The 576,716-nt window shown below is 39.6% G+C and overlaps 18 protein-coding genes and 1 pseudogene across 23 annotated transcripts in view; 7 read left to right on the forward strand and 12 right to left on the reverse strand.

Annotated features, from left to right (window-relative positions):
• Positions 1–14,359: 14,359 nt before the first annotated feature.
• bcl11bb (BCL11 transcription factor B b) lies at positions 14,360–51,692 on the reverse strand. Its single transcript, XM_056262648.1, has 3 exons — positions 51,111–51,692; positions 42,439–42,789; positions 14,360–16,894 (listed from the first exon to the last, which is right to left on the reverse strand). Exons 1-3 carry the CDS (start codon positions 51,172–51,174, stop codon positions 14,931–14,933), a joined length of 2,379 nt encoding a protein of 792 aa, XP_056118623.1. The 5' UTR covers positions 51,175–51,692; the 3' UTR covers positions 14,360–14,930.
• Positions 51,693–64,612: 12,920 nt separating this feature from the next.
• On the reverse strand, positions 64,613–66,492 carry LOC130096038 (claudin-20). Its single transcript, XM_056262665.1, has 2 exons — positions 66,409–66,492; positions 64,613–65,886 (listed from the first exon to the last, which is right to left on the reverse strand). Exon 2 carries the CDS (start codon positions 65,748–65,750, stop codon positions 64,881–64,883), a length of 870 nt encoding a protein of 289 aa, XP_056118640.1. The 5' UTR covers positions 65,751–65,886; positions 66,409–66,492; the 3' UTR covers positions 64,613–64,880.
• Positions 66,493–85,200: 18,708 nt separating this feature from the next.
• LOC130096020 (rho guanine nucleotide exchange factor TIAM2) lies at positions 85,201–147,116 on the reverse strand. 2 transcript variants are annotated; one of them, XM_056262641.1, is made up of 26 exons: positions 146,967–147,116; positions 109,166–109,376; positions 107,850–108,965; positions 107,039–107,483; positions 106,667–106,839; positions 106,334–106,558; positions 105,488–105,673; positions 105,182–105,331; positions 102,717–102,776; positions 100,815–100,982; positions 100,477–100,581; positions 99,964–100,042; positions 99,768–99,857; positions 99,460–99,675; positions 96,599–96,684; positions 93,413–93,601; positions 93,226–93,294; positions 93,002–93,127; positions 91,780–91,888; positions 91,484–91,663; positions 90,437–90,555; positions 90,227–90,335; positions 90,065–90,120; positions 89,447–89,537; positions 89,073–89,160; positions 85,201–86,007 (listed from the first exon to the last, which is right to left on the reverse strand). In XM_056262641.1, the coding sequence occupies exons 3-26, from the start codon at positions 108,957–108,959 to the stop codon at positions 85,464–85,466; spliced, it is 4,773 nt and encodes a 1,590-aa protein (XP_056118616.1). In that variant the 5' UTR covers positions 108,960–108,965; positions 109,166–109,376; positions 146,967–147,116; the 3' UTR covers positions 85,201–85,463. The 2 variants fall into 2 exon arrangements, with proteins under 2 accessions (XP_056118616.1, XP_056118615.1); XM_056262640.1 differs by having other exon boundaries at positions 100,815–100,985.
• Positions 147,117–162,152: 15,036 nt separating this feature from the next.
• LOC130096212 (CNK3/IPCEF1 fusion protein-like) lies at positions 162,153–253,877 on the reverse strand. The gene is made up of 26 exons (XM_056262896.1): positions 253,686–253,877; positions 231,798–231,961; positions 220,371–220,573; positions 219,822–219,909; positions 215,754–215,795; positions 213,546–213,665; positions 213,398–213,457; positions 213,149–213,217; positions 211,369–211,515; positions 208,072–208,199; positions 206,587–206,774; positions 205,476–205,562; positions 200,350–200,639; positions 192,375–192,459; positions 191,084–191,406; positions 185,363–185,449; positions 183,635–183,644; positions 183,355–183,567; positions 182,918–183,087; positions 177,182–177,255; positions 173,421–173,492; positions 169,084–169,145; positions 168,861–168,946; positions 167,225–167,363; positions 164,774–164,955; positions 162,153–162,475 (listed from the first exon to the last, which is right to left on the reverse strand). Exons 1-26 carry the CDS (start codon positions 253,735–253,737, stop codon positions 162,230–162,232), a joined length of 3,387 nt encoding a protein of 1,128 aa, XP_056118871.1. The 5' UTR covers positions 253,738–253,877; the 3' UTR covers positions 162,153–162,229.
• Positions 253,878–256,028: 2,151 nt separating this feature from the next.
• Positions 256,029–257,873, reverse strand: si:ch73-111k22.3 (pleckstrin homology-like domain-containing protein). The gene is made up of 2 exons (XM_056262671.1): positions 257,680–257,873; positions 256,029–256,369 (listed from the first exon to the last, which is right to left on the reverse strand). The coding sequence occupies exons 1-2, from the start codon at positions 257,851–257,853 to the stop codon at positions 256,154–256,156; spliced, it is 390 nt and encodes a 129-aa protein (XP_056118646.1). The 5' UTR covers positions 257,854–257,873; the 3' UTR covers positions 256,029–256,153.
• Positions 257,874–258,311: 438 nt separating this feature from the next.
• cunh1orf198 (chromosome unknown C1orf198 homolog) lies at positions 258,312–263,931 on the forward strand. Its single transcript, XM_056262664.1, has 4 exons — positions 258,312–258,648; positions 259,982–260,032; positions 260,120–260,677; positions 262,310–263,931. The coding sequence occupies exons 1-4, from the start codon at positions 258,334–258,336 to the stop codon at positions 262,364–262,366; spliced, it is 981 nt and encodes a 326-aa protein (XP_056118639.1). The 5' UTR covers positions 258,312–258,333; the 3' UTR covers positions 262,367–263,931.
• Positions 263,932–264,614: 683 nt separating this feature from the next.
• On the forward strand, positions 264,615–271,884 carry clec11a (C-type lectin domain containing 11A). Its single transcript, XM_056262666.1, has 4 exons — positions 264,615–265,341; positions 266,362–266,473; positions 266,885–267,076; positions 271,241–271,884. The coding sequence occupies exons 1-4, from the start codon at positions 265,231–265,233 to the stop codon at positions 271,636–271,638; spliced, it is 813 nt and encodes a 270-aa protein (XP_056118641.1). The 5' UTR covers positions 264,615–265,230; the 3' UTR covers positions 271,639–271,884.
• A 3,614-nt stretch (positions 271,885–275,498) lies between these two features.
• Positions 275,499–284,811, reverse strand: selenol (selenoprotein L). Its single transcript, XM_056262897.1, is given in 8 exon segments — positions 275,499–275,657; positions 276,901–276,994; positions 276,996–277,033; positions 278,217–278,339; positions 278,520–278,633; positions 282,025–282,200; positions 282,545–282,629; positions 284,608–284,811. Coding segments are annotated over 8 exon segments (954 nt in total). The 3' UTR covers positions 275,499–275,537.
• Positions 284,812–297,022: 12,211 nt separating this feature from the next.
• Positions 297,023–332,177, reverse strand: ttc13 (tetratricopeptide repeat domain 13). 2 transcript variants are annotated; one of them, XM_056262647.1, is made up of 23 exons: positions 331,922–332,177; positions 330,235–330,329; positions 329,452–329,527; positions 329,279–329,349; positions 328,747–328,812; positions 327,404–327,496; positions 327,183–327,299; positions 323,467–323,577; positions 323,200–323,282; positions 322,975–323,116; positions 319,863–320,037; positions 310,192–310,348; positions 309,929–310,059; positions 308,362–308,494; positions 308,158–308,252; positions 307,581–307,662; positions 306,857–306,941; positions 306,147–306,253; positions 304,013–304,148; positions 301,616–301,695; positions 298,300–298,378; positions 298,133–298,212; positions 297,023–298,050 (listed from the first exon to the last, which is right to left on the reverse strand). In XM_056262647.1, the coding sequence occupies exons 1-23, from the start codon at positions 332,088–332,090 to the stop codon at positions 297,936–297,938; spliced, it is 2,478 nt and encodes an 825-aa protein (XP_056118622.1). In that variant the 5' UTR covers positions 332,091–332,177; the 3' UTR covers positions 297,023–297,935. The 2 variants fall into 2 exon arrangements, with proteins under 2 accessions (XP_056118622.1, XP_056118621.1); XM_056262646.1 differs by having other exon boundaries at positions 306,147–306,256; positions 331,922–332,174.
• arv1 (ARV1 homolog, fatty acid homeostasis modulator) lies at positions 332,159–347,167 on the forward strand. 2 transcript variants are annotated; one of them, XM_056262668.1, is made up of 5 exons: positions 332,159–332,385; positions 332,870–332,989; positions 339,832–339,985; positions 341,808–342,029; positions 346,280–347,167. In XM_056262668.1, exons 1-5 carry the CDS (start codon positions 332,290–332,292, stop codon positions 346,405–346,407), a joined length of 720 nt encoding a protein of 239 aa, XP_056118643.1. In that variant the 5' UTR covers positions 332,159–332,289; the 3' UTR covers positions 346,408–347,167. The 2 variants fall into 2 exon arrangements, with proteins under 2 accessions (XP_056118643.1, XP_056118644.1); XM_056262669.1 differs by lacking the exon at positions 346,280–347,167 and adding an exon at positions 342,236–342,401.
• A 5,867-nt stretch (positions 347,168–353,034) lies between these two features.
• fam89a (family with sequence similarity 89 member A) lies at positions 353,035–355,376 on the reverse strand. The gene is made up of 2 exons (XM_056262670.1): positions 354,948–355,376; positions 353,035–353,370 (listed from the first exon to the last, which is right to left on the reverse strand). Exons 1-2 carry the CDS (start codon positions 355,197–355,199, stop codon positions 353,095–353,097), a joined length of 528 nt encoding a protein of 175 aa, XP_056118645.1. The 5' UTR covers positions 355,200–355,376; the 3' UTR covers positions 353,035–353,094.
• Positions 355,377–361,036: 5,660 nt separating this feature from the next.
• On the reverse strand, positions 361,037–372,307 carry sprtn (SprT-like N-terminal domain). The gene is made up of 5 exons (XM_056262645.1): positions 371,753–372,307; positions 371,135–371,234; positions 368,307–368,435; positions 364,739–365,030; positions 361,037–363,448 (listed from the first exon to the last, which is right to left on the reverse strand). The coding sequence occupies exons 1-5, from the start codon at positions 372,055–372,057 to the stop codon at positions 361,728–361,730; spliced, it is 2,547 nt and encodes an 848-aa protein (XP_056118620.1). The 5' UTR covers positions 372,058–372,307; the 3' UTR covers positions 361,037–361,727.
• A 730-nt stretch (positions 372,308–373,037) lies between these two features.
• On the forward strand, positions 373,038–375,409 carry exoc8 (exocyst complex component 8). The gene has a single exon (XM_056262654.1). It carries the CDS (start codon positions 373,181–373,183, stop codon positions 375,233–375,235), a length of 2,055 nt encoding a protein of 684 aa, XP_056118629.1. The 5' UTR covers positions 373,038–373,180; the 3' UTR covers positions 375,236–375,409.
• Positions 375,410–377,726: 2,317 nt separating this feature from the next.
• LOC130096028 (E3 ubiquitin-protein ligase TRIM9) lies at positions 377,727–432,942 on the forward strand. 2 transcript variants are annotated; one of them, XM_056262652.1, is made up of 11 exons: positions 377,727–378,572; positions 403,561–403,656; positions 410,599–410,721; positions 416,358–416,468; positions 420,351–420,504; positions 420,991–421,059; positions 421,273–421,433; positions 423,090–423,228; positions 424,446–424,749; positions 431,629–431,791; positions 432,615–432,942. In XM_056262652.1, the coding sequence occupies exons 1-11, from the start codon at positions 377,808–377,810 to the stop codon at positions 432,657–432,659; spliced, it is 2,130 nt and encodes a 709-aa protein (XP_056118627.1). In that variant the 5' UTR covers positions 377,727–377,807; the 3' UTR covers positions 432,660–432,942. The 2 variants fall into 2 exon arrangements, with proteins under 2 accessions (XP_056118627.1, XP_056118628.1); XM_056262653.1 differs by lacking the exon at positions 420,991–421,059 and having other exon boundaries at positions 377,728–378,572.
• On the forward strand, positions 425,780–425,896 carry LOC130096226 (5S ribosomal RNA; annotated as a pseudogene).
• Positions 432,943–438,989: 6,047 nt separating the features above from the next.
• Positions 438,990–445,650, reverse strand: cunh1orf131 (chromosome unknown C1orf131 homolog). Its single transcript, XM_056262667.1, has 7 exons — positions 445,459–445,650; positions 444,613–444,833; positions 442,840–442,902; positions 441,792–441,887; positions 439,820–439,906; positions 439,665–439,702; positions 438,990–439,235 (listed from the first exon to the last, which is right to left on the reverse strand). The coding sequence occupies exons 1-7, from the start codon at positions 445,550–445,552 to the stop codon at positions 439,097–439,099; spliced, it is 738 nt and encodes a 245-aa protein (XP_056118642.1). The 5' UTR covers positions 445,553–445,650; the 3' UTR covers positions 438,990–439,096.
• An 803-nt stretch (positions 445,651–446,453) lies between these two features.
• gnpat (glyceronephosphate O-acyltransferase) lies at positions 446,454–467,077 on the forward strand. The gene is made up of 16 exons (XM_056262655.1): positions 446,454–446,641; positions 447,375–447,566; positions 449,356–449,532; positions 450,354–450,483; positions 455,634–455,761; positions 457,393–457,468; positions 457,977–458,128; positions 459,138–459,268; positions 459,851–460,074; positions 461,572–461,823; positions 461,908–461,987; positions 462,165–462,305; positions 464,608–464,707; positions 464,848–464,941; positions 465,824–465,885; positions 466,851–467,077. Exons 1-16 carry the CDS (start codon positions 446,612–446,614, stop codon positions 466,892–466,894), a joined length of 2,013 nt encoding a protein of 670 aa, XP_056118630.1. The 5' UTR covers positions 446,454–446,611; the 3' UTR covers positions 466,895–467,077.
• On the reverse strand, positions 452,760–454,658 carry LOC130096035 (zona pellucida sperm-binding protein 3-like). The gene is made up of 8 exons (XM_056262662.1): positions 454,064–454,658; positions 453,864–453,982; positions 453,686–453,789; positions 453,443–453,620; positions 453,247–453,364; positions 453,091–453,173; positions 452,922–453,013; positions 452,760–452,845 (listed from the first exon to the last, which is right to left on the reverse strand). Exons 1-8 carry the CDS (start codon positions 454,613–454,615, stop codon positions 452,793–452,795), a joined length of 1,299 nt encoding a protein of 432 aa, XP_056118637.1. The 5' UTR covers positions 454,616–454,658; the 3' UTR covers positions 452,760–452,792.
• Positions 467,078–528,425: 61,348 nt separating the features above from the next.
• LOC130096027 (exostosin-1) overlaps positions 528,426–576,716 on the reverse strand; it is a 410,859-nt gene continuing 362,568 nt past the window's right edge. For both annotated transcript variants that reach the window (XM_056262651.1, XM_056262649.1), the window contains exons 9-12: positions 566,526–566,615; positions 557,838–557,998; positions 531,268–531,439; positions 528,426–529,073 (exon numbers count right to left, since the gene is read on the reverse strand). In XM_056262651.1, the coding sequence (XP_056118626.1) occupies positions 528,888–529,073; positions 531,268–531,439; positions 557,838–557,998; positions 566,526–566,615 (609 nt within the window). In that variant the 3' untranslated portion in view covers positions 528,426–528,887. The remainder of the gene's footprint in view (positions 529,074–531,267; positions 531,440–557,837; positions 557,999–566,525; positions 566,616–576,716) is intronic.

A 576,716-nucleotide genomic window follows, 5' to 3' on the forward strand; every position in this document is an offset into this window, starting at 1 on the left:
TAACGTGCACGATACGTAGTAATTTCTTAAAGGGGTCATGAACTGGCTTTTTAAATTGTTTTATATTGTTCTCTGAGGTCAACTTATGACGTTCGCTTGGTTTTTACATTCAAAAACATCAAAATGAATAAGTAATAGGCTATTTTCTACCCTAGTTTTGAGCCTAGCTCAAAAACGCTCGGTTTTTATGGGCATCTCGCATTGAAGACTTGGAGGTAAACGAGTGGATAACAGTTGTGAGTGGATAACAGTTTTGCATATTATAATGAGTTTCGTGTAACGCGCGAATCGGTGGGCGGGGCTAAACCGGCCGTGTTGAAGTAGGCGTTGATCTTCTTCTGCAGGTGTGGTGTTTTATCCTCTTTGTCGTCATAGTTCCCCACTTTGAAAAACGAGTCGTTTGCTGAGCCTGGTGTCAATAAAAGCTTTTATTGGACTAACAAGGACGTTTTCAGTTCTGAAACTTACAGGATATTCTTATAGTTTGATGACCTCTTAGATGTCAAAAGCTCAAGGACAATTTGATTTCTCAGTTCATCACCCCTTTAAAGTCGTTCTTTTGGTTCTTGGAATGTGTGAAATCTTACAGAAACGCATTCATAAAAAAATCACCTAGATATATGCCAAAGGGGACGATACAGTATACCGATCACACAGTGCAGTGTATTGCTTGTACTAGGGCACCTTTTCTTTTTCAAATGGCATTCAATAACAAAAACAGTTCAGGATGTACTTCACAAGACATGCCAGAGGAAGAAAAGGAATACATTTCAGCAGGTCTTCATCAAAAACAGAGAGAAAGAGGGAGGCCACGAGGGGAGAAATAAACAGATTAGAAAAGCAATTGACATTTCCCTAAAGCATGCAAGGGCTTATTTGCATCAGTTCACCAGCTCATGTTTTATTTATCAGTGATCACAACCGATCGTGAGGAAAATTAATCAATAGGAAAGCCACCCGGAGCGACGGCCTGCGCCACGCCACCCCCCCCTTCCCCCCATCCGTTTCACCCCCATACCTTTACACCCTGCGTCGAGGTGACGGATTTCTCTATCCGAGGAATGCTTGGAGGAGCTCCATATGGCCGGGATCAAAGGTGTTGTTCACTGCACGGTTCTGCTTGGTTGCCAGCCACTGCCGTTAATTAGAAAACAAGATCAGAGGCGGTATTAAAATCCAATTAAGCCGGAATGAACAGATTGCCAAGTGATGTTCACTAATGTATTACCGAGCACCATGCAAATTTCAGCGGCTGTGTTTGGTCGGTGTCGGGTGTGCGTTGCGTGTGGGTGTGCTTGTGTTTATCCCCTGTCTCTTCCTCCAATCTTCCGCACTCAATGAAAGTTCTTCAAATTGCCTGACTGATCACACTTCAGCAGCATAACATTACCTGGAGGGTGAAGATCCTGCCAAATCGTGAAGAGCAAAACAAACCTCATGCCAGACAGAGAGAAGAGGGGTTTACATGGCCTATATGTGAGCTTCAGAGTGATTCTTTAGGATTATTCCAACAACACGAGCAAATGATCTTGTTGAATTGGGCTAATGATCGCCGATTCCCATGGACACGAGGCATGTGAACTTGCGGAGACGTATAAGTGCCTCCAGCTGGTGGTCCGCGAACGACTTCGCTGTGGCGGATGAGGGGCTAGCAAAGAAAAACACACCACGCCACATAATAAAGGCTAATGAGTGACAGGAAGGAGACCTCGAGTGTCAGGAAATTACCCTGATGCAAAGACATAAAAATAATGGATAATTAATAGGATTTTATAAATAGAGCCACGCAAACGAAGATGAAAGCTGGAACGCCAGTTCGGCAGATGACCCGGTGTCATGCATAATGCTACGTTTGCGTTAGTCCTCAAATTTGTTTATCCGCTACTCTTTCTTGCCAGAATAGCACACATTTCAAACAGGTTCATCATCCAAGATTAACACTTGGATTCATGTGATCAAATCTAATCTCCCCGACCAATTTATCTATAGTTAGCTTGAAATCAAGTTACGCTTCAGTCTCTTTTACATTAACAGCCAGCCAGAATTTACATCATCAATAGTTTTTCCGTGCTCATATTTTACACATTACGAGCATAAAGAAGTATTCATTTATAAGTTTTACTATATCGATCCTGGAACAACATTCCAATCAACCAATCAGATGTAAGGGAAAAGTTTACAATTTATGTCAAGTTTAGGCTTACAACCAGAGTTAGGTGCTTCTACATCAGTGTTATTCACCTGTCATTTCCCTCTGATTTTAGGAATAAGTTATGGGTATGGTTAGGTCTAGGGGTAGTGATATGGTTATGAACTTTTTGGACAGGAATGTTGTCAGGATCAACAAAATATGTTGACGTGTCTAACTCAGGACATGTGGGTGTTGACAGTATTTTCTGATTTAGAAAGGGATAAATAGGGAAATGAGTCCAAATCTCCTGAGGGGTAAGAGATTTATAAATTTTAAAAGAGATTTATAACCGGATATATACAGTATATATACATCGATTAAGGCCCGTTCACACCAAGGACGATAATTATAACGATAATGATCAAGATATCTTAAATTTGTTCTAAATATAAAAGAATAGCAGAGTGCACTCTACAACTATAATGATAACATCGCAGAGAAACAATATCGTTGGAATCACTTTAAGAATGATTTTACCCAGCTGATGAACAGTAAAAAACAATGACAGCCAATCAGAATCCATCCTGCTTTAAAGAGCTCGAGCATTTAAAGCGACAGACGACGTAAACGGAGCGCTATTGTTTGCTGGTGTGGACGCTAATATAGTTATCGTTATCTTTATGGTTATCGTTCTTGGTGTGAACGGACCTTTACACAATGCACTAAAATAATGTATTTAACATTAACTAAATAACATAAAATGTAACTAAAAAAAACGTAGTCATCCAGGGACTTCTGGTAATGTTTTGCTTGCAAAAGCATTTTACAGTATATTACAGTGCAATGAACAATGTTAAACCATTTACAATTTTTCACTGTATAAGATAACATACAGCTAACTAAATAAAATGTTTCTGTGATAATTTCTCTTAGCATATTTTAGAGAACACTGTATGACTTATGTTGTGTAAAACCAGATCAAATGTGGCTCTGAATACAATTAGCATACAGAAACATTAACGACAATTAATTATCAGCTGTAATCTGAAAAACGAGTGAAAACAGACACCATTAATGAATCAAAAGCGTTTCCTCTCTCTCCTCTCACCTTCACCCTCTAGCGCCTCTCTCTCACGCCACAGAAATGTCTATTTTCCTTAACCTCTTAAAAGCCTTTAATGAGACAGAGTCCTTTAAGCCGAGGGACAAAGAGGACCCTCATGCGGGAAGATGTGAGCTCTTCTCCAGCCACCTGCCCAAACACAGGTGACTGCATTATAAAGAACTCACAATGGGAACGCATCCTACAGACACACTCACAATAACCCCGGGGCCCTCCAGACCCTCCCATTGATTCCCCAGAATGCACTTGAGACAACAAGAGGTCAATCTCCAGACAGTTTTTCTGTTTTTCTCCGTCTGTTCTGACTCAGTGATCTGCTCACGTTTTGGACTGGGGATTTACCCCACATGAGGTCTTCAAGCTTCTGTCTTCCTGTTTTGGAAAATGGTCGGTTGGCTCTTGACTGCAGTGATGTTGTAATGCGTTTCACTTAAGGTGGCTCGCAGTAGTATCAGCGTGAAGGCTATATGTATAGACATAATTTTGCAAGATGTGAAAAAGCTACAGAGGTTTTGGCAGCTTTGAACATTTTATGGATGGTGTTAACCAAAGACAAAGAGGCTTATTCAATTTATTTGACAGTCTAGAGGGTTTAAATGTGAACAGAAACACAGCACAACCTGAAGCGTATGGTATCCTGCTAGAGCATTTGAGTGAAAGTATCTGTCTTCACTTACCGCATAACAAGCTCTGTGCTGAGCAGACACTTCTCAAGATGTCTTGCCATAAAACAGACAGATATAAAAGTCACTTGAATATGAGGAGCTAATTATCTGCTTGTAAAAGAAGAGCACATATTTATTCACACAGGAATGGAAGGTCTCTGCCTAGAACCATTCCTGTCATATCTAAATTTTATAATGCAAATGATATATTGCGTTTCACAAGTTCAGATTTTGTCTTGGCTATCGGCCTCACAGCAAGAAGGTACCCAGTTTTGAGTGTTGGCTGAGCCAGGAGTCCTTTCTGTGTGAAGTTTGCATGTTCTCCCTGTGTCTGTGAGTTTCCTTCTGGGTGCCCCGGTTTCCCCCAATCCAAAGACATGCAGTATAGGTGAATTCGAGATGCTAAGTTGTCCATAGGTGTGAATGCGTGTGTGAGTCCCAAATCATGTAATGGGGAGGATTGGAGAAAGACCTGGAAACCCACGCTGGAAAAATCATTGCCAAGAAAATTCATGGCAGTCTCTCATATATGGCGTGTAGCAAGCAATGGCCATAGAATCACCAAGAGTCGGATACGACTATGAAATGGTAATTTATAATAGATACAAGATAAAGATATAGATATCAATAGAAAAAATATATAATATTATTGTTTTAATATATATCTACAGACTTCCTAAGTTGTTTATGAAAGCCTGTATAGACTGATTTTTATGTGGAGGACTCTGGCCGTTTATGCCGGGAAAATCCAAAAGATGTGACGTTTTCGCTCTCTCCTAAGAGCCTCTCTTCTGTTCTATGAAACATGAAACAAGGTCCCTTTCCCAAATGGCGCCATCATTCGCGGTCTTCCAACAAGTTTGCACTTTTTCGTGACTTTTACATGTATGTATTCAGCCCGTTCTCATCCTTTGGTGTCATACATGTGACGCTTTGTACATTTCGTTGAAATCTTACGCACATGGCATCCTTTAGCATCAATATGAGACGCAGAACCCAAGGCGTCTAAATCCGACGCACATGGCATCGTTTAGCGTCAATATGAGACGCAGATCCCAAGACGTCATAACCGTACCCTACCCCAGACCTAAACCTACCCATAACAGTGCGTGTTATATTGACGCTAAAGGATGCCATGTGCGTAAGATTTTCGACGAAATGTCATATGGCGTCACCTATATGACACCAAAGGATGAGAATGCGTTGTATGTATTTGGCAGACACTTTTATCCAAAGCAACTTACATTGCATTTCAAGGTACACATTTACATTCTTATCAGTTCTTGCTTTCCCTGGGAATCGAACCCATGACCTTGGCGTTGCAAGCTTCAGGAAAGCTGAAAGCTGTACGACTTAATGCCGTAATGCCACTTTGACTGTCGGGTAGAAGTCTACTGCGGAGATCCCTTCAGTGCAGGCTCGGCAAAAGTGCGCTTCGAGGGCGTATACTGACTGCAAAGGGGGTGCTCGCGAACACACTTTGGAAAACTAAAAGGACAAATGGGACACCCTATGGTCTCGTGGGGTGCTTCAATAAGTGCAGTTCACTTAATGTCCACCAGTGTCACTTATAACAAGGGTTCATTTTGTTGGATTTATAAAACATTTTATAGGGGTACAGAAGTGTAAGAAAATAAATGTAAGAAAAACCCTAAGTCTTATTATTGCAATAAGTAAGTAAAGCACGTAAATGTATTGTTTTAAATCTGTTACTATAATAAAATACGTATTTTACGCACCACTGGCGTGCAACAAATGGACAAATATAATGATTATATTCAAACACTCCCCCTTTCTGTCATTGATTTTTGATAAACAGTCCCACCCCAGATTCACACCATTGGTTGAGCAAATGTTGCTGTTTTGGGCTGGGGTGCATTTCCCAAAAACGTAGTTATCCAAACTATGGTCGCGAGTTTCGTTGAATTGTGTTGGTAACGACGGAACTGCACCGCTGGATGGGATGCGCAAGCAAACATGTCCTGATAGTGCCAGCGAGCCACGGCGTTTGCATTTTTAAGGGGGCTCAACCTACGAATGGCTTACTTATACTGGTCTCTGCATATTTTAACCTTGAAAAAAATGACACTTATACACATGCAGTGTTGACATTGATTTATGGCATATCTGACCCATTTTTCTTGTGGTATCTGCGTCTATTAAAATGCACTAGAAAAGCCTGACCATTAAAAGATGAGGAGGGCTAGAAGTTTATCCAACCTTGAAAGTTGCACAAGAGATCACCTAGACTCTTTGCTCTCTTTGTCAAAATTCCTCTCAAGCCGCTGTGAACAGCACAATCACCTTGTGATTAGCATCAAACAGAGGAGCGATACGGCTCTGAAAATAAAACAACAGACGAGGCTTTTGCACTGAAAGATGGCTGATCGTGTACTCTGTAATTAAGCCAGTCTGCACTTGATGAAAGCAAATTCAACTGGCGGGGCAGCAGTTTCACAGCCAGTTTGCTTTTACGACATAATTACAGTCCAAATCAAATGACAAGATTTCATATTTCGCCGGGACATTCGCGGACTCTAGTGTCAACAATTACACTGACCCCCCCTTCCCCCCCCCCCTGAGGTAGAGATGAGGCAGTCTAAATAGTTCAGTAATTCACCTCTGTTTGGGTGCTCCAGGGAGGTCTGACTACAGGAATTCAAATGACTGCAACTTGGAGAGAGTGGTGGCAATTATTCAGACCGTAGGTGTGGTTTTTCATTATATACAGGCTACGCTTCACTGTTTCCCCCATTCCAATGTGTCATCAAGTATCTCCAGAGCTTGTATCAGCATGACCTGAGCTCATATTTCATTTATACAAATGAAATTGTTCTGCAGGGGAAAATTAATATCGGACTGTGCAGAATGAGTGTCAGCATGCCATTGAATACAATGGTGACTGAAACAACATAGTTTCACCCCCTCACCCCCTTTTCTAGCGTTACGTACATCCCACAAGCTTAGCAACTAAACAAAACATTGGTTGTTAACCATTTTAAAAAAAACTACATTTAGACAGTGTTGAGGATCTAACCAGTAGCAACTCTAGTAGCTTAAATATATTTTTCTTTAGCAGAATAGCTTTTTCAGTAACAAGGTAGGCTACTTCTTCCAATGATTAGCTGTTTGCAACATGCTACATTAGTGTTCTGACTGCAATATACCCCCCCTTCAGTGTTGAAATAGCATTTGTAGTGAAGCCGACTACTTTATCAAAACAGTTGAACTACTTCAAGATATTAGCAGCTTAGTTTAGCAAGCTCCAAATTCAAAGTAGCTTCTCCCACACTGCAGTTATTGAGCCATATTTTTGCCCTTTTTCATAGTCTCTGCACTGAATGAAGGTAAATCCTGTAAAATGTGTGAAAATATGGTCAAATGCTGTAAAGCGAGCTAAAAATGCTACACTCTTAAAAAGGTAGTACCAAAAAACTTTCAGTGAACAGTTCTTAAAAGAACTTTGAGCTATTTATCAAGTTTTTAACTCATGTTTCTCGGGACTCTTATCTGAGCATCGTAAGTGTAGTCTCGAATAGCCAGACCTTCAGACTGATGGCAGAAGGTCTGCAGCTTTAATTGGCCATGAACCATCCCAAGAGGACGTCTGACTGACATATGAAGCAACTTATCACAGTTCGTTTTGTTTAGGGTCATGTTTAGGGGCCTGAAATGTAATGTCAGTGCCCCTATAATAACAGACTGGTATTTTAAAGAGTCTATGCCACAAACTTTACACACAGTTGTATTCAAAAAACCTATTCAACCCCGATTTCAAATCGCGTTTATTGGCAAAATTTACAGACTTTCAGCTGTTTGCAATGATCAAATCAAACAAAAGTAATTGAAATAGCTCAACACAACAATGTTTGAAGAGGTTTCCCCAAATTCAACAGAAAATCCAACTTTTAATGACTTCTGCAGTCTCCAAATATTTCAATCTCCTGAATAGAATCCCTCACAACAACACAAATCTGCAAAACAGGTGTCTCAAGCACACGTGATGCAACTAATCAAGGGCTTCATTAGTTGCACCAGGTGTGCTTGAGCTAGAACACATGAAATATCTGAACTGGCTAGGTTTGTTGAGGGTCAAGTTTAAATGCATGTTAGAAATATGGCCCATAGTCAAAAGAATGATCTAAAAAGTTAAGAGAAGATATAATTGCCCTTCACAAACAAGGAACAGGATGCAGATATTGAAGCACTAAATGTTCCTAGAGACACCGTTGGAAGCATAGTTTGCAAGTTCAAAGTTAAAGGAACAGTGGTTGCACTACCTGGTTTTACATCATCAATCAATGACACGTTCAGTGACAGTGAGCTGCAATACACACGGGATTAAAATGGTGGTACAAAGAAGTGTGCAAAGTGTACATAGTGTACAAAGAAATCTCTAATGTTAATTTTGGTCATGGCTTGTCTTGAAAATCAAAGACAATTTGACGGTCGTCGTAGGAGAAGTCACTGACACTGCCAGAATTTTGTCTGAGATCAAATTTGATCACAACTGTCAACAATCGCCTGTCTGTAAACATGTCAAACTAACGATCAAAGACTTCAGATTTTAGCCTAGGATCAGAGGAATCTTTAAGGATTTGCAAATTTTGTCTCAGACTGCCAAAATCGTACAGTGTGAACCTGGCTTTAGGCGCGTACTAAACACATGCCAGAACTTCAAGATGTACACCACTGCTGATCCTAAAAGCACAAGAAAAGAACACTCTGCCTACAGTTAAGCAAGGGTGGTGCTCGGTGATGCTCTGGGGCTGCTTTGCATCCTCTGGCACTGGAAACCTGCAGTGTGTGAAAGGCAAGATGGATTTTTGTATATCACGAAATCCTAGGAGAACACAACATGCCATCAGCTGAAGCTGGGCATCATTGGACCTTCCAACAGGACAATGATCCCAAACATACCCCAATTCCATAAATGCTTGGTTGCAGACGAAATCCTGGAAGATCCTACAGTGGCCATCACAGTCACCTGACCATAGAAACCCCATAGAAAATCTCTAGTGGGATTTGAAGGCGGTTGCAGAATGCAAACCCAAGAACATTACTGAACTTGAGGCCATTGCTCATGAGGAATGGGCCAAGAGTCCTCAGAAACACTGCTAGAAGCTGATGTTTGGTTATACATCTCGTATGCAGCAGGTCATAACAACAAAAGGGTACTAATCATGCTTGCCATGAAGGGGTTAAATAATTTTGAGACTGCAGAAGTCATTTAAAGTTGCATTTTCAGTTGAATTTGGGGAAACCACTTGAAATATTTGTTGTGCAATTACTTTTGTTTGATTTGTTCATTGCAAACAGCTGAAGGTCTGTACATTTTGCCAATAAACCTGATTTGCAATGGGGGGTTAAATAATTTCGATTACAACTGTGGTTAACATACTTTTGAAAATCCAGCGTTAACTTGATCCTCATTATCACAGTTGTAAATACGATGGCGTTCTTCTTCAATAAGGGAGTTTGATGTCACGGCAGGCTTGTTTCCAGGCGGAACGACACACACGTCTCCCGGACATCCTGTAGAATTCAACCAATCAGACTTTGAAAATCCTGAAGTGTTTCCAGTTGTGTGCCATATGCATCAGATGTTCAGCCAGCGGTCCGTGGGCGTGATGTCTGAGGCTGAGACTACACTTTACCAGGTGAGCTACCAAGCAAGTTTACTACATTAGGAAGGCCATACATATGGAGCTGGTTATGTGATGCGAACGTCCAAAAGTGTTAATTCAAAAATCATGCAGTATGGTGCAAGTGTTTTGAGGTCCTGACATAGTATTGTGCAAGGACCCACATGAAAATAAATGTTTATTTATCAATATTTTACTTCATTAATCATAATTTGTGTGAAAATGAATAAAAGTGGTCAGTGGCTAGTGGCTAGTGGCTAGTGTTCACTTTAGCAGGCAACTACATACTTAAATGTATGCATAGTTAACTTTTTTCAGTTTTTCAGAAAGGTAGGCAGAGTCCTATTTTTCCAATGAGCATGGATTGAGCTTTTTCCACTATAAAGAACCTTTTGTGCATTGAAAAAGTTCCATGGATGTTCTAACAGTGTACATTTTTATTGGTAGCTTCCAAGCATTATGCATGGAAATATGTAGAACTCTGCGACAGGCAATTCTCCTTACATTTGCTTTTGTGCAGGCCTAAGTCATATAAATAACAAGAAAGATATCAATTTAGTTTTCATCACCATACAACAGTAACTCAATGGAACGGGAGGCATCTTAAACTAGGACAGGGCGTTTGTATATTTGGTCTTCAGCTCTGCAAAGTCTTTGTTCCTATAGGTCATATCGCTGCTTCAGACAGATCTTCAGAACCCACAGCTGCTGAATAGCCACAGCGTAACCAAACATCCCTGCATCTCTGTTTTATAAAGAAATCCTCTCCTTACCCTCTCATTCCCACGGTAAGCCAGCTGGAGCAGATTTTCCCTGGTTGCCGTCTTGTCTGCCTCATGGGCTCGTCCTGCTCACGGGACGCAGTATGATTGGGCAGTGGTCAGGGGAACAGAGATTAGTAACTGGATACATAGAACAGGGGACTGCTGGGAAGACTCCCTGTCATCCGATGTAAACCTAAGACTCTGCGGTGGCGATCCATGGTCAAGACGTGAGCCGCAACCTCTGCTGACAACCCGTTTGTTGGGACCGCGCATCGTTCAGACCCCTCATTTGCCTGCCACTCTCTCTGTGTGCGACCCGTTTGGATCCTAGTCGTTTTGGCCTGACAAAATAAGGGGCTACTTTACCACCATAGAGAGATATGTCTCTTCTCATGGCAGAGAGAGGACAGGCCCAGTGGGACCTGCCATTACGAAAGCCTAAAAGAGACCTTAAATGGCACATCATATCTGAACTTCGACACCAGCTCATGTGGGGACGTGGTAAGAGCTACTTGGCAGCTCATTGGTGTGGCCGGTCATAATTAGAGTGTGAAAAAAAAGGAACCTCGAGGGGAAACTGGTGCCATGAATGAGGCTCTGGGAATCTCGACTTCTTAAGCCGTCGGGGATGTTCTGGGACCGGGATGTTTGCGGGCAGAAGATGTCTCCCAGATGTCCGGCTCCATTGTAACCATATTCATCCTTGCCTCTTTGAAGGGACACTCACTTCATGTTGCCTAAACATGAAGGATGAACAAGACAACATGGGATGAATGAACTGTGAAACAATTGTTTGTTTACAATATCTCTAGGTCAGACTGTTTTTAGCTTGTGGGTCTCCACATGAGTGGCTCATTCAGAAGGAAACGTCTATGCTGTGACTGGCCATGTGTAAATGTTCTTTGAAGAGTTTTTAAGTGCTTCCCCTCCCCAACATGAAACATTGTTGGAGCTACAAAAGACCCACCTGCCTCACAAAAGACAAGACGGGACGAGGCAAGATGAGAGAGGTCAAGAGAGGTCAGACAAGATTTCGTGCGCTCTGCACTCAGACTAAAGAGGAGGAAGGGCAGGTGCAGTGAAGAAGATGGAGGTTTTACATATTAGTGAAGTGCTTGGGTCAAAGGCCAATTGCAAATCAGCCCTGTTGGGATTAATTTGCCAGTTTAAGTGGATTATAATCGAACAAAGAGATGCATTTAGACTTGATAAAAATGTGTTTGCTGATTCTTCAGACTATCTAATGTTGGGCCCTATGATTTCGCAATCCGGAAAAAGGGGAAGGAATCATGGAATTCAGTCATAAAAAATGACTGTACCCTTAGTCGAATCGTGATATGAACTAGTGTCTGTGAATATTCTTCATTGTTCTGTGTCTCTGTGTGAGTGAATGGCACGGTTTAGTTTTCTACACATACACAAGCACGCTTGAAGTTCGTGGTGTTTTCAGCGTCTGCCGTCCCACTATATGAGGACATGAGAGTCTCTTCACCAGCATTTCACATAAGAAAAAACATTCGTCATACACAGAAACTCGAAGGTCTTCACAACAAGTTTAACTTGAAGGGATTGTGACGGAAATATAGTACCATTGTAGAGTAAAATGTACCACTCAAAGTAATATAATATTAAAAATAATAATAATTAAAACTTTAAGAAATGATCACAATTTTTCTTCTTTGTTTTAATTTGAACAGTAAACCTTTTTTGCCAAATATATTACATTTTAAAATATTAATAAATTGTTTTATGCTGTCATTTGATTACTACCTTTTTATAATAGATTTGTATTAAATCAGAAGAGCGGAATTTTTTTTTTTTTAACTAAATAAAATAAAAAAGGCCCTATTATTGCAATAAAAAAATCTAATTCAATTGATTACACATGCTTTTTATTAATTAAAAAAATTAAAATAACTATTAAAATGGAATCCAGAATTTTTTTAATGGAAAGCACAGAATTTGGGCATGATTGAGAAACAATGTACTTTTAATAGATTGTTTTATAATGGTTATATAATTCTCTGCACAATCACATAACACAGACAAAAGATCGTCCCACCTAATTACATTGAAAAATAATAATTAGCAAAAGATGATTTTCTTGTTTGTTTTTATTTTTATTTTATTTTTTTACATCCTCCTGTGGATGGATTTACCAAAATTATGAACAGATATAGTGACAAAACATTTGAATAGACTCACAATTTCATAATGGACTGCAAAATATAAAGATTTTTTGCATCATTTCATAAAATGCCACTGAAATTACAAATACATTGAGCATTTAACAATGAACAAAACATACACGCGCATATATCCATAGAAATTTACGGAAATACCTGCACCAAAAAATGGGGGGGAAGGAAAAAAAAACAAAGGGAAAAAGGAGAAAACCCTGCTATGATATTCAATATTGTAGAAAAACAGAGGACAAAACATTTTGTCTCATTTAAAACACATATACAGAAGAGCTCAGTATTCTTACTTCAACACTGTAAACATCATTTAAAGACAGTGTCATAGTTCTTTTTTTTTTAAATCCAATTGATTTTTTTTTACCTCCACTGTCAATAATTCTCTAGTCCATCTAAATAAATCAGTAAAGAAATGTAATTTCTCAAACAAATCTGTGCTTTAAGACTTTCCCTCAAAAATGAAGCACACTTTACATTTCCCAAATAAACGGACAATCATCCTTTACAAGTTTATATGATTTGATTCCTCTTAATTCATTCAAATGACACTGGTTAGTGATCGTTTGTTCATGGATTGTTTTCCCCTCCCCCGCTGTATAGCAAGAGTCAGATCTACATCAGAAGATAAAGGCTGAATATTAATTTGAGGCACGTCCGTGTTGTCTGGTTATGTCTGTCTCCGAAAGCCATTGGTAGCACTTAAATTCAACATGCTTTCTTGACTACACATTTCCTCCTGATTTTCTTTCAAGTTATGGCCACTTCCTGTCATTTACGCAAAGAGAGGTTTGCAAAGTATCTGAAGAGTAGGTGATAAACTATGCATCCATATTTTAAAAAATGACTCATCCTTGTGTTGTTCAGTTCTTTATGATGTGCCCCGCTGACTAATTTCGAGCCGAAAACATGAGCAGCCTTAGCTTATATTCAAATCAAGTCACAAATAATATGTAAACTGTAAAAAGTCATGAGCATAAACGGCAGGATGTTGTGAATAGTGAATATGCAGATACAGAACAGTGGTGTATGCCGAGGGATGGCTGTCGTGTGAATTTGAGCTGGTGATGAAAAGAGACAGGTGGAGGCGATTCAGTGTGTAGGAACAGAGGTCGTAATGAGGAAATCATTTAATCCCAGGATCCTTTAGAGGACAGGCAGTCACCCAGGGCTTCCAGAGAGTCCCAACACAATTCAGTGATTGCAGTTTCAACAACGCACAGGATGGTGCATAGAACGCTGCTACAAATGAATGGCCTGTGTGCGTTTACTCGTAGGATTTCTTCAGGTGAGCACCTGTGCTTTATATTGGTGCAAAATCATTTTTGATTTCAGAGTTGATTCATTTGTGAATGAACACATTCCTTTGATAATTTAATAGTAAATGCAACAATTTGAGCTTATGAAACTTATGACTTCCAGTCTGAATTAGTCAAGACTGCACAATAAACATATTATAATACCAATAACAAATGAAAGGATTTGACCTTGTACAAGGTTGGTGACTGAAACGCAATTTAAGAGATAGATGAGGGTGGAAGAAATGGCAATGGATGTTAATTTGAGCGAATGTAAACATTTTCATCTTTAAAAGTAAAATCTGGGATATGAAAAAAAAATATGTCAGGAATGCAACACTGGCGGCCTCAACACTGTTTATATACAGGGATCATAATAATGTAGAGGAAATATTGTCATTTTTGTTGTCATGGTTGATGAACTTTAATTTAATTTATTTTCATTTAAAATGTCGTCAATAGAAAATCATTCGGATGCAGTCAAACTGCATCAGCTGCCTTAAAACATCCCTGGGTTTTTTTTTTTTACCCTTAAAATTGTTGAATATTTTTATTGTCAAAGTGACATTCAGTGCTTTACGTCTATCTACTGAATATAACCCATAATGAGTGGGGGCCATTGACAGCAACAATAACATGAAAACTTTCTCAGATTTTTAGAAGTCGACCTCTTCTTTAGAAATTACCCATTTGTTTCCTTTGAGGAAACTAGTTTAGAACACATAACTGGCTGACAGCCAAAATCTCAGTATTTGTCATATCATAAGATGGGGTGTGTAGAAATATAATTTCAGGAACTGAATGCATTAGAAACCCATCGATAATGTACCTGCACATGCCATGTGTCATTACAAATAATCCAATAAATACAGAAATTATTGCACAGTAGAAAGGCTCCATGAATTCCCAATGGACTACTCCTCTGTTAGTTGCTGGGAAATGCAGGAAGCGTTTTTAGAACCGCAGACTAACATTTCCCTGTGTTCTTGTTTCTCAGGTGGCAGTTTGTTTTCACAAAAAAAAAAAAAAAAAAATTCACTCCAAAAAATATATAGTCAAGAAAAAGGCTATCCAGCTAAACCCATAATGCAGTGCATTGAAAAGTGGTCTCAAGCTCTGTCCGACTCCTCAAGTTTGACCTCATTGGTCAACAAATGCTCTCCATGCCACTTCTTCATGTGTTTTTCCAGGGTGCTGTACACGCTGAAGGGCATGTGGCAAATATCGCAGCGATACACCTCTTTGCCAAACTGCCCGTGGGTCTTCATGTGACGGGTAAGCTTGCTGCTCTGGGCACAAGCGTAGCTGCACAGGTCACACTTGTAAGGCCTCTCACCTGTGTGGCTGCGCCGATGCACGGTCAGATTGCTGCAGTTCTTGAACACCTTCCCACAGTACTCACAGGTGTCACTCCGCCGACTCTCCTTGGAGCTGGGTGGTCTCCCTGGCCCGGGACCCCGCAGATGGAGGTGAGGTGTACTGCTACCACTTCGCCCTGACATCCCACCACCCTCCAGAATTTCCCCTGGAGGGGTGGAGAAGCGCAGGCTGCCTGTCTCAGATGAAGAGTGCTCGGAAGAAGTGCCGAAAGGCGACTGCCTGGAGTCGGTAAAGCTCAGGAATGGCTCCCTTATGAAGTGGTGGGATGCAGCATAACCGGCAAGCAACTGAGAATACACATTTTCCGGGGATATGACGGGCACCTGCGGATGCTCCATATCCTTCTCCATCTTGATCCTCTTGGCAGAAGACCCAGAGAGGCTGGAGCTGGAAATAGGCACTGGCTTCCGGTGAAACATCGCTGAGATGGAATCCTTCGGGCCGCAGCCTCTGCCATTCACCATGGGCCGCCTATCTCTGTCGATATCCCTGGCTGCCGAAACGGTGTCCATCTCCTGGCATGGCCTGCTGCCCGGTGGCAGTCTCAAGTGATTGTCGAGGTTGTTGTATTGGCTTTCTGTCACTCTGTCAGTGGCCAGAGGCTTCTCCTCTGGGGAGGGTCTTGGGCCATTCTCTCTGTTTCTGCTCAACTCCGAGTCCATGCTCAGGTTGGACTCAGGCCTGCTCCCATTTTGCTGCTCTTCCTCTTCTTCCTCCTCCTCTTCTTCCTCCTCTTCTTCTTCTTCCTCCTCCTCGTTATCCAATCCCTCCCTTGTGCCATTGTCCTCACTGTTTTTCAGCCCCTCCCCAGCTGAGTCTTGCCCTCCCTGCTCAGGTGAACTCCCCATGGAGCCTGACTTGTGCATGTGCGTCTTCATGTGGCGCTTTAGCTTGCTGGCCTGCGAGCATGCGTGGTCACAGAGATGGCACTTGTAGGGTCTTTCGCCAGTGTGGCTACGTCGGTGCACAATCAAGTTGCTTTGGAACTTGAAAGTCTTGCCACAGAACTCACAGGACTTGGCTTTGCCGACCTGATTTAGTGGTGATGAGGAATGGCCTCTGGATGGAACTGATGGTGGCTGTGAGGGTGTGGTTAGAAAAGGTAGAGGTTTGGAGCCAGGCTGGAAGAGAGTGGGGCTGAGAAGCCGATGCATAGGGGGTACACGGTTAGGAGAAAGAGGGGGAGTCGGACCACCGTTGTTGTTGTTGCCCGCCAATTCACGAAGACGGTCAGAGAAGCCCATGGATGGTTCAATGCCCATTGATTGATGGTTCAGCCGCATCACTCGCTCAAAAGCACTTGGATGCTGGGACAGAAGACCCATCTCCTCTGGGCCAAGGCGTTCCAGAGGATGACGGGGTGGCGGAGGGCTTACAAAGGGCGGGGTAGATGGCAAGCGGGTTTCAATGTATCTGGGTGGTGGAGGCTCTCTTAGCAGTGGGGCACCCATACGAAACAGTTGGAAAGGGTTGCTGCCATCACCCAGAAAACTGGCTAGAGGGGAACGGGGCAAGGCATCAGCCCCCAGTGGAGGAGGAAGGGCCATGCGAGGGGTAAGCGAGCAGCTAGTAGGGTGGGTGTCCAGGTAGATGCGTATCCCATGGATGTTCTGCGCATGCTGCAGCAGAAACCATGCACTGGAAAAGGGTTGCTTACAAGTGGTGCAGATGTAACTGGAGGGCTCATCTCTTCCTGGAAGACACAAAACAAGGGGATGTAATTAATATATACATATTAGCTATTAACTCTCTGATCTGGTGCGAGGGGAGGTTGAGATAGCACACTTTAATAGCTTTCCATGTCATTTGCGCATCTGTTTGTTCTCGGTGATGGCTTTAAATGTAATCAAAGCAAAGAGTCCTCTATGGTGAGGTTCATGGATCATTTCTGTTTAAAAATTAAACAGGCAACATGTGAAAGACATTTCATTGCGCTGCGGCGACAGCCATTTTATAAGATTGAATGAAAATTACATCACCCTAAGAGGGGAGACAAGAGCTCTCTGATAGCCTAGCGGGTTATCTACTGTGAGGCAGGGCCGGCTGCTCTCTAAAGCTGTGTCAAAGAGGATCTGCCTGTATGTGACTCACCCAGAATCTGAGTCACACTAGGGGGTTAGTGAGAGCAGGGAAGCTCCCAGAGGGCTGGAGCCTAATGCAGATGGCAGGTATCGCCCACAGGCCACAACGCATTGTGCTAATGCTAATGTCAGCCAGACGTTAATATAGAACTCCCCATTCAAAACCCCGACACCCCCACCTTTCACTATTTCCATATGGAGATAATTCTGTGGCAAGAAAGAGAAAGAGAGGATTAAGGAAGAAAGAGAATGAAATGGAATCGCGTTGATAGGTCCATACATTGACAAAGTCAGGCACATAGTTAGCTACTGACAGTCCCCCATACACTTATATTTTTGTGATATGATATTTTCAGTAAAATGTACTTTGCAAATACATGCCAATGCTCTCATGATGCTTGCTTTCACACTTAAAAAAAAGAATATTAACCATACGAAGACATTCATGTCAGTTTTTGTTTTTTTCATAATATAAAGCAAATCACATTGCATGTTAGTACAGATAGAAGTGTCACCTGAACTCATGCATTGATATAGACCATGTACTATTTTCGCATGTTTAAGAAGCCCAGTGGTTATAAAAAAATTTGATATTTTGGGGATAATATTTTCTTTTGGTGGGGGGGTTAAAATTTGACAATTCAATGGAGTAAAAATAATGGAGTAAATAGTCACCTTCATTTATATAGCGCTTTTAACAATATAGACTGTTTCAAAGCAGCTTTGCAGTGATAATAGGAAATTAAAGTAACAGAGATTGTTTTGATTTTACAGCAGCTCTAGAATAAAGTTATTGTCCAGCTAAAGTTAGTTTTGATCGATTCACTTCAGTTGCAAAGATCATTAGTTATTAACTTGGGGGTCACTTGCATGACACCGTTCTAACAGAAAACCGTTAACGGGCTCCGGCCCGCTCATCTGCGCAACAACAGTGCCTGGTGGCTCGAGAACGCAAACCTTAAAATAGGTTCCTAGGTGCAAGCCTTGAAATTATTATGATTTTTTATCTCTGCGCAAGCTTTAAAAACGCAAACCTGTGAAAACGCTGACGGCGTGCACATGCGTAATTACGTGTTTAGTCTAAATAAACGGTCAAAATCCTGACTGGAAATCCTCGCAGATAGAAATAGATCCAAATAGAGTAAATATGTTGAGAATTGTGAAACATAATATATAATGTAGGTACAAAAAATCATTCTGATCCAAACCGGTTAGCAAAGGAGCCATTGACTTCGATATGCCAACTGATTCAAATTTAAAATATTTTCTCATCCATACTTGCACTTGCTACTAGTTGCTGTTAAAAAAATAAGAGTTCAATTATGTCCCCACAGAACCATATGTATTTATGGTTAAGGTGTGATATTGAGGATTTGTTAAGATCATCATATTTCGTTGAGAGTGGTTCTTTGCCGATATGACTTGAGGTTTGTCCGAAAAACACCTGACTGATGCAGTGGAGAGGAAGACCACATGTAAGTGGTTGTGTATGACATGTCCACAGCCTGTGTTTGAATTGGCTGGCCTTTAAATGGACACCTGGCAAGAGGGATTTTGGACGCTAAGAGAGTAACAGAGAGAGAGAAACTAAAATACACACAGGCTGTTCATTTTCATTTTGAGGCCCTGGACAGGAGCCCAAGCCTGGATAAAATCAACAACGGACATATTCTGCACAAACGCTAGTTCCAAAAAAAGCCTCATTAACATCCCATATTCCTCTGATGGCTGTACAGGACTAAACATAACATGGGATGGACAAAAAGGGTGCAATGGAGCATTTGTTCGTGCACTAATATATGCATTTGTGTGTGTGTGCGCTCGTGTGTGCTTGAGCTTTTGCAATTTGCATCCTATCACATCATACAAAAAACACCATATGTTACTAAGGGACCGTGTCAGCTAACAGACAGGCAGACTTAATGACGACCAAAGACAAATTTCATCAACTTTCCAAACAAGCCAGAACGAGAGAGAGAGAAACCCATAGTGAATAAGTTAGGATATGCTAATGACCCATCAGAGATCCATGTCTTCTGACAGCAGCTTGTGGCATGATGGTGTGAAATTACCCATCAGGCACCTCAGGAACACAAATCTCCATCTGATCATGGTCCATTGGGTCCTACTGTGTATGTGTGCCACACTATGGAGGCCTGGGAGGGCCATGTCACAGCAAAGCGCTCCAGCCAATAAAAGTGCTCATTATAGAATCATCGCTGTTCGCTCTGTGATTCAATTTGCAGTAATTACCGCGGTCCGCGTCCATGAAACCGTTCGCTGCGGGCAGAGGTCAACTGCCAGTTAACAGAGTGTCTTTTCTCCTCTCAATGTATTCAATTGCAAGGGCCTAATAGCCTAATTTTCTTCCCTCTTGCACTTCAATAAATATTGCCGGGATTACAGGTTAAACAGCTAAATTGAGTTGTGGCTGTTATATTACAGAGCTGGCTGTTGGCTTGCATGAAGCTAACAGCTCTGCAGTAGCGTTCTCGTTGTGTTAAACAAGTGCTGGGATGTCTACGTGCATGTCTTTGTGTATGTGTGTGTGTGTGTGTGTATGGGATATGTGATTAATGACAAACGTGTGTGTGTGTGTGTGCGCAGAGGGGCTTTTACACTAAACTTATCCACCCTCTTGGGTTTAGTATTACAAAACCTCACGGCAAATTAGTCCATCCTCAGGGACCTCCAACCTGGGTTTAGATATGTTGATTTCAACATTTTGTGGCAATTAATTTCCTTTTAAGAGCATGAATGCAGTGACAGAGAAGTGAGGAGGAGGGGCTGGAGGGTGTTTTTTAATTATCTGCGGACAAATCTGGCAGACTTGAGAGCACTGCTGTTTCATGAGGGAAACAACATTAGCGTTAGCTACTGCTGTCTCCAGCATTACCCGACCGTGAACCAATCACTTACCGAAGCTGGACTAATGGAATAGTCATGGGATGATGTGCGAATGTGTGAAACTCGTTTGATGTTGCCGTAATGCAATGACATATGTGTGTGGCATAATGTGCAGCTTGTTTGGTAATGTCACAACACAGGGACATATGAGCAAGTGCGAATGCGTGAAACTGTTTTGTTGGTCACATTGCAAGACGTGCATGTGTGAATCGTATTTGATGATGTCACAAGGCAAGGATGTGTGTGTGAGACTCGTTTGATGATGTCACTACGCAAGAGCAATATACGCAAATGCGAGGACAAAACGAGGGCATCTACGTGTGTGCAAATTAGTGCTGTCAAACGATTAAAATATTTAATCGCGATTAATCGCATTAATGTCATAGTTAACTCGCGATTAATCGCACATTTTTATCTATTCTAAAAGTCTCTTGATTCCTTTTTGTCCCATTATTTTTTCTCATTTTAATGCTCTTATCAACATGGAAAAGTGGATCGGCTTGCTTTGTGCAAATGTTTTTTATTGAAAACAACATTGGCATATACTGTGTTCAATTTCACACTAACATTCTCACTTGGAGCAAATAATCTCTCACACAATGTAACACTGTACATCAATAAAAGGGTGAAAGAAATACTGACGAGGTCCTGATATTGACGGGGGGGCGGAGGATTCGCATCAGCTTTGTGTGTGTGTGTGTGTGTGTGTGCTTGGCCATCATCAAGTGGTGTTTCAGACTGGACGCGCTGCGATGATGATAGCTCAGTTCACAACGACAAAACACACAGATCACTTTGGTCTTGTCAATGGAACCATTTGGCAACTTTTTCAAAGTAAACTTTCCATTCAGAATCTTATTGGCGTCCATTTTGGCGTCTCGCGCTCGTCATCCACTCAAAATGTAACGTTAACCAACTATTTGGCCGGCTCGCAAGCCCAAACGAGTGTGTGCGGCGTGCCTGGTGTTTTGTTTCCGGTCTTGCTAGATCCGCTTGCGCTTTGGTCGACGAAGCAACAAAACGTCCTCGCGCGGCGCAAGCCATTGAAATGAATGGGTCTCATAGCGCACCGCATGCCGCGTCCTGTTGCAAAAGCATGTGAAAAAACTACAAAGTTTGCTAGGCCAAAAAGACCGTTAATCGCGCGATAAAAAAATGAACGCCGTTAAAATGGGTTTGCGTTAACGCCGTTAATAACGCGTTTAACTGACAGCCCTAGTGCAAATACATGCAATCCCAGACAGCAACATAGTGTCTGCCCAGAATCCACGTGTGGGCCGGATCTGGGCCGACACTATGTGCCTGTCTGGGATGCGTTTGGTAATGACATTGCGAACTAAGACAAGTGCATGTGCGAATCCGTAAAACGTGTTTGATGATGTTACAATGCAAGGACATATGAGCATGTGCAAATAGCTGGCGTGACAGCAACATAAGGGCATCTATGTGTGTTGTTCAGTTGCATGAAACACATCTAAGTTTTTGCAAATTCATGCAACGTGTTCTGTAATCATATCACAAAGACAAGTGCACGTACGAATGCATGTGACTTGTTTGATGATGTCACAACGTAGAGACAAATGAGCGTGTGCAATTGCGTGAAACTCGTGTGACGGCGCAAATTCTTCTCTGTGTGTGCAAAGACAAGAGCGTGTACGAATGACTCTAGATTAAATCACAATGCAAGGACATACGTGCGCATGTAAATGCATATAACCAGTATGATGATGTCACAATTCTAAAATAGCAATGCAACAACAATATGTGCATGTGTGTGTGTACAACTCGGTCCTGGCAATCTCACAGCTCTGCCCCTTGAACCCGCTACATTCCTAGCTGTCGAAAGCCACAGCGGCACATTTGCATAGAGAACAAAGGACGAGGTGATGCCATGGGGACTACGACACGCCTTCACTCCCCTCCGGACCCTCCCCTCCCATCCCGAACGTCCCCTCTGTGCACCTGTCACAAGCCTGGCTGACACCTCACACCGCAGTAACACGGGCCCTCATTAGCATGCCTCTGATCTTGGGCTCCCAGGGGCTTGTGGGGCCTCACCTCGCATCACTGATGTCTTGTTTGTGATGATCGTGGCTAATCAGGGGGCCAGACCACTATGCTAATGAGAAACACAGAGGTGCAGCATTCTGTGTAGTGCAACTCTGCTGTCTGTGCCACCAACACACTCTAGGGACTGCTGATGTGATTTGGATGCGAGTGTTTGTGTCTGAGAGAGATAAACAATATCTATGCGCTACTAATGGGAAGAGTACTGTGGAAATATGTTATTAAAAAAAAAACGTTTAAAGTATTACTGATTCTTTGAAGTCAGGGTGTCCAAACTCATCCTGCTGGGGCATTGTCCTGCAGAGTTTGGCTCCAACTTGCCTCAACACACCTGCATAAAGGTTTCTAATATGCCTAGTAAAATCTTGATTAGCTGGTTCAGGTGTGTTTAATTGGGGTTGGAGCTGAACTCTGCAGGACAGTGGCCCTCCAGGAGCAGGATTGGACACCCCTGATTTAGGGGCGGTGTACACAACTGTTTAAACTTTGTATGCGTTCTGGCCGTTCGTTTACACGACAACAGCATGTTGGGAGCCTGAAAATGTAGCGTGTAAATGTACCCTGCTATTTCTATGCCTTTAGTGGTACCAAATGGAACTGCAAAAATAATGACTGTTTACCGACAGGTTTTCTGAACACTGAACATTGAGATTTAAAAATTTGAACACTTAATGACATACTTGAACTTGAATTTTATAGATGGTTCACTGTCTATCTTTTTCTTACTGTTTATCTTTGTCCGTCTGGATTTCTCTCAGTCCTCGTGATAGATAGACTTGATAGACTGTACATTGATTGAGCTGTGAGCCTTAACAGACCATGATATTGTGTTTGATAAATGATTATGACAAAGAAATGAATGATTTTGGCAGGAAGATGATGAGTGGAAAGCCAGACCACATGCTGGGGCTAAAACCACTATACCAGTTTCTTGAGGGGAGTCTGATATTTTCATGTTGAATTCCACAGCCTGCAGCGAATTGTGTGTCTGTGTCTATGTGTTCGTGTGTATGTGTGTGTTAAAACTTTGGTGTTAAAGGGATACTCCACCGTTTTTTCATATTAAACTATGTTATTCCCTTAACGAAGACGAGTTGATACATACCTCTCTCGTCTCAGTGCGTGCACTCAATCGCTCTGGCGCGCGAGACACTTTGATAGCACTTAAAGCTCCTGTAGGTAACTTTTGAAAACATGTATTTGTTAAAACTGTCATTATGTCCTGACAGTAGAATATGAGACAGATAATCTGTGTAAAAATCAAGCTCCTCTGGCTCCTCCCAGTGGTCCTATTGCCATTTGCAAGAAATACACGCTCCCGGTCAGAAACAACCAATCAGAGCCAGGAGGAGTGTCTTAGCAGTGTCAATCACGCTCGTGTACCGCTGATCACACCCCTCTCTTGCACAGCGCGAGCGCCGGAGCGCGAGCCGTCGTTCAAACTCAAGATTGCCGGTGTGCTGCAGCTGTGCTTATGACGGAGAAGCAACCTAAACTGCCAATTCTCGAGTGACACCTGCTCATAAAACAAAGAGGTAAAAGGAAAAAGACTGATGACGATAAACAAGCGAAAAAGAAAGAATTACACAGAGCCCATTGACTCGGTGTCAAAACTTTAGCCTCATAACATGTAGAAAAAATGTCACGCACTCTGCTAAGCAACAATTGAAACCTGCTAATTCACTGGCTTGTCATGTTGCTGAAATAATGTACTAGCACACCTTATCTAGCATTATATATCGCTAGAATAATTACTTACATACTGTAACGTTAGTTACCGTTATATTAACGTTATCTTACTAGCTATTTATAACTTATATAAAGAGTGCAACGTTATAAAGTTACATGTAGGCTATTGGAAAATACATAATGATTTGAGGACCAAGTTTGTAGTCAAAGTATGGGCAGGCCATAGTCAATGTAAAGCATATTGTTGACGTTTAGTCCCTATTAGTGAATGTGCCATATAACTTTTTATCCGCTGTTATGGGTGGCCCTGTTTACTAGCCTGCGCGTTCACGACAGGCTCCGCTGTGGAGGACGAGCTGTGGAGGGAGGGCTGTAGCGCAGCAGAGAGCAAGGGGGTGGGACCTGTAAGTTGTGCTTGTAACTCGACTAAGAATGGTGACACAAAATAAAACGTTGCGCTTTTCTAAGCGTGTAAAGTGGATAACTATAATGTATGGCGGAATACCATAGCAAGTGCTTGGGAGCACTTCGACTCGGCGCAGTAATATCATCACTCGTAAAAAGTCCTCTCCCTCTCCAGAGTGATGATATTACTGCGCCGAGTCCATAGATATATATGCGCCGAGTCGAAGGACTTGCTATGGTAATCCGCCATACATTATAGTTATCCACTTTACACGCTTAGAAAAGCGCAACGTTTTATTTTGTGTCACCATTCTTGGTCGAGTTACACTACTCGTGTAACTGTATTTAAATAGGGAAAACGTGGAGGTGTTTGGTCGCTTCTCTGCTTGGATCCTAATGAATGAACTGGGCTAAGCTAAGTGCTATCAAAGTGTCTCGCGCGCCAGAGCGATTGAGTGCACGCACTGAGACGAGAGAGGTATGTATCAACTCGTCTTAGTTAAGGGAATAACATAGTTTAATATTAAAAAAACGGTGGGGTATCCCTTTAACAAACAAAGATATTAATCAATATTTTTCTTGTTTTCCACGAACAATATCTAAATGCTTAAATAAAGGTAAATTTGCTTGAGAAAAAAAAAGTAAAAAAAAAAATGGATATATGAATGGATGGACGGACGGATGGATGAATGGATGGATGAATGGACGGACGGATGGATGAATGGATGGATGGATGGACGGATGGATGAATGGATGGACGGATGGACGGATGGATGGACAGATGGATGGATAGGTGCAAATGTTTGTTGGCCCAACAAGGAACCAAGCTTGCTAACCACAAGCCCGGTGCTTAGTGTGAAAGCCTCTGGCAAAACTGAACTAGTGATTACTGTTATCAATTTCACTTTTTTTTTTTTTTATAATCCTCCCATAGTTCAGTGCTCTAGTCTAGTGGATTAGAGTTATCTGTGATTCCTGGCCATAATAAGGACGGACAACTGTATATGAAAAGACTCCCAATCTACAGTGGAAAAACTGTGTGTGTAGAGAAGCCACAGAGGATAGTGGCAGGCATAGTGGTTATGGCAGGCACACACACATACATACACACACACTTATGTCTCCCGTCTAAGTGAAAGCAGGCCTGTTGCAGTAACCGTTCCAATCTGTCTCCATCTGCAGGAGCACAGAGGAGGGACATCACAAACTGTGGTCTCACACAGTTTGCACACAGCACACAAGCATATTGATGCATATACACGCAAAAACACCTTCATACACCCAGTCACACCACACCTACGAAAACAAATAAACTTATATTTTCTCAGCCATTGTCACAAACCAAAAAAAGACAAAAGAAAAGAAAAGAACACCTTGACCCCCATAATAAATCCATCAAAACCCACTAACACACAATATCCATTCAGCAGTTTGGGTGAAGGCCAATTCTCATGGCCTGCACTGCAAAGAAAAAAAAAAATCTGATCAGTATTTCAGTATTTTCCTTGTTTTCTGGTACAAATATACAAACATCAATAAAACAAGATACATTTGTATTATTTAGATCTATTAACTCTTTAATGCATGAATGTTTCGCCAATCATTATTACATATTCGGGTCTTTAGCGACCCAGATCTATCTCTAACCGATCTCTAAACTCGTTTATTGGGCAAATAATATCATTATCTTGTGAATTTGTACATGATTTCCAACATATTTTAAACATATAGTATATGTATATAGTGTTAAAGTAAATTTCTCTTGCTTTAAAGATCTTAAGATACTATTTTTTGCAGTGCACCATGAGCCTCATACCTATCCCATCCATAATGACACACCCACATCAGCCTTCCTCTTCCTCCTGCCAGTCTCATGAAGAAACAGGCCAGCCAAGGGTAGCGTAACCATCTAAATGAAAACACATGCCACCCTAGAGTGCCCTGTCATCATCTGATACTGCCAGAGCGAAGACGTCCTACGGCGCAGACGGGAAAGGACAGTGAAAAACAACTGGAAAGACTTCTCTGTCAGTAAGAGCTATGACTCTTGGCTCGGTGAGAACAGAGAGAAGTGCATTAGCACAGCGTTTTGTGGCATTGCAACTAGTCTGAATCATAGCTTGGAGTGTGCGTCACTGTGTTAAGATCTGGCTGGCGTGAAAAGGCCGTTCAAGAAGAGCTGCAGGAAACTTGATGGATGACACTGGTGCTTGCGGCTGAAGGGAGACGCGGAAAAGCCAGCGGGGTGGAGAGAAAAAAAGCAAATAGGGGGACAGCGAGGGACCAGTTCAAAGCAAACATTGCTCCATGTCATCGCAATCGTACCCTGGATCACAATCAAAATCTCCCAGCCGTATATATCTAGCGGTTTGCGCTAATAGCTAATCTCTGTATGTTTGACATGAGACGGAATGAAAATAGCCTCGCGTTAGTTAAGTTGTTACTTTGAAATAGTTTTGCCTTTTAGATGCATTTAATCCTTTCCATTTGACATGTTTTTAGAAGTAAAGATCGATAAAAAAAAAAACATCCGTTAGCATACTCATTCATCTCTGTTCGGCTGTCGCAGGACTTCCCAGAAGTGAACCGTTTGAATTCTGACATTTTGCTCGTGGCCGCTCAGGTCTGGACACAAACGTTTTTATTAAACGTTAAATCTGACTACACTTAGAAAAGAAATATTTTTTTTTATCGTATTTCCTAGAACAAATATCTAAACATTCTTAAATGAAAAGCAAAATCACATAATATAAGTCTTGATTTCCGAAAAATGTGTCATAATTAAGTGACTTCACACTTAAAAAAAAAAAAAAAAGTTTGCTAAATAAAATTGTTTTCCTTTTAAATTAAAGCGATAGTTCACCCAAAAATGAAAATTCTGTTCCAAACTGTTTGGTTAACCATATTCTTCAAAATATCTTCTTTTCTGTTCAGCAGATAAACTAAAAATAAACTCATACAGGTTTGGAACAACTTGAGGGTAAGTAAATTATGACATAATTTTCATTTTTGGATTCCAAAATTTTTTATATATATATGTATATTTTCTTCAAGGCTTGCACCTTGGAATCTATTTCAAGGTTTGCGTTCTCGAGCCACCAGGCAGTTGTGTGTTGTTGCGCGGATGAGCGCGTTAAGGGTTTTTTGTTAGAACGGTGTCTTCAAAACTAACTTTAGCTGGACAATAACTTTATTCTAGAGCTGCTGTAAAGCCAAAACAATCTCTGTTACTTTCATTTCCTATTATCACTGCAAAGCTGCTTTGAAACAGTCTATATTGTTAAAAGCGCTATATAAATGAAGACTTGACTTAATTTTTTTTTTTAGAAAAGACTATATATCTTAAGTAATTTTAAGATATACCTTCTTAAGTAATTATATGTTTTTCATCCTGGCACTAGCATGGGATGCTGGTTGCAGGTTTGCTTGTCTCCAGCAAGACCAGTACTATCACTAGCATAAACCAGCCTGGACCAACATACAATTTTGGATTTTTCATGTGTGTGAGCAAGGGAAGCAGAAAAGAGCGGAGAGCTGTCCCGTATGTGAAATAATTGCCCTGGTATTTTTTTGGATTACGTCTACTATAATGGTCCCCAGCTGGGCCCAGGCTTCTATACCCATTTAAAGCTCACTGTAAAAAATCCCCAGTCTCAGCGCGCCTTCCCAAACAATCAGGGCCCTGTAAAACAGCTCCTTCGATACCTCATGTGCCGGGATCTGCGACACATGCCAGTCATGTGAATGGATTCCACTTCTGTTGCGCTCAGCAGGACCAGCGCTGCAGCGCTACGACTGGTGCAAGAATCAGTGAGTACCCAGAATCCCTAGCACAGATCACAAGCTCCGATGCCAAATCAAAAGCATGTAGTTCAAGACTAACGCTTTGGCTGCAGAATATACATGCTAAATTGTGTGCAATATTCAAATTAGCATGTCTTAAATCATCCAAAAAAATAGTGCCTCGATGATGTTTTAGATTTACACTATTACACACATTAATACCAGTACAATAATCATTAAGCATACAATAATCATCTTAAGGGACAGCAGCACCAGATTATCCCAATATTAACCCATTTAGAAGCACTATTTCTTGAAAAGCATAATTGCGTGCCGGTGTGGCGTTTTGTCTTTGTCTAATTTTTATTATTCATTTTTTGGTAACACTTTAGTTTAGGGTCCAATTCTCACTATCAACTAGCTAGTTAGCATGCATATTACTAGGATATTTTCTGTTTATTAGCACTTATAAAGCACATATTAATGCCTTATTCTGCAAGACCATATTCTTCATTCCTTAATCCAACCCAATACCTGAATTTAACAGCTATTATTAATAAGCAGCAAAAGTCATAATTAATAGTTAGTTAATAGTGAGAATTGGGCCCTAAACTAAAGTGTGACCCTTTTTCTTTTATTTTTTGCATTTAACATGTAAATACATTTATAACATGTAATGTATACACAATGAGTTCTAATTTTTACTTTGAAAATGAAATACTTTCTATTTACCTCACTACAAATGTTATGTGCATTTTAATTGTTATTTATACTTAAATACCAGGTTTATACACTTTTTTCAGACCACACACACACACACACACACACACACACACGCACGCACGCACGCACGCACGCACACACACACACACACACACACACACACACACACACACACACACACACACACACACACACACACTAATCTATCAATGTTAGATATTGTTTATATTGGCTATTTATTGTGGACTCTTTTATCTGCCTAAGTTAAGTTTTGCACTATATGTTCAGAATGGAATATGAATACTATAGCCTATGTTTTTAAATATAATGTTAAACATAACTTTTTTTGCATTTAACATGCACATACACTAAAATACATTATAATAATGTAAGTTCTCATGTTGAAAATAAAATACTTTCTATGTTCATCTCAAGGCAAATGTCCGTATGTGCATTATAATTGTTATTTATACATATTACGGCATGTTTATCCAACTCAGTTTCAGACCACACACACAAACGTGCCTAATACCCAACTTAATATTAAAATCCATTGTTATAACTCTCGGAGCTTTTTCTAGGACTAACCAGCATCCCAGAAATCCCTCCTCTATTATTTATGATTTTTTTTTCTAGTCAGACAATAGACCTTTGTTCTTTTACATCTTTCCTACTGTGCATTATAAATATCGTGTGACCTAAATGAACCAGTGCAATTGATCTTACTGCATACACTTTCCATCCAAGGACTACTTTTAGAAATATGCAAATTCCAAAGAGAAGTGTTGTATCTACAGTTATAATCTGATTGACAACATCGACGGTTAACCGCTTCACGCCAGTCATATTCACGAGAACAAAAGTTAAAAGAGAGAGAGAGCCGATTTCTCCGTGGTGTGTCATCTCGCCCTCAGCCCTCTTCATCCTCTGCTGGGGGAGATCAGCTTCTCCCAGGGCTGTTTTCACAATGATGCGTTTTCAGCTTTTTTGGCACAGCTCCCCGCATAGCTTATGGTTAAGAACAGTCTTTCATCTAGCCAATGCCTTTAGCAAACATACCGGGAGGGCCACATCTGCCGCACACTACATGCAAGAACAAGCCTTACTGGCATGAATAAAAACTGATAAGATCCAGGGTTTATTCATTCAGTGGGATGCCAGGGAGGGTTTAATGCTGAATTATCATGGCGGCTCTCATCCTGCAAAATCTCGGACTGTAATGTCATCAACCACTATCAACGTGACAGAGCAGCCCCTTCCACTTGTTTTGGAGTACTAGACTCTCGTTCAAGTACTTTGTGCTGATTTCTGAGATGGGAACAGACCAAAATGACATCTAATAAAAAAATAAAAAAACTGTGATCTCACACAAAGACATTCAACTGTAAATTCCCAGTAAAGTATGCCAGAATGCAGTGCAAAGTGACCTGGAAGAATTGCAACATTATTTGATTTGAATTATTCCTTTAATGTGTGCAAGGGATAGTCCACCCAAAAATGAAAAATCTCTCTTCATTTAGTCACCCTCATGCCATCCCAGATTAGAGGTTTTTTTTAATATTCCCTCTCTGTGATGCTTCAAAACCACGCAAAGGGAACACGGCGGAAATCCACACAACCCAAGTTGATAAATCACCGTGAAAAGAGAGATGTGTGTAAGAAAAATACTAATATTCATTTTGATCATGTTCACAAAAATGTCATGGCCACCAGAATATTTGGTTGTATGAATATCTGAACATGCCACATATCAAAAAAAAGAACAGCCCCTGCTTTACGCATTCTTTTTTTTATCAACACGAATGTGGAAAAGTTTCCTTTTTTTTCTTCTTAAAAGATTACAAAGTGCATAAGCAATGCTTTTATTGCTTGTTTCTGCTTTTATTTTGCCTGTGTTTTGATCAGGAGATTCAGTACTCTTTTGGAAGTTGCGTAATAGCGCCCCCTACCGTATAACAGTGGAACATTTTTTAATTGTTTCACAACGTCCTAACGGTTACATCAAACAAACGCACACATTTATTTCGATGGTTCACTTTAGACACTCTGCTATAAGTAACTTTGCAACTACATGTCAAATAACTCAGAGTATTTGTAGACTGTTATGGTTAGGCGTTAGGGTTCGGGTTAGTAGAATAAATTGACATGTAGTGGCAAAGTTACTTAAAGTCAGTAGAATGTCTAAAGTGGACCATTGGTATAAAATATAAGTATTGTTCTCACACACACCAATCGTTTAACTCGAGAAGACATTTATTCATCAACTAGGGTTGTGTGGATTACCGTAATGTTTGCTTTGTGTGGTTTTTGAAGCGTCAACTTTGAAGGTCGCGCACACTTGCATTAAACGGACTCACATGGATTATTTTTCTAAAAATCATCTGAAGAAAGAAAGTAATCCGGGATGGCATGAAAGTGAGTTCAGAGAATTTTCATTTATGGGTGCAGTATATGCTAAAAAAAAAACACAGACAGTATGTGCAAACAAACAACATTGCTCATTCCCAGGGAATTCCCACATTATTGTAGAACGACATTAATATACTGTGAAAATAAAGACGGACTGAGAAACAAAAGTTAAATCTCCTTTAAAAGCCCAACTTTTACGGTGCCACCCAGCAGGGCTCCACACACAATGACAGAAATTTGCCACCAAACTGACACTAAACCACAGCAATGGTAGAAAACTGCTGTTTACTGCAGTATAATTCAGTGCAGTCGACAAGATCTCGTCTTGATAATGACACTGTTTTTATTAACATCCTTTCAAATGTTCACAGACTCTGAGATTTTCTAAATCTAAACACATAAAATGTTTGTTGTCAATAAACTGTGCCACGTGGAAGATGACATTAAAGTAGATATATTGCACATGTTGCAGTTTTGAGAGAGTCCGCCAGAGTCTTCTCCTCTGGGCAGCAGCGTGTGTGTGTGTGTGTGTGTGTGTGGCTTGGCTGCCTGACTGTGACACTGTAGTCAGTGTTTGGCAAATAACTCTCCACGCAAACGCTTTCTCACCCTGCAGTGCCAAGACTATTGTAATGTCTTACTGGTAGAGACATCCTTTTGTCAAGTGAATAAAAGGGAAAGATAAACACAATGCATTAAGACTTGTCCGTTTTACTTAAATGAATAGATGTGACAGTAACAGTTTAGACCAGCCTAAGATGAGCCTGGTTTTAGAGGGGTTTTGGGGACTTAGCTGTTCAGACCGGAAGACCAGATAATGACAGGCTGAGAGATCAATAAAAGCTGCACAATATTGAAAAAAAATGCCATTGCGATTATTGTATGTTGCGAAATAGTTATATTTGGAAAGAATGAATCATTCTGGGGTGATTTTGTTGGGGAGTGCATCTGCATGACAAACACCTGAAAATAGCTTGAATGTAACTCTACACCCTTGCCTCATTTAGTATATGCGGTTCTATGAATATGCAAATGAGCCCCGCCTCCACTCACTCACTCAGCTCAGAGATCCACTCGCTGACGATCACACGTTGACCTGATTGGTTACAAGGTAGTTTGTGACGTCAGAAACACCAGTGATTTCAAACCGTGATTTTGAGACTGTCTTTGGTTCACTGCAGTTTTAAATAAAAATACTCAGCAATGCTGTCGACTTATGAATTTGCACATGGTTTGTCTTAAAGCATATTAAAAACACTGCATAGACATATAAACAACATTAAAAGCTTGATTTTCACCACAGGGGGACTTTAAACAATATATATGTAGTGCAAATTATGTAGTGAAAATTAATGTTAAAAATGATCAGCATTTAAAACAAATAATTCTAAAATTACAACTATATTATTCCAAATGAAACTGAACTATCAAATTACAGTACGACAATTACCGTCTTAATTTCTTAAATTTCAAATATTCAACCATCGTGCTTTTATTTTGTTGTTTTGCCTACAATGTGGGTTTCAGAGTGAAGCGCGATACTGTGTTCATAATATGCACACATTCAGCCCATTATACGTTATTTCAGCGTCTCGTGGTTCATTTACTGTAAACCGAGATGCAGAATGATACATTGTATCATGAAAAGTGAAAGTGAAAGTGACATGTGAAGGCCAAGTAAGGTAACCCATTCTCTGTACAAATTTGTTCTCTGCATTTAACCCATCCAAGTTAGCGCACACACATTAGGAGTAGTGAGTAGTGAACACTCACACACTGCAAACTGTGGACACACACACACCCGGAGCATTGGGCAGCCATTTTACTGTGGCGCCCAGGGAGCGATCGGGGGTTACGTGCCTCATTCAAGAGCACCTGCCGGTATTGAGAATCGAACCCGCAGCCTTCGGGTTACCAATCTCTAACCATAAATCATATCATCACAATATTGATTTAATTGCAATATATCCTGCCACCCTAGAGACCAGCTTAAAGGATTAGTTCACTTCAGATTTAAAATTTCTTGATAATTTACTCACTTTTGAGGAAAACATTCCAGGATTTTTCTCCATATAGTGGACTTCAACGGGTTATCAATGGGTTGAAGGTCCAAATGACAGTTTCAGTGCAGTAAATTATCAGGAAATTGTAATTCTGAAGTGAACTAATCCTTTAAACCAGCAAAGACTAACACACCAGCTTATAAGTGTAGGTTTTGAAATAGAGCTGCAGTGTTCCCATTGGTAGCAGTGCAAACTACATCCAACGTTTACGAACTACTGTCGTGTCATCTCACCATCCTTGCAATTTCTTCTTAAATATTTCACTTGAACCCAATCATGGATAATTTGACAAAAGAGCGATAGTGAGACAGAAAGGAAGAGGGGGGGAAAAAGCGTTACACATCTGGTCAACACCATCGGCACATGTTGAAATTTAGTGGCGACGCTCACAGTCCAAATTAGTGGCGAGTTTTATTCCCTGCTGTGGAAGGAAAAATATCAAATCTGCTGCCATATGACTACAATAAAGTGGTATGTGGAGCGTTTGATGCCTTCATGTGGGAGACTTTAACTCTTTCCAGGGCTCAGCGTGGAGCGCACATGCAGCGCTGTCCTGCTCTATAATGCGTCCAACATGGACCAGGTTGACCCCTGCCGGCAGACAGCACCAATCAGACTGCGAAGGGGTGGTCTCATTTGGACGGATCCCAAAATATAAGCAGGCCTGAAATCCCAGAGGCTCTAACCACAGGCACCCTGCAACAGAAATGCTGGCATGGGTGTTGCAAGGGATCATGGGTATGGTTTTTGTTAAGTGCCCAGGCATCATGGCTTTGCATTTTGCTGGTCAGAGAGACTGAAATTGGTACTGTCCATCAAACACTATGGAGACCAGATTTGAGATTTGATGACTTGTAGATCAGCAAAAAGATGAAGCGTGTAATTGTTTTGATGATTAAATACTTTATTCTACCTTGACATATAAATAGGACATTTATAGCACTGTAAAAAAAAAATTTTTGGAAAAATTGTGGAAACTGACAATTACATATTGGCTCAATAAATGACTTCCAAATAATGATCGCCATGCAAAAAGATGCATTGTACAACTAATCATAGCTTAAGGTCTGCACTTAAAATGATTAAGGATTCATGCATTCATTGGTTTTATAATTATCTGATGGTAGCCAATAGTTTTATTCTCCTCATATCATACATATGTCTAAAATACGGGTTGATCAACTTCTGAGATTTAATTTGCATTCGATTATTCCCTTTTAATACCAAACACGTCAAGCTCGTGTTTTTCTTATTCATCCATTCGTTTTATTTTTATCGCTTGTATCAGTAACTGATAACAGAAAAGCTGGATATTTACATACCATGAAATAAACGATAAAGCAAAATCTACATCGACTGACACAAGTCTCATCCTCATTATATCATTCAGTAACTTCTGTTCTGTCACTTGCCAGATGTGGTGGAGGGGAACTTTGTCATTAATGTTAGTTTTGATTTTCATTTGCAGATTTTTACCCCCCTTTTTAAAAGTGCTCTTCGCCACATCGACACATCCTGTTATGCAATGAAAATTCTGTCATCATTTACTCAACCTCAAGTTGTTGCAAACCTGTATGAGTTTCTTTCTTCTGATGAACACAAAGGAAGATATTTTGAAGAACGTTTGGAACTTTGGCACCATTGACTTCCATAGCATTTTTTTTTCTACTATGGAAGTCAACGGTGCCAAACAACTGTTTGGGTCCAATCGTTTCTTCAAAATATCTTCCTTTGTGTTCAGCAGAAGAAAGAAACTCATACAGGTTTGCAACAACTTGAGGGTGAGTAAATGATGACAAGAGTTTTCATTTTTGGGTGGAGTATCCCTTTAAATGTATTCAGTGTTTTTCCCTCATTTAAAATAAGATGTTTTCACCAAATATCCTGTGTTGGAATTGATTTCTTAATAAAGTGATGTGATAAAATGTAAACCTTGTTGCCTTGTGTTCTGTATTTTGCTTAATGTATTTATGTTTTTCATATCATTTTTTTTTCTTTTGGCACAGTGAGAAAAGAATTGGACCAACAACACGGTTTGGTAAACTAGATTTTTTCATTGTTAACAGACTTTTGATAAAATTTCATTCACAGAAATTCAATCAGGGCAATAAAAATTTTTAGATTTTGAGTTGGAGAGGTCTGACATTTTTTCACAGTGTGGTTGATTCCCTGGAAATGATGAATACTGGGCGGGGCTATTTGTTTATTGACCAATTGGAGAGGGGAGAAACCTGTTTCTCTATTTGTTTGTTTTTTTAAATACATACTTCAAACCATTCATCTTTATCCTCCTTCCTTTATAAAAACTTGGGGAATTGTACATTCCAATATGTTTTTTTAATTTAAATTTTAAGTCAACCCTTACAATAAGTACTGTGGTGGAATTTGACATACTATGGTACTGTATGTGCCTTGTTTTTACAAATAGTACCATGGTATGTCCAAAAAAATGATGGTTATACAATGGTTTGTTTTGCCTCTATTTGTCAGTGAAATTACATAATCTGTATTTTAAATTTGTTCATATTGTCTGTAGTAAAAATCAAGATGTACTGGTTTTAGTTTGAATTTGAGTTGAGAATTTATTGCTGTTGAATTTGCTGAACTGAAAATGAACCGATCTTAATCTATAACAGCGTTCTCAACTGGTATGTGGCGACACAAAAATGGGTCGCAGATCTGTTCGGATAAGATTGCAGACAGCAGAAGAAAAACAATGCTAAATGCAAATAATAAAATGCAATTAAATGGATAGTCAATAAAAAATGAAAAAAATGAGGACAGGTTGTGTGACATGCTCTTGACATCCTCGAAACCCATGAACAAAACTATGCACAGCGAAAGAAAATATGACCCAGGCGACATTAAAATACATAAAAGAGGATAAAGAGGATAAAATACATATGGTTTGTGTGACCACAATGTGTTTTTAGCAATGAGTTATTGGCTGCCAAGAGCATGAAACTATCAAAATTCAATTTACATTCATAAAACAAACACCAAAACTATAAAGACTGTAAATCACTGTTGTGTGGTTGCTTGTGCATTTATAAAATTGTCCATTTTTGGTAACACCGTGTGATTGGTACACGTTACATGTAGTAATAACTACAAATTATGCATAATTACATGCAACTAACCCTAAACCAAACCTAATCCTAACCCTATAGTAAATACATGTTGATATATTTTATTATAAGATATATACGTTTAACAGAATTAAGTCTATTAAACAATTGTGTCCAATGTATAATATGGGTCAAAACCATTTGAGAAGCAAAACTTTTTAGAATTGTAGAAAAAGTTTTGGAGATTTATATTTGAGGTCTTGTGGTCAAGGATAAGCTCAACTTCCTTTATGGTGTGAGAAAACATCGGTCCCTCTCTGCACTGCTGGATCTGTGGTAAATTTTGCAAAAAGGTGTACAGAAACAACCTCTTGATGATTTTTACTTTTAAAAATGTTTGTATAAGAGCACTTGAGACAACACCTTCGTGGAAATTCAAAAGCTGATCCTTGAGCTTGCGGAGGACGCTGTGCATTTAAAAAATGGCTCTGAACTTCAAAAACATGTCTACTCTTTTAACTACAGAATTCAGAAGTGCTGTTTTCACATGCCAGAAAATTAGCAAGAGTTTGGACCTAAAAAAGAGGAAAAAGGACTGTGAAACTGACTCATCAAATTCACTTTCTATTCTGCTTTACAGACAGAGACACACACACACACACACACACACAGTCTGAAACAGCCACTGTAACCCCTAATCACAACCCCGAAGGCTGGACATCAAATGCTGCAACGTTGAAAACAGATGATCAGAGGTAATTAACGCAGTTTCATATGCAAATTTAATTAATGCAAAACTACAAAGTCATTATGCAAATGGCGTCTTCTTGAGCCGCTGTGCAAATATTCATCACTTGGAACAGGGATCAGTCTCCTCATCTTTTGAAACTCTCTCACAACACACACACTCACACACTCACACACACTCACACACACACACACACGGTTCTCTTAGGATCATGTATGAATAGTGTTTTTATTTTAAACTTCTTTCCATTGATACCAGACTGGGGCCATCAGAGCAGACAGCTGAGAGGCAGGAAGACACGATTTGGCACAGGAGTGAGACAATGAGACTGTTAGACCGGCACGGTATGAATATTCATGCCACTGATTACTTTCCATGATTAAAGCCTACTCTAATATTTAAATGAGCGCGTGCTAGGTGATTAGAGGAGCGGTGGAAAGGACAAGCGCACGATGCGGTATACACTTTCTCCAGTGTTCGTGGAGTATGATTAGCTGGATAGTTCAGAGATTGATTAGAAACTAAGGGCAGTTTCAGATATGAGGGAAACGATTTGAAAATAGCATGAATGATGATGGTACACACTTGACGGCGGAATCCTATCAAAAACAGCAGGTAATGGGCACTTCCCATGAATAGGATAGAAATTGATGTATGTTATTTTTTTTCTGAGAACTATTAGATGCTTTAAATAAACTATTATCTTGCATAAAATAAACCTAGCATGAAAAATAGCTAGTTTAAACACTTGAATTCTCTATATTAGAGGAACAGAGAGAAACAGACATGTGTTTATATGACTATATGAAGTAATGCCATTTAAAAATGGTCAAACATTTATGAATAAATAATGTTTGTTTAAGCTTTTGCTATTTTTGGGACTTTGCTCCATTGTTTTTCTTCCATAGAACACAAAAAGAGATGTTTAGCAGAATGTTCATGCTGCTCTTTTCCATATAATGAAAGTGAATTGGGGGTTGGTAAGCTCAAGCACGGTATATTTAAGCCTTCTAAAGCCATTCAATAGTTTTGTGTGAAGAACAGATAGAAATTGAAGTTTACTTATAATCTTCTCATTTGCATATGCATGTATTCAAACTTCCGCAATCAGTTGCACAGTGTCATTGATGTCAGATCTGGTGTGACGTCTCAATGCACGATACTGTATTTGAATGCATGTAAATTAGGGGTGGGAGAAAAAAATGATTCTCTGATGCATCACGATTCTCTTGAATCTGTATTAATTGTTTAATATATTATTAATTTGGATTTTTTTTTTAAAGTACATATAATTAAGTGATTTTATTTCATTATTTATTTAATAAAAATGCACAATTAAAACTAATTATTGATACAAAAAAAAATTCGACAGAGAATGTGTGTTTGTTTTTACTCTGGAATCAGATTTATACCCGTAATGTAAACTATAGATTTGAGAGCTGCAGTGGAGTGGAAGATTACTAAATGTTTTACTTTTCTTTTTTCTTTTTTTTTGCAAACATACTTATCTTAGATCACTTTTGAACTGAACTGCCATTTTCAGCATTCATCATAACATCTCCAGATGAGATGAGAAAGGGTTAACGCTTGGCGTTTTGGCCCACAGCATGAATGGATTTTGCCTCTAGGCGACCATAGCTCCATATTGTATTTAATTAGCCCCATTAAATATAATCTAATTTGGCTGAAACTTTAAGACAGTTAAGTGGCAATCTAAGGTGTTGAGCAAAGCTTTCATGCTCTGGAAATATTAAATTCAAGCCCAAAGCACCTTCCTGTCCTGCATTTCTGTGGATAACCTTGACGACTTCTGTCAACGAAGCAAAACTAAAGCTGAAGTTGTTCAGTAAAAACTTCAGATAATATTTTTTTTAAAACTGAGCTTTAAAAAGGCACATTCAAACAAATACAGAAAACTAATAACTTTAAAAAAAGAGAAGAAAGAAAAAACTCTTGACGAGGCTGAAGTCTGGGTCCTGCTGACTTTGTCTCTATTTGTCATATATTCTGACTAGCAAGTGAAGCATTTCCTTGTCCAGGCTGTGTGTGCTGAGAGGAGGGTGGGCGGCACTGTGCTGGAAGATAACATGTGGCCCCTCCAGGCCCCGCTCACTAAACTGAGTCTTTAACCCTCGGAATAAGGAATCTTCTTCATTAATCCCCACACTATGTCTCTTAGCACTTGAATTTTAATGGGCTTTCTTAGACTTTTTCTTTTTTCTTTTCCTTAATACGATGATATTTCCCCCAAACACGTCGGGTGAGGATTTCTGGAGTTTGTCCCTCTTAGAGAATTGGTTTCAGCTGCTGGCGCACTCAGGGCTGTTATGTTTCACTTAAAGATGAGAGAGAGAGAGAGAGAGAGAGAGAGAGAGAGAGAGAGAGAGAGAGAGACAGAGATGCTGCGTCTTGCTTTAATAAAATCATGCAAGGGGTGTTAATCCCTCTTGAAGGCCCGAGTCAAAAGAAAAGGACCTTTTGAGAGAAGCGATCCAGTCAGAACCGGTGAACAGTATGTGTGTGTTCACATATATCTGTGTGTGTTTGTGTTGTAATAAGCAGAAGTAAAGGCCCGGGTCTTCTTCATTTTCCGCGTTACGCTCCGTCTCGCGCACATTTTTCAAGGTATACTTGCAAGTTATACATGCGTAGTACAATTGCTTTTTTATACCGAACCAGGCGTCAGAGGGCAGCACTGAGTCGTGTCATTTACAGGGCATTCGCTCGGAAAAATAGAAGAAGAAGAAAAGTTGCGTATCTGCCATTAGTATCGCTCTTTACGAACTCTTCTTCGACTAGTGAGTAGTACATCACAACTGTGCGTATCGCCGACTAGCGGACTCTTCTATGTCAACTTTCACCGTAAGCATGCGCTGTTGTGCGCGCATCATACGCGTGTCACGAAAACGAATGTGCGAGGAAGTCCGCGGACCCTCCTCACACAGTAAAAAGTTGCCTTAAAATTATTAAGTAAATAAACTTCATGCTTAATCAAAAACATTAATTTGGAATTGTCAAGTTCACATAACTTAATTTTTTCTATTAAGCATGACATTTATTTACTTCATAATTTTAAGGCAATGGGTTTCCTCAATTTTTTTAAGTTAGGTCAACTGATCACTTTTTACAATGACGGAAATTATATCACATGGACAGTGCGTGGACCGCTTAAGCATTTAAAACTACTTAAATAAATAGTCAAATTTTGTCATCATTTACTCACCCTCATTTCATCCCAGTACCATTTTAATAACATGTCCCAATGTTATAATTATTATTATTCCAAAGGGGAATGCAAGGCTGAATATCTGAGCTACTCTTTTTCATAGAACCAAAATGGATGGTGATTTCTACTTGTCAAACTCCAAAAAGGTCTAAAAAGCAGGATAAAAGTACTCTTATGGAACTATTTCGTAAAGACAGCATGAAACAGAAGTCGTGATAGTCTTTTCTATCCTATTATGAAGTAATAGGCTTCTCGAACAAGAAAAAATGTGGGGCGAGGCTTGATTTTGTCCATGGGGAATTGATTTGTGGTTTGCTATTGGTGGATCTCAAGTGAGTGACAGGTTGCCCCGCCCTCACGCCAGTAAACGCATCATCAGAGAAGAGAAGTCGTTCCAAGAGGAAGAGGACGTTACTTTGCTTAAAGATTACGAGGACATATGAATCAAATAAAAATAATGATGTGTGCGGATAAATCAACTTGTAATAAATATTGCAATATTCTTGGTGATTGGTGATTTATGGTGATTTAAGTCATGCAATAGCTTTGTGTGAAGAACAGATAAAAATGTATTATTTTGTTATTGACCGAAAAATCGTATTCTCTTCCAGAGCTCACAAATCTCAAATGAGATCATTCGTATGATTAGTTGTTCTCAATTTAAAAATGGCACCTTTAACCCATCAGCATCATCTGACACTAGTGTCATTGTTCAAAGCTCAGCCATCTCTGTTTGTGTTTCGCGGAAGAAAGAAAATAGCACAGGGTTGAAATGAGTCATTTGGTGTAAAATATAGTGAGGTTCTAATTAGAATCGAATGGGTTTTAATATTGATACTGTATAATAATGTAGCAACCATCTAATCAAAGTTTAATTTTCTGTTAAATGTTAAAAGAATGGTAACCTGAAAATGTTAACATTAACATCTAAATTAATTGATTGTATTCAAATAAAAAATGTTTTTTAACATTACTGAATTAACCTAAATATAGGGTTACGCCAATAAAGCTAAAATTAAGGGTACGGTAAGGTAGAAATGGCTCTTTAACTTAAAGGGATACTCCACTTTTTTTGGAAATAGGCTCATTTTACAACTCCCCCAGAGTTAAACTGTTGAGTTTTACCGTTTTTGAATCCATTCAGCCGATCTCCGGTTCTGGCGGTACCACTTTTAGCATAGCTTAGCATAGATCATTGAAGTGGACAAGACCATTAGCATTTCTCCAAAAAAAAATGACCAAAGAGTTTCAATTTTTTTCCTATTTAAAACTTGACTCTTCTGTAGTTACACCGTGCACTAAGACCGACGGAAAATGTAAAGTTGCAATTTTCTAGGCTGATATGGCTAGGAACTATACTCTCATTCCTCATTCGTAATGATATGACGCAGCGCCTGAAAATAGTTCCGTTGTGTTGACAGAAGGTAGCCTATTTTCAGGCGCTGCGTCATATCATTACGCCTGCTGCACTCATGGTACGGCATTGAAGTTTCTTGATTATTACGCAGGAATGAGAGTATAGTTCCTAGCCATATCAGTCTAGAAAATCGCAACTTTACATTTTCCGTCGGTCTTAGTGCACGATGTAACTACAGAAGAGTCAAGTTTTAAATAGGAAAAATATCTAAACTCTTTGGTCTTTTTTTTGTTGAGAAATGCTAATGGTCTTGTCCACTTCAATGATGTATGCTAAGCTATGCTAAAAGTGGTACCGCCAGAACCGGAGATCGGCTGAATGGATTCAAAAACGGTAAAACTCAACAGTTTAACTCTGGGGGAGTTGTAAAATGAGCCTATTTCCAAAAAAAGTGGAGTATCCCTTTAACAATGGCAGGTTACCACTTTTTAAAGCGTATCAAAAATACGTTTTTAGTTACTATGTACAGTAAAATCGGAAGAACCCTTAACAGCGAAAAGGTTCTTGACCAGTTCTTTAAGAGTGTTACCCGTTTCAAGAATATAACTAAGAGGCTTTGTGTGTTTGTAACTTCACAGACTTCTCTCTCCTGCCAAGCTTCAAGACTATTAAACCTCCCCCTCCTCCAGCTCTCAGTGTTAAAACACCTACCTGTTGGGACGCCCTCCTGCTTGGGGCAGATTCCTCTGGCGGGCGTCAGTCGTTTCACCTCCTCCTCCTCTGCTGGCGTGACCTGGATCCCAACCTCCACGGGCCCAGACCTCCGGCACACTTCCACCCGCGGGGGTCTGGGGGACGGGGAGCCGCCGGAGTCGGTCGGCTTGTCGAAACAGACGCTGGGTCCGGGACACAGTCTCCTCTTGTGCTCGATAAACACCAGAATATCTCCCAGGGGGAAGTTGGTTTGACATTGACCGCAGGTCAGCAGGTCACTCTCTCCGGCTCCGCCCACAGAGCCGTCCGATGGGCACTGGTCCACCCCTGCGTCATGATCTGGCCCAGCTGAGGCGTGAAACACGGGGGAAAAAATATCAATCAGTGCACAGTGCATAATAATAATGAATGGTGTCTAATAATCAGTTTTGAGATGTGACAGATCAATCTGGTAGTTGCAAATACTGTAACTGTAGAGATAGAAGTCTTTCAATGTGTTTCTGTCTGTTTGAATCATTTTAAATTTCTCTCTTTTTATATATTTTCCAATCCATTTAATTTAACATTGATAAATAAGGGTCTAAGTTAATGTTTTGGTCATCTGAAACTTATAGGATTTAAATTAAGTTTCAACTTTAAGTCAATACCAAATGATAAATAAAGGAAATCATCAAAGCGGTTTCTGTAACTATCAACGTCACAAAATGCACCACTGAAGCTATATATTTGTTATATATATATATATATTATACATACAGTAGTCAATATTTGAAGTGGATCAAAACCTTTCATCAAAGTTATCCATGAATTTTGAACAATACCCGTTCTCATCTTAGGACAACTTTGATGAACTTTTTTGATCCACTTCAAATGTTGACTTCTGTATATATATATATATATATATATATGACGATTCACCAAAGGCCGCTGTCATTTGGGATTTGCAAGATTTGCTGCTAGCGACAAGTGTGACTAACTACAGCAGTGTGAACAGCATTCCATGTTTGGCAAGTGCAGGTGAACATTATTTGATTTCCAAAAGATGTCAGAAGTTCCCGGACGGTAACCACATTCAAGTCCGGACTGACAACATCTGTTTGCATTCTCAAATTAACCACTGTGCTGAATTTTTTACTGATCCTGAGTTGAATCTTCAAACAGCTATTTTGGCTGTCAAGCTCCAAAAAACAAACCAAAAAAAAAACAGTAGGTCTTCAGAAATCATTTCATAGCTTTTGAGGAACTTATAACAGTTATTTAGGATGTTCACTGAAATACATGTTCTCTACTTCAGCTGTGTGTAAACCATATTTGATAGAAGAAAAAACTGTCAGTGAATTGCAACTTAAATTGCAGTCTTGTTTGTCACAAAAAGCTATCATATGAATTCAGAAGACCGAATTGACTACTTTTATGCCACTTTTTTCATCATTTATGAGGCTTGTCAGTGAATTGTCATCTTATGGAAAAGAGCTTCTTGAAGATTCTTCAAAAATACTCCTTTTGATTTCTATGGAGAAAAAAAACCCGCATCCATTTGCAAGGACATGAGAGTGAAAAAGTAATGACAATTTTTTTTTAAACAAATTTGCATAAACTTTAACATGTGTTTTATATCTCTCTTTATAGCTTATTTTTCTTTATTACGACTGTGTGAAGCATTTTGAATTAACATTGTGTTGTAAAAAAAAGTAGAATATTATAAATAATTGCCTTGCCTTCACTAGTCTGACTTTAAGATAGTTGGTTTAACTAATTAAAGTACCTGTCGGGTTTCTAAATGACAAATTGCTATTGGTGTGTCTGTGATTTTTGCTCTTCCGTTATTGTGAGTTGCAAATCTGTTGCTTTGTTTTTTTGTTTTTTTTTTGTCTGGCTATCAAACTGGTCCAGACATGATTAACTTGCCTGTTGGGGAATTGCATGTACCGTAGACTCTACACACAGTTGACGACAAATGAGTTCTTTTAAACGACCTCATGGACCAAAATGTTCCACACACATTTGCAAGCTATCTTCACAAATCACTGCGAGTGTCTAAAAAGAGCAAAGGACAGAATTTGTTACTAAAAAAAATGACATGATCAATAAGTTATGACATGTTTTTTTTTTTTTTTTTACATAGCTTGAACTCATCAAAATAAGATAACCAATTTTCAACGTTATACAAGATTCAAATCATGTTTAAGTCAGTTTAATGTAATTTAAGTTGACAAAACTTAAACATTCAAGTTGCTTGTACTTAAAAATTTAAGGCAGCAACTTTTTTTTTTTTTTTACAGTAGCACTAGTATCAAAACTGTCTCAAGCTTTTCTTTGTGGAACTGATATGTCGATATGGTCCTCTGTGTCTGATACTGTCCTCAAAAAAGCGAAATTCACAGCTCACACAGCATAGACGAACACCTGTGAGTTGCACAGTAAGATGAGTGGAGGGTGTGTGTGTGTGTGTGTGTGGCAGGTAGTACAGTCGCAGTCTTGCAGTGGTATCTGTGTTTCCGGTCTACTTTTCTGCACGCTGGACGGATGTTGGAGAGGTGCACATGCACCGTACAGGTATATCGCAGCAGACAAACTAGCACTCGCAAAAGCCGCAAAACAGCCTCAATATACGCTCTCAGGCACGGGTCGCCTCGCATCGCAGGTGCACCTCGGGAACAGTGGTTAAGGAGCCTCACAAACAGCCGTTTCAGTGTGTGAAAACCAGCCTCATCTGTGTCATTTCGCACCCTCTCGAAATTCCCTGTTTGCCATCTCGACGCCCAAATTATTATCGATGACAAAACAGTCAACTATTTGCTGCGAAATGGATCTGACTCAACACACAAAACCACAATGAGATACAAAACAGATTCACAGAAAGAGAAAAAAAAACAGCAGCAGTATGAGATCCAATAGCAAATCAACTCCAGTCTCTGCCTGAGGGACAAACACACTCTTCAACACACACTGGTTGGCTGCAAGAGTCCTGGGAAGAGCGACAGTAACTTGACTCCTGTAGCATTTTTTTTTTTTTTTGACTCAGCACATTGACCCACAATCCCTTGGGGCATTTAGTGACAAATTGATATTTAGAGTTCTTTTAAAACAGTATATCTTGATCTGCATTACATTTAGAACCTCTGACATCATAGTTCAGGGTTTCCCATGGGGTTTGTGAGTTGATGAAAAACTAATAATTAAATTTAATGTAAAAAAAAAAAAAATCATTTAAATAAAACAGTAACACTTTATTTTAAAGCGTCCTTGTTTGTTACACGTTACAACTATAAATTATGCAGAACTACATGCAACTAACCTTAAACTAAACCTATTCCTAACATTATAGGGTTACATTTTATTTTAAGCTGTCCTTGTTACACTGTAATTATACATTTAAGTACTAAGTAATATTAATTAACTACATGTACTTACTGTATGGTTAGGGTTTGGTTTGGTTTGGTTGCGTGTAATTATGCATATTTAATACATTATTAACCACATGTAACATGTAACAATGACACTGTAAAATAAAGTGTTACATTGCTTTGAAACAATCATATTGTATAAAGCGCTATATAAATAAAGGAGACTTGATTTGACTTGAAATATACTTTTAGTTATAGTTTTTCATACGAGATGAAATGTCTTTCAAACTCACGGCAAAATAATTGCACTGTGATTTTTGGCGTGCAGCCAAAGAAATTATATAAAGAATTTAGAAATGAAAACAAACCAAATTAAACACCTACAACTAAAAAAAGATTAAATATTTGATCTGTTTATTTGCATGCTTCACAGTTAAAAAAAATCATTGTTGGTTTAACTTAAAAAAGTAAGTTGCCTTAAAATTTTGAGTTGATTGAAATTAAAAACATTTGAGTTAAAACCACAAAGGAGATTGGTTTAATGAATAGTAACTCAAAATATGATGTTATCTGATCCACATTACTTATGTAAGTTAATTTGACAAAAGAACAATTTGTGATAACAAATCAACATCAGAGAACCGTGAACATGTGATTGTGTCGTTAAATGATTGACCATATTTGACATCTAAGGGGTTCAGCTGAGAGGAAGCTTTAGGAACCCCTGATATAGTTGACAGCATGTGATATCTAAACAGATATAAACAGACATCACACACACCGGGCCGCTGCCACACACTCGGCTCTCGAGAGCGGAGCAGTGGAGTAACGCCAAAGGAGGAGAACACAAACATCGTGGACTTGGAATGAGTCCAATGCCACGGAAACTGAGCGCTGGGAGGGAGCCGTCCCGAACAGGCCAGACGAAAGCAGCGGACTCGACAGGAGAAGGGGGTTGTGGGAGCCACAGGTGCACAGCAGATGATGTGTGCGGTGTGATATTTCAATCAGACGCTGAAACATACACCTTTACAGGCTGATATATTATCAATCAGCTTAGGGTTTCTATTAATAATAATAATACTGTGAATTGACAGATATTTGCTTACTATTCAGGGGAATGAAAAGGTCCATAGATATGCAATCTAACTCAAAATTAGGAAATAAACAGTTTACAAACAGTATGATTGAGATTGATTTAAGATTCTTCACTAAGGCAATGATCAAAAAAGCTCATTTGTGACACTGACCATGCAAACTCTTTTGAACAAATAGTCAGATTTGATTTGCACTGAAGTGTCAGACGATCATTGAAACATTCTCGGAAAAAAAAATCAGGTTTTGCACAAATGCAGCTAAAGTGCTTCTGTTATTAAAGCCAAGGTGGGGCATGCAAAATAGATGTTCAGAAATTCATCTGTTGTTTTGATCAACATTTCACTCAAACTGGTATACGATAATATAACAATAATAATGAAAAAATGAAATGGTCTAAGACTTTTGAACCCCACTTCAAATATGTTCACGAAGAGGAAACCAGTACGCACGTATAACACTAAGAATACTAAGTGTGTAATGAAACAATCTATATATAAAAAAAGTGAAAAAAAAGTCTAGTTATCCTATTAAAAAGCATTTTCATAACACTGTAGTAATTAGAGTAATTTGTGATGGAAGCAAAGATAAGCGTTTATTAACTACTCACTAAAAAAATAAATCCATACTCATCAACAATTTGCCTAATTATGAATAATTCTATATAATGAATGATTTGAGGTCAAATCTATGATGATGGTTATGGCCCTGGATTAAAGTAATAATAACTCAAAAGAAACACACATGTAGAGAGCACAGAGCGCATTCAGCACAATCCACAGATTGTGAGTGCTATATATTTGAGGATCTGTTAACGTCTTCAGCATGTGTGAAAAGACTTTGCCTAATTGTGATTTCTGAGCTCACAGGTGCAAGTACAAAAAAAAAATATAATAATCCATATGCAGACGTGCTTATCTTCATTTAAGGCCTATACACTCTCAACTGCTTCTGGACGTGTGCCAAACAAATGCGCACAATTCTGAAATGCACGTGTGCGCCAGCGACTGAAGTCTCCCATAAAGCCCTATATTTGAAAGCGGAACCACAAACATTGTTTTAAAAAGTTAGTGTAGGCGAGGACGTGAAATGTTTAGGAGCGCGGCGTCTAAATTTACTGCTCCCCAGGGTGAAGTCTATACAGCAATAAACTGAATTAATTACCTTTAACGTAAGATAAGAGATTTATACTGAGCCTGTTGTGGGAATGATACACTTGGGAGAAGAGATAGCAATTTAGGGTATTAACCATTATAAATACAGTTATCATGGTTCCTGAAGGCAGTAATCAGATTCTCAAGGAAAACACACACACACATGATCACTTTCCCTCTCGTAAGGACTTACAGCACCCCCTATCAGCTTCAACCGTGCACACTTACACTCCACCGAAGCTGTGCAAAACAGCAAATACGACACTCGTGAAATAAACCGAACAGAGACTCGCCTATAATATTTGCCAAGTCAGGTCAGACGAGTCCGATCAGCGGGTAACCGCACGTCCATCAAACAGCTCTCGGCTCACACGGTCTGTGAAAGAAGTTCTCTCCGAGGCTGTGCTAACACACACACACACACACACGAAGAGGCTGGAGATTGCTATAAAATCACTCCTAAAAAAAAAAAAAAAAAAAAAAAAAGTCAGCCAGCTGTAAAAAAAATGTGACACTTTCCACTCTCAGAAATCAAAGGCACAAAAGTCCAGTGGTTCACGGTGACCAGCGGCCACTGAAAGATCACGGGAAACGTCATGTGAACATTCAAAGCAAGAGTCGTTTTAGCATTTTAAGAGCCAGTGAGGGCCCTAATGGACGGCCCCCACCCACAACCGACCCATTCAACAACAACAACAAAAAAAAGCAGAGATGTAATGAATCATACATGTTCACACAATTCACATGCTTCTTATGAAGAAACACTAATGAGGTACAACTGAGGGCGCCGTTGCGGAAATCTAAAATACGAGCGCTTTCGTCTTGACGACTTCCTCAAGAGCCCGTATTTTGCATGTACGAGAGCCCTGCCATTTTAGGTCGCGGCTCGAGACGTCTTTTATAACGCGCACACCTGCGGGCGGAGAGTGCACCCCGCGTTTATTTCAAGACGGGAAGTATGTGGATATTCCTGTTTCCTTGAGTGTGATCTATAGGTCCTGTCACTCTCTCTATTGTGCAACCTCCAGCTAACTGACATGTTTTTGTGCCAAGAGCATTGACATAGCCAAATGAGGGCACTTTTGGGTTTTCCCCCTGCGGACAGACACCCATGAAAGAGCGCAAGGATCTTGCCCCGTGAAGGCTGAGGGTGGAGGGTGGCGTGCAAACCTGAGCCGAGTCCACTTTAAAAAGTGTCGGTTTACGCTCTGCACACATGCGATGGAGTGTATAGAGCGCACAATGTAAACTGCGCATTTGCCAAGCGACACACACTACTGCCAGACTAATTATGTTTGTATTTGAGACACAGTATAATTATTCTGCTCAACACATTTGCACACTGAAACATACACTGGACAGGTTTTCGCTGTACAAACACACATATTTAAGTAAGCACTAATGTACACGACGTTTTTGTGTTTGTTGTTAATCACTACAAGTGGAAAGAAACCAGAAACAATAACTATGAGTGGGGGGGGAACTATCTGCTAAATAAACCGCATCAGGTGAAATGAACTGGCTGACTAGCAGTGGTTTTGAATTTAAAGGCCACCGGCTCTCTATAAGCCCACCCACTCCTTTAACACAGTTTTTTCTCATCTCCTGTCTTCTCGTTTTCTGAAAACGCCAACATCATAAACAGTGTCAAATTTGACGTGTAAAGACCATCTACACTCATACTCTACTATTTTCAGGAAGGCACGCCCTCGCAATGTACACACATTCTCAGCGAAACCAGAAATTACTTAATAAATAACAAGGCAAAAAGCACCGAGCATAAAAATGTCAATAGATGAGACCTCAAGATGTATTTAACAAATAATTCATATTACAAATTATTGTATTTTTAAAATCTTAACACTCAAGTCAGTAAAGTCACACTTAAGTCAATAAAATGTGTTAAAGTAAAAAAACAAAACCTGGAGTACAGGATAATTAATATCGATGATATGCAAAGTATTATGAATGGGGGGGGGGGGAAACTTCCTGGTCTTTTATTGTTTGTGGATATAATCAGTGTTGGAAACATTTCGTGGAGATTATATCATTGAGCTGTTATAAAGTAGATGGATTAGGTTGCATTGTGTAATTCTGAATAGTTTACACTTCAGCTAATTTATTCTTTTTTTATTGTGCAAAATAAAAAAGCTTTTAGGTGAATAATAAATAAAAAAACCCAGAGCAAAGGAAAACTTAAATAAGGGTTTAGAGCACTTGAAGCTTTTACATAAAGTTTTACAAGAAATAGTGTGTAAAGCACCTTAGATAAAAGGCTAAATTAAGGATGAACGAAGAATGATCAACATCCATGCATCTGATCCCTGATACTGTAAAACAGAGATTATAATAAAAATACTCAACAAATTATAAACGTATAAGCACTTTGTTTTTAGATGTAAATGAACGGCAGGCTATTTAGCAAAGTTTGGGCCTTTTAAATAAACTACATAAAGTAAACTTGATAAGCAGTGTGTGTGTGTGTGTGTGTGTGTTTGTGTGTGCTCTGAGGGGGACAGAGCAGATGAGCGTAGGGGTCTCAGTATTTTGGCTGAAAACTGTAAGCTATGAATCGCATTTAGCACTTGTAAATTGATCAAATAATGTATTCACAGTAAATGTGAATCATTCACAGTATCATAGTGATTGATTGCAAAACAATAAAAACTAACAGGCCCAAACGGTTATAGATTATCGATAAATGAAAATAATAATAGGATATAGTGCACACATAAATAATTATATTTGGCAAAAATAGAACTTATATAGGCTATGGTTTATAAGCTGATAATCATAAACGTGTAACACTAGCAGTGCTACATTTAAAAAAAAAAAGCTAATCATGTTTACTAACAGCAGTCTGACTAACAGATAATGTTGTTTTTGTTAGATACACCTTCTGCGCTTGCGAAAGAAAGAAAGAAAGAAAGAAAGAAAGAAAGAAAGAAAGAAAGAAAGAAAGAAAGAAAGAAAGAAAGAAAGAAAGAAAGAAAGAAAGAAAGAAAGAAAGAAAGAAAGTTTTGATGAAGTATGTAGGAAACAGTGTGTGTGACAGTGTGTGTAGCCTACTCACTCGGTCGGTTCTCCCTCTGTGTGAGGGACAGATGCTGTGGGTTTCCTTGCTTCCGTCGGGACATCGCCCCGCATTCACAGCAGCATCTCACGGACACTCGGACTAATGCTCCCGAAGCTCTCCAAACTTTCCTCCACAGTCCAGGTATTGTTCCCACTGCGTTCGCGGGTCGTTATCAACGGCTCAAACTAACACTTGTCCTCTCAGAACAGACTAAATTGGTCTCGGCTGTTGTGAAGCGGTAACTAAGTGCCACTTAACCTGAGACAGCGATGTGAGGAGATCACTCCGACGACAACCTCTGACGACATCGATTCCGAGTCTTTAAATGCGCGTATTCTTTCTTTTAAAAAGTCGTAAAAACAGTTGTTGTCCGGTTATAATGGAAATCCAAGATCCGTGGACGGCGGGCTCGCCAGGTGAGCGCAGTCTTTGGCACAGTCCTCCATGTGCGCTTGGCATCAGAGCGGAGAATGGCTCAACCTCTGAAGACAACACCTCCTCTCCAGATCAATCAGGACGCGAGCAATCACGTCTCAGGGAGGACCCAGCCCGCGTGTGTGTGTGTGTGTGTGTGTGGCAGGGGTTGCCTCTGAAGAATGGAATGGGATTCAAGTTCAAGTACGGGCGTGATGTGACGCGTGGCGCTGGGGGCGACTAGTGGCGGCCGTCTGGGCACAGAGGGGTCTTCATGCCCACCAGTAACAAAAAAAAAAAAAAAAAAAAAAACTACAAAACTTACAGGAAGAAAGGCAACTTTGGCTGCTAGATCACTATGGGATGACATGTTGGTGCTCGTTTGTTTCAATTCAAAACCGTATGCCAATGTTTCATTAAATACAATAAGGTAACACTTTATTTTACAGTGTCCTTGTTACATGTTTCATGTACTTGCCATAGTAATTACAGTAAATTATGCATAATTACATGCAACTACTGTAAACCTAAACCAAATCCTTACCCTATAGTAAGTGCACAGTTGCTTAATATTACTCAGTACTTAAATATATAATTACACTGTAACAATGACACCTTAAAATAAAGTGTAACCTAAAATAATATTCCAGCATAGCCTTGCTTATTCAACTAAAATCTGATTTGTAGCATAAAATATAGATGACTGATGTAACCACCATAAACACAAGAGCACATGCTGAATTAAAGGTTCAAAGAGCTAAACACTAAACACCAGGGCACTGTAAAAAAAAGAAAAGAAAAAGTACAATCAACTTGGATGTTTAGGTCATTTCAACTTAAATTACATTAAACTGACTTAAAAATGAGTTGAATATTAAAAAAACAACCTATAAAAAAAGTTGAAAATTGCTTAAATTATTTTGATGAATTCAAGCAATGTAAGAACTAGTTGTCATAACTTTTTGATCATATTATTTTTTAATGTAAAATAATGCAATAAACGCCAATGTACTACATAAAACACTCCAATGTAGCCTATGTAACTGATGATGAATATAATAGCATAAAAGTGATGCGTCACGCAGAGACTCCTGCACGTCATTTTTACAGATTAATACAGTAAATTATGAGGTGAAATAAAAGGTGAAATAAATGTAAATAAATGTTTTAATTTTAGAACAGGCATTGTTTCGTCATCTAAAAAACAAGATTTGTGCTGTAAATATTTATGGAAATTCATAGCTAAAACTTTTTAGATGTAGTGGTAACATATTTTTACTGTAGCGTTTTCCATTTTTTACTCGTTATAACACTGTAAAAACGAATAGCAGTACATTTTTAATAACACTCAACTTGGCTGTAAGCAATTTAAACTTAAATTACATTAAACTGACTTAAAAAATAGTTTAATCTTGTATAACTTATTAAAAAAAAGTTGAAAATTGCTTAACTTATTTTGATGAGTTCATGTAATGTAAAAACATATGTTGTCGTGACTTATTTTTACAGTGAATAAAATGTTTACATTTCTGTAACTTGGTATCAGCCATCTCTGTTAGTGTAAAAACAAATTAACAGAAGTTTGAAAGCTTTTTCTGTGGCGAAACAATAGAAACTGGTTCTGTATTTGACTACAGAACTATAAGAAAATAAACGGTTTTTTTTCCTTACATAATTGCTGTGTTTTGCATTTGTTAATTTACATAATAACAATTTATACACCTATCTGTAGCCTATATATTGCAGATCCCATATGCTCAGATTTATGGAAGATAATCTCGGGTGCTATAGGCCTCCAGCACGTGTTTGTCCTGTTCCAGTTAAGCCAATAGCGCCACCTAATGGTCTACAGTAGACCTGAAGAATCCACATTGAGACAGCGGTTAGGACAGGTGCTCCAGATCTGCACATATACGGGGGAAAATACGGCTTAAAACAATACAGGGGCTAGTTGTCACATGGGCTATATATTAGTTTATCTCATTTACTATAATTTTTTTGAATTAAAAGTCTAATCACATAAATGTGTTAGTCTCAAACATGTAGGGAATCTTAGACTTAAGACATTGTGAATTATAACGACAATTTTAGGGATGAGCCTATACACTTAAAACCTTAAAACTATCTTAAAAATAGATGTTAAGCACAATTAACAGGCATCTTCTTTCCATCACTTAAAGCAGATGAACAATGATAAATGGCATATCGCTTCACACTGAAGCAATAACTCATACAATGTGAGCCCAGAGCAAAGTCTGATTCATCAATAAAACATGATGTTTTCCATTAAGGGTTACCGTTTTTGCCTCTGGGAGAGGAACACTATTGTACGACGCCGATACGCAACACACTGGAGGATAAAAAAAACCCCATTTATGCTGTTATTTTAGCCTCGTCGTTGGCCTGCCTAAGTTGACACTTAATTACTTTATTATAGGGCCTACTTTATTGCTGATCGATATTATAGATATTCAGTAAAAAATCTTGAGTTGACCAAATTATGACAAACCCATAACACACTTGAAATAGATGGGTGGCTATATATATATGTATATATATATAATATTTATATCATATTTATATAATATATATATTAAATTATTTAGTTTTCCACATTAAAATGAGTGAAATGTATCAAATATTATGACTAAAGAAACCCTTTTTGCAGAAATCCCTGAGACTGAACCAGAGTGTCGTTTATCAAGTAGACTCTAATTATATTTAAATGAATGTGTTGATTATATGGAGATATATAGGCAAAATATTAAACAAAAGACACATTTAATTAAAATGGTATCGAATAATTGATTTGTTTCAGTTATATGCCTTATTGTAAACTCTGCTTAGCTTAAAAGAAACATCTGAGAATATGGTTTTAAATCTGGAAGCTCCATCAATAATGGCGAAATGATCTTCTAGATTACTGGGCTTGAAAGAGTTTGGGACAGTGAACAGAAGATCTGACCGGTGATTTCACGGTCAATTGCGCCCTCTAGTGGATTCATCTGCACAGTTTCATCTTCTTTCACACACACACACACACACACACACACACACACACACACACACACACACACACGTTTTGTGTGTGTTTTATGAGGACTCCATAGACATAATAATCCCCTAACTCTAACTCTACCCCTAAACATTACCTTTACAGAAAAAAACATGTATGATTTTATTTAGAATGATTTATACCTAAATTGTTTTCCTCATGATACCGAAATGTTGACCCCACATTCTTTAAAAAGAAGCATCACCGTCCGCTTGCTCCTTTTAGGGAAAAGGCTCTAGTGCTGAAGCGCACATGGGGGACGGTCCAAAAACGCAGTTTAAAAACGCTGGTGTTTCTGACATCACAAACAACCTTGTAACCAATCAGGTCAACGTACCGGCGGCCTTCAGCATATCATTAACTGCAAAGCGTCTCGAGAGATGCCAGGTTATCCAGGTATATTTTTCTGTTTATATGAAAAATTGGGTAGATTTAGCAATATAGCGGGGGTATGATGTATATTATGGACTTTCTCCACTGATGTTCTGGGTTGTTCAAAGCGTTTCTGATGATTGTTATACGGCAGCTGTCCGACTCTGAGATGGCGAACAGGAACATGGTTTGTGTAACATTAGTAACACATTACTTTTTGATAACATAGTCAAGCTAAAGGCTAATCACATGAATTACCGTTATGTGTCCGGTGTTGTAAAGATCGATACCATTGTGCGGTGTTTACCTCAGGAAGTTGGCCGAGTGGATATGAGTGGAGGCGGGGCTAATTAACATAATTATTCATGATTACGACGTGTATATTAAATGAAGCAAGGGTGTAGAGTTACATCCAAGCTATTTCATGACATGAAGGATTTTTTTCAAAGGAAAAAACACTTTTAAATATGTAATTTTGGTGATCAAAGATGAGTTTTAAAGGATACAATTATTGACTACAGGGGGACTTGCAGTTGCATTGATTTCCATAGTATGGAAAAACATAGCAGTGAGTGAGTATTAATAATTTACAGCATTTCTTTTTCATGATATGACTAAATACATGTGTTATTTTCTTGCCTCGAGAGACAATGGAGTAGCTGCACTAACTGTTGATGGGAGAGGTAAACCCGACCAGTTGCGACCCAGGGAAAACTGGACCAGTCAGCTGTGAGTAAAGTGACATGTATGATATCTGATGCAATAAATACATCACTCCTGCAATTCATATAGTTATTATATGAATTAACAGTTTATATTAATCATTGCATTTAAATTAATATAAATATATTCAATAAATACAAGCTTTAAGCTTATGTGTTTTCTTTTGAGCTCTCTGTGAACCTAGATAAATTATTTCAATTGATTCACTTGCACTGATATAGTCTGATCTTCTCAAGCGTTCACTATCCCTGCCTTGTAAACGCATTTAAATGTATGATATTGAGGCTGCATCCTTTAAAGGCCGCATTCGAAGGCCGATTGTGTCACTGCAGCGCGACGAAGGCTGTTTCTCTCCAGTTCCCGCTGGATTTCATCCTCTGAATTTAAGCGTAATAGAGCCTGAACCTCGTTGTCTGTCCATCGGTTGTATTTTTTAATCTCCATTTTTGATTCGAATAGCAAACAACTCTTACTACACGCACCGCAACAGACTTTTAAAAACGGTGGTTGAAATAAAATGCTGCGTGGTGGAGTCAACCAATCAAAATGCTGCGTGAACTCAACCAATCAGCATGTTCAGAGCCCAAGTCCCACCCCTGACAGTTCCTGGTCTTTGATAAAGTACCGCCTCGCCACGGGGACTTTCTGAGGGGAACATTTTTACCTGGAACTTCGTTTAGACACTGGTTCCTGCGGTGGAAACACACATACCTGTCAACACTCCCGTTTTTCCCGGGTTTCTCCCGTTTTTTAGCCCTATCTCCTGGACCCCTCCCGGTTTGTTATTTCTCCCGGGAAACTCCCGTAATTTGCATGGCCCAAACTCCTTTATGAATTATCGGACCAATATGTTTGTCTAATGTTGACCAGTTGCCAGATTGTATTAAATGCATTATATTCACACAATCCACAGACCATTTACAATTTCAACCCGTTTGTCACCTCAACCTGGCAACCTATAACCCAGTTGCGCAGTCGCGGAAAGTTTAACCCGAAAGCGAGCCGATAGACATGATGGCAGGTGAAGGTGGTGTCCCCGTAATGAAACTGAAGTACAGTTTGTAACGCGTTGCTTCAGGAAGATTAGGGATAGCTCACAACTGAAGTTATTGCATGCAGAGGCCAGACAGACACACGGAGGCGATTGGCATCTCACAACTCGCACTTTATTCCCAAATCGAACTCGTGTAGCCTAACTGTCTGTCACACGTTCTACCGTCCACATCGTTACTTAATAAACAACATAAGATAAAAATTAGCATCAAACAGAAAGCTCTTAAAGGGGCCACACCTTATTTCCAGTCGTTACAAGTTTACCCCAACCCCCAAAATCCCCCCCCAAAACCAAATGTTGACAGGTATGACACAGAGTCCCACCCCAAAGTCCCCAGTTCCTTCATTAAGACAGTTTATGAACCCAGTTTTGTTTTCAGACAGTTTAAAGGTGCAGTAGGTGATCTGGGAAATGCTAACATTAGCCTTTAGCATTTAAAGCATACAATCCCACCCTCCCGTCCAAAAGCCACGCCTCCTGCAAAACACATGAAGGCACACACACACACACACACACAGCTGCTCTCTGCAAAGCCGCGTCACAAGAGACAGCGTTAAACTACCTCATGTCTCAAAGCACATAACATTACAATAATAATGAACGTAAACAACATAGAGATTGTATGGTGTCTTCTGAAATCTAAACTCACTATAGTTTTAATAAATAGGCTACTTAATAGCCTATCACAATATGTCAACAGAAACAGGATTGAGGTATTGTTAGCTTTGTCATATAGTACATTTAAAAGTAATGGTGATGAATTGTGATAAGGTTGAATCAAAGATCTGACAGATGAAATCGCGGTCAATCGCGCCCTCTAGTGTGTTCATCTGCACAGCTCCATCTTCACCAGTCACTCTCAGAGATTGAAGAAGGTACTGTATATATCCTGTAGTTCCCAGGACAGATTTGTCATGGAAAACCTTTTTAGTAGGGTGCGATAGGACTAAAATATAACACCACAGCTTTTCGTTATAATGATAGTCGAATCATGGCTATCTACTGTAGTGTGAAATAAATCCTAATGATGTTTCTTTGTGTTTCATTACCACTGGTAAGGAATGATCTCTTTGTTATCCTCATGGTGACCGTCTTATTTGTTTAGTAATCATCATGGTAAATTCAGTTACTTTCCCCCTCTATTCTCCCCTCTGTTCCTCTCTTCGCTCCACTTGCAACCCCATGTCACCGGAGCCATTGGGGTTGCATAGTGTTAAAACAGGGAGACATGCTAATAACAGCAGTATTTAATCACTTAAATCTGTTAAACCTCTTCAAATCAGCAAAATCTCAGTAAATTTAGATCACATCCGTCTATTCAGTGTACATCTATGTCTGTAGCAAGAGCCATCGGCCCTGTTTCATGGTGGAGACTAAGATAGACATAAAACTTACTTGTTAGAATGAACCAGTCAAAAATGTCACTTCTATCGTTTAAGGTCTGCATTATTATTTCTAAAACATTTATATACAAATTGCCCTATAAAATCTGAAATGTAGAATGTTTGAAATGCCTGTAGCATTTCTTTTAACATCTCTGTCTATGATTTTCAACTGAAACTCTGTGCTTTACTATAAATGAAACACTGGTCTACTTTCAAACCCACATTAACACCAGAAATTTCTGTCACTTTCACACTTTTCTGAGTGTTTATTTATAATTACGCGCTAAATGGCCCCGATGACTATAACTAAAACCCTATAGTTTGATCATTATGAGCTTGCAAACGGCTCCAGCTGACGCAGTGTGTCCCAATCAGGAATGCACACAGAGCCACTGATAAGCAGTTCTCTGTATTCTGTTGACAGTCCACCAGTGGCGGATTCAATCACAATAGCCAAATCATAATCTTCATCATTATCATTCCATATCATATCGCCATTGGATGTCTAGAGAACTTACATTTATATAATAAGGATTGAAGGAGCAAGCCGATATAAGGCTATCTGTGTGAACATGGGGATTGAGATATGAGTAATAGGATATTTTGGTTTCTGCAAAACAGTAGAGATAAGTGGGACTGTCTGAGACAATAATGATGATACGTGTTGTATCTAACCATTTGATAGAAGAAAAGAAATATAGTAGAACAATTATTTCATGAAAATAAAATTTATGATAGAATTTATGGGACTATTTATGAATAACTGTGCTTTACAAAAAGCAAGTAAAGTCAATTATGAATTGGGGATCAATTCCCTGGACAAGTGTGACTAAAGTAAACAGAAACTTCACTTAGAATATGTTGAGTGTTTCCGTGCAGCTTATGAATATTAATGTGCCGCCAATGATAATGATGAAGATTATGATTATTGTGATTGAATCCGCCACTGGTGGACTGTCAAAAGGAAACCCTTTTGAAGGAAAGATCTATGATAATATAATTGTGTGTCACAATCAGAACCAAAACAACCCAGATTACTTTTTTTTATAAAAACAAATGAATAATGAACAGACATGATTTGGAACTGGTTAAGAGACCATGTAAAAGTAGGTAAAACATAAAGAATATTGTAAAGTAAATAATTTTAGAGCCAACTGCAAAAAAAAAAAAAAAAAGTCAGAAAAAAACCCTTGACTATGAGCAGTGTATAGTCATGCGTGTCTAGTATGAGTGTGTGTGATGGCGACGGCACTGCATGTTTCGGATGTGTTAGTTTGGGGTTCTATTGTGTCCCTATTGTGTGTATATTGTGTCATTAACCTCTGGAAAGAGTGTTTTATCATTACAGATGAGTGAAACGACAAAACTTTAAAGAAGCTGTTTGAATCTGATGAAAAGATTCGTGGAACGAGCTTTAAATGGATTAGTTATCCAGCTCTGTCTGCTACTGGTAATTATGACAAATTGTGTCATTTATGATGTTTATTTTGTAACAAAAAAAAAACAGAACCGACGTTGCCCATCCTTGTCCTCTACAATAAGTCACAGCGGTTACTTAGGTGGTTTCAAACAGGCCCAGTGTAGTTAAAAATACACTTTCTGTTCTAGACTCTTTCCCTATTTCAGTTGGTGTTAGTTTTTGCCCATAGCAATAAAGCAATAGATGAATAAAGGGGGGAACACTGTCACTTGGTGGCAGAATACACACAGGAATTGATTCTGTTCTGTTATCGCCTGCAGGGAAGTCAAACGCCATTTGTCATAATGTCAAGTTGAGCACTAAAAATACACCACTTCAGCATTGCACACCTGCAAAGTGACCCCTTTTAAATGTGTCAGATCATTTAGCTCATTATGTGAGACAGATGGAGAAGCCTTTGTGTTGAGCCTCGCAGGAGCCGTTCTCATACGAGCCCGTCTGAAGCGACAGAGCTGTTCACAGCAGAGCTCGATCTCTAAAACACGTTCATATGGCGCCACTAGATTGTGTTTAGTTTCATTAAAAGTGCACACTGGTAAACAGACTGTATATAAACAGTAGAATTTTTTTTCTTTTTTTTCTTTTCTTTTTTACAATTGAATATAAATAAAATGACCAATAAATAAATAAACCATTAGAAATAAAATTTATAATTGAACAGGAATTTAATTATAACAGGAAAGAATCAATTCCTGCATGTATTCTGCCACCAAGTGAGTGTTTGTTTATTTGTTTTTTCCTTTTTTTAATTTATTGCTTTATTGCTGCTAACACCACAAATCTGAAATAGGGAGATTGAGACTAGAATAGAAAGTGTGTGTGTGTGTGTGTGTGTGTGTGTGTGTGTGTGTGTGTGTGTGTGTGTGTGTGTGTGTGTTGTGTGTGTGTGTGTGTGTGTGTGTGCGTGTGTGTATATATATGTATATGTATATATATACATATACATTTACATACATACACACATAAATATTATATATATATATAGTGCACATATCAGTGTCGCAAAATTAGCCTACATTTCGCAGATGGGCTTGTTTTGGTACCAAATTATGGTTTGTTATTGATTAAGTCTGATATATGAAATAACAGTCTGAAAAAAATAATTTTGTTGTTGCTGTTGTTATTTTTAATTTTTTTGCAACCAAGTTATTGAACATTCAGACATATAGGAAAAAAAGAAAGAAAAATTTGATATATATTTATAAATGAATGACTGAAATTTAAATACGGTTATAGTAGCAAAAACAATGATGTGGTCAACAGCAAGATTTATTTAGAGCCAGATGCATATATTAAAAATGGATTTAAATATCAGTTCAGACTAAATATATCTTATATAATTCATTGAATTTAATATTTAAGATATTTGATTATCATTTTTATTGTGGTGAGTATAATACACCATGAAACAACGCAAAAATGATGATTTAAATAAAAAAATACCTGCTCTATCATACTTGATACACACATTTTCAAAACAATTTACCATAAATAATGTAAGTTGCCTAAATCTCCTAAATGTTCATTTCAAAATTAGCGAAGCTAAAAGATGTTAAGGCAGACATTTTGTAAATTATATATATTATTGGGGAGTATTGATCATGTTAATGCTTAAGTCCCTAGAAAACCACATATCAATATATGATATGCCGCTTTTTAGGGTTCAGATTTGATTTTTGTACTTTTTGAAGTATGCAGCACCAAATTTGACTCTATTCATGGAAAGAAGAATAAAGACATACAGTAGGAAAATGAATGTCACCGTTTCTGATCCCAAGAGCTCATAAACACAATGAAGCGCAGCTTTTATTCTTTTGATGAATCTCTTACTCTCAGCATTTGAATTGTAGAATTAATTTCAGTGTCGTGATCGCTAATAAACAATGTCTCCATCTGTGTAAACAAAGCACATGTAAAGTAGCAGATGAATATGACAGCTGATTTAACCTTAGTGTGATCAGTGAGAGGGGGTGTGTGTGTGAAGTGTGGCTGGATTCATCATGAAGTGGCCACACTGTGTGACGGGCAGTCAGCTGTGTAAATGGAGCTTATTTGATGCTTGGATTCACTCACAGAAGAGTATGCAGATTCTCATCTGGACCGGCATGACTCCTGGCCAAAGCAGCCAACCAAGACACCTCGTACCACACACACACACACACACACACACACACACACACACACACACACACACACACACACACACACACACACACACACACACACACACACACACACACACACACACACACCCATTATGAGGAGGCATTTGCAGTCAGATCACGAGCTCACAACAAAGAGGGAATGATGTGAAATTGGAGAGCCAGTTGTACAAAAAGTCCTTGATGTGAGAGAATAAAAGGCGGTGTTGCACTTGCTGTGTTTTCTGGAGTCGGTACATAACAAAAACAAACGTACAAGTTCTGCTGTACATGTGCTTTAATTGGATTTGATTCCTCATGATTACCGGCCACACATCAGTTTATAACTAGACTAAACGAAGCCCTTGTTTTGTCAAGTCAAAATGGAGAATTCAAATAAATAAAGCAGTTTGTTGTGCCTATACATAATATTATGGCAAATGGTTTTCACCTTTATCCAACACAGTTTTGTATAGCCTGGTCAACATTCGCTGTGTCAAAAAAAATTGTAAATGTTGCGTTAGATTAAACATCACAAAAATCACAATCCCATTCTATACACACCTGCAAAAAAATGTATATTGTCTTTATATTTAATATTCACATATTAAAATTATAAGCAAGAGAGGAAATGTAGCAAAGAATGAGGTATTTATGCAACAGTTATATATATATAAAACCCATCATGTGTCACATGACAGTAACTGGATTTCAGGCACATTTGACTGCAGTGGCGTAACCTACTGTACTGTTTACAGTGTGGTCCATAATACAGATATAAGACTTAAAAAAAAAGATTATTTCACTCAAATTGTTATGCTGATAATATAATTTATAATGAAAAATATATTATGATGCAAATAGCAGCAATAATGCAAAATAGCAGCATTTTCTCTCAGATTTGTTGGACCCCAGTGACGCTATCAAGCCTAAGCAAGACGTGGTCCATTGGCACAGAGATCGCGTTAAACGAAACATTTCCGCCATTGACAGAATTTTTTTATTTTTTATTTTTTATTTTATTAGCAGAAATCTGAAAGCCGTCCGTCATTTTGACAGATATGGCTGATTGTAACTTGTAACTGTAATTCTCACCACTGTACACTTGGTGGCGAGTGCTCTCTTGCTGACTATCAAGTTAATGGGCAACGAATGACTTTTCTGAGTTACGTGACAAGCTGTTTTATTGAAGTCTTCCTGTGGTTGAAACACTGATTGATCGATTACATGAGAGACAGAATACGGATTTCGGTAAGTTGGACTATCTTTCAAAATATTTGTTTGATGTTCGTTCATGTTTATTTCTTTCCGTAACGTAGTAAAGAGAAAGGAATTGATCACGTTCACACGCGCTCCGCTTCGCTTGAACAGTATCTCTCGCGCCACATTAAAGAGCGCCAAAACGGTATTGTTTTGACTTTTGTGATCAAATGGACAGAATTTGAAAGCTGATACTTTGTTTCATATCAAAAGTAACAAAGCACAATGATTATTGCGATTTATTAGAGAAACTTTCATGATGGAACCTGAAAAGTGTTCAACTTTCTCTTCATAAATAAATAAATGCATAATCTTGCCTATATGCTTGTCCTGTAAGTTCGTGAATAAAAATTAAAATGTGAACCAGACAGAGCCTATTAAATGGCTTATTATCATTAAAATGTGAAAATTAAAATGACAGGTAATAATAGATTATGACAAAGTTTTCGCGACCTCTGACTTGCACATAATGACATTAGTTTTTCTGCTCAAATTCATTGTCACCCTCAGCCTTTGCATCAGTTTCTAAAGCATTATGTACATTGCATGCGTATCAAACACAAAGAACAGTAGCCTATGCTTATATGTGATATAGAAATGAAAAGCAGTGGCGTCTCTCTGGAGACAATAGGAGCCCTTGACCATTATTATGACAGAAACAACAGATACAATGACACTTAGCATTAGCTTCAGTCAAATATTGTACATTTATATTGCACATTGCTGTCTTCCACTGACTCTTTGAAAACACATTCAATGGCTTGACTGTAAGTGAAAACAGCATAGCAATCAGAAAATACTGTTTGACTGAATTGAGACGTAGACCAAAGGTGTAATTGTTGCCCAGCGGGGGATTCTGAAGCCACCGCTGAGATTTCCGTCACCTTGGTTCTACTTTTCGACAAAAGTGTGAACAGCGTGTTACTGCGTCCTGTTTGCCCTAGAACAGGACCAACTGCACTTCCTGCAGGCACGACACACTGGCGCACAGCATCATGATGATTGGGTGCAAGCCCCCATTACCCTTCTAGCAAGAGTACGAGGGAGGGAAGGAGAGCTTATGTGTGTGTGTTGGTGGATCTGTGTCTGCTCGCAATAAATGAGCAGCGTGCACCCATCCGTAGCGAACCTAATGGAAAAGCAAAGAGCATCATTACCTCAACTGATCTCTGCTGCTGTGCCTCCCCCCCTCCATTCTTTGAAAAATATGGACTGGACATGTCAAAATCCCTTTTCTGAAGGACACGCACCATTTAATGGACAGCTGATGTTGTGAAGCATCCTCAGGTGCAAGCTTGATTATCCGTTTGCAGCATTATTAACAGCATTATCTACAAACAGCATGCACATACTGCCTAATGAATCATCTACAAGCTTCTGAATTAAAACTTGCTTATCACACATGGTTCCAGAAGGCTGATAAAATTGCTTGCAGGACTCTCGAGAGTTTGCGTTTTACTTTGACAAGGTCATGAAATGGTAGGGCAACAATAACTGTATTTTTTCCAACCTTTAGTAAGCAAATGCACCTTCAGAATTGTCCTTACATTAGTATCTTCATGAATTCCTCTTTTCTTATGTTGCATTTTTATGATGCGTCATTATTTGGCCCCCCTTTTTTACTTGTCGTTGCAGTTAAAACCGTGTACCCGAGGTTTCACAATCCATAGTTTGTCTGTTCCGGTGGCTTTGGAAATACCTCCAGTGTTTCGCTTGCTGTAAGCGAAAGCACAGATGAGAAGGGTTGATTACGGCATCAAAGTCATTATTCCTCCTGCTGCTCCACTGCTTTTCCCCTCCTCTTTTCGCCGCTCACAAAGAAAGGCAGTCTGACAATCAAGAACGCCCTAAATACTCGTGCTCCTGAAGTCGATGACAGTTGTCTACACGTAGTCGTGCAGACTATAGACGGCCTTGGGATCTTGAATTCGGGTTCGAGATGGAGACTGGTACTGCTTGTCCTTCTCCAGGATCAATCTGTCCGGCACCGACTTCTCTTGCTGACGATCGTCCGCTTGTAGCTTTTCTTGGTGTCGATGCGACTGCTCTCGTTCCGGCAGTTCAGTCTGACTCTGCTGTTCGCAGTGCTGCTGTTTCTGTTGGTCACGGCTCGGCTGCTCCTGGCGCAGCTTCTTCTGTTTAGGCTTGTCTGGGTGGGACGAGCCCGAATCCAATGTACCGCCTCTCCTTCCAGGACACGATAAGCAGAAGATTACGCCTGCAGCTAAAAGGAATCCTGCCGAGACGAACGCCACGTACACCGCTGCCCCTGGCTCGTACTTGCTGCTCTTGGGCACTTTGGAGTCCATAAACGTAGTGATGACCTCATTGGTGAACCAGGATGCGGGCACCAGACACAGGACCCCTGCTACGATGAAACAAGCCCCTGCGGAAATAGCCGTGTGTCCCTTAGAGCGATAACTGCCACCCCATCGAGTACATTTCAGCCCTAGGGCGGCCAAGCAGAGTCCCATTGTCGCCATCATGCAGGAGAGCACCATAGTGGTGCGTGCGGTCTGAAGATAAGCCGGCAATGACAGGACCGAGTACTTAAGCGAGCAGCTGAAGACTCCGGTGCTGTACCAGGTGCAGTCCATCCACAGTCCCTGCATCTGCGAGATGGCAGTCATGATATTGTTGCCCACATCCGCACTCACCTTCCAGTTGGGTAGCAGTGTGGCCACCGTGGCACTCAGGACCCCCAGTAACGCCAGAATGAAGGCGAACATCTGCATAGTGGAGGACGGCATCATCGGTCCCGGACTTTTGGTTCCCTTCCCCCTGCGGCCGTCCCTCTCACCTTGTGGTGGCCCTCGGTGCGCTGAGTTTCCCTATCAGCCCGGCGCAGGACCTGACAGCAGATAATTCCTCCGCACCGGCTCTGCTAGGCTGCGATAAAAAACGGAATGAGAATTGAACTGAGCGAACAAGCGTGACGGTCTGACAGATGAGGCACGGGGTCTGATGAGTGGAAGGGAAAGCCGCAATTTTTTGTCCCACCCTATCCTTATTTGGGACATTTATGTTTTAAGTGAACCAGTGAGCGTTTTTGGGGGAAGTGACTGTAGTGTGTGTTGAAAGGCTAATTGTTTTTTTGACTTCACTGCTGCAGAAACACCCTTTGGCATGGGTTATGCTGTTACAAGAATACATAAAAATGGCACATGACCGCTGTAAGGTAGAAATTGAGCCAATTATCTGGGCAGGGATGGCTGTTTTGTTGGAGTTAATTGATTTTTTTTTTTTTTTTCTTATCTCTGCAAACCATTTGACAGCTTGGAAATTAGAAAGGGAATGAAAATTACCCTTATCTTTTGTTGTCCTTGAATCTCATGAATTGATCAAGACAAGTGCATTGTGAGAGTGCGTTCTGTTTCATTTATCTCGGAACAAACAAAAACCCTTACTTACCCTTTCACTGGTGCGCAATATATGCGTCAAGCTGTTCTGAAGAGATTTCTTCTAGCTGTTGAAGAAAAGAGAATGAAAAAAGAATTACTGAAAGAAAAAAACCCTGGCAAAAAACTACTGTAAAACTGCCTCTTTCTTTTCAAATAACATCTCCTTGGCAACCCAGCATATGTCTCAAAGCTTTTCAGTGTCCTGTGAAAGAACCCCCATACGTTCCTGATTGTGAGTGACTGGATGTTTCAGCATGTGATCAGTAATCACTCTAGGCTGGACAACCCACTTGAAGGTCAGTCAGAAAACACAGGGTAAAGGGAAAGTCATTTCAGGTGATATGCAAGAAGAGGTGATGGAAATGATAATACATGATTTTTCTGCAGAAAATCAATTTCTATTACATGTGGCAGGCAATTATCTATGGCTGCACTATCACACAGGTCAGTAGAAATGGGTTGCTGATTTGGGTCATTTTTGATAAGTGGCAAAGGAGGAAATTGCTTACAGGACTGCTACAAAAAGAAATGTATTCTCTGTCACTCAACCACGCTAAGATAAAGCTGCTAAATGGACAAAGACAGTTCTTCAAAGAACCTACAATAAAAAATTATTTTTAAATATATATATATTTTTTGTTTATGTCTTGTAATCCCATGATCACACAAACAGCAGTTTTATCGCTGGAGGTCATTGCTGCATTTTTATTTACTAGAAGGCGTTCTTACTGCTGGATTCTCTAGTGTTATTGGTGGGCTGCACAACTGGCCATGGCTTTTGAAGATCTGATAACAATGAGATGTATTGCCTGTAAGAAAAAAAGGAGAGAGAGAGAGTGAGAGAGTTCAATTTGGACAATGAATCAGTTTAATGCTGATAACAATTATGACATAATGCAGAGGTAAATTTCAGCAGCTATCATAATTTGAACAAGATTAATGATTATTAATGCATGAATGCCTATGATTTCTGACACTGTTTTCTACTTTTTATTATGTTGCTGTATGTGGACAGATACAAATCATGTAGATGAGTCTTGACTACACTCCACTACAGTATCTCATATAAATCATATGACTGTACTGTATGGCCTTGACTGGATTAACCCTCAAAACAATACATTTAATGTGTTCATGCTACCAAGTGTGTGTGTGTCAGTGTACCGTTTGTCTGATTCCTCACATCTGAAAGACGTATATAATGTACACAGGACACAGTAATCTGACTTTATAAGCCAGTTATAATGTTATGCTCAGCTGCATTTTAAAAATGTTCTCATATTATTCAGTGGTGGACAGTAATAAAATACCATTTACTTTGTTACTGTACTTAAAGTGATAGTTCACCCAGAAATGTAAATTCTGTCATCTTTTACTCACCCTCAGTTGTTCTAAAAACCTGGATGAATTTCTTTCTTCGGTTGAACACAAAATAAGATATTTTGATGAATGTTGGTGACCAAACAATTGCTGGTCCCCATTGACTTCCATAGTATTTTGTCCTATACTATATCCCTTTGTCTGTGCCTTTAACTGTTTGTTTACCCATACAAACACAGGTTTGTCCACTTCAGTTTTAAGGAGAAAATACTCAGTAATGGTGTTGACATGAATTTGCACGTGAATTGTCTTAAAGCACATTAAAAACATCACATAGACATATAAACAGCATTAAAAACTTGATTTTCACAGGCGTTTTTAACAGTTATATTACTTTGTGTATTATCTTGTCAGTTTAATGTATTTTATTGTCTAATTTTGTTTGATTTTACAGCACTTTGGTCTGCAGTGGCTGTGTTAAACGTGTTTTAGAAATAAAAGCGCCTTACTATGGTTAGTTTAGAAATGTTTGGTCAGGAGAGGCTCGAGTCCCAGGACTGAGCATGTGTACTAGTGGCATGTTTAGCCTCTGGATGTTTGTAGGGCGTGGGAAAATAAAATGGAAATTCACTTTTCCTCAGAGGGATGTTTTTCCACTCACCACAGCTCACTTGGTCATCATAAAAACTATGATTTGACACAAGTTTCAACTAAACGTGTAACAGTAAAGAAACTAAATGAAAAGGTTCATGGAAAAAGATGGAGAATATGGACTATACAACTTTTTATTATTATTATTCAGATGTTACTAAACACTAAAATAAATGGCTTTGGTGAGTAGAGATTAGATGGTTTAAATCGAATTGCAAGAATAATCTCAGTAACAAATTTATATCAGAAGTTTATATAACTTTTTTTTTTTTATCCAGGTGGCGACACATTGTGAAATATTCCTTGCATAAGCCACCAAAACAAATACTGTAAATGAGGAAATACATCACAATATTTACACACTTTTTTTGTAAAAAGATATTTTTTTAATGATTTTAAAAAGTCTCTTCAGCAAGGCTGCATTTATATGACTAAATATACAAAAAAAAAACTAATATTGTGAGGAATTATTACAATTTAAAATTGTTTTCAGAACTTTTCTATTTGAATATATTATATTAACATGTAATTTATTCCTGTGATCAAAGCTGAATTTTCAGCATCATTACTCCAGTCTTCAGTGTCACATGATCCATCAGAAATCATTCTTATATGATGATTTGATGCTCAAGTAACATTATTTTGTTATTATCATGAATGTTGGAAAAAAAATCAGGATTCTCCGATGAACAGAAAGTTCCAAAGAACAGCATGTGAAATAAAAAGCTTTTGTAACAGTTACCGTTCAAAAGTTTGGGTTCAGTAAGATTTTTTTTTTTGTTTTTTTTTTTGGATAGATATTAAAGAAATGAATTATTTCATTCAGCAAGGATGCACTAAAAAAAACGGTAAAGGCATTTATAATGTTACAAAAGATTCTATTTCAGATAAATGCTTTTCTTAATAAAATACCCTTTAATTAGAGCTTTTCAAACATCGTGAAGTCTAAGGTGAACAGGGTCAGTAATGAAAACGGATGTAGAAAATAGCGCGGTCCACAGATCAGTGGCACAGACAGAGACTGTATATCTGTCAGCTAACAATGAGAGCTGCTTGTTCCAGCACAGCCCTGCACCATCACTGAAACCACTCTCTCACTGTCACCTACCGGCACATCACAAGCTGCATTGTTTTCCTCATCAGCCAGTGGTGTTGTCTAAAACTGAGAAAAAACTCTTTGAGACGGTGATTATTAAGACATCTGACAAACTCAAAATCATTGTAGTGATTCAAAATGAATGACGATAACCGTTTAATTTTTTCTTTGTAGATTTATACTTGATTTCTGCATTTTCCGAAGAGAATGTGAGTGCTGCTTGAGAGAGAACTGCCTCCACAGTGCAAGGTGTTGATCTGAGTGGGTTTTTAGCACATTGTTTTTTGTTGCTAAGGTGTTCTGAGTGTTTTTTTTAACGTGTTGCTATGTGGTTGGCTGGTTGCTAAAGTGTTTTGAGTGGTTTTTTAACACAAGGCAACGTGCCACTGTGCAGTTGCTACCGTGTTCACAGTGCGTTTTAGTGCGCAGATGTGTTGTAGAAATGGTCTTCTGAGTGGTTGCGTTTACACCGTTTTTTAACTAAAAATGGAAAACTTCGTATGCGTTTTGGCCATTCGTTTGCTGCGGTTTGAAGGCCTGAAAACGCAAGCTTTTGAAAACAGGTTTCAAAGTGCACGTTTTTTAAAAACACTACTGTATAAAAATACGTGTTCAGTCTGTAGTGTTTCTTTACAAAGTGACATCGCCAACTACTGGCCTGGCATGAATGATACAGCGTTTTTAGTTGTTTTCACGGACGATGTCAGTTGTACACGAAAACGCAAAGGAAAAACATTTCAGGTTTTAGTGCATCGTTGTCGTGTAAACGTACTCTGAGCCGTTTAGCATGTTGTGGTGCAGTTACGAAGTGTTTTGAGTATATTTTTGTGTTTCGCAATGCTTTTGTTAAGGTTTTGGATTAATTTTTAACGTCATTGTGGTTGCTAAGGTGGTTTGCGTAATTTGTAGTGCGATTTCTACGAGGTTGTAGATTAGCATTGCTAGGTAGCTTACTAGCTCAACTCAAAATACTTTCACTAAAGGCACGGTCAAATTAGCTTTGCAGGCAAATAAGTGCATTGTCCATTATTAATGGTGTAATGATTCATGAAGCCCTGCATACTCATTTCCAAACTAAGCAGCTTTACACTACCTGCCAAAAGCTTTTGAAAGAAGTCTCTTATGCTCACCAAGGCTGCATTTATTTGATTGAAAATGCAGTAAAAACAGTAATAATGTGAAATATTATTATAATAATTTTTTTTTTTAAATCATGTTTAAAATGTAATTTATTCCTGTGATGCAAAGCTGAACTTTCAGCATCATTACTCCAGTCTTCAGTGTCACATGATCCTTCAGAAATCATTATTATATGATGATTTACTGCTCAAGAAACATTTATTATTATTATCAATGTTGAAAACAATTTCTTTTGGAAACCATGGTACACTACCATTCAAAAGTCTAAGTAAATAGATTTATATATAAAAATATAGACTTTTATTCAGGAAGGAAGGATGGATTAAATTGATCAAAAGTGGGAGTGAAGACATTTACTGCATGTTTTATATACAAAAGATTTATATAAGTGCTGTTCTTTTGAATTTTCTATTTATAAAAGAATGCTGTTAATAATGCAACACTGTTTCCACAAAAATATTAAACAGCAAAATCTGTTTTCAACATAATAATAATAGGCATATTCGAATGATTTCTGAAGGATCATGTGACACTGAAGACTGGAGTAATGACGCTGAAAATGCAGCTTTGATCACAGGAATAAATCACATTTTAAATATCAAATTAGAAAAAAAAAAAATCAAATTGTTGTAATAATCTTTCACAATGGTACTGTTTTTACTGTATTATTGATCAAATAAATGCAGCCTTGGTACGAATGAAGAGACTTCTTTCAAAAACATGAACAAATCTACCAAACTTTTTGACTGGCAGTGTATAGTGGTCAATATGGCAAATTAAATAATTAGCATTTTCAAAGTTTAACAAACTTTAATCTGTTTCCAGATCATGCTTACTCCAACTGAAATGACAATGTTTCGTCTGCAGAATTAAGTCTCTGATATTCTGGTCCCTGAATATGCCTCAGGCCCCTCCTTCAATTTAGCTTTATATATATATATATATATATATATATATATATATGTTTCATCCACTAGACAAAAATTCAACAAGTCTGATAGTATAACTTCAACTAATAAACTGTAAATAATCTCCCATATATGTTGTCTAGTAGCTAATTACTCTCTGTATAAGTATGTTTATAGTAAAGAAAGAAAGAAAGACAATATCTCACTAACCTGTATGTCTTGACAGCTACAGCCAGAATATGCCAACACACCTACACATGTGTGATCAGCACACGTGTGTGACGTCCAGGTAGTGGGAGAGCGGGACGCCCTAAACGTGACACAGGGTGGACGTCAGGCTGAGCGCGGCACATTCCCCATGAGCTCCATGCTGACGGTCATCGGTGTCCAATCCCATAGTTCCCACTACTGTACCAGAGCCAGACTCTGCACTGAGACTTTCCCTCCGATATCTCCAGTTCTGAATGCAACTTGTGGCAAGTCTAGAAGGCCCTAGAACTGTGAGTGAGATCCAAACCAGCTGATTCAGAGAATGACAAGGCTAAAAAGCAAACCGGAGAAAGCTCTCTGAATGGTTTTGAGAGAGGAAATGAGAGCAGAGTCTGCTTTGGTTACTTCAGCAATCTGTCAGTTCATTTCAGAGCAGACAGAGGGCAGGGGAAGTCCAGCCTTGGGATCTGAGACACTGCTCTCTCCACTTCCCACGCTCTCCCGTCAGTGCGCTGGCGCTCGTAACGATCCGTGTTTGCTCCCGTCCTCCGGCTGCTTCTGTTGATAAGGATGGAGTCTCATTCACAGTTGATGTGTTGGAGAGGTGGGCCGTCTTTATGGTCCTCCACACTGATGTTACTGTGGCAACAGGAGCTTGGGCTGCTTTGCCATTTCCCCAACATCCATTTTCTTTTTTGACATTTCCTATGTGTATTCTATTCATGTTCCTTAAAAGGCACACTTGGACATTTCACTTAGTCACATTAGATTTCAAAACACATTTCAAATGTATTCTGAAAAATAAACCTCTTGAGAGATTTCCACCTAAAGTTCCACTTTTTTTGTTCAAAATGAACAAACTTTAAATGAGTCAATACACTTTTACGTGGTCTCGGTCTTGTCAAGGCCTTGACGGGCTTTGGTCTTGGTCTTGTCTTGGTCTCGGACCTCTCGGTCTTGTCTAGGTCTCGCTGTCTCAGACCGACATAGTGGTCGGGGGATTTAGCAATACAATACTGCAATATCCACGGCGATATCCGCAACGGATTGAAGCGCGCGTCCGAGTGAAGACAGTGTGCGCGAGCCACACAAGAAAATACCGTATACGCACCACTGATCGCAGCGGCAACGAGCACTTTGATCACTTGATTTAAAAGACACATATCATGTACAGTTTTTGATGTATTAATATTTAGTAAAACACATATCAGTGACATGATGGGTTTTAACTTCATTCAGGAGATTTTGGGTAACTGCACAACTGACAGATGACTTTGAGCGCACCGCCAACGGGGTGTGTGTGTGTGTGTGTGTGTGTGTGTGTGTGTGTGTGTGTGTAACCATAGCGACAAAACGACCAATTTTCGGATCCTGCACTTAAGCCTATAATTTAGTTTTTAAAAATATATTTATGTATTTAAAAGTTGCAGAATGGATTCATTTGGAGACTTCGAAATCGGCAGAGATATAGGCAATGCAAAACAAAATCTTACAAGTTATTGCTTAGCTTCAACACTAGTCTGTTTTTTTCCCCCTCCGGTCTCGACTTGGTCTCGGTCTTGGTCTCGATACCCTCTGGTCTTGGTAGTGTCTTGGTCTCGGTCTTGGTCTCGACTTGGTCTCGATACCCTCTTGTCTTGGTCTCGGTCTTGGTCTCGGTCTTGGTCTCGACTTGGTCTCGATACCCTCTGGTCTTGGTAGTGTCTTGGTCTCGGTCTTGGTCTCGGTCTTGGTCTCGACTTGGTCTCGATACCCTCTGGTCTTGGTAGTGTCTTGGTCTCGGTCTTGGTCTCGGTCTTGGTCTCGACTTGGTCTCGATACCCTCTGGTCTTGGTAGTGTCTTGGTCTCGGTCTTGGTCTCGGTCTTGGTCTCGACTTGGTCTCGATACCCTCTGGTCTTGGTAGTGTCTTGGTCTCGGTCTTGGTCTCGGTCTTGGTCTCGACTTGGTCTCGATACCCTCTGGTCTTGGTAGTGTCTTGGTCTCGGTCTTGGTCTCGGTCTTGGTCTCGACTTGGTCTCGATACCCTCTGGTCTTGGTAGTGTCTTGGTCTCGGTCTTGGTCTCGGTCTTGGTCTCGACTTGGTCTCGATACCCTCTGGTCTTGGTAGTGTCTTGGTCTCGGTCTTGGTCTCGGTCTTGGTCTCGACTTGGTCTCGATACCCTCTGGTCTTGGTAGTGTCTTGGTCTCGGTTTAGGCAGTCTTGACTACAAGTCTAGTCAATACATAATCAATCCTTCTTCTAAAAATCCTTCTTCTATCTTGATTCCCTATGGTAAGCCTATTATAAGAGTTTATATTTTAGATGTTTTTTTGCGGGAAACTGCATACATACACTACCGTTCAAAAGTTTGGGGTCAGTGAGAATTTTATTTTTATTTTTTGGAGGAAAGAAATCAATACTTTTATTTATCAAGGACAGTAAAGACATTTATAATGTTACAAAATATTCTATTTCAAACAAATGCTGTTCTTTTGAACTTCCTATTCATCAAAGAATCCAAAAAAAAAAAAAAAAAAAAACTGTACAACTGACAGACCAACAACTGTTTCAACATTGATAATAATAATAAATCTTTCTTGAGCATCAAATCCTCATATTATACTGATTTGTGAAGGATCATTTTACACTGAAGACACTGACACTGGTGATGCTGAAAATTCAGCTTTGATCACAGGAATAAATTACACTTTACTATATATTCACACAGAAAACAGCTGATTTACACTGGAATAATATTTAATACTGATTTTTGTTGTATTTTTAATCAAATAAGCGCAGCCATGGTTAGCAGAAGAGAATTCTTTTAAAAGTATTTAAAATCGTACCGACCCCAAACTTTTGAACAGTAGTGTACGTCACTCACCCATGCGTCTCTTCATATCCGTATTAGTAAATAGTAAAAAGTTGATCTGGCTACTTTAACGCGTGTGGTGTGGGAGTGGCAGAGGTTAGTTGTCACAACGCGAGAGAAAGTTCGACATGGAGCCGCTAAATCTCCAACCTACGGGTAATCATACGTTTTTAAACAAACGCCAGAACAAAGGAGAGTGTGCTGGTAAAAGAGAACGCGACAGGGCTCGTAATAAAACAAGAATCAACATTGGCTTGGTTTTTCAGAGATGATGAGAACTTAGGGATTTGAAATGTTGTAAAAGCAACACAGAGATGGTGTTTTTATTACTCAACAGATAAGGTGTATTATTGAACAGATACATTTCGCAGATAAAAATTTCAGCTCTTTATTGTAAACATTTTCTATTGTTTACATTATCTATTGCTTACATATCTGTTTACCTTGTCTACTTTTTAACCCTCTGGGGTCCTTCATTTCAGAGTCACACTCAGGACCTTCGGGTCCAAATGGGCCGGAAGGGTGGGATTAATATTTATTTAAAAAAAAATCATCTTTTTTTTTTTTTACTTGTTTTTTATAATATTTTTTCTTTTCTTTTTTGGTGTTTTGAGATAATTTCAAAAATAAAAATGATTTATAATTAATATTAATGCAATAATTATGACCCATTTTTTCCCCATTGAATATAATAGAAATTTAAAAAAATATATATATTTTTTTTATTTATTTTTTTTAAAGCTGTATTTCATTTTAGAGTCAAGCCTAGGCCTCATGAAAGCAATTTTTGAAATGAGATGGATGCCATCTGGTGGACAAACTGAGCATTTTAAAAATTCAAAACCCATATGTAATCTGAATTTATTAGTGTGTATGTGTATAAAAGTGTGTTTGTGTGTGTGTGTGTGTGTGTGTGTGTGTGTGTGTGTGTGTGTGGATGTGTCTGTTTTGCACTCTTGATGTTTTATAGATTCACCCCTTCACTGTTGTGTGCTTTTTTTCTGGATCGTGGCTGATTTGTAGTTTGTACGCACAAAATAACTGTATTTTCACATTTTTGCCAATTTCCCATTCATTTCCTATGCGGGTCCATTTGGACCCGAAGGTCCTGAGTGTGACTATTTTTTTTACAACCACTTAGACTATTCAAATCCTGTCCCCAATTTTTTGGGGTGTTCATATGCCAAGTACCAACAAAGTCACCAAATTTCGGACCATTCCGATAAAGCAATGATTTAAAAAAAAAAATATTTAAATGCTTCGGGTCCATTTGGGCCGAAGGACCCCAGAGGGTTAAAAAAAATTTCTACTGTTTTAATATATCTATGTACTTTGTCTCCGAATATTATGTTAATGGGAGATTTTAATATTCACTTTGACAATACTAGCACTCAATATAATGAATTCAAATCAGTTTTTGATTGTGCTGACATTGTGACGTTTGTTAATTTTCTAACACAAAACAAAGGTCATATTTTGGATTTAGTATGTTGTTCTGGTTTCATCCCTTTTAATTTGACTTTTACTGAATTTTCTATCTCAGATCACAAGCCAAGGCTATATATTTTTTTTATGTTTCTGCTCCTTTAGCAAAAGTTAAAACACAGCGTTCTGTTTCATTTCGTAATATTAAAAATATTGACCATAATGTTTTGGATGAAATGATTGACCATTTAGACATGTCGTTGATTGGAGAGACTGTGTAAAAGAACTGGTCTTGAAATACATAGTTAAACTAATGTATTCTGAACACCTGGTCTTGTACAAGGCTGCTCTTAATAGAGCTAAATCATCTTTTTATGCAAATATCATTGCCAATGGACAGAGTAATACAAAGACTTTTTTTTAGCACTGTTAGCAAACTGTTGAAACCTCTTGATACCGTTTCACTTTCTTCCAATCAATATGTATCTTTTTCCAAAATTTTTGTAATCTAAGATTGACTGTAACCATCAAGAATTCCTTAACTCTGTGTTTATTGTCTGATGATTATCAAACTGAATATGATCAAATGTCTTGGTCTGCAAGTATTCTTTTAAAATTCGAGCTGCCTTCAGTTGATTATAAGGTCTAAGCCTTCTACTTGCTCACTCGATCCTTTACACACTGTGTTAGTTAAGTCCTGCATTCATTCAGTTGCCCCAATTATTACAGTTCTTCATTATCTACTGCTACGCTTCCTTCACCATTATAATTGGCTTGTATTACTTCAATTCTTAAAAAATTCTAGTGCAGATCCCAATGATCTAATTAATTATCGGCCTATATCTACAGTAATCTTCCTTTTATATCCAAAATACTCAAAAGAACAACTCAACTTGAAGCGCATTTGCAAAATAACCTCTATGAGCAATTTCAGTCAGGATTTAGATCCAAACACACCATAACATATGGATGACCAACAATTTTTTAAAGCTAAATACCAGCAAAACTGAAGCCCTTCTTGTTGGGTCTAGGTCTGTTTTATCTCGAACTAAATCCTTTACCCTTCTTATTGATACCGTAACTGTCCGGTTAATATTTCCACTGAAAAGTCTTGGTGTTATTGGTTCCCATATTAATAAGATTTCACATACTGCATTTTTTATTTACGTAATATTGCTAGACTCCGTCTATCACTTTCTCAGCATAGCACTGAAGTTCATACTTTGGTTACATCACGGATTGATTATTGTAATTGTCTTTTATTTGGCCTTCCTGAAAAACAACTCCATCTATTACAGTTAATTCAGTACTCAGTTGCTAGGATTATTACCCATTCACGTACCTCTGATCATATAACTCCTGTTCTCTTCCAGCTACATTGGCTTCCAGTTCGTTATCGTATCCATTACAACATTTTACTGCTCATGTATAAAGCTCTTCATAATTTGGCTCCTCTCTATCTCTCAGATCTTCTTCATTTGTATACTCCTTCACATTCTTTGAGATCATCCTCAGCAGAATTATTGGCTGTTCCAAATTTCAAGTTGAGTGCATTTGGTGGCGGGGCTTTCAGTTGTGCAGCGCCCAAATTACGTAATTCATTACCATTGCACATTCGCCAGTTGGATTCAATTTCGTTTTTAAAGCTCAGATTAAAACGTATCTGTTTAGAATAGCTCTTAGTGATTTGATTGTTTGATTTGTTGATTGTATGTTTGATCTGTTTGTCTGTCTTTTTGCATAGCTTTGTACAGTATTTTACTGATTTGCTTTAATGTTGTACGGTGTCCTTGAGGGCCTTGAATGTTGCCTTTCATCTAAACTGGTTACATCTCTTAAAGGCCCACTGAAGTGTCTTGAAACACCAGCCCGTTCTCATCCTTTGGCGTCATACATGTGAGGCTTTGGACATTTCGTCGAAATCTTACGCACAAGGCATCCTTTAGCATCAATATGAGACGCAGAACCCAAGGCGTCATACAGGTGACGCTCGTCTAAATCCAACGCACATGGCATCGTTTAGCGTGAATATGAGACGCAGATCCCAAGGCGTCATAACCGTACCCTACCCCAGACCTAAACCTACCCATAACAGTGCGTGTTATATTGACGCTAAAGGATGCCATGTGCGTAAGATTTCAACGAAATGTCATATGGCGTCACCTATATGACGCCAAAGGATGAGAATGCGGGGGAAACACGCAGCATTATTTAATGTGCTGACGTAATTTCCACTGAAACGGGAAGAAAGGGCGGGGCATATCCAACAGGCCCTCCCCTTTTTTAAAATAGCCAATCGAGTTAAGATTATATCACAGCTGGGCCATAAAAATAAAAATACACAAAATAGGAATTCACTTTTAAGATAAAAGTTTGAAGACCTCCCATTGATTAAATGTTCACCATTCAAAATCTAATCAAGGATGTCCTCACTTTTGTATTTGCATAGTGAATTGCGATTGGTCTTCTTTCTTGCATTTTTTTTTTTTTTTTTTGCATACTGGCTCATGATTGGACTATTATTTCTGGCATGTATTTTACTGTCTATACACTCCTTTATTCTGCGTTCACACTAAGAGTAATTATGTAACTGGAGGGTGCCAGAACTATTGTTGTTCAGATTATTGTCACTCTTATTTTATTTATATTGCTGTATATATGAAGAGACAAAACAAATCCTTCGCTTACAATAACCTTCTCCTTTTACTTGCCTTCACATGACTACATTATCTCCGTGAGCTTCACGGCTCATTTGCATAAAGTCAAGTTTAACTCATTCATGGCACCGCAGATTAGCATTTCTTATTGAAAATGAATGACCTCCAGTCACTTTGTTGCTGCAAATCGCTGTCAACAATGCAAAGACAACTGCATTTTATGTACACAAAACCAAAGACTAAAACCTAAGCTTACCTAAAACTTTAACACTATTCTTTAGGCAAGCTCTAGTACAACTTCAACTTCTTTTTCCCCGTCCCTCTTTTCAATCTAAGAGACAAAGAAATGTGCTATCAAAGCCCACGTACACAATTAACATCGCCCACAAAAATCCTGAACAAAGGAAGCTAGAGAAAAGGGCTCGTAATTATGACTCAGTTGAGCATGTTTTTTTTTTTTCTATTTCATTTCTCTCTCTCTCTCTCTCTTGTACTTTTAAAATAAGGCTGGTTCTGCCTGTCAGAAAGAAAGAGTGAGTGAGAAATAACTAATTCACAGTGCCGCTTTTCTCTTATCTGTCGATGTTTAGAATCTCTCAACTTTTCTAAAAACATGGCAATGTACAAAGCGGTCAAGGAAAATGTAAAAAATTCAGCTTCACATAACTGCATATTAAACGCTAAAGGCATGTTCACACCAAGGAGGATAACTATAGCCATTATGATAACGATATAGTTTTAAAAATCATTCTAAATATTAAAGAATAGCAGAGTCCACACCACAGCTAACGATAACGACACAGATAAACACTATCGTTGGAATCACTTTCAGAGCTTTTTTTTTTCAGCCGATGAACAATAAAAACACTGACAGCCAATCAGAATCCATCCGGCTGTAGAGAGCTCGAGCATTTAAAGCGACAGACGATAAAACTGCATGGTGCTCAGAATAAACGGTTCTCCGATAACGCTCACTCTTAGCGCGCTAAGAAGACTGTAAGAAGTCGTTCAGTGCTATTGTCCATATGACTTAATTTTAAAAACTATATTTATTCCAATAAATTAATTTATTTTTCTTTGTTTGTTTTTTGAGTTATTGATAAGTAAAAAGGGGGAATATTTTCGTAACTTAATATTTTGTATAATAAAATTAATTTCATTGGACTTACCAATAAATTGATTTTACAAAACTCATTTTAAAAGTTTATATCAGACGTGTTAGACGTAAAAAGACACGACCCGCCCACCTGCAGCAACGGAAAAACAAGCCCGGGCAAATCCTTCTCGTCTGTTCCAGGAGTTTTTCGAACAGGGTTTTCCACGGATCTGGATAATTAATACTTCACGTACGACATGTAAGTAACTCTTTGTATATGGAAGCAGAATAGTCTCAAATATAATTCACGCAAGAAACATGATTCACACGTGCGTAGACAATTTCACATGCGTGAAACCTAATTCACGTACACACAAAAAAAATTCACGTGCGTGAAAAAAAATTATATTCACAAAAAGCAATTCACATGCGCAAAATAAAATTACATGTTCATAAAAACATTTCACAAATGCAAAACACAATTCGTAGATATACAACTGTGCACAAAAACCTTTGAATGTTTAAAATGTATGAGAGTGTCCTTGAATTTGAATGTGCAAATCGTCATTCACGTACGAATCACCTTGGATGTGTGTGTGTGTATTTTTGAGACTTTCCTGGCAGCGCTTACTCATAAAACAGAGCAGTCGTACTTGTAACACAGAGCAGTCGTACTCTTTAGCCAATCAGATTTAAGCTTATCAATCGACCAATCAGTATCACGTGAGGGCGGGCCTACCTGCATGTCACGTCATCAGCTTTCGACTTGTTCATGGCTGTGCTCATTCGCCCTCACGTGATACTGATTGGTCGATTGATAAGCTTAAATCTGATTGGCTAAAGAGTACGACTGCTCCGTGTTACGAGTAGACTGCTCTGTTTTATGAGTAAGCGCTGCCAGGAAAGTCTCAAAAATACACACACACACATCCAAGGTGATTCGTACGTGAATGACGATTTGCACATTCAAATTCAAGGACACTCTCATACATTTTAAACATTCAAAGGTTTTTGTGCACAGTTGTATATCTACGAATTGTGTTTTGCATTTGTGAAATGTTTTTATGAATATGTAATTTTATTTTGCGCATGTGAATTGCTTTTTGTGAATATCATTTTTTTTCACGCACGTGAATTTTTTTTGTGTGTACGTGAAGTAGGTTTCCGGCATGTGAAATTGTCTACGCACGTGTGAATCATGTTTCTTGCGTGAATTATAGTTGAGACTATTCTGCTTCCATATTTGTATTGTTAAAAGTTAGATTTTGCCCTAATTAACTTGTTTGTGTTGTGCAGTCTGTAAAAGCATCGCTCTGTTTCCTACAAGCTTTTACGACTGCCAACTTCGAATTTTCATCTCAAACAGTTCGTTAACTTCAGTCACATACTGTATACATCTACGTGTGTGTGCGTTGTACGATTAACGTTGTCTTTGTGTGATATTTTAATGTTTCAGAGGTGTTTGTAACTTCTTCAAAAACATTGTCGTGGCTTCGACGTAGTTTGGCAGTGGACTCATGGACGCACAGAAACACACGAAGCCACAGTTAGCTCTTTAGTGCCAAGGGAGGAGCATCTTGATGGAACTGATACAGGTGGGCCAAAAGTGGTTACAAAGTTAAAAGTTTCAATATTAATAAATTGAGTAGTTTGTTTTTCAGTTATCTTGCTTATGTGGGAGGTTTTTTGTTTTGTTAATTTAATATATATTTTTAAATAGTCTCATGTGTTTTATTACTATTAATCTACTGAATAATAAAGACAAACTAATGCAGACCTACAGTAATGATGGCATTACAAGGTTGAAGTTAATTTACCAACAAAAATAATTTATTCATTATCGTTTATTCCTATTAACTAGGACCCAAGTGCCACTGCAGTGAAGAAGAGAGATGTCACTCTAAGATGCCTCTTCGAGTATATGGGACGGAGAGAGTGGACAGGAGCTCATCTCTGATTACTGTGTAAGTATTGTCTCAAAGCAGGTTTGGCTCAGTATGGTGTACAGGTTTAAATTGTGCTGACTGTTAATGTGAACTGACTGAACCAACATTTGGCAGGTAGTTGTGGAGTATTTGTTTTTCATCAATAAATGAAATTGTTTGTCTTAAATAATTTATCTTTTATCTCAAAGGGAGCTGCAGAGACCACAGTTCATGAGGACCTGAAAATGAGCATCTATGTCTGCCGTGAGCCAGATGCAGTAAGAATCATCATTGAGGGAATGCCAGTCCTTACCAATCTTGGAAATCTGGCTAAAGCATGCTGCTTACTGCTTGGGTTAACATATGCACTTATCTTGAGTATCCATCCAAGCTTTCCAAAACATATGAGGTGTTTCAAAGACTTTTCCTGGGACTTGACACACTGCACCCAAAACCAAGCCCCAAGTTCTTGACTCTAAAAAAACAATCTCCTTGCCTAGGCACTCTGTGAACAGCTCATTTTGAATATGGCTTGTGAATTGTTGTTGTTATTGATTGTTTATACTGTCTAGCTCATTGTTACTGTTTGGATATGCCAATGATTTAATAAATGTTGAAAATTGACATAATGGCAACTAATTATTTGAAACTGTTTACACTTCCAAAACAAAGAAATCTGAGGACTAGTATTAGTATTAGTAACTAGTATTTTTTCATTTAAATGTTACCTATTTTAATTAAGTCTAATGTGTATAATATGCTGATCATTTTAACATTGATTGTACTCAATTTTTTGGCTTTTTCTGATAATGCTACTTAATAATATGCATTTCAATGTATGCGAAAAGATTAAGTTGTTCATACTCAAAATATCAGTTAGTTCACTAAACTTGTAAAAAGTAGTTGGAAAATGTTGTCTTAATTTTATTGAGTTAGATCCAAGTAACAGTTTTTACAGTCGAAGTGTCCGGAAGCTTCTTAACACGCTGCCTCTTACGTTCGACGTTACAAAGGCGCCGTCCCAGGTGAAGGTGCTGAATTAGCTGGCATCGATTGCTCAGGAATCGATTTTCCACTTCACGCAAAGGTGCATTACGGCGTTACGAAAGACAACACGTTCTATGCAAATGAAACATTCCTCAAATGATTCCAGTAACATTTATTTTAACATAGTTTAAGTTATCAGTAAAATATAGACTATTTATTAAATTATCAAATGGTCAGTTATATCTTCACACGATAATTATCCCGTTGTGCCACTTGTGCATTAAACGCTTTAATGACATTGCGAAATAGCCTAGGCTAATTACCACCATATTAGTTCTGATACCAAATTAAGTCAACTTCATAAATTGGCCTGTATCCATTGCGAACATATTTTATTATTAGTCTTAAAATGGCCATAACATAAAATCATTGTTGAGCCACAACATTGTCAACATACCATAGTTTGACTTGCGCTGCGCTGGTTTCTAAAGACTGCTGCACAGTGGCGGCGACTGGCGTCTTCAGCTCAAACCACGCTAAGAGAGAGCTTACGAATGGTCCAGACCAACCTTACGAAAGTGTGACTTACAGAAGATATACTTAGCGTATGAACGTGTCGGGAATCGTGCCATAAAGTTAAGAGAGGTTTGGTTAAGAACTACTTGGTGATAAGAATGTTTTGGTGAACCAGGCCCAGAACATTATCATCCGCTGGTTTGGACGTTATCGTTATCTTTATAGCTCGTTCCTGGTGTGAACGGGGCTTAAGCGTGATCTGATTGGCTGTGATTGTGTTGCATTTTTGCTTTTCGTTTGGACAGAAAAAGTTGCTGTCGCTGAAATCTTGATACGTTGCGGCTGCTCGAACGTTTTTTTGAATGTAGGAAATCAAGATTAGCAAGACCTTCATGCTATCAGGAAATATTATAGAACGCAGTCTTTATTAAATATTAAAACAAAATCATTTTCACAAGGTTCGTTTAGTTAAGTCATATATTTTTACAAATAAATTACAATGGCCAAAACAGAGCATATCAACATTTATATCTTAACAGTAATAACGGTATTTTCAAGCTTAGGCTAAACAACAAAGAAAACATAAGTTTTTAACTTACGGAATGTAAAACATGCCTTTGAATAATAGTAATAAAAAAAATCACACATTACAAATGTGCACACAAAACGTCTGTAAGAAACATGTACAAGTATAATTTAGAAGAAAAAAAACATTTCAAATTCAGACCAGCCATTTCAGTACTGAGCTGAGAAAAGCCTTTGTCGAAAAAGCAATACGTATGTAAAGCTACAGTATTTACATACAGTGAAACAGTCTTTGCTCGTGTATTAATAATACATGTGTCAGCCCATATGGAACGCTCTGGCCATCGAGATCCACTTTAGCTCCTACCCTGATGGACGTCTCCTACCTGTAGCAGTCTAGAGACCCTGAAGACCTCCATTAGCTTGTTCAGGTGAGCTGGAGTAGGGTTGGAGCTAAACTCTGCAGGAAAGTGGATCTCGAGGGCCAGAGTGCCTTGAGATAGGCAAACTCTGCACTGAAGTTAAAGCAGGATTATTGGGATGTTCATTAACACAGTGGCTCTGTTCCAAACCCCAGTGAGCTGACTAATGAAACCTCATAAGTGACTGATTTGGGACAGAAACCTTTTTATTTGAAGGGCCCCCATGTACGCTAACAGGTTTCTCTGGTACATCTGCTGTAAAGACAAAGGTTTGTTTTTAAAACTTTTTTTTTAAATTTGTAAAAACTAGTTTTTTAAACAAATATAATTTATCATTTATAGGTAATTGCGACTTTTTATCTCAATTGTGACTTTTTTCCCCCCTCACGTTTATAAACTCACAATTGTGAGAAATAGTCATAATTGCAAGAAATAAAAAAAGTCTAATTCCGTGGCAGAAACAAGCTTAGTGTCCAGAGATTAAAATAAGTCAAATAAATATAATTAAAATAAGATTCAGAACTCTGAATGTTTTTCAGCGATCCCACTCTTTTAAACCAATGAATTTACTGAATTTATTTATTTAATGACCTTTCCAGTCGTTCATGAGTTATTGTTTTAGTATTTCATATTTTTATTTATTCACAATTTCTTCCCGAAAAAATATTTTAGAGCTTGGAGAATGAATATTCTTGTAAAAATGACGTTTTAAGACTTTTCCAGGTCTAAAATTTGTTTTAATTATGTATCCTCGTATATACAGGTTTTCCAAGACTGTGAGATCCCTGGTTCTTAATTGTTGAAGGGATTAAATAATTTGTGTTTTTGCAAGGCTGCATTTATTTGATCAAAAATAAAGTAAAACCTATATTATTACATCATTGCATAGTACATGTATTATAATATTATTACAAATTAAAAAAATGTATTTCTTACAATTTTAATATAGTTAAATTTTATGCTTTGCCATGACATTAATACATTTCATTTTAAAATATATTAATAAAAAAGTAATTTAAATTGTAATAATTACTGAATTTTTTACTGTATTTTTTATCAAAGAGCATAAGAGACTTTTTTTTTATCTCACCGTAAGTCTTCCAAACATTTCTGACCGGTAGTGTTCTTCTCAGAGTTAAATAAGTATATACATATTCCTTGAAGAATACATGTGATGCTGCCTTAGCATAACTATGTGCCGTCTAAGTAGTCAGCTCACTAGATTTGGCAACCGAGCCACCACAGATATAAAACTGTCTGGTTAAGAGCTGTTCATATCAAGGCACGATAATCATGTGTTAGTGCATTTTAATGTTCATAGCACCAACTTCCTCTATAGGCTGGGAATGGCAGCTTTTTGGATGCCCATGACCGTGTCATAAAAACAATCCTCGTTCACGACCGATCCCAGGCTCTGCACGCTGTAGTCCCTGGCCAGCAGGGTGTTGAGGTCCAGCCCTGGAGAGTCCTCCAGCAGAGTCACCTGACTGCCCTGAAGGCTGCTGGAACTGCTCTTGCTCATTCCTTGCGGTTCTTCTACAAAGTTCAGCCTCTGGAGTTGAGCTTCCAAGGCGCTGGTCAGGGAGCACAGCGTGGAGCTCTTGCTCAGAGCAGAGTTCTCGCCTCGGCTCGGGATGGGGGGCTCAGAATGAGCGTATCCGTCAAGCAGGCGGCCCTCGTCCTGGTCTCGAGTCTTTGGCTGTGGCGGCAGCCTCTGCCAGGAGTTTGTTCTTAGCGCTCCTGGGTGGCTCCTCCTGGGGAAGGTGAAGTTAGAGTTTACGTCTTTGAACCGGCGCTCGACCGGAGCCGTCCGCTTGGCGTTCTCTCTCAAGAGGGTGCGGATGGTCCTCACTGCACTGGCCTTATTCTCCAGATTACTGCAAACAAACAAAACAAGACCAGAGGACATTTGAAATGTGCTTAATGTATTTATCAATGCGCACTTGTAGTGTATTTCAAATCTTAAAAGTATATATTTTTTTAAAAGAACTTTACTTGCAGATTATATAAATGAAATAAAAGGCCACTTAAGTGCACTTTAAGAGAATACACTTTCATGGCTATGTTTCTGAACACACTTATCTACACTTTTAAAAGGAGTTTAAAAGGCTTTAATAATCTTATGTCATGCTTTAAAGAAGTACACTTATTTTGATGTGTTGACTAAGTACATGTAAAGAGTTTAAATATTACATTTAAAGATGATTTATTTTAAGTGATACATACAAATGTGTAATTACAAATATATTTAATATCAATTTCATTTAATTGCAATGATCATGCTATTAAGTGTCTGAAAACATTACATTGTTGGCACTTAAGTATGTTCTTTTAAAGAATATCATTCCCATAATTAGTACTCTTTTCTAAATGTATGCTTAAGTTTACCTCTTTTTCTTAAGGGATTACAGTGATTTCAAGTCAAGTCACCTTCATTTATATAGTGCTTTTAACAATATAGATTGTTTCAAAGCAGCTTTACAGTTATAATAGGAAATTACAGTAACATGCGCATCACGTGTAGTCCTTCTTTACAAACCAACCCTCAACAAACTACTTTTCTGGCCTTAAGAATTTATAATAAAGAATTATTTATCGCTTCCGAGTTGCCACGTGCACCGAAATTATGCCGACAATGTTTTATCTGTACAGAAGTAAAGGAGGCCATCACAGGGGAGATACTAGTTGACACAACAGAACTGCATTGAAGGGGTACTTCACTGCTGGCAAAATGGGATTTTATTAAAACGTGGCTGCCTGAACAGTAGAAAGGCAAAAAAAATAATAATGATTATAATCTGAGCCACCTGACTAGAAAAAACAGAGAAAAAATTCTGTTGTCTTTCCTTTTGCCAAATAGGTAGGAAAACTTCAACACCCATAATGCATTGGGCATGTTGCCGTCCAAGGCCACTTCAACCAGTGTGTTATGTATCTGTTATCGGATACCCCCTTGCTTTAGAAAAAAATACTACTTGGCAAACTTTTAGTCATAATGTGGTTGACTTGTATTGTTCTCGGTTGCAAGAACTCAAAGAGTAAACGTTTAGCGGGAGTGAGTTATATCCAGTGAAGGATTCAGCACATTAGGCAGTGGCTAAAGACTGCAAAGATTCGTAAACATGAGAGAACGTTGCAATGAATAATCTGAAAAAACGTAGTATTTGTGGTCAACATTTCAAAATGAGCATGAAGACTCACTGAAGTTTTTCAGCCAAACGGAGGGGGAAAAACGTAAAGAAACTGCCGTTCTGTCATTTCCGCCCAAACCCCTGAAGCAAAACGCCGTTGCGTACAGCTAAGAAAGCTGTTGCTATAGTGTTCCACTTTTACTATAACACTGTTTCAAGAGTAGACATTGTACAGTACAAAGATAAACCTACCCTTACAATAACTCTTCTATTAATAACCCTCTGTCGATCCGACTGCCCGTGGGCGGGGATACAAAAATGCGGAAGTATAATCTGTAGTCTTCATTCACGAAAGCCCTGGGGCCTCATTTATATAACTGTGCTTAAGATCCTTACTAAAAGTACGCAAAAAAATATTCAGACTTATAAAACCGTTCGTACGCCAGAACCTGCGCATAATTCACTTTATAAATCCCAGTCTGCGGAAGATTGTGTGCACATGCGTCTCCTCCCCGAAATAACCATGGAGCTTACAATGCCTAGTTTAAATATGCATATCCTCATCTGCATATCATTTGCATATGATTATTCATCCATGTGACACCATGTTTAAAGGTACAAGGCGTTAGGAAAATATGAAATACGGATGTGCCGTCACATTACATTAATATATACTGTATATATATATTTTTTGTAGCCTATATCCTTGCCTTGTTTTTGAATAAATAAATCAAATAGTTTAAAATACATTTCAGAGAAAGTTTTTCTCAATCTTTTCCACTGGCCAAATAGTATTTATAATTTATATATATTTTCAATGGAAACAGATAGACATGGTTGTGCATTATTTGCACAAAACTATTTTCTCAGACAATCTGCTATTATCATGATAAGCAATTATCTCTGTAGTTAAAACATTAAAACACGGCATGCCAGAGGGAAAGTGTTCAAAAGCATTGCATCCACAACAAATATTTCTATTTATTGAATATAATTTTTTTTGTAACTTCTCAGTAATAATTTCATGTAGTTTAAGTGTTTAACTCCATTAATGAGAATGGCATATTTAATCTAAATGTTTATATCAGAAGTAAAACGTAGTTTAAATCATTATTTTATTTATTTAAACTGTTATTGTGAACATGCACTGTATTTATGATTAGGACTCATAGCCTACTGAAGATTTATGGTTTTACTTCATCTGCCGTTAGATAGGTTATATGTGCGTCAGTTTCACTAAACGGCCCAACGCGCTCGCTGGCGCAGACATTTAAGAAGGGACGGATATTGGCTTCAAGTAATAGGCTTGGTGAGTGAAATGATATTTGTAGGCTATTATCTTTCTGTATAGCCGATGTATCATTTTTTTTTTTTTTTTTTTATCTAAAAGTGACCAAAAAGACATTTAACTCCAGCTCACCATCGGTGTCGCCAAACTGCTCCATCTCCAAAACGTTCGTACGCATGGGTCAGAGTTTGCATGCAGGTGCGAGTTTGTTTTTATAAATTGAGTACGAGAACGAGTAAACGATGTTTATCCTACCGACATTGTAACAATACAAAGCGGGTTAAAAATCGGCGAAGTTACACTTTAAGGGATGTTTGAGTTCTTAAAACTGCCTTAGAGCAATAGTTCACCCCAAAATATAAGTTCTGATAATCAATGACGGTTTCAAGTGTTCATTTTCATTTAACTGTTTTATTTATTTATTTTTAGAAAAATCAGCTCATGGTAAATAAGTTTATCTAGGTTGTATTCTATTTGAGTTTATTAGCATTATTTATTTATTCGACTTTCAAATATCGGTTACCTGCTGCAGAGCTGGAAGAACATCTCTGGCCGTCCCTCCACTTCAGACTTGGTGTGAACAACCTCCCAAACACAAGGGTTCTCTGACCCTGAAAGAGCCAAGAGAAGGGAGTTTAAGCACGTTATGGATTGCATTTTACATTTTTGGCAACTTTGGGTCTTTTAAAAGGGCTTGAGACTTTAATGATACACATTTGTTTAAATGATGAGCTCTGATGTGATGTTTTTAAGAGGTTCTTGAAGTCCTCCTTTGAATACCATGTTTCTCTTGGTCTGTCTTGGATCTACATTCTGCCTCCTCTGTTTAATCCATGTCAAACTCATGTTCAACAGAGATATCTGTTAGTTTACACAGGAAGATCATGTTACACACACCTGCTGAATTTCCAGGTCGGATCTGAAGGGATGATACGGGAATGAGCCATCGGAATTTAAAAGGATCCAGATCCCCGGGCCGTGAAGAAGTCTAGTTGGAAAAACATTCAAATGCCTGTTATATTAGCTGTCAGTATAAAGCATACAAACAACAAGAACATGGCTGTCATTTTAATGTTACTTTAGTGAGATAGTAAAACTAACACTATTAATCATAACCCTCGGACCCGCATGCAAATCTTGAGGTTTCATCCTTCAGGATTATGCCCAGTATCAAAATAAAACTAGTAATATATTTATGTGTACATGGAAAATATGATAACAAAACTTTTATTCAGATAAAAAGCTGAAAAGCTACAGTAAAGACATTTACATTACTACAAACAAATTCTATTCCAAATAAACGTTTTTCTTTTGAACTTTCTATACAACTTGGTCTATTCAATGCTACTGTACATCCATCTGCTCCAATAACACTCTTAAATTGGGGAATTTCCCTCTCCAAAAACTTATGTATGTGAATAATTCAATTCATTTAGCATGTAAATAATCAACCAAGTTTTTTATCAATTGACAGACCTAATAAAAACACACCATGTGCTACATTCCACGACTCACCATTCTTTTCTTTAGCTTGCTTTCCCGATACACCAAAATGAGCGCTCTCTTGAAGACTGGACGAATAAAAACACATTAGTGCACTGAGCTTTTAATAACACATATCTTGGCCACCATAAACCGCAATGGTTTTATAGTTCCAGTGCATCAGGTCTGACTTACGGAAGAGGGTGAGTTCAGGGTCTTTTCTCATGCGGCCCAACGAGGGGAGAGGGTTTTGCCAGAGTGCCGAGCTGTGAATGATGAACTCTCCCATGGAGATCTCGGTGACCTGAGACGCAGAACACATTGGCTTTATTTTAAAATCATAAAGGGGAAAAATGGCATATCATATGTTCCTTTTATTAAAAGTAATTCCAGAATGGTACACACCTCCTTCTCAGGGCCACTCTGCTCTGCCACTAGTTGGTCGAACACTGTGCCGTAGTCCTCATAGATCTTCTGCATCTCATTTATGTGACTGGCCACCTTTTCCATGGCCTTTAATGCCTCTGCACCAGAAAGAAAGAGTTTATTTCAAACCAATAACTGACTCAACAGTTCATAACTGAATCAATAATGGATTTAACACTATAGGGCTTTTCACATTACGCTTAAACCCGGGATGCCATCATTATAAACACCGCTTTTAACCCCGAGTAAAGCAACGTTTCACACTTAATTTCACACTAAACAGTTGATGAGCCCTATTGACTTCCATAGTATAGAAAGAAATCAAGGGCATATCAACTGTTTGGTTATGCATATTCTTCAAAATATCTTCTTTTGTGTTCAGTAGAAGAGAGAAATCCATACAGGTTTGGAACAACTTGTGGGTGAGTATATGAAGACAGAATTGTTTTGGGTGGAGTATCCCTTCAAGAAGAGACCGTTTCATTCTCACCTTTATACATCGATTCAGTGTAAACTTGATGGTACAGTCAGCAATATACAATATGAGGATGTGCAATGCTAGAGCTTTTGTGATGTAAACGAGTCACGTGCTGCATTCGTCCAATCAATGACACTGACACCGCAAATATGCAAATAAGCGTTTTGGAATGTACAGTGTGAAACGGAAACTTATGAAGACCCAGGATTAACCGTTAACCCTGGGTAAATTACGAGCAATGTGAAACGTGAAGCAAGATAACCCAGGATTCGGTTTACCCGGGGTTTAGAATGACCCAGGGTTAACTAAATGGTAAATGGACTGCATTTATATAGCGCTTTCACAGACCCAATGGCTTTACATTTTGCCTCACATTCACCCATTCACTCACTCATTCATACACCGACGGCGAGTTCAAGTGTGAAAACACATTCATACAACTAGTTTACATACAACTAGTTCAAGAGTGAAAAGCCCTAAATTGTGCCTGGGATGAAGTAAAAGAAAGAAAGTGGCGTGGATGTTAGGAGAACCATGTGTCCGCACACCTGTGAGGTGGTTGCGCTCGTCGCTCTCGGGGTCGGTGAGAGACACCAGCTCTCTCAGCAGCAGCGGGTACTTCAGGACCCTCTGCACGGGTTTGATGAGGTACGACTCCAGGGTGGACGAGTGCTGTTTGGTGGGGTTCCTCGCCTCCAGGAACTCTTTGAACGCCCGGTCTGTTTTTGCTGCCATCAGACAAAGCAGAGCATGAAATAAACCAGGTGCTGCTTCTTTTGGCTCAAGATGCCAGTTAAAATATGCAATTAAGACATGTCAGAGGAGGCTTATGTTTATGTTTTACCTCTTTCGAGAACTTTCTGCACCTTTATGTGATTGGCACAGAAGCCGCTGTAAAGCTTAAAGTGATCTGCATAGTATAAGAAAGATCCGCCCAGGGAGAAGAGGAGTTTCTGGAGGTGAGATTGAAAGAGAAAGACTCAAAATGTGCCTCAAACCGAAAAACACTTCATTTGTCAGCTGTAAATCAAATTAAAGGTCTAATTCCTGCATGGTGTCTGTACAGTAAGAGATAACCTTAATATTATTTATACACTATTAAGATTTTATTGTAGCCTTATTTCAATTAACAAAAATGTTTTAATAGTTTTAGGTAACCATGTCAACACTGCTTTGACTTGACCCTTACCCATAGCTCTATATTCTATATTTATGTAATTGTTTTTTAATTTATAACGACACAAATTTAAAATGGCTGACAAAAGCCCTATTCGGACGGGATTAGCTTATCAAGGGTAGATGGAGTAATGTTATTTTACCACAGGACGTCTGTAATAATAATGGCCATTTCGCACAGGATAAGATGTCTCAGTACAAAGATATCTCAGTGGGAGGGGTAACTCGATTTATGCACTGCCTTCACCTGATATCATGTGCGCAAACACATATAACCTATATTTATATATATAAAACAGTTAGGTCCGGTCGAACGATGTATTAATAATATTCAGATTGGATTATGTTGGTAATAGGCACTCATCTTAAGCTAAAAGAAGTGTCGTGCCTCTAAAAAGTGCGTTCGACCTTGTTTTTTTATCTGAATGGTAGGCTATATGAAAAACAGTTTTGCCACAGACTTGTCTCACTTGTCCCGCACCTGAATGCTTTTTCAAGCGCCCTTTAAAAAAAACGCGGACAACTACTTTTAAACAGGAAATGACGGATTATTCACGTACATATTTACAGGTGGTCTATTTGCACGGGATTAGTATTACCTAAGGTAATTTCTCCAGATTTTTTTTTTTTTTCGAAGGTAAAAGTCGCCGTAATATTTACTAACATTGTGCGTAATGATAACTGAGATGGCACATTCGGACGGGACTAAAATCGCTGAGAAGCTCTGGTAACAATTACTTTACCCCACCTCTCCATGTTAAACTAGTCCCGTCCGAATAGGGCTAAAGTATATCTGGAATATCTAATTCTAGTGATCCAGACTAGGAATTGAATATTTCTTGCACCAGTTAATCATAAAAATCTGGCTTAATGTCACCACTATATTTCACCTTAAGTTTCTCTGGCGTCTCCAGTGCATGGTAGTCCGGTGAGGAAGTGGTCCTCTCCTCTAGGGTTTGTAGGAAAACCCTCTGGAAGTCCAGCATCTCGGGCAGGCTGCCGAACAGAGACTCCATCTACCAAGAGGAAAGGATTGCAATTAATGATTGCAAAAAAATTCTAAACGCTGTTTTAGTTTAGTATACACCATCATTTTACACACGTAAAAACGTACCTCATCATGGCTGAGGAACGTTTCTTTTTGTAATGGCTTCAGGTAGATCTCAAACAGAGATCCAAGGTCCTAAACAATGTGAGACGCACACGAGTATGACTATGTTAATATAGAACAATGCATTAATTAATGTCTCAAATGTAAACAATGAATACACATTTAAAGTCCCACAGCTGTGATTTTATACCTTGACATAAGATTTCTCCGTGTCCACTAGCTCTTGAATAACCATGCGCAGGCGCTCAGTGACGGACATGTGACGGGGAGAGGATCTGGCGAGGGCATTTTCAGTGGAGTAAGGGTTCCTGTGGCCCTCTGGCACGAGAACAGATCCTTCAGGGAACGTCTGGTAGAGATTACACACCGTTTCTGAGTCCTACAAGGTAAATCAAAGCAGAAGAACATTGTCTTTTAGTTCTAGTTCTAATCTGTTTTAATAGAGTGCTGCGGGGATGATGTGCTTTTGTAGGCCAACTCGGAAGTTCACATCACCCTGGTTCCCTTGACAAAAAGCCAATTTGATTTTTCCATTGGCTTTTCCATAAGCTCTGTGAGCAACAAAAGAGATCTGGGGGCTCGTCCGGGATATTCCCTAGAAACACGGGACCGAAAATCAGCCGCCATCACAGGTAAGTAGTTTTTAATGTTTCTTGTGGTGTGACTTAAGACGATGTAGAATACATTGTCCGATTTACTCAATCATAGTATTTGGGCAGAGTTAGCATTTAGCATGCTAATATGTGCCGTTGCTCGTTAAATGTTCGTTAGTTCTTAAAATCACTTTGATTATTTATTTACTTAATTCGGTCACGTCAAAATATCTTAATTCGATGATGTCAACGTTATCTGATTGATGTGGAATCGAAGTATATTGTTAAATCTTGTAAATCCATCACTTTTGAGTCTACATGAGCCATGTAGATTACTTTTATGGTGATAAAAGTGGTGCCTTAGCCTCTATGCAATTTCATTGCATTTAAAAAGCAAACAGATATTTATATTTAATAAATGCTAAACTGTGTGTTTAAAGCTTTACACGCTGACTGAATCTAACTGTATTGGAATCAAAGGGATTTTAACACAGCCTGTGTCTGGGGCCATCACCCAAAACCTTTATGAACGATGCTCTCACTCACATTCACTCACTCAATGCTGTATCAATAACCTGGTTATCAATAGATCAATAATTAATACAATCCACCACTGCTGAGTAAAACAACCGAACCATTAGAGACAGGCTCCAGCGCAGTGCCCGTGGGCAAGAAATGTTGACTCAAAGCTTGACTCAAAAATGCAAACGCTCTACGGAAGGCTTTATCTCCAGAGCGCATGTGGTGCACCTTCAAAAAACAGCATCACCGGTGAAAATTCAAGCCATTTGTCATCGTAATCTGTGCTGTCAGAGTGTAATAAAGTGCTGACAAACTGATAAATCCCTCTGGGCGGCTCTGCAGAGCTGCTCTCTGCACGTAAAGGATGGGGAAAAAAACACATTATAAAAAAACAAATGAAATATTCACTCTCTTCAAAACTCAATACAATCAGAGTTTTTTAAGGTCATAGATGAGTGTGTTTGTGAACGTTTCTCCTATTTTAACACACAATGCACAATTAAGATCATTTCAAGGCCTACTGTAATTATAGACCACTAGAACACAACAACATGAGATAAAACTCAGAGTCTCTGAGTGCATCCAATAGGCAGAAACACAAGTTATACAACACTTAATGATAACGCTTGAAAATATTATTTCTAAGGATAAGGATTTCTAAATGTATGAATTAAATGTACATATGAATTAAATGTATATATTAATGAAATGTTTAATTCTTTATAATCCCACACAAAATGTCTTGTACCCCAAAATGTACATTCTAAAAACAAAACACTTTAAATATGAAGTTAAAATGTAACTTAGATAAATTGAGTTATTTGTAGTTATAATAAATATATTTTATAACAATTATCTTTTATAAATCTAATAATTGTAAGATTTTATATAAAAAAATTAAACAATATATACGTTTTAGTTTATATACACGCTAAAAGAGCAAATATTCCAGGAAAAATACATTTTGTCTTATATATGCTCAAAAGTTTGGAAACAATACTATTTTAAATGTTTTTTAAAACAAGTTTCTTATGCTCGTCAAGCCTGCATTTTATTTGATCGAAAGTACAGAAAAAAAACTGTAATATTGTGAAATCTTATTACAGTTTAAAATAATGGTTTTATATTTTAATATAATTTAAAATATGATTTATTTCTGTGATGCAAAGTTGAATTTGCATCATCATTACTCCAAGTCTTTAGTGTCACACGATCCTTCAGAAATCATTCTAATATGCAGAAATTGCTGCCCCAAATGCATACTACAAATGGCTAACTTATATTTGAGTTTTTATATATAATGAATAAAGTTTAGTATATGTGACCCTGGACCACAAAACCAGTCACAAGTAGCACGGGTATATTTGTGGCAATAGCCAACAATACATTGTATGGGTCAAAATTATCGATTTTTCCTTTATGCCAAAAATCATTAGGATATTAAGTAAAGATCATCTTCCATGAAGATATTTAGTAAATTTCCTACCGTAAATATATAAAACATTTATTTTTGTGAGTGAATGCAGCACAATCGCCAACATAAATGTACAATTTTAAAGGCGATTTTTCTCAATGTTTCGATTTTTTTGCACCCTCGGATTCCAGATATTTTAATATCTCGGCCAAATATTGTCCTATCCTAACAAACCATACATCAATGGAAAGCTTGATGTATAAATCTCAATTTCGAAAAAATTGACCCATGTGACTGGTTTTGTGGTCCACATATTATTAAAAGTTACTATGATGAAGTGCTACCAAGTCTGCACACAATCATAACCACAAAAACAACGAAAAAAGCGCCTGAGAAATGATGTCACTACCAGTGAGACACACTCACACCTCACACACACGCTCACGTCACCCAGCAGCCCCACCAACATCTCCTTAAGGGTCTGATGAAGTGATGACAGCTGGAAGAGGACAGGAATTCCCTTCATCTGCACTTTTCTGACTCACCGAACGACACATGACCACATGACACCGGACCAAAACACACTGTCCACTGCAGGAAGATGCTAATCTTAACATGTTGCTAAGCCTATAAGTTTCCAACAGTCCATTTCTAAGGTGTACATTTTAAACCTGCCGATGTAATTAAAGTCAAATGATATTGTTTGCGAATGCCAAGTGTGCAGTAAGAGCTGTGGAATTCAGTTAAACACGGCTCTCTCTCCGTCTGTAATCCTGATCACACCGGCCAGTCTCTCAACACAAGCAGCTCACACACCTCCTAAATCTCTGACATTCCCTCGGCTTACCTTCCCGCCGCGCTCGGCCTTATCGTTCACCTCCTCCAAAGCAGGCGCCACCGAGCCCTCGGGAAATTCCTGATCTTGAGATGGATCTGAGGGAGAGAAAGAGGTGGAAAAGATGTTGAAAGAGTAGGCTGTTTATCTAAGTAAGACATGATGGGTCACGGGGATAGAGAGTGATATAAACACACTCGAGGATCATTGACTCTCTTGGGAGAGGCCGAGCGTTTGACCTTTATTAACCGCCATTGATCTGAACTCACTAAATCTGCAGGCAGGACTCTTGTGTCGGATTCTACAAAGCTTGGCATCGCAGCAAATTGAAAAACCTAATGTACTATGCTTACGGTTAAAATAATGTTACAAACATTTCCTCTTCAGGAAACACCATCCTGCAGGGAATAACATCCTTGTTGTCTGTGAACGGCCCTGTGGTGTAATAGTTTATGTCTGGGCATTTTGACAGCATCATGCTGTGAAACAAGTCGTCCGTCGTTAGGTTCTCATCATAAAAACAGCGGGAGTCATTTCATTGTGTATAAAGAGCCAGGGGCCGTCCACAGTCTCAGACATCCACAAGCCCTGCAGGCAGTCTGCGCTTTCAGGTCGACGGCTGGCCAAATTGATTTGAAATGGTATTTCCAAAATAAAATAAAATAAAAAATGTAAATAAAATTAAATATAAAAGTATATAAAATTAAATGTCAAATTAAATGAAATATAAAATATAATTGAATTAAATATGAATTTAAATAAAAAAAAATATATATATATAACTAAATATAAAATGAAATAATGTTAAATAAAATATAAATAAAATGTTATAAGAAAAATTATTTAAGGAAATATTTAAGGAAATATAAAATCAAATGAAATATTATATAATAAAATATAAATCAAATGTAATTAAAAAAATTACATAAGTAAATAATTAAATTAAATATAAAATTAAATTAAATATAAAATAAAATAATATGAAATAAAATATATTCATACATTTTTTTTTAAGGAAAGGGGCACTAAATTAGGAAAAGGGGCACTAGGTTCGGACCACTGATAGACCCCCACCCCCCATAAAAAAGGCGCATGACACTTAGAAATAGCTTGCATTAATATATAGAACCCAAAAAAAAGTCATACGGCAAATGAGACGTGTGTCGCCCTCTGCAGGTCATGTAGGGTTTCTGCAGCAATAGCAGGGCACATGCAAAGATGTAAGTGGCACATACACTACCATTCAAAAGTTTGGAGTCAGTAAGATTGTTTTCTTTTGTGATCAGTTTTTAGTGATCAAAGAATCCAGATTTTTATTTTTTTATCAAGGTTTCCGCAAAAATGCAACTGTTGTCAATGTCTAGCTGCACATGAGCACTAAATCCATAGTCTCGTGTAGCCAGAGCAGCTTTCATTGGTCAAGGACCGCCAAGAGGCCGTCTGAATGACATGTGATGCAACCAGTCACAGTTAACGTCAATGTCCCTACAATAACAGACCGGCGTGTAAAACTTATGCATCAGATGTTCGGCTGTGGGCTTGACGTCCGAGTCTGACACTACTAAATCAATATATTACAGTGATTTCTGAAGGATCATGTGACACTGAAGACTGGAGTAATGATGCTGAAAATTCAGCTTTGCATCACAGGAATAACTTACATTTTGTAGAGATGCACCATATATCGGCCACCATGTCTGTATCGGCCAATATTTGATCATTTTTAATGTTTTCGGTATTATTCTATTAATAATCCGGTATTATTTCCTTCAACTGCGCGTTGTTCACCATGATGGATTTGAATTGCTGGAAATATGATCGGAATCACTTCAATGTGAAGTCTGTCATATAGTCTATACATAAAATTATAACGAGAACATCATAATTGTGTGCTTGGGTCATGGATTTTAATGGTGAGATTTTTGTTTTTGTAATCAGGCTCTCAAAAATTATATACAAATTTGGATTTAGATTTATCGGACAATATATATATTTCAAATATAAAGAATAATCGATTATCAGTATCGGCCAACATGTTCATATCAGTGCATCCCTAATATTTTGAAATATATTAAAAGAGAACAAAGTTCGGTAACACTTTAGTTTAGGATCCAATTCTCAGTATTAACTAGTTGCTTATTAGCATGTGTATTACTAGGATATTGACTGTTTATTATTACTTATAAAGCACATATTAAAGGTGCTCTAAGCGATGTCATGTGTTTTTTAGGCCAAAACATTTTTTGTCACATACAGCAAACATCTCCTCACTATCCGCTGGCTGCCTGTCCCCTGAACACACTGTAAAGAAACGCGATCTCTGTAGACAGCCCATGCTTCACAAACAGCACCAAAAACAAACTGCAGCGACCCGCTCCCCAAAACATAACAAACTGTTCCAGCCAATGACCGACAAGAAGGGTTTGGGGGTGTGGTTTGGGGGGTTAGTGTGCGGATGAGGAGGAGGGAGGGTCTAGCTAGCCTCCGTTTTGTTTGACAATAGTTCGAACGTCAACAAGAAGTGACGTCACCCAGGATCGCTTAGAGAACCTTTAATGCCTTATTCTGCATGACCATATTCTACATCCCTTAATCCAACCCAATACCAGAACTTAACAACTATTAATAAGCAGTGATTAGAAGCTTATTGAGGCAAAAGTCATAGTTAATAGTGAGAATTGGACCCTAATCTAAAGTGTGACCACAAATTTGAATAATATTTCACAATATTACTGTTTATTGTATTTGTATCAAAGAAATGCAGTCCTGGTGAGCATAAGAAGCTTCTTTCAGAAACATAAAAAAATCTTTCCGACCCCAAACGTTTGAACGGTAGTGTTCACAGTGCATTACACCGACAGCTGCTGTCCTACCAGTGGTCCACTGCTCCAGGTGAAGGATGTGGCCCGCATCCGGTTCACTCGGGTCACAGTCCGGCCAAACAGAGCTCTGCTCATCTGAGCTGTTTTCCTCACGTCTGAGGACAAGATGGAGATCCTGTTGGCTGAAGAAGCTCTGCATGAGGCCGAGGTCGAGAGAAGCCACACTCGCGCCATTGAGAGTCAAGATCTCATCTCCTGCTCTCAGACCTGCGAAGACAAAACACGTCATACACATAAATCCCAACATCATTCAGAACATTTGACATTTCATCGAGGCAAAGGAAATATTGAAATGTTACCTTGGATAAACGCCAGGCCTTCAGGATTCACCTCGCTCACGTAGACGTGACTTCTCCTGGCGCCATCCACGTGACCCGTGACCGCGAAACCTGCAGAGACGTCGGATTTAATCTATTTATCTTCAGCCAATCAACACACTGGCAAATTTAAAGAAATAATTCATAAAAAAGTAGACCTTTTTAATCATTTACTCACCAAAGTCTATGGTTGTGTCCGGACGGGACATGTTTAAGGTCAACACATTGAGAGGCCAAATTTCCAGTTCATCATAGACCTGTTAAACAAGAGCAGGACATCATTGTGCGGTGTAATACAGCTAGGTTTTTGAAATAAGTGTGTATAACAGGGGAAAAAACAACTACTTTGGACCGGTTTGGACCTGCTTAACTTCCAGTCTAGCTTTAGATGGCCAGTGTTGGTCTAGTTATTGTTGGAGTCAATGCTAATACATATATAGCCCCGGTTTCACAGACAGGGCTTAGATTAAGCCAGGATTACACCTTAGTTTAATTAGGCCATTTTAATACCTTTGATAAACATGCCTTAGAAAACATTAAACATTACTGGTGTGCATCTTGAGACAAAATATTTTAAGATATGTAAGTGAACATGCATGTTAGTCTGTGACTTGCTTAAGTCTTGTCTGTGAAACCAGGGGCTAGAGTTTAGCTTGAACAATCTGCTTTATAAAGTGTGTTTTAGTCTCACCAGGGTCCTCAGCAGGTCTGTTGGCGCTGCAGTGCGTCTCTCCACATCTTGTCCCAAATGTCTCCTCATGTGCAGGCAGTGCAGAGCCGGGTCAAGCTGCTTTACCTAAAAAAAACCATCCATTATTATATTCATATGGTGAGCATTATGGAGCACAGAATGTGTAATGATTTATTGAATGATCTCAAAGTAATATGAATCCTGTGATGACCTCAAGCTAGTGTGGAGTCTTCCTGCCACTTCATGAGGTCTGAACCAGACCACAAACGACAAAAAATGCAAACTTTATTTGTTCATGTGTCCAGGTCACGATCTCTGAGAGGTGACTGATGGATTACCTTGCACGCCAATGAGAGAACATCAGAAACCAGAGAGTCCCGTTTGACCGGCACGTTGATGACCTGACCGTCCGGCATGAGCATATAAGCCCGGCTTTCCAGACTGCAGTCCCACGGGTGACCTTCAGGTGGCGCTGGTAAATGCAGTTTGGTGAAGACGTCCAGCTTCTGCTGATGCATAGAAAAGGACCAAAAGTGATTAAAGTTCTAGTATAGATAGATGGTGAAGTCCAATTACATAACATTACATAAAACATTACATTGAATTCTCACTTATCCTTTTAAATTATATCCTAATGAGCGCTCTTTTTAAAAGTATGTTGGGTGTAATGAATTTAATTTTCAGTTTTGATTCCCTGTGTATAAGAAAATAGATTTTCAAGTCAAAACAATGTCAAGAACAGCACCATTTAACTAAATATTTCACTACAAAACAGGTTGTTAATATCGCACCGGTTTTTTGAAATCTCATCAGGCCAAATAAAATCCCACTCAAGTACGCAAGTTGTCTAAATCATCAAACATGTTAGGAGATTGTCATTTTGTTACTTCACTCAGCATTTTTCTCTCAGTAAGGACATTAAAGTAACTTGACGCTGGAACACCGTATTACATTTACAGCTCCAAACAAAAGTGAGGGAAAATTCCCTCCTAAGCTTGTCTCTGCTCATGCTGGGTCAAAGCCAGGTGCCAGCAACACTATTGTGGATCTTTAGCGCGTTCCTTATTCTGTGAGAGAGGGAGAAAGGGGGGTCACGTCCCTTTTCACTGACTCGACTCACACAGCTGTCACAACAACCTGCTGATCTGTTGACATTATGCAGCGCAAACAGATCGGGGTGGAGAAAGGGCCAGAAATGGGGGAGGATCTTTCAGTGTAGTTCTATTGTCCTTCAGCTGCAGCCTCAATATGGGGATTTGACAGCGCAAAAGCATACGATTTCTTTACAATGCTATTTTTAAACTGTTGCTTGCTGAGGACAATCTACTGATAAGATAAAACAATAGTCAAGCCGCTCTTTATGAAAAAGCAGCTAATTTAAGGGGACAATATATGTGCGATGATACAATTCATCAGAGCCATACCTATGTTTTTCTTTTCTGGTAAAAAAAAAAAACAGTGATATTTTTTGCATGGACAAAAAATAGTAAGAACAAAAAAATTTAATTACAATAATAGCATATGAGATAAAGTACCTTCAAAAAGAGTACTTACTATGGAAATAATATATTTTAAAAGAATATTCTTAAGTGTAAACTGAATGTAATTTTTTCTGAAATACGTAATTGCAATTGTATTACAGTGAAATAAAAATGTATTATAGTTTAAATTTATATTAAATGCCATTATTTGAACTTAAGTGCTATTTTGACGTACTTAAGTAGGACTAAAGTACAACCTTATATGTAATTTCATAATTACTTCTATTGTCTTTGAAATATGATTAAAGTGTACTGTACAGCTGAATGTACTTACGCTTTGTGGTAAATTCAAATATACTTTAATTTATTTTCGGAAACTTGTGTCATGACTCATATATTGAAATACTTTATAGTATTAACTTTAAATGTAATATCAATATAAATCTAAATTCTACCGTTAAAATTATAATCAAGCTTTAGTATGTTAGTCAACCACAACAAAAGATCATTAAAAGATGATTATTTAAAATGCACTTTTAAAGTAAATCTTTTAATATCACATTATTGCAAATTACAATTTTTAAAATTGTTTTGAAATATAATCATGAAAGTGGACTCTTAAGTTAATATTATATTATCTGAAAGCACTTTTCCGATTTGAAGTGCACAGTTAATGCAGTTTAGTGCACTTCATTTTCACAAGGGCTAACATGGATTCTCACTTGTTGATGTGTAGTAATGTTAAAGTGGTGTAATTACCTCTGAGCTGCTTTGCGTGGATGTATGACCAAATGATCCAGAGGAATATCCTTCAAATATCTGCATCACAAACACAAACATATACAGAAAAATTTAACACACGTCATAAGACATGCGGAGCAGGATCTGGGCTAAAAAAAGAAGCATGTTCTGCATTTCTGTGCCTTAATTAGAAGCCATCGATCTGAGGCGCCAGCTTTGATACTATTCTGATTGTAGATCACAGCAGAAATAGCCATGAGGTTTGCTGAGAAATAATGAGAGGTCTGGAAGATGCTAAAATTATAGATCTATGAAAGCTGACGGATGGATCAGCCTTAATCTTGAGGGCAGAGTGGGAGACATGGCTTCCCCTCACCCGAAACACCCATGCTAACACATAAACACTGTGTGCGTGTACAAACACATACTTATATTAAGGATGTAGTCTATACAAACAGACAAGGGTATGCCTTGCACTCAAAGCAAAACCTGAAATATCAAAATTGACATAAGCTTTGTTCGAGCGGTGAAGTGCATCACTGTCTGCATAGGCAGCTAGCTACTTTCTAAGTTAGTATTCTAACTTAAATGAAACCTCACAAAGGACCTCATTGAAACACTCTTGAGCAACAATACAGTTAACTTCACGCTATACTACCGGTAATAGTGCTATTCGTGACGCGCACAAGTAACTTGACTTCTTCTTGCAATTACAACATAATCTGATGTTAGCATGTTGCTAAGCTAACAACACAGTATTCTAATAAACTCAAAACAGACATATAACACAAATATTGGCTATCTTAAATTCTTTTTTTCACAAAGCTTGTCGCAACACATTCTGGATGCATTGATCCATGTCCAAACCACCTGTATTACAATAAGTGACAGGTGACAAGCTATTTGTCTGTCCACACTGAACAAACTATACCATTATGTGATACTATAAGATTTTTGATGATCAATATACATTAGAAATGAGTTATGAGGAACAGGATTTAGGGCTGGGATTTCACTATTGGTTGGCTGCAAGCAACCAAGTAACCAACAAAAATATGTCCTGTTGCTTTTTATGGTCCAACAAAAACTTTAAAGTGTGGTTTACGTATTTTACAAGGCTAGTTTCGATGCCGAAATTTCAACTATATTTTGTGGGCAAAAAAAGGTCTGTAGTGATGTACTGTATGTAGCAACGTTCACACACGTCACTTTAAAACCAAGCAGCTTTCCGTTGGTGAACGTGGCAAATTTGTGTGACCACAACTTTAGCACAAGCGAAATCTGTGTGGGGAACTATTTCGCCCTCATTCGAAACTCGCGATCATGCAGATTCCTATTAAAATGACTGCATTTCGTTTGCAAAATTTCAGTGATCAACAGCAAATGTGATCACAACTTAAGTTGACGTTAGGATTGCAAGATATATTGAAATATCGCAAACATCGCTAAAGTACAAATCGCGATAGGCATAACTCAAAGGCTTGCAATAATGGAATGATATTAATACTTGAAAAAGTTACGAAAAGTCTACAAGAGCTGGACATCCACGGAACAGTAGCAATACCACAACTGAGCCATTTATCTGTGGGACAACAACTCTGACTTGACTCTGACTAAAGCATCTCACCCCTCTGGAAACAATCACACTGCCCCCTGTAACCCTGCTGAATCACCCAGCATCAGACACTACATCTGTGTGGTGCAAGTCTTGTGCACTCAAATCGCAAGCAGTCTCTCCTCTCAGACTGCTCCCAGCTTGCAGCAATTAACCTCATGCAGCTTGTGGTAATTCCCGTCTTTGGAATCATGCACTATTAGGGGCTGTTTTGACCAGATTTGGTCCATTTAAGGATGGATCATTATGAGACTGGAACCGCTGATTGGCTCCGATCTCACGTGAGGCCGTCCACATAATCATACATGAGGATTTAAAGCTCATGCACTGTGTTAACAAAAGCCCTTCAGAGAAGGAATGCTGATCTGGGCTTAATTACAAGAACTGATCCAGAAACAGTATTTCCAAAACAGCCCCCAAACACTTTGACGGGAGAAAGGAACAGGGCCACTGTGTGTTTTTCTGCCATTTGACCTCTAGAGAAAGCTTTCATGAGTGGTTGTTTGTTTTATCCGGTGAGTGTGACAGTGTTTCCCACCCTGACACCTGTGGACAGCATTAACATGCTACTGTGAGACTAAATGAGTAAAACAGGCCTATGTCTTAAACGAGTATTTAGTGCTTCAGTCATAAACACAGGCCAGTAAACCTCAGAGTAAGACGCCTAATGCAAACACACTTCTTTTTGTACATATTGATTCATTTCAATTAGGATTAACAGAATTTAAGGGAAACTGCTCCTTTTTTATTTATCCTAATTATATCCTTTATTGTTAGGTTTTGGCAAGTCTCAAAATACAAGGTTCCCAAACTTTCCTTTACATTCTGACTAAAGACTTGTAAAGAGAAGCACTAACTTCAGTCTTACCTGGGACAGGGACTGTCTCTTTTCACAGTTGCGTTTGGTCAGACTGTCCAATCCCTTCTGTGAAGAAAACAGTAGTCCTCGTTTGTTCCGCATACCTCGAGGATGAGAGCGAGATCGTCTCTTCAGGGTGGCCTCATCACGAGTGCATATCTGCACAAACACAAGCTCATTTAAGACATTTCTCAGAATCTTAATGCCCCATCATCTTAATTGAATTTTTGTGGTGTGTCTCAAAGGTACATTGTTTTAATGAGGTCTTTTTTGGTATTTTACAAAATACCCTGAAAGCATGTGACGGATCCTCACCAGTGCATGAAAGGATGAGACGGAGAAAATTCCCAGACGACCAAGCACCATTTTAGATGGGCGTCCAGCAGTGGCTAGCAGGCTTTTTGGATTGGGCAGCTCTGTGCCCTGCAGGCTAGCTAGGTAACAGCGCATGCGGAAGAGCTCTAGGTTAAACTTCTCCAGGTTCTGTTCCCATTGCTGGATCTGTGGGTCAGAGATAAAGGAGAGAGAGAAATGTGACTGAAATACCCTTTGACTTTGGCGCTTTACTTGTCATGCACGATAGACATATTTAGACAACTAGATGTATTTTAAATTGTGTGGCTTATTGAGGAAAGGTGAGATATAAGAATGTAACATCTGGGAGATTTTTAATTTGAAACAAAGACATGAACTATATGTGGGGGATCAGAATATCATGGAGACCTGGCCTAGGCTCTTTTGACTTGGGCCAGGAAGCAATCTCCCAACCTCCCAGAACACCCAAACTTACCAAAAAAAAGCTCTAGCAACACCCAGGACACAGTAGCTATGACCAAGAATTACCTATAACATCCAAGCAACCATCTAGCAATGCCCTAGAAATCACACAGAACATCTTAGCAAAGCAATGCTCTAACAACAACCCATATCACGTAAAAATCTAGTAAATTAATGGGGGTTTCAAGTTTAAATGCATGTACCATTCTCAGATATATCGAAGGCACGTGGTGTGGTTTCTATTCAAACAGAAACATCAATGACTTAAGTGCCCAATTTAGCAAACCACTCTTTCTGAACTACTTGGTTTTGGCCTTTAATCTTTTAAAACAAACCACACACGTATGCATAAACATCCACACACACATCCGTTTTGTTCCTTACCTGGCTCTCAATAGCCTTCCTGTTCTTCTGGTCGCTGATGACGGACAGCTGCAGCTCTGCCATCTTCTTCATTTTGCCATCCATGTCGATCTTCTGCAGGAGAGCTCTGCTTTGGCTCTTCAGCAAACGTAGAGTGTCTTCCTTCCCCTGACGCTTAGCTAAATGTGATGCGCTGGCAGAGTGGATGGCTGTCACCCAGTTCTCCAGGTCTGTTTGGTTTGCAGCCTGCAGGTAAGAGGCAAGAGGTGTGAGGTAAGACACAACATGCAGCCAAGAGTCAACAATGTGGAAATGGTGTATTGTGTAATATATTATATGATAAAGGGGGCAGACCTGAAAGAGATAGACGTCTCCATAGGCATTGCTGAGGCAGAAGACATTCTCTTTCTTGGGATGCTCAGGAACTGCCTGCACAATACTGTCCTCAGCAAGCACTGCGTAATGTGGTGTGCATTCCTGCTCTGGGGAGGTCTTTCCATTGGATTCACCCAACAAAAGTGTACAGCCTACAGGAGACAGGTAAACAGATCTGAGATAGAGCTTCTAATAATGTAGAGGACACACTATCTATTACAGCTACTTTTTTTTAAGACTGAGAACAGAAATATTACATTTAACTGGCCATGCATGTTTTACTTCATGAAAATTCAGCATTGGTTTTAATCTGCATTTAGTGAACGCTTGTTTTCAAGACTACTATCTTACCTTTAAGCGTGACCCAATACTGCCTCCACTTGCGTCTTGCTACCAGCTCCAGTTTGCGATCCTTGTGGAGGGAAATGAGGGGCTTAAAAGCCAGCCAACCAGCCCTCCGCACAACACCTTGCTCCTTTTCAAACAGGAAGTCCATTTGCTCCAAGGAGCCCATTGAGCCATTGCTGCTCTCCCCTTCACATTCCCAAAACTGGGGTCCATCAGCAGTTCCGCTGCAACTGCCAGTCTCCAGGCCCTGCATAAAGTTCTCATAGATGTTCTGCCTCAGGGCCGCACCCTGGTTCTGATGGCCAAATGGGACCGTTAAGGACCCAGAGCAGTCCACCTTTGTCTGGGAGGACATGGGATTCCAAAATGGTCTGGATTCCTCTAGTGTGCCCCCAGCTCCACAGTTGAAAACCTCTGTAAAGTCCACAGTACTTGGTTCCTGAGGTTCCTGATGCACATGAAGTGAGAAGAGGATGACAAATGTACTTAACATGTACGTGTGTTACAAGGTTGACACAATGTTGTAAAGCTTTTATACCCTTCCTCTGACTTTTCTCTTAACAACTCTGCAAATTATGGTCAGTTCAACAAGTATACCCTTTTAAAACTTCTGTAAATCATTGTTTCAGAGAGGTCTGCCATCTAAGAATGTTACAGCATTGAAAAAAATGTCAACTTCAACTAGAACACTGAATAGTAGATGGAATTTTAATATGATAACATCAGCATGATTATTTTGGAGTCAAACAGGAAGATCTGCTATGCTGACAGACAGGCGCTAATCCCCAATACACCCCAAAAAAAAAATTCTCACCTGCAGCCTCCGCTTCTTCCTACTCAGACTTCCCGTCCAGTCGCTGAGGCGGCGGATGCGACTTTTGAGCGAGTCCTTCCTTGTGTTCCCATCAGGAACTGCTTTTCTGCATGGGAGGGTATGTGAGGTGTAATGCTGGGTTTCCTGACTCTCGTCTTGGGAGTTTGCATCCAGGGAAGAGGTCAGTGAGGCTTGGAGCTGAGGAGTGTCCTCAAGCTGATCCGCCACTAGGATGCCCACGGTAGGGAATGGCACAGTCATGTTGGGGTTTGTGTATAGATCAGATAATCCATTATGTTCCAAATGAAGGAGCACAGAGTCCCCAATACCACTGTCGCCCTCAGCGTGGTTTGTATTGTACCCATTGCTATAGGAATCACTGCTTGCGTATTGACTGGCAAGAACTGTGGTTTGGCAGGCGAGGCTACCCATATGATTCTCAGACTGTTCTGTAGTGTACCCACTAAAACATCCAAGGTCCACTGTACGTGTGGATGAGAGTGTGGTATATCCACTACTGTTGTCTGAAGGCTGGCTAGTGGTGAAGACGTTGTCACAAAGATCTGTTCCATTCCCCCAGGGTGAGTCATACCATGAGCCCTCGGAGCTAAGAGAGCTTCCATTACTGGCCCTCTGGGTAGCATCAACAGGTCCACTGAGACAACTGCTCAGTGACAGCTCAACATCTGGTTCCTTCCGTGCATTGGTAAACTCTACCCTCAGACTTCCATCCTCACGAAAAAGAACTTTGGGACTGCTCTTACTGTCTTTAAGCTCAGAACTGGGGCTCCTCATAGGGGCCTGGAGGCCTCCAGTCTGTTGTCTGCAGCCAACAAAGAAACCATTTCCCTGGAATAAAAGGTTGTCTTGGTGGCTCTCTGCACATATTTTGTCACTAGATCTCCCCTTAATGCAGTCATAATGGCGGGAGATGTAAGGTTGGCTGTTCTTGTGTGGTGAAAAACCATTTTTGGCCTTGTATCCAGACGTGCTCTCAGAGTTCCTCCACCAAGAGTGTGGGGACAGTACCTCCTCTTTTTTTTTTAGGGAGCTAGATTTTCCCTTACCAGGGATGATGAAACTGCTGTACTGACTATCTGTATTTCCCATTCTGATCTGTGAGGAAAATGGTAGCAAAACATTAAGCTGAAAGTTAAGTATCCCATTCATCCATCTTCCTACCTAACTCCATATATTTATACATCTGTCTACATTAGTCTATCCATCCAACTATCCACCTATCCACACACCTAAACACAAAAACACACACACACATTTAAAACAACAATATTGTATAGTAGTAGAGTTACTTTTACCTGTTATAATGCCACTTGTCAAAGCACACAAAGATATTCCTTCATATTTCTGTTAGACGTATTCCTTTGCAGTGGTCATCCTCTTTTCCCAATGTTCTCTTTGGTCGACTTCTCTCTGTTCCTGCCTTGTGCAGCATCTGACTCTCACTGAGATCCTCCTCCCTTCACTGTCTCTCTACCACAGCTGTTCCCCTCTCTCTCCATCGCTCATCTGTGGAGAAACAGAGGAAGGGAGGGGCATGTGTCAGTAACACACAGTCGGCTCTTATGTGTGCAGTCTGCAGTGGGAAGCCCCACTCCAACCCCCAACCCCAAATCTAAACAGACCTCATGCTTCTGTCCTGCTGCCACATTCCATGACGTAGCACCACAAGCTTTTACAAGGGGAGACTTCATACAACCTCACCGTTTATTTTCAGGCTAGGAAATTCCTCACAATTTTCTTTATTTTTTTGTCTGAACCATAATGGTTGAGTAACTCGACCCCTCCAAGCAAAGTGTTTGGACTGAATATATGTTTGTGTTAGCATTGTTTTGTCTTAAAGCTAAATTTGGAAAATATCCATAATGAGCATTTTATTAGTGGCAGGATGAAGTGCTGCTGGCTACTTGGGAATTTTCATATCCTGTGAACGTTATTGAGGGGGTAAGGGTGAGAAGGAACTTTGGGGTGCCAGAGCAGCTCGAGAGGATATGGATATGGTGGGTTGGGGGAGGATTATAAACACACCACCCTAACCATGACCTCTAACCCGAGAGTGAGCACTGAATGCCGCTAACACCATCTTCTTTCACACGACCAAGCTTCAATGAAGCAAGGAACAGTGCGCTGGAGATGCATCAGGGAGGCGGACGGCTGCTTCATTATGATAAGTACCAGCAGGCGGTGTGATGATATGCTTCGAACACTGTGGCTTTTTAAGACACGGAACACAGAAGCAGCCAATGTGCTTTGTCGGTTCCAGACGCCGGGCTGCAGAGGGCTGAACCAGGGTATTGTGGGATGTATGTCCTGTCCCATTCAGAAAAGATGATCTGAATGGCAGTCGCTCACATTGTGAGCTTCTTTGTGCATCTCACTGGCCATCTGCTGCCCTAAGGAGTGAGATCAGTCACCCTCGACCCGCGCAATTCATTCATTCCAAAAAGAAGCACAAGACTGGGCAGTGCCAAACGATACTAGAATTCAACAGCCTGAGCTAGGAGCGGCTATGTGATAAGTCAAAGGCACTTGTTGAAGGATGCATGTGTATGTTTTGTTATGTATAGGTATTTTCCATCTGCTCTTGACACGAAGCGTCACAGACCTTTTGTGAATTAAAAGTCAAGCATATGTCTGCCACTAATATTTCCCTCTTATCATATGGACTACTCTTATGATACTTTTTTGATTATTGTAAGAAAAATGCTCTATGGACATTTTTTGCTCTATGCTCTATGGACATTTATGGACATTTTTTCAGCATTTATGGAAAAATGCTCTATGGACATTATGGAAACCTTGATTTTTTTGCTATTCACTTTTCCAACTTGGTGATACAACTTACGATTTTTGCCAGGTGTACAATAAAACAGGTGAAAAGTCCCTTAGACCTACACTGAAAGAGGGACACAAGCCATATATCTAGAATATCATAGGGACTTGGGGTGGGCTCTTTGACTTTGTCAGCAAGCAAACACCCAGAACACTCTATAGAGTTTTGCACGGTCCACTCACATATAATTAAGGAACTATGAATGTTTAGTTATAAGTTAAAGTGGGACAGTTGTATTGATTTATTGTTTTCATTTCAAAGTCTACCAGGTGCACATATGCATAAGACACTGTGAATGTAGTCTTAAAACCAATAAGCAATCACAGTTCTGTAGCCTGATATAAAACACATGCACATCTACACACACATTACACATATTACGCCCAGCAAACAGTGATTATGTCTGCCTGGCTCTAAGAATGAAGGCATTATAAAAGTATGTATTTTTATAAAGGACAACTCTAAGCGGTTTTGGGAGGGGTAGTTTTGGGTGGTAGAGCCAGCTGGCCGCCTGGAAGACCATCATGACTGGGCCTCTTGTTTGACCCAGCATGCCATAACTACCAGCACACCACGTTTAAGACAAACTACCACACCAAAGACAACACAAGAGCACCAAGGAGAAGGGAGAAAGAGAGAGAGACCATTGTTGGTTCCAGGTGTTAGGGGTGTGATCGCTTGATAAAAGTAATGGGTTGGATCAAAGAAACAGACAGGAAGTGTGGAGTTGCCACTGCAGACATAGCACACACACACACACACACGTTGTTTGATTCCAAGATTATTTTCTGGAACATAGGGGTAATATGCGGCTCATAGAAGAGTAGACTAACCCTTGTGAAAAAGAAGTGCGCTTAATTTTACTGAATGTGCACTTGTAGTGTGCTTTAAATGTTAGAGGTATATTAAAAAAAGAATATGTACTTGCAGATAATATAATATTAATGCAATAAAAGGCTACTTGAGTACACTTGTCAGTACATTCGGCAGTACACTTTTATCAAATTTCAAAGACAACATAAGTAATTATGAATTTACATTTACTTAAACATGTTCTACTTAAATGTGACAAAAAGCACTCCTAAGTTCAACTACTTGCATTTAATGTACATTTAAACTATACCACATTTTCATTTAATTGTAAATAGCATGCAATTAAATGTCCAGCAAAATAAATATATTCTTTTAAAGTATCTAATTTCCGTAATAAGTACTCTTTTTAAAAACTATGCTAACGTGTAGTTCCTTTTCACAAAGCAAATCATAGCATAATACAACACTAGGCAATACAGGAAATAGATTTTCAATTTGCTTTGGCTGCTGTTGTCAACAATAACTGATGATGAGATGTGATGGGCCAAGGTCTGTGTGCTATCAGACATACAGAAGCATTTACGTAACACAACCACCATCAATACTAACTGAATATACTGTAACAGAGCATCAAACTGCTGCCAATTTCCAGAAAACTGTTTTTGTTGGCGCTAGACGGCAGTCAATTCAACAGCAATTTGTGAGAATATAAGGCCGATGGTAGTTTCCATGAGAGATTTTGTTGATGTCAGGCTGGTAAAAATGTTTTAGCTTTGTTAAATGTTCACTAAATAATTTACATTTTATGAACACAATTTGAATAGTGTTTGCCCTGGCATTACTCGCCATCATGTGTCACAAACCCAGCTCGGGACTCATGTTTTGTGTTTCTGTTGCTCTTTCCTGTTTAACTTGTAGTAGTTTTGTAGTTTTCTTTGTTGATTAGTTTCATTGATTGTTCCCTGGTTTTTATGTTAAGCTTGTTTGGCCTTCATCCCTGTCTGTATTTACAGTAAGTCCTTGTGTTTCCCTTGTTCAGTGTCTGGTGTTGTCCTTTATGGATGTATTGCGTGCACTTAGTTTACATCACATTCGTGAACCTTGCTATTGCTAGTCACAGCAGGTGGCATTAGGTGGAGGGACATTCTAAATCTAGAGAGCACCTGATTGGACAAAAAATTGGATGCGCACAAGAGTGCAAAAGTCATCACTATTTCTGCTCCGATTTCCTGGAAGGGAAAGGAAGAGACTTCATGAAAGTTCAAAAAGTTAATGTTGTCTATTTTTAAGTGTAGCCTACTCTAGCATATACATGTTCTCAAAGCTTTCCCCAAAAATGTCTTTGATTTTTTTATTTCGAAAAATACTTTAGAGGCTACAATCCAAATGAAATAAAAAGGAATAAGTGGTTGAAGGGGGGTTGCATGCTTTTTCCTGACAGGAAAGCTGTTGTGTGCGTCACAGAACAATCCAGAACGGAAGGAAAGCACTGCAGGCCAATGTGAGGTATAGCTCACAGGAAGACCATGCTGAAACAGGGTATATAAAAAGGGCAAGGTCTGTGTGCACTGCGACATTTCTCATGGGAAAATGAAGGGATGATTGGATAAGACGGGTCTGGGGGGAACAGCACTAGGACACAGGAAGCATGACTGGACCTGTTCCTCCCTCTTCCTGAGACATAGACTCTTATAGCCCGCTTGTGGGCAGAAAGGCAGAGCCTAACATAGGGTCAGCGCTGGAATGGGAGTGTTCTTCAATCTGCTTCCGCTGTTCTCCTGCTTTGTAATGAGCAGTCATCCGCCAAAACCAAGCAAACTAAATGTTTATGAGGAGTTTGTCTTGGTTTAGCTTTATCTTTTCTGAATTGCTTGACTTCTGTGGGTATCCTCAGAGTCCTTTTGAAGCAAGTCAGTCCAGCTGTGTCTAGTCAGCTCCTACTTGCTTTCAGTAAGACTGAAATCTCCAAAACTGTTAGTCAAGATTACATTACACTCATATATACAGGGCTTGACATTAACAACCGCCAACCCGCATTACATCAGTGGCGTGTAACGCAGTCACTCCTACAAGCCACTATGGCGGATTGAATTTTATTTTATAATATATAAATATTTCAATTATAGTCTTTAAAAAAATGCTACTGAAATAAACTAAGTGCAATGTAGTCTTGTCAAAAATCTTCTCTTTTTTTATATCTGAAACACTTCCAATACTCATTTCCCGCGGAATAGATACACTTTACCAGCTGCGCTTTCTCACTCTCATTTCTCCGACAGCAAGTGACAGAAGCCTATATACCTGCTGCCAAATTATGAGATAATATTAAACATATCGGTAACACTTTACTTGAAGGGGTGTGCATAAGACTAACATGACACCTTCATAATCATGACATGACACATGTTATGAATATGAAGGAAGTTTATGCATGTTTATGACAACTGTCATTAAGTGTCATTCGCTCAATTATGACATTTTTAATGCAAATATGACATTGTTTGAGATGTCTTTGTTATGACACCTTGACATAAACCAATACATCATAACCTGTCAGTGTCTTTGTCATGACAACTTGACATTACTAAGACAACACAACCTGTCATAAACATGACATAGCAGATTAATTATCAAACTTAAGAAACCACTTAGTTTTATTGGTTAACATTACATTAAACTGTCAGGTGGTTGGTTTTGACATTGGCTGTCATGAAGCCATTATAACTTTTTAATGACAAATTCAATTTGTACCACTGTAGTTGAGGTCACGAAAAATATTCATGACACAGTTATAATGGCCTTATGACCAGTGTCAAAACCAACCACATGACAGTTTAACTTAATTTAATGTCAAGTTGTCATGACAAAGACACTGACAGGTTATGATGTTATGGTTTATGTCAAGATGTCATTATAAAGACATCTTAAACAATGTCATATTTGCATTCAAAATGTCATTATTGAGCGAAAGACACTTAATGACAGTTGTCATACACATGCAAACCCTACTTCATATTCATGACAAATGTCATGTCATGGTTATGAAGGTGTCATGTCAGTCTTATGTACACCCCTTCAAGTAAAGTGTTACCAAAATATCTATATGGCAGTTTTTCCCCGAGGTAAATATAAATGTCGATGTCAAAATTGTGGCCAGTGAAAATGACAAAGCACACTTAAAAAGGTGCTTAATATGGAAATGATATACATTAAATGAATACTTAAGTATAAACCTAATGTAATATTTTCTTACACTTAATTGCAATTAAATGAAAAAGTATTATGGTTTAGATATATATTAAATGCAATTATAAAAGAAATATGGTACTACCAACTGGACTGACCAGCATTTATGGTAAACTAAAATATACTTTAATGTCATTTCAATTTAAACTTTTATGCCATGTATTTAAATACTGTATGATTATACATTGTATATTAACTTTAAATAAAATATCAAGTAAGTATGTTTTGTTAAAAAAAACACTTATCAAAAATAAATGTAGGCCTACTTTAAAGCACAACAAAAGATTATTAAAATATAATGTTTTATAATGTACTTTAAATAAAACTTATTTTGACTTTGGAAAGTTCCCTTTTTAAAAGTTTACTTAAATCTGCAGTCCGTAACTTTTTTGGGTTAAAAATGATGGCGATGATTTGATGGCGGATCCAGAAAGGTTCAAACGACAATCACCAGGGACAAATGTAAAAGACTTCGGACTTCGGAGTGGCTACAGAAAAAAAGAGACTGCAATGCTTTTTTCCCTTACTTGGTCAGAACAAAAGTGGATGTTACTTGTTCAATGACATTTTCCGGTGAAAATTATTTTGTTGGTCATACTTCCAAAAAGTAGAATCTGTGATTCCGAATGCCAGTATCCACACCGGCGCGGTGACTGTCAGCTGCACACTCTCCTCAAAACATTGGATTCATCCGCGCTGTGACGTGCTGAGGCACAACCCACGTAAAGTTGATAATTCCGCGAATGACTGCAATTGCAGATTTCGAACAGAGATGGCGACAAAGAGGAAAAACTACGGACTGCAGCTTTAAACATTACATTTACATTTACATTTATACATTTACATTTATTTATTACACAAACATAGTAATGAAAGTATTCTCTCTTGCAGTATACTAAAGTGACCTTTTATTTAATTAAATTTATATCTCCAAGTACAGTTTTTAATGCTTGTCTGAATTGAAATACATTAAAAGTGAACGGAGACTTCTGACCACACAGCGTTCTGTTTTCCAAGTCTCAAAAGACACATACATAAAAAATGTCAAAGTTAGCTTAGCAGTAAGACAACTGGTTCGTTCTGCAGTTTTTGGAGTATTCTAATGTTTTTATATTACAGTTTTACACTGCAAGGCTGTATTCATTGGGTCTGTATGCTTTTCTCTGGAGGACTAACATTTGGCCACTGCCATGTTTTAGCACCTGACTCCCACCAGCAAACCACACAAACACACAGTTGCTGCTAATGGGCAGGATGCTGCGGTCACAGCTAAGCCCGAGTAAACACGGCAATGCTACACCTTAAACACACCGAAACACACAACTCCTAAGCGCTGCACTCACAAAATCAATACAGCTCCAACTGCATCTTTCTTCAATACATTTTTATTTTTATCTTTTTGCTTAGACTTTAATAATAGTGTTAACAATGACAAACTGATATTTTCCAGGGAATAAATAAAGTTAGTTGTATTGTACACTATACAGTTAAGTAAACAAAGCCTGCAAAGACTCAAGAAAACATACATGATTTGTTAATATTGTTTGTTGCAGAGTACAAGCCTTAAAGGGCATATTGCAGGTTAGAGGACCCAACGAGTCAATGTATAGAAAAACAATGTAGTAATTAGATTTTCTTTAAAATATACTTAAAAAAAACGTTACATTGGCTTCTGGAGTCGTTTTTGTGAGAGAATTTTACTTCCGCATCTGAAAATGGGCGTGGCGGGCGTGACGTAACGGGCGGGAGAGCGGTCGATTCAAACCATTCAAACAACAGGAAAACAATGGATCGCAATGACATTTCGGACTTACTCCTATGACAGACCACGGACGACAGCCTTACAATTATGAGCCTGCTATGCTGCTGAGAGAGCAGGGACAGGCCAGGATTAATGTTAGACAGAACAACGGTCAGAGGAGACACACATTATTGCAAAAGTATTATTATAAAAAAACTTGCGTGGAGTGAGTGTGCGCAGCCGCAGTTTATTGCATCACTTAATCACGCTATTTTTGATTAGCCTAGCTGTCAGATACTGAGTAAACATTAAAAGAACAGGCCTATTCAATCTTCCCTGGATGTTTTTTTAAGGAAGAAATTAAATAATAGCAATCAGGAGAATGGAAGCAGGAATAAAAAAATGAAGACTGTAGTGCTGTCGGCAAAACATTACACTCACCGGCCACTTTATTAGGTACACCTGTCCAACTGCTCGTTAACACTTAATTTCTAAGCAGCCAATCACATGGCGGCAACTCAGTGCATTTAGGCATGTAGACATGGTCAAGACAATCTCCTGCAGTTCAAACCGAGCATCAGTGTGGGGAAGAAAGTTGATTTGAGTGACTTTGAACGTGGCATGATTGTTGGTGCCAGAAGGGCTGGTCTGAGTATTTCAGAAACTGCTAATCTACTGGGATTTTCACGCACAACCATCTCTAGGGTTTACAGAGAATGGTCCGAAAAAGAAAAAACATCCAGTGAGCGGCAGTTCTGTGGGCGGAAATGCCTTGTTGATGCCAGAGGTCAGAGGAGAATGGCCAGACTGGTTCGAGCTGATAGAAGGGCAACAGTGACCCAAATAACCACCCGTTACAACCAAGGTGGGCAGAAGAGCATCTCTAAACGCACAGTACGTCGAACTTTGAGGCAGATGGGCTACAGGAGCAGAAGACCCCACCGGGTGCCACTCCTTTCAGCTAAGAACAGGAAACTGAGGCTACAATTTGCACAAGCTCATCGAAATTGGACAATAGAAGATAGGAAAAACGTTGCCTGGTCTGATGAGTCTCGATTTCTGCTGCGACATTCGGATGGTAGGGTCAGAATTTGGCGTCTACAACATGAAAGCATGGATCCATCCTGCCTTGTATCAACGGTTCAGGCTGGTGGTGGTGGTGTCATGGTGTGGGGAATATTTTCTTGGCACTCTTTGGGCCCCTTGGTACCAATTGAGCATCGTTGCAACGCCACAGCCTACCTGAGTATTGTTGCTGACCATGTCCATCCCTTTATGACCACAATGTACCCAACTTCTGATGGCTACTTTCAGCAGGATAATGCGCCATGTCATAAAGCTGGAATCATTTCAAATTGGTTTCTTGAACATGACAATGAGTTCGCTGTACTCAAATGGCCTCCACAGTCACCAGATCTCAATCCAATAGAGCATCTTTGGGATGTGGTGGAACGGGAGATTCGCATCATGGATGTGCAGCCGACAAATCTGCGGCAACTGTGTGATGCCATCATGTCAATATGGACCAAACTCCCTGAGGAATGCTTCCAGCACCTTGTTGAATCTATGCCACGAAGAATTGAGGCAGTTCTGAAGGCAAAAGGGGGTCCAACCCGTTACTAGCATGGGGTACCTAATAAAGTGGCCGGTGAGTGTATACCACTGCAATAAAAACTGCACTGCAACAAAAAGGTAAGGCATATGTGTTTTTATATTTAATGCTGTTCACTGTGAGTTTTAATTAATAGTGTAATAGAGTTAATTGTACATCGTTCATTCTGTTTGGTAAAATGTGAGGTGTATATCGTTCGATAATGTCGTTGTTCTACATGCACAGAGGGGAATGCCATAGGTAGGCCTATTTCAAACGCCGCCACGGCAGGTGTCGTGGTGAGAGACCACCGCTAACTTATAGATATAGCCTATACACGTTCGCTAACGATATACATTGCGCTCACAATATTGTACAGATTATTACCATCGTATATCAGTTAATAGCAAAGCTATTATTGGTCATCTAGGAGTATTGGAATTTACCAATAACAGAATAAACAAGCTTTGATCAGGCGCGTATGTCATGCTCATTAATATCCATCCAGACTACCGTTACATGATATAACTTAGCGTTTTCTCATCGAGAGACAGACAGATATTTTTATTCCTGATATACACGTTTTTGTTCCTCCGATCTGGTGTACGCTACACACGACCGCGTTTTTCGAAGCCGATGCAGAAGAGAAATCCTGTCTTGCAGCTGCACAAACCGCACACAGGCACGATAGACAGCACCGTCCCTTTTCTTTTTAGGAAACCTGTGGACTCGATGTCCTGACAGGCTGGAGTTTTTGCAACCTCCACAAACACAATAATTTACCATGATGACGATGATAAATTAAAATACAAAAACTACCGAAAACACGACCGCTCTCACTGACTTTTTTTTTATTCGATGCCACAAGAACAAGAGGTTTTACATATTCACAATATCACATTAACATTAGCTGCCAGGAAATAAAAAATACCAAAAAAAGTTTTACATAAAATCCAGTGCTTTCAAAGCATTACATGTTTTCATTGCTTTTTTGTTTTTAGTTTGTTCCAAGAGATGTACATATAATGTGAAGTCATTTATAAAATGTGAAAAAAAGCCCAATTCTTTTTATGTAGGCTATATGGTATTTTCCTAATAAAACAAATAACTGTATAATATGTTGTTATTTACATTCCAAATTGTCATTCTGAGTATAAAAAAGCAAATTTACCCGCTCGTACATACAAACCTATCTGCGCTGCTGAGGCTCCCTCCCTCTGGTGACGTAAAATGACGCGATGTTGAAAAAAAACCGGTTTTTACGAGCAGTCAAAGAAATGCTCACTTTATCTACTAAATTTGTGCCCTTATGTCGTTTTAAAACATTTTAAATCCTGCATTACCTTTTCATATGGTATTTTCATACAAGGTTATATATTAATTTAGATTTTTTTTTAACCTGCAATATGCTCTTTAAGACCTTATTAACATTCCTCTCAGGTGATCCATTCACAATTGATCAGGCGAGACACATTGTCGTTTAGGCTACACCTGGTAGTAACGTGTCTCAAATGTGTCTCCTTGTGATCACTTTTCAAAAGATCTCTGATTTCGTGAGTACAAACATCATTTAAGTGCATCGGTGCATGTTTATAAAGGTCAAACATAAAAAAAACTAAAAACTTAACATGACTCAAAATACACTATTCAACATGTGATTCTCCCACAACTGTTACTGTATGTACAGAGCCTCTGATGGGTCATGGTGGTGAACAAATATATGACATGGGAGAAAAAATAATAAGTAAATGCTTTTGCTTTCTCTCGCAAAATGTTTTGCATTCCCCTGAGAAACTTTGCATTCCCTCGCAAAAGCTTTTCCATTTGCTTGCAAAAATTGCATGTTCTTTGCGATTGAACACAAAGTTTGTCAGAATAAATCATTTTAAAAGATAATTGCGACTTTTCATCTCGCAATTCTGATTTTATTTCTCAGAATTGAAAGAGATAAATTCATAATTGCGAGATATAAACTCGCAATTGCGTGTTATAATGTCAGGATTGCGAGTTTATTTCTCGCAATTCTGACTTTATAACACGCAATTGCGAGTTTATATAAGAATTGCGAGATTCGCAATTATCTTTTAAAATGATTTATTCTGACAAACTTTGTGTTCAATCGCAAAGAACATGCAATTTTTGCAATCAAATGGAAAAGCTTTTGCGAGGGAACGCAAAGGTTTTGCAAGTGAATGCAAAGTTTCTCAGGGGATGAAAAGTTCCAATTTTTTTCTCGGAATTGATAGTTTATATCTCGCAATTCTGACTTTATAAAACGCAATTGCGACTTTATATCATGCAATTCTGACTTTATAACACACAATTGCGTCTTGATATGATATAAACTCGCAATTGAATAGTCAGAATTGAGTCAAAAGTCAGAATTGTAAGATAAAAAGTCGCAATTACCTTTTTTAATTTTCATTCTGTGGCGGTCTGTGCTTTCCAAAAATGTTCATTCGGACGTTTTTTTTCTTGTGAAGTTACACAGTTTAAAACCTGTTGTTGTTCAATTCATAATTTAATAACAATTGAGTCAAGTTGCCCTTACACTGCAAAGATTCATACTGATTTGGAGATATGTTGATTCTTTTGTTGTCTTGCAACCACTGATATCTTTGGAAAACTGTTTGATATAACTAAGTTTACCCATGATGTAACATAATTTGTCATAAAAAAAGCACTTTTCTGGGTAAAGCATGGCATTGCTCAACACTATAGACAGATTTCACCAAGGTACGGAACTGAACTGCCCATTCATTTCACTGATAAAAGTCCAGCCTGCCAAGAATTTCTCTCTCATATCGACAAAGAAAAGAGTCATTTCCTTTGGCCATACACTGTTCTTGAGCCCTTTCCTGCTAGTGGGCCACTGTCCAATCAGAAAGGGCCTTTTCTTTTCAAATGTCATTGAGAAATCAGTCCACCCATCCATGTCAGTTCCGGTTAGGCAGTTTGGGTCAAACATGCATGGGAACAATGTTGAAGGGTTATTCCTTACAAAACTCACACTGGGAGTTTTGCATCTTAAGAATTGGGTTGGAATATTCTTCCTACCTGATAACATCCACTGTAATTGCTTGAGTATACTTCATTTTCCATGTTTCTAGTGCAAATTTGAGTGTGAAAGCCTTTAAAAGTACACTCCATTGGCCATGAGTATGGATGCATTTGGCGAGTGCACACTACCTAGTGTACCTTTGTTTTTGGACACTCAAATCACTCACACATGCACACAGTGCTGCAAACAGTGTGCATAGACATCAGATCTGTCAGCAAGCCGGAGCAAAACACTGACAAGGAAAGTATACTTTGGTCCTATAAGAAAACCCATCTTCTGACCCAAAAGACCCCTTTGATGGTGACACATGGATGTTTAGATTCAACCGCACCCTTGTCGGCTGGTGCTCATTAAATGCTTCATTTCTAACGTTTGCTGAAGTTGTTACATTCAGTCATCCTCTGCTACAAAAGAACCTCCTCTAGGCTGAAAGGAACATGTAAACAAACCCAAAAGACCCTTCTCTCTTACATAACAGGACTGAATATTGTGGTTCCTGTCTACACCAAAAATCTGATCTCACCACAGGGAATTTAAGAGGCGTGCCTCTTACACAACACAGCACGAGCGCTGGACAGAACGGAAAATACTGTTGGAGAAAGACTCATAGGTATAGTCAGAGGAGAGCACGTTGAATCAGAGCATGTCCTTTTGCAGGCTTCGTGTACCCTGTACACTTCTGAATGCATCACTAGTTAGTGGTGTTTGCTAAAGCGAGCATCACAACAGCACATAGGTGTTTACATGACATATTTTTGAAACCCAATATAAAATCAATGGCAAGAGGCAAATGGATGAGGAAACCGTGGCAATTACAAGAAATAAAGTTGCAATTCTGAGATATGGTAACTTTGTGAAATAAAGAGTCATAATGACGAGAAATAAAGTGGATTTTACATGAAATAAAGTCACAATTGTGAGATAAGGTGGATTCCATAGCAATGTAACGTGCTATACTCAAGGCTTAGTTATTGTTTTAGTTGTTTATCCACGTAACCTTAATAAATAGGTTATGACACCAAAAACTATTAGCCTAACTTGTTAACATTTAAAATTGTTACAGACAGTCAGTAATAAAATAAGATCAAATAACGAGCAATAGCACAAATAAATACAACAGAACAAACATATACAAATTAAATAAACAGTTATTTTAAAGGATTAGTTCACTTTTAAAAAATCTTTTTCTGATAATTTACTCACCCCCATGTCATCCAAGATGTCCATGTCTTTCTTTCTTCAGTCGAAAAGACATTAAGGTTTTTGATGAAAACATTCCAGGATTTTCTCCATAATGCACTTTGCTGGGCACCAAACGGTTCAAGGTCCAAAAGACAGTTTCAGTGCAAACTGCAAACTGTTCAAATGGCTTTAAACGACTGCAGACGATGAATAAGGGTCTTATCAAGCTAAACGATCGCTCATTTAAAAAAGAAATAACAAAGTTTAAGTTTTATAAGCTCAAATGCTCGCCTTGCTCTGTTCTGTGTGACTCTCCTGTTCGAACTCGTTCATCAAAATGAACGAATCTTTTACGAGTCAATTCGTTCGTTTCGTTCGTTAAATGAACCAAATTACTCGAAAAAAGATTTGTTCATTTTGATGAACGAGTTCGAACAGGATAGTCACGAACGTGCATCACAGAACAGAGCAAGGCGAGCATTTGAGCTTATAAAACTTAAACTTTGTTATTTATTTTTGAAATGACCGATCGTTTCACTTGATAAGACCCTTATTCATCGGCTGGAATCGTTTAAAGCCCTTTGAACAGTTTGCAGTTTGCACTGAAACTGTCTTTTGGACCTTGAACCGTTTGGTGCCCAGCAAAGTGCATTATATGGAGAAAAATCCTGGAATGTTTTCATCAAAAACCTTAATTTCTTTTCGACTGAAGAAAGAAAGACATGGACATCTTGGATGACATGGGGGTGAGTAAATTATCAGCAAAAGTTTTTTTAAAAGTGAACTAATCCTTTAAGGTTTTCATGTAGGTCTACACTTTCAGTTCCTCTTCAGTCGGCCAGTCGACGCCACATCGAGACTACTAAACGAGCCAATGTGCATCGGACAGTCCTTATTGTCGAGCCCTGTTAATGATACTTCAAATTAGTTGTCTTGAGAATTAAGGCTCTTTTGACTTGGGCCACTAAGTAACCAACCCAGGACAGCCTAACAACCAATTAGTAACAACCTGGCAACCACCCACAACACCCTAGCAACTTCTGCATAGTCAAACAGCACTCATATTTCTAGTTTTACTGTGAATTATGGGTCATAGAGGTTCACAGAAAGTCTTTGTGGGAAAAGGGGCTCTGTTTAATGCACATTAACTCCTTAATCTTATAGGATTTGAGCGTTCCCAGTTTACCGTTCCACTAGTCAAGACTCTGTGGCTTAGCTTAGATTGGCTTTTAATGCCTTAAAACAGGCATTTCTCATAGAATTTAAACAATATTCTAGTTTTGTCAGTGTACTGTTTAATACCAATTTTAATGCAAAATGTTGGAGTAACTGTTGCTGTGGTTTCCGTCAAAGGCAAAAGAGACTGTTCTCTTCTTTAGAGTCGAGTAAAACTATGCACTTTAACTAACTTGTAGCCTAACTTTTGTGGTTTGTTTGAAAATACTGTTGCAAACCCCCTAATTCACACCCTGCACTTCCAACAGACATATTTCCGTAGGCAAGCTAAAGTCCTGATAAACAGTTGTCTGGATAAGGGAGTGAATACGAATCATCAGTCTTGGGAACTGAAGAGAAACACTGCATGTGTAATTAAAAGCAGCTGCGGCTGAAGGCTGATCATTATACTGGGGGGACGGCCTGGGAAAAGTGGATGATGTCATGAGGAGCCTATCTTAAAACAGTTGAACATAGCGTTCTGCATTTTACTTAGCAGTTCGGTAAGGGATGGGGAAAACGTTTCTGTTTATCGCTGGAGGGATGGATCAGGCTGGGAATCAAACCAGCTCTTACTCTACGGTAAATCTCATTAGAGAAACCAGAGAAATCAAACTGTTAAAATAGCACATGCCTATTCGGTTTCTCTGACTGAAGACAAAAGCGTTTCTCTGAGAAGTCGTGGTCATCTCTGCGAATTTACTGCAACTCTGACATCATTTGATGAGCGGCGCAAAGACGACACACTGGCGCATGGCTTTCCCAAGGTCCATTATTAACACAGAAGCGGGATGCTGATAAGATCGTATTTTACTGTTAAATAGCAGAGCGGCTGATTCGGGGTTCTTTGAATTTCCAGTGTGGTGTGACCACAGCAAGCCCCCGAACCGCTCGGTGCCCCCCTCACCCAAACGGACGCCTAGACTAACCGACCTCCGGCTCCCAAAATTACAGCCATTTGCACACAGCACTCCTCATTTCCATATGGTACATGACTAAAACTCCCCATTTCTAGGAAGCTGTGTGTTCACATGACACAGACAAACACAAGGCATGTTTAACCATAACTATGCAGGCTGAAGTGAAGGCATCCATATATCCATATGTATATAGTTGAGGAAAGGAGATATTTAAGGTGAGAATCATACTTTGACTTAATTTTTAAGAGACATTTGTTCATGAAACAGACTACATTTGTGTTATTAGTCTGTTTTTGTGTGCAGATTGAGTTATAAATCCAGTCCTCTTCAAAAAGAGCTATAAACAGGGACATGTATGGGACGGCTAGGAGATTAAACAGAAGCAAAGGTGTCAACTATTTAAACTCAAACTAATCTTGCGTTCTGTCACATTTGCACCTTTTCACTTAAGTGGTCAGACTGGGTTTGATCCAAATTCCATAATCAGCGAATTCACCTCAATCCACATATGCCAAAAAATGTAAAAGGGGGTTCAGGTTTGCCAAGGACAATGTCAGCCCTGTTTGATTTGGACAAAGGTGAATTCCCTTTCCCCATGTGTTGAGTATCCACATCAGATCCCTGCTGGATGTTCAATGGCTCTTTGGCTTGCAGAGCTGTGGGTGTTCGGCTGAAAGGCAGGCACGTGCTTGAGCTGGATTTGCCTTCATACTGGTGTTGAATGAGAAGAATGGAAACTATATCAGATTTTATGCTAAATATAGCTTTGGTTTTAAGTCAGCATACTTCATACATTACTATTTTTTCAAATGTAAGACCTCTGTAAATTACATTAAAGGTTCACACAAAAATGAAAATTCTGTCATTTACTCACACTCACGTCGTTCCAAACTTTTGTCACTTCAAAAAGTTAATAAAGGGATCGTAAAACTAAACCATATGAATCGGGTGGTTTAGTTCAAATTTTCTGAAGAGACTCAATCGCTTTATATGATAAACAGATTGAATTTAGGTTTTTATTCACATATAAACATTCATCAACTCACACATCAGCTGTGGTAAACAGAAGCTCAAGCATGTTTGCTTGAGGTGCGAGAACCAATGAGGTTCATTCTCATGTTACGCAGCACGTTTGAGCTTCAGCAAGAACCAATGAGGTTTATTTGTGTGTTGAGAAACACGTTTGAGCTTCTGCAAGAACCAATGAGGTTCATTCTCGTGTTACGCAGCACATTTGAGCTTCAGCAAGAACCAATGAGGTTCATTCTCATGTTACGCAGCACGTTTGAGCTTCCGTAAGAACCAATGAGGTTCATTCTCATGTTACGCAGCACGTTTGAGCTTCAGCAAGAACCAATGAGGTTCATTCTCGTGTTACGCAGCACGTTTGAGCTTCCGCAAGAACCAATGAGGTTCATTCTTGTGTTACGCAGCACGTTTGAGCTTCAGCAAGAACCAATGAGGTTCATTCTCGTGTTACGCAGCACGTTTGAGCTTCAGCAAGAACCAATGAGGTTCATTCTCGTGTTACGCAGCACGTTTGAGCTTCCGTAAGAACCAATGAGGTTCATTCTCGTGTTACGCAGCACGTTTGAGCTTCCGCAAGAACCAATGAGGTTCATTCTCGTGTTACGCAGCACGTTTGAGCTTCCGCAAGAACCAATGAGGTTCATTCTCGTGTAACGCAGCACGTTTGAGCTTCCTCAAGAACCAATGAGGTTCATTCTCGTGTTACGCAGCACGTTTGAGCTTCCGCAAGAACCAATGAGGTTCATTCTCGTGTTACGCAGCACGTTTGAGCTTCCGCAAGAACCAATGAGGTTCATTCTCGTGTTACGCAGCACGTTTGAGCTTCCTCAAGAACCAATGAGGTTCATTCTCGTGTTACGCAGCACGTTTGAGCTTCCGCAAGAACCAATGAGGTTCATTCTCGTGTTACGCAGCACGTTTGAGCTTCCTCAAGAACCAATGAGGTTCATTCTCAAGTTACGCAGCATGTTTGAGCTTCAACAAGAACCAATGAGGTTCATTCTCGTGTTACGCAGCACGTTTGAGCTTCCGCAAGAACCAATGAGGTTCATTCTTGTGTTACGCAGCACGTTTGAGCTTCAGCAAGAACCAATGAGGTTCATTCTTGTGTTACGCAGCACGTTTGAGCTTCAGCAAGAACCAATGAGGTTCATTCTTGTGTTACGCAGCACGTTTGAGCTTCAGCAAGAACCAATGAGGTTCATTCTTGTGTTACGCAGCACGTTTGAGCTTCCGCAAGAACCAATGAGGTTCATTCTCGTGTTACGCAGCACGTTTGAGCTTCAGCAAGAACCAATGAGGTTCATTCTTGTGTTACGCAGCACGTTTGAGCTTCAGCAAGAACCAATGAGGTTCATTCTTGTGTTACGCAGCACGTTTGAGCTTCAGCAAGAACCAATGAGGTTCATTCTTGTGTTACGCAGCACGTTTGAGCTTCCGCAAGAACCAATGAGGTTCATTCTCGTGTTACGCAGCACGTTTGAGCTTCCGCAAGAACCAATGAGGTTCATTCTTGTGTTACGCAGCACGTTTGAGCTTCAGCAAGAACCAATGAGGTTCATTCTCGTGTTACGCAGCACGTTTGAGCTTCCTCAAGAACCAATGAGGTTCATTCTTGTGTTACGCAGCACGTTTGAGCTTCAGCAAGAACCAATGAGGTTCATTCTTGTGTTACGCAGCACGTTTGAGCTTCAGCAAGAACCAATGAGGTTCATTCTTGTGTTACGCAGCACGTTTGAGCTTCCGCAAGAACCAATGAGGTTCATTCTCGTGTTACGCAGCACGTTTGAGCTTCCGCAAGAACCAATGAGGTTCATTCTCGTGTTACGCAGCACGTTTGAGCTTCCGCAAGAACCAATGAGGTTCATTCTTGTGTTACGCAGCACGTTTGAGCTTCAGCAAGAACCAATGAGGTTCATTCTCGTGTTACGCAGCACGTTTGAGCTTCCGTAAGAACCAATGAGGTTCATTCTCGTGTTACGCAGCACGTTTGAGCTTCCGCAAGAACCAATGAGGTTCATTCTCGTGTTACGCAGCACGTTTGAGCTTCCGCAAGAACCAATGAGGTTCATTCTCGTGTTACGCAGCACGTTTGAGCTTCCTCAAGAACCAATGAGGTTCATTCTCGTGTTACGCAGCACGTTTGAGCTTCCGCAAGAACCAATGAGGTTCATTCTCGTGTTACGCAGCACGTTTGAGCTTCCGCAAGAACCAATGAGGTTCATTCTCGTGTTACGCAGCACGTTTGAGCTTCCTCAAGAACCAATGAGGTTCATTCTCGTGTTACGCAGCACGTTTGAGCTTCCGCAAGAACCAATGAGGTTCATTCTCGTGTTACGCAGCACGTTTGAGCTTCCTCAAGAACCAATGAGGTTCATTCTCAAGTTACGCAGCATGTTTGAGCTTCAACAAGAACCAATGAGGTTCATTCTCGTGTTACGCAGCACGTTTGAGCTTCCGCAAGAACCAATGAGGTTCATTCTTGTGTTACGCAGCACGTTTGAGCTTCAGCAAGAACCAATGAGGTTCATTCTTGTGTTACGCAGCACGTTTGAGCTTCAGCAAGAACCAATGAGGTTCATTCTTGTGTTACGCAGCACGTTTGAGCTTCAGCAAGAACCAATGAGGTTCATTCTTGTGTTACGCAGCACGTTTGAGCTTCCGCAAGAACCAATGAGGTTCATTCTCGTGTTACGCAGCACGTTTGAGCTTCAGCAAGAACCAATGAGGTTCATTCTTGTGTTACGCAGCACGTTTGAGCTTCAGCAAGAACCAATGAGGTTCATTCTTGTGTTACGCAGCACGTTTGAGCTTCAGCAAGAACCAATGAGGTTCATTCTTGTGTTACGCAGCACGTTTGAGCTTCCGCAAGAACCAATGAGGTTCATTCTCGTGTTACGCAGCACGTTTGAGCTTCCGCAAGAACCAATGAGGTTCATTCTTGTGTTACGCAGCACGTTTGAGCTTCAGCAAGAACCAATGAGGTTCATTCTCGTGTTACGCAGCACGTTTGAGCTTCCTCAAGAACCAATGAGGTTCATTCTTGTGTTACGCAGCACGTTTGAGCTTCAGCAAGAACCAATGAGGTTCATTCTTGTGTTACGCAGCACGTTTGAGCTTCAGCAAGAACCAATGAGGTTTATTCTCGTGTTACGCAGCACGTTTGAGCTTCCTCAAGAACCAATGAGGTTCATTCTTGTGTTACGCAGCACGTTTGAGCTTCAGCAAGAACCAATGAGGTTCATTCTTGTGTTACGCAGCACGTTTGAGCTTCAGCAAGAACCAATGAGGTTCATTCTCGTGTTACGCAGCACGTTTGAGCTTCAGCAAGAACCAATGAGGTTCATTCTCGTGTTACGCAGCACGTTTGAGCTTCCGTAAGAACCAATGAGGTTCATTCTCGTGTTACGCAGCACGTTTGAGCTTCAGCAAGAACCAATGAGGTTCATTCTCGTGTTACGCAGCACGTTTGAGCTTCCTCAAGAACCAATGAGGTTCATTCTCGTGTTACGCTGCACGTTTGAGCTTCCTCAAGAACCAATGAGGTTCATTCTCGTGTTACGCAGCATGTTTGAGCTTCCGCAAGAACCAATGAGGTTCATTCTCATGTTACGCAGCACGTTTGAGCTTCCTCAAGAACCAATGAGGTTCATTCTCGTGTTACGCAGCACGTTTGAGCTTCAGCAAGAACCAATGAGGTTCATTCTCGTGTTACGCAGCACGTTTGAGCTTCCGCAAGAACCAATGAGGTTCATTCTCGTGTTACGCAGCACGTTTGAGCTTCCGCAAGAACCAATGAGGTTCATTCTCGTGTTACGCAGCACGTTTGAGCTTCAGCAAGAACCAATGAGGTTCATTCTCGTGTTACGCAGCACGTTTGAGCTTCCTCAAGAACCAATGAGGTTCATTCTCGTGTTACGCAGCACGTTTGAGCTTCCGTAAGAACCAATGAGGTTCATTCTCGTGTTACGCAGCACGTTTGAGCTTACGCAAGAACCAATGAGGTTCATTCTCGTGTTACGCAGCACGTTTGAGCTTCCGCAAGAACCAATGAGGTTCATTCTCGTGTTACGCAGCACGTTTGAGCTTCCGCAAGAACCAATGAGGTTCATTCTCGTGTTACGCAGCACGTTTGAGCTTCCTCAAGAACCAATGAGGTTCATTCTCGTGTTACGCAGCACGTTTGAGCTTCCTCAAGAACCAATGAGGTTCATTCTCATGTTACGCAGCACGTTTGAGCTTCCTCAAGAACCAATGAGGTTCATTCTCGTGTTACGCAGCACGTTTGAGCTTCAGCAAGAACCAATGAGGTTCATTCTCGTGTTACGCAGCACGTTTGAGCTTCCGCAAGAACCAATGAGGTTCATTCTCGTGTTACGCAGCACGTTTGAGCTTCCGCAAGAACCAATGAGGTTCATTCTCGTGTTACGCAGCACGTTTGAGCTTCAGCAAGAACCAATGAGGTTCATTCTCGTGTTACGCAGCACGTTTGAGCTTCCTCAAGAACCAATGAGGTTCATTCTCGTGTTACGCAGCACGTTTGAGCTTCCGTAAGAACCAATGAGGTTCATTCTCGTGTTACGCAGCACGTTTGAGCTTCCTCAAGAACCAATGAGGTTCATTCTCGTGTTACGCAGCACGTTTGAGCTTCCGCAAGAACCAATGAGGTTCATTCTCATGTTACGCAGCACGTTTGAGCTTCAGCAAGAACCAATGAGGTTAATTCTCATGTTACGCAGCACGTTTGAGCTTCCGTAAGAACCAATGAGGTTCATTCTCGTGTTACACAGCATGTTTGAGCTTCCGCAAGAACCAATGAGGTTCATTCTCGTGTTACGCAACACGTTTGAGCTTCTGTGAGAACCAATGAGGTTCATTCTTGTGTTAAGAAACACGTTTGAGCTTCAGCAAGAACCAATGAGGTTCATTCTCATGTTACGCAGCACGTTTGAGCTTCAGCAAGAACCAATGAGGTTCATTCTCATGTTACGCAGCACGTTTGAGCTTCCGCAAGAACCAATGAGGTTCATTCTCGTGTTACGCAGCACGTTTGAGCTTCAGCAAGAACCAATGAGGTTCATTCTCATGTTACGCAGCACGTTTGAGCTTCTGTGAGAACCAATGAGGTTCATTCTTGTGTTAAGAAACACGTTTGAGCTTCAGCAAGAACCAATGAGGTTCATTCTTGTGTTACGCAGCACGTTTGAGCTTCAGCAAGAACCAATGAGGTTCATTCTCGTGTTACGCAGCACGTTTGAGCTTCCTCAAGAACCAATGAGGTTCATTCTTGTGTTACGCAGCACGTTTGAGCTTCAGCAAGAACCAATGAGGTTCATTCTTGTGTTACGCAGCACGTTTGAGCTTCAGCAAGAACCAATGAGGTTCATTCTCGTGTTACGCAGCACGTTTGAGCTTCAGCAAGAACCAATGAGGTTCATTCTCGTGTTACGCAGCACGTTTGAGCTTCCGTAAGAACCAATGAGGTTCATTCTCGTGTTACGCAGCACGTTTGAGCTTCAGCAAGAACCAATGAGGTTCATTCTCGTGTTACGCAGCACGTTTGAGCTTCCTCAAGAACCAATGAGGTTCATTCTCGTGTTACGCTGCACGTTTGAGCTTCCTCAAGAACCAATGAGGTTTATTCTCGTGTTACGCAGCATGTTTGAGCTTCAGCAAGAACCAATGAGGTTCATTCTCGTGTTACGCAGCACGTTTGAGCTTCCGCAAGAACCAATGAGGTTCATTCTCGTGTTACGCAGCACGTTTGAGCTTCCGCAAGAACCAATGAGGTTCATTCTCGTGTTACGCAGCACGTTTGAGCTTCAGCAAGAACCAATGAGGTTCATTCTCGTGTTACGCAGCACGTTTGAGCTTCCTCAAGAACCAATGAGGTTCATTCTCGTGTTACGCAGCACGTTTGAGCTTCCGTAAGAACCAATGAGGTTCATTCTCGTGTTACGCAGCACGTTTGAGCTTCCGCAAGAACCAATGAGGTTCATTCTCGTGTTACGCAGCACGTTTGAGCTTCCGCAAGAACCAATGAGGTTCATTCTCGTGTTACGCAGCACGTTTGAGCTTCCGCAAGAACCAATGAGGTTCATTCTCGTGTTACGCAGCACGTTTGAGCTTCCTCAAGAACCAATGAGGTTCATTCTCGTGTTACGCAGCACGTTTGAGCTTCCTCAAGAACCAATGAGGTTCATTCTCGTGTTACGCAGCACGTTTGAGCTTCCTCAAGAACCAATGAGGTTCATTCTCATGTTACGCAGCACGTTTGAGCTTCAGCAAGAACCAATGAGGTTCATTCTCGTGTTACGCAGCACGTTTGAGCTTCCGCAAGAACCAATGAGGTTCATTCTCGTGTTACGCAGCACGTTTGAGCTTCCGTAAGAACCAATGAGGTTCATTCTCGTGTTACGCAGCACGTTTGAGCTTCCTCAAGAACCAATGAGGTTCATTCTCGTGTTACGCAGCACGTTTGAGCTTCCGCAAGAACCAATGAGGTTCATTCTCATGTTACGCAGCACGTTTGAGCTTCAGCAAGAACCAATGAGGTTAATTCTCATGTTACGCAGCACGTTTGAGCTTCCGTAAGAACCAATGAGGTTCATTCTCGTGTTACACAGCATGTTTGAGCTTCCGCAAGAACCAATGAGGTTCATTCTCGTGTTACGCAACACGTTTGAGCTTCTGTGAGAACCAATGAGGTTCATTCTTGTGTTAAGAAACACGTTTGAGCTTCAGCAAGAACCAATGAGGTTCATTCTCATGTTACGCAGCACGTTTGAGCTTCAGCAAGAACCAATGAGGTTCATTCTCATGTTACGCAGCACGTTTGAGCTTCCGCAAGAACCAATGAGGTTCATTCTTGTGTGTTAAGAAACACGTTTGAGCTTCTGCAAAAATCAATGAAGTTCATTCTTGTGTTACGCAGCACGTTTGAGCTTCAGCAAGAACCAATGAGGTTCATTCTTGTGTGTTAAGAAACACATTTGAGCTTCTGCAAAAATCAATGAGGGCTTTTGTCATGCGTCAAGCAGGTTCAGTTGAGGTGCGAGAACCAATGAGGTTCATTCTCATGTTACGCAGCACGTTTGAGCTTCAGCAAGAACCAATGAGGTTTATTTGTGTGTTAAGAAAGACGTTTGAGCTTCTGCAAGAACCAATGAGGTTCATTCTCGTGTTACGCAGCACGTTTGAGCTTCAGCAAGAACCAATGAGGTTCATTCTTGTGTGTTAAGAAACACATTTGAGCTTCTGCAAAAATCAATGAGGGCTTTTGTCATGCGTCAAGCAGGTTCAGTTGAGGTTCTGCTTATGTTCGCTGATCAATGTTTATATGTGAATAAAAATAATTAAATCGGTTTGTTCTACAAAATTAGTGATTCTCTTCAGAACATTTGGACTAAACCGCTCGATTCATATGGATTAGTTTTACAATCTCTATATGAACATTTCGAAGCGTCAAAGTGGTAGTTGTGTTACTGTCAATGGAGAGACAGAAATCTCTCAGATTTCATAAGAAATATCTTAATTTGTGTTTCGAAGATGAACGAAAGTCTTACAGGTTTGGAACGACATGAGGGTGAGTAATTGATGACAATTTTTGGGTGAACTAACCTTTTAAGGCCGTGTGTCGTGTCCACCAAAGTGTTTTAAGACAGCTGAAAACAGCAGGCTCTCTTCTGAAAACGCCTGGCTGCAGACACTTGAGAGTGCTTCGGTGGCGCAGCGTTTTTTGTTTTTTTCAGTTGAGACACTTTGGTTGCTAAGGTATGGAATATCTGGGAAGTGTTACTGGTATCTGATTTTGCAGATAGTTTGTTTCCAAATATAAAAATGTCAAAACAATGTAAAGAATTTGCTCTGGCTCTTGTTTTATATTATTTTGTTCCGTTGTTGTGCGTGTTGGAGTCGTCTGTTGCCATTGTACAGCAGGATGTGGCAATTGGTCGCTGTGGTATTTGACCCGGCCCTCCTCCTACACTGTGATTGGATGGTTGGGTAAAAAGCTGTGTTTTACCCAATGTTGAAAATTTTTCAACTCTCGGTGTCTGGAAAAACGTCTCAGGTTACGTATGTAACCCTGGTTCCCTGAGAGGGAACGAGACGCTGCGTTTGAGACGCGGTGGGAACGCTCTGCGTGATTGCGTCATGAAGCACGTGTAAAATCAGTCCAATGGAAGCCCGATACGTCATGGGTGACGTCATAGACCAGGAAACTATAAAGCACCCTTGAAAACAGACCGCGACAGCTTCTGAAAAAGTCTGAAGCAAGTCGATCAGGGCATGCAGGAAATATGGCAGGCAAACGCAGCGTCTCGTTCCCTCTCAGGGAACCAGGGTTACATACGTAACCTGAGACGTTCCCTTTCAAGGGAACTTCGAGCTGCGTTTGAGACGCGGTGGGAACCCCATACCCACTACGCCATAGTGACAAATGCCCGTTCTGTGTGAAGTCCTTGCGCACACTAAGAAGCAAGCAACCTCGCCCCAGGAGTGGAGAGGTCAAGGTCATAAAACCTGACAAATGTATGTGGAGAGGACCAACCTGCCGCATTACAAATGTCAAGAAGGGAAACACCCGAAATTAAGGCCGTAGAGGCTGCCATACTCCTTGTAGAATGGGCCCGTACAGCCATAGGTGAAGGCTGACCAGCCGCTTCATAAGCCAATGATATAGCCTCGACTATCCATTTGCTCATAACCTGTTTAGATGCAGGGCACCCTCTTCTGAGTGACCCAAAACATACAAATAACTGCTCTGACTTACGCCACAGGGCAGCTCTGTGAACGTAGGCATCCAATGCCCGAACTGGACATAACAGGTTCAGTTGTTCCTGATCTGGGGTATTAAAAGGTGGAGGATAAAAGGCCTGCAACACTATTGGGCCCCCAACATTAACTGGGACCTTAGGAATATAACCCGGTCTAGGGTATAGAAATGCTTTCACCATACCAGGTGCAAATTCCAGACATGACGGAGCAACCGACAGGGCATGCAAATCTCCAATTCTCTTGATAGATGAAATAGCAATGAGAAATAAAGCTTTCAAAGTGAGGAATTTTTCTGAAACCTCTTCAATAGGCTCGAAGGGAGCCAGAGCCAGACCCTCAAGTACAATGGCTAAATCCCAAGCCGGTGCTCTAGAGTGCAGTGCAGGTCTCAACCTCAATGTACCACGGAGAAAACGAGTAATCAGAGGATCTCTCCCAAAAGAAGTACCCCCCAGAGGGGTATGGTAGGCCGAAATAGCCGCCACATAAACTTTTAAGGTGGAAGGAGATAATCCAGCAGAGAAACGGTCTTGCAGAAAATCGAGAACTGAACCAACAGGGCAGTTAACAGGATCTAACTGACGTTCACCACACCAGGTGGAGAATAATTTCCATTTCAGTGCATACAGTCTTCTCGTGGAAGGAGCTCTGGAATGGAGAATGTCTCAACGACCTCAGTCGAGAGACTGGATTCTATGAGCCTGGCCCCCTCAGAGGCCAGGCCCACAGTTTCCACAACTCCGGTCGAGGGTGAAATATCGTGCCCCCTGCCTGGGACAGCAGGTCCCTCCTGAACGGAATCTCCATGGGAGAGCCGTCCAGAAGAGACAAAGTCCGAGAACCAAACTCGAGTCGGCCAGTATGGGGCTACTAGTAGCAGATGAGCCCCTTCCCGGCGAACCCTCTCCAGAACCTCCGGGAGCATAGATATCGGGGGAAATGCGTACAGGTGCAGCCTCGGCCACACCTGCACCATCGCATCCAGTCCGAGAAGAGCTGGCTGCGTGAGGGGGAACCATATAGAGCAATGCGTTGTACAAACGATGTGAAAGGTCGACTTGACTTTAGTTAGACCAAAGTTCTCCCTAAGAAGCTCCACCACCTCGGGGTGAAGTCTCCAATCCCCTGGGCCTCAGCCCCTGCCTCAACAGGATATCTGCTCTGATATACGAGACCATCAGTGTGTTGTCCGCCATTCGCCGAGCAACCACTCATGATCGCCCCCACTTGTGAGGGAAGCATCCGTCGATAGCAATATGCGTCGACAAGAAGCCCCCAACACTGGGCCTGGGCGAGGAACCAAGGTTCTTCCACATGACCGAAGCACGAAGGCATAGCCGCGTGACCTTGATCATGCGAAAACGTATTTCCCCTCGGAGAAAACCCCTTGGTCCTGAGCCACCACTGCAGGGGTCTCATGAACAGAAGGCCAAAAGTAATACGTTGGACGCAACTGCCATGAGACCCACCCGTCTGAAACTGTTTCACAGTGAGTGACTGGCCTAGATATACCCCATTACGGCTGTAAGAATTGCTACACCCAGAAAAGTGGTCCTCAGAGCACACTCTTCTTGGCGTTGAGAGGCAACCCCAACATCCTTAATGAGACAGAACGACATCTCGATGCCGAACTGCCATAAACTCAGATTGAGCTAGGAGCAACCAATCATTGATGTAGTATAATACGCGAATGCCCTGGAGTCTCAGAAGAGCCAGAGCTGCATCCACGCATACTGTAAAGGTGTGGGGTAATAAACCTAGGCCGAATGGAAGAACCCGATAATGGTATGCTTCGCCCCCGAAAGCAAACCTCGGGAACCTCCCTCATCCTCTTTCGGAAACAATGAAGTAATGGCTGTCTGCTGGGAGGAGGAACCCCTTCTACAGCTCCTTTTGCAGAAGTGACAGTACTTCCTGCTCCATAACCAAAGCCTGCTCGGGGTCCACCAATGAGAGGAGGGACCCCTAGAAATCTGGGCGAACGAGAACCGCTGAAACCCTTTTCTATAGTGTGCAGGACCCACTGAGAAATATGTGGCAGTAGTTTCCACGCTGCCAGAAATTTACTAGGGGAACCAGTCTCTCAAGACTGGCCTCTGGATTTGTTTGAACAGTCACTACGGCGCCCTGAAGCGGCGAACCGGCAGGGAACAACCAAACTGACCATTCTACGACCCTCCTCGGAGGATCGTATGGGGATGCTGACACCTCGGTGCCCTGAACGGAGAACCGGCAGGGAACAACCGAACTGGCAGCGCTGCAACCCTCCTCAAAGAGTTGCACCCCAGAGGAAAAACGATTTCTCAAAACCGTCCCTTGGTTGAACAGTCACTACGGTGCCCTGAAGCGGCGAACCGGCAGGGAACAACCGAACTGACCGCTCTACGATCCTCCTCGGAGGATCGTATGGGGACGCTGACACCTCGGTGCCCTGAACGGCGAACCGGCAGGGAACAACCGAACTGGCAGCGCTGCGACCCTCCTCAGAGAGTCGCACCCCAGAGGTCGCCGAGGAGAAACGATTTCTCAAAACCGTCCCTGCCCCGGAGGAGCCCTCAGAAGCCTGATAGCCTCGTTTTCTTGCGACAGGACTTCTTGTCTAAGCTTTATTAGAGATGATGACAGTCCTCAGATCTTGCCTACCTCCAACTAGCTTAGTTCCTACGACCCTCCTCGGAGGATCGTTGAAAAAAGCAGGCACTTCGGCGCCCTGAAACGGCGAACCGGCAGGGAAACCGAACTGACTGCTCTTCTTTTTTCTTATTTGAAGGCTCGTTTGGGGACACTGACACCTTGGTGCCCTGAAACGGCGAACCGGCAGGGAAACCGAACTGGCAGTACTGCGACCCTCCTCAGAGAGTCGCACCCCAAAGGGCGCTGAGGAGAAACGATTTCTCAAAACCGTCCCTACCCCAGAGGGGACCACCCTTAGAAGCCTGATCGCCTCGGCGTCAGGGCTTCTTCTTTGTCAAAGCTATTTTAGAGATAAAACAGTCCTCAGATCTTGCATGTCTCTAACTGGCTAGACTGCGACCGCCACCCAGGTACCCCTCAATTGCGGAGGAGCCCGAATGGCGACGCTCTGTTTTGCACTTTGTGCTGAGAGGAGCATAATAGGCCGTCTCAGGAACATTAGATTGGTGAGGAAGAAACCTCTGGAACGCCGCTGAATGGTTTATTTCTTAGTTTTCTTGAAAGCGGAGCGTCCAGAAGAACAGACATAATTATATCTTTATTTTCCTTTATCTTTATATCAGAAAAAACTTATATATATATACATATATATCACTCTGCGGCCACCAGCAGGAAACAACCGAACTGGCAGCGCTGCGACCCTCCTCAGAGAGTCGCCCCTCACATTCATCCATGTCCTTAAATACTCTACCCACCAGCGCTGCCTAATAAAAATGTATTCATTATTAAGATGGCTGGTGGGTAACGTCGGGGTTAATAACGATAACGCCGACTCGGGAGAGAGAAAGCTCGCAAGCGTCTCTTTAACCCGAGGCAATGTCATACTATGATACTTAATACCCAAACATTACTATAGTCAGACATCTGGGGATTAAACACATAAAATACAAACCGGTTTATTCCACAATCTCGACACCTCAGTGTGGAGATAGGGAAAAACCACAGTCCCCGACGAGGAGGCTGAGATACAGAGTTTTCCTGTTTTAAGATATAGTTCATCTAAAAAACTCTTCTTTATTTTCAATCTCATAATATTCAACTGGCCAGTAAATATTTAACTGGCAACAGCACTAGATAAAACCTCCTTTTTTTCTTTAAAAAAGCTCCTCTTTATTCAACAGAGTTATGAGCTGGAAAATTTATTCATTGAAAACTCAAACATCTGCCTTTTTATAAAGATTTGTATTTGTTTTGTTCTCTTTCTTATTAAACAAAACACTAACGATACCAATTCCTCGGAACTGGAAATCGCAGCACACTAGATCTGGCATGTGAAAGCTGAGAAAGGGCGGAGCCCGTCCCAACCCCCGCTGTCAGATCCGTTTTCGAACCCCGAAATACGAGCCGTCTCCGAGCCTCGGCAACAGAGAGACCCGCTCGGGGAACGCGAACCGAAACGTCCTCCTCGAAGAACGCCCGGCGGGAGCGGAGCGTCCTCACGGACAGCTTCTCGCAATGCACAGTCAGATCCCTCGAGAAATGACTGTTGCATGCTCCACTCCCAAACAGCAACAAAAAGCTGATGTGTGTCCCCACCCGTGATGTAACGAGGGCAGGGAACAACACAACGTCTATAATATTGCTTTGCTCGCCATAATGATAGATAGTGATATATATATTGGGCTTGACAAACAACAATAAATAGACAAGGACAGAATCACAGAGAGCGCTTGCTGAAGACAACAGAAGCTGTCGCGGTCTGTTTTCAAGGGTGCTTTATAGTTTCCTGGTCTATGACGTCACCCATGACGTATCGGGCTTCCATTGGACTGATTTTACACGTGCTTCATGACGCAATCACGCAGAGCGTTCCCACCGCGTCTCAAACGCAGCTCGAAGTTCCCTTGAAAGGGAACTGCCAAGCACTCAGCTTGAAACAGACACTAAGCGCCTCGTCAGGCTGCTGTCGTTTTTAAATATGCGGCACTCCCATTGAATACAATTGAAAAATTCGCTGGCCTTAAGCAACAATTTTTTGGCGGACACGCGGCTTAAAAATATTTTTTATACTATTTACAATATTTCAGAGGGTTTTCAGTCTTAAAAGGTGTATTTTGACATTTTTTATCAATTTTAAAGACCTGCAGGAAACGCATTCCTTCAGGAAAGGCAAATCTAGTTTACAATGTATTAAATGTAATGTGCAAACATCATTTATAGATTTGAAAGATCATAAGGCACTCAACTCAATTACCCAAATTTTCAGTCACAAGTTTGAAAAGCCAGTCTGTTCAAGGAGCAGGCCTCTATAAATTTTGGCAGTGCTGGTCCGAGGGCATGTGGTGACACTAATTGAGTTGAGCTGGGCTAAAATAAGCTGTGAAGATGTTATCACGCCTACTCCAGTGTTGTACCATCTCCATGGCCTTTGTGCAATTACATGCTTCTACTGGGCCCCAACAAGCGGCCCAATGTTGAGATTGAGCCAGGCTTAGCAAAAAACAACAGAACTCAAGGAGCACTAATGCCTATCGCATTCCTCCATCACAAAAAAGTGGGTCTCTGCACACAAAAAATGGGGGTTAATTAGGGAGAAAATCCAGTGAAAATTCCATACGGCAGCAGTTCAGACAGCGGGGAACAGAGGGTCCTTCTTCCAGCCCACAGCACAAAGACATCAAGGCACTTTAGAGGGTGGATTAGGGCTGAGAGCCCACAATGACTAGCAGTGGAAAAATGAAAACAGGAGAGACACGTGATGCAGGTCCAATCTGTTACTCTCCTCTGATAAAAGTTAAACGGCATGGCACTAATTACCTATTCCAAAGGAAAACAAACACAAACAGCTGGCTAACACAGAAAGCATTTCACACAAAAAAGCCATATGTTTGTTTGATGGACATTTTGGCAAATCAGTCTAACCAGTAAGTTAATTATCCACACATCAACAAAATAAATGTTGCCTTACAAAAAAAAATCTATAAATTATGCCCTGACTATCTTCAATTTTTATTTCATAGGCTACAAAGCGAGCTGCTATGTAAAATGAAAGCACTTACTAAGTTCAGTAAAAGTTCTTCTAAGAAGAACTTCTTACCAACTCTAACCTCTAAACTATTTTTTTCTTATTATTAATAATTTAGTGATTTGAACGGTCCCGCTGCTTCTACTATGGATAAACAGTTCTTTGTTTGTTTTGTTTTTATAATGTGATCTATTGTAACATTTACATTGTGTATGTACATTTAATTTGTATGTAAAAAGTATACTTTTAAAAACTGTATTCTCACTATTAACTAACTATTAACTGTGATTTTTGCCTCAATAAGCAACTGTTAGGGATAAACATAAGAGTTTATGTTTAGATGGGTTTTGTATGGTTGTCAAAAGTAAGTACTGAAAGTAAAAAAAATGTGACGATACCAGCATTTTCCTCTAGCATTTTGAGCACTATTGAACGGATTCTTAAACACCTCTGATTGGCCATTGTGTTGAAGCGCTCAACATATATGTCTGTGATTGGCTACAATGATCAACAATGACATCTTTGACGCCCTTCATCGAGCACTTACACAGATATATATGGGAGCGTTTGAAAGCGGCATCTATCTGATCATCTATCAGTGGATATATTAGGGATCTACTGATAGTCCCCTGCTTTTAAACGTGTCAACACAATGGCCAATCAGAGGTGTTTAAGAATCTGTTCAACAGCGCTCAAAATGATAGAGGGAAATGCTAGTATCGTCACATTTTTAAATTTCAGTACCAACTTGGTACCGAAGTCGGTACTTTTAGAAAAACAAGTTTTGTATTGTGTTTCAGTTCTGTGCCTCAGTTCTCTCCAGTTTCTCTGTTTCAGTTAGTCTCCTAGGTAACACATAGTTTAATTAAGTGGTCACAGATGTTTTCACATTTCTTTGATTGGTTTGTTCTGTCTATTTAATCCCTGTTTCTGAGTTCCTTTTGTTAATAAAACAAAGACTGCAGCATTTAGACCATTTTCTCCTCATTATTGCACCGATTTGTGACAGAAGAACTGACCAAAAAATATGGATTTAGTAGCAATCCAGATCCTCCTGCTCTCCCAGGAGAACCAATCCCTAGAGGAACACACACAGGCTTTCCTGGACCTTCAACATCTAGTCCACTAAGACGACACCAGCCTGTGTGTGTTTTTCCGGGCAGGCCTTAACGAAAGGACCAGGGTGTGGACTGGGGAATTAAGAGGGGAGAGGGGGCTCTGGGTAATTTCAAGGAGTATGTGGAGTGGGTACTTCTCCACAACGGTTCCCCATCTGCAAAGACCAGGGAGGAGAGCAGAGCGTCAGCCATTTCCACAAGCCCAGCGACACCGCCAATCATGCCTGATCAGGTGTGTGAGCTGGTAACATCGCCTGTGCCCCTGGAAGCACTGGTGGAGTATAAGGTGATGTCTGTAGCCCAACACCTTCAACTACAATGGACAAACTGCTCATAGACTGGGAGAGCGAGTGCTTAAGGCCAATTTCTCTTCCCTGCACTGAGCCTGTCCCTGTTGGCAGTACTGAACTCTTAGTTTTGATTTTCCCACCCTGCCTCAGACTCCCACCTCCTCTCCCTGTTTTTAAACGGTCTTTTCCAAGTCTGCAAGTTCAGTGCCAGCCTAGAGACCAGTTCCTGGGTTTTATGCCTGTTCCATGTTACCCTGTTGTGCCTGTCAGTTCTCAGCCATCTGTACTGCTCAGGACTCCAGCTTTGCCTGCACAGCCTCTCCTCAGTCCTCCGGCTTCCTCTCTGATCATCATTGGGTCGCCTCAGTCAGAGAATTCGGCAGTCCAGTCCTGGTGGCTCGACCCAGTAGCTCCACCTAGGACCTCCGGTACGGTACGCCACTCCTCCTAGGTCTGTCGAGCAGTTGGATCCACTGTGGGACCTCCCTTTCTCAACTCCACTTAGGTCTGTCGTCCATTCGGCTCCACCAGGCTTCCTCGTCCCTCCGGTTCCACCTTGGTCGGTTCGTCACTCTTTCTACACCATGGACTGCTGGGCTTCAGCTTTGCTTTGTCCCTCCACTCCTTTGGCTTCATCGGGCTCCTCCTTCCCTTCAAATCCGCCTTGGTCCTCGGTCGCTCTGCCTTCGCCCCAGTCCACCGGCGCCCTGGCTTCACCTCAGATCCTTGTCGCTGAGGCTCCGCCCTGCCCTCCAGCACCAGCGTCGTGCCCGGTCCCTGCAGTCCCGTGGTCCCACCTGGGTCTCCACAACCAGCTTCGTCTCAGTCACTCATCCCCCTGGTTCCAGCTGCCAAGCCTCCACCATGGCTCCTTCCTCCCTCTCCCGCCTTCATCTCTGCCCTGCCTGTACTTTGTCATGGTTCCACGGCCCCCACCTAAAGCCCCTCCTACCCCCTCTATAGAACTGTTATTTGTAAGGCGTGAAGACGCACTTTGATGGGGATGACATGTTAGGGATAATCTGAGTTTGTTTAGGTGGGTTTTGTATTATGTTTCACTTCTGTGCCTCAGTTTTCTCTCGTTTCTGTTTCAGTTTATCAAGATTACAAATGGTTTGATTAAGTGGTCACAGGTGTTTTCACAATTCTTTGATTGGTTTGTTCTGTCTATTTAAGCCCTGTGTTACTTTCAGTTCATTGTCAGTTCTATTTCGCATTAAGTTGGTATCTCTATTTCTGCGTTTATTTTGTTAATAAAACAAATGCATTTAAATCCTTTTCTCCTCATTATTGCAATCAATTTGTGACAAATCCTAATTGCTGCTTATTAACAGTCAGTAAGGTAGTTAAGTTTAAGTATTGGGTAGGATTAAGGGATGCAGAATATGGTCATGCAGAATAAGGCATTAATGTGCTTTACAAGAACTAATAAACAGCCAATTTCCTAGTAAATGCATGCTGATAAGCAACTAGTTAATAGTGAGAATTGGACCCTAAACTAAAGTGTTTCCAATAATATTGTCATGTTTTAAAGAAGGACACTTATTTTGATGAGTAACAAAGCATATGAAGTACCTATACTAAATTGCAACATCATCATTAGAAGTGTTTAATTACAAATATTTAAATACATGACCAGAAGATAAATGCTTAACAGTACATTTGACACTTCAAACATATTTCAAAGACAATAGAATTAATTATGAATTTACATAAAAAGACACACTTAAGTGGGTCAAAAAAGCAGTTCAGCTAATTGCATTTAATATTAATAAACTATAATACATCTTCGTTCAATTTTAAGTGTTCAACAGCATTACATAAACTTGAGAAAATTGTTATTCGTATATTATTTCTGTAAAAAGAAAGCTAAAGTGTAGGGAACATCATCAACGGGCCGGAGCGCGTTGAGTGTTTACTGTTAGAACGGTGTCTTGTTAGCGGCCCCTAAGTTAATAACTAATGATCTCTGCAACGGAAGTGAATCAATCAATCAAAACTAACTTTAGCTGGACAATAACTTTATTCTAGATCTGTTGTAAAGCCAAAACAATCTCTGTTACTGTAATTTCCTATTATCACTGTAAAAAGCGCTATATAAATGAAGGTGACTTGACTTGACTTCTCAACAAATTAAATTTTCTGGCAACAATCTTGCCCAAATGCAGACTAATTAGGCGAGTTTGTGCTATAAAATCAATAAGACAATGACAATAAAACCCACTGCCCTTGCGATCCGTGTAATTTGACCTTAGCAGCTGAGAGCTCACAATGCTTCATTAGTATTCGAACGGAAGGGCGGCATGAACTATGCAGCTCAAAAGGTCAACAAAGTATGCCACATTATGTATGCCATAGGCAAACAAGATATACCAAAATAATCCCCTGTTATAAATTGAACAAATGTTCACATTGTAAAGAAATGTGATTATGCAATATGATGCTAACATGGTTATTCCTGACCTTTCAAGTAGTTTCTGTTCACCGGGACAGATGTGACTGGCACAGTTTTCCCCAACTTGAGTATGAACCAAAAAACGGCCGCAGGTCTGTTCTGATAGGGTCGTGGACAGCAGGAAAACAATATTAAATGCTAATAAAACATTAATTATATATGTATCAGATCTCCATCCATTGCGTGCATATAAGCACGCAAGTTTAGGATAGCAAAAAAAAAATATGATATGGATTGCCAGAAAATTCCACCAATGGAGGGGAAAGAGTTCAAATGGAGGAGAAGAAGCTTACAATTTATTTTGATTCATAGAACATTTGTGCTACTTTTGTACAATTTTACAATTACTATTCACTGCGCTTGCTTGGTTGACACTCACTGGAACACGTTGGCTTGTTGACTGAAACATTGGATGGAGATCTGATTCACAAAGACATTACAAGCTCAAATGACGCCTGGACAGAATTCAACCTCTGAAACATTAGACCAACCTCAGCTCCATGTGCTTACAATTTACCAACAATTATCAGGTGCATTAGCATCACTGAGTAAACTTGGCACGCTGCTGCCAGTCTGTCATATGTCCAGGTGCAGCTACCTGGCTCTTACGCTCAATTGAAATCAAACAACAGAGCTAATTTGTCACAATCAAGAGATGGAATCAAACCGCTTGTCAGCACTAAATGTAGTGTGTAGTGACTTGCAGCAGGGCAAAAGGGAAATGAGAATGCATCGCGATCAGTTAAACGCACGCCAGAACCAATGACGTCCACTGATGTCATACTTGGCTTGATGCGTTATAAGGAGCCAAGTGTGAATGAGATTTGAGAGCAAGATTTTCAGGTCACTGAAACTACTTGGCAGTTTAGTTTGAAACTGGGTACGGTTCGCATGGAAAAATTGGTAATGCGAACCCCGGAGTGCACTGGGGTACCAAACCCGAGACTACCTGGTCTGAGTTCGTTTGCAATCGAAATGGCGCTATTCACGTGAATGTGAAAGCAACGCACTTGTTCAGGAAGTAAGTCAATGAAAAAAAAATCCAGAGAAATAAAGAGCATGTCATTGACCTAACTACTTTAATCGATCTGTTCCTCATACAAAGCTCCCATAGACTTCAGAACACTTGGAATAATGTGCACGAGTCATATTTATGATATGTTTATGGAGCTTGAAAGCCCCTGGTTACCATCTTTTAACCTTTAAGACCAAAAACATCACAGACAGCTAAGTTTAGTTCAGCAGACTAAACATTTTTGGATGAGAAACCCAAATATAACATTTCAGATGCGTACCATCACAGGCAAAAGTCCAATTGCAGCTCATTATATATCAGCGTGCGCATTCCATTATGATCTGATCAAAAAGCCGGTTTAGTTGGAAGCTGCAGGAGTGTGTGGTGGTGATTGTGGTATGGCGTTTCCATGACAGAGCCAATCTAGTATAAACCTTCTGCTGCTGCTGAAGACGCTCGCTCTACCAAATCCATGGCTTTATTCATCTGCAGCTGATGCTTTGAGCCCCATTCACCTCAGCTGCACTCTGGGAATCCAGCTGGTCTCTGGATGCTCTTTGAGATCTTGAAATCCATAGCAAACACTTTGAGGCGGCGGCAACAAAGAAGCACACACACAGCCTGCGGATGGGGGTGGTTAAGGCTCTTGAAGACACAATAAAGACGCATGAGGACTCTAAGGGGGCAACATGCGGTGGATTTCGCGCCGTGTAAATCATTAATAGGTTTCTCCTATTAACTTAAGGCCCCTGTTATTAAAAAATATATGGGTGGAGAATGAGATTATACTGCTCAGCATCGCTACTTAGACCTTAACTAGCTAAAACAAATGGAGGACAATCTCATTAACATCATCATTTTATTCAATACTGAGGCAATTGGGAGAAGACCTATAACATTTTAATCTGCGCTCTCAAAACTCTTCCATATCTAGCATATCTAGATTGTGCTTTGTCAACGGTAGAAAGGTTCTTCAAATTTAGTGGATACCAAATTTGACTAACCAAACGTTTCCAAACAGGTGTCCTAAACACTCCCTTTGGCAGGGCAAACAGATAGTCCAACCCCAATCTTATGCATTGGCGGAGGCAATGTTGCTATGCTGGTAAGGATGCACAAAATAATAGAACATTTAAAGTCACCATGTAATCAAATTTGACGATTCTAATTTTTTTATGGAATATTGCATTATTATAAATTATTTATCCGAGCACATCATTATTTTTTTTAAGTATATGTGCCCGCTTTCTCTTTAATTATCTCTCTTGCAGCAACATCTCTTCTCTGATGACGTATTAACCACCTGTCACTCACATGAGATCGACTAATAGCAAACCACAACCATCCAATCAATTCCCCATGGACAAAATCAAGTCCCGCAGATGTACGTCACACAATAGAGAAGAAAAGACTATCACAACTTCTGTTTCATGCCGAGTCTGCCGACTTTAAAATCAAAAAGAAACAAAAGTAAAAAAAAAAAACAAAAAAAAAAAAACACTTAGCTATTAGTTTGACACCCAGAAAATGTGTAAATATTTTTGTCTTCATTTCTCAAGTGTCTTTTTTGGACATATTATGGTGTAGGTGTGTTCGTATTGTAGGCTATTTCTTTAAAATAAATGACACTTGGTTATATTTTGGTATCTAATGAATGAATGACATATCATACTTTTTAACTTTTGTTTAAGTGTCCAATATTTTGGGGCCACACAGCTGTGTGCTGTGCAATAGCCTATTCTTAACAGAGAAAAAGAAGAAACAGACAGGGAAAATAAGAGCTCAGTAACCTATTGTTTGTACATTTAATGATAATAAAAACAGCGGCAGAGAAAGAGAGAGATCCGTGGCAAAATGATTATTATTATGCATAGGTGTCTAATAATGATGCTACTTTACACGGTCACGATCGAAGCCTGACGCGTTTATTGTGACATGCCATACAGATACATCTAACAAGTTATAGGCATCCTTACTAATAATAGATAATACACAAACTGAAATATATAATCTGTTTTCGACACAAAAGAAAAATGTGCGTAGGCTAATCAACGTCTATACGCTCAACTTTGACCGTTTCAATTTCAAATTTCACAGCGCTGAACCAAAGATCAAACGCATTGCAGAAATATTAAGAAAAGTTATCCACTCACCACAGCTGAAATGAAGACAACTATTGATCATTAATCATTGTCATTATACAATATTATCTTTAGGAAACAACATCCTTTAATATGGCTTTATCTTCAAGTAGCCTACACGTCGTTCTCTCCTCAAGCGCAGAATGCCAACTGACCATCATGAGCCAAGCGCGCGCCGAAACCACACCTCCACCCTCTCCAAAATCTCTTTAAAACAGCCCACTGAAGAACATTGAGTTGTTATTCGCATTCCTGTCGATATTATTCACTTATTAACCAGCTTAGTGCTGTTCACGTGAATAATGTTACTTCACACACTGTTTCTTTAATGTCTTAGTCTTGTAAATGTCTTGTTTTTAGTTGGATATTTTCAATGAATCTGATGAATCTTATCACAAAATCTGACTGATCTCGATTGAATATCGTTTCTTTATGAAGCTATATTGTCGATATTTGTAGTGGTCCGAGAGCGATTGGCAGGAATCAAACTTGACGATTATAGTTGTACAAAATTATTTAAATGTTTATTTGTCAAAATAGGGAAGAAAAGACTATGACAACTTTTTTGATTTACTTTTTTGTTTGACCATCCGCCCACAATTCACCCACACATGTGATTCTATGATCATATGTACTCACCCTTGTGTCATTCCAAATTTGAATGACAATGACCTACTTTCCTCTGTGGTGGAGTGAAGAACTTAAAATCCAATCTATTTCCTTATGCCTGCTACAGCATGTGATTTCGGCAAACCTATAAGATAATTAGAAATCACACTGTATGACATGGATCTAATAACTGTATGTAGACTGTACGATGAAGACACCTATTGAAAACGGTATTTTTTTAAGATTCTGGTGGTTTCACGATATATCACAGTTTCTCGACTGAACCTTTATTGTGGTTTATTTTACTGTCAGGAGTACAGAGAATATAAAAACATTGTCTATGGACAAATACAAATTTACATTAAAAGATAGTGGCGCATAGTATAGTATAGTATAGTATAGTATAGTATAGTATAGTATAGTATACTATACTTACTTATCACATAGATAGACTACACCACTGGCTACGACGCAAGTTAGTATAGAAGAATAAAATGTTATCAGCATGCGCTGGAGGTAAACAAATAGAGCAAGATGAATTGCACTTTGGCAATTGTTTTTATGTGAGCTGAAAAAAAGAGGAGGAAGTGAAAGAGGAGAATATGGACTACCATTGCTAAGTAAAAGAGGCCAACTCGGTGTGCCAATTTTGCAAATTGAGCTTGAGGTAAGTAGTTTTAGCTGAATGTTGTGTTGATCAATACGCCATTTCCTGTTGCATTTTTATTGGCTAGTCAGTAGACGTCGGTCGTATCAGCAAGACACACTGTGAGATGATCATGCTAAATTTATGACCCTGTCTGAATATTATGTCAGATTATCTTTAGTCGCAAGACCGTGACAACGTCTATCTTTGACCCTCTCTTACTGTATGCTAGGAGCCATGACCACAGAAATCGCCACGATTGGTCATCTTTCATCCGGGACAGCCCATAATCATACAATGTGTACTGGGCATAACACAACACTATGGCTTATGAAGACTTAAAGAACATCAACAGCATTAAAACTCATTCACTCTTGTTTTATTGATAAAACATCATCAATATTCCTTAAAAATGCTCCTTTGTCTTCAGTAGAAGTGAGAAACGCGTATACTGTGACCTATGTATTTAATGTCTTGTGTTCTTAAAGGCTGGCTGTGTAGAGACGCAACAATCCACACGTCTCCGTAAACACATGTTAAGATATCTAATGTGTTAACAAGAGAAGCCTGATTTCAATTTCTACAAGACACTTCAGGCTCTCTCAAAACAACTTCCAGTCCAGACTGTTCTATCCAAAAACCCACGTAAACCCATTTAAGAATGTTAATGAAACCGCATTGCTGTCATGTCTAATGGTCAACAACAAATTAAAATGAGATTTAGATTTTTAAAGCACATGTACACATATGCAAAAATGTGTATCTTGAAACAACCCTTTGACCTCTCGTCTCAGAGATTCAAACCCAGCCAGCCAGCCAGCCAGACTAATATTGTCCATGCTTGACTGGTTAAGACTTTTGCTGGGAATGGTCTATTGTTATTTCTGGCTCTGCGTTTCTTTTCATTGAGGTCAATGTCTGTTTAGAGGGTCGTCCTCATTCACACATGCACACGTGTGTTTTGTCCTGCAGCGCTGGCAGTGTCCGCTGATCACACAAACACTATTACCTACAACACTGTTACCCCAGGCCTCCACTCTGGATTGACCGCATTGCAATCTGAGTGCAACATTTCACATCTTGCACACCTTGTTAATGTTAATAGCGATCGCTCACAGCACACCGAATCATAGCCGAGGGGCCCGAGAGTTAGCCATCTCAAGAGCAGAGACGTATAATCATATCATGCAATGGAAACAACATCAGAGACCTCATGGGGAAACAAACCGCCCGCAGTAGATATAGCCAATTAGAATTATTATTCATGTTTTACTCCACCGAGGCAGAAAGAAACTCATGATGAGTCTTATTGACACTGAGGATAAAGGAAGATTGAAGTTTGCACAGTGGGATTTGAAGATGGATTAAAGGAATTGTTGTTAGGGAAGTTTAATAAAGGCCTCAGAAGGGTGGAATAATTCTTATTCAGAAGCAGTTCCACGTTCTAAAAAAAAATGTCATGATGCTCGGTTAACAGTTCTTTAATGTACACTCACCTAAAGGATTATTAGGAACACCTGTTCAATTTCTCATTAATGCAATTATCTAATCAACCAATCACATGGCAGTTGCTTCAATGCATTTAGGGGTGTGGTCCTGGTCAAGACAATCTCCTGAACTCCAAACTGAATGCCAGAATGGGAAAGAAAGGTGATTTAAGCAATTTTGGCATGGTTGTTGGTGCCAGACGGGCCGGTCTGAGTATTTCACAATCTGCTCAGTTACTGGGATTTTCACGCACAACCATTTCTAGGGTTTACAAAGAATGGTGTGAAAAGGGAAAAACATCCAGTATGCGGCAGTCCTGTGGGCAAAAATGCCTTGTTGTTGATGCTAGAGGTCAGAGGAGAATGGGCCGACTGATTCAAGCTGATAGAAGAGCAACTTTGACTGAAATAACCACTCGTTACAACCGAGGTATGCAGCAAAGCATTTGTGAAGCCACAACACGCACAACCTTGAGGCGGATGGGCTACAACAGCAGAAGACCCCACCGGGTACCACTCATCTCCACTACAAATAGGAAAAAGAGGCTACAATTTGCAAGAGCTCACCAAAATTGGACAGTTGAAGACTGGAAAAATGTTGCCTGGTCTGATGAGTCTCGATTTCTGTTGAGACATTCAGACGGTAGAGTCAGAATTTGGCGTAAACAGAATGAGAACATGGATCCATCATGCCTTGTTAACACTGTGCAGGCTGGTGGTGGTGGTGTAATGGTGTGGGGGATGTTTTCTTGGCACACTTTAGGCCCCTTAGTGCCAATTGGGCATCGTTTAAATGCCACGGCCTACCTGAGCATTGTTTCTGACCATGTCCATCCCTTTATGGCCACCATGTACCCATCCTCTGATGGCTACTTCCAGCAGGATAATGCACCATGTCACAAAGCTCGAATCATTTCAAATTGGTTTCTTGAACATGACAACGAGTTCACTGTACTAAAATGGCCCCCACAGTCACCAGATCTCAACCCAATAGAGCGTCTTTGGGATGTGGTGGAACGGGAGCTTCGTGCCCTGGATGTGCATCCCACAAATCTCCATCAACTGCAAGATGCTATCCTATCAATATGGGCCAACATTTCTAAAGAATGCTTTCAGCACCTTGTTGAATCAATGCCACGTAGAATTAAGGCAGTTCTGAAGGCGAAAGGGGGTCAAACACAGTATTAGGATGGTGTTCCTAATAATCCTTTAGGTGGCATACATTGTGGACACGTTACACTATAGAGAAAAAAATGTTTTAGCTGAATTGTGAGTTGATTGTCGGAATTGTACGCATCGCCTAAAATGACATCTGCAAAAAAACAACAACAATCAAACAAACCTTGAGACTTCCACACAATAAACTTTTGTACTGAAGAAATTACTCTCTCTTTCTACTCTTTTATGTAAATGACTTTTTTTGTATGCACATAAGTTTCTTGTGCATATCACTGTTTCTAAAAAAAAGAGAGAAAAAAGAAGACAAAATAGCACAATAAACTGACATCATTACATTATCCTCACAAGGAAAAACATACAGAGCAACCAGCATGGTCAGATTTCTGAATTAATGACTCTTTTGTTCTGGACCTTTTTAATGAATCAGTCAAAAAGACTTGAATTTGTCTGAAAATCATGTATACTTAAGCCTCATGAGACTTGGTTGCAATGAAACTGGAAAGAAACAAAGTATGGAATTTTTAATAACAAGTAAAAATAGCCTTCAACCCGATTTAACCCATGACATTTTGTTTTGTTGGTATCAATTAATGTATTTCGGTTGATTCGTTGATGTTAAATGATATTTTTGACCAGGTCATTTAGTTAATTCAGATGTTACCATCAGTTAACATAGATGTTCAGTGTTCTCTATGCAGAGGAAGAGGAGGGGCTACTAAAGAGGAGTACTAAAGTTAGCATCAACACATCACATGTGTCTGAAATCATTTCCTTCAATTGGAAAATGGTCATGCTACAGTAAAAAAAAGTGTTGAGACACCTTTCTAAAATGCCTACAGTAGATGGAAGAATAGTAGTAAGTGTACAGTGTGTAGCACATAATTTAAGACACAACAAGTGGCTGGTTGTTCTAGTTAAAGATACATATTTAGAACAGAGTACCGACTCCTTAATGGCAAGTGAATTTGGAATTGGAACCATTATTGTTAGTGTCCCCCTGTTGTTAAAATCAAGTTTTTAATGTTGTTTATATGTCTGTGGTGGTTTTAATATGCTTTAAATAGACAAACCATGTGCAAATTCATAAGTCAACTCCATTGGAGAGTATTTTCTCTCTAAATCATCGGGTAAACAAAGACACGGTTTGAAATTGAAAGTGTTTCTGACGTCGGTTTGTGTAACATTAGCAACACATTATTAGCTGGTTGATAATGTGAAGAAAAGGCTAATCACATTTATTAACGTTATGTGTATGACGCTGTAAAGAGCGATACTATCAACCAGCATTTACCTCAGGAAGTCGGCCGAGTGGATTTCTGAGCTGGTTTGAGCAAGTGGAGGCGAGGCTAATTAGCATATTCATGGTTCCGCATATAGAATAAGTTAAGCAAGGATGTAGAGTTGCATTCAAGCTATTTTAAGGCATGAAGATTTTTTTTTCACAGGAAAAAAAAAAAGTTTAAATATGTCATTTTGGTGATCAAAGATGAGTTTAAAGGGATACAATTATTGACTTACAGGGGGACTTTAAATTCCATATGATTCCTATGCCTAGACAGAGTGATTGTTACATTGGGAAAAAGTGTATTATGGAACACACAGCCAAAGACAAATAGATGGAAATATTATAAGAAGTATATGCTATATGGAGTCTCACCCTTAACCATGGAACTCTTCCCATATAATTACAGAGCTTCAACAACAATTCCCTGGAAAATGAACAAACCCGTCACAGGCCTTTATATTTTAGTTAGAATGAGCAATGTATTCTCTTATATACTGTTATGAGTAGACCCAGAAGAATGAGTCATGAGTAAGTTTGCTGCACTGTGGTTTATAGCGAGTCACAGCTCAAAACCACATTCCCTCTAAGGAATGCACAGGAACCTCAGCATCTCTCCAAAACCTACCTTCAGCCGGCCAATGAATGAGCCAATGTCGCTTCCACAGAATAAAGCTGCATTGTAGGAGGAAGAACGTACAGTACATTTAAGAAGCTCTGGTTTAGTTTGTGGAGCATTTTCTAATGCTTGAATGTCTACATAGAACTGGGAAATGTCACCAATTCAAGTTGAGACGATCACATGATCCGAATTAGATTCTCACACTTTTAGAAAATGAACACTTTCAGGACTACTTTCATTTGAGAATAGTTTACGCCACAAATGGAGAAATATTTACATTGACATCTGCGGTCCGAGTCAAGGATCTATAAGCACAGATGCATTTCATTAACATTTTTGAAGCATTTTGAATGTATTAAGTCACCTCTGTCTGCGATTATGATTAATCGCATTTATCGTAATCGTATCGTAGTTATTTAACAGCCGCTCTGTGCAGGAACTCTCCAAAACTTCCTCCCTGATATGCTTGATATGTACAGTATTCCAGTTCGGACTGCTTTATATTAAGTTCGGATTGTCCTTTATATTAAATGTGTTAGGATGGGTACAGATTAGAGTGCACAGTTCCTTAACCCGAAGAAAAACTCATTCATTTTCTCTATAGGGAAGTAGTTGTTTTTTTTTATCGATAACTTACACACCTTTAAAGACAGACCTGTGTGAGCTCCGGGGTTGTTAATTGATGGTATATGCTTCAGTTGAAGCCATCTATTCACATTATTTCAACTTATATTTTAAAATAATCATGTTTAAAGCCCCGTACACACCGAGACGAATATCGGCGCGCGTTATTCGTCAGCGTTTTTTTGTAGTCGCTGTCACGTTTGCCATATAGTTCTTTATGTTCCGACACCAACGAGACCAGCAGCTCTACATTCATCTTGCCTCGCATCTTCCTCGTCTTATTTCTTCCCGGCAGGAGACGCTACTTGGCGTATATCTTTTTCGCCGTTACGTATGTGTGCTCGGCAAGACCGTTTTGTGTTTGAGCGCCCCCAAGTTGTGTTTTACTGTAACTTCAGAAGCTCCAGACACGCGAGCAAAAGCGCCAATCTCATTGGTCGGATAGTTTTGTCAAACCAAACGCGTCAAACCAAAAAAACGAACCCGAGGCGTTTTTTAAAAAATGACGCTTTTACCCGTGGCGTTTTTTGTGTCGGTGTGCACACTCAAAGTGGCGCCCTTTGTTTAGTCACGAGGAGTTAAACGTTGGCGAATTTCCCGCGCGAAATTCGTCCCGGTGTGAACAGGCCTTAACAGAGGAATTCCTTGTGAAAACTATACACTACCCATGATGTTACCCAAATGGCACCAATTAGAGAGTCACGGCAAACAAATCACATTATTAGTCCCCGCCTCCACTCAATCACACCAGCTCGGACTATACCTGATCCACTCAGTCAATTGTAGTAAACGCTACACAATGGCAAGCGGAAATAAGCCGTACATGTTTGAGCCAGAAACTGATTCAGGAGAAGTGGAAGAGTGAATCATACAGGGTCGTCGACAAGTAAATGTATCTAAAGACTTAAATCCCTAAAAATTACTGAGAAAAATGAATGGAAATTGAATTTAACGGACAGTTAATGGAAATTGCCTACACAAGCCGGAAATTGTTGGCAGATCAGTGCTTGTTCATGTGAGTGATAATCGTTCTGAGTTCATTTTCAAAGACATTCGGTAAGAATCTCCAATGTGTACTTGGATATTTGGATTTATTTCTGCAAACCAAGACCAGCAGTGTGAAATGTGTTTTGACTGGAACTGACAACAGACAGTTGTGTAGTGTAAAAGAAGAGTTGTATACTGTGTGGGCGGCATAAGTTGAAAAGTAATTTTAATGTAGTGTCTATTTACCAATAGCCCACCATGTGGGCAGAGGCTATTTACACTAACTCCTCCCACCATTGTCTGGCTGAGCCAGACAAACAGAAGCAGTGGAGGGAGTAAGGATAGTGGATATGACTTTTTTACGTGACCAACCCAAGTTTGAATCCTCTTTTTCCCGATCCCATTCTTTTTCCTTTTACAATTGCATATTAGCTTAGAGAAGCATTTATTTTAAATAAATAATATTCAAAATATGATGTGGTGACCTTGATCGGATGGATCAACCGTGGCACGTGTTGCAGCGCATATTGTTACCAGGCTCAAAACCAGCTCCTATCCTGGACCTTTCCTGATCCACAGGTTCAATATTAGGGTTAGGGGTAGGTCTAGGGCATAGAATTTACAAGGGATGATAGGGATATGTCCCTATAAACATCTAACGATATCTAACACTTGGGCATTTTCACATCTGGCTCATTTGGAGCGTTTGTTACAGAACCTGGTATGTTTTCTCCCTGATTTCGTAGTCATATGAACACGCCATTCACGTTCAGATCCGCACCAAAACAATCAGTCTGCGATCACCTGAACCGCCTGAGGTGGTATCGGCCAGCTTGAAGAATGAACTCTGGAGCAGCAAATGAATCGTGGGTTAACCTGGAGCAAAGATAAAGTAAAATGCCTAATTGAAATTTGGTTGGATGATCTTATATCAGAACAACTGTCATAAAAACAGCTACAAAGAAAACCACAATAAGCCTGTGGAGCTGTCGTCTATCCATCCTGATGGATGAGCAGAATCCCGTAACATAAACAGGTTCACTCTGACCAATGAGAGGACAGTTTGCTCACACATGACTCGTATTAACAAATTTTGGTCCGTTTATGAATGTTGCCTTGTGAATGCGAACAGAACCATCAATGTCAAAATCAAACCTATGCCATTGAAGAGTAATAATGCTGAGAAAAAGAGGCAAATCACTCACTGCTCTTGACACTCTGTTTATTGCTTGTAATGTGTTTCTTTGTGCTTCGTTATTACTGATTATTTGCTAGAATGTTTTGATGCTAAATTTAGTTGAAAATGAAAACATTCACTTGAAATTATTTTATTGTTATTTTGTAATAATTCTTAAAATGATTTATAATTAAACAATTAAATCAAGTTAGTAGTAACAATTTTTAGAAATTAATTATTTAAAGTTGTTAAACATATGTTCAATAGCTTTTTTTTGTTCATCTTTGGTATTGAAATTTGTTTCATTTCTCTGGTATTTGTAACGGTTACTGAAATGTATGTATCGTGACACTAACCCGTAGTGAAAAAAATTGGAGGTTGTGATGAATTGAGAATCAAATTGAGGCCAAATCATAAATTACACATACACTCTTAATAAATAAATGTTCTTTATTAACATTAATGGTTTCATGAAGAACCTTCAACATCCATGGAACCTTCCCCTTGCACAAAAGCTTCTAAGGAGAAAACAGTTAAAAATGTTCTTCACAGTAAGAAAAAAAAAGGTTATTTTAAGAACTGTTCACTGAAAGGTTCTTTTGTGAACCAAAAAATGGTTCTTATATGGCATTGCTGAGACACCCTCTTGGAACCTGTTTTTAAGAGTGTATTAAGGTCCTGGTTCTGTTCTGGGGTTGCTGCAGTAGAATACACACACACACACACACACACACACACATTGTTAAGAACTTGTGGACAGCACATTATCATTAAGTTTCATTGGGCTGGCCACATATGACCGCTCTGAAGAAATATAAGAAACATAAAAATACGTAGTATTCCATTCTCCGTCCAACACAGACACTTTCTTCTGTTTACACTGAGTGTCTTGCCTTCTGTCTGACCTCTGTTGTGTGTTAAACCGCTGTCTGCAGCGTAAATAGACAGTAACATTGTTATTTTGAGCCCAGAAGACATGAGTTTACCCTCTCTTCACCTCAGAAACAATAACCTGTTTTCAGTATGCCTTTTTACAAATGGCCGAAGGCCTGCGTTGCTTCCCAATTCACATATCCATTCGAAATAGAATAGTATTAGTGCACCCCGAAATGTATAGTGAATATAAACAGTACGCTAAAGGTACTGTGCATACTTTTTCTGGAGGATGTTTTAAGCGTACATGCTATAGTGAAACAGTGAGGTTAAGGAAGTAAAAATCCCATTCATTTTCTCCATTGATTTCTGGGTAATTGATGAGTTTGAACAATAAACCATTAAGTGCAGACCTACACTCACCTAAAGGATTATTAGGAGCACCATACTAATACTGTGTTTGACCCCCTTTCGCCTTCAGAACTGCCTTAATTCTACGTGGCATTGATTCAACAAGGTGCTGAAAGCATTCTTTAGAAATGTTGGCCCATATTGATAGGATAGCATCTTGCAGTTGATGGAGATTTGTGGGATGCACATCCAGGGCACGAAGCTCCCGTTCCACCACATCCCAAAGATGCTCTATTGGGTTGAGATCTGGTGACTGTGAGGGCCATTTTAGTACAGTGAACTCATTGTCATGTTCAAGAAACCAATTTGAAATGATTCGAGCTTTGTGACATGGTGCATTATCCTGCTGGAAGTAGCCATCAGAGGATGGGTACATGGTGGCCATAAAGGGATGGACATGGTCAGAAACAATGCTCAGGTAGGCCGTGGCATTTAAACGATGCCCAATTGGCACTAAGGGGCCTAAAGTGTGCCAAGAAAACATCCCCCACACCATTACACCACCACCACCAGCCTGCACAGTGGTAACAAGGCATGATGGATCCATGTTCTCATTCTGTTTACGCCAAATTCTGACTCTACCATCTGAATGTCTCAACAGAAATCGAGACTCATCAGACCAGGCAACATTTTTCCAGTCTTCAACTGTCCAACTTTGGTGAGCTCTTGCAAATTGTAGCCTCTTTTTCCTATTTGTAGTGGAGATGAGTGGTACCCGGTGGGGTCTTCTGCTGTTGTAGCCCATCCGCCTCAAGGTTGTGCGTGTTGTGGCTTCACAAATGCTTTGCTGCATACCTCGGTTGTGACGAGAGGTTATTTCAGTCAAATTTGCTCTTCTATCAGCTTGAATCAGTCGGCCCATTCTCCTCTGACCTCTAGCATCAACAAGGCATTTTCGCCCACAGGACTGCCGCATACTGGATGTTTTTCCCTTTTCACACCATTCTTTGTAAACCCTAGAAATGGTTGTGCGTGAAAATCCCAGTAACTGAGCAGATTGTGAAATACTCAGACCAGCCTGTCTGGCACCAACAACCGTGCCACGCTCAAAATTGCTTAAATCACCTTTCTTTCCCATTCTGACATTCAGTTTGGAATTCAGGAGATTGTCTTGACCAGGACCACACCCCTAAATGCATTGAAGCAACTGCCATGTGATTGGTTGATTAGATAATTGCATTAATGAGAAATTGAACAGGTGTTCCTAATAATCCTTTAGGTGAGTGTATACTGTGAGCTACGAGGCTGTAAATTGTTGGCATATTCTTTTGTTAAAGCCATCAGCTTGCATTATTTCAACTTATTCTATAACTGTGTTCAATAGTGGAATTCCTGTTGAAAAACTACATTATCCATGATTGTACAGAGAATCTCCACCAATCAGAAAATTGCGTCATAAGACATAGGCTGCGTCTGAAAAGTTGACTTGACTTGTTACCTCGCTGCCCTGTCAGGCAATGACTTTGTAGGCAGCATTTGCGATCGAGCTTTGGTGATAACTAAGCAAATAATTACTAGAATAGTAATTTCTCGGTAGAAATGGCGCCAAAAGTGGAAAACGTTCATTAAAAATGTACATTTACATAAACTGACCACCAACTGCAACCTTCAGATGCCAAGTTTATTTATTTTTTTGCTCAACTGTCACAGAATGGAAAGCATAGGATTGTGGGATAGCGAAGGATACATCTATGCTCCCTTCAAACATTGATCAGATGAAGGTTGCATTGATCGGATGCAGCCATTGAGTCTGTTTCCCTACACTTTTTTAATATTTGTTTGCATAAAATGCATTTTTGTTACAATGCTCCAGAGAATTACAAAAAATCCATACCACTCTGAAACATCCTGTGAAATCCGTGCTTGAAATCTGTTCTGCACAATCCTCTTGTTAACATTGTCAGGGTCTGAATCGAGCTCGAAATGGTTTAAAATTGCCAATTTAATTGCCAAAAATTAAAACTCCATTGTTAATATTTACATCTGAGAAGAGCTCAAGGTTATGAAGGGGCGGGACTTTTCCCGAGCACACGCTGAGCGCTGCCAATCACAACACACTGGGCCATTAACATTTCGTATTTCGGAAGGAGTGGCTTCAATGAAAACGGCGCGTTCAACCAGACTAGGGAGATAGGAGCTGTAATAATGTCAAATGAAAAGAATGTTGTTTTTTTTTAACTATCAAGACTTCGTAAAAGGGCATAATCATAAACACAGTCCGTTTGTCTTGATTTTCAAATACATATTTGCTTCAAATAAAAGTTGTGGAAATGTTATGATTCACCTCCTGCTGATTTTGGTTCATAGTTTATACATTTTTCAAGACTTTTTGTAAAATCTGTATGGGAAAAAAATAAGGGGAAAAAATACTCCCGCAACGGTTGCTGACAAAGTGGGCGGGCTCGGTTTGGGCCAATATTACCCAAAACAAAAGCCAAAATGTTTGTGTTAGACTTTGAATTTGAGGTCAAACGCTTTCACAGCCGTTTGTAAATGTACAGACTTGAAAGTTAAGAAAATAAGGGATTTATTAGCCAAATGCTAACATTTACACGCAGACAAAACTAGTGTCCTCCTCGCTACATAACAAAAGGGGTGTGTGGTATCAAAACATAATTTAGCATGTTACAGTAATGACATACTACGTAACTATGTATCCAAAATTATGTACTTTACCATTACCCGTCAAGTACTGAGATACCTTCATCTGATATTTGCTTATTTATCACCAAAGCTCTCTCTGTTTTGTTGTAACATCAGTTTAGTGAGGTACCTTCGTGCGTAAACGCTGCCTTTAAAGTCATTGCCTGATAGGGCAGCGAGGCAACAAGTCGGCTGTCTAAGCTTTTTGTTTTTGAGACGCAGCCATTGTTTCAGTGCATAATATCGCCAAATTTAGAAGCATAAGGACATTCATCTGTCAAGTTAGACATTTTACTCTATGGTGCTCCCTACAGGCCTTCAGCTGAAAGTGCCCGGACTATTCTCATGTAAATGAGTGTCAGGACAGCAGCCGGATTAACTCTCTTTGTGTTTGAAGACAAAAGCTGGCAGCAGCAGATGGCCGAGTGTGATCGGTGTGCTGGACTTTTCTTAAAAAGTTTCTGTTTGTATATACATTCATATACTCGTCCCTCACAGATGGCATGCCGAGCGCCATTCCAGGAAAGACATTTCGCATTTCTTTTTATTTAAATTAAAGATGTTAAAGGGACCAACAATGAAAATTCTGTCATAATTTACTCATCGTAATGTTGTTCCAAACCCATGGCTTTCTTCGGAATCATCACAAATGAATATATTTTTGTGTTTTAATCCCATAATTTTTTACCCATCCATCGCAAATCCAAGATACCAAAATATACACACCTCAAAAAGTTGCTTAAGACATTGTGAAAGTAAATGAAGAGACAAACACTGAGCAGTGCACTTACATTCATACTTATTTTTCACTGACATTTTAAGATATGCAAATTGCTTTCAGTTAAAACATTTTAGTCTGGGACTAGGCTTAAAGGAGAACTCCGGCGCAAAATGAACCTTTGGTCTAATTACACATTGTTACCTAGTCAATCGTTATCTGAGATTTGTTTTCATGATTATCGAATGTCAATAGTTTTATCTCTAAAAACAGTTTAGCCTATAAAGCTAGTATAACGCTAGTATATTGGGCATAGATCAATGACAAATAAAAATCGCTTGTTAATACCACTAACAAGGCTCAACATATCCCCACACTAGCACGGTAGCATAATGAGGGTCCCTACCTTCAAACCGAAGCATTGAGAACTTTATCAGTGTCCAGACAGTTTAATAAGAAGATATTTTATACATACAGTCAACTTTGCGTATACAGGCAGAAGCCATCTTTGAAATACAGCCTTTACCAGTCGATCTACGAACGCCGATCCAAGCCTGCTGTTCGCGCTCACCTTATCACAACTTATAGCTCGTTCACATCTCACCAGCGCACTTGGATCGGCGTTCGTAGATCGACGGGTAGAGACTGTTTTTCAAAGATGGCTTCTGCCTGTATACGCGAAGTTGACTGTATGTATAAAAAATCTTCTTATTAAACTGTCTGGACACTGATAAAGTTCTCAATGCTTCGGTTTGAAGGTAGGGACCCTCATTATGCTACCGTGTTAGTGTGGGGCTATGTTGAGCCTTGTTAGTGGTATTAACAAGCGATTTTTATTTGTCATTACTCCATGCCCATTATACTAGCGTTATACTAGCTTTATAGGCTAAACTGTTTTTAGAGATAAAACTTGACATTCGATAATCATGAAAACAAATCTCAGATAACGGATGACTAGGTAACAATGTGTAATTAGACCAAAGGTTCATTTTGTGCCGGAGTTCTCCTTTAAGCCTTGTCTGAAAACAAGGGTTAGACTTTTACTCAAGTCGCATTGGAATTGGTGACTTTTAAATTGCTGTAAGGTCTCTGCACTTTTACCCAAGTATGGTTTCCGGGCACCCTTTAAACCTCTGGTCAGTTCCCCTCAAAAACGAACCACAGGTCATCACATACACTATAAGCATATTTCACAGATTTTAAGTGTTTACAGTGCATACGTTTTGGGTCCAGTACATAATGAGCACTCTCAATTTCAAACACAAACACAATTTTGAAAGAAACTATTAAACAGCCATTTTTATTTCCTTCTGCACTCCCTGAGCATGAATTAATTATAAAATACCAAGTAAACATTTATACAGTTAAATCATATGACATTTATACAAAAATGTACAATACTTAATCCATTACATTACAGTTGTAAAATGCTCAAATATGTACATCTTAAAAGAGACCGTCACGTTAAAAACAGGTAAACAAGACTGCACTCTTAAAAAGATCAAGCACAAACAAGTTTGTGTGTGTGTGTGTGTGTGTGTGTGTGTGTGTGTGTGTGTGTGTGTGTGTATAAAGGAGTGATTTGGTAACAAACAAGGGCTGAACAAGAGATGTGCATGTACAGTATGAGTGTGTTTGTCCTGTCTGGAATGCAGAATTTGGTGAGATAAATATAGCCTGCATTAAAAAAGCAAAGTCCATCCAGACAACCAATGTCATGAGTGATTAATAAAACCAAATTAAAAACACCATTCAATTCAAACATTTGTAATAAAAGCGGGAGAACATGTCTGTAATGCTTTATCAAAACACTGAACGACAAGTAGCCTAATACATCAGATAAAATTATTCTGAACGACAAAGGCGAAACGCAGTAACTATTCATCATTTTTCTCAGTTTCATGATGTAGTTATGCGTTCTTCCTTTGCGGGCCTGAAGTGTTTCAGAGAAGCTGCATGTTATGCCCAGCAGGAAACCAGAGTTGGTCTTTCGGGGGTTATAACGCGCGCCTCGCCTTCACAGGCTGGTCTCCGTGTAGACAGGGACAGCAGGGGACGCAGTGATCGGGCCGAGGAGCGACTGGCGCCGGGGCTGAGTTTGAACCAGTGGTCTCTGGGCCTGCGACTCCACGGGACTCTCGTGTTTCTCTCCCATCTCTTGCAGCAGGAGCACATTAGCGTCTCGCCACTGTCTGTATTTACAAGCGCTCAAAGACGTTTCGCTCAAGACCTGCTCTATGTTCTGCAGATCGGCCTCCTTAGCCTGAAAAAAGCAAAGAATGACATGTTGGTTTCTTTTGTGAAAGTGCTTTGTTTGTTTGATCAATACTGCCATCTAGTGTCTGTAGACTAGAGTCAATGACAGATATGAGTGAGAATTAATCTAGTTGTGCATGTGCAAAATACTTTGTATTAATATTTGTTTCGACCCTATTCAAACTGAATTTTTCAACAGAACTGTCAACTAATAACATTAATATATATATATACACTACCGTTCAAAAGTTTGGGGTCAGTGAGAATTTTATTTTTATTTTTTGGAGGAAAGAAATCAATACTTTTATTTATCAAGGACAGTAAAGACATTTATAATGTTACAAAAGATTCTATTTCAAACAAATGCTGTTCTTTTGAACTTCCTATTCATCAAAGAATCATAAAAAAATAAAAAAAAATAAAAACTGTACAACTGACAGACCAACAACTGTTTCAACATTGATAATAATAATAATAAATGTTTCTTGAGCATCAAATCCTCATATTATACTGATTTGTGAAGGATCATTTGACACTGAAGACACTGACACTGGTGATGCTGAAAATTCAGCTTTGATCACAGGAATAAATTACACTTTACTATATATTCACACAGAAAACAGCTGATTTACACTGGAATAATATTTAATACTATAACTGATTTTTGTTGTATTTTTAATCAAATAAGCGCAGCCATGGTTAGCAGAAGAGAATTCTTTTAAAAGTATTTAAAATCGTACCGACCCCAAACTTTTGAACGGTAGTGTATATATATATATATATATATATATATATATTTTAAGAATTGTATTAACCTTCAGGGGTGCTTTCTAATGATACAATTATCATAGAATAATGAAAAATAAAATATCATAGAATATCATAGAATTATGATAAATAAAAACCTAATAAAACGACAAAAAAAATCAAGGATGCGTTAAATTGATAACAAGTGATGGTAAACATTTATATTGTTAGAAAAAAATTCTATTTTGCATAAATACTGTTCTTTTTAACTTTTTATTCATCAATGAATCCTGAAAAAAGTATCACAGTTTCCAAAAAAAAAATATATATATATTAAGCAGCACAACTGTTTCCAACCAAGTATTAAATCAGCATATTAGAATGTTTTCTGAAGGACCATGTGACATTGAAGACTAATGTAATGATGCTGAAAGTTCAGCTTTGCCACACACAGAAATACATTATATTTTAAAGTATATTAAAATAGAAAACCTGTCCCACTTGTGGCCTTTGCACTTGACCACTGTATTTGGCAGTGGTCAAGTAGACTCAATATAAGTGTTCAAGTGGGTGCAAAGTCTGCAAGTAAGTAGAACTTCTGATTACCTGATGGGACACACTTACAACATAGTATTATAAAAATGCAAGAGCTTTATTTACACATTTTGATCAAACCTTTAAATGTCTGTTCAGTCCCTATATAACAAACACAATTTAATTGTGGGCTTCTAATTAAGTGATAAAAATCAATCAAAAACATTTGACACAATTTTACACTCATTTATGAAAATAATAATTTCCAACACTTTACTGCCAAGTTGAATGTAATATTCAAATAATTTAACTTGCACTGGAAAGTGTTCCTAGACAAAATCGGTGCACACAAGTTCCTGATCGTGATGAATGATGGGATAACGCTTAGCGTCAAATACCTCTCTGAAGCGTTATTAAAGAGTGTGGTTTTAGTGTGTTAAATGCACTGCACTTTTTGGCCCTGGGACAGTCTTGCACACTCACTTCCTGTCGCGCACATGGGCTCTCGAGTGGCGAAAGTGTGGGTGTTTGGACAGGCCAACCGTCTGCCTCTGACTAAACACATTTACAGAATGTGCAAGTCAACTAGCCTTCTCTTGGTATATAGAGGAAGTCAAATATCGAATTAGAAAAAACAGCACTACGAAAAGAGGACAACGTAAATGACATACTTTACAACTACAAGCCATGATCATTACTAAAACGTCACAATGTTACAATAGTAACCGGTTTTATGACAGACATGTTCCATATTGAATCTAACATCCATTCGATTTTAGTGTTGTTCAGAAGCATTTGGCAAATAAACCTTCTTCTAAACAATGTTTTGCAATTATGTTATGAAGCAACAACATCAAGAAGCCATTTTTTGAAAAAAGAAAAAGAAAAAAAACCCCGTCTGGCTTATTAAAGGAACAACACGACTGAATCTAGATAACTCGAGCAGTTTTATAGGTTCCCTGCAAATTCATCAGCATTGAGATTGACCCTTTTAGGAGGACACACAATCCGAGCACAATCTCACCTTTAAAGTGCTGTTTAAAGCTCGAATGAGGTGCAGTTTGTCATTGACGCTCTCATCTTTGCAGCGTCTAATGAAGGAGGACCTGAAGTCACGTTTGGTGCTCGGCTGCAGGGCTCCTGTGGGCGACAGACTCGCTTGCTTGAGGTGAAGATACAGCATCTCCATCTCATCGGACGGGGCGCCTGATGAAACAATATCACACGAGTATTACACACCAAACCATTTACAGGATTACCACACTTTTTCAGCAATGACTTTCCCATGACTCTTCCAGGAGGTCACAGTAGCTGGATAAGGATTTTATAGAGACAATTTCGAGTTGAGTATAATTAAAATTATTTTTTGCTATTTTCTTATGTTCAGAGATATTCACATAATGTTAAGAACATTTTAGTAAAAAAAAAAAGAATTGGGGAATTCTTGGTATTTTTAAAGGGTCATGACATGGATTTTGTTTTTGATTATTTAATATGTTCTTTGAGGTTCACTTATTAATGACGTTCTTTTGCACACAAAAAACATTATTTTCAACCCTCATTCTGCCCCCTTGTCTGAAATGATCTGTTTTTAAGGTGCTGCTCCTTTAAGGCTTGTCAGTAAACGGCGGCCACGGTTATGATTGGCTAACGTCATTGCATAAGAAATGGTATCAACGCCCACTTGCTATTACACACAAGTCGAGTCAAGTCAAGTCACATTCATTTATATAGCGCTTTTAACAATATGGCCTGTTTCAAAGCAGCTTTGCAATGATAATATGAAATTACAGTAACAGAGATTGTTTTGGCTTTACAGCAGCTCTAGAATAAAGTTATTGTCCAGCTAAAGTTAGCTTTGATCGATTCACTTCCGTTGCAAAGATCATTAGTTATTAAAGGATTAGTTTACTTTTAAAAAAACTTTTGCTGATAATTTACTCACCCCCATGTCATCCAAGATGTCCATGTCTTTCTTTCTTCAGTCGAAAAGAAATTAAGGTTTTTGATGAAAACATTCCAGGATTTTTCTCCATATAATGCACTTTACTGGCTACCAAACGGTTCAAGGTCCAAAAGACAGTTTCAGTGCAACCTGCAAACTGTTCAAAGGTCTTTAAACGATTCCAGACGATGAATAAGGGTCTTATCAAGTGAAACGATCGGTCATTTCAAAAATAAATAACAAAGTTTAAGTTTTATAAGCTCAAATGCTCGCCTTGCTCTGTTCTGTGATGCACGTTCGTGACTATCCTGTTCGAACTCGTTCATCAAAATGAACAAATCTTTTTTCGAGTCATTTGGTTAATTTAACGAACGAAATGAACGAATTGACTCGGAAAAAGATTCGTTCATTTTGATGAACGAGTTCGAACAGGAGAGTCACACAGAACAGAGCAAGGCGAGCATTTGAGCTTATAAAACTTAAACTTTGTTATTTCTTTTTTAAATGAGCGATCGTTTCGCTTGATAAGACCCTTATTCATCGTCTGGAGTCGTTTAAAGCCATTTGAACAGTTTGCAGTTTGCACTGAAACTGTCTTTTGGACCTTGGACCGTTTGGTGCCCAGCAAAGTGCATTATATGGAGAAAAATCCTGGAATGTTTTCATCAAAAACCTTAATTTCTTTTCGACTGAAGAAAGAAAGACATGGACATCTTGGATGACATGGGGGTGAGTAAATTATCAGCAAAAGTTTTTTTAAAAGTGAACTAATCCTTTAACTTAAGGGCCGCAATCGCACGACGCCGTTCTAACAGAAAACACTCAACAGTGCCTGGCGGCTCGAGAACGATTTCTGAAAACATTTATATAGAAACATACTTTACAGACAACGCATTATGACATAATTTACTAACGGTTTGTGATGGAGCTGCTGTCAGATCTAAAACAACTGACTGCTTCAACAAAAGATTCTTTGCAAACTCTCAAATACACTATGCCTCGGTTACAAAACAAAATGCTCCGAACAAACATAGAATTATCAGACGCCATCCGGGACGCCATTGAAATAAACCATACACTTGTTCCTAATGCTGGGATCCTTCTGAAGTCTCTACAGAAATGAGCAAACAAGCCGTTTAGACTGGATGCATCAAAGTGAACGTTCTTCCACTCAAATCTCATGTCATGAACCCTTTAAAAAAAGATATGGCAGAAAAATCTGTAGAACATGTTTTGTGGTCTATGTTTAAGCTGATTCTTGACAAATAGAGCATCAAAACTGGTCAACAGTAACTCAACCTGTTGTCTCTCCAGAACACTTGGATTAAACCGTTATTCATATGGATTTCTTTTGGAATAGACTTTCAATGGAGGAACAGAAATCTCTCAGGTCTTATTCGAAATATCTTAATGTGTTTGGAAGCTGAGCGAATGGGTCAATTATAACAATTGTAAACTATCTCTTTAAACTGTTTTTGATTTGGATTTGCATTTCTAAGGATAAAACATCTCATTCCAGCGCTCACTCACTGTCGTTTCCTTTGAACTCCTGTATTTTGAGGATGGGGTCGTCCTCTGCGCTGATCTCGTGCCACGACTCACTGTCTGCGCTCTGAGTCTCTGTGCGGTGACATGGAGAGGAAGAGGAGCGGGGAGGCGGGAGACAACCCTGAGACATACACACACAAATACACTTCAATTATAACAGCAATCTTTCAAAACCTCAAAGAAATACTATTTCAAAACAGAAACTTGGGTGACAATATGACAAAAAAAAATATATATAGATATGAGAGAGAGAGAGAGAGAGAGAGAGAGAGAGAGAGAGAGAGAGAGAGAGAGAGAGAGAGAGAGAGAGAGAGAGAGAGAGAGAGAGAGAGAGAGAGAGAGAGAGAGAGAGAGAGAAAAGGGTGTGTGTTCAGTTTAGGACAGGAGAGATCGAGACACACTTCCTCCTTCACGGTCACAAATACAGCTCAGTCAGAGACCTCTACTTTAATAAACTTAATAACTTAATACAGAACTTTACAGCCATGACTGAAGTAGTCAGATAAAGATCTTACTAGGAGAGGGACAGACAGCAACACTGGCTGCCAGATACGTGTGTGTGTGTGCCACAGCATGAGAGACAGCAGGTAAGTGTGTGTTTGTGTGTGTGTGTTTGTGTGTGTGTGTGTGACCTCAGTGTGTTCCCCTACTGCCCACCACAGTGACTTCAGTAATGTGTGTGTGTGTCCTATTTATTGCTTTTACTTGATCAAAATACAGTAAAAACAGTAATAATGAGAAATATTGCAATTTAAAAAACATTTTTTTCCATTTTAATATTTTATAAAATAGAATTTATTCCTCTGATGGAGAGCTGAATTTTCAGCATCATTACTCCAGTCTTAGGGGGTCACATGATCCTTCAGAAATCATTCTAATATGCTGATTTGTTAATATAATCAAGAAACATTTATTATTATCAATGACTCATCCTGTTTTATATGTTTGTGGAAACCATGATTCATTTTTTTTCAGGATTCTTCGATGAATAGAGAGAGATCAAAAGAACAGCATTAATTCGAAATTAGTGCTGGGAAACGATAAATCGCATCCAAAATAAAAGTTTGTGTTTACATAATATATGTGTGTGTGCTGTGTATAATCATTTTGTATATATAAATACACACATATGCATGTATATATATAAAAAAGTGCATATATATATATATATATATATATACACATAGTGTATATATATCTTTATACACAATATTATATATAAATATTAATATTTTATATATAAATAACAAATTTTTCTTAAATATATACATGCATGTGTGTGTATATATTTAATAATTATACAGCACACACACATATATTATGTAAACACAAACTTTTATTTTGGAAGCACAATTAAATATATAAATCTTTAGCAACATTATAAATGTCTTTACGGTCACTTTTGATGAATTTAATGTTGTTTCTGAATAAATAAATAAAGAATTGGACCCTAATTTTTTTATGGTAGTGCATGTGGAAATGCACCATTGCTTCAGCCATTTTCACAATCACATCACATATAAATGGCAAAGAATAGAGGATTTAAATGCTGGAGTTTAATACTTGCGGTTAGCAAGCTATTAGTATTAGCATGTCTGGATAAAGTGTGGTTACTCACATGCAGAGAGCCGGGGGTCAGCTGATCCGTGTCCTCCACAGACACCTCAGCTTCATCATCATCATCGCTCTCCTCACTGTAGCACTCTATATTCACACAATCACAGTCTCAGTATGACAACTCAGCCATTAAAGTGTCAGGTTTGGCTTTGCTGAAAGACGTGCTGAATTGGACTCTCAGTGTTAACTAGGCTTCCGTAGGCATGTGTGGTGTGAATCTTTACCTCCGTTCGTAGAGTCTGTGGGTTCAGGTTCATTTGAAGCCTGGGTGAGTTTAGCCAGCCATCTAGGTAAAAAAAAAAAAAACATTAATTACAGTAAACCTACACTTATCAGATGGGTGGAATGATTGTAATGGATCATTATGTGTCCTCTGCCCACAGTTTAATGGCAGCACACCCACAGCTTTCTCTCAATGTTTTCCACTCACAGGTTTATTTATGTTTCAACACAGCCTTACAGGAAAGTTTTACAAGAAAAAAAATATATATTTCTGTCAACATTTTCTCACACTTGTCTCATTCAAAACCAAAACCAAAAAAAATGTTTTTTTCCTTCCATGCAACACAAAAGGAGATATTTTGAATAGATATGCACCGATTGCAATTTTCTTGGTTAATTCTGATTTCCGTTTCTTTTCTTTTTTTTTGTAAATGTGACCTGCCGATTCAGATTTTCTTTCAAATAACTATAATTGACAGCATATGCAAACAGAAATCTACTTTTAATCAATGCAACATTTTATTTTCATAAAAAAAACAAGTAAAAAGACAGTAATAAAATAAGAACAAATTGATTTCAAACAACAGCATAAATGCATGCAATTGAATAAAGAGAGATATTAAATAAACACAGCTTTAAGTTTTTCAGGAGGGTATACGGTATATTCAGGTAAGAAATATTACAGAATTTAAAGTAATCAAATGTAAAATAACACTGAATAGTCTTCATTGAAAAAACTAAATGAAGATTAATGCTTACAATTAGTTACAAAAGTTACTCAAGTCAAGAGATTCGAGTGATTTTCTCTTCTTTGATTAACATGACGGACAGCAGCAGGTTTATTAGGCTGCTGTCACTTTAAGAGTTTATGCACAGATCCAATATACTGTTACACAACTGTGTTTAACTGAATACTCGCCAAGATGTGCATTTCCGGCTTCGGTTTAAGCGCAGTAAGCCACTCATTTTGCCGCTGGCAACAAAACGGACCGGCTTATAATAGGAAAAAGAGGTGAGACTGACCGTTCGGTTACCGGTCAAGCCGATCATGCGGAAAATCGTCCGATTCCGGTCAGTGGCCGGTCGAACATTGCATCTCTGATTTGGAAGAATCACCACTAGTGCTGTTACTGTATTTATTAAAAATTATATTTTTGGAATGTTGCAAGTTAGAAGGTCCTCAGTATAGTTTACAGCATTATCTGGGAGAGAATTTCTTACACACACTATCTTTCAAAAGTCTGTGGTCATTTTTTTTTTTAAGAAATTGGTTCCCGGCCTGTGTCCGTTTTCGAACTGATCCGTGCATTTCCACCCCAGCCCTAAAAACTTAATTCAAGCTGGACTGGAACCCCAGAACCAGAGCCATAGAGAGAGAGAGAGTTGCGACACTCCCATAGACCGCCATAGGAACTCTGGAATGCGGAAGTAACGCGTGTCGTGGAGCAGCCAATAGTCCCAAACACTGATAGTTCCAGCATTGAACCCCATTCATTTTCAGTGCTTCCGAAGTACGTTCGCTGGTAAATTAATGAAATTACTGTATTTTTTTACTTTTACACACATTAGCCGACCTCTCGTGAATCTAGTCTGTAGTTATATTTTATGTAGCCAGTTTTAGTAAATGTTTTTTGGAAGATAGGTTAATTGCAGCGATAGCTTACGTGACCAACACTTCACTAACGTTAGCTAACTTACGGTAACCTGATGTATATAATATTTTATATGTATGTATATCTATATATATAGCCTATATATAATATTATATATATATACACATACACACACACACACACAATTCATTTAATTAAATGGGTTAGGTTTATGCATATATGTGCTTATATGTATTTAGGAACATAGTTAAATCACTCATTAACTATCTCTCCGGTTTAATTTTATGAAGAATATTTTTCGGTTGAATATTTACCGAACATTGCTGTATATAGTCGTTGCTTTCTACGTTATGGGAGCAGTCTATTTCCCTCCTAAATCATTCATTTGTACATGCACAGCGTAATTATTTATATTTTATGTTGGTTGGAGTTCTGAACGGACTGCAGACCTCTTTGCGTGATCACGAAAGTAGGCTAATGGCGGAATCGGAATTTATAAGCAAGATCACGGGAATCAATAGCCTAATACAGCCCAGTTGTGCTAAAATAAATATCATGAGACGTCCATCATCAGATGAATGACATGGAAAAGTTAAGTTAGAGCCGCTAAAGCCAGTGGTACTACCCATGCGAACATGAACACTAAAAATATAGCCTAAAACTTATCTAAGTTGTCACCCTGCCTCTCCAAATGCAAAACTGACATTAACAAAATGCAATAACAGCTTAAAAACTACTTGGGTGTGTGTTTTATTTTATATCTACCGTTTAATAATGCAATCACTGCTGTCTGTCCATAGAAGAACATGACAGCCCGCGTATGTTTTGGAACTAATGGGGCTTACATGAACCACGTGACAGCCGTCGCGGCGACATCAAAGCGTGTCGCAACTCTTTCTCTCTATGGCTCTGCCCAGAACTAGTGACGTAGGGGACGGAGAAATGTAGCGTCACAAAGTTTTCTGAAGAAAAACAGTTTCTGGTTCCTACACTATAAAAAAAACCTTTTATTTTCTTTTGTCAAATCAACTTAGATAATTAATGTGGTATAGATAACATACGGTAATCATAATACAATGAAGGAGATTGGTTTAATCAACAGAAACTCAATTTTCACTCAAATTTTTAATTTCAATGAACTCAAAATTGTAAGGCAACCATGTAACTTATTTTAAGTTAAAACCAACAATAGTTTTTTTTACAGTGTAGCTACTGTGCTAACATCTCTTGCGAGTTTCAACTTTATCGGAAAAAGACACATTTCTGTTCAGCAGTGGTGTGTGCGGAGGAAACATGCACTCTACGGTCTAATTGGTCTTCACCGGAGATCCAAGACAAACTAGATAGCTCAACGCAGGCTTATATTCAAATACGTTCTCTAAAACATAAGCAACAGGTGCCGGTTGCACCAGCTGTGCGTAAGTTACAACTTAGCCTAGTTTTGACGTAAATGGGCACTAAATTACAACTTACGCACTACTAAATATTTTTACGTTGCACCATTAAACTTAGTTTAAACGTAACTCTACGTTCCAACTAAATATTTATGGCAGCCTCTAATCAGGAGTAAAGGTTGGAATAAAATATCAGATGGACTGAACTGCATCAATAAGCTCTTCTTTTACCTGAAAGACTTCAATTCTTTATACATATGATAATGCTGACATTTACACTCGCTTACATTTTAAGAAAGAGAACATTAAGTGAAAAGATTACTTTGTTAGCAGCTCTTTAACACGAACCCGTCTTAAACAGCGCCGCTGTGTGCATCGGTCCATGTTGTGCATGTCAAATATCAGTCATCAGTCAAGTATCGTATTAAATAGAAACTTATTTTTACCATTAGTAACGTGAGGCAAAAGAAGTTAGAATGAAGGATAAACTGAAATTCACGGCATTTCAATACAACTTCTGCACACGTATTTGAAGGCTGACTATTGGTTCATCGAGGTTAAACGTCATATTATGCGACTACACATTACTTTACGGAGAGTTTATGACCTGCTAGATACGTTCTACCTTACGAACAAATGGTGCAACGGAATAAAGAACAGAGTTAGTTACAAACTAGCTAGTAGTTACTAAGCCTCTAGTGTGGACTTTACGTTACAATTTAAGAAAGAACTTACGAACGGCTGGTGCAACCCAACCCTGATGTACACAAACACCCTGATGGGCCATATTGGTTTTTGAACTGGTTACGTAGTCCGATAAACAACATGTAGCAAAGAACCCCGTTACGTCATCGTTTGTTTCTTAAGTCTGTGGAAACTCGTGGCCAGTTCACAATAGGCTCCAGTTTGCTGAGAACTGGCCGAGAGACGGGTTTCGCACAGGAACATGAACGTTTCGGTAAAAAATAAGTATGTGTGAACTGCTCTATTAGGATGTTTTCACACTAGCACTGGTGAATGCAGATTTCCGCAATCAAATTGAATGCAATCAAACTCGGGTTTGGACCAGGCAATCAAACCAAGTGTGAAAGCACCCTTAAGTGTAATATTTGATAAAATACTTCAATAGTTTGCAGAACTTTGGACACATTATATCAGATAAAGCTCAGTTGCGGAGACCATGCTGTATTTTTAGCACTGGAGGTCTGCAAAACCCCGTGTTTGCAAACCTTCATCAAACGTGCAGCAGAGAGCTTGTCACAGCTAGGTGTCAAAGCCTGTCACACTGACTGCAGTGCAAACATGTCACCACCAGACCAAAAATTCACTCACTTGTTCATGTCTTTCAAGCTTTCAGCTGCAAAGTAGAGTGTCACCATGTGGAGGTGGCTTGCTTTCATTGCACTGGAAAAGAAGACATAAGTGAACACAAATGAAAACATACACAACCCCAGCAGTTCTCAAGGCTGATATACTGTATTTGGGGATGTGTGGTGTAGTGGAAGCATTACACAAAAACGGACATGTATTTGACACCAAAGTTTGTCTTCGGTCTTATCTACATTCAATTATTGTTATCAAAGTAAAGCAACATCACTGTATGTCTTTAAGAAGGAAGTCTCTAGACAGCGGTTCAGACCACACATTTATAACTCAGGAAACTGTCTGCTCTGAACGCACATTAAGTGGGGTACAGATGACACACTTCCAGTGCAAAACAATTCTGATTTATAGCTTGAGACCACATGTTCTAAATGCAACAGTCAAATGACAACCCCATAACTATTTTAACTATGATGTTCTGAGTAGTTGCCAGGGTGGGGTTTTTTTGCGATTACTAGAGTGGTCTGGGTGGTTTCTAGGACAATGTTAGTTGGTTGTTAAAGCACTGCTAAGTTGTTGCTATGGTGTCGCTACGAGGTTTGATAGTCTATTTCGAGTGGGTTCTCGATGGGGTGTAGGATGTTGCTAAGATGTTCTGTGTGGATGACAAGGAGTGTCTCTGAAGCTGATTGGGAGTTGTATGTGGTTGCTAGTTGGTTCCTAAGGTGGTTTGAGTGTTTTTAAATGTGTTATCATTGCTGCTACAGTATTCTGGGTTGTTGTTAAGGCGTTGCTAGGTGGTTCCTAAGGTGGTCTGAGTGTTTTTAAATGTGTTTCTAATGCTGCTACGCTATTCTGGGTCGTTGTTAAGACGTTTCTAGGTGGTTCCTAAGGTGGTCTGAGTGTTTTTAAATGTGTTTCTAATGCTGCTACCTATTCTGGGTGGTTGTTAAGACGTTGCTAGGTGGTTCCTAAGATGGTCTGAGTGTTTTTAAATGTGTTTCTAATGCTGCTACGCTATTCTGGGTCGTTGTTAAGACGTTTCTAGGTGGTTCCTAAGGTGGTCTGAGTGTTTTTAAATGTGTTTCTAATGCTGCTACGTATTCTGGGTTGTTGTTAAGGCGTTGCTAGGTGGTTCCTAAGGTGGTCTGAGTGTTTTTAAATGTGTTTCTAATGCTGCTACGCTATTCTGGGTCGTTGTTAAGACGTTTCTAGGTGGTTCCTAAGGTGGTCTGAGTGTTTTTAAATGTGTTTCTAAGGCTGCTACGTATTCTGGGTGGTTGTTAAGACGTTGCTAGGTGGTTCCTAAGGTGGTCTGAGTGTTTTTAAATGTGTTTCTAATGCTGCTACGCTATTCTGGGTCGTTGTTAAGACGTTTCTAGGTGGTTCCTAAGGTGGTCTGAGTGTTTTTAAATGTGTTTCTAAGGCTGCTACGTATTCTGGGTGGTTGTTAAGACGTTGCTAGGTGGTTCCTAAGGTGGTCTGAGTGTTTTTAAATGTGTTTCTAATGCTGCTACGTATTCTGAGTGGTTGTTAAGACGTTGCTAGGTGGTTCCTAAGGTGGTCTGAGTGTTTTTAAATGTGTTTCTAATGCTGCTACGTATTCTGGGTTGTTGTTAAGGCGTTGCTAGGTGGTTCCTAAGGTGGTCTGAGTGTTTTTAAATGTGTTTCTAATGCTGCTACGCTATTCTGGGTCGTTGTTAAGACGTTTCTAGGTGGTTCCTAAGGTGGTCTGAGTGTTTTTAAATGTGTTTCTAAGGCTGCTACGTATTCTGGGTGGTTGTTAAGACGTTGCTAGGTGGTTCCTAAGGTGGTCTGAGTGTTTTTAAATGTGTTTCTAATGCTGCTACGCTATTCTGGGTCGTTGTTAAGACGTTTCTAGGTGGTTCCTAAGGTGGTCTGAGTGTTTTTAAATGTGTTTCTAAGGCTGCTACGTATTCTGGGTGGTTGTTAAGACGTTGCTAGGTGGTTCCTAAGGTGGTCTGAGTGTTTTTAAATGTGTTTCTAATGCTGCTACGTATTCTGAGTGGTTGTTAAGACGTTGCTAGGCGGTTCCTAAGGTGGTCTGAGTGTTTTTAAATGTGTTTCTAATGCTGCTACGCTATTCTGGGTCGTTGTTAAGACGTTTCTAGGTGGTTCCTAAGGTGGTCTGAGTGTTTTTAAATGTGTTTCTAATGCTGCTACAGTATTCTGGGTGGTTGTTAAGGCGTTGCTAGGTGGTTCCTAAGGTGATCTGAGTATTTTTTTAAATGTTTTGTTAAAGCTGCTATGCTATTCTGAGTCGTTGTTAAGCCGTTGCTAGGTGGTTCCTAAGGTGGTCGGAGTATTTTTTTAATGTTTTGTTAAAGCTGCTACGCTATTCTGGGTCGTTGTTAAGACGTTTCTAGGTGGCTCCTAAGGTGGTCTGAGTGTTTTTAAATGTGTTTCTAATGCTGCTACGCTATTCTGGGTCGTTGTTAAGGCGTTGCTAGGTGGTTCCTAAGGTGGTCTGAGTGTTTTTAAATATGTTTCTAATGCTGCTACGGTATTCTGGGTGGTTGTTAAGGCGTTGCTAGGCGGTTCCTAAGGTGATCTGAGAATTTTTTTTTATGTTTTGTTAAAGCTGCTATGCTATTCTGGGTCGTTGTTAAGGCGTTGCTAGGTGGTTCCTAAGGTGAGTATTTTTAAATGTGTTTCTAATGCTGCAACGCTATTCTGTGTGGTTAAAGCCTAGTTCACACTACATGATTTTAAAACGTCGGGCTGAACTGTGCGGTTCACACTACATGACTTGCTCTCTGTGAAATCAGGAGTGTTCAAGTTGTTGAGCTGTTCACACCACACGACACAACGTGATTGATCCGCAACAGGAGGTAACGCACTACACGAGTTGACAACAACTCTGTCACCCAACGATTCTATCTTGTCTACAAACCACGTTTTGTCACAAAAAATCACGCGATAAAACAAGCCGGAAATGACGCAAAACAGCACGCGCGCTAATACCCAGCGAAGAAGACAAAGACCCATGCCTTGCTCTGATTGGAGCAACCCATGCCTTGCTCTGATTGGCTGTAGCTCACGACATTACTGAGGTTGAGTCGGGCGACAGCTCTGGATATCTAGCATGCTAGATATTTTTCTGGGCTCGGCGACGCGTCTGCGAGGCGTCAGCGAGCGTCTTTGATGCGTTGTTGGCTCTTTCATACTAACAGATTGGCGAGCGTCCATCGTTCGCTAATCCCCCGCGATTTGCACGCGATAACACCCTGACCTGTCGGCGAGCTCAACGATTTGCAAATCGGGCTTAAATCGGGCTTATAATCCTGTAGTGTGAACTAGGCTTAAGGCGTCACTAGGTGGTTCCTATGGCATTGCTATATTGTTGGTAGGAGATTGCTTACTTGCCCAGGTGAAAACAGCTCACCATCTCTATGATATTCTGTTCATTATATCATCGCCAGGTAAAAAGCATAAATCATTCAAAAAAAAAATTATACGCCTCTCCTTAACAAGCCACATATTTTAAGGTATAATTAATGTGCAAGGGGCGAGTTTCGCACCAGAGTAATACTTGTGGTTAGGGATTTGACCAAGTATTATATGTTGCCAAGTATGAGCAATATATAACCATATATAGCAAACTGCACTAACCATCCAACATGAAGTAATTTCAGAAAGACAGATAAGATGCATTGACACGATGCAAATAGGCATCTCGTGTTGCTAGGTCAGGTTTTTTTTGTCAAACCACAAGCAGTCAAAAATCTAAATAAGGAAGACAAACTCACAACTTCTTCTTGCATTCGGTAGCTTGTTCTACGATGAAGTCCCTCATGTTGATGTAGCCTTCGGCCTTCTCTGCCTAAAAAGGAAGTGGAGATCATTTATCTCTAGAAAAGGGCTGCGCTTTCTAAAAGCATCGTAAAACCAAGTACATCGTAGAAACCACTGGCACCAATGGTATCTACTTAAGATAGCTATACTTTTGAGAAATGTAGCCTTGCTCTGGAACAGGTTTTATTTTGGGTAAAAGATTGCAAACCAAAATTGAACCAATCAGCTGTGAGCAAAAATACATTTCTCTGATGCAATAAAGTCAAGTCAAGTCAAGTCACATTTATTTATATAGCGCTTTTCACAATACAGATTGCATCAAAGCAGCTTCACAGTGATAACATGAAAGTAGTACAACACAGTTCAATAATATTGTTGAATATTAAATATCCCCAACTAAGCAAGCCAAAAGCAAGGCGACAGTGGCAAGGAACCAAAACTCCATCAGATTGGATGGAGAAAAAAACCTTGGGAGAACCCAGGCTAGTCAGGGGCCAGTTCTCCTCTGGCTAACAATCATAGGGTTTCAAAGAAGCTTTACAGTAAGTGCATATCAGAAAGTACCTGGAAAAAATACATTTAGTTAATCATGTAATATTAAGGGGATAACATATCGCCGGCGTTGAGTCGTCTCTTCGCAGGCGTTGAGTCGTCTCTTCGCAGGCGTTGAGTCGTCTCTTCAAAGTCACCCCAATGTTGCTCCAAAGTTAAGAGCTTCACAGTGCAAGAATTTTGTGTCAAAGACGAAAAGAGGTCTTATCAGGCATATTTAAAACAAGATATGCTATTAAAAGATCCTATTTAAAAAAAAAAAAGCTATATTTATGAATACGACAACATAATGACATTAATAAGATGGGTATTTTGGCTGGAGAATCCCCTCAATGGCCTTTCTTGAACTTGTGAAATGCCGTAGTGAGGGCCGGGGCAACTCTGTTCAGAAATATTAATAAGCTATTATTCTGACATTTGCAATCCTCAATACCTTTCTCATTTGCTTGCTAAAGGCCCGTTCACACCAAGTACGAACGATAACTATAACGCTAAAGATATGGTTCTAAAATTCTTTAGAGCCCTTAAGCTGCTTGATTTGCATTTACTTTTTGCCATTTTACAGTGTCTAGCAACTCTCTGTTCAAGGGCATCTAAAATAAATCAATAACACAAATAAAACAAAATAAAAATGCACTAAAATAGTCATATTTATTAAAATGTAACATTTGCCAGTGCTATTTATCTGTAATACAAATCAGATGCTTACATTGTTATCTAGACAGTGATACTGTCATTCAGTGTAATAGATTAAACTATGGTATAACAGAATTTGCATTGCACTGAATGACCAAAACATTCGGGGTGCCTTTTGATGATGTCACAGAGTGCCAGTCAGTTTTTTCTATATGATTTCAAAATGGCTCCATGTTCTTTTTCACTAAATGACCTCTAAAAAAACTGTGTATTCGGTAAAAACAGTAAGACATAGTCCTTTTTACAGACCCCATAAGGGGACCTTTGCAACAAAACAAAAAAAATTATATACAGACTTTCACGTGTTCACAAGAAACTATTGTGCGAGAAACTTTTCACGTGAACACAGGATTTATTTTGTGTGCTCGCTTTACAATTTCCATTTTGTATACTATCTATTACATATTTCCTTTGTGCGTCACTGCCATTTTACTATAAAAAAAAATGAGAGTATGGATGCTAGGGGTGTGCCAAAAAATCGATTCACAGAAGAATCTAGATTCTCATTTGCAACGATTCAGAATCGATCTGAAATGTCCAAGAATCGATTTAATAAATAAATAAAATCAGCTGGCTGTTCGCCTCCATTTTTGTAACTATAGCATACAGGACGTCCGGACGTCATGCACGCAGCCGGTTTTTGAACGTGAGCGGCAAATCAGAGGAAGCAAATATGGATGCTTTTATAGAGCTTCTGATGCTTCTAAATATGATGCTTCTACATTCATTCTGCCGTGGCGGGCCGCCACACCTAAAATAATCCCGCCAAGCTTCTCAGTGAGGTCCGATATTAATGTGCATACTAGCCTATTGTGTTATTGTTAAGCTAAGGCATAAAAAAACATTGTAAAGCACCATAAAGTGTTCGCACTATATTCCAAGACTTCTAAAGTCATTCAATAGCATAATGTGAGGTAAAAATGAATATTTAAGTCGTTAGTTAAAGTTAATGGAAACTCGTCTCTCCTCAGTCATTCTCCATTCAGCACTCACACGCGTCGCGTTATAGCGTTTTTTAAATCATAATCCTTTCTCCCGGGTGTCTGTTAGATTACAGCACTGGAGAGCGCTATGAATTGTTCTTCATCCACACTGTAACTGAAATTTAAAACTGTTAAAAGAAAATGCTCAATAAACTGTTGCAAATATATAATACATTAAAGGCACACTGTGGAACTTTTCAACCTTTATAATATATTACCAAAACCCATTGAGATGGTACATCGACTTACAATAGGTTGAATGACACGTCTGCCATAGCCTGAAGGTGTCTGTATCGCTTTTACTAGCACTATGTAACTTCGGGGTTCGGGTAGGAACCCAAGCACAAAAAGAACTACAAAATTCGACCGCTTTACGGCATACGTCACTTCCCCCACCACCCACAACTTCCTCAGATTCTGACGTGAGTGCTCAACTCGCGTTTGATTGCCGTCTGTATGTTTTCGTCATGGCCGAACCAACAGCTACAAGGAAGAAGGCAAAGGTTTTGTCAGAGGACACTAAAAAAAAGAAAAAGGCATAGTGACAAATGAAAAGCCAGGACGAGGATCACCATTGGTCCAGCGTTCGCTCGCTGGCGTGAGCTACAGGAGGAGGAGGAGGGGTGCCCGACCGATGCTAACGCTTGCCTGCACACAAATGCCGTTTCCAAGGTGACCCAGATAAATCATATAAGTAGTGTAGTATTTTCTGGTATTCCGGCCACAGCCGATGGTGTTATGAGTGTAATAAAATGCCCACAGCCCATTGTTCATTTCTACACACAAACACAGCCCGCCACAGTGCAGGGCTCGAACAAATAAAATCGACTCATGTCAAATGTACATTAAATGTAGTGAACGTTCCCACGACTCAGTGCCCACAAACACTACACACAACATGTCCCACGGTTTCTGTAAAAGGAAACCAACACACATAAGTTACAGTCAGCTCAGGCCGACGGTGTTTTTAGTGCAGTAAATGTGCCCGGCCCGCCGTCCCGCGCCCACATTCACTCACAGACATGTTAGCACTAAGCCCCACGGGGCTCGCCCCGCTCGCTCTCTCCCAGCAGACTGCTATAAGAGAATCGAGCGCGGCAAGGCTGCCCGCCTCAAACACTGCAAGCACACACAATCTAAAGACACGGGAAGCTGACCCACTGTCTATGGGCGGACCGGTTGACTGTTTGTTGACTTTTGCGACAGTGCTGCGGAGCTTGTGGCCTCTAGGGACGCTAGACGTGAAAGTTACAGGTCGAGCGCCACTAGTGGCCAAAAGTTCCGCAGTGTGCCTTTAAAGCTGCTGTCGGCAACATTTTTTTGATCATATTCAGTGAAATCGACACTATAATCTGACAGAACAACATAAATAAAGTGGTTTTAGAAAAAACCCCGAGCTTCTAACTCCACCTGGAGCTTGTTATTTGTTTTGCAAAAATCCACAGCTCCCGGTTCATTGGGTCCAATCAGCGCAGGGGGGTGTGAGATCTGACTGTCAATCACAGATCGGGCACACGCCACCCCTCGCGCACGTTACAATCACATGCACACGCCTGAAGTTCGCGGAAGTTCGCGCAGTAACGAAGAGTGATGGCGGAAAATCAAGTGAGCTCATTTAGAGTATAAATGACGTTAGCAATTGCAATCTATCGGTACATTAGCCAGGACAGCATACCTCCAAATACTCCATGGTGTTGATGGATGCTGATGAGACGGGCGCGTTCCAGGGCTCTCAAGTTTTGAAGACAGGTAAGAGTGACACCCAGCCGACAGGGGGTTGGATACATTTTTGTCATTGGTTGTTGCGTTAAATCTTACCCAGATACAATAGTGCTATTTTCTGATTGGCTATTGTGTAGCTCGACGAACAACACGCACCAGAGGAAACGCGCTTGATTCATGCCGGTTCCACAGTGAGAGCGGCGCGGCCAGAGTTTTGGGCGCTGCGGCATATTAAATATATTACAAATAGTTTTTCAGCGTGAGAAATACAATGTGTGGCGGGAGAGCGTGACAAAAGACCGAAATGAGTGACTGTCACGCTCAATGCGTGACACTTGAGAGCCCTGGCGTTCACTGAAAATCTGGTGCACACGCACTGACGAGCATGAACTGGGTGGGAGGATATCTGTTGATAGTGGGGGAGGGGCATGAGAGTTGTAAACATTCAAAATTTTCCTAAATCCACTCAATCTGCCAGACTTGCCGACTGGAGCTTTAAGCATAGATAGACAGATATAATCTCTTCGCTTTGTGCTTTGAACTTTTCAATCCGGAGCGCTGCGCGCTGTGACTTAGCGTTTTTGCTTCAAGTGCATCATTCTGCGCACGGGATGCGCATAATCGCTTTGCCGCTCTTATTCGAGCCTTTCATGTTATAATGTTATAATACTTAGGGGAGGTTTAAACACCTGGGGTAAGGGGGCGTGGCCAATGGCAATATCACTCATGGGCCACGCCCCCTCCCCCTGGCAAAATGGGCCTGCCACCACAGCTGGAAAAGAGGAAACACTGGTCTCCGTTTGTCATTCTGTATAGCAAAGCAGATGAGAGATCATGATCAGAAACCCGATTAGAAATCATTATGGATAAAATCGAATCGTTTTAAATCGAAAATCTTTTTGAATCGAAAATCGATTTTGAATCGAATCGTGGCCTCAAGAATCGGAATCGAATTGAATCGTGAGATGGTAAAAGATTCCCACCCCTAATGGATGCGCAGAAATTGATAAAGATCTATTTGCTCAAAATTTGGCTTTAGTTAGGGACTAATATACCTCTAAAGTCATTCTCCGTGGCGGGCGAGAAACTGCGCCGTGAAATAGGCTGATGGCGCAATACAGCTGTGCATTGTCCTATTTGACAAGTTCAAGGGTCCATAAAAAGGGTTTATACAGCAAAAATGGCTAAAAATTTGACTTTCGTTAGGACAGTGCGTCATATATCAACGCCTTGTCACTTTAATTAATTTAATTCTGTGGCGACCGAGAAACTGCGCCACGAAACGGGCTCATAAGTCAAGTTTAATGGTTAATGAAAAAAACATTGGTACAGTAAAATATTATACAAACTCGGATTCCATTAGGACAGTACATATACATTGTCCCCTATTAAAATGATTGGAAAAATTTCATATTTCGCAAGTAACAAGTTAACAGTCCAGACTCTTAATGAGAAATGAATCAAACTGCTCGCGTGATTGGCTGTTCACTGCACTTAGCTGTTAACGCTCCAGAGCAAATCATTAAACTCTGGTTCAAACCCACACAACCCAGCTGACAGAGAACATTTATAGCGACGCTAACACTAACCTCAAAGTCGGTTCAACCAGCTTTGTGCCATAGGCTTCTCATTTCCAACACGAGATAATAAATTATCTTTCAACACATAAACACATTTGTTCACATTTTCCATAGAGACGCCACACATGATCAAGGGAAAACCACACATACGACTTACCGTGTCGGATGTGTACCAGTAGAGCGAACATTTCTTGAGCACAAACCAAAACTTTTTCCACCTCCAGCCCAAGAGCCCTTTGCTTTCTTTCCTTTTGTACAACCAGCCCTGACAGTCGCCCTGGCCCAGGTCTTTCACCGAGACCCTTCTGCGGCTCATCACATCATCTCCTATCACAAACAACAAACAAACAAACACATAAGACAACAACAGTGCCGTTCTCACAGGGTTCACCGCTTAACGGTACTTTGGAACATCAATAGCAAAGATAACAGTGGATGATGCAGTCAAAAGGGTCATGATTACGTTAACAGAATCCAAATTTATCTTTGTACATTGTGTACTGGCAAAAACAGGAACATTTTACTCAAGTTTTAAACATCTATAACTTCTCTTGACAATAATAATCGTGTGTTACAACACTTCTTCCTGCTTACCTTGAGACTTCTCGGCTGCAAAGTCTTGAAGAGGGTACTGAAAGCGCAAGGAGAAAGAAAGACTGTAAATTAAACCGTGAGCATCAGCGCCCACAGCTCCGAGAGACAGCGCTAATAACACAGCCTTCACTTCCCTGTAACAACACACACACACACGCCAGTAAGGGTGTTCAAGTACACACGCACACACTAATGCTGAGATCCTCCCTCTCTCTGTTTCAAAACGCATTCACATATAAATGCTATATATAGGTACTAGATACAGTGTAAGGAGACTTACCACAAGGCTTCTGAAGATCAGGTGAAACTACCATAATCAGATAGTTGATATGACGTGCGAAGCAGTCTGTCATATTCCAAAACATTTTTTTTTCCTAATTCTTGTTCAGTTATTATGCATTCATATTTTATGAGTTCATATTCATATTGAGAGGCTATATGGAATATTTAGACTTTTTAAAAATTCATGTCACGCCGCAGGACTATTTAAGTGAACTGCAGAAAAGCTGATTAAGAATGGTAATACATTTAAAAAAAAACTTATTCCCAATTTTCACATTCATTTCCTCAAATCTATTTCCTAAATGCCTATTATAGATCTTATTATGAACAATTCAAGTTTCAATTTCATTTTAAAAATCTTTTTTTTTGTTCTCGTAATTTTTAGTTAAAGTGCCATAACTGGATCTTCCCCAAATGACGATTAAGAACCAAATCACTGCACTATTTGTTCTTCTTATTTTTTTTCTCGATAATCCGTTTAACTTGGTACGTCACAACACCGAAGAAAAGATTGGTTTCATTGTGACTTTAGGGGTTGTTTACACGACACCATTTTCAACTAAAAACAGATTTTTTTATGCGTTTTGGCCTTTCATTTACACGACTCTGGGGTCTGAAAACGCAACCTTTTTTGAAAACGATACCATTATCGTCTCCGTGTAAACTACAAAAACGCGAATTTGAGAAAACAGTGACGTCATGTGTGTATTACGTGTTCAGTTTCTTTACAAAGTGACGTCGCCAACTACTGGCCCGGCAGAATAATACACATTTTTAATCATTTTCACAGATCCATGTGAACGGGGATCGTTTTGACAATGTTGTTGTCTGTGCGCCAAAAAAACTCAAAGAAAAAACCTTTGAGTAGATTATTGTTGTGTAAACGTACCCTAAGTCTTTTACCTTTAGTCTTTTAAGACTTTTTATTCCACATAGTGGCATTTCTAATATCTACACATTTGCCGGTTTATAATGCACATTTTCTGTTTTAAAAACTTTTTTGTACATCTTGAGTTAACATTTACTTAAATTCAGAAATATTGTGACAAGACAAGAGTTCCAGATAACCTAAACCCTAAAAAAAAAAAAAAAAACATTAGTTTAGTTATGACCTAGGCTATTTTTCTCTTTGTGAAAGTTTCTAAAAGAAGGTTGCCAAATGTAGCTAACAGTGTTTGAACAGATAAGCAATAATCACACTCACAGATACACATTCTGCTGAGTATTATGTGAAATAATCTTCAGCAGAGCTTAGGAACAGCTGACAGTTCAATAGGAAGTAGTTTATGATGCAAAAAATAGAATACATATATGATAAAATCAGCTCTGAAAACACTGAACGTACAGGAAACACTCACAACATCTGCAAAACTTACAACAATTAAAAATATAATGCTATGGGAGTCAGAAAAAAAGACCATTTAGTGGCAGCTGTCCAATTATTTAAAATAATTTTCTAACAGTGTTTCATAATAGCTTGAACATTATTTACAGCTACTTCTATTATACTTAAGACAATGGGATTTTTCCCTCGATTGATTCAGTTTGAAGTATTTCACAGAAAGTGTTGACACAGATGCTGTGTGTAAATGGAAATAAATAGGCCCTTAGAAAGGTGAAAGATGAATAACATGCCACTATTCCAGGTGTAACATACTGGAAAAGATATTTCTGATACTAGTCGTTGATCCCAAAACAACAACTGTGAGGAAAAGTGAACACTTACTGACTCATTCTGTCTGTTCATCGTCCTGTGATTCTCCTCTGCTGCTGCCTTCAGAGAGGAGACCAGTAGAAATATCTCCTCTACCAACTGAACCAACACAAACAAATCATTATCAACGTCGTTTATATTCTAATTTAATAATGATAATAAAGAAATATAAAGTAAGTTTAAAGTTTGTTTGAAGCATTTTTTTGACAGACAAACAGATGCTACACTGACGTATACTGTGACCAGTGCATACGGTTGTTACTCTTTCTTTGTGTTACTGTTATTATTAGTAGTTTTTATTTTATTTTACTTACCTGTATCCAGCATGTGAAAACCTGCAGGTATTTTATCCCTCTGAAAATCGCTCTTGCAGACATCCCAGATCCTATTCAAGCTGTGTAACAGTGTTTGTGAACGCTGAGTTGGACTTGCATGAGCCTCTAATAACGCCTTTCATTAGCATAATTGATTTAATCAGTCGCTGTCTCTTCATCACATCTTTTGTGTTTAACTTTGAGGAATTATAATCAGATCTTTTTCTGTCATTGTATTCCAGAGTAAACTGATGGTTTGCTTAAAAGAAGCACTTGGTAAAGCTGTGTGTTGTTGTCTGATCAAATTCCCTGCGCTTCAGGAACCGACCATTGTGGGGCGCTATTGCAATGAACTGATGATGATGATGATGATGATGATGATGATGATGATAAAGAGACTTTTTTTCAACATGCTACGCTTTGTAGCTTATAATCTCGTTTACGTTTTTATTAAGGTAATACGGATGATACTGTATACCACACAGGGAGAGAGTAAAGTATAAAGGAGAGTATGTGTGACGTGTTCAACAGTCTTTTGGTCATAAATGAAAACATGAATTGGAAAAATTATGGTCAGATAAGTTTTTTATACCCTAATAATAAAGATAGAGAGGTATCCTTTAAAACATTATACAGAATTTACCTTGTTGATGGGTTATTTTGAACGTTTCACTGGGGGAAAAAATCTGTGATACATAATTTCTTTCAATGTGCAGCCAATATTCAAGAATATTTTGGATGGATATCTTCATTTCAAGGTTGTTTGGAACAATGTTATTTTTTCCTCTATTTTTTCTTTTCTTCCAAATGTCTTGTTTTAGGCTACTTTTAAATAAATGAATTCCAAAAAGTTGGACAATATGGCACTATACTTTAGACAATAATAATAATAAAAAGAATATATATATATATATATATATATATATATATATATATATATATATATATATATATATATATATATATATATATATATATATATATATATATATATATATAATACTTTGATTTGTTTCATTCTTGCAATTTTACTCCTGGCATAAATAGGTTTCACCTACCTATATCCGTATGTTTCATATTTTCATATTGTGAGTTGTATATGTTTGTACGAATTTTATACATTCTAATTAAAAAAAAAAAAAAAAAAAATAAGGAAGAAAAAATATAAAAAATATGGAAGCATATGGGTAGCAATTTTCAATTTGAGATGCAATATGTAAAATGACAATGCATTTTTCTGTATTTAAATTTACATTTTCCATTACATTTGTGCAACGTTTGGGGCAAAATGAAAATGAAAATTCAATTATATAATTTACATTTGCCATTTCATACACTAGTTTTAATATGTAAGTTGAATATATATTTTAACGCTTTATAAGTTGCAAAATGAAAATGTATTACAGAAATAATTAGATATGTTTAACATGTTCAAGCAAAAACTTAGGCAAAATGATCATTAAAAATGTTATTTTTCTAAATTGCATTTACACTCTGTTACGGTCACCAGCTCTGTCACCTCTACGACACTACACTTCCCAGCATCCCTCAAGTTTTCCACCTGCACACTTTCGGCCATCACCTGATCACCCATCACAGCTGTTTGTCTCGTCACCATCATCTGCTTCACCTGTGTTCTGTTAACCAGTGTTCATCTGTGTTTGTATGTACTAGTTCATTTCTGTTCAGTCAGTGTTTGTCCGTTCTGCTTTGTATCAAGTGTGTGAACCTTCTGCCTGTCGTACTGGTGTTTGTTGTATTTGTAAGTAAACACTTTGCTAAATTGCTATTGGAACTTCTGATTCTCCGTACCTTCTGCCGGCACCACACCCTGACACACACACCATTGTGGTACACTGTTGCCCCGAGGCAACAAACTTTTATAAATTAATTAAATTTAAAAATAATTAATGTTTATTGTTATAGTGTTCAATTTTAAGCAAGAAAAACACCACAAATAATTTTTTACTCATTGATATCATATTGCGTACCATAGAGGGTTAACTCTTTGAGTCAAGAATTAATGGGTGTGACTGAATCAATGGAATAACATCTGAAAGTATACGGCGCTGCATGGGCGTAGCCTACTGATCTGGTGAAACACCACTGCGTAGGCTATCATTTCCTACAAGGAAAAAGAAAAAGGATGTCAGAGATGAGGTGAGTGCTGTTTTATTTCTGTAACTCAATCTGAGCATTTGTCAAGTGGTAATGCAACAGAGTTTGCAATCAGATTGGGCAACTTTTATGCATTTAAAACTCATTGTAGCTTATCTATAACGTCAAGTTATACTGTTTAGATTATACTCCTAAAAATAAATTCTGCAAATCTGCTTTGAAACAATGTGAATTGTTAATAGCTCTATAAATGTGTACTGTATAACTCAAATGCAAATATAAATGAGTCCTGGTGTATCTACAGTATTAGAGCTAAATTTCACCCCTAAATTCATTCCCATATGGCTATTTCGTAGTTAAATATACCCAGATTTGTTCAGGGCATGATAAAGGTATAGAGTGAATAGAAAAATATGTAGCCTATTGTTTATTTGATATAAATGTCTAATTTAGTTATAGCATATCATGAAAGCATGTTTAAATATTTTCAGCATATTAGCTCATATTAAATATAATTTAGCCCCAGCCTACTTAGCTAATTAATTTTATTTTGTCAGTTCAATCCTGGACGGTTTAAAAGTGAAGCTGGATCAGCTGGAGTGTCACTTCACATGGAGCATTGAAAAGGACGATGTTGACACAGGTAATCTCGTCATCAGACTTGAAGAACAGGCCAAGCTGGATCTAGGCAGGGAAGAAGGAGCTGCACGAGCACAATGCTCTTTGGGATTTGTGAAATTCCTTCTTGACCTCAAAGAAGAGGCCCTTGCCCACCTGTTGAATTCTGAGACACTCATTAAAGAAAACCTGGGAGACAACTGTGACAAAACTCTCATTGTCACCTATGGAAATTTTGCCTGGGTGTACTACCACATGAAGAACTACACCGAGTGTGAAAGTTACCTGAAGAAACTTAAGAAGATAAATGAAACATTTCCAACTGAGTTTTCATCCATTCCAGAGGTTCTTGGTGAGAAAGGATGGGCCTATCTTAAATTCTCTCACAAGTATTATGACAGAGCCGTAGAAGTTTTCCAGAAGGCTGTGGAACTGGATCCAGAAAATAGCGAGTGGAACGCTGGTTATGCCATTGCTCTGTATCGCACTGAAACTGGTACTCACACCGAGTCTTGCACTGTGGATTCACCTGCAGTCAAACAGCTGAGAAAGGCCATTGACATCAACCCAGATGATGATGTCCTGGGAGTGCTTCTAGGACTTAAGTTGCTGTCATTATCCAAGAGCTTGATGAATGAGTCTGAGAAATTGGTTGAGAAAGCCTTGAATGGGTCTCCAGAACATCCGCATGTCATGAGATATGTTGTAATGTTCCTCAGGGATCAAGGACCTGTAGACCGGTCTATTGCACTGCTGGAGAAAGCACTTAAAATATCACCAAACTCCAGCTTCATACATCATCAGTTGGCAATGTGCTACAAGACCAAGAAAATTAATTTACAGAAAGAAAAAAGGAGCAAGGTGGAGGTAGATAAGGCTCAAAATAAATTAATATACTATTTAGAAAAGGCAACATCCCTAAAAGAGTCCTTTATCTTTGCAATGAATGAGCTTGCATTACAATATGGAGAGAGTCATAATCTGCGCAAGGCAGAAGAACTGTTTGACAAAACATTCAAGACGGCAAAAGAGAAAAAGGAACAACTACAAGTAGTCCATTTGTATTTTGCTCAGTTCCAGCTGTACTGTAACAGACGTGAGGATTTGGCAATTTTGCACTACCAGGAGTGTTTGACAATGGCTCCACAAACTATTAATGGGACTAAAAGTGCACAGAAACTGATGAATATCGCCAAGAAACGTATCAAGGATGATCCAAATGATTGGAAAGCCAGTGCGATAATGGGATTAGTTTATCAACACAAAGGCGAGATGTTTCAGAGTTATTCAAACACTTCAGGCAATGAAGAGAATGATGAGTTCCTGAGTAATCTTTGTGAGCTTATGTCTTTGTAATCAAATAATAACTGTTTACAAGGATGCCTAACTAAGGATAAAAAAAAAAATAGGTCTAATTTGCACAGAAAACTGGTGCGTACGCATTTAGTTAACCCTTGTTCAAATGTTGATGACGAAGTGAGTCTTCGTAACTAGTATAATTTGCCTGAAACAAGGAGATTTTATTACGCACTAATGTATGAATCATGATTTCTTAGTTAAAATGTTAGTGCACAAGAGCTAATGTGTAAAGTGGCATGTTATTGTTACCTCTGAAATCCTTGCAGATCTGATTTATTCAGTTCTTATGATTATTGAATGTGTTGGTTATGTGGGAGGAAGAAAATCCAGTTGTACTTATTTTTTAGGAGAATATGGCACATGTTATGTATTCAGATGTATATTTTATTAATTTACATTTTAGCCTTAATTTTTTCTCCCTGTTGTATTCTTATTAGGTTGTATATTTGAGTTGTATTTTATTTCTGTTAAAGCTGTGTTATGGTGTTTAATTTCACAGCATTAACTACAGTTGTTATGCTTTGATTAATAAAACATTTGACAAGAAAAACTGCAAAACCTTTTTGTTTTAACATATAGACCTTAGTCAGGTTAGATGCCATGTAGAAAGAAAGAAAGAAAGAAAGAAAGAAAGAAAGAAAGAAAGAAAGAAAGAAAGAAAGAAAGAAAGAAAGAAAGAAAGAAAGAAAGAAAGAAAGAAAGAAAGAAAGAAAGAAAGAAAACAAACTCCACAACTGGAGAAAAATGTGTCCTCATCCAGTATCTGCGGCCGTATTATATATTGTCAGGCTATATGTCTAATAACCATGCCCAATTGGCACTAAGGGGCCTAAAGTGTGCCAAGAAAACATCCCCCACACCATTACACCACCACCACCAGCCTGCACAGTGGTAACAAGGCATGATGGATCCATGTTTTCATTCTGTTAATGCCAAATTCTGACTCTACCATCTGAATGTCTCAACAGAAATCGAGACTCATCAGACCAGGCAACATTTTTCCAGTCTTCAACTGTCCAATTTTGGTGAGCTCTTGCAAATTGTAGCCTCTTTTTCCTATTTGTAGTGGAAATGAGTGGTACCCGGTGGGGTCTTCTGCTGTTGTAGCCCATCCGCCTCAAGGTAATAATCAAGGAACTTTGCTGCCGTACCATGAGTGCAGCAGGCGCAATGATATTAACTGCAACTACACAAACTTAGTACCGGTCACGTTGGAAGTTACCTAGCTAGGGACTATTTTCAGGCGCTGTGTAATATCATTGCGCCTGTTCCTTGATCACAAATCACAGTCGCACCATTTCAGGCCAGTGATCAACAGTTGCACCTGCACCTGCCAGTAGTACGAGTGGCTTTCACTGAGAGCCAAAGTGCCATTCTGCATTCGAAGGTATTTACAGTCCACATAGTTCTTTACATTAGGGCACTTTATCTCAACTAGTCCAAATGGTGGCTGTGCAACTGGATCAAAAATCAAGCCATCTGGTGAGGCACCAAGCCAAGGGGCATCAGGGTGGATGACGAGGCCACAGGGTGTGTAGTTGACATCTTTCATCCTGCAGTACTCCATTCCCGCCTCAAACTCCATGTCTGCACCTCTTCTCATCTCAGCAGTCTGCCTTCTTTCTGTAAGAGACTCTGCAGAGCTATCTCCCCTCACAAAACACACCAGGTAATCCTATGCCTATAGAGCTGATGCCACTCCTGGTCTGCTGCCTGCTCTCTTGTTGCCGCCTCAGTCTTATAGGCCATGTCCAGAGTGACCATCAAGCTTTTCGGATGGAAGTGCTCCTCCTGTGCACTCTGTTGGGGCAAGCCTGCACTCCCCAAGAGGTAGCGGTGAGTAAGGTGGAGGATCTTGGTGCATCTTGACTGACTTTGTTGGGAATATAGGCTGCTGCATGGCAAGCGAGCACACTCCCCTTTTGTGCTAAGCCAAATGCGGTCTCAACAAGGGTCTTCTCGTCACTGATGCCCATAGTTGCTGCAAGAGGTTTCACGGTAATATTGAAGTCTTTATACGCATCTCCAATCTGTAGCAAGGAGATGTCAAGTGGGTCCCCAACCAAGCCCTTGTAGAGTGTACCTCTGTAAAAAACGGTAATGTGTGTAAGGGAAATTTAGTTAAATACCAGTATTTATTTTTTTCATCTTGTATCATTAATAAATGTGACAGCATTCACAGACAGGGCTATTGTTATGAGATTTTTTTTATAGTTGGCTTTCAAATACTTGTGAAGTTAGGACACCATTGAGGTTGTCCTGAAGTTAAAACTGTTTTTAGGATTTTTTGTGGAGTTAAGATGCTTCTGTTATCCCCCATTCCTATCTGTAGGTAAGATAAGATTATACACTTAACAAAATGTTATTCTGTAATAGCTTTTGTCCTAAATGTTGTCCTAACTAAAATTGCCATGGTTACCAAACAGATAAGATGTGTGGTTGTGAAACAAAAGTAACATCCTCATAACTGAAACGCAGATCTGGCAAACTGCTCAGCAACAGCTAAGCAGCGCTACGCCTGCAAAGAGAAACAACACAACCAAAACCACACAAACAACAATCCTAACAATTGTATAACCCAGTATGATGCAGTATTTACAGTAATCACAGCTCACTACATCGCCTGATTCCTCCTTCCATAAGCCGGATGAGTCTTGGTCTGGTGATGACCATGCTGTTTATGGGCCCAGGTTTCACTCCCTGACAAACAACAGAATCTCAACCATGAGAGACAAGAAAATGAAAAGGGGAAAAAACTAACTAGTCAGGGAAGGTATGTGACATATTACATGCAACTGTCTATGTAAAAAAAAAAGCGAAACAAAACTGTTTTGCTCTCCATCTGACCCTTTACAAGTTGGACATTGACAGATCGTGCTTCCAATATTGTTTATAATTAAGTACATCACAATTACCAGAAATACTAGGCCTAAGAATTGCATCTCAACACTTAACGCTGTTCAGGGCTTGTGTCGTTGCTGCCCTGTCTCAGGGCAGGTTTGGACCGGGGTCACAACCTGCACATTCAGCTCTAATAGTGTGCGGTTTGGAAGAGCAAAGCAACTGTGTGGTTACACACTGCAGTGCCAGCTACACATGAGCACTGGTTTGATATGAGGATGACAGGGTCAGAATCCTGAAGCACTATCTGTTCAAAAGGACATATTTTTTCAAACATTGACACTGATTTGAGAATGTAGTTTATCTTGAATTTATCCTTCTTTATCAGATGCCACTGATTTGAGCAGCAGTCTATAGGTTGCTGGGGCAAGTTTGGCAATGACATTAATACAATAACAGGATTTGTTATTACTGTAATAGAGTTTTTTTTTATCTTGGTAGGCCTGATTATGAATATTATTGATTGATGGGTGGCACTCAAGATCAAGGATTTACAGTCAGTCAACTATACCCCAGTGACCTCACTATCCGAGATCCATAACAAGTACATATAAAACAACACTGAACTTGGAACAAACTGTGCATGCATAAACCAAGCATCTCAGAATATGAAAGCTCTTGCCTTTCTGACGATAGTCAAGGGGACCCAGTCATGATCACTGATTAGTCTACTTTATAAGAGGCTTCTCTGGAACAGATTGAGAACTCGAACAGAACACCCGACCCATCTCTAACGTTACTCTCAGGCTGCGTGGCTTCTCCATTTTCCTCCATAGACCTGTGACAGGTTGCCCTTATGCTGACAGCACCAGTCAGCTTGTCTTTGTTTGATACTGGTGAAAAATCAGTGACAACGTGATTATGCGGGGGAACATAGATCAAAATATGGTTGGCTAAAAGTACCTGTCTCACAGTTTGTGTTAGACACTGATCTTATATATATATATATGAAGATAAATAATCACTAATATACAGCTCTAAAATAGGCCTAGCTACCTCCCTGAAATAGCTCTATAGCTAACTTAGCAATCATAAGTTAGCTAACGTTCGTAGATTTTGTACATGCCCTCGTAGTCGCATATGTATGAGGAAGCGTATAGCTTAAACCAGTGGTTCTCAACCTCTCCTGCAGGGACCCCCTGACAGGCCATGTTTTTGTTTTAACTCTGAAATGGCACACCTGATTCAAGTAATTAAAGGCTTAATGAGTAATTAGAGTAGGAATAGTTCAATTAATCAATTAGTCAACTACTCATTAAGCCTTTAATGACTTGAATCAGGTGTGCCATTTCAGGGTTAAAACAGAAACATGGCCTGTCAGGGGGTCCCTGCAGGAGAGGTTGAGAAACACTGGCTTAAACCCTTTATCCATTTTGGTGGCAGGAGTTTTAGATGTCAACCTGTTAATGCGATGGACATCGGTTATGCTCATCTTCGGTAGCTCCTGAAGACATCTCGAGTAAAACAGCGCCATATTCAAGCTCGTACAGAGGACATGCACCGGAAGCGACGCGTTGTGTTTCACAGAATACAGTTGGTTGCGCATAACCCGTATTGACAATGGAAGGCGAGGAGACTTATGATCGTAAGTTCATGAGTTGATTTATGATGAGTTGATATCGCATTTTAATATGCTCCCGTTCATTTTTAGATGGGTGCGGAGGCTTTTTAGGTAGGGTAGAATCTGCGATCTCTGACGAAATACTATTGGGCGAGATTACACAGAACAACACAAAAACAGATATTCCAACACGGTACACACATTTCAAAGTAAAATAACTGGCTGTGTAAAATAACTCCGCATGTTTCCTAAATATCTGCAAACATATTATGATATTTGTATGCTTTAGTCCAGTCAAAAACTTACATACAGCACCTTTAATTACTAGACTCCAACTTGTAAATAAATGTTAACATCCTTGTCCACATCGTTTTTCTGAGCAGTTTTCCGAGGCTTCTGTACACCTCATGACATCTCAAGATGGTCACTGACTTATCACATGACAGCTCTCTATTTAAACCAAACCAATGATACAGTATATCGATACACGGTCATGGAAAATAATGGAAATAAAAACCTTTAAAGGTGCAATGTGTAATATTTCTGAGGATCTATTGACAGAAATGCAATATAAGATCCATAACTATGTGTTCAGTGGTGTATAAAGACCTTACTCAATGAACCGTTATGTTTTTATTACCTTAGAATGAGACATTTATATCTACATAACCGCGGGCACCCCCTTCTATGAAGGTCGACATATTGTGACGTCATGTTTCTACCGTAGCGACAGCGAACACACAGCGTTACAGAGCGCGATTCGTCACTACCTTGAAAGAGAAGCCACAGAAAGCTAGTCATAAACACCGTGAGTAGTGACTTTTCCCTTGTCAGTGGTGTAAAATATGTAGTTGGATTGTTTCATGTAACTTAGTTCTTCTCCCTCGCTGTGTTATGGCTTTGACAATCAGCAGATTAGCACTATTGACCGTAAAACAGTAACGTTACAGGAGTCACCAACCCGTCGATCGCGAAGAGTTTTCAAAACCAGAGAAAAAAAACAATATTTTTATTAATTATTTATTAATTTGTGTGTAGTAAATGGTGTCTAGGGGATGCGGAGGCGCGCGCGCTGTTACAATCACGTCATTTTGCCCGCGCGCACCTTTGGGCTCATGCGGACGTGTCGAGTATAAACAAGGCTTTACGCTTTAACCAGCTCAGCCACAGCCCTACAGCATAACAGCTCATATTAGCCAGCTAAACTTTTACTACCCTATTAGAAAAAACATATCGTTGGATAGTTTCATGTGGTTCTTCTCCCTCGCTGTATTATGGGTTTGCTATGTGGGGAGAAATGTGCTGGTTACGTTCGTGAGACAATCAGCTGATTACTATTATTATATTCTATATTTAGACCCTTGATCCTCACCTGACTATGGCTTTGTAAACTTTATCCATGATGTGCTTTATAATGGACTGTGGTACAGAAACAGTGACAATGTTACACACTCTTGGCTTACTCTGGCTATTCTCTGCTGTCTCAGACGACGATATGTTTGTCCCGTTTTGGCCACCGTAGCTTCTTCGAAAGGGAGGGGTGAGCAGTGGGCTGAGCCCTTAGTGCAACTCGCAACCGAACCGCTAGATGTCGCTAAAATCTACACACTGCACCTTTAAAAAATATAATTATTCTAGTGAAATATGGATATAGTTTTGCTCAGTTATGTGCAGTTCTAAAATGTTTTATTAGCATATTTTATCAGCATATTGCACTATTTGTTGTTTTCTAAGTAGTTTACAGTTGAATCATAAGTTTGCATAGGCTACACTTTGCAGAGTGTGAAAATTGAAAAATATGAATAATTGAAAAATAAAAGGGATCCAACAGCGACTGTATGATTTTAAGATCCATCTTTTCACACTGAGTGACTCATACACAACTATTACAATTGGTGAAAACATTTACTGGTGCTCCAGAAGTAAACTTAATGCATTAAAGATCAGGGGGTGTAATTTTGTACAGGATGTGGTAGAAATTCCCCTATGCACCTTAACCTGGGCCATCTTCTAATCGACGCTTATATATTTATCCTCTAGCCTATAGTCAACATTTTGCTGAGTCGAACAACATCTCACCCCCTATAAACACTATTACTTGGGAATAAGATCTCTCGTGCTCCCGGCGGAAAAAGTTTGGGAACCACTGGTTTCGAATATGGCAAGAGCTCTTCAGTCGATGGCATGACATACTCTTAGATTGATTATAAAATTACACCAGTATTCAGGGACAGGCATTTGGGTCGTTTAGATCATACAAATCTGACCAATACCATTTTGTTAATTTAAACGGTGGATTATCCAAGTTTACATCAGAAAATTATGGAGTGCCTCAATGGTCTGTTTAAGGCCCTCTGCTATTTTCGACATTCATGCTGCCCTGGATGACCAGTCATTTTCATCTATTAAATTCTGATAAGACTGGATTGTATAGTTTTGTTTTGGGTTCGTGTTTTATGTTACATGTAATTGTCTTGATTATATGGACTTGTGTGTCTTGTGTATTCACTAGTCCTTGTGTATTTAAAGGTATAGTTCACCCAAAAATGAAAATTAGCCCACCTGAAGCCGTCCTAGGTGTATATGGCATTCTTCCTTCAGACGAATTCAATCGGAGTTATATAAAAAAGAATATCCTGGCTCTTCCAAGCTTTATAATGGGAGTTAATGGACACTATTTTTTGAAGTCCATACAAGTGCATCATATCCATCATAAAAGTGTCCCAAACGGCTCAGATGGTTTAATAAAGGCCTTTTATTAAAGGCCTAATTTTCATTTTGTGTAAACGTACCGAGTCATGTATAATCTTATTCTGTTGTTACAGGAGCTGAGTAAGGCAGGGGTGGACTTCTGCTGGCGGTCTCTTCATCACGAGTTGTGTGTCCGTGTGTGAGTGTTGATGCAGGTGGACGGGAGTGGTGTCTTGCCATGGAGGCCTTATTGTGCCCTTTATTCCCCGCTGTCACGCCTTATATCAGATCAAAAGCATATGACTATTGCTTAAAACATTATGAACAGCAGCTACACTAATTATTTGCTTTCTGTTTCTACCCCAGGATTATATCAGGTCCAGTCTGGATCCAGCCTCTTACGAGGACTTCAGATGATGCCAACTCTGAATCAACATACACTGCCAAATCAAAACTTATAATAATTGCTTTAATGAGATCATTGTTTCTGCCTAAATAAATACATTAGGTTAGCTAACTGCATGATTTGTAGTATTTTTGACGTATGGACATTATACTTTACACCAGGTATTGACAAACCCAGTCCTGGAGGTCCACTGTCCTGCAGAGTTTAGCTCCAACCCTGATAAAACTCTCCTGCCTGTAGCCTATAGTATTTCTGAAGACATTGGTTAGCTGGTTCAGGTGTGTTTGATTGGGGTTGGAGCTAAACTCTGCAGGACAGTGCCCATCTAGGACAGAGTTTGCCTATGCTTACGTTGCAGTCACCTCAAATAACAGAATTCTCAAAATTGAAATGTAGAAACATGCATTTTTTGAAAAGCTGCTTTGAAACTATGTATTGTGAAAAGCACTATACAAATAAATGTTAATTGAACAGAATGTGAATAACATATCACCTCTTTTTGATCCAATCTAAACAGTGGTTAAGGCTTGTCTTGTTCCACATTCAAGTAATACATTGATTTGTGCTCTTTCACAGAGAGGTTGTCAACAAACCATATGTAATTTTCTATTGGAGTAACCTTGCTAATATTGTAAAATGGTTGGCTATCGCAGCATAAACACCTTAGTGTGAAAAGTTAGGGGTTTTTTTCTTTTTCTTTTTTCAAATTAACCACAGATTCTATACCCAGGGAATTTTTACCTAATAAAATTGAAATCTGACATTGACACAATGTGTAACTTTTGTAATATGCAAGAAGCAGCAATTGTACTTTTATTTTGGTACTGTAATTACACAAGTGTTTTGGGAAAGTTTTGCGTTTAATTTTGTGATGTATTGTTTGATTTCGTAAAAACAGATTAAAAAAATTTGAAAAAAAGAATTTTATAAATGTATTACTCCTGGCTAAGTATCATAAGTGCAAATCCTCCAATCATTAGCCACATTTCAAGGCGTTTCTCAAGTTGCAACAATATTTTGAAACGCTCTCTGTATCGAAAAAATACTGCGAGGAAAACACTGTCCTGTAGTGCTTTTTTTCAAGATCCCCCATTAGTTTCTTTAAATAGCTTATATTTATATTTGCAGGCCGTTTTTATTATTTATTCATTTATTCTTTTATTTGGTTATTTTATATTTTTGCTGTTCTTTGTTGTATTTTGTTTAAAACTTTGATACTGTTATATTATATCTGTATTGTATTTGCTGACTGATAAAAAGACAGGTAAGATATTTAAAAAAATATAATCATTCTCAATTATTTACGACTTGGTTGTGATAAGATTACCTTTTTAAACAAATAAATTTTTTTATTATTATTTATGTAGAAATAGTTGGAATTGATAGATTTAAATGTTTTCATTTTTATTTTACGCAGACATTTTTTTAATGAACAGATGTAAACAATTATAGACTACATTTTTTGATACACAAAAAAACTCGTTGTCTTTCAAAGCCGCCGAGCGCCCCCTGGAGGAAAGGCGTAGTGGCAAAGCTGACCGCATTTGCCCCAGACAAGAATCCATGGAATGAGAGGATTTTCCCATTTATAGCATTCTTTATTAACAGTTCTTGACAACATAAACAAGTATCAAGTAGTATCCTATCTTTCTCAAAACTATGACTTGCTCTAGTGTTACTGGTTTTAAGACTCAAAGAGAAGTGTTCTTGTTTATAACAACTTGTTGTTTGCATCTGTTACTGTTCACATGATTTAAGCATGAACAACATTCCCAATAGAAGACCATTTATGATAGTCAGTTATTTTCACACTGAAATGTAAGTAAGTAAGGTTAAAAGGCGTTCAGACTATATTGTGCTCATGTGGCAGACACTTCACGCTATGAAATACTACATCTTCTCACCAGGGATCTCTGCCGTTCAGAGTTGAGTTCAGAATGCCGATTCCTGAATTTGAATTGAGGTAGCAAACAGGATGCAGAAACAGCCTATGTAGGCTAGTTTAAATATGAATTTAAGGAAGTCAAATTAAAATGGAATGAACAGAATAAACTGCTATTGTTATTGAATAAATACACACAGTACCATTCAAAAGTTTGTGGTCGGTTAGATTTTTTCAGAAATCTTTGATTTATTTAAAATAGAATTCTTTTGTAACAATGTAAAGGTCTTTACTGTCACTTTTGACCTATTTATTGCATACTTGCTGAATAAAAGTATTAATTTCCTTAAAAAAACAATACCGACCTTACAAACCTCAATATAGTGGTACTGTATGACACAATGAAAAAAATTGACTGTTAGAGTGTGAAGTGTTGAACTTATTTTTGAGAAATATGTCTAATCAGTTTGAGAATAACGAATAGATTCTACTTATCAGGCATAATGAGTCAAAGCGTCTTGGACCAATGAAATCATTACCTTGCGTTTCAGTAAATTTAACTTCCTGTCATTCCAATTCAAAGTCCATTCCAACTTCCTGTGAGGCGTGGCCAAATCTATTCAAATTCACTCTCGTGAATGGAAAGGAAGTCAATTTTAAATTCTGAAAAATTCCCAAACATGAATAGAAATTTAAGTGCCTTATAAACATGTCAATGTGCAATGTTTATTAAATAAGGGACACTTATTAAAAAAAAAAACTAAAAACGTTTTTGTTTAGTTTTTTCTTGCTCTATCTTCTCTATATTTCAGAGATAAAATAGCTTTAACTTACACAAGGCATATGTTTAAAATAGAAGGCTATTTAGCAAGTGGAAAATAAGTTGGACCAGTATCTATAATATACAATATATGCACAAATTTAATAAGTTATAACACAGTTCCAAGTGAAAATCCTTTTAAAGACCTGATTAATCATGAACAAGAGTTTTCAGTAGTGTCTTGATGAAAAGCAACAGGCGTTCCACCGAGGAGGTCTTTAATACTGGCCGAGCTGAATTTCAACAGATCCTGGTCCCGGATCCTACGGGACGTTCCAGATTTTAAGAGATAATACTGCACGCGGATGGCAGACCCCCTGCAGGCTTCAGTGCGTGAGCAGCTTGAGCCGTGCGATCCAGCTGCTGAGCACAGAGGGTTCGGACGGGGGTCTCTTGGGAGATTTCGGCGCAGGCTTGCGTGCCATGGCTTCCTGGTAGGGTATGGTGGCGCTGTCGTGTAGGTTCGCATTGATGAAACACTGGCTCCCGCGGATGTGGTCGACCCCTCGGACGAGCTGGCGTTCGCCTGTGGGCCGGTAGGGCAGTGGGTAACAGGGCGACTCTTCTGAGATGGTGGGGATCTGTTCGTTACTCAGATACCTGTGCAAAACCTCCTCACCTGAGGACAGACAAGACACATCATATAAGGATGGAAACACTTTTAGGCCCTGTTTACAGCTGGTATTAAAATGCGTTTTGGTCGACCGGATCATAAGTGGACGACGGCGCTAAATACAGGTGTGAACGGTGTCTAAAACATTTTGAGCTTAAAGGGGTGGCTCAGGATTTTGGACATCGGGCCTCATTTCCAAGTTAGCCTTAGTGTTATTTATCAGTGGAGACAGCTTTCAAAAATTTTCATCCAGTCGTTCCAGTTGCATAGTTCGCCGGTGCTAGGCTAGCGCGAGTCAACGGTAACTGCTAGCCTGCCATTAAAAACTGTTTTACCCACTCCACAGTACACCAAACGCAAATAAATTATAACGCCAGACTATCCATGTAAATGTCTGTTGAGAGAATAATGTTAGAAATCAAACTACCCTTTCATTGCATTGCAATAGTTATACTTTGTTCCCTGTATTTATTAGCACAGTCTACAGCAGCGGCGGAGTGATATGTAGTTACCTAGGCAACCGAGAGAGGTAGTGAGAGATAGAGGTAGAGAGAGAGGTAGTGAGAGAGAGAGGTAGAGAGAGGTAGTGTGAGAGAGAGGTAGTGAGAGAGAGAGGTAGTGAGAGAGAGAGGTAGAGAGAGGTAGTGCAGGGAGTCCCGACTGTAGTGCGCTTCGGTTCTGTGTTTACTTTTCGGCGCAGGACTACTAACCGGAGTAAAGTAAAATCCCGCCGCTGCTGAGAAACTAGTTCCTGTAAATGTATTGCGATCATTGAGATGCAAGAGTAGTTTGATTTTTAACATTATTCTCTTAACAGACATTTACATGGATAGTCTGGCGTTATAATTTATTTGCTTTTGGTGTACTGTGGAGTGGCTAAAACTGTTTTTAATGGCAGGCTAGCAGTTACCATTGACTCGCGCTAGCCTAGCACCGGCGAACTATGCAACTGGAACGACTGGATGAAAAATTTTGAAAACTGTCTCAACTGATAAATAACACTAAGGTGTCACGTTACGCTAAATAGAACCCAAGCGCAGACAGTAATTTTACAAAACACGGTTTATTACAAACGGAAAACAAAGACCCACGATGGGGCAAACAACCAGTAACTCAGACAATAACTAGACTTGACCACAAATAGGAACTGGAACTTTCACAGACAGAGCACAATACTCACAGAACCGACTGTTAACAAGACGAACCAGCACTGAGGAACAAACACCGGGAGCTTACATAGAACACATCACAAAAGGTACAGGTGACACTGATGAACATCAATACTAACGAGGGAACAAGGGGCGTGGTAAGGACACATGATCACAATCACAGGTGACACTGATACAACATTAACAAGGAAACCAGGTAAAACACAAGACAATGCCAACACATAGCCCAAAACAACCGACCATGTGTTTGCACACAAAACAAGAGACAAAAACATGACATAACCTCCTCCTTACGGAGCGGCTACCAGACGCTCCACATGGGACATAACCGACTGTAAACTAGACATAAACCAACAAAACATAACAACCATTAACAGTGGCAAACACGAAAACATAACAGTAGGATCGGGATGACACAATAAAAATAACACATGAGGGAGGGGGGGTGGGGGAACAAAAGAGTTCGTAGGTGGAGGTCCAGGGTGGGTGGGTGGAACAAAAGTCCTAAATTCATTGGACATGGGCACTGATTGAGGACACGAAAACCGGGCAGTTCTGGGTGGAGACACATGAGGTACAGTCTTGGGGGGGACAGGTCGGGGCACAACAGGAACAGGGGTAATCGGGGAAACAACAGATGTTGTGGCAGCAAGCAGAGGAGACGATACAGAACCTAAAACTGGGGGCGTTGCAACTCGCAACGGAACTGGGACAGGGGGTGCCACAGACGACTCAGCGTGGGCAGTAGTAGACTCCACAGCTGGGACAGGGCTGGACCTGGTCACTCTCCCATCTACCACAGCGTGGACAGAACTAGACTCCACAGCTGGGACAGGGCTGGACTTGGTCACTCTCCCATCTGCCTTAGCGTGGACCAGACTGTCAGAAGCAACCTGAAGAATCGGCACGGAGCCGGGAAGGGATTGAGACGGCAAACCCGACGATCTCTTCCTCCTCCTCTTTGACCGCGGTGCAGAAGCCATAGCCGGATCTAGGATCGGTACCGTGATCCCCGCAGCCAAGGCTGAAGGACCCCCCGCCAACGTCGAAGCAGCGAGAACGTGGGCGCCAAGCGTTGTCGTGGCTAGGACGCGACTCTCCGGGATCGCTGGTAATGCAGAAGCGGACAACGTCATTGTGGGGTCTTGCCGCTCCTTTCGACGCACATGGTCCACTACCTCTCGAAATGGGCGTCGGATCAGCCCCTGCCGTTCAGCCAGCGGAGGTGGTACATTGAGCCCCGCGATGAAATAGGAGTTTAGGAGGACCTCCGGCGTAAAATTTCTCTTCTCCTCTAGGCCCTGGGCATATCTCTCCAGGGATCTCTCTCCCTGGGGAGGAAACGGAATCTTGCCCCTCCTCATGTCCTCGATGTGTCGACTGCCACCATCGCTCCTCGTCACCCAACTGGCTACTGGCGGAACAAGACATAGTCGACTGTCTGCTGGGTTCAAATGGGCTGGTTCGTTCTGTCATGTTACGCTAAATAGAACCCAAGCGCAGACAGTAATTTTACAAAACACGGTTTATTACAAACGGAAAACAAAGACCCACGATGGGGCAAACAACCAGTAACTCAGACAATAACTAGACTTGACCACAAATAGGAACTGGAACTTTCACAGACAGAGCACAATACTCACAGAACCGACTGTTAACAAGACGAACCAGCACTGAGGAACAAACACCGGGAGCTTACATAGAACACATCACAAAAGGTACAGGTGACACTGATGAACATCAATACTAACGAGGGAACAAGGGGCGTGGTAAGGACACATGATCACAATCACAGGTGACACTGATACAACATTAACAAGGAAACCAGGTAAAACACAAGACAATGCCAACACATAGCCCAAAACAACCGACCATGTGTTTGCACACAAAACAAGAGACAAATACATGACATAAGGCTCACTTGGAAATGAGGCCCGATGTCCAAAATCCTGAACCACCCCTTTAATTGTCCACTTTCAACCACTTCCAGAGGTAGTTGAAAACGCATTGTTTTCGTAAACGCTCATGTGGTCAAATGCGTTCGAACAGCCAGAAAACACCGTCTACTCTCCGCCTACTGAGCTAACGTGTACACATTATGGGAAGTGCACTAGCCCGACGGGATTTAAACTCAAGACCCAAGTTTGGTTTGAGGATGAAAAACATACCAAGCACAATGTTCTCAGAAAGTAGACAGTATGAAAAGGTATTAGCGTATGCCGTGTGGTTGATGTCCATTGTTGCTAGCTGAGCAGAAATACATAATCATGTTTGGCTTGGTCCCCTCAAAGTTGCGTTGGATTTTCTCCTCAGCGTAAAGGTTGAGAGGTCCATCTATCACTGTTTTCCAGGTTCATGAGTAAAAATATAGGCTATAATCTAAATTTAAAAAAATGGCGGGTGCTGGTGTTTCGCGTGCGTTCGGCCAATCAGCGTCAGTAAAGTCACGGATAGTTCCTATAGAGCTGGTTTAGACCTTACTCTGAAGTAGGAGCTCAATTAGTTCCTCTGAAAGGAGTTCCTAGAACTAAAATAGTTCCCAGTTCCTGCGGTGCGAACACGCCAAGAACGGGAACTTCTGCCAATAGTTCTAGGAACTATGAAAAGGTTTCCTCTATAGGGTGCGAAAGCCCCTATAGAGGAAAACCTTCAGCTTTGGGGAAAGTTACTTTTAAAAGTCACAATATTGCATTACTCCCTAAAAAAGTAACTAGTTACATTACTTTTGTACTGTTACGTTACTTTAGCTTTACTTTTTCTCTCCTGGCTGAGGCTCACTCTCTTCCAGGCCTTGCGTGTGTGTTTTTTTAATTTTTTTTACTTTTCACATAATTCTTTTGTGCAAGTGTTTAACAGTAATGCATTCAACATCATATATTATATTATAACATACACCTTTAAAAACACTTTAAGGATATTACTATATTCTGACTACTTCGAATATTTCCCGACCCCTAGAGCTATGTACGCGGCACAAAAGATCTCTTAACGTTACAGCTTATATTACCTACTGGACAACTCTTTTTATTGAAAGCTGAAAGTAATGTGTTGTTACTTTTGTACTTTTTGTCTGTTCCTGCACATGCATGAGTGCGCGTGAAAAAGTAAGTATACCTCAAGTCAATTTTATGAAGTATACTTATGTACAGTTCAAGTCAAGTCAAGTCATCTTCATTTATATAGCGCTTTTAACAATGTAGATTGTTTCAAAGCTAGTATATTTTTTTAAGTATACTTTAGTAAGTATATTATTATCAATGTACTAGTATGTACTTGTAAGTCTACTGTTTCAATACTACTTGGGACTAATTTGGTCCACTTTTAATCTATAAAAGTATACTTTTAAGTATACTTTAAGTGTAACAGTAGCAAACGTTGCAACAATGTAAAAGAAAATTCATGATGACTTCAGATTCTTCAGTACAACAGGAAAACAACTCTGCATGTATTTCTAATCTGCAAAAACATTCCAAAAGTTTACTGATGTCTGACCGAAATGAACTATGGGTATAGAGATATTACCCCTTGAGCTACTTACAGAGACAAAAATGCAAATATTACAGTGTTATCTGACCTTTGTCTGCTCCTCCCCATGTAACTGTGCTTGTGAAATGTTTACGCTGACAGCTGGAGATTCAGTTGTAGTTTACACACAGGCAGGTGTTGCGCTTACCTTTCCTTCCAAGAGCCCAGGGTCTGGAGGGAGAGTCCGACGCGCCCAGGCAAGTGTCTACCGGCATGGACATGGGACGTGGCTTTCCTGAAGCATGTGCACAAAGACAGAATCAGTCTAATTGAGTCCTTGCTCGAGGCGTGCTGGATAAGACATTTATTTCGTCATTTAATTTTCACTTACAACTTGTGTAACTCAGACGGAATGAAAGTAATGATAACTAAGTGAGTCTTGTTGATTCAGTAAGTTCATTCAGTGAATGATTCGTCAGACTGATTCTAATTTTGTGAGTCTTTTGAACCATTTATTAACAGAACTGGCTCATATAATGAACTGGACTAAAACTTGTCATCTGGAATATAATTTGGTTTGCATTGGGGTCATTCTTTTTTTTTTTTTTTTTTTTGCTGTTCAGACTACGTGTTTGGATACGCAAAAAGAAAAAAGCCTTAAAGGGTTCTTTTCCCTAAAAATGAAAATTATCCCATAATTTACTCACCCTCAAGCCATCCTAGGTATATATGACTCTCTTCTTTTAGCCAAACTCAATCGGAGTTATACTAAAAAATATCCTGGCTCTTCCAAGCTTTATAATGGGCGTAAGTAGAGTTTTTAAAGCCAAAAATAGCACATCCATCCATCATAAAAGTGCTCCATATGGCTCTGGGGGTTAATAAAGGCCTTCTGAAGCGAAGCGATGTGTTTTTGTAATAAAAATATCCATATTTATAACTTTATAAACTATAATCACTGCCGTACGCGAGTCTAGTTCTGGCGGAAGAGTGACCCCTGACCCTAAACTAAAGCCTTTATTAACCCCCTGGAGCCGTATGGATTACTTTTATGATGGATGGATGTGCTATTTTGGGCTTCAAAAACTCTACTTACTCCCATTATAAAGTTTGGAAGAGCCAGGATATTTTTTTAATATAACTCTGATTGTGTTTGGCTGAAAGAAGAAAGTCATATACACCTAGGATGGCTTCAGGGTGAGTCAATTATTTTCTCCATTTTTGGGTGAACTATCCCTTTAACAATCATGTTATGTATAAGTGACAATAGTTTGGAAATGTCACAAAAATAAAGTTCTGTTTGTTAAACAGGTTCTGACCTCTAGATGGAGTCCGCTGTCTCAGTCTTGCTTGTGGGATGACGACCTCGGCTGGATTCACGCTAGGTTTGCTGGTGTAGTCGCTGGCGTTTGAACGCCGTCTACCAGCTAAATCCAGAGAGGAGTTGGGCGACTCTGAGCCTTTTGGTCTCATCTTCACACCTGCACATTCACTCGTCTCTGCATCTCTACAGACATACAGAGATAAAGAAGCATTATAGTGTTAACAATCCAAGACAGCGTTTTAAAATTCTCTAAAATGGTGGATGAAGTATAGGTAAAAAGTTCATAATTACAAATAAAAATGACAGTTCTACCCAATATTGGTGCATGTTCACTATGCATTTCTGTGCTTGTTCGAGCTTATGGTGCATTCAAGTTCTCTTGGGAAGTTCGTATGTAAGAGTTGTGACGTTGTAATTATGACTTATGATGCGTTCAAGACCGTTTGGTTGGAGTTTGATGGCGATGTACCATTTCTACAAAAAAAATTCAGCAAGATTTTTTAACTCTACTTCTACAAAATGATGAATCAAGAATGCATAATTAATTTGTAGTGCTTATTATGCCTAAGAAGGCAGCCGCCTATGCAGGAAGTAAAGTAAGACGATTCACTATGTTTTGAAACAGAGCCACAGAGTAATTGATTTAAAGGGTTAATTCACCCAAAAATGAAAATTCTGTCAGTAATTACTCACCCTCATGTTGTTCCAACCCTGTAAGACTTTCGTTCATCTTCGGAACACAAATGAAGATATTTTTGATGAAATCTGAGAGCTGGATCACTCTTCCATAGGCTTCTTAAGGGATCGAAACTGGCCGGCCCAAAAGTTATGAAAGACATCGTTAAAATAGTCCGAGTGACTACAGTGGCTCAATATTAAGTTTATCAAGCGACGAGAATACTTTTTGTGCGCAAAAAACAAACAAAAATAACGACTTTATTCAACTATTCATTTCATTATCCGTGGGCCGTGATATTTCACGTAGTGATATTGCGCAAAGCTTCAAGGTTGCACGTCACACGTAGGCTCACTATTGGCCGACGCTGGTCATGTGTGTGATGCGTGACGTACAACCTAGAAGCTTTGCGTAGTTTCCCTACGTGAAATATCACGGCCGTACAGAGAAGGAAATGATTAGTTGAATAAAGTCGTTATTTTTGTTTGTTTTTTTGCGCACAAAAAGTATTCTCGTCGCTTGATAAACTTAAGATTGAGCCACTGTAGTCACTCGGACTATTTTAACGATGTCTTTCATAACTTTTGGGCCGGCCAGTTTCGATCCCTTCAGAAGCCTATGGAGGAGTGATCCAGCTCTCAGATTTAATCACAAATATCTTCATTTGTGTTGCGAAGATGAATTGAAAGTCGTACGGGGTTGGAACAACATGAGGGTGAGTAATTACTGACAGAATTTTCATTTTTGGGGTGAACTAACCCTTTAATATGATGGCGATACGTTATCAGAGAAACAGAAACTGACCGTGGGCTGTATGGCATGGAAGGAGGAGGAGGAATATAGAGATCTAAAATTGCAGGTTTCTCCGGCCGCTTGATGGAGATTTGCACAGGATTTCTGGATGACTGGGCGGCAGGCACATACGATGGGCTCTGAAACAAACAAAGTTATTAATCCCTCATGCTGCCATGTTTAAGACATGTTTGCATATGATAATTGTGAAGAAACCCTTGCTAAATTACATCTTACATAATCTTTTTAAATGAGATTAACAGTTGTATCAATTTCACTCCATTTCAATCCACCGACCTTTGACCTCAACACCAAATCACTACAATAACATACTTTGTAGTGAATTTTTTTTTTCATCTCAAGGCTCTGCTTTGTTTGTTAAGACATGCCAATTTTTGTTGAATGCAGACTTTCTTTAAGCCTATAATCATAGACTTTGCCAGGGCAAGAATGAACTTAAGTCCACATTATTCCAAAAGTACTGTTTGACTTTTGATAAAATAACCGGTGATAGTCTTTATACTTAATAAGTTCCTGTATGAATTATATGAATTGCATAAACAGATATTGAAAAGAACATTTGTTGGCAAGCAGGCCTTTCATTAATTGAAAGGTACATTTTGTAAACTAGATTTTTACACTTTCTGAAATGTGAGTGGTGCTTGTGTAACGAAGGCAAGATAGTAAGAGCTGTGCGTGTAAACTCTACTTCTGGCCAGAAGAAGTGCACTGGCAGACGCTAGGTTTTTAGCATCCTTGTTAGCGCCCCTGCCTCCCATGCCGAAGACGTCAGGTCCAATCCCGCTCGGAGCGGTGCGAGTAGAACCGGAGGGGTTATATTGGTGCCGTGACCCGGATGGGAGTACGGTTTAGGGAGGTGAGTGTAACGGAGGCAAGCTAGTAAGAGCTGTGTGAGTAAACCTCACTCCCCTGATCTCAAGAGGCACGCTAGTGACTGCAGTCTTTAGCGTCATTGTTAGCGCACACCGCCTCCCATGCCGAAGACGTCAGTTCGAACTCATCACCACAATGGTATAGGACATTATGGATGGTACAATGAGTTTGTAGGTGGTTGCATAGTTGTTACGATTAATCGTTAAAAAGATCACGATCTCTATTCAAACACCCACGCGATCTTATTCCTAAATGGCAACGATTCCGCTTTGTCTATTACCTCTGTTTCACATCGCAAGCGTCAAGGAACAACTCGTAATTTGTCGCTGCCCATGTTAAAGCTGCAGTCCGTAGCTTTTTTGGGGTTAAAAATTATCCAAAATACATATTTGAGAAAATACATAACCAGCCAGTGTTCAAAACTATCTGCTTGCCTTAGCTCGATTCAAAACAGTAAGCTTGTAATAATGTTTTTAATTCCAGTGATACTGGTGGATTTCCGCGGGAGATTCGAGCATGTCTTTGAGTCATTAAGTCACATCTGTACACATAAAGAAGAGTCTCGGCTAGTATAAACTATGTTGTGTGTAAGGATGCTGGAGGTGGAGATTTATAGCCTTTTCTCACAGCACTTATTATGTTGGTCATACTTCCAAAAAGAATAATCTGTGATTCTGAATGCCAGTATCCACACCGGCGCGGTGACTGACAGCCTCACAGTCTCCTCAAACACTGTGTTCCTCCGCGCTGTGCCGTGTCAAGGGTGTTGAAGTACAACTCACGTAAAGTTGATAATTCCGCGAATGACTGCAATTGCAGATTTCGAACAGAGATGGCGACAAAGAGGAAAAACTACGGACTGCAGCTTTAATGAATGAGACTGTTGGCCGTCACGCTTCCAATGTGAATTCATTGATATGGGCAGCGACAAAACACGTGCTGCTCACGTTCCGCTAACGCTCGCAATGTTAAACTGGTTAAACCGAAGGCTTTAGGGACTTTGGTTAACCTTTAAAAAAAACGATCATCACACTGCAACATTCGAATCTGCTTTCGAGCTGCCGCTGATCTGGAGAGAGCAGCTGCCATGTAAATGAACAGTATAAAGCAGTCTTTTCAACCACACATTATCATTATTTATCTGTTACAAAGATTTAAATAACAGGGGATAAAAGTTTATAGTTTAGGTATAAACAGTAAATCATGTTTTGAAAGTATTTTGACACTTATATTGTATTACTTATTGTTACGCCAGGAGGTGGCGACAAGTGACTGTTTAAAAAAAGTGTTTGTCATTGAATCATTAATATTAAAGATTTATTCACAAACACCGATTCATCCAATAGCGAAACAAGTCTTTATGAATGAGACATTGACTTTTTGTGTAAAAATAATTTCGTTCAAATTTATATATTTGTTAAATTGACTAAAGCAATGAACCATCTTTCAGAACCTCTAGTTTGCAAGTTATTTTGTTTGTTATTTTTCTTCAGAATCGTGGGATAATCGCAATCTCCATTTTACATGCAAAAAAAACACTAATACATAAACTATTTCTCGTGGATTTTTACATTAATGTTTTTTTCATCAAATGGAAATCGCTTTTCTTGAGCTGTAATCTACGGTCTGACCTTTAAAAAGAATGGCGAGGGGTTTGAGAGAGTCCATATGGACTAATATTAGCAACAGTATTTCTCAAAATCAATGCCTGCGTGACATTTGGACTGGGAGTTTAATCAAGTGGAAACACACATCCTGATGTGAAACCCTGCTGCTGGTCCAGCAATCTGAACTGATAATCAACACAAGTCAGCTGTGAAAGATCTGTGAAATCTACATGCATTTTCAGAGGCAAGTTAATGTGTATGTGAAGGGGAAGAAGCGTTTCATTGTTTTAGTCCTGCAACACCCATACAAACCCATCCACTCATGTTGAAACAATGAAAGTTCATGGAGTTTGTGCAAATGTGAAAAACACAGAGAAACACACTGTAAAATACCTCACAGGCTATTACTATTTGCATACTGTAACAGTCTACACAAGTGTTCAAAAGTTTGGGTTTAGGTAAAAAAAATTTAATCTTTTTGTCTCTTTCAGTATGCTCACTTGTATTTATTTGATAAAAAAGATATAGTAAAACAGTAATCAGTATCGTATGCTTTCAAAGCTAGCTTGCTATTGCTAGCCTCTCTGAAACGGCACACTCTAGTGTGTAATTTGCATCTGACTAAAGCATTCAAAACAGCATCAAACTGATGTCACTGGGCTAAACCTGACATTTTGGATTACTCAAAGTGGACAATATTAGTCCAGATCCATGCAAAAAGACTACTTTTTTAACAATCCTGATGTCAACAGCATGCAGATTGGAATCCAGCCCGAATCTAAACAGACAGAGACAGCGAGGGCAGTACCTGGACGACAGGGGGTCTCCAGCGCATGTTCTTCAGTGGTGCGGGGGTGAAGCCACAGGTGCCTGACGGCCTTTTCTTCACCATCAGTGTCACGTTCTGAGGATCTTCCCTGAGCTTTTCCACCAGACTCTTCAAATGCCAGCCCACCTGAGAAGAAGTTACAGGAGTACATCAGTTTACTCTCACAAAACCTGTCAAAAACATGTCCACATCATATTTCACCCCAGAATCAATATGAAATAAGAAATGATATTTCACTTAATGAAAATGAATCCTATTTCCAGTTCCAGTTTAGGACAATACGATTTATTTGCATTGGGGAATGACGTTCACATTAATCGCGCAGATTTCTCATTACCGTAATGCATTTTCATTAGTGCAATGCAGTATAAATAAATGATATATTATTTAAATTGTAAATGTAAAGATTTTTTGTATTATTTTGGGGTGAAATGTATTTAATAATTTTGACGTTTAGTGCCTTTATCTCTTGTAACTACGGCTTTCTCGTAATTGTTTTCTCATTATTACATATACTGTATTATAAATTTTAATAATTAACTTTAATCTGTATCCAAATTATTTTGAACTTTATCTCACAATTATGTGATTTGTTTTTTGCTGTGAGGCGGAAATGCCCTTGTGAAAAAAGGACACTTTAGCATTCTTTTAAAAAGAGTGCTTATAACAGAAATAATATACTTAAAAAGAATATACTTGCCACGTCTGTTCTTGTTTCATGTTTTCAGTGGATAATTGTTACAATACTTAAGTGTGAAATAAATGTAATGATTTTATGTTATTTACAATTAAATGAAATTGTATTATAGTTCACATTAATAGTAAATCCAATGTGTTGAACTTAAGAGCTTTTAGACCAATTTATGTGGGATTAAGTACATATTTATAAGTTATTTCATAACTACTTGTCATTTAAATATATTTAGAGTATCTTGCCAATGTACCGACAAGCATTTATGGTAAACTAAAATATACTTTAATGTCATTTATACTGAAACTTTTATGTGTACGTGTATTTGCAATTACACATTTATAATGATGAATTTGCAATTTAATACATTTAAAATACATTAACTTTAATAATGTGATATCAAATAACACACTACAGTTAAAACCACAGTTATAATCAAGTACTTCACACATGCTTTAGTATGTTAATCGAAATAAGTGTAGTTCTTTAAAACCAGACAAAAGATTAAGTGATAAATGTTTTAAGAGTGTACTTAAGTGTGTTAAGAAACATAGTCATGAAAGTGTACTCTAAGTTTACTTAAGCGGCAATTTATTTCATTAATATTATATTACCTGTTTTTAAAACTATACTTTTAAGATCTGAAGTACACTACAAGGGCACATTAAATACAATTAAGTGCACTTCTTTTTCACAAGGTTTGACTTGAAATGAAACCTGGACATAAATGACCATAAATGGGGGAAAGTTGATCCTACTGTAGCTGAACAAATGCAGTCTGAATAGCTTTATGCTGTACAAACACAAACGGTTCGGCACCAGTGCTTTCACTGTACAGTAAATATGAGGTGAATAAAAAACAGCCCTGATCCAAAACAATGATAAAGGAGTCCATAACAATACGGTTATCCAAAAGGCTTTTCAGCACTGACATATCTCTCTCTCACATGGATCAGGTTTACTCAGTCCAACACAAAAAGCTCGCCATCTTGCTTCCTTTCACTCTTTTAGAGCAGATTAATTACCCATAATCCCCCTCACTATCATGTGACAGACGGATGGGCTCACCACTGTTTGTCTGTTGACTTGTATCACCTCATCGCCTGCATGAATCCGCTGAGTTCGGTCCGCTGGAGACTGAGGAGTGAAACAGAGACAGACATTATTAATCAATTGAAGTAATGCTCTGTTTCTTGTTTTATGGATCTTGTCAAACCATTAGACACTATGAAGTGATGCTGGACATTGATGCATTAACAGCAAGACAAGTCACAGCGATCTATTGTTCTATCAGTGAATTAAAAAAGCTCGGCTCACATTTTCCGTGGTTCCGGTGATGACGTGAAGTCCGTCGTAAGTGGATTTGATATACATCCCCTTCAAAGAATAAGCAAATAACATGCAGTTGTTACACAACGAGCACAACAATACCAGCGAGTCGTGTGCAAAAGGTGTTGACACTCACCAGTCCCTCGCCTGGTTTGATATTGGGGATGGGGACTTCCTCCAAACAGGTCATGTGAGTCTTCAAGGGGTCAGAGGTAATTCTCATGGTGGAGTCGCAAATGCCAGTCAAAACCCGTGCCTTAAGTAAACAGAAAGAACAATGTTGTGATACTTAGAATCCACCATTTGGTTATTATAACTAATCCAGAATTTGGAAAAATATGCCTATGTAATATGCACAATTTTAAAGGGTTAGTTCACCCAAAAAATTATGTCAAGACATCATGACATGAAAAAGACATCATCAAAGTAGTCCATGTGACATCAGTGGGTTAGTTAGAATGTTTTGAAGCATCGAAAATACATTTTGGTCCAAAAATAACAAAAATTCAGCATTGTATTGTCTTCTGGTTCTGTTGTGGGTCCGCGTTCAGTGCCGCCGCTGACGTAAGACGCTGCTGACGTGTGTCTGGTGCGCCCGAGCTTCGTTTACAGTCTGAGGGAGACGCACGCTGGAAACAAAACAATCTTCGCAAACATGTCTAAGGATTTCCACACAGAGGAAGACTTGCATTTTTTTGCCCAGTCATATTTATTTGAACCCGAATACATGGACGCACCAGATACACATCAGCAGTGGCACTGAACGCGGATCCACAACAGAACCGGAAGAGAATACAATGATGAATAAAGTCGTAGTTTTTGTTATTTTTGGACCAAAATGTATTTTCGATGCTTCAAAACATTCTAACTAACCCACTAATGTCACATGGACTACTCTGATGATGTCTTTATTTCCTTTCTGGACAAGGACAGTATACCGTACACACATTTTCAATGGAGGGACAGAAAGCTCTCGGACTAAATCTAAAATATCTTAAACTGTGTTCCGAAGATGAACGGAGGTCTTACGGGCTTGGGACGACATGAGGGTGAGTCATTAATGACATCATTTTCATTTTTGGGTGAACTAACCCTTTAAGTTGCTTCATGCATATTTTGTAGTCTTGTGTAGCCAGACCTTCAGACTGACGGCAGAAGATCTGGGCTGTGTCTGAAATCGCCCCCTATACCCTTAAATAGGGCACTATTTGAAGCGACAGCCATTTTGTAGAAACCATAGTAGACATTATCGAGTGCACTCATTCAATCCCATAATGCACTTTAAAAAAAGAGTGTGCAACTGATGTACGCTCAACAGTTAGAGAATACCCATAATGCACTGTGAGGGTCGTGCTGAATGAATTCCCGCGTCTGACCAGAAGATGGCGCCTGCAGCTGAATCAAATCATCCATCCATTTTCCAAACCACTGGTCCAATGTGGGTACTGCGTAATATTATACAGGTATAATTGTTTAATTAAGGTTTTATACATGCTAGTTTCCATGACAGAGTTAAAGATAAATCGCTTAATTGCTACTGGAGCTGCCAGTTTGCTAAGCTTCAAATGATTATTAAACAGCAAACACAAACTATGCAAAAGCGGCATCGCTTCTGGGAAACTCAGTGTCCGAATTCACTCACTCGTTTTCATTCACTCCTTCGAGTGCACTATATTAGTGGAGTAATGTAGGGAATAGCGATTTTGAACACAGCCCAAGACTTCAAATAAATATGTTAGATTAGAGACATTAACAATGTGCAGTGTTGGGGTACTCCAGGGCCAGGACTGAGAACCAGTGTTTTAGACAAATAACATTCGGATGCAAGTATTTTTATGGAACCAGCGACCAATTTTCAAGTCAAAACCAACACAATTTCATAGCAATTCATAACTATTTTATGTTCAGCAGGACCCATCGCAGCTTTCATTGGCCAAGGGGACCGCCCAACAGGACATCTGATATTAAACAAAAATCATAATTTATCAAATCCCATCCAATCAAATCCCAAAAGAATCACATTAAGTATTGCTAATGTTATTTCTAAGTGCAATGCCTTGCCCCATAGACTTCAAGTGCACATGCAATTTATCCTAGTTATTACAAACAGTCCAAATTATTGTATTGCATCCAGAACATTCCTTTAATGAAGACTGTGAGATACTGTTATACACAGGATGCTCCAGAAAACATCTCCACACTTACAATGAACCCGAATGCATCACAGATAACAGCTGAATCTCTGACCTGAGAGAAGTTTGCCGGCCTGAATGATGTTGCTGCTTCAGGGGAATTCATAAATACACCGCGTGTGAAACGTCGGACGGCAAGACTTTCTACTCACCACTTCTAATATCTTCTCCTCCATTTCAAACACTGTGCAATCCTGCAATTAAAAAAAGGGAGGATTCGCATGAGACACCACATTATGTTGAGTTCCCACAGGAAAATATGGACTGGTAAACATGAAATCAAAATACCAAAGAAAGTATTTAGTATATAATGTGATATAAGGATTCGAAATCTGGAATGTGCTGACGGATAGGTGGAGAAGGGTCTGTCGCCTGTGTTTAATTATGGTTTAAAGACAAGTTTGACGGGATAATTGCTGCAGAGTTTGGATTGCGGCGCTCGAGAGCTGTGAGACTATGAAGAGCAAAAACAGAGCCGAGACATCGATCACAGTTATGAGCCGCCCATCCCCACTGAGACGGTCTCAGTAAAACCATATGTTTCTCTGTGCTTCAGGAGACATCTGTGTGTAAAGAGCTCATAAAGACATACCTTAAGACACTCTTTGTATCATTAAACATCCTGCAAGTTTAATAGCTTAAAATGCCCTGATTATAAACAAAGCATTTATTTAATCAAGCTCCAAAATAGCTTGTTTTGATATTGGGCAAATCACACTGGCAAATACATTTGCATATTCCCGCCTCCAGAGCAAGACATTAACGAATAGTTTTACATCGTCGCACCATAGGCCCCGCCCACTGGCTTTAAAGCATCCAGCTGTATTGGATCTGACAGCAGTTGCATCACAAACCTTTAGTAAATGATTTCATAATGCTTTGTCTGTAAATGACGGTTTTATATGGATAATGTTTTTAAAACACTTACTCGCGTGCAATAGTGAGTGGGCGTTGATACTGTTTCTTACGCAATAACGTTAGCCAATCATAACAGTGGCTGTTTACTGACAAGCCTTAAAAGGAGCAGCACCTTAAAATGAAGATTGCAAATAGTTTTTCTGCATAATATTTGGGTTTTTTTTGTGCAACCACCCCATGTCATGACCCCTTTAAAAATACCAAGAATTTCTTAACTTTTATTTAAAGGTTGATGCAGAAAAAAAAAACATCTAAAGCTGATGTGATATACATAAATGAATTTATAAAGCAGTGTTATTTTAGTATCATTGACATACTATTATATATTTGTTAATATTTTGAATTCGATTTCTTTACATATTTTCCGTTTTAAGAATGTTTTAAAGAAAGTTGAAAGTTTTAGCAATTTTGCTGTGTGTTTTGTCGTTTTCAAAAGTTATTTATGCTTATATAGCATTTATTCATTTTTAGGTGTTCAAGCACGAAGTGCTGAAAACCTATTGTAATTGCTATTTGAAAAAAAAAACCACCCTAAAACGCATCGTGCAGCCCAAACCGTAAGGCCTAGAGACTTGAAACTCGGCCAGGTGGTAGGGCCTCAGTTTGGGGAGAACCTATCAGAGTATGACCCTGATTGGCCCATAGGTGGCGCTACAGCAACCAAAAGTACTAAATTGCTCATAACTCCTAGACAGTTTGACTTAGAATCAAGTCAAGATCCTTGGCTCAAGGCGGTCAAAATGTGTATCTCCAAAATCGATTTAGGCCAGAAAAATGTTCTGCTATTTCTAATTTTGTCCAAAACCTACTTTCGCGAACTAGTCCCTGGTTTTTCGCCCGATCGGAACCAGACCAGTCTAGGACAATTCTCTGGACTCTCTAGATCAATAATTATCAAAAGAAAGTTGAACTTTGCCCTTTGGTTCACTGTAACAGGGTCATTTAGAAAAGGGGGCGTGTAAAGACATCAAAAGCCTATAAATCATAAATAAAAACTCAGAACTTCACAAAAATTGATGAGCACATGTGTCATAACATGGTGAAGAAGCATGCAAAGTTTCATGGAGATCGGACCATAGGCATGCTTATACACCATTAAAAGAGATTTTCACAATAACATATCCCGTGTGTGTGTTTGTGTGTGTGTAAGCATGCATAATATAGTTAACAACTGGTTTGTTTTAGTGCAGAATACTGGTGAAACCAAGTGTGTTCAAAATGAAAGTGAGTCAGTAAGTGGTCTTCTACTGCCCTCTGCTGGCCACTCTACTTATTAATAGTCTTTTCACATGTGCTTTTGCATTCATATATAGACAATAATAAATCACTTATATAACAATTACTATTATAACACAATCATATTTTGTCAGAGTTTATCACTTCAATTGTTCTGATGCTTCACATAATGTCTATCAACGTGGTAAATCATGGTAAATAACGCCAGAAACATGGTAAATCATAGTAAATAAGGTAAATCATGCTAGAATCCTGGTAAATCATTCTAGAATGTGCTATATCATGGTAAATCATCCTATAACATGGTAAATCAAGGTAAACTAAGATAAATCATGGTAAACAATGGTAAACCATGTTAGAATCATATTAAATCATACTACAATGTGTTCAATTCTGGTAAACCATGTTAGAACAGGGTAAATCATGGTCAATCATACTAGAACTTGGTATATCATGGTAAACTATGGTAAATCATACTGGAACATGGTAAATCAAGAAAAATCAAACTGAAATGTGTATCATGGTAAATCATGCTAAAACATGGTCTATTCCATCTATGATCTCAGTGGTTAAATACTTGTTATATAAAACTTAATGGGCCCTATCATGCACTCGGCGCAAATGACTTTGTACACTGACGCATGTATCATTCCTATTTTGCACCCGCGCAAAGCGGACTTTTCCCTCCACAGACGCACGTCGGTTAACTGGGAAATGAACTTGCGCTCCCCGGGGCGGTTCAGCGCAAAGAGGAGGCGTGTTCCGGCGCAAACTTTCCCTCATGCTATTTTGCTGTTCTATAAAACAATTGCGCCACTGACCAGAAAAAAAGTAGTCTAAAGTCAGTGGCGCGTTGCGCGTTGTTCATTATGCTATTTTAAGGGCGCATGCTTGGCCATAATCAATGTAGCGTGTGCAAAACGCGCATACACGTTGATTCTCTCATGTAACCAGCAGTTTTCATTTTTGCAAATCATACATTATTACGATAGATAGATAGATAGATAGATAGATAGATAGATAGATAGATAGATAGATAGATAGATAGATAGATAGATAGATAGATAGATAGACAATTTATTATAAAAGCATACATGTAGCTTACACATTAACCCAAATTATCATACGCCTGTTTAACAGAAGTTAATTTGGGTGGGTTTCTCCATCCCCAATGTCACTTCTCTGTGTTTTACGGCCCTGACGAGAACGTTGCTCTCCTCGGCTGTGAACCGCTCCTGGCGCGCGCCTGGCAAATCCGCCGTTATAATAGGAATCCGCTTTAGAACAAGCGCGCCTGCTCTTAAAGGGAATGTGAGATGACGCTCTGATTGGTTTATTTCACGTTACGCCCAAACCACACCTATGAATAATGAAGCTACTTCAGACCAACCCCTTTTAGATTTGCGCCTGGCGCAAGAGGCATTTATCCCGCTGGGAAAATAACAACAGCGCCGGGATCCGCCCACAAAGTTACTTGCGTTTTGCGCTTTGACACTGGCGTTTCAGATCGTTAAAATAGGGCCCTATGTCTTTTGATGCTTTTGTGCTTAACGGCCTTAAAGGCCTTAACTGCTTGAACACCGCTAAATGCTGCTTGCAGCTTTAATTATTTATTAGTTTTGGTTCATTTAGTTTTATTTGTTTTACTGCGTAAACAATGAGAAACGCTAAATCGAAAATGAAAAATGTTGAAAAGGCTGAAATAAAATAAGTTTCATGTTTTTTGTAATTTATTTTATTTCAGTTAACCTTAAATTCAAGTAAAGAAAATGTTATGGTAACCATTTTTTTATGGTTGTAGTTTTAGTTAACGACAATGACCCTGCTAAAATGTGTGTTAAATTGAATAATGTTTTACACAATATTTACTAAAAAAGAAAAGAATTTGAAAAATATAAAATAAATTCTGCACTCGATAAAGACTATAAAATAATGATAAAATAAACGCTTCTACTTCAAACAACAGTTATTATAATTTGTAACATTCATAATGTTTTTGATTGTACTTTTGACTGGTTTAATGCAAACTTGGGAAATGGTGTGTGACCATTAGCACAGTAACAAACCTTCTGGACAGTTGTGGTCAGTTCCAGACAGAGCTGAATGATCTTGTTCTTGGTCGAGGTGAAATCGCTGATTCCTGTGAGGGGGGTCCTGCACACAAAGACAACAGAAGTGATCAAATGTTGGTGAATACCGGTATGTGTTGTTTCAAGCCCAAACATGCAGTGCGGTATATAGCCTATGTACGTGTGTGCGTCTGAATGCCGGCGCTCTGTGTGACGTCACGAGGAAAGATTGAAGGTGTTTTGACTGGAGCACAAAACCAAAGCAATAGTTGGTGAGACAGCTGCCAGTAAAAATGACCATGAAGTTAATTTGCAGTTACGGTGTTTAAAAACGCTGTCAATGATGACCCCCCCTGTACTACAATTCATAGCTAATGAGGAAATACGGTGGCAAGCTAGCAAATTGTTGTTCTGAATATGTTGTAAAATGCTTTCTAAACATACATTTTGGTTGTGGGTTCACTGAAAATTTTCACTTTTCCTAACGCGAGTGGAATTTCTTTTAACGTGTGTGTGTGTGTGTGTGTGTGTGTGAATCTCACATACCTGTCAAGCCAGGCCAGCATGCCCTTGGCAGCCGCTATCAGCTCCACCACAGCGGTGAGGAACACGTTAGGTGGTTTGTTTGGACTTACTCCATCATAAGAAGGATTTTTCCTCCGTTCTGACGCAGTGTTGTGCAAGTTATTGGACGCTGCTCGCATCTGACCTGCCAGAGTCTTCAAGTTATCAGTCTCCACACCACAGTTCTGCAAAAAAAAAAAAAAAAAGTCCTTACATTAGTCTTTTTACATCAAGCTAGATTTTTACATTTTTCTACTCTGAAGAAAGTAGTGCTTTTTCATTTAAAGGTTACTGACACAATGCTAGCACACTGGGTGTTTTTAGCATGTTGCTATGCAGGCTGTTAATATTGCAATTCAATGAAAATGTGTTATAGTTAAAATTTATATTAAATGCAAATAGTTCAACTTAAGAGTGCTTTTTTTGACCCACTTAAGTAGGACTTAAAGGTATAGTTCACTTAAAAAATTAAAATTGTGTCATCGTTTGCTCACCCTCAAGTTGTTTCAAACCTGTATGAGTCTCTTTCTTCTGCTGAACACAAAAGAAGATATTTTGAAGAATGTTGGTAACCAGACAGTTGATGGACCCCATTGACATCCATTGTATTTTTTTTGGTTACCGACATTCTTCAAAATATCTTCCTTTGTGTTCAACAGACGAAAGAAACTCATACAGGTTTGAAACAACTTGAGGGTGAGCAAACGATGACACAATTTTCATTTTTAGTGAACTATCCCTTTAAGTGTGTCTTATATGATTTCATAATGATACCGCCGAATGAACAGACAAGCATTTATGGTAACTGAAATATACTTTAATGTCATCGTATTGAAACTTGTATGTCAATAACACACTTGTAATGATGAAGTTGCAGTTTAGTGTACAAATTAACTTCAAAATAATATTGAGTAACACGCCATGGTTAAAATTAGTTAGTTAACACATAAAAAGCATGACAAAATAATATTAAAACAGTGATTTAAAAGGTATTTCGACATTATTACAAAATTCACTTTTTATAAGAAACAGTGGGAAGACTTTATTTTACAGTGTCCTTGCTGCATGAACTTACTATAGTAATAACAGTAAATTATGCATAATAACAAGCAACTAAACACAAACCAAACTCATCCTTACCCTATAGCAGGTACATGTTGTTAATTATTATTGCTTAGTACTTAATCATATAACAACGTCACCATTAAATAAAGTGTAACTCGTGCACCTGTCTCCTCTCAATGTGTTGGCCTTTCATTTCATTAATATTATATTATTTGCAAGTGCAGTGTTTAATACTACAAGTGAACATTCAACACAATTAAGTGCACAAGGGACTTTCCTTCAGTGTCCATTTTATTGTCAAGCTGAAGTTTATAACTTAGTGGTTTGTTCAAATTCCACACTATAAGCTATAATAATAGCCATGCTAATGGTACCACTAATAAATGCCAAGCTTATCAAGTGCTAAAGCAGTTTCCATCTTTGACTTTAGTGATATGAAATGTGAAGTATCTGGTATTTGTAATGCCCATGTGACAATGGCTACAGCACACAGGTCATTCTCACAACCTTTCCAGCTTAAAAAATCCCATCACATTCCAGTGCACTGGTCAGAGCCGACGCATGAACACGGTCACTGCTCGACTTCAGAAGAATTCCTGAGAGCCGTCTCCAGACCCAGCCAGACGCTGACCGACTGACTGTTGAAGTCTGCCAAAAAGTGCAGAGACTTTGGCCTGGTCAGTGACAACAACACAGAACACAGGTGTTTGAGAGACATATTAACCTGCACTGAGTTCAGGAATGATACAGGAGCTCTTCTGGAATCTCCCCCTGTTGTTTTTGTATTATGATGAAGCTTTAGCTATGATGAGTTCATAATGTCAGGATTATTAAAGCAATGATAAAGGGTAATCCATCCTCCAAATCTTCATTTCAAAGATGAGGAGGAATAACTGTGCAAGAAAAAATGAGCCATAAAAGCAGAATCTCCCCCTGGGTCACAGTCTCCTGGGTGTGTTTAATGTTGAACTCTTCTTTCCAAGCTCATGAGGTGTGTTATCATCAAGACAGATGTCGGGCGTGATTCTGGCCCACGGCAGATTGTCTCAGAACATCTGCTGTGTTTGTCATTATGAGAAATATAGTCGCATTGCAAGAAATAAAGTCACCTTTGTTAGATGTCATGTTACGTTGTGAGATAAACTCGCAATTGTGAACTACAAATGCATTCGAGAAATATAGTGAATCACAATTGTGATGTGTAAAGTTGAAAATGTAAGACATTAAGTTGCACTGGTGAAATATAAAAAGTTGCAATTGTGAGATATAAAGCAATTGTTGCAAAGTCGCAGTTGTGACCGTTATAGTTGAATTGTTACATAATATAGTTGAAATTTTGTAATTATATTTGTTACATATTTGTTACATACCTAGGATATCGAAGTCCACGAAAGGAGGGAGGGCATTCTCGCATTTAGCTCCAAAACTCTGGAATAGCCTTCCCGATACGGTCCGATGCTCTGACTCGCTGACACAGTTTAAAACTAGACTAAAGACGTGTCTCTTTAGTCAAGCATTCACATAATGCTTACCTTTTAGTCCTCTGCTATGCCATACGGAACCGTTTGCCACTGAAACTGCTTAACGCACCAGTGGGGCTCGACAGCCTTATAGACAAACGGGTCGGTCCGTATGGTTGCGGAGAGTTTGGGTTACGGAGAGTTGTGAGATTATGGTTTTCTAACACCTACTCCCGTGTAATGGAAATCATTATGAACATCAGCTATGCTAATTATTTCCCATCTGCCTTTCTGCTGTTATCTCGGGACGCTTGTCCCGAGAAAAATGGCGTTCGTAGGCTCCAGTTTGGTATCCTGCCTCTCACGGGGATTTCGGATGCCTCAACGCCTGTGATGAGAAGACCAACGCCTGTGAAGAGACGACTCAACGCCTGCGAAGAGACGACTCAACGCCGGCGATATGTTATCCCCTAAATATTACATGATTAACTAAATGTATTTTTTCCAGGTACTCTCTGATATGGACTTACTGTAAAGCTATGATTGTTAGCCAGAGGAGAACTGGCCCCTGACTAGCCTGGGTTCTCCCAAGGTTTTTTTCTCCATCCAATCTGATGGAGTTTTGGTTCCTTGCCACTGTCGCCTTGCTTTTGGCTTGCTTAGTTGGGGATATTTAATATTCAACAATATTATTGAACTGTGTTGTACTACTTTCATGTTATCACTGTGAAGCTGCTTTGATGCAATCTGTATTGTGAAAAGCGCTATATAAATAAATGTGACTTGACTTGACTTGACATATAGTTGAAATTTTGATATTAAAATTCGTAATTGTGACAAAGTTGCAATTGTTACACATAGTTTAAATTGTGATATATAAAATGTCGCAATTTTGACGGTCACACTTGTGACATATAGTCGCAATCGTTACACATAGTTGAAATTTTGATATATTAAAATTCGTAATTGTGACACATAGTTTAAATTGTGATATAAAATGTCGCAATTGTGACTGTCGAAATTGTAACATATAATTGAAATTGTGATATATAAAAAGTCGTAATTGTGACAAAGTCGCAGCTGTAACAGTATAAAGTCGCAATTGTTACATATAGTTGAAATTGTGATATATAAAAGGTCACAATTTTGAAATTCGCATTTGACAAAGTCGCAATTGTTACATATAGTTAAAATTTTGATATATAAAAATTCACAATTGTGACAGTGTAAATTGTAACATAATTGAAATTGTGATCTATAAAATGTCGCAATTTTGACGGTCACACTTGTGACATATAGTCGCAATCGTTACATATAGTTGAAATTTTGATATATTAAAATTCGTAATTGTGACAAAGTCACAATTGTTACACATAGTTTAAATTGTGATATAAAATGTTGCAATTGTGACTGTCGAAATTGTAACATATAATTGAAATTGTGATATATAAAAAGTCGTAATTGTGACAAAGTCGCAGCTGTAACAGTATAAAGTCTCAATTGTTACATATAGTTGAAATTGTGATATATAAAAGGTCACAATTTTGAAATTTGCATTTGACAAAGTCGCAAATGTTACATATAGTTAAAATTTTTGATATATTAAAATTCACAATTGTGACAGTGTAAATTGTAACATAATTGAAATTGTGATATATAAAATGTCGCAATTTTGATGGTCACACTTGTGACATATAGTCGCAATCGTTACATATAGTTGAAATTTTGATATATTAAAATTCGTAATTGTGACAAAGTCGCAATTGTTACACATAGTTTAAATTGTGATATAAAATGTCGCAATTGTGACTGTCGAAATTGTAACATATAATTGAAATTGTGATATATAAAAAGTCGTAATTGTGACAAAGTCGCAGCTGTAACAGTATAAAGTCGCAATTGTTACATATAGTTGAAATTGTGATATATAAAAGGTCACAATTTTGAAATTTGCAATTAACAAAGTCGCAATTGTTACATATAGTTAAAATTTTTGATATATTAAAATTCACAATTGTGACAGTGTAAATTGTAACATAATTGAAATTGTGATATATAAAATGTCGCAATTTTGATGGTCACACTTGTGACATATAGTCGCAATCGTTACATATAGTTGAAATTTTGATATATTAAAATTCGTAATTGTGACAAAGTCGCAATTGTTACACATAGTTTAAATTGTGATATATAAAATGTCGCAATTGTGACTGTCGAAATTGTAACATATACCGGTTATTGAAATTGTGATATATAAAAAGTCGTAATTGTAACAGTATAAAGTCGCAATTGTTACATATAGTTGAAATTTTGATATATTAAAATTCACAATTGTGACAGTGTAAATTGTAACATATAATTAAAATTGTGATATATAAAATGTTGCAATTTTGTCAGTCGCAGTTGTGACATATAATGTCGCAATTGTTACATATATTGAAATTGTAATATATAAAAAGTTGCAAAATTGTAACATATAAAGTTACAATTGACAAATATTAAATTGCAATTGTAAAAATTGCAAGATATAAAATCCCAATTACGAGTAATAAAGTCACAACTATTTCTTTTTTAATCTGAGGTGGAACAGCCAACAAAGTGTCATTTAGAAAATATAACTGCCCTTCCCCTATTTAGGACCCCGCAAAAAATACAAATATTCAGGTTAACCATGACAGGATGCTAGTTATTTATCATTGGTGAGCTGTTAGTTGTTTTGTTGAGAAAAAATAGTTCTTGAATGCTTGTAAACATTATTTTTCTCTTTGGTTTGGATTGAATTGTTCATACTCCTCTATTAATAGACATGCAATAGATTCCAGATTAAATGGTTTCCATGGATTGCATATATTTTTGTTTTTTGCTTCTATCCGGAAACTTCCCTGTCTGTGCAGGAGCCACATCAGAAGTGTGTGGTCATGCACATGCGCAGCCTAAAGGACACATGACTGTGATGCCGATTAAACGTGTTTATATCATCATGGCATTTACATGCGACTCCATGGTTCTTCAAAGGATGCTATGAAATTACAATGCCTAATAAACATAATACCGTATCCTAAGAACCATGGCACTTTCCTGCAGTGGACCCGAGCCAGAGAGAGTTGGGGAGTTTAGCACGTCCTTAACGCTTATGAAAGCTATTTTTAAAAATAACCAGAGACCGAACAGATACAGAGCGCTAAGATGAGGCTGAGTCAATCCGCTTGGCGGAAACTACTGGAACAATGGCGTGACATATTTTCCTGCACTAGCTTACTGTGTGTTTGTCTGTATGAGTGTGTGTGTGTGTGTGTGTGTGTGTGTGTGTGTGTGTGTGTGTGTGTGTGTGTGTGTGTGTGTGTGTGTGTGTGTGTGTGTGTGTGTGTGTGTGTGTGTGTGTGCGTGAGCTGGGCGGGGGGGCTCTCTGACAGGTGGGTGGGTCACATCTGTTTCCTGCTCTCCAGGAGATATCTTCCAGAACACTCTACCCAGGAGTACTAAAGCTGACCTCTCACAAAGCCAACACCGCAATGTCTGTTACAGCCTTCATGGTCTGTGGTTATCCACTACCTACTGCTTAGAACAGGCGACGCTTACATATAAACGGAAAACGGTGAAACTTTTCTCAACGACATCCTTGTGAACAGCAACCCGGTCTGACAGGTAGAACTCCAACATACAACATCAAAACTTTGCTGCAGGCAGATTCTTCCAAAGAACCGCACCTTTTGTGCAATTATGGAGAGATGTATAGCTCTACTAGTTCATGATTAGTTCACCCACTGTCATTTGCTCACCCTCATGTGGTTCCAAACATAAACTCCAAAAAACACCATAAAATCATGATCCACCGATATAGTCATGATTGTGTGTTTTTTTTATTCATAGTCATGTTCTGTTTAGTTTCTAGTGGTTTTGCCTGAGATCCCATTCATTCATTAGTTGTCATGGTTCCTGATTAGTTCACACCTGTTCCCTGTTCCGTTGAACTGTTAACCTGCAACCTGCAACTGTTATCTTTCCTTGTATAATTAAGCGCTCAATTTCACTCAATTTGTAGCCTGGTTAAAACCAGACCATTCTCAGTTGTAACTGAGTTATGGTCTGCCAAAGCGTCATAGACAAATCATTTCCAGAGGGGCGTCACCAACGGACGTCGCGGATAGACCTAAACCCAATCAGAGCGATGAAGGAGATGACGTATGCAGAGCGGCGGAGAAACATCTCCGAGTGTTGTTCTTTGCTCGGTTTTTAACAAAAAGGAAACGTTCAAATCGCTTAAAACAGACGCGATAGCTGATGCGAACGAGTGATGTTCGACGGCGGCATCCATCTTTGTAATGTAGGCTACAAAATCTGCTTCAAAATCCCAGCGCTGTCGTCATCGTGTAAAGCCCGCCCCAACGTTTCTGATTGGTGCCTTGATTTCAACGGATTGGAAATGGGCTTGAATGAGCTCTTTGTCAGACTAACTTTCAGAGCAAATCTAAATTTGCCGGAAGTTGTCTGGGTTTTCCCAGGCTACTCAATTTGGTAAGTTGGGACAACATTTGGACAATTTTTGGACAAAAACTTGAGAATCTGAGGGTACGTTTACACGACAATGATATGCTTAAAACGGAGACGTTTTTCCCTCGAGTTTTCCTGCGTACAGAGACATTGTCAAAACGATCCCCATTCACACGAATTCGCAAAAATGACTAAAAACGCTGTATTCTGCTGCCAGGCCATTAGATGGCGATGAAACACTATAGACTGAACACGTAATACGCATGTGCATGATGTCATCGTCTTCAGAGATTCACGTTTGTGTTGTTTACACAGAGACCGTTTTTCAAAAACTTGCACTTTGAAACCCGTTTTCAAAACTTTGCGTTTTCAGGCACCCGAAATGTTGTTGTCGTGTAAAAGAATGGCCAAAACGCATAAAAAGTTTTACATTTTTAGTTGAAAACGGTGTCGTGTAAACAGACCCTTAGTTTCTAGTGGTTTTGCCTGAGATCCCATTCATTCATTAGTTGTCATGGTTACTGATTAGTTCACACCTGTTCCCTGTTCCGTTGATTATCTTTCCTTGTGTAATTAAGCCCTCAATTTCCTCAGTCCAGATAACTCAATTTGGTAAGTTGGAACAAAATTTGGAAACTTTTCGGGCAAAAACTTAAGAATCTAAGCAAGGTCAACAAAACAACTTTTGTTAGCAACATGTCTTGCGTTTATGTTTATGGTGGTTGTGTTTTCCTGATCGTTTATTTGTCACTCATCATCTTTTTATGTAAGCATTTTGATTATGATATTATTAAGTTATATACTATTTCGTCAAAACAAATAAAAAATAAAGCACTAAAACTAAACCCCAAAGAATATTTAAATTGCACATTACATTTTCATATATTTGGAGTCAACTTAAAGGGATACTCCACCCAAAAATGAAAATTCTGTCATTTACTCACCCTCAAGTTGTTGCAAACCTGTATGAGTTTCTTTCTTCTGCTGAACACAAATGAAGAAATTTTGAAGAACGATGGGAACTTTGGCACCATTGACTTCCATAGTATTTTTTTTTTTCTACTATGGAAGTCAACGGTGCCAAACAACTGTTTGGTTCCAATCGTTCTTCAAAATATCTTCCTTTGTGTTCAGCAGAAGAAAGAAACTCATACAGGTTTGCAACAACTTGAGGTTGAGTAAATGACAGAATTTTCATTTTTGGGTGGAGTATCCCTTTAATGTGATGCATATTTATAAGTCATACATGAATGAAATGGGTATGAAACAGATAAGAGTTCTGTAATAGTACTAATAAACGGAATGTGTTTTAAATACACAATCATTACATATTTATCATAAATAAAACTGATTTATTTCAATCTCATGCATTTTAACTTAATAAATACTGCTGGTTTCACAGATAGCTGTTTATACTTTTAAACTGAATAAATTGAATTTTCACAACGAACAGATTTATGCTGAATCTAAGCAATTTTTAATCAAATTCACTTCATTTCAGAATCACAAACGGCAGTTGCGCAGTAATGCTAATGTAATGCGGTCACAGGTGTGTGTCGAGTAATTTACAACGGCTTCAACCAATCAGAATCAAGAACCGGAACTATCTGTTTTATAAGTGTTATTAAATTATTAGGTAACACTTTATCAATGGTCCACTTTAGATATTTCACTAACTATAAGTAACTTTCCAACTACATGTCAACTAACTCTCGTGTTAGACACTAGGGTTCGGGTTAGTAGAATAAGTTGATATGTAGTTGCAAAGTTACTTATGGTCAGTAGAATGTCTAAAGTGCGCTATTAAATGAAAAAACCTGTATGACCTGCATTTCTTTCCTCCGTGGAGCACTAAAAGAGATTCTAGTCAAACTGAGTAGTTTGGTACTATATTGATTATTGTCAATGTTAAAGACTTTTAGTCGAAATTGGATGTTTATAGGCTACATTTTATTTAATCGTGCCTCACTTCATGAGGGTGTGTAAATCATTTTTGGGTGAACTTTCCCTTTAAGACACATTTGATAGTGTTACATATAAGCTTCCTTATTTGAAAAGTACCATTTGAACGTACAAACAAATTGCACAGAAAAATTGAAATAGAAAGTGTCTAATCAGTGTCTCTTCATGGTGCAGTCTCCTATTATGAAGTCCTGTGTCAGTCTCCTGTCCTGAAAGAGCGGTCTCTGAATGGACACAGTGGACACTATTTGTTCCGACTGACCCTCCCTATTCATGTCCAGCACAATGTTGGGACAGAGCGACAGCTATAGCACGGGTTCTGCGATAAGAATCAGCACTGCCTACAACTTACAACGATCCACACACATCCTCAGTTTAATATAGGCAGAATGTTCATCTAGTCCACCATGTGTTTTTAAGGTGCACTTTCTGGTCATTAAAACTGTCTGAAAGAGGGGGGAAAGAGAGAGTGGGGGAAGTCAAGAGGAAATTTAGGGAAGGAAGCGAGAGCGAACAGCTGATCGGAATGCCTGGGAAATCTCTGCTTTCCTGTGCAAGGCAGTCTCCACCTATAACACCGCTCACGCTGGCGAGAAAGCCCTCTTGAATGTTAGATGAGGCCATTTGTGTCAGAATGTTATAAGCTACTTGTGTTCAAACAGTTGTTTATTGTCAACAGATTTATGTGGCCTGATTAACAGTAAAATACGGTCATTTTAGAGGCATGTGACTTACTGTAATTAGGCTCTTTAGAGAAAATAATGTGCTTGGCTATGGCCACTTTGGCATTGCTTGGAATAGCACACTACAATACTACTCTTGCATCAATGACAACCAGCTCAACCACTTTAATCCAACTCACAAACAAATGACGATCCTTTTAATTATTCACACACAAAAGAAAATCTGACTAATGATTCAATGATTCTTTCTCACAATTCTGAGTTTACGTCTCGCAATTCAGACTTTTTTTTAAACTCATAACTTCAGAATTTAACTTCAGAAATCTGTCTAAAAAATTATTGGGGGGAAAATGTTGGTAACGCTTCGTTTTACAGTACAGTACTTACCTAGAAAGTACTGGCTAATATACGGTAAGTACATGGGTTACGGGTAGGTTCAGGATTAGTACCTAGTTATTACCCAGTAATTGTAATTACTATAATAAGTACATAGTATGTACATGGGTAACAGGACTGTAAAAGGAAGCGTTACCAAAAAAAAATTTAATTTCGAAATGTAAACACAATTCTGAGGGAAAAAGTCAGAATCGCGAGATATAAACTGCTGCCGAATTACATTAAAAATATTTATATGGCAGTTTTTCCCCATGGTATATAGGGGCTTTCACACCGGGTAGATCTAGGAGCTCAGGGCCATTTTCCTGGTTGTATTCGCACCGCCAGTAGGAACTCTGAAGTGATGTAAGCCGCACTTGTTATTGTGACTTTTATTTTGACCGCATGGGGGACTTATATTTTGACGGCGCTGAGAAGAGAACGCCAGAGCCTGAGCACAGCGCTCACATTCTCCATTAGTTTATGATCTGTTTAACAGTCTTGTCAAATACATTATTAGATATAGGCTACTGTCTACTTTCTTTGTATAACAGTTCTATGAGAAAGTATTAAGTCAAGTCAAGTCAACTTTATTTATATAGCGCTTTTAACAATATGGACTGTTTCAAAGCAGCTTTACAGTGATAATAGGAAATTACAGTAACAGAGATTGTTTTGGCTTTACAGCAGCTCTAGAATAAAGTAATTGTCCAGCTAAAGTTAGTTTTGATTGATTCACTTCAGTTGCAAAGATATTAGCGTATGCCGTGTGGTTTATGTCCAATCTCGCTAACTGAGCAGAAATTCATAATCATGTTTCGCTTGGTCCAAAGTTGTGTTGGATTTTCTCTTCATGGTTGAGAGGTCCATCTATCACTGTTTTCCATGTTCGTAGAGTAAATATATCTATGCTATAATCTGAGTGTTGACACTGACTTTTTAAAAATGGCGGGTGCTGGTGTTTCGCGTGCGTTCGGCCAATCAGCGTACACTAACGTCACGGATTGTTCCTATAGAGCTGGGTTAGACTCTACTCTGAAGTAGGAGATAATTAGTTCCTCTAAAAGGAGTTCCTAGAACTAAAATCGTTCCTAGTTCCTGCGGTGCGAACACGCCAAAAACGGGAACTTCTGCCAATAGTTCTAAGAACTATGAAAAGCCCCTTATGTCAAAATTGTGGCCAGTGAAAATGCTGAGTGGCTAGTAACTTTGGAAAACCACTAGCCACAGTGTCTGCTGAGCAAAAAAGTGAATGTCAAGCCCTATATATATATCATTATATACCATTTCTCTGAGAAATCTAATTGGATGTGTGGCAGGAAGACTGCATCTGATTGGACGGGAGTGAGCTGTTGGGCAGAAAAAGTACTGACCAATGCACAGAGGAGATCCACAGCCTCCAGAATCAGCTCCTGATGTCCGACACGGGTCACCGCCAGCTCCTCCAGATCCTGATGCGAAATCTTCAGAAGCTGCTCTCCATTGATCTTCTCTCTCTCGAAGTTAGAAACATACTGCTGGAGACTGTCGTCCAGCCCTGAGAGACAGACAGAAAGTGAGAATGAGGAAGACAGAACACAAAGACACTCTTTCAGGGAGTGAGCGTGGATCCGCATGTGTTTTGACACCACAAGTGTCTGTGCAAACATTGAGACGTTGTGTCAATATAAGACATTTGCACTAGTCTGAGTGTTTCTCATGTAACAGTGCTAGTTAGCTGATCTGAGATCAGATCATTGTGATATAGGAGTAAAGGAATAAAGAAAGATCACACTGTCCTGTGGTTTATATGTGAGTGAACTCCATGTGTGTGAGAAAATGCAGCCATGCTGGCGTTACTTCCACAAACACACAATCGGCACATGAGTTGTGTCTGACAGACGGCACAGCATGTTGCTGAAAAACTCGTCTCTTGGCAACTTTGCCAGTGATTTCCCAGAGAAAATGATGTCAATTTAACCCTTTCATATGATCTCATTTACAGCTGAAATGAGAAGAAAAACTATAAATATAAGGGTTGGCATAAATGGGTGAATATCACAAACATGTCAAAGACCGAGTCGGGGCCATATTTCACCTCAAAGTCAAAAAAGAATAAGAAATTACATTTTATATTAATAATAATAAAAAAATATATATAAGATAATAATAATAATAATAATTAAATAAAACATAAATAAAACATATATAATAATATAACATTTTATAAACAATTTTATAACAATAAAATATTATAAAATGATATAAAAAATATATTATAAAATATAAAAATCATATTTATAATGTACGGTAATGCAAAAAATAAGATTTATATTGTAAAGTGTTCATCATTGTGTATGTTATATGCTGATTTCAAGTAAATATAGTATATTGTATTACAGTGACAGTAACAATTTTGAGCAATGATTCTAATGAATCATTGCTCAAAATTGTTAGAATTACAAAAAAATACAAAAATACGCAACAAATGGAGCCCACTGACCTGTGTGTAAATTACATAATACGGAATTTTCTTACCAAATGAGTAATTAATGCTTGAAATTCCACCATCATGTTTAATTAAACAGTGACTTTAATCAAATTAATCGCCATATGATGTAATTAATTTGATTCAAGTTTGATTGACTGCTCTAGTCACAAAGCAAAATTATCCTTAAAATACACTGCAAAAAATTGTTTCTTTGTTGAAAATAAAGATTATTGAAATACGTTTTACAAGATAATACTATTTCAGTCTTTCAACTTCAAAATTTCATGTGTAATTCAGTGCGTCACTTGCAGTTTCTTTGTAGTCGTTTGTTTTATAGCAATTTCTGAATGAAAAATCATTTCGAAATAAATCCTACACCTTTTTTTTTTTTGCAGCTTAGGCTTCATTACAACTTAGGCTTTATTTCATTTTATGCATATTTTTTACATATTCTTTTAGGCACAATTTAGATTAGGGTCCCAATTCTCACAATTAACTAACATAGACTTAACTACAACTTTTGCCTCAATAAACTCCTAATTACTGCTTATTAATAGTTAGTAAGGTCGTTAAGTTTAGGTATTGGGTTGGATTACAACGTACAACGACGTGCAACCTAGAAGCTTTCCGCAGATTCACTACGTGAAATATCACGGCCGAACAGAGAAGGAAATGATTAGTTGAATAAAGTCGTTTTTTTTTTTTTTTTTTTTTGCGCACAAAAAGTATTCTCGTCGCTTGATAAACTTAAGGTTGAGCCACTGTAGTCACTCGGACTATTTTAACGATGTCTTTCATAACTTTTGGGCCAGCCAGTTTCGATCCCTTAAGAAGCCTATGGAGGAGTGATCCAGCTCTCAGATTTAATCAAAAATATCTTAATTTGTGTTCCGAAGATGAACGAAAGTCTTACGGGGTTGGAACAACATGAGGGTGAGTAATTACTGACAGAATTTTCATTTTTTGGGTGAACTAACCCTTTAAGGGATGTAGGATATGGTCATTAATTGCTTTATGGGTACTAATAACAGCCAATATCCTAGTAATATGCATGCTAATAAGCAACTAGTTTATAGTGAGAATTGGACCCTAAACTAAAGTGTTACCATTCTTTCTATCTTGGAAAGAAATGACCTGGACATTGAAGGGTTGGTCAAAATCCCTTGCCTCTTCAAATACATATATAATCATATATCATTTTGAATGGTTATATACTTCCTTTATAAAAATCAATAATCAAATATATTCATTATCACATAATAATTTTTATATTCTTGTGCTTGTGAAATTATATTTTCTTAAATGCATGGATGCAAGTAACCAGTTTCTTTTAGGTGCATTCCAATCTTACTTTGAGATTGCACGTAGTACACGCAGGACACGAAGGCCACGTAACCCACAAGGCCGTTTGTCTCTTTCTCTGGGATCAGTAGAAAGGTTAGAGGGTCCTAAAGGCAGCGTGGGCACATATGATTCTTCGCTGGACATATGGTCAAGCTATATTGAGCGTTACTATCAAACTTTAATTGTTGTATTAAAATGTATTCTTTCCAGTATATTTCCTTCCTTGGGAGTAAATGCCAGTGATCTGTTTTTCTCCCAAACGAGTGAATGTTTTAGCATTATGTTTTGGTATACTTAACTGATAATAAGGAGCTCAGACTCTCTTCAGCCTTGATGGGAGCTGTTATTTGCTAGTGTCTGTTATTTGTGTGTGTGTGCGTATGACATTCTATGTAGGTTCTGGACGTTCGGACCAGACACCCCGGCGCCCTTCTCTAACCTGCGAGGCCACCACAGACCTAAATCTAATGAGTGGACGACAACTATCTTGACTAATGGCGATAGGCACCCCTATCTCCTCACATGTGTTAAATTGTTTAGGCTCTTAATGTTTCTTAGCCAATGAGAATCATTCAACCTGTAAGCAATGACGTAGCTTAGACCTTGGAAATGGTATAACTGCTGTGATCTTTGTAACTGTAAGGGGGGGCGGCCTACGAACTCCTGTGTGAGTCTTGAAGCTGACTTCTGCTGATGAAAATGCAAACTATCTTCAGTAAAACTTTTCTTTAATTTTTTATAATTCTGACTCCGGGTCTTCATTCTTCATATCTGGTTCTGGGTCTTTGACTGTACACCCCTTACAGTTATGGTGGAGGATGCGCTGGCAATTATTCTCGGTGACACCCCTGGCAAATCAACAAACAAGGTAGTAAACTTTTATTAATTGTTAGGGCTGTCTGACTGGAAGAGATTTTGAAGGAGAGCGGGAGAGCTTCACTCCGATGAGGCGAGTGAAGCTTCACTCCGATGAGGCGAGTGAAGGAGTAAGTTAATTATACTGCTGACAGTATAAGAAGTCGCTGAGAGCGTCGTTAAGGGTAACGGCAGCAGACAGCGCAAGCGAAGCGTGCTCTGTGGGGGCCCCGCTGGGCATTACTGGTGTAGCACCACCCCAGCAGAGCACGTCCCTGGGCTAGAGGTCCAGTGGCACCGTAAACCTGCTCAATCTCTTCCATCTCAGATAGTGGATCCCCGGAACTTAGTGAAGTGAATCAGGCAGTTAGGGATACTAACAATAATAGGGTTGTTTGCCAGGGATGCATCAGGAACAATTCCGAGAGAAAAATTAAAAAAGTTGTGACCCAAATTGGCATGGACCAGTATATGTAACTGTGATTTTGGAGTATACTTTGCAGTTTCATCACACAGAAGCCAAGCTGTGTTGTGCAAAGATCGCCGCCTCCATTTCTGCAATAACTTCAGGTGAGTATGAACTATGATTAAGATATGAAAAAAAAAAGTAAAAAAAAAAAATGTAATAACTTAATCAGTAACCTGAAGAGTCCTGAAACAAATAGTGAGTCAGGAAAAGCAAACGCTGTAAGCAGCTGTGCTCTAAAGCCCTCACTTTAAATAAATTTGCAGAAATGATTAAGTAAATGGTAGTCAGGATTTTGATTCTGATTGGAAATTTAAACAACTTGACTGGCTACAAACAAACAAAGAAACAGAAAAATTTAAATGTTTAGCCTCGTATTGCTTACGATGATTACAAGAAGCAAGGGAAAGAAATTCTGGGTCTGGGATAATTTCCCTGGACAAGCGACTAAAGTTAAACATAAACTTTGTGAAAACAACTTAGAATATTTTGAGCATTTCGATGCAGCTTATGAAAATGGATGTTCTGCCAATAATAATGATGAAGATTATGATTGGGCTATTATGATTAAATCCGCCACTGGTGGACTGTAAAAGAATACAGAGAACTGCTTAATCAGTGGCTCTGTTTACATTCCTGAATGGGACACACACTGCTTCAAGGGCGTGTATTAAGTTGGAGCCGTTGAGGCTGACACATGAACCCTTTTGAAGAAAAGATCTATAATACTAATTTTTATAAGTGAATTGATGAATACAGGTTGATGTAAAATGAATGACTCCAACAAATGTGAGTTGCAGAATATATCAAAGTAACTAAAAGGATGATTGTGTTGCAATTAAAATTTTTAAAAAGATTTTAGATGATATAGAGAGACTAATCTCACAGATGATTTACAATAACTGCAAAAGTATCACAAGCAGAAAGTGCTTGCCTCGTCAAACTTAGTGTGTGAATCCTAATTGGAGATTGATAAACTCCAAGAGAAATCTTAAGTCAAATATTAAACTATGGTTGAGAACTTGACAATTAAAATTGAGATTGAGAAATGTGAAACGTTATTGAGAACTAGAATAATTATTTTTATGTAAGAACAAATAAGCAGAAGCAGTACTGGATTAACAGTTGCTAAATGCTGATTAAACAAACAGCTTGAAAAGTTGACCATGAAAGAACTAGAAGCTGATGTTTTGCTTTCAAAAGATAAGTTTGTTATTGGCTGTAATGAAACAGTTTGCTTATCTGAATCTGATGTGTGCTGTGGCTGAAACTGCCAGTGCAACAGACTCAATCTGAGTGGAAATTTGTAATGCCTAAATTTCCTGATGTGTGGGCAAAAGACAAATATAAATAATATGTTTATTTGAAACCGTATGTAATATCTGGCAAAGATGCCTTAAGCTGGGATAGAGTTAAAAGATGGTAGATAAAGTTAGACGTTCAGAGTGCAGTGTACCAGTCCCTCTCTCATTCAATGTCTCTCTCTCTTCAATGTCAGCTAAAAGCTGTTACCTGAGTCGGTGTCATAAGTGATAATAAGCTATTTGTAGTGACATCTTTGATTAGGTTAGGACCAGTAACTTCTTTGTCTGATCTTAGTCCCCACCATGAAACGGGGGAGGGGCCGACGGAAATGTACACTGAATGTACGGTTGTGATCTAAATTCACTGAGTATAATCCAAGTAGCTAGGTTGCTGCTTTTAAGATAGTTAATGGATTTAAGTGATTAAATACTGTTGTTATTGACCTGTCTCCCTATGTGAACACTATTAGGCAATCCGAATGGCTCTGGTGACTCTTGAACGTGCCTTTCCTAAGCTCTAGAAAACAGCTGAGTTCTGTTGAAGCAAACAGCCTGTGATGGGAAAGAGCGGTCACCAGTGGGCACGAGTGGCCATCTCTATGACGGGTAAGACCTTCTATTGGCCAGACAGGGGGCAACCTAAGCCAGAGTGGATCACGTAAAGTCACTGGGCATCTCAAGATGGAGGTGTTTATGTGAGAAAGGTATGAGAGTGGAGCGGATGACTGTGAGGCCAGCAGCATCCTTTATCGTTAGGGCGGATGAGCTGTGAGGAGTTACAGGCAGTCTGACCCAGAAACGTGAGTGTTCCTCTAATACCAATCACCAGAAACCGCATTCATTGTATGGCTTGTTTTTTTATTGTGACAAGCGTCTGCAAATATGCCAGGGGAAAACACCCTGATGGAGATTATAGCTAAAGGGCTAACAGGAGTGGGCTTTCAAGAGCCAGCTGAGGCCATGAAGTGATTCCCATTAGTTGTTGTGGAGACAGTAGCAAAACTTTTTATGTACTGGTTTGCCTTATGGGCAAGGAAAATCATAGTGTTGATTTTGAACTAATAGGTCTATGACATAGTTTTAACTCCTGAAGGTCGTTAGACATGGTGGTGGCTAAAGATGAAGACAGCTCTTGTAGATTTGAGAAAAGTCTGGATGACAAGGTGAATGGTCAAAGGTTATTGTAATTAATCTAATATTACATTTTGTCTAAGTTACAGCCTTAGAAGGCTGTTGAAAAAGATTATTTATTTATAGTGAGAGAGACTGCTTGAGTGGAGGAAGGGATGGTGCTCTGTCTGTCTTTCCATTATTGGCCTGCTAGAGCAAGCTGAAGCAAAATAATGATAATGAAACAAAACAACCCAGCTGACCTTGTTAAATTCTAATGAATAATGAACAAGACATGCTTTGAAACTGGTTGGGAGACCATGTAAAATTAGGTAGAAGCTACCGGAAAATGGGAAGTTTAAAATCTTATTTAAAATTTAAATCTTTTAGCAATAATATAAAGAAAAATGAACATTGAAAATGAACAGTTAACATATGTGTGTCTAGTATGAGTGCGTATGATGGTGACAGCACTTTATGTCTTGTATGTATTAGTTTGGGGTACTATTATTTCCTGATTTTGAGGATATTGTGTCATTAACCTCTGGAATTAGTGTTTTATCATTACAGATGGGTTAAGTGAAATGACCAACTTTAAAAAAAAGTTGATAATTCTAAGACAATCTGATGAAAAGACAATGCAGAACATGGGACGAGCTTTAATTGGAGTGGTTTTCCAGCTCTGTCTGCTATTGGTAATTATGAATGCTTTTGTCATTTATGATATTGAACTGAATTACTCTCTGGATTAGTATTTTATATAAATTGGAATTGTAAAGAAGATTGCCGTCCATTATGGGGTAAAACTCTTGTCTAAATTCAACTGAGGGTCTAAATTTAAATAGACAACTAGGTGGGATCATAAGGATAAACGTAGAAAAAAAAAAAAGATATATATATATACTTGACGGCAGAGAGACAAAGTGACACATTGGCTAAGTCACTATCCAAATTATCCAGAGTGAGCTCCCTCATTTTTATTGAAAGGCCGGAGGGCGAATAAAGGAGGAGTGAATATAACTTCTAAAAAGAAAAGGTTTTATTTCTCAATCCCTTAAATGTATGTATGACATTAGATGTCTAAGAAAACTACAATTTAATAAAGGTAAAAAGAGAAAGCAGCTATATGGCTGTGGGCTGGGATCTGAGTAACATAATATTTTGGTTTCTGTAAAACTGTAAAGATAAGTGGAACTGAGACAAATACTGTTATAATGAAAAAAAAGTTGAAGTTAATGATAAGAAAACAAGAGTATTGAAGAATTAATAAAATACCATGATTCCCCTAACGAGGTAACTTTAAGTGTCACTAGGCTGACAGTGGTGAGAGACTCGGATGCAGAAGGAACTGGCATGTAGGGCAAGATGGAAGAAATATAGTAGAAGAAAATGTATGTTATGAAAATACAATTTCTGATAGGATTTATGGAAGTCAAATTAAGTTTAAATGGTATGAAAAAGTGAGTTTCAAAATAAAAACAATAAGACATTGTATGATTGACAGGGATTCAAGTGATATAAAGATAAGGAATAAACAACAGCTTTATTAAGCAAAATGGGGAACGATTCTATATTTTAGTGGTAAAATAATGACTGAAATGATGATGTGAATTTGTTTTATTTTATTTCTATTTTTGAAACAAACAAAAAAGGGTATAAGATGTTATACAATTAAAATGGTACATGCTATGTGACCGTAAACTGAAGGATGATTTCAGTAAAGACTTAAAGTGTTTACATCGATTATTATGGGCCTTAATTATTAATATTCTATTGTTTGTTGTTTATTTTTAGTTAGACAACCATTGTGTTTTAAACCTAAAGGGTCTATAAAAGGGGTAGTGAAAATAATGGATTAACCATCCAACTTTGTTTATAATAAAAGGATTTGGAAATCATAATTTTATAAAAAAATAAAAAAACTAGTGCATATATTCTGGTATTCATGATTATAGACAATGTCTTTATTTAGGATCTGAGTAGTGACTGTGGATCTAGCCCATGCTAGGAATACAGCAATAGTGCTTGCTTATTTAGCCTGGCTTCCAAAGAATAAATATGTACTTGTTTCGTAATCAGTTATGTGTTTTATAAAATTTTAACCTGACTGATAAACTGAGGAAGAATGACATTGATGTCCTGTTGTGAGTGGAAGGTGGGAGAGCCTCTTAATGGGGACTGGAATTTTTAGTATCCAGCATGTCCGTGACGAGGTGAAGAGACAAGTGTGACCCGTCAGGGGAGCATGCGTCACCACTCCTCCCTTCCGTAGTGACCTCACTGGTTAGACCAGACGTGGCGGTATTGGACCCCACATTGGTCTAAAACGGGGGACTGAAGGGTTGGTCAAAATCCCTTGCCTCTTCAAATACATATATAATCATATATCATTTTGAATGGTTATATACTTCCTTTATAAAAATCAATAATCAAATATATTCATTATCACATAATAATTTTTATATTCTTGTGCTTGTGAAATTATATTTTCTTAAATGCATGGATGCAAGTAACCAGTTTCTTTTAGGTGCATTCCAATCTTACTTTGAGATTGCACGTAGTACACGCAGGACACGAAGGCCACGTAACCCACAAGGCCGTTTGTCTCTTTCTCTGGGATCAGTAGAAAGGTTAGAGGGTCCTAAAGGCAGCGTGGGCACATATGATTCTTCGCTGGACATATGGTCAAGCTATATTGAGCGTTACTATCAAACTTTAATTGTTGTATTAAAATGTATTCTTTCCAGTATATTTCCTTCCTTGGGAGTAAATGCCAGTGATCTGTTTTTCTCCCAAACGAGTGAATGTTTTAGCATTATGTTTTGGTATACTTAACTGATAATAAGGAGCTCAGACTCTCTTCAGCCTTGATGGGAGCTGTTATTTGCTAGTGTCTGTTATTTGTGTGTGTGTGCGTATGACATTCTATGTAGGTTCTGGACGTTCGGACCAGACACCCCGGCGCCCTTCTCTAACCTGCGAGGCCACCACAGACCTAAATCTAATGAGTGGACGACAACTATCTTGACTAATGGCGATAGGCACCCCTATCTCCTCACATGTGTTAAATTGTTTAGGCTCTTAATGTTTCTTAGCCAATGAGAATCATTCAACCTGTAAGCAATGACGTAGCTTAGACCTTGGAAATGGTATAACTGCTGTGATCTTTGTAACTGTAAGGGGGGGCGGCCTACGAACTCCTGTGTGAGTCTTGAAGCTGACTTCTGCTGATGAAAATGCAAACTATCTTCAGTAAAACTTTTCTTTAATTTTTTATAATTCTGACTCCGGGTCTTCATTCTTCATATCTGGTTCTGGGTCTTTGACTGTACACCCCTTACAACATGTTTAGGTAAGTTTCACTCTTATTTGACTCATTTGAATGTATTTCACTGGAAGGCTTTGCAAACCAAGTCTGGAAAAGACACAGTTAAAGCTTTCCCCCCTCTCAATTTTAGCTGACACTCTTGTCTGAAGGGGAGGTGAGCTCAAAACAGCCTTCTGTCCTCTGTTTGCGGGACCGCAGTATAAAAAAGTGGCTCTTTGTGGGGGGTAGACGCCCCTTTTAAAATCAAAGAGAAAGTGAGAAAAGGAGGCAAAGAGGGGTCAAAGGGCAGAGTTAGGGACTCCTGAATACCCCTACTGAGAGACAACAGCTGCATTTTCTGAGCTCAAAAAGAGAGACACAGTGTCAATGGAACCAGCAGAGAAAAGCTGCCACATACGAGAAAGAGTCAGCAATATTGGTCCACCAATGTAGTGAGAGCAAACTAACTTCAGCTTTTGTTATCTCTAATTCTCAGGGTATTTCGGTTAAATAATCTGGCAAGGCTAAAGGGATGCAGGCATGTGCCGTTCAGTGTGATGGACATGAACATTTGGTGATGAAGAAGTTGCTGTGCCGTGTGGATGTCTGTAAACTGGTGAAATGGTGAAGTGAAAAGGCAGGTTAAGTTTCTGACAGAGATATATCATTTCCAAATCAGAATCATTTTGAAAGAAGTTCCTTCTTCTCTAATCTTTGGGCTTTGACGGTCTCACGGTTCATAAGAGAAATGTGAATAAAACAGAAGATGAAAGCATATGTCTTCGGGTGGAGGACTGTTTACATGATCACATGCTCTACGTGCATTCATATCAAACATTAAAAGAATAGTTCACCCAAAAAAGATCATTACGATCCAAAAGGACCAGAAAACACCATATAAGCGTCATAAATATAACCCATTCGATGTATCTTCTCATGATTCATTCCAAGTCTTTTGAAGCCACAATAGCTTAGTGTGAGGATGTCAAACCGTTATTCACTGACAATCTTCTCTTCTGCTATCTAAATAAGGATGAGTATGATACAATAATGACAGGTGAACTGTCGTTTTAGGACAAACTAATAAGTGGAAGCTACCATCAAAAGATATCTGTTGAAAGCTGACCAAAATAAAAGTCCTCAAGAAGGATCCCTGTGACAACAACTTCTAATCTTGTTTAGAAAAATGCCTCAGATATAAACACTTACCCTGGTGGGTATATTTAGCTGAGATAATAACGTTCACAGTATCTCATGCTGTAGCAGTTAGGAAACTTGAAAAAGTTGGACTTTGACTTAATGCATGAGGTTTTTCACGCGGGCTGCATGGTGGCAAACAGCAAAGACTGTATATACACAAAGATTGGGAGTGGGAGAAAGTGCAACGCAAAATATGGTGGAATAAGTCCCGCCTAAATAAAAGAGCCAATTCACCCTTTGCAGCGAGTTTGATTGACAGGCGATCTGACCAATCCGCCAGGGATGGAAATTAACTTTTTTGTCCACCGGCCACTGTGGCTGGTGGATTTCAAAATCTACCAGCCACTCAATGTTTTTACCAGCCACTTTCTTGTTTTTAACCGACAATGTGTAACTGCATGTGAAAATTAATACTACACGAATACTTAAGCAGTTTATTTAATCTCAAGTCTCAATGAAATACTGACATTTTCTCTTTCTCTCACCCTCGGCCTCATCCACCTAATCTGTCATTTATTTTTGTTTTGATGATAATTTGAGCCAGCCTCCAAAAGTAAATAATCTGTCCTGTGATTTTTTTTCTCTCTCACACAACACTCTCCAGACACGGATTTATGAGCTATAGTATGTTGGTTGCCTTTACATTAGAATAATATTTAATATAATCTAGATATGAAATGGAATAAATAGCATTCAATACAAAATGAATATGTCTCATATATTGAAATCAAGTTTTATGTGATAAAATATTTGCTTTGTTGTGCATTAGAACCACATCAGGCATTTAGTACAAAATAATTTATTGAAGCATTCAGATACTTCACCACGTGACAGCAGCTAGGCTCCTGATTGGTTAACGCGGTGCGAATTGACGCCAAAGTTCAGATTTTTCAACTCGGGCGGCAGACGCGAATTCGCGTCAAACGCGTGAATGCACAAAAGCACTCAATAAAATCATGCGCGCGGAACGCGTCAGACGCTCGAACTTGCCGCGCGAATGAGGCGTATTCGCATCTACCACGGCGCGCTCTACACCTCATTCGCGCCGTAGGAATTTTTTACGCGCGTAACGCGTCTTTGCATTGACTTAACAATGAAATCACTCGCGCCAGACGCTCTATTCTCGTCTGGTGTGAACCCACCATGATGTTTTCTCTGCAGACCTCTACGCCTGCGATATAACGCCACATTTTTGTTTGAAGGTGTGCCTCCTCTAAAAGTGTCCGCCGTCCGGGTGAAACAGTATGCTATTTTTATTTACCCGCCACGGTGGCCGGTAGGTGAAAAGAGTTTACCCGCCACAACACAAAATCACCCGCATTTGGCTGGTGGCGGGTGCTAATTTCCATCCCTGCAATCCGCCATCCACCGGATCCGCCATTTTGTCCGACTAAGCAGTCAAGAGAGTTAGTAGATTAACATCGGTGGATTTGAACTTGAAAAAAACGGTGTGTACTGACGTCTTTCCGCAGTTAAAACAACATTCCTTCTGATGTTCATTCATGTTTATTTGATGCTATAAATTAACTAGAAGGAAAAGATGATCGGTTCACTAAAGCGCTACAGCGATCTGTTACAATACATTTAAAAAAAAAGCCACAAAACGGTATACATTTCTTTAAAAAAGGACCGAATTTGAAAGTTGAGACTATGAAAGTCATAGATATCCATAATAAAGGCTAGATGTCTCGTCCGCGCTGCTGGCAAATGGAGGTCGACGTCCGCACCTGGCGGCCATCTTGTCACAGGCAGCTCGCTCACTCGTAACATTGTGTTTTAACGGTGCATGTACCTTTTAAATAACCATAACTTGCTCAATTTTCTACCGATTTTCAAACGGTTTGGTTTGTTATAAACGTCAGAGATGTAGTTATGACACTGCATACTTATGAATAATAAGTGTATAAATAAATAATCATCCAGAATTATAGCCACGTTAATAACGTTTGTAAGAAACCAAACCGTTTGTAAATCCGTCAAGATTTCAACGAGATAAGAGTATTTGTGTTCGTGCTGATCACTCATCTTACATCAGGCACCACAGAGCCCGCCAGAAAGCTTGCCTGTGACAAGATGGCCGCCGGTGATGACGATAGAGACTCCGCCATAAGACATCTAGCCTTTATTATGGATATCTATGTCAAAAGTAAACTGAACCTGCGCTTAGGACTGCGCATGAGCACTAGCTGCTGAAAAATACACTTTTTTAACGCTATTTATTTAGCATTAGAAACTAATTTTATAAGACAGGTATTAGGGGTGGGCGCTATACCGGTATGAACGTGAATACCGGTATTATGTTGTGCCATGATATGGATTTTGCGATACCGAGGATACCGTATTCATAAATTCACATTTTGCAGTTATATTGTTTTGTTCAATTTGGTAGCCTACTCCTTACAACTGTTAACACTATGACTAATGACGATACAGAATCGAATACGCTGTTTAAGGACATGGCTGATTTGGCGCTTCATACGCGTGAAGTTGCTGAGGCGATTAACCGCTGTCCTGTGACGCGCTCAATGAAGGACCGTAACGTAGAACACATCGCTAGTGCTAAGCGGCTGTTCATAAAGGATGCATCTTTTGTGGTGGAATGGGAAATAACAAGGTAATGAGACGCAAGTTTGACTTTTAACTGGAGCGCAGCATTTTTAGAATGCCGTTTCATTTGCGAGACGCGGGTGCAACACCAAAACAAGTTCGTCAAGCACAAACAAACGTTAAAGTTCTAGGCTACTGTATGTTTGAGATGTCATGTTTTCATGAAGGTTGAAAGCTGCTGTTATTATCTTTGTTTTTACAAAACATTTACTGCTAATAATATTATCCACGTGGAGACATTTCCCCGCAATGTAACGTTAGGCTATTAATAACAGGACACGACACACACAAGCGCCCGCATACACACGACACACACATAAGCGCGCGCATACACACTGGTCCACTATCTTTGTGGGGACTCTCCATAGACGTAATGGGTTTTATACTGTACGAACTGTAGGCCTTTATTCTGTCTCCTTACACTAATGAATTAGTTTGTATGAAAATTTTCATTGTTTTTTTTCTTGTATACTTTTAAGTTCTATTTATTTGGTGCTTTGTTCAATCTCAAACCATTATTTTATTTTTATTATTAAGATGTCTGCATAAGAGTTAACTGTAATCTGTGCAAACATTAAACTTAAATTAAACGTCTCGCTTTGGTCTACACTGGAAGTGTTCTGCTCGCTCTGCTAAAGCTAAACTATTATTACTAAAACTGAAACTAAATAAAAAAAACAATATAGAAATGTGTTTGCAAAATAAAACTAAATAAAAACTAACAAAACCATTAATGAAACTAGCTAAAACTAAACTGAAATTTAAAGCAAAATTGAAAACGATATTAAAATAAAAACTAATTTAAAAAAGCAAAACTATAACAACAGATATTCCCAGAGACAGAGCACACCCGAAGACGGCTCTCACTCAGAAATCAATAAAGTCTTCATTCGCTGCCGGTTCTCATTATGACAAGACGAGCAAAAAGTGGAAAGACATAACAAGTGCATTCAGGCCTACCTCATGTTACACGTTTGCACTTTTTGAGAAAAAAAATGGCAAAAAAAAAAAAAAAAAACATTTCAGGTCTATGTCCAATGAAATGCCTCACCTGTTTCTAGTTATCTACTGTTAAAATACATATTTTGCCTGTAATTTAACTAAGATGTACTAAAATGTGATTCCAATTTTTTTTCTCATATCGCGATATAAAATCGATATCGTCCGGACAGTGAAAAATATCGTGATATGAATTTTTGCTCATATCGCCCACCCCTAACAGGTATAAAATATGACATGTAATCGTAAGCTTGGTGAACAGCTTTGGAGAATGTAATGTTTCCCCATTCAAAGAGATTTGATCTGCACATTAATGAAATAGCAGCCTGAGAGGCGTTTCAAAGATGGCCGCCGAGTGAAATGACTTGCCTTAAAGGGACTTTGGGAAACAGACACTGCAAAGCTCTCTAATCGTATCCACTGACCCCTCTTACATCCAAATGACTAACAAGTTCAAAAGCTCTGTATCAGAGAGCCAAAGCACTCGTGTTTCAGTTACAAATGAGAGAGTAGAGTGTCTCTCTTTCCTCCATGGCCTATGTTTCCCTCCCGGTCCCCTGTCCCGGTGGAGTCTCTCATTAACAGAGCTGGCCTGCTTCCCATGAGAGACAGGCGCTGAGAAAGTCAGCTTGTGTACAAAAGGCAGTAGCAGTGTGTATTTCCAAAGCTATCCTACTGAGCCTTTGGAAACCTGAAGAATGTTTATTGTTCTCCGTGTGCGACTGAAACTCTTCCAAGATTCCGAAACGGTCCCGAGCGTTACTCTTCCACTCCATATCGAGGCCTGCAGGAATCATACGTCAGTCCATTTTTTGCCCTTTAGAAGAAGTGTATAAGGAGGGAAATATGCAAACAAAATATTTTCACCTAAAACAAATCATGCGTCACACTGAGGACTTCACAGACTGTCCTCCCTCCTGCCTGATCAAGTGGATCCACAAATATCTTATTTTCAAAAGAGAATGAATTCATTTGTATCGCAACCACTTAAAAAAATGGAGATTTTCCCGCTAGTACTTCCAGTTACCACTAAGTAGCCAGTTTTATCTTGCACTTTAACCTCCCATTGAATAACCATTCAAATGCCTCTCTGTTGAAACTCCAAGCTGTATCTGCATTAGGAAGCACAACAAAGAAACAGTATTACAATACTCCAGCTGCACCTTTCCCTCTAGTCGAGAAACACACATGTAAGTATGCTAATTCCAGCTAAGTAATGCTAATACCAACACAATGGAAGTGCATGGCATGTTGTATACTCATATGTGGTTTACAAACCTCACTTCTCAGTGGGTAGATAGATTTACCTTCAAATGTATGCGACGTTAAACCTCAGTGTTGTTATTCACATGATTTTTTTCTTGTTGCTGAAAGCAAAGCGCAAACCTAGCTTTGCAGACGATTTCAGAAAAATCATGATTGCGACGAGCAGTAATCTGTCACAACCCAGCTAACGTTCTAGCGTGGTTTTCTCAAAGCGCACCTCTTTTTCACAAGGGTTGCAAACAACTCTCGTTCTTTGTTTTTCTCTCAGTTACAATTGATAGGCTAATCGCTCAGTGCGCTAACTTACCACACAGCTAGTTGTTAAGCCTCATAGCTTAGCCTATAACCTAAGCAAATGTTCAATTTCTATATAAATTATACATGTTTGTTTGACCAGAAATATTTGTTTCTGTCTTAGGCAGAATCGACTGAATTATTGCATGGCTCACTGTCTTGCAAAGTTAAAACTGCCTTCACATATAAGTTGTAAAGATGTAGAGCCATCATTGTTTAACTTCAAGTTTTTGTTTTTTTGACAAAAGTCAATCCTGCTTTTTAACAAAATATATGGCACAAAGCTTTTCACTATCAAAACAGCCTATTCAGCTTGGCTGGCCTTGTCATTTACTAGCGTATCCACTGTTTAGCCAGCCTTCACTACGGTCAGCTCATCACTGTGGACACGTGCTCAGTTGTCTGAGCTGTGAATAAGTGAAGTTTGGCACACATTCCTCAGCCTGGGGGGTCAATCGAGGGAATGTTTGCTCCGCCCCTCCTCACCCACTAAAAACAAGTGTGTGCATGGAAAGCAAGAGTGGATGAAAGAAACATATGGTGCATTTTGGTGTCCCTTTCAATGGTGACGTGACATCAGTCTTCTTCATCGGCAGGAGATGAGGGACTTGTAACAAAGGCAGTATTGGGGGGTGGGGCAGAGAGTAAGGGAGGGAAAAGAAAATTTCCTCCATCCAGACCCTCCAGAACTCAACAAAGCATCCACATAGTCGGCTGTCTGCCTGAAGCTCTGCGTGTGTATTCTGGGGTAATTCCAGCAGTGACATAACAGCTTCCTGTTCGAGAGAGTTTGAGCTCATTGAGACTCAATTATCCTGATGGTGCCTGAATAATACTGTTGAATAGGGACACTCTCTTTTTGTAGTGGTCAAATAATAAAAAAACAGGATTTATTTCACATGCGACATATCAGAAATCATTTACATACATAAGTCTTAAATGTGCAGTAACACAATCTAAAATTATGATGCAAGACACCTTGACTATAGGATATTTCGGGGGAAATATGAAGTGTAGGACATGGCCCCTTTAAAACCCAATTAAGATAAGTGGTGCTAATCCATACAGAAGTGTAAAAGCAGAGTCAGGTTATGAGAGCAGAGCGCATCAGTGAGAGTACATCAGCTTGCTAATGAGTCATCTTAAGTAAGTCATCACCTGCTGTAAGCAGCTGCAAGTCAAGCCGAGGCATTTCTCAGCAGTTACATGTGCCACACAGGAATTAAATAAGATATATGAACTTGGAATGAACTGGGACGGACAGATGGAAAGAGACAGACAGACCAATATATAGAGACAGACAGGCAGACAGACAGACCAATATATAGAGACAAACAGACAAACAGACCAATATTTAGAGAAAGACAGGCAGACAGACAGGCAGACCAATATATAGAGACAGACAGGCAGACCAATATATAGAGACAGACAGGCAGACCAATATATAGAGACAGACAGACAGACAGACCAATATATAGAGACAGACAGGCAGACCAATATATAGAGACAAACAGACAGACAGACAGACAGACCAATATATACAGAGAAAGACAGGCAGACAGGCAGGCAGACCAATATATAGAGACAGACAGGCAGACAGACAGGCAGACCAATATATAGAGACAGACAGACAGACCAACATTTAGAGAAAGACAGGCAGACAGACAGACCAATATATAGAGACACGCAGACAGACAGACAGACCAATATATAGAGACAGACAGGCAGACACACCGACCAATAAAGAGACAGACAGACAGACAGGCAGGCAGACAGATAGACAGACCAACATATAGAGACAGACAGACATATAAAGACAGACAGACCAATATATAGAGACAGACAGGCAGACAGACAGACCAATATAGAGACAGGCAGACAGACAGACAGACAGACAGACCAATATATAGAGACAGACAGACAGACCAATATATAGAGACAGACAGGCAGACATACAGACAGACAGACAGACCAATATATAGAGACAGACAGGCAGACAGACAGGCAGACAGACCAATATATAGAGACAGACAGTTAGATAAAGACAAACAGACCAATATATAGAGACAGACAGAGAAATATAGAGACAGACAGCCAGACAGACCAATATATAGAGACAGACAGACAGACAGACAGACCAATAGATAGAGACAGACAGGCAGACAGACAGACCAGTAGATAGAGACAGACAGATAGATAGATAGACAGACAGACAGACAGACAGACAGACAGACAGACAGACAGATAGACAAATATACTAATAGATAGAGACAGACAGACAGACAGTCTGACAGATAAATATAGATAGACAGATAAGTCTTTATCTGTCTGACAGATAAAGACAGACAGAAAGACAGACCAATATATAGAGACAGACAGACAGACAGACCAATAGATAGAGACAGACAGATAGATAGACAGGCAGACAGACAGACAGATAGACAGGCCAATATATAGAGACAGACAGACAGACCAATAGAGACAGACAGACAGACAGATAAACAGACAGACAGATAAAGACAGACAGACAGACATACCAATATATAGAGACAGACAGACCAATATATAGAGACAGACAGATAGATAGACAGGCAGACAGACAGACAGGCCAATATATAGAGACAGAAAGATAGACAGACAGACAGACAAACAGACCAATATATAGAGACAGGCAGACAGACAGACAGACCAATAGATAGAGACAGACAGATAGATAGAGAGACAGACAGATAGACAAATATACCAATAGATAGAGACAGAAAGATAGACAGACAGACAGACAGACCAATAGATAGAGACAGAAAGATAGACAGACAGACAGACAGACTTGGGGTTAGTCTGCCAGGACTGTCACCTGTCTCTTTACTGGAGTGGGGGCGGAGCTAAAGTGTGTTTGTGTCTGCATGTGTATGAGTCAGAGTCAATGTTGCTTACAAAGACGAAACTGCCGTCTCCGCCTGATACACAAACAGCCCAACCGCAGTCACGCAACTCACCCATGTGTGACAACAATTCATGGACGAGTCCCAAATGAACCGGCACGACAGCGATGAGTCTGTGTTAACGTGATGATGAGAGGAAGGTGTGGCCAGGATGTACAGAGGAGATTTAATCACTAAAAGGAAAAACTCGTCCTCTGTACTGAGTGAAGTATGTCAGTCTGGTGAAACAGCGGGCGTGTTCCTGCACGATTCCCGCCGATAGCAGATCATTACATCAACAGCTTCAGGCAATGTGGCATATTTCAGCCGAATGTTTTTCTCCACCTGATTCATGTGAGTGGCATATGGGTTATACATATGCAATATTTGTTACAGTGTGAAAGCAGCACTTGTATTTAACCGAGGAGGGGACTCGCAAACATATTTGTATTGCTAAGTCCAAATGTCATTGAAACTGCAGTCACGTTTGGCTAATTATCCACTAATTTCCAGCAGATTGCTTCAAAAGCAAACAATTTTTATGGCTAATAAAATACATACCAGGGTGCAGTAAACCTGCCGACTGGGAGCCGGTGTGTGAGCGAGACCTCATGAGGGCATGTAAACAGTCAGTAACGGTTAGTAATGCTGCTAGTTTTATCAGTAACTGCAGGATTCAAATGTAAACACAAGGCCGCATGCTTGAGTCCTGGATCTGTGACGTTTGCTGACTCGCTGGGAAACCAAATATATGAACTATAGAGAACTATATAGTGTTTATATATATATGAAAATCTTTTGCACTTTCTATTCATCAAAGAATCCTAAAAAAAAAAAAAACTTTTTTGAATGATAACTTATAAACCTTTAAAAGACACACCTACTGTGAGCTACAAGGTTGTTAATCCATGGTATAATTTGCTTCTGCTGAAGCTGTCAGCTCGCATTATTTCAACTTAGTTTTAAAATAATCATGTTGAACAGTGGAATTCCTAGCGAAAATGTACATTACCCATGATGCCGTACAGAAAATTACACCAATCAGAGAGTCGAAAAAAGCAACACACTTTAGCTCCGCCCACTCCCATGAAGCACTGCGAATGATCTAATCGAGTTGGTCACCAAATACTTAAATATTTGTCAATATATATGTGTATAAAGTATATTGTTTTTTTACATATATAATCAACATTTCTAAATTAGTAGTTTTATGTTTCTCAGTCGTCTGTTCGCAATGCTTCATGGGATTGCAGTTCTTTCCCGTCACTAAAACTGTTAAGTACACAGTCCTGTACATATGTCTTTTTCAAAAATTACAAAAACTGTTTTGCTTCAAATCAAAGTTTGTAGTGTCGTGGCTTGGTCCGTAGCTTATGACGCTTTAACAAAGACTTTCTTTATAATCTCTTTGGGAAAAATGAAAGGAAAAAACTTCGGGAACCAGCGCCGCTGATAAAGGGGACAGGCGCTAATGCACTCCATTATCAGCCAGTGTTGATTAATAGAAGTATACAGACTGATATGTCTGTTTTCATCCAGTCAGTTTAATGATGGCAGCTGATCCAAGATCAGTACACTCGCTTTAAGCCATGCTAGAGACCCGAGTATATCACATCTGCTGACTTCAGCATTGTCTGAGGCAGCTTTTATTGTCTCCAACTGGCGTCAGGAGAGATACGCTAGTCCTTCATTAGCATTAGCAAACTTTTACCAGAGTCTGAACAGCAGGTTTAGGACCTTTAAGGTGGTTCAGTTTATAATTAGATGCATCTGCTGAAAAGTTCTCTCTGTTTAGATGTGTGAGAAGAATGGCTTGGACCAAAACCATCTCAGAAGTCTTTCACATCACATGACCAGACATTTCTGGTTAGCAGAGAATTATAGGTATTTCATATTGTGGTGGACCTGGACGCTTTACTCAAGGTCTCTGCTAAGTGACAGTTTTTATGGTTTTTATGTTGTTTCAGGCATTTGGAGCAGGATGGAGAGCATGTATTGAAACGTAATAATTGCAACACACAAATAATTGCAAGACTTCCAGAATTAAACAAGGATGTAATATCATGTTTGGTCTAACACAGACACATGGCGTTCATGACATCTGTTGCTTTAACCTCATCAGGCTTTTTTCTTCACTGTCATAATCCAATATAACTCTAACAACAACCAATGAATGAGATGGAAATGGAAATAATGTCTAAAACAGTTCTTAAAATGACCCATAATGATGTATAACATCTTTTACTATTGAAATAAGTGCTAACAACATTGACATTCAAATGACAAGAAGTCCAACCTACACAAAGTAATTTGCTTATATGCAAATAATTGATCGACTCTTCAATGGAATAATGTACAGGGAGTGAAAATTTCCATTCCTGCAATGTATTACTTTTTGATAAATTAAGAAGTGGTCTATTATAAGAAAGTTAGGCTTTTACCGATCAGTTAATTAAAAAATACCAACTGATATTGTAATATTTGCAGTGGATAGTTTATGTAAGGATGGTGTAATGATAATATAATGATTGTAGGAGCTATTAAACGCTATTACTTAAAATTGTTGTAGCCTATATCACAAAACTGTAAACAACACTCTATGCATGGTCATCAATATGATCTCTCTTGTCGGATATGAAAGGTTTGGCAGAAGGTTAGTTTTGATTATATGCTTTGGGAGGAATAAATAAACATTTGAGTTTCTGTGTTTGGTTAGGGATGTAGATTTTGCCCTTACAAACATTTACCATGGTAACCATAGTTTCTGACAGAAGATAATTTTGTTTGTTTAACTTAAAAAAAGTGAGTTACCGGTTGCCTTTAAATGTTGAGTTCATTGAAATAAAACAACAAAGGAGATAGATTTAATAAAAAGAAACTCAAAATATTGTCTGAACATTACATATTAATCATCTAAGCTGATTCAACAAAAGATAAAAAGTTGTGATAAATCATGAAAATAATTTTTACAGTGTTGTTTTTACAATACAACTGCAAAGCCTATTTAAATACTTAATGCATATAGCCTATATATATATATATATATATATATATAATGAAGTGTGTATTAGCCTATTAAAGTGGTTTAAATTCGAGAACCAAGTAATTCAGTTCGTACCTCTGATCCAGTCCACAACCTGAGTCGCTGTCCACTTGGTTATCGGCTCCATTCTTCTAATTCAGATGTTCAGAAACTTTCGGCCAAGTTCTCAAACTGAAATAAAGTTTCCCACTTGCGCGTCCTTTCTCATCTCTAACAACTGAACACTGATGATCGGATCACAGGAACAGCACTGAAGCTCGACACACACACAGACCGAAACTAAACACGAGAGAGAGAGAGAGAGAGAGAGAGAGCGGCGGATCATGTTACACTCAAAGGTCAAATTTATATCGCTCCTAGTCGTCTGAATGGGTCAGTGAGGGTCAAACACACGACTCGCCGTTTCATGTGAGAAACTTTATTCCTAAACATCTGACGTCCATTTAGAAGTCTGTAATGTCTCAAAACACAATAACGCATATAGGTTCGGTAAGATGTTTTGTTTTTGAAAAAAGTCTCTTCTGCTCACCACCAAGGCATAGTGTGATCGAAAATACAGTGAAAACAGTATTGTGAAATATTATTACATTTAAAAAAAAAAAAAGTTCTATTTTAATATAGCATTTTTCTTTATTCCTGTCATCAAAGCTGAATTTTCAGCATTACTCCAGTCTTCAGTGTCACATGATCCTTTAGAAATCATTATAGTATGATAATTTAACGATTCTTCTTTTTCTTATTATTATTATCAATGTTAAAAACAGTTTTGCTGCCTAATAGTTTTTTTTTTTTTGTGGAAATCATGATACGTTTTTCAGCATTCTTTGATGAATAGTGAGTTCAAAAGAGCAGCATTTATTTGGAATATTTTTTTCAACAATTGTATTTTGTCACTTTTGTACAATTTCCTGCATCAGTCGTGTATTGTAGGCTAATGTATATTGAAGTTTATATATATATATATATATATAATAACAATACATAAATAGGCCTACAATAATATTTAATAAAAAATAAAACATTTAAATCTTAATTTATTGCTTTTAAAATGTTTATTTATTTAAAACGTACTATTCGATTAAACTTTTCTTTTTTTTTATCAGATGTCTCCACAGCACCTGGCATTTCTCACTCTTGTTATTACATTAAATTCATGTTGTATTTCTTTACATGCAGGACAAAATAGGCTACTGTGCATGCAATGCACTTTTGGACAGTTCATGCAATATCCTGGGAGCTAAATAAAGGTAAAACTTTTCAATTAAGTTCATTTAACTTTTCTAATAAAGTTGTGAATGGGTATGAGTGAAACTGGTTTGTATGCTGGTCTGGGTATTTGAGTTTGAGATTTCCCAGTGAAAGTCCATTATTTGCACCGCACCGTCCTCTACTGGCCAGAGTTTAAAAGTACAGTTGAAAAACCTTCTGATTAATCATCATCTCAATCTTGCTCAGGTCAGGTGTGAGCTTTCTTTCTTTCTTAAAGTCCTCCTGTAGTCAAACGTATCTTTGATCACCAAAATTACATATTTAAACGTTTTTTTTCTTCATGCCTTAAAATAGATTGAATGTAACTCTACACCCTTGCCTCATTTAGTATACGAGGTTCTATGAATATGCAAATGAGCCCCGCCTCCACTCACTCACACCAGCTCAGAGATCCACTCGTTGACGATCACACGTTGACCTGATTGGTTACAAAGTAGTTTGCGACGTCAGAAACACCAGCGATTTCAAACCGCGGTTTTTGAGACTGTCTTTGGTTCACTGCAGTTTTAAGCAGAAAATACTCAGCAATGGTGTTGACATGAATCTGCACATGTTTTTTCTTAAAGCATATTAAACACACCACATAGACATATAAACAACATTAAATAGGCCTACTTGATTTTCATCACAGGGGGACTTGTGATGAAATGTTATATTTTTCATGCATGTGAACCCTTGAATTCAATAGTCATCTGTATGTAGATGCATTTTTTTTATTTCATAGTAAATTGTAGTAGTAAATTTGTTTCATAGTATTCAAATTTCAGCAACAGTTCTAATTTTTCCTCCATTATTATGCAACTGCACGCACTAAAAGCAGGTTTTCATACTTTTAGTTTTAGTTATTTTAGTACTTCAACTTAAACTAACCAAAAAAACAGAAATACTGAAATAAAGTACGATCACGTTTCTTATTAATTTGATTTCAGTTAATGTTTGTTTTATTTAACGATAATAACCCTGACTCATAACATCAACATTTAACATTTCAACTGTATATTTAAGATAAACAATCACTGAAAACAAGCAATGTGCTTTATTATAACATATAAAGCATATTCAGTTAAAACATTTTCGAAAAATAAAGTAGAACTATTGAAAAACAAATATCTCAAAAATATCTTATCATATAAAACATGTTTCACTTGTTTAAAAATAAAGATTGCGTGTCTGGATTATACATCAGAAGAGCATCTTTCTTAGACATTTCAAGAAGAAAGTAAAAACAATATGATGTAGAAAACTATAAAATCTCTATGGTGGGAAGCATGGGTCTATTGCACAACACATGCTTTGGCGCTGTGCTGTTCTGAGCTCAGCTGTGCCTCACATATGGCGGTCACCCACGCCTGCTGCTCTTCTGCTCCCCCGGCCCGCAGCTTGAAGGTGCGTTTGCTGTCCTTTGGTGTGATTTCCCAGCCTAATGGCCCATCATAATCCTCCAGCATCTTCACTCTTGCTCCAATCAGATTAATGGCCTTTTCTGCGGACTAGACAAAGATGCATAGGAGCAGTTAAAAATGTCAACGTGTACCGTTGGTTGATGGGAAAAGAAAAGCATTTTTTTTTCTCTATGTGTGCCAGTGTTAAAGGGATATCTCACCCAAAAATGAAAATGTTGTCATCACTTACTCACCCTTATTCCAAACCTGTATGAGTTTGTTTCTCCTGCTGAACACAAAAGAAGATATTTCGAAGAACTTCAGTTCAAACCGTTGTTGGGCCCTATTGACTTTGACTTTTTTTCCTACTATTGAAGTAAATGGGGACCATTCAATTGTTTGATTATCAACATTCTTCAAAATATCTTTTGTGTTCAGCAGAAGAAAGAAACTCATGCAGGTTTGGAACAACTTGAGAGTGAGTAAGTGATGACATTTTCATTTTGGGGTGAACTATCCCTTTAAGGCCCATTCATAACAATGACTATAACTAACGTATAATGGCACAAAGAAACGATATGGTTGGAATCACTTTCACAAGGATTTTTTTTTTTTTTTTTTGAGCTGAGGAAAGATACAAACATTGACAGCCATTTAATCCATCTTGCTTTAAAGTGGTAGTTCACCCCAAAATGAAAATGATGTAATTAATTAATCACCCTCATGTCGTTCCAAACCCGTAAGACTTTCGTTCATCTTTGAAACACAAATGAAGATCTTAATAATGATTCAAAAGTTCATAAAGAGCTCATAAAACTAATCCATATGAATTGAGTGGTTTAGTACAAATTTCCTTGAAGAAACAAATTTAATTTGGGCTTTTATTCGCATATATCATCATAATCATATAAAGCGATCATGTCTCAGAAAAACTTTTTTACGATCTCTTTATGCACTTTTTGAAGTGTCAAAGTGGTAGTTGCGTAGCTGTCAATGAAGGGACAGAAAACCCTTAGATTTCATGAAAAGGTCTTCATTTGTGTTCCGAAAGTGAAATAACAGTCATTTTTCATTTTTGGCTGAACTATCACTTTAAAGAGCTCGGGCATAGTATAGTATCGTTCTTTATTGGCGGGAACGGGCCTTCACAGGCTCATAACCATAACGAAGAGCGTCTCCATTAGCAGGCGTTGCCATGGTAACTTAACAACAACATGGCGAGAAGAAACTCAATCCGTGGCATTTACATATTAATTATTTAACCTGCTAAAACAGTATCTGAACTAGACCGCATCCACACCACTCTGGCAGGCGTGCCGAATTAATGCTGATAAGCTGATCACTGTTATACGTTTCTTAAGAGCCCGGCAGGACTGCGAGGCTCAATGATAATGATGAGCAAAATTATTCACTCTTACCTTTTCATTACAACCATAGATAAGCTGCCCATCTTCTCTGATATGAAACCATATCAATTTCCAGCGCCCGGTGTAGTGCGTTTTCTTAAATAACCATCCTTCTTTCCACACGTCGTTTTCTTTTGGATGGGTTTCATCAGTTTTGCCGTTAGAGGTCGCCGCTTCTGAAGCCATTACTCTGAGACGTTCTTCTGCACGCGCATGCGCAAGACTTAATACAAGTCTTTTATTTTTGATGTAGTTAGAAGGAATATAAACTAAATTCAAATATAAATAATTAAATATATAAATAATGACAACAAATAGGCGGCTTTAATTAAATAGTGTTAATAATATTTACAGGGTTCTCTCACAGTCATGCAAAATCTGGAAATATCAGGGGGGGGGGGGGGGGGGGGTATGCAAATATATAGACTGTAATATTTAATTAAGCAATGTTTAATCAAGTTACTACTGGTGGTGAGTTTAATATCTAATTAATACGACTGGAAAGGTAATGTTTTATTTTGTTTTGCTTGCCTGTGTCCAAAAAAGTTACGTTAAACCCAAATATAACATTTTAAAGATACATTTTGATCTAACAAAATATTTGTTTGGGATAAACTAAAATAAAAGTCTTTTGTGTACGTCAGCGTCATTAGTCCAGCTGAGGAAATGGCGGCCGCGGCGATGGCAGGAGCTGTGGCGGATCTTCCGCACGTCACGGAGGCCAAAAAGATGGAGTATTTCTCCTCGATCAACTCAATGGCCCGTAAGATTATGCAGGAGAGGGAGAAGATAAAGGACAAGTTCGGTTCGGATTGGGATCAGATGAGCCCGGTCGAACAGGACACGGCGATAGACAACGGGATGATGGACCCGCGGATCCGGGCTCGGTACGCCATGCACCGGGTGGACCGAGACGAGGTGATCTGCTACCCGAAACTCCTCATCCAGACAGGGCAGAAGACCGTACACTTCGGAGAAGAGGTGCTTGTGTTTTGTATTGACATGTGTTAAGTTTATTGTCGGTCCAGTGTTGACTTGCTTTATTTGATTTGCTCTAGTCATTTAAGTCTTGTCAATCCCTAACAATTAATTACATTATATTAAAAACAAACCTTCTAAACAGGCTGCCCGCTGTTAATTCATGTTTTTTTTACTTGCTTATCTTGTATTATTCATGACAATAATTGATTTTCTTTATCTTTACAAAACATGGCTGCTCACAAGACCTTATCTGATCTAAAAATCTATACAAGTTAGGTCAAAATTAGATTGTTTACTAGTAAAAAATATATATTTTAAACCAGCTACTAAAATTGTAAACAATATTAATTGTCAATTTAAATCAAAAGTTCCATTTAAGGTAAATTGTTTACTAAACTTGTAAGTTTACTAGACAAAACCCTCTGGATTTTCAGGGTTAAGTTTATTAAACAAATCTCTTGTCAACTTTCAATAACTTAAATTATTTAAAATATCACCAATTTCAGTGAATTAATCTGTGTACTTAGCCGATACGTGTCAAATAGCTATACATTAGGCTTGATGTATAGATTTTTGACACATATCTGCTAAGTAACCGGATTAATTCACTGAAATTTAAATTTCCGAGATTTTAAATAGTTGAATTACTAAACAAATATCTGCCATAAAATCTATTAATAAAATGTTTCTTAAGAAACTAGAGCTCAAATATCTATAATAATCTTTATGATTTTTTTTATATACTACAGTTAAACGAGCTACTAAACAAATCTAAGACAAATAATTTATATATATAAATATGTAGCCTAAATGTCACATTTCTTTATTTACTAAATAAGTCTGTAACAAATATCGATGAATTCAACAATTGTATTAAACTTATATAAATTAAACTTTTTATTAAGTTTCTATCAACGATTTATTAAACAAATCTATGCCACATCTATAAATGATGTATTAGGTTGAGTGATGCAGTTAAACTGGCTTCTAAACTAATCTAAGACAAATATGTTAGTGTCAACTAAATAAATGTCACATTTCTATAAATGTTCACTGAACATCTCTTCAAAGTCTCTATATTAAAATGTTTACTAAACAAGTCTGTACCAATTATATACATTAAAGTAAATTCACTATTTACGTAAATTAAACTTTCTACTCTATCAACTATAACAAATCTGTCAATTATGTATTAGATTTTGGGTTAGATTTGCATCTTTTTTATTGTGTACTACATATTTTTATCCTTATTAAGAACAGAAGCAAAAATGACATTAAACGAGTGATGTTGCATCTTACGGCATGTTAAAATCTCTGTCTCCTCTGTTTCAAGGATTTAACTTGGCAAGATGAGCACTCGGCTCCCTTCTCTTGGGAGACCAAGGCAAGTAGGCCACCTTTGCTAAAAATACATTCTCAATTCGCTAGCAAAGTGCAAACAAATGTGATTCAGCCCTTCCCTTCCTAACAGAGTCAGATGGACTTCAGCGTGATCTCCGGCGCAACAGAACCGGCCGTTCCCTCCTCCGTGAGCGAATCCAAACCCAAGACCTCTCAGAGTGGCAAACTGCCCAGCAACGACGAGTCCTCCTTCTGGAAGATCAGCGCTGAGCGCTCCAGGCTAGAAGGCGAGAAGGCTGAGTTTCAGTCTCTGACGCCCAGCCAGATCAAGTCTCTGGAGAAAGGCGAGAAGCCTTTACCCTCGTACCTGAGGCCCGAGTCTGGGCCGAGGGAGTCGGAGGAAGCGCCCGCCCCGCGGTCGGTTAAACAGAGAGCCCCCAAACCTCATGCTCCTCCTCCGCCCGTTCCCATCAGCGTGACCCCTGTGGCGATCAGCGTGACCCCGACACCTCCGGCCCCCGTGTCCTCGTCGCAGGAAGGGTGGGAAAGGGCCCAGAGCACGCTTCCTTCTGTAAGCAGCACTACGGATGATGTGTTCAGTCCTGGTCTGGTCACCAGGTCTTCCTCTCAGTCCAACAGCACAGTCAAAGATCAGGCCTCGCCCGCCGCCAGTCCTACATTCGCACAGGTTAGACCCTCATCTCATATACAGTTGTCAACATTTGAAGTGGATTGAAAAATTTCATCAAAGTTGTCCTAAGACAAGAACGGGTAGTGTTCAAAATTCATGTATAACTTTGATGAAAGGTTGACTTACTGTAGTCTGCGACTGAATGGTCATATTTAAATTGTTCAAGCTTTATGAATTCATTTGATTACTGTTTTTGACAATACATTTGCGTTAAATCATAAAACAAAGAATCCAGAAAACATTTAAAAAAGACGAGACAGATTTTCAGGGGGAGAAAAAAAACATTTCATAGGGCACTATTATTAATACTTTTTTAATAAATTGTTAAAATTGTATGAATTCAATTGATTTAGTCATCTTATTTGATTATTAAAAATTAAATTCAACCATTAAAAATTGAATCCAGAACAATTTAAATGGAAAACATGGAATTTGTGGAAAACGTGGACTCTACCTTTTAAAAATGAATGATATTTTCAAAAAGAAATCCTCAAATAGTTTGTTAGAATGATTTCTTATGAAAATGTAAAATATTTTAACAACTTACACCTCTTATGCTATCAAATCGAGTAATTGCGATTAATCGCATCTAACATAAGTTTGTATATGTGTGTGTGTATACAGTATATATATATATATACACACACACAAACTTTTATGTTAGATGGAATTAATCGATTCGACAGCACTAATAAAAAGACCAAGTCATGTGATCAAAACTGGAAATGATATCATATGGACCCCTGCTGACCATGACTGTAGCTGTGTGATCCCAATTCAGAGGCTGCGGACACGGACTTAAAAAGCCACATCTTTGAGGTTCGCTAAGGTTGAACCGAGCGTTGTTGAAATAAGTCAATATTTGAAACCGCTTTAAAGTGGTTTATTTTTTTTGTGTCGTTAGATATTCAAGTAATTCGAAACCAAATACTTGCAATTAAAAGGGTAATCCAGTATTTTCCCTAAAAACAAAATCCAGTCATCACCGGCATGCACTGGTTCTTGGGATTGACTATTTGCCAAGGATCCACTTGTTCCATCCTTCGCAGCCCAGGGAAAGAAGGACGCATTTGTAGGCCGTATTTGAAGGAGCCTTCAATTTGCGACGGCCTTCGTCGCTTCGCTGTGACGCATTCGGCCTTCAAATGCAGCTTTCGAAGGATGCAGCCTCTGAATTGGTACACAGCTTGAGTGTCAAGCTCAATAAGTCTCTTAGAATAACCTTTTTATGACAAAAGTTAGTAACTTCAGGTTGTAAAATATGTGGTGCAACTGCCAAAAACCTAATGATACTTATTAACAATGTCATATTTGTAAAACAATACTAAAAAAGCACCTTGAAAAATATGTGTTTGTATTTATGGTTTGAGAAATGTGTTATTCATTTTTACTTGGTTACACCATTTTCTGAGTAATTAAATCGAAACCTTTCTTGAAAATGGTGTAAATGTTTTTTCAAAACCATATGAAACCAACATGAATACATGTCTTTTGAAATATATATTTAAAAAAATATATATTTGGACACGTGCAAGTCATTGACCCTCACATCCTTTTTCTATTTGTATTTCCGCCACTAACAAATGAGTCATTGACAAACCAAAAATTGTTTTATTTCCTTTTTTTCAGTTCAACACAAGCAGCAATATCCTGAAGACTGGATTTGATTTCTTGGATAACTGGTAATTCCTGAAGAACCCATTCTAGATCACAGGCCCTACAAGCACCATAAACACTTACACTACAGAACTCTTTCCTTTTAAATCCATATGCTTTAGTAGTTCAGCTATAGTGCATCAATATCTCTACAATTGTATTCGAATCTTCATCTGACCTCATCTCACCGGTTAGAAGTTACTGAATGCATGAGCTATGATACATTGGGTAGGATTTTGAATCTTCCATCCTTGATTCTTATGTCGTTTTTCACACTTGGTACATTTGCCTGAGTCCGAACCCAATTGAACTTCCCTGTTGGTTTGCTTTCTCATTGTTATGTTGTTCTGAACTGTGGTACGTTTGCACAAATTTTCCCCGTTAACACTAGAACCACCAAAAGCTGTTAATAATTGCAGCCAGGAAACAAAGTTGGAAATCTTAAAGGGATAGTTCATCCAAAAATGATGAATCGCCACCCTGATGTTGTTCCAAATCCGTTCAGAAAGCTCTCGGATTTCATCAAAAAGATCTTAATTTGTTTTTCGAAGATTAACGAAGGTCTAACAGGTTTGAAATGACATGAGGGTGAGTAATTAATGACAGAATTTTTATTTTTGGGTCAACTAACCCTATAAATGTTTTGATTTTGTTTGGTGTTACTACCAAACTGGCACAAAATAGTTAATCAGTACCAGCCCATTTCTATATTGCATTCACATCAACCGTGAGCCATACTGTGGTTTACAATACACCAAAACCCCTCTTTAGACTCAAGTTTAATTCCTTTGTGCGCAGTTTCAGAAGTTCGGAAGATGCATTAATCATGATCAGTCAAATTCAGATCTACTCTAAAACCACTAGTGTGAATGCCACATCACCGTCACTGCCGTAAATTTTTATCTATATTTATCTAGACCTTGATACTAGTGTTAAGATGCTTCACTGTACATTTATTAATAAGGACCTAAACGAGACACCGTAGCGCTAGCATGGTTTTGAGATGACTTGCGCCTTGCTTATTTTGTAGACTTTTTATATGCGTGCTGCTTTCATTGTATGCTTTCTTTGTCTCTTTCCTGTAGCCCAGTACACCAGAGATGACTTAAAAACTTTAAAGCAATAGTTAAAATCTCCTTTTCTTTGTTAGGCCCGAAACATACTCCACACAAGTACGCAAACGTAGTCGACATTTAACATGCATTATTGCAATACTTTGGAGGTAACAAACTCCAGTACTCAAGGGGGCGATAGTGTTACCTTCTGCACCATTAAAACTGAATGTGCTATTATTCAGGTAGCTAGCTAAAAACATGTCCACAGTTGAATAACTTGCGTTTGATCATTTCAAACGCTTGTTTTTTTCCGAATGGAACGACTTGTGAAATCAAGATGCTATAAGCATTTGTGTTCACATACTTGCCTGTCGTATGATTCAGGGGTTAACTAACTAGGTTTTCAAGGGTAGGAATAATTTTTGGAGCTTTGTTGCAAGATGTTTTCTCTTGAATACGAAATACGTGGCCTGGAGCCAGTATTTATGCATTCATATATCTGTAATGCAAAATGACTACAATAAAAGTATGACTCTCTCATGTTGCTTGTCTCATTCTTCATTTGGTTGGTAGGGGGCAGTGCAGCAAAAGATGGAGCTCTACTCATAAATCCCATTACCGTTTTCTGCCGTTTGTGAGGTCACACTGCCCGCTGTGTTATTTATTTTAATAAAATATGACTGTTGGATGTGCGGTATAATTGGTCACATATGTGTAATTTTCTACTAATATACTCATATTTAAAGAGTTTTATTCCCTGGGCAGTAATTCTTATTTTAGGGGATTGACGTTATTGCTTCACATATTCTAAAAAAAGGGCTTGTTAGTTTCTGACTGTAAAGTGGCCCTGTGGTTTTCCAAGAGGTCTTTCAACATTCACAGGTTTTTCTTTCTTTTTTTTAAGGGTAATGTTTAGCTCATTATAGTTTTGGTTCCTGACAGGCTACTTGTTTATCCGAATAATCTTGACAGAGTTTTGAGTTAGTTGCTAGGTGGATTAGTTCAGTCTAACAACAACAACAGACATCCATAGTTTCAAAGAGTTCTTTCTAATTGTTATTTGTTAAAGGTAGATATCTAAGCTGTTTATCTGTTTCTGGATCTGTTCCTTGTGCCGTATAAATGTCTAGACACAGTCATCTGGGAGAGATTTGTTTAGTTAGACTTATGTAATGAACTGGGTTCTTTTGGGCAAAACTCCATTCTCACATCCTAATTCCTTTCCAAAGTCTCCTCAAGAGGAAGAGAGAAAGAAAGTGTCTTGTTTAGAGGACGAAAAGCCCAAATTCCTTCCATGTGTGGAGACAGAACTCAGCTGGTAATGAGACGTTCATCATTTTCCTGTCATTCGGCCACCGTTGACTTCAACAGAACAACATGTTCCCAAAGGACAAAGGTACTGACAAATGTGTTTGTAAAAAAAGTGTAGTCTTAAGCAAGAAAATGAATGTTTAGTTAAATGTTTATGCAAGGGAGAACAGAGCTGAGTCAGTAAAACTGCCATGTTAGCACAAAGAATAGAAGTGGGAGGAATGTGTTTGGGTAAAAACGCTCAGGATGAAGCAGCTGAAAGAAAGAAAGAAAGAAAAGGGAAACTTTCAGACAAGGTGAAAGGAGGAGGAGAAGTGTCCGACAGCTGCAGAGAGGGAGGAGGCTAAAACAAAACAGAGCTGTAAAGAGGTGAGCGAGAGAAGGTTGAAAGCAATGTGAGCAGAGAGAAGGTTGCTGTTGAATGAACATCAGGAGGGCTGAACATCTGGGTCTGTATATATACAAAAAGACAGAGAGCTGGCTAAAAAGAAGAAAGTGATTTATGAAGTGAAGTGATTTGAAGTGGAGATGATTCCGACCGTGATTCTGGCGGCTGTAGTGGGCTTCAGCGCTCTGTCCTCCTACGACTCTGCCGACAGCACCACCAGATCGCCCGCCACAACAGCTGATCTGACCCAGGTTAAGACTTTACCTTTACTTTCGGGGAAATCATCCATGTTTAATGGTGGCAGCTTGATTAATGATGATTTGTATTAAGTTTCACTGAGAAAATGTCTACCATGATGCTTATACAATACTATTCCTTCTAGTATTATGTAATAAATACCTTGGAATACATCAAAGTACCATGCTACCGTATACCATCACTGTACCATGGTACTGCAACACTGGTTTTATACTTAGGGTTACTGTGTTGCTTAGAATGATGAGGCTAATTCATTACCTGCTTCTGTATTCATTTTGCATGCAACACTGGGGGCAAATGTCACGAGTATTAATTTCTGGTTGCTTTCATCCTCGATCAGCAATCACATTATTTCAAGTACCTGCCCATGATAATGTATTCAGTATCAGGTAAAGGCTGGAATACACTACACGACTTTTAACATCTAAACAGATTTTAAAACACTAGGCATTCTACACTTTCCCACTCAGGAAAAACTGAGGATCACACACTACCACAGTTTCAACTTGTTCCGAACATCAAACTCACGCAGGAACATGTGCCTTGTTGCTAGGAGACGCATGACAAATAAAAACAATGTGTTCTAAAATCGGCTCAAAAACATCAAACATGCTTGCTATCCTCCGACTGCATGGAATCAGAAGCTGCTTTCCTATCAAGGAAATGTTCCAGTCATATTTCCATCTGAGCTTGGTTGGGCACAGCACGATTGCGAACCGTTCTTGGCCCGCAACTCTGAACACATTTGACTAACCATGTGGAACATATAGTGATGTCGCCACTCAGGATTGGCATGGAATGGAACAGTTAAGCAATGAGAACTGTTTGGCCTGATGGTGGAAAAGCGGCCATTGTTTGAAGCGAAGTCTGTGCCCTTCACACATTATGCAATTTACAAATCGCCTCTGACATTTGGTGACTAGCTTTGACTCTTCCAGACCATTAATTGGGGCTAAAATATTGGTAAAAGTTGTGTATAGAATATTCTTTAAGTCTGTCGTTTAATTCAACAGGCGAGAGAGTTCAATGAGGAGACGGTTAGAGGGCGAGGGGACACTCCTGACATCATCGAACCTGAACCCACCACTGCCGTCTCCGACATGGAGAGCACTTACAACTACATATGTGCGTTACCCAATCACTCATTTCAGTTACACACTTGCATCTTAGGTGCCAGAAAATCAAGCCAAAACTAATGCAACAGAATGGATATATTTGCAATAACCCATGTCTTGACTTGCACAAATAAAGGCTTGTTAGTGTGGTCGTATTTAATAGTCTGGGCATGTGAATTATATAATGATACGCGAGCATGTTATTTATTGTAGTCATTTGATGAACTAAGTAAGATTCTATCTTTAAAAAAAAAAAAAAAAATGCTATTGAAGGCCCTCCAAGAATCCAGACATTCTATATCATCAGATCCCTTCCTCCTCCAAAAGTTTCTTAATATTCCTATTCATTCTCTGGTATGCAGCTGCATAGCTGACTAATGAAAGACTTGATTCAAATGTGTCTATTTATACATTTCTGCAGTGTCTAGACTGGCAGCGATGGATCAGGCCATCCACAGGCTTAATGTGGGACATTACACATTGGACGTTAAAGTGACACAACTGCTGGAAAGAGTGTCACGTCTTGACAATAGACTAGGTGACAATGAGGATGCCATTCAACAGGTCTCGTCCTACTGCAAGGACAACCGCAAAGAGATTGGACGACTAGAGGGTCAGTTGGTTCAATTATAAATTCTGAACTTTATCCTTTCATCTGACCCTATTCCTACCCTCTTTAACAAAACCACTTTCAATCTGAAATATGACTTTTCTATCTCTCACTCTGACGCATAATCTCAAGCCGCTTCACCTAACCCAGGGGTGTCCAATCCTGCTCCAGGAGGACCACTTTCTTGTAGAGTTAAGCCGGGGTCATACAGTACGATTTTGGCCATGATTTGGCTGTCTGAGACAAATTTTGCACATCCCAAAAGATTCCTCTGATCCTAGACTAAAATCTGGTCTTTGATCGTTAGTTTGACATGTCCACCGACAGCCGATTGACTGTTGCGATCAAATTTTATCTCCAACGAAATTCTGGTAGTGTCAGAAGATTTGACTCACAGTCCTGAAGGGTGACTCGCGTGTAATGCAGCTCACTGTCACCGAATGCGTCATTGATTAATGATGTAACACTCCAGACAAGTTTTCTTGTGTGTGTCCGTTTTTACACATCTTGACTGTTGTACAGTCTGACATTAATGACAACTGAGATTTTACAGTCTGACATGGATTACATCGGGGATCATGTTCTTACAAGTCTGACAGGACACAATCGTAAAGGACTATAATAAATCGCACAGTGTGCACCCGGCTTTATGCTCTAACACAGTTGCTTGGGCTAGAGCTAAACTCTTAAGGTGATGATACACAGGGCAACTTTTTGAGCAATGTTACTGGACAATCTTGCCGAGCAATTGTTGCTTGGGCACTTTCCCATTGAAAATGGGCAATACATTTCTATCTGGATAATTTAGATCGGTCATGGGCCCTGTGTCTCATCTGGTTGCCCGTTGACGGCAACATTGCCCAGCAACATTGCTCAAAAAGTTGCCCTGTGTATCATCACCTTCAGACATCCCTACCCGAACCCAATCCTAAGGGGCCGTTCACACAGAATATTTTTTTCCATTCCACTGCGCTACTTTTCCATTATTTTGTCTATTTAAACGCGCTAGATGGACGTGTTTGACCGCTGTGTTCGCGTCTTGTGTCTTTTGCAGCGTTTCGCAAATGACACTCCGTTCTAAAAACGTGGTGCTCAAGTTAAAAATAAGCGTCACAAGACCTTGCGGTTTTCCCCATTCCGCTGCTTGCGTCTTGCGCTTTTCAAAGCAAAAACGTGTTCTGTTAGCCTGGGTTTCCCCATACTGCCTTTGCGCAGCACGATTTTATTCACGCTGCTAGGCAGTCTGGACACCATGGACCAAATTTTCGCCTCAGCGAGGGGACCAATCACAGAACGGTGAGGGAGCAGCAAGACGATGACGACGTCTATGCGACACATACCGAAGCAGTTTGTTTATACCTATGGATCAAACATGGCAGCAGACGCGAAGTTAGCTTTCGATGCAGCCTTGGATCATAGCTGTCAACATTTGGTTTTCAAAAACGAATAGTTTTATTCTCACACACACAGAGTGAGTGCATTACCGCCCGCGCTCGCAATCGGCCATTAAATCTAGTCCCGCGCCTCACTCTACTTGAGCTTTCCGCGACTGCGCAACTGGGTTATATAGGTCGCCAGGTTCAGATGACAAGCGGGTTGAAATTGTATATGGTGTGTGGATTGTGTGAATATAATGCATTTAATAGATCTGGCAACTGGTCAACATTAGACAAACATATTGGTCCGATGATTCATAAAGGAGTTTGGGCCATGCAAATTACGGGAGTTTCCCGGGAGAAATAACAAACCGGGAAGGATCCGGGAGATAGGGCTAAAAAACGGGAGAAACCCGGGAAAAACGGGAGTGTTGACAGTTATGCCTTGGATATTGTTCTAAGTAGTTTAGAACGCAAATAAATCTCTGACCCATCGTCTTCTTCCTCGTCTAATTTCTTTCGCTGTACATACGTCGTCTGGTATAATTGAAACGATTGGCTATGAGGTACATACAGGTGCATTTGATAGACATCCGTAGCGGCTAATAAACGGCTCTGGGCATTCGTAAACCACGTCTCAAATACGACAAAAATGAACATGTGGTTCCCAGGCCACGTTTCAATGTCAATGAGACGTGGTCTGACGTTAGCCAGGCTAGTGTTCTGTGTGAACCATCCCTAACCCTGCAGCCTAACCTCCTATCCCTAACTCCAGCCCTGAACTTCCAATCTTAAAACTCTGACTCCAACTCCTAATTCAAACCTTGACCCTTATCTCATATTATAATTTCTGTACTTTACCCACAATACTGTCATCCAATCTTCAGACCTAACCCCAATTCCTAACTTCCTAACCTTAACACTAATCCCAACCCTATGCTTAACTGTCAAATCTTAACCCCTACCTAAACTGTAGTCCAGGGGTGTCTAATCCTGCTCCGCGTGGATGGCCACAGTCCAGCAGAGTTCAGCTTCACACCTGAACCTGCTAATCAAGGTCTTACTAAGTATTCTAGAAACCTCCAGGCAGGTGTGTTGAGGCAAGAGCTAAACTCTGCAGGACAGTGGCCCTCCAGATACAAGTTTGGACACCCCTGCTCAAGTCCCTATTTCAACAACTTTTCCTAGACAAAACTCCTAATGCCAGCTCCGAACCCAGGTCGTAATGTTATAGAGGAAAACCACACATTGCCAATACTGGTTCTGATCTCTTGATTGGGGCCTAAAGTATATATATATATATATATATATATATATATATATATATATATATATATATATATATATATATATATACACTCACCGGCCACTTTATTAGGTACTCCATACTAGTAACGGGTTGGACCCCCTTTTGCCTTCAGAACTGCCTCAATTCTTCGTGGCATAGATTCAACAAGGTGCTGGAAGCATTCCTCAGGGAGTTTGGTCCATATTGACATGATGGCATCACACAGTTGCCGCAGATTTGTCGGCTGCACATCCATGATGCGAATCTCCCGTTCCACCACATCCCAAAGATGCTCTATTGGGTTGAGATCTGGTGACTGTGGAGGCCATTTTAGTACAGTGAACTCATTGTCATGTTCAAGAAACCAATTTGAAATGATTAGAGCTTTGTGACATGGTGGAAGTAGCCATCAGAGGATGGGTACATGGTGGCCATAAAGGGATGGACATGGTCAGAAACAATGCTCAGGTAGGCCGTGGCATTTAAACGATGCCCAATTGGCACTAAGGGGCCTAAAGTGTGCCAGGAAAACATCCCCCACACCATTACACCACCAGCCTGCACAGTGGTAACAAGGCATGATGGTTCCATGTTCTCATTCTGTTTACGCCAAATTCTGACTCTAACATCTGAATGTCTCAACAGAAATCGAGACTCATCAGACCAGGCAACATTTTTCCAGTCTTCAACTGTTCAATTTTGGTGAGGTCTTGCAAATTGTAGCCTCTTTTTCCTATTTGTAGTGGAGATGAGTGGTACCCGGTGGAGTCTTCTGCTGTTGTAGCCCATCCGCCTCAAGGTTGTGCGTGTTGTGGCTTCACAAATGCTTTGCTGCATACCTCGGTTGTAACGAGTGGTTATTTCAGTCACTGTTGCCCTTCTATCAGCTCGAACCAGTCTGGCCATTCTCCTCTGACCTCTGGCATCAACAAGGCATTTCCGCCCACAGAACTGCCGCTCACTGGATGTTTTTTCTTTTTCGGACCATTCTCTGTAAACCCTAGAGATGGTTGTGCGTGAAAATCCCAGTAGATTAGCAGTTTCTGAAATACTCAGACCAGCCCTTCTGGCACCAACAATCATGCCACGTTCAAAGTCACTCAAATCACCTTTCTTCCCCATACTGATGCTCGGTTTGAACTGCAGGAGATTGTCTTGACCATGTCTACATGCCTAAATGCACTGAGTTGCCGCCATGTGATTGGCTGCTTAGAAATTAAGTGTTAACGAGCAGTTGGACAGGTGTACCTAATAAAGTGGCCGGTGAGTGTATATATATATATATATATATATATATATAACAATATAACCATAAAACTGGTTGGGTAATAGTAATGTTCCAGGACAAGAAAGATGGTTGATCCAGGATTAGATTATGTACAACTTAAGCAAATCTTCATGGCATTCAAGTACTCCACTTGACAATCATAAACTGAACGTCTGTGTGCTGTACTTTATTAAACAAATGAAAATGACTGATTCAATAAATTTATGTTGCTCCAGGCTGTCAGAAAGGCCGTAAAATGGGTTACAAATGCGTTTTGGCATATCGTGTGTATGAGACCTACGCAGACGCATCCCAGAAGTGTCAGGAGCGGGGAGGACGAATGGCTATGCCACGAGATCGCAAGGAGCAGGAAGCTTTGGCTGAATATGTGAAATCAGTTTTCCATGGAAACTGGCCTGTGTGGCTTGGGATTAACGACCAGCGCTCCGAAGGCCTCTACCTATTTGAGGACACAACCCGTGTCACTTACTTCCAATGGAGGAAGCACTTCCTGTCAAGCCAGCCAGATGGTGGGAAACGAGAGAACTGTGTAGCCATGTCCTCAGATGATGGAGACTGGTGGGACACCTACTGTGACAGACGCATGTATTATCTGTGCGAATTTGACGTTTGACCTTGATCAATTCCTATACGGTCCAGCTCTCTTCTAATTGATTTTGTATATATATATATATCAAGAGCACCTATTCACTGTTTAAAAAAAAACTGGAGAATTATGCACATGTAGAATTAAGGCCAGTGAATTTAGAGATCCCATGAAATGTTTTGATAAATGCATTTCCTATTGAAACAGGATGTTGGAGCAGGACATATTAGGGCTTAGCCCCTTATTCTCATTGAAGCCCAAAGTGATTCCATTGGTTAACTTTGGTTAACATTGAGTAACTTTTTGTAAATGCTTTATTTGTTGCCTCACTAGAAATGATAGAAAATAATTTTACGCTGTATTTAGTCTTAATCATGAAAATGTTAATGCCTTTTAAACTAAATATTAAATGTCACATTATATCACAGAATCAAAAAAAAAAAAAGGTCAAATTAAACATTTTTTTTTCTTTGTGTTTTCAGTTACCCCTAAATACCTAGCCTACTAGCTCAACACAGCACTTTTGATTAAAAAAGCTATTTTGATTAGCTTGAAAAAGATAGCCTGATAATGCACTTGCTTTGGAACAGGCTTTGAGCAAGTGGAAAAGGATTCTCCAGAGGGATCTTGTTTGATGCAGAGAAACGAAATACTGAACATTTTACTGAACAAATACTTTTAAAGACCCGCTGTAGTGAAAATGTGTCAATGTGTCAATTCAAAAGTCATTGCAGAGTATTTTCCCCTTAAAACTGCAGTGAACCAAAGTCAGTATCAAAAACACGATTTGACACGCCCGTTTCCTGCCATCACAAACATGTAGCCAATCCCATCAACGTGTGGGGCGGGGCTTTTCTCCACTGACTTTCTATGTTTAAAGAGTTTCTGAGGATGCTGATTGTTAGAAGGCAGCTGTCTGACTCTGAGATGGCAAACGGGAACATGATTTGGGTAACATTAGCAACACATTATTAGCTGTTTGATAATGTAGTCAAGCAAAAGCTAATCATATCAATTACTGTTATTTGTCCAGCATTGTAGAGAGCGATACATAAAACACAAATTAAATAACTTGTAGACAACCCTGTATAATTTACTTGTCCTCTTCTTCTCCTGAATCAGTTTCTGGTTGAAACATATATGGCGTTCAGTCAAGCGTTTATAGTTGACTGAGTGGATCACTGAGCTGGAGTGAGTGAGTGGAGACGGGGTTCATTTGCATATTCATATTTACACGTAATTTAAATGAAGCTAGTGTGTAGAGTTACATTCAAGCTATTTAAAGACAAATAAATGTATTTCCACAGGAAAAAACATTTAAATATGTCATTTTATTGATCAATGATGAGTTTTAAAGCAACACCATGGAACTTTTCCTCTTCGGTCGCCCTACTGGTTGGAAACGAAATTGTCCATTACCGCTGTCGTAAATAATTTAGCCTTCCGTCGCACGCACGCTCGCTGTTTATCCAGCACCGGCTTTAGAATGAACGATGTCCACAGACAAGGTAGAGTATGTTACATGATTTCATGAAAGGATGATGTATTGCGACATCAGAAAGGAAGAAAAAACGAAATAACGACTATTGTAGCGCTTGACGTAAAGCAGTCGAATTTTGTAGTTATTTTTGTGGTCGGGTTACTACCCGAACCCCGAAGTTACATAGTGCCAGTAAAAGCGATACAGATCCCGTCAGGCTATGGCAGAAGTGCCTTTTACCCTGTTACGACTTGATGAACCACTGATAAGATTTTGGAAACATTATTTTAAGGTAAAAAATGTTACATAGTGTTGCTACAATTATTGACTGCAGGGGGACTATACAATAGCAGACTGTACAATAGCCTATAGATGGCTTTAAAGCTAATAGACTAAAATGCCACAAAACATAAGAATCCTTTGTCTGTAAGGTTTGGATAAACATGGATAAATGAAAACAGTGAAACATACTGAATCTTTTTGATGTTTAATGTTTGCATTATTCCAATGGTGGTCTACATTTGCCCTGGTTCACTTCTCACATTACATTAGTGCTGTTTTTGACTTGTGTTCAAAACCGTAACAGAAATGTGTTTTCTTTTTGTTGTTCTAAAACATTCTCTAGAATTATGGCTTGTTGTTTCAACCCTGTCAAGTATTTGTTTTAAAAGCTTGAATCACTTGGCAACTACTGAAACAGGTTTAAAATGAAATAAGACTCTTAGCTCTATGCTGAAAGGTGGATAAAAGTCCAGTCTCATTCTGCCAGACAACAAGCTCTTTATTCAATGTGGACTTCAATTACCAAAGATATTCCACCAGTTATATCGTTTATTTCTCTTTTTGTAAACATTTTACCCTTCACAGTAAATAGTAGTTAAACAAGTTAATAAGATTATTTCATTTCATAGGACTTCATTGACAAAACTGTAAAAAAAAAAAAAAAAAAAAGTTAACAAATGTCCTTCATTTAATCAAGACACGGGTTAATGTTTGATATAGGTGCTGTTAACTCAACAGACGAGCAGCTGCGATGACCAGAGGGTGTAAATATCCATCAGAGACGACTCTTCATAGGTGTATAAGTTTGAGTCAGATCTTCATCCATACAACCTCTGGTGGAGCTGTCTATAGCCAACCTATAGCAACACATTTAAGGCGTAAAGTCAGTGACAGCCCAGCTAACAGGGAACGTTCTGGCAAGGTTCATTAATATGTTCCTTCCAGGAACATTAATAGTAGTTATCTGGACTTTAATAGAGTGATGCAGGTACAGTATGATGTCAGAACCTGGCAGACTAATTCCCCGCTGGTTCCTATTAGATTTTATAATGGGTTTTGTCGATTTATGTTTAAAATGTATGTTAGCCTGTGTTTAACATAACTTGACGATACTTTGACGATGCTTTGTTCTGCAACGTTAATTACACACACCCATAGTAACTAGATGAGACAGTTCGGGCTGTGAGTGTGTGTAGTGTAAGGGGTTGGGTTAGGGCTAGGGTGTCGTCAAAGTCAAAGTATCGTCAAGTTATGTTAACCACATGTTTTATTTTGGACATTCATTTAACATTTTTTAAATGTTGCTACTCGTTTCAGAACATTCAGAGAACATTCAAAAGTAACATTGCCATAATGTTTGAAGATTGATGAAATGGAATGTTCCCTTAACATTCGAATAACCAAGGAAAAAATCATTTTTAACATTGAACCTTCAGAAATAATGTTTTCATAACTTAAAGGTGGGGTAGGCGGGATTTATCTAAAAAACGTTTTCCCAAATTTGTTTAAACTGTCTATATATGCCAATACATAATTAAAATGTAAGTACTCTGAAAAAGAAAGTATAAAAGTCTAGTGTCTGTAGTCCTCTCAGGACAGCAATAAACACAGCTACTTATTTAGCTGTACATACATTTAATTATGTATTGGTATATATAGACAGTTTAAACAAATTTGGGAAAAGGTTTTTTAGATAAATCCCGCCTACCCCACCTTTAATGGGAACGTTAGCAAAACCTTCTTAGAACATATTTTGTTAGTGGGAAGTTTCTTTACATTTACTACTATATATTAAGGAGTTATACTTATATTGGTTTAATTTTCCCTTCAGTGTGAGTCTCATAGAAAAACATCAGCTTCCCATTTTTACATTTTACAGATAAGTGAAATGATTTAGGGCAGACTTTGCTTTGGAAAAGAACAGAGTATAGCCAAACCGAGGGTCTGGAATGGCTAATATTACAAACATTTTTCTTTCTAATTGGAAATATAAATCTTTCTAAATGGAAGAATACATTCCAAGTCTGGCATGAACATGAATGAGTATAACTTTTCAGGAAGTGGAATGAGGATGGCAAGGAAGCAAGTGAAGCAGTTCCACTTTCTGGAAACATACCAGAAAGACCAAACCTGAAAGCCCCTTTTTCTCCAGGACGTAAGAATGCTAAGAATGAGCAGAGACGGCAGCCAGAATCTGTGTAGCTGATGGTCTGTCCGCTGGGCTTTTACACCGGTAGGAAAATATCACTTTACCATCCTGGTCCAGCACAAAATCACCTCCCATCTGAGAGAGATAGAGAGATAGAGACTTTAAAGGTCTATTTATTTACAAATAAAAAAACATACATTTTTCACATTAACAAATTTTCCAGGATTAGATTAAAAAAGAAAGAAAAAACTCTTTCAGATTACTATTCAGATCTATTACTTTTATATTTAGGTCCATAAATGAAAAAAAAAAATCGGTGTAAAAACTTCCCCCAGAATATTACACCACTCTTCCAATCTATTAAAAAGTGGTTGAAGCCTTTCACATTCTAAAAGCAAATGAAAAACTGTTTCCTCCTCTCCACATAAAGGACAACACCTCCCCGCCAGAGAGAGAGAGAGAGAGAACTTTTAATCCATTTTCAAGAGTCCTAGACAGACTACAGGGAGACAAATGTGTATTCTCTCACTGAGTATTATGCAATATTTGGAATTTGTTTTTATGGATTTGGCACATACCACAAATAGCCTGAATCTCTTAAACACATTTTTTCTTCTCTTTCAGCAAATATCCTGATGGTTAACATCAGGATGTCAAACGAAATACTATATCAGCTTTTTTATTTTCTGTTATCGTTTTATTTTCTACCAAAATTTGGTGTTTAAATGGAGTTTAAGCCCTTATTTATGTGATTGTAGTTTCTTGCAATAAACATTGAAAAAATCTTAATGGGATAAATTGTTTGTTTCTACACCAGAATTATTTACTCAGTTGATTGTCTTGGCCATGCATGCTGTAGAAAGTGTCCAAATGATTTTATTTCTTGTGTCACAGTTTTAAGGAATGTTCCAGAAAAAAAAAAAATCATTTAGTAACAAGGTGTAGGACATACTTAAATATTCTGTTTTTGGTCATTCAAATTCGGTTCAATAAGCAATCAACTAAATATCTATTCAACAGATTATGTGTCATACTGTTCACATTTCTTGGACACAGGTGAGAAGGTGAACACCTTTGGGCCAAAATGGTACGTCAAAGTACGTCCTTTTTGTGGAAAATGACATTAATATGACTCAAGACTATTGTATAACTAGACCTCCCTGCAAAATATAGTTTTGTTGCATGATTTGAGCTAAAGAAGTTTGTGGGATATATGATTTGATATATGTCTGATCAATGTAACTAACCCTATATGCAATCTTCCTTTTATTGCCTTTATGCCATAAAATCCAGGTATTAACAAACTCATTAGAAGAAATCCATCCCATAAGATTGATATTCTGTACATACTATTTTCTGTAAATGTTCTGAGTGTCACCTGAAATAGATCATCGATGAACTGAGGTGGCACATCGGGGGACTGTCGGTTCATTGCCAGAAATGCAGAGTAGTGGAGCATTATTTTAAACTTCCTTGGTGATGGATGAACCCAGACCGAAAGCTTGATACACCTGTAACCAATCATAAACATAAACTAACTAAGGTCAATTACAACATATTTCAACCAGATCTGAAAAAAAACAAAACAACTAGAAATAAAAAATAAAAATAAAAAAAGCATAATAAATAAGGGAATACTATTACAATATGCAGTGGTGGCCAAAAGTGATGTCTAGTAAAATTGATACTTCACCCTTTATTAAAAAATGATCAAACTTTTGTAAACATATTGTGTAGTTGTGCTTGGAGTCAATTGTTTTGTTTGTGATAACAAAATGAAACATGCCAAATTGTGCGGACATAATTTTTTTGACCAGACTGTCATACAAAGAAATTATGACCACATGCAAAAACAAGAGAGAACCAACAAAATATGAATAACTGATTATGTTTGTAATTGATGTATGCTTTTCCTGAGACCTTTTTATTTTTCTATGCAGTTTTTTGCATAGTAAATTAAAACTTTTAGCTGTAGTTTGCCCTTTTTGTCAAATAATTTTCTCAAACACATACCTTGAGTCTTTTGTTCTTCCCTCATTTTTAAAATATAAAAAAATATATATATATATTTTCATCATATTTTAATGGTTTAATCAAACTGAACGTACGTCATTCTAAACAAATATATCACATCAATTTTGACAAAATTAAGCAGAGAAAGGTAGCCTGGGAAAATCCAGACCACTTCCGGCAAATTTAGATTTGCTCTGCAAGTGGGTCTGGCAAAGAGCTCATTGAAACCCATTTCCAATCCGTCGAAATCGCGGCACCAATCAGAAACATTGGGGCGGGCTTTACACGATGACGACAGAGCAGCGACGGTGACGCAGATTTTGTACATTACAAAGATGGATGCCGCCGTGGAACATCACTCGTTCGAATCAGCTATCGCGTGTGTTTCAAGCGATTTAAAATGGTAATTTTCGTTAAAACCCGAGCAAAAAACAGCACTCGAAGCCTTCATATCTAAATATACTCTGCATACGTCATGTCCTTCATCGCTCTGATTGGTTTTAGATCTATCCAATTGCGCCCAGATCCATTTGAGCGACGTCCGTTGGTGACGCCCGTGTGGAAATGAATTGTCTATGGAGCTTTGCCAGACCCTAACTCAGTTACAACTGAGAGTGGTCTGGTTTTAACCAGGCTAAGAGAAAGGACTAATAATGCTTTTGCACAGTCAATAATCCTCACCGCTCTCTCTGCATTCAACAGCATGTCAAATTCATAGCCTGTCTGACCAAGCCAGAACGTTGCTCCATCAAGAGAACCATACGAGACCACCAGCACCCGCAATGACTGAGCTTCCAGAAGCTTCTGTATGAGAAAGAACCAGAAACAGTGTTGATGATTCAACGAAAACGGAAATAGCAGCGCAATATTTTGCTTTGCCAAGTCCACAGCTGGGTCAACAAGCTTTCAAAATATATTCTCCAAGCAAGATTTCATGAATGCAGAAATGGCTGAGGCATCTTCATTAATGACAGGCTGTCTTACCTTGCTGTCCTTCAGCTCAGTCAGGTGGTCTCGTCACGGCTGTCATCCAAAATGCCGGAGCAGCACAAGGAGATTCTCTCCTTTCCACAAGTACTGACTCAGGCCCCGTCCACACTACTGCATTTTCGTTTAAAAACGGAGACCTTTTGCTACGTTTGCACCTCCCGTCCACACTAAAACGGCAAAAACGGAGACCCAAAACGGAGAAGTTTAGAAACGCTGCCGATCCGTTTTTCGTTTTGAATCTCCGGAGGGCGTTTTAGTGTAGACGGGTCAAAACGGAGGACTTTAGAAACGAGACATAGTAGAGGCTCACGCTCGGCTCTATGATTGGGTGTCATCAGTCATGGCGTATATCTTTGCTAGCAGCTGTTGTACAAGTAAATTCTGCATTTTACAACGCTATAACTGCCTACATGTGCCGGAGTCAAGCTATTATTCCAGCGATCTGTGACAATTCCCGTGTGCAGTGGCGGCGTTGACCGTACATGGAGCGTCGGTTTGGGGTTAACCCAGAGAGCATGGTGGGATAATTTTATCAATGAAGTTGTGTTTACACCGGCACACGCATGCCCAGTGTTGGTGAATGGTCACGTGATCCGCGTTTTCAGTCGTTTTAATGTGGACGGAGATCAATTCTAATACGCAGTTAAAACGCTGGTGTGGACGGAGATCGTATTCGTTTTAAAGGGATAGTTCACCCAAAAATGAAAATTAAGTCATTAATTACTCACCCTCATGTTGTTCCAACTCCGTAAGACCTTCGTTCATCTTCGGGCCGTCAAGTTTCACTCCCTTAGGAAGCCTATGGAGGAGTGATCCAGCTCTCAAATTTAATCAAAAATATCTTCATTTGTGTTCCGAAGATGAACGAAAGTCTTACGGGGTTGGAACAACATGAGGGTGAGTAATTACTGACAGAATTTTCATTTTTGGGTGAACTATCTCTTTAATGATCCGTTTCTAAACTAAAACGCAGTAGTGTGGATGGGGCCTCAGAGACACATTCCTGCAAGAGTACAGGACAACCAGCCAATGCACATTACAGTTCACACATGTCAAATCAACCAATGAGCTGGAATTTAAACTGAAATAGCCACAAACCACAGGGCATTGAATTGGATTTTAAATTGGAAAGAAAATAAGTGCAATTGCCATTCAAAGAAATTCAACAGTCACATGAAAGTGTAATTAGAAAATCAATCCATTTGTTTTTGGAGGAAATTTACAATGTTCCAAAAGGATTCTATTTTAAATAAATGCTGTTCTTTCTAACTTCTATTCATCAAATACTTCTAAAATATTTTCCAAAATTCCAGCAGCAAAACAGCTCTGCTTTAACACTGATAATAATAAGAAATGTTTCTTGAGCAACAAATCAGCATATTATCATGTGACACTAAAGACTAGAGTAATGATGCTGAAAATTCAGCTATGCCATCACATGAATAAATTAAATTTTAAAGTATATTAAAATATATATATTTTTAAATTTGTAATAATAATAATAATTAACAATATTACCGTTTGTACTGTATTTTTGTATACTTACCTGATACTAATCCTTACAAAACATTGATAATTAACTATATATAGAGATAAGTGGAATTATATAGCCTATGTATTATCTATAAAACAACAACATCAACAAAAAATAGCTGGTTTAAATTTCAACCAGGTAAAAGTTATGGTAAGTTCCTTTTACAGTACGTGCACTTACGTGTACTTACCCAAGAAGTTCTGGCTAATATAAAGGAAAGAACATGGGTTAGGGTTAGGTGTAGGGGTAGGTTTAGTACCTAGTTATTATTACCCAGTTATTGTAATTACTATAATAATAAGTACATGGTATGTACATGGGTAACAGGACTGTAAAATGAAGCGTTACCAAGTTATCATTCTCAATTTGCATGGTATATTTAAGGTACAAACACAGAAGTGCTATAAAAATTGATTCCAAGCTACAAAACAAATGTAATACCTCTAAACAACTGACTCCGACATTCAGAAACATTTTATAGACTTTGAATATAACCACGAGTTAAACGCTGATGTAATTACAGTCGTGATGTGGAGTAATAAACTCTTGCAACTGAAGGCCTTAATTTGGTTTCAACAGCAGAATAACCCAGTCAGTAGTTCTGGATTGTGGCTTCCACTGAATATGAATAAAGTATGACAAGTTCATACATCAAGGTTAGAGTTCCTTTACCTTACCATAATGTTATTGCTATTCTACAATAGTAATTGTACTGTATCTAAATAAGCATAACGTCTTCAACTCACTTATATAATTTAGCGTTACTCTACAATAGTCAAAATAAGAGGTCTGTGAGTGTCGGGAGTGTGTGTTACAGTGTAGTGTTACAAAACTTTTACAAGTAGACTTCTAAAATATGTTTACTAAATATGGTCATTTTGCTAAAATATGGTCTGTCAAACAATAACCTTACAGTACTGTAACTTTTCTCACCTCTGTAAACATGCTGGTGAATGTTGATGAGCCGTCTGTGGTTGCCGCGGCAACTCTGGTTGCTGTGGTTGTGCTCGTGCGCACCGAGAACGAGCATGAGACTGGCTGCAGTTTCTCTCACGGCCACTGGTGTCAGTAACGGTTAGAGATTTCAGAACTTACCTTCAGCTCCTTTAATTGTGATTGTCAAAACATTTGGTAGCCTAACTAAACAGAATTGAATTAAGTTTAGTGATAGCATGGTGCAATAATTGGTATAGGCTACTGCTTTTATTATTGCTTGATAACATTTTTACAATTTCAATTTAATTATTGTGGTTTCATTCCTTTTATATCATTATATAATTTGTATCATTCGTGTTTATTTACTATTAACTAGTAGGCTAGTAAAGAGAGATGATCGGATCACATGCTGCTTGAACTGAGGCGCTACAGCAATCTGTCACATTTAAAAGCGCCAAAATGGTAGCCTATTTATTGTTTGAATTTCGTAATAAAATTGACAGAATCTGAGAGCTGAGAATTTGTTTCATATCAAAAGTAACCTGCTGTGTCTTGTCTGTCGGTGTCCTCTTTGGAGAGAAAATGGATGTCTGGCGTGAGCGTGTGAAAAGGGCCAATTGCGTGAGTTTCACGCTGAATGCGTGAGAGTTGGCAGCTCTGATAAACATAGCATGCTAATATATGAGACGTAACTCAGCAGCAGCTGTTTGTGACTAAACACACCTGTGCAGATCAGGTGAGGAGCCAATAGAAGTAGAGAAGGAAAAATTTAAATAACAACAGAAACATCATGCTGAAATGAATCATAGGTTAGCAGAGTATGATCTTAGAACACAGCATGTAAAAAGAAAACAATAATAAAACAGAATAAAAGCCACCCAGAGCAAGAAGTTTTTAAAGCAGGAAACCACAGCAAACCATATAAACCAAGAATAGGGGATCAGAAAAAATAGCATACATTTCAGGGTAGTCAGAGTGGTCCTAGCCCCTGGAAAAAGAATAAACAGTGCCCAGGTAATAATGACTTACTGTTTTGCATTCCAACAGGCAACAACTCTGGATTGATGACAGACGGTGAGTGGAGATCTTCACAGACCTGGCCCGACTCAGGCTTAGGGTCAGCCACTGACTTGATCTCAGATGAATCTCGGATAGGCATTGGCTGAGATTTGTCAAGATCCGTTTGTGGTCTAAGATGCTAGACACTGTCCGGGTTGTAGCATAGGAAGAGGTGCATTACAGCCTTACGTAATCTCTGGATAAAGGCACGCACTGCTTTCCTCTTCCTTCCTTTTTTACATTTTTCTAAAATGAAGAACGATTAGCAAGTTATTAGAAACATCTCTGTGAATGACTATTAAAGCTGCACATACAAATCAATACAATTAAAAGATAAAAATAGTACAACAAATATAATTTTCCGATTTTTTAGGCAGTTACTTAAAGCAATGTCAAATCAGATTTATAACCGAAAGTAACAACAAAAAGAATAGAACATAGAAAATAACAGATGGCAGAAATAACATGAACCAGAGTAACAATGACTCACTGTCATCCAGATCAAAACAGGTGAGACCTGGCACAGGCTGGTTCAGCAGGATCTGGGTCCGGTGTTTGCTTGATCCTGGAGGGACCTAGGACACACAGAGACTCCAGATCTTCACAGACCTGGCCTGGCAGACACACCAACTCAGGTTCTGTGTACGGAGTTGTAGCGACTACGAGAATGAACCAAACACAATTGAAGCTTTTAGGTGATTGTTCATACATAATCACACAAAAGAGGCTTCACATTCCAGATTCAAATCACCAAGCCCAGAGCCATAAATCACCCACAGGCTCCTGCAACCAAAAAGACTTTTTATTGTTTAACTAAAGGAAGAACGTTGTCAACGTTTTATAATTTGGCAAGACAGATCTGTTCAGAAATGGTGAAACAAGAGGCCCTAACAAGAGGTCACCTGACCCCTGCGACTAACAGACTACGTCTTTCTTAAGGACCAAGGTCACATGAGAGATGAACAAAACAGACTTCAGCAGGAACTATCCATGACCTCAGACTGGAATGGCTTAAACCCCATAAACTTTACACACTAACACACTTTACATATCAAAATCCATAAACTCATCCCAGGACAATTCTCGATGGACTTATAATCAAACATCATGCAACTACATAATTCTATGTTATATGTGTGTGTCTAATATGCTTAGATGCCATACAATTCATAATTGTTATAAATATTAGGTGTGTGAATGAAAGTGTGTCGCTTCCTGTCAGCAGGATCGTATGTTCTTAATTCAAAAGATGGCTTGATTGAAATCGGTGTAAAATGTTTTGTATTCTTATAATAGTAATAATGTCTAAACTGTGGCCTCTTGTTCTCTCTGCTAGGAGATCACAGATAACGCATGATTTACGATAAGAAGAAAATAGAGCCACCTCCTAAATTAAGGCAGTGTCTAATTGGCCAGAACTCATCCTGGAGGTTGGACAAACTTTGAGTTTAAAATCTTAGACCTGAACACAGAAGCTCTCTCTCGCGCTCTCTCTCTCTCTCTCTCTCTCGGAAAAAGTCTCGGCAGAACAACAAGTCGGGTGGAGCAGACGATGGTTATAGTAACCATGTAGACGCAGAGACAAATGACCCAAATCAAGATCAGGGTTTAAAACAGCTTCATTCAGGCCATCTAACTCGTCTCACTTTCCTTTCTTTTCCGTTAAAAGTCTCGGTTCTAAGTTAGGTTTTGCTGCAAAGTTTCGTTTAAACGTTTCGACTGCAACGCGCTTCCAACTTCAAAGACTTTCATCCATCCGCCAACACACCACGTGATTGGCTGCCCAAGATCTAGCAGGCACGAGGAGACCGCCAGCCAAGCAACGGACCCGGGAAACCCCTTTACACCGACAAAAGGGAATCCCCAAAGCAAACCGAAGACAAGTGTAAGGTATCTAGGTTAAATCATTGACTTGTTCATCTGAACAGAACCTAAATGCACATTCCTGGTTAAATCCAAAAACTTTTAGACTCTGACTTGTGACAATCTAAATCTTAGATGGTGCCAACATGTCTGAGACTTAGAGGAACTCTCTGACACCATTTACGATCCGCGCTGAGCTTCAAAAGATCTTATCGCTCCAGCATCTTCCTTTCTGCGAGGAAGGAATGCCAGATGGCCTGGCTGGACCTTTCAGAGATGCACAACACACAGAAATACACAAACTGTTACCTTAAACTCAGAACATGAGCCATTGCCAACTGTATACGATATATTCCTGTGTGTTTGCACGCTGCCCATGTCATAGTAAGGTCTCTATGATTTTATCGTAGCATAAAGTGAATTATAAATACCTTCATTATGCATTTTAAATATAACTGTATATTCCTTTAACTTTTACATAGCGTTCTTACTACCTGTAGAACACTCGTGGCGTGAACAACGCGAATATGCATACAAATATAAAGTAAAGTGTATTTTTGATAGGTTACTATCATTGAAGATCGAAATGTCTTTAGACTGTAAACCCTCCCCACACACACACAGAGATAAAGAGCTTGCGCTCTCAGACAAAGAGTAATAAAAACTAAATTCCCGCCTGTGATTTCCAACTCTCCGATTGGCCAAGCCGACAGGAAGAGGCTGGATTTCTCCAAGGTGATAAATGTCGGCGCGCTCCACACTCTTGCTCTCTTCCTGGACTCGCTCTTCCTGGACTTGCTCTTCCTGGACTCTTCCTGCTCGCTTACCTCCCTTCGACGCTTCATCATGTGACTCCTTGGTCCATCGGGACCTCGTGTTCATGCGATGACCCATCTTTCCTTTGTTTGTCTAGTTCAGTTTTATTTTCCTTTTTGTATTTTCCTTTGTTCATTCTCACCGGCGAGTGAAATGAACTTAGTTTGAATCATTTCTTTGGCAACACCTTCAACGGACGATTTGAACATCCCGCCACACGGGCGCGCCGGAAAGGACCTCTGACCGGGTCCGGAACACACACACACACACACGAGAGAACATGATTTGCAAGTATTCGTTTTCCTACCGAGATCTAAATACTGCTAAGATTGCCTGCCCTAATTAGGGTACGATTTGACTCTAGTTGTCTCTCTTAACGGTTCTGTGTCTGTGATGATTTTTGCCAAACTCAGATCTTTCCAGATCTTCTCCATAGACTGTAAAAAGATCTTCTCTCTCTCTCTCTCTCTCCCTCCCTCTCTGTCTATCTCACACTGATCTTTCGCGATCAGCTCTCTCTTTCTTTCTGTATGCATTCTCCTTCGTCGATGTTTTATTGGGTTTGTAAATACATTTATTCCTTGTAGCGTTAGTAACCGTATACGTAGTTTTGCATTTATTAAATACATATATTCATTTATTGACTCTGTCTTCATGCTCATACTCAAATCACTTAAATGTTTTGGTCTCAGCTACCAGCTTTAAAATTGTACAATACTTTAAATAGTATTGTGGCAAAACAGGAAAGTTATCTTTTACGGCCGTAAAGATCGTCTTTTCCTGCGAGTCTCTTAAAGGTAATTTCTCTGTGGGAGTTGATGAAGATCCATGATCAGTTTGCTGGACAAACAGATTATTCGATACGAATTAATTCCATTGAGGAGTATCCTGAGAATCTATATATTCTAGACAATTTGTATATGAATATTGAATTATAATTCGTTATGATTTGATTATTGATGAATAAAATTGATCTATCTTGTCGATCTGTATGAATAATTGATTATAAATCCATTGTATTCATTTACATTTAGTCATTTAGCAGACGCTTTTATCCAAAGCGATTTACAACTGAGGACTAAACCAAGCGAGTCATCGTGAAGAGGCAAAAGCAACGCAAGAAGTGCTCAAAATACAAAGTTCAGACATAGCTCGGAGTAGCATAAGCCAGCATATTCAGTCGTTCATAACAGATTGGCAATGTAACCCCCTTTGCTGGGTGATTTTTAATAACATGTATTGTTATCTGGGTCAAACCCGTATCAATAGTTATTAATTTGTAATTATTAAATATTGAATACATATTCCCCAATGGCCCAAATACTTTACACAAGCAAGTAACCTTCAGACTCTTAACTGAACTGGTGCATTAATATAAAATTGAATAACCTGCCTAAGAAACGATAGAAGGGTTAAATCGATGATTGATGGTTCATTCAGGTCATGTCTTTTAAGTGCATATAGAAACTTGGGATCTCACCATCTGACTCCTAAAACTCATTCTTCCTCACTCTCTTTCTTTCTGCAACTCGTATGAATGTGTGTGTGTGTGTGTGTTAGATATTAGTTTTATGTGTTAGTCATAGGCTTATAATCAATAAAGTATTGTTTGTATTTGAAAAGAGAAGCATTACTTGTGTTATGTGCTTACGAATTTATTGTCTTGAACCACGATCTAAGCTACCTATGCTTTTACCCTTGATTTATTTCTTAATTTAGCTGTTAGCTGGGAATTAGTCTTTCTTGGCCAGGAAGATATTATATTTCCTAGAATTAATAATTGTTCATGCTTTCCGTTCATTGGATGAACTGATAAAATTATCATACAGTATACTATTGATTCTGCTACAGTAAATTCTGAAAATAATTAAATTATTAATTATAGATCATAATCCGTTATGAATAATAATTAGTTTTATTTATACGGGCGTATAAACGCTACAGAGTTGACGTGTTCCTGACAGGACTTTGGACAGAAATTGGCTCAGGATCATCTAGATCCGGCTGTGCTGTAAGATGCACCACTCTGTTCGGGTCGTGGTGAAGGAAAGTGGGCTTTACAGCCTTCCATTTTTTCTGAAAGAGAGCTCTGACTTTACCCTTGCTTTCTTTTGCAGGTTTTTCTAAAACAAAGACAAATTAAATGCAAATTTTTAGAAAAATGTCTGACCACAGTTAAAAAACAAACAAATTCCTGAAAATGAAACATGGCTTTTATCAGATAACTTCATTAAACAAAAAAACAAAACACACATTTATATTCATGGACTTCTCAATCTTTTTTTCCAAAACGAGGCCAGGAGTCAAACCCTGAGCCAAGAACTCAAGAAGGACCAGCACAAGATTGCAAATTAGAAAAACACTACAAAAATTAGTCACCAGGTCCGTTGACCATTGGGAGCACCGGGAGAATTTGCCCCGCTGCCTTTAAAAAATAATAATTATATAATATAGGCCAAAATATAATTATAAATCATCGCCTGCCCAATGTACTAAATTGATCATTTCGAAATTCTGCATTCTATAATAAATAACTACTAATCATGAATCGGTTAGTCTTGACTGTACACCACCAGTGAACTAGTCTACCCAAAAATTCAGATACGCAGAATAAGAAACATCTGTTTTATATCAATATTTTCAAACATTATAAGATTCATAAGACTGTATATGAAAAACTATGTAAAAAAAAAGAGTATATTTAATAGGCTACTTGATCAAAAGAGTTAACCCACTACAAGTCAAGTATAATTTGAATACTTAAAGGTGGGGTATGTGATTTGCAAAACGGCCGGCAGATTTTGAAAATACACAACTCAAAAGGTCCTACCTTCTTTCCTTCAACGCTGGCCCTGACTCCACCCATTCGAAGAACATGGACGCGCAATCATGCATCTCTCTCTCTCTCTGTACCAGGGCGACTTGCACTTATATCTATGGCACTTACTGTGACTGGGTCAAGAGCTTTGAGTATGCGCACGAAGGGGACACGCGCGCGAGGGGAGGGGGGTATGGTACGACCATTTGATTGACGCATTTTCTGTCCAATGATTCTAGGTGGTCTTGGAAATGATTGGCTGGAGTTTTTCGAGTCCTGCCCGTTCCACAGATCATTCAATTGCTTAATTTTAATTGAAGTGCTTCTAACTTAGTAAGTGGGTTAGGAATAGGATTTCAAGTGATTTTGAAAAAATGGTCAAAAAAGAAAATCACATACCCCACCTTAATTATACCTGTAAGTATATCTCGATCAAAAGAACAAGTACAGGCCAAATATACTTGGACTTTTCTCTCAGTATAAGTCAAGTACACTTAAGTGTAATTTTAAGTATATTTCTGAGAAGTACATCAAGTATATTTTTGAGAAGTATATAAAATGTAGACTGAAAGTATACTTTCTTATTTTTAGTTGAAAAGAAGTATACTAATAGAACACTTGAATAAACTTATTATTATCGCTGTGTTCAAGATCAGGTTCAGTTCCATGCTTATTTTATTTACTCTATAAGCTGTTCCACCTGAAAGCTTGTTACTATATAAACTTGAACATGTTAGTTTATAAGACAGTGTGTAATATTATGTTTTTAAAAAAGTATTTAATAAGCTACTCAATCAAAATAGTAAACACAAGTAGAAGCCAAGAATACTTAGAATACTTAATTATACTTTTAAGTATATCTCATTCAACAAGTATAGGCCAAATATACTTAGACTTTTCTGTCAGTATAAGTCAAGTATACTTAAGTGCAATTTGAAGTATATTTCTGAGAAGTACATCAAATGTAGACTGAAAGTATACTTTCTTATTTTTAGTTTAAAAGCAGTATACTAATGGCACATTTGATTAAACTTCTTTTTCGTAAGAGTAGGAAGAAAAAAATAAAACTAACACTAGAAACATCAGGCTGAAAAGGACATGAATCAGAGTGGTATTAACTAGAGACTCACCGTCTGTCGGCTCGGACTGTTTAAACCAGTCATGATCTAAAATTTCCTGTAAGGTGATCCAATACACCCTGTCATGAAGCATCTTAAGAAAGTCCAGGCCTTCTGTAAAAGTGTTTAGAAGAGAGCATTAGTCCTGTTTGATTTTGAGACATTTTGTGCATTTAATGAATGAGCACTGTATTTGAATATTATTTTTTATTCTAAATTGTTTTAATTATTCTTATTTCTTTTGATTATTTTCATTTCTTCTATGTAAATCACTTTGAATTACCATTTTGTATGAAATCTGTGCTATATAAATAACTTGCCCTGCCTTGACTTAAACATTCACTGTCAATCCACTGGTTTTACACTTTGCTTATTTGTCATCAAGGTAATTTTACTGTCACTTGTTTAAGAGCTTTACATGTTTTTAAAGCAATGTTATTTCCATTTTGTTCTTATTTTTGGTCTCACCTTTGGACAAGCGTGTATTTTTCCAACCAAACCCAAAACCATTTCCTTGGACCATCTCCCACAGCATATCGTACAAGTCATCATTGGCTAAAATTATCCCCTCTGATTTTAAACCAGATTCTTCTCTTCCTGCAAGCAATACATATGGTGTGTTTAGTTAAACACGCTTACTTCCATATCCTGTGCATAATAAATCAGTGAATTGTGCTCAAAAAGCAAACTCACGTCTTTGTACGTTTATCCGTGCTCCGTTAAAGCCGGTTAACTTGATCTGCATGGTGTCTTTGATGATGACTACTTCTCTCGGGCTTATGTTTCTATAATAAACATCCCGATCCCTGCAGTGCTGTAACGCAGCGATGAGTTTCTTCATGATGTCTTTTGCTACTGCTTCAGTCAGACTACCTCCGTTTTCTTTGATGAAATCAAGCAAGGTTATGCTGGTCTCTGGATATTCCATAATTAAGATGTACTGATCTTTCTCGTCAAACCACTCATGTAACTTAATGACATGTTCGCTATGTTCCACCCTCAGCATTACAGCTACCTCTCGACACCAAGGTTTGGAATTGCCAGCCTAAAAGAAGAGATTGACAAAAGGTTAGTTGACTCCTAACCTCAAATCTCCTTACTAGAGTGAGGGAAATTCAAGAAGAAAACAATTAACTTTACATGCACTTTACAACTGATGCTTCAAGGCTTAGATTGTTTATTTCAGTTTTATCTTATGCTGTCTACATACATAATTATCAATTACTGAATAAGAATTTAATAAATAATTCTTAATAGTAATTTTCATGAAGAATACAATCGTGTCAACTTACGTGGAAATTAAACCGGAGCTTCTCAGCAATTTTGATGATCACCTAAAAGATTTTTTTTTAAAAAGCATTTGCAAACATAAGTGAACTAATCCATTTTTGTTTGTTTACATGATAATCTACAATCTTTTTTAAAACATGTTTTGATCAAAACTGTAAACACAGTTTGGTGTATCCAGAAAGAGCAACATACTTGTTTGTCATCTGATTTTCTAATTCCTTTATAGACTTTGCTAAAGGGTTCCCATGCCAGTCTCTTTCCCACTTTATAAAGTGATTCAAAGGATCCTGAAAAACACACAACAGCATGATACTGAACTGCTTGTGACTAAACACACCTGTGCAGATCAGGTGAGGAACCAACCGGTGTGGAGATTACAAATAAAATCAGTAAACGGGCTGAAATAGACATTAAAGTAAGAATAACTGGAGACTCACCGTTTTGTTCCTGCTCAGGCACAAGACAACACTTTTTGAGGGTTTGGATGGGATGTTTCACAGCTTCCCATGCTCTCAGACCAAAATACTTCCCTTTTGTGTCTTTTTCTGTAAATGACAAACATTGAATAGAAACATATTTTTTATTAGCACAGATTACAGCTGAATGATTCACTAGTAAAACTGTCCTAGCATAGAGCTGCTTTATGCTGCTAGTTCAAATTAATAATTAGCAATTTAAGTTCATGTTCCTGCTCAGCCAATTTACAAGAACACTAGAGAAATTACAAGCATAGTCCTGATATGCTGTGTTACACAGAAGTCACACAGTTATTATTAGAGCCCGAACACCGATGGTGAGAGGACCCTATTGTTTTTGCTCCGCTTATTCTTCTTCTCCAAAGTGAATAGCTTTTTTGAGGGCCATGCTCGAAAACTCATGAAAATTTGCACACGCTTCAGAAGTGGTGAAAATTTAACTGTGATATGGGTTTCAGAATTGGGTGGGGCAAATGGGCAAAAACAAATATTTCGACTAATTGCCCCTGGCGTAGCGTCAACGTCATACGTCAAACGTAGCGTTTCACGTATGTGGACGAAATTCGGTATATACATGTAATAACCCAAAACCTACTAAAAAGTATCTTGGAGCATAGCCCTAAACACAACTGGAAGTCTGCCATTTTTATTTTCCTCTCTGATTTTTGTGCAGTTTTATTCAAACAATTGAATTCTTGATTTCAAAAATTGAATTATTGATATCAACAATTTAATTGCTGATATCTGTAATTATATTTTCACTAGTAAAATGCCACCGTAGGCTGCCATTCAAAATCAATTGTTGATATCAAAAATGTATTTCTTACTAGTAGAAATATCATTTTTGATATCAATAATTACATTGTTACTAGTAAAAATGCGAATTCCTGATATCAATAATTCAATTGTCACTAGTTGAAATGTATGGCAAGCCGTTTTAGCTTAAATTGTACCCAGCGATACTCGTCGTAATAGCATTTTTACTAGTAACAATTACAATTAAAGCTGCAAGCAGCGATGAAAAGGGCCCTCGCACCCGTGCCACCGCCACCCGGCAGCTTTAGGAAAACAATAGCGCGGTGGGCAGTGTGTAAAAATAGGAGGACTATGTTAAAGTAATTTGTACTTGCCACACTTCCTGTTACCAGCAGGTGGCGCTATTACTATTATCGAATATGAGGATGGTCATGTGTTCAGGACAGGACTCTTATCAAACGTGAAGTTTGGGGCAGATCGGGCATTGTATGGCAGAGCCGGGGCAATAATGTAGGGGGGGGGGCAATTAAGCCATTTTGCCCCACCCGATTCTGAAACCCATATCACACGTACATTTTCACCACTTCTGAAGCGTGTGCAAAGTTTTGTGAGTTTTCTTGCATGTTTAGGCCCTCAAAAACGCAATTCATTTCGGAGAAGAAGAAGAAGAAGAAGCGGAATAATAATAAACGGAGCAAAAACAATAGGGTCCTCCTCTCACCATCGGTGCTCGGGCCCTAATTAGAGAGCTCTCTATTTCAATTGTTTCTAGTAAGAATGCAATACAGAGCTCTCTAATTGAATTTTTACTAGTAAAAAAACAAATTAAAGATATGTATAATTGCAGAGCTCTGTAATTGAATTAAAAAGCTCTGCAATGGCATTCTTACTAGTAACAACTGAATTAGAGAGCTCTACAATAGCTATTCTTACTAGTAACAATTCATTTGTAGAGCTCTGTAATTAAAAATGAATGGAAGTCAATAGAGATATGAGTAGTAAAAATTAATTTGTAGAGCTCTCTAATTGCAATTGTTCCTAGTAAAAATGCAAGGGAACAATTTTAGCTAAAACGGCTTGCCATAGACATTTCACTAGTGAAAACACAATTACAGATATAAAAAAATATTGTTTTTACTAGTTGAAATTAAATTGTTGATATCAAGAATTATCATTTTAACTAGTGAAAATGTTATTGTGGATATCAAAAATTAGCATTGCTACTAGTGGAAATGTAATTTCTGATATAAAAAATTGCCATTGGTAGCTACTATAAGAAATTTAATTCCTGATATCAATAACTATTATTTTAACTAGTGAAAATTGAATTGTTGATATCAATAATTCATATCCTGGAAATGAATAAAAGTTAACACGGCTTGCCATAATCGCAGTGATTAAAACACCGGCAGCTCATCAATCCTTTTGATGCAAGTGCGGTTTATGTTGTTAGCAGAATTCGTAGTATTATTATCTCATCAGTATTATTGTTCGCTTTTTTTGACCGACAATGTCTTCACAGTTGCTACGAATTTCAGTTAAAATGCAAATATGCATTCTTACGTTCTCATTCATACTTTTGCCAAGTTTGAGTTGAGTGAGAAGTCACCCGTGTCCCACGGTTATTTCTGCATACATGTGAGTTTTGATTTATTAAACAAATCAGTTAACTTACCTGTCTGCGCATCTACCTCTGTTGGGCTGCTACTGGTTTTTCTCTCAGATAACACAGCAGCGCTGGTCGATGGTTGAGCCTCGGGTACCGGTAAATATTCGCTGCTGCTATCCATCTTCGAGACTGTGTTTGTAAATTGTATTTCACAACTGTTTCTATAAACTTCGTGTCTGACTCTGCACTACAAGAACATAAACTGACAATCACTGGACTTATCTGCTCTCAGACGCGCTCCCCGCCTGTGACGTCATGAACAGAACTGTCGCCACGCCGCGCCTGTGACGTCACATGACGACCCGTCTAGCGCGAAGCTGCTGCTAATAAAAGTAGTGATGGGCGATACTGCAAATTTCTGTATCGATCCGATACCAAGTAAATACAGGGCCAGTATCGCCGATATCAATACCGATACCGATACTTTTTCATTTTAAAAGCATGCATTTGAACTTGTATGCACTTTCCTGTGCTAGAGCAGTGTGTCATGATTTATGAGGTGAATGCATCATCTATATGCTAAATCTGAACACGTTTTCATGACTACTAGGCCTAAATATTTTGTCATTTGTGCTCTCAACTCCCCTTTAATTAGTCAGTGACTTTTACAAAACTACCCTAATTATAGGACTAGCCTACTAGTACTAGCCTACTGTTTAAAAGTTTGGGGTCTGTAAGATTTTTATTTCTCTTAGTAAAAACTGTAATATTACAATTTAACAATTTAAAATAGGCTATCTGTTTTCTATGCCATAGTAAACTAATTTATTCATGTGATCAAAGCTGAATTTTCGGCATCATTACTCCAGTCAATTCATTTTAATATGCTGACTTGCTGCTCAGGAAACATTTTTTATTATTATCAATGTTGAAAACAGTTTCATATTTTGTTGGAAACCATGATACATTTTATGCAGAATTATTTGATGAACAAAGTTGAAAGAACAGCATTTATATAAAGTAGATTTTTTTTTTACAGTGTAAAACCCTTGACTGTCACTTTTGATCAATTTAATGTATCTATCCTTGTTGAATAAAAATATTAATTTCATAAAAAAGATCTTACTGAGGTCAACATTTTAAACCGTTATGTACAGTTTTGGTTTGTTTATTGCGAAATAACTCCCGATTGTTTCTCTGTCATCTAAGCAAGGCTTCGTTTCCCAAACGGACTGGGCCTGTGAGCTCAGCGAAGCACCAGCATCAAACGCTCTCTGTGATTGATTGGTTTCGTCTTGTATACAGATGACTAGAAGAAAAGGTTCTATCCTACACAATTACCCGCTAACATTCGCTTATTTTTCCACTTAGAAGCTTATTTTACACACTGAATTGCGTGCTAAATTAATCAAAAAATTACTGGGAAAAAAAAACACATTTGGATCGATATTTTTATGTGAGGATCGATCCTTTTCGATGCCACGTCAGTATCGAAGTATCGATACTTCAGGATCGATCCGCCCATCACTAAATAAAAGGCGGGAGCCAAGATGGCGTCTTGCTGAGTAGATCTGTTATTTGCACCTCTTCTTGTTAAGAAGGAATTTTTTGGCCCAATTTTTTGTGACTTTGCTCCTATGGCGGATGATTATACTCGCTTAAAACTGTAAAACAAAAGTTGGAACCCGCCTTTGAGTTTAATGGGCAAAAAAAGAGTTAATAGGAACCTGCGTGCCTCGTGGAACGACAGTCTGATGTCTTGTGAATCTCTTGACCAAAACATGGATGTCTCCGTGCCTGAATCTGGAGAAGCCTCTCTTAGCCCTCCTATTATCTTTGGGGTCAATTTGACCCCATTCAATGTTTAACGTCTGTAAATACATGATTTTATTTTAAAAAAATTGCCTCAGATTTAATGACTTTTCCTAATTTAATGGGGACAACTCTGTAAACATAAAATTAACCTGCTGATATTTTTTCAATGTCCTGTACACATTTTGTAGCATCGGTGTTCCTTGGGGTCAATTTGACCCCAGGCTCTTTTAGCTAAACAGAAGAAATATAAAAATGTCACACACATTTGTTTTGGTTGTTTTATTGAGGTCACTATAACATGTTATAATTTGAATTTATAATGTTCATTATAATTTTACATATTCAATATTATATTAAAAAAACTTCCCTCTGTTTTAGGGCTCTAACATACGGTAACCATATCTGTAGTATTGTAAAAAACACTAATAGTCCAGTCATTTTATGAAAAAAGGTTGAACAAATTGCAACAGAAGCAAACTCAACTGATTTTGTATCCTCAATATGTCCTGAGTAAGGAAAAAAAAAGCCCCGAAGAATCCCATTAGGGGAAAGTTTAGAAAAAGACCCAAATATCCCATTCATACGCGTATTCATTCTTTTTCTCACGTGAAAAGGGTAAAACTTTTAACCTTTAGATATCATCATGAAAATCACTGAGTTGATTACTTACATCAAGACAAACAAAAAACGTATTACGAGTTTTTTAAAATTGTTTGTTAACGTGGACAAACGGTACATAATATAATTACGTATTAGCTAATTTGCATAATTACCCAAACAGATCTAAACATTAAACATTTGTAAGACCATTGGTGACCTGTAACTTCAGATTAAGACAAGTGAACTCATTTTATATGTAGCTTAGGATAGCAGGTAGCCTATTTATTTATAAGTTTCTATTATTTAATTCACATTTTAGTTTTGTAACATATTTATAGCCCTTCTTGCTATGTGGAAGCTCAACCAGCAGAGGTCTTTCTACCCCCCTTCTGTGCACTGACTCTTTCTGTGGGACAACAGGCAACAAGCGCTTGACCTTTTGACTTGTGTTTATATCAAGAGAAGAGAAGGCAAGCACTGCTACCAACAGAAGCTAATCACTGAGTTTGAAGGGTGTGCAGAACTTCACCTGCCTTCCAGCTCCTCTTTCTATGGCACTATAGCTGCTAAACACTCTCAGCTTCCACCATACTGTTACCCCTTCTGTGTCAAAACAAAACTCTTCCAAAACAAATCTATAAAGTTGTATACTTTTTATTTTATTTAGCATTTTTTCCAGTGTAATATAGCCTACTTATTATGTTAGTTAAGTAGATGAAATATTTGTTATGCAGCTTGTTGTTCTCATTAGTTATGTAGACCTACTTGTGTGTGAAACCTAGACAACCAGCCCAATAACAGCAATAAACAGCTAACATAAGAAAACAACTGAGGGAGAATCAAAAGAAGAAACAGTCAAGCAAATTAAATAAACACAGCACAGCCATGAGAACTAGAATAACAACAATACATTTAAATAAATAACTTAATGAAACTTGCTCGATCACCGGGCGCTCAGGGAATCCCAGCACACTTTGGGAATCCCACCACTAGAGACATCAGCCAGCAGCACACGTCAGAAGCACTGAAGCACTAGCCGAGGTAAGGCTGTTCCAGGCGGGGCACATGAGCGCTGAGCGCCATGTGATCGTCAGATCAACATTTTAAATACAGGCACTATCTTTATAAATAGACCACACATTTGAGCTTTACAAAACTACATTCTCGATTGAAAAACTATTAAAATTACATTTCGTGACACAATAACAGTAGTATTTTTAAATGTCGCGCCCTTTCTCCTCTGCTATTGACAACTTGAGATTTGAAATGTTATACAATTGAATTAACTTACTATACAATAGCTGTCTGTCTTTCTGTAAAGCTATGTACCTAATATGAAAAGCGCTAAATAAATAAATGTATTACTTGATGGTAACTAACTGCTTTTATCTTTTTTTTTTAATCTTATCTTGCGCATACAACGCGAATTCAGCATTCTACATAAAGCTAAAAATAGCTCACGTTAGCTACAAGTTATCGCCATACTACTGGCGTACTAATGGGTCCTAAGCTATTTTTTTTACAGTCTATGGTCCTAAGGAAGGGGGTAATCCACCAGCCAGAAACTAAAGCTTCGCTTGGGGGCCGCCATTGTAGCAGAACTTCATCTTTTACTAGTCTATGGTCCTAAGCTGGGAACCAACACTTCACCACACCTTTGTAGGTCAGACGCGGAAGTATAAATCAGCCTTTAGTGGATGTACTGCATACGAATGCAAGCCACTTTCTTGTCTACGCTGGTCAGTACAAATATTGTAAAAGTAATAATAAAAAAAGCTATTTGCTCCAGTAAACACAACAACACTGGTTTCATTCAACTGATTTTTATTGACTGTGGCCGTTCCATCAAATAATGAAGTCAGATTTTCCATTTTCAAGTTTTTTGTGCGTTTCCCCTCATGGAAAAGGCCACTGTTGTTCTGTATTTTCACAGGAAAATAAAGGAAATAAGTCTTTTCCATAAAGCACCAACCATGGCATGAATGAGAAAACCCGAAAAGCTACTTAAAATGAGATGCGCAGAAGATGCTAAAATAAAATTACGGATTTATAAGATTAAGAAAATTTAAGACTTTTTCCCCCCCTTTAATCAACTGCAGATTGAGGTGTAACTGTTTCCAGTGTTTAAGATCACATGAACATCTCCAGAATCTCATCGCACATTGTTCAGTTGAGCCATTAAGTAGAGTCAACAAAAAGATTTATAAAGAAGCCAGTGTGGACAGTAAACATGGCAAAATCTGTCTTAAAACAACAAAAACATTTGCAAACATCTTTCCCCACGGTTTTCAAGTATTCAGAAAGAAACTCAGAGCTGAAGAATATTGCTTGATAAACTCTTCAAAGGACATCTCTGCAACAAGTCACCTATTCGATGGGTCTCAAAAATGAAAAATCAATTAAACAACTGATGAACAATAATTTAATAAAGATTTTTAAACGATATTCTGCTACATTTCCTGCTGTTTCTTCCCAACCCAGCTTATGCTTGCAATCGCTGAACTTTAATGACATAATAAACCAATGTATATTTCATTTAAAATTTGAACAAAGAGTCAACTCTCTTCTCCATGTTTGTGGAAATATAAAAGCTAAAACCAAAGAGAATTTCCACTTAAATTATTATGTAAAATCATGTAAAAGTGAGAACTTTGAGCAAAGATGCCCTGAGCAGAGACGCATCTTGTTTGTGTTTTGAATAACTGGAAGGTATTTCAAGTTTAGGATTTCTTGGGACAGTTTGAAGACGAGTCTGTGTTTAAAACTTCGATCATGGTCCTCGTTAACTGAAACGTCTCTGAAACCGACGGCAGGTTCTGGTACCAACTCGGCAAACTAGTAACGGAGAAAGAAAGACAAATGTGTTACCAGTGTGAATATGAGCATTAGTAATAGAAGTTGTAGCTTCCTGTCTTACCTCTTTAAATTCATCCAACTCTTGACGGTCTTACTGAAGCGATCAGGATTGGCTGTAGTCATGGCCTCGAAGTCAAACAGCTGGGTGATAAACCAGAACAACTTATGCATTACAACAGATACTTTTATAGTAACTGGAAGTGCAGTAGCATTACTGTACGTCTTTACCTTTCCTGACGGGATTCGGCCCAGCACCTCTTTCCCACTGGCCATCAGAGATCCCATGACGACAGAATACGCCACAACACTGGAGGAACAACGGCGAATTTAAACAAGAAGGTATAACAAACACAAATTAAATATAATTCTAAATATTTTGTACATGTACATGTACATTATATCCATTTTCTAGAAGATTTATTCATCCGTTTTTTATTTGACCAAAATGTCATTTCTGATGAAATGACAGACTTGTCTATGGTGACGTATCCCAAATTTGTACAATCATTTAGGGTGTATTCACACCAGGAAAGTCCGATAGTTCACTTGCTTTAGTCCGGACCAAATCATTTTGTATTTTTTTATTTTTTGGTACGGTTCGCTTTCACACTGCTCTTTTTGCAAGTGAACCAAAATTTGTAAACAAAACCACACGTGTGCTAAGGTCGTCCATTCATTGGACAAGGATTCTCAAGTAGGGAAATCAGGAAGTGCAAAAAAGGCTCAGCATGGAGATATTTCGTACTGCAATATTTGTTATTTTACTAATTTTGTGTTATTCTCTACAAACGCAAAATGAAGAAACTGCGCAGAAGACGGATAAGGTATAAAGTTTTCATTCATAGAGAGGGGCTATGTTCACACATTCAAATAATGAGATTCTTATTGTATATACTGCTAACAAGTGCTGTCCATGTTAACGCTTGCGATTAAGTTTGTCCAGTTTAACGCAGGTATTTAACTATCGTTACATTATATGAACTGCAAAAGCTTTTTTTGCATCTATGCGCGATTAGACTAAAGAGAACGCTCTGTATGTGAATGTCCTGATGCACACACTCATTCATTCATTCCATTCCAATGATGCACACACGACGCGCAGAAAGACGCGCAACAGTATCGTGTGGCCAGACAGCGCGCCGGAATGGAATTCTCTTTCGCACTTGAACAACAATAACACAAACCATTATGCCAAATTCTCCGACTACGGAAGCCTGTTAACTCAAAGGCGCAGTGCTTTCTTGCAATTGGGTCGGTTCATGTTCACACCGTAAAAACGAACCGTACCAGAGTTCGTTTGGAACCGTACCGAGACCACCTCTTCAGTTGGGTCTCGGTTCGGTTGTTTGGTCCGCACCCGAGTTCGATTGCTGTATTCACACCTGCCCAAAAGGTCCGCACCAAGGGGGGAAACGAACTAGAGTTCGATTCAATCGAACCAAACAAGGCAGGTGTGAATACACCCATAGTCCACTACTTAAAGGGGCTATATGTAGATTTCAGAAACCCTTGTTATTAGCGACACCGGTGGCCATTAAATGAACTGCAATATGTTTGCACCAGCTCTGCGATTCACCGGCATCATGTCAACACAGATGAGGTAATTAAAATTACATAGTTATGATAGTTGGATTATAAAATATATTTAAGACTATAGACTATATAGAGCTGGCTCTGTTAGATCTGCTTCAATTGATTCAATTAAAGGTATTGTAGGTAGGAATTTTATAAAAAAAACTTTTTTCCAAATTTGTTTAAACTTTCTATATATATATCAATGCATAATTAAAATGTAAGTACTCTGATAAAAAGAGTATACAAATCGAGTGACTCTAGACCGTTTAATCTGCACTTAACACAGCTCATTATTTCCATCCGGGACGAAACAAAGGATTGGCTTAGGCGACTGTCACTCTCTCGCAACCATGGCAACCACCCTTTTGCCACACAGGACCTGCCCACTTGCGCATATCCGTTTGATTTGAGAAATTCAAGAGGCACGGAACCTAGGAATAGCAAAACAATGGCAGAGAAAGACCAATCAAAATTCACATATGCAGTTCGCGAAGGCAAACCAGCCAAAAAAAGGAAGACAGTAACATTACTAGAAAAGGTAATGAACAAAAAGTCTTTGGATAAACAAGGAGCTGACGATGCGGTACTTGTCTCTGGAGAGTGATTATCAGATAGTCCTCATCAGAGTCAACAATGCTTTCATCATGGAAACTCTTACATGCAGAACACCATATATGTTATGAATCTTACACGAATTTCATCTTCATCACAGTGTAAATGATGGCAATGGAAAAACGTGTATCATGCAACCTGTTTTTAGCTTTGCCTTATAGATAACTAGCTCGTTAGCGAATCAATAAATATTTTAAACTTTACCGATATCAATATGCTAGCTTGATAGTGAGTACAAAAATACATCTTATTTGTTTATCTTCATAATGATAAAGTTAGATTTTTTTATTACATGTGATTCTGACATGATGTCACAGCATGCACTGCACTCCTTCCTCTCCGCTTGTCTCAGGTAAATAATGCGTCTTCAGCTCAGCGGTCGGAGTCGCGCGTTCATGTGTTTTTGGGGCGTGGCTTTGGAAGGAGCCCAGAAGGGAGGGGGTGGAGTGAATGGAAATAATGAGCTGTCTTTAAAACAGTCGTGAGAGGTTTAAACAAAGTTTAAACAAATTTGGAAAAAAGTTTTTTTTATAAAAATCCGACCTACAATACCTTTAACAAACAATGAACAGAACAGAAGTCCTCGCTCTTCTTTTCGATTATTCGTTAAAATACGTATAAATGATGTGATGCAAATTCACTTACATCACTAGTTTAATGTGGCTCAATCTGTGTTTTGCGTTTGAAGGAGAAATTTGTCCAATCTTAGTAGGAGTAAAAATATACGCAATTAATGATCAATTTATTAAAGTAAATATAATAAAAATCTATCTACAAAGTAAAAACGACAAATCTAGTTACAGTAAACACTATTTAAAAAATGTATTTAGATATATTTTGAACAGTGTTTTTAAACATGTATTTGGCAATTGCTTTTCTTATTACTTTTCAATCCAGTAAAAAAAGTATAACTGTCAATATCAACAGCCGATGACATGGATTCAACGAACGAACAACCATGCTAAATTAATAAAAAGCAATTATCTTTTTTTAAAAATGCCATTCAAAGCTTGATTTATTATTGAGTATTGATTATGTATTATGAAATTATTCAACCTAAATCCCAAGAACCAAACTATTTATTTCATGGTTTGATATCATTTTCAATTTCATGACTTGCTATTTACATTTCCCTTCAAACTCCAAGGAACAACTTTTAAACTGCTTTAAACTTTCATGCCTTGTCACGGCAGAATCAAAGATAGTCACTATTTTTACCTAAACATTAATTAAATATTTTGATGTTCATTTTTAATTTGAATAAACTGCCAACTGTTTTTTAATTCCACTCATAGACTAAAATTGAATTCTCATGCATAAATATTCTCTAAACAGAGGAATTAAAGCGTTTTCTTACCTGGAGCCTCTGGACAGTGGCATGAGGTTACAGAAGTAATACACCAGAGAAAGAATTAAATTACACACGGCATCTGCGTCCTAGAAAGAGAGAGAGAGAAAGGCGATAAATACTACTATAATAACAGTATACGCTAGGGTTGCATATTTGTTTATACTCTGACTGTGTTCTCTTGTGAAGTGTGTTCTAAAGTACAAGAAATAAACGCTACACACCATCTGACTAGTAAGTCAAATCTCAAAATCACAGCCTTTAGGTTACAAGGTTTTTTTTTAGAAATTGTACAACAACAGAGTGCAAATGGAAACAAACTTTAATCAGTAGATAGAGAAAGTATGTCCAGTTATAAAAAGTCTCTAAAAGCTGTCAGGGCCGAGCATCTCCACAAACTCATAGAAAATATCAAAACAATCCAAGGTTTTTATTTAATACAGTGGCTAGATTAACAAATAAACGGACGTCACCTGAACTGAATATTCCAACAGTTTAGTAGTAATGGCTAATTTCTTTACAGAGAAAATCAAAAGCATCAGAAATACCACTGTAAAAGTACAATATTTGACAGCGTCTTATTATTCATCCTCACTTAATCGCCCCACTGAACAATTGCAGTGCTTTACAACTATAGGACAGGAACAGATAAATAAACTTATCTTTGCATATAAACCGACAACATGCTTATTAGATCCAATACCCACTAAATCACTGAAAGAAACCACAACTAAATCCAAATGAATTGGCAAATTACAGACCTATTTTAAATCTTCCATTTAGGTCTAAAATACTAGAAAACGTCATGCCCGCTCAATTGTGCTCCTTCCGGCAAAAAATATGATCTATGAGAAATGTCAATCTGGATTCAGGCCCCATTATAGCACGTTAAAACTACACATGAGTCCTAGCTTCTGACCAAGGCTGCTTCTCAAAGCTAGTTTACTTGATCTTAGTGCTGCACTCGACACTATAGATCATAACATACTCTTAAATCGACTACAAAATAAAACTGGTATTCAGGGACAGGCATTAAGGTGGTTTAGATCGACCTATCTCACCTTCACCATTTTGTTTATATTAAACAGGGAATTACCTAAGTTAACAGTAAATTATGGAGTGCCGCAAGGATCTGTGTTCGGCCCTCTGCTATTTTGAATATAAATGCTCTCCCTTGGTAATAACATAAGACATGGGATGAGTTTCCACTGATGATACTCATCATGCATTTAGTTATACATTTTATTATGACCAGATGAAATCTCAAAATGATCCAAGTTGACAGTGTGTGTTAAAGATCAAATATTGGATGACAAGTAATTGGATGACTCAGTAAAGACTGAGGTATTAATTTTTGGACCAAAAACCTGTACACAGAATCTCTAAGAAAACAATTTGCATCTAGAAGGATGTTCTGTAACTTCATCCTCTACAGTAAAATATCTGGGTGTTATATTAGACAGGAACTTTTTGATAAACATAATTCATGTTACAAAAACATCCTTCTTCCACCTCAGAAACATTGCTAAGCTCCGGAACATGCTCTCTGTTTCTGAAGCAGAAAAGCTATGTATCCATAAACTCTAGGCTAGATTACTGTAAAACATTATTAGCTGGTTGTCCTGCATCCTCAATAAACAAGCTACAGTTAGTCCAAAATGCAGCCGCTAGAGGTCTTACTAGGTCAAGAAAACATGATCACATAACACCAACTTTATCATCTCTACACTGGTTACCTATCAAGTTCAGTATCGATTACAAATGGATAATACACAGTCACCTCTAATAACAGATTACTCTAAATTGTAATGTATAAATATGCATTTTTCTGTAAAGCTGCTTTGGAACGATATTTATTGTGAAAACCCGCTATACAAATAAATGTGGATTGAAAAAGAAGAGAGAGAGAAAGGGAGAAAGTCTTGTCTTATAGTAAGTGGGAAAGTGCTCAGTTATCATAGTTTAATGTGCATTTTAATGCACTTTTGTGTAAAAAACAAAAAAAAAAACAAGATTATATAAATTGCATGTATATGCTATAATGTTAAACAAAAAAAACAGAACAATGAATGTGTGATGTGATCTAGGGATCCAGACAGAGAGAAATGGGTGTGATAGTGTAAGTGGGTCTATTAGAGTGTGTGTGTGTGTGTGGGCGAGACACAAGCCAAACAGGTCACAGGACTCCCATGATTCTCTGTGTAGCAGGTCAGACAGGTGCAGATTCCTCCGAGTAAGACTGCGCTGAATTCATGACACTGAATTCATTTGCTTTAAGAGTCGTGACTAATGAACACACACCAGCAGTCACACGACAGGTTAAGCAGGAGACAGAGGACCTTGTGACATCGATGTTCAGCGGTGAGAAGAACAGAGACTGACAGACACACAAACAGATGTTCTTACCCCTAGTTCAGTGGAGAGCATCAGGGTTTTTCCTTTGGCAGTGAGATCTTTATAAAGCGCTTCAATTTCCGACTGATACTGCTGCGTCCTCTCATCTGTGGTCTGAGTCTCTACTGAAAATAGCATGTTTCCCACTCTAACACACACACACACACACACACACAAAATCATAAGCATAGACACAAAATAAGGCCTGAAACAAGCATGTAAAAACACTTCTTGCCAAGCAGCCTTTACAAATTGTTGCGTTATGAACCATGTGAGAACTAGAATGATAAAACTGACTATTTTATTACTGAAGTTGATTATCTATATAGTTATTTCTTTAATCTACATAAACTAAAACTAAACTTCCCAGCTGAAGAAAAACAACAACAAATCAACCTAAGCTGTTTGGCTGGATTTAGAGGGGTTTTGTACACTTCTTTAGACCATAAATCATCTATCCATCTTAATCCAGCTAAGACCAGCCAACCAGCTCTGGCTAGTTTTAGATGTTTCTTCAGCAGGGTTTGAAGATAAACTTTGATGTTCGCTTGATAAACCCTTGTCTAAAAGTTTAACATGATTTTAAAAAGCGTTCAGAATGTTTTTAACATATTGTTAGCTTGTTTCTAACACATTTTAACACATTGCTGTTTTAACATGTTGTTAGCATGTTTTACATGTTGCTAGCATGGTTTAACACATTGCTAGCATGATTTAACATTTCTAACCTGTTTTAACTTGTTGTTAGCATGTTTTACATGTTGCTAGCATGGTTTAACACATTACTAGCATGATTTAACATTTCTACCCCGTTTTAACATGTTGCTAGCATGTTTTACATATTGCTAGCATGGTTTAACACATTACTAGCCTGATTTAACATTTCTAACCTGTTTTAACATGTTGCTAGCATGGTTTAACACATTACTAGCATGATTTAACATTTCTAACCTGTTTTAACATGTTGTTAGCATGTTTTACATATTGCTAGCATGGTTTAACACATTACTAGCATGATGTAACATTTCTAACCCGTTTTAACATGTTGTTAGCATGTTTTACATATTGCTAGCATGGTTTAACACATTACTAGCATGATTTAACATTTCTAACCTGTTTTAACGTTGCTAGCATGTGTTACATGTTGCTAGCATGTGTTAACACATTGACAGCATGATTGATTTAACATTTCTAACCCGTTTTAACATGTTTTTAGCATGTTTATAACTAAGATAGATAAGATAAGCTTAAATACTCTGAGATATGTGAAAGTTTTTACCCCTCAAAGGAAGTCATTGGGAATTTAGTTCTGTTCGTAAGTCCGATACAGGAATTCGGTAAGTAGGATCATTTAGAAAAGATACGGCACAGAAAATCAGAACAGCCGGAAGGTCTGTGTTGAGATTGGTGATCATAACTCTAGTCTAGGCCACGTTAATTTTAGACATTTGGTGTTTTTGGTCTCAATTTGCTGCCTTAGCCAACAAAAAGCTGCTTGGTTTGAAAGTGAGCAGTTCTTCATACATCACTACACTGAACAATGGACCTTTTAGCTCACCTTTACCACGGTAAAGACCTCTCCTAGAAACGGATCTCTTTTAAAGGGTCATGAAACCCTATGTTGGTGTGTGTGTGTGTGTGTGTGTGTGTGTAAACGCATAGTTTATTACTGAAAAAAAGTTTTTTGTTTTTTTTTGGCCATCAATACACTGCCTGTGTAACAAATTCACTACCCTCAACAATACATTTCAATTCATTATTGTTAAATTATAAAGTAGCTGGTCAATTTATTCATGAATTACCTCAAACTGCCCAGTTCAATTAATCAAAAACAGAGTTATCTTTTTTGAGTGATGACAGTCTACAATCTCCATGTGGCATTTTTCATATATTTAAATAAATAAGTAAATAATATAGTATATGACTAATGATTTTATTGGTGCATAAAAATGAGAACGATTAAATACCACACTTTCTTGTTCATAAAGTGAAAAACAGTGTGAAAAAAACCCTGAAAGAGATCTTTTTCATACAATTATATTAATCACATTCATCATCTCCTCCTGCAGAGGCCCCTTCACACACCTGCTCCACCCCAAAAACTGAAAATACACAAGGCATGAATAGTTCAGGTGCAAGTTCTCACCGATCTCCGGTGATGGTGATGGTGAAACCGTCGTACTCTTTCCCAGGATCCTTCACACTGGGCACTTTCGAATTGACTGTGAAGCCGTCTCTGGTTTTACTGTTGAACTGCTTCAGATATACAAACACACACAGAAACATATCAGAGGAACCATCTTCTTGCGGTTCATGAAAACTCACATAGATCTATAAATAAATGTGGCTATTCTAAAACACAAACTCTAAGTGTGAAATGCCAGTCGTAATTATGAACAGGCGAATACAAGTAAGAGCAATCATTCGTCATGTGTTTATCAACTGTTCATATCATTACTCACACATTCGGCCTAATCCTAGAACAAACATAACTCATAATTGTCATGTGTTAAGGCGGTTACACGCAAAGTTGTTTCACGATTGGAATCTTATTATGAACATTTTATATTATCATATGAAAAATATGAATGGTGAATGGAAAGTAAAATCAACTAAAAGTGTTTACATGTTACTTTATAATGGCAATATGAGAAAAACGTTTTTATATACCCCTGAATAAATAAACATATCTCAGACATTAATTACTGGTAATCTATTAGGGTGAGAAAGATGCATGTCTTGAGACCTTGTCTTACCAGAAAGATTGTATTCGTTTAGCACACAAATGATCCATTTAAAGATTAAGATGAGTATTAGGTGAGGATTAGGCAGCATATTTAACACTCATGTTACTACCTTCATGATGGGCAGCAGATCCTCAACTTTATTTACATTTTCCAGAGCCTGCTTTACTTCCTGAAGCCCCCGCGGGTTAAACGCCCTGATGGAGAGAGGACACATTTATCCACATTAATATGGTGCATGAATAAAGGGACAAAGAATAAAAGACGAATGAATAATTTCCCAAGGTGAATAAATTATTTACCTGTTTGACTGGTGTGAGTGAGTGAGTTTAAACGAACAAGGAGTTCAAGTAAACGAAGGACGTAAATGAAAGAAAGAATAAACTAAGCGTATAACTGAATAAGTGAAGTGTGTGACGAAATGAGCAAATGAGCTAATACATGTTAAAATGTAATGTATTCCTGTGATCAAAGCTGAATTTTCAGCATCATTACTCCAGTCTTCAGTGTCACATGATCCTTCAGAAATCATTCTGATGTTGATTTGATGCTCAAGAACCATTTCTAATTATTATCAATGTTGAAAACACATTAACTGCTTAATTTTGTGGAAATCATGATACATTTGATTTTTTGATGATCATATATTTGAAATAAATCTTTTGTAACATTATAAATGTCTTTACCGTCAATTTATCAATTTTTTACGTGTCCTTGCGTAATAAAATTATTAATTTAGGAATTATAATAATAATAAATGGTTGAATGAATGAATGAATGAATGAATGAATTTGAAAATCCACTGTCAAAAAAACAAACACCCAAACATAACTCACCCGTGATAAACCAGTATTCTGTCCTTTACGAAGATGAGAATACTACTAAAATACTCCAGATATCTGATATTTATGATCTGCCCTCTGTGAAACAACAGAGAAAAAAAGAATTAAAACGCTATAGAACAAGCAGAGCAATCGTTTTAGGTCTATGGGAGCCCATTTCTGACACATAAAAAAAAAAAAAAAAAAAAAACATTCTCTGGTAAGTCAGAATTATGACATACTAAATATAAATTATGACTTAAAATTCAAAATTATACTTGACGAGTCGAAATTATGACAGAATTATGACTAAAATGATCGAACCCATGATCTTGTCCCAGAAATTGAACATAACCAAAATGCTTGTGCGTGAATTCTGATTGGCTGCCAATGTTTTTATCGTTCTGAAAGTGATTCCAATGATATAGTTCCTTTGTATCATTATTGTTATACAAGTGGCATGAAGAATTACAGCGATTATTAAAACTCGATCGGCCTTGGTGTGAACGGCCCATAAAAGCCAAACAAAGTTGTTAAGCGATTAGGACTGGCAGCTTTACAGAGGAAATGACACGTTGAGGGCAGATACAACACCTGATGAGGTTAATGTGGTTGTTAAATCCTCTGCTAAGACTCCTGGCTGGCATCTGATCCAACCACAGCACAGGCTGGTCTGGATCTGCAATCCTGCTCACACACACACACACACACGTACAAAGCAGCAAAGATCAATCATCAAGCCTAGCACTGGGTAACACCCTCACCACCAGTGCCGTGAGAAGAGCTGGAATCTGACCTTCTCCATTTCACTGCGATGTCAAACATGTCCCTCCACTGCAGCTGTCTGGTCTTTCCGTTGACTCGAACCTTCGAGTTACTCCAGGTGCGCTGCATGGCCTGCATCACCTCTATGGTGGCCAAGCCCATCGCTGCACAACACACATTCAAAATACTATTCAGAATCACGAGGACTTGAGCGCATCTCTTCTATGACAGGCATGTTTATCATTTCTGACCTCAATTTGATAATTTTTGGAGGCATAAAGTAAAAAAAAAAGAAGATAGAGAAATTTAATTTAATGTACGAATGAAAAAAATGTTAAGTAGTCTGGCATAATATTTTATTATTATTTCGAATAAACTAAATAAAAATGCTTCACTGCTTATTTTTTGTTATTTAAAAACATTTCTCTGCCAAAATCAGTCATGTAGGTGTGATAAAAAACATAATAATAATTGTAGTCCAACCAGTACACAGAAAAAAAACACAAAACAGGAAATGACAGTGTTTAAAGCCGCGTTTCCACCGCAGGAACTTTCCCCAGGAACTAGGAACTTTGGGGTGGTACTCCGTGTGTTTACACCGCAGGAACCAGGGTCTAAATGAAGTTCCGGGTAAAAATGTCCCCCCCAGAAAGTCCCTGCTGGCGGGGTAGTACTTTTTCAGAGTTCAGGAACTTTCGGGGTGGGACTTGTGCGCTGAACATGCTGATTGGTTCTTACCTTGTTCTCTCTGCCGGATGGCGCGCGTTCGTCCCATCCATCTCACGGTCATGTCCGCTATAGCTGATAACAAACGTTGTCTATCTAGCATTACGAGCTTTCTGAAATGAATACGCTTTGGTATTAGTGTTTGTCTCTTTTCTGCCGTTTTGTTAATTACCTCGTTAGTAAACCAATAGATCGCACACAAAAACAGCACAGCTTGAATCTCCTCAATACTTAAAACTCAAAACAAGTACGCGCAGACTGGGAGGAGCAGTCGCACGCAGTTCAACGTCACCAGACTAATCTTCCCGGTACTTTAGTCCACGGTGTAAACGCAGTGAGCAACCGTTCTGGGGCAAAAAAAGTTCCTATGAAAAAAGTTCCTGGGACAAAAAGTTCCTGGTAATTGCGGTGGAAACGCGGCTTAAGTCAATCATTGTTTTTAAATGAGATAATTTGACCGTTTTATGACAAGCCCGGTTAGTTCAGGTTATTAAAAAAAATGTGGTTGGACTAAAATTTAATGAGATTTATAAATGAATATTTCATGATAATTGAAAAAAATATGAACCCCGAAAACTATATTAAAAGTATTTATTTTTTTCATATTTAAAAGACTATGTCAAATAATTTTATTATTTTGTGATTGTAAAAACCTAAAAATTGAAAATTCTAGATATTTGTAATAAATAAATAAACAAACAAACAAACTAATGATTGCGATTTTGCATTAAAGGTGCACATTTTTTTATTAATTTTTATTTGATGATTGCACCAAAAGGTATTTGATATAATTTCTTATGATTCACTCATTTAATCTTTTCTTGAAAATGTCCTTATAAGTGTATTATTTAGTGATGTCCAAGAGCTCTGACCTCTGTGTATCCTGAGGTTCGGCAGGAAGCCTAAGGTGTCGTACTGCATCAGTGCGCCGAGGTGATCCGCTGTACAGATGAGCTTCTGCACTTCAGCAGAGTAACTGTCGAAGTTCTGAGGTAGAACATCTCTACAAGACAAAGAGAGACAACAAGGGAATAAGAGAAAATATACTGATATCCAGTTAATCATGCATATACATTAGATTCAAATGTGCCTGATTCCCAAAAACACAAAAGATGGATTTTGTTTCTAAACTCACTTAATATGAGGCTGAAGTCCAGGCTGTTCTTCATAGTCCTCGATGAGGAAGGGAAGATTTTTGGCCCAGTGGTTCTTAAAGTTTCCAGGCAAATCCTGATCAACATTATACTCCGCAACAGGCACATCCAGGTGAGAGTGCAAATAACGGGAGTATTCTATCACATGACAGAGAAACAGAGGCATACTTCAACTCCAAATGGTTTATTTAAATTATATATATATATATATTATTTTTGATAAAATTAATTAAAAACAAATACATTTAAAAAACTGAAAAGTAATGTTTGCATATTTCGGTTGTAAAAAATATCCATAAACCAAAATATTTAAACCTATGCACCAAAATTATATTAAATTTGGACAAAATTTTGACCAAATTTAAATTCTGTCATCAATTACTCACCCTCATGTCGTTCCAAACCCGTCAGACTTTCGTTCCTCTTTAGAACACAAATGAATAGATGAAAGATTTCTGTCTCTCCATGGACAGCTACGCAACTTTTGCCTTTAACGCTTCGAAAAGTTCATAAAGGAATCGTTAAAATAATCCATATTAATTAATTGAGCGGATTAGCTCTGAAGAGACTCAACCGCTTTATATGATGAACAGCTTGAATTTAGGCTTTTATTCACATATAAACATTTATTGACACCGACATCAGTTGTGGTAAACGGAAGCTCAAGCATGACGTGTGAGAGCCAATGAGGTTCATTCTCGTGCTACGCATCACGTTTGAGCTTCTGCAAGCACCAATGAGGTTCATTCTCGTGTTACGCATCACGTTTGAGCTTCTGCAAGAACCAATGAGGTTCATTCTCGTGCTACGCATCACGTTTGAGCTTCTGCAAGAACCAATGAGGTTCATTCTCGTGTTACGCATCACGTTTGAGCTTCTGCAAGAACCAATGAGGTTCATTCTCGTGTTACGCATCATGTTTGAGCTTCAGCAAGCACCAATGAGGTTCATTCTCGTGTTACGCATCACGTTTGAGCTTCTGCAAGAACCAATGAGGTTCATTCTCGTGCTACGCATCACGTTTGAGCTTCTGCAAGAACCAATGAGGTTCATTCTCGTGTTACGCATCACGTTTGAGCTTCTGCAAGAACCAATGAGGTTCATTCTCGTGCTACGCATCACGTTTGAGCTTCTGCAAGAACCAATGAGGTTCATTCTCGTGTTACGCATCACGTTTGAGCTTCTGCAAGAACCAATGAGGTTCATTCTCGTGCTACGCATCACGTTTGAGCTTCTGCAAGAACCAATGAGGTTCATTCTCGTGTTTACGCATCATGTTTGAGCTTCCGGAAGAACCAATGAGGTTCATTCTCGTGTTTACGCATCATGTTTGAGCTTCAGCAAGAACCAATGAGGTTCATTCTAGTGTTACGCATCATGTTTGAGCTTCAGCAAGAACCAATGAGGTTCATTCTCGTGTTACGCATCATGTTTGAGCTTCCGCAAGAACCAATGAGGTTCATTCTCGTGTTTACGCATCATGTTTGAGCTTCAGCAAGAACCAATGAGGTTCATTCTAGTGTTACGCATCATGTTTGAGCTTCAGCAAGAACCAATGAGGTTCATTCTCGTGTTACGCATCATGTTTGAGCTTCAGCAAGAACCAATGAGGTTCATTCTCGTGTTACGCAGCACGTTTGAGCTTCCGTAAGAACCAATGAGGTTCATTCTCGTGTTACGCAGCACGTTTGAGCTTCTGCAAGAACCAATGAGGTTCATTCTCGTGTTACGCATCATGTTTGAGCTTCTGCAAGAACCAATGAGGTTCATTCTCGTGTTACGCAGCACGTTTGAGCTTCTGCAAGAACCAATGAGGTTCATTCTCGTGTTACGCATCATGTTTGAGCTTCTGCAAGAACCAATGAGGTTCATTCTAGTGTTACGCATCATGTTTGAGCTTCAGCAAGAACCAATGAGGTTCATTCTCGTGTTACGCATCATGTTTGAGCTTCAGCAAGAACCAATGAGGTTCATTCTCGTGTTACGCATCATGTTTGAGCTTCTGCAAGAACCAATGAGGTTCATTCTAGTGTTACGCATCATGTTTGAGCTTCAGCAAGAACCAATGAGGTTCATTCTCGTGTTACGCATCATGTTTGAGCTTCCGCAAGAACCAATGAGGTTCATTCTCGTGTTACGCATCATGTTTGAGCTTCAGCAAGAACCAATGAGGTTCATTCTCGTGTTTACGCATCATGTTTGAGCTTCAGCAAGAACCAATGAGGTTCATTCTAGTGTTACGCATCATGTTTGAGCTTCAGCAAGAACCAATGAGGTTCATTCTCGTGTTACGCATCATGTTTGAGCTTCCGCAAGAACCAATGAGGTTCATTCTCGTGTTTACGCATCATGTTTGAGCTTCAGCAAGAACCAATGAGGTTCATTCTAGTGTTACGCATCATGTTTGAGCTTCAGCAAGAACCAATGAGGTTCATTCTCGTGTTACGCATCATGTTTGAGCTTCTGCAAGAACCAATGAGGTTCATTCTCGTGTTTACGCATCATGTTTGAGCTTCAGCAAGAACCAATGAGGTTCATTCTAGTGTTACGCATCATGTTTGAGCTTCTGCAAGAACCAATGAGGTTCATTCTCGTGTTTACGCATCATGTTTGAGCTTCAGCAAGAACCAATGAGGTTCATTCTCGTGTTACGCCTCATGTTTGAGCTTCTGCAAGAACCAATGAGGTTCATTCTCGTGTTTACGCATCATGTTTGAGCTTCAGCAAGAACCAATGAGGTTCATTCTAGTGTTACGCATCATGTTTGAGCTTCTGCAAGAACCAATGAGGTTCATTCTAGTGTTACGCATCATGTTTGAGCTTCTGCAAGAACCAATGAGGTTCATTCTAGTGTTACGCATCATGTTTGAGCTTCAGCAAGAACCAATGAGGTTCATTCTCGTGTTACGGATCATGTTTGAGCTTCTGCAAGAACCAATGAGGTTCATTCTCGTGTTACGCATCATGTTTGAGCTTCTGCAAGAACCAGTGAGGTTCATTCTAATGTTACGCATCATGTTTGAGCTTCAGCAAGAACCAATGAGGTTCATTCTCGTGTTACGCATCATGTTTGAGCTTCAGCAAGAACCAATGAGGTTCATTCTCGTGTTACGCATCATGTTTGAGCTTCTGCAAGAACCAATGAGGTTCATTCTCGTGTTTACGCATCATGTTTGAGCTTCAGCAAGAACCAATGAGGTTCATTCTAGTGTTACGCATCATGTTTGAGCTTCAGCAAGAACCACTGAGGTTCATTCTCGTGTTACGCATCATGTTTGAGCTTCTGCAAGAACCAATGAGGTTCATTCTAGTGTTACGCATCATGTTTGAGCTTCAGCAAGAACCAATGAGGTTCATTCTCGTGTTTACGCATCATGTTTGAGCTTCAGCAAGAACCAATGAGGTTCATTCTAGTGTTACGCATCATGTTTGAGCTTCTGCAAGAACCAATGAGGTTCATTCTCGTGTTTACGCATCATGTTTGAGCTTCAGCAAGAACCAATGAGGTTCATTCTAGTGTTACGCATCATGTTTGAGCTTCTGCAAGAACCAATGAGGTTCATTCTCGTGTTTACGCATCATGTTTGAGCTTCAGCAAGAACCAATGAGGTTCATTCTAGTGTTACGCATCATGTTTGAGCTTCTGCAAGAACCAATGAGGTTCATTCTCGTGTTACGCTTCATGTTTGAGCTTCCGCAAGAACCAATGAGGTTCATTCTCGTGTTACGCTTCATGTTTGAGCTTCCGCAAGAACCAATGAGGTTCATTCTCGTGTTACGCATCATGTTTGAGCTTCAGCAAGAACCAATGAGGTTCATTCTAGTGTTACGCATCATGTTTGAGCTTCAGCAAGAACCAATGAGGTTCATTCTCGTGTTTACGCATCATGTTTGAGCTTCAGCAAGAACCAATGAGGTTCATTCTAGTGTTACGCATCATGTTTGAGCTTCTGCAAGAACCAATGAGGTTCATTCTCGTGTTTACGCATCATGTTTGAGCTTCAGCAAGAACCAATGAGGTTCATTCTAGTGTTACGCATCATGTTTGAGCTTCCGCAAGAACCAATGAGGTTCATTCTCGTGTTTACGCATCATGTTTGAGCTTCTGCAAGAACCAATGAGGTTCATTCTAGTGTTACGCATCATGTTTGAGCTTCTGCAAGAACCAATGAGGTTCATTCTCGTGTTACGCATCACGTTTGAGCTTCTGCAAGAACCAATGAGGTTCATTCTCGTGTTACGCATCACGTTTGAGCTTCTGCAAGAACCAATGAGGTTCATTCTCATGTTACGCATCATGTTTGAGCTTCAGCAAGAACCAATGAGGTTCATTCTCGTGTTACGCATCATGTTTGAGCTTCAGCAAGAACCAATGAGGTTCATTCTCGTGTTACGCATCATGTTTGAGCTTCAGCAAGAACCAATGAGGTTCATTCTCGTGTTACGCATCACGTTTGAGCTTCTGCAAGAACCAATGAGGTTCATTCTCGTGTTACGCATCACGTTTGAGCTTCTGCAAGAACCAATGAGGTTCATTCTCGTGTTTACGCATCATGTTTGAGCTTCTGCAAGAACCAATGAGGTTCATTCTCGTGTTACGCATCATGTTTGAGCTTCTGCAAGAACCAATGAGGTTCATTCTCGTGTTTACGCATCATGTTTGAGCTTCAGCAAGAACCAATGAGGTTCATTCTCGTGTTACGCATCATGTTTGAGCTTCAGCAAGAACCAATGAGGTTCATTCTCGTGTTACGCATCATGTTTGAGCTTCCGCAAGAACCAATGAGGTTCATTCTCGTGTTTACACATCATGTTTGAGCTTCAGCAAGAACCAATGAGGTTCATTCTAGTGTTACGCATCATGTTTGAGCTTCTGCAAGAACCAATGAGGTTCATTCTCGTGTTACGCATCATGTTTGAGCTTCAGCAAGAACCAATGAGGTTCATTCTAGTGTTACGCATCATGTTTGAGCTTCAGCAAGAACCAATGAGGTTCATTCTAGTGTTACGCATCATGTTTGAGCTTCTGCAAGAACCAATGAGGTTCATTCTCGTGTTTACGCATCATGTTTGAGCTTCAGCAAGAACCAATGAGGTTCATTCTCGTGTTACGCATCATGTTTAAGCTTCAGCAAGAACCAATGAGGTTCATTCTTGTGTTACGCATCATGTTTGAGCTTCAGCAAGAACCAATGAGGTTCATTCTCGTGTTTACGCATCATGTTTGAGCTTCAGCAAGAACCAATGAGGTTCATTCTAGTGTTACGCATCATGTTTGAGCTTCTGCAAGAACCAATGAGGTTCATTCTCGTGTTTACGCATCATGTTTGAGCTTCAGCAAGAACCAATGAGGTTCATTCTCGTGTTACGCATCATGTTTGAGCTTCTGCAAGAACCAATGAGGTTCATTCTCGTGTTTACGCATCATGTTTGAGCTTCAGCAAGAACCAATGAGGTTCATTCTCGTGTTACGCATCATGTTTGAGCTTCTGCAAGAACCAATGAGGTTCATTCTCGTGTTTACGCATCATGTTTGAGCTTCAGCAAGAACCAATGAGGTTCATTCTAGTGTTACGCATCATGTTTGAGCTTCTGCAAGAACCAATGAGGTTCATTCTCGTGTTTACGCATCATGTTTGAGCTTCAGCAAGAACCAATGAGGTTCATTCTAGTGTTACGCATCATGTTTGAGCTTCTGCAAGAACCAATGAGGTTCATTCTCGTGTTTACGCATCATGTTTGAGCTTCAGCAAGAACCAATGAGGTTCATTCTCGTGTTACGCATCATGTTTGAGCTTCCGCAAGAACCAATGAGGTTCATTCTCGTGTTTACGCATCATGTTTGAGCTTCAGCAAGAACCAATGAGGTTCATTCTAGTGTTACGCATCATGTTTGAGCTTCTGCAAGAACCAATGAGGTTCATTCTCGTGTTACGCATCACGTTTGAGCTTCTGCAAGAACCAATGAGGTTCATTCTAGTGTTACGCATCATGTTAGAGCTTCAGCAAGAACCAATGAGGTTCATTCTCGTGTTTACGCATCATGTTTGAGCTTCAGCAAGAACCAATGAGGTTCATTCTAGTGTTACGCATCATGTTTGAGCTTCTGCAAGAACCAATGAGGTTCATTCTCGTGTTTACGCATCATGCTTGAGCTTCAGCAAGAACCAATGAGGTTCATTCTAGTGTTACGCATCATGTTTGAGCTTCCGCAAGAACCAATGAGGTTCATTCTCGTGTTTACGCATCATGTTTGAGCTTCAGCAAGAACCAATGAGGTTCATTCTCGTGTTACGCCTCATGTTTGAGCTTCCGCAAGAACCAATGAGGTTCATTCTCGTGTTTACGCATCATGTTTGAGCTTCAGCAAGAACCAATGAGGTTCATTCTAGTGTTACGCATCATGTTTGAGCTTCTGCAAGAACCAATGAGGTTCATTCTCGTGTTTACGCATCATGTTTGAGCTTCAGAAAGAACCAATGAGGTTCATTCTCGTGTTACGCCTCATGTTTGAGCTTCCGCAAGAACCAATGAGGTTCATTCTCGTGTTTACGCATCATGTTTGAGCTTCAGCAAGAACCAATGAGGTTCATTCTAGTGTTACGCATCATGTTTGAGCTTCTGCAAGAACCAATGAGGTTCATTCTAGTGTTACGCATCATGTTTGAGCTTCTGCAAGAACCAATGAGGTTCATTCTCGTGTTACGCATCATGTTTGAGCTTCTGCAAGAACCAATGAGGTTCATTCTCGTGTTACGCATCATGTTTGAGCTTCTGCAAGAACCAATGAGGTTCATTCTCGTGTTACGCATCACGTTTGAGCTTCTGCAAGAACCAATGAGGTTCATTCTCGTGTTACGCATCACGTTTGAGCTTCAGCAAGAACCAATGAGGTTCATTCTCGTGTTACGCATCATGTTTGAGCTTCAGCAAGAACCAATGAGGTACATTCTCGTGTTACGCATCATGTTTGAGCTTCAGCAAGAACCAATGAGGTTCATTCTCGTGTTACGCATCATGTTTGAGCTTCTGCAAGAACCAATGAGGTTCATTCTCGTGTTACGCATCACGTTTGAGTTTCAGCAAGAACCAATGAGGTTCATTCTCGTGTTACGAATACGTTTGAGCTTCTGCAAGAACCAATGAGGTTCATTCTCGTGTTACGCATCACGTTTGAGCTTCTGCAAGAACCAATGAGGTTCATTCTCGTGTTACGCATCATGTTTGAGCTTCAGCAAGAACCAATGAGGTTCATTCTCGTGTTACGCATCACGTTTGAGCTTCTGCAAGAACCAATGAGGTTCATTCTCGTGTTACGCATCATGTTTGAGCTTCTGCAAGAACCAATGAGGTTCATTCTCGTGTTTACGCATCATGTTTGAGCTTCAGCAAGAACCAATGAGGTTCATTCTCGTGTTGCGCATCATGTTTGAGCTTCAGCAAGAACCAATGAGGTACATTCTCGTGTTACGCATCATGTTTGAGCTTCAGCAAGAACCAATGAGGTTCATTCTCGTGTTACGCATCATGTTTGAGCTTCTGCAAGAACCAATGAGGTTCATTCTCGTGTTACGCATCACGTTTGAGTTTCAGCAAGAACCAATGAGGTTCATTCTCGTGTTACGAATACGTTTGAGCTTCTGCAAGAACCAATGAGGTTCATTCTCGTGTTACGCATCACGTTTGAGCTTCTGCAAGAACCAATGAGGTTCATTCTCGTGTTACGCATCATGTTTGAGCTTCTGCAAGAACCAATGAGGTTCATTCTCGTGTTACGCATCACGTTTGAGCTTCTGCAAGAACCAATGAGGTTCATTCTAGTGTTACGCATCATGTTAGAGCTTCAGCAAGAACCAATGAGGTTCATTCTCGTGTTTACGCATCATGTTTGAGCTTCAGCAAGAACCAATGAGGTTCATTCTCGTGTTACGCATCATGTTTGAGCTTCTGCAAGAACCAATGAGGTTCATTCTCGTGTTTACGCATCATGTTTGAGCTTCAGCAAGAACCAATGAGGTTCATTCTAGTGTTACGCATCATGTTTGAGCTTCAGCAAGAACCAATGAGGTTCATTCTCGTGTTACGCATCATGTTTGAGCTTCCGCAAGAACCAATGAGGTTCATTCTCGTGTTTACGCATCATGTTTGAGCTTCAGCAAGAACCAATGAGGTTCATTCTAGTGTTACGCATCATGTTTGAGCTTCAGCAAGAACCAATGAGGTTCATTCTAGTGTTACGCATCATGTTTGAGCTTCTGCAAGAACCAATGAGGTTCATTCTCGTGTTACGCATCATGTTTGAGCTTCTGCAAGAACCAATGAGGTTCATTCTCGTGTTACGCATCATGTTTGAGCTTCTGCAAGAACCAATGAGGTTCATTCTCGTGTTTACGCATCATGTTTGAGCTTCAGCAAGAACCAATGAGGTTCATTCTAGTGTTACGCATCATGTTTGAGCTTCTGCAAGAACCAATGAGGTTCATTCTCGTGTTTACGCATCATGTTTGAGCTTCAGCAAGAACCAATGAGGTTCATTCTAGTGTTACGCATCATGTTTGAGCTTCTGCAAGAACCAATGAGGTTCATTCTCGTGTTTACGCATCATGTTTGAGCTTCAGCAAGAACCAATGAGGTTCATTCTCGTGTTACGCATCATGTTTGAGCTTCTGCAAGAACCAATGAGGTTCATTCTCGTGTTACGCATCACGTTTGAGCTTCTGCAAGAACCAATGAGGTTCATTCTCGTGTTACGCATCACGTTTGAGCTTCTGCAAGAACCAATGAGGTTCATTCTCGTGTTACGCATCATGTTTGAGCTTCTGCAAGAACCAATGAGGTTCATTCTCGTGTTACGCATCACGTTTGAGCTTCTGCAAGAACCAATGAGGTTCATTCTCGTGTTACGCATCATGTTTGAGCTTCTGCAAGAACCAATGAGGTTCATTCTCGTGTTACGCAGCACGTTTGAGCTTCCGCAAGAACTTAATTTCTCCCAAAATACAGGAAAGTAAATGACTGGAGAACTGGGAGAGGAATAGAGTAAACTATATAGTTACTTATACAACGTGTATCTGATATGAATGAAACACGTTGTCAAATTATAATTGAAAATATTATTATCGCCGTTTCCATAGACATCAGTGTGTATTTAACAAACTTTAAATGTATTTTTTTGCTAGTACTTATGTGTGTTTAAAGCTGCAGTCAGTAACTTTTGCTGTAATCGTATGCATCAAAGGGTTAAACAAATCTTCATTTGTGTTCTGAAGATGAACGAAAGTCTTACAGGTTTGGAATGACATGAGAGTGATGACAACTTTTTCATTTTTGGGTGGACTATCCCTTTAAATATTTACACCCATACTACAGGACTCAACAATAAAGATTGACAGGAGTCAGTGTGATTTCCAGATCGTTTCTTTTTACGTTAGAGAATGATAAACATGAGCTTTTCTGAGATGAAAAAATGAAATGAGATGAAAAGACTATGAAAAATTGTGGTTGCAAATTCTGCAGACTTATGTCACCAAGGTAAGATAATCTTGCTGGCTGACACAGACACTGAAGCTCCTGAGAACTACTGATCTGTTAAGCACTATGTAATGCTTGTTAATGATATAATGAAAGTTATTAGAGAACTCTAATTTCTCACCTCTGAGATATTTGACTTTGAGATACTCAGAACTGGCTTTCTGTCCCAAGAGAGGATCGTTGAGCATGACTTTAGTCTGAGCTTTAATGCCCTCGTAGAACTGACCCATGGCCACATGACTGAGACCCTTCATGTACTGACACACCTCATTATAGGGCTCCAGTTGCAGACATCTCTGAAAGACAACATGATAAAGACACCACTGAAACTAACACACAACCACAAGACTCGTGACGACATATCCACCCGTGAGCGGTCGACATCTCCCCAGAATGATTGAAAAACATGTTTGTTTTGAGATTCAAAACAAGAAATGAATAAAACCATACAAGAAATACAAGAATGAGAAATACTGTGTTGAAATAAACCACCACGTAAAAGTGACATAATGACGATGAACTTTCATTTTTAAAATCTATGTTATTGATGTTGCAATGAGGGACTTTGGAATTGCACAATTCTACACAGGTCATCCTGACTAAAGATAGTCTAGCTGATCTTCAATAAATAGACGCAAGTGACGCAAGTGAATGTCCATTTAAATAAACAACGAGAGTCTGTAAAAGAACTGACAGCTCACCCAAAAATTCGGTCATAATTTACTAACCCTCAAGTCATTCCAAAGTTCATCTTCAGAACAAAATTGAAGATATTTTTTACTTCCTGCGAGAACAAAACGAATGGGTTATTATGCGTCAAACAAACAATGTTTGAGCTTCAATTTAAGACGTTTGATGAGCTCTATGTATGTGTGTTGAACAATGTTTGTGTGTGAATAAAAGCCTAAATTAAATCTGTCATGTTAAATGGTCATGTCTCTTGGATTATAACCCTTCGATTCATGTGGATTCCCTTTAAGATCTCTTTAAGAACTTTTTGAAATGCGCAAGTTTTAGGGGAACTTTCAATGGAGGGACAACTATCTCTCAGATATAATTACAAATATCTTCATTTGTGTTTTAAAGATGAATGATAGCCTTGTGGGTGAGTAAATGACATGAGAGTGAGTAAAGGATGGCAGAATTGTCATTTTTGGCAGAACTATCCCTTTAAACTGTACAGACGGCATCTGTGACGTGGCGTCTTTTACCACAGAAGATCATTTTGACTCGTCCCTTAGTTTGTAACAACTAAGAAATGTGAAGCTTTGAGTTTTGATTTGTAATGTGAAGCTTGTAAGATTATATTTTAATTCTACTGTAATGTAACATTTCCAACTAAAAGTAAATATTTACTGGGAAATAATGTACAGCAGGACTTTTATCCATCATGGTTACATCAGCAGTGAAGAAAAGTGCGTTTCAGATGCATTCAAATTCTACCAAATTAAATAGTCTACTTCAAATCAATGTATAGTTCATGTTTTTTTAGGACTAATATTGCCAACGTAAAGGTCATTACACCATGGTCTGTCTGAATACTCGACTCTGATTGGCTGGAAGGTGCGCAATAAAACGTTTTAATGCACAGATAGTTCCAGTCGGTTTAATCACCGTTCTGTATTAATGCGCTGCTTTCATTGAAGCGTGCACACAGAGACAGATCTCGCTTCACACACAGAAGATTCATGAGCACAGAAACTTATCAGTGGCTGCTATTAATAAAATCTCTACATTATATTTCTCAGCAACGAGGGGGTATCATCACTGTTTTTGAAGTAATTAAACTCACAGCTTCGTTGTTAGTAGAGAGAGACGCTAACCATCAATTTAACCCTTCCGTCAAATATTGTGCTGCAAACATCAATAACAGCTTTACTTTGTCAATGCTGGCAAATGACCATGGTATAACCGGGATAATCCACGGCTAGCTGTGCATTAAACTATTAAATCCATCGCGTCGAGCAGTTCTTAAAATCCGCCTGACGTCACAAACTACCTTGTAACCAATCAGGTCAACGAGTGGATCTCTGAGCAGGTGCGAGTGAGTGGAGGCGGGGCTCATTTGCATATTCATAGAACCGCGCACACTAAATGAGGCGAGTGTGTAGAGTTACATTCAAGCTATTTTAAGGCATGAAGAACTTACATTTTTTTCATTTTTTTTTTTTTTTAAATATGTCATTTTGGTGATCAAAGATGAGTTTTAAGGAATACAATTATTGACTACAGGGGGCCTTTAAAATCGTTTAAGGCGAGACACTACAGGTGAATAGGGTAATTTTTTTAACTAGCAGACATCACCATGAAACTTTCCCAGTTGATTACCTACATTAAGATGAGAAAAAAAATGTATTACAAGTTTTCTGTAATTTAATGTTTAAATATGCAAATTAGGCATTATATAATTAAATATATGCGCTAGTTTGCATATATTTAAAAAAATGAAATCTGACTATTGGATAAAGCCAGGTTCAAAATTCTTTTTTCATTGTGTTCACATATTAGAAGGGGGAAAAAAATTACAGAGGGATTTATGGATATCTACTTTTGTTATCCTGTAAATCAGAATATACTGTCAATAGCCTTAAAAAAATGATTTTTGCCATGTTTTTTGGAATAAAATGTTATATAAATCGGGCTAGGAATAATATATTTACAAATCCCTCAGTAAATGTCTTCATAATATAACTAGGTACAAGACTGGAAAGTTTGGTGTAAATAGGTGCTACCGAAGTGGATATTTCGGACTTTGAGTATGAGAGAAAAGTCATTTTGAGAAAACGGGCTTTAAAGATTTAGCATCAGCCAATGAGATTGCGCAATTGCGCCCTTTTACTTTCACGATTGGTTGCTGATAAAAAGGAAATTACCATATTTGGATCCAACAACATTGTACAGGAGAGAGAGAGCTTTCTAACGGTGTGTGTGATGACAGGGTGCAGATCGCGATCGCGGAGCAACGGATGATTTACAACACCAACTTTTGATGAATTTATGAGAAATCTACAGACGCAAACAGACAAAGTGTAGTAAAATAAAGACCTAAATGTGTATTTCGGACTTTTTTTTCACCACAAGTCTGAAAGAAGACATGTTTTTGAAGACAAATATCCCGAAATCTCAAAATTGACCAGTGAATGTTTTTGCCTGCCGTGTCTCGCCTTAATGCACAGCTAGCCGAGGGTTATCCCTTACATACAGCACATTTGGGACACACACGATAGATTTACCTTAAAGTTGCCGATGGCCTCTTGCAGACTGCCGTGGTGGTACAGCATCATTCCTCTGAGCTGGAGCGACTGGATGTGGTTCTGATCCAGTAACAGAGCTTTCTGGAAGCTCTCCATAGCATTCTCGAAATCACCCAATTCCCTAAACAAACACGCACACACGTAATTGGCTCCAGGCGAACATTTGCTGACTGTTAAAATCATAATGCGTCAGTAGAACCACACCTGTAAGCCTGGCCCAAGCTTTTGTATGCATCGATGAAGTCCGGCTTCAATTTGAGAGCTTCTTTAAACACCTCGATAGCCTCCTGCATGCAGAAAACAACATATTGGTAGTAGCATAGACTGTCGTCATTACTGTAAATATATTCTACTGCACAGTATAACATGGCAAATCTCTTTAAACTTTAGTCTAGATCTCACATCTAAGTTTTATGAATCAGGGCATTGTGTAGTGCAATTTCTTTGTTTGTGATATAAGGGTTTTGTTACTTTAAGGAGGCCCCTGTGGAAGAAGGTCAGCCCTTTATAGAGCATAGCGATAGGCTGGTTCTTCTTCAGCTCTAGAGACTGCTGGAAATCATCCATGGCTGCCAAATAATCCTGAAAAACAATGAGAGAAAGGAAGACACCTGTAAATCTTATTCATCAATGAGCTATTCAAATTAAACTAACATTAAAAAGTTTGGGGTCAGTAAGACTTTTTTAAAGGAATTATTTTTTTATTTAGCAACAACTATTTTTACTCCGCAAGGATGCATTAAACTGATTAAAAGTGACAAAGACTCGTAAAATGTTACAAAATCAATTGTATTTCAAAACTGTCTATTCTTTAAAGAATCTTGAAAAATGTTACGTGCAGAAAAAGGTCCACTGTCTATTGTCAGTAGCGTGGCGTTTTCATTTCTGTGATGTCACATCACCACATAAGTCATTTTAGCAGAGGTTGATTTAAAAAAACGATATTTTTGAATTGGAGAGAAAGTTCTAAAAGTTTCAGTATGTTTTCATAGTACAATGAACTTTTCTCTCAAAAGATATTTGATTCCTTATAATAACACCACTATATATATATAAAAAAAACTTCTCTTTTTTTATCTCACTGTATTCATGCAGCAATCATAACTGACCTATGTCTAAGCCACGCCCCCAAACGCGATGAGCCAATCACAGTGGGCATAGCTAACCCAATACACTAGGACATTCTCTGCTTCCACGTCCATTGAAATGCATTGCAGTTAGTCCATTTTTATTCGTTTTTATGTTTTTTTTTCTCGTCATTTTAAGTTTAAAATGGTCAAACGGTGTGCATGGGGTACATGCAACTCCGACACTAGGTATCCCGAGAGGCAGGGCGACGGTGTGTATTTTTTACCCTTTCCCAAGCCACATCTCAACCGAGATGAGTGTCTGCTCGGGATAAAGTTATGCGTAACGTTAGACCACAACAACAACTAAATGTGGATAAATTAAACAAGAATTAAACAAGGATGTCTACATCTGTTCTAAGTCAACAACGTATTTGAACGTTATCTACGTAACGTTAGCCTAACATTAGAAAACGTTGACGTTAGCTTCTAGCTGCGTTGTACATCATGTCACTTAGCTTCATTAACGTATCTGTAAATAACAGAGATAATAAATGTCATCAATGTTGTGCTGAAAGATTCATGTAAATACTGCAGTGCATGAACAATGCTGATCCTCTATCTTGTTGTCTGAGATGGTGATGGCAACGAGATGCGGTTTATCACGTTTACACTGTGACCTGTAAATGTTTGCCTGGAGCTGAAGCTTTTCATCGACCTTCTCAACAATAAAATTATTAATATAACCCTCCAATGAATAGTTAAGGTCCTTTTGGTGACTTCGAGATTAGGCTTGGGCGGTAATACGGTAATATCGTATACCGCGGGATCTAAAAATAGCAACGGTATCAGTTTCAATATCGTCATACCGTCATAAAAAAAATCCAATGCACTTATATAGGAGACAAGGATTAAATATAATTTATTTAATGGCTAAAAATGCTTATGTGTGGTTGTCATCACGTGACAGTGTGGAGGAGAAAGAGTGGGGGAGAGAGGGGGAAAGATGGCAAGTTGCGCACCGAGTGACCTGGTCTCGAAGAAGAACACGACTTCTGCAGTTTGGCAGGGATGGGCATTCCAAGCAAAAATAATATTTGAAGATCGCCTGGTATTATTTAATTATTATTCGAAAATCGCACCCCTCCACCATATGCACACACACATGCATGTAGGCTACACAGCTATACAGCGGAGCGGTGTGACACTTAAATAGGCTATAAGTAAAAAAAAAAACGTATTTCTTTTCATATTTATGTTTAATAATATAATGTTGTTATTTTTTTATTTCATCTATGTTGATTATATGAAAAGGAAACTGCATGAGATGAATAAGATAGGATGATAAGATGCCCAATATCGGAAAACATTTGGAATGGGTCAGACATGATTTTTGACCACTTATTACATTTTGTTTTCAATTCAATTCAATTCAAATTTATTTGTATAGCGCTTTTCACAATACATATTGTTTCAAAGCAGCTTTACAGAAAGTGCATTTCAGAAATGTACATAGAAGAATATAGTTAGTTAATCATCATGTATTAATTTAGGGCATAACATTTCGCCGGCGTCGAGTCGTCTCATCGCAGGTGTTGGGGCATCTGAAGTCTCCGTGAGAGGCTTTCGTTTTGTAGAAAGCCTTTCTTTAAAGTGAATTTCGTTTTGTATAAATTGTATCTTAATTTTAATCAATGTTTCATCAACGAATTGCCTGGAGTAATAAATAAAAGCATATTTATTAGACAATATAAGCCGGACACGGAGGCACCGGCGCGTGAACTGGAGCGCGTCTCCTAAAAAAACGAAACTCAGCGTATAAGATAGATGCCTTAAATATCTGAGAAGTGTATATATATAGTAAGCTTGAAATGTCTACTTTTAAACAAAACAATTAAAAACTTAAAGAAATGGGCTGCTCTCTGTGTAGGCTAATTCATATGAAGTGTGCATTTCTCTCTATGCGCGTTCACTACTGCGAAGATGAGAGTCTGCATCGTAAACTTTATCTGTGCAGCCACTGACATAGAAAGTTTTTCATTAATAAACAATTCAAATGTTTCATGCATTATAATTACTTTTGCCGGTTCTTTGTGGCAAGCTTTATGCGTGCTTTGAGATGCAGAATAGGCAATATATTACGAAAACGCTCATTATGGTTTAGCATTCTCTCCTATATATATTTAAGTAATTTAATCAATATAAATATGTGATTAGACTAATGGCTTAAATCAACTACTACTAGTCAACTAGAAAAAAAAACCTTTAGTCGTGCACGGGCAGCCCTACTTCACATGTTTTCTAACCAGCATGTCACTGCGGGCGTTCTGAGCGCGCGACGCTGAGTGGACTGAGCACGCGGCGCGGGATCTTCAGAAATGCGCTCTCTGCTCTGGAGGAAATATTACCACTCCGCTCGCATGCTCTGGTGTGAGACAATGTGCATCTTCTCCTGTTGTCTGAGAGTTGATTGACAGCTTTTAGATGCATTATTGGCATCGCCACCCTCTGGTTGAACGTGTCACCACCGCATCAGAACGGAAAACATGGGGATTTTTTTTAGACAATAATCCCACAACCTATTCCATATTCTATAATAAAATCAAATATTCGAAAATTGTGACTCATCCCTGCTCAAACCAACAGTTTGGTGATGCCTTCTGAGCCTTATGTCATAATTTTGAATTATCACGCGGTAATACCGTATACCGCGGTAAAATAGGGAGGAGGTTTGACGGTATCAAAATTTGGATACCGCCCAAGCCTATTCGAGATGATACATAATCTATCTGTCTCCAAAAATCATCAATTGCCTCCTGTGAAATGTCTCCTACTGTGACAGCTGGCATAGCGCCTGTCACCGAATGTTGACTGTTTGTCCGAGTGAGTGGAGGGGGCGTGGCTTAGCCATAGGTCAATTACAGTGCACTTGCATGATAAAAAAAATCTCTTCACGTGCTGAAGTTGACAAACAAGTGATGTTCCTGGACTCCGTAGTACGCACGCCACATAAATACAGCGCTATCTATGGGATAGACACTATATGAAGTGATCTATATGTTACAATAACCCTTAGATCCATTAAAGCCAAAACCGAAGAGCATCATGACGGGTGTGCACCTCTGATATGAAGAGCAGTGTTCCTCTGTGCCTGTAGAGTCGGGCTGAAGGCTGCAGCTGTATGGCTTTAGTCAGGTCTGACAGAGCTTCACTGATGCGGCCCAGAGGAGACAGAATCTGAAATCACATGCTTCATTATTAACACTAAAACCAAGGTTGATTTCTTTCGGAATAAAACGTTGGTTTTTTTAAATGAAGAATGTCAATCCCTGGTTCCTTACCTCGGCCCTCTGCTCGTACACTTCTGGTCTGTTGGGCTCCAGTGCGATCACTCTGCTCAACTCATACAGAGCCAAGTCTGCGTTCTTTATGTCCTTTAGAGAGAGTGACAGATACCTTCAAATGTTAGTTCACTTTAAAATGAAAGTTCATTTACTCACCTTTGGCATTGTTCTATTGCCGTATGCCCGTCTTTCTTTTTCGAACCACAAAATGAGAAATGAAAAAGAACATTTCCACTCGTCCATATAATGGAGTAGTAATGGATTTTTATGAAATGATACATTCATTTCAGTTTGTTTTTCACCAAACCCTATCGTATACGCCCAGAACACTCAGAATTGAAACTTATTTAAAAGTTTAAACTATTTAAAGTTAGCGTTATTCACTGCCATGATATAAATGAATACAAGGGGAGATCTTTTTTTTTTTCGTTTGTGTTACGAAAAAGAAAGAAAGGCACAATAGAACAACACCAGGGTGAGTAAAGCAGGCTGAACTATTCTTTTAAATTATATGTACAGCTATCAATAGTAGCACGGATATATTTAGTAGTTTTTGATAAGGCAACATACATACACAACTGGTCAAAAGGTTTGGGATCATTTTTTTTATGTTTTTGAAAGAAGTCTCTTATAAATCACCAAGGCTGCATATATTTGATCAAAAACCCAGCAAAAAAACCTGTAAGATAGTGAAATGTTATTACAATAAAATAGCACTTTTTATTTGAATACATTAATTACTCAAGATGCGTCACCTGATCATTCAGAAATCATTATAATATGATGATTTGCTGCTTAATTGTTGTAAATTATTATTGGTGCTCAATTAGTGATAATGGTTATTATCAATGTTGAAAACAGTTTTCGCTGCTTAATGTTTTTGTGGAAATCATTATTTTTTTTTTCATGATTCTTTGAAGAATACAATGTTCAATAAACAGCATTTATCTCAAATAGAAATCTTTCATAATTTTGTTGTTGTTGTTAAGTCTTACCCCAAACTTTTGAATGATAGTGCATTATGGTTTCCAAAAAAAATAAAAATAAGTAGCAGTAGCACAATTGTTTTGAACATTGAAAATAATAAGAAATGTTTCTGAAGGATCATGTGACTGAAGACTGGAGTAATGATGCTGAAAACACAGCTTTGATCACAGGAATAAATTACATTTTAAAGTATATTAGAATACAAACCAGTTATTCTAAATGGTAATAATAATAATATAACTGATTTTACTGTATTTTTGATCAAATACATGCATCCTTAAGAGCATAAGAGACTTCTTTCAGGAACATTAAAAGACCAAACTTTTGACCTGTAGTTTAAAACAATGACTTGCCTGCAGACTCTTTTTGCCGTATGCTATTCCCCTTCCATAGATGGCACTGACCAGTTCAGGATCTCCCTGAGGTTACAGAGGACAGTCCTTTTGTAAAAAATACTTACAATATGTCCATTATCACAGCACACAATATTCGCCTTGTTAACTACTACCACTCAACCTCAGTTAGAGGCCTGGTTTCACAGACAGGGCTTAGATTAAGCCAGGATTAAGGACATTTAAGCAGGTTTTATGACAGGCTTTCGAAAACAAAACAATGATCCTGACATATTTATGTCAGTGCAAGTTTCTTTCAGTTAAAACAGCTCAACATGCATTTTAATCCGGGACTAGACTTAAGCCTCGTCTGTGAAACCGGGGGAGAATGTCTCTGTTGGTATACTCGCATTCAACTGTGAGCATTACTGATACAGTAATATTTCAACATGAATTGTCCTTTACAACTTTCACTTCTTGAGTATGAATTCAGAATATTAAACAAGAAAAACAATACGTACAACTTAAAAAAGAAAGAAAAGTGGAAACTGACCTGCAGCAGTAAGGAGAAGTGTTTGATAGCTTCATCATAGAGGCCATTTCCAATGAGAACGTAGCCTATAGCTGAAATAAAAACACAAGAGCGTTAGAGGTTCACATCACATAAAAAAAAAAACATATGCAAATGACACGGTGTCCAAAATCAAAACAATATTTGACACACACCAAGTTCTTCATTGGTATTTTGGTTTTCCACAGCGAAAGGAAACCGACGCTGTTCGACAAACAACTTTGCCTGATTCTGTGGTGACAGAAAGAGAGAAAGAAAGAAAAACACGTCGTCAGGAAGTCTGTCAACCTATTGCAATCAATCCAAACCCACCAGTGGTTACGAAACAATACCAAGAGATCCATAATCTATAGTTACAGACTCAGAGGATGTTTTTGAGCTGAAGAGGAAGTGTTTTGGTTTTGGTTTGACACTCTTCATGACATGTGTCTACGTTTTTAAAGAGCAGAAGATGTTGAAAAAATAGTTCACCTGAAAATGAGAATTCTGTCATCATTTACTCGCCCTCACATAGGTTCAAACACATATGACTTTCTTTTTTTTCCGTAAAGAGACAAAAGATAACATTTTATTAATATACCAGTAGCTCTTTTTCACACATGTACATTGAATAGGGACTGGAACTTGCAAAATATAAAAAAACAAAAAAGAACCATAAAAGTTCATTGCATTTTATAGTGTATTTTTGTTGTTGTTGTCATTTTAGAGCTTAATATATATTTTTACAGACTCCAGCAATTAACATGTGTCATTTTTTAAACCAAAAATTCCTAAATTCCTATAAATCCTTAATTTATCCAGAAGCGTGCAGCGGTTCTGCAGCTAAGGTTTGAAACGACACAAGTAAATAAATAATGACAGAATTTTCGTTTTGGACTAAAGTTACTGAACTAATAGTTTAATTTAACACGGTGCAATATAAAGCAAATACAACTCACAAGGATCTTCTCTGCATTGAGTGAAAAGATGGACTCGCAGGGCGGGTTGCTCCCCTCTTCACAGTCTGGATCCTCCAACTGCAAAATCGATGACTCTGAGGGACCAAAACATAAAAATAAAATAAAAAGGTTACTGGATGTGTCTCAAATGACACACTATATACTATGCACCATGTACTCAACTGTGAAGTGTATAAATTTCATAAGTTTTTTTGTCATTCAACATCAGAGTTTGATAGCCCCTCCCCCTCCGCTACATGAGGAACAGTCGAATGCATGAAGTGTGCGACTCCGAAATCGCATACTGTCTGAGTAGGTACTACATTTGAATTTACTTTGTGACCATTAAAAAGCATGTTCTATATACATACTACATCCTCTATGTTGTTACTGTTACGTGGTTTTGTGTTGTAGGACTTTTAATTTGAAGTGTATTTCCCCTTGTTGCATTTGCTGCGTCCAAAATAATATACTGTTTGAGTAGGTACTACATTTGAATTTACTTTGCCACCGTTAAAAAAGTATGTAGTATGAATATGAGTAGTATGAATGAAATTCGGACGTACTACATCCGCCATGTTGTTACTGTCATGTGACCTACCAGCGTCAGTTGCATCACTCCATTCATAAATACCCTCCCGTGGCCTCATGGGATAGTAAAGTGTCCAAAAATGCAAATTTCAGAATCTCGCCGGAAGTAGTAAGTAATCCAGGGACTTTTCACCTACCGTTTTTCGAATATTATGTATTTGTACATACTGGCGTACTGTTTTTCGCATACTAATACACTTTAATACACTTATAGTGTATTAAAGTGTACTAAAAAGTATTCTATTTCAGACGCAACATTATTATTTTTTTCCCGGTTAATTAGTTTAAGTTAATTAGTTTTAGTTGGAGTACTCAGGATTGTGCATCATCCAGGCATTTAAAGTGCACTTTTTCTTTTCGAAATTTTCAGTGTGAACATACTATGCACTATTCACACTACAAATTAGCATAGAATAGTGCAGGAAGTAACGTATGCATTCTTAAACAATCCACCAACAAAAGTATTTCAGGCGTATTATGATTTCAGCCACAAAATAACAATGTCATAAGGATATGTTACTCTAGGCAAACTGATTAGGTTCTTTGATGATGGATTACTTAGGATTCCTTTGGATCAAAACAAAAAGTCCCAAGGTAACAATATTGACACAATAGCACAGTTACTTCCTACAGTTATTGACTGTTACTACTGAAAATAGTGGACTTGTGCTATTTGTGTCCCAATTTTAAACCATGGTACCAAATGATTAATATTCAAAGACCACAGGATTTACATATTCCTACTTGTCAGTTACATGTTAGAATACCATAATATTAGCATAGTATAATTTCCAAATCACCACGGTAATGCCAGGCTACATCTGCTGAAACTAAGCGACCATGAACTCAGTGACACCCAATTAAAGTTTTCCTGCAGCATGTTTATATAGCATTAAGAAGGATATGCATGAGGCACAAGAGTTTGGGATGCATTATTTGAGATTCTACTAGCATTTATAGAGTTATTGCGGAGTGTCTGCATACATGACGCGAGTTTCTGCATGTATGATCCCGTTAGGCTCGTGTCACTGTAAGCGGAAGAGAGTGAATCACATTGAATATGCATCAGAAAGATCAGGACGTGGCAGAAGCTCACCGCAGTCCGCCGCATACTCCTCCCACTCGGCTGGAGAGCTACAGCCGTGCTTGTGTAGGTCGCTGTTGAAGAAAGTCAAGGTGGAGAAATACTCGCTGGATAAAATAGCTCCGCATAAGTACAGCAGCGACAGAGCCGCCAGCACAACACCCCCGCCAGCAGGTGCCATGTTGTGAGTAATAATGTTATGAGCAGGTGAGGAATGGTGTTGTAGTCTGGGTAATGTAGTTGCGTGGAACTAAATCCCCACTTCCGGCAGTTGGTGATTGTGGTGAAAAAAATACATTTCCCGTCAGTGGCGCTATAAGCCCCGCCTCTAATGGAGGATCAGGAAGCAGTAGGCGTGTTTTCGTGCTGTCATATGGAGAATGGCATCGGGACTGTTCAAATGCGTCGAGTGTAACGAAGATGCAACCGAACTGCATCGAGACTACAGCCATGGCATACTGAAGCTCACTAGATGTGTGAGTACATCATCATTTCTAGTTTAGTCTTGTGTTATTTGGTCTGTTGAGGTTAGCATTCTCACAGTTTAGGGCGGCCTACTGTAATGCATAGAGGGAAGCACTCTGATATATGATATTTTACTCCATTTATATTTATTCCTGTATTTATATTTTTCTTGGCTGTAACCCCCATCTGTTAAACACATCCAACGGTAATGCCTGGCAAAAAAAAGAAGAAAAAAATACAACGAATATACGGTGAAACTGCTGTTTATTGACAATGCTTAAAGAAGAGTACCTTTAAAGAATTTAAATAAATTAAAAATGCAAAATGATCTGATGCTGTCCATCTTCCACATCTCTGCATTTTAAATACATTATAGGCTATTTAATGCCTTAGAAAATACATAATAAAATTATGAAATTGATGTTTTGTCTAATATTGTCATTGCTATCTGTAGATATGTTTTTGTAAATTAAAACAGTTTTTTCCCCTTTGCAGAGTTCATGCAAGAAGCCGGTTGACAAATACATAGAATATGATCCAGTTATTATTCTGATAGATGCCACTCTATGCAAAATCCAGGCCTTCAGACATATACTCTTCAACACTGAGATCAATGTGAGTAAAACGCATTTTCACTGTACAGAAAGTTACCCTGATAGCACAAGTAAATCTCTGAGACATCTATTTTATGTTTGCATTTATGTCTGCAAGATGTATTTTTTAGTGTTTGCTCATCTGCAATACGTCTCTAGGACGTTTCCTGTTAGATGTCATATAGACATTTAGAAGACGTCTTTAAGATGTTTAAGATTTAGAATGTGTGTAAAACGATACTCGGTTACTAACGTAACCTCGGTTCTCTCTAGAGAGGGAACGAGTATTGCGTAAGTTTAGCTTACGCTACTGGAAAGATTCATCTTCTCGAGATATTGAAGCCAAAAAAATTATCCTTAATTTTGTATTCATTGTCAACGCAGCAGGCCATCTCGCGTGCTTATTGGCTGCCCTGCATGCATCTGCTGCAGCCTACCAGTGAGCCCCGCGTGACATCACACCCAATGAAGGGCGCTCGCGCCTTCATAGCGTCATAGCCCGCCAGAATGGGCGTGGCTTAGCGTATATAAGAAGGGGCTCGTAGGCTGAATTCCCTGGTTTTTCGACAACTGAAGCGAAGTCGCTCGTGGCGCGAGCACGGCCGGTTACGCAATACTCGTTCCCTCTCTAGAGAGAACCGAGGTTACGTTAGTAACCGAGTATCGTTCTCTTACGAGAGGTTCTCTCGTATTGCGTAAGTTTAGATTACGCTACGGGAACACTTTGTCAACGCCGTGCGCGCCAAGCATCCACCATGAGGCCCCGAACTTTCAGGGAACCCCTATGAGGTGGAGAATAAGGTGGCCAGCTACGCGGGCCATCACTTGTACATAAGCACACATAGGGAATATAGAGCAGCGCGCCGGTCTGTATAGGCACATGGCTCATACACCACTTAGTGCAGCTCAACCAGGAGAGCTGGGTCATGTGAGAGTGATCTGAGCAGGAGGTCTGGGCAGAATACACCTCTCCTCTAAACCGACAACAGTTTAGCCTGCAAGGCAGGAACTTCCAGGTTATAAAACCTGACAAAGGTAGACGGGGAGCTCCAGCCCGCCGCCACACATATGTCATGGATAGAAATTCCACTGGACCATGCCCACGAAGAGGCCACGCCTCTCGTGGAATGAGCCCTGATGCCCAGAGGGCATTGCAGACCTTTTGACGCGTAAGCGGCTGCTATAGCGTCCACTATCCATCTGGACAGGCTCTGTTTCGAGGAGGCGAGACCTTTGGTGCGCCCACCGAACGAAACAAACAGCTGTTCCGAACGCCTGAATGAGGCGGAGCGCGTAATGTAAAACCTCAGCGCTCTGACAGGGCAGAGGAGGTTCACATGTCTTTCGCTGTCAGATGCTGGGAGCGCTGACAACGAGATGACTTGCGCTCTGAACGGAGTGCCCATCACTTTCGGAACATAACCATGTCTAGGTCTGAGGATGACTTTAGAGTCATTCGGCCCGAACTCAAGACACGACGCGCTGACAGACAGCGCATGTAGGTCCCCCACACGCTTTACTGACGACAGTGCAATCAGAAAGACGGTTTTTAGTGATAGATATTTCAACTCCACAGAATCCAGTGGTTCGAAGGGAAAAGCTTTCAGGGCCTCCAGGACCAGTGAAAGATCCCACATGGGAACCGACGGGGGGCGCGGCGGGTTCATCCTCCTAGCTCCTCTTAGGAAGCGGATGACCAACTCATGTCTTCCCAATGACTGGCCGTGCGTTGATTCTGCGAACGCTGCCACGGCCGCCACATACACTTTGAGCGTGGATGGGGACCTCCCCTTATCCAACAGCTCTTGTAGGAAGGAGAGCAGCTGCGCCACCCCGCATGTCCGCGGGTCCAGACCTCTGTCGGTGCACCATTCCGAGAACACCGACCATTTAGACGCGTAGAGCCTTCTTGTAGAAGGGGCTATAGACTGCGTGATCGTGTTCATTACTTCTTCTGGCAGGGCAACGAGTACCCGTTGATCAACCATGCGTGCAGAGACCAGCGCTCTGGATGGGGATGCCAGATCGTGCCGCGAGCCTGAGAGAGGAGATCTGCCCTCACCGGAATCGGCCACGGAGCTGTATGTGACAGCCGTGCCAGCTCCGGGAACCAAATCTGATTCTCCCAACGCGGGGCTATGAGGAGCACCGAGTGGCGCGTTTCCCTGATTCTCTTGATTACCTGTGGTAACAGAGAGACCGGGGGAAAAGCATATAGCCGGAGGCTGGGCCAAACCTGGGCCAGCGCGTCCTCGTCCTTCGAGAAGAACGTTGGGCATTGAGCGTTGTCTTTTGACGCAAATAGGTCGACTTCCGCCCTGCCGAACAGGCGCCACAGTTTCTGGACCGTTTGGGGGTGCAGGGACCATTCCCCTGGGGGAACGTTGTCCCTGGACAGTTTGTCTGGGCCGTCGTTCAAATGGCCCGGCACATGCGCCGCCCTCAGCGCGCAGGTGCAACTGGGACCAAATAAGGAGGCGCTCCGTCAGATTGCAGAGATTTCTGGATCTGACACCGCCCTGACGGTTTACATAGGATACCACAGACATGTTGTCCGAGCGGACGAGAACATGTTGGTCCTGTATGAACGGGAGGAAGCACTTCAGCGCATTCTCGACCGCTATCATTTCCAGACAGTTTATGTGAAAACACCTCTCTTGGTCTGACCACTGGCCGAAGACCGGTCTGCCCTCGAACAGCGCGCCCCAACCCCAGTTGGACGCGTCTGTCGAAATGACTTTCCGATAAGAGACGGTTCCCATCGTCACTCCCAGCTGGTACCAGTCGGCCACTAACCAGGGCTGCAGAGCCGCTATGCAGGTCTGAGTCACTCTGATTTTCTGACCGCCAGAAACCCAAGCTCGGCGGGACGCGCGAGCATTCATCCAGCGTTGGAGCGGGCGCATGCGCAGTAGGCCCAGCTGAAGCACCGCTGCAGCTGACGCCATACAGCCCAACATCCTCTGAAAAGTTTTCAAAGGGAGAAAGCTGTCCCTTTGGAAAGACGCGGCTAGGTGGCGAACACGGAGCGCGCGCTGTGCCGATAGACGAGCCGACATAGTCACCGAGTCCAGTTCCATCCCTAAAAAGGAAATTGACTGGCTGGGTAGTAATGAGCTCTTGGTCCAGTTGACCGTGAGACCCAAGCTTTCCAGGTGACTGAGAAGCACTGTTCTGTGAGACAGCAGCTCCGTCTCTGACTGTGCCAAAATCAGCCAACCGTCCAGATAGTTCATTATCCGCAGCCCCTGACTTCTCAGGGGGGCGAGCGCCGCGTCCATGCACTTCGTAAATGTACGGGGTGCCAGAGACAGGCCGAACGGCAGGACGGTGTATTGATATACCTGACCGTCGAAGGCGAATCTCAAAAATCGCCTGTGACGGGGTATTATCTGAATCTGGAAATAGGCATCCTTCAGATCTAGAGAAATAAACCAGTCCCTCGGGCGAACGTGCGCGAGGATTTTCCTGGTCGTAAGCATTTTGAACGGTCTTTTCACAAGCACCCTGTTCAAATGTCTCAGATCTAGGATCGGTCTGAAGGTTCCGTCCTTCTTGGGTACGAGAAAATAACGGCTGTAAAAGCCTGACTCGCTCAGAGAAGGCGGCACCTTTTCTATAGCCCCTTTGCACAGCAGCTTTGCTATTTCTGCGTGAAGTAGGTGTGCTACTTCCGTATTCACTATCGTCGCGGTCCGGGCTCGAAAGCGCGGGGGACGGCGAATGAATTGAAGTGTATAGCCCTGCTTTATTGTGCTCAGCACCCATTCCGAAATCCCCGGGATAGATTCCCACGCAACTATGTGAGCCGCTAGGGGGCGAATGGCCTCCAGGTTCAGATCGCCGCCATTCGCGGGCTTGTGAAACTGAACCGGAGCTGAGAGCGCGGCGCGCGCGCTCTCTGTTCTGGGCAACGGCTGCTCGCTGAAAACCGAAACCGGCTGCTTTGTGTGAGATGTCCCAATCATAAGGGATGGGGAACCTTTTTTCCTCACTTTTTGACACGCGAGCGGCGCTTTGGGCGGAAAAGCGTTCTGTAAGCGTGAGCGCGTTTGCGCGGGCACGAGACTTACACATGTATTTGACGCCCCGATCAAAATGGATGGGGAGCGTTTTATTATCGCCCTGCGTTTCATGATAACACTTAAACGCGCGGGCGGCGCCCGGGGGGAGGTTTGTGTTAGCAAGCGTGAACGCTCTCTGGCGGGCACGGGACTTACATTCATAACCTGCTGTCTTGACCGTGTAACAGAGCGGGCAGATAGTGGGCACAACACTGTGGACACATTTCTTACATTCAACACTCGAGCGGCTTTTCTGCGCTTTATGAGAGTGTGCTCTGTGGGTGACACGATATTTGATGTGCTTGTGTGTAGGGGTGAACACTGGGAGGTGGGCACTTTCACTACACTTAGAACACTGACGGCGTGAGCCGGACCAGACATAATACTCTTTTTGAGATTTCTCTGGGTCGCCGTGAAAACCGTGTGTGCAGGCGAGAGGGTGGACAAACCGGCTCGTTGGCTGCTAAATGAACCACTGCAGTAGCCTGACTGAAGGGGACTGACAGGGAAATAAGCTTCGACGGCGGTCCGGCCGCGGCGGGACACGCGCGTCTTTTCTCTCTCTTTGTTAGGAGGATTTCGCGTGCTCAGACTTCAGCGTGATCTTCTGCCGAGGCCCCCTGGGGGGCGGCGGTCTGTGACGGCTGTCTGAGCGCGACCTAGGGCGGCCGCCCTGACGTCGCTGCGAAGGCTGGGGTTGTGCTGGACGCTGGGTGTTAGCTCGTACAGGAGGCTGGCTTTGTTTCTCGCGAGAGCGGCCTGTAGCGGAGCTCGAGCGTCGCGGCAGGAAGAGATTCATGGCCTGCGTGGTCTTCTGCACTTCAGAGAAACGGTCAACGATCCCGTTAACCGCTGGGCCGAAGAGACCAGTGGGGGAGAGCGGCGCGTTCAGGAAGGTGGCTCGCTCAGTTTCCCTCATATCCGCGAGCGTCAACCAGAGATGCCTCTCTGTTACAGTCAACAGATACAGTCGTCCGATAGCCTGAGCTGCGGTTTTGGTGGCGCGGAGAGAGAGATCCGTCGCGCTTCTCAGATCTGTAACCGCAGCTGGATCCCGGCCCTTCTCGTCCCATTCACGGAGGAGGTCGGCTTGCAGGATCTGTAACACAGCCATGGAGTGGAGAGCAGACGCGGCCTGGCCGGAGGCGGCATATGCGCGGCCGACCAAGGCGGACGTGGCTCTGCAGGCTTTAGACGGGAGGGCTGACCGAGACCGCCATCTCGCGGAGGGCGGGCAAAGGTGCGCTGCGACCGTCTCTTCCACAGGGGGAATAGCCGTGTATCCCTTCTCGGCGGCGCCGTCCACTTGGGAGAGCGACGCGGAGGCCTGGGACTGAAGTCTCGAGGAGAATGGTGCATTCCAGGACTTCGTTAGCTCCGTATGAAGTTCCGGCAGGAAAGGAGCGGGCCTGCTCGTTGAAGCTGCACGGCGGCGGCTTTGAAGGAAACAGCCGTCGAGCCTGTTCGGCGCGGGTTCCTTCGGCAGCGACCACTCGAGCCCGAGGCGGTCGACGGCCTGCGTCAGCAGGCGCATAAGCTCCGCGTCAGCTCTAACGCGGGAACGGCTGGATTCCTGGATCGACGAGGAGCCGGAGTGAAGCGACCATTCCTCGCTGTCCGATGCCAGGATGGAGCAGCAGTCTCTCGTGGCATGTTCCTCGGCCTCCTCCTCAGACGCGACGGCAGTGAGGCTCGTGAGCGGCAGCTGCGCGTCGGGGAGGGGAGGCGGGGAGGGCGAAAGCGAGGCTCGAGGGAGATCCTCCGGCGAGCGCGTCGCTGTGGCCACGGGCTCCGGCTGCCTCAGGGAACGGCGCTTCTTCCTGCGCGGTCCCCCGGAGGGCGGAGTGGCTGCATCCGGGTTAAAGACTTCGAGTCGAGCCCGTAGGGTCGACAGCGGAAGCGCTTCGCAGAACTCGCAGCCCCCGGACGCGAGGGCGAGCTCTGCATGTTCCAGGCCCAGGCAGAGAGCGCAGATCACGTGGCGGTCTCCAACGCTGAGCGGGGCTCTGCACGAGCCGCAGGAAGTGCGAGGCATCTTTAAAAAGACGCTCGCGCTCTTTTAGAAATAGCTCTTTTAGAATGCAATGTAAAAGGATACGTCGCCGGATAGCGTAGCTCGCACGGATGGCTGAAGGTGGCGAAGACGGCCGGCTTCCTCAGCGCTGTCCTAAGCTGGCTGTTCGCTGTTCGACGGCGGCGGTGGCTTCTCTCAGATCCAGCGATGCGGAGAGCTCGCTGAAGAGTCGAAAAATCAGGGAATTCAGCCTACGAGCCCCTTCTTATATACGCTAAGCCACGCCCATTCTGGCGGGCTATGACGCTATGAAGGCGCGAGCGCCCTTCATTGGGTGTGACGTCACGCGGGGCTCACTGGTAGGCTGCAGCAGATGCATGCAGGGCAGCCAATAAGCACGCGAGATGGCCTGCTCTAGGTCTGCTAGCTGCTGCACTGCGTTGACAATGAATACAAAATTAAGGATAATTTTTTTGGCTTCAATATCTCGAGAAGATGAATCTTTCCCGTAGCGTAAGCTAAACTTACGCAATACGAGAGAACCTCTCGTAAGAGAACTGCTTTCTAAGGCGTTGTTTTAGATTTTTGCGATGTTTTTACACAGCAGATGTTTTCCAGATGAACAGATCTTTAGCAGACATCTTACAGACGCACCTGTGCTTTCTACCAATTGTCCCACTGTGCACAGAATACAGATATAAATATATAATTATATATAATTTACATTGCATAAATAGTAAGCATAGTATTCCATTGGAAACTCAGCCTCTCTTACTCTCTCTCTAGATCCACTGGAAACTGTGTGTGTTCTGTCTGCTGTGTGAGGCGTATCTGCGCTGGTCCCTCCAGCAGGGGTCCCAGTCCAGCAATGACCCCGCTGACATCATTCGTTACACCAAAGAATGGGAGTTTTATTGCATGTTTGCACTGGCTGCACTGGGTAAATCATTACAGTATGTTTGGCACTGACTAATTGGATGGAATTATTTAGATGCACTAATTGAGTTGTTGGGTAACAGTAACACAAAATAGTGTACAAGTTATGCATATTTTATGAAATACAGTATTTAGGGGTTTAGAGCCAATGCTTACCAAGGCTGCATTTATTTAATAAAAAAAATGCAGTAAAAACAGTAATTTAAAATAACTGTTTGCTATTGTAATATGTATAAATATGTAGGGATAAAATGTAATTTATCCCTGTGCTGCAAAGCTGAATTTTCAGCATCATTACTCCAGAAAACAGTTGTGCTGCTTGTTTCCAAATTTGGCATGGACCTTCAAATCGTGGTTCCAGTGAATCGTACCAATTTTTGTTTCGATTGATCAAAGTTTGGCTGAGATACAGCCTCTGAACCATTTTTGGGTCGACATTGTTAAGTTCACAACATCTTAACTTTTAAACAAATATGAAAAACTGTAATACTGTAATAATTCTGTTCAATTATTTTTGTGTGGCATGGTCCAAAGATCGATTAGAAAGTGTCAAAGTGTGGTAAGTGTCATCAGCATGTTAAGATGAATCCGGTGTACCAAGTTTTATTTTTCTAGAACAAAGGGTTCAAAAGTTATAACCGTTTCAAATGTGAATTTTTGAACTGGTAATGGTGCAATAGAGTTGGTCCTAGAGACTCCAAAATTGTTCAGATTACTATTCATTACCATCACTACAAGTGTGCCAATTTTCATAATTCTCCCACTTACAGATCATAGGGATGCCATAGACTCCTATTTGGGAAAAATATTAATAAAATAACCAATTCCTATATAGGGGCTACAGTACCTTCGGGCCTTGGCCCCTAATAATATACGTTATAAAGGTATCTATAATGTACATTACAATTCATTATATCTATATAAATAATTGGAGCCAATGTTAAAATGCATTGTAATTTTTGCAGATTTCTTGTTACATCTGAAATTGGTTGTTTGGCATGTGTTTTAATGCATTATACTTTCTAAAGGTGTAACACGGAATAGATAAGTATTGTAATGTATTATAACTGTGGTTACAATTATTCATAAGGACATACAATGCATTATAAGGTGCATTACAAGGCATAGTTAATGCATAAAAATACTTTTATAATGCATTATATATATATATATATATATATATACCGTATATATATATATACTGTATATATATATATATACACACACAGGCTTTAAAGTCCCCCTGTAGTCAATAATTGTATCGCTTAAAACTCATGTTTGATCACCAAAATTACATATTTAAAATTTTTTTCCTTGATGAAAAAAAATCTTCATGCCTTAAAATAGCTTGAATGTAACTCTACACCCTTGCCTCATTTAGAATATGCGGTTCTATGAATATGCAAATGAGCCCCGCCTCCACTCACTCACTCACTCCAGCTCAGAGATCCACTCGCTGACGATCACACGTTGACCTGATTGGTTACAAGGTAGTTTGTGACGTCAGAAACACCAGCGATTTCTGAGACTGTCTTTGGTTCACTGCAGTTTTAAAAAGAAAATACTCAACAATGGTGTTGACTTACGAATCTACACATGGTTTGTCTTAAAGCATATTAAAAACACCACAGACATATAAACAACATTAAAAGCTTGATTTTCACCTCAGGGGGAAGTAAAGCGTTACCTAATATTCGTATTCTTATTACTGTAATGTAAAATATTGCATTACAGTAATTAGAGGGGATAATGTGCTTAATTATGATGAAAATAATGTGCTAATGCAGAGATGCACCCTAACAGCCTGTGCTTTGTTTGGTTTCTAGAGTTGGCCGTGTTCTGCACAGGTGTGTTGGTGGTTCTCTGGACGGCGCAGCTCTTCTCCGGTGCTCCTTTTGAATTCACTCCGCTGTTAAAGGCACTTCTGCTGTCCGGCTACGGCAAAGTGCTGTTGATCCCGGCTGTCATCTGGGAGCACGATTTCTCCCCGCTCTGCTTCGGCCTCATACGACTGTTCGTTCTGACCTCCAATTCACAAGCCATAAGAGGTAAAGATCAACAAACACCTATAATCATGGAACACATGCAAGTTAAACGCTCTCACTGGCAGCATAAGATAAGCGTACACTCTCTTTCATTCATGTAAACACCCAGAGGCGAAGCGAAATGTGCACATAACACTCACAGAACCAAAGTAAATACTTTCTCTCCCTCCCACGTGCTCAGTTTCCCACACACATGCGTTCACACGGAGGGTTAGATTGTTTGCGTAAGGTCCTGGAGGTACAGGTCACTCCCAGAAGTTCCTGTGGTCTGGACAGATGTTTCACCAACGCTGTTGTAGGGATATCAAAAGTATCAGTGTATTGGTTCTAAATTTAAACAAGCATTAGTATCATATCAAACGAACATGAATACTAACAGTCAGTGTTGGGGAAAGTTACTTTTATTGCTTTACTCCCAAAAAAAGTAGGCTTAGTAAGCTTACTTAGTTACTTTTTATGAAAAGCAATGGGTTACATTATTTTTTCTCTCCTGGGCTGGGCTTGCTTGGTTGTTTTTTAATAACAACAAAAAAAAAATCTATTTTTGGCAAATGTTAAAGCCCTTTCACACCAAAAGGGAAATGAATAAGCCTCAGGCTGAAGGAAATGCATATTTGCGCGTGTATAGTAGAGGGCGCAACTCAAACAAACCTTTCAGCTTCTGCCATTCTGGATTAAAGAACAATAAGGACACTCTTATTTCTAAATCTAATCTAAAGTCATTTTTATGGAAGTAAAATAATGTCAAATGTTTTTGAAATAAAAAACCTGTTGAATTGCACTACTTGAAAAAAAATAGGCATTGCATTAACCATGCTTGCATTTTTATGCATTGTATTTTTAGGGCTTGCATTTTTATGGGCTGAAATTCAACATGGTTGAATATTTAAGCTGTGAATATTTCAATTAAAAACATTTCAAACACATTTTCATTATTAAAAATTCAATAATCAATATTCACCATTCATATTTCATTTCCAAAATATTCAAACTGTTTAAAAATACAACCAATAATGTTCAACAGGCAATTTTCGGTCCATTTTATTTCGCTTTGCAAATTCGCTTCCACAAATTCAGTGGTTCAAATTCGACAGTAAATTCAACATTGACGTCCAGGAACTGCAGGAAAAGCAGAAGATTGCCGAGCATAATCTCCATCTGCTGTTAGTCGACCTCACCAGCAGGGGGTGCAAAAGCGCGTGTTGTTGACGAAGACCAGCAAAATTAGAGCAAGTCATTCATTCATAAAACTCATTTACAGCAATGTAAGTTTATTTGTGATTATTATGACGGCTGTTTTTGTTAAATTCGGTGCCTTCACGGTTACTTTTCCTGTGTAGCCTACATGCATATTTCTCTACCGTGAACGAGATCATAATTTTATTCCCCGATGCGGATATACAGATCCAATGTTACATTTTTTAAGGTTGACATATATTTCTCTTGGTTGTTTAGTTGCCTTAACTTTATATTGTGGCGATGTGCTGCATGCAGGCTATTAGGGTTTCCCTCAATACTTCAGGATTCCCCTGCTGGACATATACGCTTAACGTAGCTTAATGGACTAGTGATGTAAAAGTCCAAACTCACAGGCAAGCAGAAGGACTCAGAATAACGCGCACAGCTGAGCGTTTCCCAGTGATAGACTGGCATTAAGTTGGCTTGATGTTGGACGATCGCACATTTAGGGACCGTCTCTAAAGTGTATACGACTTTGGTATACACGTTTCTAACTTCAATAGCATTTGAATAGAACGACTTACAGTCATAAAACCAACTGTAAAGTGTTCATGTAGTGTCAGGCATAATGCGCACCCTTTGGATTTTTGATATTTATTCAAATAAATTTAAGTTTGCGATTGAAGTTAGAAACGTACATGCCAATGTTGTATGCAACTTTAGAGACGGCCCCTTAATGTGCGAATGTCCAATGTCAAGCCAATTTTACATTTAGTCATTTAGCAGACGCTTTTATCCAAAGCGATTACAGTTAAACTAACAATAGGAGGACAACAATATGCAAGTGCTATGATCCCAGTTTAAGCTAATGCAATACACGTAGGCATTTTAGGACTTTAGGACTTATATATATATATATATATATATAGAGAGAGAGAGAGAGAGAGAGAGAGAGAGAGAGAGAGAGAGAGAGAGAGAGAGAGAGAGAGAGAGAATAGAATAGAATAGAAAGTGTTAGTATTAATTGATCAAGTGTTGATTTTATGCCAGTATATCACGAAACGCTCAGCATGAAACTTTGCGCGTAAAGTTTATTATCTGAGTCCATCTTCTTGCCTGTAGCCTATATAGTAGCCTACAGCCTACATCCCCAATAAGGTGCAAGATTGGTCTTTCATATCACTGTATGTGTTAAGCGTTTTGTCCCAACGGAAAGGAAATCCTTGAGTATGAGGTATTGAGGGAAACCGATTATAATCCTGTTCATGGTAGAGAAAGCTGATGACATGTAGAATACACAGGGAAAGTAACAATGAAGTTATTGAATGAAACATAAACACAGCTTTTGTGTGTTTATCATCTTTTCCGCATATACTGTCACAGATAATCATTTCCATTTTATGAATGAATGTCTTCGTCAACAACACGCGCTTTTGCACCCCCTGCTGGTGAGGTCGACTAACAGCAGATGGAGATTATGCTCGGCAATCTTCTGCTTTTCCTGCAGTTCCTGGACGTCAATGTTGAATTTACTGTCAAATTTGAACCACTGAATTTGTGGAAGCGAATTTGCAAAGCGAAATAAAATGGACCGAAAATTGCCTATTGAATATTATTGGTTGTATTTTTAAACAGTTTGAATATTTTGGAAATGAAATATGAATGGTGAATATGGATTATTGAATTTTTAATACTGCAAATGTGTTTGAAATGTTTTTAATTGAAATATTCACAGCTTAAATATTCAACCATGCTAAATTTCAGCCCATAAAAATGCAAGCCCTAAAAATACAATGCATAAAAATGCAAGCATGGTTAATGCAATGCCTATTTTTTTCAAGTAGTGCAATTCAACAGGTTTTTTATTTCAAAAACATTTGACATTATTTTACTTCCATACATTTTTGCTTATTAGTATGGTTGAATTAGATCATTGAAGGTCCGCAGCAAAGACATTGGTTAATAAAGTGAGATTAAATGCATAAAGTATATTTGTGTAATTTAATAGTTAATTATAAAAGTTTTGCGTACAATTCTGAGATTGCATTTTCTGTTTTTATTCATTTTGAGGAATACTGAATGTTTTTGTACAAGTGAGATGAGCAAATGCATGTGCACATTTAGTCTAGAACTAAAATAACCATCATGTTTACACAGCGCACACACACTTTATTTCTCTCAACATGAGGACAGGAGTATGGAAGCTTGTTTCCGCCACTGAATAAAAAATAAATAAATAATAATTGCGACTTTTTATCTCACAATTGCGAGATATGAAGTCAGAATTGTGAGAAATAAAGTCGCAATTGCGAGATATAAAGTAGCAATTCTGGAAATAAAGTCGCAATTGTGAGATATAAAGTCGCAATTCTGAGAAATAAAGTCGCAATTGCGAGAAAAAAAGACAGAATTGCGACTTTTTATCTCACAATTCTGACTTTTTTCTCACAATTGCGAGTTTATATCTCGAAATTCTGACATCTTTTCTCAGAATTGTGAGATATAAACTCGCAATTGCGAGTTATCCGGCTAAAAGTTAGTCTAAAAAAGACTAACTTTTTTCCCTTTAAGAATAGTTTATATCTCACAATTCTGACTTTACATCACGCAATTTTGACTTTATATCACGCAATTCTGACTTTATAACCTGCAATTGCGACTTTATATCAATAAATTCTGACTTTATATATCGCAATTCTGACTTTATAACACGCAATTGCGATTTTATATCACGCAATTCTGACTTTACATCTCGCAATTCTGAGAAATAAAGTCAGAATTGCGAGATGTAAACTCGTAATTGTGAGAAAAAAAGTCAGAATTGTGAGATAAAAAGTCGCAATTACCTTTTTTATTTTTCATTCTGTGGCGGAAACAAGCTTCCATACAGGAGAGCTGTCAGTCAATAAATGTGAAAAAGTAACTAGCGTTACTTTACTAGTAACTTGAAAAAGTAATCTGATTACATAACTCAAGTTACTTGTAATGAGTTACCCCCGACACTGGTAACTACATATTTACTGGCACATGTTTTAAACTAGATTTTTTTTAAAGATACATTCTCCATGTTCCAGTGATTCTGAACTGCAGTCGGCGTCTGTCTCTCCTGGCGGTGTGTGGAGGCTTGCTGTTGGAGATGTGGGTCGCCCAGGCTTTAAAAACACTGCAAGTCTGTTCACAAGACTATCTGTCAATGCTCTAGATTAGAAGAACACGAGGACTTCACCGTCAGGAATGTCTCAAACCTTTGACCCGATGTATCAAACAGTCCCGTCTAAATATAAATGGATGCTCTGAATTGATCCAAAACATTTTTCGTGAAAGATTCAAGAGTCAGCGAGACAGAAAGTTTGATTTATGAAGCTGTTTACCTTGTTAAATCTCAGATGTGGATGTAGAGACATGCTTGGCATTACTTCAGAGATGTTGTTTGATCAAGATGTTTACGTAGAAAGGAATTTATTGTGAAACTAAATGAGGTCATCGAGAGCAAATTGTTCATCTTTACTATGGTTACCACATGGTTATGAGTTTGTACATGCATATATGTCTGGTATGTACTAAGCTAACCCCTTTGGAGACCGGTAACTTGTTTTCACTTGAGAGTTCTCCTCATACACAGAAACTAGTCTATATAGGCAGAAAAAGAGCAGCCCTGCCGTTTCCACGAAATCCTGTATGTTTATAAAGACTTTAAAGGCACAGCTTCACATTCCTGAGGTCATTTGTCAAATTCCTCCATTAGCTGTGCTGAGAGAAGACGTTGACTCAGATATACTGCAGCTGACATGATGTGTTTAAATACTGTAATGATCTGAATGTGTTTATATTGGCCGGTTTATGTATGGACTTGTGTAATTTATCTCTGTTACATAAATGTGAAGTGTGGACTTTTTCTGTATGAACTTGTGCAACTTGTTCTGAACAAACTCAGGGAATAAATCTTGCACTTCTTTGTGAAACCGGTGCTTAATGTTTTGTAACGGTTTAGTGTTTCTAAGGCAGTGCTGAGGGGGATTGTGAGTAAGTTAAAAAATAATATATAAACTGATTATATATTATAATATTTATTACACATGATGCGGTGGCATTTAAAAATATAATTACAATGAATTCGATGGACGGACGGATAGATAGATAGATAGATAGATAGATAGATAGATAGATAGATAGATAGATAGATAGATAGATAGATAGATAGATAGATAGATAGATAGATAGATGGATAGATAGATAGATAGATAGATAGACAGACAGACAGACAGACAGACAGACAGACAGACAGACAGACAGACAGACAGACAGACAGACAGATAGATAGATAGATAGATAGACAGACAGACAGACAGATAGACAGACAGATAGACAGACAGATAGATAGACAGACAGACAGACAGATAGATAGATAGATAGATACATACATACAGATAGATAGACAGACAAACACAGATAGATCGACAGACAGACAGATAGATAGATAGATAGATAGATAGATAGATAGATAGATAGATAGATAGATAGATAGATAGATAGATAGATAGATAGACAGACAGATAGACAGACAAACACAGATAGATAGACAGACAGATAGACAGACAGGCAGATAGATAGACAGACAGACAGATAGATAGATAGATAGATAGATAGACAGATAGATAGAGAGATAGATAGACAGATAGACAGAGACAGACAAACACAGATAGATAGACAGGCAGATAGACAGGCAGATAGACAGACAGACAGACAGATAGAGAGACAGATAGATAGACATACAGATAGAGCGACAGATAGACAGACAGTTAGAGAGACAGACAGATAGAGAGACAGACAGTTAGAGAGACAGACAGATAGATGGACAGACAGACAGATAGACAGACAGTTAGAGAGACAGACAGACAGTTAGAGAGACAGACAGACAGATAGATAGACAGACAGACAAATAGACAGACAGACGGACAGATCAAACTGCACATTTTTACACCTGTAGATTGTTACGACTAAACACAGGTCAGTGTTGAATGTCCACAAGTCAGAACAGGTTTTTTAATATCTTTGCTGAACGATCATACTCTGGTATCTTGTTGTACTACAGTCACAGTGTGCAGGTCTGAAGGATCTCCGTGTGTCCGCTTCACAGGTCAGTATTGTTCAGGAGTCAGATGGCACGCTGAATAAGTCCTGAAATGAAGTTATCCAATAAGAAGAGAATGCAAGGTTGGGCTCCACTCGAAATTCCAGTCAATTACTTTCAGTCATTCTTTGAATACTTGTGTTGTGTTTTTCAGATGCTATCTGGGTATATTTCAAAATTCAATATCATTTTCAGTAGTGAGTACAAGTAAGAAAACTTAAAATATGGCTACATTCAATCCCACTGATATAAAATATACTTTTTTAATGCACAGTTCCTTTACTGGATGATGATGATTGGTCAATATAGCGTTCCAGTCAATACACATGAAATTATATAAAAAAGTCAGTCTCGCTCTTACATTCTTAAATTACTTTATTTATTTGAATAATTTTCAATACATTTAATTTTATGTAATGTATTTATATTATACTGTATATTTAGAGGCCAACTGCTAAACAATACAGGGCCGGTATTTTCTAGCAACAAAAAATAAGAGGTACAAAATAGCAGAGATTTTGATATGAGTTGTAAATCATTTAAATAACTCAACTGGTTTTGGTTCCTGTAATGTGATAACCACAGTTCTGTGCACAAGGATATGATGCACTTAAAATAAATTTAAAGTTTCTATGAACAATGACAAAAAGTATGGAAATGCTTGTCCGACAGTTATTGAACAATGTGAGAGGCTCACATTGTGAGCGGGCCTTTAGAATTCAAACGTCAAAAATGTTTGACCACAAAAAACAAACCAAACAACATGAATTATAAGTATACACTTATTTCACTTAAAGTATGTAATACTGCACCATTAATGTCAACTAAGCAATAGTAATAATCATTGTTCTCAAACAGGTTTTTCCAAACACTCTCCCCATATTCCATTGGTCAACCAAGCGGATTGACCCGCCTCAAACTCACACCATTGGTTGAGCCCATGTTGCTGTTAGACATCAAAACATTATGCGGCCTGAATGTCATATAAAATTAAAGGGATAGTTCACCCAAAAATGAACAGTCAGTCATTACAAACCAACCAGGTTCATTCTTGCGTGTCACGGGCGCACATTTGAGCTTCTGTTTACCATATTTAATGAGCTCTATCTATGTATGTGTGTTGATCAATGTTTACATATTTAAAAGCCTAAATTAAATCTGGTTATAAACCGATTATCTAGAAGACTGATTAAACAGTTTGATTCATATGGATTACTTTTACAATGTCTTTATGAACTTTATGATGCTTGAAAGTTTTTGTGGAATGGACTTTCAACGGGAGGACAACAATCTCTCAGGTTTCATTAAATGATTTGTGTTTCGAAGATATATCAAGTCTTCTGAGTTTGGAACGACACGAGGGTGAGTAATGACATAATTTTCATTTTTTAACGAACTATCACTTTAAATCCTTGATTTCTTTAGAGAAATTTCCAATAGTTGCAAAAGGTCTATAATTTTTGCAAGCTAAAAACAGACCATGGTTTCTTTACCACGTTCTCTGGTGGGCAACACATCTTTCCCTTGTTGCATTTTGAGCAGGAAAATCCCTGGCCAACGTGACGCGGACGCATTCAATAAAGATTACAGTAATCCGACTCAATCTCCTGAACAGGTGCTTAGGCAAACTCAGGTGTGGATTTCCATTTAGAGATTTAGCGCACAGCAATAAAACACCCTCATATGGAAACAATAAAGACCAACATCTAGCCTCCCTTTTGCTGAAGAACTGTAATTGTCGGTATTGACACAATATCTATTAAATATACTGAGATATCGAGTTCAAGAAAGTACAGTTAGACCACCTGAGCAGTGGAGTATCATCATCACTCAGACTCACAACTTCTTCATCTCCTCAATATATGGCATGATCTTGTGACTTTTAATCTCGTTGTCAGTTTGTTTCTGCCAGATCGGGGCAATAACTCAGTGTTCTGCCTCTTAGTAATATATAATATAATAACTTACTTACTATAGCTACAACATATAGCCTATATGTTTATAGCACAGCATCTTTTAGAATCTTGCCTATTTGTTTTTAAAGAGGTCCTATTATGCTCATTTACAGGTTCATCATTTTGTTTGTGGGGTCTACTAGAATAGGTTTACATCATTTAATGTTCAAAAAACTCTATTTTCCTTATAATTTACATTGTTGCAGCACCTGCTTTCACCCTCTGTCTGAACGCTTTAAAACCTGCCTTCTAGAAAGCACAAACGGCTCTGATTGGTCAGCCGGCCTCTGGTCTGTTGTGACTGGTCGACCGCATATAGCATGTGTCGGAAATGTTAATGTAATGCCCCTTAAAGGGTTATCTCACCCAAAAATTCTAATTATCCCATCATTTACACACCCTCACGCCATCCTAGGTATGACTTTCTTCTTTCAGTAATATTCTACATGTACATGACTTCATTATGTTGCATGTTTAATTCAGCAAGTGGAATCAAGTTATAATCTTCTAAATAAAATGGTAATTTTGCATTTTTATCCAGATCTGTGTGTAAATGCCTTAACATTTGGCTGGTAAATCAAATTAAAAAAGGATATAGAAGGTTGTATGGAGTGCATTGCGTTATTGGAGACGATAATCCACACAGTAAGCTAATGTTCATTTATGCATATGTAGGTCAACCTGATATTATATGCATACAGAAAATTTGCATACTGTGCTGCACAGTAAACATAATAAAGTATATGCACAATATGCACATTTTCTCCATATGATAAATAAATCGAGATGAATGACACACACTACATGAGTGACCCACATACAAAGTATATAAAATAATTTTATGTGTGAAATACTCTATCCAACAATGCAATGCACTGAATCTGACTATCCATTTCCAGTGATGGATGAAACTAGAGCAAATCAGCTGCAATTTTTAACAGCCTGATCCATTATTAAACAGGCTCCCAGAAGTTAAGATATTTGTATACAAATTGCATTATTAAATATAATAACCAGACAACTGAATTAAGCAGTTTGAAATGTTTATTGAGGTATATATACATATAATTTTAAAGTGACAAAAGTAGCAACAAAAACAGAAGGACAATACATTATATTTATTTCATATAGCTAACACACATAATAAAACATACAAAATGTATCATTCCTGTATCAATTATTAATTCAAACACATCTGACAACGTTGAAAAACACATTCGAGAACATGGACTGACCAAAAACATCAAAGTCAAACACACAAAAGCCATCTAGCAGAATAATGTAGCATATTTGTGTACAAAACAACCGCAGAAATCATTTCAATACCAACCACACAGATCAAAGGGGACAACATTTACTTTTACCGACTTCTATGCAAATTACAAAAACCGAGCGGGAATTTCCGAGCAGGATCACAGCAATAAATCACCGCGGGGTAGAAGATAATGAGGAGGTGGAACGTTTCGCTGTTAATGAGAGGGACTGAAATGAAGATGCTGGATGTAGATATGAAATTATATGATAACAGAAGGGCCAGCAATGGCAAAAAAATAACACCTGGGTTCAAAGCCGAGGTGCGTCAAGGCACACTGTGTGAAGTTCAGTGCTGCTTTTGGTCAAAGCACCTAAAGCCTTGTGGTTGCATAACAAGATCCTTGTTTTTTCTCTCTCTCTCACAGAATTGAGCCAAATAAGCAGGTTATAAAATGGAAGAGTGTTACAGTTGAATCAGAAATGCTGGGAATTATACAAAGCGGCTTGATTGTGTCTGCTGGTGCGAGAAAAAACACACATTTCAGAGCTCAAACACACAAGAGGTAGAACAGATTCTCTCTGCTGATATTAATATTCTTGTAGATGAAACATCTCTGAAGATTCTCAGTCAGAATTAGATCATCCATAATGATGCACTTTTTGAATTCCAGGCATTCGATTCACCCACACATCAAGAAAATGCTTACGGCATGCTGTGAAAACATTCACAATATGCATAAAGTTTGGTGGATTGATGGCCATATGCACTTGCTAAAACAGTTTATTATCCCACATTTCGAATACAGGTGACCTTTACGTCACATGACATTTATGCAAAAAGAGACGCGATGATTCTCCAATGATATGCACTGAAAGTGCAATGGAAGACTGAATCCAAGCAGCAATCATAAGGAAATAAATAAAACATCTACAATACATGATCTAGCATAGGTTTACAATAAATTGGGAAGGAAATGTTATGGAGCTGGTTATCGATTTACTTATACAGTATATAGATATGTTCATAATGAGTTACGCAATACACTAGCAAACTGGAAGATTTGAGTTTTGTTTTGGTGATGCTGTCACAAGCTCTTAGTGCTGGTTATATCCTGGATTACATTTCGGCGAAGAATAGGTAGCACTTCCAGTATATGATTCAGAATTCATATTTTCGATAAAAACAAACCCCTGTTTCCTGTAAGCACCCAGCGAGCGACTGCTCAACGACTTTTCTAAATCCGGAGGGGTGAAGCGCCAAACCGACAGCTATAAATCCCCCAAAAGAAGCTCAAACATGATTTACTGTAAACATCATTACGAAATGATATGCTTCTCCCCTTATAAAAATGATCTTATAAAACTTCCGATGTGGATTAAATCAGGAAGAAAGAAAAAAAAATACTATGTTGTATATTATACAATAAATAATAATCCTCATTTAGAGTTCCTATAGAAAGAGTCTGCTGTAAAACTAAATGCCAGCAAACTAAATTATGGCACAGCTTGTTTTCATCAAACGGAAAAAATAAAATAACAGTCGAGCGTTTTATATTGTGATATGGAACGAGTCATGTATCCAGCTGTCCTTGGATGTCCCGTTTTTAGGAGATGTATCATTTCCATCTGGCGTTTCGGTTGGCGTCAGACCGGATTCAGCGTAATATTCCTCGTCCTCATCGAAATAGCCGTTCTCCATCCCGTACGGCCCATCGGCACTGGACACAGCGGAGAGGTCCTGGCAGCTGCCCTTGTACTCCTGGATGGACTCGTGAAGGGACCAGAGCTGACAGAGCAGGGACATGTCCTGCTGCCGCAAACCCACCTGCGCAAACACACACTGGAGTGAGTACTAGAGATCAAAGGGATACTAGAACAAACATTTACTTTGAAATCTACCTGTGGTATTTAGCCAAGTCATATAATGTATATTTTGAGCTTGCATTCCACATCTTGTGTTACCACATTTGTTCTAACATGGTAATGGTTCTAGTCAGCACAGATAAGGTCAGAACATGGGAATTGTGAACTTTGTAAGTGTACAGACAGTTTAATAAGAAGATATTTTAAACATACAGTCAACTTCGCGTATACAGGCAGAAGCCATCTTTGAAATACAGCCTTTACCAGTCGATCTACGAACGCCGATCCAAGTGCGCTGGTGAGATGTGAACGAGCTATAAGTTGTGATAAGGTGAGCGCGAACAGTAGGCTTGGATCGGCGTTCGTAGATCGACTGGTAAAGACTGTATTTCAAAGATGGCTCCTGTCTGTATACGCGAAGTTGACTGTATGTATAAAATATCTTCTTATTAAACTGTCTGGACACTGACAAAGTTCTCAATGCTTCGGTTTGAAGGTAGGGACCCTCATTATGCTACCGTGCTAGTGTGGGGCTATGTTGAGCCTTGTTAGTGGTATTAACAAGCGATTTTTATTTGTCATTACACTATGCCCAATATACTAGCGTTATACTAGCTTTATAGGCTAAACTGTTTTTAGAGATAAAACTATTTACATTCGATAATCATGAAAACAAATCTCAGATAACGGTTGACTAGGTAACAATGTGTAATTAGACCAAAGGTTCATTTTGCGCCGGAGTTCTCCTTTAATGTTCGAACCGAACATTGTTGGATATCACAAAAGTGTTCAAAACATTATTTCAAATCAAACATTTTTAAACATTACGGTCTTGTTCAAAGCAAACATTTTTGGGGCATCGCAGACTATAGTTCCGAACATTCGAATCGAACATTTTGGGCATTAGAGGGAAGTTAAAAACGTACAAACCAAAGTTATTTGTTCATCACAGGTGTAATCGGAACATACGGATCGAGTTCAAAACATTTGAACATTTGGGGCATATGCAAGTTTAGAACCGAACATTTGTGTTCGGCACAGAGACATTTAAATTAAACACAGCTGGGAATCACAGGATGTTCAAAACATTCAAAATATATATATATATATACATATATGTATGTACATTTTTAAAAAACATTTATATCGATAATTTTTGGGCATCACAAGCAAGTTCTGAATGTACGATCCAACCATTCGAATCGAACATGGTTGGAAATGAGTGTTCGAATTGTTAAAGTCAAACATTTTTTCAGGATCACGGTCACGTTCAAAACATTCAAAGAAAACGTTTTTTTGCCATCAATCACAGACTAGTTCCGAACATTCGAAACTGAAAAATCGGAGGAACGTTCAAAGATTTCAAAATGAACATCAAGTTCGTTAACGAACTTTTGACACCATTGGCGTTCCATAAAATGTTCGATTCGCTCCTATGATGTCCAAAACAAGCGGTCTCGAGTCTCACAAGCACTGACAAGTTAAATGAAAGCCTGGAGTCAGAGGAGAACAGCTGTTGCTTATTCCGTACACACTCACCATCTCTTTTCTAAGCAAAGCCAGGGCGGCATCCAGGTTAGCTGGTTTATTCGCCAGGAGACTGTCCGTGTTATTCCTTCCTCGACTCAGGTCGTCCTGAATCATGGTCTTCTTCACATACATCCTCTCCATGTCCCTCCACGAGCCGCCGCTGGAGTTGAGGAGTCCGCTCAGGCTCTTGGGCAGAGGCGGCAGACCCTCAATACAGGCCAGCACACCGCCCGCTGCTCCATTCCCAACCTTACCATTCATACTAACATTCACCAATAACACGCTCTGCTTACAGTCGAGGGTACAGTAAATGCATATGATGGTATTCTTAAAGACCTTTACACCTTGACGTCGAAAAACCCATGTAACAGCCACCGCTCAGAACAACACCTATAATCTGTCGGGCTGGAGTTCGCACTTCCGTTCGCTTTAAAGAGACCCAGCGCAGACTGGGCGTGGCCAATGACGGGGAGGAGGTCAGTGAATATTCATGAGCATTAAGTTCTGATTTAATCTTTTCTTCTTATCAAAGCGCAGCCGGAGCTATGGTGTGGTAACCTACATTTTCATCACATGTATATTGTTTTGGTCAGTGTGGTCGTGTTTTAAAATAATAATAACACACATAAAAAATATATATTCTGTTCTAAAAAAGAGATACTTGTATATTATATTCACTTTAAGAAGTGTTAAAAATAAACATACTTTTATAAATATTTACATTCAATTCACATTCGTATAGCGCTTTTCACAATACACATAATTTCAAAGCAGCTTTACAGAAAATGCAGTCCACATTACACTTTAGAGTGATTTGTTATTATCAGAGGTAACTGTCTAAGTTATCTATTTCAGAAATGTACTTCTACAAAATCAGTTATCTAAAAATGTATTCATTTAAACGATGTAAGGCAGAAACAATGAGCTAACTGAAGTAATGAATACTTGTTTGTTAACAAATGATTATGAGATTTAGAAAAATGTAGCATTGGTGCATGTTGATATAATATAAATGTGTTGCATGCATGTATGCGTGTTATATTCCAATTTAGCGTTGTAATTGTGATTACTGGGTGAAATCCTCTAATGGCAGCTCAGACCTTGGCTTGAAGAACACATGGGCAGGAAATGGCCAGATGAATTGACTGAGGGTGAGGTCAGGGCCGGGATCCCAACACGGAACAAAGGTGTCAGTGGCGGGCAGATGGTGACCGCGATCGGCCACGGATCCGCCCCTCTGACACACACACACACACACACACACACACCCTGCTGCAGCTGGACACAAAGCATTGACATGAGGCAATTACAAAGACAGCATGTGCACACAGACACACAAAGACAGCTCAGATCCTGCTAAACTTCCCTGTCTTCTTTACCAATGAACTGAATATCTACAATCTGGCTGTAACTTGTTATCTGTGTGACTCAGTGAGTTGGGATAAAGATCCGACCAGTGAGCACAAGGTCGTTTTGTCATGTCCAAAAACAACAATGTAAAACAATTAGATAAAAATTAACAATTAGCCAAACAATTCCAAAGTATCCTTTCTTTACCGGTTCTTATGTTGTGCAACACATGAAGTGCCTTACAGTGAATGCTATCACTTTGATTAATTCATTATACATGTACATTATAAATTTTGCCCTAATCATATGTCCTAACGTAATTCAATCATCCTCCAGGAAGTGACACTAATATTGGGTGAGGTAAAACAGCTCAGACACGTGATGGTATTAGCTGATGTGTCAAACTAAAACATTCCATCCTGTTTGACAAAAATACAAAGATTAAATTAACACCTATTTCTAGTGGTTAACCTTTAAAAACCTCATCCATTACTTCGTGAGGCTGCCAATGGGCGGAGCTTGACGTCCAACCACACCTTAACTCTATCCCCAAACCTAATTAAGTTAAGCTCCACCCCTTTGATCCACAGAGGTGGAGCTGGACATGATCAAGCCCCACCCATTCGGCTCTGCACTTATTTCTATCCTGTTAAGTATTTACACAATGACATGTCATTTTAAATAATAATATAGTAATTAATAACTATTAAAATGTCTGAGCTTGACCAGAGCTTATTTTATACGGTTTTGCCGTTTTTCCATTGTTTTTCTATGTAAGTGCACTAAATGGGAGTGTTTGACCGTTGCGCTCGCGTATTTTGCAGCGTCTTGCGCACGACACAGGGTTTTCTAAAAAAGCAGCGCTCAATGCAAAAGTAGTTCAACTTTTAAAAACCAAGACCTTGCTTTTTTTCTGTCTGACTGCTTTTCTATTGTTTTTCTATGTAAACATGTGGTAGATTGACGTCTTTGACCGCTATGTTTGCGTCTTTTGCAGCGTCTCACACAGGACATGTCGTTCTAAATTGCAACGCTGAAGGTCAAATTAGTGCTGTCAAATTGATTAATCGCATCTAACATAAAAGTTTGTATATATATACACAGTATATTATATATTTAGATGTGATTAATCGATTTGACAGCACTAGTTGAAAAATGATCTTGTTTCTTTTCATTCCACTGCTCGTCTCGCGCTTTTTCTCGCTATAAGTGCAGAAAGACACGTTCTTTGTTTTCAAGTGCTCAAGTTTGCGCAACCCACCTGCAGTCCCTCCTGATGACGAAAATTACGCAGTAGGGTAGTACGCGGAGAGTCGCGGACGACCTAAGTATACTTTGGGCTTTAGGGTGTGGGTTAGGGCTTTAGGGTGTGGGTTAGGGGTTTAGGGTGTGGGTCAGGGCTTTAGGGTGTGGGTTAGGGCTTTAGGGTGTGGGTTTAGGGTTAGGGGTTTAGGGTGTGGGTTAGGGGTTTAGGGTGTGGGTTAGGGCTTTAGGGTGTGGGTTAGGGCTTTAGGGTGTGGGTTAGGGGTTAGGGGTTTAGGGTGTGGGTTAGGGGTTTAGGGTGTGGGTTAGGGCTTTAGGGTGTGGGTTAGGGCTTTAGGGTGTGGGTTAGGGCTTTAGGGTGTGGGTTAGGGCTTTAGGGTGTGGGTTAGGGCTTTAGGGTGCGGGTTAGGGCTTTAGGGTGTGGGTTAGAGCTTTAGGGTGTGGGTTAGAGCTTTAGGGTGTGGGTTAGGGGTTTAGGGTGTGGGTTAGGGCTTTAGGGTGTGGGTTAGAGCTTTAGGGTGTGGGTTAGGGGTTTAGGGTGTGGGTTAGGGCTTTAGGGTGTGGGTTAGAGCTTTAGGGTGTGGGTTAGGGCTTTAGGGTGTGGGTTAGGGCTTTAGGGTGTGGGTTAGAGCTTTAGGGTGTGGGTTAGGGCTTTAGGGTGTGGGTTAGAGCTTTAGGGTGTGGGTTAGGGCTTTAGGGTGTGGGTTAGAGCTTTAGGGTGTGGGTTAGAGCTTTATGCTACGTTCACACCGGACGCGAATAGCGCGTCAAATTCGCGCCTACCGCGTCTAGTTATACGCTTGACCACTTTGAATCCATTCGCACGTAAATTGACGCGCGTAAAAAACAAAACTTTGAAGCGAAATTTACGCGCGTCAGAATCGAAACCCGTTGGCGGCCATCTTTTTTTATGTTGATCGAGCATTCATCGAGAGAGTCACCGCTCTGTATTTGCTCTGAATAGCATATATTCTGAATACGAGAGCAGAACGGCGGCGTAGGGGTCATCGTCGCCGTATTTGTGTCCACCAGACCCTTCAAAGGCGAACCCAGTGTGGCGAGTTTCACCATTTGCTCGCTCCAGGAGCTGCGCCTGGATGACGGCCGCTGTCAGCGGTACTTCCGCCTGTCCCGCGCCCAGCTTGATGACCTGTTGTCCCGCATCGGAGCGAGGATCACCCTCGCCCTCATCCACCTAATCTGTCATTTATTTTTGTTTTGATGATAAATGGAGCCAGCCTCCAAAAGTGATTAATCTGTCCTGTGATTTTTCTCTCTCTCACACACATCACTGTCCAGACACGAATGTTGGTTGTCTTTACATTATAATAATATTTCATATAGGCCTAATCTAGATATGGAATAAATAGCATTCAATACAAAATGAAAATGTCTCTTAGGCCTATATTGAAATCAAGTTTTATGTGATAAAATATTTGCTTTGTTGTGTATTAGAACTACATTAGAACCACCGTCAAATTACAAAATAATTTATTGAAGCATCCAGATACTTCACCACGTGACAGCAGCAAGCAGCTAGGCTCCTGATTGGTTAACGCGGCGCGAATTGACGCAGAAGTTCAGATTTTTCAACTCGGGCGGCAGACGCGTGAATGCACAAAATGCACCATTCGCGCATAACGCGCGAATGAGGCGTATTCGCGTCTACCGCGCCGCACTCTACGCCTCATTCGCGCCGCAGGAATTTTTTACGCGCATAACGCGTCTTTGCATTGACTTAACATTGAAATCACTCGCGCCTGACGCGCTATTCGCGTCCGGTGTGAACGTAGCATTAGGGTGTGGGTTAGAGCTTTAGGGTGTGGGTTAGGGCTTTAGGGTGTGGGTTAGGGCTTTAGGGTGTGGGTTAGAGCTTTAGGGTGTGGGTTAGAGCTTTAGGGTGTGGGTTAGGGCTTTAGGGTGTGGGTTAGGGCTTTAGGGTGTGGGTTAGAGCTTTAGGGTGTGGGTTAGGGCTTTAGGGTGTGGGTTAGGGCTTTAGGGTGTGGGTTAGGGCTTTAGGGTGTGGGTTAGAGCTTTAGGGTGTGGGTTAGGGCTTTAGGGTGTGGGTTAGGGCTTTAGGGTGTGGGTTAGAGCTTTAGGGTGTGGGCTAGAGCTTTAGGGTGTGGGTTAGGGCTTTAGGGAGCGGGTTAGGGCTTTAGGGTGTGGGTTAGGGCTTTAGGGTGTGGGTTAGGGCTTTAGGGTGTGGGTTAGAGCTTTAGGGTGTGGGTTAGAGCTTTAGGGTGTGGGTTAGGGGTTTAGGGTGTGGGTTAGGGCTTTAGGGTGTGGGTTAGAGCTTTAGGGTGTGGGTTAGGGCTTTAGGGTGTGGATTAGGGCTTTAGGGTGTGGGTTAGGGCTTTAGGGTGTGGGTTAGAGCTTTAGGGTGTGGGTTAGAGCTTTAGGGTGTGGGTTAGGGCTTTAGGGTGTGGGTTAGGGCTTTAGGGTGTGTGTTAGGGGGTTGTTTCTGTTGTAGCAATTCACCTTTCAGCACACCGCCCATTACTCCGACCTACAGCTACCAAACTTGTTTTTTTTAACAGAGTTCAAAAGGTACCAGAATTGTCCATATGTAAAATTAGGTATGAATGAAAAAAAAATACCACCTAGAGGGTTTCAAGAAGACAAAGGGATACCAAATTAATTAATCGAACATTTATTTCAACAAAAAAGTTAACAAAGGCAACAGTCAAACATAAATCAGGCACGATTTTAAGGTATAAAACACGATAGAAAAATCCACTTAACATTTTAATAACGAAACATTTAAAACACACAAACATTTGAAACCACCTAAAGGGATAGTTCCACCCACAAATGTTGTCATTTACTCACCCTCATGTTGTTCCCCGTCTGAGTGTTTCTCTTCTGTAGAACACAAAATATATTTTGAAGAATGTTGGTAACCAGACAGTTGACGTTAGCCATTGACTTCCATTATATATATTTTTTTCCAACTATAGAAGTCAATGGCTACCGTCAACTGTTTGGTTACCAAAATTCTTCAAAAATAGTAAGAAGAAAGTAACTCATACAGGTTCGGAACAACACAAGGGTGAGTAAATGATGACACAATTTTCATTTTTGGGTGGAACTATCCCTTTAATAAAATTCTAAATTTTTTATTAAAACAGAGTATGAATCAATATAAAACCCCTTTTTTAAACAAAACGTCTGGTCTTAAATTGGCCAACAGTAAATTGTGCAAAGTTTTCAGTCCCAACAGAGAATGATACATCATCAGAACCTGTAGTGCATGTTAAAACCACATGCACACATTATAAGTTACGTCACTGCCTGGAGCATGACAAACACTAAACAAATCACTGCGTCATGCAGGTAAATCAATATTATGTGCTTGGGCCTATAAGTGAACCACGCCAAAACTAGGTGTTCTAGGTGTAACATGAGCAGCGTGACCTCGTCATCAGCCATTGTTTACCAAGGCGGGTCGCTGGATTTGAAACACAACAGTACATCATGACTCTTATCACATGATGTTATCCTGCATGCCTTGATATTCACATCTGGGTGGGGTTCATTTTTTGAATGTGTGCATTCCTCTAAGGCACAAAGCATATGCGAAATTATTATGCAGAAGGCGGCACAAGCTCCGCCCCCACTCACGGGACAACCTAACAGAGCTGTTATTGATGACACCGAGATGAAAACGACCTTGCAAAGCCTGATCCGGCAGAAAAGCTAAGCGCATCTAAATCCCACAGCGGACAGCCAACACGAGCGAAATCCAGTACTGCTGAATCGACATGAACCGCGGACATCAACCCACACAAGGACAGTGACGTCTCTTCAAACAAACTCACTCGGTTTCAACTAAGCTGTCAATCGGTGCTGCTGACCACACCAAACATTCTTCTCATGATGCAAAGAATCTTTTTTTTTACAAAATTGAGGTAGAATAAGTCAGTAATTGGAGAAATACAAAAGGAAATGTGGTACTTTTTTGTGGGCTATTGTGCTACCAACGACTTCTAAATGTATTTTAAGAGCTGTGACTTACAAAGTTATCGCATTGGAAGTAATATTTCTCACCACTATAATATTAAATATGTAATCTTTCCATTTACAGCTATACCTAAGTTTTGAGCACAGGAATCCCATAGAAAACACCTCTCCTAGCTTTAGTAAAGCCCTATGGCCTGTACTTGATGTTTTCAGAGATTACAACAGACAGGAATCTAAATGTTCATTGATTGCAGACTCGGGTACTTTGATGTGGCACACAGGGCAGTGGACAGTGATGTGGACTGGAGGATTGTTTGGAACGGCGTCTCCGACCTCCTCTCTCTGCTGCACTGCGGACGTGGCGGACTCACCGACTGTCCGCTGGAAGAAATCAAAGACATGTTCGGAGATATGCTCTTCCCGTGATCTTTTCTTGGCTCCTGAAGGCGTAGTCCCTGATGTCCGGGGGCTGCCAATGTTTCTAGGGCTCGGGAAGTTGGATTCAGGCTTTCCGGAGTGCTTGGAACCGGACCCTGAAGTAGTTGAAGTGTGTGAACTTTGGGGAGATCCAGTGTTTCGGAATCCTGAGCTTGCAGCATCTGACCCTAGTTTTTGGTTACTTTCGAAGAGCTTAGAAACGTAACCTGGTGTGCTAGTTGCAGACTTTTGGTTACTTTCGAAGAGCTTAGAAACGTAACCTGGTGTGCTAGTTGCAGACTTTTGGTTACTTTCGAAGAGCTTAGAAACGTAACCTGGTGTGCTAGTTGCAGACTTTTGGTTACTTTCGAAGAGCTTAGAAACGTAACCTGGTGTGCTAGTTGCAGACTTTTGGTTACTTTCGAAGAGCTTAGAAACGTAACCTGGTGTGCTAGTTGCAGACTTTTGGTTACTTTCGAAGAGCTTAGAAACGTAACCTGGTGTGCTAGTTGCAGACTTTTGGTTACTTTCGAAGAGCTTAGAAACGTAACCTGGTGTGCTAGTTGCAGACTTTTGGTTACTTTCGAAGAGCTTAGAAACGTAACCTGGTGTGCTAATTGCAGACTTTTGGTTACTTTCGAAGAGCTTAGAAACGTAACCTGGTGTGCTAGTTGCAGACTTTTGGTTACTTTCGAAGAGCTTAGAAACGTAACCTGGTGTGCTAGTTGCAGACTTTTGGTTACTTTCGAAGAGCTTAGAAACGTAACCTGGTGTGCTAGTTGCAGACTTTTGGTTACTTTCGAAGAGCTTAGAAACGTAACCTGGTGTGCTAGTTGCAGACTTTTGGTTACTTTCGAAGAGCTTAGAAACGTAACCTGGTGTGCTAGTTGCAGACTTTTGAGGGCTTCCGAAAGCTTTCGACTTTGAATCTGGGATTTCCGTTTTAGCAGTGCTTCCAAAATATTTGGAGAGATACGACTCTATAGAGTCAAGCTTTGGCCCTGTGGTGGTGGATGAATGATGGTTATTGATCAGGCTTGTTTTCCCAAAAGGTTTTGTGTCTAAGGCACTAGATGAAGATGCTCCATTACATTTGTCAGGGTTTGCTGTCGTGGCATCTGTGGCAGGCTTGGAGGAACCGGCAGCACTGGCTGCTCTCTCCGGAGATTTGAGGACTATGGCCTGGAAGAGATCTTGCACTGACCTCTGCTTGCCTCTTAAGTCTTTGCCTTTGGAAATCCTCACAGGTGATCCGTTGACGTTGATAAAGGCATTAGTGTTGCTAACAGACTTTCTGCGGGGAACATTCGATGCACCTTTGCTGACTCTTTTGGGCAAGTTTGTCTCAATGGGCCATAGTCTTGGAAGGAGCGGAGAGTCAGGGGGAGAGACCAGAGGTTCAGGTTGCGCTTTAGGAGGACTCTGACTCGGCTTGTTTGTGGAAGTCTGCGTGTTCCCTCCAAGAATAAACCCTCTCCCACTGAATGGAATGACATTTCTGATGTCTTGTAAGCCAGTGCCTGAAACACAATACATGCAATTTAATTGTCCAGAAAATCATACAATGTAGCACTATCAAAACAATGATCTTTTGTTTTCTGAGCCATCACTGGCTCAACCAATGTCATAAGTGACGGATCGACGGAATTGTGAACAAATAAACGAACTGTGAATCATCAGTGTTGGAGTCGGCCATTTTATTAGAACCAGGAAGTTATTACATTGGGGTAGGACCATCTGTAAGTTTGACCAAACTTTTTAGGAAACCTGAGGAGCGTTCCCGGCATGTAGGAATTAGTGCAATTACAAGATTCTGACTTGTTAAAAGCATTCATGTCCTCGTAGAGCTTGTAAGTTCAACTTATAAACTTGTACCACATGACCGCTGCAACATCACGTAGAAACACTGTAGTAAAATGTAGTTAAGCAATTGATCTATATTTATGATGATGGATCAGTGAGTTAAAATACCTTTGTTTAATAATTAGGAATTAAGGCTCAGGTATCCTTAAAGGTGCAGTCTGTAAGAACGACAACTAGTGGTCAAAAGCGGCGTTTCTCCCGCCACCTGCTCCTCAGACTGGACGGCGCTCACGCGGGTTGCCAGTTTAAGCACACGCAACAGGAACGAGCGCAATGGAGAATGAAAATTGGCAAATTGGCAACGTGCAGTATCACAGACCGAAACAAAAACAAACATTCCAGCCTGGAAACACACATTTCAAAGTAAAATAACTGGCTGCTGTAGAAGTGTTTTTCAGAGAAAGGAGTATCTGAACTTAGCATGTTTCCTCAATATATGCAAACATATTATGGTATTTTTATGCTTTAGTAGAGTGAAAAGTTACATACTTTAATGTTCTTTGTTCCACTCTGTATGGCGCAATTTAATACATTTTGACATCAAATTTTGATTTAGTTTTAGTCATAGTCTTTTGGCTAAAATGCCAAGTAGTGTCAATGTAAATGTAGCTATTGTGATTGAATCTCTACATTTCCATTTCATTCTTATTCATTGATGAAAAGGTCAAGGGATTTTACTCAATTCAACACAGATTAATTTTTCCAATTATAGTGTTGCCATAGAGTACCATACTATATTTGAACCTATTTTGAATCCTATTTGAAAAATCATTATTCTAGCAGAAGTGGTATAGAAAGTTCAGACCTTATTTTTATTTTTATGTTTTCTATTTAGCATTACCTAGTCTAATTTGCTTTTCAGTGTTATTTTTAAAACTATGCACATTTGTATGAATAAAAGTCAATTTATACATCGTTTAATAATGTGGTAATAGCGAATGGATCACCTGTTGTGCTGCTGGGAGGCTTTGAACTCTTGGAAATCTCATTGGAAGGATTTTTGTCTTTCTTTTTGTCGCCTTTGCCTGTTTTCCCATAAGTCTCTGGCTCTTTGATTTTGGTGTATGTTCCACCGCAGGTCCTTTGGTGCTCAGTCCACCAGAGATCTCTGGCCGAGGGAGGTCTGTTCATCGCACGCTTCACGTAGCCAAAGAACGGTTTGCGATTCTGACAGGGTCCGTTACAGCGCCACCAGTGCTGCCGGTACACATCAACCTCATCGTGAAACGAGTGATATATCTGTGAAAAGAAAAGCAATACACAGAGATTGGTGTCATAATGTTCTGCTAGTTAAGTCATGACGTATAGAAAACTGTTTCCGGGTCCAAACCTCTTCTCCATTTCAAGTGAGAATACTTTCTCAACAATCATTTATGAGCACTATTCATTTATAGTAGATCTATAAGCTAAGTTTACATTACTCCACAGTAGACAACAGAGACTTGGCCTGTTTCTACACAACCAAACACTCCTGGAGGGGCAAGATTATATAATCTTCCAGCTGTTCTTCAGGATTCTTCAGTGAGCGCAGGCCGTGACTCGCTGACGCTGTGGAGTGTGGAGTGACTCGCTGACGCTGTGGAGTGTGGAGTGACTCGCTGTGGAGTGTGGAGTGACTCGCTGACGCTGTGGAGTGTGGAGTGACTCACTGACGCTGTGGAGTGTGGAGTGACTCGCTGACGCTGTGGAGTGTGGAGTGACTCGCTGTGGAGTGTGGAGTGACTCGCTGACGCTGTGGAGTGTGAAGTGACTCGCTGTGGAGTGTGGAGTGACTTCGCTGACGCTGTGGAGTGTGGAGTGACTCACTGTGGAGTGTGGAGTGACTCACTGACGCTGTGGAGTGTGGAGTGACTCGCTGTGGAGTGTGGAGTGACTCGCTGACGCTGTGGAGTGTGAAGTGACTCGCTGTGGAGTGTGGAGTGACTCACTGACGCTGTGGAGTGTGGAGTGACTCGCTGTGGAGTGTGGAGTGACTCGCTGACGCTGTGGAGTGTGAAGTGACTCGCTGTGGAGTGTGGAGTGACTCACTGACGCTGTGGAGTGTGGAGTGACTCGCTGTGGAGTGTGGAGTGACTCGCTGACGCTGTGGAGTGTGAAGTGACTCGCTGTGGAGTGTGGAGTGACTTCGCTGACGCTGTGGAGTGTGGAGTGACTCGCTGTGGAGTGTGGAGTGACTTCGCTGACGCTGTGGAGTGTGGAGTGACTCGCTGTGGAGTGTGGAGTGACTCGCTGACGCTGTGGAGTGTGGAGTGACTCGCTGTGGAGTGTGGAGTGACTCGCTGACGCTGTGGAGTGTGGAGTGACTCGCTGTGGAGTGTGGAGTGACTCGCTGTGGAGTGTGGAGTGACTCGCTGTGGAGTGTGGAGTGACTCGCTGTGGAGTGTGGAGTGACTCGCTGACGCTGTGGAGTGTGGAGTGACTCGCTGACGCTGTGGAGTGTGGAGTGACTCGCTGTGGAGTGTGGAGTGACTCGCTGTGGAGTGTGGAGTGACTCGCTGACGCTGTGGAGTGTGGAGTGACTCGCTGTGGAGTGTGGAGTGACTCGCTGTGGAGTGTGGAGTGACTCGCTGTGGAGTGTGGAGTGACTCGCTGACGCTGTGGAGTGTGGAGTGACTCGCTGTGGAGTGTGGAGTGACTCGCTGTGGAGTGTGGAGTGACTCGCTGACGCTGTGGAGTGTGGAGTGACTCACTGACGCTGTGGAGTGTGGAGTGACTCGCTGTGGAGTGTGGAGTGACTCGCTGTGGAGTGACTCGCTGTGGAGTGTGGAGTGACTCACTGACGCTGTGGAGTGTGGAGTGACTCGCTGTGGAGTGTGGAGTGACTCGCTGACGCTGTGGAGTGTGGAGTGACTCGCTGTGGAGTGTGGAGTGACTCACTGACGCTGTGGAGTGTGGAGTGACTCGCTGTGGAGTGTGGAGTGACTCGCTGACGCTGTGGAGTGTGGAGTGACTCGCTGTGGAGTGTGGAGTGACTCGCTGACGCTGTGGAGTGTGGAGTGACTCGCTGTGGAGTGTGGAGTGACTCGCTGACGCTGTGGAGTGTGGAGTGACTCGCTGTGGAGTGTGGAGTGACTCGCTGTGGAGTGTGGAGTGACTCGCTGTGGAGTGTGGAGTGACTCGCTGACGCTGTGGAGTGTGGAGTGACTCGCTGTGGAGTGTGGAGTGGCTCGCTGTGGAGTGTGGAGTGACTCGCTGACGCTGTGGAGTGTGGAGTGACTCGCTGTGGAGTGTGGAGTGACTCGCTGTGGAGTGTGGAGTGACTCGCTGTGGAGTGTGGAGTGACTCGCTGACGCTGTGGAGTGTGGAGTGACTCGCTGTGGAGTGTGGAGTGACTCGCTGTGGAGTGTGGAGTGACTCGCTGTGGAGTGTGGAGTGACTCGCTGTGGAGTGTGGAGTGACTCGCTGTGGAGTGTGGAGTGACTCGCTGTGGAGTGTGGAGTGACTCGCTGACGCTGTGGAGTGTGGAGTGACTCGCTGTGGAGTGTGGAGTGACTCGCTGTGGAGTGTGGAGTGACTCGCTGACGCTGTGGAGTGTGGAGTGACTCGCTGTGGAGTGTGGAGTGACTCGCTGTGGAGTGTGGAGTGACTCGCTGTGGAGTGTGGAGTGACTCGCTGTGGAGTGTGGAGTGACTCGCTGTGGAGTGTGGAGTGACTCGCTGTGGAGTGTGGAGTGACTCGCTGTGGAGTGTGGAGTGACTCGCTGACGCTGTGGAGTGTGGAGTGACTCGCTGTGGAGTGTGGAGTGACTCGCTGTGGAGTGTGGAGTGACTCGCTGTGGAGTGTGGAGTGACTCGCTGTGGAGTGACTCGCTGTGGAGTGACTCGCTGACGCGAGGCAGAGCGACTGCCGGTCTTCCGTTGCTGCTCAGACTGTGTTTCCGGTAACAACAACAAGATGGCCACAAAAGAAATCAAAAAAGACATTGAGGAGTTAAAAGCAGCCATGAATATGATGGGTGAAGAACTGGCGACTATAGCCAAGCAACAGCGTACTATTTTAAATCTCATGAATGAAATCACAGAACTTAAGAAGCGAAATGAGGAACAGCAGAACAAGGTTAACTTCTTGGAAGCTCGCGTATCAGACCTGGAGCAGTATACGCGAATGAACGACGTTTTGATAACTGGATTGAAGATTAAGCCACGGTCTTACGCTCATGCTGTGAATAGAGAGATACAAGACGAGAGCGCGGACCGTGATGATTCAGCTGAGGCTCAGGTAACAGCCTTCCTCCATGGTAAAAATATATCTATAAAAAATATATCTAAGTTTACATTACAGTCTTCAGGCTCATGACATCTCCAATATTTTAACAATTCATAAAAGATGAATCACTGTTTGGTCAACTGAGATTTTTGGTATAGAGATAAAGGTTAGATCACCGTGAGTGTATATCGGCACCGTTTGTTGTTTGCTTTTGGGATCTGATAGAGCATTTGGACCCGGAAACTGACACGTGACGTCAGACTTAACAACTGGATATTGTTTAATAATCTGATCTGTTCACAGTCTTACAGTGATTTTGGTGCCGCTTGCTTGGTTGATTCTGTCCATGTGTTTGCAGAACTCTGGTCCGTGGCCATCTCGATCTCTGTTGTTTTGAGTCACAAAGAGAAGAGCGTGGATCATCTCATGAAGAAGAGTCTGTTGAAAGAAACACTAACATTAAAATCAAGCTGCAACTGATCATGAAATACATTTAGGGCACTTAATTTTTCAATTTTCCTCACATAAATGTATAAGGTGGAACATGTTATTAGATTAATGATATAGATTACAAAAATAAGAGTTTATTGAACCTTAACACAAAATATAAAAAAAAAGGTATGCATATGTGTTTTATGTTGAGTATCACATTTGATACAATATGGCTTTTATGACTCATACCCAGACAGCAACATAGTGTCAGCCCAGATCCGGCCCACATCTGGTATGTGTGGAATCCACGTGTACCAGATGTGGGCCGGATCTGGGCCGACACCATGTTGCTGTCTGGGTATAATATGATATAGCTAGTGAGAATACTGAATTCACACTCGACTCGAGGAAAATAATACCTCAATTTTATTCAGAGGCTCAAACTAAGCAAAAATGTTCAATTTGTCATTTATATGGTCAAAAAGTAAGATGAAATTATGAAAGCTTGTAAGGTAAATAGATGAGATTTTTATAACTGAATGGCAGAATACTTGCATAAAATGCATATAAATATCAGTTGTCACTCTTTATCTCCCAATACCATAAAAGATTATATTTAAATGCTTAGTTTTAAAGTCAAAGCTCTTAAAGGGATAGTTCACTTTGAAATAAATTTTTGATATGTTTTAGCTTACCTCAAGGGCATCCAAGATGTAGGTGTCTTTGTTTCCGCAGAAGTTTTAATTTTGATATTTTTAGGTCAAACTTTTCTTGTCTGTCAGTCATATAATGCAGGTCTATGGTCACCACCTCAATGAGCATGCACAGAGAAGTCCAAATTAAATATTATTTAATGACTCGTAAATGTAAGTACACACGAAACGAGCGGTTGTAAACACAGCCAGGTCCAAGTGATCTGAGGGCGCGGGCGCTTCGGTCTGTGCGTTACAAGAGGTAAAAACGATATAAATACTGTTCGTTTTCTCACACAAACCGCTCGTTTCGTGTCTTAGGCCATCAGTGTGTACTTACATTTACGAGTCATTAAATCATGTTTAATTTGGACTTCTCTGTGTATGCTCTTTGAGGTGGTGACCATAGACCTGCATTATATGACTGACAGACAAGAACAGTTTGACCTAAACATATCAAAATTGAAACTTCTGCGGAAACAAAGACACCTACATCTTGGATGCCCTTGAGGTAAGCTAAAACATATCAAAAATTTATTTGAAAGTGAACTATCCCTTTAAGGTTTTTTATTTTTATTTTTTTACATTTTCACATGATTTTTTAATACATATATATATATATATATATATATGGATAATCAAGTAATCGAAGTTGCGTAATCCAGTTAATATTCATCTTGAAATATTATGATTACAATATTGAAGTTATTCTTTACGTTATTTTATAAATATCATTAAATATTAAATTTCACAGCACAAAGACTTGAAGGTGGACATTTTTTCACTAAATCTTTTCTTGGTCTATTAAATTTGCTTTAGGGATTTGAGTGTGGGGACAGTTTATTTATTGAGATCTTTAGTCTTGTGTGTCTGGCACCTTGAAGATCGTGAGTGCGGTGTAACTCCTTCAAAACAATATGGGCCCTATCTTGCACCAGGCGCAAATGACTTTGTACACTGACGCATGTATCATTCCTATTTTGCACCCGCGCAAAGCGGACTTTTCCCTCCACAGACACACGTCGGTTAACTAAGAAATACACTTGCGCTCCCCGGGGCGGTTCAGCGCAAAGAGGAGGCGTGTTCCGGCGCAAACTTTCCCTCATGCTATTTTGCTGTTCTATAAAACAATTGCGCCACTGACCAGAAAAAAACTAGTCTAAAGTCAGTGGCGCGTTGCGCGTTGTTCATTATGCTATTTTAAGCGCACATGCTTGGCCATAATCAATGTAGCGTGTGCACAACGCGCATACACTTTGATTCTCTCATCTAAGCAGCAGTTTTCATTTTTGCAAATCATACATTATTACGATAGATAGATAGATAGATAGATAGATAGATAGACAGATAGATAGATAGACAATTTATTATAAAAACATACATGTAACTTACACATTTACCCAAATTATCATACGCTTGTTTAACAGAAGTTAATTTGGGTGGGTTTCTCCATCCCCAATGTCACTTCTCTGTGTTTTACGGCCCTGACGAGAACGTTGCTCTCCTCGGCTGTGAACCGCTCCTGGCGCGCGCCTGGCAAATCCGCCGTTATAATAGGAATCCGCTTTAGAACAAGCGCGCCTGCTCTTAAAGGGAATGTGAGATGACGCTCTGATTGGTTTATTTCACGTTACGCCCAAACCACACCTATGAATAATGAAGCTACTTCAGACCAACCCCTTTTAGATTTGCGCCAGGCGCAAGAGGCATTTATCCCGCTGGGAAAATAACAACAGCGCCGGGATCCGCCCACAAAGTTACTTGCGCTTTACGCTTTGACACTTGCGTTTCAGATCGTTAAAATAGGGCCCTAAATCTTTGCTAAAAGGTCTTTTTCTTGCTGAAAAGTATAAACTATCAATCGGATGACATTTGTCTGGGTTTGCCAGTAAAGTAAAGTTTAGATGTTTTTAGAAAACAAACATCGAAACATAGAAAAGTACGATAGAGTAGGATTAGGTTAAGGAATTTTCATTTTGACTTTAAAAGTAAAGAAAGTCACATTTAACCAACCTGTACGAGATCTTTGCGGGGTCTGAGCTTCAGGAGAGGTTCACTGAGTCGAATAGAACACAAGCCTCCTCTTCCCTCATAAGAGCAGACACCAGCACACCTGAGGGAATCAGACATTAGACAGTGATTACACAAGTCAAAGTCATCTATCTATCTATATCTTTCTATCTGTCTGTCTTTCTATCTGTCTACCTATCTATCTATCTGTCTGTCTTCTGTATTTCTATCTATCCATCTATCTAGCTGTCTGTCAATCTATCCATCTATCTAGCTGTCTGTCTATCTATCCATCTATCTATATCTATCTATCTGTCTGTCTCCTGTATTTCTATCTATCTAGCTGTCTGTCTTTCTATCTAGCTGTCTTTCTATCTATCTATCTTTATACCTATCTATCTATCTTTATACCTATATGGCTGTCTATCTATCCATCGTCTGTCTATCTATATATCTATCTGTCAATCTATATATCTGTCTGTCTATCTATCTATATGTATATATCTATATGTCTGTCTTTCTATCTGTCTATCTATATATATATATATATGTCTGTCTGTCTATTTATTTGTTTAGCTGAGCATTAGACAGAATCCTGTCCGTTGGGTTTGTGACTCTTACAGTGTCATCCTCGGGCTCCACTTCACTTCCACCCCGCTGAGTTTCCCCCAGAAGAACCTGTCGTTAAACTGCAGGAACATGGCTCTCACGTCCGGACTGGGGTCCAGCGTCTCCCACGACTCGTCCACGATGGACAGCGGTCTCTCAGGTCTGGGTCCGGGCTGAGAGAAGGGCATCACACCAGAGGAGTCGATCTTACGCTTTTTACTGGACGGACAGTCTTCATCACTCCATCCAGCAGCCGATGTCTCCTGATCAAACTGCTCTTGCAAACGAAGAGCGAGTAAAAAGTCGTCATCCTCCATCTTCAGTCTTCTTTAGTGCGAATAACGTTAGATCAACTGGATGACAACATCAACCAGCACAAAAACTCCACATTAACATTATAACATTAATCACGACCAACGAAACTCCCACCTCATACATTAAAGGGTTTAATATAAAGTTCGGGCTAATCGAAGGTGTTCATGAATGTGACGATACTGATTAACGTCTCGATTTATTTGAAGGAAACTGTCAGAGCATTTCCACTAGAGACCTTTGAAAAAATAATTGTTGGCCAACCAGAAAGTCAAACAGTGTATTGGGATGCTGGGAAATGTATTTCTATTTTTAAATTTGATAATATACATGAACAGCGAAACACAGGGGATATGTGGATATTACACCGTGCAATGCCCAAAAAGAAAAAAATAGAGTTACAAAAATAGTATAAAAAATAAAAACGTCTATGGCTGTATTACGTGTTTCTTGCGTAAAATGTTGACCGATCAAAACAGTTGCACGGAGTTGATGTAGCTGCTAAACAAATAGTAGAATTAGTATTTTGATATATAATTATTCTACCCGATTTTAAAGTTTGCAAATATTTTCCTTATCAACACGGGGTAATTTATTCATTCTACTCTGTTAGAAACACTTCCTACAAAGGAGGGGGTGCATATTTTTGGGCTTGCTGTTTTACTCAAATTGGCACAATGGCATATTTAAACATCTATAGATGCTCTATATTTGTGAGCTATGTTTGTAATAAAGTGTATGAAATAAAACATATGTGAATATGTCTGTTTTTTAATCACACTATTTATTTGTTAAATCTCATTATAGGGATATTACCATGGACAACAACAACAACAAAATGCATGTAAAATACACCGAATGCAAACAACTACGTGTTGCTAGAGGCAAATTTTATCAGTATTTTTAAATTATTCAAACATATAAGTGCGTGAATCTTTGTTGTTGTGTATTTTGAAACGTTCGCTCTTCACGTGATGTGAGTGACGTCACGGGGAGGTGTCGCGAGTCTCCTGTAACGAGGAAGCGCTCTCTCTGCAGCTATACTGCAATGACTAGCTGATTTACACAAAATTATATTCACATTTGTGTTTCTTTTATACATATTCTTTCGCCGTAACATCCAGAAAAATGGCAGACACTGGAAACCGTTTGCGTAAGATGCTGGAATCCCCTAATTTTGACCCTCAGTCGCACGTCAAGCAGCTCTCGCAGCAGTCCGACGGGGACCGAGATTTACAGGAACACCGTCAGAAAATACAAACACTCGCCGACGAAACCGCACAAAACCTGAAGAAAAATGTTTATAAAAACTACAGGCAGTTTATTGAGACAGCCAAGGAGATTTCATACCTGGAAAGTGAGATGTATCAGCTCAGTCACATTCTCACCGAGCAGAAGAGCATAATGGAGAGCATTACACAGTCTCTCCTGTCCACGGATAAAGACGAAACAGCCAAAGAAATGCTCACAGCCTTCCCAAAGGAAACAGAAGAGGTCAAACAAAGAACCCTAACCACGCTTTTGGAAAAAGTGGAGGGATGCAAGAACATCATGGAAACCCCCGGCAGATATCTGGTCTACAATGGAGATCTTTTGGAGTATGACGCGGACAACATGTCGCAGATCCAAAAGGTCCATGCGTTTCTGATGAACGATTGCCTGTTAATTGCAACCTGGCTGGCGAACAGACGCGGCGCTGTGAAGTACAAGTACAGTGCGCTGTACGACCTGGAAAGCTTTGCGGTTGTAAACGTAAAAGACAACCCTCCGATTAAAGACATGTTCAAAATCCTCATGTTCCCAGATAGCCGCATCTTCAAAGCTGAGAACAGCAAGATCAAGAAAGAGTGGCTGGAGATCCTGGAGGAAACGAAGAAAAACAAAGTAGCGAAAGACAAGCACACAAAGGAAGAGGAGGTGCCGACGTCGCCGGTCAGGCAGGACGTCTCCACGAACCCATTTGAAGATGACGAACCACTAGATTCAGAGGAACTGGTGGATCTGAGTCCCGAATGGATCCAGGAGCTTCCGGAAGACCTTGACGTTTGCATCGCTCAGAGAGACTTCGAGGGCGCTGTTGATCTCCTAGACAAGCTAAACGAATATCTGAAGGAGCAACCGGTGAGCCCGCGGGTGAAGGAGCTCAGGGTGAAGGTGGAGGAGCGCGTTCGACAGCTGACGGAGGTTCTGGTGTTCGAGCTCTCGCCCGACCGCTCTCTCCGCGGAGGACCTAAAGCCACACGGCGAGCCGTATCCCAGCTCGTCCGCCTGGGCCAGTCCACGAAAGCCTGCGAGCTCTTTCTGAAGAACCGAGCCGCGGCCGTCCAAACCGCCATCCGCCAGCTTCGCATCGAAGGAGCCACGCTGCTATACATCCAAAAGCTCTGCAACATCTTCTTCACGAGCCTGCTGGAAACCGCCAGGGAGTTCGAGACGGATTTCGCGGGGAACACCGGCTGCTACTCCGCCTTCGTGGTCTGGTCTCGTTCGGTGATGAAGATGTTCGTAGACGCCTTCAGCAAGCAGGTGTTCGACAGCAAAGAGAGCTTGTCCACCGCCGCCGAATGCGTGAAGTTCGCGAGCGAGCACTGCAAGCAGCTGAGCGACATCGGCTTGGACCTGACCTTCATTTTACAGTCTTTGCTCGTGAAAGACATCAGGGCGGCGTTGCAAAGCCAGAAAGACATCATCATAGAAGCGACCAAGCATCGCAACTCTGAGGAGATGTGGCGCAGGATGAACCTGATGACTCCTGAAGCCCTGGCCAAACTCAAGGAGGAAATGCGGAGCTGCGGGATCGGCGGGTTCGACCAGTATACGGGAGAAGACTGCTGGGTCAACCTGAGCTACACCGTCGTGGCCTTCACCAAGCAGATGATGGCGTTCCTGGAGGAAGGGCTGAAGCTGTACTTCCCAGAGCTGCACATGGTGTTTCTGGAGAGCCTGCGGGAGATCATACTGGTGGCGGTTCAGCACGTGGACTACAGCCTGCGCTGCGAGCAGGAGAGCGAGAAGAAGGCCTTCATCCTGCAGAACGCTTCCTTCCTGCACGAGACGGTGCTTCCCGTTGTGGAGAGGAGGTTTGAGGAGGGAGTGGGGAAACCAGCCAAACAGCTCCAGGATCTGAGGAAGAGCTCTCGGCCTGTCAGAGTCAATCCCGACAGCACCATGTCCGTTGTTTAAATGGGAATCAATGAGACTGAGGATGCACTACCATAGAGGTCTTAAAGTCTCAATGCATTTCATGAAGTACTCTCATTTCATGACTCGTTGTTGGTGTCGTGACGCACTCCTAACTCTCACTGGAAATATGGATTCTGTCATTATTTACTTGCCTTCGTGTCAAACCTTTGTTGTTGTACATGAAAAAAATAAGAGAATTAAAAAAACTCTTACAATTTTCAAATGGGCTCAAGCTTAAAAAAAAAACAACATTCATTTTTTTTTTTTCATCATCCAAAAATCAATGGTAATGGCATTGAATCAATGTTACAATGTGATGTTGGTTCAACAAAATGAGAATTTAAAAAAAATCTTAAAATTTTCAAATGGGTGTCAAGCTTCAAAAAATGGCAATAAAGCAAAATTAGTCCATATAGTCTTAAAACAACAGCATATGGGTTTGAAATAAAATGAGGGTGAGTAAATAATCACAAATAGCAACTTTATAACACTTGCATTTCATAATTCTATTAATTGTGCTTTATGTTGTTTAATCATTTATAATAAACTATATTATTAAAGTAAATGGGAATTAATATCGCCCTACATGTTGAAATATAAAGAATATACCACTGCATTTGTCATTTCAGTCAAGCAAAAAAAAATTTGAGGTAGACGTGAAAACACTTATTTTTACTGCTCTCTTTTGACAGTTTATAAACTTGAGACTTGTAAAAAAGCAAAGTGCGTAAAACTCGCTTAACATGAATATGTTGTGTTGATTTGATCCTGTGCTCCAGATGTCTGAGCTTTTAAATGTAGTGCCCCCTGCTGTACAGGGAATTGTTGAATAAAAGTATAAGGCTCAGTTCAAAATCCCAAAGCCACAGTCTTGACAACAACACAGAGTTAATTAAAAATATTCCCCTTTCATCTGTTTCTCTTTCACACTGCTGTTTCTGTTCTCTGTCAGACTGCATATGCTTGATCATATATTCACAAGACCTTTTTGTGTTATGTTTCTGTTGTTTTTTAAACCCTCTTGACGCATAGACAGGATGATAATATGAGGAGAAGGTTTGATGTATATGAGACTTCGATGGATTTAAAACAAGAACTTTAATGCATCAGTAAAATCTAACCTGGTTATTTGATCCAGTATGCATCAGCCTCCGGGTTATGACAGGAGATGATTTTTCCTTTGGCAAACCCCCAGCATAATCTCGTGGATCAGTCTCGCGCCTCTGAACAACACGACAGGCGTGTGTGAAAGAACAATAACGTCTGCCGTCGCTGCTGATTGTCAAACCAAATACTCTGCACTGCTCTATTAGATTACATTACACTGGACATTAGTTTATTGAAAATTATTTTGAGATTTATGCATTTTCTATCCTTTCTCTCAATTTTCAAATTCTCTCTCTCTCTGTGTGTATATATATATATATATATATATATATATATATATATATATATATATATATATATATATATATATATATATATGTTAGTGCTGTCCAATTGATTAATTGCAATTAATCACATCCACCATAAAAGTTTTTGTTTACATAATATATGTTTGTATATTATTATATTTATATATATTATTTGTGTGTATATGTTTGTGTGCGTGTCTGTGTTTATATAAATATGCACACATATATGTAAATCTATAAATATATGCGTGTGCATGTATACAGTATACACACAGAGAGACATAAAACATATATATATATATATATATATATAGGCATATCATGTACATTAAAGACAAACTTAGGCGTTTATCAGTTTGACAGGACTAATAATATATGTGTGTGTGTATACTAAAAAAAAATATAGATAGCCTATTCAATCATTCAATTAAGTAAACTATTTTAATCTAAAATTTTAAATAATATAATTAAAAATAAAACAATACAGTAAAAATGGGCCCTAAAACAAAACAAAAATATACTATAATTTGTAGCGTACATAAGAAAAATCTTTCACTTTAACTGACCTTTTTTGTCTATTTCAAGAAAAAAAAAGCCTACTATAACTGCTTTATAGAAATACACAATATTTATTTTTATGGATTTATTTATTTATTTTTATTTTAATATTTAGGATTATGGTGATGTGCGCGCGCTGAAGGGCTCATTAATTGTGTGCCGTAATTAGACTGTGTGGGCAGAAGCCGCCGATGCTCGCTGTGATACATTCCTTCCCCTGATTATTTACGGCCACTCACAGAAACTAGGCGACTGGTCAGCCCTCTCTCAGATGCCATCACAATTACAACGCCTGTCCTCCTTTGACGGGGTTGTTTACACACGGGCTTCTTTAAATTGCAAATTAGGCTTTTTTTCCCCTCAAACCGATGACCCTGGAATACGGGACGATAATACAAATTCTTCTCGCCGCATTTAATTAGCGGCATTAAGGGAGTTGTAGTTTTTAAGAGCTCAACTGAAAGGGTTGGTGTGGGCAGAGTGACTACAACTCCCACAACCGTTCTCTCAGTGCGCATGCGCGGAGCGCGTTACGGAGCTGTCCGCGTCTGGTAGTGCTGCTCTGATTTCATTCAACGGCTGCGCGTGTGAACGTGTTTATGGACGCGATGGAAGAAGAACTGAAATGCCCGGTTTGCGGTTCTCTCTTTAAGGAGCCTATTATTTTACCGTGCTCGCACAATGTCTGCCTGGCGTGTGCCCGGAATATCATCGTGCAGACCCCGGAGGGAGAGACCCCTCCGCAGAGCCGAAGCTCCGGCACCTCGGACTATGATTATCTGGACATGGACAAGATGAGCATGTACAGCGAGACGGACAGCGGCTACGGCTCATACACGCCATGCCTGAAGTCCCCCAACGGGGTGCGAGTGTTCCCGCCCGCACTGCTGCACCGGCACTGCTCCATCACCTGCCCTCTGTGCCACCGCAGCGTGTCGCTGGACGAGCGCGGGCTCCGGGGACTCCAGCGGAACCGGCTCCTGGAGGCGATCGTGTCCCGCTACCAGCAGAGCCGCGCCGCCTCCGTCAAGTGCCAGCTGTGCGACCGCAACCCGGTGGACGCCACGGTGATGTGCGAGCAGTGCGATGTGTTTTACTGCGGGCCGTGCCAGCAGCGCTGCCACCCGTCCCGCGGACCGCTGGCCAAACACCGGCTGCTGCCGCCGACTCACGCGCAGGCGGGCATCGCGCAACCGGGCGCAGCCTCCGCGCGCAAACAGGCGACGTGCGTGGATCACGAGTCGGAGAACTACAGCATGTACTGCGCCAGCTGCCGGAGCCCCGTGTGCTACCAGTGTCTGGAGGAGGGCAAACACGGGAAACATGATGTGAAGCCGCTGGCCGCCATGTGGAAACAACACAAGGTAAATGACACATTGTGCCACTGTGACTGCATGTAGTACAGTTGGTGAAACCATGGTACTGAAATTCATGTACCATGGTATGTTACTCCAAGGCATTTCCACGAATACCACGGTACTATCATGGTACTTGTCTTCCAAAAAAAAAAATCAAGAGGGAAACAAAGCAAAAAAACAACAACAAAAACAAAAAAACAAAGAAAAAACACTTGGTACCGTAGCAAAAAAAGTTCCAAAAGAAATGTTTTTATATTGAACTAAGGATTCATATTTAGAGCCCCTTATAATTGGAGTGAATGGTACCTGAGATTTTGAAGCCCAAAAAAGCGCATCCATCCATTAAAAAAGGAATCCATATGCCTCCAGGGGGTTAATAAAGGCCTTCTGAAGTGAAGCAATGTGTTTTTTGCGAGAAAAATATTCATAATTATAACTTTATAAACTATAATATAATCACTGGCTTCCGGTAACGGCCGTATGTGAGTCTAGTTCCGGCGGTGATTATAGTTTATACAATTATAAATACACAAGTTATAAAAAAATAGATATTTTTCTTACAAAAATGTATTGCCTCACTTCAGAAGGACTTCATTAACCCCCTGGAGTTGTATGGATTACTTTTATGATGGATGGATGTGCTTTTTTGGGCTTCAAAATATAAGGCTCTATTCACTCCCAATATAAAGCTTGGAAGAGCCAGGATCTCAGATTGTGTTTGGCTGAAAGAAGAGAGTCATATACACCTAGGATTGCTTGAGAGTGAGTCAATTATGGAATAATTTTCATTTTTGGGTGAAATAACCCTTACCATAAAAAAAAAAAAAAAACGTTTGTGCAATGGAAAGTTTCCATGGATGTTAAAGGTTCTTCATGGAAACCATCAATATCAATAAATAACTTTTATTTTCAAGAGTGTAAGTGGAAAGATTGTATATTGAACCTTTTCAGGATTGCAAACATGAGATCATATTTTGGCCTAAACCTGTATTTCTAAAAGTGTAGTGATATTTATATTACCTTGGCATGCAATAGTGATCATTGCATTTCCACCTGATACTATCACTATATCATTGTAGTGTAGTTCAAAACATATAGCTGTGATTCTGTGAAACATATCTTCTTAAGCATCTTTCAAAATACTAACACAACCTTAAGTTAGACTGAATCACACACACACACACACACACACACACACACACACACACACACACACACACACACACGCTCACGCACACACACACACACACGCTCACACACACACACACACACACACACACACACACACACACACACACACACACACACACACACACACACACACACACACGCACACACACTGTCCACTCTGGGATTCTACTCATGCTTGTCTCTGTGTGTGTGTGTGAGTAGGTCAGTGTAAGTGACTTATGCTGTTGTACAGTGTGTGTGTGTGTGTGTGCTGCTGTGATGTGGCAGGGGGTAGTAGGAAATTGAGGAAAGCTTATGTGTGAGAATCACAGTGTGTGTGTGTGTACAGTTTTATTGTAGGCGGGGAGGAACTGTGTGAGTGTGTATGAGTCAGTCTAAATTCCACCCTCCCGCTGGGCCTTTTTTTCTTCTTCATGCACTTTAATGGATTCTGATAGAGCCGGAAGAACAGATCATTTGACACATATTGCATGAAGCTGTCAGATTGATAAATTAAACGAGAGCACACCTTTAGCCCTGAGTTTAGCCGGGATCTCTCTAATCCCCGGGACGGTGCGCTCCGGGGTCTTTATCGTTTAAGTGGCGTTTGTGGCATTCTGCTAGTCATTTACCAACCAAAAATGGGCTGTAAATTATGAAGATGGGGCATATATGTTGATTTTAGTGAATAAAACATTAGGTTGGAGATTTAAGTATTGATGTCTAATGATTCCCATCCATTATGATATTTCAGAAGAGAGAGATTAAACATAATAGCTTGCTGTGCGTGGGACACATACTGAACAAAAAGAGATGTAAAGATACAGATATATATATACATAGAAATATTCTCTGTTAGGTTGTATAGATGCATATCTGTTGTATAAATATTTTAAAATAAGAAATAAATGTGAGATACACAGTCACATTGTGATACATAGTCAAAATGTCACATTGTGAAATATAGTTACAATAATGCTAAATAAAGTCACTGTAAAAAACATAAAGGAATACTGTGAGAAACATATTACAATTACAAGAAATAAAATGCACAATTTGGAAATGTGAAGTCACATTGGGAAATATAATATTACAATTACAAAAAATAAAGGCACAATCTAGAGATATGTCATAGTTTTGCTAAATAAAGTCACAATTGTGAAAAATAATGAGCCATTGCAAGATTTCTTTACTGTGGGATATTTGGAATATTGCCACGTCTGAATATTTGCCACATCGTACTTGTCTTCACCTTTTTTTCTTTTTGACTTGTCTTCACCTGTCACCACTTCAATTTGTCTACAGTTGATTTATTGATTTATTGACTTATTTATTTCCCTGTGCAGTGTATTTGTGTTGCTCTGGAACTCTGCTGATGTCTGTACACACACTCTTATAGCAGATTACTATTAGCTGACCCTTAACCCCTGAACCCTGACCTCTTCCCTAAACACTAGCCATCACCCTGACCCTGACCGGGAGAGAGACATCTGTCCCCTAAATAGTGCCGAGAGTCAAGAGGATTCAGAAATGTTCATGTCGCTCGCTCTATATGTGTGCTGCAAGCAGATGGCTTTATATATATGTGTGTGTGTGTGTAAATATACGGGGAGGCCGGGGCTAGTTGTCACACTTTTGTACACCCGTGAGTACTAAAAATCCTAGACACCTTGAAGTCTTGGCTAAGAAGATGCTTTTGCACACTAAGAGACAAAAAGGTCACATGATGACCTTACACTAAAGAACAACAACATCAATTACTGTAATTTATTAGTTTTTGCAAATTATATGTATGCTTTGGGTTTAAACCTTAGGCCTACATTTTGATGTAATATTAATCGAAATTATTTCTTTTGCCACAGACAATTTTTTTTTATGAAGAGAAGACCATATACCATGCTTAATATATTTTCTTTAGACATACTGTAAGCCAAAATGTTACTAAATGTAGGTAAATACGTTTTTTTTTATTTCACCATAAACAAAAGCTATACTATTAAAGTAGAATTTTCCTTTGAGATAAAACATGTTGTTAGTCAATGTTTATTTTAGTTAATTTACTATATAGTTACTTACTATAACATAAATGTGATGTCTTTTGCATCATATTCTCAGTTATGTACTAAATAAATAAATAAAACCCAACAATTATTTCTACTGTCATTCATAAATGAATAAATAAATACATAAAACAATAAAAATAACAAAAGTAAACAGACAGATACAATATATATGTTATATATATATATATATATATTATATGTTTAAGACTATATCTCTTGTCTGTGGAAATACCAATGGACGTCAGTAAAATAAAGTATAAACGAAGTAAAAATGACTAACACACAGACACGTAATGCAGGAATGCCGTCTCTTTCCGCACATATTCAAAAAGCCAATGTGTGGGAATAGCTGTGACCTCCTCCTCCACACACACATTTATGACACGCAAGGATGGTTTTGCCTCACGCGCACACACACACACACACACACACACACACACACTAGCAGATCGAATGTAGGTTAGATGTTTCAGACTGAAATATGCAGTACCACTCCTCCATATGCCATCACTGTGTGTGTGTGTGTGTGTGTGTGTGTGTGTGTGTGTGTGTGTGTGTGTGTGTGTGTGTGTGTGTGTGTGTGTGTGTGTGTAAGGAGTCTTTTTCACGCTTTTTCCTGCCGGCTATCTGTGACCAAGGAAACAGCTCAGTAAACTCAGGCCACTGACTCAATCTTACAAACCAGACTTTCAGCAAATAAGACACGCACAGTGAGGCTGTAACGTTTCTTAAAAGAAAATTAAACAATAAAATAAAGAAAACTTTTATTTTTGTAAAATTCATACAAAATCACAGAATTAGCAGTATACAGAAAAGCTGAATACAGAAAAAAAAATTTTTGGACCCCTTTCATGTTTACACAGCCCACTAAAGTCAAAGAGGGTTTGATGTGCATCTATTCATAAAAAACACAGGAAAATCCAGCAAGATATATATATATATATATATATATATATATATATATAGAGAGAGAGAGAGAGAGAGAGAGAGAGCGAGCTCCACACACCCTCCTACAAACATGACCCGTCCTGTTCAACGCCTAAGTACAGAATCCTGTAATCTAGCGAGTTTCCATGGTTACACATGAATATTACGGCAGTGTTTCATTTTCCCACACAACTGGGAAAAGAACCATCAGTGACTGTGGTTTCTTCAAACTTGCTGAACAGACAAACCTCTCACCTCTCCTTTTGCTTCAGTTTCACTCCGAAAACAAAAAATGTCCAGGTCACATGTAATCTCAAGATCAAAACACACACACACACACACGCACGCACGCACACACGCACACACACACACACACACACACACACACACACACGCACGCACGCACGCACGCACGCACACACACACACACACACACACACACACACACACACTGACATTATTTCCATAAGATTCCTCCTCAAAGTTCTCACCACTGTAATGTCTTAGCATATATTTACTTGTATTTGTTTGTAATTTATTCTAAATGGTAGTAAAACATTATCATAATTCATTTTTAACAATATTAATAAACATGATTTAAAACAGTTCAAGAAATACTATAGCATTACAAAAAAAATTTGTCATGAAAACAATGTCACAAAAAACCTCATAATGATCCTAAAAAGAGGTTTGATATGTTTGTATTTTCTTTTAATTTTGGGGTGAAATATTAGGTAACGCTTCCTTTTACAGTCCTGTTACCCATGTACATACTAGGTACTTATTATAGTAATTACAATTACTGGGTAATAACTAGGTACTGACCCTGAACCTACCCCTAAACCTACCCCTAACCCATGCACTTACCTTATATTAGCCAGTACTTTCTAGGTAAGTACACTGTAAGTACACGTAAGTACTGTACTTTAAAAGGAAGCGTTACCAAAATGTATATGTTCCTGAAAGGTTCGTCTTTAATAGATCTTGACAAAACTGGTAACTATGAACTGTGCAATATGTCTATAAAAATAATATTTTTGTGTGCCATGAAAAAAATATATGGGTTGGAACAATGGCAGCATTTTAATTGCTAGTTCTACTTAATCTGTACATATGTCAGATCTACTTTCATACTTACTTCTTTAAATATATTAGAGTGATGAGGATAAACAAACCTCAGGGCTTCCCTAACTGTCTTCAGCACATTACACACATCCCCGATTCCCTCTGACTGCAGTTAATGTCCAGCATCATGAGGAAACAAGCGGGGAAAATGGACTTGACATGCGCGTGCAACCTTCATTTCAATGTTTAGAGCAAGATTTGCTCCACATTTCTGAGGACGATTACAATGTTCTGTCAATTATTCATTTCAAAAATGATGATGCCAATGACTTTCTCTCTTTCCATTTCAAACATCAAAGCAGGGAGATAAATGGAGGAGAGAGAGGGATGCTGTCATCTATGGGATGATTATAGTATCAAAATGATTAACACGTGCAAGCACACTTATCAATGAACTTGATACATGTTGCAGAAATGTTTTATCCATGCCTTTCAACTTGCGTGTGCAAAATTCAAAATTGAATGAATGTGAAGCAATTTGTACAAATAGAGACATTTTTTGTGAATACAAATGTTTTCCTTTGTATTAGTGTATCATAATTTGCACATGCAACACAGAAGACGTGCATGTGTGGATCAGGTGACGCGCGTGCATTCATTGACTCGATTCATTGAGTCGATCCTATTTGATTCATTTGGATTTTGAGACTTTCATTTCGCGGGTTTCGCCTTGCACGATCCACACACAGCAGTCTGAGAAAAGCTGCTACCACTAGATGGCAGTATTCTGCTAAAACAGACAACGGCAGCATAATCAAGCGTTCTTCCGCATTTAAGACGCTTAATGAGAGTGATATTGAAGCACCAAATTTAGTACACAATAATATAGGCCTACCCTATTAATAAAGCATACTTTATAGAGGCAAACATTACGTCAGATTATGAACAACACCCATAGAAAACCATTATAAAACGCTTAACGTGCAATCGCGCGTTGCATGTTCAGTAAGGTGTATTGGCTACTGAGTTTAAATATCACCGTCTTACTGCATTGACGTTAAGCTTTTTCTTTATAATATGCTCTATGGGAGGAAAACTATATAGCCTACAGACAAGAGACTACATGAACGCAATGTACGGCGTTTCAAGTTAATAACATTTCCTTCCCGAGCCTGTTAAAAAGAAAAAGCTTAACATGAAATAAAAATTCTGCAGTTGCGTTTAACTTTGCATGTGAATGGGAGAGCAACCGGTCCGAGAGTGCAGTGAAGTAAGTTTTAGGTTTGATATTCGCCTCATTTTATAAAGGGACCATCTGCAAACTCCACTCACAGTCAAAAAAATATAAACGTCCAGTCATTCATTCAAATGAACATATTTCCAAGGTTATATTATAACCTTGGAAGTCTAGCGTTTATGTAGCGTTCATGTAGTCTCTTGTCTGTAGGCTATATAGTTTTCCTCCCATAGAGCATATTATAAAGAAAAAGCTTAACGTCAATGCAGTAAGACGGTGATATTTAAACTCAGTAGCCAATACACCTTACTGAACATGCAACGCGCGATTGCACGTTAAGCGTTTTATAATGGTTTTCTATGGGTGTTGTTCATAATCTGACGTAATGTTTGCCTCTATAAAGTATGCTTTATTAATAGGGTAGGCCTATATTATTGTGTACTAAATTTGGTGCTTCAATATCACTCTCATTAAAGCCTTGTTTATACTCGACGCGTCCGCAAGAGCGCGAAGTGCGCGCGGCAAAAATGACGTCATTGCGGTGTGGGCGGTCGTGCGCGTTGGGTGCGCAAGACCCCATTTCGCCTGGCGGTGTGCACGGCACTTTTTGTAACATCGCGCGCGGCGCCGCATCCGAAGATGAACGACTTCGAGCCGAATCTGGCCGAACTGGTGCGTCTGTATCAGCATGTTTATGATCCTTCTATACACAGAGACATTTGCATTGATGGGCGACCAAAAAAAGCCTCTCATTTTTTGAATAGGAACACATTTACATTAAGCACCCAGTTTGCACTCTAAAGTAACTGCTTATATTTACAAAATAAGCCTACAATAGCAGAAGTAAGCCCTGCTGATGAAATTAAGGTTTAAACACTCTTCAATAAGGCTTCAGTTGTTTACTAGTTTACATGCAGTGAAAGTACAATAAACCTACTGCATTTATTACTCTTTTTATATGAATCAGAAATTAATAAACTACTAATAAATGGCAAACTACTTCTTCACTGCTGATTCCTGGTGGTTTAGAGGAGAATTACTCCGAGTCGCCCCCTGTCGTTTCACAGAATAGCACAACGGCGAGCGCGTCAAGTATAAACGCCTCGTCCATATGGAGAGGTCCGCGCGCAGTCAGCGGAGACTCGCGCTCGTGCGGACGCGTCGAGTATAAACAAGGCTTAAGCGTCTTAAATGCGGAAGAACGCTTGATTATGCTGCCGTTGTCTGTTTTAGCAGAATACTGCCATCTAGTGGTAGCAGCTTTTCTCAGACTGCTGTGTGTGGATCGTGCAAGGCGAAACCCGCGAAATGAAAGTCTCAAAATCCAAATGAATCAAATAGGATCGACTCAATGAAACGAGTCAATGAATGCACGCGCGTCACCTGATCCACACATGCACGTCTTCTGTGTTGCATGTGCAAATTATGATACACTAATACAAAGGAAAACATTTGTATTCACAAAAAATGTCTCTATTTGTACAAATTGCTTCACATTCATTCAATTTTGAATTTTGCACACACAAGTTGAAAGGCATGGATAAAACATTTCTGCAACATGTATCAAGTTCATTGATAAGTGTGCTTGCACGTGTTAATCATTTTGATACTAAAATCATCCCATAGTCATCAATATAGGGAGATTTGTGTGAGCCGGGTGGGTCAGATGGGTGATTGGTTCTGCTGACCTCCAGATGTACAGCATTAATCACACACACACACACACACACACACACACACACACACACACACACACACACACACACACACACACACACACACACACACACACACACACACACACACACACACACACACACACACACACACCCGCAGAGACAAAGACAGAGACAAAGGCTCCAGAGCCTAATGAGCTGCTCACGCTGCAAAAATCATTTTCTTAATCAGTCATTTTGTCCCGTTTTCCAATCAAAAATATCAAAAGATTCTTAAAACAAGATACATTTACTTGAAGAATTAAACGTTGTGTAAGATATTAACATTTTCAGAGAATATGTCTTGATTGAATTAATTCCCTATTTGAATCCTAGTAGTATCTTACTTTATTTTTCTTCTCAAGTAAATCTATCTAGTTTTAAGATGTTTAATCCTCGTTCAGAGACTGTCAGTCCAAATCCGTGCGCATGTCCGATTGAAATCCGATCGGATTTTGCAAGTGTGAACATTCATTATGTGGTTTGTATGGAAGATTGTATGGAAGATTGTATCCGCCACAGAATAAAAAATAAAAAAGATAATTGCGCGTTTATATCTCGCAATTCGGACTTTTTAACTTGCAATTGCGAATTTATAAAACGTAAATGTCAGACATTGTTATAGGAAACATGTTGAAAGTCGCTGCCGAAACAAGGTGGTGTTGTTGCAAAGTGTCGGACGATAAATAAAGCGCTTTGCCTTGCCTTATTATTGTACTGTGTTGTTAGCTTAGCAACATGCTAACACCAAACTCCTCTGTCCTCTGTAGTTTCCTATGTGGATGAGGAACACTAACCAGAGAACATTCAATGTAAAGTTTCATGATAAAATAAACAAACAACAAAACGAAAGTAAGAAGCAGCCCCTCACGGACGACTGCCGCATATAAACACAACATAAAATGTCCCAGGCCTTCACAGACGTCATTCGCAGTCATCACTCCTCCGTGGGACTCGAGACCCGTGTGTGGCCTATATGACGTGCTTATTAAAGGTATTGTTCACCCAAAAATGAAAATTCTGTCATCATTTACTCCAAACCTGCATGCATTTCTTTCTTCTGCTGAACACAAAAGAAGATATTTAGCAGATTGTTGGTAACCAGACAGTTGACTTCCATAGTATTTTTGTTTGCAGACTATGGACGTCAATGAAGACCAGAAACTGTCTGGTTATCAACATTCTTCAAAATGTCTTCTTTTGTGTTCAGCAGAAGAAAGAAACTCATATGGGTTTAGAACAACTTGAGGGTGAGGAAATTATAATTTTTGGATGAACTATCCCTTTATCATTAGCTCCACTACGGCTCTCGGCCCGCTCTGCTTCACGAATCAAATCCAGCCATTTTAACAAGAATCCAAGCGATCGGGAATTTCGTATGAGAGCGGAAGATTTCTCGGTGCAGATTTCACAACAGGTTCAGTTGGTCACATGATTTACCCGCGCTGACCAACAGAAAGCTGCTTGATTTGAAAGTCACGTCTGTGTGAGCTGGACTTCATGCATCACTACTGACAACAGACACTTGAACGTTTTTGCCAACAAAATTGCACTATGTAACCAAACCTATAGGGCCCTATCATACACCCGTCGCAATTGCAAGTGTTTATTGCTAGTTTCAGTCCGACGCATTTATCATTTTCACGTCCTGTGGCACGTTGTTTAAATAGCAAATGCATTTGCGCCCATGGGCGTGCTGGTCTGAAAATATGAAAAATAAAAGTAATTCAATGTAAAATGTAAAAGATTATTATTGTGTACATAAAGATATGGTGGAATCTGGCTTGTCCCGTCGATGGTCTGCTTGCTCGCTTTAAACTCGCGCACGAGCAGATCCGTTTCCTCGCTAGAGAAGCGTTCAGTCTTTCCGCTTGCAAATTCCGCCGTGTAAATAGCGAATCCGCCATGGCGCGAGCGCAACTGGCTTTTAAAGGGAATGGGAGATGAGACTCTGATTGGTTTATTGCACGTTACGCCCAAAACACACCCATTACTCATTAAGAGAATAGAGACAACCCTTTTAGACCATGTGCCGGGTGCGCAGACCATTTTTCCTGTCGTTAAACTAGCAAAAGTGGATTCGGTCACGCCCTGAGTGCACTTGCGCCGTGCGCTTTAGACCATGAGCTTAGATCCTTAAAATAGGGCCCTAAGGTTTGATGGTGGACCTTCATGTTTAGTTTTTTTCCCCTACAAATAATGTTTTCATACAAATCAAAGCTTGTACAAAGCAGTCATTTTAGTAGTGTTGCCCACTGTCCTGTATGGAATCCATATTAAATTCATATGACATAATTTGACTAGTATCTTAGCATCTAACATCCAAACAACCGAAGACCGCTCAGTATTTATTGCATTCGAAACAGATTAGCATATACAGTAAGTATCAATCTCAAAAAGGACAGATTGCAATAGAAAACAAAGATGGATGTGAAAGAATGAAACCTTTTGTGTGAGTTGTATGAGAGCCCTGACAAACAGACTCTACGTTTGACAGCAGGGGAAAGATCAAGGAGGATCGAGCTAGCATTAGCTGACTTATATTTGTTTGCTTTTTACAAGTCAGTTTCTAATTCATTTCATTGGTGCACATTTGTTTTCATGCAGTATATTTCTTGCTAAGCTAATTAAAATATCTAAACCACAAAGATGAATTGTTAGTCTGTCCATCTTCAAATATTTATGTCCAGTCAATATCTCATAATTTGCGTTGGTGTGACGTTTTAAATGTGTTTATTTTTAAAAACCGAGGCATTGAAGTCGTATGCCAGTGAGACAAAGTCAAAGTGATTGCATCTCAAGTGCATTTAGCACTTACTTCAGTCAAGTAGTGATTGTCCTTTTTATAGCTATACGCACACAGAGCTGCAGGCGTACACTGTGACTTCGCATCGCATTTCTTTGTTGTTTGCAGTGTGGTCAATAGTTTTACTGAAATCTCAAATAATATAAGCTAATGGAGAACGTCCCTCCCGGTAAAAGTATGTGACCCAATTTATGGGTGTCTATATCAGTTAGGATGCTGCCTTAAAAAGGTCTCAGCCTATCAAGAGGTACTTCACTACATTTTGGAGCAGAGTCAGAAAGGGAGGTAGTTTTGGATGTGTGTATGGGGAAAACGAGCCACTCTTTAGTGCGTACTCCCCGAGGACTCACTATCAAGGTCACTAAAACATCAGCACAGATTTGTATCGTATTCTATCACTCACTCACAGACGCACGCACGCGCACACACACACACACACACACACACACACACACACACACACACACACACACACACACACACACACACACACACACACACACACACGCACACGCGCACACACACACGCACGCACACACACGCATACACACACACACACATACACACACACAAACAGACAGCCTCAGTCCAGCAAACATGCTGATAAGCTAAATGCCCAATTGCCTTGTCAGAAAAATCAACCAGCAGCAGAATTGAAATGTCCCTGTGATGTCACACTCACACACACACACACACTGCTCATCTTCCACTGTCTATAAATTCAGTTAAATTCATGTCTCATCAGCTCTTCATCCCGTTGCTCTACTGAAGTAGATAATGGGATAATAGGGCTCCACTTTTCCATGTGATTTCTAATTAGCTAAGCCTTTTTCTCCGAGCTCTCCACATTATCACAGAATCACTGTTTCAGTACAGTATATCAATGCAGTGTTTTTCTACTTCTACATTTGCACGTATTCTTTTAGCAGACACCTTTTATCCCAAAGTTTATTGTCCAGCTTTTCATTGAGATTGAAATGGCCCCTAAAAGATATTTGTACACCTACGCCACATTTCAAAATTAATGTCACTGAGTTAGTTAACAAAATATCCAACCAATTATTGGCATTCACAAACACTTTTAAATCAAAACATTTCACAAAAATGAGTTTGGATTTTTAATATTGTATACACACTATCTTTTAAAGGTTTGGGGTCGGTACGGCTGCATTTTGGTCAAAAAGATCAGTGTAATATTGTGAAATATTATTACAATTTAAAATAAAATGTAAGCATCATTACTCCAGTCTTTAGTGTCACATGATCCTTCAGAAATCAGTCTAATATGATGATTTGCTGCTCAAGAAACATTTATTATTATTATCAATGTTGAAAACAGAACTGAATATTTGTGTGTATTCTTTGATGAATATAAAGTGCAATAGAACAGGATTTACTTGAAATAGAAACATTTTGTAAGATTATGTTTTTACTGTAATTGTTTTTGCAATTTTACACATTCTTGCTGAATAAAAGTATTAATTTCTTTCATCTGTGTTAGTGACTCTGACCAGATGACCTTTGCGTTGACTGTGGTCAATAAACTACAACTATATCTGTGACATTTTGCACTTTAAAGTCTGTTAACACTATTTTAACAAAGCAAGGGGAGAGAATCAAGCCCATTTCTTTGTTTGATTCTTTGGCTGAAATTAGTTTGAGTAGTGTGAAGGAGAGGCAGATTGTTTAGGGTCTGTGGACACAAAAGCAGGGGTGAGACAGTGACCCCTATGCATCATTGACCCCAGCAGTGTCCGGGTGTCTTCTTCTCGAACACAGGCACACCTACTGGGAGAAGTGGGCCATGAGAGGGGTATCTGTCAGGGTCTTGTTAGCAGGCTTGGACAGCTTTCCCTGGCAGATGGCACATTAATAGAACGAGGAGATACGTCTGTGTGTGTGCTGCTTGTGTTTGTTTATGTGTGTGTGTGTGTGTTTCTTTCGTGATTTAAGACCCAGTGATCGAAGAAGGCCAGGGAAGGCCCAGAGGAAGGAGCAGGTGGGAAGGAAATGTGTGTGTGTGTGTGTGTGTGTGTATGTATGGACTGGTGCCAGGGTCTTTTCCACAGACTTGAGTGATCATTAGTCAAGCCAGAGTCTCATTCTCGGATGATTTTTTTCACCCTCTATTGTGTGCATTATGAAAGCATTGTTTTAAAAAAAATGTTTGAATCAATTTTCTTGCATAAAATAGACATTTGTTAAAGTTCAGGAATTACCATTTGAAATTGAACAGATTTGTTTCGGATTCCTCTTAACAATGAACACTTTTATTAACAGTTCTTTTAGAACTTAGAAATGTTTTGAAAAAAAGGTAACACTTTATTTTAAGGTGACACAGTTACACGTTACTACATGTACTCACTATAGTAATAACAGTAAATGATGCATAATTACAAGTAACTGACCCTAAACCCGGTAACACTTCATTTTGCGGTGTCCTTGTTACATATGTTACATGTACTTACCGTAGTAATAACAGTAAAGTATGCATAATTACATGGAACTACCCCTCAACCAAATCCTAATCCTACCGTAACCCTATAGTAAGTACATGTAGTTGCTTAATATTACTCAGTACTTAAATATATAATTACACTGTAACACTGACACCTTAAAATAAAGTGTAACCCCAAACCCTAACTTTAACTGTAACTCTATAGTAAGCACATGTAGTTAATTAATATTACTCAGTACTTATGTGAGTAAGTACAATGTAACTAACGTCACATTCAAATAAGGTGTAACCAAAAAAATTTATGCTGAATACTTTGAAAGTCATTTTAGAGGCAACATAAATACAATCTAATAATTGGCCTTTTTTAATATTAAAGTGACCCTATTGTGCTTTTTTCCCCCCAGATTTGACCTTTCATGTAATGTCATATAGCTGTTTGTGAATGTAAAAGGTGTGCAAAGTTTCGAAGATCGAAGTGCACAACGTCTTACTTCCTTCACCACTCTATGTAGGTTTGTAATCAATTTGCATAATACCAGCCTATGGTCTTCATTGGCAAACGACTACTTTGACCCTTAAAGGTACATATTTTGGACTGTACTAAAGCACAAAAATACCATAATATGTTTTAGGAAACATGCTTATTTCTCTGAAAAACAATGCTACCGCCAGTTATTTTACTTTGAAATGCGTGTTTCCGTGTCAGAATGTCTGTTTTCATTTTGGTCTGTGCGATCACCCGCTGCCAATTTACCCAATAGTATTTCGACACCCTTCAGCATCCATCTAAAAAAGCTTATTAAAACACTGATAAATCAACTCATCAACTTACAGTGTGGTTTGTCACCTTCTATTGTCCATTGCGCTCATTCCTGTTGTGTGTTCTCAAACTGGCAACCACTGTGAGCGTTGAGTCTGAGCAGGAGGGGACAGGGAAAACAACTCTCTCCAATATTTTGAATTTGGACTGCAGTACCCATTTCAACCACTAGCTGTCAATATTACATACTGGACCTTAAAGGAGAACTCCGGTCAATTTTAACATTGAGCTCATTTTTTTGTACATTTGGAGTGCTGTCAGTACAGACAAAAACGACAAAAATCGGTGTTGCCTACACCGTGTTATCCTCTTTTTAAAATTCGCACCCTGTTGACTTCAATGGGGCAAGTTCTAAACCTGCTTTTAGCCTCTTAACATCCTTAATGTGTCATTACAAGTGCACAGCCATCCAAGTGGTGTTATTACGTAAGAGTGACCACGGTCAATCTGACTGCAGTAGATGTGAAAGATATTAATAAAAATGATGTTAATTCAGCCAGCTCACATACCTGTATTTACTTCCTGTTTTCGTTCGAAGTCCACAGTAGTCGATTGTCGAGTTCGCGCGCGCGATCATTAGTTATATTAGTTATCAATGATCGCGCGCGCGAACTCGACAATCGACTACTGTGAGGCCATCCTTAAAAATATTTTGGTTTGCAGTAACAGCAAAAAAAAAAAAAAAATAGGGTCGGTAGGTAGGTCTATATTTTTTTTTTTCAAGATTCAATGTAAAAAAAAAGGATAATTTTGGTCATGGTGATTAGGTCGGTATGAATTTAAACAAATTTGCATATCGTGACGTCACTGACTGGGTCTTCAACCCCCATGCCTTCGGGCGCACCATTGCGAACCTCATTCTGATACAGGTTATAGACCACAAACAATTTGAAATCTTTGTAAAAAAAAAAACATATTTATTGCATTAATTCCAGCTGCATTCATTTGGAAAAAAATAGGCAGAATCAAAAGAAAAAAAGGAGCCACTAGATTTCAATGAAAGTGGATTTTCAGAGGGAAACAAATAAATTAAAATGACTAATCTCACCAGCGCCGCGCCGACCAATAAAACAGCGCGTTTGGCACCATTCGTTTACATTTGACCCATACTGTTACAAGCCCCCTTTCTGGTCTAGGGGCAGGAAAGGAGGGTAACAAAAAGTTGCAGGGAGAGAGTGAGAGATTTGACCCATAAACATCTGCTATTATTAACGGAAATCAGTGTGGTCAAATAGCTAGGCGCATTGTAGGAAACTATAGGCCGATTAAGTAGTCCTGACATATTATGGAATGGTCGATTTTCTTTTGTGCAATTTAGTACATTTCGGTATGGGATGTGCTGTTTTATTGGTCAGCGCGGCGCTGGTGAGATTAATTCGCGCCGCTCTGACCATTGGCTGGCGCAAGCAAACACTTCTCCTGCGCTGTCGAGTCTGTCGCGCTCGCGCGTCTCGGTCCATTGAGCCACGCAGATTACAAGTCAGCGCAGCGCGAACTCTGTAACACACCGCGCCGTTTCGTCCCCCTTTCGGTGTGTTTGGCTTCCCACACTTATGTGTGTTTGTTTGTCAGAGCCTGCAGTTGCTGTGTGACGCGCGTTCGCGGTGGGCATGTCATGACGAGCTGGACGGGCTCCGAGAAAAGGCCGTTAAGATCGATTCCCTATTTGACCATTAAGAATTTCGAATAATGAGCGACTAAATGTAGGCTCATACAGACGTATTTCACAAGCAGCCGCGCCGCAGCCATCATCACCGAGCGCGAACCATTGACAGTGAATGAAACGAAGCGAACGCACAGGCCATATCATAATAGATGACGCCACGGGTTTTTATTTAAAAGAAAGAACGTAGCCTACGCAATTTATATTCACAATACTTACTATAATAAATGTATATTATTTTATTGCATTTGTATTAGTTGTTTGAAGAGTAAAAAAAAAATCGGTCGGTCTTAATGCAAGTTTACAACCGGCAAGTCGGTCGGACTAAAAGGGGAAAAAAATAAATAATTGGGTCGGTCCTAATTTGACAGGGTCGGTCGGGTTACGGCAAACAAGAGTATTTTTAAGCATGGCCTGAACTTCGAACGAAAACAGGAAGTAAATACAGGTATGTGAGCTGGCTGAATTAACATCATTTTATTAATATCTTTCACATCTACTGCAGTCAGATTGACCGTGGTCACTCTTAATAACACCACTCGCATGGCTGTGCACTTGTAATGACACATTAAGGATGTTAAGAGGCTAAAAGCAGGTTTAGAACTTGCCCCATTGAAGTCAACAGGGTGCGAATTTTAAAAAGAGGATAACACGGTGTAGGCAACACCGATTTTTGTCGTTTTTGTCTGTACTGACAGCACTCCAAATGTACAAAAAAATGAGCTCAATGTTAAAATTGACCGGAGTTCTCCTTTAAACACTGTAGTTGTAGCTGAGGCCTGGAAGAGTTTGGTTCGTGTTGTAGACATGTTGAGAAGATGCTGTTTTCAGCGCTGCAAATCCACTTTGCTGCACTTCAAAAGGACGAGGACTCACGTAGGAATTGATACTGAAAAACGAACGCCATTGTTCGTATCACTGTGAATCAAGTGCTGATGAAACCTCTGGAGCTGAAATTCAGATATGGTAATAGGCATTTAGTTTCAGACATGCTGTAAGCGGTAGACCAATCACAACAGACTGGGTCATCTGACCAATCAGAGCAGATAGGCTCTCAGAAATTAGGGTTTTAGAGAGACTGAATCCTTTATTGCTTCAGACACTGTGAGAAAATAAGTAATGCTACAATTATGAGAAAATTAAATCTTTTTTTTTTTTTACCTGGGATGCATGTAAACCTTTTGTACAAGACCTACAAAACAAGAAACCTTTAAAGTAGCATATTAGGGATACTTTAAATAATGATACAAAACAAACCAAAATGTGGTAACATACGGCATTCATTCATTTATTTTTTATAAAATACAAAAAAATTAAAAGATAAGTTTGATGAATTTCAACCAACTTTGTATTCTTACAATGTCGGTAGTAAAATGACAATGTGTTCTCTGTTACCTGCACCCAGATATCAACGTTTTCATATAAATCATGTCATGGAAACTGAAGAAACATTGTACAATAGGTGTTTATGACAAAAACAAGAATGTTTCTTGATAAAACCGCAGTCTGTTATGCCTTGCAGTAGCCATTGCACTTAGTGTTTATTAGTAGGCTATTTCCATACTTTGCATTAATCCGCTTGTTAAGTCTGACGTCACACGTTACTGTTTCCAGATCCAAATGCTCTATCAACAAACGGTACTAATATGCACTTATGTATGTTAAGGTAATACTACAGAATAATCATGATTCTATGTCCATACCGTGGAAACTAATGCAGGCTTGGACTTGGAAACGACTTAAAAGTCAATAACCTTGTTAATATAACTTTTTTTGAATAGAACATATTATTTATTGATCTTTTCACACTTTCCCCCCCTGATTTCCTGATCTAGTGATGAGTGCTATTTCAGTGTTCCTACTAAAGATGGATTACTGAGCTGTGCATCTTGGTTTACGTTCTCACACCAACTGTTGTCAAATGTCGTCCAGACTTGAGCTCAAGTTGAGGGTTTTATTAGAGCTCAGATCAGAATTAGATAGTTGGCACACACAATAGAGTAGGCGATTTAACGATAAAGAAACCATAATGCAAAGCTTTTGTTTGCTTTGAGATGATCTCAAATCCAAATTATCTTAATTCTGCTGCCTATGGATTATGGAGGTCTGGTAAACCTCTGGGCAGAGCTTCTCGTGACTGAGTATTAAGTCGGCATGTTTCAATAATCTGCACAGACCCGATGCGATACCACCATCATTAAAAAATCAGTCAAAAACAAAATCGCTCAAATCCTGACAGATTTGTTTAGGAAAATATTTACGGGACAAATGAAAAAGAGTTCAGTCATATTTCAGTCGGTGGTTGAAGATGTTGGGTGTGTTGAGCGGTGGTTGAAGATGTTGGGTGTGTTGAGAGGTGATTGAAGATGTTGGGTGTGTTAAGCGGTGATTGAAGATGTTGGGTGTGTTGAGCGGTGGTTGAAGATGCTGGGTGTGTTGAGCGGTGGTTGAAGATGTTGGGTGTGTTGAGAGGTGATTGAAGATGTTGGGTGTGTTGAGCGGTGATTGAAGATGTTGGGTGTGTTGAGCGGTGGTTGAAGATGTTGGGTGTGTTGAGCGGTGGTTGAAGATGTTGGGTGTGTTGAGCGGTGATTGAAGATGTTGGGTGTGTTAAGCGGTGATTGAAGATGTTGGGTGTGTTGAGCGGTGGTTGAAGATGTTGGGTGTGTTGAGAGGTGATTGAAGATGTTGGGTGTGTTGAGCGGTGATTGAAGATGTTGGGTGTGTTGAGAGGTGATTGAAGATGTTGGGTGTGTTGAGCGGTGGTTGAAGATGCTGGGTGTGTTGAGCGGTGGTTGAAGATGTTGGGTGTGTTGAGCGGTGGTTGAAGATGTTGGGTGTGTTGAGCGGTGGTTGAAGATGCTGGGTGTGTTGAGCGGTGGTTGAAGATGTTGGGTGTGTTGAGCGGTGGTTGAAGATGCTGGGTGTGTTGAGCGGTGGTTGAAGATGTTGGGTGTGTTGAGCGGTGGTTGAAGATGCTGGGTGTGTTGAGCGGTGGTTGAAGATTCTGGGTGTGTTGAGCGGTGGTTGAAGATGTTGGGTGTGTTGAGCGGTGGTTGAAGATGTTGGGTGTGTTGAGCGGTGGTTGAAGATGTTGGGTGTGTTGAGCGGTGGTTGAAGATGTTGGGTGTGTTGAGAGGTGATTGAAGATGTTGGGTGTGTTGAGCGGTGATTGAAGATGTTGGGTGTGTTGAGCGGTGATTGAAGATGTTGGGTGTGTTGAGAGGTGATTGAAGATGTTGGGTGTGTTGAGCGGTGGTTGAAGATGCTGGGTGTGTTGAGCGGTGGTTGAAGATGTTGGGTGTGTTGAGCGGTGGTTGAAGATGTTGGGTGTGTTGAGCGGTGGTTGAAGATGTTGGGTGTGTTGAGCGGTGGTTGAAGATGCTGGGTGTGTTGAGCGGTGGTTGAAGATGTTGGGTGTGTTGAGCGGTGGTTGAAGATGCTGGGTGTGTTGAGCGGTGGTTGAAGATTCTGGGTGTGTTGAGCGGTGGTTGAAGATGTTGGGTGTGTTGAGCGGTGGTTGAAGATGTTGGGTGTGTTGAGCGGTGGTTGAAGATGTTGGGTGTGTTGAGCGGTGGTTGAAGATGCTGGGTGTGTTGAGCGGTGGTTGAAGATGCTGGGTGTGTTGAGCGGTGGTTGAAGATGTTGGGTGTGTTGAGCGGTGGTTGAAGATGTTGGGTGTGTTGAGAGGTTGAGCGGTGGTTGAAGATGTTGGGTGTGTTGAGCGGTGGTTGAAGATGCTGGGTGTGTTGAGCGGTGGTTGAAGATGTTGGGTGTGTTGTTGAGCGGTGGTTGAAGATGTTGGGTGTGTTGTTGAGCGGTGGTTGAAGATGCTGGGTGTGTTGAGCGGTGGTTGAAGATGTTGGGTGTGTTGAGCGGTGGCTGAAGATGTTGGGTGTGTTGAGAGGTTGAGAGGTGGTTGAAGATGTTGGGTGTGTTGAGCGGTAGTTGAAGATGTTGGGTGTGTTGAGCGGTGGTTGAAGATGTTGGGTGTGTTGAGCGGTGGTTGAAGATGTTGGGTGTGTTGAGCGGTGGTTGAAGATGTTGGGTGTGTTGAGCGGTGGTTGAAGATGCTGGGTGTGTTGAGCGGTGGTTGAAGATGTTGGGTGTGTTGAGCGGTGGTTGAAGATGTTGGGAGTGTTGAGCGGTGGTTGAAGATGTTGGGTGTGTTGAGCGGTGGTTGAAGATGTTGGGTGTGTTGAGCGGTGGTTGAAGATGCTGGGTGTGTTGAGCGGTGGTTGAAGATGCTGGGTGTGTTGAGCGGTGGTTGAAGATGTTGGGTGTGTTGAGCGGTGGTTGAAGATGTTGGGTGTGTTGTTGAGCGGTGGTTGAAGATGCTGGGTGTGTTGAGCGGTGGTTGAAGATGTTGGGTGTGTTTAGCGGTAGTTGAAGATGTTGGGTGTGTTGAGAGGTTGAGCGGTGGTTGAAGATGTTGGGTGTGTTGAGCGGTGGTTGAAGATGTTGGGAGTGTTGAGCGGTGGTTGAAGATGTTGGGTGTGTTGAGCGGTGGTTGAAGATGTTGGGAGTGTTGAGCGGTGGTTGAAGATGTTGGGTGTGTTGAGCGGTGATTGAAGATGCTGGGTGTGTTGAGCGGTGGTTGAAGATGTTGGGTGTGTTGAGCGGTGGTTGAAGATGCTGGGTGTGTTGAGCGGTGGTTGAAGATGTTGGGTGTGTTGAGCGGTGGTTGAAGATGCTGGGTGTGTTGAGCGGTGGTTGAAGATGTTGGGTGTGTTGAGCGGTGGTTGAAGATGTTGGGAGTGTTGAGCGGTGGTTGAAGATGTTGGGTGTGTTGAGCGGTGGTTGAAGATGTTGGGTGTGTTGAGCGGTGGTTGAAGATGCTGGGTGTGTTGAGCGGTGGTTGAAGATGCTGGGTGTGTTGAGCGGTGGTTGAAGATGTTGGGTGTGTTGAGCGGTGGTTGAAGATGTTGGGTGTGTTGTTGAGCGGTGGTTGAAGATGCTGGGTGTGTTGAGCGGTGGTTGAAGATGTTGGGTGTGTTGAGCGGTGGTTGAAGATGTTGGGTGTGTTGAGAGGTTGAGCGGTGGTTGAAGATGTTGGGTGTGTTGAGCGGTGGTTGAAGATGTTGGGAGTGTTGAGCGGTGGTTGAAGATGTTGGGTGTGTTGAGCGGTGGTTGAAGATGTTGGGAGTGTTGAGCGGTGGTTGAAGATGTTGGGTGTGTTGAGCGGTGATTGAAGATGCTGGGTGTGTTGAGCGGTGGTTGAAGATGCTAGGTGTGTTGAGTGGTGGATGAAGATGTTGGATGTGTTGAGCGGTGGTTGAAGATGTTGGGTGTGTTGAGCGGTGGTTGAAGATGTTGGGTGTGTTGAGCGGTGGTTGAAGGAGCTGGGTGTGTTGAGCGGTGGTTGAAGATGTTGGGTGTGTTGAGCGATGGATGAAGATGTTGGATGTGTTGAGCGGTGGTTGAAGATGTTGGGTGTGTTGAGCGGTGGTTGAAGGAGCTGGGAGTGTTGAGCGGTGATTGAAGATGCTGGGTGTGTTGAGCGGTGGTTGAAGATGCTGGGTGTGTTGAGTGGTGGATGAAGATGTTGGATGTGTTGAGCGGTGGTTGAAGATGTTGGGTGTGTTGAGCGGTGGTTGAAGATGTTGGGTGTGTTGAGCGGTGGTTGAAGGAGCTGGGTGTGTTGAGCGGTGGTTGAAGATGTTGGGTGTGTTGAGCGATGGATGAAGATGTTGGGTGTGTTGAGCGGTGGTTGAAGATGTTGGGTGTGTTGAGAGGTGATTGAAGATGTTGGGTGTGTTGAGCGGTGGTTGAAGATGTTGGGTGTGTTGAGCGGTGGTTGAAGGAGCTGGGTGTGTTGAGCGGTGGTTGAAGATGTTGGGTGTGTTGAGCGGTGGTTGAAGGAGCTGGGAGTGTTAAGTGGTGTTTGAGGATGGTGGAAATGTTTGAGGATGTTGGGAATATGGGGTTGAGGATGCTGGGAATGCTTGGTGGTCTTTTATAATAATGGGAATGTTGGGTGGTTTTGCGGATGCTTAAGCTCTGCCCAAGTGATCCTCTGCTCTTCTGTGGTCACCACTTTGGTCCCCTCATAGGCCTGGCCCTCCAGCCCTTCACCTGTTCCTCCTCAGCTCTAAGTCTTTGCTGCACCTCCCCTCATGAATCCTTGAACTGCATATTTCCAGCCTGTTTTTGGAGCATCTGGAACCCGTTCCTCAAATGGGGGAGGGGCTCTGTCATATGTTCTGTTTTATGTTTGGACTTTTATGTTGTAATTCTTGTTTCTTTGTTCCCTGTGATTTATTTTTGTCCTTTGTAGTTTTATCTAGAATGGTTTCCCAGTGATTGTCTCCCCAGGTGTTTTCTTGTTCTCTCATTAACACTCATGTATTTAAGGTCTGGTTTCCCTGTGTTTCATTGTCAGCTGTTGTTTGTGTGTTTTTGTTGTTTGTCACATTCTCGTTCTTTGGAATCTGTTCATGTTTTGGATTCTTTGTTTTTTATTTCTTTATTAAATATCTGCATTTGGATCCAATTGTTTTCTCTTGCTTTCTTGGACCTGCTTGTTACAAGAATGCTCATTTATGTTGGATCTTTTGAGGATTTTGGGATTGTTGAGTAATGTTGGATTTGCATGGCCAGATCAAGTTCATGTGACTGTGAGGGCCCTGGGCAGTGGGTCTTTATCTTTATTTTGGTGTTATTTTATTAGAATATTAGGCTACTTTGGAATGGCTGTCAAACGTGAAACACACTTCTTGCCCGTGTAATGTTTTAGCTATGGCATGTACCTAACTGCCTATGCTAAGTAGCCAAACCTTGACCTCCTGAGTTGGAAGATTTTGGGAATCTGGGGTATGTATGTTTAAGAATGGTGGCAATGTTGGGAGATATTTGAGGATGCCATGTAATGTTGGGTTGATCAGGACTCTAAATAATGGTTGTGTTTTAGGATGCATGAAATGTTAGGTAGTGTTTAATGATGCTTGTTGGACAGTGTTGGAGAATGCTGGGAATGTTCAGTGAGATGTAGTTGGTGAATGTGCTATAGCTACATACACTTGTGCAGGCCTGTGAGGATGGTGTCTAGTAGTCATGTATGTGCAATTCAAATTTTTTTTTTTTTTTTTTTTTTTACATTTATTTATTTCAACAGGGACAATGTGCAAAAAAACATTAATTAAAGATGCTTTGCACCAGATTTAGCTTAAGCTAATTTCCATCTGTAGTCCCCGAGCAGGTAAGTTACAATACAAAATATACAATATAAAATGTAATAATTAATCACTCAAATACAGCTATTAATTAATTCATTCAACCATTCCCCATTACAACCATCAGTCCAACTAAATCATACCAAGATTACTACAATAAAACCTCACTAAAAGTCATATTTACATACACAATTATCTATGCTGGCACAACTGGTTGTCCAATAGCACTTTCCTTGTATTACGAGAAAAATCCTTCAGGTCAAAAGTAAGTTTCAGACTCTGTGGGAGTTTGTTCCATTCTTTAATGCCCTTGAATGAGAAGGCTGTCTGTGCAAAGGCCGAGCTACGTTTAGGCAGCCTGCAATCATTGCAACTCGTTGACCTGGTACTCCTAGTCATCTGTTCTGAACAAGTCTGTACAAATGTTTTCAGGGGAGGAGGCGCAATATTATTCAAAATTTTAAAAACTAATCGCACATTGGCATACACAATTATATTTATCAAAGTTTAACATACTGTATTTTCCAAGAACCAGACAGTGATGATATCTCAGTGGTTTTTTATCTAATACTTTAACAGCTTGATTATATAAAGATTTTAAAGGTTTTATTGCTGTGACCAACAAGAAATACAGTAATTAATATGAGGAATTATCATTGCCTCCAGGTAAATTTTTGCAGCATCATGAGCCAATGCATTCCTAATATGTCTAAAACCAGACAAACTGTATTTTAGCGTGCTGCAAATTTTCTTGATATGTTTTTTAAAAGTAAAAGTAGAATCCAAAACAAGACCTAAATATTTAAATTCTTTCACTACTTTTATTTGACTCTGATTTGCATAGATGCATGGCGAGGAGAACTTCAATCGGTTAGTTTTGGTAAAATACATTACTGTTTTATTTACATTCAGTGTGAGCGAGGCAGAAGTAAGCCAACCTAAGATTTTTCCCATAACATTGGTTAACCTATTAGCTACAATGGTTGCATCACTTCCATGCACGTAAACTACAATATCGTCCGCGTACATTACCATGTCCACCTCACCACACACTGAAGGAAGATCATTTATGTAAAGCGCAAACAGCAATGGCCCAAGAACAGAGCCTTGTGGGACACCCATGTCATTAGCCTTAGATGTTGATAACTTACTTTTGAGTCTTACGCATTGGACACGGTTACTGAGATATGATTCTACCCACTGCAGTGCACTTAGAGACAAATTATAGTTACTCACATTTGTGTAATGTGATGTTAGTATGCAAAATAGATATAAGGTGTACTACAATTTTTTAACTGTTTTATGTAGCATGACTAGATTAAAGTCCCCCTGTGGTGAAAATCAAGCTTTTAATGTTGTTTATATGTCTATATGGTGTTTTTAATATGCTTTAAGACAAACCATGTGCAAATTCATGTCAACACCATTGTATTTTCTCCTTAAAACTGCAATGAACCAAAGATAGTCTCAAAAACGCAGTTTGAAATTGCCGGTGTTTTTGACGTCACAAACTACCTTGTAACCAATCAGGTCAACGTGTGGATCTCTGAGCTGGTGTGAGTAAGTGGAAGCGTGGCTAATTTAAATATTCCTAGTACCGTGTACACTAAATGAGGCATAGAGTTACATTCAAGGTATTTTAAGGCTTGAAGATTTTTTTTTCAAGAGAAAAACATTTAAATATGTCATTTTGGTGATCAAAGATGAGTTTTAAGGGATACAAATGTCATTTTGGTGATCAAAGATGGGTTTTAAGGGTTAAAATGATTGACTACAGGGGGACTTTAATTGAATTGAATTTACATAACATATATTCACTTACAGCTCTATCAACACATGCTTTTAGATGAAAAGATTTTGAAGAATTTTAAGCATGTGACCCGTGTTTTTGTGTGCAGTGTCAGCTGTCCCAGGCGTTGAATGGAGTGTCTGACAAAGCCAAGGAGGCCAAGGAGTTCCTGGTGCAACTGAAAAATTTGCTTCAGCAGATACAGGTAAACTCTTCAACAGGCTTTGTTATGTGTTATGATGTATTAGAAATATGAAAAGGACGTAAACTCATAAAATATTAAATGCTTACATAGGAGTATCACTATGTTTTGAACACTTATGAATAAAAAATTGCCTTCACATCAGAGCAAAAATAATAACATAATCAAAACAGCCATGCTAGCAGCACTCAAATATTAGCTTGTCCTCTTTGATTTGCGAGTGTTTCATTAAAGATGCAAATGAATATCTCGTTAAAAATGAAGTGGGGTAATTATGATGTTCAGCATGTATCAAACAAACACTCCATATGTCAGATGTTAACATGAATTTTGTTAGCATGTTTTTGCATTGAACATCAAAGGTTTTCAACCAGGGTTCCATGGGGGTCTGTGCAAGGGAGTCTGTAGGCAGAGAAAACAGAAAGGAATAAAAATTTTAAAATAGTTATATGTGGCAAGCTTGGAACCTTATCTCTTAAGCATAATAGAACGTAATGTAATGTTGAAATACAATGTTATTGGAGAAATTTTACATCATATTGGAAATCCCTGGAGCATGGTTTGACAAACCCTGTCTAATCTAGAGAAATGAAACTGATGTAGCTTAACATTCATTTGTATTGAATGCTGATCAATGCAATTGCTGCACACAATCCATACATGCATTTAATGTCACGAGTTTTCAATTGTATTCTGCCCGGAGACCACCAGGATTATGAGCGCTGAGCTATTTTTACTTAAGTGGAGAGTTTAATGCCTTTTCATACTGACCAGCAGCAGAGGGAAGAGGGAAGAGAGCCCCTTAAACCACAATTCAACATTTTTACTACTGCCAGCAATTTCATATTTCCTACTAATATAAAACGCCATTTTGGCTTGACCTAAGATAAAATTAATTTTTTCCTTTACAATATTTAAAACCAAAAATGAACACAATCATTGTAAACATTTCATTAACATTAGTAAATAAAATCTCCAATAAACCAAATAAAGGTCTTAGTCTCTCACAGTGCATAATTTTTCATTATCTCCAAACTGTAACCACTATAGTCTTGTCTCACCTCTTCCTCAACTTGAACTTCAGAAAATTCTTGCTCACTTTCTGAGCCAGACAAATCACTTGCGTTCAACACCTCCCCAGAACTTTTGGTAATGGTCTCATCTTGTGCCTTTTTCTTTGATGTAGTTACAATTTCACCAAGATTAGCCTTCCTTTTCACTGAAGGCACTTTAAATACTGCTTCGTGCTCTTTGAGTAATTCACTCACCATCTCATCAAGCTCAATATCCATTGTCTCATCATTTTTTTTAGTTCGTTTCTCACTACTCTTCACTCCACTACTTCCTGGTTCTTCATTGTCCACACTCAAATCCGAAACCTCTCCAACTTCGCTTTCTTTTTCCACACTCTGACCTTCATTATGACTTTGAGACCCACTTTCGTCTTCTATAATACCATTTGACACATTTTTGTCTGGACAAGCGCGTACCAAGTGCCCCACTTTCCCGCATCCAAAGCATTTCAAGCTCTCCGTTGTTGCAAAAATTACATAATCAAAGCAATCAACTTTGAATTTAAAAGCAATATTCAGTTCATCAATATCATTCCTCAAAATCATATATACTTGTCTGCGAAAAGACACAACGTGTTTCAACAACGGGGATTTGCAGCCTAAAGGAATTTTCTTAATCGCCCGAAACCAACTGTCCATATCGAGATAATTCACGTTTCAGCGCTTCGTCACTAATAAATGGAGGCACATTGGAAAGCAAAACCTTTCTCGCTTGATTAAACTATCATTGAGGACTATCCCGTTTTCAACCGTCCTGTTCACTTTTTCAATTTTGTCTAAAAATAACACCACAGCACCATTCATTCTCAACGCCGAACGAATACAACTGTGACCAACACCAACCACCGCTCCTACCGCTAACACACATTCTTCGACTGAGCACTCAACTCCAACCGCACTCCGCATTCGCCACGGCAGCCAGTTTAAAAACTGGCTAACCCAACCTCCCCTTTCTCACCACAATATCCCCAGTGCTTTGTGACGACACACGGTAAAAACAGCGAGAGAAACAACACTTAAGTTAACAGACCTTTGAAAATGAAGAAAGGACTCCACAATCACGCTCCGATTCACACTCCACACTCACTCAGCAAACGCCCACGCATGCGCACGAGAGAGTCTTTGAAAGCCTCTGTAGGTAGACTTTGAATTAAAGTGCTCGAGTGTTCAGAGATTTTCAATGTAATGTGACATACAGGCACACACAGAGACAAGTCCTGCAGAAGGACCATATTAGTCTGGTTTCAAGCCTGACCTCTTATTTTAAAATGTACCAGTCAGTCACACATACTCTTATCAAACATCTCCTCTTCATCATTTTTGTGTAGAAAGATGAAATGACTCAGTCCCATCAGCCCTGTCAGTGTGTGGGTGTATGTCTCACATCTGAGTCACATCCATACTCAAAGTGAATGAACGATTAGTTCAGTTCGTAACTCCTACACCACAGACGATCTCAAACTGATCTTTGCCAGTTTAACAAAATGAACTTTAAAGCTGAAGTGTGTCATTTCTGTGGCACTAGGGGTACAAAACAGAATAGTAAAAGATTCCAATACTCACTCTGTCTTTCATTGCTTGCACAAACTCCAGGACCAAACTCACACCATTGGTTGTTTGCGTGGTCCAGTTGGCCTCTTCTGGTGGATGCCGTAACTACACCATTGAATAGTATTTGTATCTGTTTCCTGAAGCCTCGTTCCATTTCTGACATACTCCCTGTGGGGCTGTCAAAATGGCTGAAAAACTACTAATATTCAGATTATATTCAAATTTAAAAGACATCATTTCAGTTAGGGGGGAAAAGATTTCGGCTTGTCTCCTGAGGCCACAAGAGGGTGCAATGAGCAAAATATGAATGCACCGCATTAAATTGTTTATTCAAAGCAATGAAATAACATGAAAAAAGTGCATATCGTTTAAAACAACGTTTATAATTTTGTAAATTGCATATACGATTATGAACAAACAGCATCTTGTATTTATGCATAGTTTATGCACCGATCACACAGAGTACTTATGCATTTAAAAAGACGAAATGCCGTGGAATGGTGAAAAAAAAAGAGTCTTGAGACATGTTTTTTAAAAGTTGAACTCCTTTTAACTTTACATGGCTTTCTAAACATAAACTTTTTTGAATTATTATTTTAAAGAACAACAAGGAAAGAAAGAAAATATACATACATATATATGTAGGCCTACATAAGCAACAGTTGTCTTCAGAGGGGTTGTAGAAAGAACATTTTTATTTTAAATTCAATGAAAATTTGAAATATGAATTTTAATTTGACAGCCCTAACTCCCTGTGCTTGTGTTACTTCAGACAACAGTACAAATGGATTTAAAACTTTAGTTTTGGCATCTTTAGCGTAGAGAGCCTCAAGCATCTGGTGTCGACGTTTGTAGGTTGATTTCGTAACATTGTGGAGTAGCCTGGGAAAACCCAGACTACTTCCGGCAAATTTAGATTTGTTCTGAAAGTTAGTCTGGCAAAGAGCTCATTCAAGACCATTTCCAATCCGCCGAAATCGCGGCACCAATCAGAAACGTTGGGGCGGGCTTTACACGATAACGACAGCGCTGGGATTTTGAAGCAGATTTTGTAGCCTACATTACAAAGATGGATGCCGCCGTCGAACATCACTCGTTCGAATCAGCTATCGCGTCTGTTTTAAGCGATTTGAACGTTTCCTTTTTGTTAAAGGAACACTTCACCCATTTCAACATTAATCTTTATTGAAAGTGGGTCATATATGTAGTCGACATGTAAAAGAAATTTTGAATTTGGTGCCCTCTTGACCGAGAAAAGACAGAAAATAACTTTAGGGCGCATTTGTATGAAAGACAACAACTCCCACAATGCACCACATTGCACAGCTCCGCAAGCCACTCCCACTACTCCAGAACAGCGCAAACATCAGATAAATCACTCGTCTACAAGGCTAACGTGAGCTGCCACCAGAGTTAGAAATTCATTTCACACAAAATGTATAGTTAGTTGGCTGTGGCGAGCAGGACGAGGGACGTGAGAGCGGCGCGAGGCCGGTGGCGTGAGTGATAATGATCGACATCTGTAAGACGCACCGGTCTCTCTCGCGTCTCTCACCGAGGAGCGGACGCATAAAACGAGGAGCGACGACAGTCCAGATCAAGAGAGGAACAGGCCTGATTTTATGGTGTGTTTTGTTTCTGTTGTGTGTGGCCAGCAGTGAGGGGCTGCTGGCTTATACTTTTGTTTTGTATTTGTTTATTTTACTATTAAAATGTTTAAATGTTCGCCGATTCCCGTCTCATTCTTCCCACAACAACGAACCCCGTTACATTGGCAAACTCATTAGCGAATTACTCCTCGTTTGTATTTCTTTCTATATGGTGAATTATTGCATGATACCTGTATGTTCCAGTCAGAACAAATGCGGTGCGACACTAGGATTGTTCACATCACAACACAAACGTCCGTGTGCTCGTCTGATCCAGAGATTTCGTCCAGGAGAAATTGCGATCGTTGAAATTCTCTGCAGCAGATGGACTCTGTCCGTAGCGCACAGCGAGAGCACACGCACCAGCAGCCCGCCTCAGCTCGAGCCAGTCCGGGCTCCTCGTCCGCTTCAGTCCGCCTCAGCGCGAGCCAGTCCGGGCTCCTGTGCTCCTCCTCAGCCTCAGCTGCTCTTCACTATACTGCGGCTCGTAAAGATAGCCACGAACACCGGATTCGAGCAGCAGAAATTTCAAAATCCTCTTCTTCCATATCATGTTTAGTTTCTTCCGTCATTGTCGTAACTTCCTATCTCCACAGCGCTTGTCAGCTTAGCTTCCAAACAAGATGGCTGATATTGCTTTCTGTATCTGCAAGTGAAGTCCCACCCACTGATCTGTAATAGGTCTGTAGCGTGAGTGAGTCCCACGCCCTGAATAAATGATGAGCTTGTGTTTGTAGTCTCTACACTTTTCAATGAAATGGGACTTCCTGCTTTTTATGACGCAAAATGACGATTTTTACGTCATAAAAAGCAGGAAGTAAAACACTTAAATCCTTATTTCTCCCATCTCAGGGAAAAATAAAGGAAAAATCCACGATCATTACAATATATGACTGGGTTTCTAACAATTCAAAGCTTAATGCAAATGGGTGAAGTGTTCCTTTAAAAACCGAGCAAAGAACAACACAGAGATGTTTCTCCGCCGCTCTGCATACGTCATCTCCTTCATCGCTCTGATTGGTTTTAGGTCTATCCGCGACGTCCGTTGGTGACGCCCCTCTGGAAATGATTTGTCTATGAGGCTTCTCAATACACAACTCAGTTTGAGGTACATTATGAGATGTTGAAATTCCTCTCCATCAGCATTAACAAGTGCATGTCCATCAACAAACCAATTATTTTACTTGTACTTATTTATTTACCGAGTATTTTTCTAATTTATTGCGGTGAACATGTGGAAACTGTATCAATAACAGTGCATACATTAGCCGAGCTCTAGCGTGCGTGAATGACTGATGTAACATAAATGTTGGTAAAACAAATCTTGCTCCATACTTAATCTTTCCTCAAAGTAGTGAGAACGACAGACAATCTGCATTAATAGACAGTTTTAGGTAATAGTGGCCCACAACTGATTTCTGAAGTAAATTTCAGTAAGACAGTGATAACGTGAGTTAACCAGTTAGCAGGAGACCAACACAATATAAAACTCAAAACTGAGTATTTTGAACACCATCTTTCAAGAGCAAACGGTTTGTGAATCCTGCTTTGAACTCCGAGATTTGAGAAGCAGTCGTCAGTAAAATAAAGGGAACACAGCAAAAGTTTAGGATTATACTGCTGTGGTATCGTGGTAAAGATGAATTTTAACTACTGATTCTTCACATGCTCGTCCTTGGGCAGTGAAAAAAAAAAACTGGCTTTACCTTCACATTGTGGAGCACATCATCTTCTGGACATGATGCTGTCCAGTGTCCACAGGAATCAGCCAGTGTCTGAGGGCGTTAAAGTTTTACCTGTTAAAGTGGGCGGGCAATATGCTAATGTTTCGTCTTGACATCACAACAATATGACTTGTTTGAAAAACGATTAATTTCATTGACTCCGAGTCGACTCTTACTTTTGAAAGACAATAACTTTATATATGGTGCACTTTCAGATTTAAAATTTTGCAGGATGTTTTCATTCCCTTACATGAAAGGTCATTTTCAAAAATCCATAATTGGGGCACTTTAAGGCTCAGACAGTAGGAAATTGTGTACTTTAAAAACTTTATCACTACTAACTTTATGAGCAGACTTCTTCTTGTTCTTATATTCAGATACATGGAATGTACTGTTTTATAGGACAAATTCTTGAGGCTGACTCTCAATAAGTGTATACTGTGTGTGTGTGTTCTTGCATAAATGGTTTATGAGGACACAAATGTGTATGTTGACATAGGCACTACAATGTAAACACTTTCTGTGTCCCAAACAGTGTTTTACAAATTATTTGTTATTGCAACTTTTTCTTTTGTCAAATCAACTTGGATAATTAATGTGGTTCAGAAAACAATCTTTTGAGTTTCTATTTATTAAACCAATCTCCTTCATTGTATTAACTAAACATAAAATAAAACTATATATACAATTTTTCAATTTCAATGAACTCGAAATTAAGGTAATCAGGTAACTTACTTTTTTAAGTTAAACCAACAATATATATATATATATATTTTTCACTGTGTAGGGTTAGGGGATAGAACATACAGTTTGTACAGTATAATGGAAGATACTATGGAAAGTCCCCATAAAACATGGAAAGCCAATGTGTGTGTGTGTGTGTGTGTGTGTGTGTGTGTGTGTGTGTGTGTGTGTGTGTGTGTGTGTGTGTGTGTGTGTGTTTAACAGGAGAACGGGGTTGAGTTTGAGGCATGTCTGGTCGCTCAGTGTGATTCTCTGATTGAAGCGCTCACTCGGCAGAAGGCCAAACTGCTCACCAAGGTCACAAAGGAGAAAGAGAGCAAACTGAAGGTAGGTCAGCACACACACACACACACACACACACACACAAAGCACATCTATTGTCACTCATTCCTATTCTAAACACCTTTTGACAAGGGCCCACAAACCTAAAATTGGGCGTAATACTTTTTTAGTGGTTGTAGTAGTAATTTTAGTATCATCTTAAAACCATTCAAAAGTTCAACTTTAACTACTTTAAATTTTGCAGCAGCAAGATTATTTCCTCAATCGGTCACATGATAATATAGCCTGCTGCTTCACCACACAGATGGGATGGAGGGAGAGAGAGTTTCTGTAATACTGTAATACACTGTTAGTGTCCAGAAAATACGGAAAGCAGATTGAGGGCCCTGTTTTAAGGATCTAAGCGCATGGTCTAATGCGCAGGGTGCAAGTGCACTTAGGACGTGTCCGAATCCACTTTTGCTAGTTTAACGATGGAAAAAATGGTCGGCGTGTCCGGCGTATGGTCTAAAATGGTTGTTCCTATTCTCTTAATATATGTAATGAGTAATGGATGTGTTTTTGGCGAAACATGAAATAAACCAACCTAAGTCCCCAACCAACCAGAGACCCCTACTAGCAGGGGTTTAGAGGATGCCACTCCTCTAGTTGAGTGGGCTCTTATCAGGAGAGGCTAAGGCAAATTGTGTGCCTCGTAAGCTGAAGAAATGGCCTCTACTAATAATCTGCTAATAGTTTGTTTAGAGGCAGGGGAACCCTTCTTAGGTGACCCAAAACACACAAGCAGTTGGTCTGACTTGCTCCAGCCCGAGGACCTGTGCACGTAGGCCTCCAGTGCTCGGACCAGGCATGATAGATGTAGCTTAGCTTGATCAGCCGACACATGCGGTGGAGGATGGAATGCCTGCAATATTACAGACAGAGCCACATTTGCAGGCACCTTAGGCACATAGGTGCCTTAGGCACTCACCGTCTAGGGTGGTGAATGGCTCTCACTCTGCCAGGAGCGAACACGAACAAGAGGGAGCAACAGATAGCGCCTGCAGGTCCCCGACTCTTTTTAGGGACATGATAGCTAGCAGGAAGGCTACCTTCAGGGTTGCATTTTCTCGGACACCTCGTCAAAAGGTTCGAAGGGTGCCAGGGATAACCCTTCAAGAACCACTGCCAGGTCCCAAGTGGGGACCTTGGTCTGGACGACAGGCCTCATCCTCCTAGCTCCACGAAGGAAACATACTATAAGTGGGTGTCTCCCCAAAGTACCCACTCCTAGAGGCGTGTGGAAGGCAGCTATGGCATCCACATAGAACTTAAGCGCGGACGGGGAGAGTACGTCAGAGAAGCGACTCTGGAGGAACTCCAGCACTGAAGCCACTGGGCAGTTAACTGAGCCCAACTGATGTTCTCTGCACCATAAAGTGAATACATTCAATTTGAATGCATACAGTTTCCTTATGGAGTGGGCTCTAAAGTTTAAGATGGTCTCAACAACCTCAGTTGAGAGACCAGCATTTACGAGTTGGTCCCCCTCAGGGGCCAGACCCACAGCTTCCACAGCTCCAGCCGAGGGTGACATATTGTGCTCCCGGCCTGAGACAGAAGATCCCCCTGATGGGGATTTGCCACAGAGGGCCTGCTAGGAGATCTATTATGTCTGAAAACTATAATCGGGCTGGCCAGTACAGGGCTACTAGGATCAAGCTGATCCCGTGCCGTCGGGCCCTCTCTAGAACCCCTGGGAGCAGAGTGAATGGGGGAAATGCGTACAGGCGCGGCCTCAGAATGAGCCAGTCATCAATGTAATTGAGAATACGAATGCCCTGAATTCTCAGTGGAGCTAGAGCAGCATCCATGCATTTAGTGAAGGTGCAAGAGGACAATGCTAGGCCGAATGGAAGAACTCGGTATTGATACGCTTTTCCCCCAAAAGCGAACCTCAGAAACTTCCTGTGATGGGGAAGGATGGATATGTGCAAATACGTGTCTTTTAGATCTATCGTGACAAATCAGTCCTTGGACCTGATCTGACTCACTATAATAGGTATGGTTAGCATTTTGAAACTGAATCTCCTCAGAGACTGATTCAACACCCTGAGATCTATTATAGGACGTAACCCCCCATCCTTTTTGGGAACTATGAAGAACCTGCTCTATGGCTTCCTTTCCTAAGAGGAACTGAACTTCTTGTTCCATTACCCCAACCGTGCTCGGAGCTGACAAGTGTGCGACCCACTGAGATATATTTTGAAGACCTTTTCAGGTGTCTAAATACATTACTAGGGGGACCAGTCTCTCGGGACTGGCCTCGGCTGTTGAGCTTTGAGCGATTTCGGTGACCTGAAGCAGTTGACTCGCAGGAATTAACCGATTTATATTTTCTGCAGGCTTCCTGAGAGGAAGCGAACTCGACAGGGCCGCAAAGTTTTCGGGTGGACACTGCGATTTGCATTCGCTGGAAACCGTTGCGTCCTGAAACGCCGGTGGCAGCGGGAAGCAAACATCGATTTTCTGAGGGCTTCGTGAGGGAGTGAGATGTTGATGCTCGCTCGTGGGGGGGACCACCCTCAGAGGCCTACGCATCGCGTCAGGGCCTCTTCGACGAAGCCTTCCTCGCCTGAATGACAGTCCTCAGATTTGCTTTCGGTTTGGAGGACTTCGGCTGAGAGTGTTGTCTCTGGCTCCAGGCCTTTTGTGGGGGAGCACGAAAGGCAACACTCTCCTTCTGCTGCTGCAGGTGCAAGGAGCTGGCGGCTGCGTCGTGGGACTGCCCCCTGGCAGCAGACCCACGAGATCTTGAACGACGGCGGGGGATTAGCTGTTTAAATGCAGCTGACTGTCGCTTCGCCTCCTGAAACCTTTCGACGACAGTATTGACTGCGTCGCCAAAAAGGCCAGAAGGCGAAAGCAGGACATTGAGGAGGAAGACCCTGTCCTTCTCCCCAATGCCCAACAGGTTCAGCCACAGGTGTCTCTCCGTAGCTACTAATGTTGCCCTAGAGCGGCCGATGGCACGGGCCGTCTCCTTAGTAGCACGGAGAGACAAGACAACCGATCGCCTAAGTTCAGTAATATCGTCGAGGGTGACCTCCCCGCTGTCGTCCACCTCTTTGAGGAGGTCGGCCTGGTATTCCTGCAATAACCCCATTGTATGCAGGCATGCACTAGCCCGACTTGGCGCCATATATGCCTTCCCCACCAAGGAAGATGTAGTAAGGCAGGGCTTAAAGAGGAGCGCCGGAGCTCTCAGGGATGATGCAGCGTCGGGTGAAAGATATGAAGCGAGAGTTTCTTACACCCACGGCATCACCCCATAACCGTTCTCTTTTGAGCCCATAGTGGATGAATATATATGAATATTGGGGCTCGATAATCGGAACGAGATCAGTTTACTCCACGATCTCGACACCTATATTGTGATTTCAGACAGACAACACCAAATAAGACAGTACAGTCACACAGAACGCTTGCTGAAGACCAGAAAGCTGACGCTGTTGTGATCCGGCGTCCTTTTATAGCTTCCGCATCACCGTCACATGCAACGTCACGATTGACGTAATGACACATCACCAATCGAGATTGTACTGGTTCCATACAGGCTTCAGACGCATCACGCTGAAGGCGTTCCCCAATGTGTCGATTCTCGACGCAGCGCGGGTTCCCTCGAAAGGGAACATAGAAACATGAAACAAAGACAACACAGACAAAGCTGCCAGGGCAGTAGCATATCTGAATGCTTTTAAATTATTTGTGTTTTCATCAATTTTCTTTTTTTTTTCTTTTTTGAGAAGTCGCAAGCACTCTGCAAGGCAATGCTTAAATTAGCATGAGGTTTCTGGTGCAATTTCCATCAGCTCTAGTTTTATCGAGGACCATATCCACCATTTTTTCACTAATTATCTTAGTGATGTTTTTTTGTTCCTCCATCTTCCAGGGTCTGTGCGAAGTTAATCAGATGAAGTGTTCTTGAGTTTACAGCGACAGGAGACGTCATTTTCTACTCTACTTCTTTTCTTCCACGCCAGTAGTCTGACAACCGAGCTTTACGCATGCCCTCTTTCACCACAATGAACAGAGGATGAAGGGGGTGGGGGTGTGGAAAGGAAACCCGCACAAGTTATTTGTGGTTGTTACAGTATGTTACGGAGTTAATCCATACATTGCTCTATAGATTACAGAGATGCAAGATTATATTGTGCTTTAAGAGCACTGAATTGAACTCTGGTTAGTCAGGAAAGCAGAAGAATTTAGGTTACCCTGGTACATCTATCGCTCTTCTCACATTAAACATCAGTTCATTTGATACAGATTAGAGACAGAAGGCTTACTCTGTGATTTTAATCTGGCAGGCTGGCAGACAAAAAAAAAGAGAAATTAAAAATAAAGGGCATCTATTTTTCTTCATATTTCCGTATTCACGACCTCACATTAACAATGTCTTTAAGCATTATTCATGGATTTTTAATGTATTAATGTATAATTATTCAGTCATTTATACCTTAAAGGGTTAATGCTGATTAATTATACAGCCATTCGTCTCATTCCAGAGAACGCTTGACAAGTGAATCATTAAATAATTTTGCATTAATTAATGTAATATTAATAAAGAGTGATTTAAAGAGTGATTTGATCAGATTATCTGGACAATTAAATATGGATGGATAAATGAATGTTTGATAAATTAAATCAAACATTTAGTTCTTTGTATTTCAAAAACAAATATTAATAGAATACTGTACATATGCAGTATTATTCATCATAGCTTATTATTTCAGTATTTAAAAGGAATTAACATTTAATACTACACTAAAACAGATGACTATATTTACACGCATGGCCTTATAGGGTTAGTTCACTTAAAATTGAAACTTCTGTCATCATTTACCCTCATGTCGTTCCAAACCTGAATGACTTTATTGATTCTATGGACCATACGAATATATATTTTGAGGAATGTCTCGTGCTTTTTTTTTTTTTCTCTTTAAGTGCGTTATAGCTTTTATACTGTACCACACACACACACACACACACACACACACACACAAATTTTTTTAGTGTATACACAGATATGATAGTTTAGTCTAAGATTTTGTGTTATCACACTCACATATTAACAAATGTATGTATTGTGTCTGTATTAACATGCATTATATAACGTTTATTTTAGTGCAATGCCTTGCTCCATTAAAAGTGCATTACTGTAAAATGATTTTCTGTTGAAATAATTTTCTGTGATAATCTATTGAGTTTAACTTGTATTGAACCCGGAACATTTCCTTACTTGGCTGAGACTGAAGATCTTTGACAACCATACAAATCTTGGACCAGTTGCGTAAACATGTCTTAAGAACTAGTCTATCCAGCTAGCAATTAGTCAAGGCTAATCAGTCTTTGTTTTCAGATTCAAATTGACCAATAGACCAATCTACCTTTTTTGTGTAACTGACTTTAATAAAATGATGACCAGTATTGAATAATTTTTTTTATGACTAACTTGTCTAGTAGATGTACTGTATGTGAGTTTGTGTGATGCAGATATTGGCTATGCGACTCCATATCTCTTTGTAGCATCTATCTGATGTGACACTCACCACTATGAGCTTGTCTTTGATTGAATGTCTCTGATGCTGCTGCTCAGACAGAATGTGTGTGATGATAATTTAACCATGGCCTTTCTGTTTCAGACTGTAAAGGATCAGATAACTCACTGCACCATGAAGCTCCGGCAGACCACGGGAATGATGGAATTCTGTCTGGAGGTTATTAAAGAGAACGATCCCAGTGGATTCCTACAGGTACAGGAAAAGCTGAAACACAAAGTCAAAGGTCAAAGATCCAAAATAATTATAATAATGATGATGATGAACAGTAGGTGTGTTACTGGCCAGTTTTAATCTACTTACATCAAATGGAAAACACATTTCTATGGAATTTTCGTATTGGATTTTTGCATTGACGCACCAAAATTAATGTCAGTGTTTTCAACCATCAATATACTGCATTATATTCATGTTGCACAATGTTGTTAACTCCGTTTCATCAGCACCCAAAAAATGAGATGCCTTCTTTACCGCTGTTTACGAATCTGCACGTGTTGAATAGATGCGATTAAAGTGTTTACATGCATGTTTATTGTGATTCAGGTTGGCATACACCCCATTTATTACTACGATCATGGTTACAACCAGGGCCTAAAACTAACTTTTTGCCACACCTGCCAATGAAACGGCCATTAAACTTGTTTTGTGCAAAAACAGCAATTTATGACACCAATATTTTAGATAGCAGTGAAAATTCACAATCCTCTATTCCAATTTCGATACCACAGCTAAAACTACTAGCCTAACTAATATAAATGTATAACATTATTAAAGACGAGTAACAGTAGTTTTCAGCTTGAGACATTGAATAAAATAAACGGAGCGATTCCAATAGGGTCCTCTCACCATTGGTGCTCGGGCCCTAATAACACTGGATAGTCTTCACTGTTTAAATTAAACGTTGATTAATCCTTATTAAAGTTTGAAAAGTTATTTATTCAAGTGCAGGGAGTGATTTTTTTTGTTTGTCCTTTTTTTGTTTGAATAACATTAAAAACACAGACAGCAGCTATATTAGGCTGCTGTCACTTTAAGAGCGCATACACGGATCTAATATACTGATACACGTGCATTTACTTTCTCAACTGTTTACGCTCAAGCTATAACCGACTGTGTTTACTAGTATACTCACCGAGACGGGCATTTTTGACAATTTTCTGTGAATATGTCCATTCAAACGCAAGAAGATGTGAAAGAGAGCTCCTTTCAGTATTGTGAGACGCGGATTTCTGGGCGCACGCTTTGGATGTTTAAACTTCCCACACAGCGCGCGAACAGCATGTTCATGTATACTCGCCAACACCTATTTTTAGTCGCATTTGGCGCTTGGGAAATGTAAATTTTCGGCTCTGGTTACAATGATAGTAAGCTTAATCGCATACATTTGATTGAAGTATTGTTTACATGAGGTAAAGTTTTATCGGAATATTGCCTAAATCTTCATGTAAAATCGTCATTGTGACAGGAGTACTGGTACCATACCTAATTTCTGTCTATGCTAATTCAAAAGTTTGAATGAAACTCAGTACAATGAAAGATATAAACTTATAATTGTGAAAAAAAAGTCAGAATTATGAGATAAAAAGTCGTAATTGTTATATTTCATAGCGGAAGCAAGCTTTTATAGGTATCCGATGGTTTCCTCTGAAAGCGTTTGCCTGCTGTTTAGACTGGCCCTCAGCAATTAAACTCTTTCAATAATTGATATTTCATTGCAGCGCGTGTATAATCGAGAGAGAAGACTGCTCCAGAGGTGCAACGCTGCCTCTTTACTGCATTTTTATGAAGTATCAATTGTTATGTTTGTTTGAGTGCCTTCACAAAGCATGTAATGTGAGTTAGAGATGCCTGTCCAGCAGAGATTTCTGATAAAGAGAGATACAGTTAGCAGACAATACTGTATATTGGTTTGTCTTGATCCTCAAAATACAAAGAAGAGTGAATCCCTGAAACACAGTGCAAAATTTGATGGACTAAATATATTATACTGTAATATATACCTAACACAGTACCAAAATGATTGTTTATTTTGATCATTTTAATTAATAATAATTAAAAAAGAATTATTCAATTATAATAAATAATACTACAAACAATATAATAAAAATAACAAGTAACAAAAATAAATTGATATTATTTATTTTAATGAGTATGTGCAGTCAGGAAGACGAGGACACCGAAGAATAAGATTCCAACACGAAGTTTACTAAATATAATCCAAAAGGTAGTGATCCAAACAGGCAAGGACAAATACACACACATGTAGATGTAACGTGACCAGACAGGGAACTCTCCTTCTCCTTCTTCTTCTTGGTTTTATGGCGGATTGCAAAGACAGGGAACTCAGGATACAACGTGACAGTAACCATAGAAACTAACGAGTGGTAGGAAATCTGAACAAAGAAGAACAAACTGAAAGTCCATGAAAACGAAACTAAACTGAACTGAATGGTGACAATTTTCTAAAGGCTGGTCCACACTAAAAGATTTTTAAAAGATTATCAGAATTTCAAAATGTGAGAGACCTCTACTCTAGTGTTACTCTAGTGTGTGGAGTGACGCGATGTGATCGACAACACACACTAACTAATTCCATTCACAAACAACCCGACTGTGAACACCAGAAATCTCGCAAAATCTCTCGCATCAAACGGAACTGATCGTAATTATTCCACCTGTTGGATATTTACTATCGGCCCTGATGTTCTTCTGAGCAAATTCAGTCACTCCTTAAAGGGTCATGAAACCCCCCTCTTTCAGCTCAAGTCTAGCTCACAATCTTTTTGAAAAATGCAACTTAAATGGGCGTGGATGGCTGTGAGAAGGGGTGTGGTAAGGCCATCACTGTCATCGCCAGTATCCCATGCATATCGACTGTCACTAAAAGCAGTGGTAAAACGTGAGGAAATGCTAGATTTTTTTTTATAGCTGGCAAAGTTAAAGTCTTATGAAATACGACACTTTATTATTGTCCTTTCAAAAGTAACTGAATGCCCTGCTATATTAGCCTAGTAAGCCTACAGTAATCGTAATTCTATTGAGAACATATTAATGTAGGCTACATGTATAATTATGATGTCATTATAAAATATATAGTTGTTTATAGGCACTATACATATAATTGAAAATTATTAATTTTTTCGCTTAAAAAAAAAAACGTTCCGTGCATAGCCTAGATCTACGCGCCCCCTGAACCCCCATAATAAAGATGGCTCTGTGGAGGTGGATGACTTCTCATTTTAGACACACACACACACACACCTCCGAAGGGATAGAAAAGTCCTCGGGACTTGGTACCGCATCACTCGCAAGACGCAACCTGCATTGGTTGTCAACAAGGCGAAGTCCACCATTCTCCACTTCTCGAAGCTCAAAAATGTTTGCGGCACACACGTTTAGATGTGTCCGTGGTTGATGGAAAACCAACCGCCCAGAGCCAGAGTCTAGCCCGGGCAGCATCGGGGGGAAACATATTCAACCCAATTTGACTTTTGCACCACGAAAACTAACACTTGCGTGCGTCCCATGATTGCCTCTCTCATCTACTACGCGATATCACAGTTTGACATGTCTGTCACTGGAAAGATCCACGTGGTGTCATGAATAATTAAGAGACCGTGTCTTCTCATAGGATATGAAAACTCAGTCTCATTAATAATTATGAGACACCGATGAGTCATCAACGCACTATACTGTGCTCTGCCACGTCACAGCCTGCGTTGAAGATTTTAAACCCGGAAGACGAAAATAGCGGAAAGAAACTAAAATTTAACCATTTTCACCCTAATATTAAATCTAACAGATGCTAACATTGTCTTCAATGGTGTTCAACACACATACCTCTGATAAAATCTCAGAAAATTTGGTTTAGGGTTTCATGACCCTTTAACATACCTCAACCCACAGAAAAATCTGATAAAATAATCCGTAGAACCATCAAGATAATCGGGACTTTACCTAGGATTGTCGGAAGTGGACAATTGGGCCCAATATCGGCCCGATTATCTTGTAGTGTGTGGGTGCCTTAAGACATCACAGTTGATCATTATCGTTTCTCTTCTCGTTCTCTTCTTCCAGATCTCAGATGCGTTGATAAAGCGTGTTCAGGGCTCTCAGGACCAGTGGGTAAAAGGTGCATTGGAGCCAAAGGTCTGCCCAGAATTTGCCTTGACCGTCAACACAGACCCTCTGATGCAGTCAATTCTCCAGCTGGACTTCACCCAGAATAAAGGTAACATGTGACACGACATCGAACAAATGAGATTTAACGTTCGCTGTTTGTGGTCACCAGTGTTGGGGGAATAACATTACAAGCAGTGCACGTTACATGATAAGGTTATGTTTTGGAAGTAATGATTTTGAGATTTTGAGAAAGTACTTATTTATGAGTAAAAATAACATTCCCCAACATTGGTGATAACTTTTGTAAGGCTAATAATAGATTGTTTTATATATTTGTTGCAATGAGATTCTTGTTTTCCATTTAGAATTTGATTCTAGGATCCATGGACTAGCAAACAAACTCTTCAAAATTGACAATTAAACCAATATATCTTGCAAATTCAAATTCATCATGGTCTCGAAGAATAGTTGGGCTGCTCTTTACACAATCCAAACATGAATTCCATCATTCCCAGTTTCAGAGGCAAATGATCCCCCCAGTTTTACCTCTAGATTCATACATGCAACACCTGCTTTGTCCGATATCATCTTTCAGATGGTCAGGAGGCTGCATCATTGAAACAAATGCATACAGGTGACCAGAAAGAGGAGGAGAACACAGGAGGTATTTCAGAGTTGCTAAAAATGTTCCCCTATAATACTCAACCCCACCCCAAACCACAGCCCCTTGTTCTCCGTATGTTTTTTTAGAGGCACCAGTGACTTTCAGGAAGTTCTTACTCCCATGCATGTCACTCCACATTTACCCCTGTTTAAACTTTGAAGCCTTGGTGGATGATATTCGATGCTTAAATGTGTACTTTGTACTCTCTTTTAGCGGAGACCCCCACAGTGCCTCCCGCACCACTGTTGCAGTTGGAGAAATGCTGCATGCGGAACAACAGCGCCACTCTGGCCTGGAGGATAACTACAGTCCAAGCCCTGCCTGTAGAGGGTTACGTGCTGGAGCTGGATGACGGGAATGGCGGGCCTTACCGGGTACCGGGTCAACATTTTATTTTCACACTGAGATCATTCAACAGTCAGGAAAACAAATCGATCTCTAGGTTATTTTGTACTCTGATTGCTAATTGAATTGGTACCAAGCTTAGATGGTAGTAAGTCCATCCAGCATTTAATGTCTTGAAGACATGCAAACAAATTAGACAGAGAACAGGTGTTATTTTTAACGGGAAGATAAAGCTGAGTGTTAATGTGCATAAAAATGATAAGTTGTGTTTCTGAATAATATAACCAAGTGGAAGCATATATAAAGCAAAAAGAAGAGGACCTAAAATAGAGCCCTGCGGAACACCAAAGGAGATTTGAGAACGAGATGAGAAACATTTCCCCAGGTTAAAGGTGCTCTAAGCGATATCACGCGTTTTTTAGGCCAAAACATTTTTTGTCACATACAGCAAACATCTCCTCACTAACCGCTGGCTGCCTGTCCCCTGAACACACTGTAAAGAAACGCGATCTCTGTAGACAGCCCAGGCTCCACAAACGGCAACAAAAACAAACTGGGCTAACCCGCTCCACGAAACATGACAAACAGTTCCAGCCAATCACCGACAAGAAGGACTTGGGGGCGGGTTTTGGGGGGTTAGTGCGCGGATGAGGAGGAGGGAGGGTCTAGCTAGCCTCCGTTTTGTTTGACAAAACTTTAAACGTCAACAAGAAGTGACGTCACCCGACATCGCTTAGAGAACCTTTAACAGAAAAAGTTCTATCCTTGAGGTAAGATACAAACCACTCCAGCATAGATCCCTGAAACCCAGCTACATGATAATGTCTTTGTAAAAGGATGTCATAATCTACTGTGTCAAATGCTGCACTTAAGTCAAGCAGGACTAAAATACAAAAAGAACCAGAATCAAGAGAAAGTAAAATATCATTGGTAACCTTCAATAAAGCAGATTCGGTGCTATCAAGTTCTCTAAAACTGGACAGGATTGTGTCAAAAATATTAAAACCACTCAGGGCGTTGCCTTCCCTGGCCTCATGAGGTACACTAACAACTGATGCTAGCAGCTATGGTCTTTAGTGTCTTTGCTGGTTGAAGCTGCGAGTATGACCAGTTACATTGGTGCTGTGACCTGGATGGGAGTGAGGTTTAGGGAGTTGAATATAACGGATGTCAGCTAGTAAGAGCTGTGCAGATAAACCTCACACTATACGTCCAATTACATTTGTTCCTGCTAATCAGAGGTATGACCTCAAAGCTAACAGACATGGACTAGAAGCCACAAATGCTAATTGCAAATATTAAAACACATAATCATTGTGCATTTAGAACAGGGCTGTCCATTCCTGCTACTGTAAGGCAAAAAATAATGAAAATGAGGAAGCGAATTGGTCCAGAGTGGTGCAATGTAACTAAAACATGGAAACAAATTAAGTTTTATCATCCAACCATCCATCCTCTTTTCCTATGTAGGATTGAATGATGCCTTTTTGTTGTCTAGGTTATACTTCAATGCTTGCAAAATCATGCAAATGCTTCTCTTTGAAACATCCACAGCTTATTTTATAATTCATGATAAACATGCAGCATCGTCTTCTCTTATCTTAAGCAAGATTCTCCGGATGCTTTCCATTTTTAACTTTGCTTCCTGTCTGCCTTTTTTTCGTCGTTTCCTGTCCATGTTCCAGGAGGTATACGTGGGTAAAGAGACAGTCTGTACAGTGGATGGCCTTCATTTCAACAGTTCGTACAACGCTCGAGTCAAAGCGTACAACACTGCTGGAGTGGGAGCGTACAGCAAGGTTGTTGTTCTGAAGACCTCCGATGGTGGGTGTTTCAGTCGTCTTTCATTCACCTTTAATAGTGTCTTTGAGAGTTCTTAAAACTTCTTTTCTATTTATGAAATAGATAACAAAAAAAAACACACACACACACACACAGCTTCCACATTATATATTCCGTTTCCTAGTGGATCCCTGCTGTGGATGCTTCTCTTTAATGAGTGTCTTAGGGAAACTCCTTTCATCACTCTTTTGCTAATCTACAGAGATCAAACATCTAACTGTAGACATAGAGACTTTAACTTTAACTTCTGGTACATAGAGACTCCAACTGGTTTTTGAATTAGTTTCGGTCTTTGAATTCATTTGACTGAGCAGCAGTGTTTCAAAAAGTGCTGATTTTATATCAACGGCACTGGGACTTCTCACTGTTTGTATCACTCCACTTCTCCAGGTTACAATGTTGAACCAGTAGAGAGAGTGACGGTCTTTATGAGGGAGTGAGTGAATCATTCACGCAACTGATTTGCTCAAAAACACTATCATAATTAGTTGTACATATTTTAATCAGCCCAAGACCATTAGAATTCAGACAAAATCCCAGTTAAAGTAATTTTGGCAGGACCTGGATGTGAACATGAGTAGGTGTTTGCATGTGTACATAAACCAATGGTCCCAGAGGAGATGTTTAATTAACAGAGAACATGCAAGGATTTTATGCTAGATTTACCCTACAGGCACTCGGCTGCCGAAGCACATCTAAGAGAGCTTACCAGCTTTAATATTTCATCCCTTTAACTCTTTTAATAAGTCATGTGTCACTGAAGGAGTGAATATGAGTAGATACTGTAGATGTGTGTATGATCAGCAAATTATGATGACTATACTTACACTCTTTTAAATCCTGCTAAAGGTGCTGAAACCATTTTTAGTTTTTCACACAATGTCAATATCACACATAAAATAACTCTTCTAAACAATACTGGGCTCTGTAGACAGCAAAAAAGGGGACCAGTCAAAGCCAGTCTTTTACGTCATGAAGAAATAGTTGGATCACAAATTTGGTTCTATTACCTACACTTTATATACTGTCTCAGTAACATTATTAATTATTGTCATACAGTAGCGGTATCGGTTGCCAGTCGACCACTGTGAGATGCTATTTTGATTGATTTTTTGATTGGTAAACCTCTTATTATCTGCGAAATATGAATTTTTTTATGACTTTGTCGATTATATTTTGGTTTTATCTTTCCTCTGCAGTGGCATGGTTCTCCTTTGACCCTACGTCAGCTCACAGAGACATTGTCCTGTCCAACGAACACCAGACTGTGACGTGTAACAGTTACGATGATCGCGTGGTGCTCGGGACAGCCGCCTTCTCCAAGGGTGTGCATTACTGGGAACTTAGTGTGGATCGCTATGACAACCACCCCGACCCCGCATTCGGTGTGGCACGGATTAATACGATGAAGGACATGATGCTAGGGAAGGACGATAAGGCTTGGGCCATGTATGTGGACAACAATCGCTCCTGGTTTATGCACAACAACTCCCACACCAACAGGTACGCACCTTGATTTGCTAGTTTTGTGATTTTCATGGTTGCGCCTTGAAAACGTGTCCCTCCAAATGTCATGCATTCTAGTATTCGGAAACATAACATGGAAGTAGTATAAACAACACAAAAGAAATATAGTGTGAGCATTAGAAGCAGAAGCATTAGAAGCATTCTTGTTTGCATGACTCAATAAATCCTTATCTTGAGCCAAATAAGCAAGCTGGCATTCAGTGCAATCTATATCTTTTATTTAGAATACATACAAATGTAATTTACGTCTTTTAGTTTGTCAAGAGATTTAAAGCACCGTTTTGGAAGAGGGCACATGTGCGTACGTGCTCTAGTACGTAAGAACGAGCCTATGATTGAATCTGGAAATAAAGCAAAATTACTGAGAAAAATGAGAAATAGTCCTCAGATGCCATGTTCGTAATTTATAGCAAAACATCTAGCATTGTTTCGATATCAAACAGATTCATTAAAAGAAGTTATTACTCCACCACATGTGTGACATCATTAACCAACGTAGTTGAATGACCACTTCGCGACAATATGGTTTTGGGAAACAGTCGTGACTAGCTAGTTGATTTCTTCAACGATACATCATACTATGGTAGTAAAGCAGCGAGTCACGTTGTTGTACGGGAAACATTTCCGAAACACACTTGAAGTGGTTGACCAATCACAACACACTGGTCCACTTGACCAATCAGAGCATATTGTGCTTTGCTTTTCAGAAGTTGGGGTTTCATAGAGATGGGAACTAAACAGAGAGTTACTGGCAGACTGGGAAAAGATTAGCTGCAACAATGTAAAATATGTGAAAAATAATGTTTCCAAGCTTAAAAACCTATTCTAGTAGACCCCAAAAAACAAAATCAAGACTTTGAAAAAGGGCATAATATGGCCTCAACACCATACGCTAAAGACTTGCTTTTTCACTCACTGATCTCTATATATAGGTTGCAGAAATATGATATAATAATATTATTAGTATTAGTATTATTATAGGTCAGTGTTTCCACCATGTGTATACGCCAGCAGCCATATCACCCTGTAGCCCAAGACTGGTTGCCCACTGAAGCTAAGCAGGGCTGAGCCTGGTTAGTACCTGGATGGGAGACCTCCTGAGAAAACCAGGTTGCTGCTGGAAGAGGTGTTAGTGAGGCCAGCAGGGGGCGCTCACCCTGTGCTCTGTGTGGGTCCTAACGCCCCAGTATAGTGACGGGGACACTATACTGTCAAAGAGCACCGTCCTTCGGATGAGACGTTAAACCGAGGCCCTGACTCTCTGTGGTCATTAAAAATCCCAGGATGTCTTTCGAAAGAGTAGGGGTGTAACCCCGGCATCCTGGCCAAATTTGCCCAGTGGCCTCTGTCCATCATGGCCTCCTAATAATCCCCATATATATATACCAATTGGCTTCATCACTCTGTCTCCTCTCCACCAGTAAGCTGGTGTGTGGTGGGCGTTCTGGCGCAATATGGCTGCCGTCGCATCATCCAGGTGGATGCTGCACACTGGTGGTGGTTGAGGAGATTCCCCTTTCTGTGTAAAGCGCTTTGAGTGCCGAGAAAAGCGCTATATAAATGTAATGAACTATTATTTATTATTATTATTATGTGTCATATCAACAAGTCTCTTCCAATGCCACAACTCAGCAACTCTTCACATCTTGTGGAGCATTATAACCATTGTTTCAGTATAAGGGTTTAACCAGAACTTAAAGGGATACTCCACTTTTTTTGGAAATAGGCTCATTTTACAACTCCCCCAGAGTTAAACTGCTGAGTTTTACCGTTTTTGAATCCATTCAGCCGATCTCCGGTTCTGGCGGTACCGCTTTTAGCATAGCTTAGCATACATCACTGAAGTGGACAAGACCATTAGCATTTCTCAAAAAAAAATGACCAAAGAGTTTCGATATTTTTCCTATTTAAAACTTGAATCTTCTGTAGAACATCGTGCACTAAGATCGACGGAAAATGTAAAGTTGCGATTTTCTAGGCTGATATGGCTAGGAACTATACTCTCATTCCTGCGTAATAATCAAGAAACTTTACTGCCGTACCATGAGAGCAGCAGGCGTAATGATATGACAAACTTAGTCCCGGTCACATTGGAAGTTACCGAGCTGGGGACTATTTTCAGGCGCTGCGTCATATCATTACGCCTGCTGCACTCATGGTACGGCAGTAAAGTTTCTTGATTATTACGCAGGAATGACAATATAGTTCCTAGCCATATCAGCCTAGAAAATCGCAACTTTACATTACATCTTAGTGCACGATGTAACTACAGAAGAGTCAAGTTTTAAATAGGAAAAATATCTAAACTCTTTGGTAATTTTTTTTTTGAGAATTCGCTAATGGTCTTGTCCACTTCAATGATGTATGCTAAGCTATGCTAAAAGTGGTACCGCCAGAACCGGAGATCGGCTGAATGAATTCAAAAACGGTAAAACTCAGTTTAACTCTGGGGGAGTTGTAAAATGAGCCTATTTCCAAAAAAAGTGGAGTATCCCTTTAAAGCTTAATTGAAACATGTGGTGCAAGTAAACATGGTGTATGTCACACTTATGCTGATGCAGTGCCCTCAGGTGAGTAAATCAAGCACGGACTGACTATAACTCTTGAATACTAATGCAACCATTTAAAATTCTGTTTCTGTATACTGAGGTGACCGAGAGGACACGCTAACAGTACTGCTAACGTTAAACGCAATCCCTGGAATCTGTGCCTTTTGTATGTTAACCCACTTAATGTAGCCTGAAGCCAAACTTGTTCTACTTCTTTGTCAGTCTTGGATCCATGCATCTCCTTTCATATCATCCATTTTTAATTAAATTTAATATATTCCCCTAAGCAAATTTTTCTTTTATTCTTTTATCCCTCCATCACACAGGGACTCTAAGCAGGTAAAGCATTCAAGTGAAAGTAGTTTATAGTCCCTCCAGTACAACTAGTAATAGTTATAGTTCTCTTATCAGCTCTGTGATGGTTGTTAGATGAGAGAATGTTCCAGAAACACATTGTTCCTGTTTGTAGTAATATGCATTTTTGGGGATCCGCACTAAATACAGGTGGAAGCCGGGACGGAAATCAGATCACTGGCTCTGTTTCCACCTGGCATTAAAGCTGCAGTCGGCAAGTCTGGCAGATTGAGTGGACTTAGGCAAAATTTTGAATGTTTACAACTCTCATGGCCCTCCCCCACTATCAACTAATACCCTCCCACCGAGTTCGTGCTCGTCAGTGCGTGTGCACCAGATTTTCTGTGAACGCGCCCGTCTCATCAGCATCCATCAACACCATGGGTTATTTGGAGGTATGCTGTCCTGGCTAATCTACCAATAGATTGCAATTGCTAACGTCATTTATACTCTAAATGAGCTTACTTGATTTTCCGCCATCACTCTTCGTTACTGCGCGAACTTCAGGCGTGTGCATGTGATTGTAACGTGCGCGAGGGGTGGCGTGTGCCCGATCTGTGATTGACAGTCAGATCTCACACCCCCCTGCGCTGATTGGACCCGATGATCCGGGAGCTGTGGATTTTTTCAAAACAAATAACACGCTCCAGGTGGAGTTAGAAGCTCGGGTTTTTTCTAAAACCACTTTATTTATGTTGTTCTGTCGGATTATAGTGTCTATTTCACTGAATATGATAAAAAAAAAATTGCCGACGGCAGCTTTAAGATGCGTTTTCGAGAATCCGATCATAAGTGGTCAACCGAGAATATTACCTTTTCCACCTGGCATTAACATGCGTTTCAAATGCATCTCCTGTGACCGATTGTGTTCGGATTTCATTGAGACATTCCCCTTTTGTTTGGCAACACTTTACATCACTTTCACAGCACACATTATTGAATTAACCCAGTGTTAAAGGGATAGTTCACCCCAAAAATTAAAATTCTGTCAGTAATTACTCTCCCTCATGTTGTTCCAACCCCGTAAGACTTTCGTTCATCTTCGGAACACAAATTAAGATATTTTTGATTATATCTGAGAGCTGGATCACTCCTCCATAGGCTTCTTAAGGGATCGAAACTGGCCGGTCCAAAAGTTATGAAAGACATCGTTAAAATAGTCCGAGTGACTACAGTGGCTCAATCTTAAGTTTATCAAGCGACGAGAATACTTTTTGTACGCAAAAAACAAACAAAAATAATGACTTTATTCAACTATTCATTTCCTTTTCTCTGGGCCTCGAGATTTCACGTAGTGATATTGCGCAAAGCTTCTGTGTTGCACGTCACACGTAGGCTCACTATTGGCCGACGCTGGTCATGTGTGTGATGCATGTGATATACAACCTAGAAGCTTTGCGTAGTTTCACTACATGAAATCTCGAGGCCAACACAGAAGGAAATGAATAGTTGAATAAAGTCGTTATTTTTGTTTGTTTTTTGCGCACAAAAAGTATTCTCGTCGCTTGATAAACGTAAGATTGAGCCACTGTAGTCACTCGGACTATTTTAACAATGTCTTTCATAACTTTTGGGCCGGCCAGTTTCGATCCCTTCAGAAGCCAATGGAGGAGTGATCCAGCTCTCAGATTTAATCAAAAATATCTTCATTTGTGTTCCGAAGATGAACGAAAGTCTTACGGGGTTGGAACAACATGAGGGCGAGTAATTACTGACAGAATTTTCATTTATGGGTGATCTAACCCTTTAAGAACAGAGAATTACAGACTACAGCTACAACAAGAGGTAAGATAAGATTAGAATCACTTTCAGAACAATATTTTTTTCAGCTGATGATGAATAAAAACATTGACAGACGATCAGAATCCACCCGACTTTAAGGAGTTAGAGCATTTAAAACAGCAGACGTCAAAACTGCAGTGTCTGTTGGTTCATAACAGAACATTAATGCTGGTGTGGACACTAATATAGTTATTGTTACGGTTATTTTTTATAGTTATCCTCCTTGGTGTGAACAGGCCTTTATGCGACTCACAACCGAGCGGGAAAGGAAGCGAATGAAAAGGATAGGGAGGGCAGATGCAAATTTGGACCATAATCCATTTATATTTTTCTTACAATTTGTCCCAGAGCAAACACATTATTGGTATTCGGGATGCAATCAGGACAGATAGCGTTTCTAGTAAAAATGTGTTTTTGACTACCTCCTTATGTGGTTTCAGTAATCTGATCACAAAATGTTTAGAACCTATTTCCACCTATATTTAGTGCTGACCACTTGTAATTGGACCACGAAGAACAGAACTTAATACAAGGTGGAATCAGGTCCACTGAAACCTCAAACATTGGGTGTTAAAAATGCATGCGACCTGATCGCATTTGTAGTGTAAACCGTCCCGGACTGCGGTGAAGCACCGCCTACTCATCTAACACACAAACGTTATTATGGGATGTGTTGTGAGGGAGCAAACCAAAGCAGGCGATTCAAACTTCTCTGCGTTATAACCAGAACACACAGATTACCGTCATTATCGTTGCTTCCCTCATTATCCTTTTTAATTACTTAATTTCCTGCTCACTTGTTTCATTCAAGAGTGTTTGTGTTCCACACTTGTCGCTAACAAGAAAGTTATGCAGTTTATGACGAAATAAGAGGGGAGTGTTTTGAACTCTGAACACAAGACAGCATAGGAGATGCATTTGAAATCCATGTTAGAAAAATTCTGTCATCATTTGCTCTCCATTATTCTGTCATCATTTACTCTCCATTATTCTGTCATCATTTACTCTCCATTATTCTGTCATCATTTACTCTCCATTATGTTTCATACCCTTAAGTTTTCCATTCATCTTCGAAACACAAATGAAGATAATTTTAATATTCTCTCATCATTTTCGTACATCCAACATTTCGTACATCCACACAACCAAAAATGTCAAGCTTCAAAAAGGTCATAAAGATATTGTTATATATAAAATGAGCAGTTCAATCCAAGCGATCAAAAAGGATATGATGAACATATTTAATTTAGACTTTTATTCACATATATAAACGTTGATCAATGCACATCAAAATGGTGAAAAGAAGCTCAACTGTGCCTGCTTGTCACACGAGAACAAACCTCATTGGTTCTTGCGCATCAAGCACGCTTGAGCTTCCGTTCACCATAATTTATGTATGAAATCTTCATTAGTATTCTAAAGATGAAAAAATGTCTTATGGATTTGGAAAAGCATGAGGGCGAGAAAATGACCGAATTTTCATTTTTTGGGTGAACCAACCCTATGACACCTGATGGAACCATGGCCAATGTTTAGAAATACATGATATGTAAAAATTCCTCAACATGTTTCTTCTTTTAAAACTTTTGAACCACTGGTTTCAACCCTCATCAGTCATCCTGCAATATTAATATTAGCTCGGAAGTTATGTTCAGACTGGAGTGGAGCCACAGCAGTTTCCCCTCCCTGGGTTTATGTGCTCTGCTCCAGCTCCACTACAAATTTCCCTTTGCCTGCATTCTTTGCCTTTTCATCTTGGATCAAAAGAAAACTCAAAAGGCTCTGAATTTTTCAAAATCCTGCTCCTAGTTCCATGCAAAATTATACAATTCTGCTCCCCACTTTGTATCGCACACATACTCTGGTTCAGAACAACACAAACAGAGCTAAGGGGAGTGATGCAAACAGTGAAACATTCCAGTGCTGTTCTACTAAACATCAGAACTGCAATAAGAAGTTGCATAATATTGTATAGAACATAAGTAAGCTGTTGAAATAAAGTGGAAACTAGATCACATGCAATTAGTATCATACCAGTTTTGGTGTAAGTATTTTAAGATTATTTTTTTTCTCTATGATACAGCTGTGTTTAGATTTGAATACTTTTGCGATATATTGTGTCACTGATTACCTTCTTTTGTCCCCTTCCTCTTCTGCCTGATTCTTGCAGGGCTGAGGGTGGCATCTCAAAGGGTTCGACTGTGGGAATCCTGTTGGACCTTACAAAACATACACTGACCTTCTTCATCAATAAACAGCAGCACGGACCAATGGCTTTCGAGAACCTGGAGGGTGTGTTCATGCCCGCCGTTAGCCTCAACCGCAACGTCCAGGTGAGCAGCAGATCCACACTGACCTTTAACCTTTAACCCACTCAGTGATTGGTAGCATTGGAAATCGAGAACTGCTTCTTATTCTTCATCATTCTCATGCCGTTTAGGTTTCTTGACCAAACTTTGGATTCTTTTGGTTTGTTTTGTTGTAATAAAAGGTACTTTAAGGGTGTTTTCATACTTGGGATGTTTGGTTCGATTAAAACGAACCCTGGTGCGATTGCTCTGTTAGTGCGGTTCACTTGAATAAGTGTAAACAAAATCTGAACCCTGGTGAGCACCAAACAAGCAGACCGAGATGCTGAAAAGATGAAAACGCATCATGAACCAAAGACATGTAAACAAACCAAAAACGGGACATGAGGGGCTTTCGCAAATGACAATGCCCATGTGAGCGCTAAGCGGACCAGGACTAAATATATATATATATTTTGGTCCGGACCAAACGAACCAAGTGAACCAAACTGCAAGTGTAAACACACCCTAAATCCTTCCTCAAAAGTACTAACAATTGTTGGTAACGCTTCCTTTTACAGTCCTGTTACCCATGTACTTACTATATAGTTATTATAGTAATTATAATTACTGGGTAATAACTAGGTACTAACCCTGAACCTACCCCTAACCCATGTGCTTACCTTATATTAGCCAGTACTTTCTAGGTACTGTAAGTACACTGTAAGTACACGTAAGTACTGTATTGTAAAATTAATCGTTACCCAATTGTTAATGGATGGAACAAGAATCTTTTAAGGTGAATCATACCTCATGATTCCCATCCCTAGTGATCAGCAATAATGATTGAAATGTGTATTTTTCACAGGTGACTCTGATCACAGGTCTGGAAGTCCCAAAGAGCATCATGTGATCATCTTTGACCAATGAGAACGAGCCAGATCTTTCTTATCAAACGAATCAGTGCTCTGGAAAAAAATATGTTTTGGAATAGTTGAGCTTAGTTAATATTTGTTTTCCCTTATGTTCATCTGGGTGATTTGCATTTCAGTGTTTACAAATCATTCCCATGTTTACAGAAAAACAAACCACTGGATTATCCCCACGGGGGCCGAAGCTGGAGTCGGACCCCATAGCACTTTGAAGTAGAGTTCAGTCTCTTTTTCATACCTCCAATGAAAATTTAGCACGGTTCCAAAAATGTAATGTGATTAAACAAATCAAAATGTATCAAGCATTTGATATGTTAGCAACGGAGTAAAGCAACCGATAGCAATCAAACCACTGCGAGACTAAAAGTGAATTCGAAATCATTTCAGGTTAATTTCACACGCTACACGAATCTCAGGTTTACTCACCTTTAATCTGCTGTGTGATCACAGCACAGACTTCAAAAGGCATCAACAAATTCATCACTAAGACCGTAAATCTGGGTTGCTAGGATTGAAAAAGTCCCAGTCAAGCCAAAGGCCCTGCGTCAGAGAGTGACGTGACTAGTGACGAGAGTGAGTTTACAATCTCTTTACTTCAACAAATTCCAATCCTTATATTTGATGCAGATCTTTCTTGTATTATAAGAAATAGATAGTCGTATGGAGGATAGAGTGATTTGGGTGGTTTTTAGGGCGTTGCTATGCAGTTGCTGTGTGTTCTGAATGGCTTAAACCGGGTTGTTTTAAAGTTTCTAATCTGTTCTGTGTAGTTGCTCGGAGGTTACTTACAGTTTTCACCTCATGGACTACAAAATAGCACACTTGCTGAATTAGCTGCACAACTTGAGGTATCATTCATGATCGTAGCACAAACTGTGGGATGAGTTACGTGCTGGTGTAATACTTATCGTATGCACAGTTGTGATACTTGTCACACACACACACACGAGTTCTGGTTTACAGAAATGAAATAATACCTGCCATTAGAGATGGATTGTACCCTCACCACCAAGTATATTTGGTCTTGGTGTTTCATATGAGCCACAGATGTGAATATTTAGCCAGAATCTCAACTCTCCTTACACTGTGACGGACGTGTTCCTCAAGAGTCTTGAAGATGAAGTGTGTATTTTTTCTCCTATCCCAGCTTAATATGCTGAGGTGACTGTAAGTAAGCCATTTTAGCCTAGTCAAGTCAAGTCACATTTATGTATATAGCGCTTTTAAGAATACCGATTGTTTCAAAGCAGCTTTACAGAGATGACAGGAAAATAATGCAAAAAAATTTTTTTCCAGATGAAAATAGCGTCACAGTTCAGCTAAAGTAAGTTCAGTGATTTTAATTTTTGTTTAAAAAAAGTTGTTAATTTAGTTCATTTATATATATATATATATATAGCCGCTCTGGAGTAAACCGTGATGTCATCATCCAGCTCAGTTCAGTTCTTGTATAATAGTGTCAATGCAGGCAGATTAATATTATAATATTGCCTAGGTTGATTCAGAGAAAAGTGTAAACACTGTGCCTCTGTGGGGCTTTCAAAACATTGCTTGGGGTTCGTTTGACCTAGCCCCTAGCAACAACGACTCAACCAATGGTGAGAGTTTGGGGCGGGGCTATCTGTATTTCCGACCAACAAGAGAAGAGTGCTCGAGAAACCCTTTTGAAAACAGTCACTATTTTTGTAAATGGAGAGGTGCAGGTAAGAAGTCACTTTGTAGGCCAAGTTACCAGCAGTTCGCATCACACTGGTTCCCTTGACAAAAGTGCAATAGGATTTTCCCATAGGCTTTTGAATTATCGCTAAAAACAAGCTCTGTGATCAACAAAAGTTTATGATACTTGCACGTTTTGTCCATCAAGATAATTATCACAAATTAACACAACGTTTATGAATTTTGAAGACTAAATGCTGTCACCAGAAGTAAAAAGCTTAAGGTAGGCTATACATTTGAGTTAGAATAGTTTATAAGAGCACAGTTATCAATATAACAATGCTGTAAAAGCGGACTGAGTTTCGACAGCCTCTGTAGTCACATTTAGCCACTGGTTAGCAACCGCCTTTTTCAAGACATGTAACAGCTTTTAAAAAAAATCACGAGTGGGGTAATACTGATGAATTTTATGTCGTAGAATAAAACGTGAACGTTTCTTGAGCTTGAGCTCAACACAGACCTTATTTCAGCCATTTAAAGCTCCAGTTGGCAAGTCTGGCAGATTGAGTGGATTTAGGAAAATTTTGAATGTTTACAACTCTCATGCCCCTCCCCCACTATCAACGGATACCCTCCCACCGAGTTCGTGCTCGTCAGTGCGTGTGCACCAGATTTTCAGTGAACGCCAGGGCTCTCAAGTGTCACGCATTGAGCGTGACAGTCACTCATTTCGGTCTTTTGTCACGCTCTCCCGCCACACATTGTATTTCTCACGCTGAAAAACTATTTGTAATATATTTAATATGCCGCAGCGCCCAAAACTCTGGCCGCGCCGCTCTCACTGTGGAACCGGTATGAATCAAGCACGTTTCCTCTGGTGTTGTTCGTCGAGCTACACAATAGCCAATCAGAAAATAGCACTATTGTATCTGGGTAAGATTTAACGCAACAACCAATGACAAAAATGTATCCAACCCCCCCCCCCTGGAACGCGCCCGTCTCATCAGCATCCATCAACACCATGGAGTATTTGGAGGTATGCTGTCCTGGCTAATGTACCGATAGATTGCAATTACCAACGTCATTTATACTCTAAATGAGCTTACTTGATTTTCCGCCATCACTCTTCGTTACTGCGCGAACTTCCGCGAACTTCAGGCGTGTGCATGTGATTGTAACGTGCGCGAGGGGTGGCGTGTGCCCGATCTGTGATTGACAGTCAGATCTCACACCCCCCTGCGCTGATTGGACATGATGAACCGGGAGCTGTGGATTTTTGCAAAACAAAAAACAAGCTCCAGGTGGAGTTAGAAGCTCGGGTTTTTTTCTAAAACCACTTTATTTATGTTGTTCTGTCAGATTATAGTGTCGATTTCACTGAATATGATCAAAAAAATGTTGCCGACGGCAGCTTTAACCAAAAAAAACCATTGACTTCGGGATGATGGAACCGGAAGTGCTAAAATGCTAACTCACTTCTGTGTTTTGGCCTACAAAGTGATATCATACCTGCAGCACTCTATTATTTTAAGTGACACTAGTAGTCACGTGGAAATTACACACTTTGACATTAAATAAATGACAGACTCAAGCTTCATACACCTCAGTAACAAGTAAATGAGCACCTTATGGTTCAGTTTATCAGCATCATTTCCACGCTGCGCCCTTTAACGGTTTCTGTGCTTTTTTTTGTTGACAATGCCAGAATAGCAAGTCATACCATCTTGTCGGGAGAGATGATTGCATTTGCATGTTGTGTATAGGCTGTAAATATGGTCAAAGCAGTGAAGCGCGCATGAGTTAGTATTCATTGTGTTGCACAGTGATGACACGGATAAAACATAGATGCAGAGTTGCAGTCTGCCCCCTAGTGTTTGTTGTGGGGAATTATTTTCTGATAGTTAAACCTCCAAGAAGCCACTTACCTACATACAATTCTCATAAATCTGGTGCATGTCACAATAAACGCTATGAAGAGCCACTTATGGACCTCACAATAGGAGATACAAGCCTATGTTCAGCTTATACCTCAGTTCAAATTATAATGGTTTCAGGGAGAAATGAGAGATAAATGAAAAGATATTATATTTATGTTTATTATCCTGTCCAGATATTAATTTACCGGATTATGGGAGCAGATAATGACCCATTGGTGATGTAAAGCATGGGATGTTGTTGATATTTATAACACATTTCTATGAAGTTTAATTCATGTAAATAGCTTGTTCCGATGCTTTTATCGGGGGTGAGTATTTTGCTGTCGGGAGTACCAAAATAAAAATACGCAGTTATTGGCGCTAAAAAAAAAAAGAGAGAGCAGTAAAATGTGAAAAGCTACGCTTAAAGGAATGTTCCGGGTTCAGTCAAGGCCATCGTCTGGTTATGTTGTCCCATGTCTGGGAATGTTGTCCCGGGTCATTTGCATCTTTACAGTACTATGTCAGTTTAATACAAGTTAAGCTTTATCAACATTTAAAGCATATGGTGTTTTACCAATTAAAAACAGGAGTTATAGTAATGCACCTTTAAAGGAAGCACAAGGCCAGTCAATATATTAGAATACACACTGTCTATAGTCACAAGACTGAAATATTAAACATATAGACCCGAGTAAGTTGATGTCCGAGGCAAAACCAAGACCAGAAGAGGGTCTAGTCCGAGTCAAGACCGAATCCAAATGATCCAAGTCCATGAAAATATGCTTTTGGACTCGGACTCCATTGTGGAGTAACTGACCTCGAACATTTCTTTAAATCCGGAGTGGGAGACGCCTTCCAAAACTGCTGTCTGTCCAAGAGAATCTATCTTGCCGAATTATCTTTTTTTTTTTTTTTTTACTGTGTAATTGAAAATTTTACAATTTCTTTGTATTAAAGTATATTTAAAAGTTTATGTCAATATAAATAATAGAATCACTGGCCAGGTACTGAATATGAAAGAAAGCGCACTCCTGAAAGTTTGCTGAGACAGGAAAGACCCTGACATGAGAACTTGAGTGCACACTGTATATGTATGATAATAAAGCAACTGTACAGTAATGGAGAATTAATGTGTAAAGTGAAATACTGTATGGATATGACCCTAAGAATCCTGGCAAGAGTTACTTTGTGAATATTGTGTTTACTTATTTAACCATTATCCCCATTGACCTGAAATATCCAGATCTCAGACAGGAATAGTGTCCCCTACTTTTCCCAATTTGAATATTCACTAGGCTGAGAAAGTGAACCTCGTGCTGTGCCTCATTCACACAAATCTGCCAAAATTAGCGACGTTTCTTGGGAATGTGGTGTGCTTTCTTTCACCCAGGCTGGAAAGCAACAAACTACATCCTCATCTCCGGGTGTTTCTTCAACAATGGCGACTTTTTGCCTTGTAAACTTTTAGAAAATAAACTCTCAGAAATTGTCCCAATTAATAAAGTCCAACGGTGCATCTTGCTAATGGTAATTTGATAACTAGCTACCATTTTATGTATCCTAAATACACAGTTAATTTAAGATGTTCAAACTTTTTTTTTTTTTTTGCATTATTGCTCCAAAAACGCACAATAACAGTCTTTTTCTTGAAAAATAAATAATTATTTTATGCAATTTTGAATATAATTATTATTCTTTTTATAATTAAAAATAAAGATTAAAAGTCTGCGTCTGTGACAAAGGTAAAACAATGCAATCTATGTATAAATGGCATTGTACAAGTATGGATATGGTTTTAATTTGAAGTGGCAAACATAAAAAGTGGCCAAAGTTGAAGAGACTCCCATCAACAGAAAACACGGATCAATTCCATTGGACTTTTCCAAAATAGAGGAATCCCATATCTTTATGATTCTTTTGAAAACGCACAAATGGTCTTGGGGTGTTTGTTATACAGGCGAATGCTTAATATGAGTGTGACCATCATCAGAAAACATCATGTAGTCCCATGAATTAACAGAAAATCTGTCACCGTATCAAGCGTTTAAGGATTTATTTTTATATATACAGCATATTGCTTGTGTGGATGTACATTAGTCAGGTGTTTGGCCCTCAGCTTATGTCATTGTGAAGAGTTTGAAAAGGAAAGACGAACTGTTTCCCGAACGCATCTTTCCATTGATCCTGCAGACACAGGCCACACACATGAACACAGCCCTGGTGTTGTGTGACATCTCCATCATCATCATCATCATCATCCTCGACGAAAACTGTGGGTGTGTGTGAGTCCGAGTCTTCGCTGCTCTTCTTCTGTGTGTGATCTCGAGCTCTCGTTTCCTCTTACTAATGTGATATTTTGTACGTCTTTGTGGTTTGTATATCAAATGCATTGTACATGACATTCTTTTCTTACTACTTAGTGTGGAAGAAAAAACAGCGTCTTTCCCTTTTAATAAACAATAAAACTGTGATGACAGATCCACGTGTCTTTATTCAGAGTCTCTCATCTGGGATTTTGTTTCTTTTTCACATGACTTAAAATTGGTGGATTAAACTCCAAAAATCAGTGTTTCAGCTATATTTATTATTAAAAAAACTATTTATTATTAAAAAAAATGGTCTAATCATGCAGAAAAGTAAAAGTACACCTCAAAAAGCTGCATAAGTAGTGCCATTTATGTCCTTAGCACAAACAGTGAAAGAAACCAGAGAATAAACAACAAGGACATGTAAATGTGTGCGCATAATGACCGAGCTAAAGTAAGGCGCATTTTTATTCCAGTTCAGACAAAGTGTGATATTCCATACAAGTATAAATGCTCCTGCATTTGGGTTTTCTGTTGCTAATCATCAGCTGTTACTTTTTTGACTTTAACTTTATATTTCTGAATGTCTCTGGAGCTCAAGACCAGCATCCCATTTTTGAAGCGTCCGACTTGTCCACCGAGCTCTCCAGTAGAGGAGGATTTACTTCTCTCAGTCCTGGGACGTGAAAAAGAAAAGAAAAAAAATGAGCAACACTAATCTTGACACAGTTACCAGTGCTCTGCAGAAGCTTGTGGGGAAAATCCAGTCATTTATATAGGAATCCACTCAATTTTGAGTTTTACAAGGCGACGAAAACGTTCCCCACGCGGATTCCACTCGCGTTCATGTTGGACACGCAAATTCGCCGCATTGAAAGATGCTTGGTTTTAAAGTGACTTTGGTGCTTCATACATAACTACACTATAGACAATTTTTTGCTAATGTGCACCATAAGGGTCGCAACACAGTCTGGCTTCCCGGCCTTAAGCCTGTGCTAATACAATCAAGCATAAACAAACTAGAACCAGTAGAACTTAAATGACAACTATCAAAGAACAACAAATGAAACTTCTTACGGCCATTGTGCTCAAAACAAACACAAACCTTGGTTGTCCTTCTTTCCTTCTTTTGTTCTGCGATTCCTGTCAAAAGACCCACAGAAGGAAAGTTAGCAGAACGACTGCACACGCTGCAGAAGGGATCAAGTGCTTTAAAAAGTAATCATATAACAACCATTCAAATTGAAATGTTGAACTTACGGATTTTGCTTCCTCTTTCTCTTTCATCTTCCGTTCTTTTATGTTTTGTTGATACACTTTGTAGTTAACATACTGCCTTTTAGGGGGCTATAGGAGAAAAAAAAAACAGTTCACCCAATTAAATTAAAATGTATTTACTAACCCTCATGTTGTTCCAAACCTGTATGGGGGGGGGGGTCGATAATATGGAAGTCAATGGGGTCCAACAACTCCTTGAACAAACATTCTTTAAAATATCTTCTTTTGTGTTCAACAGAATAAAGAAACTCATACAGGTTTGGAACAACTTAAGGGTGAGCGGAAAAGTCTTAGGAAATAAAAAGTGGATGGAGACGAAATGATAATACAAGCTTTTGCACCATATTTAAAGGTCAGAAAAACATTGGGTTGAGCCTTTGTCCGCCAAAAAGAGTCATGTGATCGCGGTTGGGGTCCACCCAAGGGGGTAATCCATCGACCGGAAGTTGAAGCCGGCCGGGTGCCGCCATGTTGTAGCAGAACTTCACTTGCGTTAGCATTTCCATTGACTCCCATTCATATTGGCGTCACTTTGACTGCGAATAACTTTACATCTGAGGCGTTTAAAGACTCCATTTGTCCATTATTTATTTCTAAAGAAACACAACAATGTATAAAGTGCTCCATTACCTTCTATGTTACATTATGGCCCCGTAGAAACAGATTTAGTAAAAATAGGCTAACGATTGCGTCATAACCACTCGACTCTCTGTCGCGCTGTACAGAAATTACCGTACAGACAGGAGGAGAAGCTCGCAGGCAATCGGGGGGACGTCCCGTCAAGGGAGAATCCCATAGATAATGAGTCCATAAAAGCAACGGAATACTTACTCCTGCTCACTCACGCCAAAGAACTCTTTGCTCAAGTTCCCCGTCTCTGCAAGATTAACGTTGGCAATTTTCACGCACAGCTACTAGAAGATTAACGTCTGTCAGACAGGTTGCTCACGTCATCAAGCTTAGTTTGAGTCGGTTTGAGTCTGCGCGTCAGGAACGAAAGTGCTCAAAAATCGCTAAAAATGGGCTTCAACTGTCTCAACTGAGTTCCAATGAGATCGCTCTGTCCACTTCTTATACTGTCTATGGGTCCACCTGAGTTGTTGTCATTCTCCAACGTTGCTTTTTCAATGATGTATGACTCGCATTGACAGGGAATATCCGATCTGCCCGCTTACATGGCAGACGCAAAATACACGCATCCCATTCATAGAAGATTTATTTACACATTTGAGTGAGGCTTGAAACCGATCTGAGAATATCGTAATCCATGTGCTCTTTTCCTGCTCACACATTTGTGGGTTATATCGTTGCCACATTTAAAGGATAACTAAACACTAAACCAACTTTTTTTTATTAATGATCTGTAAGACTGGGGCTTTATTAGTGCTGTTCATTGATTCGAATAACTTTTTTGACATTTGGGTATAAAGTGTTTTAATTCTACAATATATGGTGTAAAAACGTCTGAGTGCTGCCCTCTTCAGGTTGAACGGTGGCTACTGCACTTGAATTTTCCTATTGGATGTTTGCGGTAGTTCGTGACGGTAGCGGTGAGAGCTGACGTAAGCAGGTTTCAGCTTACCAAGCCCTTGGTACGAGCTACCACGCCCATGGCAGTATAAAAACCATCTTGTTTCGTCAAAACCACTGTAGCGAGTCAGGATTTGGAATTGCGAGTATTGAAAACGATCAGGATAGAGTATCCGTTCATCCCCTCTATCTCCGCTGGGCTCCGCCCACTTTTCCAGCATTTTTCAAATATTGCCAGTGGGTGGAGTCAGGCTCTGACCAGGGCTTTAGTTACCCTTTAAGAAAGAAACATCTGAATTGTGTCACTTGTAATGTAAAAGCTGTTGGCCTGCTAGAGCACCCCTTGTGGCAATGCTGACACAAAGCAGATAGAAGGGCTTCAAGTATGCTTCAGGCCTGATTATTGGATGTGCGTTGAACTCACTCTGGCTCCCAGCATGATGGCTCTGTCCTGCTCAAAGACCCTCTGCTGCTGCCTCTCGTACCCTGACAGTCCAAACCTGTGAACCTCAAGCCGGGCCTGTGGACGACACGCACGACATGAGTTCATGGGACATTGAAGAGATAACTGGCTCATCATACTGCAAATGAGAAGTTACTGACTTGGAACCACATACATATGCAGAATATCACTCTGTACACTGAGAACAAATAGTTTAAAAATGTGTTGATACTTTTCAGTATCGAATGAATTCTAACTATGTATATCTATATTCTACATTTCACTCATTTTTTCACACAATTTTGAAAATCGTGTTGTGTGTGCATAGGGCCTAATGAAAAGACATTTAGTTAAGTTTGAAGTGCAAAATGTTGTAAATAAAATGTGTAAATATAGCTCTGTAAACACTATGATGTGTCTCTCATCGGGGAACCAAAAGTTCGACACACTTTCAGACTTCAAGCCCACTAGAACACTTGGGCCAAATACAGGAAATACGTCATGCAAGTAGACAAGTGGTCAAGTGAAAAGACCACAAATGTAGGTATTGGGACAGACCCAAAGACGTCAGTTAAATGCCAAAGGGACTGGATTGTCTGTGCAGGATTCATGAAGGAAATTTTATTATCTAAGCAAGATTGCCTATTGTTGGTACCATGATGCCTTGAAGTCGTGATGAAACGGACATAGCTATATTGTGACATACAACCAAGTGAAATAAAAAGATGTCATTATCAAGAAATAGCGGAGACTTGGGTCAATCCATCCAGTCGATTGTAAGAAAGGGGCGGGGTTTAAGCGGACTAAATGATTGGAGGAGTCCGGTATCGTCACAAAGTCTAGTAGATCAAGTTATGACATTGAGGTCAATGAAAAAAAAAGTATGCATGGATGAGTTGTTCACATTAAGATCAATAACATCCACTTAAAAATATATATATATAGGCTGAATTTTTTTATTTCATGCTCATTTTAAAATGCTGACTACATAACCATCTCACCAAGTTAAGAAAAATGGCAATAATCTCACCTTTTCTATCGTTAGTTTCTCATCTGGGACTTTTTTCTTCTTTTCTTTGACATCAGGAGGAGCCTGAGGATAAACATGGATGAAAACAGATAAGAAGTGAATGCAGTTGCAGTCAGCTGTTACTTTTTTGTAGAGTTCATTCACTCTTTCATGCATACATTCTTAAAACTTTGCTTTTTCTCCATATTATATGTATAACTGCAAAACCAAAATCATAATTACTGTAGATCTTTCACTAGGGACACATTTTTCACTAGGGCTCTTAACAATGTGACTTGTGTAGTGTATAAATAGACAAAAGGTCAAAGGGAATTTTGAATAGTTTTTTTTGCTTAAATGCCTAAAATAAGCTATTTGTGAACACACACTATTCTCGTTTCACATTTTATTCTATGACAAAATACATCAGTAATTCCCCCTTGTGATTTTTGAAAGCTTTTACTTGTCTTGTAAAAGGCAGTTGCTACAGAGGTTGTTGGGGACATTAAACTTCAACTTAAAATACCTTGTGGTGTTTTTAATCGCACCTTTGCAAACTATTTTAACTCAAACTCTCAGGGAAAATATTTTGCAATAAAGTTGCCGGGACTGAATGGTGGTGATGATTGTGTTGAAGTCACATGACTGTGGCGTAGTTCGTTTATAGTATTAGTATTACGCTTTTTCCTTTTGGTGATTGTATTTAGGCTTAAAAATTCATAAGTATGGTGTTCATTTGTGAAGATAAACTTGATTAACCAGAGGGTAAGAATCATAAGCTTTTGTTGGTCACAGAGCTTATTTTCAGCAATAATCCAAAAGCAAATGGACAAATCCTATTGGCTTTTTGTCAAGGGAAGAAGAGTGATGCTAATGCTGCCTTCACATGCCATCGGAATTATCATAAATACAAGTTTCCCAGTTAAAAACCGGACATGAATGGCCTCTCAAATCGTATTTACCACTGTGAAGTTTAGGAATAATTTGGATCCCCAGGTTCCTGAGTTGGGCAAGCCATAAACGATTGCTGCTGTGACTGGTAATTTTTATCAGTTTTTTCACAACAGCTACATTGCATTGTCTTGTCATTAAAGTAGTGCATATTATTTACACATATGAATAATCATTTGAAGCATATTGTATGTTTTATACACAGTGAAAATAGCCTGAATTTTTGACCGAAATTCCAAAATCGTCGGCAAGATGACTATTGATAGCGTGGTGAATGTTTTTATGGTTGTCAATGAATGGGACACTAAATATACTTTTGGCCCACAAAAATACTTCATCGCTGCAACACTATGGCTGCATCTGAAATCGCATTCCTCCCTACTATATAGTAGGTGAAAAACAGTATGTGACAAAAGAAGTATGTCTGAATTCATAGTTCTCATAAAATAGTTGACAAAAAGTCCCCGGATGAGCTACTACTTCCAGAGATGCTGAAGTGAAGTGTGTATGTATATGATGGACACTTTACTGTCCCATGACGCCACAGGAGAGGATGTATGAACGGCAGTGAAGCGACGCAACTGACGCTGGTAGGTCACGTGATAACGACAACATGGCGAATGTAGTACGTCCAGAATAAATTCATACTGCACACACTCATACTATATAGAAAGTACTTTTTTAGCAGTTGTGAAGTAATTACTTATTCAAAATAAGTACCTACTCAAGTCAAGACAGAGAGTATTTGATTTCAGACGCAGGCAATATAGAATATAGAGTCATCAGTCACATGGCATTTAGGGCTGAGGTGAAGCACAGAGATACAGATCATGTTTCTCTTACCTTCTTCGCTAGGTCAACAGCCTTTGGTAATTTGTTCTTCCTCCGAGGATCAATAAATGTAACAACCTCCACATTAGATTGTTTAGCTCCAGATGGCAAGCTTCCACATACTGTTGAGTTTGTCATGGGCTGCTCTGAGTCCGTGTCATGTTTGACAGTATCTTTCTCATCTTTAGCAAAGTTCTTCTTCCTTTTCTTCAGTCGTTTGTGTTGTCCATCACCTAAACATGAAAAATGACATCAAATACAATAACCAGTATTTAGAAACTTCATAGACTGTCGTTTGCATATTTTGTTTGCAGTGTGTAATACCGTATCCCACAATGCAATGCATTTCTAAACTAGTTGGAAATAATAACAACGAACCTTTTATTTCTGTAAATTCTTTACACAAAATAAGGGTCTTTTTTATTTTATTGCCACTTGCTGAAGGCAATATACTGTTAGGGTTACTACTATTGTTTGAAATGTTTATCGTTGGATACTAAGTACTGTTTCAGCACATTTTTGGGATATACTGTGTACATACATAGAATGCACTAGTATTAAATGTAAACACAATACTACACAACATAGGGTGAAGTATACAATTTTGGCAGTATTAAACAGCATCTGCTGTAAGTTACAGCAGATGCTGTTTAATACTGCCAAAATTGTATACTTCACCCTATGTTGTGTAGTATTGTGTTTACATTTAATACTAGTGTCCAGCGTCAGTTGCGTCGCTTCACTGCCGTTCATACATCCTCTCCTGTGGCGTCATGGGACAGTAAAGTGTAATAGTTGGTAATAGTTACAGCCTGTAACTTAAATGTGTTAGCATGTTATTAAAACATTCACTCTTACCGAAATCATACAACTTGTCCAGAACTTGGTCGAGGAATAAACGATCATCATCCACCTCTCCGCCGTGTTGATCTCTTGCTACGCTCATTTTCATGCAAAATAAAAACACTTTTTTAACAGAACGCCTTGCTTTCGTGTGTTTCACGTGTGTGCATCATACTCGCGATATGTCCTTCTTTGCTTTCCGTCAATCCGTTCTTCGTCCCGGAAGTAACACAATCTGATTTTTGACACCGCCCATTAGAAGCTGATTAGAAGGAGGAAAATCTAACAGCTGTCGAAATGAAACCCCCCAGTTTTCCTCCAGGCGGCGCGTTGAGGTTCAGAGAGACAGACCTCCATTCAACCGCATTATAATCTCTCGGCGGTTTTGTCATAATGAAGACAGTTGTACGATACGAAGTATACTCTTTTAAATCTATTAATTTTTTTAAAAATTGATCCTGTAATAAAAATTCGTGCAGATTGTTTAAATAAAGAGATTAAATAAAAACACCACTCTAGTAATGACAAACGTCAGTGATTGGCCGATCCGGACAGCGCTGGGAAAAGTAAACGGTACCACGTGTTATCATACCATTTTCTATATACTGCGAAATGTTACAGGTGTTATAAGTTATTTCTTCCGTTTTTCAAATTTCAGCCATATTTATTTACCAAATCTCCCAGTCTCTAAAAAGCTCGCCCTCCAAAAACTGATCAGTTAAACGTAATCCAGCAAACTCAAACTCACAAAATGACTGACAGATAGAAGTCGTTCCTGATTGGCTGAATCCTGTAGTTTAGCCAATCAGTTTTCGATTCGTTTTTTACATTGAGCTGTTTTTAGAACACCTCAGTAAAGTCTGTGGCGTAATAGGGAAATCTCACGAATGGCAGTAAACAACTAGCTTAGAGCAGCAAAAAATTATAATAATAATTATAAATAAAATTATTATTTTGACCAATCCCAATCCGTCAGCCGTTCCGCCAAACCCCGCCCACCCGGTAATTGTTGTTTCATACTCGCTTGTCATTCCAGCTGTTCTTGTAGCCTATTTCTATGACAGGACAGGAATGAGGAATTTCTGTGACACGAACGATCAACCTTGATACAAACTTTCTCCCACAGAACTCATTTGATCTACTACACTCATGCTTTGATAGATACTGAATGGAAATGGCGTCTAGAACACTGTATTCGGTAAGTGCTTCAGAGCATTTTTTTCTTTGCATGCTTTCTGACAAAGTAGTACATGCTTGCAACACTTGCAGTGTGAATCTTATAAGGCTTCCGTCCAGTGCACATAAGTCATTAGTTTTTAAAGCGATAGCCCTATACTACAAGAAAATGCCCAACTTTATATTAAATATGGCGGAATTTGATTAATTATAATATTATTTATTATATGTATGTTTAAGATAAAGCTATTTTAATCTATTCATTTAACATTTTTAGTTTTGTGTACATTGTTTACAAATAAATGGACATACCTATTAATCCTTTACTAATGAACTGCATTTTAGAAAGTCATTAAAGCAATGAAATAACACAAATGATTAAAAAGGAATTTTGTACAAATCCAAATCATCTCATGAATTATAACTTATTTTCATATAAGTTATAAACAGTTTCGGACATTCCAGAAATGCACACTCTGGGCATTCTGAAAATTAATGAATATGTGCAATTTGAATTGAGTTATTTTTAGTTTACTGTTATTTTGAGCAAATATATTTAATGGTCTGAAAGCATTTAAGCATAAGCCAATCAAAAGGTTTTGAAGAACATGAAAATACAAGAATATCGGTCCTTGTAATTTTATTCTTCAGTTTTTTTTAATGTAATTGTAATAAAAAAAGCCCTTAAACTTTATATAAATCATCACCATCATCTTATCGCTTAATAAACAAACATGTTTCCTGTCTCCATGCAGTCTAGGCAGCGGATGCTGAAGAAGCGGGATGATTTTGAAGACGTCCTGGAGGAGAGGCGGCGTTCCAGTGATCTGAGATACGCACTGAGATGTTACACTCCCTCACTTTATAAAGGACTAGTGCCCTGCAAAGCCAGTATGCTGAAGACCATAGTCCTGCAGTCGGACCACCTGCAGTATGTCATTAAACAGGTACAGGGCACCCTCAATGCCATATTTTCTTGTGCTTTTAAAGAGGACCTATTATGCCCTTTTACAAAGTCTTGGTTTTGTTTTTGGGGTCTAGTTGAATAGGTTTTCATGCTTGAATGTTCAAAACACACTATGTTTCATGTTGCTGCAGCTCTATTCCCAGTCTGTCAGTAACGCTCTGGGTTCGTTTTCCTAAAGCATCGTAAGCCAACTATGGTCGTGAGTTTTGGTTTTACCAACATAGTTGAACTTTTTGGCGTTTCCTGGAACCATAGATCCAACAAACATTTGCAAACAGCATACGCAGTTGGAACTGCAGCTCTTGAGCAGTGGTTAGCACTTGTTAAATGAAATGTGGACTTAAATAGATCTGCTCTTGGGCACAATAAGCAAGGTTAAATATCTTCAATTTTATTTAACCGTCAAAAATTACTGATTTTTTTTTATTTCAATGAAATGTTTTTTATTTAATATTAAGCATTTTTAGGGGATTTTATGGTACTAAATTATATTCATCATGCAGTATGCATTTATTCACTTTTTGAGCATGGACAACTTAAACTGTCATACATCTTGAATGCTTTGGAGCACATACTTAAAGAGGCTATATGTAACTTTTTCCCAAAAATAAACGTAACAATAGCCTTTTCATTTGACCATTTATGACTCAAACATCTCCTGATGAGCATACTGACACCTTGTCCGCTCACAGTGGGTGCACCCATAAGCCTGTATTCTATTTTTCCTATTTTCTGTCGGGTCGGATTTCCCCTCGCTGTCTGCGGATGTGACGTCAGGCGCGTTCATGTTAAACGTTTCAGACCACTCTGCCACCACCGCTAGTCAGCACGTAGCCTACACTCACAAGCAGTGCAATGGATTTTGCGATTTTTTTGACTGTTCTTACCTCTGTAAACATAATGTTGACCTCCTTGCAGCAGATGACTTGTGAAGTGTGCATGTACGAGCGCTGCGAGAGCGAGCAGAAAGGAAGAGCAGTTCTGTTTTTTGGCCACAGGTGTCAGTCGCGAGTTTAAATTTCAGAAAAACGCATATAGCCTCTTTAAGTGTGATCTCTTTTCAAAGACGACACTTGGCGGATTATTGCTGAAGTGAAAAAAGTACAAAAAAAAGTTAACTTTAAACTCTAAAAGTTTTTTTTTTTTTACATTTACATTTACATGAAATTTTCATGAAAAATGCACAAAAATACAATTTAAATTTTAAATGAAATCTATATTTTCCAAAACACATTTTACTCTAAAACTGAGAAAATCAAAGCCATAAATCTAAACAGGCTGCGTCCATTTTGAGGTTGATATCTAAAAGAAATTTGCTTTCAGTAAGACTTTAATTGTGCGCAGTACCAAACGCTTCCACTAGATACAAATTTGTCTTCCATTATTTTCCATTTATTTCCCATTTTTGACTGCGAATACAAGTGTGATTCTTTTTTTTCAGGACCATTTAACCTTTTTATGATTGTTTTTGTGTTCCGTAGAATAAAAAATTGGCCAATAATGCACCAGAGGGTTAAATATACACACATTTTAATCTATATATTTTAGATTTGAGGAGTGTGCATGTGCCTAAATGCGTATGGGAACCCTGGAGTATGACGTATAAGGGAACTAGCGATGAATCAAACATCAAGTAAAGTAAAATGACAGGGACCAAAAACAGTAAAGTAGTCATTAGGTGCCATGTTCATTACAGCAGCATCTGTATTGTTGAACCAATGTTTAAAAATAAACATTGCGTTTTAATGGCTACTGAATTGTGTGTGTAGGTTTCATCAGAATCAGGAGACAGTAGTGAGTGTGTGACGGAGGAAGCTTCTCTGATTCTGGACGAGATGGCTCAACGACTTCAGCTCAGCACCGTACGTTTCTTCGCCTTCATGCTCAGCAAAGCCTTCAAGAGACTCTTCCGCAGCGTGTGTGTCAACGAGGAGGGCATCCAGAGAGTGAGCGACTCTTTACTGTCCCCAACATACATGTGTGAAACATTCCTGCTGAAACACCTGGCTTATACACTGTCAGCTGACTACTAGAGGCAGTAATGTTACTGAAACATGTTCTTAAATTTCATTCCATTCATAAGGGCTTAAATTCCTTATGACACTCTCATTGGTATGATGATCTCTTATTTGTCTGTTTAAATGTGCTTATTATCAAATGAATAATATTATCTTTATAGGTCAGTTCAGCTGATGGCTTCCTACACAGGGTATTATATAAAAATCACAGTTTAGAAGTCTTCTGTTCGCCAAGGCTGCATTTATTGGATTAAAAATACAGTATAAACAGTAATATTGTTATTATTACACTTTTAAATACTGTTTTATATTTGAATATAATTTCAAAATGTAATTTATTCCTGTGATCAAAGCTGAATTTTCAGCATCATTACTCCAGTCTTCAGTGTCACATGATCCCTCAGAAATCAGTCTAATATGATGATTTGTTGCTCTTATTATTATTATTATCACGGTTGAAAACAATTGTGCTGCTTGATATTTTTATGGAAACCATGGTACTTTTTTTTCAGGATTCTTTGAAGAATTGAAAGTTCAGAAGAACAGCATTTCTTTGAAATAAAAATCTATAATATTAAATATATATAATCTTGTGAATGGTAGTGTATCACAATTGCCACAAAAATATTATGCAATTTTCAATAATAATAACTATAAATATTTATTGAGCTGCAAATCCGTATATTACATTTGTTTTAATGAATATACCATGTAAAGAGTGGATTTGTCATGAGGTTTTCTCTCCCCAGCTCCAGCAGGCTGTACAGGAGCACCCGGTGGTTCTTCTGCCCAGCCACCGTAGTTACATGGACTTCCTGATGATGTCATACTTACTCTACATGTACGACCTCCCCCTGCCCGTGATCGCAGCTGGAATGGGTGGGTGTGAACAGGATAGTCGTCAAAATTGCAATGGTTTGAATCCTCCAAATCCATGTTAAACATAACAGCATCTTTAGAGTTGTTTGAGGTCACACTGCTGCATTGTACCAGTCTGAAAACTATATTTAGTCTAGCTGTTATAAGAGTAGACACACGCTTTACAAAATTTAGACCTGCTCTTTGTTTTTTTTTTACCTGATTTGGTCTAAAAGTTCTTACCACAAAATGTTGGTCTTATAACTTGTTATGCCAGCCTCCTAAATAGTCCATACCCATTTGATTTGCTTGAGAAGTGTTTGAATTCAACAGTTTGTTTTAATCCCACAAGTTCTCTTGTCCTCTCTTGGAGTTGAGGGGTGGCCTTGTCGAAACAGTATCTGGTTGATTTGATGTTTCGTTTCCTTAGAACAAAGAGTAATAGCTGGAACGTCTAAACACTTGAAATTCTATCAAGTCTGACAAGTACATAAAGTAGATGAATGCCCTTTTTAGTTTAAGTATACTAATAGCACGCTTTTGTAAGGAGACCCTCATACGTTGCTGTAGCCAACATGCATGTTTGCTATTACAAAGAGCACAGCTGTTCAGAGGTCATTTAAGCTGGCAATTTATCATCTACAGACACTAAATTGAAACTGTAGTCTATGGGTTTGGCTTACATAGAGTAACAGACAATGTACTTCTCACTTGTACAGTCACAATTGTAAAAGCACTTGATACTTGGGAATTCACTTTCTGCACAGATGGCATCACTTGTGCTTAACGGATTACGTCTTCTCTCCCAAGTGTTGTGCACGGTTAGGTCTCTTTCCCAAACATTTGTAAAAGGTAGGGCACTCAGGCTTTTGACTTAAAGAGCATATTGCAGGTTAAAAAAAAATCTACATTAATATACTACCTTGTATGAAAATACCATATGAAAAGTTAATGCGGGATTTAAAATGTTTTAAAACGACATAAGGGCACTAATTTAGTAGATAAAGTGAGCGTTTCTTGGACTGCTCGTAAAAACGTCTTTTTTTTCAAACTCGCGTCATTTTACGTCACGCTAGGGAGCCTCAGCCTCGCCTCAGTGCAGAGTAGGCTGGCATTCAGTGAGAGCGGCCGTGAGTCAGTGTGTTTTAGGTAGTTTTTGTATTTTAATTTATCATCGTCATGGTAAATTGTGTTTGTGGAGGTTGCAAAAACTCCGGCCTGTCAGGACATCGAGTCCACAGGTTTCCATAACAAGAAAAGGGACGGTGCTGTAAATATTTCGTGCCTGGTGCGGTTTGTGCAGGTGAAGAGACGGGATTTCTCTTCCGCATCGACTTCGAGAAACGCGGTCGTGTGTAGCGTTCACTTCAGATGGGAGGATTATCATCCCGGCGATATGATGCCGAAGCAAGAATATTGATCGTCTTATACTGTACCAATGGCATCAAATAGTGTGATATAGGTAGTCATGCCCTAAATAGAGGCAACTTGTAATTGAAAAACAAAATTACTCATTGTCTTTAATTTTCTGTTTGTTATAACCCAGGTGAAAAATGTTTTAAATGTACTTGAGTATGTTTTTAGTACAATACAAATATACTCAAGGATAGTTTATACATTTAATAGTATATATACCCTAAACATACTCATGTCTGCTGGCCTGATATACGATGGTAATCTACAATATTGTGAGCACAGTGTATGTCGTTAGCAAACGTGTATATCTATAAGCTAACACTGGTCTCTCTCACCAAGACACCTGTCCTCCTCACACCACAACTCATGGTGTCTCTGACCGTTCTGTCTGACATTAATCCTGGCCTGTCCTGCTCTCTTGGCAGCATAGCAGGCTTATAACTGTATGGCTGTGGTCCATCATTCGAGTAAGTATTTCCTCAGCGTCCGAAATGTCACTGCGATCCATTGTTTTCCTGTTGTTTGAACTGGCCGCTCTCCCGCCCGTTGAGTCATGACCATTTTCAGATGCGGAAGTAAAATTTTCACAAAAACGACTCCAAAAGCTTCTGTAGCGTATATTTTAAAGAAAATCTAGTTCCTACATTATTTTTCTATACATTGACTCGTTGGATCCTCTAACCTGCAATATGCCCTTTAAAGTATGCTTACAAATGCAAGCGTGCACACCAGTTCCTATTCAGTGAAAAGGTTTGCATTCCTGCACTTGGCACACTGAAAAAAAAATAATCTGTGAAAAACAAACTACAGTAAAGCAGTTTTCTGGTGGTCCAAAATGCCTTTAAAATACAAAATGACAAGTAAATTCACTAATATAGAGACTTTTATTGGCACTTCTCAGCATTCACAATACATCAGTTAGCAATCACAATTGGGCCGATGGTTGCTTTCCCTTCTGAGACCAGGCCTGAAAAAAAAGACAAAGACTAGATGAGAAATTGAAAGTCCTTCTGCAAGAGCAATACAAAGACTTCATACGTTACCTGAATCAGGTAGTGCTCGTCCTTTTCTGCTGGAACCACATGTGGAGTCACAGCACATACACACCTGGTCATTGTCATCTACAGAAGTCCATCTATAGACAGGAAAGAAAACTGCTTACCCATGTTTAACAACTCAAAATCATTAGAAGTCTCAAATGGTATGCAATACCCATTATTGAAGGAGCAAGCCTTGTTCTCTGGACTTGTCAGGGTGGAGGCCATGACAGCCTTTAGAGAACAGGTGATGTACACCTACAGAAGAGGACACAGTTAAACATGACCAGTAAGAGAACACGCCCACAGATCTATAGCCCAAAATGCATACCAAGCCACTATCAGCTTGCAGGAACCTGAAAGCCTCCAACTGAAACTGCAGCTTGTCATTCTGAACCCTGCGCATGAAACTGGAAGTGGAGCCTGTGAGCTTTCCATCAACCAGGCACCTGAAGACAGAGAGGGTGTGGGTTAAAACTTTAGGCGCTATTTGCAAACGGGAGTTTAAGGAGAGATTCCCTACTAACCCATAGTTCTCAATAAAGGAATATCTTGGAGAGGAGTTCACATCAGGGACTGCAGTAGCCACACAGTCTCCCACAAAGATACGCAGAGGGACGTGGTTGTATTGCTTCACAGAAGCTTCAAGGTTTAGGAACTGCCCTAGGAAGTACCGATTGGATGGCCTCTCAAACATCCAGTCATCTGAAATGAAACTCATGTTAGCAACATTCCCTAGCCACTTCTGAAATTCTAACATTGCATATTACCAGTCATGAGCTTCAAGGAAAACACCAGAACTTCCTCTCCAACTTTTGTAGCAGCAAAAGGAAGCCAGCTGGGCATCAGCACATTGCTGCTTACATTTTGCAACCTAGTGGAAGCATTAAAACAAGATTAAGAAGAATGTAGCATTTAACAAAATTGCTTTGACAAGTTTGTTTTTACCTTGAATAATGACACTCAATTCCAACAGCTGCTGCATCAGCCCTTACGATGGGTGTTCCTACTAAAGCCTCTGGAGTGTAGAGGAGGGTGAAGGTGTAAACAAGCTCATCATTAGTCATCTGAAAGCAGCACAAGTAGCAGGTTACTGGACAGACCTGGCTTTTACAGTTTCTAGGGTTGACCCATTAGCAGCCACTTACCATCAGAGAGCTGCCACATGTCTGGAGCTCATATTCAAAGATAAGGACTTTAGCTTCTGGATCCTCCCCTACAACTGCACAGCCTCCTAAAGTGAGGAATGAAGGATTCACCAGCTGACCAGTACCAAATAAATCCTCCTTAACCTCCACATGCACAAAGTTCTCCCCACATTGTGCTGCAATACTCTCAGTAGCTATAGGTACACGCAGCTCAAAAGGCACATCTGGCTGTTGAGGTTCTTCTGGCATTATTGGAAAACGCCACGTCAAAGGCGCAACAGGACCCTGCATTAGTTGCTTGGACTGAGTATTTCCAGGCTCTTGGAGATCCCATGGATCAGCCTCAACAGAGTTCATTGCAGGCCTTGAAGGCCTAAAAGATGCTGGTACCTGTGGGCCTTGGACAGCTTGCTGAGAAACTAAAACTGGTGGCTGTTGCTGCTGAAATCTTACTGGACCCTGGCCTTGTTGAAATCCTGACCACTGTGCAAAGCACAAGTCAATTGCTGTAAGCAGCAACAACCCAGAAATACTGAAAACCACTAGTCCCATTGCTGACAAACTTCTGAAACCTCCAGAATACCTGTTGATCTTCTGCTGTGCCTTTTTCTAGAGCAGGCAATTAAAGAGACTCCGCCCCTTTTGTCAAGCTTAATGATTTCCCAGACTTGTTTCATTAAAAGCATTGTACACACCTAGATCCAGGTGGCTCACTTGTTTGGTAAATTGTCCAGTGGACGTCAAGCAGTGAACCAACACAGTACAAAAAAAAATGGTTTCCCCTGGTTTCACAGACAAGGCTTAAGGCGAGCATACACTGTGTGATTTCAGCAAGGTTACCAACTCACACTCTAGAGTAGATCGCTTAAAAACCATGTAAGGTTGTGCTTGAATGCTGAAAAAAGAAAACAACGTTATTCTTGTTGTTTTGTCAGACAAATATAATACAATTTTGATGTAATGAGGATGGAGACAGATTTTTTCTTGCATATTGTGAAGTACATCCGAATAGAAATTTAATTTTAATGGAAATTTAATTTAATTTGATGGTTAATTTTTGTTGTAAAAAAGTTATCAGTTTAGTTTGTTTATATATACAGCCGCTCTGGAGTAAACAGTATTATCTTTGAATTTGCTTATCTCTAGTCATTTTTGCAGCTGTGGCTCAGATTCATAATCTGAATACAAGCCCTTAACTGTGGCAGTTTAGGTTTATATATATATACATATACTATGGTAAAATCATGGCATTTTTGTAGTACTCTGGAGTACTGTAAACACTATGAAACACTAACACATGATTCCACAGATTTTTTTTATAATGGAAACAGAATTTTTAAAAGTTTAACATATATTTTCTTTAAATATATTACTTATAATGAATAAAAATGTAATTAAAAATAATTTACAAAAAAAATAAAGAAATATGCTGTTTGCATTCTTCTATAAAAAGTTATTTAATATTTTCATCTAACATGGTTTTTACAGTAAAATGATTAAAACTGTTGATTTCATATTACAATATATTGGTTACATGTAGTGTTTACTAATGTCATGATGTTTCCTGCAGATTTCATGAGCATGAAGTTTATTGGTGAGATGCTGCGTATGTCGGGAGCGTTTTTCATCCGTCGGTCGTTTGGAGGAGATAAACTTTACTGGGCTGTGTTTTCTGAGTATGTGAAGACCATGCTGAGGGTAAGACCCTTCATCCAAACAACTGAACAAATGAGCAAATCAGGGAATTACACCTATAGGATGAAATACAGGCTTCATATTGTATTGGATTTAAGGCTTTTAACTTGGCCTGCTCGATTATGGCAAAAATCATAATCATGAATATTTTGGTCAATATTTAATCAAGATTATTTAACACGATTATGAGTGGGCCATATGTCCAAAACCTTATACGAGTAATTTATTTAATGATAGCAATATATATATCAAGTGTATATGCTGGAAAAGTACATTTTAGATAACAGTGGAATTTCACAATTCTCGATTCCAATTGCGATACCACAGCATATTGCTAACTAATGTAAGTAAAAACAGTCAGTATTACAGTAAAATCAATAAAGCAAGTTACAAATACAACAGATAAAAGTCTATGTGTATTCAGCTAACAGCCTAGTACAGAAATTGAATAATAAAATGTCAAATAAAACACAGCATAGTCTTCACTACCTCACTACTTAAACTTGCTTTGGTTCTAAAGCTACAAAAGTTATTCAATCAAGTGCAGTGAGTAATTTCTTATTTTTTTTATTTGTCTTTTGTTGTTTGTTTGATTGACATTAGACTGCAGCAGGAATATTAGGCTGCTGTCTCTTTAAGAAACCAATGCACGGATCTAATATACTGATACACATTAAATTTTCTCTCAACTGTTTGCATTCACTTAAGACATAAAAGACTGGGTTTGAGTGATTGCTCGCCAAGCCGGTCATTTGTGTGAAGGCCTTTTTGACTGCTTAAAGTTCACTTAGCGTGTCTGTGCTCTAACTTTTTAATATCAAGCACGTCCTAATTTATGAAAGTCGCATTACATTAATTTACTAATTTGCATGAAATTTGGGCTTTTAAGGAGAAGAAAAAGTGCACCTCTCCAGTTGGGCACAATAATTGTTTTATCTCTATTATCATATATTCATAATCGTTGGAAGCCGAAATCTAAACTCAATTTTGATTAATCGCACAGCCCTACTTTTCACACTGCTCTTATAAACATGTAACTGGAAGGGGATTTTAACCTTTGATCAAGATGCAGTTGATACTGTAAGTAGGTTTGAAACTGACTATTTAAAGGGATAGTTCACCCAAAAATAATCCCATTATTTACTCACCCGCAAGCAATCCTAGGTGTACATGACTCTCTTCTTTCAGCCGAACACAATCTGAGTTATATTAAAAAACAGCCTGTCTCTTCCAAGCTTTATAATGGGAGTGAATACAGCCTCAAGTAGAAGTCCAAAAAAGTACATCCATCCATCATAAAAGTAATCAATACGACTCCAGGGGGTTAATTCTTCTGAAGCAAAGCGAAAAATATTCATATTTATAACTTTATAAACTATAATCACTGCCGTACGCGAGTCTAGTTCTGGCGGAAGAGTGACCCCTGACCCTAAACTAAAGCCTTTATTAACCCCCTGGAGCCGTATGGATTACTTTTATGATGGATGGATGTGCTTTTTTTGGGCTTCATTTCTTCATTTGGGATGATTTTCAGTCTTGGGTGAAATAACCCTTTAATGTATATACTTCCAGTCTTGACAGTTGAAAATATACATTGTTGAAAAGTATTAACCTGTTATATGTTGTTTGTTCAGAATGGTTATGCCCCAATTGAGTTCTTCTTGGAAGGAACTAGAAGCAGGACGTGCAAATCTCTTACACCAAAGACGGGTAATTACACATCGACTATCGATTTGTAACGTTTTTATACAATTTCAAAAACAGGCTGGCTGCGCTGCTGTGACATTTTTCATTTTGATAAAAGCTCTTTGCTGACTTCTGCATGTATTGTGCAGCGTCAAGGCTTTTCTCCACTTTTCTGCCTTTTTTATTGCTGCACAAATAAATTCAAGGTGACAGGAAACATTTTTTTTTGGGGCGGGGGGGGGAGTCTGCAATGCTTGTTCACAGGAAGTGAGATGCCAGCTAAATGAAATTTCACAGGATTTTCTCAATTGAATCATAGTCCCAGAATGAAATGGCACCCCTGACTAATTTATGGGACAAAGGTTCAAAACGACAGCTTGAAACCCGGAGAGCCCGACGGTGGCAGCTCATCAATCAAACCGAACTAAAGCAAATTTAGATGAATGAGAGAAACAAAATGGTCCACCTCTTTTGAACACCGTTTTGTGTCAGCTTCATCTCCCACACTCTTTCATTTCTTCTTCTCCCTCAGGGTTGTTGAATATTGTGATGGAGCCTTTTTTTAAAGGAGAGCTATTCGACGTGAACCTGGTTCCTGTCAGCATCAGCTACGAGAGAATCCTGGAAGAATCCCTGTACGCCCGTGAGCTGCTCGGCGTCCCGAAGCCCAAAGAGTCGACCTCAGTACGCATGGCCTTCTTCTACGCTTTATTATTTTTTTATCAGACATACTGTATATGAACAAAATATATGCAGCAAGAAATATTCTCTTAATCAGTGTCTTGTTTTCCAGTAAAAAAAAAGCAACAAAAAAAAAAACGTAATTTGGACAATAAAACAACCAAACAACACACACACACACACACACACACCATTGTTCAAAAGTTTAGGATCGTTTAAGACTTTTTAATGTTTTTGAAAGAAGTCTCTTATGCTCACCAATCCTGCATTTATTTGATAAAAAGTGATAAATACAGTAAAAATGTAAATTTTGTGAAATATTTTGTGAAACAATTATAATATATTTTAAAATGTAATTTATTCCTGTGATCAAAGCTGAATTTTCAGCATCATTACTCCAGTCTTCAGTGTCACATGATAATATCCTGATTTTCTGCTCAAGAAACATTTATTATTATTACGTTGAAAACGATCGTGCTGCTTAATATTTTTGTGGAAAACTTGACACGTTTTGTTTTAGATCCGTCGATGAATGGAAAGTTAAAAAAAAATATATTTTGTAACAATGTTAGTCTTTTGATGAATTTAATGATTCCAAACCTTTGACTGGTCAAAAATTGTAAGTATGTACCTAGAAAGAATAAATACTATATTTCATATAGTGTACAAATGGATATATATATATATACTCAAAAAATCCTAAAATATCTCTATATATAAGCAAAATTGTATATATATTTATATATAAATATTTAAATATCTATATATATTTATTTAAGCAAAAAGATAAGTCTTTTTGTAGAATATGTGTTGAATAAAGTGTATTTTTCTCACCACTTTGGCAAATATTCTTTTTTCGTGTTTCAGGCATAAATCCTCACTCAAAGTTTGTAAATATATGCTTGTTTTTTTACTGGATTTTTTATTTTTTTGGAACATCCAGACATATTACTGAAAAGACAGACCTCAGAGTTTTAATTGTTCTGTTTTTGCTGACATCCATTTCTCTCAGGGGCTGTTGAAGGCCCGACGGGTCTTGAGCGAGGACTATGGCAGTATGCATGTTTACTTTGGTCATCCTGTATCTTTGCGCAGTCTGGCAGAGGGAAAGATAAACCGCTGTCAGTACAACCTGCTGCCAAGGTAAGACACCTGCAGTCAGCCAAAGTTTTGCACTAAAGGTCACCATTATTCACACGAAGCAGATGCTAGCAGCCACATAGCGTGATATGTTTACCTTACACCACGGCATGCAGAGTTTTCTGATCCTTGTTGAATGTCACAGTACATTATGCTAATAAAAAATTAGAGTTTGGGTCCCACTTTATATTAGGTGTCTTTAACTACTATGTATGTACAAACATTTAAACTAACCATTTGATACAATGCACTTATTGTGTACATGCATGTTTTTACATTGTACTTCCATTTAAAAAAAATCAGCATATAATTACAGCTGTAATGAATTTCTGTAATTATATCTATAATTTCACTGTTGACCCTTATCTTACATCTCAAAAGAGACTTTAAAAATCGAACCGACCACAAACTTTTGAACGGTAGTGTATGTCTATATTTATACATTTGCATTCAATATTATGTTTATGTGTAGTAGATTCATATCTATCTAATTTATTGCCAATTTTTGACTTTTATTTTCCACTGTCAGATTTCAGCCACAGCAAGTTTAGTTGAAGCACCCTGTTCTGTGTTTTTTTTAATCAGGTACATTCCTCAGAAACCCAGCACAGAGAATCACGAGTTTCTGAACGAAGCTGCGTTCCGCCTGGTCCGGATACAGGAGGAGAACATGGTTCTGAAGCCCTGGGTTCTCATCGCCACGCTGCTGCTGCAGAACCCGGATGGCCTGGACCTCTCCTCTCTCTCGGAGCAGACCGACTGGCTTAGGCACCTGGCACTGGCGTTTGGAGCGTTCTTGGACTGGCCTGGTAAGAGAAGCACCTAGTCAAAACCTCAGGCTGACCAGTTTCTAAGGTAGAGCTAATCACTGCATTTGCCAAAGCTAGTGTGAGAGGTTCATGGCATGTTTGAAAGCGATTCAGAGTTTTGAGTCTGAGACACTTAGGGCCCTATCATACACTCAGTGCAATGCTGCGCCAGGCAAGTGCTTTTAGCTAGTTTCAGCCCGACGCAGTTATCATTTTCACATCCTGCGCCACGTTGTGCATTTGCATTTGCGCCTATTTGCTGGTCTGAAAACGAGGTGTGTTTTGACACATTGTTGGTGCGTTGCTATTTTGAGGCAACTGAAATTGACCACGCCATTGACCAACTGAAACCTGGTCTAAAGTCAATGGCGCAGGTTTTTTTAGTTTTTTTTTAGGTTTTTTTTTAAGAGCGCATTAGTAATATGCGCCTATAGGCGGGTCCACAACCCGAGTACACTTTGTCCCGTATATGGTCTGCTTGCGCACGAGCAGATCCGTTTCCTCTCTAGAGAAGCGTTCAGTTTTTCCACTTGCAAATTCCGCCGTGTAAATAGCGAATCCGCCAAGGTGAGCGCAACTGGCTTTTAAAGGGAATGGGAGATGAGACTCTGATTGGTTTATTGTACGTTAAGCCCAAAACACACCCATTACTCATTAAGAGAATAGAGACAACTCTTTTAGATTTAGACCATGTGCCGGGTGCGCCGAACATTTTTCTGTCTTTAAACTAGCAAAAGTGGATTCGGACACGCCCTGAGTGCACTTGTGCCGTGCGCTTTAGACCATGCGCTTAGATTGTTAAAATAGGGCCCTTAAAGGGATAGTTCACCCAAAAATGAAAATTCTGTCATTATTTACTCACCCTTGTTCCAAACATGTATGAATTTCTTTGTTCTGTTGAACACAAAAGAAGATATTTTGAAGAATGTTGGTGACTAAACAGTTGTGGGGCACCATTGACTTCCATAATATAAATATTATGGAAGTCAATGGTGCCCCAACAACTGTTTAGTCACCAACATTCTTCAAAATATCTTCTTTTGTGTTCAACAGAACAAAGAAATTCATACATGTTATAAATGAACATTAGTTATTGCATTATAAACAAACATGAATTAACAATCAACAACAGTACAGTATATACAAATTGCATTAAATAAATGTTCTCTCTGATTGTTAATCAAAAGTCCTAAATGAAATCATTTCAAATATTTGATTACACGCAGGCAAACTATTTGTATCACTGAATAAAGATCTCTAAATTTGAAAGTTTAGCCGTCTGAAATTGTATCCCATTATCATATATCATATTCTTCAGATTTTCTCAGAATGGCAAAAATGGTCATGCATATCTCCAGGATATGCAGAATCTGCTTAAATAAAGGAAATGCGCTCGATGAATAATTCATTGCAGAGAAATCCAATAGCTTTATGGCAGCTTAACGTGACCTTAATTTGAACAATCCCCAATAATATGATCTCTCTGTCTCTCTGTAGATCACGCGTCCTGCAGTGAAGTCATCAGCTGTAGTTTAGCTCTGCACACACACCTGTTGACCGTGTCCGCGGGACACGTCCAGCTGAGCGTCACGGAGGCGCCGGGGGTCGAGACCACACCAGAGGAAGCCGTGTTTCACCGAGCCGTCGTTGTGCTCTCTTGTGCCTCCTACAGGAACCAGATCCTCCACGTGTTTCTGAGACCGGCTCTGTTAGCAGTGGCCATGCAAAGCGCAAACTCCAATAGAAAAGGTGTGAGAGATATCAATTGCGTACATGTTTTTACTTGTTTTACTCTTGATTAGTAACACTAATCAAGAGTAATTTCTGTTCTAGATGACATCTACAACTGTTTCAGCTTTCTGAGGAACATGTTCTCCAACGAATTTATTCTTTGCCCTGGAGACTCGGTTCAGGTTCGAGCATATTCACTAACTTTTTTTTTTTTTTTTTAAGTTGCTAAAAATTTGAGTTTGAACATTAGGAATGAGTTTAATAGTTTAGGAATCCTTTAAAAACCAAATCGTGGCTCTCTGATGTGAAATCAAATCAAATTACGTCTTTGAATATTGTATGTGTGTGTGTTTTTGTAGGACTTTGAAGAAGCGTGTTATTTGCTCATGAAGCGTGGAGTGTTGCAGGTATTGGAGCATGAGATTGTGATGTCAGCGAGCGGTCAAAGCACCCTCGCTTTCCTGTGTGCAGCTCTGGACCCCTTCCTGCAAGGATACCAGGTGACACCTTACACACACTGTGCAAATGTACACTACCATTCAAACGTTTGGGGTCAGTAAATAAAAATAAAAATAAAAAATTCAGCAAGGGTGAATTAAATTGATCATAGTAAGTTACATATTAAAGTATATTAAAATAGAAAACAGTTATTTCGAATTTGTATTAATATTTCACAATATTACTGCTTTTATTGTATTTTTGATCCTTGGTCTGAGCATAAGAGACTTCTTTCAAAAACATTCAAAATCTTACTGATTTCAAACTTTTGAATAGTAGCATACACATTTTAGTCTGTTGATATGTTTCCCTTCAAAGTCGCAAAATTGGAATATTGCATAAAGCGTATGCGAATAAAGCATCTTTTCCATCCCATATGTTTAAGAGTACAAAATCGTCACTTCCTGGGAAATTGCGCAAAATATCTGTAATGAAAATGTAAGTTGCTGCAATCGAGGAAGCCAATGCCCTATGATTTCTGTGATACGGAAAAATGCGGACGGAATCACGGAATTCAGTCATGAAAATGGACTTTTATGTATTACGTGGAATGTCACAGAATTTGTCAAATCTTGGATGAATAAATCAAAGTAGGTCAGGACACTTTAAAGGGGTCATATAATGGTACATGCACTTTACAAGTTGATTGTACTGAAAATGTGTGTTGGCAGTGCCTGTACACAACCATCATATAATGATAAAAATCCATCCAGTTTTTTTGTTTTAATCTCCTTATATGTTTTCCCCTGCCTCATATTGAGCTGTTCGTTTTTGTGACGTCAATAAAATGGAAGCCCCTCCCACGATTGTTGATTGACAGCAGCGTTTTAACACAGACCCGCCCTCGCTCGTGAGCCAGCTGTCAATCATAGTCTGCGCGTACCGGCGCGGTCATTGTTGATGTGCCGGAGCATTGTCTATGAGCAGAATGGCGTCTAAGCGATTGTGGTGTTCTGTTCTTGGGTGTAATAACGAACACAGCAGTCATTTTAATGTTCCTAAATCCGAACCGCTGAAGACGCAGTGGCTGAGTTTGTTTTCGAAGGGAATATTCCCCACGAGCAACGTCAATGCGTTCATGTTTGCGCGAATCATTTCTCACCAGACTGCTTTATAAACGAGGGTCAGTATGAGCTGGTTTTGCTAAGAAGCTGCTCATGAAAAAAGAATCGGTACCAGATATTCGTGTTCCTGCTGAACCTCTAGAACAACTGAAGTGAGTGTAATATATATTATATATTATTATATTAATCTTTTCAAATCGCTAGCTGCACGCTTCACGATGAATGCGTCTAAGGTTTACACTCAGGGTACATTACGGCATATTTTCTACGACGTTCTCAATATAATTCATAATCCCACGTTTATAATGAACAACGTGTTATGGTTATTGTGTTACAAACGTGTACGCACAGAACAGAGGGGCGGAGTGAGCAAAGCTCATTATCATTTAAAGTCATATGCACTGAAACGGCGTGCTGAAAACAGAGCTGTTTTTGACCAGGTAAAATAACTGTTTTCTTACAATACTAATGAGAATTTTTAATTAAAGTATATTACAAACTTTTAATTTAGACCCTAAAGAATCATACTAGCTTGTACAAAAATGGCATTATATGACCCCTTTAACCAAATTGCGGCATGGACTAATGTCTGTGGATATTAAGCTGCAAGAAGACCATTTAAATATGAATCCTGCATTCTGTGTGTCTCTGTGAACCAGTGGTGCAGACACCCCGTAAGTCACTTCATGAGCATTTGACCCTTTCATTTGATAAAACGTATCGCAAACATACAGAAACTTTAAGTTCATCACGGCGACCCGTCAAAATATTGCGATAAACGCTGTCACGTTCAGCGTTTGGTACCGGATGCCTGATGCTTGATGATGCAATCGTGTGAGATGGTTCTGGGAGGTCATTATACCAACGCATATTGATGACAGATTTTGCACAGCATCTCAGATGTTGGTTTGCCTGAGCCAATGAACATGGTCGACTGGTTAGTCCAGTTCTCCAATCGCATTCCTCTGTTGAGGCAAAGCTTATTGTTGCGCTTTGAGAGATTTATTCGGTAAATGTGTTTCCATTATAGTTTCCGTTCAGCTTTTTTTAATGCAATATCCCAAAATTGGCATAAAAATAGGTGGATGGAAACAGCTAGAGAGTTGTCTGTGGGAATAGTTAACTAGTTGTCCCTGTATAGTTTAGCTTATTTCTTAAGGGGGTTTCACATAGAACACCAATCTTGGGTTCAGAAATTGCTATTGCAGGTCATATTAAGTTTGTGTGTGTCTTTGTGCAGGTGGTGTGTCGCTATCTGTGTGAGGAGACTAACGAGAACCTGACGGAGAAGGAGTTTGTTCCCGCTGCGAGGAACTTTGCACTGAAGCTCATCTTAGCAGGTAACACAGTGTTTTGGCTGTTTACATATCAGGTCCCGTTCACACTTGGTATTGACATCCATCGCAGGTGATCTGATTATGCGTGTGATTAGATCTTTAAATCTTCTATTTTCTCTCTGTGTTTGTCACCGCGGCATCAGGCCGTCTGAAGTGTCATGAAGCTTTATCCTCAGACCTGCAGAAGAACACTCTAGCAGCTCTCCTGAGGCTCAAAGCCGTGCGGAAGGTCAAAGTGTAAGTCCATCTTCATATAGGCTTTAGGGCTGGGGGAAAATATTGAGAGCAGATGCAGATGTGTGTCCAGATGTAGTCTCGGATGAAAGCCTTGATGGTTTAATAGGTCGATGGTGGTAAAGTTGCTGTCAGGTTCTTCCAGGTTGAGTAAAGAATGACAAACTTCAGTTATGTTAGTCTGTGTCAGTTGTTGTTTGAAGAGTCCTCTCTCCCGAGTGGAAAGGTACAACATGGCTTGTAACTTTGAGGGGAGGTCCCGCTGCGTCACGATAGGACTGGATGTCTTCACTCTTTTCCCACAAGAACGAATCAAAGATGAGGCAGGGTCACTGAGATTGAACTTCTGCAGAGGTCACACCTCTTGAGTTGGCTTGACCAATGAAAAGGGTGTAATTTCAAGCGGGAAACATTTCTTTGTTTGGAGGCTGACTCATTTGCATGATTTGGAGTGAGCTGGAAATGTTGTGTCCCTTTATACTCTGATTAATATAACTAGCATACCATGCACATTATGAGGAGGTGATGCACCCCTATGTGTAGGAAATTATACAAAGATCATTTTGACATGAAACATAAGGTTAAGGTTACATATCTACCTACCGATATGGTTACAGTATCAAATAATTCTATCATAAGGCATGCATAAAACGGTATACAATACTATTAATATAAAATTAATGTACCTACTGACAGGGTTCCCTGTATAGTTTACAACATTAGTTGAGAGATTTTTTTTTTCTTTTGACATGTGTATCTGATATATGTCCAATGTATCAAAATCAATTGTGTCAATGCCCAGCCCTATAGTCTTTATGTCATTAGATATGTAATGGGCTTTTGAAATGTTATGGTTGTTTAACTGAACTGAACTGTCTCTCACAGAGGAGATCAGGTGACGTTGAAGGTGAACAAGATTGCAGTGAACTCACTGGAGGATACGCTGGGTAAGAGTGATGTCATCAAAATAGCTCATGTTCAAGTTTGGCAATGTTTGAACATTCACATTCTAACATAATAATCTAAATATTTCTGCAGTGTATAGAATGTACAGTATACTGTGCATAGTAAGTTGCATGGTATACGTGGATCATGTACGGTGCTACGTTTGGCAATAACAAGTATGCATACTAATGCATATTCCCATAATGCAGTGTGGTCGACGACATCCAGTGTGATGAATGGATGGAAAGTAAATTCAGTAGTGACTTTTCAAATCTCTTTCTTGACTTATTCATGTCATTTTATCACACTGTTAAATATATATATATTTTTTTACACCAAATAATTTTTTTAAAAGTGTACAGCACTTAAACATCCATGTCAGGGAAGTCATTTGACAACAAATGTAGCATACTAATGTTTGAAATGTTTATCTTGGAATACTTTCTTGTTGTGCCGTCATGTTGTTTTTATTAACTAAACCTAAAACTAGTAAAAAAAAAAAATGTTTTTACTAATTCAAATATGAGCTACAATAAAATAAAGTAAAATAGTTAGATAAAAAACTTTTTAAAAAATTGTAATGTCGCCTATCTGAAATAAAATAAGTTGAAGGAATAAAATGACTTTAAAAATAAATTAAAGCTAAATAGAAAAACGCATAAAAATGTTAAAAGCACATAAAATGACTAAAACTTAAACTCAAATTAAAATAAAAACGAAGTAAGTCCAAATTCAAATGTAGTTCCTCCTCAGACCGTACGTGATTTTTCTGATTTCGAAAATTCCGTCAATAGCGAGGAAAGTGTTACATTTTCGCTCACAGAATTGGTTTGTGTTCCTCATTTTACACTGTGACCCAGTTCCTGTCGTGTCGCTGTGCCGTTCTGCCATGTCCTCCTGCTTCTCCGTTCGATGTTACAGCTCCGCTCATCTTAACTTTTCACTTGTCTTTTCCTCTGTCACACAGGAGGTAAAATTCCTACCCAGAAGCCCGTCCTCGCTCGACTGTAGTCGTACACGCACAAGTCTCTGGAGGGCCAAACCAAACTAAACTGCCTTCATTAGCATAATGCCAAATTTTGCAAGGTGGCACGGCTTCGCTGACTACAAAGGTTACCTGTCATCGAGCTTTAAAGGGACGTCACGGGTTTGCCATCTGGGAGGCACTCTTTTTATCTCTCTCCCTCTTCCACAAACTCGCGTCTGTGATCGGCCGACATCTTTTATGTCTTCATCCGACGAGGTTTAAACTGCTCTGATGTTGCCATGCATATGAAGACAGCGACACTTCTGATGTTTTTTGTATTCCCGTTTGAACATCCTGTTACCGCCGTTTGCGCTCGTTTTAATCCATGTCAGCACTAAAGAGCCTTCGCTTTGATCCGAAACACTGTTACTGTTCATTCCTGCTGGATTTTTGTCGGCTCGGTTTTCTTTTTTCTCCGTGACTTGTTTGATTTGAATTATTTTCTTTTGCTCTCTAGACATGGCCGTTTTTTTTGTTTTGTTTGTTTTGCTTTTGCTAGGGATCGAGTTTTTTAGGGATCATGTTACAAAAATAGGTCAATCAAAAGTGTTAACTCATTGGGAGCTAAAGAAAAAGTGTAAAAGTGAGTGTCTGCTCTCATAAGGGAAGCTTTTAGTGTTCTAATGAGCCAAATATGGAGACTTTTCATTGCCATAACAGTGTTTACGTGCCTCTTGTAAACTAAACCGATTTTCTGCTAATACAAAATAATGCATAGTGACGCGACATGTTTTTAGACATATCACTGGATTGTTTACATATTTCACACTGTCTTTCGGTAGTTCTTATGATTTAAAAAAAAAGGGTCAGACGATATAGAGGCATGTCGCACTTGACATCAGGAATGGCGTCGAACTGCTGAATCTCTGCAACACCACATGTAATGTTTTATTTCAAAGTATTACATCAATTTTTCAGAATGAATGAATTAAGAATTAAGTCGTAGGCTACTGACCCAGATCACAAAGATAAGCTTTTAAAATGGTGTGAAGTTGACGCATGTCAGTTTTGGTTTCCTGCCTTTGAATTTTCACACTGCGGCCTAAAACTGAACTATATACAGAGTTTAGATACATTTATGTGCTGCACTGCAGTCTTTCTAGAAAACAAACTAACATATGTGCCCATTGTGGGGATTTGAATGGAAATTCAGGTCTATTTTCTATCCCATATTTTGGACTGATCATCACGACATTATCTGTCTGTGGTCACCGGATGGAGGATGCAACTCTACAACTCAAGCCATATAAAGCCATAGCGCTCATCCGCCCTGGGTTTGGGTTGATTCTTGCACAATTCATCAAATTAAGTAAAAAAAAAAGAAAAGCTGAAACTATTTATGTTTACATTGACAAGCAGCTTTTTACATAATTGGATGAATTCGTCTTTATGGATTAAAAGGGTATTGATTGACAGAATCTGTAGAAATCACTCCTTTTGACTTTTGGACATTTTATATCTATATTGATTGTGTGTCTTTCTAATAATGTTAATATTGTGATTGAACAGTGATTGTGTCTGATACATTTTGAAGAAATGGCACTAAAGACTAAATATGCATTAAAGCTAACCGTGTTTTGTGTTTCTATAATGTGTATGATGATTACAAATTTGGGTTCTCTAGTCGTTTTATTTGATTTTTAAAGTCCCTCTGTGGTGAAAATCACATTTTTAATGTTGTTTATACGTGTATGTAGTGTTTTTAATATTCTTTAAGACAAACCATGTGTAAATTCATCAGTCAACAACACCATTGCTGAGTATTTTCTCCTTAAAACTGCAGTGAACCAAAGACAGTCTCAAAAACACGGTTTGAAATCGCTGGTGTTTCTGACGTCATGAACTACCTTGTAACCAATCAGGTCAACGTGTGATCGTCAACGAGTGGATCTCTGAGCTGGTGTGAGTGAGTGGAGGCGGGGCTCATTTGCATATTCATAGAACCGGGTATTCTAAATGAGGCAAGGTTGTAGAGTTATTGTGTAGAGTAGAGTTAATGAGTTCAAGCTATTTTAAAGGGATAGTTCACTTTGAAATTAATTTTTGGTATGTTTTAGCTTACCTCAAGGGCATCCAAGATGTAGGTGTCTTTGTTTCCACAGTAGTTTCAATTTTGATATTTTTAGGTCAAACCGTTCTTGTCTGTCAGTCATATAATGCAGGTCTATGGTCACCACCTCAAAGAGCATGCACAGAAAAGTCCAAATTAAACATGATTTAATGACTCGTAAATGTAAGTACACATTGATGGCCTAAGACACAAAACGAGCGGTTTGTGTGAGAAATCGAACAGTATTTCTATCGTTTTTACCTCTTGTAATCACAGTCACGTCCAAGTGATCTGAGGGCGCGGGCGCTTCGGTCTGCGCAAGCGCCGGAAGTGATCTCTCGCGCGTGTACGTCACTCATTGTTTACACAGAGATTTCGGAAGTGTTACTTTTCACTGTGAAGATCTAAACATATTTAGATAAACAGGAAATCGCAATGGAAGACGATTTCGATATATCAACAGACAACGTTGAATTATTATTATTATTTTTTGAAGAGATCACTTCCGAAGACCAAACCCAGCGTTGAAAATGAAAATCAGGTTGATGTCAGAATCCAACGTCAGATTGACATTAATCTCCAACATTGGACAGATGTTAGCCTAGAAATCTAGACGCACCCTAGCGGCAGCGAAAATTATTTCGCAGCCAGTGTGGTCTAGCGACTCACCATAGGCTTTTGAGCTGTAAAAACCAAAAACTGGTCAGGCCAATCACATCGTGTATAGAGTCGGCGGGCGCGCTTAACACAATGACGGCACAGTTCATGACGTTCCGCGTGATTTCCATTGGTGATTTCCCTGCTACTTGAAAACAAGATGCAGCGGTCTTTCGAATCGGCTTTGGCCGCGACTCTGGAGGACTTGCAGTTAAGAGAACGTCACTTAAGTCATTCTTAAAAAAGGAAGATGTGTTCGGAGTTTTACCGACCTGATACGGCAAAAGTTTAATATATCAATTAGCTCCGCTGGTGGAAAAACGGATGGGACTCACTCATCCACAGCCGTTCGTTGCTCTGGTTGGTTGTAGCGTTATCCTATTGCGTGCAGAGGGATTTTGAAAGGTAACCGTTTATCCCGCCCCTCGGATTGAGGTATGTCAATGAATGGAGAGTTCCCAGACCTAACATCTTGATGTAGGTCTGGCATGCCAGGCTAGACAGATGTTGTATTGTGGTTGAAAATGACAATCGGGTTGACGTCAGAAACCAACGTCAACCTGACGTCAACCCGACTTTAATTTCCAACCAAAATCCAACGTCTGTCCGTTACTACTTTCTACTCAAGGAACTTGACAGAAATAAAAAAGTACGATATTTGTCTTTCAAATACGTGAAGTAGGCTATAAAGTAAAAAGTTTCCAGAAAAAAATAATAGGCTACTCAAGTAAAGTACAGATACTCAAAAAGTATACTTAAGTACAGTACTCAAGTAAATTTACTTTGTTACTGTCCTACATTCCATGACACAATAGCCTAGTATTTGTAAAGTTTTGCTCTTCCGCCATTGATGCATTGATGTTCAGATCCGGCAGAAACACGCAGAGTGATACAAATTGTGAATATTGGGATATTAGTAGAATATCGCATCTCTGGAAAAGGCTCTTTGCCAATCAGATTTTAGAACCAGAACGAACCGTTTTATCTATCAGAATCATTTCTCCAGAGTCACGCGATCCTTTAAACATAATTCTAATATGCCGATTTGCTGTTCAAGAAACATATCTTATTATTTTTCCTGCTTAATGTTTTTTTGGAAACCATATTTTTTTCTTTGATGAACCATAACCATATTTAAAACCATATAGTTGATTCTTTGATGAAGAGAAGGCAAAAGAAATACATTTTTTTCTCACACTATAAATGTCTTCACTGTCACTTTTGATCAATATAATGTCTCCTTGTTGAAAAAATAAATTAATTTATTTAAAAACACTGCAAAATCTTTCATTTAGTCAACATGTAATCCACTTGAGAAGGTCTTGACGTTGTTGTGGTTTTATCAGTGTTGTCCTCTAGATGGCAGGCTTGGATGTGGATTTACCAGATCACATTAAGCAGTATTTCGTGCAGTTTGAAACTTTCACCAAATTTGTGCAGCCAAGCAAAACCTTTTACTCATATTTCCTTCCCATTTCATTCGTCTTGTCAACCGGATATCAATCAATATGCCAGCAATCTCTTCCACTGAGCACACAGAGTACAGGACACGTCCACTGCTCGTTCTCTTGACATCTGCAGTGTTAATGTTCTCTAGCTATTCAGTATATTGTAATTGTATCTGTTTGAACAACTCTGTGTTTATTTTCTTATTAATATATCCTAGTTTTATTTGATTGACCAGACTCATTTAGCAGAAGACGTTCCACAGATGAACATTAAGAAGTGAAGTCTTACTGTTTATTCTGCCGTGTGTAACTGGGGATATAGGATTGGTGATAAAATGCAAACATCTTAATCTACAGATTAATTATAGCCCTTACTCAATTAGAGCCCTTGCCCAGGGACATTTTTGAGCAAAATCAGCTCAAAAATGTATTAGGGTCATTCCTACAGTTTGGTGGATTTTGGACTGAGCCGGTTTGTTGTGGAAAAAAAATAATATATATATATATATTTTTAATCTCATCGGAGGGAGAAAACACATTGGTCAAGCTCAGGCTAGTATAACCTAATGATCCTCCTGACCAAATATTTCACGTGTTGTAGGAAAATTGTCCACTCTGTTAAATGGCCTTTTTTTTAAGGCAGTGTGTAACAGTGTGGACCGGGTGGAAGTTAAAGCTAATAAAGCCTATTATTTGCTAGGAAAGAACAACATGCTAGCAGAAGATTAGCATTTAGGAAGAATTTGAATGATATATAAAATTGGTAACACTTTATTTTACAGTGTCCTTGTGTAGTTACTATAGTAGTTACTATAAATTGTGCATAATTACATGCAACTAATCCCAAAACACACCCTAATCCTAACCATATAGTAAATACATGTACTTAATTATTATCACTCAGTACTTAAATGTATAATTAAAGTCCCCCTGTATTCAATCATTTTATCCCTTAAAACTCATCTTTGATCACCAAAATTACATATTTAAATGTTTTTTTTTCCTTGAATTTTTTTCTCATGCCATAAAATAGCTTGACTGTAACTCTACACCCTTGCCTCAGTTAGTATACGCGGTTCTATGAATATGCAAATTAGCCCCGCCTCCACGCACTCACACCAGCTCAGAGATCCACTCGTTGACGATCACACGTTGACCTGATTGGTTACGTAGTTTGTGACGTCAGAAACACCAGTTTTTGAGTCTTTGGTTCACTGCAGTGACAATACTCAGCAATGGTGTTGACTGATGAATTTGCACATGGTTTGTCTTAAAGCATATTAAAAACACCACATAGACTTATAAACAACATTAAAAGCTTGATTTTCACCACAGGTGGACTTTAGAATAAACCATAAAATCTATTTTAAGAAAACGACACAACAGGATGAACATATTATGTTTACGCCATTAGATAAGTCTTTTAAAAATGAGGGAAAAAAGAGAAAGGTTTATCACTAATACTTTATTCTTGGATTTGTTTCCTTCTAATGATGTCACTTCTAGCTAAGTCATGTGATTTAGAGCTTAAGATTTTAAAGGCCAAGCAGCACCAGTGTAACTGGAGTTTGAGAGACAATCGAATGGTTTTACACATAAAAAATATAACGCGATAAATTGTATTTTCTGTCAAAAAGAATATAAGTAAATGTAAATGTTTACACTAATAAGCATACCCAAGATTGCTAATTTTGAAATCTATGTAGGCCTAACCTTTATTTTAAAGTAATCTTGAGAAAACATGACGTGGGAATTTGTTAAGTGCGTCTGATTTTTCTGTTTTCTGTTCTTTTTGTATTCCACTAGTCCGTATGATGTTTTGTTAACAGGGTACATCTATGCATGGAAAACTATGTGGCATGAAAGTTGATTAACATTTTATGTAAAACATGCAGTATTGTTTCATGGAGATATAAAATCCACCAAACTGTAGGGATGACTCATAACTGGAATTCAATGGAAGAAATGCTCCAGGTTACGCTGAATAAACTGATTTTCTTTAGTAATAAGTTTTGCGTCTTACAACTAATCTTCAGCATGTTTAGCATGCCAAATTGGGAACAAGCTATATTTGGAATATGCTTCAAAAATTCTGTTTTATAAGAGAAATTACACATTTGCAAGAGAGATACATTTACGCCACTGGCCACAGTGGCTAACTGGCATTGGTGACTTTTACAAAACGTTGAAATTACGTCATGGCCTGTATAAGAATGATTTTTAAAGCTCATTCAACTTGACCAACTTTTTCCAATGATACACACTCAGGGTTTGCCATCTCCAGCTCTAGCAGAGAATCTCTGAAGAAACCAAGACTGTGAGGTCTGTTCAGTGTCTCATTGCCTTAGGGTCACATCCCAGACTTTTTGTCCAGTGGAGATTTTTCAGAAAGACATATTTCCAATGTTTCATTGTCTAATGATGTCAAACACATTAGCGGTGTCTGAGAGCATCACATTCGTCACATATTTAAAAAAGCGGTGCAGACAGTGGGGGTTCACACACACATGCTGGGTGTGAAGTCGGGAAATGGCATTGGCTAAGCTCGTGAATATTTAAAAGGTTAAAAAACAAATAATTGAACATGATTTACTGTGCAGATAGAAAAAATATGTGAAGAATTTATGTGCAAATCGGGTCTGTATTACGTATTTGCTCTCAATCCTGTGCATATGGTTGGATGGATACAAACTAGTATTTAAAATACAGCCTATAAATATAGCCTTTAGTTAGCTTATTGCAAACTAGCTTAGCATAGCGCTAACTGCTTAAGAAGAGCTCCTTTGATTGTTTAAGTGTGTTTTCAGTTAGCCTTTAGTTAGCTTACAGCAAACTAGCTTACAGCAAACTAGCTTAGCATAGCGCTAACTGTTTAAGAAGATCTCATTTGATTAGCAAGAAGAAGATATCATGTTAGCGTACCTTATTATTGATGCAGGCAGAAGTGGGGAAGAATTAACTACTTGTTAAGTCGTGACCTAACAAATGCTGTTTCCTCTACTCCGTTTCATGTGACAATACTATCTCAAAAGCATCACAACTGCTTCTTTAACGGACAGCTCTGTCGCTTAGTTACGTGCATCCTGTCACCGTTTCAACTGCCCTGTCAATCATCTTGTCACAGTTAAAATCCTCCATTCAATTTAACTTCATTTCCTACCGTTTCGGAGAGAAATGTAGTAGCACGTTGATCCGCCATTTTCAAGTCGTGGGTCTTTCATGCTGAGACTCTCCTAATGTGTTTGCCAGTTAATGACCAAACATATATTTAGAAAAGTTCACAATGCTTTTGCAGATGAAATATAATGTGGATAACATTGAATCAATATCTTTTCGTCATGTCAGATACTGGTAATTATTCACTCAAACCCCTTTATCTAAACCTCTCTTCTTAAGCGTCGGTCGAGCACATCCGCCATGTTTGTAGGTTTTTTTTTATAACACTTTTAACACTTTGTGTTTGTAGTTCAAATCGAATCCTCATCCAACGCACAATGGGTTGTGGGCAATATTAGCCGTTTGAGTGTTCACGGATCTGCACTTCGGATTCTAACCGGAAAAAGTAGACCCATCCGGGTATCTTTGGAATACTGATTTCACAACATGACATCATGACTTTGCGTAAACATACACGCCACTTTCAAGTCAAGTGGCGTGTTATCTATACGCATTTTGAGCTGTCCGCGTGTATGTCCACGCCGAAATCTTTTGCGTGTATGTCTACGCCATTAAATGTCCGAGTGATTCCGCGTGTATGTCTACGCCGTTAAATGTCCGAGCGAAACGAAGGAACCAAAATCTACACTCACCGGCCACTTTATTAGGTACCCCATGCTAGTAACGGGTTGGACCCCCTTTTGCCTTCAGAACTGCCTCAATTCTTCGTGGCATAGATTCAACAAGGTGCTGGAAGCATTCCTCAGGGAGTTTGGTCCATATTGACATGATGGCATGACACAGTTGCCGCAGATTTGTCGGCTGCACATCCATGATGCGAATCTCCCGTTCCACCACATCCCAAAGATGCTCTATTGGGTTGAGATCTGGTGACTGTGGAGGCCATTTTAGTACAGTGAACTCATTGTCATGTTCAAGAAACCAATTTGAAATGATTAGAGCTTTGTGACATGGTGGAAGTAGCCATCAGAGGATGGGTACATGGTGGCCATAAAGCAGGGGTCTCAAACTCAAATTAACTGGGGGCCGCTGGAGGTAGAGTCGGGGTCAGGCTGGGCCGCATCAAGTATTCCACAAAAAAATAGTATTCAAGTATTCCAAAAAAGGAGCACAACTGATCCAATCTTCTCAATATTTATTAACGTTTCTTCTGAACTGTTCCTCTGAATTTGAACATTCCTTTCTGTACATGATTGGTTCTTCATGAGCTGTCCTTCTGACAGTGGAAGTTCATTTTACAAACTTTCTTTGTCTATAACACATATTTGTGATATTTTTATTTGCTTATGTCCTTTTTATTTTCTTTATACAACACATTAATGATATTGAATGTTTTTTTTGGAAGGCACATTTCCTTTTATTATACTTAGAAAAACAATTATTGCTTTTGAAATACAAATATTTGCAGTCATGTCTGCCCGTCTTATTGAATTCTTTGTATAGTGTCTCAAATTACTATACTATACTACAAAGCAAACCTTCTTATCAACCTGTTGGACACATATTACAAGCTCAAAGTGATTATTCTCACATTGTTTTAGAGCAGTGTCTCTCTCCAACACATCGCTCGCGAGCTACCAGTAGCTCGTGGCCTGATTGGTGGCAGCTCGCCAAGGGGCCGTTCACATATCGCGCTCACATATTTTGCGCGCTCAAGTTCGTAATTTCAAATGTAGGCGCGCGGCAAGCGCGCTCATAATTGAAGCGACGCGCTCATTTTTTCCAGGCCCAGTATGTTTGTACTTCGCGGTTGTCTATGACAACTATTGACAACAAACCCTCCGTAAGCTGTCACGAGACTATCTATGGTAGCTCATAAGGGATACATTTTTTTTTTTTTTTTTTTTACGCGGCACACGCAACGACGGGCCGCACTAACATTAAACTTTAATGTCAAGTAGGGGGCCACAAAATATCACCCCGCGGGCCGCAAATGGCCCGCGGGCCGCGAGTTTGAGATCCCTGCCATAAAGGGATGGACATGGTCAGAAACAATGCTCAGGTAGGCCGTGGCATTTAAACGATGCCCAATTGGCACTAAGGGGCCTAAAGTGTGCCAGGAAAACATCCCCCACACCATTACACCACCACCACCAGCCTGCACAGTGGTAACAAGGCATGATGGTTCCATGTTCTCATTCTGTTTACGCCAAATTCTGACTCTAACATCTGAATGTCTCAACAGAAATCGAGACTCATCAGACCAGGCAACATTTTTCCAGTCTTCAACTGTTCAATTTTGGTGAGCTCTTGCAAATTGTAGCCTCTTTTTCCTATTTGTAGTGGAGATGAGTGGTACCCGGTGGAGTCTTCTGCTGTTGTAGCCCATCCGCCTCAAGGTTGTGCGTGTTGTGGCTTCACAAATGCTTTGCTGCATACCTCGGTTGTAACGAGTGGTTATTTCAGTCACTGTTGCCCTTCTATCAGCTCGAACCAGTCTGGCCATTCTCCTCTGACCTCTGGCATCAACAAGGCATTTCCGCCCACAGAACTGCCGCTCACTGGATGTTTTTTCTTTTTCGGACCATTCTCTGTAAACCCTAGAGATGGTTGTGCGTGAAAATCCCAGTAGATTAGCAGTTTCTGAAATACTCAGACCAGCCCTTCTGGCACCAACAATCATGCCACGTTCAAAGTCACTCAAATCACCTTTCTTCCCCATACTGATGCTCGGTTTGAACTGCAGGAGATTGTCTTGACCATGTCTACATGCCTAAATGCACTGAGTTGCCGCCATGTGATTGGCTGCTTAGAAATTAAGTGTTAACGAGCAGTTGGACAGGTGTACCTAATAAAGTGGCCGGTGAGTGTATATCTACATCTGTGGAGCGATATTTCTTTTCCTAGGATGGTAGGAGAAGACTCATAAATGGTATTAACCCCAGTGACGGGTAGGTTTAGGGACGGGGTTGGGGTAGGTCATGTATTTATATATACATAATACAGTAATATAACGTTAAGTCAAAGGCGTTGATAAACACGCTGAAAAGCGATTATGCGTGTTGATAGCACGCCAAAAATGGAAATACGAATTGGCGTGTCATACATACGCCATTTCATGAGATCAGTCTGAATTTCAAAATACCAAGATTTGGGACGTACTAATTCTAATTTCGAATACTTTTTAGGATGGATAGTATGCGAATTGGGACGCAGTATAGCTACAACATTGGTTGACTGTCGCACAACTCTGACAGCAATTCAATGATGTCAAGACTATGTGATTGGTCATCAAGGCACATTTGAACTAAGTTGACGGTTCCGCTTTCTCCAAGGGTAGAATGAATGAATGAGGCATTTGTATAGCACTTTCAAATGTACTACTGTACACCCAAAGCGCTTTACAATCATGTCACTTGGATGATACAATGGCAGCCACAGTACAATGGCGCCAGTGCGCTCACCACACACTATAGGTGTAGAGGAGAGAGAGTGATTGAGCCAGTTCAGTGGATGGGGATTATTAGGAGGCCATGATTGGCAGGGGCCAATGGGTGGAATGTGGCCAGGACACCGGGGTTACACCCCTACTCTTTACGAGAAGTGCCATGGGATTTTTAATGACCACAGAGAGTCCGGACCTCTCATCCGAAGGACGGAAGGGTAGAGTCTGGTATCTCCCTATAATAAGTCCATCTCTGATATTAGCACCATTAGTTGTTTGCTTTTGGGATCCGATTGAGCGTTTGGACCTGGAAAATGTGACGCGTGACTTCAGACTTAACAACCAGATTGGAATCATACTACACACATGCTTGCTATAGAATGGTTCTTCAATGAAAGGCTCTTCATGAAATGCATTAGGCTACATACTCGAAGAAAAAATCAAACACCGCTTTTGACTGACTGGCAAATGAGTGTAGACATTAAGGGCAATGTATTTCTATCCATCACAACATTTTCATTCACGCCAAATCAAATATGTCATATAGATGACTAAAGTCCATTCTCTGCCTTAGACCATGTGCACTACTCTCCATAGTATGAATAGGTGTGAATAGATCCATAGGAACTTGTCATATCAATTTCATGGCCTTTATGTTCCATATTCACAGTTAAAAATTGAAACAGAAAAAAATATATATAATTGGTTTTTGCTTTGCATTTGAATACTGAGGAAATGAGAGGATTTGTTAAAGCAGTCGGCACCAGCAGTCGCCCGAATCTTCAGGGGATAATTCATCGGCCCCCCGTCGTTGGACGCGCTGTTTCCTCTTCCATCGGGAAGCGGCTCCGTCAGATGAGTGTTCAGGAGTGTCAGCGCCGTGGGAATCTCCGTCAGTGCGCTTCTGACAGTGAAATACATAATGATTCTCACATGGCAACCGCAACCAAGTGACAACCTGCAGATGATTTAATAAAGTTCAGTACGATCTAATTGAAGTTGTGAGTGAAAGCCTCTTGAGAGCGATCCCCTTTCTGGATTTGTCACAACCCTTGAAGTGAGCATTATCACTGTGGGAGAGACACGTGGATAAACCGTACAGATGGTGGTTACTGAACTTGAAGTGGGTTCACACACGTTACACCTGCCCTCAGCATAATGTGTGAATTCTTTATGGACAATTTACCTTGACCACAATACATGTATGGGAGTTTCATGGATTTCAGACGTCACCATAGTAGTAATACCAAAGCATTATTTTGAGTGCCTTGGAGTGTACAAAAACCATGGTGAATGCAAGAAGTATTTAGACACTTGACTACACTGGAATATGCTGGAATACACTGAACAGATTTGAAAACGTTATCACACACTTGCTGAGCTTGAAATGGTTACAGAGAAAAAACGAAATGAATGAGGCTCACATACTATCAGACTTTACCTTTACACAACAAACTCACACAAGTTCAAACATGTGCCTAGGAGATGCTTAAAATATCAAATATGTTTGATATCCTTCACTGGATGGAATTGTAGTATGAAGCAAAAAATAAAAATAAAGATCACAGTCTGTGCCCATCACACATTACACAATTTTCTGTGAAATCTGTTAACTCCGACTGCAGGCTTTCAGCAACTAGCGTCGAGTCCTCCAGACTGTAAATCTGAGCAAAAATATGGGCAGAAGTTGTATAGCGTAATTCCAGCCTTTAAATGTCATTGCATTCAAAACAAAATATCAAACTAAGTGCAATTTATATATATATTTTCGAGGCCTGAAAACGCAAGCTTTTGAAAACGGGTTTCAAAGTGCACGTTTTTAAAAACTATATTGTAATCGTCTCCATGTAAACTACAAAAACATGAATTTGTGAAAACGGTGACGTCATATGCATGCTTATTACGTATTCAGTCTATAGGAGCGTGGCGTTTCTTTACTAAGTGACATCACCAACTACTGGCCTGGCATGAATAAGACAGCGTTTTAAATAGTTTTCGTAGATCCGTGTGAACGGGATCGTTTTGACAACATTGTCGTTTTCCTTTTTTATCACGATGTTGTCATGTAAACACCCTTAATTGTGACTTAAGTATCCGAATCCTTTTTTGTGCCACTTCATATTAAAGAACAGTATCATCATGCTTATCTGTACCACAATACTCCCACCCATGCTGAAAAACGCTGCTGCTTAAACCAGCATAAAGGCCTGTTCACACTAAGAAGAACTAACAATTATAACAATAGCTATATTGGCATCCACACCAAGAGACAACAATGTTCGGTAACACTTTACTTGAAGGGGTGTGCATAAGAGTAACATGACACCTTCATAATCATGACATGACACATGTTATGAATATGAAGGAAGTTTTATGCATGTTTGTGACAACTGTCATTAAGTGTCTTTCGCTCAATTATGACATTTTTAATGCAAATATGACATTGTTTGAGATGTCTTTGTTATGACACCTTGACATAAACCATAACATCATAAACTGTCAGTGTCTTTGTCATGACAACTTGACATTACTAAGACAACACAAACTGTCATAAACATGACATAGCAGATTAATGATCAAACTTAAGAAACCACTTAGCTTTATTGGTTAACATTACATTAAACTGTCAGGTGGTTGGTTTTGACATTGGCTGTCATGAAGCCATTATAACTGTTTAATGACAAATTCAATTTGTACCACTGTAGTTGAGGTCACGAAAAATATTCATGACAGTTATAATGGCCTTATGACAGCCAATGTCAAAACCAACCACATGACAGTTTAACTTAATTTAATGTCAAGTTGTCATGACAAAGACACTGACAGGTTATGATGCTATGGTTTATGTCAAGGTGTCATAACAAAGACATCTTAAACAATGTCATATTTGCATTCAAAATGTCATTATTGAGCGAAAGACACTTAATGACAGTTGTCATAAACATGCATAAACCCTACTTCATATTCATGACATATGTCATGTCATGATTATGAAGGTGTCATGTCAGTCTTATGTACACCCCTTCAAGTAAAGTGTTACCCAATGTTCTGTTTATTATAAGCAAACACTGCAGTGTCATCTGCCACTTTAAATCCTCAAGCTCTTTACAGTTGGTGGGTTCTGATTGGCTGTTAATATTCAGCTAGAAATATATATAATATATATCGTTCTGATTCCATTGATATAATGATTATTAAATCGTCAAGACCTATTCGCATTAAGAACAATAACTATATTTATAATTATAACAATAATTTTATTAGAGTCCGCAGCAATGGACAATATCGTTCTGTTTTTTGTTGCAGTTATGTCGTCTGTCGCTTTCAATGCTCAAGGTATTTAAAGCTGTGTGGATTTTGATTGGCTGTCAATATTTTTATCATTCATCAGCTGGAAAAAATCATTCTAAAAGTGATTCCAACTATATGGTTCCACTGTTGTGATACCGTCATAGCTGTGCTATTCTCATAGAATTAGATGGATTATTAAAACTTCACCATTATAGTTATCATCCTTAGTATGAATAATCTTAAGTTGGTTTGCAGGTCCGAGCTGGTTTAAGTCACCAAAAATCATATCATTTTTTGAGTTTACGAGGTCAGGATGTGCATGTGAAGGTCCTTTCACAGCCAACTCTAATCAATGCAATGCACTGAAATATCTTTCATTTTTCCTCGCCCACCATTTTACACTATAAATATGTGCCTGTATTAATTGTTAATTACAAGAAAGCATTTCATACTCATTTCCTAATTCCCCGGAGGGAGAAGAGCTAGAGATTTTGTCATCTTACGAGAAAAGGATGTATTGAATCAAAGCAGAGCCCATTGATTCATAATGAAGTTGTGTGATATCTCAGTCAGATTGGATTACAGGACTGGATCATTATGCTTTTACACAGTGAACGACGGTCTGAAAACCCAAGACTATTGATCCCCCCCCCTCCCCCATATATGATTTGTATGAAGAGGTGCATTTCATCAGGGTTTAGTCATGAAACATCACCTCCCGGCCCTGGGTAATGTGGCTGTACCGCCCAGGAAATTAAAATCGGAAATTAGAGCCACGGTATTTAAATGAGACTCCCAGCAGCAACTCGCTTCCTGTGTTTTACTGTTCAACATTAACCTCACTGAAAGCACTGCGAGGCAATTAGCATCACCAAATGACGTACGCTAGGTTTCAACTTTTCATTATGTGAATGGTGAGCCATGTATAATTAAAAAAGTATTGATAAACACATACCTGAGCATCAGCAGGGCACACCGTTGCCAGGGTGGCTTTCATAATTACCATATCTCTCTTCACCGAGGGCCAGAAGTGACTAAGGCATTCTGATATGGGCTTATAAGAGAACAAGAGAGGTCATTTAAAGCAAATGAGCAGACGATTTCAATTAATCTAGGTTATTTCCTGGTTCTTAAGTAGCACACATTCACAATCATAGTGTAAGCATTTCTCTTTTCAACAGGAGCATTTAGAGTGCTGTTATTATTTTTTTCAACAAGCACTCTGAAGCATTGGCGCTTCTGTTTCATATGTTATGTTTGTCTCACTCAGCTCCCTATAGCTCCCTAGGTAAATAATCAGTATTGTTGTCACTCGCATTCAGTTTTGTTTGTTCTTAGTTTCTGTTTTCATGGACTTTCCGTTTGTTTTCATCAGTCACATGTGTTTCTTCGTCTTAGTTTCCCGCCATTCATCATTTGTCAAGGACAATCATCTATCCATCACACCTCTTTGTTGTCATTTCATTATCTCTGTATTTTTAGTATGTCGGTTGTTGTATGCGTTTAGGTTGGACAGATGGTTACGTCTTTGTGCCTGCTTTTGCATTAAACCTTGTATAAATTTTGTATCTGCCTTCTTCAGTCTTCTTCTTCATGACAGAACAACTGACCAAATGTATGAATTATTCAATGTGATTTTCTGTTGTTGCTCGTGAGAGGCTAAACTTTTTAACCTTTTCTGCCATCTTGCCGTCACCAGCCCCTCTGACGACGAGAGCCTGAAGTAACTGTTCTGGGTCGGGGCTAATTACCATTTACCCCTTAGACCTCTCAGACACCTCTGGACTTAACTGAAGGGACACTGGCATCCAGTGTGTGGAGAGTGTTTATCCCTGGTTCAGAACACTGCCAGACCCAGAACCCATTCCACCTCCATTGACCACGGAGGAATCGTGTGTGCCCGCTGCAGACGGAGAGCTACCACCCGCCAAGACGCGTCAGCCAGTGTCCAAAGATAAGAGGTCAGCTCGGACCCTCGCCCTGGAAGAGGAGCCCCCCAGTGAATCTGACCAAGACGGGTGATCCCACAACATCAGTGGCCTAGTGTATAGTGGTGGAAATTGAGAGGTAAAGCGGAGGTATCATCTCCCACCCTATCCCACCCCATTTCTGATTTTTCATCGCTGTTTCTGGACAACACCATGGACTTTATGAACTTTTTATCTGTTTCCTCTGAACCTTCATCGCTGTTTCTAGACAGCACAGGCACCTGCATGAACAATGTATTGATAACATTGACCCTGTCAAGTCTCCATCTGGCTCCATCACTGCCCTGCTCAGCCAGTCTTGCAGCCCCGCCTTTGCTGGAGGTTTGCAGCCCTTCGCCATCTCCTGTAAGGCCAAGCAGTCAAGTCGAGCCTCAGGTCCTGCAACCACCATCAGCATCTCTTGGCCCGTCGACCTGTCGCCTCCAGCTTGACTCCTCCCACTTTCGGCTCCACCAGACAACCTCGGCCGTACGGCTCCACCGGTTTCCCTCGTCCCATGGGCTCCCCATTGGTCAGTCGTCACTCTACCTTCGCCACGGACTTCCAGACCTTCTGCTATGCTCCGTTCCTCCACCCCTACGCCTGCAGTGGGCTCCTCCTTCCCTTCAGGTATGCCTCGCTCCTCCATCACACTGGCGTTGCCTCAGTCCTCGGGGTAATCTGGCTCCAACTCAGATGCTTGTTGCCACGGCATCGCCTAGGCCTCCTGTGCCAGCGATGTCACTGCTCCATCGGCTCCGTCGGTCCCCTTGTTGACGTCAGCCACTACTCCACCTTGACTCCTCCCTCCCTCGACTCCGCTGTGGGCTGTCGTCTCTTGGCTCTGGATCTGTGCCATGGGACGTCCACCACCATCGCCGCCAGGGTCGCGTCGTCATCCGGATGCCATCATTCCTCCGTCACCGCCCATCACAGTCCCTTTTCTTTCTCCTGTCACCATCCCTGCACCATCTCCACGCCCTCGTCCTAAGTCTCCTCCTTTTCCTCACCTAGGAACCTTCCTGGAGGGGGTGCTATGTCACACGCACTCAGATTTATTTGAGAGTGTAAGAGTAGGGGTGTAACCCCGGTGTCCTAGTCAAATTCCCTCCATTGGCCCTTACCAGTCATGGCCTTCTAATAATCCCAATCCGTTGAACTGACTCTCTCACCTCTCCACCTATAGCTGGTGAGCGCACTGGCACCGTTGTTCTGTGGTTGCCGTCGCATCATTCAAGTGGATGCTGCACACTGTTGGTGGATGAGGAGAGACCCCTGATGTGATTGTAAAGTGCTTTGAGTGTACAGTAGTACACATGAAAGTGCTATATAAATGCCTCATTCAATTCAATTCAATGCACCAGTTCATCTAGGATCTGGAGGCGCTACTTTCTTTTGTTGTTGTCTTTGCTGGTGATTCCCTTCATTGGCGTCCTTGCTCGAAGAGATTTCCCAGGTTCGTTGATTCGCTGGCGGTCTCGTCATGTCTGGAATGACGTCTTGGGAGGCCAATTACGGTGTTGTGTGTAGGCTGATGAATAGAAGTGGAGTCTCGTGGTTGAAGTTTGAAGTTGGAGGTGAACAAAAACTAGAGTTGTTGACTGAAAATGACTTGCATGATGCTGTTCGGTCTTAACATGTTTTTATCTGATCTGGTCTCGTCTTCTCATCTCTTCATCTCATCTAATGTTTTGTTCGTGTCCTGAAATTTTAAACTCTGATGTTTGTCCAACCCTTTGGAGGAGTTCTGACCAGTTAGGAATCTTCTTTGGTTCAGCGTGTGACAATTTCTACTTCTCTCACATAAATTACATGTTATCTGATTAGTCACATGGTGTCTTAACTTTCCTGCTCTAGCAGGGGACAATTTAGACATGATTTCTATAATAAGAATTTGAAAGATTTTACACAGATTTGATTCATTTCCACAATTTGAGAAATGGAAAACCATTTACGCTGATAGTACACAAGACACACCTCTAATCAACCGTTCAACATAACGTCAGACTCAAGATGTGCCATCTCCCAACCAATCTGTTTTTTAAAAACTACCTAACATTGACATCTTACGTGATCTTTCTCTAGTTGGGATCATCTCTTACAAGCGTTCTTTGTCTTATATGTAGAAGAGTCAGTTAGTTTACAGACTGAATGGGATCCCCAATGCCAGATCATCTGGTACTGAGTGAAACTCAGACTCTCTGTGGAATTCGGCTCTTTTCACAGTTTGAAGGAGTTCACTCTCAGTTAAGTGAAAATAAATATTGAATGAGAAAAAGAATTGAGACTTGATTTTAGTGCAGGAAACTGATGGTTGGTGGGCAGTGGTTAAGGATGTTGTTCTGCCCTAGTCATCAAACTTACATCATCTGAGAAGGAATGCCATTCCAGAGGGGAAGCAAATGTTCACATTGTGATTATAAACTACAAAGACAAACAATCTTTTACTTGTGAATTAATTTACTATTAATTCTAGGACTATTTGTTTACCACAAGACTTGTGCGCTAACAAAGAGAATGGGGTTCATTTTTATTTCGTGCAGACTTTAATAAAACAAAAAGTTTAATCAATATTTCATTCAATTTCTTTAATCAGCCATGTAATAAGTGGAGTACTAAGCCGGTAATTATCACAAAATATTATTCAGCACATTACCCCTTGTGAGTGTGTTACTGCATATGTCCTTGTTTACGTCTGCCTTAGTCTCTCTGGAATTGAAATATATTTACAGTTAAAATGATTCTAGTAGAGCAAGCAAGCGAGAGAGAGGAGCAGAAGAGATATAAAATGAGAGTAGGGCTGGAGGTTATCGGTTTGAATCTGGTCACTCGACTCCTACTGAGTGCAGAGGGCAAGTCCTGTCACAGCCCTAGGGAAGAACAGCAGACGGAAATGAGATGTACAGCATGTCAGGCGAAGGAAACGCGAAGAGGGAGAGAAGACAGATGGAATCTATGAGCATCTCTGGCCTCAGAGGAGAGCTGAGAGGTCAGCTCATAAGAATTTGGCTGGTGTTACTGCAGAGGTGGTCCGCTCCCACACAACTCTCCCCTCATTCCCGTTTCTCCCTTTTTTCATTTCAACCTACACAAGACCTTATATTACATTCTCCACTTTGTTCTTAGCTGGAAAACTTTAGTTTGTACGCATGAAAATCTAAGATATTCTTTTATTTTTATAACTTTTTAAAATTTAAAGCAACAGCACACCCACATATGAAAATTCTGTCATCATTTACTTAACTCATTTACCTAACTTTCTTTTATGTAACACAAAAAGTTAATTTTGGCTGCTCTTTTCACCAGGGGCTTCAGGTAAATCACTCCTTATGCCACTATTTAAGTTCCTTCCTAGCTATGCAAATATACTAACACTTGTGTGCCAACAAGTCAGAATCAACACTGGTGTGGTACAAATATGCAGGTATGTAGAAGAAAAATGTTCCATTTTGAATATTGTTATATCTTGTTTACTTGTTTGTCACCAAACTTGTTTACTTGCATGTTTAATGAAGGGGCGCCATTTTTAGCTTTCGTAGAGAGTACTAGCGACACTTGTAAACAAACCGTTTATCCTGAAGGTGTGTGTATCAGCTGAAGGGCTTTGACATTGGTAGATTCTTGTCCACAGGGATGGTGGAGTGATGTGTGTGACAGGTGTCGGAGGGATCTGTCAATACCTGCGGCTTTGACGAGAAGCACCCATCTGTATGTGTGCGCGAGGTTGTTCTTGAGGACAGAGTTTTCGCTCAAATAATCATAATGTGTTTGTTCATGCATTTGATTATGCATAATTGTGCATAATCAACACAATTCTTTTCAAGGTTTAGACTCAAGGTTATTTTTCATTCAACATTAGTATTTGTTTAATCCATCCATCCATCCATCCATCCACCCACCCATCCATCCATCCATCCATCCATCCATCCATCCAACCATCCATCCATCCATCCACCCACCCATCCATCCATCCATCCATCCATCCATCCATCCATCCATCCACCCATCCATCCATCCATCCATCCATCCAACCATCCATCTATCCATCCATCCGCCCATCCATCCATCCACCCATCCATCCATCCATCCATCCATCCACCCATCCATCCATCCACCCACCCATCCATCCATCCATCCATCCATCCATCCATCCATCCATCCATCCATCCACCGATCCATCCATCCATCCATCCATCCATCCATCCATCCATCCATCCATCCATCCATCCATCCATCCATCCATCCACCCATCCATCCATCCACCCATCCATCCAAGGTTTCATTCAAGTGGTTTTGGCTCCTGCCCACAAATGAGTAGTATTTCCTGACAAACCGATATTCCAACCCGACCTGTTTTACAGTGTGCAATTTCGTATGAATTCACATGTGATTTGTATGAAAAAGTACGAATTTCCATCCCTATGCTCACCCCTAAATCTCTGTGTGGAGGAGAACCGATTGTGCGAAAACATACAAATGAGGTTGTACAAATTCATACGTATTTGCGACAAATCAATATAGTTACAAATTGTGTGGGTATTATTCATGATCGGTACACATGTGTACAAACTAAGTTGTCGGTGATGGCAAATCAAACTTTTTACAACCAGTGTCAATTAGATAAGAAAGTTTGTCAAGACGAACTTAGATATTGGCCAAAAAAAGCAAAAAACTCCATATAGCTTTCCACTGGTTCTATATTAAGTCCAGCTTGATTGGGCTTTGGTTTATGTTGGGAGTTGATTTTTATTAAAACAATTTTTTATTTTTGTTAATGAAGATTTACATCAATATTAGGCTTACATATTACAGTGATTTCAGAAGGATCATGTGACACTGAAGACTGCAGTAATGATGCTGAAAATTCAGCTTTGCCATCAGGAATATATACTGTATTACAATTTAAAATATAAAGCATATTTTACTTCTTTGTGAATTACTAAGTTTAAAAATGTGATGAAAGTTAATGTACCTGTTTACCAATGCAACAGTGTAAGTGAAGTATGAAATATGAGACATTTGATGTGTGAAAATCACTTCTCTCTTTAAAAGTCATACTTGTTAACAGAATATTTGTATTGTGAATCATTTCTAATCAAGCAGAAAGTTTGTCACCTGTATTATGAATAGCAAGACAAATGAATCATCCGGCATTAGTATGAAAGAACAAGTTAATTTCTGACACTGTTCTTGAAGACCCCATTAATGTACCCTTAACAACAATCAATGACTTACAAAATCCCCCAATCCGTATTTTTTAGGATCATAGCCAAGTTTTGAGGAAACAGTGAGGCTGATGTGGCAACTCCACACTTCACCTTCTTGGAAACAGCAGTGTTGTTTTTAATGCTAATTATCTTGGTGTTACCTCTGGTGTCACTTGGTGTGATTTTGTGCAATCACACTGATAACAGGTGGCCAGATGGCATGCCACTTCTAACAAAGTGACAAGAAAAATGCTGCGGTTGTGTCTTCTGTTCATTTAGATCATTTGTAAGTAAAAACCGTAAAAGCACATGTATTGGATAAGTCACGATATTCTCTTTAAGATTCATACATTTTAAAGTGAATATGATTGGCAGTGGATTGAGAATCTAATCAAATGCATTTTAATATGTGAATACATTGGAGGAAGATGGAACTGGACTGCACAGCTGAAATGAACAGGTTTCATCATTAACGTCAGAAGGCATTTATTAGGATTAGTCTCAATCAGGCACTATGCCTAGAAATGGAGCTAATGTTATTGGAATGCTGAAATTAGGTGTGGAAATGTTAAAAGGCTCAGGCTGTATGACTAATAATGCAGTCTGAAATAAATAAATAAACACGTACACGGTTGTGTGTAAGCAGCATGTTTAGGTTTATACATGCATCCTGTGACAGAACAAGATGATACCACAGCTAGATTCCCGATGAACATACATCTTTCCGATTGAATGTCTACCATGCTGAATTAAATGGTCCCTTGAGGCTGGCGAAGGCCTTTTGCATATACTGTACACACACTCACCACAACACAGGAATTTTTACTTTCAGCATGCCTGTGAATCTTCTGACCTTTTCTAAATGCGTAATACATGTGTATTTTTGTCATGAAACTCTAGATGGCATAAGCTGTTAGGGACCTTTAAATGCAATCTGCTGGGAATCACATCATTTAATACACGGCACAAGCTTGTTGGCCTCTGCCGTTTCAGCAACCACTGAGATTGCTTGCTCAACATTTAAATAGTCTGGTTTAGTGTTCGCTATAAGCTGGTATGTCAGTTACTCTGAAACCCTCCACCTCCCCCAGCTCCACCTGCCAAGATCTGCTATAGAAATTGTGTATGCCTATTCATGCGCACAGCAGCGTGTCTATGTCTTTTTTGGCACTAGCAAGTCCATACTTGTTCTGTAGATCTAGTCAAGACCAGATTAACATTTTCATCTCCAATTAACATGCTAAAACTATTCAGAGTGTTGTCGTGATTGAAAAAAAATGGCTAGTTTCATGTTTCTCTCTCTCTCTCTCGCTCTCTCTCTCTCTGTAATATATACAGAGAGAGAGAGAGAGAGAGAGAGAGAGAGAGAGAGAGAGAGAGAGAGAGAGAGAAACATGAAACTGTTTAGACATATATTTGATATTTTGCTTTTTTGGACAGAATAGTGTAAGAGTGGACAGATCGCAAAAGATGGATAAAGAGGAACCGGGCCAGGAATCAAACTCAGGTCAAAGTGCTTCCTTTCTGTAAGTCACTGCCCATGGGTCTATAATTAGACTAAGGGGCTGTTTACACAATGCTGTTATCAACTAAAAACTTTTTTATGCATTTTGGGTGTACCCTAAAAAATCAAATTAATAAGGTCTACTGTAGAAATATGCATAGATGTGTGAAAGATGTCTTTCTGCTGAATAACTTGTATTAACATGACAGCTGTCTCCTTGTACTTTATTTTATGCAAATTACAGGCAAAAAATGTAGTCCATATTTATTACACTACTTTGAGTTATTTTACCCTGGGATAAATAAAAGCTGCAAGCATGCTGCTAGTGTGTTTCTAGCTGCTGAGGGGATCACAGTAAATCGGCCATCTTTCTCTCTTCTGACCTGCGTAATCAATCTCTCTATAATTTTTTTCTCTTTTGGGAAGTTGCGCATCAATGGATTTTTCTTTTGCTATTGGAACAAATCGAAACACAAAAATTGAATTTGCCATGGTCTCCCATTTACTTCTACAGATGCTCACCTGGCTATAGTTTACTTCCGTGTTCCAAACCCAGAAGTGCAAAACAGTCCATATCCCTGCTGGAAATTCCAGGTTTTAATGTGTATACTGTTTTAAATAAATGATGGTCATAATTGTTTTGCTTGTAGTTATATGGGAACAAATGTATTCTTCGGTTTTAGGGTCCTCTGAGTGGCGTTTCTGTAGATGTTGAAAGACAATGTCATCAATTGGAGAACCTTTTTTTTTGTGCAGTTTTGCAGTTTTGTGCTAGAGTGGTGTGAGCACATACATACACATACACACATCCAGTGCATACACTTCATGACAGAGCCCAGTATTACATGACTGATAGCATTAAATTGCTTTTATCCAAGTTTTTATCAGGATTTACCGGCCCCTAGCACCATTGGGTTCCGCCACCTCTGTTTCAATAAATCACGCTGGTGAGTGGTGAAGCACAAAATAGAGAGAGAGAGAGAGGCTAAGATTGATGACCTGACCAAAAAAAACTGATGCCAGAACAGCCACACGGCGCTCTGATGGAGAAACATATGTACATTTTTAGGCCATAATGGAAAATGTCAATCTCAGTGAATGCGGCTGGAAACTGTATTTTTCATTACAGAGAAATGCCAACTCATTTCCTGTTTACAGACCTCTGATCAATCTCACAGCACAGACTGAACGACAGGAGACAGGTCAGGGGTGTCTGTAAGGAAAAAAACATGAGACCGACCTTGTGCGCATGTGGGTAATGTGTGTTTAAACAAGTTGGTGTCAAGACTTTGCAGATGAACCAAAAAAAAAAAAACACATGTTTTCCACTAAATAAATGAATGAATAGAGTTACTTCAATGGGTTCAGACATCTTGAGATCACATGACCAGAAAATACTTTTTTGCTGTGTCCCAATTCGCCTACTTGTACTACGCCCTAAAAGTATGTGCTCTTTTTGTGAAGAAAAAGTACATACTTTTAAGTGTGTAGCAAAAGAGCAGGCAAGCTTTGGGACATACTACTTCGTCATCTTTAACGGGCAGCTCTGTCGCTTAGTTACGTGCATTCTGTCACCGTAAACTGCCCTGTCAATCATCTTGTCACAGTTAAAATCCTCCATTCAATTTCATTTAATTTCCTAGCCGCTGTAGAAGTTGAAGAAAAGATGGCGGCCGTGAGGCTTGCCACAGTACAAGCAGTGTTCCTGTCTGTCATTTTAATATCGGCGTTACTTGTTTGTGAAGTGTCATGGTTGATCCAGCACACTCGCTCGGAGCTCTTAAACCTCAGATACACTTCTCACAGGGATCTGGGTCCATCTACATCCTTGCTGGAGAAATTACGGGAATTAAACATATCAAGCCATTCAACACCATGGCTGCCGACCAAAAAAGGCCGCCGCTCAGGAACCTTTGCCAGGTTCAGGAGACGCCCTCACCGGCCACCGCTTCCAGCCCTTTTGCTGTCAAACGTTAGATCCCTCCGGCACAAAATGGATGAACTACAACTCATGTTACAAACCAACAAAGACTACAGTGACTGCTCTGCCATCTGCCTGACAGAGACCTGGCTGGATCAATCAGTACCCGACCAAGCGGTAACACTTCCAGGTTTCACATTACACCGTGCCGATAGATCACCCAAACTATCGCACAAGTCTAAAGGCGGTGGTATTTGCATAATGATCAATGAACGCTGGTGTACAAATTCTACAGAACTCGCTCATTTATGCTCACCTCACCTGGAATACCTCACTGTCAAATGCAGACCATCATTCCTCCCACGGGAGTTCGTGTCAGTAATCATGATATGTGTGTACATACCACCTGAGGCTAACGCTATCACGACCATAGCCGAGTTGGCCAACTACGTCTCCTCAGTGGAAAATATTCACCCGGACGCAGCAGTCATTGTCCTCGGGGACTTTAACCAGACTAATCTGTCGTCTGAGCTCCCCCGCTACCATCAGCAGGTAGCCTGCTCTAGCAGAGGAACCAACACGCTGGACCACTGCTATATTACCATCAAAGAGGCTTACCGTGCTTTCCCGAGGGCTCCGCTGGGCAGGTCCGACCATGCAGTGTTGCTGCTAATTCCACAATATAGACAAAAAGTTAAATCCACCAAGTCACCAACAAAAATCGTTCGGTGCTGGTCCCCTGAGGCCATCGAAAAACTTCGTGGTTGTTTCGCGTGCACAGATTGGGAAGTTTTCCATGCTGCAGGCGATCTCCATGACGTCACCGACGTAATAACGTCATACGTCAATTACTGCGTGGACCTTTGCATACCACTCAAAAAAATCAAACACTACAATAACAACAAACCGTGGTTTAACAAGGACATTAAACAGTTAAGAAAGGAGAAAAATGCAGCTCATCTATCAGGAAACAAAGAACAATATATGGCTGCCAAATACAAACTGAGATCTGCAATAAGAAGAGCCAAATCCAACTATGCTACTAAACTAGAAGAACAAATCACCACTAATGATGCACGTTTTATCCGGAAAAAACTCCAAAACATATTACAAAAAAAGAAACCCGCTCCTACACCTGATGGTGATAATCAGCTTTCTGATACACTCAACCTCTTTTATGGGAGGTTTGAGCAGGCACCGACTACACCACCATCTCCCCCCGACCCCCTCCCCGACCCCCCTTTTACCATTTATGAGGAGGAGGTGAGGAGCATCTTTAGGGGACTTAAGAGGAATAAAGCCCCCGGCCCAGACAACATCAGCCCCACCGTTCTCCACCACTGCGCTGCAGAACTGGCTGGGGTCTTTGCCCACATTTTCAATACCTCCCTCTGTCTAAACTCAGTACCCAAGTGCTTCAAAGAATCCATTATCATTCCGGTTCCCAAAACCAAGAACATCTCCTGTCTCAATGATTACAGACCTATTGCTTTGACATCAGCAGTCATGAAATCATTTGAACGCATCGTACTCAATCACCTAAAAACTGTCACCACCCCCCTCATGGACCCATTCCAATTTGCATACAGAGCCAACAGGTCAGTTGAGGACACCATCAACTTAGCAATTCATCAGATACTTAACCATCTTGAGTCTGCAAACACCTATGCCCGCATCCTGTTCATGGATTTCAGCTCGGCATTCAATACAATAAACCCGGTCAAACTGATCAATATATTACTGGACATGAATATCGATCCATGCATCTGTCACTGGATTCACAGTTTTCTCTGGAACAGGCAACAGAGGGTAAAGATTAATAATAATACATCCTCCCCTCTGTTCCTCAGTACAGGCGCACCCCAAGGCTGTGTTCTCTCGCCATGGCTATTTTCTCTCTACACAAACCAGCTCACATCACACCACAGTTCTGTCAGCCTATACAAATATGCAGACGATACAACCATTATAGGACTCATCACCAACAACCAAGAAACCGTATACCGTGCACAGATCAACCAAGCAGTGACCTGGTGTACAGACCATGATCTTCTACTCAACACATCAAAAACAAAAGAACTCATCATCGACCTGAGACGTCAGCCATCCCCCAAAACTCCTGTGCTCATTGAAGGTGAACCCATCTCCATTACTGATACATTCAAACTTCTTGGGACACACATCAGCAATAACCTTAAATGGAAAATCAACACAGATCATATCTACAAAAAAGCCCAGCAAAGACTTTTTCATCTCCGACAGCTCAAGAAGTTCAGAGTAAGGTCTCATCTTCTGCTCCGCTTCTACATGGCCATCGTTGAAAGCATCCTCACCACTTCCATCACAGTCTGGTTTGGCAGTCTTGACTCACTTTCCCGGAAGAAACTACAGCGTATCATCAACAGAGCATCGAAAGTCATTGGTTCACCCCTACCATCCCTTGAATCACTCTACCACAAACGGACACTACGCAGAGCCCACAAGATAATTTCTGATACCTCGCACCCTGCTCACTACGCCTTCCAGTTACTGCCCTCTGGGAGGCGTTATAGGACAATCGCCTCTAGAACAACTCGCTTCAAAAATAGTTTCATTCCAAAAGCAATACACCTTTTTAACTCTGAACGCTGAGGACTGTGGATTAAGCATGACCCCTTATGTATTATGTATTAATGTGTTTGTCTGTATGTATATGTATGTTACTTTATATGTTTAATGTTTACTGTTTAATGTAATGCTGGAACCTGTACCAAAGAGCTGTACTGAAAACAAATTCCACCAGCCTGGCTGTGTGGTCATTAAATAAATAATAATAATAATAATAATAGTGTTTCGAAGAGAAATGTAGTAGCACGTTGATCTGCCAGTCGTGGGTCTTTCATGCGGAGACTCTCCCCATGTGTTTGCAATTGGAATATAATGATGCATTTAAAAGTTAATGGGTAAAAGTATCTTTACAAAAGTTCACTATGCTGCTGCAGATTAAATATAATGTGGACAACATTGAATAAATACATTTTTGTCAGGTTAGATACTAATAATTAATCACTCAAACCCCTTTATCTAAACCTCTCTTGTGGAAAGTGGTGAAATCCTAGGATGGAACACTAAAACAAACACTGAAAAAAGGGTAACCTGGTTATTTTAAAGGGATACTCCACCGTTTTTTTTCATATTAAACTATGTTATTCCCTTAACTAAGACGAGTTGATACATACCTCTCTCGTCTCAGTGCGTGCACTCAATCCCTCTGGCGCGCGAGACACTTTGATAGCACTTAATTTAGCCCAGTTCATTCATTAGGATCCAAACAGAGAAGCGAGCAAACACCTCCACCTTTTCCCTATTTAAATACAGTTACACGAGTAGTGTAACTCGACCAAGAATGATAAAACGTTGCGCTTTTCTAAGCGTGTAAAGTGGATAACTATAATGTATGGTGGAATACCATAGCAAGTGCTTGGGAGCACTTCGACTCAGCGCATATATATCTATGGACTCGGCGCAGTAATATCATCACTCGTAAAAAGTCATCTCCCCCTCTCCCTCTCCGGAGTGATGATATTACTGCGCCGAGTCCATAGATATATATGCTCCGAGTCGAAGTGCTCCCAAGCACTTGCTGTGGTATTACACGCTTAGAAAAGCGCAACGTTTTATTTTGTGTCACCATGGTCGAGTTACACTACTCGTGTAACTGTATTTAAATAGGGAGAACGTGGAGGTGTTTGGTCGCTTCTCTGCTTGGATCCTAATGAATGAACTGGGCTAAGCTAAGTGCTATCAAAGTGTCTCGCGCACCAGAGCGATTGAGTGCACGCACTGAGACGAGAGAGGTATGTATCAACTCGTCTTAGTTAAGGGAATAACATAGTTTAATATGAAAAAAGTATCCCTTTAAGGTGTTACGACCCTGGTCTAGGGTTCCCTAATCCCCCCAGTTCCCCCTTGGTCAGTCGTCACTCCACCTCGCCACGGACTTGCTAATCTTCCGTTACGCTCCGTTCCTCCATCCCTACGGCTGCAGTGAGCTCCTCTCCATTCGGGTGCGCCTCGCTCCTCTATCACACCAGCATCGCTACCAAGCCTCCCAGCGATGTCACTCTGCTCCATCGGCTCTCAGTCTGCGCAATGGGATCCCTTTCGCACGTTGCTCCGTTGGTCGTCCCCCTGTTGACGTCAGGGCTGTCGTCTCTGGACTCTGGGTCTGTGCCATCGGACGTCCAACTTGTCGGCCACCTCCAGAGCCCCCACCTTCCCTCCATTGACTTTTAGTTTGCCTTCATTCATCACATTTGTTCCTTTGTTTGATTTTCCCGCCACTCATCAGTAACTGTTCATCATTTAGTTCGTCACCACCATGTAATTTAGTTACTCACTGCTCACTCTGCTTCTGTCAGTCGATGTTCGTGTACTCTAGAGTTTTGTTGCACACTTTTACACCTGAGTTTGTTTTCTTTAAAACACCCTTTTGTTTATCGATACCCTTTTGAACCCTTCATCTTCTTCATCATCATGTGACAGCTGTCTATGTCCTGTTTTCTGAGTAACATTCCGCCACAATCAGATGGTCAGATGGAATATAATTCTCCACCCTGGTGGAGTAGACTCAAGAAGACTGAAATAATCATTTGGTTTAAGCCAGGTTTCAGTAAGGCAAAATATATAAAAAATATTGGCTGTGATAATTTCATTAGGTGTGAGCGATATAATGTTTACAGAGCCCAAGTTTAAGAAATTGTTTTTGTTCACTTATTTTGATATTTTCTGGTTTAATCACAATCAGATTATTTTCTAGATACTATAGTTGATTTATTATTTGACCTCACTATTCGGGGAACAGACATAGTCTCTTAAGGATAAACTACACACGCACTTCCATCAATTAAGTGGGAAGAACAACAAAGGCTGTGATTTGAGGTTTGACTTACTAGTAATTTGGTGCATAGCGCCTTGGAGATGTTGTCCGATAATCGTTCCACTCTGATTCTGCTGGGGTGCAGGCCATCACCAAGGTCGCTCCCAGAAAAGATTCCAATTATTTACAAAGAGCAGTTTCTGTTCATTACACCATGGCATTAACCATTAGTTTAGATCATAATCTACTGAAACTTTCATGTCCTCATGGGTATGTGGGAAGTTGTCCGGACACAATGATGCTCGTCGTTGAAGTCCCTCCCTGGAGAGCGGTTCCGGGTGAAAATCTCGAAGATCGGGGCCGGTGGAGGGGGCATTCTGCTGCTGGTGCACCCAGGGTCCATGGTGTGCAGTACAACTAAAATGGAGGTGCCACTGGGCATTTGTAACAGAAAACATTTTGCTTGTGCGTGATACTATTGTACATCCACACCATTAGGTGTCACTGTAAGTCCAGGGTGGCTGCTATAAAAAATACTCAGTTCACCTTGAAAGGCCCCTTGAAACAAAATGTACGTTTTTTAGCTTTTAGTATGAACATGTTAGCCTTAAGGTTATGAATAAGCTGGTGTGTTCTAAAACAATGACAAAATTTACATTTAGGAGATAAAAACATTCAAAACTCACAGTATCTCACTTCCGCTAAAATGGATCACAGACATCACCGCATTCTTTAGCTTCTCATCACATCTTCTGTCCAATCAAATGCTCTCTAGAATCTAAAGCTCCGCCCCCTATGGTATAAATACCACCTGGCCAAAGCGACCGTTGACACGTCACAGAGCAATATGGGTTGTGTGTTCGGTTGCTCAAATGCTTGAGTTTTATTCCGTTTTCCAACTGTACGTAAGAATGAAATGGCTAGAATTTATTCACACCTCTACTATTCAATCCAACGTATCATCAGCGCTTGGATTCCCTTCCATGGTGCTGTCAAGTACGACTGCAGTCTGTGGGGTAAACTATACGCTATTGGCTATTTGAAAAGGGGGAGAAGCCATTCAATATGTCCCGACTACATTCCTGTTTCAGTGGAAATTACTTCAACGCATTGTACAAAGCTGCGCTTTCCAGGGCACTTCAGTGGACCTTTAATGATGTAGTTCAGTGTTTCCCAACCCTGCTCCTGGAGCCACACCAACAGTGCACATTTAGGATGTCTCCCTTATCTGACCCATATATTTCTGGTCTTGGAGTCTCTACTAATGAGCTGATGAGCTGATTCAGGTGTGATTCATTAGGAAGAGTTGGAAAATGTGTAGCGTTGGTGTGCCTCCAGGAACAGGGTTGGGAAAAACTGATGTATAGATAACCATCTGATGAAGACTCATATCAGTAGATTAAATAAAAGCTGTCTTAAGCCCCGTTTACACGAAGGGAAGACGCAGATATTTCCCTGCGGTTTGGCCTCTCATTTACACGGAAACCCAGTTTTTATCACAGAAAACGATTATTTCTAAAAACTCTGGCCAAAGTGGAGATTTCTGATAACGCCGGTTATGTGTTGCCATGTCAACTGGGAGAAATGGGGTTTTAGGTTCTCAAACGTCACATTATGTGCCAGAAAATGCTTAACGTCATGTGAGCGCCCCATGTTTACAGTTTGTTTGGCTACTGATCATGGATGCTGTTAAGCTGGTACTCATTTTTACTTTTGTGCTAAAGCCTTTGGCCTGTTTGCATTTGCAAATACAACTGCTCTACTATATTATATTCGTTGTTGTCGATTCTGAGGATTCTGATTGGGGATATTCGTTTCTCTAAATAAACGAAATGTCTAAATGTGGCCTTATTCTACATGGCAACCCTCAATATGTGACCCGATCTATGTTGAGATCATGTTGCTAGCCAAATAATACTTGTATATTACCACATATCTTGTTTAGTCTCCCCTGTTTGTTGGGTACTTTTGATCACAGAATATATTAATAATTCTTGACAGTTTGATCTTTTCTGCAATAGCAATGGTAACTTAAATGTTCATCTTTTGTGTCACGACACCACACTACTAGGTCTCAGTATAAGTTAAAGAAGACTGACATCCAGTGTAATAAATTCAAAAATTACACTGATTTAAACAGGCCTAAAATTATGTAGTGGTCATAGCATGTTTAAGCTGATCTCCTAGCCTGGTTAAGTTGGTATTGAACTGGTTTAACTGGTTGGCCAGTTGGTCTAGGACTTTTATTATTATTATTATTATTTTAACTTCAGGCTGGGTGTGTGACAGTATCTTCAATGTCATCTGGTGGATTAAATGTTCTGAACTTTATATTTTATCTTAAAGATGTGGCAGCTATCAGACAAGGGACAAACAGATAAACACACACCTTCCTCAGTCTTCACTCTCTCACATCAGCACACACACAGCTCGACATTGATGAATACTTACATCGGTGTCTCCCTGTGTGCACACACACTCTGTCTCTGTGCTCTAATTTAAACAGATGACTCTTAAATTGAACTGTAAATTACAACAATACACCCTCAACAACTTCCTCTGCGTGTGTGCCTGACTTAAAGGGGTCATATAATGCCATTTTCATACAAGTTAATTTGATTCTTTAGGGTCTAAATGAAACGTTTGTAATACACTTTAATTTAAAAAAAATCATTAGTATTGTAAGAAAACACTAATTTTACCTGGTCAAAAACAGCTCCGTTTTCAGCACGCCGTTTCAGTGCATATGCCTTTAAATGATAATGAGCCTCGCTCACTCCGCCCCTCTGTTCTGTGGGGCGTTTAGACAACGCACGTGGACGTGGAGTGTTGCCTTGACAACAGTTGAGGGTATATTTTGGAGAAAGAATGGCAGCGGGAGTCTCTGAGGACACATCTGTGCAACCGTTTCAATTTGAACCGGAGTCGGACCCGGAACAAGATGACGGCCACAAAGAAGTTCGACAATTAAGGCTCGAACAGGACGTTTCTGAATGGTTGGTTAACAAAATGTCACTTTGATCTATCTTTGTATGTACTGACAGGGTAACGTTAGAGTAACTTAGTGATATGTACGAATGCTATGTGTTTAATGATGTATATTATTATTACATAACACGTTGTTCATTATAAACGTGGGATTATGAATTATATTGAGAACGTCGTATAGAAAACATGCCGTAATGTACCCTGACTTAGTGTAAACCTTAGACGCATTCATCGTGAAGCGTGCAAGATTAATATGAAATATTCCATTTTAAACTCACTTCTTCTAGAGGTTCAGCAGGGACACGAATAGATGGTACCGATTCTTTTTTCAGGAGCAGCTTCTTAGCAAAACCGGCTTTATACTGATCCTCGTTTATAAAGCAGTCTGGTGAGAAATGATTCGCGCAAACATGAAAGCATTGATGTTGCTCGTGGGGAATATTCCCTTCGAAAAAAATCTCAGCCACTGCGTCTTCAGCGGTTCGGATTTAGGAACATTAAAATGACTGCTGTGTTCGTTATTACACCCAAGAACAGAACACCACAATTGCTTAGACGCCATTCTGCTTCAGCGTATCAACAATGACGGACTATGCTGACAGCTCGCTCAGGGCGGGATGTGTTGAAACGCTGCTGTCAATCAACACTCGTGGGAGGGTGTCCGTTTTATTGACGTCACAAAAACGAACGGCTCAATTTGAGGCAGGGGAAAACATATAAAGAGATTAAAACAAAAACACTGGATAGATTTTTATCATTTTATGATGGTTGTGTACAGGCACTGCCAACACACATTTCAGTACAATCCTCTTGAAAAAGTGCATGTACCATTATATGACCCCTTTAAATGCCATCAGAGGGAAATTTCTATCTGAATTACACCAGTGACAAACACGTTCATTTTAAATGTTGTTGTGAAGCATTTATTCGCTTTCTAAGGTGGAATCTGTGTCTCTGGGTTGCTGGGTACAGACAACCTGCATGTGTCAAACCAGTTAAGTGTTGTTTTGAGTTTGATTGAGTTGAATTTCAGAGATTGGATTAGTAGTGTGGTGCTATCGACTATCGTGTTGCCAGACTCGACTATCGTGTTGCCAGAATGTACTGGTGCACATTCATTGCAGCTTATGAAGGTGCTCAACAATATCTCTTTTACTTGATACAGCAAAACAGCTCAAATAGCTTCTGAATAGCTTTCAAAGATTTGATGTCACAAATCCAGAGATTAGTTTTTCCTAAGAAGTGCTTATTGTAGGAGGCTGGAAACGTGTCCCAGCTGTTTCCTTTTGGACTAAAAAAAGAAAATTTGAGTATTTGTTCTCAATTTAGTGTATTTTTGTCCACTTCAAAAATTCATTGGACCGAAGTACCGCTCCTTGTGTATATTTAAACATCAAACATGGTTGAGAAAAGACTGACTGTTAAAGTATAGAATCAGCTATTGCATAAGGAAAAACATTTAAAGCAGTACAAGAGGCAATCAAATAAGCTATCTTAGGCCCGGTTTACACCTGGTATTAAGACGCGTTGTCATCGATTGGATCACAAGTAGACAGGGGAGACACATTCCCGTTTACACCTGGTGTTTTAAACCATCTCTTTTGTCCACTTTCAACCACTTCTGTCCTGATTTATTTGAGGGAAATGGGTGGGTAAATGTAAGTTTTTTTTTTTCAGATCTTTCGATCGAATGGACAAAATTATCTCACGCAATTCACATATGAATGCGCCCGGAGACGATGGAAAAACATACGGAGAGCATCAGCTTTAGTTTCTGCTCTGACAGCCGCAAGATGATGCCAAGCTCGGTGAGGGCATGTTAGAAATCAGGAATGGTGAGAGAACATTGTGCTTGGTACATTTTTCGTCTTCAAACCATACTTGGGTCTTCAGCCAACAAAGTTTAAATCCCATCTGGCTAGCGCGCATCCCATAATGTTTACGCAACACATTGGGTCAGTAGGCGGAGAGTAGACGGTCTTTTCTGGCTGTTCGAACGCATTCGACCACAGGAAAGTGTTTAGTGAGAACTATTCTGGTTTCCAAAAGCATTGTTAGCCAACAATGTAGCAAAGTTCGTTGAATTATGTTGGTAACGATGGAATTTGCAACCTTAATTGGCTTCAGGAAACACTCCCCTGATTAGCTGTCACGTATTGTGTTGTATTTTGTGTGGATAGACTTATTGCTGTATTTTTGTTGCTTTGTCTAACAGGTCAGCAAGTAAGAACTGTGCTGGTAAACCTCACTACCCTTAGGTGCACTAGCGACTGATGCTAGAGGCTGTGGTCTTTAAAGGGCCCCTATTATGGATTTTTGAAAATGACCTTTCATGTAGTGTGTAACATAGCTCTAAGTGAATGAAAACATCCTGCAAAGTTTTAAATCTGAAAGTGCACCGTATGTAAAGTTATTGTCTTTCAAAAGTAAGAGTCGACTCTGAGTCAATGAAATTCATTTTTCAAACGAGTCTTTAGCCGTTTTTTTGTGACGTCAAGACGAAACATTAGCATATTGCCCGCCCACTTATTGCGTGCGCAGACACCAGGGAAAACTTTAACGCTCTCAGACACTGGCTGATTCCTGTGGACACTGGACTTCATCATGTCCAAAAGACGATGTGCTCTACAATGTGACGGTAAAGCCAGTTTTTTTTCACTGCCCAAGGACGAGCATGTGAAGAATCAGTGGTTAAAATTCATCTTTACCACGATACCACAGCAGTATAATCCTAAACTTTTGCTGTGTTCCCTTTATTTTACTGACGACTGCTTCTCAAATCTCAGAGTTCAATGCAGGATTCGCAAACCGTTTGCTCTTGAAAGATGGTGTTCAAAATACTCAGTTTTGAGTTTGATATTGTGTTGGTCTCCTGCTAACTGGCTAACTCACGTTATCACTGTCTTACTGAAATTTACTTCAGAAATCAGTTGTGGGCCATTATTACCTAAAACTGTCTATTAATGCAGATTGTCTGTCGTTCTCACTACTTTGAGGAAAGATTAAGTATGGAGCCAGATTTGTTTTACCAACGTTTATGTTACATCAGTCATTCACGCACGCTAGAGCTCGGCTAATGTATGCACTGGTATTGATACAGTTTCCACGTGTTCACCGCAATAAATTAGAAAAATACTCGGTAAATAAATAAGTACAAGTAAAATAATTGGTTTGTTGATGGACATGCACTTGTTAATGCTGATGGAGAGGAATTTCAACATCTCATAATGTACCTCAAACTGAGTTGCGTATTGAGAAACGTCCTGCTCAAGTTGTCCTTGCAATGGAGGTTCGGGTTGAATGACTATTTCTTCCAATGTTTCATCATCGCACTCGCGGTCGGATTGATATGGTAAAATCGACGTCATTGTTCGTAACTATGTTTAGTTTACGGTGTAGGAAGCCTGAGTTTATCTCTTCTTCTCACAAAAAAAAGATATTTTGAAGAATGTTGATAACCAGAGAGTTGACGTTCATTGACTTCCATAGTATTTTTCCCCTACTATGTCAATGGCAACCGTCAATTGTTTGATTATCAGCATTCTTTAAAGGGATACTCCACCCAAAAATGACAATTCTGTCATATTTACTCACCCTCAAGTTGTTGCAAACCTGTATGAGTTTCTTTCTTCTGCTGAACACAAAGGAAGATATTTTGAAGAACGATTGGAACCAAACAGTTGTGGGGCACCATTGACTTCCATGAGGGTGAGTAAATGATGACAGAATTTTCATTTTTGGGTGGAGAGTATGAGCCGTGAAACGAAAAAGTGAGGTTTAGGTGGAGTGAGTGTATCGGCGGGCATCTATTAAGAACTGTGCAGGTAAACCTAACCCCCATTGGCTGCCCTCAAGAGGTGCACTAGCGACTGACGCAAAAGGAAGTGGTGGTATGGAAATACATATATTGGCAGGCAGGAAGAACATCTTATCATTGCATTTGGACCATTTTTAACTAAAACGTAAAACATTTTATGCGTTTTGGCCATTCATTTACACTAGAATGGATTTTTGGGGGCCTGAAAACACAAACTTTTGAAAATGGATTTTAAAGTGCAAGTTTTTGAAAACGATATCGTTATTGTCTCCACACTGCAAAAATGTGAATTTGTGAAAACCGTGACATCATACGCATGCGTATTATGTGTTCAGTCTATAGGCGTATAGTGTTTCTTTACAAAGTGACATCGCCAACTACTGGCCTGGCATGAATAATACAGCGTTTTTAATTGTTTTCGTAGATCGGTGTGAACGGGGATTGTAGTCTGTATGTGAAAAATGCTAACTTTTTCAGTTTTAGTACATCATCATGTAAGCGTGATAAAGAGGTTTGAGTGATTACCAGTATCTAACCTGATGAAAATATTTTTATTCAATGTTATCCACTTTATATTCCATCTGCAACAGCATTGTGAACTTTTGAAAAGATACTTTCGAGATAAAGATAAGGTCATTAACTTTTAAATGCATCATTATGCAAATTGCAAACATGAGAGGAGAGTCTCTGCATGAAAGACCCAGGACTGGCGGATCAACGTGCTACTACATTTCTCTCTGAAACGGTAGGAAATTTAATTAAATTGAATGTGGAGGATTTAAACTCTCACAAGATGATTGACATGTCAGTTTAAAAGGTGACAGGATGCACGTAACTAAGCGACAGAGCTGTCCGTTAGACGCAATTATGATGATGTAGTAGGCCTATGTCCCAAAGCCTGCCTATTCGTCTGCTACACACTCAAAAATATGTTCTTTTTCTTCACAGTATAAGTATAGGCGAATTGAGACACAGCAAGTTTGTAAATGTTGAGGGCTGCATTGAAATTTGGATCTCGCTTGTCCCTCGGGACCCAATGCATATCTTGTGGGAGCGGGTGGTTTTACCTTTGCCGTGGGTGGGAGTGGGCAGTCAAAAAATACCATTGATCCCATGATCCCACAGTCCTTCGATTTGCCACGTAACAAGAAAGGAGTCAACAAATAAAGTTCACTGCAGTCGATAAGTAACATTCTCTTCCTCAGAAGCAGGCTAGGCCAAGTGATTCATTATTTAATTAATTTATTAAATATGTTTAAAGTGTGTGTTGTTTAATAATGCTAATAAAAAGCTGGTCGAATGTGTTTGTCATTTGTGGTGCTAGCATTAGTCTACTTTATCTTATGGTGAGTTGTATTAAACGCAATGTTTTCTCTGTTATTCTGTATCTTTAGCATAGCCCTAATGTTTGTGTAATTTTCCCACAATTTCTACAAGCTATAACAGAACGTTTGTGTTGCGGGCAGGAGTGGAACACACACGTTGTGGGAGCGGGCGGTAAAGGTCAGAAATTCAGCGGGAGCAGGATCAAGAAAACAGTGGATGATAGTAGTATAGTAATCCTCTCAAGTAACATGGCAAATTATGAAATCATGTTAATTTGCACCTCTGTCTGTGCGTGAACAAACTGAAGTTCAGTGTAAGGTGTGGATGATAAAATCTTTTTCAGGCACCCCAAATTAGATCAATCAGGTTGTTGTTTCTTGCAAAGGTGAGGTGTGATTGGACTTTTTCATCACATCCCCCATACTCCCACATTGCTACGGGACCTTCGGATCAAGTCCCAAACAAATCCCACCATCTGTCAGTGATAAAAATCCTGCTTGTTATCACTTTTTCAAAGATGTTAATTGACTGTTAATGGCTTCACATTTCGACAGGTTCTCTGGCTCCTGGATTGAGGATTGTCTCTTGAGGTGATCTCTGGTTCTGTTTCAACAACTGGTGCTTACAGAAAGACAGCATACCCCTTTCCTCAGTCATCGCTCTCTATTTAGAGCACATGTCTGGATAAACAAAAAGAAAAAGAAAAAGAGAAAGAGAGTAGGGGGAGAATGTGCAGCGAAATTGAAAAGCTGAAAGAAAATGAGTTTTCAAACGTATTTCTGCCAGGGGAACGCAGCACGGCTGTTTGTGTCCCTCAGATGGTGAATTGTTGTGGAGGTGTTATAATCATTAGTCCAGATAGAGAGACAGTCGCGCTGTCTATCTGCGGCAGGGAATCTAAGAGAGTGTATGGCAGATGTTCTTTGCATGAGGTAGACGGGTCTCTGAAGATAAGACGCAAAACAAAAGTGCTCTAAATATTCTAAAGGTCCCTGACTAAGAGAGAGATGCTGATTCTACACAATAATGGCTGAAGGATCATGGCCTGAACGGGAGTGGAAAATCTCAACTGAGAAAGAAAATTGTTAGCTAAATTCTTCGGTTAATATCGGAGATGATTTGACAGATGCCAGCTCTTCTAAGCGTGAAAACTGATCTATGGCTAATTTTGTTCTTCAAAAGAAATTGCGAATCTGGATTAAAATATCTGGATTAAGTTGTATGATATTACTTCGTTTTCTTGTGTTCATTGCCAAGGGCAGGTATATCGATACTCTAAACATGATCAGCAATGCAGCGATTGGCTGGCGTCAAGACAGCAACATAATAACATCATATAATTAAAAAAGGAAACAGGCAAACAGGCAAAATGACTTAAAACTTCTAATAGACAATTGAAATGTGTAAAAGTTTGTTAAACGATTCCCAATTATTTCCATTTTTCATGATTTGTAGTATTTGTCAAGCCTATTGCAATTAGCACTTTGTTTAATTTACATGTGAAGTGCATAACACTTCTTAAGGGTCAATAACATTTCAAATGGCACAGCACACAGCATTTTTTTTAAGTTGCATTATTTATTTTTAAGGTATCTGGATCTCCTGCACCACCCATATAATACCCGTCACCATTTGAATTGATGCACAGTTCATACCAACTTTATGTAATGTGTGTAAGGCCTTTTCCAAACTGATGGCCAAGAAAGTCTTTTTGTGTTTTTAGAAGAGGTCATGGCTAATCAGGCCAGAAGGAGATTCAATTAAATATCCTAATTTTTCCATTATACACACACGTTTGCCATTAAAACTGAACCTAGTTTATGAAACTGGCCCACGGTCAGTTAAAACAATATTAGACATTGGTTCATGTATTCAATGCAAAGGTGAACCATTGAAATGTCAAAATGTCTTCAATGTGGCGTAAATAAATGTGCCGTAAAATCACATAATAATGTTTTATTAACAAAGTTCAGGAGAAGCACGTTCAGATAATTAAAGGGTCACTTCACCCATTTGCATTAAGGTTTGTATGGTTAGAAACCCAGTCATATATTATAATGATGGTGGAATTTTGCTTGTTTTTTTTCTGAGATGGGAGAAAAAAGGATTTAAGTGTTTTACTTCCGTCCTATCGTGACGTAAATATCGTCATTTTGCGTCACGATAGGACGGAAGATAAATTTCATTGCATATTAAGAAAACTACAGCCTTTAGCTCATTATTATTCAAGGGCGTGGGACCCACTCACCCCACCGGCCTATTACAGATCAGTGGGTGGGACTAAACCTGAAGAAACTAAAATATTAATCCGCCATTTTGCTTGGAAGACAGCAAGCTAAGCTAACAAGCGCTCAAGCAGTTAGATTTACCATAATGCCTGAATTTACGACACACGATATGGAAGACGAGGATTTTGAAAATCTTTTGCTTGAAACTGATGTTCGTGGCTATTTATACGAGCCACAATATAGCGAAGAGCAGCTGAGGCTGATGGAGGAACAAGAGGCGGCGGCGGCGGCATCGGCCGCCGCAGGAGACCAGCCCGGCGCAGACGAGAAGCCCGGGCTTGCTCGCGCTGTAGCGAATTGGTGGTGCTCGTGCTGTAACTGTGCGCCTATGGACACCGAGCTAGAGTCTGTCTGCTGCAAATAATCTCTAAAATGCCAATTCCTTCTAGAAGAAATGTCAGAGGCAGACACGGACATGGAGTGTTGTGCACACGGACGTTTGTGTTGTGATGTGAACCATCCTAGTGTCGCACCCCATATGTTCTGACTGGAACATCCAGGTAACGTTATCATGCAATAATTCACCATATAGAAAGAAATACAAACGAGGAGTAGCTGCTAATTCGCTAATGAGTTTGCCAATGTAACGGGGTTCGTTGTTGTGGGAAGAATGAGACGGGAATCGGCGAACATTTAAACATTTTAATAGTAAAATAAACAAATATAAAACAAAAGTATAAGCCAGCAGCCCCTCAATGCTGGCCACACACAACAGAAACAAAACACACCATAAAATCAGGCCTGTTCCTCTCTCGATCTGCCCTGTCGCTCCTCGTTTTATGCGTCCGCTCCTCGGTGAGAGACGCGAGAGAGACCAGTGCGTCTCACAGGTGTCGTTCATTATCACTTACGCCACCGGCCTCGCGCCGCTCTCACGTCCCTCGTCCTGCTCGCCACAGCCAACTAACTATACATTTTGTGTGAAATGAATTTCTAACTCTGGTGGCAGCTAACGTTAGCCCTGTAGAGTAGACGAAAGAGTGATTTCTCTGATGTTTGCGACTTTGCGCTGTTCTGGATTAGTGGGAGTGGCTTGCGGAGCTGTGCAACGTGGTGCATTCTGGGAGTTGTGGTCTTACACACAAATGCGCCCTAAAGTTATTTTCTGTCTTTTCTCGGTCAAGAGGGCACCAAATTCAAAATTTCTTTTACATTTCGACTACATATATGACCCACTTTCAATAAAGATTAATGTTGAAATGGGTGAAGTGCTCCTTTAACACGGGAGGTGTTAACGAGTGTTGAGGTGTTAACAGTTAACGAGATAAGAGGTGTATATACAGCAGATGACTGCTCACACTATACTTCTGAAATATGCGCGATAAACGCATATATATCATGATATTATGTATTCAGAGATATTGTCAAAAGCATCAGCTATTAAAGTCTTTTTTTCATTTTTTTTTTTTTTTTTTACTAATTTTACATTACAAATTAGTGATGGATATGAAAAAAAAAGTTTTTTTTCAAAAATGTTTCAGATGTTCTGGTGCTAAAGTGTCTAATACTTTAATGACCAGCAAGTAAAACTTTAATACCTTCATCAGGTCCTGAGAGGGCAAGTCGGTGTAAATATGAGCTTCCATGGATTATCTTCTTGGGTGAATGTAGCAGTGTAGCTTCTTAATGAAGGCATTTCAAACAGTCCCTTTTGAGGGAAACCTGAAAACCAGACAGCTCCTAAAAGCTCCATCTTGTCCATGAGCGCGTAAAGGCACTTTAACCTCTGATGCCCTGGGGACCTTTGCAGAAATTTGTCTGCAAAAAGACGGGTATATATGGGCTTGTTTTACCTTTGGGTCAGCTCAACAGGTTCACTCTCAATTTCCCAAAGATTCCTTGAAATCGTTTTCTCTCCGTTTTTGCCCTTCTGTCCACACTGAGACAGTGTTTTTGTCCTGTGAAAACTGTTTTAAAACACTTTCCCAAGTGGCAAAATTTCAAAACCCCGTTTTCACATTGTAATGTGGACTGTGAAACGGAGGTAGAGCTATTTGAAAACTATGTTTAGTCATGTGATGCATATTGAACCGATAGATATATGTTTGTACCATTATTGTGCCAGTTATGTGCTATTCACTTTCACACAGTTGCTAAAGACATGTTACTTTGTACTCTCTTCATATCGCAGTCCTGCAAAGATGGTATCAAAACTTAATTTGTAAAAAAAAATCCAAATAAAGCAAACAGTGAAATTGAGTGATTAACTTGAATCATTCATTATACTGTAATTCACTTGTTTTATGCTAGCTGATCTCTATTTAATTTATAGATCAGTGTTTCCACATTATTTCAAATCAACACTTAGAAATACTTAGAATTCAGGGTTTCTCACTCGTAATTCATGTGTTTGGAACTCATGATTAAGATATTTCAAACTTTATGTCATGAAAATACCAGCTGAATGTCAATCAAACCAAGATGGTCAATATCACCTGTTTTTGGATACTATGGTTCAATGTCATTTATTTGACTGGTGGCTGGTAATTTGCCCATCTGATCACATGGAATGCAGCAGGGAAACATTCTAGATTAGCTTAAATGCAAGTGAGTTAGCCTTAGTATGGTTATTAGCAAGGCTTGTTAACAACTGAGATCAGGGAGGTGCAGTATTTTCAGCTGTTGTCTTTCCCACAAGACACTCTCTCTGTGTGAATCTTGAAGTTTGACTCTCATGCAACTTTGAATCTTTGATAATTAAGGACAGAATAACAAAGTGCATGTCTAAGGGTACGTTTACACGACAACGATATGCTTAAAATGGAGAAGTTTTTCCTTTGAGTTTTCCGCGTACAGACGACACCATTGTCAAAGGATCTCCATTCTCACGGATCTGCGAAAACGACTAAAAACGCTATACTCTCCCGCCAGGCCATTAGATGACGACGAAACACAATAGATTGAACACGTAATACGCATGTGCATGATGCCATCGTCTAGTTTCGCATTTTTGTTGTTTACAGGGAGACAGATTTCAAAAACTTGCACTTTGAAACCCGTTTTTTAAAAACTTTGCGTTTTCAGGCAGCCAAAATGCTGTTGTCGTGTAAACAAATGGCCATAACGCATACAAAGTTTTACTCACATTTCTGTAGCTTGAAATCTGTATGAAATGTTCCTAATTGAACATAAAATGAGGTAATTGTCTAAATGTCAAAGCTGCCGTTTTCCATAAAAAATAAAATAAAAATAAAAACCCAGGTCACCTTAAATTTTTATTGAAAGAACCAGAAATGCCACTGGTACCCTCTAAAAGACAAACATTCTAAGCAGTAAGTGTTAATGATATAACATACCTTATTTGCATAAATTTAGGTTTTGGCAAATAGAACAGTCCTAGGATTTTCAACATAAACTTTACTTTATGCACCTGTTTACACCCGTTAGGATTGATAGTGATTGAGAGAGAGAGAATTCAGCACTAATGTTCATTTATAATCTAATCAAACCGATAAAGAGTTCTGCCGACTCCATAACACTCTGATCTTTCTGAAAATCAGCCTTAATAAATTTCATCTGAAGTATGGAAGCTCTCTCCCACGTCTGCAAGCGTAACACAGTCAGGCTGTTTATAGCAGAATGATTAATGACATGTAAAAATGAAGAACAGAAAGAATCACGTCTCTTCTTTTCAGATCCTTTAAGAGTGAAATTAGATGACGCTGTTGGAAATCACATCACGTATAAAGTTAATTCATTTCTAGTCATTCAAAACAATGATTGTGGACTAAAAAAATCTCTTTTTTAGCATATTTGAGAGATGAGAGATATTTCAAGTAATATAGTAATTTCAGAGGTTTAACTCAATTTGTTAGTTGTAAAACGCAAACAGATACGCATCAGAGAATGTGAATTGCAAAGATATTTGACTGCCAGCAGAACTAAGTAATTCTAACCCTAATACATGCAAATTTATTCAAACAGACAATGTGAATATTAATATTAGCACCATTAAAAGGGTATTAAATACAAATTCTTTCATTTGTTATTTGCATAATGTTTTTTTTTTTATTTGTGATATATGCTCATTTTTATTATTATTTGTAGTAGTAATGCTTATTAGTATTCATACTTATTATCCGGGTGCACTGAGACCCCATGCCCCAGAATATCATTAAGACACAGGAGTGGGCTCTATTGACTTGGGGTAGAGCACTGAGACCCCATGTGGGCCCCCATGTATTCTGGTGCAGAGGCATGACTGGGACCCCAAAATACAAGAATATCAAAGAGACACTCTTTCCTTGGGGTAGTGTACAGAAGCCCCATGTGGAGTCCCCTGGGGGGCCACTTATATCTCTGCACCAGAATATCATAGATCCTGAAATCCCTGTCCTGGAGGGCCATTGTGCTCCAAAGGTTGTTTCCATCCTTAATCAAACACACCTGAAAAATCTAGTCAAGTCAAGTCACCTTTATTTTTTTAGCGCTTTATACAATACAGATGGTTTCAAAGCAGCTTTACAGTGATAACAAGAAACATATTTCTGTTCAGTGTTGATTCAGTTCTGTTGTAAAGATCAGCGGTTATTACATTATTTCATTTTATCTATAAAGAAGTTCTGCAAAAAAGAAAAAAATGATGTCATCGTCCAGGTCAGTTCAGTTCTCATACATCAATAATATTGTTGAATATTAAGTGTCCCCAACTAAACAAGACAAAGGAGATAGAGGCAAGGAACCCAAACTTAGGTGACAAAATGGAGAAAAAAAAAAACCTTGGGAGAAACCAGGCTCAATCGGGGGTCCAGATGTGTTTTTAGTCTAGATTTAAACTGACAGAGTGTGTATGCTTCCCAAACAATGCTGGAAGACTATTCCAAAGTTTAGGTGCTAAATAGATATATGATCTACAGCCTGCAGAGATACTCGGTTAGCCTGGATGCCAGCCCGAACCCCGCCCACAACAGTTTTTTTGGTCGGGAAGTTCGGTCTGGACTCGCTCCATTGAGGAGTAATTATAATCGATTCAAAATTAGTCGGGCCAATCAAATTGCCAGGGCGGGCTTTATACGATGATGGACAGATGACCTGCAGTTACGTAATCATCACGTTATCAAAGAGCGCTTGGGTTGAACTGGTTTCCCTCAGAGATGACTGCCGCTGGAGAACTGAGATGTAGAGATTCCACTATCGCGTCTGTTGTAAAAGAAATCGACAGCGCATTCATTTTAAAAGACGAACAGAGAACTGCAATCAAGGCATTTGTCGATCGGAAAGATGTGTTTGCCGTCCTTACTACGGGATTCGGCAAAAGTTTATTTGATCAGCTGGCTCCGATGGTCACTAAGAAGATGGGACGCAATGAAAACCCTGTGGTCGTTGTGGTTTCTCCTTTGGTCGCACACTCGCACTCATGGAGGACCAAGTAAAAGAAGCAACACTCATTATTTTACTAATTCTTCCAGCGTGCGTGCAGTTCAGTTCTGTTGAAACTATGCTATGCAACTATGTAGCTGACTTACTGCGTTGCTCTGATTGGTTGTAGGTCTATCCAATTGAGTGCAGAGTTTTTTTTTTCCTGGTTCGGTTAAGACACGCCTCATAATCAAAGCCCTATGAAGCAGTATCAGACTCACATTCTGACTAGAATAGGCTATGTGCACAAGCGTAGTTTCGAACTTCCGCTATTGTCAGAAGTCGGCATGTCAGTTTCCGGTTTACGACTGTTCATCCGCATCTGCTATAAACAAACAAGATGAGTGCTGCTATTGTACGAAAAAAAGAGTTGTTAAACACATCTAAGTTTCTAAGAACTATAGTTGGATCTATCATCTAACGCCCGTTTCACACATACCCCGTTTGCAGTGCGTGTTGCGGTGCAGGAGCAACGCGCGCTATAGTGCAGTTTCACATATGATGCGTTTGCCGTGAATAACTGATCCGCGGCTGTACCACAAACACATACGTACTATTTTTATTTAAAATCCAGAAGTTGTGCTGCAACTTTTATTTAAAAAAATGTTGTCAGCATTGCGATTCTCTTTGTACACACTCTTTAATGGATGTATGCACGTTTAAACACAATTTAAACAACGCAAGTTAGGGCTATTATTCCATGCATTACTTATATTAAGTTGCTCAAGCAAGTGGTCAAATTTACTATATTAAAATGGCAAATATTTTAAATTAAAACTTAAAATTGGCAAAAACAGCCGACTCACATGCCTTTTCTTTTGCATTTAAATTGTAATATAGCCTACAATAGATCTTGCATGTCACAAATAACTTGTTTTTCAGTCTTCAGATGACTGTGAAAAATAGTAGTACCGGTATATTAAATGCATTTATGGTGAGATTACTACATTTTATTTAATGTAACGCATTTATGGTGAAATTACTACATTTTCAGGTCAATCTTTGTGCATTTTGACCACAAAACATTCGGTGTCACTTTAATGCAGCACAGGAGAAATAGATTCGGTGCAGAAACGATCGCTGCACTGCTGTTATAGGCTACGTGCCGCATCTGGAACGGTGTGAAAAGTGAAAGCCCTAACCTGTTAACATGGTGCGTTAGGAGCACTGCTGTGTGCCACTTTGCTCTGCTTCAAGTCGCTAACAGCCATTTGAGCTTCCACCGCTTCCCGAAAAACACCAAATTTCGTGCGCAGTGGCTGCACAAAATAGACATTTTGGGCGACGCGCAAAAAAAATAGTAAGTATGTGTTTGTGGTACAGCCGCGGATCAGTTATTCACTGCAAACGCATCATATGTGAAACTGCACTATAGCGCGCGTTGCTCCTGCACCGCTAACACAGTCTCATCCCAAGAAGTCATATAACTGACGTCTTGGGACGTCTTTTGACCATACGTCAATATCCGCCTTTTTAGGGTACCCTTAAACGTCGGTTTATGACGATCCTGGGACGTCATACAACTGACGCTTTACCTTTAACGTCAGTTAGGTGACGGGGTAGGTTTAGGGGTAGGTTTAGGTCTGGGGTAGAGTTAGGATCCGATAACGTCATCTAACCGACGTTTAAGGGTACCCTAAAAAGGCGGATATTGACGTATGGTCAAAAGACGTCCCAAGACGTCAGTTATCCGCAACACGCACTGCAAACGGGGTATGTGTGAAACGGACGTTAGATGATAGATCCACCTACAGTTCTTAGAAACTTAGATGTGTTTAACAACTCTTTTTTTACGTACAATAGCAGCACTCATCTTGTTTGTTTATAGCGGATGCGGATGAACAGTCGTAAACCGGAAACTGACATGCCGACTTCTGACAATAGCGGAAGTTCGAAACTACGCTTGTGCACATAGCCTATATGAGTATGACAAAGTCAGGCTAATACTCGGTACTATTCAGGCCAGAATTTTGAGATTACAATAGAGGTGAAAGACTATAATGCAGTAAAAGCTCGCTCAAGTACAGAGGAGCTAAACCATAGTGCTTTAATCCTCAAGATTTTAAAATTGATGCAATGTTTAATAGGGAGACAATGCAGTGTTGACAGAAACGGGCTAATATGATCATACTCCCTGGTTCTAGTAAGAACTCTGTTTGCTGTATTTTGGACCAGTTGGAGTTTGTTTATTAAGTTGATGGAGTCTGACATTTAACCTTTGTCTTCAGGATTGATTGAAAATTACAAGCAGGTGTGTTTGATTGAGGATGGACCTAAACTCTGCAGGACAGTGGCCCTCCAGTACTAAAGTTTCCCATCCCTGTTGTAAAGACATGAGAGATAGTTCTTCTTCATTGAGGTAGTGTACAGAGTCCCCATGTGGGCCCTCAAATGGCCCCTAGGGACTTCAGTCATATCTCTGCATGAGAATATTACAGGAGGTGGGCTCTTGTGCCTTGGTTCAGGCCCCATGTAGGATCCCCAGCAGCCCTTGAGCACCGCAGTCATATCCCTGCAGTAAAATATCATAGAAATATGAGTTCTGGTTCATTTTTCTTTTGGCAGTGTATATGCCTCCAACATCCTGATGGTGAATTTATCACCACCAGCAAGCATCACTCACATTTTGTTCAGAAAATATACTATTATAGTGATTATTATCATTATTATGTGGTACAGAGGGGGCAAGACCCCTGGAGCATTATGCAATTTATGACACAGCATTTTATAACACTCTGTTATTAGGTTTCCACACATGCACGTCGGTGGACAAACACTGCAGTGATGCAGGGAATAAGACCCTGGGGAGGGAAAGAGAGAGAGAGACACAGTCTAAAAGAGGAATAGGCTTTATGACGCTCTCTATTGAAAAGAGAACAAACTGATCCTGCCAACAAACATCCTTTGATGGAGCTGAACTCAATTGAATTGAGTCAAATCTAATTCCACTGAACTGAAAGCAGGCAGAGAAAGAAAGCCTGAGAGAGATATGGATGGAGGGTGAAAGGAAGAGCGGACCGGGGAAGCGGATTAGAGTCTCCAGAGATGTGGCAGCCGTCTGAACAGGTGTTTGTCGAGGGAGAGAGAGAGAGAGACACTGGAGTAAACTGAACTGCAGCGGCAGGTTCTCTGGAGGTGTGTAAGTATGCTGCACTTTTTGATGTGTGTGATTTTGATGTGCAGTCCTGTGTGGATTGAGCAGGGGAGATATGTCACACACATGCAGACCCAGAGATGGGCTTTCTGATGTCTGTAGTTATTGACTTTTCACTTTTCTGACAGCTGCCTGTTTTCCATTCAGGGAAAGGCCACACACACACACACACACACACACCCTTCATCCCTGCAATCCCTGATAGCGCCTGTCAGTTAGAAGTCGTTCAGCGGAGAGGAAGTTCCTAGGATGCCACTGCCAGGAAACACAAATGTCTGCTTGAGAGGGAAATGGAAGATGCATCAAAAGCTGAGTTAAAGGGGTTAATTATCTTTGTCCAGACTTACACACATTTTGGGCACATGTGCTGGCTATGAGCAGAACATAATAATATATTAGTATACTGTATGAATCAGTTAATCACTGTCACATGAGCCAGAATGCGGATGTTAAGAACAACAATAATACAACTTTCTTTTATACAACAATACTAAAAAAACAACTGAATGAGTATTCAACGCTATCTCACGACCAATTCGTACGAATTCGTACAAGTGAGAACGAGGTGGCTGATTTGTACGAGTACGATTTGTGTAAACCCCAGTGATGGGTAGGTTTAGGGGTGGGGTCAGGGGTAGGTCATTTGTACGAATTCATACGAATTGGGCAACTCGTAGAATATGTACGATTTAGCAAAAACTTACAAATTCGTAAAAGTGAGGTCACATGAATTCGAACGAATTTGCCACCTCGTAAAATACGTACGAATTGCTGTGAGATCGGATTGTGAGTATTTTACATTATAGAGAAAATACTAGCTACTTTGTCTATTTTACTTTGCCAATGTAAATAGATCCAGACAAAGCCGACGCAGATTCAACCACTGCATGTCTCTGAGCAACAGAGTAGTGGTGTTTCTTTCCTGAATTAATCTGTGTTTTTGCATGAATTGACTGAGTGAATAATTCAATGACTCAGTCATTTGTGGTCACCTACTGGTCACAGTGATTTTGCCAAGTAATGTTCAACAACACATTTAGTTGATCCTGGAACATCATTCCTTTCCAAAAATGTAGTCCTAACTAGGCTTGGAAATCGGTTCCAGGTTCCGGTTTGGAACCGGTTCCAAACGTTCCGATCCATCGGAATCGTACACGTCCACACGTTAACGATTCCACTAACGATTCCGAATGTTCCGTTCCATCCACTCCCGCGTCGCGGCATGACGTTACAGTATGCGACTGGATTTTTAAATACCCCAAAAGCGCGATGGCTACGAGACGATCGAGAGTGTGGCTTCATTTTAAATGCAGACCGGGGAAGCAAATCTGGGCGACACAACCCCTCCCGTCATTTCAGCTCCAATGACGGCTTCAAAACAATGAAAGCATAGCGAAGCGGCTCTCCACGGCTCTGCTTTCTTCGGCGAAAAAGTTAAGAAACTCTACGCTATAAGCCCTCAGTACCGAGCCGAGCAGTTCGCAAGTGACTTTTATGCAGTGTTTCCCACACATAGACTAATTCGCGGCCACAAAATCAACTCCGGCCGCCACATATTGCGTTTCGTTCATTTTTTTTATGCTATTTAAAACACGTAGCGTATTCTTTCAGTTGTATTTCCTTTCCCCGCTCTCCCTCCGTCTCTCTATCACTCACGCGTCTCTCTCACATACACGCACACACACACACACACACACACACACACACACACACCGCGTCTGTCTATGAGGCGCCGGACTGGACAAAAGCGAAGCGAACTCTGCGAGCGACACTGGGCGAGAGAGAGACAGAGTGCGACTTTTATTTAAACTTATATAAACGAATATAATTTATTTTACTGGACAGTTTAAAGCTCATAACTATATTTTGTTGTTACTTGAAGAGTGCAGTGTCATGTGGCATCATGCAGTACTTGTCCTGAAAAGGCTACTGAGTAAATGTCTGTAATTTAAGGTCATTCCTATTTTATTTGTATACATTTTAATCATTAACTTTAAAAGCACACTCTTTTTATGACTAAAATAACAGTAAAGGGTAAAAAAATAATGAATTCCCAAAAATTAAAACGGAAAAAACGGAATTTGGGAAAAAATAAAACGGAATTTGTGAAAAAATCCCTAGATATTGCACACTTGGTTTTCATTCTCTAAAACCACTTTAAAGGTGCCCTAGAATGTTTTTTTTTATTATTTTATAATGTTTCCTGGGTTACCCTTATAATGTTAGTATGTTTTTTAGATAAAAAATATTCATAATTTAGAAATAAAAATTTTTTTTCCTAGCCTGCTTTTAGCCTCTGATTTGAACACTCTGTTTGAAGGGGCGTGTCTGCTGTGTGTAACCGGTCTCTGCTGTGGGATTCAGTGTAACCGCGGCCACTGCTGTGATTGGCTGACATGCTTGCATATGAAATAGCTACGCATTACATGTGAAACTCTCTCCCGAATACTTTTACTACTGCTATTATACGTTTTTACTATAACAGCTATCGAGATTAACGAATCGTGAGATGTTTTTAAAGTATTTAGATCTATTCCCATTACATAAAATGTTGCCGTGATGAGCATTGAGCAGATGACAGTGTGTTGATCGCGAGAATGAAGATCTTATCATTGCAAAGCAGTTTCTACACTCTCTCTGCTTTCACCAAAGCAAACACGATGATGTAAATACAGTAAGAGCTTCGTTGTGCAGTGTAACGTGCGTCATTGATTTCATAACGAGTTTGGCAAGTGTCCAGATAAACTCGCGCTGTGTGGAAAGATTGTTCTTTGATCGCTTTCTGTATATAATTTGTTCACAATTTAAATACGATTATTTTCATCCTACTAAAAGAAACGATGTGAAGCTGATATTTTAGTCACTGGCTTGACTTACTGATGCATAAACAGTATTGAACGATTTTGAGAGAAAGATTACCTGTCTGAACTTGAACAATTACACATCAGAAAGTGTTGCTTGGTAGCTCGATCCGAGTCGTGAAATGTTTGGAAATTTCCAGAGAAAATAAAATTAACCCATTGTTTCTTCAGAGGCTGAGATGAAGGAACTAAAAAATACTTTTGTGTTCATGTGTACATCCACACTGAGCAACTGCTATGCTTCGGCTGCACAGTTCCGCCTGGCATTGAGGGCTGGCATTATGCAAATATTTGGAGGCGTACATATTAATGATCCCGACTATTGCGTCACAGTCGGTATTGTGTGGAGAACCGACCGTTTTTCAGGGGTGTTTTTCATAAACGTGAATTAAATGAGAACGCGAAAACAGTCCAGTTTGAGATTCACTCTATGTCATGTCCATGCACTGAACTCTTGTTATTTGACTGTAAAATCAATTTTGAATTATAGGTCACCTTTAAATTAGACATTCAAAGTGAACAACTCTCAAAGCCACCCTGTAAGTGTTCAGCAAATGGTACAGGAATCGATATGGGAATCGATAAGGAATCGCATCGATAAGCAGACTCGACAATGGCATTGATATCGATAATTTCTTAACGATGCCCATCCCTATTCCTAACCATACATATCCTTAACCCTAAACCTAACCCAACCCAACCCGTAACTTTTCCCTAAAATCAGAGGGAAATGACAGCTGAATAACACTGATGTAGAAGCACCTAACCCTGGTTCTAAGACTAAACTTAGCATAATCTTGTCCCTCAAATCTGATTAGTTGATTGGAATGTTGTTTTCGAGTATCAACAAAGATATTGATCCAGGAACATGTGTGAAATCAGGTTCTGTTGCAAACCCAAACTCCATCAGGTGACAGAAATGGAGAAGCCAGACTCAGTCGGGGGGCCAGTTCTCCTCTGCCCAAATGAACGAACATGGTGTGATTTATGAAGAGCATTGAATTTGCATTAAATTAACTCACAGAGATGTATTATTGTTAGTGTTCATCTGAAGAAAGAAAGACATACATTTGGGACGGCATGAGGGTGAGTAAATGATTCGGTAATTTTCATTTTAGCTTGAAATATCCCTTTGAAAAAAGTTGGACCAGTTATGTTTGAGCTTTTGAAACATCTGCGGCATGTTCAACAGTGAGAGGAGCATCATTTCCACAAGTCTCTGTGGTTGTGGAGTGAAGACATCATCCTGATGAGAGTCGACAGGAAGAGTTGAACGAGAAGAGAACACAGACTAACGAGAGAGAGAGAGAGAGAGCTGGAAAGGAGGTACTGTGAAAGGGCAGATCTCCACCTATCACAATTCTTTTTTTTTTTGTTCTGTCTGTTTGACATAAAGATCAAAGAGTTTAAACTTCAGACAGATATCAAAGCCTGTCAATACATACATGCACATCACTGCTCTAATAAAGACATCACCTGTGAGACAAAAACTTCAATAGAGAGTGTATGAGTTACATCAGCCCTGCTAACATATGCTAATATGCTGATATACAGATGGTATGGGGTGACGTGGGAAGGTCAGATCCAGTATCACGTCCAAATGGATTTAGAAGACATGAGCTTCGCACTACATGAAGTTTAGGCTTGTTGTAAGCTAGAACTTATTTTGACAGTGTAGTCTAAAATGAATGTAATTAAAATAAAACCATATGCAAATATATGGATGCTCTTACGAAAATGTTTACACAAAAACACCATAATTTCTGAATTTCACGTCTTTGATTGGATGGTCAGAGCTCGTACTAGTACTAGTTGTCAGAGCTAGCTAACCGCATCTGTAGCGAACTGCATAAACTAAAATATATTCCTGTAGATTTAATTGTTTTTCAACCCACAAATTAATGTTTCTCTCCCTCCTCGACCCCCAACAGTTTCAAACCTACCGGAAAAAAATCCATTATTCAGCGTTATCCAGCTTAACGCAACTCTATTGATATGTCCCGGGTAAAAACAGAATTAACTGACTGTAATGTATGCCAGGACTGATTTTTAAGGCAAAAGTCCTCCTGATCTAATTGATTTCCTTCAAAATCTGTGTGAGAGCATGAGTCAGCTGTACACATCGTCATGTTTTGCGGTGACTTTCCCTGTTTACTGGGACACATATATAACACATTATAGTCCTTCACGTCTATTGCAATCTCAAAACTCTGGCCAGTTGATAATACCTAGAATATCAAAATCGACTGTTGGCGGTAGATCCTTTTCCTATTTAGCACCAAAACTCTGGAACAGTCTTCCTAACATTGTCCGGGAAGCAGTTTAAATCTAGACTAAAACACATCTCTTTAACCTGGTATACACATACACAAATTATACATTCCTATTATTCAAATCAGTTAAATGATTATTAGGTTGTATAGATTAGGTCAGCCGGAACCGGGAACACTTCCTATAACACCCGATGTACCCGTTACATTATGGGATTAATATCCTGCCATGATTCAAAACTGAAAATAAAGTTCTGAAAGGTTGAAACTAAGTGTTCGAAAACTCAAAATCTTACAAAAAAAAGTTTTGCAAGATCGAAAAATAAGATTTGCAAGCTTGCAAAATGTAAAAAAATTAAAAATATCTCTGCAAACATTATGTTGTTTTTGAGTTTTCATTCTTCAGAACTGCAACATTTTTTTTACGATGTTGCGCAAACAATTTTTCAGAGTTTCAAATTTGTCAGTGTTCTCCCACTGTATTATTTTGTTTTCCAGGTTTGAAACCTTGTAAATGGTGATCTGAAAACTGGTCAGTCGAAAGCAGTCGGTCAATCCCACCTTTCCAGTAAATACGACTTGTGATTGGACTGCACGTCAGTAGACAGCAAAGCATTGGCCAAGAGCAGAAGGCCCTCCCTCCAGGCTTTTTTTTAAGTTGCGAGGTTGCGAAGCTTCATTTTCGCTCAGTCTGAGTTTCAGAGTTTCAGAGCAGAGCTGTGTGACAACGCTGCCACAAATCACGTGAGTCGCAAGCTCGCAACTGTGTGGGCGTATCTCCGCAAAGTGGGTGTTGTAAACTCAGCTCTGAAAAAATAGTCTGCAATAGGAGTGCACATGTAATGTAATGTAATAAGTTTCGCCCTTTCGAACCTCAGTTTTCAGAGTTTCAAAACTTTTTTTCACCTATTCGCACACCAGTTTTCAGATCACCATTTACAAGGTTTCAAATCTGGAAAACAAACTATACACTGGGAGAAGAGTGACAAATTCGAAACTCTGAAAAAATGATTGCACAACACCGTAAAAAAGAGCGCTATATAAATAAATGTGACTTGACTTGACTACTGCTTCTGTGGAGCCGACATTCTCAGCCGTAAAGCGAATTAAAACTTATGCCAGAAATACGACTCGATAGAAAAGACTCATTGTTGGAACTGAAACGCACATGTAACCTGCACAACAGAGTAATTGAAGTCTTCTTGAGGAAAGAAATAAGGATGGATTTTGTGTAAAAATAATCAGTAGGTTTGGTGAATAAACCTAATGCTTATTTTTGTCCCCGCTTTTTCCGTTCTGAATATAATTTTCTTCTTAATTTTTCTTTTCTTTTCTTCAAACATTGATACTTTTGTAACGTCTGAAGGGCGACAGACAAGGGAGTCTCCGTTTCTGAACTTTTTCATCGGAACGCAAAACAACTGTACATGAACGCACCAGCCTCGATTGTTTCTCTATACCCGGCCTTTTCCAAACTCACCGCATTAACCCTATAACTGTCGGTGCTAAATAAAACAGCATTTTCACAACAATTATAAAGAGTCTGTGCGCTATTAAAAGCGTATTAAGAGGTGGATTAATTCAGGTAGGACACCACTAAAGGCCTAGGAGTGAAATGCACCGCTCCACACTGTCTCTACACATGTCATTATGAACGATTCAATATATATCTTATGTAAGTACATAGTACTTAAAGACACCTAATCTAAAGTGTGACCAAAATTGGCTTGAAGCATTGATTAAACAATTGAATAGTAAATTAAAAAGGAAGTGAATGATTTCGCCATCTTCCGGCGAGATGCTGGAATTCATTCGGTGAGACCTGAGAAAAAAACACGGATGTGTTTGAATGTTGAGTGTATCTGTTGTATTGCTTGCTAATACATTAAATGATGCTTGTCCAATGATCATTGCTTCACCAACAAATAGGTTAAATCTGCAATAAGCAGCTTCACAAGTCATCTTGTTTGTTCTAAACCTTCCAAAACAACGAATGTCAAGGAAATAGTCCTTGCAAAAATAGAGACCAACAGTACTGACTATGCATAACAACAGAAACATTGCTCACAGCAGGTGGTTTGAGGATGGACAGTAATGGTTTTGGAATGTATTGTTGAAGGTGGTGGATTTGTTACACAAGTAGTGTTTTGACAGCTAAAGGGAATGAATGCAGAGATGCAACATCTCTGAGACAGTTTCATCATGTGGATAACTGAGAAGCTGTTTCTCTTAATTTTTATCTGCTTTTATGCAATTATGTTTAAAATGTTAAAGCTAAAAAGACTAGATTCCCTTTCAAGGGAACTCGAGCTGTGTAGAGACGCTGTTGGAACGCCTCTGCATGATTCTCATCTCTTAAAGGGATACTCCACTTTTTTTGGAAATAGGCTCATTTTACAACTCCCCCAGAGTTAAACTGTTGAGTTTTACCGTTTTTGAATCCATTCAGCCGATCTCCGGTTCTGGCGGTACCACTTTTAGCATACATCATTGAAGTGGACAAGACCATTAGCATTTCTAAAAAAAAATGACGAAAGAGTTTCGATATTTTTCCTATTTAAAACTTGACTCTTCTGTAGTTACATCATGTACTAAGACCGACGGAAAATGTAAAGTCGCGATTTTCTAGGCTGATATGGCTAGGAACTGTACTCTCATTCCTGCGAAATAATCAAGAAACTTCACTGCCGTACCATGAGAGCAGCAGGCGTAATGATATGACGCAGGGCCTGAAAATAGGCTACCTTCCGTCAACACAACGGAACTATTTCCAGGCGCTGCGTCATATCATTACGCCTGCTGCTCTCATGGTACGGCAGTGAAGTTTCTTGATCGGGACATCACCTGCCTGTGACGTTCTGTCACACCTTTGGACTGATTTCACAGGTGCTTCACGATGCAATCATGTAGAGGCGTTCCCACAGCGTCTCGACTCAATGTCTCGTTCCCGCCTCAGGGCACCAGGGATACAGTCATAACCCGAGACGTTTTCCTGACTCATCCCTACCATGAGGCAGTAGAAGCGACACTGTGCAACCTGAGAAAAATACAGAAGTGTAAGAATACAGAGTGCATAGAGTGTACATCAGTTGTATACTCGTTATTGCGCTGCATTATGGGATTGAATGAGTGCACTCAGACACAAATCGAGCACAGCGTCAGTTCAGACAGGCCACGTAGGCATAGGCTGCGATCAGCTGACGTGGTCAGCTGTCAAATCGCTCCAACCACTACCGTTCTCCTATTAGACCAGAAGGATATATATACGGGGCACTTCCGCCTGGGAAATATGCTTAAACTGCTCGCAACCCCCCACCCTGACCACTATAAGTATCAAGCATTTTTCTGTGCACCTTTTGCTGTTGTCTTCTTTGTTTCAGATTATCAAGGCTTCCAAGTCCTAGAATCACGGACATCATCATGAGAGACACACCCTTCCTCATAGCAAGCTACAGCATAGACGTCCCGGACTTCACTGATACATCTACATGTTAAACCACGGCTTAAAGACATTACTTAATCTTAATCATCTGTATATTGATCATCTGTACCTTATCCATTACAGTAAAAGACCTGGGTGTTATACTAGACCGAAACTTGTCTTTCGAAAATCATATTTCATATGTTACAAGAACTGCCTTTTTCCACCTTAGAAACATTGCTAAATTACGTAACATGCTATCAGTTTCTGATGCAGAAAAGTTAGTTCATGCATTCATGACCTCGAGACTAGATTACTGTAATGCTTTATTAGCTGGTTGTCCTGCATCTTCAATAAACAAGCTACAGTTAGTGCAAAATGCAGCCGCTAGAGTTCTTACTAGGTCAAGAAAATATGATCATATAACACCGATTCTATCATCTCTGCACTGGTTACCTATTAAGTTCCGTATCAATTACAAAGTACTACTACTGACCTAAAAAATGGCCTAAAGCCCTAAATGGTTTAGCTCCTGTGTATTTAATGGACCTTCTATCGCCCTACAATCCATCGCGTTCTTTAAGATCCCTAAATTCGAGGCTTCTGGTCATTCCTAGGATATCTAAGTCCACTAAAGGAGGGAGGGCGTTCTCACATTTAGCTCCTAAACTCTGGAATAGCCTTCCTGATACTGTTCGTTGCGCAGACTCGCTGTCCCAGTTCAAAACTAGATTAAAGACGCATCTCTTCAGCCAAGCATTCACATAATGCTTACCTTCTATTGTTGAATCAGATCGTATGCATTAATATCATGAACAGCAGCTACGCTAATTATTTCCCATCTGCTTTTCTGCTGTTATCTCGGGACGCTGGTCCCGAGGTAAATAGCTTTCGTCAGCTCCAGTTTGTATCCAGCCTCTCACGGAGACTTCTGATGCCCCAACGCCTGCGATGAGACGACTCGGCGCCTGCGAAGAGACGACTCGACGCCTGTGAAGAGACGACTCGACGCCTGTGAAGAGACGACTCGACGCCTGTGAAGAGACGACTCGACGCCTGTGAAGAGACGACTCGACGCCTGTGAAGAGACGACTCGACGCCTGTGAAGAGACGACTCGACGCCTGTGAAGAGACGACTCGACGCCTGTGAAGAGACGACTCGACGCCTGTGAAGAGACGACTCGACGCCTGTGAAGAGACGACTCAACGCTGGCGATATGTTATGCCCTAAATTAATACATGATGATTAACTAACTATATTCTTCTATGTACATTTCTGAAATGCACTTTCTGTAAAGCTGCTTTGAAACAATATGTATTGTGAAAAGCGCTATACAAATAAATTTGAATTGAATTGAATATTGGGGGTGGGTCATGCTAAAGCTACGTATGTCATTAATTATGGAGCGAGAACCCCCATAAGGAACCATACCGCCAAAGATAAATTGTGTTCAATAAACACAAGTAAACTTGCCAAAGTGCTCTCGTCTGAACTACAAGTGGGGGCTGTAATTCTACAATCTCTAAAATTGCTTCAGAGCGGTATTTGAAGCGGATTGCAGACAAAACCTATGACTCAAATTTACAAGAACAAATATGAAAACATGCACAAAAATGTGTCTCTCATATGTGAGGTAATTTAACTTGGTCTCTTGTGACATTTTGCAGACTCTGCTGTGTAAGTTCATGTGTTTTGAAGGAGGCATGGCTTTGGAGACATGGAGGCATGGCTCTTATGCTTTTAAAGCTAGCTTTCTATTGCTAGCCTCACCAAAAATGCCTAGCCTACCTTTAAAAAACCCTGCCCCCAACCTTTAGTTTTAACTTCAAAGGCCGATTTTCAACTCTATTTGTATTGTGACAATGTTTGTAGTAGGCTATATGTAAATTACCAATGTTTATTCATTCTCTGTGTTACCTGGACAGATAAATTCACATTTTATTTGTCAGCAAAAGTCTGCCTGATAACGCAATACTGTGGTATACTCTTACTCTTATTTTTCAATGCGGAAAAAAAGGTGTTTTCTGTGAATGTGCGAGACTTCCGAATTATTACAGTAGCTGCTATAGGGAAATAACTAGGAGAATATAACAAAATGCAGTAAACTGTAAAACTGTTTGCTACAAACCAGCATGCTTATAATTAAGATAATTCATTATGGTAAGAAATACCAATTTGCTATAACAAGCAGCATACCGAGCTCTTCTGTAGAGCTAAAAGGGCTGTGTTCCAGTCCAAAATTGTCATGCCCTTCACTCGCTAACTTCCCTCCGTCTCGTTCACTCGGATGTCATTGCTTACGTTGCATGAGTGCCCACTACTGGCGGAACCTTTGCAATAGGCTGAATTGGAACGTGCTAAGCCCTTGATCACTTAGAATCCAAGTTGATTTATTATTTATTTTTTCCCTTACGAAAATGTTTAATGCAGCATTCTATATGTATATAGGTGTGTTTGAGTTGAATATATATATTTTTTTAAATAATTAATATATCATAGAGTTGTTTGTGGTGGGGTTAATTAAACGCAATATGCATTGACGTCACAATCGTATTGCATTGTGGTATATGGAGCTTCCTGAAGTGTACATATGAAGAATACTCGCTCCCTCAGTCAAAATCGAGGGAGCGAGGGTCTGTCCATATAAACTTCCCTCGTCCACTTCACGAAGTGGAACGCACTTCAAAATGGAGGCAGGGATTCCCCCAAGGGGAAGTGCTTAGGAAAGCTCGCAAGTGCGTGTTGTAGCGTCTGGACCAATCAGACACACACAAATTATTCATTATATTTAATGAATAATCCAGCAAACTCACTATCCCAACAAAGGTCTGTGAGACTTCCCCCAAATCAAGCCAACACACTTGCAGAACTCGGTGTCCTGTTACAGGACACAATTTTATGACCCAAAAGAATGTGCAGGGAATTGTCCCCTAATTCTTGCTGAGAAGAAGAAATTAACCCTTTTAATCCTATATATTCTATAACCATGTAATAAATGTATTAACATGTATCTAATTTTCCATCTCATGATTTTCCTTTTATGTGGTTTGGCCTATGTCTTCATTCTCTCTTCTAAACTATTTTGGTCTGAAACATGACTTGCATACTATGGTTAACCAAAATCATATGTGTAGCATGTTTAGTCTCTATAAACTCCAATCTTCGCCCCCCATTTGTTAATTTACATTACATTTTGCTAACTTTATGACGCATTAGTATTATAAGAATCTTGAAGATTCTTTTTGTAAACACCCAATGAAATTAAACATTCAAATACCCTGCTAGAAAACAAAGGGTCGTAAAAACTCCGTCCAAAGGGGCAGCTTCGCATTGGCTCACGTACCTCCAGAGGGTGTGACATCTTCATGCTTTAAAAATCTCTGATCATCAAGATCAGCTCTCTCTTAGCTATCTTGTCCTCTTGTCCTCTTAGCCTCTTGCGCTCTAAGCCTCTCTTACTCTCTCGGTCCTTCTTGAGAAGTCCTAACGTGAAGATGATACTGAACTAGAAGTCCCTCAAGGACTCCCAAGCTTGCGCCAGGCGCGGCCTTGTCTTTCCATTCACCAAAGATCCTCTGACTCCCACTGGTTCTCTCTCATCAAGACCACATCAGCAAAGATCAACTGGAGCCTCAACAAATTGCATCAGGACAGTTTAATGCAAATGGATAAGACATGCAAGTATCAAACTTAGTCTCATTATTTGATACATTAAGTATCCTTACCCCTTTTAAAGAAGGGCGTGTTAGAACTAAACTAATGGTTTGCTCAGGCTGTTGATCTGCTGAACATCAAACAATGCTATAACTTCTTGCTTTCCTGTATTCTGCTTCAGCTCTCTTTCCCTTGGTAAACTGTATGCATGTATGTATGTGTATGTTAGAGTAGTTTAAATGTTTAGTCTAGTTAATAAAGTCTTTTTCATTTCACACGTAAAGTTGTCTGTGTCTCAAGCTCATATCTGGAGTCACTAATCATAGAGCTTGACTACTTGCTCTTAGTAGTACTTAGTAAGAAAGACATTTCCCATGCCCCGGAAAATGTACATTTCTATGAATTAATTAACCAATATTGAGTGTTCACGGGATGAACCGAGTAATTGGTTGTAATGTTAATGTAGCTACATCAAGTTAACCCGATTAACTGATCCAAATATTCATAATCAATTATAACAAGTTATGATTGATTACTAATATTTCATAGAGCTAATTTGCTACAGTGTCTAAAAGTGGACTGGAACGCAGCCAAGGTGGATACATTGCCGACTGATGGGAGGGGCCATGCCCAATGCATTATGGGTTCTGAAGTTTTCCTACCTTTTTGGCAAAAGGAAAGAAACCAGCCTCTTTTCATTGTTTTTTCTTTCTACTGTATAGGCAGCCAAGTTTTATTGAAAGCCCATTTTGCCAGCAGTGAAGTACCCGTTTTCGGGGTTGATGCCTTATTTAACTCACATCCCCCATTATTCACACCCTTCTCACAAATGACTCAAAAGCCCTGTGTATTGATATTGGATAATCTGTTCTGGAGTAAAATTGTGGTATTAAGGAAAAACAAACACACTAAAATGATACAAAAGTGAATATTTAGGGTGCAAACCCCCTTTGCATTCATAGATTTTATTTTTTTACCTTCTTTTAAATAAAAAGATAATTTCTTAAAAAAAGAATTGAAATTAAAATACATATTGCAGGCATAGGCGACTCATTCAGCTATTTTTCATTCATCCACCACACGCCTGTTTCAACGTGTGCAGTGACCACAGCCCTCCCAAACAACAACACCGACAATGACAACAAATTCAAACGCGCAAAGACCAGTCTGATTCTGAGCAGCTGTTTGCCACAAAACTTTCAGCCGCAGATAAAACCATTCAGTGTTGCATATTTTGTTATAATTTATTCTGTAGATGGAATATATTGTTTTTAGCTCTGGTCTGTAATGAGTCCAGGTGAATCGAACACTGCAGGTCTGTTTCGGGATGTCCGGTTGACTTCACTGGAGTGTGTGGGAGGGGGGGATAGCCCTTCACAACCTCTCGATGTCTCTGTATTTCTTGCGTAGGATGGAGACCTGGTCTTTGAAGAGCACGGGATCCAGACGCAACTGAGAGTGTAAGAGAGGCATGAAGCCAAACCAACTTGTGAAAGAGTTCATGCAGGACTGACGCTGTGCAAAGTGGTCTGGGTCGGCCCATCGAGACGCCTTAGAGCCCTGAGAGAGAGAGAGAGAGAGTGAGAGAGAGAGGGAGAGAGAGGTCTGTGTATGGTTCACCAGGCAGATTATGAATGAGGGCAGGAACATGTTATTGGAATTGGGCAGCACTTTAAAAGACACTGACAAACAGAGCGAACATGGAGTGTTCATTTCACGACTCAGAGGATAGACGACAGTTATGGGACATTCATGAGAAACACTTTGGAAGGATTTCTAGCCCCTTGTTAAATAAGCTTAAAATCTACTAATACAGAACTACATGCACCCAATCCTTTAAGAGGAACATACAAATACTTTGTATTGTTCACAACTTGTTTCATCACAAAGTCTTTAGATGTCCTTGACATGACTGACTGATATTTTACCATTTTGAGATTATAATCAGCAAACAGCCATTTAGCTTCTAGCGTTAGCTTCTAGTTTAAGTTCAAGTGAATTTGGAGCAAATATTCAGTAAAACAATGCACTTTTTAAAACTTTGAAACTGTATTTTCCCAAACTCCAAATTACTCCTAACGTATTTAAACTACATTGCATTGAAATATGCCGTATTGAAAAAGCTAGTTAACTAGCCCATGCTACAAGCTAATAACAAAAAGTAGCTAACCTACCTACAGTATTTAAGGGGGCAATAGCTAATTTTTAAAATCAGAGCAGTAAAATTTCTGCCACAAACAGTATCTCGGTAGGGGTGATGACTCTGATAGTAAAATAATGATAGCACTTGAGATAAATCATAACAATATGTGACAAAAAACAGGGATGTAGTATTTTGTGGTAGGCCCTACTCCTTGATAGAAAAGGTAGCTTGTTACTACAAAAAAAAAAAAACATTGCTTTGAAAACAGTTAAACTAATGTCAAACTACTGAAAAAAATGTAAAGATAAGAGGGTTACTACAAAGGGTACGTTTACATGGCAACAATGTACTAAAAATGAAAAATTTTGTCCTCTGTTTTTCGCATGCAGATGTTGTCAAAACGATCTTAGCATTACTTCTCAATACTGTATCAATAATCTCATGACAATAATCTATATTTACATTTTTATACTATTATTTTGCAACAATAGAAGATTTAAAGCAACTCAGCCGAAACATACTGTTGCATTCGGATTTTTTTTTATTACAAAAATGGACGAAGAACATTTTACTATAGATGCACCGATACCACTTTTTCCAGAAAAAACAGTACACTTCTTATCCATTGTAATAATGTAGGGAACCATCCTTATACATAAATTGCGTAACAGTTCAAGTTTTTACGTGCAAATAAGATTTAGTTTTAATGCAAATGAGGCATGTGTGCTGAGCAATCAGCAATCAAGAGCATGCAACAGAAGTGGACATGCTCTTTCTTTTTTTACAGTCAGTTAACATTAGTAATATGTGCCTCGTTTTACCTTCTTTGCTATGGACATATCCAACCCAACTACAAACTTTCCAGCGACGTCTGTGAAAAAGGGATGTGTGATCGACAAGCTCGCGCTCAATCCACTCAGTGTGGTTTTTATCAGCTAGCGCACAGCAGCCAAATAGGCGTAAATATTTCATTTGTTTAACATTCTATTACCTTGATACATTTACTTATTACAAATCCTTCTTTGATACATCCATTCTGCCATCCGTTTGCTCTGTTGTCGGTGTTTCTTTGCCACAAGCACTGTACTGTACATGCTGAGTGCATCGGTTTGTTGGTATCGGAGCATTTTAATTAGTACGAGTTCATGAGTGCAGTCTCGGGCCCGATACCGATTCTCGAATCGGTGCATCCCTACATATTACATTATCATTATATTACATTTTCATTATATCGGCTATTGTTCACCTTGCTCTGAAAATATATGTTGGCTAATTATTCATGCTAAAGAGTGCTGAGTTTTGAAAAAGACAGAGGTGATCTACAGTTGGAAAGAAAGAAAGAATGAAGGAGAGCAGGGGGAAATGGCCAAATGGGTAAGGTAGACAGACAGAGAGAAGGATAGTACAGCAACCTTGCTGTCAATCATTAATCTCACCTTACCATGAAGACATTCATCAAACGGACCAATACTGCTGAATCAGATCAACACACACTCACAGCACTGGAGCGCTCCATCCATCACACACTACACAGACGTTTCTGATCTCAATAGGGAATCGCCCTGGACACACACTCATCTATTTACAAGCCATACACACACAGACTCATACCTGCTGCATCATGGTCTCCTTGTACTGTTTTTTCTGCGTGACTTTGATTGGCGGGAGTTTGGATACTGCAGAGATGAGGAAATTCATGAGGATATCCTCACAGTTGGCCAACTGGTCCACCATTGACAGCAGAGACATCGGCAGGTAGTATGTGTACAGGTGATGGTAATACCTGTCCAAAATAAATAAATAATATATTAATAAAGATATTATTTAGCTGTGTGAAAAACGCCCTTAATTTGACATCACACGGTAAATATTTATGTTCTGTTTGTGGACTCTTATGTTGTGTTTCCTTTGGTTCCCATATTTCCTCCCTGTGTTTAGTTCCTGTTTGCTTGGTTTCTGATTACATCCTTTGTTACTATGGTTACTCCCCAGCTAACAGAGTTTTGTTATAAGAACGTTCTCCAAATATTCAGTGTTGGTTCTGAGAACGTGAAAAATGTCCAGTTTTCTTGACGTTAGAGGAACGTGTTTTTAAAGGTATAATGCTCCTCAAACGTTCTTTCAACTTAATTTTGATTTAAAATTCAACATTCTAGGAACATTGATTTCTAACATTCCAAGAACATAAAAATGTCCAGTTTCCTCTCTCAATGTTACTAGAATGATATTTAAAAGGTTAGTGTGATGTTCCTGAAATATTCTTTCAATCATCTTTCGAAAGAGTAATAAGAACACAAACTACAACTTTCTTCAGAAATAGCCTTAGATGAACTGAAGATAAAAGACATGAACTCTCTCAAGATCTGATTAAACAACTCCACAAACGGCATTACCAGCTTCACTTATTACTAACCAGACTGACTTTGTCACACGTCTACAGAAGCTCTTGTTGAGAATTAACAGAGGTTTAGATGTTGATGTCTTATTAAAAATGTTTTGTTTGAGGTCACCATCATGGAGATCAGTGTTTGCTTTAGTTGGGCTCTTGACCCTTGACCTTCATTACGTTGGTGCTTGATCGGCAATTGCAGGTGTTTATGGAGAACATTTCTAGAGAACGAGTCAAATTTAAAAAATAAAACCATTTATTGTCTTATATTTTAATAAAGATAATATGTAACTGGTAATATTATTAAATAAAGCGAATACATTTATTCATCCAAGTGCAGTGTGTTGTATTCGTGTTTTCTTAAAGTGTATTAAATAGCCTATCATCAGCCGGCAGGTCAGATGCATAATGCAATGCGTCGTGACTCGTGTCATTTTTTTTAACTCTATTTACAATAGTGTAAAAAGACAGGAATTTTGACCACGTAATCATTCGGTCGATTGTGGCGCGCACCGATAATGAAAAGTACAGTACCCGGCAGGCTGTAGATGGAAGTTTTCTTATTTCCAGCGAAATAACAATACAACCTGGGCCCTATCTTGCACTCGGCGCAAATGACTTTGTACACTGAGGCATGTATCATTCCTATTTTGCACCCGCGCAAAGCGGACTTTTCCCTCCACAGACGCACGTCGGTTAACTAAGAAATACACTTGCGCTCCCCGGGGCGGTTCAGCGCAAAGAGGAGGCGTGTTCCGGCGCAAACTTTCCCTCATGCTATTTTGCTGTTCTATAAAACAATTGCGCCACTGACCAGAAAAAACCTAGCCTAAAGTCAGTGGCGCGTTGCGCGTTGTTCATTATGCTATTTTAAGGGCGCATGCTTGGCCATAATCAATGTAGCGTGTGCACAACGCGCATACACGTTGATTCTCTCATCTAGGCAGCAGTTTTCATTTTGGCAAATCATACATTATTACGATAGATAGATAGATAGATAGATAGATAGATAGATAGATAGATAGATAGATAGATAGATGATAGATAGATAGATAGATAGATAGATAGATAGATAGATAGACAGATAGATAGATAGACAATTTATTATAAAAGCATGTAGCTTACACATTTACCCAAATTATCATACGCCTGTTTAACAGAAGTTAATTTGGGTGGGTTTCTCCATCCCCAATGTCACTTCTCTGTGTTTTACGGCCCTGACGAGAACGTTGCTCTCCTCGGCTGTGAACCGCTCCTGGCGCGCGCCTGGCAAATCCGCCATTATAATAGGAATCCGCTTTAGAACAAGCGCGCCTGCTCTTAAAGGGAATGTGAGATGACGCTCTGATTGGTTTATTTCACGTTACGCTTAAACCACACCTATGAATAATGAAGCTACTTCAGACCAACCCCTTTTAGATTTGCGCCAGGCGCAAGAGGCATTTATCCCGCCGGGAAAATAGCAACAGCGCCGGGATCCGCCCACCAAGTTACTTGCGCTTTACGCTTTGACACTTGCGTTTCAGATCGTTAAAATAGGGCCCCCTGACTTTAAGAACGTCTTGATCGACTGGGAATGGATACAACAACTCTCCTGACCTCCCTCTCCTTCTTTTCATGGCGTTTCTGGTTCCCTGATTTATGTTTTCTTTTCCCCGACATTTTTCAGTCAGTTAGTCTCCTGCTCTTCCACCAAGTTCATCGTTAACTTCAGGCTCCGCCACCTCATCTCTGATTGGTTCTGTTCACGAGGTGGGGTGGGACTTACAATTTTATTGGGTCCATCTGATGTTTGTCACTGACTGAATAATTAATAAATACTTTAGATCGGACTAAACCATTTTTATGGAGGTAAGAGAAGCAGATATTTGAAAAAATATTTAACCAAATTGCACGTTTTTGTGGTTTTCCTTTAAATCTTAGGCATACAACTAATATAAATATTATAATTATTCATTCAACAGGGGCTTAAATAGTACAACTGCTGGGTTTTTGTGGGGCCCCTTGGGCAGGGGGGCCCCTATAATTGTCACCAGCTTTCACCCCACTAGCGACGGCCCTGCCTATGTCTTACTATGTCTTATTTGGTTCCCTTTCGAAGGGAACTCAACAATACGTCTTTCGACGCTATGGGGAACGCCTCAGGCGTGACAGGTGTCTGAAATCACTATCAAATCACGTCAATCACATTGACCGGCGACAGCCCGTGAATCATTAGGTGAAATGATTAACGTGCGACCTGGAAGTATATAAGGGTGCCTTGCAAACATGACAAATCATCTCATCGTCTTCAGGGACTGTTTTGTATGAAACGCTAATCAAGTTACGAGCAAAAGGTAAGATGAAACGCACAGCAAAAGCAGATTGTTTTCGTAAGTGTGCCGACCCGTGTCCGAGATTTCTGACACCGGCTGACACACACGAGCTGTGCATTTTTTTGTTTGGGAGAAGAGCACGCACGGGAGGTTCTCGAGGGAACCCTCTGTGCGAATTGCGAGCGTTTTTCTCTTAAAACGCTCCGCTCTCGTCTGGCCCTCTTCTCGAGTGAAGGGGGCTCAGCATCTGTTCCTCATGGTGCAGGTCCCGCTCGTGCTGAGGCCGAGCGGCGACTTACATCATGGGGTTCTCAGATGGAGCTCGTTGATCGCCTTGAGAGAGCTGTAAACCTCTCAGATGATTCAACGGCTGACGAGGGCGAGCTGCAGGTCGATGAGGAAGATTTTTCACCGCCTGCAGCTGAGGCTCTTCAGGACGCGCAGGAGATGGTTGAGGAGGTTTATGATCAGGAAGATCCTGAACCTCTTCAGCCATCCTGCCTCGTGTATGCTGAGCTGGTGGAGGTTATGGAGCGCGCTGCTGGCAGGCTGCGGTTGCCTTGGCAGCGGGCTAGAGGAGGGACCGCTCGCGGAAGGCTCGATGATCGGTTTCTCCCCGGCCGTACACCACCAGCTCGGGTGAGCCTTCCATTCCTTCCTGATCTGCACATGGAGATTGAGAAGGCATGGAAGAACCCATACTCTGCCCGTATTCACCAACATCAGCGGGCCAGTTTCGCTGATGTTGAGGCGATCAGAGAGCATGGGTACGTGTCAATGCCGCCCATTGACGAGACGTTTGCGAACTATCTCGTGTCTGGGCGGGCAGCGACACTGAAAGCTCCAACCCTGCCATCCAAGCCGCTGAAAACATCGGCTCGTTTGAATGGCAGAGCATACAAGGCAGCAGGTCAGGCCGGTGCTGCACTTCATGCTATGGCAGTGTTGCAGGCGTACCAGGCCGACCTGCTGGGGGATCTCGACCAGGGGGCAGGGATGTCCACTGAGGCGGTGGCTGAGCTGCGCCGCACCATAGATCTGGCTCTCCGGGCTACCAAGCAAACCGCTGCCGCGATCGGTCGGTCGATGGCGGCGATGGTGGCCACGGAGAGGCATCTGTGGTTAAACCTAGCAGGCATCGGGGAGAAAGAAAAGACCTTTCTCCTCGATTCGCCAGTTTTGCCTTCCGAACTCTTTGGGACCTCTGTAGAAGAGGTGGTGGGGAAGTTCAGGGAGGCGAAGGCGCGCTCAGCAGCATTTAGGACATGTATACCGCTGAGATCCGCGTCCGCACCCAGGCAGGCGGGAGAGCCTGGCCCTTCACGGTCTGAGGACCGTAGGCAGGGCCAGCGAGCCAGTGTCGCCTCTCGTGCGCCCCCTCCCTCAAGGAGCAGGTCGCAGAGGAGGCGTGACTCCCGCAACAGAAGAGATTTGAGGGAGGTTATCCAGAACAAACGCTCACAGCGTCGGTAGTGGATAACCTCCCCGGAGGGTCACGAAATCTGGCCTCTCTTTTCTGACCCCCAGGCGTTCATTACATCAGGCCTGGGGATGGGCCTATGATGAGAACTATGTTCTGATGGCCCACCTGGGCCTGGTTAGTGGAAACGCCCCTTTCAGGCATGTAAAGTGGCGGTTCCCAGGTTCGTAGAGAACTGTCTGGCGAATCTTCGCCTTGCACGCCGCAGGTGAGCTGCTGGTCTTCTCAAAGAGTATTTTTTGTGATTAAAAAATAACATATTTCTCTTTACAGACCTCGTTCCCTGTATAGAGTTATGGGGCCATGTCAAGGTTATAAGGTAAGAGAACTTTATTGGATTATCAGGGCCCTGAAGTTCCCCGGTAGGTGGCCAGAACGATAACTATGTTAGCCTTCGGGCTGTGGGCCACCTCAGGGTAGAGTAGTTGGTCTCTCTCTTAAATTTTTTATTTGGAGTGTTGACTGATGCTAGAGCTTCAGATAGACCTTAAGTCCGGCCCACGGGCCGGTTTGACTTTCCTGAGTATTTCGCCCTTTGAGCTCTGTTTGGGTTTCATTAGGCTGAGCGATTCTGCAGCCTTTTGTATCGAATAATACAGACTTTATTCCTTATTAGGCTGTGGCTCCTCTGAGCCCTCAGATAGATCTATGCTTGCAGGTTGGCCCTTACCAGGGCCGCCTCTGTAGCTGGCTTAGGCTGTGGCAGGGATAATAGAGGCGCTCTGCTAAAATTAGCATTTCTTCCTCTGACCCTTCACTTTGTGAATGTAGGTTTCTAGCATCCCTGTATAAACAGCCTCCTCCCATGGGAGTCGTTAGGCCAAGGCCCGCCCCCTTCTCTGCATTCTGGGGTGATTAGAGTAATGCAGCGTGGTGCAGAGGATGGTTTGTAAGGACACGGTAGGCCTCAGTTAGGCCTCCGTGGTATATAAGTCCTTTTGAGCAGGGTTAGGCCGTCTTTCGCTTCACGAAGAAGACTGAGTCTCCTGCCCGACCCTGCCGTGCAGAACTGGCCTACGGATTTAGGCCGCCAGTATGGGCTTCACTTACCTCGCTGAGCTACTGCTCGAGCGCCGGTTTGTAGGTGGGTGGCTTTCATTCAAGCCCCACTCCCCTAGGTTGGGCACAGATACATTTCTGTCACCCGTAGAGCCGCTGGCAGGCCCGCCCCCTGGTAACCTCAGGGTGAGGTGTGAGTATTCCCCTGTGATTCAGGGTAGGTCTGAGTACTTCACTCCCAGTTCTGTTTATCCTACCTCGCACCACTATGGCTCGGGTCGAGTATGAAGTAAGCCTTCACTTCTTCTTTGGTCGAAGTATGTTCCCCTGTAGCCAGAGCATTGCCCTGAGCTGACGCCCATGCATAGATGGTAGGCCCCTGACTAACTGGGGCCTCCGTTGTGGCAGAGTGGCGTATGTTGTACTCCCCTTGTTTTTTAGGGTGCTAAGCTCTCTTGCTGAGTACACTGCCATGGGCAATGTGATTAGGCACCAGGATGCTGTAGGCGCTGTGTAAACAGCTTATCTGCCAACGAAGGCTGCGCCATTAGGTAGTAGGCCTCAGCAGGCCTCCTTGTATGAGCAGCCCCCAAGAGGGCGCTATAGGCTACTTCTCGAGAGAATTGTTTGGCCTTGGTGGTTTCGGGCAGTTGACTCACCAGTGGGTAGTAGGCCTTAACCCTCTGGGGACCAGAAACGCGCGGGCGCGTTTTGCTCGTTTTTTTTCACAAAGCAGAAAAATAGACTTAAAGTACTACCATCATTTCTGTTCATATAGAGTTAAGAAATATGAGAAAATAATCTGTTAAATGTCTACTTTTTTATGTGCCCACATACAATCGAAATAAAATATTGTGCTTTTGTAAAATAAAGAAAATAAACAGGGTGTGCGTTCTGCCTCTCGGTCACCGTGAACTTTTTTTCTGGAGCACGTCTTTAATCTTCAACACAACTCAGCTAATACTATTCACCCAGCCATAAGCAATATATCTTTTAAATCGTTTGAGTTTGTACTTTTAAATGATCCGATTCAAAACTAAAAATAATATTCTCCGTTTATGTCATCTATATAAAAAGAGAGACGTGTCAGCCCGTCTCATTATTGTTCTCGAGCTGATTATCTCTGGTAATGTGACACGCCCACGGAGAGCACGCGCTATTCAAACGCAAATATGTGAAGCAACACATTGAGACGCGTTAACGCCCATAAACTCTGAAAACACACATTATTTTTTAGTCAGATTAATCTACTGTCGTCTTGTGCGGCTATATGAGGAACAATCCTGGGACATTTACCACTGGGTTTATTTTCACTGCGAGGATGAACAGATTCAGCTGAGAAGTAAGTGTTTTTTGCAAGTGCTTTGTTCTAATCGCGATATAGAATAACGTAGTGTCTGTAAACGGAAAAATAGCGTACTGTTAAATGTGAATCATGTTTGTGTGTGTGTGTGTGTGTGTGTGTGTGTGTGAATGAATGAACGCACAGATACGCACTGTTACAGACTAAATAACATTTCGTTGACTCGTTTTGGATAAAGTTTTTACTCTAAAATAGACATCAAATAAGCTTTTTTTAGGAGTTTCTGCTCATATGTTAAATATATAGTATGTTTTGTCAATAAACTAATCAACTAAGATGTTATAGTGTTTGTTCAAGCTATATCAAAATAATGAATCCTCAACTTTGAAATATGTATGATCAAACTAAGACATTTATGGAGAAAGACAATTTTCTTTTCAAGATGTTTCCAACTCTAACTTTGAACTTTGAACTGAAATAAAACCATGTCTATATGGTGAAGGGTGTGTGATAGAAGTGTCCAGACGTATGCACCCTGTATTTTCCTTATATAAATCCAAACAATCTAAAAGCCATTCTTTTTTAAATCTCCTCATTCTTTGTGCAAGGCTCCTGTAATGATATGGCCTGATAGCACCTAATAGGGCCATTATGGGGAGGGTCTTTGTCTTTCTCAGGTGTGGAATGCCACACATATTAATGAGAGATCAAGCCTCCTGCATAAAGCTTTCTCAAACAAAACACATCATTAAAAATGTAAAAGACTTTATTGACTTATCTGAATGAGCAGTCAGGATGATTCTCACATAGTTTTGGAGAAAATATTCTAGGCTATGTGATACAATTTTCAAAAGTCTTGTGAAGAAATAATCAATATGTGTTTTGTGGTCTTATTTCAGCAACTTTCATTTTTATTTTTTTCAATAACCACGCATAAACATTATTATATTAAAAATACAAACATGTACATACATGTTGCTCACTCATCATGGTAGCCAAGTTTGTGCTATATAGAGTGAATTTACACCTTTGCCATTAACATGTTTATAAATAACTGAAAAAACCACAAATGTCAGTGCATGTCAAAACATCCCAAGGGCCCCAAAAACACTCTGGTCCCCAGAGGGTTAAACAGGCCTCCTCGGAGGTGAGTCCCAACGTTGTGGGACATACGTTATAGCTTCTGCAGGTAGCTAGCCGTACTAGGCCTCCTGTGGGTGGGCCCAATAGTTACGTTGGTGTAGTATGGTTCCCAACAGTGTTCCTTTGTAGCAGAATTGACTTGCTATTAGCTGGTAGGCCCAACCGGGCCTCCCTGATAGGCGAGTCCCCAGCTGGTTGGCCTTAACAGGCCGCCTTGGAACTGTCACCCGAATTCAGCTACCAGTTGCTATCAGAAGGTGAAGGTGATTCACCTTCTGAAGGTGATTTCCCTGAAGGTAATTTCCCATTTTCCCTGAAGGTGATTTCCCATTTAAGATGGTTATCAGGTAGTAGGCCTCACCCGGCCTCCCTGAAGGCGAATCCCCACCTACATTGGCTATCAGGTAGTAGGCCTCACCAGGCCTCCCTGGAGACAAGCCCAAGGACAGACAACTGAACAGCTAGCCTGACTTTCTATCGGGTAGCAGAAAATGCTCCCTGACATTATGGCTGTCAGGTAGTAGGCCTCACCAGGCCTCCCTGAGGGTGAGTTCCCCACGTACTGTAGTTAGCGGGTAGTAGGCCTCTCTAGGCCTCCCTGTAGGTGACCACATACTGTTGCTATCAGGTAGTAGGTCTCTCTGGGCCTCCCTGAATGTGAGCTCCCAAATATTTTTTGGCTGTCAGGTAGTAGGCCTCACCAGGGCTCCCTGAAGGTGAGTTCCCACATGCTGTGATTATCAGGTAGTAGGCTCCTCCAGGCCTCCTTGAATGAGAACGGTCAGGTAGTAGGCCTCACCAGGCCTCTCTGACGGTGAGTTTCCACAGATTGTGGTTATCAGGTAGTAGGCTCCCCCAGGCCTCCTTGAGTGAGTACGGTCAGGTAGTAGGCCTCACCAGGCCTCCCTGAGAGTCCCCACATACTGTGGTTATCAGGTTTTAGGCCTCTCCAGGCCTCCCTGAGGGTCCCCACATACTGTGGTTATCTGGTTGTAGGCCTCTCCAGGCCTCCCTGTGAGTGGTTTCCTAGCGGTGCTGGGTTCAGGAAGCTAGTGGCCTCTTGCTATCATTTCAGCTGGCCTTATCAATGAAGGTGAGCTTGCGCCCTGGCTCGACTAAAGTGTTCATTCCCTGCTACCGGTTCCCTCCCGGAACCTCTTTCCTGCCTACAGCCTGGTTTGCCTACCAGGCGGACCATGTGCTCCCCTCACAGAGGGTCACTAGGAGCACGCGGACTCCTGAGTCTGGTCAGATGGTCGTAGGCCTCTCGTGAGGCCTCCCAGTTAGATCACCCCTTAGGCCTTCACATGCCTCCTCAGTGTTTGAAACACAAGCACTGGGTAGATCCATGGATAGAGAAGAGAAACTCCCCTCGCTGGTAAGGGTTGGAAAGCACTTGCTGAGTCACACTCTCCAGGATATCCCGTCTCTGAGATCCGGGCCAAGTGGTTCACTGCCAGCTTCGCAGTCCCTCGGGTTGGACGCCTTACTTAAGGCAAGTGTCCAGAGGGTCTGTCTTCGGACAGACAGGAAGTGGCCAGACTAAGTGTCTATGCTCTGACGCCAGGTCAGGCCTTCCTGCTGGCACTTCGGGGTGAGTACGTTCCCCTAAATAGTGACTGGCCGGGGTTCCTTCGGGTTCCCTAGCCACAGTCCCTAGAAGGGACCCCTTCTAATGGAAGTTGTGGTCCTAGGCCTTTGAGCAGGCCCAGGTAGGCCTTTCATTTAACTATGTTTATGGAGGTTTTCCTGTGAGGCTTATAGCTTAGGCTATGACCGTAGGGAATGCTGTCACTGACAGCCTAGTGTGACCTGACGGTGAGTGGTTCTAGCGTTTCATTTGAAATTGCTGGTTCTGACAGTTGTCACTGCCTTTGGGCATGCACTCCCCTCAGCATGGCGGAGTGGGTATTTCGTTCCCCATAGCGTCGAATGACGTATTGTTGAGTTCCCTTCGAAAGGGAACGTCTCAGGTTACGACTGTAACCTTTGTTCCCTGAGAACAGGGAACGAGACAATACATCTCCCTGCCATGCCTCGGGGCGTGCCTGCCGTACAGTCCCTTCAGACGATAAGGTGATTTGTCATGTTTGCAAAGCGCCCTTATATACTTCCAGGTCGCACGTTAATCATTTCACCTAATGATTCACGGGCTGTCGCCGGTCAATGTGATTGACGTGATTTGATAGTGATTTCAGACAGAGGCGCCCACGCCATCAGAGTACTTGGACGTGACTGTGATTACAAGAGGTAAAAACGATATAAATACTGTTCGTTTTCTCACACAAACCGCTCGTTTCGTGTCTTAGGCCATCAATGTGTACTTACATTTACGAGTCATTAAATCATGTTTAATTTGGACTTCTCTGTGTATGCTCTTTGAGGTGGACCCCATAGGCCTGCATTATATGAGTGACAGACAAGAACGGTTTGACCTAAAAACAACAAAATTGAAAATACTGTGGACACAAAGACACCTACATCTTGGATGCTAAAACATATCAAAAATTAATTTCAAAGTGAACTATCTCTTTAAAGGTAATGATTGAATTCTTAACAACCTCAGTACATTTTACACATGTATTCAATATCAGAACTTGCCTTTAGATATATTATATGTTGACTTAATTAATTAATTAGTTAAATCAGGTGTTTTAATTAGTGGACATAGGGTTAGGGTTGGGGAGGGTCTTCCTGAGAGGTCCTCATGACTGGAGTTGAGAAACACTGCTCTAACAGATTTCAAAAACATGATTAAAAGCATCAAAACTTAAAACCAATCCTAATTACATATTGTCTGTTTCCTGACCCGTTAGGTGCTTTGTAAGAGAGGAACAAAGAAGAAAATTGCCATCTAAAACGACAGGGCAAATGGTACAGAAGAAACAGGTTGCAGTGAACCCATATGTTGCCACTCTTCCCTGCAAAGTGGTGTGTTATCAGTGGAATTTCTGAAATGTAAGTAGTATACACACACACAAATATCTATTTTTCCTTTAATTGTAACCTTTTAATGTTCTTTATCTGACTCTAACTGCATCTGTCATCCCTCTGTCTGTCTCTGACTGCATCATTATGTTGTGTATTATATATCTTAATGTATTGTCCTTTTCAATATTTCTAGCTTTGGATCCTGTGATGGAACAGCATCTGGAGCTGAATTATTCTCCATTTTTGATCATGAGTTTTTTGGACTCACTTGGGGCCTTGTTGTTTGGACATGTTTGTCTGGTAATGAAGTGGATGAAAATTAATTTTTGTCTGTCTTTTTCAGAATCATTTTATTATGATCATTTTGGTCAACTTGTGGTTTTAAATGTCATTTGCGTATTTCTTCTTTGTGTGAAGGGCCATGACGGCTAATTTGTTTCAAGTAATTAAAACAATATTTATTTTCATGTCCATTTAAAAAAAAAAGTTTGTAAATAAAAATGAAATCAAAATAATACAAAATACACTGTTTTATGACTTTTTTTCATGTCTATTTTAAAGTTATAAATTAAATAAATGTTGACCTGTTTTTCATTTCAGCTGGCCTTATCAATGAAGGTGAGCTTGCGCCCTGGCTCGACTAAAGTGTTCATTCCCTGCTACCACAGTGTTTTTCAAGATTAGGATGTTGAATAATTTGTTTGTTTTGTGAAGTAATAGGGGAATTAAGTTGTGCGTTATACAACACTTAATGTATTTTAAAACAATTGTTTAAAGTTTATGCAGTTGATAAATAATTAACATTTAAAATTCAGCTGCCCGGTCATTAATATTAAAAAATCAGGAAAATATATTGTATATACTGCATTTTACATACTTCCTCTAGATATAGTGAATACAAAGATTCATGTAACTTACTGTAAAAAATACAAGAATTAAAAAATACAGTTATTTACTGTAATCAGAGAATACAGTAAAAATCTGTAAATTAAATTACAGAAACGCTACTGTAAAAAATACAGTAACTGGCTGGCAACCCTGCTGCCAGTATTTTACTGTAAAATTTACAGGAAATTTTTAACAGTGTACATGATACATTTTGTTTTTTTCACAAACCATGCAACGTCATTATCTCACAACTACAAACTTTTACATACATGCTGCTTTAGTTACCAACATTCTTCAAAATATCTTCTTTTGTGTTCCACACAAGAAATACTATTTCTTTAACAAGCTTATAATTATTTATCATATTTTCTTTTATGAGAAACATCTGAGACGAATTAAATGAGTGCTTCATTAAGAGAAACCTGTGAGCAACAAAGCGTTCTTCTTGGTGGGACTGAGATAGTCACTCATGATATCTTTCACAGACAGAGACAGGAGGAGCCCACTCGGCTGTGAGAACCTCAAAAAGACAGATGTTTTAATTTCTGTGAGTGACACATTCTCTCTCTCTCTCTCTCTCTCTCTCTCTCTCTCTCTCTCTCTCTCTCTCTCTCTCTCTCTCTCTCTCTCTCTCTCTCTCTCTCTCTCTCTCTCTCTCTCTCTCTCTCTCTCTCTCTCTCTCTCTCTCTCTCTCTGTCCTTATTAAACCGAATCTCCTTTCCTGCCTGCAGATGTCTTGTCTGTCATTCTCTTTCCCTCCTTCTCTTTTACTCTCTCTCTTTGAGGGAAAGCCATCAAAACGTTTCTCTCAGCCCTGCAGGTGGCTTATCTCTCTTCACACGTTTATTTATGTCTTTTTCTCCTGTGCACTTTAAGCTCGGGTCACTTTGCAGGTGGTGTGTCAGCTCGCTGACCAGTAGCAAAGCAGTTAATCTGTGTGTCGGGTGTGTGATGTGTCAGTCTGAAGGTCTGTGTGTGTGTGTGTGGCTCTGTTGTGAGTGATGAGTTCGGAGACCTTCGGCTAAAACAAACTGTGAACTCCATCTCACCTGTGCCATTTATCGTTAAAATATGGCCAGTGAAGCTGTCAGACTGAACATTTATTACCTGCTTTAATATCAGCCTGTCTCTGAGCGATCTCTATTGCAGCAGGTCTCACATCCAGCTTTTACAAGCATCTGACACTGACCTCGTACCAGCCTCTTGTCCAAATTCAGTGAGAATCAGAAAGAATGATTCAACAAGCTTTGAATCCCTGCTATGTTTTTATAGGGTTGCTATGCTGTTGCTAGGGTGTTGTAGATGGTTACTACAGTGTTTCAATGCTGTTGCTAGGGTGTTGTGGTCACTACAGTGTTTCTATGCGATTGCTAAGGTGCTCTTAGTGTTTTTATAGGGTTGCTATGCTGTTGCTAGGGTGTTGTGGATGGTTACTACAGTGTTTCAATGCTGTTGCTAGGGTGTTGTTGTCACTACAGTGTTTCTATGCGATTGCTAAGGTGCTCTTAGTGTTTTTATAGGGTTGCTATGCTGTTGCTAGGGTGTTGTGGATGGTTACTACAGTGTTTCAATGCTGTTGCTAGGCTGTTGTTGTCACTACAGTGTTTCTATGCGATTGCTAAGGTGCTCTTAGTGTTTTTATAGGGTTGCTATGCTGTTGCTAGGGTGTTGTGGATGGTTACTACAGTGTTTCAATGCTGTTGATAGGGTGTTGTGGTTACTACAGTGTTTCTATAGGATTTCTAAGGTGCTCTGAGTGTTTTTAAAGTATTGCTATGCTGTTGTTACGGTGTTGTGGTTACTACAGTATTTCTGTGTGATTGCTAAGGTGCTCTGAGTGTTTTATAATGTTGCTATGCTGTTGCTAGGGTGTTGTGAATGGTTACTACAGTATTTATGTGTGATTGCTAAGGTGCTCTGAGTGTTTTATAGTGTTGCTATGCTGTTGCTAGGGTGTTGTGAATCGTTACTTCAGAGTTTCTATGTGATTTCCAAGGTGTTCTGAGTGTTTTTAAAGTGTTGCTATGCTGATGCTATGGTGTTGTTGTTACTACCGTGTTTTTCTATGTGATTCCTAAGATGCTCTGAAGGTGCGTTCCATTTGACAGGGTCCCTACGCAGTGTTCACTGCTCCCTAATCCCTGAACACGGTACATCAGTTGAAGTGGACTTTGCTGACAATTATCACTCATTTGGAATGCCCTGCAACGTCATCAAAGAAAGGCAACAACATGGTCGCGCAGATTATGATGTAACTTAATTAAATTTTTTAATTTACTTTCCTTTCTAATTTAAAATCATATAGGCCTATAGATACATTCATCACCCCAACCGTTGATAAGTACTCTAGTTTGTATAATAATAACAATACGTAAACTCAGAGCCGTTAGAAATTTAAATTTAAAATCGCTTCCAACGGTTTTGCTCTATGGTTAGTTCCGACTGATGATGCGGTGCACAATGACAGTTGGTTGATTTTCGCTCTCCACTTCCTGTGAAGTGATGTATCGATGTTCCCTCATTCCCTACGCCGTTTGCAGTGCCCTTCGAACTGAACATGTTCGTTCCCTTCGGATTGGAATCTCACTTAAGATGGCGAAATACCCTGTGAAGTCCACTTCGCAGTCCACTTACGGTCGAATGGAACGCACCTTGTGTTTTTTGACTGTTTGTTGCTAGGGTATTATGGTTACTACAGTGTTTCTATGTGATTGCTAAGGTGATCTGAGTGTTTTATTGTGTTGCTATGCTGTTGCTTGGGTGTTGTGAATGGTTACTACAGTGTTTCTATGCGATTGCTAAGATGCTCTGAGTATTTTTAGAATGTGCTATGTTGTTGCTAAGGGGTTGTGGTTACTACAGTGTTTCTATGCAATTGATAAGGTGCTCTGAGTGTTTTTATAGTGTTGCTTTGCTGTTGCTAGGGTGTTGTGGATGGTTACAACAGTGTTTATATGTGATTGGTAAGGTGCATTGAGTGTTTCTATGCTTTTGCTAAAGTGCTCTGTGTGTTTTAGAGTGTTGCTATGCTGCTGATAGGGTGTTGTCGATGGTTACTACAGTGTTTCTGTGCAATTGCTAAGGTGCTCTGAAGTAATAAGTGCACTGGAGCCAATTATATCTTCTGTGCAATTGCTAAGGTGCTCTGAGTATTTTTAGAATGTTGCTATTTTGTTGCTAAGGGGTTGTGGTTACTACAGTGTTTCTATGCGATTGATAAGCTGCTCTGAGTGTTTTTATAGTGTTACTTTGCTGTTGCTAGGGTTAGTGGATGGGTTGTGGATGGTTACAACAGTGTTCATATGTGATTGGTAAGGTGCATTGAGTGTTTTAGAGTGTTTCTATGCTGTTGCTAAAGTGCTCTGTGTGTCTTAGAGTGTTGCTATGCTGTTGCGGATATTTACTATAGTGTTTCTATACTATTGCTAAGGTGATCTGAGTGTTTTTAGACTGTTGCTATGGTGTTTTGAATGTTATCCAGAGTGTCTCTGTGTGGTTGCTAAGGTGCTCTGGATGGGTTGTGGATGGTTACAACAGTGTTCATATGTGATTGGTAAGGTGCATTGAGTGTTTTAGAGTGTTTCTATGCTGTTGCTAAAGTGCTCTGTGTGTCTTAGAGTGTTGCTATGCTGTTGCGGATATTTACTATAGTGTTTCTATACTATTGCTAAGGTGATCTGAGTGTTTTTAGACTGTTGCTATGGTGTTTTGAATGTTATCCAGAGTGTCTCTGTGTGGTTGCTAAGGTGCTCTGGATGTTTTTAGAGAGTTGCCTTTCTGTTGCTAGGGTGTTGTAAGTGGTTACTACAGTGTTTGTGGATTTTTGTTTGAATAAATACAATTTATTTAAAGTAATTAGTTGACAACTGTTCTTTATCAGCTGCTGCTGAACAATATATTTATTAATATATATATAATTTATATGGTATAGTCCCCCCCCCCCCTTCCCCGTCCAACACAATATTTAAAGGCTCCATGTTATACATTCCTTGTGGTGTTTCTGCTGTAATTATTACCAAGCTACTTGTTTCCAACTTTTTGTGAACAGAAACTGTGAGTATTGATTTATTTATTAACCACAAGTCATTTTGTGATTCCATAAATAAATGTTTCTTATACCAAAAGATGTGAATATGAAGGAAAATTGTAACGTTACCCCCCGTCTCCTTAAAAGGCTAGAAGTAATAAGTGCACTGGAGCCAATTATATCTACTCATGATGAAAGATGAATTCATATTGACATCACTAGAGAGAGACGACACAAAATATTTATGTGCTAGATATTCAATAAACTACTTTACTAAATCTAGTTATATGTGTAGCTTGATGATTCTTGGTATATCACTTGTATTTCAGAGTTAAATTTAACAAGCTAAAGAAACAAATCAGCCCTTTCTTTCCACAGGGAAATCAGGGTACTATACAAGTTTTTGTGGTTTCTTCAAAGAGACTTCAGACTTTATGACTCTGAATGATGGTCCAGCTATGAAAAATGTTATAAATTCAATTTCATAAGTGCAAATGTTCAGGGGTATGTTTTAATGGCATGTGTGATTGTTTAGACATTTTTTATACGTAGCTCACTGAGGTATGAGGTGCTATCACACATGAAAAGGATAGGATGAAAATAATAAGACAACGTAACAACACTTTTCTTCACGGTCATGTTCGTCCATGACCGGGGGATTGTCAAGCTCCAACAAACATAAATAAAACACATGTATCATAACAGTACGTACCTTTTATATTTGATACTGTAGCCTTTTATGAGAACAGCAGTAACTAGTTAACGGGGTTACAGTAATAATATTACTTTCCCTGGTAACTAGTAGTGTAACTAATTACTAATCAAATTTAAGTAATATCAAATTTACCATCCAAAAAAATGGCTAGTTACTTACTAGTTATCACTAATGATTTGAAATTCAAAAATCCATTCCTATAATTTTTATATTTTTTAATTGTTTAATTATTATTAAAAAAAAAAAAAAATTCTCAAAGCCACATTTTAATTTTGTAGGGAGGATGACATCAAAAACATTAATATCACATGTAAATTGTGTGGTGGTACTAAGACGTTGTCTACTGCGATCAACTCAACCTCAAATCTCCTGAAACACCTTCTACAACAGCACATCAACGTGAAACTCATTGGAACCCCCACCCCACCCCACCCCCCCCCCCCCCGGCAAAGATGTGGCCGAAGATGATGGCTGTAGCCCTAGATTTTTTTATCGTGCTGGACAGCAGTCTACAACAAGCGAAAAAGAACCGTATGTGGTTGAGGAAATGTTGCCTATCTCCACGATTGACTCTCCATCTTTTAATAATATTAATAACTTATATTTATATAGCGCCTTTCACGATACCCAAGGACGCTTTACACATAACTGCAGAGACAGAAGAAAAAGTCATTCCGGGTTAAATGCCTTTGCAAAGAGGTGGATTTTTAGAAGGTTTTTGAAAGAAGGTATAGGTGAGGAGGAGGATTTTGTAGGTGATGCGAAATTTGACTGGAAGCTAGTGAAGCTTAGTGAGGAGTGGGGTGATGTGCTGCCACGACCTAGTGTGTGTGAGAACCCTGGCAGCCGAGCTCTGGACATATTGTAGCCTGTCCAGGACCTTGCTGGGTACCCCATACAGGACACCATTGCAGTAGTCCAAGCGAGAGGTGATGAAGTGTGTGAGTGAGTGACTCTGCCACAGAGTCTGAGAGCAATGGTCGAAGTCTGGAAATGTTTTTGAGGTGGTAGAAGGCAGATTTGGCAAAGAGTTTGACATGATTTTTATGAAATACAACACCCCCACTCCATCCAGCTCACCTGTGGAAAGACTGTTCAGCTTAGGAAGATTGGTTCTGACACCAAGAAGAAGCAGACTGTCCGATAAACGGTTTGAAAAGCTTCTCCTGATGAGATATAATCGCGCTTCAGATGTGAGCAGTGAAAATCTAGTGGTGAGCAATAGGCTAAAAAAAAAGTTTCAAATTAAACATGAATGCAAATAGTATATCACTTATTGTAATTGAATTTAACTTAATTGTTGCTGTGTGCCTACTGTTTTATTTGTCTTCTGTAATATGTTTCGGTCTTATAATTTAAGTGAAACATTCAAAGACCACATTCCATGAATTGTTGTTGCCAGAGACATAGCATACTACTGTACAAACCTATTTCATCATCAGATTAAATGTTCTGGTGCTTGTTGGCCTCGTTTTCATTCTGCCAACATGTTTGGTTGGTTCTACCTGTTTGAGCCCTGTTGCAGATTTTACTATGCTGCTGCTTTATTAAATAACAGAAGTTGTTAAAAAAATAGTGGCTTGTCATCAGTTTGAGCCAGTTTTACTCTTTGTTTATCTGTAACTTTCAGGGATTCACAGGCTGCAAAAACGATGCAGTTACCAATTTTTTGGGCTGTAATGGAAAAATAAAGTAACTAGTAGTGTAACTGATTACTGTTGGCCAGGAGTAATAAGTAATAATATTACTTTTGAAAGGAGTAATTAGTAATGAGTAATATATTAAATTTTTTGAGTAACAAGCCCAGCACTGATAATCTCGCAAATGGCATTTGCACTTTCACATATTCAACAGTCTATTACAATACGTTCATTTATAGTGTTTAAAGTCTAAAGCCTGGCTATATGTATCTTCACCAATAGATGCATATGCAAAAGTTATTGTTCCCTTTCGAATGGGAACTTTCGAATGACACGCAACTCTACCTCTCATTCCAGCCTGACGATCCGACGGTAGCTGCTCGTATCTCAGCCTGCCTGACCGACATTTCTGGCTGGATGAAGGACCACCACCTTCAACTAAACCTTGCGAAGACAGAGCTACTTGTGGTCCCGGCCAACCCAACACTTCATCACAACTTCTCCATTCAGCTAGGCTCGTCATCCATAACTCCATCAAGGTCAGCTAAGAACCTTGGGGTTGTAATTGATGATCAGTTGAAATTCACAGACCACATTGCTAGAACTGCCCGGTCCTGCAGATTTGCCTTGCACAACATTAGGAGGATCAGGCCCTTCCTTACAGAGCATGCCACACAACTCCTTGTCCAAGCACTTGTTTTATCCAGACTGGACTATTGTAATGCTCTCCTGGCTGGTCTTCCAGCTTGCTCTGTCAAACCTCTACAATTGATCCAGAATGCTGCAGTCAGAGTAGTCTTCAATGAGCCGAAGAGAGCACACGTTACTCCTCTACTCACACAATTGCACTGGTTTCCAGTTGCCGCTCGCATTAAATTCAAGGCACTGACGTTTGCCTACAGAACAACCACTGGCACTGCTCCCTCTTACCTAAACTCATTACTTCAGACTTATGTGCCATCCAGAAACCTGCGCTCTGCTAGCGAATGTCGTCTTGTGGTACCATCTCAAAGAGGCACAAAATCTCTTTCTCGGACCTTTACCATGGCTGTTCCCTGTTGGTGGAATGATCTGCCTAACTCAACCAGAGCTTCTGAGTCAGTAGCCACTTTCAAGAAACTGCTGAAGACATATCTTTTTCGGCAGCACTTGATTCAGTAGAATTAACACTTTCTCTTCTATTCTTAAAAAAAAACAAAAACTGCACTAAAATTAAACTGAGGGGTTATAGCACTTACGTATTGTTGTCCTTCTGTTAGTTTAACTGCTTCTATTGTTCTCATTTGTAAGTCGCTTTGGATAAAAGCGTCTGCTAAATGAATAAATGTAAATGTAAACTTGTGCTTTATTCCCTAGAGGGCGCAGTGGGGAATGCCTCTGGCGTGACACGACAATGAACACGACAGACAAGACAATGAACTTGACACTGGCAGGCGGCAGCCTACGACGCAACTACTGGTGCGACCATGAGTATAAAAGGGCACCAGTGACATACATCATCCCCTTTCTTGTCTTCTGTTTGAACGTGTGTCTAACTGGAAGACTATGGCTAGCATTAGAGCTAAGTCCTTTAGAAAGAGTGTGTGTATCCGTGTCAGTGTTTTCTGACACCTGATGACACATGGTCACACACAATATGTGTGTTTTTTGCATGGGCGTGGAGCATGCATGCTCAGTCCTTGATGGGGCTGTTGGCGTGCATTGTAAGCCCTTTTCAATGAAGAAACTTCACTCTCGTCTGTCCCTCTTCTCGAGGGAATTGAGACAGCCATCTGTGCCTCGCGGTTCAGGACCTGCTGCGGCTGAGGCGAGTAGGAGACTGAGGTTTTGGAGCTTGCGGATGAGTTCGAGAAAGGTATGAATATTTCTCATTCATCTTCGGCTTATGAGAGGAAGCTGCCAGATTGTGATGATGTGTTGTCTCTCACGTTATCTGATTCGGCAGCGAGCGTGCTCCTGACTTCGAGTCAAGACGAGCAGGATGAGGCTGATGAGATCGAAGATGTTTCTGAGCGCTCTAAGCCCGCATGCCCCACATATGACGAGTTAGAAGTTATGTCCCGTGCCACGGCGAGATTAGATCTGCCAAGAAGAAGCACAAGGTTGCTCGTAGTCACTTGGATGAACGCTTTTTGTCAGGACATAACCGTCCAGCTCATGCGAGCCTTCCCTTTCTTCCAGATCTTCATGCTGAGGTGGACAGATCATGGGGAAAGCCATAATCAGCCTGCATCCATCGCACTCAAGCGAATTATGCTGATGTGCAGGGGATGCGGGAGTATGGTTATGCATTGTTAAGGCTAGCTATCTCTTGATGGGCGAGGCATCTGCATTGAATGCTCCGTCTCTGCCTACTAAACCGCTGCATGTCATATTGCGCCATAATGGCAGAACATATGCGGCAGCGGGTCTGGCTGGTGCGACGCTGCACACTATGTCTGTGCTGCAGGCCTAACAGGCCGACCTGCTGAAGGACCTGGACCAGGAACTTCTCCCTGAAGCAGTAGAGGAGTTGCGCCGCACCACAGATTTGGCTCTCCGTGCAACAAAACAAACTGCCGCTGCGATCGGTCGATCCATGGCGTCTATGAAGAGGCATCTCTGGGTGAACCTGGCTGACATCTGTGAGAAAGAGAAAAAAAAAAATACTCCACGATGCGTTAGTTTCGCCCTCTGAACTTTTCAGCACATCCATTGAGACGGTGGTTAGGGAGGTGAAGGTGTGCTCCGCAGCTTTTAAGACCTTTATACCTTGCTGGTTCAGGTCCGCGCCTCAGACTGCGAAGGGGTCTGGCTCGTCCCAGTCTCAGGACCGGAGACCAGAGGCCTCCTCTTGAGAGTCGTTATGCTGAGGCATCCACTTCCCTCAGATAGCATCATCAAGTAGCTGGCTTTCTGTAAACCTCCTTGGTATGTTGTTCTGAGTATAGGACAATGCTAGGCCTCCTCTCGCTTAGAGAATTGTTATGTTGAGGTCTCTGTCTGCAGAGCTCCACCACACAATGGTGCTGAGTTGTCAGGCTTTTGTAGCCTCTTTGGCCACTGCCTTTAGGAAGCGCAATGGGCCTCCTCTCGCTATAGAGAGTTATTTTAGCCTCTGCTCTTTTTAAGCTTCACCTGCATACAGTACAAGTTGATTATGCTCCATCAAGCCTCCTCAGGAAGCTGTTTTCGGCTCTCTGGGCCACCTTAGCTATAGCTTAGGTCTGGAGCATTGTTAGGCTTCTTCTCGTTATGAGATTCTTCCTGCGAGGCAGTGTTGTCAAGCCGTTAGGCTCCCTTTGAGGCTCTTTGGCTACTGCTTTTATAGAAACTGCTCCTCAGTGCTCCGCCTGGGGCAGCATCGAGTTGTTAGGCGCACTATGTGCCTCCTTGACAGGAGCTTGTACAGGGTAACAATGCTTGAGCCTCCTCGGCTGTTCTTTTGATAAAGTGTTGCTAGGCCTACTGTTAGGCCTCTGCTCCCCAAGAGCTCCAACTTTTTTGCAATTCCGAGTTTTAGGGTCTCTTTGAGCCTCCTTGGAGCTGCCCTCTCCTGAAGACAACAATTGAATGACGTATTTCACAGGTGCCCTTTTATAGTCATGGTTGCACCAGCAGTGATGTCATAGGCTGCCGCCTGCCCATGTCAAGTTCATTGTCATGTTTAGACTTACGCTTCAGACAATGGTCACGCCAGAGGCATTCCCCATAGCGCTCTCTAGAGGACGCAGCATCTCGTTCACCTTCTCAGGGAACCATGGTTACATAACCTGAGACGTTTTGGTTATTGTGTATGTAATGCCCTGTGAAGAAGTAAGCAGATTAAAATAAGCAAAGGATTTTTCTTATTTTTGTAAAGGATTAGTAAACTCAGCTAATCAGGTTGTATTAGCTATGGCAAACTGACTACGGATATTTTCAGATGACACACACTTTAATCCACAGCTGTGCTTGGGTCTCAGAAACAATTGGAACAAATAAAAACTAAAGTTCATTGCAAAAATGTTATACATTTCTCTCTTTTTTTCATTCCATACTACCTTGCAACATTGTGTAACATAATTATTTGCGTTGATTAGCCCTCGGAAGCCTACTATTATACTGCGATTAAACTGTTTGAAAGTATTTTAATTAAAAATCAATAATACTCTTGAATTCAATCATTTTCCAGGCACTTTTTTAAAGCAGTGGCAGCTGGTGCTTTTCAACGGTGGGACAGCTACTTGTAATAAGCTAATAATGATTTTAAATTCCCCTAATTATAATAATAAAAAGTCCTTATTCATTATTGGCCACTTATTGCAAGTTCTATTCAAGAGCACATTCAAGCACCTGGGTTCCCCGCAGCACTTTGAAACTAAGGCGGCCGCCTAAGCAACACACGCCTGCCGGCTTAACTACGTCGTCAAAAAAAATTACATGAGCGATATCCGCCGTGTTACTCTGTCCTGTTTTCTCCCTTTCAATCTTTAAATATGTGATAAGCCTTCGTGTTCGCTTCAGTCTTGTTATCAGTGCGTTCTTCCGCAGCGGCGCCGAGCACGTCAGAACAAACAGAAGACAGGGAGGTGTGTGTGTGTGTTTGTGTGTGTTCATCTGAGCCTCATTGGTCTAGTCTCAGCCTCAGATGTCACGCCCACGGAACGTTGGCTAAACGTCTGATGCATATGGTACACTTAACTGGAAACACTTCAGGAATGTCGAAGTCGTCATCTGATTGGTTGAATTTTATCGGATTTCCGGGGGGCGCGAGTGTCGCGTTTATTTTCGGTCCGCCGGGAAACAAAGCGCAGACGTGTGATTGCGGAAGAAAAACTGTTGTGTTTACATGAGTGACAATGAGCATTTATCAAGATCAGCTAAACGTAGGATTCTCAAAAGTATGCGAGGTTCACGGCATAGACTCTTGAAGTTTTCTTCTCCTTCTTTGATTTTCTATGCTGACTGACGGGTTGCACGCCGGTCTGTTGTTGTGGGGACATTTCCACGCACCGAAACGTGACGCTGAACGAAACGAACTGTAATTGGTTGTTTGACATGTCGGTCAAACGGCCTTATGGCGGGCCTTGGCCAAAGAATGCTGCTATGAATTCCAGACCTTCAGCCGTCAGTCTGAAGGTCTGGCTACGCGAGACTATCATTGGTCTGACACTGCTCGTCAATGTCGTAATATTTCAGATGACCAATCAAATCAAAGTAGGCGGGCTTTATGTTCACAGCGCGAATTTTAGCCATTTTAGCAGAGCGAAATTTAGACAGTAAATTTAGACAGTAAAGGAGCGACTCGACGCGCTTCAGTTTACTGTCGGCCAAGTGCGAGATAAGATGTAAGTTGCTAAATTAAACATTTCCTATTTGACAATTTTTTTAGGTCATAAATGTTAAACGAATCACAAAAATAATCAGGCAAACTAATAAACTTTTGTCTATTTTCACCATTTTGACCTGAAAATAGACCACTATGTGACGTGACTCATGTAATGTAGCCTAATAATTAGTTTACTGTCATTGTGAGGGGACAAGACACATTAACCAGGGTACCCGCGGGATCTTAAAAGCATTGAAAAAAGCCTTGACTTTGGTATACAATGTCTTGGATTTCGTTACAAAGGTATTATATATTTTTTGCCTTTACTAGGATTAAGTTCATACCATAACAAAATTAACTGTTACTAATGCAGACTAATTAAAAATTCATGCAACGTTGAGTGCACCTCTCACTCCACGTCATAGCAGAAAGCGCGAAAGCGTGCGCACCGTTACTATGGTTACTAGGCTAGTGAGTTACAGAACAAGATAGTAGCCAAGCGTAGTTTGTCGTCTGAAATGGGAAAGTTTCAGTTTAATCCGCTGTGGCCACAAATGCCAGAATTCAATAATTTAAACCCCAAATCAGAGCTTTTCTGTTAAAAGAACATGTTTTCTACCCGGTCTTTTCAATAGTATCTGGTAACCATGCGCGCGCGCTTTCTACACCGCTCAAGAAGCGCGGATGATCTGAAAACACAGACAAGCTGGAGTTCAGCAATCTTCATTTGAGATTTTCCAGCCCGATCTCATGGCAATTCGTACGAATTTTACGAGGTGGCTAATTCGTACTAATTCATACGACCTCACTCGTCCAAATTCGTACGATTTTTGCTAATTCGTACATATTTTACGAGTTACCAAATTCGTATGAATTCGTACGAATGACCTACCCCTGACCCCGCCCCTAAACCTACCCATCACGTGGGTTTAGACAAATCGTACAAATTCGTACGAGTGAGGTCGTATGAATTAGTACGAATTAGCCACCATTTAATCACTCGTACGAATTCGTCGAATTGGTCGTGAGATAGCGTTGGATTTTCAACTTAAATTGAAGTGTCATTCAGTCGGTTTATGTTCTGTCATGAGCTGCTTGCGCTGTTTGTGAGAACAAAATGCAGGCTGATATCCAGCAGTGTTTTTAATGTTGATGCAATGTTTCCCGAATATCCACACGATTTCAAACGTGACATTGATTTTATACAACAGTTAAAAAACAAAACAAAAGGGGTAAAATTAAGTGATTTACTACATTTAAAACAGTATAGTCAGGCTTATTGCTCTATTTTGCGACGAAATCTGTGGCTTTGAACGTATCGTGAGATTCAATGAATGACTCGATGACTCACACATAAAGACAACGAGTTACCGCCACCTACTGGTGATTTTAATATAATATTTTTATTAATATTAAACGATTTTTAACATTGCCTATTTATTGAACATTGTTTTATTTAAGGCATTGGTTATTTTTTTAAAGGTATTACAAAGGTAAAAAATGAAATGGAAAAATTGATTAAAGGGGGCAGATATTGTCCCTTAATGGAAAAGGTGTGACAAAAACAGTTATGCAATCCCCCATTCCCAACCCCCCCCAACCCCCCCACATAATATGCAAAAATAGCTCAAAAGTAAACTATAGTAGGATAAATGGGAGACCATGGCCAAAAATAACTTCCATTTGCTAAAACACCCAAAGAAGAAAATCCATTATTGCATTTTCATGACTTTCCAAAAGACCCATTTCACAATCCAAATATTTGTCCAAAGTAAATGAGAGGGGTATTACTGAAGATTACACCGTGTCTAGTTTTATGAAAAGAAAACTGTTAACTGTCAGCATCCTGGTATAGCGGTACACTTTTTTATTGTCTTTTTTCTCTATTGCATATTTTAGTAATCATTATAAATTAGCTTTAACACATCACATATTTGAGTAATCATCATAAATTAGCTTTAACACTCAAAATTAATTCCGTGAAAACTGTTTTGAAATGGGACATTGCTTTACTATGAAAACAGTACTTTAAAACCTTTAAATTCTCCCCCAAAAAAAAAAATTCAACTTCAAATTTGGAACACAACTTAGACATACACTCATTGGCCACTTCAGAACTGCCTTAATTCTTCATGGCATAGATTCAACAAGGTGCTGGAAACATTCCTCAGAGATTTTGGTCCATATTGACATGATAGCATCACACAGTTGCTACAGAATTGTTGGCTACACATCCATGATGCGAATCTCCCGTTCCACCACATCCCAAAGGTGCACAATGGGATTGAGATCTGGTGACTGTTTTGAGAATAGTGAGTTACTCATTGTCATGTTCAAGAAACCAGTTTGAGATGATTTGAGCTTTGTGACATGGCATACTATCCTGCTGGAGTAGGAAACCGTTTCATGGACAACACACATATGGGATTACAGAGGGGGAATCACATCATATGGACATCTAGCCCAGTACAAGGGCTGACCGGTCAGGCATACACACAAGTACTGGGCCTGGTGTCAGATGCCTCCGGATGCTGGAAGAACCCGATTCAGGGTTCCACTTTAAGACCTGCCGCTGCTGCATTGTGGGTTCCCATTTTCTCAAAACACCTTACTTTAACTAATTTAAGACTTTGCTTATGAGGATACTCAACAAAATGGCTATTTTTGCTAAATTGTGTTTTTCGTCCATTCAAACGCTGGCTGAAGTGACTTTGTGCGCACAGGAGATTCCCAGAGAGCGCGCCAGTATCGCACTGCGTTCTCTTTTGTGTCTTATCATGCTTGAGTGGTTTAAAAGCATTTGCTTGAATAAGAGCGTGATCATATAATGTAACACTGGCCAATGAATGATGGAAAAAAACGGATCCTGCATTACTTATTTTTAACACGTTAAACCGAAAAAATGCATTGCAATTGTCAATGCATTAATTTTGACAGCCCTAGTTAAAACTCAACTACATGCGTAAATGTAAAAAAAAAAAAAAAAAAAAGCAGAATAGAACAAAAAAATATACATCTTTAGGTCAGTTTTGTCTGTGTTGTATTGTTCTCTGGAGATTACCTGTGGTAGAACGCAGCTCCTGTGAGCACCATGGAGTATTCGTTGGTCCATTTAGAGGTATAACCCCACCTCCCCTTCCCACTGTCCCAGTAATGGCTGCGTGCTGGGTAGCCTACAATACGATCTGGAAAACTTTGCCATACAATGAAGGCAAAATCCACCTGCAAACACAGAGAGGTGCACAATTTAGATTACAAAAGTTCTGAAATAAACTAAAGTAAATAAAGAAGTTTAATTTTTGGTTTTCCTTTAAGAACGAAGACATAATGTTCCTGTCCATTATCTCTTCAGACTTAAGATAAAAACAAAGTGAACACACTGCTTAGAAACTCATCAGAGGAGATTAAAGAAGTAGAATTAACAAAAGCAACATTTGCTCTCTTGATAGTCTCTTAAAAGAACTGTCACGGGCTAACATCCAGTGAGATAAATGATCAAAAGAGCCAATGAGTGTTAAAAGAGAACAAGCCTTTTCTAACTCATCTCTTTATTTATAGCCTTGGATTTTTTAATGCCTTCAGACATGCTTCAACGTCAACACAACTGACTTGTCTGCATGCAGGGGATGAGAGCCGTTCTTGCTCTGTCAAAGTCAGCATATGCACATGTTAAAAAATGAACCCTCAAATCAGAGGAAAAGGTTGCAAACGTCCCCCTTAATGTTACAATAGATTAATCGCTGCATTAGTCGTAGACTCTGAACTAGATTTATGACATCATGCAAATAACGTGGCCGTAAGGAATTACAGCTTTAAGGCGCACCATTCCAGCAATGCACTGTGGGTGACACACTGAAATTTGCTGCATTCATTATGTGTACCGGACCTTGATTATGGATCTGAGTGAGTGGGAAAGATGAATGGCAGATAGAATCACGGCTGCTTTTTTCAAGAAGAACGGCACTCTATTATAATGAATGTAACTAATTGTCTAAAACAATTTTTTTGCGAAATTTGTGCCAAAACATTGACCAAAAAAGGTCAATACTGAAATGTAGTGCCTGGAAAAACCTAGACAAACATGATGTGGGGAAAAAAAGTTAAAAGTTACGAATTCGTTTCCACAACAAATTATTTTGTTCCCTTGTTTAGGGTAAACTTGGCCATGCTGTACTAATTCATTCCTTTGTTTTAGTTAATTAATAAGTCGTTAGAAACACATTTTTAATTGTAGCCATGATATCTTCTTTTTTCTTTTCTTGCATGTCATGTGCAAGACCCCGTAGATTTATGTTGGTAAACATGGCAAATATGTGTGACCAATTTGAACCCGTTGCAAAATTTGTGTAGGGACACCTACCCGGACATACGGGTATAAATAGGACCGGCATTACTTCATTCATGTTTTTCTGAAGAGCCGAGACAGGATCTCGGCCATGCAGCGGTGGTTCAGGGCTGTGGCAGGGGGACGTAATGTCTCCGTTACCTCCTTCAGGGAACGGGGGTTAGATTAGTAACCTAGACTCTCCTATTCAGTCAGTCACGTTCAACGTTACATCGAACTGACATCATGGGGTCCCTATGAAAAAGCGCCATATTCACTGAACTGTGTTGCGAGTGTTGGAGACGCAGATGCTGGCAAGCTGCCGCATACCCTTTTGGCAACTGCTCTTACTATGTCGTAACATACCCAGCGCCCCATGTAAGCCCAAGGAGGTAGTCCTCCATACCGAAGGGGACGGAAGGGACAGGGTTTACTCTGGGGATGGTCGAAGCTGCTCTTCCTACCCCAGGCAAGAGTGCATTGGAACTCAATTCCCAATTTTTTTCAGCCATGACCATAACGCTGGGGAAGCGTGCCTAATCCCAAAGGAGGGGACCACACTAGACCACACCAGGCCCAAAGGGAGGTAACGTGTGGAGGTTACACATAGGGACTGACCCGTGGGGCAGTGCTACATATGGAAGATCTCTGCGGTAGGTCCTACCTAGCCAGGGTGGGCTACTACCGGTGTAGAGATAGGGCAGGGCAGAACCACACAGGGAAAGACACGGATTTACCATCAGGGGAACGCCAAGGCGATGGCATCCACTATCCAGTTGGCCAACTTCTGTTTGGAGACAGCCTTTGTCTTCTCATGGCCGACCAAGGGCTGAATGTTTGGTGACAGCTTGGTGTGATAGCCTCATATGCATCAATCCGAGCGCCGTGATCGCGGCTGCGGATGCCATATGCCCCAGGAGCCTCTAAAATAGTTTCAGTGGAACCGCTGTCTTCCGCATGAAAGTATTCAGGCAGTTCAGCACCGACTGTGTGTGCTCGTTGGTGAAACATGCTGTCATACTGACCAAGTCCCTCTCCACACCGAGAAAAGAGATGCTTTGCACGGGGGAGAGCTTGCTCTTTTCCCAGTTGACCCGAAGCCTCAAATGGCTGAGGGGCCTGAGCACCAGGTTCCTGTGTTTGCATAACTGATCCCAAAACTGGGCCAGAATGAGCCAGTCGTCGAGATAGTTGGGAATGCCTACATCCCTGACTGGGGCAAGGGCAGCCTCCGCAACCTTGTTAAAGATGTGGGGAGACAGGGACAACCCAAAGGGTAGGACCTTGTACTGATATGCTCGACCCTTGAACACAAAGAGTAGAAACGGTCTGTGAAGAGGAAGAATCAAGACATGGAAGTACGCGTCCTTCAGGTTGATCGCTGCAAACCAATCCTGGGAGCGAATGCACATGAGATCAGTGTGAGCATCTTGAACGGGAGCCTGTGAAGGGCCCGATTCAAGACACGCAGATCAAAGATTAGCCATAACCCCAGTCCTTGCCTGCCACCAAGGTAAACAGGACGCTATATGTATATATGGACGCTGAACCTGGGGGGAAGCCTGGTGAACTGAATCGCATAGCCTAGTCTGATTGTGCGAATGAGCCAACGGGAAGGACCGGGAATCACTAGCCAAGCTCTCAAGCTCCGTACGAGTGGTACCAAATGGCCGGGTAAAGAATCTTCAGTTCCGTTTTATTTCTGTTCCGCCGAGCAGGCGAAAAGGCTGGGGGCCAGCCCGTGGCGTCTTGGTGGCAGAGTCACGCCGGGGCAGGATGTGCTTTATGGCCGCCGTCTGCTTCTGGACTGCCGAGAACTGTTGGGAAAAGTCCTCGACAGTGTCGCTGAAGAGGAAAGCGAATTTAGTCGGTGTCCTTCATCTCATCCAGGTCCAATCATAGTTGACGTTCCTGGACCACCAGAGCGGATATCGTCTGGCCGAGGGTCTGGCTTGCAAATCTCACTGGCCAATGTTCATTGGCTCATTTTGTTACCACTTGGAGGTGATTGGGCTCCCAGGCGAGACCCCATGACGTCAGTTCGATGTAACGTTGAACGTTACTGACTGGATGGGAACTATAGCTTTCTAAGCTACAATCTACTCATAATCTATATGGAGTTGAAGTCGTGATAAAACAGTTGCAACAGATCTTTTCTTTCATATTGTGACGTACATCCAAGTGAAACATTGTCGAAAAAGAAAAAAAAGGTATGGAGGGGAACTGGTTCAATCCATCGGTTGTTGATTGGATGGAGGCGGATCTTAATGCAAGCTTAGAGTCAATTTTATGAAAGGGGTGGAGTGAGTGATTAGTCACATGAATTTGTGGCACAGGTGATTGACTTAAAAAAAAAAAAAACACTCGCCAAAACTTGAGTTCCCACAAGCAAAATTGAGGATCCAATTGAGATGAATGGAAATGCAAACATTTGTGGCAAGCACACATACAGTCAGATGTGCAATAAAGACAAAATGGGAAAACAAACATACAATAAATGAAGACACAAATTCACCTGCGAAAATAAGCACACACTAGATTAATGCTGTAATTTATATTACTCTGTCATTGTACTATAACAATTATTACCCTTTCTGGTCAATTCTTCAGGCCATTAACTGCAGCACAGACATCATAACCCATGGGCTCTGCTTTGCCGCTGTTACACCACACATGTACCTACAGTCTAATGATGCTTGACGCACAAGAAAAACTCAACCCCTATATTACATTTCCCATTTTAATAAGCTAGTTAATGAGTCGAAACAATGCAATTATCAATTCCGTGGAGCCATAGCGCTGCACAGTCTTAAAAAAAATTTAACTGCTACTGTTAAATATGCCATATTCTCACAATCTCAGCACTATTCAATTAAAACCCTCTCAAACGCTTAAAGGGCAATTACTGGGGCAGATTACTGTGCGAAATGAGTAGAAGGTTCTTTCTAAATGTTGCTGGATTTGTCTAAAGCCACAAGAACTTCCTCACTGAAACTGAGACTCATTAAACTTTTGTAATACTTTGTCTGTAATCTTGTACCACTATAAAAGTTAAGTGGAAATCCTGACCAGGCAGAAGTAAAGATGTACTAGCTGCAGTTAATAAAACATCCGTTTGTTGAATTATGAATAGCAGGTTTCAAACACACACTGAGCTTCGCCACACGTAATGAACCTGAGAAATTAGAAGCTTTCTACATCAGATTGGGATTGGATGAATACTCCCCGCTTGTAACACTGAAATGGAATAATACCTTACAACGTACTGAATACAGTGCAGTAAATACAGTACACTGTCTAATAATTTTTATAGTACTATTATACCATTTTTGTACTATATATATATATATATATATATATATATATGCAAAGCTTATAAGTTGTGCCACTGAGTCTAATAGTGATCGTGAGCTTTGCATTCAAATGTAGGAAATTCATTCATATAAACATGATACAACTTACCCCACAGCTTCTGGCACATTATAGGCTATAATAATTCATGACTAACCTTTACTTATGGTTTTATAGATTTGCAATTTACCAACATAATTAAACATTTACACATAGATAAATTTGCTTTGACATAAATCTAATTTTACCTGCCATTTACAAAACAACAACAACAACAATAAAAAAAAGTTGATCACTTTTCTCAACTACAGGCAGGTGTATATGAAGGGATCTTTGTAATTGCCCACATGATAAACAATTCTCTGTCTCATACAAGATTTACAGTTGTATAAATCTAAAGAATTTATATCTTTCTTTCCTTAAACTTCCCCCTGGAATTAGCACTATGTCAGAGAGTCGTGATTTTGCTAACTTCCACTGTTGGCTGATTCAACATAATAAAATTTGCACCATCAGAGGATCAACACAATCTTTCAAGATCCAACTGCAATATACATTCCCTAACAAGATTAATTCCCACATTGTTTTTCTCCAACCCCTGCCTAGGAATTTACAAACAAGCTTCATATTCCCATAGACTCTGCCAGGAAAGCTGGCCAAAAAAGTGTTTCTTTTGTTTTTAACCAGAAAATGCACTCAACCCTGCACTGCAAAGGGAGAATTTTCCTTGCGTTGCCAACAAATCCTTTCTGGCCTCTGGATCATCTCAGCCTTAATCAAACTTAGACATACGACACTCTAATCATCACAGCACCCTGTCTGTCTGAGAATAAATAAATCCCAGAATACTTCACATTGCCTGAAACATCTTTGCCAGATGGTGCAGCCATGTTTTGTTGAATTGGCACTGCAGCCAGACTGATTTGCAAATCACAGCTCGAGGAATGATAGTTGTTAACTACACATTTATAATCCTTTTAAATACTAATCACTCCAGATTTGGCCAATTTGCTGGAAAACTGGAATATCATTCAGGTCTTTGAAACATTAAACTATTCTGTAACACTTTATTTCTATATGGACATATAGATTAAGTAACTTTGCCACTACATGTCAACTAACTCTCAGAGTATTCCACTGATAAAAATGATTCTGGTGAAGTAAATACTACAGAAAAACCAATGTAATTTCAAACCTGAAACCTGAAATCAGGATACAGATACATACCAACATCTTTTTGTAAGTTTGGACATCAGAGTAGAGATGGCCTCTTTCTCTCTCTTTCTCTTTTCTTTGTCTAGCACATATTTTTGTCTGATTAAATTATACAGCTGAGAGAAATTAAAAAATGAGCCCAGCAGGCTGCTGATGCTGCAGTGTGCAAATATCATCTCTTCTCTCAGGGAAAATGAAGACAGAGAATTGACATTAACAAAGTGCAGTACAAACACAAAATATGCCAGCAATGGACAATACATGCAGCATCACAAATACCACTGAACAAAAGAGAATATAATGAGGTGAGAAAAAAAAAGACAGGACAGAGGGAGTAAACTGACGCTACGTTTACACTAGTGCGTTTTTGTTTTAAAACCCATAACATACGGTTATGCCTGGCGTCCACGCTACTCTGGAGTTTTCAACCCTTAAAAACTGAGACTTTTGGAAACGCTGTAGACCTCGTTTTAGTTTGAAAACTCAGTTACTGTCATGATTCTGCCATCATGTCTTTGATTTCTCAGGTCTTGTGGCAGAATCATGACAGACCCATGTTTTATGTACAAGCGCATGGCCTGTTGTTTGGGCCATGTGCTTGTGTTGTCTTGTTTTGCAACTCCGCCCCCTTGTTCTCCTTGTTTAGTCATTATTGCCTTGTTAGCGTCACCTGTTCCCCTCGTTAGTTTCTTGCTATTTAATCCCCTTGTGTTTGCTGTCCTGTGTCGTTCATTGTGTCAAAACTGCGTGTTACTCTCTGTGAGTACATTGTCTGTATCCTGTGAATAGATTCGTAAGTTTGTGTAGCTGTTTGTTTTCTATCTGTCTAGTCTTAGGCCTCGTTTACACGAGAACGATTCCGGGTGAAAACGTAAAAATATTTTATCGGATGTGCCTTTCGTTTACACGGCAACGGCATTTTGGGGGCTTAAAAACGCAAAAAAAAGAAACCACCCTCTAGAGTGGATATCTTAAAAACGCTCCACCGTCGCGTTCCCGTCTAAACGGTAAAAACGCGAATCTGCTCACGGTGGCTCTCGTCGCGTACGCGTTTACGTCACATGCATGCGCCAGTACAGGAAAATAACAACCAACATGTCAGATTATTTCCATATGTCGGACCTTCAAGTTGCCCTAGCAGCTCTGGAAAACATACAAGAGTCTTTTCAACAGTTGTACAAAATATTCTAAGATATGGTGTTGTTGTGTGGCAGTGCTTCACATTGCCACCTAGCTGCCTGGAGTGCATACTACATCGAATTACACACACTTTTGCGTCACCATATGCACGCGGATTTTCCAACCATAACGCTCGTCTAAACGCAGAATAAAAAGTGATAGCGCAACGCCAATTTTGCGTTTTCTCTTCAGATTGTTTCCGTGTAAACATAGCCTCAGTCAAAGTTTAGCTTCCCAGTCTTGTCTATGTTTTGCCCCCTCGTGGGTTTTGTTTTCTGTTTTGTTCCTCAATAAACCCTGTGTGTGTGCATTCAGTCTGCTTTTGGGTTCGTCTATCTGCATCCTCATAACAGTTACGTTTCAGACGGAACAAAACGGAGACTTCTGGTTCATTGCGTATCCTTCCCTGATTCGTCAAGCCCTTATCATATGACCATTACCAAAGTAAAGTCGTTTCGCTCGGCGGCCATGTATGAAACGCCTCTCGGACATGCAAGTGCAGCTCCTATGTTTTTGAATGGGGAAACATCAAATTCTCCAAAACTGTTCACCAAGCTTACGATTAAATTTCATATTTGAAATCACCAATGAAATTTGACAACAACTGTCTCATAAATTTTGTTTCTAAACGCTTGAATCGTGACAGAAAACTAAATTTTTCAGGCTGGATCAAGCTGATGCACATGCGGAAACACACCTGACAGTTTATATAGTAACCGGAGCTTCTAACGGCAGCTGCAGTGACGCGATTACGTTAACAATCTGTGATTGGCTCTTATTTAGAAGGCGGGACTTATTCCGCCATATTGAGTGTTGCACTTTTTCCCATTTAAAACAATACGAGTGACGCGTCTTGTGATATTCTATAGACTATAGTCTTTGCCATTACGCTCCAGAAAGAAACAACAATAACAGACCAGCCTCTGCAACCGTATAAAAAATAACATGGAGACCGAACTGCAAGCTTTGATGTATGTAATGTAATTCGATACGTACGACTGATCATGCCAAAACGCGGCAGAGACAGTTGCGTTCAGTCCATGTTCACAGTTGGTGTTTTAAATCTGCTCCAGTCGTTGGAAAACAGTCTGTAACTCTATTCAGTTCAGTTTTGTTTAAGCTAGTCGTTAAGTGTGTCCCCGGCATTAAACTCTGCATATTTTAGGCTAATACTGCAGCTGCATACATGCGCAAGAGGTAAGCTATTACTAGAGTAATCGACAACTGTTTACATTGTATATGATATCTGTATGCGCATGCCCAAGTGTCCATAAATGGTCATGAGACATGCAATTTGGTCGTGTAGTGTGGAGATCCTTTTTGAAACGAGGTGCGAACGCCGGTATGGACAACGATCGTTTTCATTTTAAAACACTGTGACAAAACAAAAACGCACTAGTGTGGACAAAGCCTAAGAGAGTGAATGTTTGTGTGTGAGAGAGAAAGAGACCATGAAGCCATTAGCTTGGCAACAAGCTAAAACTCCATAGAAATTAGTAGTGTTTACTTTGCAATTTATGAGAGAAGTGCTATTTCAAAATGATAATTATATTTCAATTATAATGTCAATTTTGTCACTTGATGAAGGTTTGGGATTCTAAATGAACCATCAAGACCATATGGTATTCCTTAACATTTCACTTAACCTTTATTGTAATGAATGAATGTGTGATTTCTCACCTCATTGGTGGACAGAACCGAGTCCTCGTCCAGGCTGAGAACTGCATCAGTTTTGATAGCTTGGTGAGGGAAAAAACGGCCACTCATCGTCTGAGGGGAAACAGGAAGTGATATTAGTGATTCATAGATTTTCACCACAGGTTCTGGTTGAAATTATGTAATTTACACAATCTTTGCAGTACTTTTTAGTTTTTACACTGTTTGATAATGTATTTATTAATAGAACTTTTCTTTGGCATCCTTGTCAATCATCGCCTACATCGCCTGTGACATCTGTTTGTGTCTTATCTGTTCATCAAGTGAACGTCAGAATAGCTGAACATCTGCCAGAACAATATGTTAATTTACACCTTGCGACTGGAAAAAGGACATAAAAAAAATAAAAGTGTGTAGTGAAACTTTTATGTCATTTGAGGTTATTGATCATCCATTTTAATGGTGGATTGCTGAATTTACTGTAACATGGACTGTAAATGTAACAATTCTAATTGCGTTCTCAAAGACACATTGTTTGTTCGCCAAGGCATTTGTGTCTGTATACCAGAGTCAATATTTGTGTGTCTCAGGGTGACAATTCAGCGTGCCATTTGGCTCAAGAAATTACTATTTATTTTCTGCCAAATTCTAGGGTTATACTTTATTTTGATGGTTCACTTGAGACTTTCTGTTGACTATAAATAACGGTACATCTACAAGTCAACTAACTAAGTTTTAGCTGAGTATTATTAGACTGTTAGGGATAGGGTTGGTAGAATAAGTTGTACTTACAGTCTGATGGGGAACATCACAATAAAGTGTTAGCAGATATTAAGCCGACAGTCTACTAATAATCTGATGACTGTTGACATATATACTAAGAACTTCTATATTCAGATTCATAATGAATGTGAATAATGCATAATGTATAACTAATTCTGAAATGAAAGTCATGATAACCCACTAGTAATGACTCAAGTATAACTAAAGGAATTACTAATTGTTTGGATCAGCATTCTAAGTGAAAAACATTATAACTCTTTAGTAAGGACTAAGGTTTTGGATAGTAATGAATCAAGTGTTACTACATCCGTCTAAAGGAATTACTAATTATTTGGATCAGTATTCTAAAGTGAAGATCATGATAACTCTCTAGTAATGACTGAAGTCATTATACGCTTTTGAGGTTTTCGTAAGGTTTGGATAGTAATTCCTTCCAATGGATTTGGTAACACTTGAGTCATTACTATCCAAAACCTGAGACCCATTTTTTTTCAACCAACAAGGACTTTGAATGCTTGGGAACCGAGTAAACGCCCTACTTCAAAGATCTTACAGATTTTCTCCAGGGTCCTGTTAAAACTGTCAAGTCATTGAAATGTTGACTTACCATAGAACACTGTCATAGCAAGTCATGTTTAGCGAATAGTGCGACTTTGTGATATCAGTGATAGAGAGCAGGAGGGCGGTGTTTTCCCATCATTCCCCTCTGTCAAGTCAAGTCACATTCATTCATATAGCTGCCATAATTCCTGTCTTGTGTGGACATTTATGTTATGTTCTGTTTTGTTCCATGTTTTGTAGTTTTTCTTGTTGATTAGCTCCTGATTGTTCCCAGGTGTGTCTTGTTTTCCTATCACCCCTTGTGTAACATTGATCCACTGGAGGCAAGTTTGCAGAACCCAAGTGCAGTTTAATATTATTCAAAAACAAGATCATACAATAAATCAAAGGCATGGCGTGGCATGAAACTCAGGACACGGACATGGATGGACATGGACATGGCGCTTACCAACAGTGGTTACATGAAACAATAGGCTACTTGACAAACAAGGCAAACATGAGGGCTTAAATGACAAGACAAGGGACACCTGTGCACTATGATCAGACAATAAATCAATGACAACATGACACATTCACATGGGGAACACGTGGCTGGATCACATGAAACATGAACCAGAAACAAAAACTACCCGTGACAATATACCTTTCTCATGTTCTTTGTCTGTTGTTGTTCTTCTATGGATGTTATGTGTGTGCTTGTTGTCAGTTTTGTTTGCCTTCCTTGCCCCTGTCTGTATTTATCAGTTTTGCCTGGATTTACTTTTATTATGTTTGTTTGAATAAATGTTTGCTGAATGGATCCTACTTTTCTTCCTCTGAAACAGCCACCGTTACAATACAATACACCGTTTACACTACAGATTGTTTCAAAGTAGCTTCACAGTGATAAAAGGAAATGAATGCAACAAAGATTGTTTTGGCTGTACAGCAGATCTAGAAGAAAGTCATTGTCTAGCTTAAGTAAGTTTTTAATTGATTAATTTCTGTTAACTAAAAATCATTAGTTATTAACTTAGGGGCCGCTTATACAACACCATTTTCAACTGAAAACAGAAAACTTTAAATGTGTTCTGGCCGTTCATTTACAAGACAACAGCATTTTGGTGGCCTGAGAACGTAAACTTTGAAGTAGATTTCAAAGTGCAAGTTTTTGAATAAGAGTTTTGAAAGCAATACCGTTATCATCTTCGTGTAAACTTCAAAAACGTGAATCTGTGAAAACGGTGATGGCATGCACATGTGTATTAAGTGTTTAGTCTATATGCATGAACGTTGAACGTGATTTCACCAAGTACCACATGTTCCATGATCAAAATCTTTGTTGATCCTGGATCAACTTTCCAATCAACCAATCAGATTTGAGGGACAAGTTTACAGTTTATGTCAAGTTTAGGCTTAGAACCAGGGTGAAGTACTTACACATCAGTGTCATTCACCTTTCATTACCCTCTGATTTTAGGGAAATGTTATGCGTAGGGTTAGGTTTAGGGGTAGGGATTGGGTAAGGACTACATTTTGGGACAGGAATGTTGATCCAGGATCAACAAAATACTGTATGTTGATCCAGGACCATGTCTTACTTGGCAAAATCACGGTGACCATGCATGAACATTTGAATGTGTATTTGCGCAGGCACTTAGTCTTTCTTTACAAAGTAACATCGGGAATTACTTGTCTGGCATCCATAATACAGAAAAAAAGTCCATGAAAAGTCCATGATGTAATTAGCCATTCATCAATGCCACAGCACTATAAAGTATAAAGTCTACTCTCAATAAGTCTATACTCTAGGGAGTGGATTAACTTTGGATCTTAAAACAAAGTGGGCAATGCATACCAGGGCTGCGTTTCTCAAAAGCATCGTGAGCTAAGTTGATCGTAGAGACCACTGGCGCCAATGGTTCAATGATCTACTTAGGCTTACGATGCTTTTAAAAATACAGCCCAGAATGATCAAATGCTAGTTTGTTAAAACATTGCCTGAATAGCTTTTAGTTTATTGTTGAATAATTCCAATATGCTGCATGGACAAGGCCGTGTTTACACCTGGTATTAAGATGAGTTTTGGTCGTTCGGATGAGGTAGATGGAAGTAGATGAGGGAGACACATGCCCATTTATACTTGTCTCTTTTGTGCACTTTCAACCACTTTTGATGGTTTCTTCAAAGGATGGGCTATGGGCTTTTTCAGATCTTTTGACCTAATGGACGAAATAAGCTCACGCAATATTCATATGAACACGCACAAAGATGACGGAAAAACACACAGCCTTCGTTTCTGCTCTGACAGCCGCAAGATCACACCGAACGCTGTGAGTGTGTGTTAGAAATCAGGGATGGTGGGAGAACATTGTCCTTGGTATGCTTTTTATCTTCAAACCAAACTCAGGTCAGGTGTAAACAGGGTCTAACTGGCATAAGCAGAAAACCAAAGTTGTCTCTGTTGAAGACCAAGTTATTAGTCTTAGTCTGGATCTTGACTCAAATTCTCCAAATAACCAACTGTGAGTTTAGCTGCCTTTAATTAACAGAGCACTGTAGAAATGAACATTTAGTAGCTAAAAAAATCACTGTTTCCCACAATCGATCCACCACGCCATTAGGATGACACTGTTTTAATCTATTACAGTAAATGGAGGCTACAGGGGGGTTCAAACCTAATTACACTATTGACTCTTCATTAATGCCATTAATAAAACTGTTCATGTGAAAAGAGTAACTCTACAAGTACCCCTGCTTCAGGAATGTATTCTCATCAGCACAACAATCTCTGAACCACCAGAGGGGCTGATATAGATTCAGAGAAATACAGGGAGTAGAATAAATTGACTGCTGAGTTTGTGTCATTAGTGAAGATTAGTGAAGTGTACAAGCCAAGTAAATAATTCAAGTGATGGAAATTATATAATAATTTCATGTTATCCAGTAAATATAAAATTCAATGGTAAATCTATTTTAATTCTGGTGGTAAAAATAAGGCATATAAAACATACTTATTGTATTTTTAGTGTATTTAAAACATGCCCCGTCATATAGAATTCCATTGTATGTGCATTACAAAAAAAAAAATGCTGTGAACCGAGCATATAATATATGCATATCATTGCATTTTTCATTCTGAGTCTTCTCTCATATATGTTCTGGAAAGGACTATGTAGTTATCTGGGAGGCCAGCTGTCTTTGTTGACACATGGCTCCTTCCTCTGATATCACTCCTTTTCCCTCAAGACATGGTTTATTTAACTGTAAAGCTCACATAATCTTCCACAGGGACTGTCTGCCCTTTACGGGTTCCTCGCCTCTGCTCCTGCATTATTTTATATACATTTTAACACAAATTTTAAAGCAAATTTTAACACCAGTTAACGCAGATATGTGTGTGTCTCTGATTGTGTATTGTTTAGTGTTGTTCCTCTCCTCACCATGGTCTTTAGTTCCCTTTTTCTTTAGTTTAACATTTACGGAGTCATTCATTTCACTATTTTGATTTATGTATTGTGTTAAGAACTCAAACAAGACCGGTAACCAGGTTAAATGTTTATTGTTTTCAGTTAACCACTTGCATAATATAAATTGTCATACTTACGTACTGGAACATGTTCCCATACCAAACAGACAAAACCCAGTCACAGTAACTGCCACCATTTTTGAATATCTCTTTCCCGCCAATAGAAGGCACAGTTAATTGTTCTCATGTGTGAGGGGGAGATTGGTGTTCTGTTTGATTCTTCGTTAAACATTGTTAAACATTAATAATTAATTGTGTTTGTTTTGTTTCCAATATTTATATCTTTTTGTATTATTCTAACAGTTTATCTCTTTGTTACTGTTAAATCTATTTTTTTTTGTCTTTCTTAAATTTCCTTATTACCTTTAATTACTAAATGGTTTAGTCCCAGTAGGAGGGGCCTTTTTAAGAGGGCCTCTCAGTGTTGTTAGGAAGCTCGTAGAGTGAGTTGGTTTGTAGTTGTTGTTCTGTTTTGGGTCAATTTATTGGCATAGCCAAAAGTTTGTTTGCGAAAAACTTTGAATAGTTACTTTATTTTTGTTTGTTTTGTCTTTTTTGGATTTTCTCTGTGAATACCATTTGCACTATATTGGAAAACCTTTGTTTTTCACTTATTGGAGTAAAAACTCAACTTTTGACTTCACGTCACTTCATTTTTACGCCTCCATCTGCCGGTACATTCAGAGCAGTGATGCTGCTACTGTTTGAAACATCTTTGAGGCCTCTTTGTGGCAGTTGGCACACCCCTGTCTCTGTTACAATTGGTTTGGTTTCAGGTTCACTTGACCCTAAACCAGAAATGTTTCTTGGGGGTATTTACATAAAACATGTCGGAAACAAATTTGGAGTGCAATAGGTTCACTTGACCCTAAACCAGACATGTTTTTTAGGGGGTATTTACAAAAAACATGTCGGGAACAAAGTTAGAGTGCAATAAAATGAAATGAAATGGAACAAAGGGGACAAAGTTGTGACAGTATACAGCCAAAGACTTCATGGCATGGCAGCATTGATGTAAGAAATTTCCTTTTAACTTCCCTGAAAGGGTTTTCCTAAGCAAACAGTTAAAGCACACCATTTAGAATGCTAAATTAATCACTGTCAAGTTATGCTAAAATCCAGTTTAGCCAGTGGCTTTCTTCACTGGTACCTCTGTGCTGTGTGTATGTAAAAGACATCATTATGATGCAAATGCTTCTTCTTTCTATGTAAATGCATTTGTGCTTTTTCCATAAAAATCTGAGCAAAGCAGTGTTGGGGAGTAACTAAATACTAGATAGATAAAGCGTTGTTGAAAATCAGGTTCGCGTACCTCGAAGTGATAAAATAAAATTCTGTATCAAATGTATAGGCAAGACAAGTAGTTTGTTCAGGCATGGTTTGTTGGGAAATTACAAACCTGCGCACACATATTCAAACGAATTTAACTATAGAATCAATTTTTAATGCGCATGTGAACGCCATCAGGTCACAGGTTCGCGTTTAAAGTCTGTTTAGAGAGAACGCCGTCGTCTTAGTGGCCCCTAATGTAATAACAAATGATAATTTTGCTGGAAGTGAATCAATCAAAACTAACTTTAGCTGGAAATAACATTCAAAAATCGCTATAAAGCCAAAACAATCTCTGTTACCGTAAATTGTATGTTTATCTCTGTAAAGCTGCTTTGAAACAATCTCCATTGTTAAAAGCGCTATATAAATGAAGATGACTTGACTTGACTAAATACAATTTTCAGTTGAATGACAGTAACAACAACTACCTCCAATGAGTAGCAGTGTAGCGCAACCAAACGCAACACCGCTTTTTTTAATGGCTGAGCTGAGGGAACAATCAAACATGCTCACCTAAATGGTGATCACTCTTATGTGGTGGAAAATGGCAACGACTATTTGCATATGCTAGCGATAGATGCTTTTTACACACACGTTAGACACTTTATTTCCAGTATTATAATATTTTCTTTATTTTTATTGAAAATAAATGCCTTTCCGATCTGATATGTGATGGGGAAAGGGAGTAGAGTGAACTCGGCAAAAGGCAGACTCGAAGTTCGGGTCATTTGCGTCAAAATTCCATAATTTGAGTTAGTGTAAAATAGCATTTGCCAACAAGGTGGGCTATTTGCACCTAGTGTAAATAGACACTCCGATTAAGAAATTACCCTTTGTATTTTGTAAATTCATGTTATTTATCTTGATGTGAACAATTAATCTGTGCCTTTTGAATTTTACAAGTATTGATTTGTTTTTGTTTAATCCTTAATCAAAATGCCGCAACCGCAAACTTCTCTCTGGTGACGTTTGCTGGACTTCCTCCAATCATTTAGTCTGCTTAAATCCCGCCCCTTTCTTACAATCGACTGCAAGCTCACATTCACATATGCCTCCATCCAATCAACAACCGATGATTAAAACCAAGACCCATCTTACTTTCTTTATTTTAATGATAATCCGTTTTACTCGGATGTAATACGTAACGCAGAAAAGATCTGTCGCTATTTCCATTTCATCGGGACTTTATTTTATCTTTTCAAGTTCACTGTTTTTGAACAAACAAAAATATGACTGTGATTAATTATATAAATGGATAGTTATATATTTTATTCATAAGATCATATTGGATGTTTGAGGTTTGCAACTTTTTGTTTGTAGCTTGCACACTGTAATAAATGGTGAAAAAAGATTTAAACAAAACAAAGATTATTGAATAACTGGAGTATATTTTACAAGAAAATACTATTTCAGTCTTTTTACTACAAAAATCAAAATGTGTTACTTGCCATTTCTTTGTAATTATTTGTGAAATCTACTTAATATTTATTTTATAATAATAATATATATATTTTTTTACATTTATATAGCGCTTTTCTCTGTACTCAAAGTGCTTTACATATGGAAGGGAGGAATCTCCTCGACCACCACCCATGTGCAGCCATATCGCGCCAAAACACACTCTAGCTTATTTTTCGATGGACATCCTAGGATTTTTAAAAGTATTTTTAAAAACTTCCCAAACTGCATAAAGTATGCCAAATTGTGGTAGCCTGTTTGATCTGTTACTTTATTTGCATAATTCCTATAGTACTAAAACAACCCAGACAGCACATATCAAACAAACTACGTGTCAGCAAGTACGATTCATTCTCTCTTTTTTTTAGCGTCTATCTTTCTGGGGTGTGTTTTGCAAAGCTAACTATGGTCGCAAGTTTTGTTGTTACAAACACAATTTAAACTATAGTTGGCTACCGATGCTTTTGGGAAACGCATCCATGTTTAAGACATCAGACATGTCTAATAAGGGGACACACACACACACACACAAAACATCACTTAGCATGATTTATAAGCTGTTGTCCTCATGGGGACAAGGATTTCAGATATTGCCATCTTTGCCATCACAATTGGCCTCTGGGATGAACTCTCTCCCTTTCATGACCCTCTCGTGATTGCAGTTCTAGTGAAAACCAAGTGCATGTTTCTCTATTAAGATTTTATCTCAGTGTTGAACAATTCCAATTTATCTTGATCAGGACTCAGATAAAAGCGTGTGATGATTTGGATGTGGTGTTTGATAGCTTATTAGTCACAATATGATTTAATTTTGACAAATGGCTTTTGATACAAATTTTGATTATCTATTTCACACTTGTTTGACACATTAATTCACAGTCCTTTCAAAGTAAGCAACTGCATTTTTTTTTTTTATGTAAGTTTCTGATTTAGATAATTTTAAAAATCAGTATTATCACCAGTTATATCAACAAAGACTAAACTTGGACTAAAATTACAGCAGGTTGTTTTTCTTTTCTTCAGGTGGATAGAAAGATATATAACCAATTCTTACATATGATGTATTACATATTATTTAAAACTGAGGGTTGCACTTTAAGACTGGCCTATAATAACATGCATTTAGTAATATATTTACACTGCTATGATGCTTACACTGAAAAGCTTACCCAGTACCTGTACACACTATATTTACATTTTGTGTAATACATTTTCAAATGTTGTAAATTAAAACATTCTCCTGTAAACTATATGGAGTAAAATCCATTAATGTAAAATGAAAAAGCTGTTAACATCTTGATGAATGATACTCAGATCTTCCTGTCATGATGATGATAATTGAAATGTCAGTCTCATAATGAATCTCTTGAGATGATGAATTGTTTTGTTGGGTCATTGACGTGTGCGCATCAGATCTTTTCAGTTCCCCAATGGAAAGGCAATTTGAAGTGGTCTAGATGACCCTTGAACTCCTCTGGTGTTTCTCCTGTCTGACTAGAGGCTGCTTAGTCTCCCATAGCCAAACTTTTGACTAACTGCATAATGTCTGGTCCAATTTGCAGCTTGAATACATTTTTACAGGCCGTTTTAGTAGCAGGAAATCATTCATACTACAATAACAGAAGTGTGCAGGCGTGATTCTCATGATCTTTTATAGATTTGATGCAACTAACCTGGCAAACCTTTGGCAAATGGGTGTGGAAAGAATGGTAGGATTGTTTAAGAAACCTGTTGATACTTTATATATGTACATCTAGCTAACATTGTTATTTATATCATTCCTGAGGGTTTATTTGTTCTCTACATATATATATTTAATCAATCTCCAAGGTAACATATGCAGAGATCATGGTTTCTATGGCAGACATGCAGAGCTGTTAGAAAGAGGCTTTAGTCAACCTGAATTTGATAATCAGTTTGAAAATGGGTTATTTTTTCAGTTTAAATGTTGACCAACAAGCAACAACATAGAATCCAGAGTTTAATATGACAAACCACTACTTTTTAGTGTTGCATAACTACAAACTCTAAATAAATGTAATTGAATATCATAGGATTTACTGATATCGTAGTAGTGTGGTTTCAGGGTGCAGTACAGTACAAAAACAAACTGTTAGGTTGAGAAATTGACACAAATTTATGAGAAGGTGGTGCACTGATAAATATATATGGACAAAAATATTGGGACACATTCATTCTTGAATTAAGGTGTTTCAATCAGACCTATTGCCACAGGTGTATAAAATCAAGAACTTAGCCATGCAGTCTGCATTTACAAACATAAAAAAAAAGGGTCGTTCTGAAGAGCTCAGTGAATTCAAGCATGGTACTGTGATATGATGCCACCTTTTCAATAAGTCAGTTCTTGAAATGTCATCCCCGCTAGATATTCCACAGTCAACTGTAAGTGGTATTATTGGTAATTGGAAGCATTTAGGAACAGCAGCAACTTTAATATCAGCACAAATATTGTGCGGCGGGAGCTTCATGGAATGGGTTTCCATGGCCGAGCAGATGCATGCAAACCTGAAGTCACCAAGTACAATGCTAAGCGTCGGCTGGAGTAAGGCATG

This window comes from Rhinichthys klamathensis, unplaced genomic scaffold (assembly GCF_029890125.1).
Source record: "Rhinichthys klamathensis goyatoka isolate OS25496 unplaced genomic scaffold, OSU_Roscu_1.1 h1tg000196l_1, whole genome shotgun sequence".
NCBI classification, from domain to species: Eukaryota; Metazoa; Chordata; class Actinopteri; order Cypriniformes; family Leuciscidae; genus Rhinichthys; species Rhinichthys klamathensis.

Coding starts and splice junctions, on each gene's coding strand:
- bcl11bb (XM_056262648.1), bottom strand. CDS start 51,174: ATGTCCCGACGGAAGCAAGGAAACCCACAGCATCTGTCCCTCACACAG. Junction 42,790..51,110: donor ACAGAGGGAGAACCGACCGA/GTGAGTAGGCTA, acceptor TTCACGCCTCAG/CTGGGCCAGATCATGACGCA. Junction 16,895..42,438: donor GCAGGAGGGCGTCCCAACAG/GTAGGTGTTTTA, acceptor TGTGTCTTCCAG/GAAGAGATGAGCCCTCCAGT.
- LOC130096038 (XM_056262665.1), bottom strand. CDS start 65,750: ATGATGCCGTCCTCCACTATGCAGATGTTCGCCTTCATTCTGGCGTTA.
- LOC130096020 (XM_056262640.1), bottom strand. CDS start 108,959: ATGGGAAATACAGATAGTCAGTACAGCAGTTTCATCATCCCTGGTAAG. Junction 105,674..106,333: donor GGAAGGCTATTGAGAGCCAG/GTAAGGAACAAA, acceptor TCTGACCCACAG/ATCCAGCAATGGGAACAGAA. Junction 90,556..91,483: donor CGAGCGCAACCACCTCACAG/GTGTGCGGACAC, acceptor TTTCTGGTGCAG/AGGCATTAAAGGCCATGGAA.
- LOC130096212 (XM_056262896.1), bottom strand. CDS start 253,737: ATGGAGCCGATAACCAAGTGGACAGCGACTCAGGTTGTGGACTGGATC. Junction 213,218..213,397: donor TCACCGGAACCACGGAAAAT/GTGAGCCGAGCT, acceptor TTCACTCCTCAG/TCTCCAGCGGACCGAACTCA. Junction 177,256..182,917: donor ACTGGTACACATCCGACACG/GTAAGTCGTATG, acceptor CTTCCTTTTTAG/GCAGAGAAGGCCGAAGGCTA.
- si:ch73-111k22.3 (XM_056262671.1), bottom strand. CDS start 257,853: ATGGCTTCAGAAGCGGCGACCTCTAACGGCAAAACTGATGAAACCCAT. Junction 256,370..257,679: donor TCTATGGTTGTAATGAAAAG/GTAAGAGTGAAT, acceptor ATCTTTGTCTAG/TCCGCAGAAAAGGCCATTAA.
- cunh1orf198 (XM_056262664.1), top strand. CDS start 258,334: ATGGCGGCCGCGGCGATGGCAGGAGCTGTGGCGGATCTTCCGCACGTC. Junction 258,649..259,981: donor CCGTACACTTCGGAGAAGAG/GTGCTTGTGTTT, acceptor CTCTGTTTCAAG/GATTTAACTTGGCAAGATGA. Junction 260,678..262,309: donor CCAGTCCTACATTCGCACAG/GTTAGACCCTCA, acceptor CCTTTTTTTCAG/TTCAACACAAGCAGCAATAT.
- clec11a (XM_056262666.1), top strand. CDS start 265,231: ATGATTCCGACCGTGATTCTGGCGGCTGTAGTGGGCTTCAGCGCTCTG. Junction 265,342..266,361: donor CAACAGCTGATCTGACCCAG/GTTAAGACTTTA, acceptor TTAATTCAACAG/GCGAGAGAGTTCAATGAGGA. Junction 267,077..271,240: donor AGAGATTGGACGACTAGAGG/GTCAGTTGGTTC, acceptor ATGTTGCTCCAG/GCTGTCAGAAAGGCCGTAAA.
- ttc13 (XM_056262646.1), bottom strand. CDS start 332,090: ATGGCACCTGCTGGCGGGGGTGTTGTGCTGGCGGCTCTGTCGCTGCTG. Junction 328,813..329,278: donor ACTTCTCCTTACTGCTGCAG/GTCAGTTTCCAC, acceptor CTGTAACCTCAG/GGAGATCCTGAACTGGTCAG. Junction 323,578..327,182: donor CACTGCTCTTCATATCAGAG/GTGCACACCCGT, acceptor ATTGTTTTTCAG/GATTATTTGGCAGCCATGGA.
- arv1 (XM_056262668.1), top strand. CDS start 332,290: ATGGCATCGGGACTGTTCAAATGCGTCGAGTGTAACGAAGATGCAACC. Junction 332,386..332,869: donor TACTGAAGCTCACTAGATGT/GTGAGTACATCA, acceptor TCCCCTTTGCAG/AGTTCATGCAAGAAGCCGGT. Junction 342,030..346,279: donor CAATTCACAAGCCATAAGAG/GTAAAGATCAAC, acceptor TCCATGTTCCAG/TGATTCTGAACTGCAGTCGG.
- fam89a (XM_056262670.1), bottom strand. CDS start 355,199: ATGAATGGTAAGGTTGGGAATGGAGCAGCGGGCGGTGTGCTGGCCTGT. Junction 353,371..354,947: donor CTTTGCTTAGAAAAGAGATG/GTGAGTGTGTAC, acceptor GTGTTTGCGCAG/GTGGGTTTGCGGCAGCAGGA.
- sprtn (XM_056262645.1), bottom strand. CDS start 372,057: ATGGAGGATGACGACTTTTTACTCGCTCTTCGTTTGCAAGAGCAGTTT. Junction 368,436..371,134: donor CCCGCAAAGATCTCGTACAG/GTTGGTTAAATG, acceptor TTCTTTCAACAG/ACTCTTCTTCATGAGATGAT. Junction 365,031..368,306: donor CAAGCGGCACCAAAATCACT/GTAAGACTGTGA, acceptor TTCTTTTCACAG/ATATATCACTCGTTTCACGA.
- exoc8 (XM_056262654.1), top strand. CDS start 373,181: ATGGCAGACACTGGAAACCGTTTGCGTAAGATGCTGGAATCCCCTAAT.
- LOC130096028 (XM_056262652.1), top strand. CDS start 377,808: ATGGACGCGATGGAAGAAGAACTGAAATGCCCGGTTTGCGGTTCTCTC. Junction 410,722..416,357: donor AGAAAGAGAGCAAACTGAAG/GTAGGTCAGCAC, acceptor TTTCTGTTTCAG/ACTGTAAAGGATCAGATAAC. Junction 421,060..421,272: donor AGAGGAGGAGAACACAGGAG/GTATTTCAGAGT, acceptor ACTCTCTTTTAG/CGGAGACCCCCACAGTGCCT.
- cunh1orf131 (XM_056262667.1), bottom strand. CDS start 445,552: ATGAAAATGAGCGTAGCAAGAGATCAACACGGCGGAGAGGTGGATGAT. Junction 442,903..444,612: donor CTGTTGACCTAGCGAAGAAG/GTAAGAGAAACA, acceptor GTTTATCCTCAG/GCTCCTCCTGATGTCAAAGA. Junction 439,236..439,664: donor AGGAAAGAAGGACAACCAAG/GTTTGTGTTTGT, acceptor TTCACGTCCCAG/GACTGAGAGAAGTAAATCCT.
- gnpat (XM_056262655.1), top strand. CDS start 446,612: ATGGAAATGGCGTCTAGAACACTGTATTCG. Junction 458,129..459,137: donor AGCCCAAAGAGTCGACCTCA/GTACGCATGGCC, acceptor CATTTCTCTCAG/GGGCTGTTGAAGGCCCGACG. Junction 464,942..465,823: donor GCCGTGCGGAAGGTCAAAGT/GTAAGTCCATCT, acceptor TGTCTCTCACAG/AGGAGATCAGGTGACGTTGA.
- LOC130096035 (XM_056262662.1), bottom strand. CDS start 454,615: ATGGGACTAGTGGTTTTCAGTATTTCTGGGTTGTTGCTGCTTACAGCA. Junction 453,365..453,442: donor TCCTTTATTGAGAACTATGG/GTTAGTAGGGAA, acceptor CTCTGTCTTCAG/GTGCCTGGTTGATGGAAAGC. Junction 452,846..452,921: donor ACGAGCACTACCTGATTCAG/GTAACGTATGAA, acceptor CTTTTTTTTCAG/GCCTGGTCTCAGAAGGGAAA.